The sequence below is a fragment of the Trematomus bernacchii genome, unplaced genomic scaffold (genome assembly GCF_902827165.1).
Source record: "Trematomus bernacchii unplaced genomic scaffold, fTreBer1.1, whole genome shotgun sequence".
Taxonomy (NCBI): domain Eukaryota; kingdom Metazoa; phylum Chordata; class Actinopteri; order Perciformes; family Nototheniidae; genus Trematomus; species Trematomus bernacchii.
In genome coordinates, this window is record NW_022987797.1 from 712,527 (window position 1) to 1,289,242 (window position 576,716).

The 576,716-nt window shown below is 40.7% G+C and overlaps 2 protein-coding genes and 1 long non-coding RNA gene across 5 annotated transcripts; 1 reads left to right on the top strand and 2 right to left on the bottom strand.

Annotated features, from left to right (window-relative positions):
• The first annotated feature begins 93,889 nt into the window (after nt 1-93,889).
• Nucleotides 93,890-136,705, top strand: LOC117497875 (sodium- and chloride-dependent taurine transporter-like). Of its 3 annotated transcripts, XM_034149907.1 has the most exons (15): nt 93,891-94,432; nt 107,488-107,717; nt 107,812-107,946; nt 115,008-115,096; nt 119,397-119,551; nt 120,693-120,825; nt 121,770-121,904; nt 122,400-122,503; nt 122,611-122,735; nt 125,790-125,902; nt 126,434-126,571; nt 128,144-128,246; nt 128,701-128,801; nt 129,826-129,996; nt 131,639-131,797. In XM_034149907.1, exons 2-15 carry the CDS (start codon nt 107,489-107,491, stop codon nt 131,795-131,797), a joined length of 1,890 nt encoding a protein of 629 aa, XP_034005798.1. In that variant the 5' UTR covers nt 93,891-94,432; nt 107,488. The 3 variants fall into 3 exon arrangements, with proteins under 3 accessions (XP_034005799.1, XP_034005798.1, XP_034005797.1); XM_034149906.1 differs by lacking the exon at nt 93,891-94,432 and having other exon boundaries at nt 107,489-107,717; nt 131,639-136,705; XM_034149908.1 differs by lacking the exons at nt 120,693-120,825; nt 121,770-121,904; nt 122,400-122,503; ... (5 more) ...; nt 129,826-129,996; nt 131,639-131,797 and having other exon boundaries at nt 93,890-94,432; nt 119,397-119,555.
• A 12,746-nt stretch (nt 136,706-149,451) lies between these two features.
• Nucleotides 149,452-453,432, bottom strand: grip2b (glutamate receptor interacting protein 2b). The gene is made up of 25 exons (XM_034149909.1): nt 453,282-453,432; nt 256,650-256,727; nt 250,415-250,550; nt 248,562-248,707; nt 246,551-246,637; nt 245,886-245,961; nt 225,823-225,968; nt 225,471-225,618; nt 224,080-224,249; nt 211,532-211,687; nt 211,070-211,222; nt 210,799-210,985; nt 187,200-187,345; nt 185,037-185,117; nt 182,055-182,118; nt 181,331-181,476; nt 178,407-178,551; nt 173,546-173,685; nt 172,330-172,524; nt 169,072-169,228; nt 159,560-159,674; nt 159,089-159,284; nt 157,835-158,058; nt 152,585-152,731; nt 149,452-149,860 (listed from the first exon to the last, which is right to left on the bottom strand). Exons 1-25 carry the CDS (start codon nt 453,430-453,432, stop codon nt 149,696-149,698), a joined length of 3,555 nt encoding a protein of 1,184 aa, XP_034005800.1. The 3' UTR covers nt 149,452-149,695.
• Nucleotides 388,239-390,459, bottom strand: LOC117497877. Its single transcript, XR_004557504.1, has 3 exons — nt 390,392-390,459; nt 388,831-388,896; nt 388,239-388,517 (listed from the first exon to the last, which is right to left on the bottom strand). It is a non-coding gene; the product is annotated as an uncharacterized LOC117497877 (long non-coding RNA).
• Nucleotides 453,433-576,716: the final 123,284 nt, after the last annotated feature.

A 576,716-nucleotide genomic window follows, 5' to 3' on the forward strand; every position in this document is an offset into this window, starting at 1 on the left:
CTTTTATTGTGAGCAGCCTAAGGCACAGCTGTGCAATAATCACACTGTCTAATCAGCATTTTGATAAGCCACACCTGTGAGGTGGATGGATTATCTCAGCAAAGGAGAAGTGCTCACTAACACAGATTTAGACACATTTGTGAAAAATGTTTGAGGAAGAGGCCTTTTGTGTAAATAGAAAAATTCTTAGATCTTAGATTTCAGCACATGAAAAATGGGAGCAAAAACTAAAGATTTGCATTTATATATATTTTCAGTGTACTGTATATAAGCAGTTGACCAATCACAACAGAGCCGGCCAGCTAACCAATCAGAGCAGACTGGGCTCTGGTTTCAGACAGAGGGTGAAAGGAGGTGCTGTGCAGCACAGGCAGTATGAGAAAAATAAAGAGCTTTTTGAACATTAAAGCATGGAGACATGTCACAGTAGAAACACCAAATACAAATAAGAACCTGAAAATAAGCAAAATATGTCCTCTTTAAGTCTGACCGTCAAACATTTGAGATTTTAAATCAGGCTGGAAGACTTTATCAAATTTTGATATTTATTTCAGATTAAAAATAACCTAAGATTACCAATATGTGACCCGCTCTATCGAAATTAGTCGGAAGTCGCAACGGCTAATTTCAAAATAAACGTGGATTTGTGTAAAATAATAGTTTTTCGGGGTTCGGGTGTGTTGTTGATTTTAAATAAACAAAGTCTTGGCTTTCAGAATATGAAACTTTTATTTCCAAAATCACACGATAAATACATTTTTGAAGCTTGGAAAGGGAAGATGACAGCTCTCCCTCGCCACTCTGCCGTTCCGCAGCGCTGCTTCCCCTCCCTCCGGCTAAAATTATGAATGTAAGGCGTATAGTAATCATAGATAACACGGCAGGGTCTGTTACAGTTTGTTTTCATCTGATTTCAATTAAACAAAGTCTTGGCTTTCAGAATATTAAACTTGTTTCGGCAAATTCAGATGATAAATACAACTTTGAAGCTTGTAACGGCATAATTACAAGCGGAGAACGGAGTAACTTGACGTCACAGCAGGCATAACAACAGCCGGTGTTTCTCGTGAGTGTTTTCCCCGGGAAACAAACACAATACACACAAACGCAAAAATACACAAACACACACACACGTATACACACACACACTCGCGAGCTTCCCCCAGACCAGTAATCCAAACGAAAATATCTCCCCTCCGTAGTATTTTGATCATTTGCTCCGCTAATAATCAATCAGATCGATGGATTCCAGAGAAGAGGAAACTTTAAAGGCCTTTTTCTCAAAATGATGACTCGGTGACAGTCATTATATAATTTGACATATTTCGCTTAATATTTGGAGTACAAAAACAATCCTGATATCATTAGAAAGCTAGGAATCTCCTCTTTCCAACAGTGTATACAACTCAAAATGTGTCTTTGGGTCAATGCGACTGATTTCGATGGAGCAGGTCACATATGTTGTAAGATTATCTAAATAACTTTATCGTCTTTGGCGTTGTGACAAAATCGCCGCTCAGGAAATGTGATTTATCTTGCTTGAGTTTAGTTTTGCATGTTAAACCACACTTAATTTCACATTTTGCAAGTTAAACACAGCCAGAGACAATATTGGAAAGAAATTGATAACCTCTTTATTCTTGCCTTATTAGATGCATTTATTATGTTACCTTCACTGACTGTCTCATGGAGTAGCATGAACCCGTCGGCAGGATTGTTCATCCAGCCCACGTGTATGCGTCCTCATGTGCGTGCTCGAGACAAAACACACACATCAAACTCTGCTGCAGAACGCTGTCCTGTGAGCGTGCCAGAAATCTGAATGAGTCATTTCATTTGTTGTGCACAACGCCTAGGGTTCATTGAGCAACGAGTCTCTCTGAACCCACCGTTCCCTCTGCCCCTGCTCGCATGTTTATTCATGTTATGATGTAGCATGAAAGGTCAGTATATTATGTAATTTGTATGTGTTTAAATGTGCTTCTATTCCCAGTTTTGCTTAAAGTTCACATGGACTGCAGAAAGTGTCCTATAATTGTGCACTTTTCCTGTCAAATGGTCCGTTGAAATCCTCTCTAACATTGATATTGTTTAATCTTCTATTGCCCTCATGATTTAAACAAGACTCCGCCTTTTGTCACAAGATCAGTTTTATTTCCCTTATTTGACTTCTGGTTTTTCATTCTCTCCACTGATTGTGTTCCTTAAATACTTACTGCTGCTTTTATGTGTGAAAATACTGACAGTGTCATAGTGAAAGTAACTTTTGGCTTTGTGGTTTCTGTGTGCTGCTGAAGTTCTCTGAGGTCGAGGTCGAATTGTTTTCGTTACTTGTTGGATTTTTGTGTATGCCTAAGCCAGCTGTGAAGCACAAACAGTATCCGCAGTGTGCGTATCGCTGTGAATGCTGGGTAAAATGGAATCGGGTTTTTAATATTACATGTTGTTATGTCTTCAATTGTTGAACTAGCCAACATTTTTTATCTGAAAGTGTAAGAAGTATTCGTTGTTCAGGCGTCCAGGAGAGAAACTTAGAATAAGGAGACTAATGGAGTCTCCGAAAAGGTTCAAATTAGTACTTTTATTAAATGGCGTGGTGATAAAACAAGCAGAAGGTACGAGGAGAAGACAGAGCAGCTGTTGCCTCGCCGGGGTGCAGGGGTGAAGAGAGACCTGACAACGCTCGTCAGCTGGTTATATCTCCTCCGTTGGCTCCTCCTCACGTGCCGGTTGGCGTTGCAGGGGGACCTCCCACCTCGGTCTTCAATGTCCGTTATCGCGCATAACAGAGGATTCAGACGTTGTACATTCATTGCATAACTCCACACACCTCTTCTCCTCATACTCTCTTTCATGACTTTTTATTTAATGCATTTTAACGGCTCAAAACGTTACTTGCGTAAAACCGGAAGTCAAGCTTACTGTTGGTATTCCGGATGACTTCTTCCGGAATAGCTTTTCAAAATAAACTTTAGAATCAACGTTAACCACAGGCTGGTGCTAACCGGAATTTTTTTCACAATAAAAGAGTTTTAAGATTACTCTATGTTTAAACTAAATTACATCATTAAACATTGATTTTAATTTCTTACAAAAGCCAAGTTATTGACTTGATAGTTGGTATAATTCAAAAGTAATGTTTTCATAACAAATGAACATGCACACCATTGGTGTAGAAGTGGATTACATACAGAAATATCCGCTGTCTCTGATTGGACCAGAGTGTGTGAAAGTTAATCTTGAGACGTGATGTCTTGACAGCTGAACATTATGTGACAACACTAAACACAATGGACTCGTTTAATGTCTAGCTATGTTCGTCATTTTCTATAGACAGGGGTTAAGGTTTGTTCCACTCTCAACCCGTCCAATGTTATAAACTACAGGCCTGTCTCTCTCCTCCCGTTCCTGTCTAAAACACTTGAACGCGCTGTCTTTAAACAACTCTCCTGTTATCTCCATCAGAACAACCTTCTTGATCCGCACCAGTCTGGTTTCAAGGCAGGTCACTCCACAGAAACTGCTCTCCTTGCTGTCTCTGAGGAACTGCACACTGCTAAAGCAGCCTCCCTCTCCTCTGTCATCATCCTTTTGGACCTGTCTGCTGCATTCGACACGGTGAACCATCAGATCCTCCTTCGCACTCTCCAAGAACTTGGAGTTTTGGGCTCTGCACTTTCCCTCCTCACCTCATACCTCGAAGACCGCACCTACAGGGTAACTTGGAGAGGGTCCGAGTCCGACCCTTGTCAATTAACTACAGGGGTCCCTCAGAGCTCTGTCCTTGGTCCCCTCCTCTTCTCTCTGTATACAAACTCGCTCGGATCGGTCATTAGCCCGCATGGTTTTTCATACCATTGCGACGCTGACGACACCCAATTAATTCTGTCTTTTCCCCGTTCTGAAACCCAGGTCGTCGCACGCATCTCTGCTTGTCTAGCAGACATCTCTCGGTGGATATCTGCTCACCACCTCAAGCTCAACCTTGACAAGACTGAGCTGCTTTTTCTTCCGGGAAAAGAGTGTCCCACTCTTGACCTAACAATCAACATCGGCCCCTCTGTTGTTTCCCCGAATCAGACTGCAAGGAATCTGGGTGTGACCCTAGATAACAAACTGTCCTTCACTGCAAACATCGCTGCCACAACCCGCTGCTGCAGATACACGCTTTACAACATCAGGAGGATATGTCCCCTCTTGACCCAGAAAGCGACGCAACTTCTGGTCCAGGCTCTCGTCATCTCACGCCTAGACTACTGCAACTCCCTCCTGGCTGGTCTACCTGCATGTGCCATCCGACCTTTGCAGCTCATCCAGAATGCAGCGGCTCGTCTGGTCTTCAACCTTCCTAAATTCTCCCACACCACACTGCTCCTCTGCTCCCTTCACTGGCTTCCAGTAACTGCTAGAATCCACTTCAAGACACTGGTACTAGCGTACCATGCTGTGAATGGATCTGGCCCTTCCTACATCCAGGACATGGTTAAACCATACACCCCAGCTGCCTTGAAAAAGAGATCGTTGATCTCAATGGGATTTTTTAACCTGGTTAAATAAAGGCTACAAACAAACAAACAAACAAACAAACCCCAGCACGTGCACTCCACTCTGCATCGGCCAAACGGCTCGCTGCACCCGCACTACGAGGGGGACCCAAGTTCCCATCAGCAAAAACACGTTGGTTTGCTATCCTGGCTCCAAAATGGTGGAATGAGCTCCCCATTGACATCAGGACAGCAGAAAGCTTACACATCTTTCGGCGCAGACAAAAAACTCATCTCTTTCGACTCCACTTCGAGCAATAAAATGACTAACAAAGCATTGATATACTAACAAAGGACTGGCTTATCTAAAGCCAGTTGAGTAGCACTTGAAATGTTTTGGCTCTATGAAACCTGATGTACTTATATGATTCTGTTTTCTTCTAGTTGTTTTCTTCTTGGTCGAATGCACTTATTGTAAGTCGCTTTGGATAAAAGCGTCAGCTAAATGCAATGTAATGTAATGTTCTACTCAGTATTTTACTAATCTGATTGGTGCTTCATAGGGGTGTAACGATATCCGTATTCGTCCCGTACCGTCACGGTTCGGACGTAACGGTTCGGTACATGCAGTCACACGACGAATACGCCTTTTTTTTACGAGTGGGAAAAAAGTCTGTCACTCAGGGCAGCAGAGCCGGCCTGACCCATTAAGCGACATAAGCGGCCGCTTAGAGCCCCGCAGCCACTAAGGGCCCCCTAGCAAAAAAAAAAAAAATGAAAAGAAAAATAATAATCTCAGTACACCGTTGCGGTGATAAGTATGTTTAATTAATTTTGTTAATATGCCTAGATTGCCTACTCTCAAAGTCATGTATTATATTATTGAGTCAATAATACATTAACCGTGCTTTACCTGAACCTCATCATGACACTAGAGAGGACGGCAGGATTGTAATTTCCCGTGTTCAGTGAATGCAACCGAGGCAAGACACCAGACCAACCAGAGAGTTGAATGGAAATGAACATCCTTCTTATTGGATGACAGGTACCTATCCTGTGAGCTGTGACAATGTTTAAAATAAACTGTCAGTCAGACTCAGAGTTTTTGAAGATGGACATAAGAACATTTTTTCTTAAAAAAGACGACAATTCTCAAGTGGTGGCTCACACAACAACCCCAGAGCCACCACTTGAGCCAGGTAAACAAGGTATGTAAATGTCAGTAAACTTCCAAGTTATGCGAACATGTAAGCAAAGCATAAATTACAGCTACGTTGACGTTACTTTGAATCGCGGGGGTAAGCTAAACTGTTAGCAAGTAGCTATAGCTAGCCAGATATATTAAATAAACACTTTGTCATACAATCTAAATGTAATTTTGTTTTGCGTTACCTGGTGATTTCAAAGAAAACTCTCTGGGAAATGTTGACTTACTGTTGGACATGAAGCTAGAAGCTACCTTACAGTACACAGTTGATCCTGAGTCCTGTCAGTTAAAGTGTTTCATAGTTAGCTTAGCTAAACATCAACCTAGCACTGAAATATATGGATGTTATGTGACAGTATTTCTGAGAAAAAGTCAGCTGAAATGGTGGCATAGTTGCCACTGCTTTACGTGTCGACAGCATGTTTGAAAGTATTTGCAGAAGTAAATGTGGCTGTTTGGCCACTGACGTTGCCATAACAACACCTGAATTTAAATGTGGAACCTCTTTTTGTGACAGATTTTTGCATAAAATTATAATTCTTCTGAATGATATTCCTATTGACAGCTAGTTTCTATGTGAACATTATGAGATGGAATGAAAAACAGTTATGAAATACTATATGACAAAACAAGAATAGTTTAAAAGGGGAGTGATTTGTAAAATATCCATAAAGAAAAATCTGTTTACAGTTCTGTTTCATATGGGTGTTGAGAGATGTATCCATAGATCTCTTAATTTTGCTCTCAAAGTGCACCAGATTGATGCTTTTAACTTCAATATTCCAAAAAAAATCTTCCCGGGGGAGCATGCCCCCGGACCCCCCTAGAGGAGGTGAGGACCCCCCTAGAGGAGGTTAGATCCACGGTGTTTACATGCTTATTTATACAATATGTGACCCGCTCTATCGAAATCAGTCGGAAGACGCAACGGCTCATTTCAAAATAAACGTGGATTTGCGTAAAAAACTATTTTTTCGGGGTTCGGGTGTTTTGTTTGATTTTAAATAAACAATGTCTTGGCTTTCAGAATATGAAACTTTTATTTCCAAAATCACACGATAAATACATTTGTGAAGCTTGTAAAGGGAAGATGACAGGCACCTCTCACTCGCAATCTGCTCTTCCGCAGCGCCGCCCCCCTCCCTCCGGCTGAAATTATGAATGTAAGGCATATAGTAATCATAGATAACACGGCAGGGCCGTTACAGTTTGTTTTCATCTGATTTCAAATAAACAAAGTCTTGACTTTCAGAATATTAAACTTGTTTCGGCAAATTTAGATGATAAATACAACTATGAAGCTTGTAACGGCATAATTACAAGCAGAGAACGGAGTAACTTAAAGGTGGGGTAGGTAAGTTTGAGAAACCGGCTCGAGATACACTTTTTGTTATATTCCATGGAATGCTCTTAACATCCCGATAGCAATGAATATCTTAAGTGCTTTGACAAAAAATCCATAAAAAAATGTCATCTGTGGAAGCCGTAATACTGTAAAAAGTACGACCAATCATTTTAGCCGGCCCGGCTAAAATAACTGGATGGCCTACCTGCCTGTCAGCCTTCCATCTGTGCACAAACTTATCTTGTGCCCTCATTGGTCATGTGCGCGTTCGTGTGTGTTGGAGGAGGGGCTCTATAAGGAAGTGGCAGATTTTCTCCGGTTGTGTATTTTCAAATTCTAGCAATCTCGAGCCGGTTTCTCAAACTTACCTACCCCACCTTTAACGTCACAGCAGGCATAACAACAGCCGGTGTTTCTCGTGAGTGTTTTCCTCGGGAAACAAACACAATATACACTTACGCAAAAATACACACATACACACACACACACTCGCGAGCTTCCCCCAGACCAGTAATCCAAACGGAAATATTTTCCCTCCGGACTATTTTGATCATTTGCTCCGCTAATAATCAATCAGATCGATGGATTCCAGAGAAGAGGAAACTTTGAAGGCCTTTTTCTCAAAATCATGACTCGGTGACAGTCATTATATAATGTGACATATTTTGCTTAACCTGTTACGCACCGCCCCGCCGGTACCTGGCGGATAAACGCGTCATTTGCAGGAAACAACGTCTAAGGAATCTTAATATTTAATAAACTATGAATGTTTTATATCCATGTAACGGGAAGAAACTCAGCTAACTGATCTTTTTAATTTTTTTTTCCAAAAAAAACCCACAATGCTAACACTCAGCCTCTGAATTAGCCACGAGCGAAAAAAATGTAACCTATCACTGCACTTAACTCACTCATAACTCCCTTATTACTTATCCTAGATGCACAGCCAACCCCTCGATTAGCATCTCCTGGAGACACATGGCTTACCTTGGTCAAAACTGGTCTTCAATGCCATTAAAACGATAAAAGAACGATACTGCGGTTAATCCAATGTGTCTGTGTCCTCTTTGAAATGATTTCTGATAATCCATAAGCAATAAAACTGCTTTTTCGTTTCCAAATGTCAGAGCGAGAGATCGCTTCACTCTGGTGCAAACCTGCATGCGGGAAGCCCCCACCGTTTGTTTTCACAACGAGTGTGTTTTGGGGCCTCCCCCTTCGATTCTATTGGCTCTAACGGTCAGAAAGAGGTGTCAACCATCCAAATCGACCAAGGGGGGCCAGAGATATGGGAAAAAAAACATTTTCACCCAAATCACCTCAGAGGTGGAGTGGTTTTGGCTAAACCTCTCTAAAAAGGTCAAATGTCACTTGTTTTGCATCAATCTTGATACAGGGTACTTATTATATGTTGTACTTTGGATTCCTAAAGCTTTTAGTCTACTAACCCATCATCCAAGGGTAGTTTTCACTATAAGTGCAAAAGAATATTTGGACGGACACTATAATTTACAGTTTTTTACTATGTAAAATCTGAATTTTCTTTAAAATAAAAAACATCTATATTGATTCTGACACTTCTACATCCAACTCACAGATGTAACCTTGCTTTGATAAATTATTCATATAACCCTTTTAGAAGTTAAGTTGTAGTCATTTGTTTTGGGCATGTCATTTTTGAGCCTGAAACATGAAAAACAGGCTTGGTGCTTAACAGGTTAATATTTGGAGTACAAAAACAATCCTAATATCATTAGAAAGCTAGGAATCTCCTCTTTCCAACAGTGTATACAACTCAAAATGTGTCTTTGGGTCAATGCGACTGATTTCGATAGAGCAGGTCACATATGTGTGCTTATGCTAGCATCATAAGACAAAAGTTGGTTCCGTGTTGTGTGTAGTGAGAATGCGCGAGAGTGAGGGGGGCCCCCAAGCCAAAGCTCGCTTAGGGCTCCCAAAAGTCTAGGGCCGGCCCTGCAGGGCAGTATCCATTACACTATATATAATCCAGGGGGCGGTATTGCGCCTAAAAGCTGTTTGCCAGCCGCCCTTAAAGTGCACCTAGTATCATGCTATTTTTAGGCAATAGCATAGGTCTCAGATATACAAATATCTAAAAAACATGTCTATGAAGTGTTTTGCTCAAAATACCAAACAGATCACCCATTCTAGCCATGCCTCATATCCCTCTATTTCACTTCCTGTTTCAAAAGTGCTGATTTTGGGTATAAAGCTTTAAAAAATAAAATAATTGATAACAAATTAAAAAGGAGGGGGCTGAGCTCATGCGGGACCGGCAGCTACTGTCTAAACTAAATACTGCCGTGATGAAACGCCATATCATGGATTATCAAGGATTATAACAGTATGGAGCTCAAAGGCTTTCTCTCTTGCCGGTTATACCACAAGGTGAGTTCCTTTTTATTTCCTGCTTCTTCACACACATGCTCTCCAGTACAGGTTAGCTCTGAGTATTAGCGATGCTAATGTAAACACCGACCATATTACGTCCAAAACAGTCGGGCATTGCTTCTGATAGCAACTTTCTGATAGTGCCGTGGGTCCACATTTTCACACAGTCATCACAGATGAGCCAAACAGACTACAGCAGTGGTTCTCAACTGGTCAGGCCTCGGGACCCACTTTTTACTTTGACAATAAATCGCGACCAGAGATGGGGTCGTTACTAAATAAAAGTAATATATTACATAATACATATTACTTTAAAAAAAAAAGTAATATATTACACTACTTCGTTACTCTCTACATAAAGTAACTCGTTACTTTACTAGTTACTTTTCTCGTTACTTTACTCGTTACTTTACTCGCAGGGCCGGCCCGCCCCTCCCTACAGGCAGATCACGCAGACTGCGGCGCACCTACAGTGTAAGCGCGCCACAGTTTTGCCTCTGCGAGACTCCACTTGCACCCCCAATTACTATTGCAATAAGGAAGACATAACACAAGTCTTTCTTTTGATATGCTCTTTAATAAAATAGGCTACCAGCCTACCACAACAAGCTTGCAAGACAGCTTAGCATGTGTTCTTTGCAGGTGTTTGTTGAGGTTTGACGTGGTGTTTGCAGCCGTGGATAACAGCTTCTGGCCTGGACACAGTTTGCACCTCACCGTCACATTCCTGTCTATTCTTCGGACGAACTCAAAATAATGGGCATACCTCCACCCCTCGAAAGTTATCGCTGACTCAGCCATGTTTATGCAGCACTGCACGTGGAGATGTGGACACGCAAGTCGCGCAGATTACGTACATATAAACCTGCGGCGGAAACCCCTCTTGTCTGTCAGTGTGATTATGACTGATTTTATAAAACGAAGTAACGCGTGTCGGGGCAATGTTAGTAACTGTAGTGTGATTACTGAATTATAAAACGCGTTACACTACTCCGTTACCGACAAAAGTAATATTATTACAGTAACGCGTTACACCCAACTCTGATCGCGACCCAACATTTTGAACCACTCAAATCTATTCAACAAATAAATCGTGCTGTAATATACGCTTTTCAGCATTGAAGTAAGAAGATATGATTCTACACTGTATTGAAGTAAACATGTATTGTTTGAACTGTGTTATGTAATCACAACGGTTTGGGTAATTATATATAGAATAGGAATGTTATTCTCACTTTCAAACTCACTGACTCAGAGATTCTGTGTTTCATACACCAACCTGGCCTGGGCTCACCCCTAAAAGCAGATGTCGTCATTAAGGTCGTTAAAGACAACATTACATTGCTTCTTATCATCCCTAAGAACAGATGTTGTTTTCAAGTCGTTAAAGACACATCGTTAAATAGGTGAGGAAAAGTTTAAATGTCTGAAAAGGGATACTTTAGGTGAAAATATCCCCTGGGAGAGGAATGTAGAGTAAGATAAGGTAGAGATAAGAATTGACTTTTGACCTAGTGTGGTTTGGGGTCTCACTCTGTTCGAAACTCTGATTGACCTCGGCCAGAAGCGAATCCAGCCAATCAGGGCACTTGGGGGAGGTGGTCAGTTTAAACAGCTCCTCCCCAGGGGCTCTCTGATTCGCTTGGGAGTAAAGTGGGAAGGAAGAGATGACCCATCTCCGCCCCAAAAGTAGATAGAAATACTGATGTTTGTGTGTGTAAAAATGCTTTTGGGTTTGGTGAGTTGGTTTGATCCCGATATCTGTGTCCGAATCGCATCACAGACCTGAAGTCCAATTTCTTTTTGGTTTGATGAGTTGGTTTGATCCCGATGCATTTATCCGAATCGCATCACAAATCTAAAAGCCCAGAGTACCCGGAGTACTCTGTATAACTTGTATATGTGTTTGGTTTCCTACTAGAAGTAAACTCAGATAATTTGTTATAACTTTGATTCCGGTGTTTTCAATTCCTTTCTTAATTTAATAGAGATCCAGTCTCATCCAACGAACGGCGCGTAGCAGAGGTATTCTACTCCAACAAGTGGTGACCCCGACGTGTGTGAGCTGATCTCTAGAAAGGGACACCGACAGCCAGGGGACAGAATCCAGTCCAGGGGGAGGACACAGAGATACTGGTGACAACTAAACCAATGGCCATATACAAAAGGTGAGCAGACACCTGTTTTGATTATCGAAAATCTGTGATTGATTATACTAAAAAAATTAGAGTTGTCAGCAGCGTTCTCAGTGTTCTTAGTCACGGTGGGAAATACAATACATATTACAAGTTGGGGATATTGGGGAAGTGCTTAGAGAAGGGTATTCAGTCCTGGATCTAGAGCAAAAATAGTGTTTGAGTGTGGCGGGTAGATCCCAGCCCTTCACTCACTAAATACGAAGGCTGCAAGGCTAGAAAAAGAGGGTTAAATTCCCCGCAGATCATGATAAGATTGATTAATGCGGTTACCTTGCAGCGCATTAATTAAAGACTACAAAAGGTGTAAAAAAGGGTTGCATTCCCCGCAGATCATGATAAGATTGATTAATGCGGTTACCTTTCGTGGTGCTTTAAATGTATAAAATGTCTGTAATTGTTATATGGTGGGTGATAGAGGAGGAGAGAGACGCGACCTCCAACTAATTATTTGGAACGACCGTATCTCATCACAAAACTGTTGTGGGGATAATCAGGCTCATTAAACGTGACGATAAAGAGATTTTGTTGACTGAGTTTTTAACTCTTGACCTGGAGTCGCAATCACCGTGAGGAGATTGTAGAAGCCTTCTTCTGGAAGTCACGCTATCTGTTGAAATAAACATCGCACAATAATAATTTGCCTGAATGTGATATGATAAGGTATGAGAAGCTCTGTGTGATTTTTTTTTAAAGTCAAATCTGTGTAATACTTGAGAGACAGAGAGCAACAAGAAGGTGGTATAATGTCTGAGACCCTACCTCCACCCTACGGAGATAAGGGCTCACAAATGCCACTTATGAGTATCCCATCTAATACTCCTAAAGGAAAACACATTGTTAGACCTGATATTCAGGGATAAGGAATGTTGGGAATAGTAATGGAAGATATTGAAAATCTTAAACTGGATCAACCAACCATGTTAGTGAACCCTGCTAATATGGAGCTAATACATGTAGAAAGAATAGCAGCAGCTCTGGCAAAGACAATAGGTCCTAGCATGCAAGCACAGAGCGATAATATGATAAGGGCTATTAAACTGACCCTTTTTGGGAATGGGATTTTCCGTTACACAACAGAAGACTCAATTCAGGCCTTAAAGAACGCTTTAAAAACGAGTCAGGGAGAGTTTAATGTGTTGCTATGTTGCTCAAAAGGGAGCTTACACTTTTGGGAAGAGATCTCCCCTTTCTCTGTCCTGAGGTGCTGCAGAATCAAAGCAGCATACAGGGTCAAAGACAGGCGTGACCTCTGGAGAGGAAGAAAATCTAAATCTGAACAGACCACAGAGCCCATTAAAAGGTTTTATGGCCTCTACACTGAGAGGAAGATCTGGAGATTGTAAGGAACTCTCCCTAAATATCCACCCCCACCCAATCACGAGGGCAAGAGTGTGCCTCTCACCAATAAACGAATCATCTCTTAACCAAGTCAGATTTCAAAATAGCCATACCTCAAGTTGTTAAGAAAAGAGGGAGATTCAGAAAGTTATCAATAATTGCCCAGTATATTAAATAAATACAAACGGACACGTATCAATATAAGTCAGATAATATAGACGAGGTCAATCGTGGAAGAAGGCTGACATTTAATGCCTCATATATAAGTAATAGTAATAATAAATATATAGCTGATATTAAATAACTGATGTATAAGGCTCGATGTTTCTGAAAATAAGAACACCGTTAACGGCATTCTATTTCAGTAAAAGGGGGAAAAGGATGGGATATACATCAGACAATATGTATGTGAGATTATTACGTTTTTAGGAGAAATTTATCAATTTAAAATACTAGTTATGGTATTTTTTGTTTTGTTTAATTTGTTGCTTTTAAGAGAAATTGATACAGTTAAAATAATCTAGCTTTGGTTATTTTTTGTTTTGTTAGTTTGTTCCTTTTTGTTTTATTTTTTATTTTTGTTCTATTTTTAATTTAATTTTAATTTTTAATTTTTAATTTTTAATTTTTAATTTTAATTTTTAATTTTTTAATTTTTGTTTATTATTTTCTGCATAGTCTCTTGTCCACACTCCAGTCTAGTTGGTGCCGCCAATAAACACTAAAGAAGTAGAAAAGATGATTTCAAAACCATATTTCCAGCAACTTAAGGGCTTGGTATGAGACTTCTCCACACAGGCTGCTGACGTCAAAAGGGGGACCCGACAAACACAAGGCCAACACAGCAGATTACGTCTGGTTGGAGGGGACCTCCCATGCCGTTCGCCTAGATGGAAAGGGAGACAACTGGTACCACTGGAGCCAGTGTGCGGTCGGGAAAAACACCTGCGAGGACCCTGGACGACATCAGGACAAAGTTGGCCCTCGTCGCGAGGACCCTAGACGACATCAGAACAGATCTGGCTCTCGTCAAGGCAGTCGACCCAGGAGGCGCCATCAGCGAGCCGGAGGAGGAGGATCGGGACATCTCTCCAGCATCAACCCGGAGGCCGCCATCAGCGGGCGGGCGGAAGACAATCAGGCCACATCTCTCTAGCAGGCACCCCAGAAGCCGCCGTCAGCGGGCTGGGGGGACGAAGATATGGCAAACCAAGACGGCACAGGGAACTCCATTTCCCGCTGAAACAGGTTGATATAGCCGGTGTGGAACTTTGTCTGAACAATCCATTTTTTATTTTTTTTTGAGGAACTTTCAACTTTATTTTTATATCCCACAATATAAGGGATTGGTATTTTTTATTCTACAGAACTATGTGTTACCAAAAGAGGGAAAAGTATGATAATGTCTTTTCTAATTTCTTTGGCTACTTTTATTGCCATTTTAGTGACATGTGGTTGTTGTTGTGTGCCTTGTATCTGCTCATTGTGTGTTAAGACTCATCAGTTCCACCATTGAGGGAAGAGTAAAGATGACTCAGCTGACAAGGACTTTGCTTTTTAGACATATTTTATTCTCCCTCCACTGTCATAATAAGTTGTTGTTGTGGACTGTTCCTAAAGGTTTAAAGTGCTCTATATCCCAACTTCTGATGGGTTTATATAAATGTTGGGACAGACACAGTAAGAAGAAAATTGACAGTGGTAATGTTTCAAATGCTATATCAGGGTTCCCGCGGGGTCTTAAAAAGTCTTAAAAAGTCTTAAATTTGATAATCTGAATTTAAGGCCTTAAAAAGGTCTTAAATATGACCAAAAAAATAAGAAAGGTCTTAAATATGATTTAGAAGGTCTTAAAAATGATCGGATTTGAAAGGTACTTCTGTGTTGAGATCGCGTCTAAATGTGTTTTGGGGGAAATGTCCGGGCTGCAAAGTAACCAGTACGGTAAGAGCCTTTCAGTTCCCCCCAACAATTTGTATTGAAATAAATCAACATGGAACCAGTAATCACTAACTTTGTTTCCCCCGGCCCCTTATTGGAGAACACCCAGCTAGTAACCTAGCAAACTTCAGCTAGCGGCAGTCAGAAACTCATGTATCTTAGAATCTACTTAAAAATAAATATGGGGAAGTGTAAGTTCAACCGTATTTGGTTGGAAAACATCGAATTTAGTGCTTGGTTGAAACCAGTGGAGGGGAACGTGTTTGAAGCCCGCTGCACCTTTTGCAAAAGAAAGTAGCGTATGCTAATGTAGCGTTAGCTAGTGCAGCAGCTCCTGCAACAACACCGGCGGACCTCTGGGCGACGTTTGGGTGTATGTCAACCCTAAAAGCGGAGGTGCCGTAGACGCTAAATACCGTAGCTAAACACCAATCATACAACAGCAACGATGAAAGATTGTAGCCAAGGCAGCAGAGCTCTGAATATAGCTCTTGTCACTCTCTCTCTCTCTCTCTCTCTCTCTCTCTCTCTCTCTCTCTCTCTCTCTCTCTCTCTCTCTCTCTCTCTCTCTCTCTCTCTCTCTCTCTCTCTCTCTCTCTCTCTCTCTCTCACACACACACACACACACTAGGGCTGCTCGATTATGGCAAAAATCATAATCACGATTATTTTGGTCAATAATTGATATCAAGATTATTAAATACGATTATTCATTGACTTTGAAAACATCCATTTATTGAACTTTAAAACAAATAATAATTTGAACAGTATCTTTTAAACTGTTGATTACCCTGAACGTATAATTCAACTGCAAAACCAATACAAAAATAAATTAAATAAATTATACATTTAAATAAATAATATCAAAATAATAAATACCAATAAACAAGATCAACAAATATTTTGGAGCGCACTTCCACAAGCTACTAAACATATATAAATATGATAAATACAAATAAATTAGACTAAAATTAATTAGATCAAATATGTTGTAGTGCACTGTCACAACCTAGCAAAGCTAAATAATTTCGTAATTGTGGCAGGCCAAAATCGTAATTGCGATTTAAAATACGATTAATTGCACACCCCTAACACACACACACAAGCACACACAGACACATACACTTTTTGTCTAACACGCTAACACAGTTCTGTTATGCCTTTACATTTACTTTGTAAGTAATTATGGGACGTATTTCTTCTTTCATAGCAATTTTCCTTCATACTTTCTTGCCGTGAAATAGGTCTTAAATTCTATTCAAAGTGGTCTTAAAAAGGTCTTAAAAAGTCTTAAATTTGAGTAGGTGAAACCTGCAGGAACCCTGTATATGTTGATCTCGTGAGGTGAGATCAAAAGAGGGATTGAAGTAAGAAGATATGATTCTACACTGTATTGAAGTAAACATGTATTGTTTGAACTGTTTTATGTAATCACAACGGTTTGGGTAATTATATATAGAATAGGAATGTTATTCTCACTTTCAAACTCACTGACTCAGAGATTCTGTGTTTCATACACCAACCTGGCCTGGGCTCACCCCTAAAAGCAGATGTCGTCATTAAGGTCGTTAAAGACAACATTACATTGCTTCTTATCATCCCTAAGAACAGATGTTGTTTTCAAGTCGTTAAAGACACATCGTTAAATAGGTGAGGAAAAGTTTAAATGTCTGAAAAGGGATACTTTAGGTGAAAATATCCCCTGGGAGAGGAATGTAGAGTAAGATAAGGTAGAGATAAGAATTGACTTTTGACCTAGTGTGGTTTGGGGTCTCACTCTGTTCGAAACTCTAATTGACCTCGGCCAGAAGCGAATCCAGCCAATCAGGGCACTTGGGGGAGGTGGTCAGTTTAAACAGCTCCTCCCCAGGGGCTCTCTGATTCGCTTGGGAGTAAAGTGGGAAGGAAGAGATGACCCATCTCCGCCCCAAAAGTAGATAGAAATACTGATGTTTGTGTGTGTAAAAATGCTTTTGGGTTTGGTGAGTTGGTTTGATCCCGATATCTGTGTCCGAATCGCATCACAGACCTGAAGTCCAATTTCTTTTTGGTTTGATGAGTTGGTTTGATCCCGATGCATTTATCCGAATCGCATCACAAATCTAAAAGCCCGGAGTACCCGGAGTACTCTGTATAACTTGTATATGTGTTTGGTTTCCTACTAGAAGTAAACTCAGATAATTTGTTATAACTTTGATTCCGGTGTTTTCAATTCCTTTCTTAATTTAATAGAGATCCAGTCTCATCCAACGAACGGCGCGTAGCAGAGGTATTCTACTCCAACAGCATACAATATTAATTAAAGTGAAGTACAGTGCATATATCCCTTATATCCCTTCACAGAACTAAAGTATGCTTTAAAAAAAGTTTTTATGAGATGATGGAATCAAAGCTGAACTGTATAACATAAAAAGGCACACATGCTGAAAACCCAACCCCAGAAGGGGGGTCTGGAGATTTTTAGAAATACTAACATATAAACGACGCATTCTGGTAAACTCTGAGAAGAAAATAAATAAATCTATTACTACCCGACATATTAAAGCTCCCATGTCATGCTTTTCCGGTTATTACCCGTCCCCTTGTGTGTTATGAAGGTTTTTATGCATGTAAACGGTGTGCAGAGTCAAAACCCTCAAAGTACACCCTGTAGCGAGTAAAACTCTAACACAGAAAATACCTCCCCAAAACGCCTCGTTGGAGATACGTCACTGCCCATTTGAGTCTTCCATTTAGTTCCGGGTACCGCATGATGTCATGCGGTACCCGGAACGAAATGGACCAATCCCGAAGAGCTATGGCCACACCCAGCGGCGCTGGCCGCACCCTCTGCCAGCCTAACATTTACTGGAAGCTCTGGTTCAGTTCACAATCGATCCAGTCATGCCAATGCCAAGGACCTGTTTCCTGAAATGTGAGGAGAAATCTGAGCTGTTTGTCCTACCGGACGGAAGAACCACGACGAAAGCTTCCAAAACATTGCCCAGTTTGAGGCCGGATATGCACAGCATTTGAAACTGAAGGACGATGCTATTCCTAGTTTGTTTGGACCGTTTGGAGCAGGGGAAGATTTGGGTACACAACCTGTAAGTTTTCATTGTTATTTGTGTATTTATCAAACAAGACTGTTTAAATGTGTAAACTGTGTCGGACTGCTAAGCCATTGACACAGTGCTAACTGTGCTAACTAAGTTGCTAGCGTTTCCATATATAAACTCTAATATCAGCAGATGGCCTTGCATACATGTATCTCATAGCAGGAGAATGTGTGCATTCACACACGAAATACTCATAGACAGTATACTCCGGGTGATTTGCCGTACGGTCAGTCGCGAAACGTAATTACATTATAGCTGGCGTAGCGTGTATGCTACCGAGCTAACCAACGGAGCTAGACATGGGTTTGCTCGGAAAAACATTTGTGTTATGCCAGCTACAATGAATGTAGCAGACTACCCGTATAAGATTGCAATTGTAAACACGTTCTTGCTAGCCTAATATGAATCACTAGCTTTTGTTCATAGTGATTTTATTACACTAAACAAGCCCAGCTTACTGAGCTAACGACGTTGCTAGCGTTTAAATATATCAACTACAATGTCAGCAGATGGCCTTACATGTTTGTCATGGCAGGAGAATGTCTGCAGTCACACACGGAATACTCATACAGTATACTCCGGGTGATTTACCGTACATTGTGACAGTACATGTACATGCTAGCGCAAAACAATGTATTCATGCAAGTTACAATGAATGACCGAACGTAGCAGACTACCCATATAAGATTGCAATTATAAACACGTTATTGCTAGCCTAATATGAACCACTAGCTTTTGTTCATAGTAGTTTTATTACACTACATTATAGTTGCCGTTCCTCCGAGCTAGCGTTCATATCGTGTTAGCTACCAAAGTAAACAAGAAAGCTAGGTTAGCATATTAGCTGGCAAGCTTACTGTGTTCATTAGATGGATTAGATAGATCCACACTCCTACCACAACTACTACTAACGAATCTAAAACAACTAAGTTTCTCTAATATTTTGTGATTTGCATTTGATTTCGTCCAGCCAGATCCTGCCGGACAATACATGACGGGACTACCACACTGATGCATCGTCCTAAAAAGCCCCGGCTGCGATAGGCAAGATGCCGACAACGGGGAGGAATTGATGATATACCGTGTATATATGTATATTTATGTTCATTTTGTACATTTCTAAAAATAAAGTTTAATGGAAATACTTAGTAGGCCTATCCTTTCTTCCCTGAATTATTTGCTCCTATAACATATCATTCATATATAGCAAACCATGATTTGATTTCTCATCAAACAGTAGTAGTTTATTACAGGTAAAAATAACTTACTCTTTGTTATGACCGGCTCGTAGGCCACAACGGAAAGACAAGGAGACATACACGAGTTTACAAAACCACGGCACATTTATTGTGGTAAATGCAGAGATAGGTGGTCGAGGGGAGAGGATCGCCGAGTTCGTCCTTCTGCAGCCGCTTTGGAGAGAGACAGGGGCCGCCGTGTGACTCCGGGCAGCTGGGCTTAATAGCACCTCGGCTCCGGCCAGGTGTCCGTGATCGCGCTGATTAGCCTCTTCAGCTCCACCCCATCGTAAGACCTGCAACACACCTGCACAAAGGCCCTGGGGCCGTCACACTCTTCTATAACAACAGTTGTAGGTACAGTTCGGTTAGTTAGCGTATAAAATATGCGGCTGTACCGACGCCATTATAAGATTGATGTTCCGAGAGCGAGCCGAAAAAAGCACTGTTAGACATGGGCGGAGCCTCTCTGGTGGTTGACTAATCAGAACAGAGTGGCCGAGCTGACCAATCGGAGCACACTAGGCTCACAGGGAGGGGGGGGCAAGAGCTCCAACGAGTCGTTTAGTGGAGAGAGTGAATACTGCTGAATACACATACTTTACAGAGATGCTGTATGCGAAACCAATGTGAGTTTGGAAAATTGCACAGTATAAATCTATTTTAGTATACCTCAACAATGTAATTATGATCAGTGGAAATGGCCATGACATGGGCCCTTTAATAATATGTTATGCCATTGTTTGTTTTTCACTTTGTTCTGACAGCTGAACTTGCTGCTCTACACAGAGAAGAGTAAAGAAGAGATAGTCTGTGTGAATTACTTTACATTGTGGGTAAGGGTAGATAGCCCCCATTGTTCTGTGACCTGTCAATCATCAAACCGGGGGTCATATTTCATTGTTCTACCGCAAAGTTATTCTCCGTGGGGACTTCCGGCAACAATCTTGATTCTGATTGGCCAGAAGACTCGAAAAAACATCAGCAAAGATGTTTTATTGAGAAGATGATCACTACGTGACAGAAGTTTTCAAAACCATTATGGTACTTACAGTCCAACGCCTACTGCGTGCACAGCGTTAGAAAATCGGGCCTTCAAAATAAAAGTTTGACTTTTTTCCCAAAAAACAAACAAAACATTATTTTTTTTTTTTCTTCACTCACACATCTGCGACCCACTCGAAACGGGTCCGCGACCCACTTTTGGGTCACGACCCACCAGTTGAGAACCACTGGACTAGAGGATGAACAGGAGAAGGAAAGGAAAGCAAGTGAGGAGGGAAGCAGCAAGTGAGGAGGGAAGCAGCAAGCAAGGGAGGAGGAAAGCAGCAAGTGAGGAGGGAAACAGCAAGTGAGGAGGGAAGCAGCAAGTGAGGAGGTTTGATTATAGCTAGTTATTATTTTAATTTTGAGCAATTTGTTTTTTGTGCAACATCCTTTTCAAATGTGCTATACTAATTCATTCATTAGTTTGTTAGAATGAGGAGACATATCATAATCCCTTCATTGACAAATGTATTCAGTGAACCCATTTATGGCACTTAATCCTCCTTGGTGGTATGATGTTAGCAGTCATATTTACTTGTGATGATTAAAATGTATTAAACAAAAATGTAATCAATTAACTTATTTCCTCCTTCCATCCCTTTTTTCTGTTTAATCTAATTACTAACAACTTCTAATAATTTGAGATAGTTTATGATTTATTTGGAAAATCAAGTGTTTTTAAAGGTGGGCTAACATAGGCGGCGCCAGGGGGGCGCTAGGGGGTGCTGCAGCTCCCCCTAGGATAGCCATGGTTAGGAACCTTGACTCAATAGTATGAGGACTCAAATGCACAACCCAGAGACAAAAAAGGTGTGAAGAAAATAATCTTTACTTGAAGGAAGAAAATCACTCTTTCAGAGGATATAACAAAATGTCAAAAAAGTAAAGCGCTCACATGGAAGATAAAAAGGCAAAACACTGAGTCTCTTTAACAATGGCTTGGATCTGGCTTCTTGGAATGACGAACAAGACGAACTGGCAACTGACAAGGGGAGACAGGACAATTTATACATGAGGTAAGTGGGCACAGGAAGAAACAATCAGGGGCGGGGCAGCCGCTGACGATGGCGGGAAAAAGAACCAAGGCAGGAAGTAAAAGGACCTGGAATGAGACATGGTGAGTACAAAATAAAACAGGAAGTGGAACATAAACTAAACTAACATGAACATGACAATCACCAACATGACAAAACTAACATATTTGACGGGACACAACAGCCATAGCACCCCCTAAGCACCCCCAAGAAATGTATGTGTCTTTTTTGAAGAAATTCATAATTTTTGTTATTGAAAATTATTGATTCGAGAATAATATGCTACAGTACAAGTACTTCTGGGTCTCTGTGTGAATGTCAGAAGGCCAAAGGTGATGCTGACCGAAAGATTGACTTGCTAGAATGTTAGTTGCAGTTTGTATTCGATATGTTGCATCGAATATGCAAGAAAGGATAAGGATGGATTTATCCAAAGAAATTTGTATAAATGTGCAAGAGAGGGTCGGTTGACTTGAATAAATACAATTTCCCTGACAAGAATCAGTTACTGATATCTTGAGGACTCGCAAAGCTTCTCAGAAAATGTTCCTAATCTATCACAGCCCTCTGCTGTGACATTCAATATTGCATGCATTCCAATTAGTTTGCAATCAGTGCCGCAAACTTCAGCATTTGCAGATTTAACGCTCATTGGAACAGGATTAACATTCCAGTGGAAAGTGGGCACTTAAACGTACAAGGAAATTCATGTGACCGTTGTGGCACAGAGCTCCATGATACGCTGCTCTGTGAGCAAAAAACATTTAGAGCTTTAAACAAAGAGTCTCTCTTTGGGATTTGGGCCTCTTTCTTCCCCGGACAGGGATACTTAACACTAAATATATACATTTTTCTTGCCACAAAAAAAATCATTAGAATTAGTGGTTTAGCGGTTTATATTTATCAAATTATGATGCAATATTTAGATCAGTGTTAACCAAGGGGTCGGGACGCCCACAAGATAAATCTAAAGGATCACAAGTAGGAAATTGAAGAGACAATTGACATAAATGTATATATTTTTTAGACTTTTGTCTTGTAATGTGCTAGATGGTTTTACATCTTCAATATATCAATGCAATTGAATGATGAATGAACTCTTGGCATGAACTCTGGGATTTGGGGTCACAAGAAAACCTACATTTGAATTCATGGCTCAGAAACCAGTGATTTACACAGAGCTGCTTCAGCTGGGTGGATATTCCCAGGATCAGAGGTCCTACGAGCTCTGGAGGACAGCTGCAAACTATTGTTGTTATGTGGGCAGGATTTATCAGCACTGCAAACATCCTCAATATTCAGTATTAAAATACATTTAACCTTTCAGAACTTCTATGAGTGAAAGGATACACTATTGGGTATTTGGCTTCAGAAATCCATTATGTATCACATATCATTTCAGCACAAACAGCGAAAACATATTTAATAAAAAGGCAATCACGTGTTAATAAAATAAAATGAGTACACATCCATTTAGCAAGTAGCAACATTATAAAAGTAGGTAAACATATAAGTAGCAGCTAGTACAAACATAACAAAAGTATAAAGAGTACAGTACATGTTGCATAGTATTATTTCACAGTGTTGTTACAGACTTAAAGGTGGGGTAGGTCATTTTGGAGAAACCAGCTCGAGTGCGCTAGAATTTGAAAATACACAGCCGGAAAAAATCTGCCACTTCCTTACAGAGCCCCTCCTCCAACACACACGAACGCGCACATGACCAATGAGGGCACGAGATAAGTTTGTGCACAGATGGAAGGCTGACAGGCAGGTAGGCCCCAGTTATTTTAGCCGGGCCGGCTAAAATGATTGGTCATACTTTTTACAGTATTACGGCTTCCACAGATGACATTTTTTTATGGAATTTTTTGTCAAAGCACTTAAGATATTCATTGTTATCGGGATGTTAAGAGCATTCCATGGAATATAACAAAAAGTGTATCTCGAGCCGGTTTCTCAAACTTACCTACCCCATCTTTAAGTAGTGAAGTAATACTAAGCGTTCAATCTCATAAAAAAATAGGCTTTGGGGAAAGGAAAATAATGATCCCACTCCTCAGATTTCTTGTGAAATTTTTAAGAAATAGAATAAAGTTTTAAATCAATGTGGACATAATCCACAGCCCTGTGTCAGTGTGGATGAGAGTCGGTCTGTCTTCAGCCCCCCCTCAGTGACAGCAGAAATGGGGGCAGCTTTCCAGCACTGCTTTGAGGAATGCGAGGATGGAAAATTAAATCCGAGGCACGGCGGCATTCCCCACTAGATTTGTCTCTGACACCACACAGAGAGCACGGCAAGCATCAGCAGGCTCAGATTCCGCCCCTCTTCCTCCCTCCCACAGCTCGTTAAAGCTTCCATCAACACGCAGCATACCTGCCGTTGGCTGTTGTTGACACTGGAGGTTAAAGTGAGCTTGTTACATTCTTGTTCTCTTTTCTAACAGTTCAAAGAAGGCAAAGGAGACGCACAGTATTTTATGCTGGAAACAGTCTGCAAAAATGGATTTTGTTGTTTATTTCAGAGGGTTGGTTTCTTAGTACCCGTTTCCCAGACGTCTAAAGTAACTATATTTACTCAAGTACAATTTTGAGGTACTTGTACTTTACTTGAGTATTTCCATTTTGCGCTACTTTGTACTTCTAGTCCACTACATTTGAGAGGTAAATGGTATACTTTTACTCCACTTCATTTATTTAATACCTTTAGTTACTTTACAGATGTGGATTAATGATCAAATAAATACAATCAACTCTTAAATCAGACTTTAGTTCCACCTGGAGTAAATTCACAAGCTACCCTGCAGTATACAAAGTCATTCAAACTAGCTGCACCTTTACTAGCTTTGAGAACACTTTAATGATCAATCATTATAAAACATATCATATATATTATTCTGAAATGGACCAATCTGCTCAATGACTACTTTTACTTTTGGTACTTTAAATATATTTTGATGCTAATACTTTTTTCCTTTTACTTGAGTAACATTTTGAATGCAGGACTTTTACTTGTTACAGAGTATTCCTACACTCTGGTACTTCTACTTTTACTTAAGTACAGTATCTGAGTACTTCTCCCACCTCTGTCGTTTCCTGAGTGAACCTGCACATTTTTTGATACGGGAAATGTATCAAATTGTTCTGTGTGTGTGTGTGTGTGTGTGTGTGTGTGTGTGTGTGTGTGTGTGTGTGTGTGTGTGTGTGTGTGTGTGTGTGTGTGTGTGTGTGTGTGTGTGTGTGTGTGTGTGTGTGTGCCAGGTGTGATTCACATGGGGGGATGGGCACATAAGTGGGGGAAACACATCTAGTGTATGTGTGTGGGGGTGTTTTATCTGATCCGGATGGTTACGAATTCCTTTTCTTTATGGCGGTCATGTACCGGGAACACCATGGATGTTACAAAGTTGACTAAATCATATGTTTAAATGTCTACTGTGAAGGATATCATAAAGCCTTAATGCAGTCGAATGTAAAACAAAAAAGTTATGATTGATGAAAGTAGTATCGGTCAGATTTGACCCGAACACAACAGGAGGGTTAAGTACCAAAAGTAAAAGTATTGATTGTGTGTAATGGCCTATTTGAAAATGTATATTTTAAATGACTATATGATTATTGATGCATTAATGTTTTCATCACAGCTGGTTTAAGGTGGAGCTAATTTCAATGACTTTATAAACTGCTGCTGGATATCTGAACCTATATTTATATAAACAAGTTTATTTATTAGTTAATTTATATGTTGTATGAGCAAATTATCTGAATCTGTAAATTACTACAGTAAAGGTGTCAGATTAATGTAGTGGAGTAAATAGTACCCAAGTACAGTGCTTTAGTAAATATACTTTGTTACATTCCGACACTGATTCCAGGATATATCCCTCAGCTATTTACTCTATACCAGAATAAATACTCAGAATTTTTACTTAAGTAAAAGTAGTAAATCCAAAGTGTAGAAATACTCTGTAACAAGTACAAGTCTGGCATTCAAAACCTTACATAAGTAAAAGTAACCAAATATACTTTAAGTACCAAAACTAAAAGTACTTATTATGCGAAATGGCCACTTTTTGAATAAAATGTATCATATAAATAAGGTATAATTAGTTATTTCATAATGAATTATATTAGTGATACATTAATCTGTAAAATGTACTGTGGTGAGATGTATTTTCTTCTATGCTTGACCTGCACCACCAGCCCTCCGTTTGTGTTGAAACATGGATGCTTTTATGTATCCTGGGAAAAAAACCCAGTCCCATGTAAACACACAATAATCTTCAATTCATCATGGGACTTTAGCCTTCAGTGTTCATACTATATGGAGTGTTAGAGCCTTTCACCTGGTGGGACGATCTTTGGCTGACAAATAAATCTACAGATTGCCAAAGTTCTGTTTTATGCTGAATTTTTGTAATGATGTCACTTCCAATTTTTTAATATTCAATGATATATATATTTTCTTTTGTAAAAATGTGTAGTTTTTGTAACTAGAGCATATTTTGTCTTTATTATTTATTTGAACAGTACAAAAAAAGAGTTGCACTCACTGATATTGGTTGGTGAGTCATTTTTGTTACTAAACGTTTTTGTATTGCAGTTGTTCTCATGTGTCTTTGGTAAAAGAGCTCATCATAGAAAGGACTTGATGATTTTGCATCTGTCTCTTCCACGCTGGATAACAGAACTGTTTCATGATCAAGTCATCATGAGGCACGCTTCCTTTATGAGGGTCATCACAACTGCTAGTGTGGCAATAACAACACAAAAACATCATGCAACCTTCCCCTGAACTCCTTCCTGTAAGATTCACTCGGTTATTTCAACACCTTCATCAAACCACACCCAGCCGATACCTCCCTTATTCACTCCTTAGCCTGACATCATGAGAAATAAAAGGTCCTGTGATGTCCTGTGTGTCAGTTGAATTTCGGGAAACCATCATATGAGCTTCCATTGCAAAATAAGGGAGAAAACAAACATTGCAAAATGAAACTTTTGAAATTCAACAATTTCTTCTTTTCAAGACTCTTTATTTCTTATTCGATGCCAGTACGAACGCTCAATTTAAGGCATGTCAGCAAGTGTGAATGTGTGAGCTTGAATCAGAACTGCATGAATCTATTACACATTGTTTGTTTGCATTTGTGTGTATGGTGGAATCAAACTTGCACATTTAGAAGCACCTGAGATTCAAATATTGCCAAGATAAATCTGAAAATAAAATGAAATAATGCTCTCGTCTACATTCTATAAAATCCAGCTACAAGTCAGGTCATTCTTGAAATAATTTGCCATGTCGCTCCTGGACCGTAGTCATGGGCTGAGCCTCAGCAGACCTGAGTCAATGGGTAGGGGCGGGTGTGCTGGTGAAACAGAGGTGTGGGGCAAGGTTGTTGATGGCTTTGAACGTTATATTGGCGATGTTCTTTAGGTGGAAAAAAGTTTTTGTGTCCTGTTTTATGTGAAGAAGGAAATGGAGGGTGGAGTCGACGATGATGCCAAGGTGACGATGTGAGAGGAGGGGTTGACAATGGAGCCCGATGCTAAGTGAAGACATCCAGGAGGAGGGGGGTGAGGGAGTTTGGCTCGATGATGATGAGTTCAGGTTTCTCACGGTTCTGTTTGAGAAAGTTGTTTTGCAATAAAAATAATTATGGCACAGAGCCATTTGGTGAGTTGGGAGTGTTTGGCTGCAGAAATAGTTTTTGTAGAGCTTTCCAAAAACAGAACAAAAAAAGCCATGGGGGATGGGATGAGTAAAGGCGGATTTGCAGTTGTTGATGGAGAGGTGACAGTGATGGTTATATATACTGGATATACTGGTTGTGCTGGTTATTCTGGGGATGCTGGCCCCAATCTGCCTTGGTCAAAGGGGCCCTGCACACTCACTGAGTTGTGAGAGCAAACTAAATGAAAGACTTATGAAAGCCTGAGGTGGAAGACTTGGATCTTAGCGACTAGGATGTAGCAATATCTGTGTCTAAGGGCAAAAATACTCTGTTACAAGTACACATACAGTAGGCTACATGTTTTTTTCCATAAATTCCCTGCTACCCATCAACATTTAACCACCAAAATGGCGTTTAATATAACTTGCTTGCACCATAACTACAAATCTAGCAAATAAAGGTACATATAATATAATACAAAAAAAGTTAATGTGACAGTGAATTAGATAAATGTGGAAGACAAAAATAACTTATTTCATAAAACATTTCAAAAACAATTTAACATTTTCAGAGTAGATTTTGACCTATCGACCTACCCTCGACCTGAACGCACTCCTTAGGCTCTTGGGCACAAAGGAGGGGTTCGGTCTGAGTGTCGCCAAGCTCCGGTCACCCCGAATCAACAGGCAACTCTGGTGCACCGACAGAGCGGTTAACTCGGACACTCTCTTGGCTGACGTTAAGGCAAGTAGCAATGCTGTCTTCCATGACAGTGCTTTCAGGGAGGAGAGCTCCAGAGGCTCAAATGGTTCTGTGACCAGAGCCCCGAGCACCAGCGGCAGGTCCCACTGCGGGGTGGAGGCGTGCACTACTGGGCGCAGCCTCCTGACCCCCTGTAAAAACCGCAACATCAGTGGATGAGAAAAGGCTGACCTGCCGTCAAATCCCTCATGGCAGGACGAGATGGCTGCTGCATACACCTTTACCGTAGAATGAGCACGCCCTCTGTCCACCAATAACTGTAAGAAGGATAAAATAGAGCCCAACTCACAAGATAGGGGCTCTATTCTCCGCTCCTCACCATCGCTGGAATCCCAGCCATTTCGGCCTGTAACAGGCTGTGGTGGATCCCGCTCTAGCTGCCTGGATAGACTGAATAACGCTGTCAGACAATCCACCCTGTCTTAGCCTGTCCCTCTTAGAAGCCAAGCCTGGAGAGGACGGCCCAGAGTGGGTAACGCCCCGATTGCACCTGCCCCTTGAGACATCGCCCCCTCAGAACTGGGGGATTGCCCAGGGCTGGCCCACCTTCATCTGTGTCATCTCTGAGTACCACGGAGCCCCGACGCGATCCGGTGCTACTAGGATGACTGCCAGACGTTCTCGCCTCACTCTCCCCACCTCTGACAGGGTGCTTCAAGCACCACTCCCAAATACAACGCCTGTTGGGGTGCTCTTTTTCCAATTGATCGCAAAGCCTAAAAAACATTGCCTGTTCCCTGGACCCATGACTATGAGGTCGTCTAGGTAAAAGAAAACTCTCATGCCGTGGGCGCGCAGCGGCTGGAGCGCAGTGGCCACACATTTGCTGAACGTGCGTGGGGATAGGGAGTAGCCAAACGGTAGTCTGTTGTACTCGTAGGCTATCCCCTGAAAGGCAAAACGCAGATACTTTCTGTGCTCCGGAGCAATTTCCACATGAAAGTATGCGTCTTTCAGGTCGATGGTGGTGAACCAATCGCCTGGCTGCACCAGCCCCATTAACTGTTTTATGGTTAACATGCAACATTTCCTGCAGGAAATGTGGCGATTCAGGCTGCGCAGATCTAGAATAGGTCTGAATTCCCCTGTCTTCTTGAGAACCAGGAAGTACATGGAATAAAGACCCTTTTCTCTGTGCTGAGGGTGCACAACAGACACTGCCTGTTTCTGCACCAGAGCCTGAATCTCTGCTGAGAGGAAACGCATCTCCTCCTGGGATGACAGATTTACCTCTCGCATGCCTCTGAATGGAGGTGGGATGCTGCAAAACTGGAGTGAATAGCCCCGTTTCAGCGTCCTGTCCATCCACCTTGTCAGTACACAGCTGAGTTTCCATTCCCCATAACATTGTGTTAATGGGCAAGCCCTCAGCTGTGGGGCCGCAGCTATGAAGCTGTGATACTCTCTGATGACCCGTTCCGCCGCAAAAACCCCCGTGAAGGGAAGATTTGCCCATGGTGGGTCGACACAGAAAGGGCCGATTATTTACTGAGGTCCCTGAACGCACCGCCTGCGCGCTCTTGTGTGAGCGCGCGCTCCACCATAATGTTCCCTTTACCACTACGGTAAAGCGCATTACTAGGAGTATTTATTCTAGGCGTAGTGTGTTCCCTGACAGTAATACGCCGGCCAAAATGCCCTTGTACCCGCATAGCGCTTTGATAGCACTTCCTGCGGTTTATCTCTCTCATCTGCGCATGCCCACTAGCTATCTCCTTTACAGGAGCTACAACCGGGGTAGCGAGTGGGGAATATGTACGGTCAACATTGTGTGTGAGTGCAGAATTGTGAAAACAAATGACACTCAGACTTGGATACAGATCAACCTTTTTATTGGAAACAACAGGGATCTGTGCATTATATAGGGAGGAGGTGGGATTCACCCTAGCGTCCCGGGTGGAGAGACCCGCGGAGGAGCGCGCTGCGGTGCCTGAGGAGAAGCCAGCAGTAGCATGCGGCTAAGCTGCACCCTCTCCTCCTCTAGGCGACTGAAACGCTGGGTGACCGAGGATATCGATCCAAAGAGCCCCTCCGTGGAAACGGGGGCTCCAAGGAGATCCACTCGGTCCTTCTTTGACAGCGCGGTGAGTCCTAAGACACCACTGTGGCCAAGGACATCACCCGCCCGGCTGCGGCGGCCACTCCATGGATCAGATTGTTTATCTGACCTATGCAGCGGTCCGGATAATCGCTCCCGTCCTGAGGCGGGAGAGCGGGGGCGTCTGTTTGAGGAGTAATCAAAGAGACGCCCAACACGCCTAGATTATTGGCCTCAGCCGCCATCTGTGCACCGAGCCTGAACATTTTGTCCAAATACTCCAGGGTGTCTCGGTCCCGCGGCAGCGGGGGCAGAGGTTTCTTCCCCTCCGCCCAACCAGCTGTCTGCGGCAACAGATGGGCCGCCAGGCTCTCATCGAGGGGGCACGCCGGGACACGCAGTGTCCGAGCGGCCCTGCACCCTGATGATGCCCGACATGGCTGCTACTGGGCCCTTCGTCCTCAGTGGACGCCGCCACGTCGCCTCCACACACTGCCAGATATCTGGCAACGGGGGCGAGACAAAGGCCGGCTGCGCCGGAAGCACCGGGCCGTAAAACCCCTGCAGCGGTGGGGGGGGAGCGGTAAGCCTACACGCTCCGCCGCCTGGGTCATCACCGCTGGGAAGTCCAGCCGCGCAGACCTGAGTGCTGGACCCTCCTGGCCACCGGAACCGAAGGTGTCGGATAAGGAGATGTCCTCGTCATCCTCCCCCTCCGCAAAGTCGACCACCCGGTCCCTCGGGAGGGCGAACTCGAACGGCACGTTGTCCAGATCGTCCATGTCCACCACCTCGAGGTCCGGATCTTCCACCTCCACCTCCACCTGCACCTGCAGGCCGAGCTTCCTCCGGAAGTGCTCCACACGATGCCGGCGGTTTAGCTGCGGAATCGAGCGACAGGCAACGCAGGCCGGTGTCTGGCCCAGTCCCTGCTCGGCATGGTTCGGCCCCAGGCACTGGAAGCACTGGCTGTGCGGGTCAGCCCCTGCAATCAGGCCAGGGCACGACGGACAGGTTCGGTGTTCCAGGAGTGGTTCCATTTCAATAACTTCTTCTCTGCTTTCTCTCATACATCAGTACAGCTCAGTGTCACTTCCGCTCGCTGAAGAGAAAGGGATGATGGTCAGGAGGCGAGGCCTCCTTTTATACGGAGGTGAGATGCGCGCGCATTCAGGTAGGCCCGCCCCGGGGCCGGCTACGTCTATAGAAATCTCAGTAGGTGAATGCTTGCATGATAAGGTAGTACCCATAGAGTCCAGTAGAGGGCGGAGCCTGTGAGAGATATAACAGACAACACTGTGCTCTGCCTCCCATCCCATCTGTGTGTTAGTATGATGCAGGCTGTCAGCTCAGGGATCTTGTCTGTCAGGAGTAGGAGTGAGGGTCTCCATGGGCCCTGAAGATGCCTTGTTTCCATGCCAACCATCTGTTAACTCAAATCCCTCAGCCTGATCTCACTGTTGTCCTCTCCGGAAAATCCAATTTGATCTGATGCAGACGTCTCTTATGAAACTGTCTCAGAGGGCTCCCAGAACGTGTGTTGACATCATTGTTGTGAAGCAAGGTTCAGTTTTTAACGTCTTGCCATGGTTTGACTTTGGTCATAGTTGCTGGCTCACTAATGTTATATCATTTTGGACAACTGCCAAAACGTTAATTTTTTTCTAAATCCGAATTCCTTTATATGTCCCTTAAATGGGACATTTACGTTAAAGGGGATATTCATGCACACAGTTATGAACACAAAAACAATAAAACAAAAATCAGCCTTGTTAGATATCCCGGTTTAAAAGGAAATGAGAGTGTAACAGTGGGTAAACTGCTTATCCGATTAAGGGGTCCAGTGATGTCGTATTTTTGTGGGCTGACCCAGATATTAACATCGCAAGGGCTCCATCCACAAAAAGCCAATGGGATTTTTCCATTTAATTTTTGGATATTGCAGAAAATAAGATCTGTGGCAAACACACACTTATGTCTCTTGTACATTTTGTTCATCAGAATAATCTCCACATATCATAATCATTGTTGAAGCGTAAATTCGATCACCATTAATATAAAGCCAACGTACTGTATCACGGTCTCATGACTTTCCGTCACTACTGCTAATCTAAATGCGGCTAATGTTTTGTTCAGCAGGATAATCTCCACATTTTAACACAACTTCTATGATCTAGAAGCATGGATGCAATTTCCATAGGTAAAGAGCTAAAGTTAGGCCAGGGGTGTCCAAACCTTTTTCAAAGAGGGCTCGATTTGATAATGTTAATATGCCCGGGGGCCAATTGTCCCCTCTGACATTTTTTAAACATTAAAGTATCATACAAATACACTGTTATATCACCATTTTTCATTTCAAATGGCAGTAAACTAAGTTGTTAAGGCAGGCGTATAGAGGCCTTAGAGACATTTATGAGTACTTATTGATATATTTTATGCAGTGAAAATGTCTTAAGCTTGTGTCAACCACAGACCTTATTTAAGGAACCATATCAAAAACTAATTAAAAAACAATTGGTTAGAAGACGAGGGGACCCGGAAACGATTAAATGCTCATACCTTTTTTGGGTGCAGGACTCTTTACAGCTTTGTAGTAGCTTGTATTTTGACAATACAGCCATACAAATTGTGCAGTATTTGTGCTACTTCTTCTTCTCTGGTAACCAGCAAATCAAGTCAAATATTCTTCTAAACCAGATGAACCCATTTAAAAGTAATCAAACATGAGCTGGAATTTATTGATTTAATATTTAACTTTAGCATTGTATACATATTGAGTACAGAGTAATGCAATGATGGCAATATATCTAGGCAGCTGTTAGCACAACATAAGGCACAGGCTGCTTTATGTATTTCCTGGGTCCATGAGTTCATTTACATCACCGGTTCACACGTTGGCTGCTCTTACCAAAACAACTGAATGCACTCATGGCACATGACTGTCTGGATAAAAGCCTCCACCAAATAGCATTCAGGGGGAAATAAATGCTTTAGTAAGAGAGTTAGGAAAGCTTCCAGGAAGACCAACAGGGAACACATTAGACAGCATTACCAGTTAACTGTCCATCAATACCAGGCCGGGCATGACGTCCCTCTGTAGTTCAATACTGCAACAACAGGAAGAGAAGTGCTGCGCTCTCACTGTTAATCTGTCCATACAGCAGGACCAAGTGTGTGTGTGTGTGTGTGTGTGCGTGCGTGCGTGCGTGCGTGCGTGCGTGCGTATATACTGATCTCACTGTGTTAATGTGACTCACTGTCTGTTTCTTTCTGAACTTTCTTTGTGTTGGCCTGCCTGATTTTATTTTCTTTTTCTGAGCTGTAGGGTCGCCGGTTCAAGTCCCCGACCAGACCTAAAATATGGAGTGTGGACTGCTCCTTGGAGAGGTCCCAGTTCACCTCCTCCCCTGCCGTGGTGCCCTTGAGCAAGGCACCGGATGACTTAAAGTGGACCTATCATGCTATATTTAAATGATATATTGTAGCCTACATAAGGTATATTTATACGTTTCTGTTTTCAAAATACCAAACAGATCATGCATTTTAGCCATGCCTCATTTCGCTCTATGTGCTGTTTGCTGTCTACGGGGCTGATCTCTGTGAGCTGCAGCTGACCACGCCCCCCTGCAGGAGAGGGAAGCCGTGCTCTGATCAAGTCAAGAGGGGGAGAAAAAAAGATCTCCGTCCTCCGTGTTTTATTTATATATACAGTCTATGGTTTTATTATATTATTATAGGCCTATAGAGTCGTTATTCATTTGTTTTAAAACTCAATAAATAACAAAGAAGACCTTTGACCGGCACTTTTCTAATTTTGTCCGGAAGATTTAAACTTTAACGGACATCTTGACCGGCGAAAGAAACTGAAACTGAAACTCTGCCGCACGGTCCCCTCGTTCCTTGGAAGAGGCGGAGAGGTGGGTGTTTGTCATCTGCTGGTGGACTAACCGGAGAGAATTACAGTGCTTGCCTCGAGGGGGAGGGATTGCATTGAATTAAAGCAGCGGGAGCAAACGCTTGCCTCGGGGAGGGAGAAAAAAAGCCACAGCGGAGAATAAACAGAAGGGTAACCATGGTAACTATGGGCGGGAAGTCTTCTTCGCTGCTTTTGTGGCAGACTACAGCGCCACTTACAGGCCTGGCATATGTACTACATATCCAGCGCTTTCGAGCAGCAATGGCCGGCTGTGGCCCAACCCCACATTCCCTGGTGGAGAGTTGGCCCAATAGCCGTAGCGCCACTTCTGTGACGACATAGAAGTGTTCAAATCTGGATCAGTCTGTATCAGATCCGTTGCAGCCCCTTTTTTAGAGATTTGGGTATGGAGGAAAATAGAGAGGGTTGTGTTTTCTGACACTTGGTGAGTTCCCTGGAACACCGGGGACACATATTCATGTATAAAAGACGTACAAAAGTGCATTTTGCATGATCGGTCCCCTTTAAACTGCGTGGCTTTGGCAGCCAACTTTAATTAGGAAATAAACCTTTAATCGCTTTTCGCCCACCTGCTTGCTCAAGAAATTGTGGAAAAAGAGAAAATAAAGAAGATGTGAGGTGAATGGGAGGCAGAAAGGAGAATGAAAGTAAAAGGAATATTGCTCTTCAGTGGTGTGAAAAACAAGAAACTAATTAACATTAACAAAACCGGGGAGCACGACAGACAGGAACAGACTTACAGGCGGGAACAGGCAGGAGACATGGACAAGCATAGACAGGTAGCATGGACATGATGAGAAGAGACGACAAACAGACATGGAGCACAGGACAAGACAAGACTAAATACACAGAAGGGTAATCACAGGACAAGACATCTCATGTCGGACCTTCCATCTGCCGAGGGAATTCACATCTGTTGTGATAACAGCAGTGTATATCCCGCCGCAGCCACTCGCCGACAACAACACGGCACTCGATCAGCTGTTTGGGATTATTGATAAAACCGAGACTTCACGGCCAGATGCGGCGTTCGTTGTGGCCGGAGATTTCAACACCGCCAACATGAAGAAGGTTTTGCCAAAATATTACCAACACATCAACTTCCCGACGCGCGGGGGAAACATACTGGACCATGTTTATTCCCCTTTCCGGAATGGATATAAGGCTCTCCCTCGCCCTCCCTTCGGCAAATCAGACCATATCTCACTACTGTTGTTGCCTGCTTACAAGCAGAAACTTAAAAGGGACAGACCGATTACAAGAACAGTACAACGATGGAGCGAGGAGTCAGATGAGGCACTGCAGGATTGCTTTGCATCCACGGATTGGAGTGTGTTTGAGGACAATAACATTAACACACACACGGACACTGTCATCTGCTACATTGGGAAATGCATCGATGACGTGGTACCGAAGGTTTCTGTACGGACATTCCCAAATCAAAAGCCCTGGGTAAACGGTGAGGTGCGCGGCAAACTGAAAGCGCGCACACAGCGCAGTGTTAATTTTGGCAGCTGTTTTTGATTTAGTCTTAGTCTTAGTCTTTAGACGAAAATGGTAATTAGTTTTAGTCACATTTTAGTCATTTCTATCCTTCATAGTTTTAGTCTAGTTTTAGTCGACGAAAACTCAAAACGTGTTAGTCTAGTTTTAGTCGACGAAAACTCAAAACGTTTTAGTCTACTTTTAGTCGATGAAAAATTACATTTTAGTCAACTTTTAGTCAAAATGTTTTCTCTCTTTAAACCAATTCAGTTAGGCAAATACAGGTATCTGAAATTGTAATCAAGGTGACAGCATCAAGTGTTGAAATTCGTAAAGCAACATTTCACTCTCTTAACACTTTACTTGTGTAATATCTAGGGATGGGTATCATTAAGGTTTTCTACGGTACTGCTAGTCTTATCAATACTGCTTATCGATCCGGTACTTTAACGGTATTCTTGTATTTACTTTTTGTTATTTTTTAAAGGAAAAAACTAACAAATTGTTAACCGAATTAATTGCTTTATTTAAAATGTGAAATAAATTAAATATATATAATTATGTTAAAATATTGTACTGTACTTGAGTAAAATGTTGAGGTACTTGTACTTTACTGGAGTATTTAAATGTTTTGCTACTGTGTACTTCTACTCCACTACAGTTCATAGTTAAATGGTGTACTTCTACTCCACTACATGTATTTAATACCTTTAGTTACTTTACAGATGTGGATGAATGATGTGAAATATAATCAAGTGTTAACTCAGACTTTAGTAAATTCACAAGCTACCCTGCAGTATACAGATATATAATATATCATTCAAACTAGCTGCACCTTTACCAGCTTTGAGAACACTTTAATGATCAATCATTATAAAACATATCATATATATTATTCTGAAATGGAACAATCTGCACAATCACTACTACTACTACTGTCGCTACTTTAACTATATTTTGATGATCATACTTTGACTTGAGGAACTCTTCCTACACTATGGTATTTTTTTACTTAGCGACAAGATCTGAGTACTTCTCCCACCTCTGCACACCTGATGTCGTAATTGGGGCAACAGAGCTACGAGTTAAGGAAGTCAAAAATTGTGCATTTCTCCGACTGAATATGACGCCTTTTGGCCGGCTGTTTGGACAGACTACTCTACTCGTGTCAACGCGCTAACGCGAAAACATGGCAAACGAGCTTTGTCCACATCGAGCCTTGTAGTGTCTCTATACTTCTGAACGCTCCGTCCCCGGCAGATCTCTGTGTGCCGCTGCAGCGTGTCTGTTAGGCCCCGCCCCCCGCACACAGAGAGACAGAGAGAGATCGCTCTTCTGGAGTGAAGAGAGCGGAAATAATGATATTGCAAGTTAGAAATGTAAGATGCATTTTGACAGACAAGACGGGCAATTGGGGGAAAATATGCTGCATTTTGAATGTCCGCTAGTCCACCATTAACACCTTAGTCCCGTCTCGTCTCGTTAACGAAAACTAAATATACATTTCGTCAAATTTTCGTTATCAAGAATCTATTTTTAGCTTGTTATCGTCTCGTCTTAGTCATGTAAAAAAGGTCGTTGACGAACATTTTTCGTCATAGTTTTCGTTGACGAAATTAACACTGACACAGCGGGAGATTTGGAGGAGTACAGGAAGTCTAGGTATGATCTCCAGAGAGCAATTAAAAATGCAAAGAGACAGTACAAAGACAAGGTGGAATCTGACTTCAAAGGCTGTAACACTAGGAATATGTGGGCGGGACTAAGGACAATGACTGACTACAAAGGAGCAGCGGGGGGTGCTGCGGGAGTGTCTGCGTGCGCATCTCTCCCAGATGAGCTAAACAGTTTTTTTGCACGCTTTGAGAGCAGCCGGGCTGTGGAGGTACAGAGGGACCAGGAGCTACACTGCCCTTTTGTTTTAAATAGGGCAGATGTGTGTAAATCCTTTAAAAGGGTTAACCCACACAAGGCTCCTGGACCTGATGGCATCCCTGGCCGTGTTCTCAGGGTGTGTGCAGTTCAGCTGGCAGAGGTGTTCACAGACATCTTCAACAGGTCCCTGCTGCAGTCTGTAGTCCCCACATGTCTTAAACACTCCACCATCATTCCTGTCCCCAAAAAGACAATCATCACCTGCCCCAACGACTACCGCCCAGTAGCACTCACCTCCATCATAATGAAGTGCTTTGAGCGGTTAGTCAAATTATTCATCACCTCCTCCCTCCCTGAATCTCTGGACCCCCTGCAGTTTGCCTACAGAGCAAACAGGTCCACAGACGACGCCATAGCCCTCACCCTCCACACTGCCCTCTCACACCTGGACCCGAAGAACAGGAACACATATGTGAGAATGCTGTTCATTGACTACAGTTCAGCATTCAATACCATTGTGCTCTCCAAGCTGGCCATCAAGCTCAGAGATCTCTGGCTCAACAGCGCCCTCTGTGACTGGATCCTGAACTTCCTGACGGGCAGACCCCAGGCAGTGCGGTTGGGAAACATCACATCCTCCACCCTGATTCTAAACACCGGTGCCCCTCAAGGCTGCGTGCTCAGCCCTCTCCTCTACTCCCTGTTCACCCACGACTGCGTGGCCACACACAGCTCCAACACCATCGTGAAGTTTGCTGATGACACGACCGTCATCGGCCAGATCACAGACGATGACGAGACGGCGTACAGAGAGCAGGTCGAAAACCTGACATCTTGGTGCCAGGATAACAACCTCCATCTCAACATCAGCAAAACAAAGGAGCTGATTGTGGACTACAGGAAGCAGCAGGGAGAGGGACACGCCCCCATCGCCATCAATGGGACTACGGTGGAGAGAGTCAAAAGCTTCAGGTTCCTTGGGGTCCACATCACTGAGGACCTGACATGGTCTCTTCACACCACCACCATCACCAAGAAAGCTCGACAGCGGCTCTTCTTCCTCCGCAGGTTGAGGAGGTTCAAAATGGATTCCAGGATACTCTGCAACTTCTACAGGTGCACGATAGAGAGTATCCTGACTGGCAGCATGACGGCCTGGTACGGCAGCTGCACCGACCTCGATCGTAAGGCTTTACAGAGGGTGGTGAAAACTGCACAGCACATCACCAGGACGGAGCTGCCATCCATGGAGGACCTTTACTCCCAGCGGCTCAGGAAGAAATCACTACGGATTATCAAAGACCCCCATCACCCCAGCCACAAACTGTTCTTTCTGTTGCCGTCTGGCAGACGTTACCGCAGCATCCTGGCAAGGACAAGAAGATTCGGAGACAGTTTCTTCCCGCGGGCAGTGAGACTGTTAAAAAATTGAACTGTTGAAACAACATCAAACATTCATCTGCTACTCAGTAGTATGTATCTAATACCTAATATATATATATCATTCCAATAACTTGTATATAGACTCGTACTGCACTATTCCACATCATAACTTTATTTCATTTTTATAACTATTATTATTTTTGTATTGCTCATGCTCTTATTGTTATTGTTATTATGTTATTATGTTGCATTGTTGGAGAAGCCTGTGACATAAGATTTTCAACTGCATAATTACTCTGTAGCTATGTCAGATTGACAATAAAGAACCTTGAACTTGAACCTTGAAGACACAGCTGGGCAGGGGAGGCAGAAACACAAGGGCAACAGGTGAACACAATCAGACACAACAGGGAAACTAAAGACAGGAAGGCAAACACAGGGGGTGTATCTCAATGTCGAGGAGGCTTGCTTGATAGCACATGTACCTCCGAGTGAGTTCCTTAAGTAGCGAGGCAAGAATACCTCCTAGCCTCGGAAAACGAATAATGGAACAGGCTAGCAAGTGTGCAGGTGTGCGTCATATGAGAGGCCCCGCCTTACATTTTCCGCCAAAGATTTTGGAAATTGGTCCGTGCGCAAAGCATTGTGGGGATTTTAAGACTGCGGAGTCTACACATGTGCAGCCTCGAAATTTCCCGCAACGAAGTACGCCGGCCTCGGTAGAATTCCACGTATACTGGACATTGGAACAGTCCTTCGGCGGCACTCGATGACTATCCTTGTGGCTCTGGGGCAGCCTTCCTCGACATTGAGAAACACCCAGAAAGCAGGACCAGACAAGACACAAGGAGGAAAACATTTCAAAATAAAAAGGTGGTGTGAAATGTTGTGAAATCAAAGAAATTAACAGCATAGCAAAAATAAATGCTTGGGGCTTATGAAATATAATGCAACAAGTCCTGACAACTGATAAAGTAAAACAACTTTACTTTAGAGTTTTTAAAGGTGCATAAACACTTCCTTCAGGTGGGATGTGTCACGGCTTGCAAGCGGAGCAGTTAGGACCCAAGGTTACTTTGTAGAAAAATGCTTTATTGTCTGTTGACGAAAGAAAGAAATACTCTTTCTCTCTCAACATAAACATTCAACATCAAGGATCTGACAGCAACGGTTAAATGGCCCAAAAGAAAAACGAGTAAAACAGTATCACTTCAAAAGGTTGAACATATTTGAAGGTACTGCACTTTCAATGACTCTACTGAAGGATTCTTGCATTGTGGTTTGTTTGTTTTTTTCATTGTGGATTGCACTTGTTGTAAGTCGTTTTAGATAAAAGCGTCAGCTAAATGAAATGTAATGTAATAATGTACAATTAGGAATTCAGTTTGCAGACCCAGTTGGATGACGTTGCATTACTGTGTTTGCCCTCATTGAGCTTTGCACCTTTTTTCAAGCCCGCTGAGTAGACAGAGTGGTTTCATTGAAATTAATGAGATGAATGAGATGTCAGTGGGCCGTATGGTCAAGAAAAGGGAGAAGCCTGAGTTGCAGGAGGAGGAGGAGGAGGAGGAGAGCAGTCAAGCGAAGTGACCCAACAACCAGGAGGTGAGCTGGGATAAACACATTCCAGAGGGCATGTGTTTATCCATGAGAAAGATGAAGGTAGAGTGCAGAAAAGAGATTGAGAACACATTGGGATACAAAGAAAACATGGATGGCGACAGAAGAAAAAGGAGCAAATGGTTCTAATCACAAGAGAAGTAATGGAGAGAAAAAAGAGAGAGGGCAACTGATAACAGTAATCAAAGAGGACAAAAGGAGAGTTACTAAAAAAAGGTATGGATGGAAACCAAAAGGGAAACCCAACATATTGCCTTCAAGGTAAACTATGAGTACAATTGTGTGTGGTTTAGTGTAAGACAGAGAGAATTAGTTTGAGAATGCGTTTATCCCTTGAATCAAGTGATGAGGGGGATTTGACATCTGTTTCTAAGGAGAACAAAATAAAGTCACTTATGGCGCATTTCCACTACAGGGCCTCGCTCGGCATGGCTAGGCCTCGTTAGGCCTTGTTAGGACTGTCTCACTTTATGCTGCGTTTCCATTCCATTAGTAGCTGGGGCAGTAACTATAGTAACGCAGTGTAGGCGGAGCCGTGACGTAATCTTCAATGAGAACCACAGAAAACCAACATCAGCCGTTAGCTGTTAGCCCTCAGAGCTCACAGCTCCTCATATCTGTTCAGAAACTAGACAAAAGTTAAACAAGTACAAACCACAGACTGTCTGTGTCATGGCGAGTACAGTCGCTGGTTTATTTATGTCTGTATAGGCCGTTGTTGTGAGTGTGGACGGTCGGAGCATATACTGCGTTAGCTTAGCCGATCTCCATTTAGAAAACACGCATTTTAAAAGGTTTTTCGCCTGCCGTCTGTCTGCAGACTTGTCAAAGCATTAATTCATGGTTTTTACTAACCGGTATCAGTATGTTGTTACTTCGGCATCATTTTGAAACGTGTATTACAATTAAATCACGGTCAAATATGTTCATCTTGTTGTAGTTGTAGCCCCCTTGCCAGCGATTCTCTCTCTAGTTTAGCATACTCAACCCGACTCAGCCTGGTTGTTGGCCCGGAAAGAACCTCGATTTTATGGGGCCAGAAAAACGGTGAAATAGTACCCGCTAGCCGGAACTACGCCAAGTGGAAACGCAACCAAAAACAGGGCGGGCACGGCACGGCACGCTTAAAGCGAGCTCCGCGCTGTAGTGGAAATGCACCATTAGAGCGTTTAATGAGAAGCAGAACAGGAGCTCAGCCGAGCGGATTATGCTTCGTTAAGGAGACGCTGATTGGCTGGCTAAACCCTCCTCCAGACGCATGAGAATAACAAAGGCTTTTGTTAAGAAAGTTAGAAATCATGCAGACATAACACACATATATAATAGTGGACATTATGAATAAAGTGGTTATTGGAATACTTTCTCTGTTTGTTTCAACACAACTTAAATTATGTGGGCAAAATATAAAAGGTGAACAGGAGTACAGTTACAAAAACTCAGAGGTGTTTGGTGACTAATCACCCGATGATCTAAAGTTATGTCAAAATCATATTTTAAAGATCGATACCACTTTTGTCTAGCTGTGTGCACTAAGTGTGAAGTAGAAAGTAGAAATGTAACTGAGTCACTCTGAAGGACCTTTCTAATCTCAACAGGCTATGCATATAGATTGATTAAAATCCAAAATCAATTGCTGAAACCACCTAGGATATCTAGATGAATTCTTGCCAAATTTGGAAAGGAGGATGAGGAGTGCATCGTACCTTCTAGACACGTAATCTTTAACATTCTACTGTTTAATGACTGCAAGTAAAAAATGCTAACACAACATTTATTTGGAGGTGTGATGGTGCCTTTCTTAACATACTGTATATAAACTTCAAATAAGAGCAGTAACTTCTCATCTGACTCTCGGCAAGAATGCAAATAAATATATTTCCCCACATGTCTTATTGAAAATGGTTGTGCTGTGAACTTTCGGATAAGAACATATTTAAATAATTGATCAGGAATTGTGTTGCTCACTTCTAATTGGAATCCATAAAAAAAGATGCTGGCTCTCAGAAAAAGGATGTACATTTAGATACACAACAAGTTTCTAAAATATTTTTCATTTTCCTATTGGACCACATGATTGTAATGTCACTCTTGACACATTGTACAGAGCCATTTGCATTCAGTTTAAATATCATTTTCTGCACTAAATGTATTTTCCATCCTCTGGACATTTATTTGCCTTTCTGACTATATGCTAAGTATGTCCTGTTAAAACAAGATGTAGCCTCATAGGAATATAAAGATAAAATGTTACTCAACTAAAATCAACATGTCACACACCAGTGTTGTAGTCAAGTCACCAATTCACGAGTCCAAGTCACTCTCGAGTCACCACTCTTCGAGTCCGAGTCCAAGTCCGAGTCACCTAGGGAGAGTCGTAGTCGAGTCCAAGTCCAAGTCCGAGTCACCCAAGGAGTGTCCGAGTCGAGTCCGAGTCCGAGTCATCATTACCTGTGTTCGAGTCCGAGTCCAAGTCCGAGTCACCCAGGAGTGTCCGAGTCGAGTCCGAGTCCGAGTCATCATTACCTGTGTTCGAGTCCGAGTCCAATTCCGAGTCACCTAAGAAGAGTCCAAGTCAAGTCCGAGTCACAAGTCTTCATGTATTAATCTTCGTGGATATATGTGTTGTAATGTAGCTGCTCCTCTACATTGCTTTTATCCTGTCATGTTATACTAATCTGTCTATTGAACTGCTGTGAAGCCAGTTTGCCTACAATTCTTGTAATAGGTGCTATACAAATATAAAGCTTATTACTAATATTATTATTATTATTATTATTGTAAATGACCCATAATATGTCTAACTATATTTAAAATTAGTTACCTTTTAGAGAAGTGATTATATTTGTATGCCAATATTTTCCTATGGTAAAGTTTTCGTTTTGCACTTTTATTTTGATAGTAATAAGATCGGGACTCTTATTTTGAAAGAACTTTTACCGGTTAAATCGGTTTACTGATGAAGATTTAGCCCCAGAAAGCACATGGCTACTTAGCATGCAAAATGACGTAATTCTGCATGTTAAGTAGCCATGTGTTTTCGTGTTATCGGCTGAATCTTTATTTATTGATTAGATCACGTTACTCTGATGATAGTGTTCAAGACAGCCTATGTCTGAACTCGATCCTTAGAGTAATGTGTTACGGAGCCTTCTCTTCAATATTTTTTCCACATAACGAGCATTTTGCGCTGCTCTTTTCCAATGTGGAAGCAGAATGTGTGAAAGCATACAGCACGATGCGGGGTGTGTCTCTAGACATCTTTAGACTGGAATAGCGGGGCCCAGTACGTGAACTCGCCTCGCAGGTGCACATGCCAGGATAGAGGACATCAGACTCCAGAGAAAACTTGCTCGAGTCCGAGTCCAAGTCGGAGCGTCAATGTACAAGTCGAGTCCGAGTCATCGTGGGGGGAGAAATTCACGAGTCCGAGTCCAAGTCATCGTACGCCAGAATTCACGAGTCCGAGTCCGAGTCCAAGTCATCGTGCGCGAGAATTCACGAGTCCAAGTCCGAGTCGCGTCAATCAGTGCGCGAGTCCGAGTCAAGTCACGAGTCCCGAAAATCGACACTGGAGTCCGACTCGAGTCCGAGTCCAGGACTCGAGTACTCCATCTCTGTCACACACCTCATAGGTCTGTGACTGATACCCAAGAAAATGTGTGTTTTATGCATGGAAGAGAAACTATAACTGGAGAACACAGCTCCTTTCCAGAATGTTCTGCAAAACAAGGCCTCTGCCATGGTAACAGATAGTCATATGCCCTGCAGCAATGATTATTTCCATGGCAACATTATCAAAAGTTGCATGGCAACAATCATGAGCAAGCAAGCCAGGTCTGAACCGAGCCTTTCCTTATCCTTCTTTTCTTATTTTTATTATAGAGAATGATAACGTCACAGTTTAACATTACGTCTAACATCTCATGTTGCATTGTAATTATTAAGGCAAAGGCTTGTTAGACCGCAGGCTGTTGTGAAACATAATGCACAGACATGATTGATTCATTCATGTGCAAGTGAATAGCAACAGGGGAAAGAGAAGAGATAACATTTAGAATGAAGCAATATTTGTACAATACTGTTTTGTTTGCCACCTGCAATAACTCATGAAGATAACAGGCATGCTATCTATGTGTCCTGGTAGAGCAACATTATGACAGGACAGCCTGCCCCATTTAAAAAAAATTACCCATTAAACTGTCAGCAACAGTGCGAACGGCACTCCTTTGAACAGTTCAGTGTCCTTATTACCTGCTGACATGATACGTGTCTATGAGTTATTCATTGTATAGACACAATACACAAATAACTATAGCTTAATTGAACTCACACATGCCATATTTTGAGCCTCTCAGCTCTCACAGAACCCCCACATGTATAAGCAATTTCCCAATTTGGGATCAATAAAGTACTATCTATCTATCTATCTATCTATCTATCTATCTATCTATCTATCTATCTATCTATCTATCTATCTATCTATCTATCTATCTATCTATCTATCTATCTATCTATCATATATGTACACTACTTGCAGCACCGAGTGTTGAAAGAGGTGGTCGAAGATAAAAGTGAAACATCTAGCTAAAGAAACATTTAATGTGTTTTTTTCCCAGGTTTTAGAGTGACCAAATCAAACAATTTGGTCCCTCTCCGGCTAGTTCACTTTTTTAATGTCATTTTGTAATTCCTGTCTTATTTTGTTACTTCCCTCTTCTCTGGATTGTTCCTCACCTGTGTAATCCTCCCAACTATTCTCACCTGTTCCACATCGTCATCCCCCCCTGTGTATATACAGCATGTCCCCATTGTCCTTGTTGCCAGTTCGTCTTCATACCTCCGTGTCAAGCTTGTTACATTTCCTGACCCAGTTCTTGCCTACTCTGAAGTAAAAAGATATGATTCTACACTGTATTGAAGTAAACATGTATTGTTTGAACTGTTTTATGTAATCACAACGGTTTGGGTAATTATATATAGAATAGGAATGGTATTCTTACTTTCAAACTCACTGATCCAGAGATTCTGTGTTCCAACACAGCAACCTTGTCCCTCTTAGGTGCCTTACAAACAATGGACGTCCGCTCTCGGGAGCGTCGGAGTGGTGCGGTCACCCTAAGTGACAGACCTAAAGTATCCGGGATTCAGGCATCTTCCCTGGCTTGTACATTTTTGGTGATGCGCCCTGGAGGTATCAGACTATTTTAAACAACTTTTCCCCGCCTTTCAAACACTTATTCCGGGGTTTTAGCCAGTCATTTTGCACGAAATCATTTAACATTGACGGTCTCCTGAAAAAGCACATATTCTGTGCATTTTCAGGAGAGCGTCTATGTTAAATGATTTCGTGCAAAATGACTGTCTAAAACTCTCTTCCAGACATTTAAAAATACTTTCCCCGACCATTTAAACATTATTTCTGGCTTGTAAAGTGCAGTTATGCGCCCTGGAGATATTATACTATTTCAAACAACTTTTCCCCTCCTTTCAAACACTTATTCCTGGGTACAAGTGTTATATTTCTTCCCCCTGGGTGTGTGTGAGACAAGTGAAGTGAGTCAGCCTGTCAACAAGCAGCAGTGTGCTGTCATTTGAAACATGTTACCCCCACAGTTTAACACACCTTTAGCCACGTTTCAAGCACTTACTGCTGGGTCAATGTGTGCTCCAATGTGCCCTCTTTCTCCCCCCTGGGTGTGTGTGAGACAAGTGAAGTGAGTCAGCCTGCCAACAAGCAGCAGTGTGCTGTCATTTCAAACATGTTACCCCACTGTTTAACACACTTTTACCTGTGTTTTGAGGACTCTTTCCTGGGTCAATGTGTGCTCTTTCACCCCCCTGGGTGTGTGTGAGACAAGTGAAGTGAGTCAGCCTGCCAACAAGCAGCAGTGTGCTGTCATTTCAAACATGTTACCCCACTGTTTAACACACTTTTACCTGTGTTTTGAGGACTCTTTCCTGGGTCAATGTGTGCTCTTTCACCCCCCCTGGGTGTGTGTGAGACAAGTGAAGTGAGTCAGCCTGCCAACAAGCAGCAGTGTGCTGTCATTTCAAACATGTTACCCCACTGTTTAACACACTTTTACCTGTGTTTTGAGGACTCTTTCCTGGGTCAATGTGTGCTCTTTCACCCCCCTGGGTGTGTGTGAGACAAGTGAAGTGAGTCAGCCTGCCAACAAGCAGCAGTGTGCTGTCATTTCAAACATGTTACCCCCACTGTTTAACACACTTTTACCTGTGTTTTGAGGACTCTTTCCTGGGTCAATGTGTGCTCTTTCACCCCCCCTGGGTGTGTGTGAGACAAGTGAAGTGAGTCAGCCTGCCAACAAGCAGCAGTGTGCTGTCATTTCAAACATGTTACCCCACTGTTTAACACACTTTTACCTGTGTTTTGAGGACTCTTTCCTGGGTCAATGTGTGCTCTTTCACCCCCCTGGGTGTGTGTGAGACAAGTGAAGTGAGTCAGCCTGCCAACAAGCAGCAGTGTGCTGTCATTTGAAACATGTTCCCCGACCTTTTAACACACTTTTACCTGTGTTTTGAGGACTCTTTCCTGGGTCAATGTGTGCTCTTTCACCCCCCTGGGTGTGTGTGAGACAAGTGAAGTGAGTCAGCCTGCCAACAAGCAGCAGTGTGCTGTCATTTGAAACATGTTCCCCGACCTTTTAACACACTTTTTACCCATGTTATGCGTCCTGGAGGTATCAGCCTATTTTAAACAACTTTTCCCCGCCTTTCAAACACTTATTCCGGGGTTTTAGTCAGTCATTTTGCGAGATATCATTTAACATTGACAGTCTCCTGAAAAAGCACATATTCTGTGCATTTTCAGGAGAGCGTCTATGTTAAATGATTTCGTGCAAAATGACTGTCTAAAACTCTCTTCCAGACATTTAAAAATACTTTCCCAGACCATTTAAACATTATTTCTGGCTTGTAAAGTGCAGTTATGCGCCCTGGAGATATTATACTATTTCAAACAACTTTTCCCCACCTTTCAAACACTTATTCCTGGGTACAAGTGTTATCTTTCCCCCCCTGGGTGTGTGTGAGACAAGTGAACTGAGTCAGCCTGCCAACAAGCAGCAGTGTGCTGTCATTTGAAACATGTTACCCCACTGTTTGACACACCTTTAGCCACGTTTCAAGCACTTACTGCTGGGTCAATGTGTGCTCCAATGTGTCCTCTTTCACCCCCCTGGGTGTGTGTGAGACAAGTGAAGTGAGTGCAAGGTTATGGAAGTCCCACTGTTGGGGACTGCTGCTGGAGGTCTCTAGTCCGTCCTTGGGGGCTCTGTGAGCGGGCTAGAAAGGTGACCTCTCTGGGTGATTTAGTCAGTTTATGGAGCTTAGCCCACAAATCCTGGATGATCCAGGCCGAATTTGGGTGCTCATAGGCGGACATCGAAGCACCATAAAAACCACCCCCCTTGTAGAGTCACCAGGGGCACGAGAATACCCTCCACAGAAGGGGTGGTGGTGCGTCAAGAAGGCCGAATATGGATGCTGATGGGCGGACATCGAAGCACCATAAAAACCACCCCCCTTGTAGAGTCACCAGTGGCACGAGAATACCCTCCACAGAAGGGGTGGTGGTGCGTCAAGAAGGCCGAATATGGATGCTGATGGGCGGACATCGAAGCACCATAAAAACCACCCCCCTTGTAGAGTCACCAGGGGCACGAGAATACCCTCCACAGAAGGGGTGGTGGTGCGTCAAGAAGGCCGAATATGGATGCTGATGGGCGGACATCGAAGCACCATAAAAACCACCCCCCTTGTAGAGTCACCAGGGGCACGAGAATACCCTCCACAGAAGGGGTGGTGGTGCGTCAAGAAGGCCGAATTTGGGTGCTCATAGGCGGCCTGCTGCAGAGTCATTTTCAGGCTCCTCTCCACAATTGTCCCCCTAAAATGATTTAAAATCATTATTTTTGCATTTAAATGCATTTATTCTATCATTTATATGGTTCCCCAACACAATGCACATAGTCTGGAGCTCACTGGGGTCCTGCATATAATTTAATCAGGCGTTTTAACACTTTTTCCCATGAAAATGATTTTTAATCACTATCATGGGGCTATGAAAATAAAATTCCGGGTAATGCAGAGCACAAGTGCACCTTTTACTATTTAAATGTATTTGTATTATATATATTTGGGCTAGAAAGGTGACCTCTCTGGGTGATTTAGTCAGTTTATGGAGCTTAGCCCACAAATCCTGGATGATCCAGGCCGAATTTGGGTGCTCATAGGCGGCCTGCCAGGCGCCCCCACCCGTGGAAAGCAAAAAAAAGTGAAGAAAACGCTTAATTATATCTTAAAATAATCAAAAATGAAGTTTTGAAAAATTGTCAAAATTTTTCTGAGTGCCAACGGGAGAAGGGGCCAGACTGTTGGCGCTTCGGGCCGATTTTTCCCCTTCTCCGATGGTTGGTACAACGGAGAAGGGGAAAAAGTCCCTGGGCTTCATTTCCACTTCTCTGTCAAAAAGATTCATCCATACTTTTCAAACTACCTTCCGCACGAAATCGGAAACCCAGTTTTTGGGTGCACTCAGAAAAAAAACGGCTGTTGCAAATCATAGAAGAATGTATCCGCTCACCAAGCACTCTGAGTGGGCCTAATTTTGTGGCGCAAGGACCCCCCAGCCTGGTTCTCTCAATACTTTAAGTTTGACATGGAGGAATGCGAGGGCACTTTCCAGGTGACTCTACCCGATTATGAGACACTATTTTGGGGGGTATTTTTTACATTTTCCTGGTTCTCAAAATAGTTTAAGTTTGACATTTTGAGCCATGGAGGAATGCGAGGGCACTTTCCAGGTGACTCTACCTGATTATGAGGCACTATTTTGGGGTATAATTTTTACATTTTGACCCCTTTGCCCGGTTATCACCAAAGTTGAGTTGGATGATTTCGACCATGGAGGAATGTCAGGGGAGTCCGCGGGGGACTCCTGCGGGGTCATGAGGCACTATTTTGGGGTACAATTTTTACATTTTGACCCCTTTTCCCGGTTCTCACCAAAGTTGAGTTGTATGATTTCGACCATGGAGGAATGTCAGGGGAGTCCGCGGGGGACTCCTGCGGGGTCATGAGGCACTATTTTCGGACACTTTTTTCCCATTTTCCCCCCTTTTGCCTGGTTCTTTTTATTTTTATTTTTTTTCCTGTTTTGGCCCGTTTGACCCGGTTCCTTCTGCCGGGGGCACTGCCCGGTCCCGGGTGCCCCCCCAGGGCTCGCGTAAAGCCGTTTCACCCCCAACATTGACGGATTTTGACCATTTTTGGCCGGCTCTCACAAAAGTTGAGTTTGTTGATTTTGACCATGGAGGAATGTCAGGGGAGTCCGCGGGGGACTCCTGCGGGGTCATGAGGCACTATTTTCGGACACTTTTTTCCCATTTTCCCCCCTTTTGCCTGGTTCTTTTTATTTTTATTTTTTTTCCTGTTTTGGCCCGTTTGACCCGGTTCCTTCTGCCGGGGGCACTGCCCGGTCCCGGGTGCCCCCCCAGGGCTCGCGTACAGCCGTTTCACCCCCCACATTGACGGATTTTGACCCCTTTGCCTGGTTCTCACCAAAGTTGAATTGGATGATTTCGACCATGGAGGAATGTCAGGGGAGTCCGCGGGGGACTCCTGCGGGGTCATGAGGCACTATTTTCGGACACTTTTTTCCCATTTTCCCCCCTTTTGCCTGGTTCTTTTTATTTTTATTTTTTTTCCTGTTTTGGCCCGTTTGACCCGGTTCCTTCTGCCGGGGGCACTGCCCGGTCCCGGGTGCCCCCCCAGGGCTCGCGTACAGCCGTTTCACCCCCCACATTGACGGATTTTGACCCCTTTGCCCGGTTCTCACCAAAGTTGAGTGTGATGATTGCTGAGTCATGATGCACTTTTTTGGGGTACATTTCCCCCATTATCAACACGGACTAGAGATGTCTCGGAGATGGCTCGGAGCCCACACCCTGGTTCTATGTAACCCTGGAGGAATGTCACATGAGTCGACAGGGGACTGCTGCTGGCTAATGAAGGACTATTTTGGGGTACATTTCCCCCATTATCAACACGGACTAGAGATGTCTCGGAGATGGCTCGGAGCCCACACCCTGGTTCTATGTAACCCTGGAGGAATGTCACATGAGTCGACAGGGGACTGCTGCTGGCTAATGAAGGACTATTTTGGGGTACATTTCCCCCATTATCAACACGGACTAGAGATGTCTCGGAGATGGCTCGGAGCCCACACCCTGGTTCTATGTAACCCTGGAGGAATGTCACATGAGTCGACAGGGGACTGCTGCTGGCTAATGAAGGACTATTTTGGGGTACATTTCCCCCATTATCAACACGGACTAGAGATGTCTCGGAGATGGCTCGGAGCCCACACCCTGGTTCTATGTAACCCTGGAGGAATGTCACATGAGTCGACAGGGGACTGCTGCTGGCTAATGAAGGACTATTTTGGGGTACATTTCCCCCATTATCAACACGGACTAGAGATGTCTCGGAGATGGCTCGGAGCCCACACCCTGGTTCTATGTAACCCTGGAGGAATGTCACATGAGTCGACAGGGGACTGCTGCTGGCTAATGAAGGACTATTTTGGGGTACATTTCCCCCATTATCAACACGGACTAGAGATGTCTCGGAGATGGCTCGGAGCCCACACCCTGGTTCTATGTAACCCTGGAGGAATGTCACATGAGTCGACAGGGGACTGCTGCTGGCTAATGAAGGACTATTTTGGGGTACATTTCCCCCATTATCAACACGGACTAGAGATGTCTCGGAGATGGCTCGGAGCCCACACCCTGGTTCTATGTAACCCTGGAGGAATGTCACATGAGTCGACAGGGGACTGCTGCTGGCTAATGAAGGACTATTTTGGGGTACATTTCCCCCATTATCAACACGGACTAGAGATGTCTCGGAGATGGCTCGGAGCCCACACCCTGGTTCTATGTAACCCTGGAGGAATGTCACATGAGTCGACAGGGGACTGCTGCTGGCTAATGAAGGACTATTTTGGGGTACATTTCCCCCATTATCAACACGGACTAGAGATGTCTCGGAGATGGCTCGGAGCCCACACCCTGGTTCTATGTAACCCTGGAGGAATGTCACATGAGTCGACAGGGGACTGCTGCTGGCTAATGAAGGACTATTTTGGGGTACATTTCCCCCATTATCAACACGGACTAGAGATGTCTCGGAGATGGCTCGGAGCCCACACCCTGGTTCTATGTAACCCTGGAGGAATGTCACATGAGTCGACAGGGGACTGCTGCTGGCTAATGAAGGACTATTTTGGGGTACATTTCCCCCATTATCAACACGGACTAGAGATGTCTCGGAGATGGCTCGGAGCCCACACCCTGGTTCTATGTAACCCTGGAGGAATGTCACATGAGTCGACAGGGGACTGCTGCTGGCTAATGAAGGACTATTTTGAGGTACATTTCCCCCATTATCAACACGGACTAGAGATGTCTCGGAGATGTCTCGGAGCCCACACCCTGGTTCTATGTAACCCTGGAGGAATGTCACATGAGTCGACAGGGGACTGCTGCTGGCTAATGAAGCACTATTTCCGGGTACTTTTTTTTCATTTTCACCCAAATTTCCCTGGATGAAATATTTTTTAGTTTTTTTAGTTTTTAGCCCAGTTTTGGCCACAGCGTTGCCTGGAGGATAGGACCGAGATATGACAGACTCTCTGGCCGCCTCACAAGTCACTATTGTCGGACACTTTCTTTGCTTTACCCCGGTTCTATCACTCTTTCCTCCTTTGACCATACAACCCGTTTCCTGCTGGGGTGGTGCCTGGTTCCGGGGTACCCCAAACCCTCTCATGGTCGGGGCACCATGTATTGATGCATCGGACCCAATGTTGCCATCACCAGCCCCGCGTTGGTGCGGAAGTGGGACCATCTGACCCGGTGGTAACCCAATACTTCCCTTCGTCCATGCACCATGAATTGATGCATCGGACCCAGTGTCGCAACCACCGCTCACGCTAACGCATATAAACGGAGAACTATAACATAATTTTGATCAAATTCATTATGTGTGTTTCAGTAAGGATGTCATCTGAATGCCCGGTGTGCAGACTCTTCTATCTGGCATTGAACAAACACCTTAAGCACAAGCATGCAGTGCGGAACTTGGAGGAGAGGGGAATCCTCCTGAAAATAGCCAGTGGAAGGATAAATGTTCGGACCAAACCCTGTCCCATCGCTGGGTGTTCGTACGCTGGGAAGAGACTGGACCGTCATGTAAAACATGACCACCCTGAGTTGTCCCGACATGAGGCACAGCAGGTCATGGCAAGGCTGAAGCATAGTGTGGCACTGCAGTTGCTCCATGACCTCCGTGAGACTAACCCCATCATTGGAATGGCTACATCATTGGATATAGACAATGAGGAGGAATACCCCGGGCACCCTCCACCCTTCTCCCCACATACCGAGTGTGACAACGAGGACTGCAGGCAGGTGATGCTGGAAAATGTGGCATTGAGGGCTCAGAAGGATGCCCTCAATGATGAGGTGAAGACCCTGCGCTCCAGGCTGAAAAAGGAGCTAAAACCCAGGAAGCAGAGTGCTGCTGTTCTTGAGGAAGAGGACGAATGTATACGATTTAAGGGCCTGGCAATCCCAAGTACCTCCGGCATAAACACAGTAGCCTCAGGCAGCAATACCCCTGTGAAGAGCCCGGTGAAGACTGTCATGCAGTCCCCAGTAACCTCCGGTAGCGAGACCCCTGTGAGGAGCCCGGTGAAGACTGTCATGCTTGCAGTAGCCTCCGGTGGGAAGAGACCGGTCAAGAACCCTGTGAAGAGCCCAGTGAAGACTGTCATGCTTGCAGTAGCCTCCGGTGGAAAGAGACCGGTCAAGAACCCTGTGAAGAGCCCAGTGAAGACTGTCATATTACCAGTTTCCTCCGGTAGCGAGACCCCTGGGAAGAGCCCGGTGAAGACTGTCATGTTTGCAGTAGCCTCCGGTAGCGAGACCCCTGTGAAAAGCCCGGTGAAGACTGTCATGTTTGCAGTAGCCTCCGGTAGCGAGACCCCTGTGAAGACCCCGGTGGAAACTGTCATGTTTGCAGTAGCCTCCGGTAGCGAGACCCCTGTGAAGACCCCGGTGGAAACTGTCATGTTTGCAGTAGCCTCCGGTAGCGAGACCCCTGTGAAGACCCCGGTGGAAACTGTCATGTTTGCAGTAGCCTCCGGTAGCGAGACCCCTGTGAAGACCCCGGTGGAAACTGTCATGTTTGCAGTAGCCTCCGGTAGCGAGACCCCTGTGAAGACCCCGGTGGAAACTGTCATGTTTGCAGTAGCCTCCGGTAGCGAGACCCCTGTGAAGACCCCGGTGGAAACTGTCATGTTTGCAGTAGCCTCCGGTAGCGAGACCCCTGTGAAGACCCCGGTGGAAACTGTCATGTTTGCAGTAGCCTCCGGTAGCGAGACCCCTGTGAAGACCCCGGTGGAAACTGTCATGTTTGCAGTAGCCTCCGGTAGCGAGACCCCTGTGAAGACCCCGGTGGAAACTGTCATGTTTGCAGTAGCCTCCGGTAGCGAGACCCCTGTGAAGACCCCGGTGGAAACTGTCATGTTTGCAGTAGCCTCCGGTAGCGAGACCCCTGTGAAGACCCCGGTGGAAACTGTCATGTTTGCAGTAGCCTCCGGTAGCGAGACCCCTGTATGCCGGAAGACCCGTGCCTCTAAGCTGGCTAATGACTTGCCCTCTCCCTCAAATTACTGGTCCACTGGGTGTGGACGGGGGAATACCATGCGTGAAATCACGTTGCCTAGAAGCATGGAGGCGTACCTTCAGACATACTTGGATCACTGTTTGGGTGTCGCTCCGACAGTAAAACAGAAAGACAATGTTGTGTCGAAGATCAGCCGGATAAAGAACTTCATAGTATACATGGCCCATGGTGTTAACCGCCTGTCAGACTGGCTGTTCCTAAGAAACATGAAGATGATCCGTGGCTGGAGCGAGTATATTGTAAAGCCGGGCCGGGCAGTCACAACATCAGAGTTCTTCCTGAAGAATGTGCACCAGTTCATGGGGTACATGTCTGAGTCAAAGCCCCGGGGGTGCAAGCTCACCCAGTCTGATATGACCCACATAATGAGAGAGGTGAAAGCCAACATGAAACACTTGAATAAGGCAGTCACTCTACATCAGTTTAAGGTGAAGAGGAACAAACTGGATCGTCTGCCGAGCCAGGCGGAGCTTCTCGCCGCCATGGCGGCCGCTGAGAAGCGCATCCCGGAGCTCCTCGACCTGATGGCCGGCACGCCGACCTCAACCACCCAGAAGCTTCTCTATGGCTATCTCACCCTCCATTGGAGCCTCCTGTATGTCCACCGTACGGGCGTGTACGCAAACATGAAAAACAGTGAGGTCTTAGAGGCAGCCATAAGGGGAACTGCTGAGGGCTACATCATCCATGTGCAGGATCACAAGACGGCCAAGACATATGGCGAAGCACAGCTGGCGCTTACAGTAGAGGAGTTTAGCTGGGTCATGCGGTGGATGGGGATTAAAGAGGCATTGCTGGGTCCTCAGAATGAATTCTTCCTTTTCACAAGGGGGAATCGGGCCTCCAAGAACCTGAACGCTCACTTGAAGAGGGCATGGGCTGATGCTGGGCTAGAAACAGCCGTCACCTTCACAATCCTGCGCACTGCCCTGGCTGACAATATCAAGCATCACCAAGATCCAGAAAGCCGGTCGATTCTCGCCAGGTTTATGTGTCACGACGTAACCACGGCGGACCGGTTCTACGCGAATGCGCCAGGAATAAAGGAGGCATTGAGAATCCGCTCCATGTTCAGGGCGTCATCAGATGCGGCAGCAGCTGCATCATCATCAGAAGGATGTCTACCGCTGTCAGATGGGGAGACCTCCGAAGAGGGCTGCTATAACAGTACTGCTCCATCATCTTCACCTGATGGGTCATTGGAGCGGCAGCAGCAGCGGAAGCGGAAGCGGGAGGGAAAGAGGCCAATGAAGTCGGGACCGGGGCTGGTTGACACTCCTGATGATGGGGCAGGGGCCGTGGACTCAACCTGTTTGCCCTGGTGCACCGTAAGAATTAGACGCCTAATTTGGTCCCCTGAATCCCGCTAAACATTGTGAATATGTATACCGTGTATATAATTATTATTATAATCCTGTGTATACATTTTGTAAATAGTACAATATCTCCAGGGCGCATAACTGCACTTTACAAGCCAGGGAAGGTGCCAGAATCCTGGGCATACATTTTGTTAATAGTGCAACACCTCCAGGGCGCATAACTGCACTTTAAAACGTAGGTTAAGAAATTTAGTAGTACTGTTATAGCAGCAGTAGTACGTGTAAATAGTTTATGTTTTAGGCTCTGTGTACTGTGGTTTTTGTTAAAATAAAAAAAAAAAAAAAAAAAAAACAATAACCTTGATGGTTACCAGGGGCAGAAAAAGTGCCACTTTCCATCAGCACTGGGGAGGCACTCTCCTTGGTGCTGAACCCTGTGATGAGCGCTCAAGTGTTGGCGGAGGAGGTGTAAGCCAGAGGAGGGTGAACAAAAGTTAAAGTGTTTGAACCTCCAGCCCAGAAGGGGGGGGTGATGCCGTGAAGAAGGCCGAATATGGATGTTGATGGGCGGACACAGAAGCACCATAAAACCACCCCCTTGTAAGACCACCAGGGGCACGAGAATACCCTCCACAGAAGGGGGGGTGATGCCGTGAAGAAGGCCGAATATGGATGCTGATGGGCGGACACAGAAGCACCATAAAACCACCCCCTTGTAAGACCACCAGGGGCACGAGAATACCCTCCACAGAAGGGGGGGTGATGCCGTGAAGAAGGCCGAATATGGATGCTGATGGGCGGACACAGAAGCACCATAAAACCACCCCCTTGTAAGACCACCAGGGGCACGAGAATACCCTCCACAGAAGGGGGGGTGATGCCGTGAAGAAGGCCGAATATGGATGCTGATGGGCGGACACAGAAGCACCATAAAACCACCCCCTTGTAAGGTCACCAGGGGCACGAGAATACCCTCCACAGAAGGGGGGGTGATGCCGTGAAGAAGGCCGAATATGGATGCTGATGGGCGGACACAGAAGCACCATAAAACCACCCCCTTGTAAGGTCACCAGGGGCACGAGGTTCTGGTGGGTGTGAATACCTGTGTTTAGTCCGTGGGGGAGTGCTTAACTGTGGGGGCCCGGGGACTCAGGGTGTGCAAGGTTATGGAGGTCCCACTGTTATGGGGACATGCTGGAGGTCTCGAGTCCGTCCTTCGGTGCTCTGTGAGCGGGCAGAGAGAGGTGATTTTCATTATTTTTTATTTTTATTTTTTTTCCTGTTTTGGCCCGTTTGACCCGGTTCCTTCTGCCGGGGGCACTGCCCGGTCCCGGGTGCCCCCCCAGGGCTCGCGTAAAGCCGTTTCACCCCCCACATTGACGGATTTTGACCATTTTTGGCCGGCTCTCACAAAAGTTGAGTTTGTTGATTTTGACCATGGAGGAATGTCAGGGGAGTCCGCGGGGGACTCCTGCGGGGTCATGAGGCACTATTTTCGGACACTTTTTTCCCATTTTCCCCCCTTTTGCCTGGTTCTTTTTATTTTTATTTTTTTTCCTGTTTTGGCCCGTTTGACCCGGTTCCTTCTGCCGGGGGCACTGCCCGGTCCCGGGTGCCCCCCCAGGGCTCGCGTACAGCCGTTTCACCCCCCACATTGACGGATTTTGACCCCTTTGCCTGGTTCTCACCAAAGTTGAATTGGATGATTTCGACCATGGAGGAATGTCAGGGGAGTCCGCGGGGGACTCCTGCGGGGTCATGAGGCACTATTTTCGGACACTTTTTTCCCATTTTCCCCCCTTTTGCCTGGTTCTTTTATTTTTATTTTTTTTCCTGTTTTGGCCCGTTTGACCCGGTTCCTTCTGCCGGGGGCACTGCCCGGTCCCGGGTGCCCCCCCAGGGCTCGCGTACAGCCGTTTCACCCCCCACATTGACGGATTTTGACCCCTTTGCCCGGTTCTCACCAAAGTTGAGTGTGATGATTGCTGAGTCATGATGCACTTTTTTGGGGTACATTTCCCCCATTATCAACACGGACTAGAGATGTCTCGGAGATGGCTCGGAGCCCACACCCTGGTTCTATGTAACCCTGGAGGAATGTCACATGAGTCGACAGGGGACTGCTGCTGGCTAATGAAGGACTATTTTGGGGTACATTTCCCCCATTATCAACACGGACTAGAGATGTCTCGGAGATGGCTCGGAGCCCACACCCTGGTTCTATGTAACCCTGGAGGAATGTCACATGAGTCGACAGGGGACTGCTGCTGGCTAATGAAGGACTATTTTGGGGTACATTTCCCCCATTATCAACACGGACTAGAGATGTCTCGGAGATGGCTCGGAGCCCACACCCTGGTTCTATGTAACCCTGGAGGAATGTCACATGAGTCGACAGGGGACTGCTGCTGGCTAATGAAGGACTATTTTGGGGTACATTTCCCCCATTATCAACACGGACTAGAGATGTCTCGGAGATGGCTCGGAGCCCACACCCTGGTTCTATGTAACCCTGGAGGAATGTCACATGAGTCGACAGGGGACTGCTGCTGGCTAATGAAGGACTATTTTGGGGTACATTTCCCCCATTATCAACACGGACTAGAGATGTCTCGGAGATGGCTCGGAACCCACACCCTGGTTCTATGTAACCCTGGAGGAATGTCACATGAGTCGACAGGGGACTGCTGCTGGCTAATGAAGGACTATTTTGGGGTACATTTCCCCCATTATCAACACGGACTAGAGATGTCTCGGAGATGGCTCGGAGCCCACACCCTGGTTCTATGTAACCCTGGAGGAATGTCACATGAGTCGACAGGGGACTGCTGCTGGCTAATGAAGGACTATTTTGGGGTACATTTCCCCCATTATCAACACGGACTAGAGATGTCTCGGAGATGGCTCGGAGCCCACACCCTGGTTCTATGTAACCCTGGAGGAATGTCACATGAGTCGACAGGGGACTGCTGCTGGCTAATGAAGGACTATTTTGGGGTACATTTCCCCCATTATCAACACGCACTAGAGATGTCTCGGAGATGGCTCGGAGCCCACACCCTGGTTCTATGTAACCCTGGAGGAATGTCACATGAGTCGACAGGGGACTGCTGCTGGCTAATGAAGGACTATTTTGGGGTACATTTCCCCCATTATCAACACGGACTAGAGATGTCTCGGAGATGGCTCGGAGCCCACACCCTGGTTCTATGTAACCCTGGAGGAATGTCACATGAGTCGACAGGGGACTGCTGCTGGCTAATGAAGGACTATTTTGGGGTACATTTCCCCCATTATCAACACGGACTAGAGATGTCTCGGAGATGGCTCGGAGCCCACACCCTGGTTCTATGTAACCCTGGAGGAATGTCACATGAGTCGACAGGGGACTGCTGCTGGCTAATGAAGGACTATTTTGGGGTACATTTCCCCCATTATCAACACGGACTAGAGATGTCTCGGAGATGGCTCGGAGCCCACACCCTGGTTCTATGTAACCCTGGAGGAATGTCACATGAGTCGACAGGGGACTGCTGCTGGCTAATGAAGGACTATTTTGGGGTACATTTCCCCCATTATCAACACGGACTAGAGATGTCTCGGAGATGGCTCGGAGCCCACACCCTGGTTCTATGTAACCCTGGAGGAATGTCACATGAGTCGACAGGGGACTGCTGCTGGCTAATGAAGCACTATTTCCGGGTACTTTTTTTTCATTTTCACCCAAATTTCCCTGGATGAAATATTTTTTAGTTTTTTTAGTTTTTAGCCCAGTTTTGGCCACAGCGTTGCTTGGAGGATAGGACCGAGATATGACAGACTCTCTGGCCGCCTCACAAGTCACTATTGTCGGACACTTTCTTTGCTTTACCCCGGTTCTATCACTCTTTCCTCCTTTGACCATACAACCCGTTTCCTGCTGGGGTGGTGCCTGGTTCCGGGGTACCCCAAACCCTCTCATGGTCGTGGCACCATGTATTGATGCATCGGACCCAATGTTGCCATCACCAGCCCCGCGTTGGTGCGGAAGTGGGACCATCTGACCCGGTGGTAACCCAATACTTCCCTTCGTCCATGCACCATGAATTGATGCATCGGACCCAGTGTCGCAACCACCGCTCACGCTAACGCATATAAACGGAGAACTATAACATAATTTTGATCAAATTCATTATGTGTGTTTCAGTAAGGATGTCATCTGAATGCCCGGTGTGCAGACTCTTCTATCTGGCATTGAACAAACACCTTAAGCACAAGCATGCAGTGCGGAACTTGGAGGAGAGGGGAATCCTCCTGAAAATAGCCAGTGGAAGGATAAATGTTCGGACCAAACCCTGTCCCATCGCTGGGTGTTCGTACGCTGGGAAGAGACTGGACCGTCATGTAAAACATGACCACCCTGAGTTGTCCCGACATGAGGCACAGCAGGTCATGGCAAGGCTGAAGCATAGTGTGGCACTGCAGTTGCTCCATGACCTCCGTGAGACTAACCCCATCATTGGAATGGCTACATCATTGGATATAGACAATGAGGAGGAATACCCCGGGCACCCTCCACCCTTCTCCCCACATACCGAGTGTGACAACGAGGACTGCAGGCAGGTGATGCTGGAAAATGTGGCATTGAGGGCTCAGAAGGATGCCCTCAATGATGAGGTGAAGACCCTGCGCTCCAGGCTGAAAAAGGAGCTAAAACCCAGGAAGCAGAGTGCTGCTGTTCTTGAGGAAGAGGACGAATGTATACGATTTAAGGGCCTGGCAATCCCAAGTACCTCCGGCATAAACACAGTAGCCTCAGGCAGCAATACCCCTGTGAAGAGCCCGGTGAAGACTGTCATGCAGTCCCCAGTAACCTCCGGTAGCGAGACCCCTGTGAGGAGCCCGGTGAAGACTGTCATGCTTGCAGTAGCCTCCGGTGGGAAGAGACCGGTCAAGAACCCTGTGAAGAGCCCAGTGAAGACTGTCATGCTTGCAGTAGCCTCCGGTGGAAAGAGACCGGTCATGAAACCTTTGAAGAGCCCAGTGAAGACTGTCATATTACCAGTTTCCTCCGGTAGCGAGACCCCTGGGAAGAGCCCGGTGAAGACTGTCATGTTTGCAGTAGCCTCCGGTAGCGAGACCCCTGTGAAAAGCCCGGTGAAGACTGTCATGTTTGCAGTAGCCTCCGGTAGCGAGACCCCTGTGAAGACCCCGGTGGAAACTGTCATGTTTGCAGTAGCCTCCGGTAGCGAGACCCCTGTGAAGACCCCGGTGGAAACTGTCATGTTTGCAGTAGCCTCCGGTAGCGAGACCCCTGTGAAGACCCCGGTGGAAACTGTCATGTTTGCAGTAGCCACCGGTAGCGAGACCCCTGTGAAGACCCCGGTGGAAACTGTCATGTTTGCAGTAGCCTCCGGTAGCGAGACCCCTGTGAAGACCCCGGTGGAAACTGTCATGTTTACAGTAGCCTCCGGTAGCGAGACCCCTGTGAAGACCCCGGTGGAAACTGTCATGTTTGCAGTAGCCTCCGGTAGCGAGACCCCTGTGAAGACCCCGGTGGAAACTGTCATGTTTGCAGTAGCCTCCGGTAGCGAGACCCCTGTGAAGACCCCGGTGGAAACTGTCATGTTTGCAGTAGCCTCCGGTAGCGAGACCCCTGTGAAGACCCCGGTGGAAACTGTCATGTTTGCAGTAGCCTCCGGTAGCGAGACCCCTGTGAAGACCCCGGTGGAAACTGTCATGTTTGCAGTAGCCTCCGGTAGCGAGACCCCTGTGAAGACCCCGGTGGAAACTGTCATGTTTGCAGTAGCCTCCGGTAGCGAGACCCCTGTGAAGACCCCGGTGGAAACTGTCATGTTTGCAGTAGCCTCCGGTAGCGAGACCCCTGTGAAGACCCCGGTGGAAACTGTCATGTTTGCAGTAGCCTCCGGTAGCGAGACCCCTGTATGCCGGAAGACCCGTGCCTCTAAGCTGGCTAATGACTTGCCCTCTCCCTCAAATTACTGGTCCACTGGGTGTGGACGGGGGAATACCATGCGTGAAATCACGTTGCCTAGAAGCATGGAGGCGTACCTTCAGACATACTTGGATCACTGTTTGGGTGTCGCTCCGACAGTAAAACAGAAAGACAATGTTGTGTCGAAGATCAGCCGGATAAAGAACTTCATAGTATACATGGCCCATGGTGTTAACCGCCTGTCAGACTGGCTGTTCCTAAGAAACATGAAGATGATCCGTGGCTGGAGCGAGTATATTGTAAAGCCGGGCCGGGCAGTCACAACATCAGAGTTCTTCCTGAAGAATGTGCACCAGTTCATGGGGTACATGTCTGAGTCAAAGCCCCGGGAGTGCAAGCTCACCCAGTCTGATATGACCCACATAATGAGAGAGGTGAAAGCCAACATGAAACACTTGAATAAGGCAGTCACTCTACATCAGTTTAAGGTGAAGAGGAACAAACTGGATCGTCTGCCGAGCCAGGCGGAGCTTCTCGCCGCCATGGCGGCCGCTGAGAAGCGCATCCCGGAGCTCCTCGACCTGATGGCCGGCACGCCGACCTCAACCACCCAGAAGCTTCTCTATGGCTATCTCACCCTCCATTGGAGCCTCCTGTATGGCCACCGTACGGGCGTGTACGCAAACATGAAAAACAGTGAGGTCTTAGAGGCAGCCATAAGGGGAACTGCTGAGGGCTACATCATCCATGTGCAGGATCACAAGACGGCCAAGACATATGGCGAAGCACAGCTGGCGCTTACAGTAGAGGAGTTTAGCTGGGTCATGCGGTGGATGGGGATTAAAGAGGCATTGCTGGGTCCTCAGAATGAATTCTTCCTTTTCACAAGGGGAAATCGGGCCTCCAAGAACCTGAACGCTCACTTGAAGAGGGCATGGGCTGATGCTGGGCTAGAAACAGCCGTCACCTTCACAATCCTGCGCATTGCCCTGGCTGACAATATCAAGCATCACCAAGATCCAGAAAGCCGGTCGATTCTCGCCAGGTTTATGTGTCACGACGTAACCACGGCGGACCGGTTCTACGCGAATGCGCCAGGAATAAAGGAGGCATTGAGAATCCGCTCCATGTTCAGGGCGTCATCAGATGCGGCAGCAGCTGCATCATCATCAGAAGGATGTCTACCGCTGTCAGATGGGGAGACCTCCGAAGAGGGCTGCTATAACAGTACTGCTCCATCATCTTCACCTGATGGGTCATTGGAGCGGCAGCAGCAGCGGAAGCGGAAGCGGGAGGGAAAGAGGCCAATGAAGTCGGGACCGGGGCTGGTTGACACTCCTGATGATGGGGCAGGGGCCGTGGACTCAACCTGTTTGCCCTGGTGCACCGTAAGAATTAGACGCCTAATTTGGTCCCCTGAATCCCGCTAAACATTGTGAATATGTATACCGTGTATATAATTATTATTATAATCCTGTGTATACATTTTGTAAATAGTACAATATCTCCAGGGCGCATAACTGCACTTTACAAGCCAGGGAAGGTGCCAGAATCCTGGGCATACATTTTGTTAATAGTGCAACACCTCCAGGGCGCATAACTGCACTTTAAAACGTAGGTTAAGAAATTTAGTAGTACTGTTATAGCAGCAGTAGTACGTGTAAATAGTTTATGTTTTAGGCTCTGTGTACTGTGGTTTTTGTTAAAATAAAATTAAAAATTAAAAAAAAACAATAACCTTGATGGTTACCAGGGGCAGAAAAAGTGCCACTTTCCATCAGCACCGGGGAGGCACTCTCCTTGGTGCTGAACCCTGTGATGAGCGCTCAAGTGTTGGCGGAGGAGGTGTAAGCCAGAGGAGGGTGAACAAAAGTTAAAGTGTTTGAACCTCCAGCCCAGAAGGGGGGGTGATGCCGTGAAGAAGGCCGAATATGGATGCTGATGGGCGGACACAGAAGCACCATAAAACCACCCCCTTGTAAGACCACCAGGGGCACGAGAATACCCTCCACAGAAGGGGGGGTGATGCCGTGAAGAAGGCCGAATATGGATGCTGATGGGCGGACACAGAAGCACCATAAAACCACCCCCTTGTAAGACCACCAGGGGCACGAGAATACCCTCCACAGAAGGGGGGGTGATGCCGTGAAGAAGGCCGAATATGGATGCTGATGGGCGGACACAGAAGCACCATAAAACCACCCCCTTGTAAGACCACCAGGGGCACGAGAATACCCTCCACAGAAGGGGGGGGTGATGCCGTGAAGAAGGCCGAATATGGATGCTGATGGGCGGACACAGAAGCACCATAAAACCACCCCCTTGTAAGGTCACCAGGGGCACGAGAATACCCTCCACAGAAGAGGGGGTGATGCCGTGAAGAAGGCCGAATATGGATGCTGATGGGCGGACACAGAAGCACCATAAAACCACCCCCTTGTAAGGTCACCAGGGGCACGAGGTTCTGGTGGGTGTGAATACCTGTGTTTAGTCCGTGGGGGAGTGCTTAACTGTGGGGGCCCGGGGACTCAGGGTGTGCAAGGTTATGGAGGTCCCACTGTTATGGGGACATGCTGGAGGTCTCGAGTCCGTCCTTCGGTGCTCTGTGAGCGGGCAGAGAGAGGTGATTTTCCCCTGGTCTCTGCTGGAGCTGTGAAAGAAACAGAGTCCCACTGTTATGGGGACATGCTGGAGGTCTCGAGTCCGTCCTTCGGTGCTCTGTGAGCGGGCAGAGAGAGGTGATTTTCCCCTGGTCTCTGCTGGAGCTGTGAAAGAAACAGAGTCCCACTGTTATGGGGACATGCTGGAGGTCTCGAGTCCGTCCTTCGGTGCTCTGTGAGCGGGCAGAGAGAGGTGATTTTCCCCTGGTCTCTGCTGGAGCTGTGAAAGAAACAGAGTCCCACTGTTATGGGGACATGCTGGAGGTCTCGAGTCCGTCCTTCGGTGCTCTGTGAGCGGGCAGAGAGAGGTGATTTTCCCCTGGTCTCTGCTGGAGCTGTGAAAGAAACAGAGTCCCACTGTTATGGGGACATGCTGGAGGTCTCGAGTCCGTCCTTCGGTGCTCTGTGAGCGGGCAGAGAGAGGTGATTTTCCCCTGGTCTCTGCTGGAGCTGTGAAAGAAACAGAGTCCCACTGTTATGGGGACATGCTGGAGGTCTCGAGTCCGTCCTTCGGTGCTCTGTGAGCGGGCAGAGAGAGGTGATTTTCCCCTGGTCTCTGCTGGAGCTGTGAAAGAAACAGAGTCCCACTGTTATGGGGACATGCTGGAGGTCTCGAGTCCGTCCTTCGGTGCTCTGTGAGCGGGCAGAGAGAGGTGATTTTCCCCTGGTCTCTGCTGGAGCTGTGAAAGAAACAGAGTCCCACTGTTATGGGGACATGCTGGAGGTCTCGAGTCCGTCCTTCGGTGCTCTGTGAGCGGGCAGAGAGAGGTGATTTTCCCCTGGTCTCTGCTGGAGCTGTGAAAGAAACAGAGTCCCACTGTTATGGGGACATGCTGGAGGTCTCGAGTCCGTCCTTCGGTGCTCTGTGAGCGGGCAGAGAGAGGTGATTTTCCCCTTGTCTCTGCTGGAGCTGTGAAAGAAACAGAGTCCCACTGTTATGGGGACATGCTGGAGGTCTCTAGTCCGTCCTTCGGGGCTCTGTGAGCGGGCAAAGAGAGTTGGTTTTCCCGGTCTCCGCCCTGGAGGTGTGAATGCAGGTGCCTGCATTTAAACAGATTCACCAGTTTCTAACATTACTTTAGCCCTGATCAGAGCCCTGTTTTATGGGTAAGAAAGCGATGTGCTGTACCCTGGGTCTATGGCTCTCTGAGACCCTGCTAAAAGCAGTGCCTATGCTGCCTGCATTTAAACAGATTCACCAGTTTCTAACAAGACTTTAGCCCTGATCAGAGCCCTGTTCTCAAATCGTATTTTCAGAATCTGACCCTCTGCCATAACTCCGCTATTCCCTGTGAAAGTGTGAAAGTGCTACATTTTGAAAATATCAGAATACCTCCATGGCGCATAACTGCACTTTACAAGCCAGGGAAGAGGCCAGAATCCTGGGGTAAACATTGTTTAATTGTTTAAGTGTTTTTAAATGTATGGAACAGTGTTTTGTCTCTTTCAAAACTCTCCCGTCATTGGCCGGATACATGGGGACGATTTTATATTCACTATGACCGTTACTATTCCAGTGAGACGAAGTACGTCCGGTGACGGGAGTGATCCCATGTTAATTTTGTCCAAAAACCAGAGCATTCCCTTATCTGTTTTACCCCTAAAAGCAGATGTCGTCATTAAGGTCGTTAAAGACAACATTACCTCGCTTCTTATCACCTCTAAAAGCCAGATGCTGTTTTTAAGTCGTTAAAATACATCGTTAAATAGGTGGAGAAGAGTTTAAATGTCTGAAGGAGGATAGTTTAGGTGAAAATATCCCCTGGGAAAGGAATGTAGAGTAAGATAAGGTAAAGATAAACATTGACTTTTGACCTGGTGTGGCTTGAGATCTCACTCTCTGGTCAGACCTCTGATTGAACCCGGTCAGAAGCGAATCCAGCCAGTCAGGGCACTTGGGGGAGGTGGTCAGTTTAAACAGCTCCTCCCCAGGGGCTCTCTAATTCGCTTGGGAGAAAAGTGGGAAGGAAGAGATGACCCATCTCCGCCCCAAAGACAGATATGAATACTGATGTTTTGGAGTGTGAAAATGCTTTTGGGTTTGGTGAGTTGGTTTGATCCTGATATCTGTGTCCGAATCGCATCACAAACCTGAAGTCCAATTTCTTTTTGGTTTGATGAGTTGGTTTGATCCCAATGCATTTATCCGAATCGCATCACAAATCTGAAAGCCCGGAGTACCCGGAGTACTCTGTATAACTTGTATACTTGTTCTATTTCCTACCAGTAAACTCAGAAAATTGTTATAACTTTTGATTCCGGTGTTTTCAATTCCTTTCTTAATTTAATAGAGATCCAGCCTCATCCAACGAACGGCGCGTAGCAGAAGTGTTCTACTCCAACAACTCCTGGTCTGTTTTGGATGCCTGTCTGACCGATCCACAGTGTAACAATCTTTGCTCTGTAAAGACTGTCTTTTTTCAAACTAAAGCCTGTGTTTCTGAGTCGTGCTGTTGAGTCTGTTGCCTGAGTTTACTCAGGTGAAAATTAACTAGGTACAGTTACTCAAGCACTTTACTTAAGTACAATTTTGAGGCACTTGTTACTGAACCAGATTATTTCCATGTTATGCTACTTGCTAAATTATTATTAATAAATTATATTGTAAGATTTACGCTATACCACTTGCATGATGAGCACTTTACGTTTTGGTATGTTTTTATGCTAATACTCTTGTACTTTTACTTAAAGCGGACCTATTATGCAAAATGCACTTTTTGATGTCTTTTATACATAAATATGTGTCCCCGGTGTGTAAGGAGACTCACAAAGTTTCAGAAAATACAACCCTCTCTCTTTTCCTCCTTAACCACATCTCTAAAAAATAAAAATAAACGGGGGTGCAAACGAGCAGATCCAGGATTTGGCTCCTATGACGTCATTGGCTAAATGTGGCACACGTGACACATCCCAACCTATCGTCTCCGTATACAGTCGTCTGGCTGAATTCCCTCTCGCAGCTGTGTGTCTGTGTATTCAGCAGGATGTCTGCAGGAGGCACTTAGAGTAAAGTTGTTATATATAATACATATACTGGCACTGTTCTAGCAGTAAACACTTAAGAAAGAACATGTCAAGCTATGTGCTGTATCAGAAACAATGCGCGGCGTGTTTTGGGAGTAATATGGTCTGTGTTTACATTAGCAAGCATGCTAACACTCAGAGCTAACGCTGTACTGGAGAGAATATATGTAACGTAATGTCCTTGTGGTAAACCCTACGAGAGAGAAAGGTTTGAGCTCCATACTGTTTCAGACATAATGCTTGAAGTGGTTGGGAACATAATATGGCATTTAATCACGGGAGCGTTTAGCTGAGTTTCTCCCGGTAGAAAACTCTCTTAGCAGGGGAAAGCTGCGTGAAAGCTACAGTCACAGAATCAGCCTTTTTGGAACAGGGCTGGAATAGAGGGGTATGAGGCATGGCTACAATGAGTGATCTGTTTGGTATTTTAAGCAATAAACTTCACAGACATGTTTTGTATAGGTATGGCCCTACTGTTTCCACCTCTGACACCATAGTACTTTAAAGGTCTCCTATCATGCAAAATGCACTTTTTGATATCTTTTATAGAGGGCATATGATTTTCATGGGAGGGCACACAAAACCGTCATGTGCCGCGGCCAGTATCGGCGCCAGAGATTTTCTTTTGGGGGTGCTGTGGGGTAGCTTGCCGTTTCATAGAGGCTGCTCAAACATGTAGGGTTTCCCATTAATGTACCAGTCGCTACAGTGGAATTCTCTACTGCAACACTCCCCACACGCACATACACAGTACACCCACGACTGTTAAAATGAAGGCTCGATAACAACTCACGGCATATAGGTGTAAGCAGGGGTAAAGTGCTATCTTTTTATATGTAGGGACCAGCGACGTGCAGTCAGGGGAGGTCATACTCCAATGTGAGGCACAGATGAGATCTGCCTCACCTCAGAATGCGTCACCCCACAGAAACTGGCTGGAAAGTGGGCCCTAAGCGCATGCCTGTTACCATCTCACTGTAGGTCACCAATGTAATGTTTGTAGATCCCTTTATTACATTTATCCTCGCCATCCATAGTCTCTAAATAACTTATTTCAGGTATATATGATATTTAGGCTCGCTGGTCTCATTGTACAACGGCAATGAAAAAAGTACCAGGGGAGGCAGCCATAACCTCTGCTGCACTGAAGGGGGCGCACGTGAGCCCACAGGTTCTTGTTGCTACTGTAATTCTACGCAGAGACGGTAGACGCAAACAACAAACTAGACTTTTGAAACTACAGGAAGATAAGGAGGACTTTTACAAAAAAGTAATAGAGATTGTTGTCCAGAAGGATAGCATGGACTTCATCTTCAAGTCAAGGTAAGACCACATTTGTAATGAAAATGGTATCTTACAAAATCCAATATTTAGATTTTGGGTATCCTTTTGTTGAACGGTCTGTTTAAAATGAATCGAAGCATCAGACTAAAAAAACTTTTGAAAATAACCGAATATTTCGATTAAGGTCAAAATATAATATTTGTAAATCTGACTCAGTGAGTCAGTGCCTCACCAGCCATGAACCTCACCGCACGTCACTGGTAGGGACCTAACATCCTCTAGGGGGGTCCTCACCTCCTCTAGGGGGGTCCGGGGGCATGCTCCGCCGAGAAGATTTCTTTTCAAATATTGAAGTTAAAAGCATCAATCTGGTGCCCGCAAGAGAAAAAGCATTTGAGCTCCATACTGTTTCAGAAATAAAGCTTGATGTGGTTTCAAACCTATTTTGGCGTTTAATCACGGCAGCATTTAGCTGACAATCTGCCGGTAGAATTCTCCTGCATGAGCAGGCACATGCTCCCCCTCCTCTTTTTGAAACCTAGGGACCCAGAATCAGCACTTCTCTAACAGGGCTGAAATAGAGGGATATGAGGCATGGCTAGAATGGGTGATCTGTTTTGTATTTTGAGCAAAACACTTCATAGACATGTTTTTTATATCTGAGACCTATAATAAATGCCTAAAAATAGTATAACAAGAGACCTTCAAGTACAAATGCCTGTGCTAATGGTGCTCCTTGTCTGATGGATGTTTGAGTAGCTTCAACAGCCTAACCCTAACCCTTAGCTTTTTGTTTCGAAGTCTTTCTGCCCTCCAGTGTTCAGAATTCTTTGAAGCTTTTGCTTGTTTCCAACTCTTCCTGCTATTGTATCTAAGAATACTCCAACAAATGTCCCCACTGAAGGACGAATAAAGGATTTCTGAACAACAGGAACTACAATTGAGATATCAAAGCATTATATCAACCAAATAGGTTGTCGGAAATAAGCCCTTGTGTGTCGGTGTTGGATTGCAAGTGGACATTTGCTGGTTTCTTTCAGTGAAATGCAGACGGTGTACAGGTTATTTACAAAAAAAGTTGTATTTTGTTCCCTGATGGCCATTACTATAATGTCTGAGGCAAATGGCTGCTTTGAAATGTAAGAGAACAATGTAAGAACATGTATTTGCTTAAAGAAATGGCTTGCATTTTGCAAAAACATCATGTTTGAGCTTAAATGTCCCGGGGGAAAGAAACAATAGCATGGTCCTTTAAATAAGCCTGATGTCATGACCAGCGGTAGCTGACTGACAGTTCAAAGCTGCATGAAACCACGCATGAACGGAGACAGAGAAACGGGCCGACTAATGAGATTGTGTGCTAAATTGTGTAGAGAGAGATGGGTTTAGCTCCATAGGGGATAAAAGCCCCAACCTTTAAGCACTGTCAAAGGGTTTTCACTGAGGGAAGTCCAGCTATTGTTTCTATTTAGGAGCACAAACCCACTTTCAATGCCCATATTCGAGGAACTGATAGAACATTGTGTTTCTGTTCGTTTGTGAGCTTTAACGTGTTCATGGGTGAAGAATTTCATATCTAAATTTGCAGAAAATGCAGCTAAAATCTCAGATAATGTAGCAGGTATTCACAAAATAAAGTAGAATATTTTACCGTCAAGTAGGATACAAAAAATAAAGGTATTTTCACTCAGAACTTGTCTAAATGTAAAACATGTTTTAACTGCTCAGAGAAAAAGGAACCCCCCTTGCTTGTGATGCTAGTTTTACGGGGAAGTGATGCATTTATTTCAATTTAATCCCTATCCCTGGCCGTCCGGCTGGTCAGATGACAGACGCTAATCTCCGGGCTGCCTGCTCACTAATGTGGGATTAAAAATCAGCACGCCCCCCCTCACAAAGCAGACTCTCAACCCAACAAGGTCCAGGGGAGATGACTCTGATAAACTGAAGGCAGATGATGTGTCATCCCTTTTTTTCCCCCGACAATCTGCAATTGGTCCCAGGCCGGAAACAAACCCTAACACTTTGAGCCCTAGGATATCCCATGCCAGTTCAACCATGTGAGCTATAATGCTGCCCCATCTCTTTATAAATCATTTTTCTTGCCACACTGAAAAAACTGAAATGTTGACTTTAATTAAATGTATTATATCAACAGATTTCACACAACTGTATTAGGTTAGTTAAAAGCAATAATATTAAGTTTAAATAAAACAATATTAGGTTCAACTTAATGTTATTGCTTTCAACTATAGTTGTTTGAAATATATTGACATAATACATGTAATCAAGTCAATGTTTCAGTTTTCAGTGCACTTTGATTTCCTCTCTGCAACCGCCATGAATGCATACACATTTACAAAATCACTGAAGGTAATAACATGCTAACCAATACTTAAGAGATTTGAGATTTGATGAGAAACTATGAGTTTCACTACAAAACTCAAAAGATATGTGCTTCTAGGGTGATATTGTTTCAGGGAGTTCAGTTTCAGGTTTTTGGGTTTCCTTCCAAAAGCGTATCATTATTGTGTAATTTTGGTACTCTTGCAGGGTGCGTTTCAACATTTTGAGGAAGTGGGTATAAACGGAAAAAAAGTGCACCTCTGCTTCCTATAAAGCTGACTTTTGAACAATCTAAACCCAACTTCCTTTCATTCTGTAAATAATAACTCATTAGTGTATAAGTTCTTACATATACCTGTTTCACACACTCATCCTCTATTTTTACAGACAATACTTGACATTATTGACATTATCTCCACTGCCGTTTCATTGTAAGTAGAAATTGCACCTCTTCCTCTTTTTTGGAAACTGAATTCAGACGACATGTTTTGCACAGCCAGTTCTTTTATACTTTCTCTCTCTATCTCATTCAGGAAGTCTACCCTCTACTCTGGGTTTCCTGTCACATGACCTTGCATCCGATAGCTGACAGTGGCTGTGCAAACACCTCCCCTTATGTTACAGCCTGACATCTGCTCACAGAGCTTTAACCTGATGAGAGAAACCTGATTTCTCTTTTAGAAAGACTAACATTCAGAATGTATTTATTTTGTTTCTACATAATTCGCTCATTCAAAATAAAGGTCGGAGCCAAAATGAGTGAAAATGTTACAGTTGAACCAATGTGCTTTTGTTGCCATATAACCCAACTACACATGAGAACCAGGATGTAAATCCCAGGTCTAAATGCTCAGTTCCACTGCTCTCTAAACTCCTAACATCCACCTCCATCACTGCCAACATATTGACTTTAATAATGATACTGTTGTCTTTTTCTCTGCTATTAAGACGCCCTAGCAGCCCTAAAAAAGCCAGAAAATAGTCTCGTAAAAGCATTCCGGTAACAACAAACTAAATGGTATTTATTAAATATTAAGGAACTTAGTTTACTTGAATCCGGTGGCCCTTTCAGAGTGTTTTAATAGATTCAATCACCCAAAATATTGGATTTCACAATTATGTTATCTTAATATAGCAATTTGGACAAGTCCAAGGGATTTCTAGGCCCCAAAAACACAAGTTAAGACAGAGAAAATATTGGTCTAGAATAAACTATGAAGGATTGAGGGTATTTTATGAATTTTTGGACATCTTGGACGCCATCTTGAACATTACAACTTTCTTGTGGTCAGATTTTGGACTTTTAGTATGTTATTAAGGACACCTAATACTACACAAAACTGTTGAGAAGCTTTGGTTGCAATTGTGTTTTTTTTTCATATATGCAGCCGTCTATAGCCCCTTGTTCACATAGCGTCTGATATGACCTAAAATGGATAAGAAAAATAATAATATAAACAGTGGAGAAACAATATTTGCTGCAGAAGTGATTAGATACGTTCTTTGTTTTTTTTTCACTGTCAAACTGCAACAAACACAGTGAGTCTTTCACTCATATGCTGTATAAAGGAACATATTATGGACGTCAATATTCTCTAATGTGAGTTTACATTGTACTGAATAGACCTGATTGTTCCCGGGATTAAGTGTTCCCCACTGAAGATGACTCGTCCCCATCTGCTGACACACCTGCACATTTAAAGTACCTTTAATCCATGGCAACATTATGCGATTATGTTGACACAAGGACAGTTTCATATATAAGCTCTTATAGGCTTATCAAAGTAAACACGTCGATCTAAAGAACAGTTTGATGTGGACTTTGTGTCTCTGCCAGGTTCTGTCCTGGGAGGAATAAGATGAAGATAAAGATAAGTACACCCTGCTCAGAGAATGTATGGCCCCATTATGCTCCTTTAGCGTTCATGTTGTAGTGTGAGCATCCTACAATCTGCACACAGAGCGTCATATCAATAGATATCATTAATATTGGCATAAGAGTTCGCTGACAGGGTGGCTGAGAGCCATTTCTTCTTACTTTCTTTTGTCTTCTTCTCTGGTATTAAACAAACGGGTTATCTATTGGTTATAAAAAACGTAACTATGGAACAGGAGAAGCGACATGAAAAAGTGTTGCACTTTGCTGTAGGCAGTTTAAAATCCCAGCAGTTAGAATGGACTTGATAATGACTGAGTTTTAGAGGGGGAATTTACAGCAGTATAGATAGAGAAGAAACATTTAAATAACACACTTATAGATAAGAAGGCATGCACATAGTACTTAAAATAAAATAAAGTAAACATTTACAAAAGTACACATTCAGGGAAAATAAGTAAGTAAGCAGTATTTATAAAATAAAATAAGTGTAACATTGTAGAATACTGTGTTTGGTGGTGGGTTCATTGCAGTAGTAAATCAAAATGAAGGTATAATTACATAATAACATACAGATTCCAGTTGGAATTGACAATCTAAGAAGTAGCAGCCAGTAGTGATAATACATTAGCAGAACATGTTGCACAACAGCGGTGTTTTATATTGAAGTATAATCTGTGTGGCCGCTCGGGAAATATTCAGCTGATCATTGACCACCAGCAACAAGTTTTGTTTGTGGAGGTTTGTGTGTCACCACCTGTTGTTCCTGACTGTTACTGTCTGATGTGTGTCTTTAAATGCCACACTTTCTCTCTGTGACTGCCTTTGAACACACCTTGTTTGTACAATATGGTTTCTCTATCAAGTTTCTATCTGAAAGGCATGGCCAAAACCAGCTTCTCCTCCAATTTCTACAGTGAGGTGACCAGCAAATATCTGACAATTTGACATTTTTTCAAATTCATGCGCTCCAAGCAGCTGCACACAAACGTTGGAGTGCTCAGAAAAAAGCTTCGTAGCTTCATGTGACAGCATCCATTCTCATTGAAAACAAATCTTGACAATGTGGCCCTGAGATAATAACACTCTGCAAAGAAACTCAGAAAAAGATTCCAATTTAGTATTTAGAAAAGTGTTACATATTAATACTTGAGACCAAAACATTTCGTCATATGACTCTGCTGTTCATAGATATGCTAATTTGTCATGTTTCTCTCCAAAAAAGGCAAACAATAGATACATTCACAGCACCTGTTTTAGAGGCTAAAGAGATCAGAGATGTTTTGTTAGTTTTGCTATCTGTAATACTGCATAAGCTACACACAATTCAGAGCCTCAACACAGTGAGTCTTTCGCGCTTTTTATTTAATGCTTTTTATTCACGCTTTAGTCAATTTCTTTTTTCAGAAACAAGAAGTTGAGTTTGATGGCACATACAGTATAGATAAGATTCACATGACTGGGAATTTTCAATATTATTCCTGAATATATTACACTTCTCTGATATCAATACTTGCATCTTGATTTGCATAAGGGCACAGAGTAATCACGCACAGCCCCAATGCATCATATTTACAGTTTGCATCGAGGTTAGTGATTGGACAGTCATCAAGCATACTTTGCATGGAAGCACTTGTTTGAACAAGCACTGAGCAGCTGACCACAGGTATAGATGTATTCAGTCTACAGGGAAGATAAGAAAAACACACCCAGTTACCTTTAGAGCAAGAGCAGTGTTTCAGACTGGTAGTATGTGAAATTCATTTTTAATGTGAGTTTTCAGCAGGGTACAGCCAAAAATTACAGAAGGAATTGAATTTTTCCATTATGTTGTCAGCATTTAACTACCAGTTTATCTTCAAATTAGAAATAATATACTTTATAATAACAATTATTCCTTCTGTATCCAGATTGACCAGTATATGGCAACATTATGTTATATAACTTTAGTTTAATAACATATATGATAGGGAAAAATCTTCTCTGGTTTAACCTGTTATGACCTCCGGCTGCACTGCATCAACTCTCAATGATTTAATCAGTCAGATTTAGAAGTATTATATATTATTCCCGGGGGAAATGAGGTCTTGTGGTATTTGTTCCATTTACAAAAAAAGATCATATTAAAAACAATATTAATTGCAATAATAAATGCTTACTTTTTGCTAAAGAAGCTATATCACTGTTTACTGTAGCGGCTGTTAGCTAGTTAGCTTTTAGCTGTTAGCTAGTTAGCTGTTAGCTCAGTTAGCCATGCTGCCAGGACAATAAGCCCTGAGCACAGGAACTTTGAAACTAGCATGGGGAGGATTTCATATAATACCGTATATAAATATTTAGGATTTCAGATAAGGTAGTCATCATTAAAGAACAGAGTACAAAGGTTTGCAGCAGAAAACATAAGAACAAAAACTTTAGGAAAAACATTTTCACTGTTCCACATCAAGAAATTGAGACTACATTGATCCCTTCATTAGTTTGTTGTTAGATTGAGACTTTTACTTTTTTTATAGACAGTATTTAATGCACAAAAATAAATGTTGGTCAATTAAAGCTATTCTTAACCTGTTTTTTACAATTCCATCAGACCTTAAACATACATGTACTGTAGCCGATTTAAATAGTCGAAACCTACTTTTCTACGGGTACAGTTCTGAAATGTTTTCCCTGAGGTCAGGGAGGAGCCTGAAATGGAGATTTCCATTCATAAAACTTAGGGCTTCTCCAGTGAGAAGAGCTCCAAGAGGACTAATTGATCTGAAATAGTTGTAAAACCTGATATGACTTACCAGGACTGTGAGAAAAAAAACGTGTACTTTTATTTCAGTCAGGTTAGATTTTTGTAAATGAAAGCTATCAGTCCCAACAATATAGAGCATTCATTCTCCCCCCCCCCCAAAAAAAACTTGCATTATTAAGCTCAGTTGATATTACAATACATAACAGCTTTTATGAATTTCTGAGACTAGTCAAGTTTATCAGTCTGTTGTGCTTAAGTTAAGAGGCAGAATCTGAAGAACATTCTGCTCTTGCAAACTATTTTCCGCACAAAATATTGTTATCTTGAACCCATTGGTTGTAAAGATATGAATTGTGATGACTCTACAAAAAAGTCAGACAAACAAAGGTTTATGAACGAGACTGGGCTTCTGTTTAAAGATAATCAGGTGAGGACTTCTGCCCGGCTTCATGTTGTTCTTTTCAGTCAGAAGCTGTCTTACATTTACTTTGAGGATTTTGGCAGTTTTTATTTATATAAATGTACCATTTAATAGATTGGTCATTGGAAGTCTGGATCTTATGTTATTAGAGAAACAAGCTGAGCCTTTAGCTTGTAGCTCCTTTGTCCTTAAGAGAGACAATAGTGTTTAATCCATTGAAAAAACTGAAATGTTGACTTAAATTAAATGTATTATGTCAACAGATTTCACATAACTGTATTAGGTTCGTTGAAAGCAATAATATTTAATTTAAATAAGATATATTTGGTTCAACTTAATATTATTGCTTCCAACTAACCTAATACAGTTATGTGTACAAAAATACCTCATCAAGTGTTTTTTACCGACTTTACTTACTTGGTAGGTTTGTTTTTGGGAGGAGGGGAACTCTGTAGAGCGAGATACATTTGGCTTTCTGTTTTAGTTAAGACACTTCTCCAAAACGACTATGAAAAAAGAAGAAGACCCTTTATTTATACCGAAGGAGAAATTCAGTTGTTCACTTTCTTATTATATACAGTTAACACATCAGGTCTGAATACACATACTTACATATACACACACATGTATTTCTCATATGTAGAGGTGTCAGTGCAAACAGGATGCCAGTTTTTCCGGCTCCAGTTAGCAGTGCCCATGTGAACTGGATCCTCTCCAGCTACCAGTCCACATTTGGTATTTTTCGGTCCAATTGGGACTTGATCCGGCGACCCTTCGGTTCCCACGTCGAGTCCCTGCAGACTGAGCTTATGCTGCCCCAAAACAAAACTATTGAAGAACTAATACATACCATGTTAGCTTTATATAAAACATGCACAACATCATGTGACCAAAGTCAAACACAACAAAAATACCGTGTTGGCCAAATGCCACAAAAGTGACTCTTCAGGTTTCCTTATTAACACATTAAAGTCTGAAGTAAAAGCAACAAACTGTGTGCTCTACTTGCTTTGCCGGTGATGCTTAAGAATCAACAAGTCCTCCAACTCATACGACCAAATAGGTCGATTGTTCAAGCGCTTATTACGACCTATAATCACGTTTTAAAGTTTTCGACCTCTAGTATATTCACAAATAACCCTCTCTGGAAAATCCTAAATTGTAGGATAGTTTGGCCATTAAAATGCTTTTTGATTAGATTTCTAGCGAGAAGTGTATATTGTACTTTTAGAATCCACGTCCAGTGGATGTGTAGGATCTATAGTTTGATAGATATTACGAAGATTATTTGAGGTCTCGCCAGGAGAACATGTATATACTACGTCTTTACCCTATTCATTTCTATTGACGGCAGCGTCCATGTCAAGTTAGCGTCAACCCTCACAGGGTGAAAACAGTATTTCCGGTCTTGAAGTTTTCATAATAAAACCGTATTCCCCTCACTGTCAAATGATTTTAAAGTGATATCTGCCGTACTCATCCACTAAAAAACATCAGTTTATCCTTACACAACATTAATGGGTTTAAATGGTGTACAATGCTTTTGTTATTTTCCCATAGGTCTTTCCCTTTCGATTCTGAGAGACACATTTATTTTTACAAGCAGCCGAGATGGGTTTTCTCCGCAGGGTGGCTGGCGTCTCCCTTAGGGTTAAGGTGAGAAGTTCAGTCATCCGGGAGGGACTCGGAGTTGAACCGCTCCTCCTTCGCATCGAAAGGAGCCAGTTGAGGTGGTTCGGGCACCTAGTAAGGATGCCACCGAGGCGCCTCCCTAGGGAGGTGTTCCAGGCACGTCCAGCTGGGAAGAGACCGAGGGGTAGACCTAGGACCAAGTTTGGGGCTCTCTGCTGGAACTGCTACCCCGCGACCCGACCACGGATAAGCGGGAGAAGATGGATGGATGGATGGACATTTCTTTTTTCAGAGGTTTTGATAGGCTAAAACATTGAACTACCCATAATCCTCAGCTATCGTTGAAGCTCGGTGATTGGATGTTTTAGCCGCAATGCACGTTGGGATAGGATGTTTATGCGATGTGAAATCCGAAAAAAAAAAAAATAATAATAATAATACTTTATTCCGAGTGTGCTTGCTTTTCTCTTTGGAAGTCGTCACATAACGGCATTGTAATACACATTTCGGCTGCATTAAATATTACACATCTGCCATTGTTCTTTATTTATAGAGCCCTGATTAGAAGACCCTTGGACAAACTGGAAGAAATGCCGCAGAAACTGAATACGTGACGTGGATCATAAATATATCAGCAATTAAACAACATCTTACATTTCTTTTCACACAATACGTCTCCTTGCAGTATCAATAGTAATTCGGTTGACTTTTATATTTGATCCAATTGGTAGATAGGCTATATTTACACCATAACGGTGCACAGCTGTTAGAAAATATATTACTGATTTTTTTTTAATTAAAGAATGTAAATACTGAGTTGAGAGAATAGTCAGGGGTTTTGGGTGATGGGAGACACATCTATGGAATCAGAATTTCAATAGCTTACCATAAAATGACAGATATACCTTTCTATACTGGAAAGTATAATTTATTGTGTTTAACCCGCACCGCCTAGTGGTTAAAGCATGTTATTGTATTTTTTTGTTGAATATGTTATATTTCATGAAAATTGAGATTAAATATTAAGAGTAGCCTACATACGAAATAGGGGGAAAGTAGAAGGTCAATGATAGAAATATAGAATAGAAAATATCAGGAAGATACTGTAGTGATCTCTACAATAAAACAGTTTAGTGTAGGACGTCCAAAGATATTAATAGGAGGATGTGCAAAACAGATAAAATAATAAGGCTTTATTTAAACATTAAAGAATACTTTAAGGTCTTCTTTTGAATAAGAATTTTTTTTGGGGGTATCTACAGATAAATATTAAGCCTGAAAAAGTACTTAACGTCTAATATATTGCATAGTTTATTTTGGCACTTGACAATCACCTTCCCTGAATTTGACTCAGGTGTAACTAAAGTCTGCTTTAAGGGTTGTTTATATTTCACATCATTAATCAGAATCTGCAAAGTAACTAAAATAAATGTAGTGGAGTAAAAATACTAGGTTAACCTCTGAATTGTAGTGGAGTAGAATTACAAAGTAACAATAAATTGCATGTTGTACATGCTGCTGTAACAAAAACATTTCCCAACTTGGGATCAATAAAGTATATCTTATCTTAAGATGATCGATGGCTACTGCCATATTTGCAAAATTTGCCTCTGAACCTTGACAAGTGCATGTTTCAGGCTTATCAATTAACAACAGGAGGGGTCACAGACATAAAACCAGCTATTAAATAAAGCTATTCTGACCTTAGGCGCGTTCACACCGCAGTACTTTTCCCACTTTATTTCCGATATAGTTCCGAAATGTTGCGTTCACACCAAAAAAATCCGTAACTAAAATTAGTTAATGAGAACCTTTTTACCCCCTTTTCCGTCCCTGCTAGAGAGCAGGGACTTTCGTGGGAGAAAAAGGTTCCTATATCTGATTGGCTGGGCAGATTGCAAACCACGCCCCGTAAAACTCCCAAAAAGTTTTGTGAAGCCGCCATTTTATTATCCTCGCATTAGCATTAGCATTAATTAGCCCAGCGCACAAACGCAGAGAGACTAACTTATGGCAACACAAAATAAAACATTTATTAATTATATGTTTTAAATCACGCACAGCCCCAATGCACCATATTTACAGTTTGCATCAAGGTTAGTGATTGGACAGTCATCAAGCATACTTTGCATGGAAGCACTTGTTTGAACAAGCACTGAGCAGCTGACCACAGGTATAGATTGATTCAGTCTACAGGGAAGATAAGAAAAACACACCCAGTTACTTTTAGAGCAAGAGCAGTGTTTCAGACTGGTAGTATGTGAAATTCATTTTAATGTGAGTTTTCAGCAGGGTACAGCCAAAAATTACAGAAGGAATTGAATTTTTCCATTATATTGTCAGCATTTAACTACCAGTTTATCTTCAAATTAGAAATAATATACTTTATAATAACAATTATTCCTTCTGTATCCAGATTGACCAGTATATGGCAACATTATGTTATATAACTTTAGTTTAATAACATATATGATAGGGAAAAATCTTCTCTGGTTTAACCTGTTATGACCTCCGGCTGCACTGCATCAACTCTCAATGATTTAATCAGTCAGATTTAGAAGTATTATATATTATTCCCTGGGGAAATTAGGTCTTGTGGTATTTGTTCCATTTACAAAAAAAGATCATATTAAAAACAATATTAATTGCAATAATAAATGCTTACTTTTTGCTAAAGAAGCTATATCACTGTTTACTGTAGCGGCTGTTAGATAGTTAGCTTTTAGCTGTTAGCTAGTTAGCTGTTAGCTCAGTTAGCCATGCTGCCAGGACAATAAGCCCTGAGCACAGGAACTTTGAAACTAGCATGGGGAGGATTTCATATAATACTGTATATAAATATTTAGGATTTCAGATAAGGTAGTCATCATTAAAGAACAGAGTACAAAGGTTTGCAGCAGAAAACATAAGAACAAAAACTTTAGGAAAAACATTTTCACTGTTCCACATCAAGAAAGTGAGAGTACATTGATCCCTTCATTGGTTTGTTGTTAGATTGAGACTTTTACTTTTTTTATAGACAGTATTTAATGCACAAAAATAAATGTTGGTCAATTAAAGCTATTCTTAACCTGTTTTTTACAATTCCATCAGACCTTAAATATACATGTACTGTAGCCGATTTAAATAGTCGAAACCCCCGAATAGGGGAAAGACGTAGTTGTTACAAAGTGAGGTGCAGGTGAAAGAACGATACGTGGAAAGAGGGTTTTCTTGCAAAAATAGACAGGCATTTTATTCTCAGCCTTCCACATTATTCCACAGAAACAAAAACTGTATGCCTGGTGCTGCGTTCACCAGCAAGGAACAAACACCAAATGCCCCCTCCCCTCTCTTCCCAACCACATTTATAGGAGACTGCCCGCCTTCCCAATCCAACCTGGCCAATCAGGTCATGGTTCTGAAAGCGGACTGAAGGGTTAAATACAAAATTAAACACTGTGGTCTACATTTAATACAATCCTAAAGGCTTAAGTAAATTCATAATTGCATCAACATAAACATTGTACCTTCAGAAACAACAAGTTCTGCTTAAAACGGATAGTTTTTAACCTAATTGACACTCATAAAATCACTCATTTCCTGACCAATCACGTCCAAGACTCCGCCTACTCATACGGCACACATAAGGAGTACTTTGGAGGCGTGCTCCCCCTTTGAGCAGTGACACAAAATGGCTTCCAGGTCTGAACAAAGGAAATGGTGATTACTTTGTGATTGTGTGTTTTACAGACTGACAAATTAATCTAGATGCCCTTTACTAGTTTTTCTATGTAAACTGTTTTTATAACTTTAACTGAAATAAAGACAACTCTGAAGAAACATGTACTACCTTTCTTAACAAACAAATTGTTAAGCCAAAATGTTAGTGAGGGAGTGTGTGCGCTTCATCACATTTCACACCTCCTCCCCCTCTGGCTTGCACAGGTCAGGCAAGCGAGAAAGATAGTCAGCTATTAAGTTATTCATACCGGGACAATACTGTATGGTGAAGTGGTATGGCTGGAGGGCTAGGCACCAACGTAGAATCCTTGCATTCTGATGCTGCTTAGATTGCATCCACTTCAACGGTTTGTGGTCTGTCTGTAACACAAACTCTCTTCCAAGAAGGTAATACTTCAATGAATCTATAGCCCACTTTATAGCCAGTCCCTCTTTCTCCACGGTAGAGTATTTTTTTTCCCGGCCAAACAACTTCTTACTCAGGAACAGTATAGGCTTCTCTTCGCCAGGCTCTCCTTGGGCTAGCACTGCTCCTAGTCCAACACCAGAGGCATCAACTTGCACAAGAAATTGTTTTGTGAAGTCCGGGCTCTGCAACACAGGAGCTTGACAGATCTGCCTCTTTAATGCCTGGAAGGCATTTTCACACTCATCATTCCACACAACTTTTGTGGGAGATTTTTTTGTTAGATCAGTAAGTGGGGCAGCTAATGTAGCAAAGTGGGGAACAAACCTTCTGTACCACCCCACCAGGCCTAAAAAGGACCTCACTTGCTTCTTTGTCTGGGGTCTGGGTATTACCTGTATGGCTTTTATCTTCTCAACTTGTGGTCGTATTTGCCCACGTCCAACCAGGTATCCAAGGTATTTTACCTCCTCTTGAGCCCAGGAACACTTGTTGGCATTCAGGGTTAGCCCGGCTTCCTGTATCTTGCCCAACACAGCTTTAAGATGCTGCAGATGTTCTTCCCAGGATTCACTGTAGATTACCACATCATCTAGGTAGGCTGCTGCAAACCTGGTGCAATCATTAAGAACAAGGTCCATTAACCTTTGAAAGGTTGCAGGCGCTCCATGAAGACCAAAGGGTAGTACAGTGTAGTGAAACAAACCCATTCCTGGAATCTGAAAAGCTGTATACTCTTTGCAGGCTGGTTCAAGAGGCACCTGCCAGTAACCTTTACAGAGGTCTAAAGCTGTGATGTACTTAGCTTTCCCCAACTTCTCCAGTAGCTCGTCAATCCGTGGCATAGGGTATGAATCAAAACAGGAAATGCTGTTCAGCTTCCTCATGTCCGAGCAGAACCGAGGTTCAGTGGTGTTTTTCTTAGGAACAAGCACTATAGGATTTGACCACTCACTTCTAGATGGTTCAATGACTCCCATGTCCAACATCAACTCTACCTCCTTTCTCAGTGGTTCCATCATTCTTTCAGGAATTCTGTAAGGCCTCAGGCGAACAGGTTTAGTGTCCTTCAGTACAATGTTATGCTTTATCACATCAGTGCGTCCAGGTTTTTCTGAGAACAATGCTGGGAAGGATTGTTTAAGCTCACCCAGTTGATGCCACTGATCCAAACTCAGATGCTCCGGAGGGGCCTGGGGTTTACACTTCTCTCTGTGCGGCACCATGTCAGCCCCCTCTGCTTCCCACACATCCTCCTCTTCCAGCTGGACATCTTGGATCATCAGAACATGTTCTCCACCTGCCTTCTGGTTTTTCCTGTCATGATATTCTTTTAAAAGGTTTACATGCAACAACTGTTTGCACTTTCTTTTATCAGCACAGAGAATTTCATAGGTCACAGGGCCTGCCTTTCGGGTTACTGTATAAGGGCCTTGCCACTTGGCTAGTAACTTACTTGGGCCGGTCGGGAGCAGTATCAAGACTTTCTGGCCAGCTTTCAGCTCTCTTTCACGAGCACGTTTGTCGTACCACACCTTCTGCTTACGTTGAGCTTCATGCATGTGTTCTTTGACCGTTTCTCTGTAACTGTCCAGTTTGTCTCTCATCTGCAGAATGTAGGAGATGATACTGTTGGTTGTTGTTGCCACTGCCTCACCAGCCACCCAGTTCTCCTTCAGCACGTCCAAAGGGCCTCTGACCTGTCTGCCATATAATAACTCAAAAGGGGAGAAACCCGTTGAAGCCTGTGGCACTTCTCTGTATGCAAACAAAAGGAACGGCAACCATTTATCCCAATCTTTGCCAGTATCATCAATACATTTTCTCAACATTTGTTTCAGTGTACCATTAAAACGTTCTACGAGACCATCAGTTTCAGGGTGGTATGGAGTTGTTCTGATCCCTTTAACACCAAGTTGTGAGTACAGTGACTTCATCAGATGGGACATAAAGTTTGTACCTTGATCTGTTAAGATCTCTTTAGGGATGCCAACTCTAGAGAATAGCTCTACCAAACACCGCACTATATGTTTGACCTGCATGGAACGCAGTGGATAGACATCTGGATATCTGGTGGCGTAGTCACAAATAACCAGGGCAAACCTGTGACCCTTGCTACTCTTTGGCAGAGGACCAATTATATCCATGGCTATTCTTTCATAAGGTACACTCATTATTGGTAATGCTTGTAGAGGGGCTCTGTTTGAAAGTTTGTTAGGAGCTACAACCTGACACTCATGGCACGTTTTACAGTAATCAATTACCTCTCTGTATAATCCTGGCCAATAGAAACGCTGAGCAATGCGATCATAAGTTTTTGCCTGTCCCAGATGCCCAGCCCATGGCACAGTATGACCCACATGCAGGATTATTTGGCGAAACTCTTTTGGAATGACTAGCCTAGGTTTCTCTCTGTCTGCCAAATACAAAAGATTGTCTTTTATGATGAAAGGATCCCCAATTAGATTTTTCAGCCCCCCTGTGGTTGCATCTTCATCCCCATCTACTTTGCATGCTTTTGCAAATAGAGTTTTTAGAGATGGGTCATTCTCCTGACTCTCTGAAGTTATCTGGGATTTGCCATTGGGGCTCGATGAGGGGAGTTACAGGGAGAGTATGCTCAGGGCATTTAGCCTTATCGTGATTTCTGTTTTTCTCTTGACGGCGCTGCCGCCTTGTTTTCTTAAGCTTACCACCCCCTTCACATAAATCATCATCTGCATCTGGTAAAGGTTCTAACCCCTTAGCCATAGAGCGCGTAGCTACATAGGAGTACGCGAGTGAGTTTTGCTGTACCAAGTGGTCTAAGATTGGCAAATCATCCCCAAGGATCACGTCATAAGCTAGGTGCTCTAACACACCAACAGTTAGCACAAAGGCTTGTCCTTCAACCACAATGGTAACATCCGTAGTTGGGTAATCCTTTTTACATCCATGAACACAGGTGATATTTACACTGCCATCACAATCAGTTATTGCATTGCCAAGTAAGCTGGACTTCACCAAGGTTTGTGAACTACCAGTGTCAGCTAGGGCTTTCACTGCTTGACCATTTACGGTGACAACTACCACATGTCTATGTGGAACAATTCCACTATCAGTTACATTAGCATGGTCATCACTTTCTGCACGGGGTACTGAACACAGCTCAACCGACTTAGACTTTCTTACTGGACACAATGAAGCCTTGTGTCCAGGTTGCTGACAATAGTAACATATAAAGTTTGTTTTTAAGTTTGCATATGCAGGTTTCTTACCAACCCCAGTGTCCATGCTCTCAACAGCTGGCCAACTGTGAGGTTTGCCCTCCCCATACCTTGGCTTCCCAACAGTCACTCTTTTCTTTGAAGGTTCCCTGTGGGCCGCTGCATACCGTTCTGCCAGATCTGCTGCTTCTTCTCCTGTCTGGGGATTGTGCTCCTTGACCCAGGTGCGGACGTCTGGATGAAGCACACGGAGGTACTGCTCCAAAACGATGGTTTCTCCCATCTCCTCCTTAGTACGGCTGCTCGGTCTCATCCATCTTTTGTAAAGCCCCTTAATACGGTTGTAGGTTTCTCTTACAGTCTCTCCCACCGGCAAAATGGTGCTCCGGAATCGCTGTCTGTAAGTCTCTTCAGTAACATTAAACTTCATTAACACTGCTGCTTTAATGGCGTCATAAGACTCGGACTGTTCCTCATCCATTCCAGCATAGGCCTCAAGAGCTCTTCCTGTCAACAAGGTTACTACTCTGGGTGCCCACTCAAATGGCTGCCACCCCCATGTTCTGGCCATCCGTTCAAACCGAACAAAAAAACTTTCTGGGTCTTCACCTTCTTTGAACTCAGGTATTCTTGGCTCACTTACATAGGGCCTTGCTGTCCGGATTGGTGGATCATTATCCTGCAGAGGCTGGATAGGCCAATCTGATAAGGAGACAGGCCTGCTAGTTTGCAGTGGATTGAATTTTCCATGTGGCCCAGCTTTTAGCAGGTGTGTTGAGGTTTCAGCTTGTAGCCTTGGATTATCAGGACGTATTGAATAGGGATACTGTTGAACAGGGTGCTCATAGTGTACTTCTGAGTCCCGCATTGACTTTGAAACCATGTCACCTCTTAATTGTTTAATCTGTTCAAAAAGTATTGTCTCAGTCTGCTTAGACCTGTGCACAAACTCTCTAATTTCTTCCATGAAGCTTACTGTAGAGAGTTCCCCACCTCCAGTATGGGCTGTAAACACTTTGGGGCGAACCACCGGCTCTTCCTCATCTTCTTCACTTTCAGTTGCCCCGGCTCCCTCAAGTGGTGCCTCTTCTTCCATTGTCCCGTGTCTTTTTTCTTCCTCCGTGTCTGGCAAGGCTGTGGCCCTTGTCTGACGACCTTTTCCACGTACACCTTTCATTTAGTCAGTCTGTCCTCAAAGACTCCTCACAGGCGTTTAAAAGATCCCACCACTGCCACCAATTGTTACAAAGTGAGGTGCAGGTGAAAGAACGATACGTGGAAAGAGGGTTTTCTTGCAAAAATAGACAGGCATTTTATTCTCAGCCTTCCACATTATTCCACAGAAACAAAAACTGCATGCCTGGTGCTGCGTTCACCAGCAAGGAACAAACACCAAATGCCCCCTCCCCTCTCTTCCCAACCACATTTATAGGAGACTGCCCGCCTTCCCAATCCAACCTGGCCAATCAGGTCATGGTTCTGAAAGCGGACTGAAGGGTTAAATACAAAATTAAACACTGTGGTCTACATTTAATACAATCCTAAAGGCTTAAGTAAATTCATAATTGCATCAACATAAACATTGTACCTTCAGAAACAACAAGTTCTGCTTAAAACGGATAGTTTTTAACCTAATTGACACTCATAAAATCACTCATTTCCTGACCAATCACGTCCAAGACTCCGCCTACTCATACGGCACACATAAGGAGTACTTTGGAGGCGTGCTCCCCCTTTGAGCAGTGACACAAAATGGCTTCCAGGTCTGAACAAAGGAAATGGTGATTACTTTGTGATTGTGTGTTTTACAGACTGACAAATTAATCTAGATGCCCTTTACTAGTTTTTCTATGTAAACTGTTTTTATAACTTTAACTGAAATAAAGACAACTCTGAAGAAACATGTACTACCTTTCTTAACAAACAAATTGTTAAGCCAAAATGTTAGTGAGGGAGTGTGTGCGCTTCATCACAGTAGTATATACACGTTCTCCTGGCGAGACCTCAAATCATCTTCGTAATATCTATCAAACTATAGTTCCTACACATCCACTGGACCTGGATTTTAAAAGTACAATATACACTTCTCGCTAGAAATCTAATCAAAAAGCATTTTAATGGCCAAACTATTCTACAATTTAGGATTTTCCAGAGAGGGTTATTTGTGAATATACGACCCTCCGGAGCGTTTGCAATCAACGGGAGCATCAGCCCATATGCCGCAAATTGTTGTTTCTTACACGACCACTAGAGGTGCTAAACTTTCAAACGTGACTATAGGTCGTAATAAGCTGCTGAACAATCAACCTATTTGGTCTTTTTTTGGAGGAGGACAGGCTGTTAAGAATCCATCTCAATCAAGAGACATGTCAAAAATAATAACACTTATCAATTCAAATTACTTATAAATAATAAATTGAACTTGAAAAATATTTTTATTAGGAAATGTGTCCCACAAACATCAAACAAATTATAGTTATATTATAACAATGCATGGCAAAAGGGTACAGAAAGTTTACTCTTGCTGCCAAGGCCTCATATTCCATTTGACAATGTTGAAATGTATGGGAAAAATGTCCAAGTTGAAGATCACTCTGCAGATCCATTCAATAAAACTACTTTCTAATTCTTGTTTCACCTCCAGTGTTACTCTATCATCCAGCAGACCACTTCATTTGAAAGTGAGCAGGATGTCTGGAGCACTCATTCAACAGGATTTGATTATGCAAATTAGTTTTAGGAACTAGCTTTGTGTTTTTCATTTGTGGGATGTGTGTGTGTGCGTGTGTGTGTGCGTGTGCGTGTGCGTGTCTAAGGTTTAAGTATGTGACATGCTCCTAAATGTGAATAGAATTTAAGGGCCCATGTCATGGCCATTTCCACTGATCATAATTACATTGTTGAGGTATACTAAAATAGATTTATACTGTGCAATTTTCCAAACTCACATTGGTTTCGCATACAGCATCTCTGTAAAGTATGTGTATTCAGCAGTATTCACTCTCTCCACTAAACGACTCGTTGGAGCTCATGCCCCCCCCTCCCTGTGAGCCTAGTGTGCTCCGATTGGTCAGCTCGGCCACTCTGTTCTGATTAGTCAACCACCAGAGAGGCTCCGCCCATGTCTAACAGTGCTTTTTTCGGCTCGCTCTCAGCGGAACATCAGTCTTATAATGGCGTCGGTACAGCCGTATATTTTATACGCTAACTAACCGAACTGTACCTACAACTGTTGTTATAGAAGAGTACGTTATTTTTACCTGTAATAAACTACTACTGTTTGATGAGAAATCAAATCATGGTTTGCTATATATGAATGATATGTTATAGGAGCAAATCATTCAGGGAAGAAAGGATAGGCCTACTAAGTATTTCCATCAAATTTATTTTTAGAAATGTACAAAATGAACATAAATATACATATATACACGGTATATCATCCATTCCTCCCCGTTGTCGGCATCTTGCCTATCGCAGCAGGGGCTTTTTAGGACGAGGCCTCAGTGTGGTAGTCCCGTCCCCGTCATGTATTTTCCGCCAGGATCTGGCTGGACGAAATCAAATGCAAATCACAAAATATTTGAGAAACTTAGTTGTTTTAGATTCATTAGTAGTAGTTGTGGTAGGAGTGTGGATCTATCTAATCGATCTATCTAATCAACACAGTAAGCTTGCCAGCTAATATGCTAACCTAGCTATCTTGTTTACCTTGTTAGCAAACACGATATGAACGTTAGCTCGGAGGAACGGCAACTATAATGGAGTGTAATAAAACTACTATGAACAAAAGCTAGTGGTTCATATTAGGCTAGCAATAACGTGTTTATAATTGCAATCTTATACGGGTAGTCTGCTACGTTCGGTCATTCATTGTAACTGGCATGAATACAATGTTTCCCGCTAGCATGTATAGCTAGCCTCGTTAGCTATACATGCTATCAGCGTCGGAGGAAAGCCAACTGTAATGTACCGTCCTTTGGGGGTCTGTGAGCGGGCAAAGAGAGGGGATTTCCCCGTTGTCTCTGCTGGAAGTGTGAAATAAACAGAGTCCCCATTTCAGGGACACCTCTTGGAGGTCTCTAGGCCGTCCTTTGGGGGTCTGTAAGCGGGCAAAGAGAGGGGATTTCCCCGTTGTCTCTGCTGGAAGTGTGAAATAAACGTAGTTGTTTGATATTCGTCAGCTTGCCAGCTGGATTACAATGCTAGTTGTTCAGTTGTTCAATATGCTATACTATACTATGAACAACAGATAGTGGTTCATATTAGGCTATCAAGCACATGTTTACAATTGCAATCTTATATGGGTAGTCTGCTACATTCAATGTAGCTGGCATAAAAACAATGTTTTTCCGAGCAAACTCATGTCTAGCTCTTAGTAGCCTTGTTGTTTAGCTCGGTAGCATACACGCTCGGAACGCCAGCTATAATGGAGTATACTGTCTATGAGTATTTCGTGTGTGAATGCAGACATTCTCCTGCTATGAGATACATGTATGTAAGGCCATCTGCTGATATTAGAGTTGATATGGAAACGCTAGCAACTTAGTTAGCACAGTTAGCACTGGCTTTGCAGTCCGAAACATGTTTACACATTTAAACAGTCGTGGTAGATACCTTGTTTGATAAATACACAAATAACAATGCAAACTTACAGGTTGTATACCCAAATCTTCCCCTGCTCCAAACGATCCAAACAAACTAGGAATAGCATCGTCCTTCAGTTTCAAATGCTGTGCATATCCGGCCTCAAACTGGGCAATGTTTTGGAAGCTTTCGTCTGTGAAATGCCGCGCACACAGTAACGTTCTTCGAACCTCTGAAGGAACAGTGTTAAAAAGACATTTCAACCACTGACTTCGTCGTGGTTCTTCCGTCGGTAGGACAAACAGCTCAGATTTCTCCTCACATTTCAGGAAATAGGTCCTTGGCATTGGCATGACTGGATCGATTGTGAACTGAACCAGAGCTTCCAACAGTAAATGTTAGGCTGGCAGAGGGTGCGGCCAGCGCCGCTGGGTGTGGCCATAGCTCTTCGGGATTGGTCCATTTCGTTCCGGGTACCGCATGACATCATGCCGTACCCGGAACTAAATGGAAGACTCAAATGGGCAGTGACGTATCTCCAACGAGGCGTTTTGGGGAGGTATTTTCTGTGTTAGAGTTTTACTCGCTACATGGTGTACTTTGAGGGTTTTAACTCTGCACACCGTTTACATGCATAAAAACCTTCATAACACACAAGGGGACGGGTAATAACCGGAAAAGCATGACATGGGCCCTTTAAAACAATAACACTTCATTCATTTATCAGAACATTCACATGTTGTTGAAAGAGTTCAAGAGTGGACCCTGGGATTTTATATGACAGTGATCCATTAATGATGGAACGCTTTTTTAATTATTGGAGGCAATAGCATGTGCTTTAATAATTCCAGTCTTAACGTGTCATTTCAAACAAGTACTTTTGGAATGACACGTATGCCAACCACTGGGAGAATCAAACACATTTTGGAATGGACTATTTGAATCCTGGGTCATAAAAAATGTCATGGTCGTAACATTTTTTGATAAACAGCGAATGGGTTGTATTTGGAAGAAATAAAATATACTTTTTCTTTTTAATGAGAAAAAAAGTTGAACTCTTGCTTGTGGTGTGGTTTTCAAAAATGGATTGAATGCTGGAATGGGAAGAGTGCAGCAGCATGTTGGGCAACGTAAGGCTGTGTCAACATAGCGCTTCTTTCTGTTTTCAATTCGTTTTAGTGAGAGAACAGAGAGCAGAGTCTTTTGCAGTCACCTTGACAAAAAGCGCAGCTCCCAGCGTCTTTTTTGTGCAACCGCTGCAAGTGGATTAAATAGAAAAATATTTCAACTTTTCAAAAAAGCGCTGGTGGCGTCACTTTTCTGTTTATATGAATACTTCAGAGGTGCAAAAGTACAAATTGTATTGGCTGTGCCAACACTTTAAACCACTGAGGTGTCGCTTTGTTTGAGTAAATGACGGACACTTTGACTTGCCTTGTGTACGATACGACAAGTTCATACAACTGCCACTGAAAAATCTGGATCAGCTCCGTTGTTCGCCGGTTTTTAGAGATTTGGGTACGGAGGAAAAGACAGAGGGTTGTATTTTTTGACACTTTGTGAGTTCCCTGACACACCGGGGACACATATTTATGTATAAAAGACTAAACAAGATTAAACAAATACCGCTTCAGTTCATTATATTGAAAGGTTTATCAAACCATATGTCTGTTTTGCCCCTTTCTCTACTTAATATGAGATATTATTACAGTTTCACAATGCATTGAAACTGACAGCAGCCGCTCTGCTGCTTTGGCCTGTGAAACTCATCTACCAGTTTCCTGGGTAACTCTGGCCCAATTTCAAACCACACCCTACCCACTCCCCCTCCGTGATGGAGTGAACTCCGTCTGTAGTCACACTCGCAGCTTAACGAGGCTCCCTTCTTACAGGTGGAGGGTGTAAATACAGCAGCAAGCTTTGGGACGAACTCCCCTCTCTCCGGCAGAAACAGGAAATGCCATAATTTTCTTAACAACGGTTTAAAATCAGCATCTCTTGGATTAAAAATAACAAAAATAAAACTCTAAAAATCTTTTATGGCATATATTTTTTGTAAACATATTTTCGTTTTAAAATCTGATGTTTATAAGCTGCTTAGTTTTAGCAAAAGTCCATGTAAATATACACAACTTCTACCGTTTTCTAGACTGGACATGAGTAAATTATCCTAAATTCAAACAAATACGAGGTAACCATGAAGTTGTTAACATCTGTATGAAGATATTAAATAGCTCTTGTTGTGCAGTTTATCAATTAATGTTTCCACGGAACTGTTAGTAAACAGCTTGTTTCATGACGGACACACACAGCGTTGAGTCCGGTCAGGTAGGGCAGCAGGTGAAGTCAGGACTGATGCAGACTCGCTGTTTGAGGGCTTAATAACCCACTCCCCCTCCACACTCGTTGGTTTGGAACAGCACTTAATGTGGCGGACCCTCCGCGCGAACACGCAAACGGAAGGGTAGTGTGTAGCAGCGACGTGCAGTCAGTGGAGGCAGGGGAGGCAGAGCCTCACCTGTCATACTCCAATGTAACGGAAAAACAATTAAAGAAAAACTAAATAATAATAATAAAGGAGTTGTGGACCTCAAGCTTCCAGAGCAATAGGAGCACCCTGCCAAACGCATGAGTGCAGCCCAGATGTGAAGGCCATCCAGGATTTGGGCCCCCCCAGAGGAAATCAGCGTCATTATTGGCAGGCCATAGATGTATATTTAGAGGACCTATTTCAAATGTAAGCAGATGTGAAGAAAATAAACGTAATGTGTGTGAACGTGAGATAATATAACAGCATGTCAGAATAAAGGCAGGTCTTTGAACTAACTGTGTGTGTGTGTGTGTGTGTGTGTGTGTGTGTGTGTGTGTGTGTGTGTGTGTGTGTGTGTGTGTGTGTGTGTGTGTGTGTGTGTGTGTGTGTGTGAATTATAATTGTTTGCCCGTACTGCAGTGCAAAAGGAAACATGAGGAAATTCACCAAACCAAATTGACCTCTCAGGATTACTATCACTAATTTTGTATTTTTAATGTCAATTCAATTTTTCATTTTCAGGATATTTTTTTATGGAGAAATTGTTAGTCATAGAAAGAATATAGTGTAGTAGACAGTAGAATAGATGCTGGAGTAATGGTCACAGGGTCAACAAAACTATCCTCTGTGAACCATTACAAAAGTTGTGTACCTGCAATAAATCGCGAATAAACAGGGAAAATATCACCATAATACTTCACTTTCCACAGAAAAAATGTATGGTAATGTAGGAGAGAAACAGGACTGAAACTTCACATAAGGCAACACAGTAAGTGGTGATAACATTAAATAAATTATACCATATAGAGTCATATACATTTGGAAAGATGTACTATGGTGGAAAAGCTAAAAAAAGCTAATGTTAGTCACATGACATCACTAAGCTAAAGGTGGCTAATGTTCTTCATCATGACGTTTAGTAGTCTCATTTAGGTGCTTGTTACCCCTAGATTCCACCGGGTCCGTCTGCGTCGCGTTACGGCTGCGCCGCGGTTTTGGTCCGGCCTCCTCCGGCGTCATACCCTACCAGGCGCGTTTCAGAAGCATTTCAGAAGCGGAGTGTCTTGCCTGCCGGCTCGCAGTTTTTGTTGATTTGGGCATATTTCCTGGACAGGCTACTTTGTACAGACAAAGTTAATAATAACTGTAATATTCCAGTTATAAACAACATGAATCAAAGATGTGTTGCTGTATTTTAGTGGTAAAAAAATGCATTCATCATCATAATTATTCTATATATATAATTTACACAGTGCCTGTAAACCGGAGGAGAACGCTGGCATTTCTCCTCCTACTTGAAAGACTACGGAGGGATAGGGTCTGCAAAATTAGTTTGTGTGTGTGCTATATATGCTCTGAACGTTCCACTTCCTGCCTGCCCGACATTATGTTACGGCTGCGTCGCATCAAAAATAGGATTCATCCTAATTTTAGAGGAGCCCTGCGCCGAGACGCTTCTGGGACGCTTCTGAGCCGTAACGCGCCGCGTGTGGTGGAATAGCACCTATTGACTAGAGTGGCCGAGATCGCCGTGAGCGCCGCGGCGCAGCTGTGAGCGCCGCGGCGCAGCCGTAACGCGGCCGTAACACGGCCGTATTGCGGCCGTAACGCGGCCGTAACGCGCCGCAGACGGACCCGGTGGAATCTAGGGGTTAGAAACCGCCATTTATAGTAAGTTCACATTAACCAGTGGGGTGTTGTATTTTAGGACCTAGAACAAAATGCAAACATCTCTTCAGCTTGTGTTTTTGGACTCATTCCTGCACCATTATATTAAACCTTATAGCTCCATGGAACGAGTATGAATAGTGCCTTAAGCCCTTATAGACATAATAATAGAAACACTCATAGAATAACACTGAAATAAACAGTAGGCTATTCCAGACTGTGGCAGACAGACAATGAATTGTACATGTGTTCATTGCATTAAAATGGATAGCATTACACTGTAGGGTGTTCCTACATTTATTAGGCCCATCTAAAATATATTATGGTGGAATGAAAGTTAATAAACACATGGTGTTTAAGCTGTTCCTGCATACTGTATCGATTTAAACGTGTATTCTTTCACTTCAAATGTTGAGTGAGGCTCAGCTACTGCTGTTTCTCAGCATGGTCGATCAGCAGCATGGCCTCAAACTGTGTTCCTTTATTTCCTGGGCCGCGTGCGCACCAGCGCATGCTCACAGGCACGCGCGTAGTGTGGATGGGCGGGTGTAAGGTAGCATGAGCGCCGCTGAGAAAACGAGTGTGTGCCTTGAGAGTCAGTTAAGCAAACCAACCATCGTGAAATGGGTTTGGGGGGGGGACTACCCCTTAGTGCTGCCTTCAGGTGCTTCTCGTAAATCTCCCCTTCATACTTTTGAATCTGAAAACACTGCTGTATCACTTGGCGGAGCCTTTAATTGCCTATGGTAGGCAGTTTATGATAAATGGAACCGGATACAGAGCTGCTCTGTGGAAGAATGAGGAAGAGAAACGGTGCGCGGATGCATTTAAGAGTTGGTCCGGTGATTCGGAGAGATGCCCGGTGGTTCGCATCACTTTCAACCCAACTCGCTGCTCCGCTCGTGTAACGGCGCACTTGATAGGACTCAGAGGCGGGTCCTAACAGCGTCACACTGCTCTCCTGTTGCTCTGAGAGGAGGCAGGCCGGTGTTTTTCCACTGTCTCATGTCCCCCCGTTTGGAGAGACAAAGGTCAGAAAGAGAGGCTTATAAACACGCTAACATATAGGCTCCCGACACGCTCAGCCCTCAGTCGCTCTCAGAGACACAGGAGGACACGGACAAGACGAAACCTACAAGGGACTGCTCAAAGGACATTAAAAGGACAAAATAACAAACAGAGCAGGTAACGTAAACACATTACATCCTCGTTGAACACCTCTCAAGCCGGGTTCTTATTCATTTTATTATATTTTGTATTATGATTAGAATTTAAATGCGTTTATTTGTGTCTGTGTTGAGTTTGAATTACATATTTTTGGCAAATAATGGTTTAGGGAGATATTTGCATATGTGGACTGACAATTCAATTAGCAGTGTTATTAATTCGATTGTATTTATGGATGTTTTCACTGGTGGCAGTGTGTGCGCAGGTGGTGAATAAAGGTGGGGAAGCTCCGATGTGCATTTAGATACCTGCTCTCTATGGATTTCTTAATAAATTAAACCTTATTTTGCTTTTACTTTTATTTAACGTATTCTGTATGTTAAGTGATGTCTAATGCCCACATGCTTGAGTTAAACGCTTTTATGGGATATTGCATTTTCTATTTCCTTATTATTTCTTTATTTTCCGTCTTGTTTGTCGAGCGGACCATTTTTTGGAGCTTTTCAAATCTTTTTTCTCCACAGTCATACAGTATTTGTCTAATTTTCCCGTCAGCATAGATTTGTTAGCTTTTTACACTTAAGTATTTCATTTATTCGTGTTGTTTTATTGGGTAAACTATACCAGAAAAGGGAAGTAAGTCACGCTCTTTAGAGGGTGAGGAGGCGGAGATGCTCGCGAGTCGCACGTTTCACATCGCGCGCGGCCTCGCCACATGCCTCTCTCTCTTTCTCGCGCGTGCGCTCACTTCACCCTTCCCCTCTTTGTCGGATCTCTTAGTTTATTTGATCATAATAGGTTATTAACCACTTGGGACCATGAAAAAGAGAATTCGGAATATATTTAGAGCTGCATCTAGGCTATAAGTCGTGCATTATTGTCAGTTTCCAACATCTAGTACACCTTAAATGTCAAATGCATGCTTTGAAACATCGATTTTATTTAAAAAATGAGTATTGGTTGCTGTACAGGATCAGGATTTTTAAGGTCAATCGTGGGATTGTTTATAAATTGCTTGGTGAATGCCTTGCAATGTCTGATAGAGAAAATTGTTTGATAATGGCTTCAAAATGTCTTGAGTAGGGTTGGGTGCTGATAGCAGTCCGTTTTTGGATCCGTTTCAATGCTGGAAAATTACCCACAGTTGTTATCGCTCAGAACAACTTTATTAGGGATTTTTTCTGAAAAGCAAAAAGCAGTGTACAAAACATCCGGGCAGCCAGGTGTCGATAGACAGATGTAATAGACATAGCTACATTTCATCATATTTTGAATTTAGGCGATTTTATTTTGACCATTTAAAGTCTAAATATCTAAAAGCTGAGCCTTGATGGTTTTGATAAGCTGTTTTTAAATTTGAATTAGAGTCAATGCAATGTTATCACACTCCAACCAAGGTTCTTGGGGATGACCATGTTTGGTGTGAAAGTAACACCCTGCAAGGTTACACTGATAACCTTGCAGGATAGGCTTTTCATAGGTGATACTTTTCATTTGTATGTACCGCTGTCAGTTATAAGACTTTCCTGGAGTCCAGAAATGTAGTCTTTGCCCATACTCATCAGATTTGGTCAACTAGCTGTTATTGTATTGTGACGTGTGTGTGTGTGTGTGTGTGTGTGTGTGTGTGTGTGTGTGTGTGTGTGTGTGTGTGTGTGTGTGTGTGTGTGTGTGTGTGTGTGTGTGTGTGTGTGTGTGTGTGTGTGTGTGTGTGTGTGTGTGTGTGTGTGTGTGTGTGTGTGTGTGTGTGTGTGTGTGTGTGTGTGTGTGTGTGTGTGTGTGTGTGTGTGTGTGTGTGTGTGTGTGTGTGTGTGTGTGTGTGTGTGTGTGTGTGGTCTTGTCTTGAGTTTTATCTAACATCGGCTGCTGTAGAGTCAACACCACGCTGATGTGTGAAAGTCTTTTGAATTGGCCTCTGTAATTTGGAATTTAATCGGATATATTGAACCCAGAGACTCACCTAAGGGTTGACGTTGGTCCCTTTGTGCCCTCTGGTTGTTTGTGCATTTTGGTGAGCTAGCATCTGATCTGTGCCCTGTACTACGAAGCAGGATTTTCGGTTAGCGAGGTAACTTCAGGGTTAACTCTAGGTTTCGGGTCCTATGACGCTGGTTCACTTCTTACCGGGGTAGATCTCCATGGTAACTTATGCTGAACACCAAACCTGCTCCGGAGCTATCACGTCGTATTAAGCCTCTTACACACCAAACTGACACCAAAGAACACGTCCCGACGGAACGTCGCCTCATGTCGCTTCACGTCTCCTGCGTCTTGGCCATGTTTCGGACTGGAACACACCGCAAAGACTTCAGCCGACAGCCAAGTTGCACGTACGAACTGCGCATGCGTGAGTGGCAATAACTCTCTTTACCAGCAGGCGGCGGTAGTGTGTATTCATCATTCAAAAGAGGCAACAACCGGAAGACAGACTGCGTGATACACTGAGAGAAGAAGAACAGACTGCGTGATATAAACAAACAACAAATAGCGTGTGCATTCCATTTTCACTCTACAACGAGAAGCTCGTGGGGCTTTCCCGAACCTGTGTCGAGAGCTGGAGTTAAAGGAAATCTCAGATTTGCCTTCTTAATCGTTTGTTTGGGTCCCTCACTTCCGTTTCGCTTCTCATGCACTGATTCGCTAAGCTGAACAGCCAATCAGAGTGATTTCTTTGGCCGACGGCCTCCCCATTCAACATGTCGAATCGGCGGCGGAAGGTGTCGGCACGGCCGAAAAGACACGACGGTGCACAACGGTGCAGTACACACCAATCTGAGTAGGGCGACTCGACGGCCCGACATCTATCGACGCAGATAATCGGCTTGGTGTGTAAGGGGCTTTACAGGATAAAGGAAATACAGTTTAAACTGCCGTATGCAGGAAAGACGGCCGGCAAAAATCACCGACTGTGTGAACGTGAAAATTAATAGAATATCACCTCCCATCTTGAGAGCAATCTGACTAATATAACATTAGCGTTAAGAAAGCTTACTTAAATATCTGCCACAACATAAGTAACCGGATCAAAGTAACATTACGTACAGTCCGCGGCACTGAGTGCAGACGTCGATGTGTCCCATTATCATTCATATCATATCACATCATAATGTATCATATATTTCCTTATCTGAGTCAGCTTCTTGAGCCGTATCTGGCCGTGCAACACTTAGTGTCACATACTCCCATTAAGTTGACGAAACACTCGAGTCAAATGTAATTAAAGTCAGATCCACTCGTGTCTTAGACGTCGCAGTGATATCATAAAACTGTTAATGTACGAATTCAAACATTTTTTTTTACCAGCTGTTCTTCCTGCACCTTGCAGGTGCAACTATGTTGCTTTTATCCTGGATAAAGTGTTTAAGTCATGGATGTTTAAAGTTGAACTTCTTCATATTTGTCTAATATTATAGTTTACTTTTCATTCAGGAAGTATGACGCTGCGCTGTCAGTACGCTTGTCCATGTTTGTGATTGGTCAAATGTTTCTAACCCCGCCCCTTTCATGTGAACGCGCTCTCAGCCGGACAGAGAAACCCTGGGTTGATTTACCGAGTTGATAACCAGCGTCGTAGGACCGCTTAGTGATGCTTTCAAATTGTTAAAGATATATTCAGTAAATTGGGCGTGAAATGTAGTCATTGTTCAGAAATCTTTTGGAAAATATTGTTGTTTGAGATATTTTCACTGACATATTCTAGAGAGATAACTATGACTTGTTTAAATTCCTTTTGAAAACCAAACTGGAAGCGATAGTAAAGGATTGCATGTTGACCTTGGTATAGAGAATCGTGGAATTTCCCTGGTATTGGTATAAACGTCTACATTTCTGATATCATGACATTCCTAATTCAATTGCCCCTGTTTAATCTTGTATGATTATGTCTATTTATGTTCTTTGAACCGCAAATAATCATGGTTTGTAGCTTTGAAAGATGAGATTGACCTTGACAGCGGAAGGTGAAAGCTGTTGATTTACAGCCACTTCTCATGGGAAGGTCAGGCGTAATGTTATTAAAGGAATGCCAAGTGTACATCTTCAGGCAAGAGGATTGAAGTCAATTAATCTTATGGAAGGTGAAGGACAGAGTGTATAAAACGAGCGACTTGTGAAGAAAACCAACGATTTCAAACCTGGATCACTGCGGGTAGCTCACAGATGAAGTGTCATTTATCTACATGGTAAATTAAGGGAAGTTCCTCTATTTTCTAGAACCTGATGACTCAGATTTACCAACATCAAATTAGTTTGTGATCTGACTCGTTCACACAGTGTAATGTGAAATTTCGCAAGTTAGTCTGTACTTCCTGCAGATCATATCATATGATCTATGTTCGGATGATAAAAGCATGTACATTCCTGCAACCAGCGGATTATAATCCCTATCTTGGTACTAAACTGAGATAAGAGCAGGGATCTCTGTCAAGTCAAACGTCCTGTCGACATTACCCATTGGAAGAGTTGAACCTTTGAGAGTGATATTGATACTACAAACTGATCTTTTGGTTTCAGATAATGTCATAAATGAATTGTTGTATTCTGACTCAGTTTAGATATCTTAAATCTTAGTTTAAAACCTGTTAAACCCCATGCCCCCGCCGGCAGGGGCAAAACACAACAATATTCACAAAACTGTGTCTCAGGGCTTCTTAACATTTAACAACCTATTCATGTATCATACCCACTTAATGGGAAGAAACTCAGCTATCAGACAATATTAACAATTTTTAGCTAAACGAAACACAAGGGTAATACCAAGCCTATGAATTAGCACTAAGCGAAAGAGTGCTAACGCACTTAGCACATAACTCACGGTAGCAATATTTTATACTTCATGCAATCTGCACAACCAAAACTCGCGGCAGCGAAAGCCAGGAAAGACAACACACAACTTCACTTTATGGGGCCAAAATGGCAAATACGTCTTACCTTTGCTGTTTTCTGATCAAAAGTTGTGTTCAAGGGCATTAAAACTCATATAAACGCTGCTGAAGGTTAATCCAATGTCTCTGTGTCACTTTGAAATGATTACTGATAATCCATCATAACATTTATGGCAATAAACCTAGTTTTCATATAGAGTGTAACATAGCTTTCGGTTTGGGAAAACTGTGTGCGCATCACTCTCAATCCTCAATGGTAATGTTTAGATGGATTTAGGAACCCCCCCTCGATTCTATTGGCTCTAACGGTTCAAAGGAGGTGTCAATCACCAAAATCGACCAATGGGTTCCAGAGATATGGCAAATACACCCAAATGACCCCAGAGGTAGGTTTTTTTTTTTCTAAACCTCTCTAAAATTGTCAAAATGCACTTGTTTTGCATCAATCTTGATACAGGGTACTTATTATATGCTATAGTTTGGATTCCTAAAGCTTTTAGTCTACTATCCCATCATTCAAGGGTGGTTTTCACTATAAGTAATGGTTTTATTTTGGACGGAAACTATAATTTACATTTTTTTACTATGTTCAATCTGAATTTACTTTAAAATAAAAACATCTATATTGATTCTGACTTTTCTACATCCAACTCACAGGTGTATCATTGCTTTGAGAAAAAAGATTATTAATTTACCTGGGAATGTCATTTTCGAGCCTGAGACCTGAAAAATAGGCTTGGGGTTTAACAGGTTACAACCCAGAGTTGTGATAATGAGATGGATACATTGTATGTAAACAGAACTGAAGCCAGTTGACCTGACAAAGAAAACTGTTGACTTTGGTTAGATAAGACTCGGAGGAATGCGTTTTCAGTAACCTTTTATACTTCCTGCTATACATTTTTTTCCTCTTTCTTTTAAATCTCTTTGTTACACGTCATCTTGTATCTAATCATGCTCTATTTCTTTTTATCTATTTTTTGTCAGTATATACGTGTGACTTACTTTTCTTTTTCTCTCTGTTCTTACTAACCCCTGTCTGTATCTGTATACCCGTCCCCTGTTTATTTTTAACTCCCCTTTCTTTCTCGGTTAACTTTGAACAGCTCTTTGTTTCACTTTGTCCAACTGCCCCTCACCCATCTCTCACTCTTGCTTCCCTTCCCTTGTGTCTGTCTTTTCTCCTCTCTTCATGATCCATCCTTACTCTCACACATTTATACACGGTCCGTCTAATTTCTTATACTCAAAAATCATAGTGATACCTAATGAACAAGGAATAAAATGATAATGCAAACAGAGTCATTAGGGAGTTGATGAAAAGTTGAAGATGGAGGTCAAAAAGAGTTCAAAGGGTAAAAAGGGGGGATGAAAGAGATAATGGAAACAACTCAGGTGGAGGACATGAGGAGAATAGGGAGTAAAATTAAGAGGGGAGGTTCAAGAGGATGGTGGTTAGGAAGAGAAAAAGATGGGGAGGGGAAAAGATGATTACTACAACGAGAGATAGAAGATGATAGGAGAACGAGGAGAAAAAGGATGAGGAGATGGAGTGAAAGAAATGTGGAGCAAAGGAGGAAGAGGAGGGGAGAGGAGTGATTTAATAGGTGGTCAGCCCAGTGGAAATGTACATGGTCTTAAAATAGGAGAGTGTGTTATGTAAGTGGTTTGAAAGCGTGCGTGTGTGTATGTAATGCTGGCTGGGTACTGGAGTCACTACATGAGTCTTGGCTCAGAAATCAAACACACACAGACACCAGACAATGAGTCTCTATGTTTTACAGCAAGCTTTTGGTTTCAGCTTTAAATCATCTCACTGTTAATTGCTCTTGCCACAGCAGGCTTTGCTCTCTAGAGGTCGTTTGGTAGGCGACCGTCCAACACAAACATTCGTGCAAATGTATCACTGCTGTCATCTGAGAATTTCTTAACTCTGATGACTATCTCTGCGATCATAACTATGAAATATGCCTTTTTAAATATGATTCTGCAAATTCCTCATCCGTCAATCAAACTTTAAATCCACATGATGACATCTTCTACTTTGGCTCTTCTGATGGAGCTTCTCTGGATGGCAATCTTTCCTTAACCTGTTAAGCCCGAGAGACCCCGGTACCGGGGCACTGCTGCAACATCTTGCAGGAAACAGTGTCTGAGGGCATGTTCATTTAATAAACTATGAATGTTTTATATCCATGTAACGGGAAGAAACTCATCTAACTGATCATTTTAATTTTATTTTCAAAAAAAAACCCACAATGCTAATGCTGAGCCTCTGAATTAGCAACGAGCGAAAAATGCTAACAGATTACTGCACCGAAAATCCCTCACAAAACCTTATTATTTATCTTTTCTCCACATCCATGACATCGTTTCACATCGTGAGGTGACACAGAATTGAAGGGTACCCTCATTATCACTCAATTATACGAAATCGCGACGTTATAAACAAAAACAGACATCAAAACATGTGGCGCTAGGTAGCTAAAAATGCTAACATGGTTACCTTGTCTCTGTAGTGGTCCAAAGTGGTCTTCAATGGCATTAAAACGATAAACACGCTGCTGAAGTTAATCCATAGGTTAATCCAATGTGTCTGTGTCCCTTTGAAATTATTTCTGATAATCCATGAGCAACAAGACTGCTTTTCCGTTTCTAGATGTCAGAGCGAGAGATAGGTTCACTCTCATGCAAAAGTACATGCGCAAAGCCCCCACCTTTTTGTTTTACAACGTGTGTGTGTGTGGGGGAATCCCCCTTCGATTCTATTGGCTCTAACGGTCAGAAAGAGGTGTCAACCATCAAAATCGACAAAGGGGGGCCAGAGATATGGGAAAAAAACCATTTCCACCCAAATCACCTCAGAGGTGGAGTTTTTTTGGCTAAACCTCTCTAAAAAGGTCAAATGTCACTTGTTTTGCATCAATCTTGATATAGGGTACTTATTATATGTTGTACTTTGGATTCCTAAAGCTTATAATCTACCTTACCATCATCCAAGGGTAGTTTTCACTATAAGTAAAAAATAATTTTTGGACGGACACTATAATTTACAGTTTTTTACTATGTAAAATCTGAATTTTCTTTAAAATAAAAAACATCTATATTGTTCTGACTTTTCTACATCCAACTCACAGGTTTATCATTACTTTGAGAAAAAGGATTATTAATTTAACCCTTTTAGAAGGGAAGATATGGTCATTTGTTCTGGGAATGTCATTTTCGAGCCTGACACCTGAAAAACAGGCTCGGGGCTTAACGGGTTAAGAATAAGCCATGGAAGCTACTTGTGGTCATTATCACAAATATGTTCCATCCGTTCTCTCTTGGTTCCTGGTGGCAGACAGTTGCATCTCTTTCTCACCTAGAGTCACGGCATGTCACAGTCTCCACCCAATCGGTTGGCGTGGAACACCTCCACAAGAAAGCATTCAGGAAACATTCAAATCAGATGCCAGAACCACCTCAGCTGACTTTTTTTATGCAAAGGAGCAGCAACTATGCAAAGTCTCTTTTATCCATGATCTTATTTAGTAACTATATGTTATGCTACGGACAACATTTTTATTATTCCGCCGACTTATTTTGGCCCTCTTCTCCTCCCACATTCAACATCGCAGAAACTCCGTTCAAACATCAAATCGTTCAGCTCGGTCGGGAATCGCAGGCTATTACTTTTATCATTCATAACTTTCATAATTCATCACATTTTTAACCATTGAAGTCAATGGAGAAAATCTTCAGACTTGAACAATCTTCATGCGACTTCAACTGCTAACTGTTCATTCATACTTTCACTCAGAAACCTCATTCCAACTTTAAAATGTTACACATCTTTCTGACATTATTCATGTAATACAACTTTTAAATCTGATTCTTACTTTTAGAGATATTAAACATTGTTCAGACCTTGTTAAAGAGGTTTCCTTCAGATTTTAACATTAACTAGAGTGCGTGATGTCACAGCTAGAGTGGAGCAAATCTTGAAATTTGCCTTCATATATTTAGTAAGTAGGGCTGCTCAATTAATCGTATTTTAATCGCAATTACGATTATGGCTTGCAACGATTACGAAAACAACGTAATCTAAATAAAACGATTATTTTTTTATTATTATTATTACTTCTTTTTTTTCAAATTAATTTTTTTATTGGTTTTTCAGTTGAATTAAACTTAAAGTTCAGGGTAATCAACTGTTAAAAACATACTGTTCAAATGTTTTCTCCAATAAATTGATGTTTTCAAAGTAAATGGATAATCGTTTTTAATAATCGTGATATCAATTATTGACCCAAATAATCGAGATTATGATTTTTGCCATAATCGAGCAGCCCTAGACCAAAGTCTAATTGTTTGAACAAGCCCCAATTGAACCCAAGCAAATCATGCTATGTATTGTCAATGTCAATGATATGGGCTTTTTAGAAGATTTTTATTTTATGTTCATGGTGTCACTCACTTTTTTTTTTTTCTTGCAACGGATTATTGTCAGCTTTGTTAAAAGCCACGCAACCACATGGCACAGTGTTTTACATTTATTTATGTGGAAGAAGCATTGCAGCCCGATGTCTAATTTGTTTTAGCTTCAAAGACAAGACGCTAGATTACATATGTATGTCATCATTATGCTTTCCCTCTAACATCCATAATGGCTAATTAGGTGTTGAGAGGGTGTGAATAACTATGGAGAACACTGTTGGCCGGAAGAACCCCATTAGCGTTTTCCATAAGAATTGGTAATACAAAATGAACCACTTAATGTACAGCAGCTGAGGATTTCCAGGTTGTGAAGCACTACCAGATGGGCCATTTTCTTTACACAATTGCAAAGGCTTTCATGAAGTTGACAGATTCCAAGATACAAAAACGTTAAGAAGCAAACCAAACATCTATTAAACCATTCGGATAACTTCTTTAATAATTTATATTATTGTGCATCACTATTGATTGTGGATCTCATTTACTTTCATCATCCTTTCTCCCCCTTCTTCATTTTGTTTAGCAAAATGAAAATCGTTACGTGTTGTAAATGGCCTAAAGTAAGGATAAAATCCTGGAAACCTTTTCAAAATACAGATTTTTCTTTTAATTTCTTTGCATTTGTTGCCTTTTTTTATTGCTATCATTGTGTGGGATTAGTTTTGTTTCATAAAGATAAAGCAACACTTTCTCAGAATCAAGCAAAACTAAGAGTTTTAAGAGAAAAAAAAACTGAGTCAAGCAAAATAAATTTAATTTCAAAAATAAAACTATAAGTTGCAAACAAATAATTTGTGTAATTATGTAAACTATAAGGCTTTTGTCTTTGTTTTAACATATATTTTTGTTTGCTTCTTTCTCAATGATCAGACTTTTGCTCTCGCTGCAGCTCTCTCGTTTGCGCTCCCTCATTTTTTGTTTGTGATTCTGACACAAACGTCCCAGGGAGGCGGGACTTTCAGGGTTGCGTCCCCATTGGCTACTCAGTTTTTGAGTGACAGCCCACTACACCACAGATCGTACAGTGCAACTCATGCAGCAAACTCCGGAGTCCACTCGGCCACGTTAGTGTTGGTGTCTCCTGGGGAGTTTTCATGAAAATATCGGACTTATCTTATGGATTGCTGTGCATTATACTTGTGTTGTGTAGTTTATACTTTATTCCAACTTTAAATATTTTAAAATAATTTCCCAAAAGGTTTACTTATTTACCCCAATATGGCAGCCTGCTTCTATAATGAAAATTATATATTATTTCACTATAAGTAATGTATTTTCTTTGGACGGAAACTATAATTTACATTTTTTTACTATGTTCAATCTGAATTTACTTTAAAATACAAACATCTATATTGATTCTGACTTTTCTACTTCCAACTCACAGGTGTATCATTGCTTTGAGAAAAAAGATTATTAATTTACCCCTTTTAGAAGTGAAGATATAGTCATTTGTTCTGGGCATGTCATTTTTGAGCCTGAGACCTGAAAAACAGGCTTGGGGTTTAACAGGTTAACTAGCTTTAGGGGTCCTTAGGTGCACTTTGAGATATTTGGCACATACGTTACATTTTCTAACACAAAGACAAGAATAATGGGTTTGAGCTGTTAAAACCAGAAATGTGACAGTTGTTCTTTTAACAACTCTATCTTTGTTCAGATCTACAGTTTACAAGCAGATTTGTATGGACATTTTTTCTCACTGAAAGAGAGAAAGGTTTTATTTAATCTCTCTGTATTTATTCATCCTTCTTTACAGATTAATGTTGTAGGGTCAATATGTGTAATTTTCATGTGTAAATATCTTTCAGAAAGTCAAATAGAGATTGAATGAATGAGAGCGACATAGACAGAGAAGCTCATGGCACAGCAGTGTGGCAGATGGAAGAGATTAAGACATGACATTTTCCACAATGACAGACATCTGCTGACTACTAAGTATGTCTGTCTCTCCCTCTGACTGCCTCTCTCATGGCCATTGTCGAGTGGAAATGTACAAGCTCTGGTTGTGTCATTGTCGCCCTGATCCCACTGCTTAGACATTCTGACTAATCACATTTCCACATGTAATAGTTTTAATTGAGAAAGGGAGGAAGAGTTTAGTACTTCATTCTAATTTTCTTGCACTTATACACACACAAGACTGAGGGGGTCTTACTTAAAGTTAGCTGTAGCTGTAGATTCAGTGCAGGTACAAAAAACAACATGGTGTACACTTCGTAACTCTGACTCTTTTAGCAATGTTTTGCTTAACTTAGAATCTCATCAAAAATGGAAATGGCTATCAATGGCTACTAAATCTCAACAAGTACTCAGTAATATTGTTGTTGTGTCCTTTCTTCAGTTTAATAATTTGGCCAGATCACAAACACAATTTTATCTGGGCTGCCATACAATAACCCCACTGAGCAGTACATAGAGTTGGAAGAAGTACTCAGATCTTGTACTTGTATCTTGTACAAGTAGAACTACCAAAGTGTAGGAATATTCAAAGTATTACTCAAGTAAAAGTTCAAAAATATTGCTATCTAAATATACTTAAGTATCAAAAGTAGTCATTATGCAGAATTGAATTACGATATTTATCGCTGGGTAGCTTGTGAATTTAATCCAGATGTAACTAAAGTCCCTTTTTAAGTGTTCATATTTTGTTTATCATTGATCCATATCTGCATATTAATTAAAGGTACTACCTAAATGTAGTGAAGTACAAAGTAGCATAAAATGGAAATATTCCACTCAAGTACAAGTACCTCAAAGTCATACTTAAGTACAGTACTTTGGCAAATATACTTAGTTTCTTTACACCACTGGCAGTACATCATGAATGACTTTAATACAAACATTAATCAAGTAGGCTTCTCTAATGCAATAAAGAAGAACTCCACAGTAGGTAATTGCATCCTCAGTGTCGTCAACTGAAGATAAAGTGGAATATATGGTGGACTTGTATTATAATGAAATCAAAGTGGCAATGATAATAATTTTCAGGCTAACTTAGAATTTCACCAGTGAAGGCAAGAGTGTGTCTTTGTGGTTAGGTAATGATATTGTTGAGGCGTGTTCATGGCTTACATGGTTGAAGGAAGCCTCATTGTGTGTGTGTTGCCGCTTAAATACACAAACCTCGCCAGTATAAACCTGAGACGAGCAGAGAAGCCAGGCCACAAGAATCAGCCTGTACCCAGACCCCTGAAGACTACTGTTTAATAATGGGTGGCTTGTGGTGGAGAAAAGGTTATAACATGTGTGCCAAACATGGGATTGATAGTGGAGGCTATCTTTAATCCATTTAGGCTCCATGCTGTAAAAGTTTAACTAAATGAGTTATCCTATAACTCATGAGGCAGACTTCTGGCAGCTTGGAAGCATTAGTTAGTTATTAATCAACACTTTAAAACATAATTGCTTCAAAGGAGTGAAACACAAGCTATTCTAATGCTCTTGGAAGTCACAAAGTTACCATTATACTCCTTGCTCCAAACAAGTAGTACTACTGCCACATCTGCTGAATATTCAAGAGAAATTGATTCTGCAACTGCTTCTGTAACTTAAAGACCACACGTTTGATGCCCAGTGCAACTAAAGTTGTGTTATTGATTGGTTCTGGTAAAATCTAGAAAAACATACCTTGACAACTGTTTTTAAAAGCTGCTCTGAAACAAGTTCAGACCAATTCTCACTGGATTCTTCCTCTGTTTCCTGTTTCTACAGAATGGCTCAAAAAGAGAAACTCCAGTGCCTGAAGGACTTCCATAAGGACACTCTGAAACCATCTCCAGGTAAAAGCCCTGGCACCCGGCCTGAAGATGAAGCAGAGGGCAAACACCCCCAGCGTGAGAAGTGGGCGAGCAAACTGGACTTTGTTCTGTCCGTGGCTGGCGGCTTTGTTGGTTTAGGGAACGTCTGGCGTTTCCCGTACCTCTGCTACAAGAATGGTGGAGGTGAGGCCTTTGATCTCAGTCTTATCAAACGTGCTCTGATTTTCCATATTGGTCTTCTTTGAAATCATGCTGATTATGTTTTCACTCCACCCAGGTGCATTTCTCATCCCCTACTTCATTTTCCTGTTTGGCGGCGGTCTACCAGTCTTCTTCCTGGAGGTTTCCCTGGGTCAGTTCACCTCCGAGGGTGGCATCACCTGCTGGGAGAAGCTCTGCCCCATCTTTACTGGTATGTAGCTCATTACTTATGATTAGATTATCGGGTGGGGTTGCATTTCAGCACACAATGTGGTTTTTGACATGAATGGTTGTAAAGAGTAGGAGAAAGGAGGTGGGCAGGTGGGTGTTGACCCTGCACATGGAAACCCCACACATAACATCATGGACACACAGTCTAATGTTTTAAAATTGTAGTTTACATACACAATGGAAAAGCTGAGGTCCTTTCCTGTAGTGTGTTATATATGTGTTTGTGCTTGTAAATGGTCTACAAGGCTAAGACACACATCCCCCACCTCCCCCCTGCCTGAAACTCCTCCAATGGTCTCCTTTGTTGACTTCCGTTAAATTGTGACATCACTATCTAATACTGGCGCTTCTATTGGCTAGCGCTCCAACATATTGTACGCTAAAGGCTAAGGGCTGGGACATTTCCGACACATCTCTAAGCAGTTGACCAATCACAACCGAGCCGGCCAGCTAACCAATCAGAGCAGACTGGGCTCTGGTTTCAGACAGAGGGTGAAAAGAGGTGCTGCAGTAGGAGAAAAATAAAGAGCTTTTTGAACATTAAAGCATGGAGACATGTCACAGTAGAGGAACAAAATACAAATATGAACCTGAGAATGAGCATTTATCCTCTTAAGACTTAGATGAAACCTGTGTTGTTGGACATTAGTAGGACAAATAAGGAAGATTTTTTTGTGACATATCACATTTACTGTTCTCACATTATCCTACTGAGGGCCTACTTGAAAATCCAACATGGCGTCACAAACCTTTTCCTGCCCAACTCAAAGGGTTTGAATTTTTCCAGACCTCTGTTGGTTTTCACAGAGGAATGACTGTGCAACATAAGGCTGAGTCACGCCAGAGTCTCCTCCAACCAGAGCGCTGAGACTGTACTGTGCAACCGTTTCCAGGCAACCAGGTTTGCTCTGGTACACCAACACACTGAGGCCTCTATTCTGCGTTAACCTTCCCCAGCTCTCACCTCGTCTCCGGTGAAAACCCCCTCTCTTCAAGGAAAGCACATTCACAGTTCCTAGATGTATTCCCTGATTACAGGTATCAAACAGAGATAGTTTTTTAAATGTTTGCCAAGCCAGACTTTTCTTTCTTGAGTCTAAGCTCTATTTTTAACTTTTCTACCACATATTCCTTTCTTTTTTCTAGATATGTTTGTATACAGTGTATATATATTTATTTAATGACTCGTTTGTCCTTGCATGTACCATGCCCAAATACTAACCCATGTCTTTACAGGCCATATAATATATAATAATAATAATATATATTTATATAATAAAACAACAACAAACTAACATGGTTCATGGTATGCCTAAAATTCAAAATATTTTTTTAATTTTTTATACGTGAATTAAAGAAAGAAATTGAAATATATATAAAGTAGTATTATTATTAATAATACAATATTAAGTAGTTTGTAATAATAATATTATTATAAAAGGATCAAATACATAAAGTAGTTTTTAATAATAATCTATAATAATGCAAATACTAATAAAGATAATATAATAGTTTATCGGTTTGTTTGTTTTGTATTAACCTAAATCTGCAAAGTGGCTGCTATCTAAAATGCTGAAATAAATAAAGTGCATTACACATAATATTTGTGTTGCCAAAAATCATAGTGAAGTATTGTATAAAGTAGCATAATATGAAAAACTGAAAATGAAAATATAAATATTTTTATAAATAAATAGAAATACAACTAATTATAACAAATAAAATATCCAGGTGGAGAACAAGTACCACATGTTTTACACATGCATAGCACTGCAAATTGGCAGGTATGACATTTTTTTTTCTAGAAAGGCAGATGGATAATAACATTTTAATATTTCATTTGCTTCACTCCAAGCCTCTCCTCTTCCTCCTCAGCTCTTCTCACCTCCCCCTCTCCTCCTGCTCACTAATCATTAAGGTTAATGTATTCATCACTGTTTATTTATCTCTCAGTGGGTATTTACTCAGTTTTATCTTTTTAATATTCATGCTGATTCGCTATGATTAAACATACATAAACCTTCTCTCTGGTTCTTCTCATGACTGTTGAATTTAGTCTAGTAATTTTATCGTTACTGATGACAACCGTAACCGATCATTGTTTCTTTAACTCCATTTAATTATTTACTCATGTTGCGGTTTTCACTTTCACATTACACACGTTCTTTCTTTGTTTCAGACATTATCCCTCCGCCGTCACACACACACACACACACACACACACACACACACACACACACACACACACACACACACACACACACACACACACACACACAGTGTCCCAAATCACACGTTGCTACGGCAACAGTGAGGCAACACATCAGAGAGATGAAGAGAGAGAAAGAAAGGAAGCAGAGCAGCGAGATCTGAGGAGCTGGGAGATGGATTGATAAAGACAAGACAAAAGGGGGGAGGGAAATAAAGGCAGAGAGAGATGAAGGGTGGAAAACAGGAGAGGAGGGAGGAAGGAAAGGAGGTAGAGGCAAAGAAAAATGGAGGGAGAAGAGGAGACTGTAAAGGAAAGAGACGAGAATGGAGGACATGAGTCTAAGAGAAAAGGAAATAAAAAGAATTAAAGCAAGATCAGAGAGAACCAGAAAATAGGAGATATATGAAAGAGAGCCCTCTTTATGCCTTATGTTTTTGTAAACATGATTGGGAAATATAAAGGTATAACCGTTCATGCTAATGTAACATTATGGCTCTGACCTGGAATAAGAACGAGAGGAGAATCGAGACGTGCTCCACGATTCTGCCCACGTGTCTGATTTTCAAGAGATTAAAACATGTCGCGAATGATGATCATTGAAAACAACCGAACCAGTTGCAGCTCTGCCTGTCAGTTAAAAGAAAAAAAATGACAGCAAACTGTGACTAAATAAGAGCAGCTGTACAAGTAAAAGTCGAGATACAGAAATAACAACAACAATCAACATTATCTATGTGCTCCAGGATACTGTGGACCAAATACCTGAAGTCTTTACTTCTGTAATTCAATGTTTTTCTTTGATATACATTAAAATCGGAACATTCTGTAACCAACACCACCGCTCATTACAATTCCTTATTAATTAATGTATTATTAATACTACTGAGTATCATGCTGTGTCGTGAAAGACTACAAGCCAGTGGAAGTACAATCCAGCTTCATAATGACTACCATTTAGTCACTTGTAGAAATTGACAAGCATCAATGTCTGTAGGCCGACCCGGAAGTTAGCATCGCAAGGATTCCCTCCACAAGAAGCAAGGGAATTCTTCAATTGGATGTTGGAATATTGCAGAAAATAACACATTTCGGCAAACACACATTTATCATACTTAACACCAGTGGCGAGCCGTGACTTTTATACCTAGGCCCTCTGACCCCCCCCACCTTTGATGATCAAATCACTTAAACACAAAGTCCATCCTCCTGTCCTTTTGGATGAAGCACTTGATGGCGGGGTCATGCAGCTGATCCTTTGCCACATCATTGTAACTCAATCTTGAAAATGACTCTGTTAATCCTTTCGCAACGATGTCATCACTATCACTGACATGAGCCATCATGAACGAACTTATGCTAATCATAAATCTATCGATCATACATTTATTGATTAGATTTATGATTAGAAAATTATAAAAGTAGGGTAGACATGTGGATATTATCCGGCTGAACAAAACGTGCATTTATCTAACCGGTTCGTTCCACAGATCTTATTTCGAGCTATTTTCCAAAACCCTATGGAGAAATCCCATTGCTTTTTTTGTCGAGGGAACCCATGCGCAGCTTACTTCCGGGTTTTAGGACGCGTCACTGCACCACTTTATACACATGCATAAACTTCACAGCGGGCGGAACTTCTCATAAAGCCCACCCATTTAGAGGGAAGATATGATTGGTCAATTGTACTGTCATTTGACATTACTCTCTCATTGAGTTACTATAGCGGGCCCTATGTGAATTTACAGCAGGACAGTAACTCGCAGAGAGGGCCAGACGAGCTTCTTTCATTTAACCCTTCACATTCCAACAGAAACTGAACAGGCAGATTTATTTCTTTGGAAATGTTATTTTAAATACAATTAAATACAATTATTTTTGGTAAAACTAATGAAAAATATAACTAAAATATTTAATGTTTTCAAATATTATTTTTTAGAATACCTTAGGCCCTCAGAGAGGGCCTAGAGGGCCCTGACGGCTCGCCACTGCTTAACACATTTTGTCAGCAGGATAGTCTCCACATATTAACACCACTTTGTGATATTTGAAGCAAATGTAAACACCAGAAGTAAAAAACTAATGTTAGGCTATAATCAGACTACAGAACGGTCACATGACTTAAAGTCACCACCGCTAAGCTAAAGGCGGACTCGTGTCAGCGTGATGACGTTTAGTAGTTAATTTAGTCATTTGTTAGTAACCACCGACACGTACTGTAGAAGCTTTGGACATTCACCAGTGGTGTATTTACTGATATACTTTATGTCATAGAACACAACATTTAAATCTCTTCAGCCTGTGTTAAACAGACCTTAATTCAGGCTTCTAACTAACACTTTAAATGGAACGTTTCGGAAGTACTAAAATGCTACGTCTTTTCAGGGTTTTAGCACTCATTCCTGCACCACTCTATGGTGATTGTTGTTTTATATGACGGTGCCAAAGACACATTCCCATTTCATGCAAATGTAATGGACAATGAAGTTATCTGAACCTGAAAATGTTACTGCTCTTAGCTTATGTTCAGACTAAGAAAACACTGTTAGATACTGTACACCAGTCATTACGGAGTGGTTAAAATAACCCCTGTCCCAAACACAATGTCAGACTGAGTTATCAAGGGGAAACCAAACTCAGTGTGATTAGGCTGATCTCCTCTAGCTGGGAACAGGCTTAAAGATTATTGACATGTACAAAGAGAATACACCCAACACATAACAACTGTTTCCACTGACATCCAGGAAGAGGCACATATTCAATCACTGAGTAAATGCATAGAAACACACGGGGCGACAGGTAGACTATTATTAGACTTGTGTTGCTTGGCAACTGACACACTCTCGGCATGTTCTCTCACCAAAACAGAAACAAGCCATTCATCAAAAACTGTTTGACTTAACCCTGCCATCCAGATAGAATAAAGGTTAAAAAGAGAAATGTTACATTTGGATTTTATATTTAATGGAAAGCTGAAAAAGTGGTTTACATAACACCAGTCTATCAGTTTAATATTAGGTGGTTTATATTGTTATTTATTGATACGTTTTTCATTATTTCTTAAAAGTTTTAGTACTTGTACCAAAAATAAAAGTAGTCCACTCGATATAGAGTATGGCCCTTTTTGGAATAGTATATCATGAATTACTGTATTATGACTATTAACAGATTTAAGTTGTTTATCTCTTCAGTTATCTTGGTAGCTTAACCAATGATGAACAGTTTTTGTGTGTTAAAGGATCAGTTGTTAATGTAAACAGTCAGAGCGAGGTCAGCCGAGGTCAGCAGATGAGCACAAGAAGTGACATCATGGAGGAGGACGCATCTGTTTGTTTAATCGTGTGTGTGTGTGTGTGTGTGTGTGTGTGTGTGTGTGTGTGTGTGTGTGTGTGTGTGTGTGTGTGTGTGTGTGTGTGTGTGTGTGTGTGTGTGTGTGTGTGTGTGTGTGTGTGTGTGTGTGTGTGTGTGTGTGTGTGTGTGTGTGTGTGTGTGTGTGTGTGTGTGTGTGTGTGTGTGTGTGTGTGTGTGTGTGTGTGTGTGTGTGTGTGTGTGTGTGTGTGTGTGTGTGTGTGTGTGTGTGTGTGTGTGTGTGTGTGTGTGGGTGATCAAAAGGACATGATGCGATGGTGAAATAGTTCACACACATAAAGCAAACTGTACAATTCAGGAAAATGTACGGAGACTAATGTTTACACACACGCAAACATACAGATGGCCTATGACGTTAAAGGACATTTCATTGGGATAAGTGCCCTCTGTCGGTGGTGTTTTCCAGAATGAGGGTACACACATATAAGTACTAATATACTTGAGCACCCCCACTGACCGCGATCATTACTTAATCTTATCTGTGTCCTTGTGTAGTGGGAACACACAGACAAAGCCTTGACCCTCTGTTTACCATCAGTTCTGTCTCAAGGCCAGGATTGTCGCAATGAAGTTAATCTCATCGGCCTTCCAAACATCACTTAGTTTAGGTTAACGACAACACTGAAGGTTAACAAAACGAAAACAATATTGCTGTAGATCTTGAGTAGGCTACTATGTGTAGTTCGCTAACAGAAACATCTGTATACAAATATAGTCTTTTAATCTGACATTTGAGTTTGTATTATTTATTTACTAAAGAGGACCTAACATGCTCTTTTTCAGGTTTCAGTTTTTGTATTAAGTGCTTCTACTGTGACATGTTTCCATGCTTTAATTTTCAAAAAGTTCTTTATTTTTCTCATGTTCTGGAAGTGGCTCCGGCAACTTAAAAAAGAAAGACCAAGAGGTCAACACAAAAGCATAAAACCAAGGCTGGTCGGGTTATTTCTTGAGGAAAATGTACAAACAAATGTGCACATTTTCAGCATAACTTATTTATTGTGAGGACATTAAATCAAAACTAAGTGTGTTGGTTCCTATTTTATGAAATGTTGCTTGTTTTGTCATGAACACTCAACTGTTAAGGTACATCCTGTTTTTGGCCCGACAATACTCAGCACTAACAACTGTCTTTTTTTCTCAAAATGTAACATTACCAGAACTTTTATGTTGTAAATTGTGGGTATTTTGATGAAAATATCCTTCATTTATTTACAAGGGCAATACGCTCAAGCCTCCAATCAGGTTGTTTTCTTTACATTCCACAATGTATTTGAAAGAAGGTACCATTCAAGCCTTTATTCACTTTGATAAAAAATGCCTGTTGCTCTTTCTTTTACTACCATACAAATCCTGTTCAACAGAGAGTTTGCTCACATTGTGACCTTTAATCTTGATGACCATTTATTGGACTGTTGATGGAATATTTGGTATCCTCAACCTGAGCTCTCTTCTCTCTCCAGGTATTGGTTACGCCTCCGTTGTGATCGTGTCTCTGCTGAATGTCTACTACATCGTCATCCTGGCCTGGGGTCTCTACTATCTGTTCCAGGTAGGTTTGAGAAACTGATGGCAAGAAAAAACGTTTCTCTAACTTTCTCTCATTTCTCTTTCTGTCACCTCCATCACAAATAACTAACATTGTAGGAATAAAACTGGATTTTTATCAAGACAGTTTGACTTCTGATACTCGACCCGTCTGTTTGTTTGTAGCCTTTATTTAACCAGGTGAAAAATCCCATTGAGATCAACGATCTCTTTTTCAAGGGAGACCTGCGGTACATTAGTTACACATAAAAACAACAGAAAACAAAAAGGACATCACAACATAATTACAGGGGTATAAATTAGCAACCTATTCACAATGACAGGTATCTAATAACATTTAATCCAGCCGTGCTTTAAAATGATGCAAGGGAACCAAAATGCTCAGTTTCAATGTGTTTTGCATGGTGTTCCAAGCTAGAGGAGCAGCGCACATAAAAGCTTTAGTACCTAAAACAGTCCTAGCACTTGGCACATGTAATAAGAACACATCCTGGGATCTCAGGCAATAGCTACTTGCCACTCTCCGTGAGATCAAAGAGCATATATAAGTCGGTAGTTTACCCAGCATGGCTGTATATATGAATATGTACCAATGACTGAGCCTCCGACCAGTAAGTGAAGGCAGACCTGCCTTGGCATACAGGGTACAGTGATGAGTAAGTGCTTTACAGTTAGTAACAAATCTCAGAGCACTGTGATAGGCGGCATCTAACCTTTCCAGGCAATGGGCAGGTGCATTCATATAGATCAAATCACCATAGTCTAGCACAGGTAAAAAGGTCACAGTGACTAGCCTTTTCCTGGCTTCAAAAGAGAAACAGGACTTGTTTCTAAAAAAGAAACCTAGTCTAACCCTCAGCTTTTTAAGCAGATTAATGACCTGAAGTTTAAAAGTAAGACAATCATCAAGCCAGATACCAAGGTATTTATAACAGGTAACCACTTCGAGTACTTGTCCTTGCATAGTAACAATATCCAAAGCAGTCTCTGGAGTCTTTTTAGCTTTAGAAAAGAGCATTACCTTGGTTTTCTCAACATTTAAAAGAAGCTTAAGCTCAGCGAGCTGAGTCTGAATAATGTTAAAAACAGCCTGTAATTTAACAACCGCCTCCTTAATCGAGGGACCTGCACAGTACATCACGGTATCATCCGCATAAAAATATAAAGTAGCTTCATCCACATTTTCACCTAAACTATTGATGTAGATGGAGAATAAAAGTGGACCTAAAACAGAACCTTGAGGAACACCATTAGCAATGTTCAACCACTCAGAAGACAGCCCATCAAAGTGAACACATTGGGACCTTTCAGAGAGGTAGTAGGTGTAGGTGGAGCAATAAAATCTGCAGCTATCTTTAAAAAGAAAGGTTCTACGTTGTCCGGGCCAGCCGGTTTCTTAGGATCTAACTTGGTTAAAGCTTCATGAACAACATTTACAGTAAAAGGAGTAAAACTGAAAGGGTTTTCCAGACCACATTGTTCAGAGTCACAGACTGTGGTGTTCACAGAAGCAGAGTTAGTCACAGAATCAAGAATGAGAAAGTTAGAATGAGATCAATTAGGGAGGATTTATTAGGGGACTTAATGTTAGGGCGAGTAGGACTGTCAACAATCTGAGTAACATTCAAAGAGATACAAAGGTTTTTAAAATCCTCTGATACTGCAGTTAACCAGTCCCAGTTAAAATCTCCAAGTAGCACTATTTCCTTATAGTCTAGTTGCGATAAAAGATTTGCTAGTGAAGACAAGGAGTCCTTGACAGCTGAGGGGGGTCTGTAACAGCCCACCACCATGACCAGTTGACCCTTTGCCACTTCTATATTTAAGGCTAAAAATTCGAATTGCTTACTGATAGATTTGGAAACCAATGTGGTTACACTGAACTTATTCTTAACATAAATGGCAACGCCACCACCTTTATTAGGCCGGTCAGTACGATACACATTATAACCATTTAAGGATATGTCAGAGGCCAAAATAGTTTTATTTAGCCATGTTTCTGATAACACAATGACGTCAGCGTCAGTCGAGCTTGCCCAAATGCGGACAAAATCTAGTTTTACCTAACAGACTGCGCACATTCAAGTGGATGAAACCCAACCCAGACCTAGCTTTAAAATCAGCAGAAGTAGCGATCTGACTACTACTACTGGGCGGTCCAGGGTTAGGTTGTACATTTCCTGACAGTAATAACAACAACAACAAAAAACAGGCATCTTTTCCTCTTAAGCGACACACATACATTGTCATCTACTTTAGAATCACTGGAAAAGTCTGCGAGAGTGTGATTAGAGTTTAAGAAGCAGTCCTGAAGTACCATCATTGCAGGCAAACAAAAAAGACAAACATATTTTGCTCGACAAAATATGTTTGTCTTTTTTGTCTGTACTTGTTAGCTGGAATGTCAGCCTTTTTTATAGAAACACTCTAGGAAAATGTTTCAGGATAAGTAAAAGGGGCCACCAGAGCCATGGTTGGTTCAGAATAATGTACTTATTGGGGAAATCTTTTTTTATCCTGTGTTTTTCTTTCTTATGTATACACAGAAGGGAGTAATGTTGTGTATGTGTTTGTGTATGCATAATATATTTATGGGTTTGCATTTGTGTATGAGGTCAAAGCAAGAACTTCACATCATACTGCATCTCATTCTTCATTCTGCGTACAGTAGACCGCCAAATGACAATTGTTATTTGTTATAGTTTATAATGTATATATGACGAGAACAAAAGAGCAGAGCAAATCAAGCATCACATAAATGTAATCACATATCCGTTTCTTATATTGTCTGCCTAAATGTATATATTTCAACCCTTTGTCTGAAACACTTGCCTCAGACATCATAATATGTGTCTTTCTAACCCTAACGCACTTTAGTGCCTGTCTTCTAAACTCCACAAAAAAGTGACGTGTTTGACTTGAAAGAAATGCGTTATTTGCTTCTAGACAGTTTAACATGTCCTGTTTATTATTTTCCATACCAGAACATCTAAGAGTGTATTAATTTGTCACACTTAGGCCATGACCACCTACCATAGAAAAGAGAAGCTGTGTTTAGAAATGTCACCTATTCAGGTCCATAATTATGACACCAATCAGAAGAAAGGCTGTCCTTAACCTGTTACGCACGGCCCCCCCGGTACCGGGCGGATAAACGCGTCATTTGCAGGAAACAACGTCTAAGGAATCTTAATATTTAATAAACTATGAATGTTTTATATCCATGTAACGGGAAGAAACTCGGCTAACTGATCTTTTTAAAAAAAAAAATCCAAAAAAAAACCACAAAGCTAACACTCAGCCTCTGAATTAGCCACGAGCGAAAAAATGTAACCTATCTCTGCACCTAAACTCACTCCTAACTCCCTTATTACTTATCCTAGATGCACAGCCAACCCCTCGTTTTGCTTCAGCTGGAGACACAGAATCATTTGGTGCCCACCTCAACACTCAGTGATAAACATTTGCGACGCTATAATGCTACATGTGGCGCTAGGTAGCTAGAAACGCTAACATGGCTTACCTTGGTCAAAACTGGTCTTCAATGGCATTAAAACGATAAAAGAACGATGCTGCAGTTAATCCATAGGTTAATCCAATGTGTCTGTGTCCTCTTTGAAATGATTTCTGATAATCCATAAGCAATAAAACTGCTTTTTCGTTTCTAAATGCCAGAGCTAGAGATAGGTCCACTCTGCTGCAAATTTACATGCGCGCAGCCCCCACCTTTTCTCTTCACAACGTGTGTGTGTGTGGGGGCCCCCCCTTCCATTCTATTGGCTCTAACGGTCAGAAAGAGGTGTCAACCATCAAAATCGACCAAGGGGGGCCAGAGATATGGAAAAAAAACATTTTCACCCAAATCACCTCAGAGGTGGGGTGGTTTTGGCTAAACCTCTCTAAAAAGGTCAAATGTCACTTGTTTTGCATCAATCTTGATACAGGGTACTTATTATATGTTGTACTTTGGATTCCTAAAGCTTTTAGTCTACTAACCCATCATCCAAGGGTAGTTTTCACTATAAGTAAAAAATAATTTTTGGACGGACACTATAATTTACAGTTTTTTACTATGTAAAATCTGAATTTTCTTTAAAATAAAAAACATCTATATTGATTCTGACACTTCTACATCCAACTCACAGATGTAACCTTGCTTTGATAAAAGAAATTATTCATATAACCCTTTTAGAAGTTAAGTTGTTTTGAGCATGTCATTTTCGAGCCTGAAACATGAAAAACAGGCTTGGTGCTTAACAGGTTAAGCTAAATTGTCCTCTAACCTGCTTCTTTATTCCTTTCAGTGTTTTCAGCCGGAGCTGCCCTGGGCCAAGTGCAATCAGCCCTGGAACACGGATCGATGCATCGAGGACACCTTCCGCAAGAACAAATCCCTTTTGCTGGGTGCCAACATCACCAACTTCTCTAACTTCACCTCCCCCGTCACCGAGTTCTGGGAGTGAGTTACATAAGAGCACACATACATGCTCGTTTACATGCTCGTTTACATAACCTGTAATGTTTTCATGTCATCGAATGTGATGTGTCGTGTTCAACTAAAGGATAAGTGAGTAGAATGTCCCATAAAGACAGTGTATTGACTCCTTCAACAATAGTCCATCTGAATCATCACTTGACTATGATTAACTGCACATGTTAGATGGTGTCTTTATCAACAGAGACCCTGCCCTCGGCTTTTATTTTTCTCATTTTGCTGTGTTTGGGAAGTTTCATGGCGTCCATTGATATAAAAACGTAGCAAAATACGGCAAGATCGTATCAATTAATCTACAGTTCTAAAGGAGAAAAGAGGTGGATGTAGTCTAGTATAGTTTTCTGGACTAATCTTTTGAAGCCTCTCGTTTGCCGTTTTGGCCTTAGCCATCTTGTTCTTTTTATTATCTACAGTTGACACTAAAGGGTAGCGCTTAGAAAAACTGTTGAATGTTGAAGAATAAATATTATTCTACCAAAGTATGATTAACTTTCCACAGCTAAATGAAGGGGGCAAAGTGTAAAGTACTAGTTCTACCAATGCCCCTAAGCATACCCTTCTATCACCTATTATCCATTTTACTCTAAATGGAACCATCATTTACTAAATTAACCTAATGCTGTATTGAAGACACATTATAAATATGTTAACGAGGTAGAAAATCAAGTTGTATGTTAATTTTCATTGACTTCTATGCAATCTGACTTTGAAGTTCCGCCCTGCTGGTCATTCGAAAAAATACGGATTAAAAGGCACTTCCCACTTGGCTTCAGTTTTCAGAGCTGAAGGGTGGCTGCTCGACCTGGACACATTAGAAAAACTAGAATGAATGGCGGCATGCTTTTATTTTCTAGAATATTGAGCTGGCAGTGTGGTTTGTCACCCCAGTCAAAGACCATAAATTCAACTGTTCAAAAGAAAAATAGTAGATTAGATTACACAGTTATTTGATTAATACACATAAACACTTACAGACATGTGACTCGCCCACTTGATTAACTTAAATTTGATGAAATCCACTGTAGCTTTTTGTCACTGTTACATAATGTCTTAAGTTGAACAGATGGACCCACACGCTTACGAAGCTTTCCTTTCTGTGTTCCAGACATAATGTGCTGGGCATCAGCAATGGGATCGAGGATATAGGTCCTGTTAAATGGGATCTGGCTCTGTGTCTACTGCTGGTCTGGGTCATCTGCTTCTTCTGCATCTGGAAGGGAGTCAAGACTACTGGCAAGGTAAACAAATGTTTCTGTGAACCTTTACTTTCTGGTTTAAAGCTGATTTTATTTTGTCTTCCACTGTTAATACAGAGAAACAATCTTTTGTTTCTCCTGAACTTGATGAACTTTACAGAAAGGCAAGAACTGACTTGTCCGCTTTTATCTTTGCTGCATCATAATGACTGCCACAAACCATGACATGCTGATGCTCATATTACTTTTTTGATTTGGTCTTAAGAGAACAATAGGGGCTATGTTCAAACGGAGTGCAAGTTGTTCTCAATGCCTGGTTGGGCTGAGAAAGCAAAGTACATTTGCTTTCAATATTATTTTTCATCCTGTTAAAAAAGAAAAAGTGGTATAATCTTTTTTGACCCCATGCATTCAACTAATTGTAAGACAGACAAAATTACCGTAGCAAATATGATATTGTTTTGAATGGATTGATAAAGAGAACATATCAGACTTTGGTTAATAGCTGCTACAACAACAACAACAACCACTTTCCATAGACCAGAAAGCTCAATCAATCCCAGACTGCTCTTTTTATAATCTCAACACTATGCATTGATTAGACGGGCCTGATGGATGCTCTCTGGTTGCTCTAAATTGTAATTCTGGTAATAAAGTCACTCCTACAAGGCCATGTGTGGTCAGGGCTTTCCAAATAACAGCTTATGATACACTGCTATTGATTTAAGGGACTCTCTCTGGTCTATCATGGTCACCATCCAAAAATATCTTCACACATTTATCAGACCATATTCCCTGTAACGAAACCTAAGATATTAGCAAGTGAACCAAACACATTAGCAATTACTTCATGGCCAAGGCGGACCATTTTTTACACTGTAAACATTTAGTTGTAGTTTTCCTCTGTAGAAAATGACAAACTGTAACATATTTTAAAGAGCTTTTCCTAAATGTGCCTTTATTTTCTGTATTGTGTTCTCCATCAGGTGGTCTACGTCACAGCAACGTTCCCTTTCGTCATGCTCATCGTTCTGTTGATCCGTGGTGTGACCCTGCCGGGAGCTTCTGCCGGCATCAAATTCTACCTGTACCCCGACCTGGCTCGTCTGCAGGACCCAGAGGTAGGTGCCGTTGTACTGCCCGAGTGAGAAACCCTCAACATAGGTCTCCTTTTAGAGTCACTGTGTCTAGCCAAACATCTACGCACGTTGCTTACTGTTGAAGAAGTGAAACGTCTTTCTGGTTGCAAATAAAATGTGAGAAATGTCATTTAAAATAATTGTTATCAAGGTGTCATCGCTAACTTTTGGTACTGTTTAGTCTGAACAGAATACTTAGACTAGATTTCTACAGACCCTGAATTCCCTAGTCCATATAAGTGTTCAATTCTGGCAAGACACCGGCGTTGCTAACCGCCAGCATTTACACTAATTCTCACTATTATAAGTCAGTCTAGCCTCAAAATGATTTTAAAGCTGGCATTTTAGGGTAAAATCATTACATACATTAACTAATTATCCACCCAGCTAGCTTCGCTAGATATTACCCATGCCTTGTTATTCCCCTCATCAGCAGGCCTCAGCCTTTTTGTATGCGCTCTCTCCTCCTACTTACAGGTGTGGATTGACGCCGGTACCCAAATCTTCTTTTCCTATGCCATCTGTTTGGGCGCCATGACCTCCTTGGGGAGCTACAACAAGTACAAATACAACTGCTACAGGTGAGGCATCAGTTTTCAGTGAGGGGTTAGCGGTAGTGGAGAGAGGGGGAGACGGGATCGTTGTGTGTTCATTAACAAATCCTCCTCATGACATATGTGTGACATAGGGACTGTTTGCTGCTGGGAGCCCTCAACAGTGGTACCAGTTTTGTGTCTGGCTTCGCAATATTTTCCGTCCTGGGCTTCATGGCACAAGAGCAAGGGGTGGACATTGCTGATGTGGCAGAGTCAGGTACGAGGGTTCTGTAAAGGTGGCAGTGATGGTGGGCGCTGCTTTCCTGGTTAACAAAATAAACGACAGTAATGACAAAGAAAAACAGCAACGAATCCCTAAAGAGAATTAGCCAATATGTTTATTTTCGGCCAAATGAATGGTAACTTGGTATTAAAAGGATTCCTGGATTAATTACAAATGACGGCATCGGTATATGGAAGTTTCCGCAATCAAACACTACTTGACAAAAGCAGAATGTGAGAAAATATCTGATCGGTTTATTAGCGCATCATTCGAGTGAAGAAAGTTGGATGGATTTGGACTAAGAGAGAGATGTTGGAAAATGTATTTAGTTTTCAAAAAGAGCAAGAGTTAGACCCAAGCCTAACCCTAAAAGGCATAAAGAACAAGCTAGAGTTTACACAGAACAAGCGATGTGGGGACATACAATGTATCCTGTGCCAGTGTGCTAGCCTAAACATGCACAAGAGTTTTGGTCCTGAGAGGTTCCTTTTCTACCTTCATGTTACAAACTGATGTGACCATTGATGTGGTTCCTATCTGGTTGACTGACACATATGGTGTTATAAGTTGTTTCTACAAAAGGTTTTTTAGAATTGGCAATCTTTCATGATGTCATCTTTTGTGATTTAACAAAGTTAGCTCAATTCAAGCCAGGAGCCATGCCTGGTTTTCTGATACAATCAGACTAAGGATTTTATTAATGCTTGTTTTTCACATCCCAAAGCAAAGAAAATATGAATGTTGGCTTGTTTTAAAAATATATACTTAAGATTACACTTTAAGAAAGGTGTTCTCTGTTTTTATCTAGAACAACTATTGGGTTTGTTTGGAAAGTTTGAATCTCGTCTTTTCTTGATTTAACTCACTTCCTTTACATGCTTAAGATATAAGGCATTCTGTTTGAAATCAAATGAGACACAAATTTGCAACTTTTCATGTTTGCTGATAACATAGCAATGATGTTGTTACTGTAAAATGCTTTTGTGAAACCCAGGCTTTAAGTATTTCCCGAAGATCATCTAGGTTGACAGCGCAAATTTAGATTAGTGCATTCCGCTTACTCCAAACACTGACTATGCTGCCAACCCAGTCGATACGAATATTGGACAATTCTGTGGTCTCCTATTTGCATTGCCATGCCATTCTTTTGGATGGCCCATTTGTCCGACAGCCCGTTATCCCAAAAACCAAAGGCCCATTGTTCCAAAAATACACTCTATCCAAAAAACAGATGGCGGAGGCATGACTCGCCCTACTGGCTCTGGTTGGATTTGCCTTACTGGTTTCCTGCCAATGCCTAAACATGACCAGCCCAACCAATAAAGGCAAAGATTACAGGTCTGATTAATACATTCTGCATAATAAATAGACATGTTTTATGCAGAGACAATTAATTAGACAAGTAATTCTGGAGCAATCGACCTTTGGAACAATGGGGTTTGGCTCCAATTGGAAATGTATCAGACTTTTTGAGTTTTGGAATAACGGGCTTTCAGAACGATGGGCAAAGCCCCAATTTTAGCAGACTTATCCAATATCAACGTTGTGTTTGGTGAGTGGGTTGATGCCTCACAGGTTAGCAAAGCATTAAAAGGAACTAGGCAGAGCAACAGGGAACTCAGTTGTTAAAGAAAAGGTAATTTTGTCCTTTAGGTTGAACAATAGAGTTATTTGAAAGTGTAGGGAAATCTCAAGTAAGTCTGCCTTAACTGCGATTACTTGATTTCCTCGTACTTTGTATATGAATGTTATCAATTCAGAGACTCAGCTGAGTAAATATACAGAACTCGTATATCATGCTATAGCTACTACGAACAAGTCTGTGCTAAAAAGGAAAAGATAAATATATACAAAATAGGTTTAAATATGTAGTAATTTGTGTTTTGTAAAGTTGTACAGTAATGATATCACACTGTTTGATGGTGATTTTATTTTACGATTTTGATATACTTGATTAGCGTTCTGTTAGCATCTCAGGGAATAGAAGTTGTTAGTTGTTAGTCAACGCGGTGTTTGGTTGGATGCCTTGTCATTATTTGCAACAAAAGCTGAACATACTTACATACTGTATGATGCTATCAGCTGCGATGCTGTTTTGCTGTTATGGCTGCTTTCTTGTTTTTTAACTTCTGTTTTCACAGTTTCCAAGTTAGCATCTACGTCAAATTAGACCTCTGGTTTTAAAAAAAAAAGGGAAAAAAAAGCCTTTTGCTTTTTATTTGACAACCCAGTTAACATCAGCTGCTGTTTTGTTTGGGCTGTTTTGCATTCCTCATAGAGACACTATTTCTTAGTTCAGTCAGGGATGCAAAATGGCTACAGTGATGTAGGTGTTATTTAAAAACTATATTAATTGAGAAAAGCCAAGCCTTGATTAACCTTTTCCAGGAGTTAACTGTCTTCCAGCTGCCTGGAAAGGTGAATCAAGCACAAGTAGGTTAAATATTTCATAAAGTACCTGCAATGTTGGATCTTTGGTCCTTTAGGTAACTCAACACACATATACAATCCTCTACATTATGTACTTGTATATATTATTTATATTATCCTTCACAACTTCTCTCTTATTTATTTCCACAGAGATGCAATAAAACACTTCTCAGAACAGTGTACTTTACTTACTATACTTAACCTGTTCTTTATAATTGTTCTGTTTAACTTTGTTATAATACTTTATGTTTTTAATGGTAAGAAGTCATCGTAAATAGTAATACATAGTTTAATGTGTTAAGTGCACAAGGTTAGGGATCTTGTACGTAATATTTATAAAAAATGAAGATACGGGTAAGTAAAGATGTGTATAAGACATTCTTAATACCTGTTTATTCACAACACCTAACGCTAAATACCAAAACATAACACAGAACCGTGTAAATGCAAAATGGTAGCACAGGTTAGATCATAAATTCAAATCTGGTTTTGCATCTCCTTTGTTTGGGTTTTTTCTTTCCCACAGAGAGGCAGATCAGATGAGCTTATCGTAATACTAATGTTCCCTCCCCCCCATCCCTCTCTCTTTGCTCTTACCCCAACCCCCCTCCTCTGCAGGTCCAGGCCTGGCGTTCATAGCCTATCCCAAGGCTGTATCCATGATGCCTTTCCCTACAGTGTGGGCAGTGCTCTTCTTCGTTATGCTGCTGCTGCTTGGCCTCGACAGTCAGGTTAGCAAAAATATATATGAAGATAAATGAACTTTAATCTCAGAACTCAGACCTTTTCTCAGAATTCAGAGTTTAAAGTCATAATTCTGACTTGACTTGGTCAAATCTCAAAAGAAAAATGTATGTGGCCCTAATCATTTTCCATAGATATTTGTAGGCAAACAATAAATGGTGTCTAATTGACATGGGTGAGGAAACCAACATACACTTTACCAACAAAACGTGAATTACCGAATGTGGGTTTGCTTAATGATAATGGAAAATTCTGAGGGGAACCTAAAAACAGGGGGGGCGCTAACATGTTATATTTGCTAACAAGAAAAAAGTACATTGTATCGAAAGAAAAAATAAATACTGTGTATTGCATAAAATAAAATGTACAAAAAAGGAATACATCAATTTAATCAGCTTTAACCAATTCAATAGATGCAGAAATGAGACACAAGTGATGCTTTTAAAAGGATGGGTAATAAATATGCGTAAGGTTAATCATGCTATCTTTTTTAAGAACTCTTTTTGTATTCCCTGCAGTTTGTGGAGGTGGAAGGGCAGATCACATCACTGGTGGATCTGTATCCGTCCTTCCTAAGGAAGGGTTACCGCAGAGAGATCTTCATCGCTATCATCTGCAGCATCAGCTACCTGTTTGGACTCACCATGGTTACCAAGGTAAAAAAAACTGCCAACAAAAGAGACCAGAATGTATGTAACAGTGCAAAAGTCAATCAACAGTTAGGGAAATGGCTATTTTGGATACATTTGTCCACCACACTCACAGTAATTATCAAGTTTAAACATGCACACGGCACATTTTGAGAATCGTATATAAACACTATGGCTGCTGACTTTATTCCGAGCTCTAACCCCTGATGAATACACCAGGAACAACAGCGTTCATACAGCTATTAGTGTCAGTCCCCGGGGGGGTGACAGAGGGCTATTTATACTGCCAAGTCATGAGAACTTCCCTTCCTGTATTATTAGACCCAGCTTTTCCAAATATCTTTTTCCTATTCATGTCTATTTTTCTCATCATGTCTTTCCTTCATGTCCTCTCATTCGCATCTACTCTTTCTCTATAGTTAATTTTCTCTGTTCTGATATTCTTCCTCTTTGCATCACTCATGTTCCTTCTCTGTTTTTCAACCTTATCTCTGTCTTGAACATTCCACATTTCCTCCCCCATTAAGTATACAGTCACACCATTGTTATGGATGATCCTCCTAACACTTGCCCTGTAGCAAAAGACCCTTTTCACTCCAGACATTTTGACTCGCCAAATACAAATGTAACTGTCATTATCTCCCAAAGCTTTGCTATTCTGCCTGGCTCACTGAGGCTTAGCAAGACATCTACGGAAAACCCAACAGAGTCCCAGTCAGTTGTTACATTTGAGTTTTTTCTGGCCAGTCATACTGAAGCATATCAAAACATCTATTCAGGCTGCTGAAATGTTAATATTATGACCTTTATTGAAAGGCCTTTATCGTCCTCATCCTCCCTCTCACACTGTCATTCTATTTCCTGCCTCCCTCGCTCCCTCTGTTATTCCCATGACAACATCTTTTTATGGCTCCGGTGGCCTGGTTCAACTTTAGGATTCCCATGATCGTTCACACACACACACACACACACACACACACACACACACACACACACACACACACACACACACACACACACACACACACACACACACACACACACACACACACACACACGAGCAAAGACAGATGTGCACATACACACTCAGAAACAGTAGCAGACTCACATTTAGTTAAGATAAATATAAATGTTATTTATATAGCACCTTCTAAACAGAGTTACAAAGTGCTTTACATAAAAACAAAACACCTTTTTAAAATGCACTGACACTAAAATCAACACATAAAAACACTACTTAACACATTATAAAACACAGAGGGTCCAACAAATCGAATGTGATAAAACACTAATAATCTGAGCCATTAAACACATTATAAAACAAAGACAGACAAACAAATAAAAAGTAATAAAACATCAATTAACTTGCATAAAATCCATTTAAAAATTCAGTTGTTATGCCTTTATGTCAGAAAGGCTAAATAAAGCTGTATTTAAACTGTATGTAACGCAAGACACAACAATATGGACCCTGAGCATGTTTTCTATTGATAATGAGATTGAACAATATAAAATATTGCCTGAAATGTACTCTTGGAAAAGTGTGTTATTACATCCTGTATTTGTGTTTCTCCGCAGGGTGGCATGTATGTTTTCCAGCTGTTTGATTACTATGCAGCTAGTGGTGTGTGCCTTCTGTGGGTGGCATTCTTTGAATGTATAGCTGTTGCCTGGGTTTATGGTGAGTAGCATTTGGAAATATATATATATATAGCAAAATATTGTGAGCCTGTAGGATGTTTACTAAATAAATAACTAGTTGATTTAAGTGCACAGGAAATGATTGGCTCTCATGTATTGTTTTATAATGTCTGCGTGCACTGAATCAGACGTCTGCTTGTCTTTGCACTCTCTCTAAGAGCATCCACTTTGGGATGGATAAATAAAGCTGTATTGTACTGTGTGCCTACAAAGGAGAAACTAACCTTTAGGTCAACATTTTTCTGACTGGTTGACATACATAACAACCTCAACTTAAAGGGGCCCTATTATTCCCTCATGTTTTATGTTTTGTGTTAAGCATTTTGAATTGCCTCTGCGCCCGAACATAATCTTGTATTTTTGTGGTGCATTCTGTGACTCAGTAAGAATTGAATTGCAAAAACTAATAAGAAGGTGTTTTACTGTTTTCATAGGCGCTGATAATTACTATGATGCACTTGAGGACATGCTGGGCTACAGACCAAATGCTTGGATGAAATATAGCTGGAGTTATATCACTCCTACACTGTGCATGGTAAGATAGTTGTTATTGTAAGTATCAGCTGTTTGGTCTGCCAAAGACCTTTTAGAAAGAGTTTGACTTCTTCTTCCTCTTTTTTTAACCACCATTATTCTGCTTCCTCTATCTCGTGCTCGTGTCATCATGATGTTGGCATGTTTCTTAAAAACACATTTCGCCATTTCAAATTGGTCAATTTTCTTGAAATACAATCTCCATCCGCTTCAACCTTCTGCATATGTTTCATCAAAATGTCTTGAAAGAAGGTGAAAAAATATATAATGAAATAATTGAGTAATTATATATATACTCCATTGGCACCCTTTAGTATATATTACGAGTTAATATACACTCAACTAGGCTGTTGTTATGTCTCTTTGGGGTACAACACATTTAGGTTTCTGATCAATTAGAATAATAAGAAACCAAAGAATAAATAAACTTTGAACTTTTGTAAAGCAGACATTGAACTGTTTTCAATGGTCATTTGACTAGTTAAAAAAGAAAATGGCGGTTGCAAGTTTCTATGGTGAGAATACGTTTCTTTACGCTTTGCCAAACTGCATTGTGGTTCCGTCGCTTCGCGTTGCTCGCTTCAAAAGTTGAGAAAAGTTCAACTTTTGAAGCTTCGACGTCAGCCAATCAATTCATATGCCAGTACAAGCTCTAGCCAATCAAACTGCGTGCTTGTGTGTCCGGGGCGGGAGATTCATGTGATTGGTTGTTGGTCGAGTTTCAGACACGCCCACCGGCAAGCTTCAGCGCACGCCGCCGTGTGGACGCTGCGTTACAGCAGAAGTGACAGAGGCAAAAATGTAAAGAGCAATCTCACATGAAAATTATAGAGACAAGCAAACGTTAATAAAAAAACAAAAATAAGGATAAAGAAAGAAGCAGTAACAGAATATTTTTAAGTTAAATTCCTGTATAAAGGGGTTGTCAAATAAATACATAGTCATTTGTAAATGGTAATGTCTGTTCTGTTCCTCTCCTATCTGAAACTATTTGTATTTGAACATTTGTTCCTTTTCCTCTCCAGGGCTGCTTGATCTTCTCCTTGGTCAAATACAAGCCACTGACGTACAACAAGGTCTACGAGTATCCTGATTGGGCCATTGGAATTGGTTGGACTCTGGCCTTGACCTCCATGATCTGCATCCCCATGGTGGTTGTGATCAAGATCCTCCGTTCTGACGGGCCGCTCATCGAGGTGGGTGGAGTAACCTTATGGTTCAGTTTTGTTTTGTAGGTTATTTTAGATCATAGATGCTCATTCCTGTTGTGGAGGAAATTCAAATTCCCTTGAGAGAAACTGATAAATGATTCTTTGACAAAGTTTGTCTTTTGTTATTACATTACATTACATGACATGTCACTTGTTAGACGCTTTTATCCAAAGCGACTTACATACTCAATACTGTGGGCAATCCCCACAGGAGCAATTTGGGGTGAAGTGTCTCAGGGACACAACGACATGCTGACTGCAGTGGGGTTTGAACCTGTGACCTCCTGATCCCCATACCAAGGCTCTATCCACTGCGCCACACGCATGTTATATTTAATAAAGTAATAAAGAAAGTCAAAACACAAGTGAAATCGATCTCAAATGCAGGGACAGAACAACTTAATCTTCAGAGGATAAAGAGGTTCTGTACGCAGAATACAGTAACAGTCACACTATAAATTAATGAAAGGAAGCAGCCAACTGGTCCCACCCATAAACTACCTTAGGCCCCGGCTCCACGAGGACAAATACGGCAAAACGCATCGGAGTAACGCAAACGCAACCGCAAAAAACCTTCCGCCCACACGCAATATACACCGGATTGTGTCAAGCTCCACGAGACGGCTCCGTTTACATCCAACCGCTGGAAAAGCTGCAGTACATATGCCGAACCTGTACGTGGCGCTGTAACTTCCTCCACAAAAGCAGCAACTTCCTCCACAAAAGCAGCGAAGAAGAATGGTTGTCATGGCTGCACTTCTGTTTTTTCTCCGCGGTGGGGGCGGAGGGAACCGGGCAGAGTTTTTCGCCGGTCAATGTGTGTTAAAGTTTAAATCTTCATGCTTCCTCATGCAGCAGCTGATCCAGTAAGTAAACCCGACAGTAAAAATAAACATATTTATAACTAGTTTAGTTTGAGAGGTAATTAAAATAGCTAAGGGTGGTGATCTGACTTGAAGTGTGTGTTTTGCTCCCGCTGCATCACAGCCGGAGGAGCTGCGTGTCTCCGTCCTGTCAGATTAGACTTCACTCGCGTTTATGTTCATATCGAGATAAAGATAAATAATCTGAATCTGAATCTGGTGGGGAGAGGCGGGGCTATGAAAACGAATGACCGTATAGGCGACTCCACGGCCCCGTTGGACCCCCCAGAGCGCTCCGTTCCCAGATCTATCCACCTTTGGACCCGTTGTCGTTTGCGGGGTCTGTTTCTACGTTTCCCTTACGGTGTCGTCGAGCTTAGAGGGCTATACGCATGAGAAATATGCGGATTCAACCCGTATTTGTCCTCGTGGAGCCGGGGCCTTAGGCTTTTCTAAACACCCCCACCATTAAACCATAAAACCCCCAGTCCTTTAACCATTTGCAAATCTCTTTTACCCCCGGTGGAATGTCAGTCCTTAACATATGTCTGTTACACACATACAAGACAAAAAATACAACTTAACAGAGTAAAAAACATAATATATGCTTATCTGTGATAATATGATAATAAATGATGATATGATAATTTGACACAACACCTGTGAATTCTTTATTTGTAGGTACAAACCTTAAAAAAGAAAGCCCTTCCTTCACATATCTGTACTTCATCCCTCCTTCCTTTCTTCTCCCTTCTTCTCTGCAGAGGATCAAAGCGGTGGCAGCCCCGATTCGCGGGGGGGCCAGCTCCCGCCCCGCAGACCACCGTGGCCTCAAGGAGCTCTCCTACCCTCTGGACCCCAATGGGAACAAGGGCCTGTTGATGAAGGCTCCCACCCACACCATCGTAGAGACCATGATGTAAAGGAATGAGGCGGAGGCTCTCTATGAGAACGCTCTCCTCTCCTCTGAAATGCTTCTAAAGCTAGCTAGTTTTCTGTCTATCTGTCTATCTGTCTGTCTGGTGGACTGATAAGGGTTTTAAGGAGAAAAAAAAAATCGCCCGGTTTCAAATCTTCTAGGAATACTTTGCAAGTAGTTTTCTCTTGGTGGGTTTTCTTAAGAGGGTAGCAATCACATTTCAAATCTATTTCTGAAACAATTAATGGTGCTGGTCTTTTTTCCCCTCTTTATAATATCCATGTGACTAAATGTCCCACTCTTAACTTGTTCAAAGGCAGAGTGGCAAATTACCACCAGCCTCTGGTCATACATTTGTTTACGCACATTTTTGCAGAAAATCGGATCTAAAAATTGACAAAAGTGGTCATTGAGTATTTGAATCAAACAGCTTTTTGTAACTACCGAATGAAAAAAGAGATCACAGATAACCAAAAAACGTATTTTTTTTTTCATGTTCTTTGAAAATTGTGTGACTGTGATACAATGAACTGGGTGCACTTATCTGAGGGCAAGTGCCATTGGGTAATTTTGATTTATTCTGGTTTATTTATCCAGTTGAGATGAAGTAGAACATGGAGTGGGTACAGCATCATTAATTAAAAAACATCTGTTTAACCCAATGCACAATTAAATATAGACATCTATGAAGTCACATGTTTCCCTTTTGAAATCAGCAGTTCTTGAAACAACATTTTGTGAGAACTATGACCAACCTAAATTTCAAAATGTGGCTTTGAAGTGTCTCAATCTCATACATCCTCTAGATTTGTTTCTGTGCTACAATAGATTATACCACTACACAGAATTCCCTGTTAAAAATCAAAATGTAGAATTGTCACAGCCATGATTGCCAACAACCCCAAACAATCCAGCATTCTGGTTTTTGCACCCATTTTATCCCCATCTTCCATAGCAATGAACTATGGGTCAAACAGAAACTAGCACTGAACGCATCAGGAAACCCGCTCCTGCTCAAAGACAGAGGTATCTGAAAGGATTTGAAGTGTGGAGGTTGAACCCTTGAGTGTGTTGTCTGTGGCGTACTGTACAGTAGTAGCTAATCAGTCTATCTATATCTATCTCTCTATCTATCTTTCTCTGTCCTAGACCAGTTTACAGTACATTAGTGACTGCACTAGGCGCTCTTGGCTTACAATTTTTGGATTGGATTATTTTTTATTTTACAGGGGAAGTTACATTGTTATTAGTTGTTCCTCTGTCATTGTTTAGATTTTTTTTTATTATGACTATAATGTTATTGGTATTCACTATTGATGATAATCGCTGTAGTTATACATAGAGAAAGGAAAACGTCTTTTATCGGGCGAACATTTCAAGCTACAAATCTTACATATACAGTGGCAGCCATTGTAGTGATAATCCTCTTTGTTGATTTCCTGCCAACTATTCCGTCTTTTTATTATCAAAAAAAACCAAACAATGCAACTGATTTATCCCAAATATTTTCTCCTGTGGTAGTGTGGGTCAAACATTCAGTGAGCAGTTCAATGTACTGTGAAACAAGAGAATTCTACAATGGCTCCATCTGTGAGTTCCTGGTGTCGGGGGTTTATAGCTTTTACTGTAAATATCGGGACAGTATTCCATTAGGATACATTCGGCTAAACAACACGGTAATACAACATGTCACCCCAGGGTCAGACTGTCCGATCATCTGAGGGTCAATATACTTTCCAGACACTGAAATGTGGCAGCTGGCTGCAGACAAATCAGAGCCAGTGAATGACAATGAATGAGATTAGTCATGTTGTTGCTCATCTTATTTAAAACGAGTTAAAAGGAATGATTTCACACCCCAAATGTTCGAAAGAGCAAATGAAAATCTAGCTAACCATGCACTCATTCAAACCTCCATACAGGGAATTGGGTGTCAAGTCAGAATACATTTACTTCTGATTTAGTTAATAAAAGCTGTGAACTTAGACACTGTACAAGATAATGATACCGGGAAGTTGTATCTGACACCGGTAAAACCTTTACTTTAAATAGAATAATGCATTTACAGCCTAAGCTCATTGAAACTGTCTTTAGAACTCCAGAATACTGTAGTTGTGAGCCATTATCAACTTAAACTATTTGAGAAGTATGACATTTACATTCCCTTGTAAAGTCCAACATTTTTGCATTCTGGGTGAGGAATACTCAATTAAAATCAATCAAAATTAATGTTTCTGTCTTAAAAGCCACACAGATTAGAAAATCATGCATTTACCATACTTTCTTTATCAACAAACCTGGGCAACAATAATGAAAGAGTGAGTCAATGCGACTTTTTATTGCACCTTATTTGTCAAATCTGGCTTTCATATCAAATTATGAGGTCAAAAAACTAAACACTGCCATCATTTTAAAATAGATAAAAATGTTAAACTATTCATTCACATGCATTATACAGTTACACAGTACATATGCATTGCAGGAATTTGACCTACAACATCACATCAGAAGTGATTCTTGAGACCATGGCCTCATTATTGTGTGTCATAAGCTTTGATAATTGTTTTTGTCACTTTATTTAATTTCTTTCGACTAGATAAAGTAGCTCATATCGTTAAAAGGGATTTGTGAAACCAAATCCGCAGCAGACATCTATTTTCATACAGTAACAAATGTTTCCTATATAAGTCGTCTTTGTACAGCTAAGCTCCCACTGCAGACCTCCCATTTTAATACGGATACAAAGCTTCATTGTATTCTTAAACTTTTGTACAGATCTGGCTCTTGATTCCCCTGAAAGGTCTTTGCACTGTGGCTAAAAAAAAATAAGAAAAATGGACATAATGAAATAAAAGATCATTTTTAGAATATATAAAAAATGAATTTGAAAACAAAAATGGACTGTTAAATATGCTGTCTTTTCTTTAATTTTGTCTAGGTTAAGCCAAGAAATTACTACTTTTCTGGATTCAGCATTTCTAAGATGCACAAAATGGAAAGAAAGACATTTTTTATTTAGGGAACTTTAAGAACCTGCAACGTTTTGACAAATAATTCAAACACAGGCAAAAAACCTGAATAAAACGTTCCCTAGTGCTAAGATCCTTCTTTTGGTTGGGAAACACGGGCCAGAGATAATACTTTAATGCAGTCATTTATCTGTTGCCTCTGTGTGTATTTACGGTATGTACCAGTCCCTCTGCCTTCTTGCACTCCCCTTCAGTTAGCCTGTGTAAACCTTATGTTAAGCTAAGCTAACCGTTTTTTTTTATCAGAGTTGATGAATTTGCAAGAGAATCGAAGCATTAGCAATGCACAAGTTTTTACCGCCGAATGTGGAAATGTGAAAGTCACCTGCGGGTGAATGTAAAAGTTTCTGAAGATTTATTTTTTAGGGTAAAAAAGAAAAAAATAGATCTTTTTTGTTTATTTTTGTTGATCTTGTTTTATTGAATTCAGCAGTTTTATTTTTGATTGTGTTTCTGTCACATTTGCCTTTTGTATTCCAAATAGTGTATTTTAACCTCTGTCATTGGAGTAACATGTACAACTATCAATCAACAAAAAAAAAAAGCTACGATTTGTTACGTGCAATACTTTGTAGAATACTTTTATTTTTCTTGCTGTTTTCCTCAAAGGTAGGTGACGCTAGCCTGTGAATTCTTGATGAAGAAAATTTGAATCTTCAGGGTCCAGTAAAATTAAATCCTGCCACAAAATGTGTGGAAACCAAACAAATCCACTATTCCATCAAAGATCTTGTGGTTTGAAATGCACTGAGACTAAAACTTTGTCACATCAAAACTGAATTTCCTAGTGAAATGCTATTTTTTATTTTTGTGACAGACCGCTAAGTGAGTTTGTAAGAGGTATAAAACACAGTAACACTGCCACTAAGCCCACCATATTTGTACTTTTTTTATTTCAGTACTGCATTTTTGCTAATATCAGACAATTCCAAAAGCTTGCATAATTTTTAAAATGAGCAAAAAACATGCAAAAAGATTAACGATATCTGAAAAAAGTGAACCAGTTCCCTCTATAAGGGTTGTAGGTGTCTTGCTTGTGATAGAACAAATACCTTGGAGTAGTTTTGGCTGCTTTGGAAAGGCCTGCCTCTTAGTAACAATAGCAGTATATATAATGACAATTTAACCATATCAAATGTGGGCTTTTCTTTTAGAACTTTGTATGCAATTTTTACATTCTGCTTATTCCAACATTTCTATTTTAATCCAACCCCACTTCGCCAAACCCTGCAACCTCAGTGCTTTATAAAAAAAAGTGGAGAACCAAATTACATCTACGGGAGCAGAATATAAATCCCATGTTGCCTACATCATGTTCATCTCTGTTATGAAAGCGCCAACATATCTGCAGGATTCATAATCTCATTGGCTGTTTCTGTGATGAATCTTCGGGCTCTGTAGAGGTTAGAAGATAAACAGGACTTCATTTCCTTAAAACAAATATGATGTTTGGTTTGAAGTCTGATAAATATTTGACCTAAATACATATTTGGCATTTTAACTTTGATCATGTTCTGACTCAAGAGGTTAACAATGACACAAAAGGCTGTTGTCCTTACTTAAATGCTGGTATTCTCAGCGCTAAGCCCTCTGGGAAATGGAGTCCCAATCATCCTCCATTTTGATCATGGTCTCCAATGACAATGCCTCAGTCTTTCCTGCATTATACTTGCCAGCCCTCCTTTTTGAGAATGTAAATGAGAAAATGTTTTTTAATTCTTAGTGAAGAAAAAAACATTTTTTTAAAGAATTTGAAAGGTTTTATTTTTTATTTCTATGGCCAACCTGTAAGCTAGGTAAAAAAGAAAGTGTTTGAACAGGTTTTACAAAAGGTGTAAAACTTTTTTTATTTCTTAATAAAAAATGTGTCTTCAGAAAATGAACTCATGAGTTTTATGTCCCTGCATGATTGCTCATAATATTTGTATTTGTATGTTCAGATTGTATATCGTTACAACGCGTACACAACAAAAGAAACACAGTTAAAACGGCACATAGACACCCACAGTTGAGACATTTTTGCACACAAACATCATTCCATTCAAGTTCAATTTCCCAACTCGTGGGAGTTATGTACCCAAATCCCCTCGACAGCATAATAAACGGTAATCCTACAAATCCTGTAATACAAGATTTAAGGTTTTCAAGCCAATGCAGGAGGCTCCATTCCACCACAGTCATTGCTGCCAGTTTTCCTTTAATGTGAAAGTAGTACAACGGGCTGGAAACTGATTTGTGGCAAATGCAGGTACTGTAACCTGTATGTCATCAACCTATGATGTATTATATCTGGCACCTGATAATTTGTTGTGTTTATTTGTATAATGCCAAGTATCTATACCCAATTGTCTTAAGTTCCTCGGAGGGTTTGTTGTCAACAGTAAATGCACACATTAGCATTGTATACTTAACATTTTTCAATTTCCATTGAATTTTAATTTTAATTTAAAAAATGAATGCTCCAGTCTGGTCCGCATTAACAATTTATGAATGATCCTAGAGGGTCACAAAACACCGCTAACACTGGCTGGCTGGTGTCTATAACTTTTTTCGACATCACATACTTTGACTTTTTCATATTTTTGGAGATTCTGTACTTAGATTTTTTCCATATATTTTACATACTCTATTGGGACCTTTACAAAAATATATATATTCTGTCATACTACACTGTGACTTTTTACTTGATACTATATTATTTGATAGTTTATAGAGTTAATTACTTTGACATTTTGATTTTTTCCGACATACTGTTAGGACTTTTGTCAACATACTATACTATATATAGACATTTTATTTATTGGGATAAACCCCTTGAGATGCACCATCTCGTTTTCAAGGGGGTCCCGAAATGTCCCGAAACTATGACTTTTTCCTTGATACAATATTATGAATTTTTCACAATATTTTCAACATACTATCCCATGTATATGAACCGAGGAAAAAAAATGTTTTCCAATCTTCTTTATTTTTTATTTCCCACCTATTTAGGGTTAAAAAAACATCTTGCAATTTAGACTTTTTTTATTTTATTTTATTTGTAAATGTTACAGTATGTCCACTGTAGAGGACGTCAGGACCATTTTAGTTTGAACAGACAGCCAAAATTAACAGATAGACTATGTAACGTATTATGGTTATAGAGTGATATTAATACAAGAATACATTCACCTTTATTTAAAACATAAATAAGTAATTGATCTGAACATTGCTGTTTATTTGGTCATTATAAAACTAGTTTGGCTTTTGGTGAATCTTTCCAGATCTTCAAAGACTTTGTAGTCAATGTACTGGGAAAAGTACCTCATTGGACTCCAGTCGGCACAGGCTGGAGGGTCATCTTTACTAGTTTTATGGATGTGGTCTCCATTTGACCATGCTCATAGAAACAAACTTGGCATTCCTTAGGCAATTCTCATTTTTCCACTTAAAATAAAAACAACAATAAGACACACGTGCTACTCTTGGCCCACAGAGGGCCATGTCTTTCCCGCTCGTCCCTATCTGTCTCTATGTCTGCATCTGTGCGCTCATGGAGCCTCCTGCATCTTTCCCCCCTTCTTCTTGACCCTCTTCTATCCCAGGTGTGAAATCCTCATCTCTCTTATCATCTGAGAGCTCCAAATCTGAATCTCCCTTAACTATCTGGTGCAGAAAATGTCTGCTTCAGTTCCGTCTCCTGCAACAATATTGAGTCTATAAGTCCATGAAGATGGTCCTGAATAAAAGAGCTGTTATTTGAAAACTTGAATTATTTAATTGCTTTCAGAACTAATTATATAGTTCCTCACATGTTAATAAACAAGAACATAAATGATTTTCATGGTAAAAATTACAATTATTCAACAATATTTGACTTTTCCTCCTGCTTCTATAACATTTTGTTTTTGGTATGCCAGCCATTTTGGATGAAAAGAAAGAGGAACTTCCCAGCATGCAATTTTACCCAATGACATATCACTGGAAAGACCAGGATGTCCTCTGTACAGTACATCAGGGATTGATAGTGTAGTTCAAAAGAGTAAAAGGAGATGCATGTTAACAAAATGTCCACTACAATGGGCTGGGTCCCAGGAGGATATGTATGTATGTATACTAACTATATTATAGACTTTTTTTTATGACATTTTCAATACAATAGACTACATACTACATACAGACTGGATGTAAGGCTTTCACTTGTCTTATAACTACAAAAATCCTTTCATAATTCAACCAAAACAAAGAACTACAAATTAAACTTCAATTACATTCATACTTAACATTAAATGTCTCATCTTTTACATCCCTAACTTAACATGTATGAGTTGTGTATACTATGGCACGTGTCATTGACTGGGTTAAATCAATGTGCTTTTGATTGTTGATTGTTTCTTTATAGCAACACTTTGGGGAAATAAGGCGGACAACATGACTTTAAAATCAACTCTTATTGTGTTTTGAAGTAAATTATCTGATGCAAAAACCTTTGCAGCCGTGGGAACTGTAAGTGTGAGTAAATGTGTTCTGTATTTTTCCAAAGTAAGGGATTTGTCTTCATGGTGACAAGTGAGCTTAACAACCCCACCTGTGCTCATAAGCTAAGCTAACTACTGAACAACACAAACGGCCTCCCCCCCTCATGAATGTGGCTGCATGTTCTGAAAGAACTGCAGTTAGTAGCTCTGTAAACAGCTTCGGATTATGGGATATTTCCACCCAAACATCCATTTCACAACGGGGAAATAAAGGCTCAGACATAATGGAGATTAATGGAAAGCCGGCTACTAGAAACAGACCATTTTCCCAGACCGTAACTTTCCCTCGGTAGGGTCACATATTTTTATCTTCAAAACCAAATAACGGACTCCCAAGAGAGTGTTTACATGCTACATGAAATTCTAACATAAAATGGCCTGTTTATGCCTAACAGTAAGTAACCCCTAAAGACATAAGGCTCTTTTGGGCACAGTCACAAGGCTTTGTTCCTTTTATTGTCTTGATTATAATGTTGCCTGGAAACATGGTACACAAATAACACCATGTTATTAATGTGCATTGCTCCCATGTGAGCAGAAAAAAGAGGATGTTGGTAGCTTGAAACATCCTAATATAAATGTTGCAGTTGTTTTTCAGAAGCTTGAACTTTAAATAACCATCACTCCAAGGAAAGAAACACAAAGTTGACATTTCCATTCAGCGCCTGCCGGCTCCAGGAATAGACTTCACTGCTCAGAAACTCTTTTTTCATTTTCTCATGACAGTTTTTTGGCCTTCACACCAAGCAGCAAGCAAAAACAAATCTGTGTGTTTTTAAGATCAGTGTTTCATGGTGCTTTCATGGGGTTTTTTTGTACTGTGAAAAATAGAAAGGGAGTAAGGGATGATGTGAAGATCAAAGAAGGCCTTATCAAGTTTGATTTGGATCCCAGGATGTTATGGTTACTTGGTGCAGGCCACAGGGACAATAATGCACTTTTGCAGATATGAACCAGGTTTCCTCCCATTGGCAGGTCCATTCCCCCTCCTCAATGTATACCAGTTACTGCAAAATAATTATCTAAATAACTTTTTGAGAATTGCTTTTATGTGTTATTATTTTCTATTTGTTTTACTCTTTTATGTGTTTAGATGCTTTGGTTTAATAAATTGTTTCTTTCATTTTCATATTTTTTACGGTGTTCCGCTTTATGTGAAAGCACTTTGTTACACTGTTTTGAAAGGTGCTATAAATAAAGCTGAATTTGAATTATTATTATTATAGTTTGTGTAATTAAAAACCTGAAATATCATAAAAACGAACATCTTTTAGTAAGATTGAAAAAAGGCCAATGTATGTATGATTGAAAAAGTTCATGATTTAGTATATTATGTCATATACAATCTTATATTATATTAAAAGTCAGAGAAGAAGTAGGACCATGAAAACGAGTCATTAGTCATGAAATAAAACATTTGAAAAAAATCACAATATAGTTTGTTTTAAAACATTTCCAAAAGGATTCAGTTTTCTTTTCAGATGGTTTTCAGGTATTTTTTCAGCTGAGGTTTAGTTACTTTCACCACTATAGAAACAGGGAAGCTCCTGGGTTTACTTTAGGCACATTCGCACCAAGCAAAGGATGTAGTTCAAATACAAGATGTACTAGAATAATTACTATACTATACTATATATGATTAATGCATATGCCAGAGGAGGTGGAAGTATAAAACCTAATGAAGACGTGTGACACAGAGCAGAGACAGAGTTTCTTATCATAAGGCTGCGTGCATATCATTGGAATTGTGGGGTAGAAGTGTGTGTGTGTGTGTGTGTGTGTGTGTGTGTGTGTGTGTGTGTGTGTGTGTGTGTGTGTGTGTGTGTGTGTGTGTGTGTGTGTGTGTGTGTGTGTGTGTGTGTGATGAACAGAAAAGTATACACACATACTGTAAAATAAACCATTTTATTCAGCAGACTAAAAAAAAAAGATCACGTGTCACACTTTACCCATGGACAGGAAAATAAATACTTAAAAAGAGGCTCAATTACTTACATGGGAACGCACTCGTTTCAACATAAACAGCCACACACAGACAACACTTACACACAGTTCATTATACACATATAAATGTGTATATGCTGGCCCCCTACCCAATATAACTCCTACTTCACACACACATGGCTAGTTCAGGAACTAAAACATTTAGCAAATGATCCTTGTGCAAGTGAACAACCATTAGATGATATGCATGCAGCATGCAGCTTGTGATGTGATACTCCGATAGCCTTCACTCAGAAGTATTAACTCCACTTCAGTGACTTTAATTGGAAAAAACAAACATCAAACCCATGTTCATTTTTAGTTGTGATATTATTTCTGGACAAGTTCTAGAATTTCGGTTGAAAAGTTTGCATTTAAGAAAAGGAGCGATTCAAACAGACTGTCTTATTGTCACACAAGTATTCTGTTTACATTTCAAGAGGCACAACTATGCTAATTCTCAAGTTCTTCTTTGTATTTTGTGCCTCTTCTGTGGCATGTTTCCATGCTTTAATGTTGAAAAAGCTGAGTGTGTGTGAGAGAGAGACTCCCTCTGGATTTAATCATTTGTATTTTCCAAATTCTATGTTATACAAAGTATAAACAGGAGGGATATGTTGGAGATATGTTGGACCAGGCCTCAATTAAACGCCTGCAGCTAGTCCAAAACGCAGCTGCACGTTTGCTGACTGGCCACAAAAAGCGTGACCACATCACCCCAATTCTGGCCTCACTACACTGGCTTCCAGTTCGGTTCAGAATTGATTTTAAAATCCTTTTATTTGTTTTTAAAGCACTAAATGGGCTGGCTCCGGCCTATATAGCTGAACTCCTCCAGCGCTACACCCCAGCCAGAGCTTTAAGGTCTGCTGACCAGCTGCTGCTGGTAGTGCCCAAGACCAGGCTTAAAACCCGAGGGCACCGAGCCTTCGCAGCAGCTGGCCCTAGGCTCTGGAACACTCTGCCCCTCCATGTGAGGTCGGCCCAGACCCTAGGGGTTTTTAAATCTACACTAAAAACACACTTCTTCTCTCTGGCCTTCTAGTCAGAGCGGAGTACGACTCCTGACTTTTCCTTGTGTTTTATTTTTATTTTTTATGTATATCTGTTGTAATTTATTGTCTTTTATTGTGATTGTAGTAATGTGTTTTTATTACATGTACAGCACTTTGGCTCGACCAAAAATCGCTTTTAAATGTGCTTTATAAATAAAACTTGATTTGATTTGATTTGATTTGAGAAAATACTGTTGTCTCCTCTTTATGGGTATAATGCACTGATACTATGTGTGACTCTGCACTGTGTATGACCCAGTGTTGTAGTCAAGTCACCAATTCACGAGTCCAAGTCACTCTCGAGTCACCACTCTTCGAGTCCGAGTCCAAGTCCAAGTCCAAGTCCCAGTCCGAGTCACCAAGGGAGAGTCGTAGTCGAGTCCGAGTCCAAGTCCGAGTCACCCAAGGAGTGTCCGAGTCGAGTCCGAGTCCAAGTCATCGTGCGCGAGAATTCACGAGTCCAAGTCCGAGTCGCGTCAATCAGTGCGCGAGTCCGAGTCGAGTCACGAGTCCCGAAAATCGGCACTCGAGTCCGAGTCCAGGACTCGAGTACTCCATCTCTGGTATGACCTTGCAGCTGCCTATTCTTGTGATAGGAGGAGGCAGGGCATTTCAGGTTGTTGATATTTATGTGAAGACACATACTTGTTGTCTCCGAAATATCCCACTTCTATGAGGCGTGAAGGAAGTACGTGACTCTTTCCAGAAGACGTTGCAGATGTCCCCGTCACCTTTCCGACACTTGCTGATGATATTAGCGCCACCTCGATTTACGACTTTGTTGTTATCTCTGTATTTTGGACTATATAAGCCTGATGTTTTTTGCTGCTCCGTTGAGACGTTAACCCATATCCTTTGTATGTGATTTAACTCTGCTCCTTCTTGCAAGAATAAATTAGAACCTGATTATTGATTCTCAACCTGGTGTCGAGTGATATTTTCCTAACACAGACCATTCACATGCACACAAACCTAACACACTACAGGAAAGGGAAAATCCCAAAATGCATAATATGGCCCTTTCAGACAAAACAGACCAAAATAATGACAGACCAGTAACCCAACATAAAATTAGACATTTTTATTGTTTTTACTTGGGATCTCATCTCATGTCTTCTCGAAAAGAGAAGTATAGCAATACACTTGTTTCATAGAAAAAAACAAAACAACAACAACAACAACGTAATACATTTTATTTTCTCCTTCATAATTCTTGTTTTGTATTTCCTCCCATATTTTGGAAGAGTAGTATTGTCATAGAAAAATACTATATTACATAGAATAGAATTTTACACAATTTGAAAAAAATACACAATATCAACGCATACATTATTATTGGCCCAATCCGGAATCGCATTAAGCTTTGATGCGACTTGTCAACACATATTTAATTGAAAGGACCTTCAAAGTGTACAGCCACAGTGAGTACGTTTGTGTTCATTTTTACAGTTATGGCAAGACTGGTCAGCTCATTATAGTTATTTACTTAACTGTAGTTCTCTGGGCAAAATGCTATTGACTAGCTAACAGATACTAAAACTACTAAGTTAACTAGATTTTTCTGTGCAGAAAGCTGATGGTTAAAGTTAGCTAAGTATGTTTTATAGTTATTACTGCCCTAACTGTAACTGTATTGAACATTAAGTTAATGGCTTATAGTTAAGCTAGCAAGACATCAGCAATATTTAGCTAGATAGCTCTGTCTCGTAGCCAAAGGGGACTTCTTGGATAGCTATATGATTACCAGCCCTTTTTAAAATAAAACTTAAAGCCTTCATAAATCATTAACAAGGATAATCGGAATTAATGTAAGGATCAAAAATGATTTTTAGCTAAGCATAATCAATAGTTATCTATTGTTGAACAGATCGAAGTATGCTAGGTGGTGTTCAGCCACGCTACACACTGTTAGCTAGCAGATAAGAACCTCCAATCCCCTCCACTGTAGGGTTGAAAACTTCACCTCTTTTCTCACACAGTACAAACAGAAAGTTGTGACTTGACATAAACAGCAGTCTTTGTTCCACTTGTATCCACATTAAAACACTGAACACATGACTGTCTTACATTTCACAGTTACGAATCATGCAGTAGAAACCCCAACACGTGCTCCATCTCAAACAGGAAACAACAAGTAATGACTTGCTGCAAAAGCTGTCAATAAGAAAAAGAGGAAGGCAACTCACTCCACTTCCACAGCCTGGTTTCAGTACTGGTCAAAGGGATTTGAGCTAGCATCCTCTTGGTAAGAAAGTGGGTTAGCCCAGTTAGGTCAAAATAAAACCAACATATTTTGTGTGAATGTGTGCTTAAGGAGTCAGCGTGGAATAGTAAGCATTTGAAATTCTGCAGACGATGATGGGATAAATGTTAGATTATATAACACCTTGTGACATTTAATGACATCTTTTCACGGTATCAGGGGTAATGACAACAGGCTAGGATAGGTTACATGTTATACTGTCATAAATCTTCTGACATTCATTGCAACATATTCTCCACCCAAATGAAATACATTAGTAACTAAATCATTTGTAATTTTTTAAGTTTTGCAGTATCAGTCCTATATTGTCCAAGCATGTTTTGTTGTCATTTCAACCACTTAACTATACATGTGTGATTTACATCATACAAATGTGATGAGGTTGTATATTTCTTCTTAACTTCACTCATCACATTTATTACGATTCCGGATTGGGCTTAAACTGACCTTTGACCCAGAAATGCATAGGGAGTATGGATGACCACACATACGTACATACATACATTAAAACAAACAAAAAAGTTTGAAAGGCTTTTCTCACCACTTTTTTCATTTTTTTTGTTGCTTTACAAAACCTTTATTTTTTTGGCCACTTGACATTTCGTAAAAATACTCAGACATGTTCGTAAATGAGATTACTTACAGTGCATGGTATTTAACAGTGTGCTTCTTTTGTAGTAAGTGCTTGGAGACCCTTTTTTTCCTAATATGTATGAAAAAGTTGTCTCTCTTTACACTGTTTTCAGTCTCGTGGGGGTTTCAGAGTGCCCCACAGCCCTGAAAGGTTTCACCACTGTACAATGAGATGTACACCGCCTAGCTCTCTTTCTCTGAAACACTCAAAGATTCACACGCACACATATTCACACAAACATGCTCAAAAATTCATACATGCGTAAAAGAAAAGAGAAACACTGACATTCTTGGATACGTACATGTAAACACACGTGTATATTGTACACACATATAAACCGCAACAGAAACTGTTGTTAGCGTACCAATAAAGCAACCCAGTCTCACGGCATTTCGTGTTATAGTCACAAAATTAATCTATTGATTCGTGTTCACCAACACGATTTCGCCATTTTTTTCGTGTCAAAGAACGATTTTAAAAGCATTGTAAATAATAACAAATTAGAAGGAAAAACAGATAAAAAAAATACAGATTTCAGTATTCTGACACAGAACGATTTTAGAAGCAATGTATTTCTATTGGTAGTATGTTTCGTGCCTGCACCAAATAATAACAAATCAGAAGGAAAAAAATATGACAAAAAATACGATAAAAAAATACAGATTTCAGTATTCTGAGGCTCTGAGCCATTTCTTTTCCTCCTGGACGGCAACAAAACTCCGACATTATACAATTTAAAATAAAAGGGATAGGGTTAGGCTTAGGGTAAGATATTGAGTAAGAAAATGTTTTTATGAACCACACAGCTTCCGGTCTTCCAAGACCCGACCGGACAAAAAGACGTGTTGCAGGCACGAAACATACTACCAATAGAAATACATTGCATTTAAAATCGTTCTGTGTGACACGAAAAAAAGGGGAAAATCGTGTTGGTGAACACGAATCAATAGATTAAATTAATTTCGTGACTATAACACGGAATGCCGTGAGACTGGATTGAATAAAGTCATATACACATCATTCTCACAACACACACTGGTGTTCTCAAAGAGGGGCAGCTGGATTGTAACAGTATTATGTAACATAGAGGGAGACATGCAAAAAAAAGAGAGGGAGAACAGAGGCTGTGATTGTTCCTGTTGAAAAATATCCAATCCTTCAGAGGGCAAAGGCTATTCTCTGTCTCTTCTCTCTTTAACACACATTCTGATTACTGTAGTATTCCTGTGTGTCTTTGTGTTGTGTTTATTGTCGCTCAAACATTTTGTGCACTCACAACATTAGTTCTCTCTATTGTGCTTACATACAGGAACACATATATACAAATATTACCGTACACTCTTTCCTTCTGACACACACACTCTGCCATGTGCAGTAGTAGGGTGACAGCCAGTCTCACTTCTGTAATCCACAGATAATAAGGGCGGAGTGAGTTTTTGCAGAAATAAGAGAAGACATGAAGACAGGAATGAGAATGAAGGTGGAAAGAATCCCCGCTGTTATCAAACGGAACAAAAATAAGTGTTGAGGAAAGATTAGAGGGTTAAAGAAAAAGTCTTAAAAGGTTCAGGCTTGTATCAGTTCGGCATATTGGTATTGTAGTAAACTAGCAGCGTTGGAGCTATATTAGGCACAGTGACAGTTGGAGCTCTTCTGATCCATTTGAATCATCATAACAGCTTGAGGAAGTGCATGTTTTTTATTTATTTTTCTCCATTTTGGAGGGATTCAATAAGTATGATACCGTGTTTTGTTTTCAACAGTACTGATTTAAATCGTTTTTTGAATTTGCACCTCTTACTTGCTTTATCTGCAGAGCAGCCAAATCTTATGGGTATTGTAGATCCCATACGCCATGCCAAACTGATGGGCCAAACATGATTGAAATAAGAAATACATCTGAAATAAATCTGAAATATTTAAAAGTAGCGGGAATGATTAGAACCTAAAGGATCATTGTAGTATATGGAAACATTTCAGGAATCTTTTTTTTCAATGACAATGAAGACATCATTAAGTTAACACAATGGCAATACTTGAGTAAGGTGTTGCTCCTACTATTCTGAAACTCTGTTGAAAAAAATTAGTTGCATTTTTTTTATTTAAACTCGCTGCAATCTGCAAACGCACTTATAATATATGGGGGACAAATACCAGGTCACAGTGCAAAATGCAATCTAAAGTTCATCCCAAATTGAGTTGCATCTTTTCAGATATACCCAGTAAGAAAGAAATGTGCAGACAAACTCATACACATGTACATTTGAAACAGAGATGCAGGATTCGTCACAGCCAAACACACAGAAACATGAACAAACATAAGACAATCAAGCAAAACTACCTTGTGTTATCTGTGCATAAGGGCACTGTTTAGTAAGACAATATGCTTGTTAGTGTGTGTGACCTAAATCTAAACAGCACCCACACTCTTCAGCATCATAATAAATTCAACCTGAATGCAGACGATGCAGTTTACTCCGATCATGATAGTTGGGCCACAAAAAGGTCCGTTCTTCCTACAAAGTCAAACAGCAGTAACATGTTAATGTTCATGGTTGATCTATACTGTAGATGTCATATGTAGGTGCTAAGTGAAGCATTGTTGCCACAACTTGGTATTTATTTTTTTATTTTTTAATTAGCTTGCTGTTCACACTGTAGCTCTTAATCTGTTACATAGGCAGCACAAGTGGAGCATCTACCTATCTAAGAATCTTGATAAATAATCATTTAAACCAAATAGCAGAAAATACTCTTTGTTATGCTTGTAATTTTTACAATCATTCATATGTAAGCAGCAGTACGTGCTGGATTCAAATGACATCAGCGTGTAAAGCATAAACACTATATCAAACCATGCAGGGGAAAATGTGAAGTCTTTAAAAAATCATCTTATCTGCTGTTAAGACATGTACTGTATGTTGGGCTGTGAGTGCCTGGTCATATTTGTATGTATGTAAGGGGAAATTACAAATTGACCCAATAGTTTGTCTGTATTCTTAAAGATAAATTAAGTACATATTTTCCCATTGGCCTTTACATTTTCTACCATTTTGTTTACTTGCAACTCAAATCATGTTTTCTGTTTGTTGTTAAGGAACATAGCTTTATTTCTGTTTTGTTATTATCTCCGAAACCCCCTCCTATGGTTCACAGTGTAAACAACAGTGATGCTGTGACTTGTTCTCCATGCTGTTAATGGCATTAAACCAATGTCTTAAAATTAAAGAGGTACCAGATTTCTCATCAAAGGTGCTCCACAGAGCTCCTTTGATGACATACATGTGTTTTTCTCTGATTATTGTGACCCCTGACCATGAGCAATGCTATCTAAATTGCATACATGGTAGCTACTGCTCTTTGACTTTGTAGCGATACCAACCCAGTGCTCCAAGACAACTGTCATGAAAGATTTGGCAATGTAGATTGGCAACTCTTCTAGCAAAAAAACAAAAAAAGGTCAATAATCTAATAAATGGTGCAGAGAGAAAAATATTTTCCCACGCATTTCCATGAGCACAGCTGCCCCATTGTTGAAAATGTTGAAGCAATCAAGAAAAAAATCCATCCCTTTTATTCTGTTCCCTTAGATGATTGGATAAAAAAAAGGAAATTGGCAGTTGTGATGACATCAGTGTCTTGACCTTGTAACTATGGCACACATGAATATATATATCACTGTGACCCTATTATGTGCAGAGGTATCTAATATACTCAAACTCCATGCGACAGCTGAGAGCTCATCTTGACCTTTCCACAAAATAACTCTTAAAATTGAGCAGATTCTTAGCAGCAATATGGACTCTCACAACGGCTACATTGTAGAAACTGTTGGTTCAATCTTAATCATGAGTAGTAATAGCTTTTCTAAAAACAAATAGAATCTGCCAACTGAGCTAGGCAGTTTGAGCACTAGATATTTTTATAAACCTTGCATTAAAAACTGCTAGAATTACCTCATCCAAATTGCAGGTTTTTATGATTTTTTAAAGTAAAAATAATATTTAAAGAGTCAAAATCAGTTAATGGCTGGTTAAAGTGCCAGAGAAGTGGTTGTTTATGTTGGAACAACGCTGAACCCCAGCCAGCCTTAATGAGAGTGTCCCTGGTGGTTTCTCTGCAAGATCCCAGTGCTTCCATAGAGAATAATATGGTATGACAGCAGTTCAACCCGGTGTGAATGGGAAGGGGTGGTTGTGTGAGCATGCAATTCACAGTGTGTGTTTGTTCCTGAAGGAGTCTCTGTGTTTCAGTAGAACTATTGCAAGCCGGTGGAGTGTGGTGTGGGTTTGGGCCAGTTTCAGTTGCAACTTAATCACCAGTTATTGTACATCCCCTGCCGGTGTGGCAGAGTATGTGCATGTGCATGTACAGTATGTGGAGAGATCTATCTGACTGTCTTTGCTGTGTGTGTTTGTGTGTTACAGGTCTAGATGATGGTCAAACGTGTTGTTATTGTCCTCTGCGTCGTCGTCGTCATTGGCCAGTGGGTTACGACTGATGACCAGCTCCAGTCTGTCCCCGGCCTCTGTGATCAGGGGCACCGCCAGGCAGCAGTCAAAGTCCCTGGTCCTCACGTGGTTCACCTGGACAAAGACGGGGAGCGGCAGAAAAGGGCTGCTTTTGTTAATTATACTGGTGACATTCTGCCAGGCCTTTACTGCATTTATCTTCACTTCTTGCTTGTTGGAGCGGCTTTTTGATTTTAGCAATTTAAATAAAGAGATAGAGGTTAGTTTACTCACGAAGGGACCGTAAACATGCAGCGTCTTTAACATCTGAAAGACTTGAGGAGCTTTGATTGGGCTGTAGATGCCGACTTTTGGTCAGATGTTTTCACGGCCACTGAGGAAGGTTGCGCCGCCATCGATAAGCGACCATGACCATCTTCCCCTATCAACATGTGTTCTTCCTAGTCTTTTTTTATTTATATATAATGAAACCTGCCAATGAGACACCTGTTTCGGTCTCAGTTCTGTCCCGCTCCTGTTTAGGTGTGTGTGCGTGCTGCCCACTAACACTTCGGAAATAATAACAGAAGATATTAATGATCATGAAACATTTTAGCAGAGATGCACATGAAATGAATATAGGTCTATACAGTATGTATGTCTATGTATAGATCTTTAAGCTCTGAGTATTACTGCTGCGTTCCAAATGTTGAACTTCTTTTAGTTCTGAGCAGCTGTCAGGCCCTTGTCATGCCTTGAAAATAGTAGCTTGTGAAAGCTGGCGCGCCATCTTGTGCCCACTCCCTCGTTTGACCACGCCTGCAGCATGTCTAAATTGAAGACAATGGTAATCTGTTTGCCTTAAAGGTATCCTATCATGCAAAATGCACTTATTGATGTCTTTTATACATAAATATGTGTCCCCGGTGTGTCAGGGAACTCACAAAGTGTCCCTCTCTCTTTTCCTCCGTACCCAAATCTCTAAAAACGGGGGAACAACGGAGCTGATCCAGATTTGCGTCTGATATGACGTAATATCAGAAATGTGGGCTGGCTTTACGCGCACAGCCCTATCAGAAACGTTGCTGTATCAGAAACAATGCGCAGCGTGTTTTGGACGTAATATGGTCTTTGTTTACATTAGCAAGCATCGCTAACCCTCAGAGCTAACCTCTACTGGAGAGAGTATCAGTGGCGGCCGGCCCATAGGGGCACTAGGGGCGCCGCCCCACCTCTTCCCACTATCTAGATTGTCATTACAAAATATTTAAATGTTATTAATTGTATACACTTTTTTTTTAATGAACAAGATACATATTATATAGTTGGTGTCAGTTAAATGCATAATCTACGATAAAATATCGATATAAATTGTTTTACGATGTCTAAAGTTACTGATAAGTCACATGTTTCCTGCTTGGGGCGCAGAAATCTTTGCCCATTGACTCTCGTTATAAGTGGTGCATGCGCAGTCCGCACCTCTTCAATGCAACAGATAGGAGCAGCTCTTCAATACAACAGATAGGAGCAGCTCGGGGTGCACCAAGCTGCGCCCAAAGCAGCTGTTGACACCACCAACAACTAGGGGGCAGCAGGAGCACCAGAGTGAGTGATTGACGTTTGAATGAGAGAGAGTTAGACGGAAACGGAGTGTAAACAAAACTAGATAGCGAATATGGAGAAGGAAAATGATGTTAAATCACTTAAAGAAACACCCTTTGAGAGGAGGACACTGGAGGGAAAGCTGAAAGTAAAAGAGCTCAGTCCTGATCAGCCTGACATAGGCAGGAGTTAAGGACAGAGGAAGGCAGTATACGTGCTCTTTTTCAAGGAGCTGGTTTAGCAAGAAGGCTTGGCTAACTACCTGTAGCAACACCAGTGCTATATTTAGCTTCCCCTGCCTCCCTTTTCAAACGTCAGGATCAGACCCGTCTGTGGACCAGACCCAGCATGGATCCAGACAGATGTGAGTGACTTAAAGCACAAATAATAAAAAACTAAAAAGCATGAACAAACTAGAGTCCACATGGATGATGCTATGCGACTAGCCATGTTTAGGAAAGTAAACACGGCTGTCCAATGAGGGCTACAGGATAGGGATCTGTAAGCATAATAAGGAGGATGACAAAAACAGGCACTAAAATAATAGACTGTATCAAGTGCTGTGTGCCTTTGAGCTAGCCCTGCGTTGTAATATGACATATGTTTTGAGTTTGTGTATAAGTTTGCTTACATTTTGGAGAAAAATGCACCAGCCGCCACTGGAGAGTATGTGTAAAAAAGCAAGATATAAAAAGGAACTCACCTTGTGGTAAACCCGCAAGAGAAAAAGCGTTTGAGCTCCATACTGTTTCAGAAATAATCCTTGATGTGGTTTGGAACATGATATGGCGTATCTCTCGGTAGAATTCTGAGCAGGCACAAGCTCCCCCTCCTCTTTTCTATTTTTCTTTTCAATTTCTTTTTTTTTTTAAACCTACTGACCCAGAATCAGCACTTTAGTAATAGGGCTGAAATAGAGGGATATGAAGCATGGCTAAAATGCATGATCTGTTTGGTATTCTGAGGAAAACACTTCATAGACATGTTTTTGATACATTTTTATATATCTGAGACCTATAATATATGCCTCAAAATAGTATAATAGGAGATCTTCAAACGCGGCATCTCAGTTGACCCAACTAACGAGCCTGAAGGCGGTAAAGCTTACATGTGTCTTATCCTGTTAAGAATCTGCCACTCTCCATAAACATGGTCCAGCTGCTATGTGATATTCTTGGAACGTTGTATTCATGGGCATTGGGTTCTACAGCTGTTGCCTGGATATTAATAATATCAAATGGATTCCCTTTATGTTACCTGCAGGATCCTGTCGTAGGGTCGGAGGCCCGCTCGGTCAGCTGGCCCGTCAGGTCTGATCATGTTGACATAAACTCCTTTCTCCAAGAAGCCGTCGGACACGCTGAAGCCAAAGTCGTCGATCTCTGGATCCTTTATCACAGTTACCTACAGGAAACAACACAAGGATGGGAGATTGATCTGGAAAGCATTGGCTGACTTAAAGTAAAGCAGGGGCTGCAGGCTTTTTTTCCACAAAACTGTGTCTCAGGGCTTCTTAACATTTAACAACCTATTAATGCAGTGGTTCTCAAACTTTTTCTGTCCTTCCCCACTTTGAACTCATCGCTCCAATAAAATGGTAGACCAAGCTTAAAATGGTCAAATGTATCGTTCTATAACAATATAACAATATATCTATAACAAATAACATCAGTTCAAAAACAGAGAAAATCAATAACAAACTAGAGAATGCAATTCCTGAAGAAATTGCTAGTGGGAATGCTTTATGCTGAAAATCTGACGCTAAACTGCTATGCTGAAATGTAATATGTAAGAAGAAAGTGAAGAATTTAGATTGAAATGATACATGAACACTGGGGGCTTGAATGTGTAAAAAGGCTTGGAAAAGCAGCAGAATATTTGAACTGCAAACCTTTGAACTAACTTGATGGTGAATGATCTGTCGCCATGCCAACGGCATTTGATGACATCCCATAATAAGCTTAGATGCGTTGATGGCTGCATCGTTACCAAACCTGTGAAGTTTTGGGCCATTTGGGGCATTTTCACTGAAGTTATGAGAAAACCGTGTTTCATGGCGGGCATTGTGTTGCCATGGCAACGGCATGTCCCGTAGATGTCTTCAGGGCTGGACTGTTAGCACACATGTGAAGTTTGAGCACTTTTTGAAAATGTTCATAGGAGTTATAGCGACATTGTCTTTTATGGCGAGGGATGGGTTTCCATGGAAACGGCATATGGTGAGACCTCAGATTTGGCGTAGAGCTGTTGAGGCATGGACCGGTGATATACAAGTGAAGATTGGGGGACGATCGGACCGTGTCCATTGGACTTACAGCGACATCGTGCTTCATGGCGAGTGGTCTGTCGCCATGGCAACGGCATTTGATGACACCCCATAATACGGTTAGATGCATTGATGGCTGCATCGTTACCAAACCTGTGAAGTTTTGGGCCGTTTGGAGCATTTTCACTGAAGTTATGAGAAAACCGTGTTTCATGGCGAGTATTGTGTTGCCATGGCAACGGCATTTGAAGAAACCCCATAATTGACGTATAGCTGTTGAGGGCTGGACCGGTGATATACAAGCGAAGTTTGGGGGACGATCGGACCGTGTCCATTGGACTTACAGCGACATCGTGCTTCATGGCGAGTGGTCTGTCGCCATGGCAACGGCATTTGATGACACCCCATAATACGCTTAGATGCGTTGATGGCTGCATCGTTACCAAACCTGTCAATGTGACATCATCGTGTTCCATGACACAGGTGTTTATATTTGAGCTAACGACGACAGCTGTGTGTCACCAATAATGTATAAAATAGGTGGAACATGTTGAAGTTAGTATGAAGTCTCCATCAGACAGAAAAGAATAGGCTCAGACAGTCTGTTAAACTCCAGTGACCACGTCGTTAGCTCAAACACGAACACCTGTGTGTTATGACATCATCGTGTTCCATGACACAGGTGTTTATATTTAAGCTAACGAGGTGTGCAGAGATCAAAGGTTTCCATTGTTCTAAATGAGAGATAAACCTCTTACATGTGAACGTTTTGTCGAAGAACCGTAACAGATATCTCTGAAATTTCAAAGCGTGAAGCATGTCAAGGAAGTTGAGTATCTGAAGTGCAGTTTTTGTGTACTTTCGGGTTAATAATGTGGCCTTTTTGGCAGTTTAACTAAAGGTGTGCGGCTGATACCGTGAGGAAATATCAGCCTGAAATTACAATGAGCTTTAATGGAGGCATGTTGAAAGTTTTTGTCACTTCATGCCCTCAAGAGGCATTTTGTTTAATTATTTTGCTTAATTATTTGTCATTCTTCAAGCTACGAGATGTTTTCCTACATTTGTCATGAAAAATTATGTCTCAGGAATGTAGGGTTTGGGAATTATGGCAGTTTTAAAAAGAAATATGAAGGCAAATTTCAAGATTTCCCCCACTCTAGCTGTGACATCACGCACTCTAGTTAATGTTAAAATCTGAAGAAAGCCTCTTTACCAAGGTCTGAACAATGTTTAATATCTCTAAAAGTAAGAATCAGATTTAAAAGTTGTGTTACACGAATAATGTCAGAAAGATGTGTAACATTTTAAAGTTGGAATGAGGTTTCTGAGTGAAAGTATGAATGAACAGTTAGCAGTTGAAGTCGCATGAAGATTTGTTGAAGTCTGAAGAATTTCTCCATTGACTTCAATGGTTAAAAATGGGATGAATTATGGGATGTATCTCTGAAATTATGAAAGTTATGAATGATAAAAGTAATAGCCATCGATTCCCGACCGAGCTGAACGTTTTGATGTTTGACGTTTCTGCGATGTTGAATGTGGGAGGAGAAGAGGGCCAAAATAATTGGATGGAATAATAATACGAATTTTGTCCGTAGCATTCCCACTAAATAACAAATATCATCGATAACAAATAACATCAGTTCAAAATAGAGAAAATCAATAACAAATCAATACATTCATACATTCAGGAAATACATTCAGCAAAGCAAATGACCAATTGAATGCATGAGTCTCATCACTGGATTATTAGTGACTGCAATGAGCCTGTCTTGCACTACACATCTTTTCAAAACGCGGTTGCAGGCTTGATAATGCCACTCTCAAGTCGTGCTCAATGTTGAGCCTAGATCTGTATTTTGTTTTCAGTGTTGCAACAGCTGAAAAGCCCATTTCACAGAGATAAGATGTGGCGAAGCGAAGAAGAATGTGCACAGCTCTCTGCCCAATTACTGGATACACCCTCTCCACTCCAAGCCAGAATTCACGTTCATTTGGTTTCAGTTATGTGTGTGTGAGCAGGCTCGGATTTGGCCACCGGGAGATTTAAGACTTTTCGCGGTGGGCCGCTGCCGTTGGTGGGCTGCTGCCTTCGGTGGGCTGCTGCCTTCGGTGGGCCGCTGGCTCTGGCATAGGTGGGCCGTGGACTTTCACAGCGCCGCTGCGCCGGTACCGCATCCACAGCCGCAAACACCCGCCGTTGCAAGGCTCCGGCGGCTCCGGCGCTGTGAAAGTTCACCGCCGTTGTGAGTCTCCGGCTGTTACAGTCCACTACCGCCCGCGAGGACCCAGGTTCGATTCCGGCCTGAGGTCCAAAAAATGTATCACATCTCTGATGTGCGGGCCCCACACTTTGAGAAATGCTGTATTAATGTGTCATACCCACTTAACGGGAAGAAACTCAGCTAACTGACGATATGAACAATTTTTACCAAAACGAAACACAAGGGTAATACCAAGCCTCTGAATTAGCCCTGAGCGAAAAATGCTAACGCACTTAGCACAGAACTCACGGTAGAAATACTGTATTACTTATCGGATCTGCACAAACAAGATATCATATGAAAGCTGAGATTCCACAGATTCTAGAGGTATAAGTAGCATCACTGTGCGATTAGCTTAGAGAGAAAGGCTTGGTCAGGAAATGATTGGTCAGTGACACAACAAATTAGCCGCCCATTCATATGTCTCATCATATGCTCCAAAAGTTAATTGACAATATGCCTGACAGAAAAATAGCTACTGTAAAGTTGCTGTTGGTTTTACTTTTGGAGGAAAAAGGGAAGCCTATATATAAGGAGACACTGCACTTAATGGTAATGGTCACCCTAACCCTATCCAACTGACACTGAGAGTTAGTCAAAAGTGTTAGAGCCCTTAAAGTCAATCTAAAATTAAGTTTCAGCCCTTTATTTAACACTTAGCAAGGTGTTGTTTTTCTCCTATTTTTAAAGAACATTTACAAAGATCCTACATTTTTCTTAATTTATAACGAGTCCCCTTGGTTACAGATTATTGGGTTTTTGTATTGTGCTCTTCACAGATGTGATGGGGATTGGTATAAACTAATTTAAAAGCAAAGCTTGCATACTTTAACAGGATACATGTTCGACAGGCCACTCAAACTAAAGACCACTTCTCAGTACTGTAGAATTGCAGGATAATGGAAGTCAGATGTTTTGCTAAGAACTATAGATTAAAAGAAAGGCAGTATTGTATGATTTTAGAATAGTGTAGGCTCTTTTGTTGAGACACCATTTAAAGGCTCCATTTTGGCTCATGGCCAACAAGCAACAAGTTCTTACTATGGAAAACAAACGTGTTTTTCACTCTAGCCCTCGGCTGTACACGTCTGGGCAGACCCTCACATATATGTATATGGTCATAATTGTGAATCCCCAGAGGGTGAAGACATGTAGCTGCCTGCAAAACTGCTGCCAAAGGGGGTAGGGCCGCTACACTATACATTCTTTACTGTAACATGATATCCTGCACTCTAAAAATGTAATGTTCTCTTTAAAATGTTACACTAAACCATTTGTTTGGGGACTTGAACCACTGGTTTCCTACCCTAATGCCTAAGGATTAAGTTACTGCTGCATATGTTATGATTGAGTGCGATTCTGTAAATTATTAAACATTTATTACATACATATTAAATGCAACAGTAAGTAGAACAAAAATAGCATAACCTGTAATAAACATGTCATAACAGGCCGGATATTCAACAATTGACTGTCATATGTGGTTGGTATTGACATTGGCTGTCATGAATAACTTTTGTGATTTTCTTTAGGTTTGAGCAGTATGCCATCTATGACAGTTTTAGATTGTAGATATGTTGGGTTGGTTAATGTCAAGTTGTCATATCAAAGAAAAACAATGTAAACTTTGAATCAAGTATCATTATTTCAGAATTGGTACATTTTGACATCCACTATCCATAATGTCCACAGACATGATTATACTATCGATCGTAGTGTTTAACTGTGAAAGAGAAAGCAAATAATCATATTTATTAAAATTCAAATCTTTAATCTGAGCTAAATCTCTGCAGTGAAACATATTTAAACTAGACTATAAAATAAAACTCTTGCTATCAACACATCAGACTCTCAATACCTGTCCTTGTTCTTAGTTTTCAACCTACACTAGATCCCTCAGATCAACATACTGTATATCACAAGACCTAACCCAGAACAGACCCCACATCCTGTCTCCAGACGGTTTGGACTCACTTTGTGCAGCTCCAGAGGCGTTGGGGACAGAATGCCCTGCATCTCCTCTTTGATCCGACGAGACTCCCACGTCCTCTCTGACACTCTCAGGGAGGCTTTAGGCTTGGAATCATGGTGCAGGAGGGATTGGTTATCTTGGTGGATGTAGGCCCCCTGGTGCAGGTGGGCCTCATGCTGCAGGTGGGCCTCATGGTTGAAATGGGCCTCCTGGAGCAGGTGGGCGTCTGGGATTATAAAGTTAATAAAAACAATTTAAGAAAGATTATATCAGTTCATTTTTAACATTTCTCCCAAATTAGAAAACATTTTTATTAGGTAATGATATCAGTGGCGGCTGGTGGAATTTTTTCTAGGTAGGGCTGTGCCACATGCAATCAATTTCAGCAAACATTCCAGTATGACTTAATGCAAAACAAACAGGAGTTTTCAGTGTTAATTTACCAGTCTTACATTTTAATGCCTCCATAAACAATTTAAGCATTTGAGACTGAGGACTATGTACAAAAACTTAAATACAATGGCATTAGCAATACTTGCATACATATATGTATATATAATATATATATATATATGTATGGAAATATATATATATATATTTATGATATATATATATATATATATATATAATATATGTATATATGTAGGGAGGAAACAAAATCCATCAATCCCCTGAAAATGCCAGGGTTGACTGAAGAGTCAGTCTTGACATGCCCACGCAAAGCCAACTCAAAAGCCCCACAAAACTTCATTATTTTGGATAAAATATGCCTGTTTTTATCCACCTCCTCATTGTGTTTCCTCACCGCAATCCTGTGGCCGTCGCCCAGCTGCATTGCAGTTGCTTACTTGGGGCGATAAAATAATCACCCCTCTGGTATTAGTTTTGAGGACGCTGATTGGGTACATTTTATGACACACGTTATCTTGAATCAGCAATTGGTTAACCTGCTACAGAGACCCGCCTCCGTGGGGCAATTTCTCCATCGCCCCAGAAATGAAATTCAGTCATACAGTGTATGACTGAAGTTTGCGCATATATTTTGCGCAAATTATTTTAAAATCATATTTACACATATTTATGGCTGCATTCCATATTTTAAACACACAAATATTTACAATTTATATAATTAATTAATATTATTATTATTAATAAGGGCGGCACCCTATCGCCCCCTATTGGCCAGCCGCCACTGAATGATATATTATGAGCTTGGGGAGGCAACCTTGCGGCTGTCACATCTGCTGTTTATATACCTTGGTGGAGTTGGGCCTCCTCATGCAGGTGAGCATGCTCGTGCAGGTGTGTCCCCTGGTGGAACAGGTTTCCCTGGTGCAGGAGGGAATTTCTCCGCAGCGGGCTCATCCTGCTGTGGGTCAGTATGGGCTCAGCTTGAGGCTTGTTAGCACCTTCTACACCCAGACTGATGGCTGTTCCTGTCATTATTGACGCCTGCACACACCAAAACATACACAATTAAATGTCAGCTGAAACTATTGCTAATTTGTTAGCAATACTGATTTAAAAAATAACGTTTAAATCCAGCTGGATTGTGTGTGAGTGTATAATTTGGGGAGAGTCTTGTTCATGTTTGATGCTAATGCTAACATGCTATTGTAACCAACAGCTAATTTGTATGTGGTATCTTTAGGGTTCAAGCATTTTGCTGAATAAAGCTTATGACTTGTTAATCTAAGTTGGTGGTGGATGCTTGCATGCTGCTTGACCTCAATCTCTCGGAGCAGTTCTGATTGGCCGCACGTCTCCAGATCCTCAAGCGCCTGACACCAGAAACTGTCATCTGGATCCAACATTATACCATCTGGTTGTTGGCCGATAAATCTGTCACACACAAACAAAAATGAAGTTAAATAAGCTGCTTTGAAAGCAAGTTACTGTCAGGGTCACTTGTACCGAGCTGGTCAAAAACACTTTTTGTGCTAAGTCTTGGTAGATGTGCTTCATGGTCATGACTTGTTTAAAATGTAAAATGTGCTTTTCTCTTTACTTGTAGCTTTTTATCTTACCTTGAAAAGTGGTGGAAGTACTCCAAAGCCAAATTGTAAAGTAAAAAGGTATTGCCATGAAAAAGGTCTTAAAGAGGACATATTATGCTCTTTTCTTAGGTTCATATTTGTATTTTGTGCTTCTAATGTGACATGTTAACATGCTCAAACAAAGGTCTTAGCCGTTGGCTACTAACCAATAGAAGCACAATTGTGATATAGTGATGTCACTGACAAAGGAGTCCAATGGAGGTGTTTTAGGCAGGTGGGTGCGAGAGAAACCTTTTACATGCACGAAAACCCATAGAACAGAGGAAAGGGAAAACCCCAAAACGCATAATAGGGCCTACTTAAAGTACCAAAGTATTGCATACTGGAACATTTCCGAATGATATATATATATTAAATGACTGAATTGTTATTATTGATGCATTAATGTGTTCTTCACAGCTGGTAAAGGTGGGGCTATTTGCAATTACTATATATACAGCAACTTGATATCTTAACCTAAAATGATATGTCACTGTTTATTTATTAGTTGATTTGTTCTCTCTATAAGCTATTCATCTGATAAAGCATCTATAAAGTGATTGGTAACCAGTGCTGTCAAATAAATGTGAAGGAGTGGTAGTAGAGGAAAAATACTCATGTAAAGAACAACACTTGAGTTAAGATACTTGTCTACATTCCACCACTGCTTGAACACTAGGATAATGTAACTAAACATGAGTCATTGTAATAATCAAATGGTGGAATGGTGTGGAATTGAGTCTGCACATAAAGGCAGAAATGAACGTGGTATGTGAAGACAGAGCAGTGTTAAGGCTATTTGTTCTGGTTAACTGCATCATGAGTAATGTTTCAACACTGAGCGTCCTCGGCTGACAGCATTAATTCACTTTCACTGTGCAGCTGATATTTGTCTCACCTCATCCTCACTCTCTGTCTCTCCACCCCCATTAGTGTTATATAACCCCGGGTGAATGTTGCTATCTTCACAAGGATTAACCTCCTGACTCATCACACTGACACAAACACTGCTCTGTCAGTTTCACCGGCCACATGACTCCAATTCCACACTGAAATGTCCACTTCACCACAAACACTGTGCTGACACTAGCACAAGAAATGAAGTCTGAATTACTGGATTATAAAATGTAGACACCAGAGTGATGAAGATTATGCAGTTATTTAATACATTACAAAAAAAATGCCCAATTTCTTTCATTTGTTTATATCAATATATCATTAAACATTGATCATCTTTTGGTTTTGGAATTTGAAAACACCACCTTTTGCCCAGAACTTATGCCGGCCATTTTTTACTTTTGGATAAACAAAACAATTATTTGAGTAATACCATTACAGTTCAGAATCAGAATCAGAATCAGAAACAGGTTTATTGCCAGGTAGGTTCACACATACGAGGAATTTGACTTGATGTCATGATGCAGACATAAAATATAAAACAAGAAATCTAATATAAAACCGTAATAAAATATAGTAAAATAACAATACAATAAAGCAGTAATTTACATGGAAATAGAATGCTATGAATGAATTATAGGATATCAAATATGAAATATGAAACAAGAAATATGTGCAGTAAGCAGTATGAACATTGTGTGCATTAATGTAATGCATATAGAGTCTACGTTGTGGCTGAGGTAAAGTGTCAGTGGGGGGGCCGGGCCTTGTTTAAGAGGCCGGTAGCGGAGGGGAAGGAACTGTTCATGTGGCGAGAGGTTTTGGTCCTGATGGAGCACAGCCTCCTGCCAGAGGGGAGGGGGGTGAACAGTTTGTGTCCAGGGTGGGAGGGGTCGGCCACTATCTTCCCTGCACGCCTCAGGGTTCTGGAGGCGTGCAGGTTGTGGAGGGATGGCAGATTGCAGCCGATCACCTTCTCTGCAGAGCGGATGACCCGCTGCAGCCTGCCCTTTTCCTTGGCTGTGGCTGCGGCATACCAGATGGTGATGGAGGAGGTGAGGATGGACTCGATGATGGAGGTGTAGAAGTTCACCATCATTGTCTTTGGCCGGTTGAATTTCTTCAGCTGCCTCAGGAAGAACATCCTCTGCTGTGCTTTTTTGATGAGGGAGCAGATGTTCTGCTCCCATTTGAGGTCCTGGGCGATGATGGTGCCCAGGAAGTGGAAAGACTCCACAGCAGTTAATGGGGAGTCACACAGAGTGATGGGGGCGGGTGGGGCTGCGTTCTTCCTGAAGTCCACAACCATCTCCACTGTTTTTAGGGCGTTGAGCTCCAGGTGGTTTTCCCCACACCAGGTCACCAGATGGTCCATCTCCCACCTGTAGGCAGACTCGTCCCCACCAGAGATGAGTCCGATGAGCGTGGTGTCGTCTGTGAACTTCAGGAGCTTGACAGACTGGTGACTGGAGGTGCAGCTGTTGGTGTACAGGGAGAAGAGCAGAGGGGAAAGAACGCAGCCTTGAGGGGAACCGGTGCTGATGGTCCGGGGGTCAGAGACGTGTTTCCCCAGCCTCACGTGCTGCTTCCTGTCAGACAGGAAGTCTGTGATCCACCTGCAGGTGGAGTCGGGCACGTGCAGCTGGGAGAGCTTGTCTTGCAGCAGAGCCGGGATGATCGTGTTGAAGGCAGAGCTGAAGTCCAAAAACAGGATCCTGGCGTAGGTTCCTGGTGTGTCCAGGTGTTGGAGGAGGAAGTGAAGGGCCATGTTGACAGCGTCGTCCACAGACCTGTTGGCTCTGTAGGCGAACTGCAGGGGGTCCAGGAGTGGGTCTGTGATGGATTTTAGGTGGGACAGGACAAGGCAGAAACTGCCCTGGTCAGGGTCACCAACGACCTGCTGATGACGGCTGATGCTGGCTCTCCCTCTCTCCTCATCCACCTCGATCTCACTGCAGCTTTCGACACCGTCGATCACGGCATTCTCCTCCATCGTCTGCACTCCACCATCGGACTCTCTGACTCCCCCCTTGACTGGTTCTGATCATACCTCACCGGGAGAACAGAGTACGTCTCCTTGGGCGAGGCAGAGTCGGGTACCCACAACGTCACCTGTGGTGTCCCTCAAGGATCAGTTCTCGGCCCCACCCTCTTCACACTCTACATGCTCCCCCTTGGCTCTATCATCAGCCGACATGGAGTATCATTCCATTGCTACGCTGATGACACCCAACTGTACCTCAGGATCAACCCTACCTCCTCTGCAGCCCTGCCTTCACCCACACTCACTGCCTGCCTGGAGGAGATACAGGCGTGGATGAAGCAAAACTTCCTGAAACTCAACAGCTCCAAGACCGAAGCCATTATAGTTGGCACCCCACACCAGGTTCAGTCATCCACCATCACCACCATCACCTTCTCCGGCCAGGACATTACCCTCTCCTCAATAGTCACCAACCTGGGTGTTAAAATGGACGCCCATCTGACCTTTGAGGCCCACATTAAACAGCTGTGCAAGAACTCCTTTTATCACCTCAGGAACATCGCCAAACTCCGCCTCACACTCACTCTGTCTCCTCCAGGCTGGACTACTGCAATGCACTCCTCATCGGGATCCCTAACAAAAGCATCCAGAAGCTCCAATACATTCAGAACAGCGCTGCTAGGATCCTGATGAGGGTGCGCAAATATGATCACATCACCCCCATCCTTAAAGCACTACACTGGCTCCCCGTGGAACTGAGGATCGAATTCAAGGTCTCCGTCCTCACCCACCAGTGTATCCATGGAACTGCTCCTCCCTACCTCAAGGAACTCCTCACCACCCATACCTCCTTGCGGACCGCCCGCTCCAGCAACTCCAACTTGCTCAAACCCCCCAGGACTAAGCTCCGTACTATGGGAGACCGGGCCTTCTGCTCGGCTGCCCCCAGTCTGTGGAATGCTCTCCCCGACCACATGAGAGCACCACAGACCGTGGAGGCTTTTAAAAAAGGCCTCAAAACCCATCTCTTCAAAAGAGCCTTTGCCTAGACCTTTTTACCACCCTTTTATTTTATTTTTTTTTTTTTTATTGCTTTTTATTATTTCTAATAATGTAATGTCTATTTATACTGTTCATGCTCACTGCTTGTAGCACTTCGGGATTTGAAATCAAATATGAAGTGCTTTATAAATGGAACCCATTATTATTATTATTATTATAAGGCGCTCAAAGGACTTCATAACCACAGAGGTCAGGGCGACGGGTCTGTAGTCATTTAATCCTGTGATCCTTGTTTTCTTGGGAACCGGGATGATTGTTGAGGTTTTGAAGCATGCTGGGACGTGGCATGTCTCCAGTGAGGTGTTAAAGATGTCGGTAAACACAGGAGACAACTGATCAGCACAGAGCTTCAGGGTGGAGGGGGAGACATTGTCAGGGCCAGCCGCTTTTCTGCTATTGAGTTTTTTGAAAAGTCTGTTTACATCCCTTTCATTGATTGAGAGAGAATGTGTTGTGTCGGGGGAGGTCAGTGGTGTAGGAGAGTGGGACACTGAAGGGGAGGGGGACGTGGAGGTAAGTCAGTAAAGTTTATTTATAAAGCGCTTTTCACAGACAAAGTCACAAAGTGCTTGACAAAACAATAAGACATCCACATAGGAGGCGTACAATGATCAATGAACCCACATGTGAGACTGAAGCTGTTGGGAGGTGTCATGGGGGATGGGGTCAGGACTGAACTCTTTGTCTTCCAATCTACAGTAGAACTGATTCAGATCGTTTGCAAGGCGTTGGTCGTTCATGGAGAGTGAGGCTTTTGGCTTGTAGTTTGTGATCTGTCTAAAGGCCCGGACACACCAAGCTGACACCAAAGAACTGACACAGATGGACCCCCGACTGTTGTGTCGCCTCGCGTCTCTGCGTCTTGGCCATGTGTCGTACTGGAACACACCGCAGAGACTTCAGCCGACGGCCAAGAAGCACGTACGAACTGCGCATGCGTGAGTGGCAATAACTCTCCTTACCAGCAGGCGGCGGTAGTGTGTATTCGTCATTCAAAAGAGGAAACAACCGGAAGACAGACTGCGTGATAACCGAGAGAAGAAGAACATACTGCGTGATATAAACAAACAACAAATAGCGTGTGCGTTCCATTTTCACTCTACAACGAGAAGCTCATGGGGCTTTCCCGAACCTGTGTCGAGAGCTAGAGTTAAATTAAATCTCAGATTTGCCTTCTTAATAGTTTGTTTGGGTCCCTCACTTCCGTTTCGCTGGAGTTACTTACACACATTCAGTACTGTGGACAATCCCCACAGGAGCAATTTGGGGTGAAGTGTCTTGCCCAGGGACACAACGACATGCTGACTGCAGTGGGACTCGAACTTGCTATCCTCTGATTCGAAGATCAGCACACTAACCCACTGAGCAATAACCCACTGAGCCACAGCCTTCCGTTAAACATGTCCGTTAAAGTTCGTTAAAGTTCGTTAATGTCCGTTAATGTCCGTTAAAGTTTAAATTTTCCGGACAAAATTAGAAAAGTGCTAGGGCCTAAGACCCCATTTACACGCAAACGCATACGAAACGCAAACGAACCGAATACGAGATCAAAAGTCTTCCGTTCACACGAGACCGCTCGGGAGTGCTGGAGACGCTGTAGTACATATGCCGGGCCTGTAAGTGGCGCTGTACTTTCGCCACAAAATACACCAAAAGCAGCGAAGAAGACCCCCGAGCATGGTTGCCATGGTTGCCCTTCTGTTTATGCCCCGCGGTGGATTTAGCAACATGTAGTTCATGTAATTCTCCATGTCTACTTGTTGCTGATGGTTGTGGTAGAGGAGCTGTAGATGTTGCACTAACATCTGTAGCATGGTCAGTAGCAGTAGCAGTAGCTACTGACAGTAGCTACTGAGAGTAGCTACTGACCATGCTACAGCAGTGAGCAGCAGAGGTGGGGAGAGGTGGGGCTATGGCTTCAACGTTATCAGGAAATGATCGTATAGGGCGTACACACAGAGCCGTTTGCCCCCCCAGAGTGTTCCGTTTGCAGATCTATCCACCTTGGGACCCGTTATCATTTGCGGGGTCCGTTTCCGCGTTTCCGTTACGGCCTTGTGTGAACGAACGGGCTATACGAAAGAGAAAAGTAGCGGATACAACCGTTTGCGTTAGGGATGTCCCGATCACCTTTTTTTGCTCCCGATCCGATTCCGATCATTTGATTTTGACAATCTGCCGATACCGATTTTTCCCGATCCGATCTTTATGCAATGCATTAAGAGAAAAAAAAGTAACAGATAACGGCTGGTCATCCAACGCGATGAATTCAGCTATCTTGGCTGTTATTTTTTTGGCCTTTTCACTGTTCTGGGGCAGTTTCTCTTTCCTTTTAAAAGTCTCTGAAAGTGTTGGTTGTTTCAGTGCCGTTACCTGAGTGGCCGCTGTGTACTCATCGTGTTGTTGTTGGTGTTTGTTTCTCAGGTGGCGTATTAGATTGGTCGTGTTGAACGTAGCTCTGTTCTTTCCACCACGCGGAACCTCCGCCTTGCAAACATTGCATCTGGCTGTTACACCGCAAAGACTTCAGCCGGCCGCCAAGTTGCACGTACGAACTGCGCATGCGTGAGTGGCAATAACTCTCTTTACAAGCAGGCGTCGGTAGTGTGTATTCGTCATTCAAAAGAGGAAACAACCGGAAGACAGACTGTGTGATACACCGAGAGAAGAAGAACAGACTGCGTGATATAAACAAACAACAAATAGCGTGTGCGTTCCATTTTCACTCTACAACGAGAAGCTCATGGGGCTTTCCCGAACCTGTGTCGAGACGTCGAAAATCGGCTCGGTGTGTAAGGACCTTTAGACCACGCCAGACAGAAGCAGAGTCGTTTGCTGAGACCTGATGTTGGAGTTTCTCAGGGTATTGTCGTTTAGCATCTCTCACCGCCTTGCCAAAGACGTACTTCGACTCTCTAAAACGTGCCTTATTGCCACTCCTAAACGCCTCCTCCTTTTGCAATCTTAAGGCCCAGACACACCAGGCCGAAATCGGCCGTCTTCGTTAGTCGGACGACGAAGCGTGTCCTGTCGCCCAAACTCAATTTGGTGTGTCCCGAACCGTCGGCCGTGACACGCCTTATTTGGCCTTTCACGGCCAGAACATGTTGAATCGGCCATGCGTCGGACACAGGCAGTCGGACCAAGAAACCACTCTGATTGGCTGTTCAGCTAGCGAATCAGTGCATGAGAAGCAAAACGGTTGCTTGAGAATGTCTTCCACAAGCAACACTCCAATGGCTGATAGCTCCAGTACCGCACGAAACATGTTTACGATGGACGAGAGTGAAAATGGAACGCACACGCTATTTGTTGTTTGTTTAGATCACGCAGTCTGTTCTTCTTCTCTGTCTTCCGGTTGTTGCCTCATTTGAATGACGAATACACACTACCGCCGCCTGCTGGTAAGGAGAGTTATTGCCACTCACGCATGCGCAGTTCGTACGTGCTCGGCTGAAGTCTTTGCGGTGTGTTCCAGTGAGACACATGGCCAAGACGCAGGAGAACACGGCGACGCAACAGTCGCCGTCGGCGAGTTCTCTGGTGACTGCTTGGTGTGTCAGGGCCTTTAGCTGTTTCAGTTTAGGTGTGAACCAGGGCTTGTTGTTGTTGAAACTCACCCTGGTGCGTGTTGTTACACAGCTGTCCTCACAGAAGCTGATGTATGACGTCACAGCCTCTGTATATTCATCCAGACTTTGAGTGGCAGTCCTAAACATGTCCCAGTCAGTACAGTCCAAACACGCCTGAAGTTCCTCCATAGCTTTAGTGCTCCACTGCCTGAATGTCCTCACTATAGGTTTAAACAGTTTGAGTTTCTGCCTGTATGCAGGAATCAGGTGGACCATGGTGTGGTCAGAGTAGCCCAGTGTAACAGTGATCCAAAATATTCCCCTCTCTGGTGGGGCATTTAATAAACTGTTTGTATTTTGGGAGTTCGTGGCTGAGGTTGCCTTTGTTAAAGTCACCAAGAACAATAACTAGGCAGTCCGGGTAAGTCCTCTCCACACACAGTATCTGGTCGGCGAGTGTGCGTGTAAACACCGACCAGTATGAATGAAGAGAACTCGCGGGGGGAATAAAAGGGCTTGCAGTTGATGATAAAAGTTTCCAGAGTGGGAGAACAGTGCTGCAGAATCACTGTCACATCGTTGCACCAGCCACTGTTTGTGTAAAAACATATTCCTCCACCTTTTGATTTGCCAGAGAGCTCCGTGTCACGATCCGCTCTGAACAGCTGGAAGCCTCCCAGCTGCAGCGCCAAGTCCGGAATCGATCTACACAGCCAGGTCTCAGTGAAGCACAAAACACAAGATGAAGAAAAGTCTCTGTTTCTACTAACCAGTAGCTGAAGCTCGTCCAGTTTATTGCTTATGGAACGCACGTTGCAGAGGAATATTCCGGGTAGCGGCGTGTGAACTCCGCGGCTCCGGAGGCGCACGAGTGTCCCGGCCCGTTTCCCACTCCTGTGGCGTTTCAGTGCTCGAATGCACGTGAGGGTACCTTTTACAAGAATGTCCAATAATTCCACGGAAGAGCAGAGAAAAGTAGGAAAGTAATCCGCTGAAGTTGTTTCTGTAATGTTTAGGAGCTCTTCCCTGGTGAAAGAGTTCGGTGTACTGTATGTAAACACTGAATTAACGCACAAAACAAGACAAAACAGAGCGCAATCTTAGTTGTACAATGTTAATGTTAATGGATTATTTGAACATTACATAATAATATCATTTTAACTATGGATTAATTTCAGAGATTGCAAATTGGGATACATTTACATTGTTTTGGCTCTGTACCAACACATTAGATTCATAATTATTCAATATCTAATAATAATGTGCTTTTTTTTTTTTTGTGGAACAGTGTAAGAACCCTTTTTCTCATCCTTAATGTTGTGAGCAGCGGGACAGTGAAAGGCGGTGTGCAATCAATTGGAATGAAATCATCCCTAAAAATAAAATACATTTAATTTTGTAATGAAATGAATTAATAATTGATTCTGCCGATCTGGAGGTTTAGAAAAAAAGGCTTAAAAAGACCATAACAGTGCCCATTTGCTTCAACTTTGGTTCATATTTTCTTCGGCAAAAATCGAAATCAGTGCAGACCTGAATGTTCTGTATGATGCAAGATTGAACGGAAATTAATATCCTGCTAAACAAAAATATCTGAAATCGTGTTAGCATGAACAAAAAAATTGTGAGCTAAAGCATTAAGGTTACAAAAATGATAGTTAAAAAGAGCAAGCTAAGTTCAGTCCTACCCTGGTGGTTTGTCCCAGTCATCCTCACTGAAGCCTCCGTCACTGAACGGGTAGTTCTTCCGGCGTCCGGGTGGAGGTGTGGTGCTGCGCTGCTGCTTGGCGCTACGCCACTCGTGGGGGTGGAGGGCAATACCAGCGGCCTGGTGGTTGTATGTACCTGCAGAAGGAATACAAAAACGACATAAAGTGTTCATTTATAGTTTGCCATTGTAGGAGAAACCGATTACTGTAAAGAAACGTTCGGGCTCAGAGCACTGATGGCTAAGCTACATGCTAATCACGCAACATACCGCGCTGGCAAAGCAGCGTGTGGGCAAGGGGAGCTATTGTGACTCACAGATACATTACCAATAACTAATCCATTTAAAGGTGATAAACCCACACTCTAAAGGCCGCTACACACCCACCTGAGACCAAAGAACGCGTACCGACTTTTCCCGACTTTTCCCGACTTTTCCGTCAGCTACGTCGCCTGCGTCGGCTAAGCCGCCCGCCTACGAACACACCGCAAATACTTCAGTCGACGAGTGGCAATAACTGTCCTTACTAGCAGGCAGCGGTAGTGTGAACAGCCAATCAGAGTGATTGCTTGTCCCGACAACATGTTGAATCGGCCGCGGGAGGAGTCGGGAGGTGTGAAATGGTGCCGTAAAGAGACGACGGTGCGGGACACACAAACCTGAGTAGGGCGCCGCGAATGCCCGACTTCCTCTGACGGCCTCTGGCGGCCTCTGACTCCCAAAATCGGGCTGGTGTGTCCGGGCCTTAAGGCAGGGTTGCCAACTCTCACGCATCTGGCGTGTGACACACGCTTTCACTCTCAATCTCACACTCTCACGCTGCCCAAACTATTCTCACGCCAAAAACAAGATGAACCGGCAATCGTTTTAGGTTGGTTATTTACAATGTTGAGTTGACAGCTGCTCAAGCTGTCGATCCGCCCCCACCACTCTTAACAACGTTAACAGACCCTTATTGCGCATGCGCAGATCTAAGATCCAGTAGAAATGATAAAAAGTAAAAGTCTGCTGCTTATTGTTCCACTAGGCCAAAATAGAGTCAAAGAGTATATGAGAGTGAGAGTGTGTTAATTAATATATTTGGCAGTTTGGAGTAAGTCTGTAGATTTGTTTGTTTGTGTGTGTTTGGCCTCTCACGATAATTAATTTTGTTGGATACATTTTCCCGGAAATTATTGCGATAAACGATAATATTGTCGGCACCGTTGTATGACCATTTTAGACCACTGACATAAGGATAATATATAATAATAATTCAAGTGCATCCTTTCAAACTGCTAGTCACATCCTCATGTAAATGGCAATTTATCGAGTTCATTTTTATTTATCGTACGATAAGTCAATTATTTGCTTATCGCGACAGGCCTATGCACACAATAAAACAGTGGAAACAAACATGTGTTTGACTTTCATTAGTGAATTAAACTTTGTGCCCTTTATAGTCTGTGTCCAATATTGTGTATTTGTATATATTGTATATATATCCTATATATATGCTAAGGTCCCGCTACTGACACGATAGCAGTCATTTAGTGCGCATATGTGTAATTAAACCCATGATATCAAAATCTCACTCCAGCCAGGTACCCAAAATTGGCAACCCTGCTCTAAGGAAGATTATAATCTCTGGATTTTACTCAAATTAAACGTGAGTCATTACATGAATTACCGGTCAGTTGTGTGGCAAAGTTAGCTAGCTTAACTTGACTCAACAACACTGACAAAATCAGTGTTACTGTACAACTACAACTTCAAGGCAAACGGGAACCAACAGGTAACAACGTAAGTATATCTTTAATTGGAAAATGTATTCCTAATCTCGATCCATTTTTTTTTCTACCGTAGATAGTTTTTTGGCTGACTACTGTTAACTGCATCGTAGCGCCACCGTCAGTCCATGAATGAGACAAGTGTCTGTGGTTTGTTCAGAAGACAGTAATCACCTTGTAGTCTTTAGTTATAATCAGGGGTGCACATAACTGGTACGCAGGTACGCATGCGCGGCAACAATCTGAAATGCCTACCGTCACTTGTGTCACAAAGCGCATTTGCGTACCGACGTACTTGTGAAGCTTTTCCAGAAGGCGGTTAGATCACCGGACGACAGAGTCGGTCTCCGTGTGCACAGACAGGGCTGCTGTTAACGTCGGTCTGTACAGCAGCCCTGTGCTAAAACAGCTGATCACAACGTTCACACGCTCCGCAGTCATGAAGCTCTGTACTCCACTACATCACATTCAAGCCCCCAGTGTTCATGTATCATTTCAATCTGAATTCTTCACTTTCTTCTTACACATTACATTTCAGCATAGCAATTCAGCGTCAGCTTTTCAGCATAAAGCATTCCCACTAGCAATTTCTTCAGGAATTGCATTCTCTAGTTTCATTTCATTTCAAACCTTTATTTATCCAGGTGTATCCCATTGAGATCATTGATCTCTTTTTCAAGGGAGACCTGCTCAAGTAGGTTCCACATGAAACATAAAAACATAAACAGAACAACAAAAAGGACATAATACAGCATCACTGTACAGTTTACACTGCTATGGTCAGTTAAACAGAATAGATTAACCGAAAAGGATGATGTCCGTAGCCTACAGGCTATAAACAGGCTCGGTAGGCGACACAACAAGGATTCTGTAATTTTGTGAGGAAATCTGTATTAATAAATGTAGTCTATCCTCTACCATCTATTTGTTCAATCTACTTCTGCATATATTTACACCATTGTTAGGGGGCTGACCATTTTTAAAGAGTGCTCAGTTACTTCTGTACAGATAAATACAAATTTCGTATTATAAATATAACCATTTGGATTCGGGATGTTTCCTTGCTATAGAAACTATAAGGGTCTGCAATTTGTTATGTCCTCTTGAGCATTTTTAAGAGCCACTGCCACCACGGTTGACATGCGACAAATGTTCCCGTTCCAATTCAGCAGTCCTAAAGAGTTTTTTTTTATTTGTTTTGCAGTGTAAGGCAATTTTGAACTTTAACCATCTTTTTTTTTTATCTGGGGCGGCAGTTTCTCAGTCTCTAGGGATTTAGCTTTGGAACCGAATGGGAACTTGTTTGAGTCCCACAAGGACCAACATTTGCTCTGACACCTCTGTCTTTTCTGTCTGTCAGTGAGTTTCCTCTTGTGGGATTTATCTAGTGATGTAGGGCAGATGGAGACACTGTTTGGGCTTCCTTCCCCCTGTGGGATTAATACATTTGCTCTTCCTCTAAAGCTTACCCTGGCTGCCATATCCAGCGTCCATCCCTGAGCCGTCCCATGACTCCATGGCAGAGTCCACGCTGGGTATGGTTGTGGAGTAAAGCTCTGAGAGCTTATTGGTCTGTTGGCTGTCCGTCAAATCATCCTCCTCAGTGTCACTGATCTCGTTTTCCGTTGTGTCCTCTGCCTCTGCTGCCTTCCTATCCTCTATATCTTTGAGAGAAAAGAACGGAATAAAGTTGATCCAATAAATTATCATCAAACAACAAAGACCATGTTGATTGCAAGTCAGAAGCTAATGTTGATATGATACGTAAAACTGTTCACATTGTGTAAAAACTCAAACATTTATGAACGTTTTTTTTTTAAAAAGGGGCTTTATAAAATTAGTGTGTACTAAAAGGCTGATTCCCGAAACACTGAGTTCAATTAAGAAGCTTGGAAATATTTATAAAGATAAAGCAAATAAAAAAGTTGTTTCATTGCAACTTCACGGTTTAATTTCTATATTTTAAAATGTATATTAAAGACCTTCTAATAGTATAAAAAGCTCTTAATGGTTCTGCAACCTCTTATATCATCACTTCTCCTTTGTTTGATGTCCAATGCACTAAGGTTCTCAACAGCACGCTTTTTTATTATTCCAAAAGTTCCCCAAAATAAAATTGGGTTAGCGCGTTATTATTAATATTTTTTTGTAATTAGTTTATGATGCATATAAATACATATATTTAAATATATATATATATATATATATATAAATATATAAATATATATATATATATATTTGTATATTTATATTAATAAATAAATATGTATTTATCATTTACTTAATATTTATTAATTTTAAATTGTGTCTTTAAAAAGAATATATATATATATATATATATATATATATATATATATATATATATATATATATATATATATAATTCATACACATACATATATTCTTATTATTGTTCATTTATTTATTACTTTATTACATTTTAAATGTTGTCTTAATATATATATTTTTTTTATATATTTGGGACTTTTTCATCTTACTTTTATACTGAGTGGATACTTTTGGATAATTTAATTTAATTTATTATCTTGGCTATTTTACTCATGTACTATGCTGCATGTGTGTGAATATGTTTTACCTACTTGAATGATTTTTTGTTTGTGTTGTGTGCCAACTTGTTTTTGAGCTGCATCCTGTTTATTTATTAGAAACACTTTTCATACATACTGTCCAGTTGTTTTTTGATCTTGAGAGTTACGGTCTCCCCAGCCATCTGCAGCAGGTGGATGGCCTCACTCAGGGGCTTCCCTTTCAGACTGATGCTGTTGATCGCCAGGATCCGGTCCCCTACATGAATAGCCCCTGTCCTGCACACACATGAAAACATCACACAGTCACACACCCAAGAGGAAACACACAAAAGAATGCACAATTATGTTCTATGCTCACATCAACAGATGACTATCACACGTGAGGTTGAGATACCTCGTAGGTAATTAAGATAATGATTCATTTTCATGAACGGGAAGTCAAGAGTAATTTAATTAGATAATTTTAAATTAAAAAAAAGACCATGACTTTGTACAGACTTGTTCCAAAACATACTGTATGTGCAAGCTGTATACACATGTTATTTATAGGACACAGTATATACAAAGCAGAAACACAAGGCTGTAGCGGATTTAGGAATTTATTTTTAAGTTATGAGTGTTTCAACTTGATTTATGTTAAAGCTCCCATGTCATGCTTTTCCGGTTATTACCCATCCCCTTGTGTGTTATGAAGGTTTTTATGCATGTAAACGGTGTGCAGAGTCAAAACCCTCAAAGTACACCCTGTAGCGAGTAAAACTCTAACACAGAAAATACCTCCCCAAAACGCCTCGTTGGAGATACGTCACTGCCCATTTGATTCTTCCGGGTACCGCCTGATGTCATGCGGTACCCGGAACGAAATGGACCAATCCCGAAGAGCTATGGCCACACCAGCAGCGGCGTGTTCCTCCTCCAGAGGTTCGAAGAACCGGCATTTCACAGACGAAAGCTTCCAAAAACATTGCCCAGTTTGAGGCCGGATATGCACAGCTTGTTTGGACCGTTTGGAGCAGGGGAAGATCTGGGTATACAACCTGTAAGTTTGCATTGTTATTTGTGTATTTATCAAACAAGACTGTTTAAATGTGTAAACTGTGTTGGACTGCTAAGCCATTGACACAGTGCTAACTGTGCTAACTAACTTGCTAGAGTTTCCATATATCAACTCTAATATCAGCAGATGGCCTTGCATACATGTATCTCATAGCAGGAGAATGTCTGCATTCACACACAAAATACCTATTGACAGTATACTCCGGGTGATTTGTCGTGCGGTCAGTCGCGAAACGTAATTACATTATAGCTGGCGTAGCGTGTATGCAACCGATCTAACACACGGAGCTAGAGCTAGTTTTGGTTGGAAAAACATTTTTGTGATGCTACGTTGCTAGCGTTTAAATATATCAACTACAATGTCAGCAGATGGCCTTACATGTTTGTCATGGCAGGAGAATGTCTGCAGTCACACACACGGAATACTCATACAGTATACTCCGGGTGATTTACCGTACATTGTGACCGTACATATACTGCATGTAGCTAACGAGGCTAGCTGTATGCTAGCGCAAAACAATGTATTCATGCAAGTTACATTGTATGGTAGCAGAATACCCGTATACGATTGCAATTATAAACACGTTATTGCTAGCCTAATATGAACCACTAGCTTTTGTTCATAGTAGTTTTATTACACTGCATTATAGTTGCCTTTCCTCCAAGCTAACGTTCATATCGTGTTAGCTACCAAGGTAAACAAAGCTAGGTTAGCATATTAGCAGGCAAGCTGTTCATTACACAACTACTACTAACGAATCTAAAACAACTAAGTTTCTCTAATATTTTGTGATTTGCATTTGATTTCGTCCAGCCAGATCCTGGCGGACAATCCATGACTTCTACTACTACTGAGGCCTCGTGCTAAAAGGCACCGCACCGACTGTGCGCAGGCAAGATGCGAGGAGGAGGAATGGATGATATACCGTGTGTATATATGTATATTTATGTTCATTTTGTACATTTCTAAAAATAAAGTTTAATGGAAATACTTAGTAGGCCTATCCTTTCTTCCCTGAATTCATATATAGCAAACCATGATTTGATTTCTCATCAAACAGTAGTAGTTTATAACGGGTAAAAATAACTTACTCTTTGTTATGAGCCACAACGGAAAGACAAGGAGACATACACAAGTTTACAAAACCACGGCACATTTATTGTGGTAAATGCAGAGATAGGTGGTTGAGAGGATCGCAGAGTTAGTCTTCCTGCAGCCGCTTTGGAGAGAGACTGGGGCCGTCGTGTCCGGAGGTGTCCGTGATCGTGCTGATTAGCCTCTTCAGCTCCACCCCATCGTAAGACAAAGGCCCTGGGGCCGTCATACTCTTCTATAACAACAGTTAAAAATATATATGTATATAAAATATACGGCTGTGCCGACGCCATGATAAGACTGATGTTACGCTGAGAGCAGCCGGGAAAAGCACTGTTAGACATGGGCGCAGCCTCTCTGGTGGTTGACTAATCAGAACGAGTGGCCGAGCTGACCAATCGGAGCACACTAGGCTCACAGGGAGGGGGGGGCAAGAGCTCCAACGAGTCGTTTAGTGGAGAAAGTGAATACTGCTGAATACACATACTTTACAGAGATGCTGTATGCGAAACCAATGTGAGTTTGGAAAATTGCACAGTATAAATCTATTTTAGTATACCTCAACAATGTAATTATGATCAGTGGAAATGGCCATGACATGGGCCCTTTAACAACTGCATGACTAGTGAAGGGTCACAGCAAGGTGACTCTGTCGACCTTTAGTCCCATTATCGCCGGCCACCGCATGAAACCAGAGTTAAAGCAAACCAATCCTTTATCCTGCGGCCTACTTTGATACAGATATTAATGCTTTAGATCACTAATCTCACCCATGGTCATAGACAAATATATCACATGTACATGCCTAAAACACACAGTTAATGCACTGGTTAAAGCCAGAGAAGCGTTTTTGTGAAGGTTTCCTTTTGATATCTTGAGTTTCTATTTACCTAATCTGGTCAACCAATACCAAGGCTCACAATTGGCTAAAAGTCAAACTAGGTCAGTGCGAACATGTTCCATGTGCAACAGAATACTTTATTTGGGGGAAATCGGTTTTGATGACAGTTCCCTGATTTTAGGATGCAATAAAATAAGATACAATAAAAAAAAAAATAGAATGAAAATATTCATATAAACCAAAAAAATGTGCGATACAAAGAAAATTGAAAATAAAAATAAAATAAATACTTTTACAGTATAAACAATAGTAAATGGTAGTTAAAGTAAAATATCCAATAAAAAATGTATAAAACATTAAATAAAAAGGGATTTTTTTCTCTTTTCCTCATCAGCAACATCCCCGTTTTATTGAATGATTTTGTGTTGTTTTATATTTAAATGTATATTTTATTTTATTTTTTAGCTGCATCCTGTGTAATCCTGTATGATTGTATTTTAAATAAAAGAGAAAAATCATATTGAATAAAAATATAAACACAATAACTTTATATAAATATTTAAAGCAGAAATGTTGACGTAGTCTTACTGTGTGAAAATGAGTCTATTTGTAGAGTGCTTTTAGCCATCAGGTCTGTTTCATCGACGAAGACAGCAAATAGGAAAATGACATCACAAACTCCAATAAACGATCTCTTTGGGTGTGTTTTGGTGGAATAAAGCGTGAGCCTGTTATGAAAGCATTTTATTTTGAAGTTTATATAAGCTGTATTTGCCAGTGGATGATTATGACTCAGAGCCATTACGTCATGTTGAGCCTGTTGCTGTGCACACTGGCTGCCCTGCCACCTCTCCACTGCATCATGCTCCTCATTATCTCATCCGTCAGCGCCTCGTCACGTGGAGCCTGCTGCACACTCAGCTGCTGCCGGGGAATCCCTCTATTTATTGCCCAAGGCATCTCCTGTTATTTCTCCTAATAAGGTTTTACCCCACTGCTTCATGAAGCCTAAATAAGGCGGCACAGGTCTTGGCTAAAGTTTTCTTAAGTGCCGGAATGATCCAAATTAAAATGTTCACAGCAGATAATGGAAATGGGACAATTCTGACTAAATCAGCAACCGCGCTTGAGAGTCAAAAGGTCGTGACCCTAACTTTACTGTTAGGACCTTTGACACCAAAGCGGATAATTGTTATTCTGACTGAGGATGGAGGAAGCTGTCTTTAATCTGTCTACAGTTCATTTCTGGGGGTCAGCAGATGTGTGGAGACATATGTGTGAACACTTTTCATGAGCCACACAGAATTTGCACTTATTATATTTTTATTCATTTTATTAGACATTTTACTTTAACTTCAATTGTTTATATACATATCTTTATTTTATTTTGTGCTTTCCTTTTTTGCACATTGTTAATTGAGCTTTTTCTTTATTTGAATATTTTTGTTCTATTTATCTTTTATTTTATTTCATTCTAAAATTGAGCAACAGTCATTCAAATGTAATTTGTTTACATCTGTGTTTAATTAGTCTATACAATCTGCTTTCGTGCCTTTGTTGTTACAACATCCAATTGTGCATTATTGTTCAAGAAAAGTAATACAAATATAGTTCCATAGTACTAATAGTTGTGTAAGACTTCACATGGTGCCTGATAAGATGTGTTTACCGTACTAAGTGTTGGAATCAAATGAAGTTAAAATAAGGTATTTGTTTCATTTAGTCATTTATTTACATTTTTTAAATGTCAAATCATTTTAATATAGTTGTTATAATAGTTCAGTAGCACTAATTTTAATTTCATTTTTGTTATGTAGTGGTACTGAAGCAATGTTGAAAAATGTAGGAACAAAACAATGACCTCCAGCTGCTTTACTGCTGTGCACGAGTTCTAACTGGTAACCTAGATTTCTAAGAGGAGACATTGTGTGTGTGTGTGTGTGTGTGTGTGTGTGTGTGTGTGTGTGTGTGTGTGTGTGTGTGTGTGTGTGTGTGTGTGTGTACCTCTCGGCCAGGCCTCTCTTGGTCAGGCCGGATATAGTGATGGGGTCGAAGGGCTCCTCGGTGCCTGAGATGGTGATGCCCAGAGGGCCCCCGTACCTCTTCAGCTCCACTGTGTAGATGATGCTGCCCGAGGTCTCCTGCTCATCTGAGACACACACACACACACACACACACACACACACACACACACACACACACACACACACACACACACACACACACACACACACACACACACACACACACACACACACACACACACACACACGTTACTCTATAATGTTTCAACTCCATTGAGTAGATGATGCAGCCTGACACACACACACACACACACACACACACACACACACACACACACACACACACACACACACACACACACACACACACACACACACACACACACACACACACACACACACACACACACACACACGCATGCATACACAAATGCTCTCTTTCCAGAAGTAGGTCAAACTGTTCCCGAACCAACACTGGTGAGGAAGAGGCAGTTTCCATGGTAACTGGAAAAGACTGCCTTGTCATCATGTAGCAGAAACACATAATCTCTGCAGTTTAACACGTGTGTGTGTCCGTGTGTGTGTCCGTGTGTGTGTCTATGTGTGATCCATCCTCCAAGTGATAATCTGGCATGATCACACAATCCCTTCCGGTGTCCACTGTGTCGGGATGACACTAAGTACATTTACTCAAGTATAGTATAATTTCCGGGTACTTGTACTTTACTTATTTTAAATTGTTGCTACTTTGCGAAACATTGTGATATTACTACAATTACTTTACGGCTGTAGTTACTTTTTAAATAAATTACATAATGTGTTTACACTACAGGACACAAAGTACACAAAATGTGCACCACATTTACAAATTAAAACACAACAACACTCTTAAATGTATTTAAAAACAGAATAATATAATATTTGTATGATAACACAACAAATACAACAAAGAGCAAGAACTTGACTACCATTTATAAAAAAATAAAAATAAACATACTGTACTTTATATTAAGTATAATGTTGAATTCATACTTGTAATGGAGTATTTTAGGACTGTGGTATTAATACTTTTACTTGAAGACCTTAAAGGATGTGAGTATTTTTTTCACCATTGGGAATTCATTTGTGTTCTTTTTTTTTATGTAAAAACATCTCTCTGTAACATCCTGGAGTAAATAAACCTTTAGCTAACACAGTTTTCAAGAGGTTGGGTGTAAGGTCAGTAACACGCACATGACTAAGATGAAGCATAACTGTCCTACGCTGAATTAGAATGTACCATTAGATCACCAGGATATCAATTTTCTACACACGTTCTTACTTTTATCCCTTATATATATTTGTTTGTGTTCTTAATGTTTTATTTTAATTGGTTCATCCTGGATTAAATTGTTTTACATAAGTTTCCCCACTGAATAAAGATGAATTCTACAGTACATGATCATTTAAAAATGACATCAGGAGTGCTTGAGTTGTGGACAACAGCACCACCTGGTGGTCAAACACTGTCAGTGCATTTTCTTTAAACTTGATGAGCTGATGATTTGTAAACGATATGATTTTGTCATTTGCTTCGGCTAAATTCTTGAATTAAAACTATTTTCAGCAAACATATAAAATCTTTAAACAATTATTTCACGACAGATTTGAAATGTGTCATTCATTTTTTGGGAGATTTGGATGTGTTTGTTTTAAAACATCTTTATAAACAATGACAATTGTCAACTTCTTGCCAGAGTTGGAAGAAGTACTCAGATCTTGTTCTTGAGTAAAAGTAGAAGTACCAGAGTGTAGGAATACTCTGATACAAGTCAAAAGTCCTGCATTCAAAATGTTACTCTAGGAAAAGTAGAAAAGTATTAAAGTAGCGACAGTAGAAGTAGTCATTGTGCAGATTGGTCCATTTCAGAATAATATATGATATGTTTTATAATGATTGATCATGAAAGTGTTCTCAAAGCTGGTAAAGGTGCAGCTAGTTTGAATGACTTTGTATACTGCAGAGTAGCTTGTGAATTTACTCCAGGTGGAACTAAAGTCTTATTTAACACTTGATTATATTTCACATCATTCATCCACATCTGGAAAGTAACTAAAGGTACTGTAATGGAGTAAAAGTACATCATTTACCTCTGAACTTTAGTGGAGTAGAAGAACAAAGTAGCAAAACATTGAAATACTCAAGTCAAGTACAAGTATCTCAAAATTGTACTTAAGTACACTACTTGAGTAAATGTACTTAGTTACTTCCCACCTCTGCTTCTTGTACAAAGCTTGCTGTCATTCTTTCATCCTTTGAGCCATAGTATGTCATATTGCCCATTCAATAATCAAAAGCAGGCATAAGGTATTTCTCATAAATATCTGAGACATTGAATGTTTTAAACTGGCTGAGGTCTGATGCAGACGTAATGCTCGAGTGACACGAGTGAAAGGAAGTTAACAAAGGAGAGACGAGAGATGAGAACTACAACTAAACTACTGCAGTCTTTTCCAATTTGGCTTAGGTTCTTTGTTTTGGCACTTGAAAACACATGTGCCCCAGAAATACTGTGAATATACAAATGTGCAAATCCTTACTCCACCATCTTGTTTGGACAGTATTGACTTGGAACAGCCTAAAACATCTAGTCCTCTTGACAATAAGAATAACAACAACAACAATTGTTCCACCAATTTACTGAAACAATAACTATTGAAGCATTGATCAAATGTTTTGGGTGATTAGCTGCCTTTTATGGACATTTACAGGAGCAATGTTGTCCAACAAATCGGTTTGTTAATTGCACTTTGGAGAGTTTTAAGACTGGGAAAAACTGTAATCAAATAAAACACATCTGAAAATGTGTGTGTGATCCTTCCTTCATGTTATGCTACCCACCAGGACCAGCCTCGTCTTTGTACCTGAGTTGTCTTCGTCCTTGCGTATCTTCAGTTTGACCAGCTCCTCACACTGCTGCAGGATCTGCTCCGCCTCGTCTTTGGAGCAGTTCTCCAGCCGGATGTTGTCGATGGCCAGCAGCTTGTCCCCAGGCTCCAGGGTCCCCGTTCTGAGGAGAGACAGAGACAGGAAGACAAATGTGGAACCAGAAAGTTTCATTCATAATGCTTTAACTGCAGCAGCCTATCAGATGTCTGTGAAAAGAGTACAGGTGTGATAAGGACAGTGAGATACATTGAGGCAAGAGAACAACAGGTGTGATGTCTCCAGAAGAATATCATATCATATATTGTAATATAATTAAAAGATCATATAATATGATATAACTTATCATAATAAAATATAATAGAATGTAATATAATAGAATATAAAAGGATACAATCTGATATAAAACAATGCAATATAAAATAAAATAATGTAATAGAATAGAATAGAATGTAAAATATAATGTTATATAAAATAAAATAAAATAAATACTATCACATACTTTAATATGATATAATACAAGGTTACATCATGTATTATGATATGATATAATTATATACAATATAATATAATGCTATATAAAATAATACAATATAATAATTACAGTTAATATAATACAATATAATATAAAATAATCTAATATAGTACAATATAATAAAATATTATATTGTAAAATATAATATAATATAATATAACAGATACCTGTGGGCCATGCTGCCCTTCTTGATGTCAGAGATGATGAGGGGCTCTCCTTGCTTCTTACTGACTGTGGAGACAAAAACAACATAAGAAAGTGTTTATAACATTTCTGTCAAATATGCAGCGATGGAATTTAACTAAATACATTTACTCAAGGACTGTATTTATATACAATCTTGAAATACTTGTACTTTACTTGAGTATTTCAATGTAATGCTACCACTGCATTTAAAAGTAACATACTGCTAAACTTTAAACCAAATTATAATTCTAAAGATGAAACAGTGAAATATTGGTGGTACAAATAGGTCAAATCCTATAGAGAAAGTCCTCAACATCAGTAATGTGTCCATCACAACTGTGTTTGTCTACTTGGTACAACGCTATTAACCGTCTGTGTCATTGATACATTTATACATCCCATATGGAGCCTCTTTTTCCTGCAGTTCTTTTACATTTGATACCTTAAGTACAATTTGCTAATATTACTTCTGTGAGATTTTGTATGTAAGACTTTTATTTTCATAAGAGTATTTTGAGATTGTATTGATACTTTTATTCAGTAAAGGATGGACAAAAATAATGTTAATTAAATATAATCTAAACTTTTCAAAATGTCAAACTCTTCAGTTGCACTCTGACACTGAGGAAGGCTGAAATTGTTTCGATAGGATTGGTATTGTCAGGTTATATACATTTTTCTTTTTTAGGATACAAATTGTTTAAATTGGGTGTAAAATGTGTAAAATGAGTTAATGTGTGTGTAAGATCCTTCTCATGTCAGCTGTGAACACTTTATTTCAGAAGATGGCAGTATTGCACCGTTCTCTGTCTCAGAGGCAGCCACAGCACAGCCGGATATTTGTACATTATGAAGTGAAACTGCAAAGGTGTCGGACTCCAATCAAACCTCATTCACCAACGTCATTTTTATTTTGATGCATACAGAACATAACCATATTCTGATGCCGTTTTCTCCTTCATTTGCACATTTACGCTGAAGAATAAGTCTGAGTTACTTGTACTTTACAATTCTACATCTTTAAAGCAAACATTTCGACTTTTTACGGAAGCACATTATTCTGTCAGCTTAACACTAATTACAAAGAAATACTATAATATATATCTTTAGTCTGAAATGGGTTGTGCTACAGGTATAAGTAATTATACCTGTGGTACTATATACTGTATTTAAACTCTAATACTTTTGTACTTTTATTTTACGCTTTACTCGAAACACAGTATTTCATTACAGATGGTTAATAAATAAAAAACGGATCAGTCAGAGGAATATTTTGTATCGTTTTCTGTTGATACATTCTACACATTTAAAAAAAATACTTGCACATGTATTTATATATATTTTTTCTCCAAATATTTACAAAAGTGCAGAGTTCAACAGTTTACCTGCCACTCAGTTCATGCTACTTCAAACATAACAGTTTATGTTGGCAGACTTAAATAAACACACATTCCAGAGACTAATGATTAGCATTAACACTGTAGGAGATCAGGCCTAAAGCTTCACAGTGAAGTGTTTGAGTAATGACTTCATCACTAATTATAATAAAGTCCCTCACTAGCAGAACATAAAAAGAGTTTCAGACACATTGAATTGAGTGTACACATCTGTGTTGGTTGGTAACTGCATCCAAATAACATGTCGGTTCGAAACACAACAAGGGTAAAGGCATATTGATGCCCCACACATTACAGAAATATGGGTGTTAACGTCCTGCTCTGCTGCCTCCACTTTTCTGGGAAGAGTCCTTGAAAGACTTTGGACCCCGGCCACAGGGATTTGCTAACTTTCAGACGGGCTTTAGTGAAGTCTGGTGATAAGACCTGACTCGTGATGGGATTAAGGTCAGAGCTCTGTGCAGACCAGTCAAATTCTTCCACTCCAAACTGGGAACACTATTTATACAGACCTCTCTCTCTGCGTATATGTAGATAACAGGGAGAACTGTTGCAGCAAAGTTCTGTTTTGAAGAGTCATTCTTATTCAGAAGCATTACGAGTGGCCTGTATTAAACCTTGAAAAACTATGGTGGCCGACAGCTGCAAATGTGCGAAGGAGAAAAGTTTCATAAACACATGCAAATGAAGAAACATCTTTAGAAACTTGACGAAACATGAGCAGCATTTAAAAAACACTTACCAACTTGACGAAACATGCACAGTTTTTACTGAAAGCGCTGCATAAATGAAATGCTGCAAAAAAAACAACGCTGCCGCAAGCTCAAAACTAAATGGGAATGGGGACACTAAAAAGTGACGCACACAGCTGGGACCGGAGCGCTTGTTGACGTTTGGGGATTATAAAGTTTGCCAACAATCACTGTCACTGTAAACAAACATAAAATATACGTTTTATTGACTTATTTTGACAATGTGATCACATGATTCCTTCCAATATCTTTGCAGATCTGCTGTAAGCTAGCTGGATAATGTAGCTAACTTGGTCATTTCAACTATACTGACAGAAACACTTACAATTATGAATCAGGCTAACTCTGCCAACAGTGACAATTGACCAACTTGATAATCCCCGAACGTCAACAAGCGCCCCGGTTGGTTGGTGTTTTCCAGATGCTGCACATGTGTTTTCAAGATGCATGTGTTGTGGCACATTTGTGTTTATATATTCGCATTTTAAACTGCAGCACGTTACTCTTAATGGTAGTGTTATCTGCTGTTTTAGCGCGTTATTACCTGTCGGACACCATTACAAACAGACCAAAAAATCTAAAAAGTACAATGTGATGACAAAATGTTGGCCATATGGTATAGAGCTAGTATTTTTTGTGATGTGCCATCAGAAAAAACCACAGACTTTGTGTGTGGCCCTGTGTGTGTGTGTGTGTGTGTGTGTGTGTGTGTGTGTGTGTGTGTGTGCGTGTGTGCGTGCGTGCGTGCGTGCGTGCGTGCGTGCGTGCGTGCGTGCGTGCGTGCGTGCGTGCGTGCGTGCGTGCGTGTGCCCACCACTGATGGTGAGCCCCAGCTCCACTCCTCTTTTCTTCGGCAGTTTGACGTGGAATGTACCACTGCTAGGCACCACCGACTCTGAAATACAAACACATGCAGAAAAGCCATTATAATAAAGAAGCAACAAATAAGTCTTTTCAACCCGCTTAACATTTGTAATTACAAGGCTTTTAGCTCTTGCTCTTATCTCCTCTGAATTGCTCTCCTTTGGGGCAAACAGAGACTCCAAATCCTCACTGTTTGCAAGCATGAGTCAAAATGCTAATTCCAGCAGTAAAACAACTCTACATCCAGGCACAAACATCACCAGTTATAGGCCAACACTTAGACTGTTTTAACCAAGCCATTGAGTCACTTCAGCTTCATGTAACCTTGCCAAGAAGCTCTTATCATTCACTGACAGGATAAATGTTCATTTATTAATTACTCATTGGTTATGTTTACTCATTACAACAAATGTTGCCAAAACAGCAGAAAAATATGTATAATGTCATAGAGCTACTCAGCGACTCAAAAATAACAGCTCATCCTCATGTTTTAAAGAGGACTAATTATGCTCCTTTCAGGTTCATATTTTTATGTTGTGCCTCTACTGTTACATGTTTGTGTGGGAGTGAAACTCCCTCTGAAGGGAACACAGGGATTTTATTGTTGCAGACCAGGAAAGGGATAACCTCAAAAAGTATAATAGGGCCCCTTAAAATAACCTTAAAAAAATATATAAATGAAAGTGTGTGCTGAAGCATACCATAAGTACGGAGTCCCTAAAAGGGACATGGACATTTTTTTTTTAAAAGAGAGAGAGAAAAAACAAGTTGGGATAACGGGTTATTTTCTCGTACCGGTAACTTTTGTGTCCTTAAAATTAAGTCTGAGTTCGAAATATATCTCAAATAATGTATGCACTGTCATTTCCCCTCATAAACATAACAGTCTGCAATTAAATGGTTGTCTCCTGTGTGCTCCACTTCCTCCATGGCGCACCGGTAACGTTCTCAACTTTTTTTCTCTCTCTCTTTTTTCATGTCCCCTTAGGGGCTCCGTACATAAGAGACATATTCCTGAATAAACATTTAAAATGAGTAAAATTAGAGTAATCTAAAGGATGGATGAGTTTTATTTTCTGATATGTATTGTGAAAACTGTTTATGACATTTTTTCTCATGCACATGCTTCATTCTATAGGGCCATGTTTATGCTGTGGGCCTTCCTAATATCTTCTGTTAATTTAAATTGGGTCCAGTTTGTTGAGCAGTTTCTCTGAATGGGTCAACGTTTTGTTTTATCTAATGCAATCACACATGCATGCATGCTAAGGTGGGTAAAGTGATACACGCCGTGCCAATGGTATCTATTCCACTGATCTACAGGTGCTGGCGACACCTTCTGACTTGCTGCAATATGACAGAATAAAACAGCAAAAAAGCAGACTTGACGCAAGTAAACATGCATATAAATAATGCTCAAGGATATACATGATGCATCTTGGGGGATAATGCTAAATTCCACAGGTCACCTTTAAATGCTACTTATCAAAACAAGAAGGTCAAGCCAAGTTGTGGAAAAGCCGCAGATTCATTTTCCCTACAGATCCTACTTATAAAATACTTGTTGTAAGTAAATATTTGCTATCAAAATCCCCTTTCAAAAACTTGGATTGATCGACTCTTTGTCTGTGAGTTCAGAAACGCCTGCAATGCAATTGAATGACTTTTTTTCAAAATGAAATCCGAGTTAATGACACAGCTGAAGTGTATGTGTGGTTGTTTCACTTTCATCGGGTTAAAAGCATGCAGATAAGGCTGAGCCCTGCAGTGAAGAGCTGTAATTACAATCTGTCCACAAAGCTCTCAGCAAAGGAGACCAGTGATCTGTGCAAATTTGTCTATTTAAACATCCTCCAACAAAACTGCTAAATGCTTGCTAAAAAAGAAAGCAGTGTATAACATTTGCTCTCTAATTTCCCTATACAAAAATGGTTTAAACCCTTGTAGATGGACAAAGAATCCCAATAGTTTTAAGGATGTTGGATGTTTGACAATAATCCAAAGTTGACTCGAGCTTAAATAAAGTGACACTGTAAACGTAACAATACATCTAGTAAAGAGGAAATATATCTTGGTGTAATGGAATCATAAAACTGGGGATGACTTCACAAACCTGCTACATCGAACTCAATATCCAAGGAGACCTTATTGGTCAGTGCCGCGTCTCGGAGAAGCTGATTGGCCTCTTCTAGTGTTCCGTCCTCTGTGGGGATCCCGTTAATTGACAGGAGGCGGTCTCCAACCTGCAGCAGGCCACACCTACAGAAGGAGTTACCATGGTGATGTCAGCAAGATTTGATACAACAGAAAGTTACCTTCCCTGATATGACCTGAATATCACCTAGTAAAGAAGTAGTAGTTTAAAAACTACCATTCCCATTTGGTTTTACCAGTAATAATTATATTATTATTCAGAATCAGGTTAATTGACAAGTAAGATTACAGATAAAAAAGTAATTTAAGAGAAATAAGGTAATCAAATAAGGAATGTACAGTATAGAACTAATTTTAAAACAATTAAAAAAATTGAATTAAATATAATGTAAAAATAATGAAAGTTATTTTGAAGGAAGTTATTGTTTCATTGTGGCTCTTCTCCATAGGCAGAATTTGAGATCTTGTTACAAGACAAGTTTTTTTTTTACAACATTTTGGGTTAATACAACATATGCTTTTGTCTAGATCCTGACAAACAGTCACTCCAACTTGAAATTATCTTAACAGTATCTGGTATAGTTGCATGTGAGAATGCAAATGCCCGAATCATTTGGACAATCATTTGACATTACCCCTTCATCTTGCTAGTACAACATTTGTGTTATCTCCTGTGTGAATAGAGCTGATATTGTCCAGAGAATTTACAGTGACTGGGGCTGGAATTAGGCAGGAGAAAGGTGCCTTCTTTTCGCTTCTTTTCGCTCTACCCAGGCACCACCTGAAGATTAAACCAAATGGAATGTTTCGAGAAAGTGAGAACAAATTAAAATATGACACAGACAGTCTTCTGTTATGTACTATTTATGAAAGGGAAACTCTGGAAAATTACCAGACCAGATTCCCTGGACATTGTCCCGAGTTTATATGAGAAGGTTCTACTGTCATTTCAGTCTGAAATGCCCATGAAGGTTCCTCAAAGCAGAGTGAGCTATTTTTATGACTTGGATATGATTCCTTCCAGGTTTAAAATGCTCCCTAAGGGTTAAGAAAAACGCAATTACGTAGGTGTACCGTCATCATGGCCCCTATCTGGAATGTAGTTTCCTTTAATAATAATAAATAATAAAGACAGATGAAGCCAGAAGCCGCTTCAGACACCCTGCTGTGTAACACCACATTATTTTTGGCTACAGTAGCTTCTGCTGTTTGGATGTTTAAGATTTCTGTTTTTATAACATCCATCATTTAGATTGAAGCTGGCATATATCAGCTCTGCAATGAAAATAAAGCTCATTAGCGCTGACTATAAATCTCATTAATTATGTAAATACCTTTCCTTGGCAAAAGATGTATTACAAGTAGTCATTCAGTCTTTTGACGCATTGGCCTGGGAAATCAAGCAATTGTGGAAGAAAAGCATGTAAACACTATTTGTAAATTTGAGTATATTTCAAGGTATTCCAGCTATGCTAGGCACTGCTGCTAACTGGCTTAGAATCTATTAGAAAATAATACACTATTAATACATGTATACTGTCCTACTGGTATAATGTGTGTTCATGATGTAGCAATGACTTCTTCTTTGCATGACTAAGTTAGCTATCAAGTACTGCTATATCCTCAAGGTTAGGTTATTTCAATGTAATCAATTTAATGAAACTCAAACATTTTAATTGTATTTAAACAAAAATGTCCTAAGCTACTTGAACTATTCCATATCATCTCCCTTTATTAATGGACTCACCCATGGCACACCTGACCACAGTACAGGCAGGATCGCATTATCTGAACTACTGACTGTCTTTGGCTTGTTTTGTTTGTTGCGGACATGTGTGCGTTCGTGAAAATGTACGTTTTACACATTCAAATTGTAGTTGTGTTTACCTCCCAAAACACAGCACTATCTGCGCAACAGAAGGCAGTTAGCATCATCAAGCATGTGTAAGCTAGCTCTGCATACCACAAGGCTTCTTAGGGCCCGGGCATGTCTCCACATGTCTGGCCAACACAGTCTCACTCCCTGATAGTCCAATAGCGACGCTTGGTCAGGGTCCCGTGGCGTGCAGTTGTGACGCACCGACTCTCCTTCAGCTTCATAAACGGACGCAAAGAGCTTTCAATTGATTGCAATGTATTCCCATCGGCGGCGGTATTTGACGCTCAGGGAAGCACCGCATCGGTCCATGTCGGCGGCAGTTAAAGGCAATGTGAGCGTCCATTCCCATTGGATAACGGAGAATTTTAAACCCGGATGTAAGTATTCTCCTTAATGTCGATTGATTTCACAGTGATATCTGCACTACTCATCAACTCAAAAACAGCAGATTATCCTTGTTAATTACACAACATTGATTGGTTTAAATTGTGTACAATGCTTTTGTGTTTTTCCCCTTCGATTCGGAGAAACAAATTGTTTTTTGGGAGTTTAGGATGGCCGAAGACACTACACTAGTGTACACTACCCATAATCCTCAGCTATCGTTTAGGACTACACCAGCCGCTTTGCTTGACAAACCCTGTGATTAGTCGAACGTGTGTCCCCCCCCAGAAGTACACATGCTGGCTAATTGTGTTTCGAAACATGTTCTATGGCACGTCTCTACTGGGAATTGTAGTTTTAAAAGACGTTTTCGTATTTCCCATAATTAGAAGTTGCCAGTATTAAACTGTATACATCCCTGGAGGTTTAGGGGATGGGAAACACGTTGGTGTCTATATACAAGTGATTGGAATATGATATATTAGATAAATAATTTGTAAATTGCAGCCAGATTAATGTTGTGGATGTTGTTTCAACAGTTCAGGTGTTTAATAGTCTTCTGGCCTGTGGGATGAAACTGTCCCTGAGTCTGGTGGTTTTAGTCCGGATGCTGCGGTACCGCCTGCTAGACGGCAGCAGACAGAACAGTTGGTGATGGGGGTCTTTTATAATCCTGAGGGCTTTCTTTAAGGTTAACCTGGTATTTTTACTCCACTACATTTATTTTAGTTACTTTGCAGATTTGGATTAATGATGTGAAATATGAACAACCCTTAAATCAGACTTTAGTTACACCTGAGTCAAATTCAGGGAAGGTGATTGTCAAGTGCAAACAATCAGGAGAGATATTTGATAGTTGGTGCTTGAGAAGACTAAATATTTATCTGCAGATCCCTATAAAGCATATTCATTACTCGTTATTCTCTAATCGTTCATTAAAAACTGTATATAATGGCTATTTTGCACATCCCTTTCAAGATTTCAAGATTTTCAAAGGTTTATTGACATATCATATACACAACTACGGTGTAGTTATGCAATGAATGAAAGACTTGGGTCGCAGGTTCGTCAACAGTGCATTACAAGACATCTATCAATATGTGTGTATACCTCCACCATTAAACTATCATATTCTGCATTTCTTATACTATCTACATACATCTTATAAGAGTATAATTAATATGTATAATATCGGTTAAAATAACCCATAGTTAACATTGCAGGAAAGTTGATTGTCAAGTCCCAAAACAAACCATGCAATATATTAGACGTTAAGTACTTTGTCAGGCTTAATATTTATCTGTAGATACCCCCAAAGCTTTTTGCTTACATGTATTTAAAAGAAGACCTTAACCCAGTGGTTCTCAAAAAATTATTGATTGGAAAATAATATGCTACAGTACAGTACAAGTACGTCTGGGTCTCTGTGTTTCATTAAAGCTCGGCTCTGTGTGTGTGTGTGGAACGAGCCATTTTGTGTGCGTGCGCGAGCGAGAGAGAGAGAGCGCACCGGTACCGGAGATCGTTGTTGTTAGCTTCTGGTGCTAGCGAGCTACGCTAACAGATATAAGGAGTTTTTTCAACAACAAAGTGGAGGCGAGTCCTCTCCTGTCAGACTGAGAGGCTCAGTGAGCTAAAGGACTATCTCAGTGTTTAGATAGTTAACTTTAGTCTAAGTTATCTTAGTGGGTCTCAAACGTTTTGGTCACCATTAATGTAAACAATTATTTCCGAGGCACACGTTTATATGATCATTATAGTTATAAAAAAATAAGAGAATACATGAAAAACAGGTATGAAATACTATATGACAGTAAAAAAAGAATAAAGTTTAAAAGGGTGATTTGTAAAATATCCATAAAGAAAAAGTCAATCTGTTTACAGTTCTGTTTTATATGGGTGTTGAGAGATGTATCCATAGATCTCTTCATTTTGCTCTCAAAGTGCACCAGATTGATGCTTTTAACTTCAATATTTAAAAATAAATCTTCCCGGGGGAGCATGCCCCCGGACCCCCCTATGTGAGGTCCACACACCACCTATAAAAATAGCACTTTACCCCTGCTTACACCTATATGCCTCGAGCCTTCATTGTAACTGTCACGCTGTGTATATGCGTGGGGAGTGTTGCAGTAGAACATTCCACTGTAGCGACCAGTACATTAATGGGAAACCCTAAATGTTTGAGCACCCTCTATGAAACGTCAATTTACCCCACAGCACCCCCAAAATAAATCTCTGGCGCCGCCACTGAGACTGACTATTTGTGTTGGGGGGGCCCGACTTTTTTTTCTCTCCAAAGGGGGGGCCTGACAGAAAAGGTTTGAGAGCCACTGCCTTAACCTAAAGTAATATTTCATGTTTTAATAAAGCCTAATTAGTTTTTCTGTTTTGCACATCCTCCTATTAATATCTTTGTACATCCGGCACTAAATTGTTTTATTGTAGAGATCATTTACAGTATCTTCTTGATATTTTCTATTCTATATTTCTATCATTGACCTTCTACGTTCCCCCTATGTACTCTTAATATTTAAATGTTTTCATCAAATATAACACATTCAACAAAACATGCAGCACACCTTAGGCAAGGCAAGTTTATTTATACAGCACCTTTCAACACAAGGCAATTCAAAGTGCTTTACAAAAATGAAAGACATTAAGAAAAAGGCATTTAAAAACAGTCATTAAAAAGCAACACAATCTACCTGCATTGCAATTACTCTAAACATGTAATAACGTGCTTTAACCAGTAGGTGGTTCGGGTTAAAAAGCTGTCAAGTTAACACAATAAAATATACTGCTGTTTCCAGTTTAGTTTACGACGGATATATTGTGTTATGCACAGACGACCACACATATAATTATTGTTTTGATATTTGTAACACAAAAGCGATGGAAAAACCCACAGCAACACAGAAAAGATGGTCTTAACATGACCCAGCGGTCTAGTTAATAAAAAATAATAATATCAAACAAAATATTACTATTAACTTTATTGTGAAATTAAAACAGAACGGTAAAAGAATAGTTTCCGGTATATTCTGAGGCCCAATCTCTGTAGATAAATAAAGAACTAAGCCAGATGTGTAATATTTAATGCAGCCAAACCATTCATTACAATGCATGTATGTGATGACTTTCAAAGAGTAAAGCAAGCACTGCTGAATAAAGTATGATTTTATCTTTTACGAAACGTTTTTTTTCATATGGAATGCAGTCGGAGGTCAACCAATCACAGAGCTTGAGGACTAATCACGGGGTTTGTCGAGCAAAGCGCATGGTGTAGTCTCAAATGATAGCTGAGGATTATGGGTAGTGTAGTGTCTTCTGCCATCCTAAACTCCCAAAAAACTATTTGTTTCTCAGAATCGAAGGGGAAAAACACAAAAGCATTGCACACAATCTAAACCAATCAATGTTGTGTAATTAACAAGGATAATCTAGTGTTTTTGAGTTGATGAGTAGTGCAGATATCACTGTAAAATCAATCGACAGTAAGGAGAATACTTATTTCCGGGTGTAAAATTCTCCGTTATCCAATGGGAATGGACGCTCACATTGCCTTTAACTGCCGCTGACATGGACCGATGCGGTGCTTCCCTGAGCGTCAAATACCGCCGCCGATGGGAATACATTGCAATCAGTTGAAAGCTCTTTGCGTCCGTTTATGAAGCTGAAGGAGACTCGGTGCGTCACAACTGCACACCAAAGGACCCTGTCCAAGCGTCACTATTGGATTATCAGGGAGTGAGACTGTGTTAGTCTGGCTGTATTACTCCGCTGGTCTAAACATTCTGTTGCAATACGAACGGGACTACTTTGTGTCATGTATAATATTATAGTCATTATACAGACTGTAGGAGCCATTTCCTTAGTTTATATTATTTTATCTTTTTAGAGTACATAGCCTGAGATTCTGTGGTGTATATTATTTATTATTTAATTTGAGTGCGTTACTCCTGCAGGTCGAGGTGCTGCAGCATAAAACGAGAGGTGCAGAGGTGACTGAAGCAAACAGTTTTTAGACCTTGCTGGTTGGGAGCGTCACAGCTTGGTTCTTTATTGTGCCTTTAATATTGAAGTATCAGTTTATATGAGAAATAGATTGTTTAAAAACGTTTATTTATTTTTGCCTTTTTTGGAATAAACTATCTTACTTTTCAATCGCATCTGGACATTTCTATATTTTTTCTCTCAAACTACAAGCGTCTATTCCTCGGTCAGCCCCACGAGTGAATCACAAACAAAGGACAAAAAACAAATGGATATCGTGGTCACTACACAGACTGTATTTGGTCATAGTTGTGTATGTGTGATTATTTCATAGTGAATAACTATTGGGCGGCCATCTTACATTTTCCACAGCTATTCTGTATCTACCGTTGGCCAATAGATGGCAGCAAAGCCAGCTTATTGAAACTTTATTTTTATTTTTTTGTCCTCATCCACAAAATCCCTCAAACTTCATACGGGATTTGAGCCTGGTCCTAATGGTAAAAAAAATGTGGTTAGTAAATCCAAAGTAAGGGATCATTTTGAACGTGTAAAGGATAAGCCCAAGGTGACATGCCAACTCCGCAGCTCCTTCCACATCCACGCTAACGGAGCACATCTTATCAAAAGCAGGCCTCTTTGCAAAACACGGAGCTCGATCCCTTAAAAGGTTTGTTGTTCTCATAATTGGAGGAAAAAGCAGCAGTGAGTGACAGTGAGACAGGAAGTGTCCCAGCCTTACACATATGTGACCCGCTCTATCGAAATCAGTCGGAAGTCGCAACGGCTCATTTCAAAATGTGCGTAAAAAAATAGTTTTTCAGGGTTCGGGTGTTTTGTTTGATTTTAAATAAACAAAGTCTTGGCTTTCAGAATATGAAACTTTTATTTCCAAAATCACACGATAAATACATTTTTGAAGCTTGTAAAGGGAAGATGACAGGCACCTCTCACTCGCCACTCTGCTGTTCCGCAGCGCTGCTTCCCCTCCCTCCGGCTGAAATTATGAATGTAAGGCGTATAGTAATCATAGATAACACGGCAGGGTCCGTTACAGTTTGTTTTCATCTGATTTCAATTAAACAAAGTCTTGGCTTTCAGAATATTAAACTTGTTTCGGCAAATTCAGATGATAAATACAACTTTGAAGCTTGTAACGGCATAATTACAAGCGGAGAACGGAGTAACTTGACGTCACAGCAGGCATAACAACAGCCAGTGTTTCTCGTGAGTGTTTTCCCCGGGAAACAAACAATAGACCTATACACAAATGCAAAATTACACAAACACACACACACGTATACACACACTCGCGAGCTTCCCCCCAGACCAGTAATCCAAACGAAAATATCTTCCCTCCGCAGTATGTTGATCATTTGCTCCGCTAATAATCAATCAGATCGATGGATTCCAGAGAAGAGGACACTTTAAAGGTCTTTTTCTCAAAATGATGACTCGGTGACAGTCATTATATAATGTGACATATTTTGCTTAATATTTGGAGTACAAAAACAATCCTGATATCATTAGAAAGCTAGGAATCTCCTCTTTCCAACAGTGTATACAACTCAAAATGTGTCTTCGGGTCAATGCGACTGATTTCGATGGAGCAGCAGGGGTTAAATTGGGCTGGGGCTGTCAGGGGCACAGCCCCGGCACATAGGACGATGCTCTGATGTCATCACCCTCGCACGTTTGTCATATGTTTACAAAAAACGATATGTTAAAACTTTTTCTCGTTCTTAATATAGACTATATTTAGGGTCGATATGTGTTGACTTAAACCGTGCCAAAAGTATGTGCATAAAGATGAGTTATGATCGGTCACAATAACACCGAAATTGGTGATGATTAAATAGTTTACAGTGAGAATGACAGCATACATACAGCCCTAGAAATGAACTGAGATTTCCACACAAAGGTTCTTTAGTAAGTGTGCAGAGAAATGTTGATTTAAAATGGCAATTTGAAGGTAGGATATTTGTAAAAAAAAAGTTTTAAATTTAAGATGTAAATTAATTCCAGTTTAATGTTACTATTAAAAAGACGGTTGTATGTTGTTTTTTATTGTGTCATTTGGTGGCATCAATGTCTGCATTTGATAATGGAGCAGTTGTTATAGGGCCTAATTTAAAGTTAGCCGTTAAGGTCAAATAATCAGATCTTCGACCACATTATAAATGCTAAATGTATGACATGGGTAAGGCAAGGCAAGGCAAGGCAAGTTTATTTATATAGCACCTTTCAACACAAGGCAATTCAAAGTGCTTTACAAAAATGGAAGACATTAAGAAAATGGCATTTAAAATCAGTCATTAAAAAGAAAAGATAATAAAATAAACATTAAAAGAAAAAATACATGGATAAAAGTTACAGTGCAGTTTAAGATATGAATAGTTCAATTAAAAGCAGCGGCAAAAAGAAAAGTCTTCAGCCTGGATTTAAAAGTAGTAAGAGTTGCAGCGGACCTGCAGGTTTCCGGAAGTTTGTTCCAGATATTTGGAGCATAATAACTGAACGCTGCTTTACCATGTTTAGTTCTGACTCTGGGGACAGAAAGCTGACCAGTCCCTGAAGACCTGACAGTTCTGGATGGTTCATAATTTAGCAGTAGGTCAGACATGTATTTTGGGCCTAAACCCAACAACTTTGTACAACTTTGACTTAGGCTCTCTACACATCATCAGCAGCGTTCATTTGCAAACATTCTTTTATTTATTTCCAACATAAATTGAAGAACCTCACCGTATTGCTACCTTGGATTTTATGCCTCTTCGCTGCACTTACAGTTAAACTATTTAAACTTTGACCTTGGTTTTTGATGACCTAAAGGCACCCCTTGGTGGTTAGAAATCTCATTGCCTGTGTGTCAGAACTGCTCCACTACATGTTAGATCATACCGCAAGTTTGGCAGGAAGATTATAGTGTGGTTGAACGTGATTTAAACTGGGGGAAATCGCACAAAGTGACGTTTCATTTCATTTCAAACCTTTATTTAACCAGATTGGTCCCATTGAGATCATAGATCTCTTTTTCAAGGGAGACCTGACGTTTAAACTACACCTTCACTGTTCTCACAGCTAGAGAACCTTCAGTTCCATCTGTACTGCCAAAGGGTCAGAAGTCATGAGTGCGATTTGGAATTGGTGCACTCAACTGAAATAAGAACCATATTATTAAATGCTTCTGAATGATTAGGGAATCCGTTTCTGGCCCGAGGTGACTTCTCACTGGATAATATGATGATGAAGTGATTTGTCTCACTTTAAGGGCTACACATTCAGGCAGTTACTGCCCTTTGGATTCACAGGGTACTTAGGATGGTCCCTTGTCTGAATGTCACACACACACAGATACACACATTTGATATATCCTCCAATAAAGCCATGAGTGGGTGACCGGTATTAATATGCAGTCAGACATATTCATTATGATCTACTGAGGATTTAATAGCTTGCCAAGACTATCGCTTGGTCTCAATGACTACTCTGTTTTCCTTTTTTTGTGCCCTTCAATTCTTTCCTCTTTTTCTCTGTCTCATTTTCCCATTTTTCCATTGTTTTTTATTAATCATTGTCCAGCAAAAGTGTTTATTAGATATTATTCTTGTTGAGTCCTTTTTTTTAAATAATCTATCTTGAGTCCTTTTTTAAATAATCTATTCTCAATCTGCATTTCGAACAATGCCATTTTTGTATCTAGCAACAGGGCCTTCAAGGTATTCAGAGAATACCCTGGAACACTGAGATAAAACAAACAAAAAATCGATTTAATTATATAAATAAAATGTATGTAAAATTAATAAATGAGAATCGTATCTGTGTTGTTGATCTGTAATATTACAGTGTTACGTTGATTTGTTTGTCCTTCTCGGTCCACTGGTTTTGTGTTAGAAAAAAAAAGCAACCAATCAGATCTTGTTCTGGGTCTCTGGGTAGAATATCCTTCAACCAAGGTATTCTATATCCTTGATAGAATACCCTGGCCGTTGCACTGAATGAGAGCGTACCTTTGGATTGACAGTTTGATCAACCAATCATATATTCATTTGTAGCCAATGGACGTATTCTTTCAGAGTTTCCCTCGGTTCCGGGGTATTCTAGAAGGCCCGGTAGTTCACTGGCTCGAGACAGAGGATCTAGATAAATGCCACGAAGCAATTCATATGCTGTTTTATTGTTTTTAACGTTGAAATGGCAAGTGCAACAGGTGAAGATGATGTTGTTGCGGAATTGTTGTGAGTGCCCTTTTCAAGACGACAATTTAGTGAAAAAACGGACATTATAACGGCGGGGGGGGGGGGCGTGGGGTGTGTGTGTGTGTCTACAGAAGGTCCAGTTGTGATAGACACGGTTCGCCACTGATATATATATATATCTCTTCAATATGTTAATAGGCATGCAGCCTGTTGCAGTTGCACACTGAAGAGGAAGCCAGACTTGTAGATTTGTACTATTTTCAACTTTAACCTTTCTTATTTGATCTTACTTTTTAACATTAGTTACTTGTATTACTCTGTGCCCTCTCTAAACTCTTGCAGAGAGAGATTTTGTTTGATTTTGTTTGTTTGTTTGTGTTGTGCATCCACACCTCAGCAACCGCATGGCCGCCTTGTTTACACCAGGGAAAAGCTAATCGCGCTGAAGCCGGCTAGCATGGTGGTCCTAACAATGGCTATCCCCACAGGAGAACAACACAGAGGATGCAGGGGGATAGGTCCAGATTCATAAGGAAAAGGAGTTATAAACTGCGTCTCCCCCCTCTCATCATGGGCAACATAAGATCACTGGCCAATGGAATGGACGAGTTAACGCCCTGTTATCCGAGTCAGAGGGAATATCTGGAGTCATTTAATTTCAAACCTTTATTTAACCAGATTGGTCCCATTGAGATCATAGATCTCTTTTTCAAGGGAGACCTGCAAAATAAGTAAATAAATAACTGTTTGTGAATACTGTACTCAACGTTTGACTGTGTCCCTGAGTGATACAATTGAGGGCATGTATACAGCAGCATTTACTGCTCTGTCACCAAACCCACTTAAAACAGCATATGAATTACTTCGTGGCATTTATCTAGATCCTCTGTCTCGAGCCAGTGAACTACCGGGCCTTCTAGAATACCCCTAGAACCGAGGGGAACTCTGAAAGAATACGCCCATTGGCTACAAATGAATATATGATTGGTTGATCAAACTGTCAATCCAAAGGTACGCTCTCATTCAGTGCAACGGCCAGGGTATTCTATCAAGGATATAGAATACCTTGGTTGAAGGATATTCTACCCAGAGACCCAGAACAAGATCTGATTGGTTGCTTTTTTTTTTATAACACAAAACCACTGAAATGCGTAGTGCATGGACCGAGAAGGACAAACAAATCAACGTAACACTGTAATATTACAGATCAACAACACAGATGCGATTCTCATTTATTAATTTTACATACATTTGCATACATTTTATTTATATAATTAAATCGATTTTTTGTTTGTTTTATCTGAGTGTTGGGTATTCTCTGAATACCTTGAAGGTCCTGACGGTTCGCCACTGATAACAAATATGATCTATTCTTATGTAACAAGACATGAAACTATTAGTGTTAATTAAGTCTAAATAACTCAAAATTAGGTATTTCTATCTAAGAATATCTTCCCTATTTTAAAGTGAAGTCTTGTTCATAACCAATAAGCTAGTAGTTTGACTCTAATTGACCTGAACAGGTTCTCTATTCTAAAGTTGCCTCCTCTTCACACTTTGTAAATACATTATAGCACACAACTACTGAAATTAACCTCAACAGTACATGAACAAAGTAGGCACACGTTGAAATATCTGTTTTATTAATGAACCACTAACCTGTTAAGCACCAAGCCTGTTTTTCATGTTTCAGGCTCGAAAATGACATGCCCAAAACAAATGACTACAACTTAACTTCTAAAAGGGTTATATGAATAATTTCTTTTATCAAAGCAAGGTTACATCTGTGAGTTGGATGTAGAAGTGTCAGAATCAATATAAATGTTTTTTATTTTAAAGAAAATTCAGATTTTACATAGTAAAAAACTGTAAATTATAGTGTCCGTCCAAATATTCTTTTTTACAGATAGTGAAAACTACCCTTGGATGATGGGTTAGTAGACTAAAAGCTTTAGGAATCCAAAGTACAACATATAATAAGTACCCTGTATCAAGATTGATGCAAAACAAGTGACATTTTACCTTTTTAGAGAGGTTTAGCCAAAACCACTCCACCTCTGAGGTGATTTGGGTGAAAATTGTTTCTTTTCCATATCTCTGGCCCCCCTTGGTCGATTTGGATGGTTGACACCTCTTTCTGACCGGTAGAGCCAATAGAATCGAAGGGGGAGGCCCCCAAACACACACGTTGTGAAGAGAAAATGTGGGGGCTGCGCGCATGTAAATATGCAGCAGAGTGAAGCGATCTCTAGCTCTGACATTTGGAAACGAAAAAGCAGTTTTATTGCTTATGGATTATCAGAAATAATTTCAAAGAGGGCACAGATACATTGGATGAACCTATGGATTAACTGCAGCATCGTTTTTTTATTGTTTTAATGCCATTGAAGACCAGTTTTGACCAAGGTAAGCCATGTTAGCGTTTCTAGCTACCTAGCTCCACATGTTATGATGTACGCTTTCGTTTATAGCGTCGCAAATGTTTATCACTGAGTGTTGAGGTGGGCACCCCTAGATTCAGTGTCTCCAGGACACCAAAAACGAGTGGTTGGCTGTGCATCTAGGATAAGTAATAAGGGAGTTATTGTGAGTTTAAGTGCCGTTTTAGGTTACATTTTTTCGCTCGTGGCTAATTCAGAGGCTGAGTGTTAGCATTGTGTTTTTTTTTTGGAAAACATTTTTAAAAAGATCAGTTAGCTGAGTTTCTTCCCGTTACATGGATATAAAACATTCATAGTTTATTAAATATTAAGATTCCTTAGACGTTGTTTCCTGCAAATGACGCGTTTATACGCCCGGTACCCCGTAACAGGCTAAAGAGAGGTTCAGACACATGACAAGTTTCACCAAGGCTGAGAACACATATGCAGCCTGTACTTTTTAATAAAAACTGATTTTTATCAGAGTTTATGTATTTGTGATCATACTGTGTGACCTGCTTGTATGCACTTACACAATAGGTGTAATGTTCTCTCTATGTGTTGTACTGTCTCAGTGTGAACATAGATTAAACAGCCAGCCAAACTCTTTTGAGAGCCAGGGAATGAGCAGCCATGCTCCTTTATTGACTTATTTGCAGTCCACTGACATTCAAACGGAGTGAAACTATAAAAAAAGAAGTTACAAGGCACTTAATGATCTCATACATGCAAGTGTAACATGCACAGATTAACACATAGGACTGCTAAGTGTAAACAAGGTAAATATAGCTAATGCTAGCTGTGCAATAAGCATGTATACAGGCTAGTATGGCTAACGCTAGCGTGTATGCTAACGTATTTTCTCATTGAGTTTAAATATCTCCAAATGTCATCATATAAACACAATACATGTTACTAATCCTTACAGTGTAAGTGTAAGGCTTACACTTACAGTCATTGCTTTCTGACGGACTTGACCCTTTTACTCTTCAGGTTGCATAGGGAAAATGAATAGTAGTCTACTGCCATGGGCTGCGTTTTACTTCGGTTAAATGGATTCCTTGCGTCCCTCACTTGCGTTGTTTCCCTGCGACTAGTCCCTCCCACCAGGGAAGCATGGAGAGACGCAAGGAAACCACGAGAAGCAGGGAAATGAGTTTTAAGAGCAATGGGACGTCCTTTCCTCCGGAGCGTCACGTGAAGCGACGTCCGTTTGTGATGACGCTGCACAGCTGATCGTCTGACAGCAGCCAGCTCTGTCCCCGTTGTTTTCACAAACACCCCCGCCTCTGTTAGTACACATTTACTGACACAAACATTTGTATCATCTGTTGTAGACCCAAATACATTAAATAAAATAAGAACTCATTCTCAAAAAAGATAAACGTCTGTAGTGATCACTGATTGACATAATTCACGCATGGAACTACAGGTTAGGGGTATTGTTTCCGCACGGACATATGTGTTGCTGACAGTATTTATTGTGTGCCCTCCTGGCTTCTTTCTCTTCTTCCCGGGCTGCGACCCGACAACATGTCCGTCTCTGCTGCTCATTAAAGCACCACTTTTCACCTTCGATGCACCGCCTCCAACTCCTATCTCTCGGCACTACACGCCATTCTTAAAATGTATAAACGAACAATAGTTGGATTAATATTGATTAGAGTGCACAATAGAAATAAAATAATTCAGAGAAGAAAAAGAGATATGTTATCTATCAAAACCCAGTTAGATTAACATTCATTGGATTGCACACTGTGTTTGTTTGTGTGGATATGTAGCAAATGATCATGTTAAATAGCACTTAATGACTGACTGAATGGAAATGACAATAAATGAAAATGTACAACGAAAAAAGCGATCATGAAAATGTTTCCAATAAATGAATAAAATGATTTTTGACCACTTTGTTGTTCAGATATATCACATATTTGTAACTGAATGATGCATTCATTGAAACAAAACACAGTATGAACTGAGGAGTGAGTCCCGTGAGTTTCATGTGTTTTCTTCACTCCGCTGGGAAACTGCTCTCATGTCAAGAAGCAACAGATCAGTGCATGCGCTGCATCGTCCAATCAGTGAGCGATACACAGTAAGGGGGCGGGGCGAGTGTCTGAGGATTTCATCGAAGGATGGTCTGGTGGTTCCTCGGTTATAGCTCCTCTATTATCGCTCCTCGCTCCTCGCTCCTCGGTCCTCCGGCAAAAATAAGGCCATTGGGACGCTACTCAAGATGGCGCAGACAAATCAACTTCCGGTAAGACCGAGACCGAGGAGCGAGGAAATGAAAAATAAGAGAAGTGAAACGCAGCCATGCTATTCAGTTCACTTTCTCCTACTTCCTGTACCCGGTTTCCTGTCTAACCTTCAGTACAAATTTTACAAAAATATAAATGTGCAAAGATGAAACATACTGGTCAATATCACCTTGCTATTGGTAGCTGAACTGTCAATACCCCAAAACATATTCTTAGATAGAAATACCTAATTTCTTGTTATTTAGACACAATTAACACTTATACAGTAGTTTCATGTCTTGTTACATAAGAATAGATCATATTTGTTAAAGTGCACCTATCATGCTATTTTTAGGCATATATTATGGGTCTCAGATATATACAAATATATAAAAACATGTCTATGATGTGTTTTTCTCAAAATACAAACAGATCATGCATTTTAGACATCCCTCATATCCCTCTATTCCAGCCCTGTTTAGAGAAACGCGGATTTTGGGTCCTTAGCTTGAAAAAAAAAAAAGAGGAGGCGGAGCTAATGCCTGATCAGAATTCTACCGGAGATAAAGTTAAATTCTGCTGTGATAAAACGCCATCCTGTTCTAAACCACATCAAGGATTATTTCTGAAACAGTATGGAGCTCAAATAATTTTTTTGTTGCGGGTTTACCACAAGGTGAGTTGCTTTTTTTAGGGGGGGCGGGGCTTATATCCATGCAAATACTATGGTAGATAACAATGAACATATTTTACCGTGATTTAATTGTAATACACGTTTCAAAATGATGCTGAAGTAACAACATACTGATACCGGTTAGTAAAAACCATGAATTAATGCTTTGACAAGTGTGCAGACAAGACAGCAGGCGAAAAACCTTTTAAAATGCATGTTTTCTGAATGGAGATCGGATCGATCAGGCTAATGGCGCGTTTCCACTACACGGCCTCGCATGGCCTCGCTCGGTATGGCTAGGCCTCGTTAGGACTGGCTCACTTTATGGCGCATTTCCATTACAGTTTAGGAACTGGGGTAGTATCTATAGTAACGCAGTGTAGGCGGAGCCGTGACGTCATCTTCAATGAGAACCCCAGAAAAACAACACAGCCGTTAGCTGTTAGCACTCAGAGCTCCTCATATATGTTCAGAAACTAGACAAAAGTTAAACAAGTACAAACCACAGACTGCCTGTGTCATGGAGAATACAGTCGCTGCTTTATTTATGTCTGTATAGGCCGTTGTTGTGAGTGTACTGCGTTAGCTTAGCCAATCTCCATTTAGAAAACACGCATTTTAAAAGGTTTTTCGCCTGCCGTCTGTCTGCAGACTTGACAAAGCATTAATTCATGGTTTTTACTAACCGGTATCAGTATGTTGTTACTTCGGCATCATTTTGAAACGTGTATTACAATTAAATCACGGTCAAATATGTCCATCTTGTTGTAGTTGTAGCCCCCTTGCCAGCTATGCTCTCTCTAGTTTAGCATACTCAGCCCGACTCAGCCTTGTTGTCTCTGGCCCTAGACCCACGATTTTATGAGGCCAGAAAAACTGTGAATTAGGACCCGCCGGCCGGTACTAGGCCAAGTGGAAACGCAACCAAAGACGGGCCGCTGACGTCACAGCCCTCTTAAACCGTGCTCCGCGCTGTAGTGGAAACGCGCCATAAATGTAGCTGCTCCATCCAAAACTCACAACAACGTCATACAGACAGAAATAAAGCAGCGACTGTATTCGCCATGACACAGACAGTCTAAACATGTACAAAACACAGACTGTCTGTGTCAGACAGTCTGTGTTTTGTACATGTCCAGTTTCTGAACAGATATGAGGAGCTGTGAGCTCTGTGTGCCAACAGCTAACGGCTGATGTTTTTGGGACACGTTGCGCTGTCGGGTGCTGACCAATCACGAAGCGTCATTTATTGACTGGCAGCAAAAACAACCAATCACAGCAGTCCTTCTCTGGCTGGCTCTGTCGAATCACAAACAAGAAGTGTTCTCCCTAAAGGAATACCCTTTCCGTAAAAGTTGAAATGTTGAAGTGTTTTGTGATATGCTGTGGTGTTTTCTGAAATGCTGTTGCGTTTTGCGAAATGCTGTAGCGTGTTGTGAAATGCTGTAGTGTTTTCTGAAATGTTGAAGTGTTTTCTGAAATGCTGTAGCGTTTTCTGAAATGCTGTGGTGTTTTCTGAAATGTTATAGCGTTTTCTGAAATGCTGTAGTGTTTTGTGAAATGTTGTTTTGACTGATATTTTGTCTTTCCAGTCCAAAACTCCTATCTTATTGTTAACTATACATTTTGAGTCATACTTTTTGTATAGCACTGACAGCAGTTTTATAGTAAGAGCAACATGTGATTATGGTGTTACACAATGCTCACTATTAGTTGCAGATTCCTCACAAATGTCTTCTGGTAGTTTTGGCTTAAACAGAAACCTTTGGTGGTGAGGATCAGAATGCAAATTATCCAAAACGGCTGCCCTCGTTGGTCACCGCTGAAAAGACTGGTGGTATTAAAGACTATTAATTAAGGTTAAGCGTAATTCAGGGAGGTTTGAAGGGGCTTTATCCTGTGAAGGGGCTTTATCCTGTCAGGCAGAAAGGAAGGGACTTATTGATTCCTCCAGCGTGGGTGAAACGAAGCTAACTAATTAGTGTTGTTAGCGTGGGCACTAATGGAGGGAGTGCAGCCTCAGGGTGAAGAAACACACCCCGCACTTAGAGAAGCTGGTAATACAACGGGAACATCAATCAGTAAACATACACACACACACACACACACACACACACACCACCACCCACACACACACACACACACACACACACACACACACACACACACACACACACACGCAATGCAGACATAATTGAGGAACCATACAGAGAGAGTTCAATCAAGTCATGAGCACAAACAGATGAATTAAAGTGTCACCAAAGAAAACAACATCTGTTGCAGACACGCGTTTATGATGCTTACACTTTTTATCCAGCAGGATAGTCTCCTCATATTAACTCTTTATAAAAGTATAAAACTAAAGCTAACATCTGGCTATAAAGGAATCAGGGTCACATGACTTCACGGCCCCCTTCGCTAAGCTAAAGGTGGCTAATGTTCAGCGTGATGACGTTTAGTCGTCTTATTTAGACACTTATTAACCTGTTAAGCCCGAGAGACCCCGGTACCGGGGCACTGCCGCAACATCTTGCAGGAAACAGTGTCTGAGGGCATGTTCATTTAATAAACTATGAATGTTTTATATCCATGTAACGGGAAGAAACTCATCTAACTGATCATTTAAAAAAAATAAAAATAAAATAAAACCCACAATGCTAACACTGAGCCTCTGAATTAGCAACGAGTGAAAAATGCTAACACTCTTCTCTACATCCATGACATCGTTTCACATCGTGAGGTGACACAGAATCGATGGGTAGCCACATTATCACTGAATTATACGAAATGGCGATGTTATAAGCAAAAACAGACCTCAAAACATTTGACGCTAGGTAGCTAAAAATGCTAACATGTTTACCTTGGCTCTGTAGTCTCTCCAAAGTGGTCTTCAATGGCATTAAAACGATAAAAACGCTGCTGAAGTTAATCCATAGGTTTATCCAATGTGTCTGTGTCCCTTTGAAATGATTTCTGATAATCCATAAGCATTAAAACTGCTTTTCCGTTTCCAGATGTCAAAGCTAGAGATCGGTTCACTCTGATGCAAAATTACATGCGCGAAGCCCCCACCTTTTCGTTTCACAATGAGTGTGTGTGGGGGACTCCACCTTCGATTCTATTGGCTCAAACGGTCAGAAAGAGGTGTCAACCATCAAAATCGAGCAAGGGGGGCCAGAGATATGGAAAATCCACCCAAATGACCCCAGAAGTGGTTTCTTTTTGCTAAATCTCTCTATAAAGGTCAAATGTCACTTGTTTTGCATCAATCTTAATACAGGGTACTTATTATATGTTGTACTTTGGATTCCTAAAGCTTTTAGTCTACCTTACCATCATCCAAGAGTAGTTTTCACTATAAGTACAAAATTATTTTTGGACGGACACTATAATTTACAGTTTTTTACTATGTGAAATCTGAATTTCTTTAAAATAAAAAACATCTATATTGATTCTGACTTTTCTACATCCATCTCACAGGTTTATCATTACTTTGAGAAAAAAGATTATTAATTTAACCCTTTTAGAAGGGAAGATATGGTCATTTGTTCTGGGAATGTCATTTTCGAGCCTGAGACCTGAAAAACAGGCTCAGGGCTTAACAGGTTAAGGACTAATTCCTGCAAATCTCTGTTGGACTATGACATTAAAATTAACTTGTGTGCTGCCTATTTCTATGTTTATAGAGTTGGGACATGTTTTTTGGCTCAGAGTGAGCGCTCCTTGGTTTTGTTGGTTTGCTCGGGGCGTGTCAGAATGAGCGCTCTCTACTTTGCGAGGATCTTTGTAAACGGATCAACACATGGAGCAGAGATGTCATGTAAACTGTGTTCGTGTCTGTGATGCTTGAGCCTAGGAGACTATTTGTCTGTGAGTTATTAATGTGCAATTTGGATGTGTTATGTGCAGAATGTTTGAAGTTTGTACCTTTTGGTCTGAAGCTAGTTTAATGTGTGCTAATTTAGCTAATGGTGATCTGTGCTATTTCTAGCTAATAGTGATGCTAATGATAGCTAATTCCTTTAATAGTAGTATGTGTGTCGTTTGTACAGTGCTACTTATATGTTATGTAAGGCCTGCATACTTATATGTGTTTTATTTCTGTATTGTTACAGTTTTACAAAGTAAAATAAATCTAGAGTAAAGTCAAGAAAGCAAACCTTGGATCTTTATTGGAGGACTTTTGAATGTTAGCTAACTGTATAGCTAAGCAAAAGGATACGCACTGTAAAGGCCCGGACACACCAATCTGACAACAAATAACTGACACAGACAGACCCCGACTGTTGCGTCGCCTCGCGTCTCTGCGTTTTGGCCATGTGTTGCACTGGAACACACCGCAAAGACTTCAGCCGACGGCCAAGAAGCACGTACAGATGTAGCACTTCATTTCAGACGCCTACCCGTGTGGGTCCGTGATCTGCACGGGGTCGGCCCCTGCTGAAAAGGAAAACCCCCCGCAGGACTTGATACGCCCCCTTGATAAATACATTTAATTATAATGAAACCTGCAATGGATCATGGATCCACCAGGGGGTGCAGTGATTAAAAAGCTGCCACAGTGGAACTCTTGTGAAATAAAAAATAAACAGCTGATAGATCAACAGTAGAGGTATCTGATATAGCGGATATTTGTTAAGATCCATATGTCACGGATAGGATCATATTCTGTGCTAAATAAGAGACATGTAATCATTAACAAAACATCACCATGTTTTTATTTAACAAAATAATGTTGTTTAATCCACGTTGGCGTAAGTACAAAACCATCGCTATGTTTTTTTGTCAGGAAATGCAGACCGGCTCATACAAACTATTTTTTAATCATCATCCTCACGATCATTTAATGTATGTTCGCCGAATTGACATGAATGCACTAATACATGTAGTTTAATCCACGTGAGTTTACAACTACAAAAATAATCGGTTTGTTTTTATATCACATCAGACCGGAGGAAAATGCTGCACGGCTCTCACTACCGATAATCCTAATTTAATCATCATCTTCACCACGATCAAATAATGTAGTAGATGAAGTACATTATTCAAAAGTTTACATTAACTTTGGATAATAACACGGGAGAAACGGATCCTCTCTTTTCCTCTCTCCCTCTCTCTCTCTCCTGACAGCCCGTCAGTTTCTCATGCAGCTCGCCAAACAGTGGGCGGAAATAATAATAATATTAATTATTTCACACAAAAAGGTTATGACAATATATGACTATTGACGTACAAATAACACTGTCTGTCAATTGTGTAAAATAAGAGGATTAGATTACTTAGGCCAATTTACGAACATGTTGTTGTGACTTAGGCAATTTGAAACCTGACTTACGCCTTATTACTTCTGGAGTAAGTGACTTAGGCAAAACAGTGCACTTCTCTTTCCCGCACTACTGTGACAGACCATGGGGCTGGGTCAGCCACTAACATATTCATATTTCTCTTCTCAAAAAGAGAAATATGAACGTTAGTTTTTAACTGAAATGATCAAATAAAGTCAACATTTCACAGTGTTTACAAACATTGACCATACCGTTCACCAGCCCCCACCCCCCTATGTTGCCTACTGTATCTTGATTTTTGACTTTGTTTAGAGCAGTGATCTTCTCTTCCTCTCTGCAGCAGAGAGCTAAGCGCTGTCAGACCGGACCTAACCCTAACCCTGAAAAGTATTATCATCTGAAATTAATCATTATGTTATTAGTATTAAATACATATAAGTATTTTTACAACTTGTATTTAGAAATACTCTGTTGTAATTATTGATGCATAAATGTGTTCATCCATTCAATGTGGCATCTGCTATAATGGGGTTGATGTATGATATTACTTAATAATACAATACATTATAATATATGATATGATAATTACATTTTAATTTTATTCATTTCTTATTTCATAGTTTCTCATTATTATTATTTTTATTTGTATCGCTGATCTTATTTTTGTGTGAATCTGTGCTGTCCTGTTTTTCACTCTCACCCTGTTGTTGTTTGAACTACTGAATTTCCCCACGGGGATTAATAAAGGTCCATCTTATCTTATCTTATCTTAATGTATAAGTTGATTTACTTCGATCTACTGTACTGTGTAAAAACACCACAACAATATTACAAAAAATATACTGCATAAAGCAAACTATTGTAAAGGTAAAAGTATGAGCATAAAAAATAAAGTGTAAACATTTACATTATTATGATTATTTAATATATAAAGACTATATATTATTGAATTACAATTAAGATAATAAGATTAGATATACTTTATTTGATCTAAAATATTGATGTTTTTTCGTTATAGCAGCCTGTGAAAACCATAACAAATAAGTGATTAAATGCTACAGTATTCAGAAAACACAACTGCAGAGCTGCAACATTGGAAACAGACTAAGTTCTACAACACCAAGTTGTCTGTGTGTATTTGTGAATGAAGCGCCATCTCATGGTTAAATCCTGTAATTGAACAAATGGGGAAATTTGGCAACGCCCTCTAGCAATTTGGCAACGCCCCCAGCCACTGGGATCTGCTGGGTTTTTGGTTGGGACACACCCATTGGAGTCCTATCTGGAGTGCTACATCTGTACTAACTGTGCATGCGTGAGTGGCAATAACTCTCCTTACCAGCAGGCGGCGGTAGTGTGTATTCGTCATTCAAAAGAGGCAACAACCGGAAGACAGACTGCGTGATAACCGAGAGAAGAAGAACAGACTGCGTGATATAAACAAACAACAAATAGCGTGTGCGTTCCATTTTCACTCTACAACGAAAAGCTCATGGGGCTTTCCCGAACCTGTGTCGAGAGCTGGAGTTAAATTAAATCTCAGATTTGCCTTCTTAATAGTTTGTTTGGGTCCCTCACTTCCGTTTCGCTTCTCATGCACTGATTCGCTAGCTGAACAGCCACTCAGAGTGATTTCTTTTTGCCGACTGCCTTTGGCCGACTGCTGGTTTTCGGCCGAAAAGGCGTCGGCCCGGCTGAAAAGACCCGACGGTGCGGGACACACCAATCTGAGTAGGGCGTGTCGACGCTCATCGTCGGCCTGACGCCCACCGACGCCGATAATCGGCCTGGTGTGTCAGTGCCTTTAGGGCAGAATAACTTGACTTAGATATTTGTGTCCGGAATGCTGTACATCACAGACTACACACATTTGTTTAGTCATGTGTGACCCACACAAAGTGTGTAATCACAATTATATGTTTATATTTAATATGATTTTATATGACCTGTTTAACAATGGACAGCAGGGGGCAGTAGATGGCAGGGTAACACTGCCGTAAAGGGGTTTGTTGTGATTTGCGCCTGCCGTAAACGGACTGATGTGGAGACGGAGCTGCCGTTGGCTCGCCAAACGAGCAGCTAAGAATTTGGTTGTTCATCATTTCTCCTGTTTTGCAGGTCAGTTTTGTGTACATATTGTCACAAGTGATATAAATATCCACGGTAGTGTTGTGTCACAATGTCCTAATGTTTGAAGTGGTGTTTGGACGTTGTTTATTGTCTTCAATGCTGCGTAGGAGACTGCCTCGTGGTTGCTGTGTGCGCGTGTGTAATGGCGGTCGCTATTTTATTGTAGCATAACTGAGCTCTTTGATCAAAGTGAATGCAAGTAAATGTAATTGTTTACAGCTCCTGTACATTTTGTACTTACATATTTTCTGGGTTTATATCCTATTTGTTCCTGTTTTGCAGGAAATATTATCTGTCATCGCGCCCTGCATAGCGGGGCCTGTTACACATGCATGAACGCATTTGTGCTCACCTCTCTGCAGAGCTGTCGGGCTCTATGAATCGGATGAGTGGGGGTGCAGAAAGCGTTTCGGTGGCAAATATTCCTCCCTGCAGCTGGACACCGAAGCCGTTGAGTGGGTCGCCTGTTAGGACAACCTCACTGGTCTCCACATGAACCACCTGACCACCGGGACCCACTGAACTGGACGCCAGGGACACTGAACACACACAACAGTGATATTTTATATTCATTTCCCTTCAGAAAATGATATTATTGTAAAGACAGAGACAAAAGGACTCACAGGAGCTTTTGTGCTCTTTCTTTCTCTGCCGTCGTTTAAGCAGCGAGTTACGTGGACTCATGGGAACTGTAGGCCTTGGCAGGGTGCTGGAGCTCTGGCTACTGGGGCCCGATGTTGTCGTAGAGCCGGGAGAGAAACTGGCTGATACTAGAGCTGAAAAAAAAAGGAAAAAAAAAAGGCTATAACCTCTCTGAAATAGAAATGTGTTGAGGCAACTTCAAGGGTTTCAGCCCATTATCATGTAAAGCAGTTACTTCAGTATTCTTCCATATAACATCTTGGCTTAGCAAGCAAGGTTGCTAAATCTAAATATTTGGCATAATATAAGTAGGTTTCTTTAGATAAGTAACAACTTTAGCTAGAAGTAGCTAAAGTTAAATAAAACCAGTACCAAATATACTATATAATATATATATTTGAGAAACAGGGATGTTGGCTTATTAACTTTGCCTGCGTTCTTACACTTGCAGTAGTCGAGGCTGTTGATGGTGTTATTATTCGAGGCGGTCCACGACTTGTTGAGGGTAGCACTTGTGTTGCAGAGACTGGAGTTTAAAGTATGACCGAAGTTCACACAGGGGTCCCAGGAGTGGGGGTGGTCCGACTTCTGAACCTTCACTGGATCACACAAAAATGATTTGGTTACTTGTGAGGACAATAATTCCCTGGACACCAACCTTGAACCTTGGTGTTAAAACTTTGAAGGTGCCCAGTTTTCTATTTTGTTGACAAAAAACATATGTTTTACATCAGGAGTTTCTCACCAAATCATAGGCTATTGTAAATCCTGTGAATAATAATAATAATGCTGAATGAATACCCATTCCTGTATTGTTTAGCTAACATCATTGTTGCAAGTGTAGTCTTGCCCAATTGGTTTTTGTGCCTTACTGCCATTACCTGCCGATCAGTAGGACAGCTTAACACTACTGTAAACTGTGTCAATCATAACATGTTAGTTACAAACATGTTTGGTGTGTCACTTTAGGCATGAAAGCTGAGCTTTCTTTAAATAATATAATGTGATCACAACTTTGGCTTCTACTTCCATGCAAAAGCATATAAACCAATGCCTGGGACAGCAGTAACAAGCTAATTACAGATGTAGCACTCCAGATAGGACTCCACCCAGCGGATTCCAACCAAAAACCCAGCGGATCCCATTGGCTGGGAGATTAAAGCCCTCCCACTATTTCCTAAGAGGGCGTTGCCAAATTTCCCCATTTGTTCAATTTCAGGATTTAACCATGAGATGGCGCTTCATTCACAAATACACAAAGACAACTGGGTGTTGTAGACCTTAGTTTGTTTGCAATGTTTGCAGCTCTGCAGTTGTGTTTGCTGAATACAGTAGCATTTAATCACTTATTTGTTATGGTTTTCACAGGCTGCTATAACGAAAAAACATCAATATTTTAGATCAAATAAAGTATATCTAATCTTATTATCTTAATTGTAATTCAATAATATATAGTCTTTATATATTAAATAATCATAATAATAATGTAAATGTTTACACTTCTTTATTTTTTATGCTCATACTTTTACCTTTACAATAGTTTGCTTTAATATGCAGTATCTTTTTTGTAATATTGTTGTGGTGTACACAGTACAGTAGATCGAAGTAAATCAACTCATACATTATCACGTATTATACAGTAATGTGTTGTATTATTAAGTAATATCATACATTAACCCCATTATAGCAGATGCCACATTGAATGGATTAACACATTTATGCATCAATAATTACAACGGAGTATTTCTAAATATAAGTTGTACACATACTTATATGTATTTAATACTAATAACATAATGATTCATTTAACTTTCAGATGATAATACTTTTCACTTGGGCAATTGAAAATGTTGAATGCAGGACATTTACTTCTAACACGTATTTTTACCTAGGTAAATAATCGGAATACTTCTTCCACCTCTGATTTGAACCTGTCACTGTTTTTAAAACTTTAATTAAATGTTTGATATTTCCAGAGAGCCTTTCAGACCGGCAATGCTGCCCTGCACGTAATTCCGATTGTCCATCGGAATGTGACAAAAGTCAAAAGTCTCCCATCCCCCATGGGAGACTTTAGTCACATTCCGATGGGCAATTATTTGAAACAAAGAGAGTCCGCAACATAGGCTACTATCTCTTGTTAACAGAGGGGGGATGGTACAGCTTTGTCACACCGATGATGGCCGACAGACCCTTTCAGGGTTAATGAATAGTGGATAGGAGAATTCAAAAGGATTTAGGAGAAGAGACTGCAGTGCTTTGAGAATCCGACTGCACTTACACTATCAACGTATTTATGATGCACCAGCGGACGTCATGAATGTGCATCTGCTGCTGTGGGGAAACTACAGTTTTCTATACAGCGGACTACATTGATGTATAATAAGAACAACAACTACTGTAAACCCAGCGCCGTATTCTATCTAGATACTTTGCACCGCGCTCCCACTTGTTGTACCTGGCAGAGCAAGAAACACTCCAGCCTTTTATTTAAACTTGTTTAAAACATATCTAAATAAATATGTGTGTCCCGGGCCATAAATGCAATTATGCTGTCAGTTTTCAGATAAAGCCACGGCATCACAATTCTTCTGTATTCTACAATATAGTTATTTTCACCTCCCGTATTGCTTTCAACCCACCAGCTTTTATGGAGAAAATAAGTTATATAATAATTAACCAGAGGCATGTTTCTCACTATTTTATGCATAGAAACAACAGGCTACTGTGTGTGTGAGGAATCAGCTGTTTATTTCATATGAGTTTCATTGTGGCAGCGTCCATCACGGCTCTCCCTGGTTGCAATACACAAAGGCAGCTAACTGTAAGCGTGTCACTCAGAGGGGGGTGGGGGCTGGTGAACGGTATGGTCAATGTTTGTTTGTTTAAAAATGTTTGCAGTCGCAAAAGGTCTAAGCCAATCAGACATGGACAAAAAAAAGGATCAGTCTATGTGTCGAGGGGGAACTAGACACCCCTAGTCCTTTACAGTCATGGTCCGGTCTGACAGCGATCAGCTGTCTGCGGGAGAGAGGAAGAGACAGATCACTGCATAAATATGCAAACCTACAGTTGACTTTACTGCTGGAGAAGAGAGATCAGGGGGGTGGGGGGGAGAGCTGTGGCTGATGGGCCATTAGGTGTGTAAACAAAGAGTCACACACAGTTGATCACCTGAGAGCTGCTGTTTCATTCAGACTATTTAAAAAAAAAAAACGGTCTGATTTTAACATTGTACAACAATGAACTCAATGTGTGATGGTTATAGCAGTAATATTAAATACTAATAATACAGTAAACTATTAACAATAGTATAATATTATAGCCCGTTTGCCCATGGTGAGATGACGAGGCTCCATTAAAAATTAACCTCTTTTTAGTGAATTACTGAGTTTGGGCAAGTTAATAACGTTTTAATGAAGTTGACTACAGTATATTCATATTTGTCAGTGCTTTCATGTCAATTCGGCGAACATAAACATAAATGATCGTGAAGATGATGATTCAATTATGATTAAAAATCGGTAGTGAGAGCCGTGCTGCATTTCCTCCCGTCGGATGTGATATATATGACAAACCGATTATTTTTGTAGTTGTAAACTCACGTGGATTAAACCACATTTATTAGTGCTTTCATGTAAATTCGGCGAACATATATGATACATTAAATGATCGTGAGGATGATGATTAAAAATCGTTTGTCTGAACCGGGCTGCATTTCCTGATGAAAAAACTAACCGATGGTTTTGTAGTACGCCAACGTGGATTAAACAACATTATTTTGTTAAATAAAAACATGGTGATGTTTTGTAAATGATTACATGTCTCTTATTTAGCACAGAATATGATCCTATCCGTGACATATGGATCTTAACAAAGATCCGCTGGATCAGATACCTGTAGATCTATCAGCTGTTTATTTCACATGAGTTCAATGTGGCAGCTTTTTATTCACTGCTCCCCCTGGTGGATCCATGATCCATTGCAGCTGGTTTCATTATCATTTTATTTATTTATCAAGGGGGCGTATCAAGTCATGCGGAGGGTTTTCCTTTCAACGAGGGCCCACCCCGTGCCGATCACGGGCCCACATCGGTAGGGGCGTCCGAAATGAGGTGCTACATCTGTATGCTAAGCGTCAGCTAAGGAGGCAAATGGTACTGTGACTGATTTGAGATAGATAAGGTTATGTTCCTTCTCTTTAAGTAAAACACACCTTGATTAATTTCCATGGTGGTGCTGTAAGGCCTAAGAGCTTTTCAAGAATGTTGACACTTGGAATGTTTTTGATAAGAAGTAATTGATATGCTAATTTACATTAGCCTAGGACAGAGGTAGGATCATACTATGTATGGTGTGACAGGCTGTGTTCATAGTTATTTATTTACCCCAAATGTTCTAAGAAAAATAAAGACACCTGTAACACATACTCTCACAGACGCCAGTTCAGTGAAGAGAGCAAGTAAGTATATTCAACGCCTGCCAGTATTTCCCAAAAAATACCAACTGGAAGTCTGTTGTTAATTAGCATATGGAATCGTCTACTTCTGTGGTACGATAATTAGATTAACAACACAGTGTCTACAAAATGCAAGCTGATAAAGAAATTAAATCAAACAGAAATGCTGGTACCATCTGCTGAAGTCCCTTTTCCTCAGATCTCTGGGAGAGTATATTCTTGGGAAACTCCCACTGTGAGCATTTGCATACAATTAAAGCTAAACTCTGGCAACCTACACAACTTCATGTGTAATTCCTCACATCACACATATCTCCGCTCTGAAGTAGATCCTAAGCTGCCCTGTGCTGTCACAGAGCCTTTGTTTCCTCCATGTGACAGTCATCTTATCTAAAGCAATCGTTTGGCAGGAGGTCTGAGGAGCAGAAGCCTTGGGTTGTTTCTGGGTGAGATCTGAGAAATGTTAAAACATTCTCCTCACAGGGAAGAAATAATGTCTTTAAGTGCAGCCAAACACACTGTAGAGACATATCTGCTCACAGGAAATGGCTGCACATACACACAGTCCTGGAATATAGTGATGTACAATATTGAGGTAATCTTGCCTTAGCTGAGTATTTCATTTCATGCTACTTTATACTTTTGGTTCACTTTATTTTAGAAGCCAGTATTTTAATTTTGACTCCACTACCTTTATTTCAAATGTCTAGTTATTTCCAAAATACATATAAATAAACTGATAAATAAACATTGGCATATCATTATAGGTTAAACTATCCAAACTGTCAAACTTTAACTTACTTTTGCTAACTTTCTAATGTTAGGTAACTTGTAAATGTGCCCAGTGACTGTTCTAATTAACCTGTTAAGCCCCAAGCCTGTTTTTCAGGTCTCAGGCTCGAAAATGACATTCCCAGAACAAATGACAATAACTTCCCTTCTAAAAGGGGTATATTAATAATCTTTTTTCTCAAAGCAATGATAAACCTGTGAGTTGGATGTAGAAAAGTCAGAATCAATATAGATTTTTTTTATTTTAAAGTCAATTCAGATTGAACATACACGTTACCATTGAGAAATGAGAGCTATGCACACGCAGTTTGCCCAAAGCGAAACCTATCTTACGCTCTGAAATCTGAAAACTGAAAACTAGATTTATTGCTGATGGATTATCAGAAATCATTTCAAAGTGACACAGACACATTGGATTAACCTATGGATTAACCTTCAGCAGCGTTTTTATCGTTTTAATGCCATTGAAGACCACTTTTGATCAGAAAACAACAAAGGTAAGACATATTGCCGTGTTGGCTACCTAATGCTTCGTGGTGTGATGTCTTTGTTAGCTTCTCAAGTCGCGAGTTCGGATTGGTCAGTAATGATACTAATACCTGTCGAATCTGTGTAATCTCAGCTTGCTAATCGATATATTGTTTGTGCAGATACGATACGTAATAAGGGTATTTTAACGTGAGTTCTGTGCTAAGTGTGTTAGCCTTTTTTCGCTCAGGGCTAATTCAGAGCCTTTGTTATTACCCTTATGTTTCGTTTTGCTAAAAATGGTTAATATTGTCTGATAGCTGAGTTTCTTCCCGTTAAGTGGGTATGACACATTAATACGTTTTTAAATGTTAACCTGTTCAACCCCGAGCCTGTTTTCCAGGTCTCAGGCTCGAAAATGACATTTCCAGAACAAATGACCATAACTACACTTCTAAAAGGGGAAAATTAATAATCTTTTTTCTCAAAGTAATGATAAACCTGTGAGTTGGATGTAGAAAAGTCAGAATCAATATAGATGTTTTTTATTTGAAAGAAAATTCAGATTGAACATAGTAAAAAACTGTAAATTATAGTGTCCGTCCAAAATTTTTTTTTACTTATAGTGAAAACTACCCTTGGATGATGGGATAGTAGACTAAAAGCTTTAGGAATCCAAAGTACAACATATAATAAGTACCCTGTATCAAGATTGATGCAAAACAAGTGACATTTGACCTTTTAGAGAGATTTAGCACAAAAAAACACTTCTGGGGTCATTTGGGTGGATTTGACCTATCAAGTAGGGCTGTCAAGTTAACGCAAAAAAAAATTAACGCCACTAATTATTTTAACGCGATTAACACATGTGTATTTTTTGTCCTCGGCCGCCCCGTAGTTTCAGAGCGCATCGAGTTTAAAATACCATCTACAAGCTGATGCTGACAGCCCCGCTCCTGCCGCCCGCTTGTGGCAGACCGCACTTCCACGCTCAACGGCAGGCCCGGACTGGCCATCGGGAGGACCGGGAGGGTGTGTGTATGTGTGGAGCGAGCAAGGCACACCTTACATGTTGTTGTTAGCATCTGGTGCTAGCTAGCTGCGCTAACGGATATAAGGAGCTGTTTCAATGAAAACAGAGGAGCGACATTTCGCCGACAACTGCGCCGAGCACTTGACTTTATGCATGTCGCCAGACAGTGGGACATTGTACGAAAAGTCAGCACACTCAGCACGGATAGTGCGCGCAACATGATTGCAGCGTCCAGGCAGCTCCCGTTCGAGCATATATGCCTTGAGCTGCACATAGCTCCAATGATCCATCACAGTGTCTCCTCACACACACACACACACACACACACACACACACACACACACACACACACACACACACACACACACACACACACACACACACACACACACACACACACACACACACACACACACACACACACTTTGTATTGTATTATTGTATGAGAGAGGTTCCAGGTTGAATTGAGGCGAATATTTGTAATGTTCAGAGGTTGTTGTGTTTAATATTCATGAGAATATTTGTCATTGTTCAAATGATAATAAACAAACATATAAAGCATATTTGTCCACTCATATGTTGATAAGAGTATTACAAACTTGAAAAATATCCCTCTAAGGTACATTTAGAACAGATAAAAAATGTGCGATTAATTTGTGATTAATCGCGATTAACTATGGACAATCATGCGATTAATCGCGATTAAATATTTTAATCGACTGACAGCCCTAATATAAAGATATAAATGTGAACCTGAAAATGAGCAGAATATGTTCTCTTTGTGAATACATGACTTTTATTTGTTTACAATACTGCAACTTTTACTTCAGCTAACTTCTTCCACCTCTGCATAAACACTTATGCTAACTTACACACCTTTAATGGAAGATACAAACACCTCCACAAGATTAAGCGAATGCACACACTTTTGACACACACACACACACACACACACACACACACACACACACACACACACACACACACACACACACACACACACACACACACACACACACGGCCAAACCTTTAATCAGTGTCTATTAATAAAGCAGTGGCTGGCTGGCCGCAAGGTCTCCTGCAAGGCCATCAGTATCTTAATGAGCTGTGTTCACTTCCTAACACACACACACACACACACACACACACGCAAATACTCTCTTACACACATATACACACGAAGGAGGTCACAATCATGATTAGAAAAAGGATTGAATTTTGCTTCGTAGAGATAAATGAAGGGGTGCGAGATGAGATGGTGACCTTTCGTGTGTGTGTGTGTGTGTGTGTGTGTGTGTGTGTGTGTGTGTGTGTGTGTGTGTGTGTGTGTGTGTGTGTGTGTGTGTGTGTGTGTGTGTGTGTGTGTGTGTGTGTGTGTGTGTGTGATGTCCCATAATGTCTAGCTTCTAGTACTTTGTAAAGTTTTGTGTTGCTTTAACGTAGAATAAAATGAAATAAATTGGTAGGAGATAAAAAGAGGAAAAATTAGTAAATTAAATGGGGGGAAGTTGAGAAAAGAGGAACAATTAGGAGATAAACAGAAGATAAGATGAAAGGAGGTAGAAGGAAGACAAAAAAGAGTAGAGGAAGAGAGGAAACCATGAGAGGATGTTGTAAGCAGCATCTGACAGCATGCAGGAGAGGTGCAATGACTTTGATTAAAAACCATCCTGCCTTTACTCTCCCTGTCACACACATCCGTCACTTCTCCTTTCAACTTGCTCTCTTCCTGCCGTTTTCATGCTGAGATGAAACGCTGCCCCACTAAAAATCTATAGAAAGTCGAGCTCAGTCAGAGGTTTCAAGTTTATTTCTGTCTAGAATTCAACATCTCTACATGTATATCAATCTCTCTTTTTCAACCGCTCACAAGTGTCAGTTAAGAAACACACAGATGTTCTCACTAACATTGAAACTAAAGGTAAAAGGTGTGCAAAAGAGAAAGAATAAAGGGATTCATTTACATTTGTCTGACGAACGTTTCTACAATACTGGCGGCTTCATCACAGGTTCTACATGTGGGTGAAGATATGTACAGTATGTGTGTTTGTATGTGTGTACTGATGTCACTGTATGTGTGTCAAACTTAAACCCCTCAGCTGTGAGGCGGTAACCTGGGATAATCAGCATTTCCTTATAAATCCACTGGCACTAATTCTCCTGCAGATGAAAAGCCGACACTTGGCTACGGGTGAAGAAACACTCCTTCAACTAATAACGCAAAAACTGTTTAGTGAGAGAGGGGTGGATAGAATGTCACTTGGGTGTGTCGCTTCTCTTCTTTTGTGATCTGTTAAATGTGCGTAGGTTGACTTAAAATGGTGAACGTCTTTGTTGTGGTTTTTACTCTAATGCCCTATTTGTGGGTCCATGTTTATCCAAAACGACTGGGAGAAAGGTGTTATGTTACTTGAGAACTGTTACAGACATAAACTAAGCATAAGCTGTACTGTTCTGTAGGCTCATACTCTAAGTGTGAATCTATACGCCTACTGCCTGAATCTGCTTTATGGTTTTCTCTTTCTTTGGGCCATTTATTCTGTTTTTAATTCAGTAGGTGAACCTATATTATTTTCATAAAATAGTGTGTGTGATCTTAACTGTGTGTATTAAACTAAAACGGAGCATTTTCTGTCAGCTCAGATTTTATTTCTGCTTTTTTAAACTGTAGTATGTGCTCATGAGTTTCAGTGTTGGTGTATACAGTATACTCATTTCATTTAATTTCAAACCTTTATTTAACCAGATTGGTCCCATTGAGATCATAGATCTCTTTTTCAAGGGAGACCTGCAGCATATAGGTTCCACATGAAACATAAAACAATAAAGGACATCATACATTATATTTACAGGTTACATTTACATAGTGCCTGGATATGCTGAATGAAAGGCAGGTTTTCCTATCAATAAAACCATTCTTGATCCTGCTTTAAATATTAAATATTCTTCTTTTCTATGGTAACATTGTTCTGTTGTTTAACACAATACATCTTATTTATATTTATTTTCTATTGTATTTATTTTGCATTGCATTTGACATTGAGGTAATCCATAAATAACAGAAATGAATGGGGTTGATTTACTTTTATATTATGATACTCAGATTCGGTTATTGATTACTCTTTTTTTTTTACAGCTCACTAGCAATACATATTTAAAGTGACCCTCCCAACCTTGCATGCAATTAGGGGTAATGGCCGGATGCTGGTTTTGCTGTGGTTGACCGGATGAAAAGTGAACATTACTAATTGAATAGAGTGTGTAGGGCTGAAATTGACATATTGCCCATCTTGCGCAACTTCCTGTGTCCACTATATGGTGCGAGAAAACACAAGCTTTACAAACTTTATGTTGCTCTACCAACTGCGGAACAAACAATGCAATTTTAATATTAATCGGATGCTGTCTTTCACACAAGGCTGACTTCTTGACAGGAGGTGGAACAATGAATATGACCCACACACATTCACACAGCGTTCTTCTAAATCATTTCAGATATTTCAGATACATAGCAGAGTGTAAAAGTAGTCACCACAGAACTGCTCCATCACACGTCTGACACAGCAGCATCAAACAGCTGTGGTGGAGGACAACACAAGGTGTAAAAGAACAACATCAACATCAATTTGAATTTGGCAACATGACTAAACACACACCATCTGTTTGACAGCGGTCCAGACTCTAATGTGTTTGTGAGTGATTGAAGGATAATCACTTTTTTTATTCATGCCATGATGGCTCTCTGATTTCTTGTTTCATTCAGTTGATCATGTCAGGTCTGCATTGAACACCTGATCACCACAGGAACACTTGGAAATCTCCTCGACATTCCTGTAATACAACTTTAAAATTCCTTATTGTCACTTGCAGGTCATTTCTCAGAGTATTTATACCTACAGTATGAAAAGATTTAGACTGCCAGGTTGCGAAACCGCAGGCAAAATTCAACAATTATTACAATTAGTTTTTAAAAGTCACTTCAGGACAACATTTTGACGAAGCATATAAATAAAATGGCTTTAACTTAAAGTTTGACTAACTCTAAACATATAAACAGATGGGTTCAGTACAGACTCATTACAAAATGCAGTTAAGATATAACTCAACAAATTACCACACCCTGAAAAAAGTGGAAAAATTGTTTATGCCAAGAATAATCTTTTGCGGATTCCCAGATCCAAATGTTCTTGTTTTTGTTATTCATGCCTTTATGATTCATGACACATTTGTGTGCAAAATCCATCTACTATTGTAAAAAAACGAATTAAAGTGCCACAAAATCAACAAATGGCTGCTGAAATATTAAACAACGAGCCGATGTGAGACGACGGTGAGGATGATAGATGGACAGCATTGTGTGTTTGCTAGTTCACCAGAGACAACAGCCATCTGCTGCGGCTCTTACTTTGTTTCACTAATTAGTAATGAGTTGTTCTCTCATATTACATGAATGCTGTAGTGGATGAGACTAAGTAATGATGCATGAGTGATAATGAAAGTAAAAAGTTAAAATGTAGCTTTCAGTGTTGACCTTAGAAAACAAGTCCAATATGTGCAACAGGTTGCCTTAGCTGATGAAAGGGTTAATATCCCAAGGAAAAAATGTAAGAAAGCCAATGTACTGTATCCACATCAACACTGTGACCTGATGTGAGCCTTTTAAAAGGGGCCAAAAGTTGTGCGTTTTTATCAGCAGCATATTACGACCCATATTTACGCTTGAATTATTCACAACCTCTAGTAGCAGTAGTAATTATGATGATAGCAAATTATTCAGCAGACGATGGCAGAAATGATGCGTATGGCAGCGGGAGGTGAGGGTGCATGTGTCAAAAAACACATGACGTTCAAATGGCAGTAAGTGTATACATTTTCGTATATGTTAACGTGCTTGTGTTATGCCTGGCAATGTCACAAATAGATTTGTTTTATCCAAACCACAATTAAAGGTCCCATGTCATGCTTTTCTGGTTATTACCCGTCCCCTTGTGTGTTATGTAGCTTTTTCTGCATGTAAACGGTCTGCAAAGTCACAAACCCTCAAAGTACACCCTGTAGCGAGTACAACTCTAACACAGAAAAGACCTGTCTATACTGCCCCAGAACGCCTCGTTGGACATTTTTCTTTTTCAATTTCTTCTTCCTTGGTATAGTGACGTAACGGGTATAGTGACGGCTCCGCGGATTGGTCCAAATGGACCAATCCGTGGAGCTCCTCACACGTGGAGCTCCTCACACACCAGGATCCCTTGGCGTCACTATCAAACGCAGTGGGGGCCCTTTAGCGTCAATTTTCAACTATCAGGGAGTCCCATTGACTTGCATAGAGCTCCCTGAACGTTGGTAATAGACGAGTTGGGATCGCGGATAAATGCTCTCAGCAGACCCATTCTCAGAGCGTTTATCAACCTTTTTCTTACTCAATATCAAGCCACACTTATTGTTTTTACTTCGGCTGTGAGTGTTTGTGTGTGCTCAGGCTGAATTCAGGCTGAGTTTCGTGGTGTCGCAACCAGGAAATGACACCAGTAAGCCAGCTCACACTGTCCGCTCCGCGAGCCTCAAAGGGCGCAGCAGCGAGCCCCGCAGTGTCCTGCCAACACGGCACCCAGACCCCACGCAACATTCTCATCTGTTTGTCATTACTGGTGTCATTTTCTGGTTGCTAACAAACGCCATTGTAACACATAAACACTGATGTTCCGCTGTAACGGTGGTGGACTCATCAGAACAGAGTGGGCGAGCTGACCAATCAGAGCACAGTGGGCTCATAGGGAGGGGTGGGGGCAGGAGCTCCAACAAGCCGTTTAGGACAGAGAGTGAATACACATACTATACAGAGATGCTGTATGAGAAAACCAATGTGAGTTTGGAACATTGAAAAATGTAAATCTATTCTAGTAGACCTCAACAATGGAATTATGATCAGTAGAAATGGCCATGTCATGGGACCTTTAACCTTACCAGGTAGTTCTGTACTGCTAATCGCCTATTTTCACAACATAGAAGTTGTTTGGATTGGATTGGAAGTTTGGGGATTAATAAAGTAGTTTTATTATTATAACTGTTATTTTTAGAAATTGTGACGATTGGTATACCATTGCTCACACAACTGGTTTGATGCTATTCTTATGTATTATAATTGTAGATGTTAACTCATTCGCTAATTACTTTTCGAAAAACTTGAGGAGACCCAAGGTCCCACATCAATAAATAAAGTTGGAAGACTTTTGACCCACCTGTGTCGTGCTGTTTCCCATTCAGTCTTGTTTGATAGGAGGGGAGGATTTCCAGTTTCACCAGTTCTGATGTGCTTGCTATGAGCTGTGTTGCCTCCAGGACCGTACAGTGTTCTGTCAACGTCCCGTCTATGGAGAGCAGATGATCCCCAGCATGCAACGCTCCACATCTGGAACAACACAGACGCAGGGACAATAAGGACTACGGTATCTTATCACAACAAAACACAGGAGAAGGAAATACCGTTGATTTGCCATTCCAGGAATACTTCGCCTCGTTTTGGTTCTGTTTGAATACCTTTCTGTATGCAGTATACCTGTTCAGTTGGTTATTTTAGAGCTTGTGCATCACTGACACAGAGTTCAAGTGCTTCATGTATATTTTAGAGCCAGACTGAGGCGTTGGGAAATACCCTGTCTGCTACTGTCTGTATTAGTTATTAGGCTGAAAGAACAGGCTATGTGTTTGTCTGTCTGTGCGTGCAAGTGTGTTAGAGAGAGGGAGAATACATTGCATACATATGCAATTGATGCATAAACAGTATGTAAGACTACTGCACAGGTTTCAGAATTGGGAAGGGTCATAAGCAAGACATGAGCTTCTTGAACAAAAAAATGCTACTTGCTGTAGTAAAACATATTTATATCAAATTTTTATATCACACATTCCTCTTTGTTACAGAGCTTTTTGTCAGGCCCTCTGCCTCTAATCAAGCTTAACACAACTATATATGATATAAGATTAACATGAATAAATAAGGCAGATTGACTTAATATGAATGCATTAACCCTCATTTCAATCACATTTACTTTCATAAAGTGCTGTCCTCTACTACTTTAGCGTTGTTTGATGTAAAATGTGGTTTCAGGAAAATATGGTAATGACATTTTCCCTGAAAAATATTTGGAGTTTCTTTCTGGCTTCATGTGACCTTCACCACATTCAGCCTGCCTGTAGCCTGAGAATTAAAAACCAGAAGCAGAATAAAAACTATGTTCAAATCTTGAACATTGACTCTTAACAACTTGGGATTTATCTAATCTTGAATACATCAAGGTCAAACTGCAGGGGTGAAAATATGTGTGTCTCTGTGTGTGTGTGTTTGTGTGTGTGTGTGTGTGTGTGTGTGTGTTTGTTTGAGTGTCTGAGTGTGTGTCTGTGTGTGTGTGTCTCTGTGTGTGTGTGTTTGTGTGTGTGTGTGTGTGTGTGTGTGTGTGTGTGTGTGTGTGTGTGTCTCTGTGTGTGTGTGTGTGTTTGTGTGTGTGTGTGTGTTTGTTTGAGTGAGTGTGTGTCTGTGTGTGTGCGTGTTTGTGTGTGTTTGTGTGTGTGTTTGTTTGAGTGTCTGAGTGTGTGTGTGTGTGTGTGTGTGTGTGTGTGTGTGTGTGTGTACCTGTCCACCACGCTGCCAGGTTTAACCCGGTCGATGACGATGACCTGCTTGTTCCGATGATTGGCCGATGTCAGCGTGATGCCCAGCGTTGCTCCCGGCGACTTCACTATTTCCACCAACAGCGGCCCGGAGGCATTCGTTACTGTGTCTGAGTGGGAGAATCAAAATTAATCATTATGCGCTTAACTCTGATCTGATGCTCCTGTAATATGACAGAATTACATTCTGTATCACCAACATTAATAGTACACCAGCTTGAGGCAGTGTGAGAGAGAGAGAGAGAGAGAGAGAGAGAGAGAGAGAGAGAGAGAGAGAGAGAGAGAGAGAGAGAGAGAGAGAGAGAGAGTCTCACCCATGATGGTGATGTCATACTCTATCTGGAACAGGGCTTCCTGGCCACACTGAGCCAACACGCTAAGGGCGTCGCAGTGGTTGGCGTTGTGCAGCGGGACGCCGTCCACACTGAGGAGACGATCCCCGGGGCGCAGAGTTCCCTCCCTGAACACACAGACAATCAACATGTATCTGAAGGTAAAATACAATATTTAATGAAAAAACAGTTAAAAGACAAGAACTTAGAAACACAGACAAACTCAAAATATTCTAGCAAATTAGAGCTGCACGATTTGGATAAAAAAATTACGATACTGAAAAGATGGATAATTTTTCATTATCATTGAAAGATATATTTTAAATTATCCAACATTTTCTTAAATCTGTAGAACACAATTTGTAGGCAGGGACATCTCTGCAGCACCACAAAACAAATATTGCGCCTCCTGCGATTTGAATATTAGGGCAGATTTTTCTGAGATCTGACGAAAAGTGATTTAGTTTTTTATGAATTCTGAGAAAAAACAATCTGAATTTGAAATTAAAGTAAGAATTCTGAGGGAAAACTAGTCTAAATTGTGAGGTCGTTAAAGTGAGTATTTTTAAGTCAAAATTCTGACTTTTTCCTCAGAATTTCTAAATGTACTTTTGGTCAGATCCCATAAAAAAAATTAACCTAAACCTCTTCTGTCAATATAACACCAACACAATTGATCATTTTAGCACACATAAACAAACTTTGTGGAGTCCTACATTTGAACTTTTGTATTTCCCCTTTTAGTGATTCATCAATTTGTTTTTGTTTTCTCCGCTTTTTCACTCATTGCTATCTCCACTGTATATGGGTTGAATGCATCTTATTTGTATGATTCCGTAACAGATCTTATACAATTACAAAGTACATTTCTTCATGTAACATTATGAAAAAAATTGTACACAACTCTAATGGGGGGGGGGGGGGGGGGGGAGGAGAGAGAGAGAGAGAGAGAGAGAGAGAGAGAGAGAGAGAGAGAGAGAGAGAGAGAGAGAGAGAGAGAGAGAGAGCACGCTCGTGAACTGTCAACGGAGGGGGGGGGACGGGGGACGCACGTTCGCAAACTGTTACGCAGCGTCCACAGGGCGGCGTGCGTTGAAGCTTGCCGGTGAGCTTGTCTGAAACTCGACCAACAACCAATCACATGAATCTCCCGCCCCGGACACACAAGCACGCGGTTTGATTGGCTAGAGCTTGTACTGGCATCTGATTTGATTGGCTGACGCTTCCGCCGAAGCTTCAAAAGTTGAACATTGCTCAACTTTTGAAGCAAGCAACGCGAGCAAAGCGAAACAACGCTCCCACAATGCAGTTCGGCAAAGCGTGACGTCACCCCATTCAAAGTGAATGGGCAGAAGCGTTGAAGCTTCAACGCACGCCGCCGTGTGGACGGGCCGTTAGCACCGGTGTTATGCTGTGTTATGCATGCCGACTGCACCTCGCGGGAGCGCGCACAAAAACTCCCAGATATGAAGGGCCATGTAGGCCAAAATTCAAACTAACCTCGCACACACACTACTGAAAACATCTGGCCTTGTACACACACTACTGAAATACTCTCACATTGACTAGTGAACACCTCACACACAGGGCCGTATCCAGGATTTCATAAATACCGAGGTCCAAACATGATAAGGGGGTTCGGGGGTATACCCCCCTTGAGATTTTTGGGATTTTCATGATCTAGTTAGGTGCTTTTTAAGTCCTGTGGGGGGTCACAAATTGGATAATATATTGATTTCAAACCATGTCAGTGGGCTGCAGTATAAATTATTTTTGAAAGTGTAATACATAAGAATCAGTTGATTGTTACTATTAATGATCTGGACATGCAGAAGAGGCTAAAATGATCACAAAACATTGTCAACATTCATTTTCCATGTCTCTCTCCTTTCCATAACCTGCACCCTCTCTTCCATCTTCTTTAGTCTCTCTGTCTTCTTCCTGTTCATTACTCTCTCTGTCCTCTACTCTTTCTCTTTGTTCAATCTCTCCCTCGTTGTTCACTTGTTGCTCCTCCTCACTTGTCGCTCCTGCCAGTGAATTAAAAGCAATTCAGCAATTTAGTTCATTTCACTTGTTTGTTTGCATTATTTTTTTAATTTAAATCTGTTTTGTTTGATTCTCAAAAGAGAACAAAGATGTAAGCAAATTGTGTGGTTTTATACAATTGTATGTTATTATGACATCATAACTGCAATAGATATATGTTGTTTTAAAATTATGCCTATTGTCTATAGTGTAAATGAAGACTATTGTTATAGATAGATAGATAGATAGATAGATAGATAGATAGATAAATAGATCAGATGGGGTTATTAAGCCTATATTCTTTTGTGTGACTGTACCTGCAGTTCCTCCCTGACTTCCATCACTTTCTCTCTCTCTCTTTCTCTCTGCCTGTCCTGTCTCTTCCTTACCAAAGCTGAGCTTCGACTGACGTAGTCTTTTCATTATATCTGAGTCAGTGTAAAAAGAAAACAATACAATGTTATATCTTCAATGTTTTACTCAAATTGAAATGAAAGAAAAGCATTACAACGTTTGTTAAAAGGTAATCCTTCTGACATTGGATGAATGTAATTAACTGTAGCTCTAGCTAGTTTATTCACGCAATTTAAACCAAAGTATAGCCTATAGCTGCAACATAAGTTAGTGAGCATGTTGTCGGACTTCCACTGACTAACGTAGTGCGTTCACACAGGATCTGCTGGTCATATGATCCTGTGAGGAACAGAAACACAAGCAGCCCGCTGAACTCAGATCTCTAGATACCTCATCACTCCTCCGCTGCTCCGATACAAGTCCGAGCTGCGGTGGTTTGTTGATACATGTCGTCTTCTTCTGTTTGCTTCAATCGAGGCTACGTAGTTATGCAGCGCCCCCATCGGCAGTAAATGGAAGTACTACAAAGAACCCCGTTTAGTGCAGTTATTTCACACGTTTTGTTATATACACAGCTCGGAAATTATTACCGAGGTCCGGACCTCGGTGACCTCAATGGTGGATACGGCCCTGCTCACACACACACAACTGAAAATTAAACCTCACGCACATACTACTGAAAATTAACCTCACACACACACAACTGAAAATTAACCTCAAACACACACTATTGAAATACTCTCACATTCACTAGTGAACACCTCGGATATACAACTGAAAATTAAACCTCACACACACGCAACTGAAAATTAACCTCACACACATACTACTAAAATACTCTCACATTCACTACTGAAAACCTTACACACACACACACACACTCCTGAAATCATTTTACTGAAAGGTTCTCAGTAGGGAATGTGCATGTGTTTCACCTATGTGTGTGAGGGGGATTCTTGCTGTAACGGAAGTCATTGTAATGAAACGGAAGTACCAAACTGCTAGTGGTCGCTCTGCTAGCTCCGTTAGCTCCAGGGTGCTACAGGGGCTCAGCTGCTTTGCTGATCCGGAGAACACAACTTGAACTCGGTCGTGTTTGTTGTGTTGATGCCTGGTGCAGTATTCTTCATTGAAATATCGGACTTATCTTATGGCTCTGCGGTTACAACAGACCGTCTATGAATGCAGTTCCTTCGGTAAGTGAAATTCAAGCACTTTATTTCTTACTGGTGTTTTTATTCAGCTAAGCTACATCTGTGCTAATGATGCTATCCGTAGCATCCAAGTTATAATAGAGAAGTACATAATAGAGGAGTGTAAAACATTAAGAAGGATTATACTGTAGAACAAAAGGCTTCTGTGTGTTGGTAAAATAAGGTCATCCTCGTACATTAGATAGTTAGTTTGCTAGTTAGGTAACTGTATCCATTGTTATTGTTAATTTAAATTAGCTATGCTCGACGATGCAGACAGCTAGCGTCACAGTAGTGTTGAAGACAAGCGTACTGTATGGGGCATTCTACCGAATTAGTGCAAAGTGCGGTCCCACAACAAGAAAAACTATTTAACAAAACAATTAAGTATTCAGACATAGATATTTACTAAGAATTAGAGATGGCAAATCCGGATCCTTTTACGGACTCAGGGTCTTCTGAGTCAGTCATTGAAGAGATCCGGATCATACGAGTCATTTGAGTCATATGAGTCAGCATCACCAAGACCGTAGAAATCCTATCGGTGAAACCGAAAAGTTGTTGCATTTCACGAGCATATTAAACTGACGTTATATTAACCTCCGCTACACAGTGTATTTTGCTTTAATAAAAAATGTTGATCACAAAAAAAAGGGTTATTTTGCGATTTGGCAAATCTGAGTCTGCTGTTGACTCGTGCATGAGGACGAGTCTGCTGGATCTCTGGATCTGCTGCTATATGGTTACGGCTCTGAGTCCGCACGAGTCTGCTGTGTTTTGCACAGTGAGTCAGGATTTGCGAATCTGAGTCTGTGAAGTTCCGCTGACTAACTCGTAGGCTACTGGTCTCTCTCGATCATTGACCTGGATTCACGGATCCCGCGATTTTGATTAAGTCCATTATGTTTCCGGCTCGAAATGAAGTTTCAGTCTAGACTTCTAACAAAATTGTCATGTTGTGCAACAGTCTCCTGCGTGTAATAGCTGCATTTCCAATAAGGATCTTACTTGGCAAAACGTTTATTTTGAACATAGCACACAAAAAGAAACAAACAATGACAAATGATAGAAAATTGCAAAACAGTTAGAATATATAAAATGTCTTAATTATACAATTATTATTATTAAACATATAATTATATCTAATCATATGCCCCCCATATTTTCTCATGGACTGCGTAATCATTGCAATACTGGTGTTTGTATGTGTTAAATGTGTGTAAAGTGGTGTCTTTTGCTTTAATAAAACATATTGATCACAAAAAAAAGGTCATTTTGCGATTTAGCGAATCTGAGTCTGCTGTTGAATCGTGCATGATGACGAGTCTGCTGGATCTCTGGATCTGCTGCTATACGGTTACGGCTCTGAGTCCGCACGAGTCTGCTATGTTTTGCACAGTGAGTCAGGATTTGCGAATCTGCGAGTCTGCTGTTGACTCGTGCATAATATAGCCGCTGGAGGAGGGGCTATGCTCGTGCACATGACGAGTATGGATCTCTGGATCTGCTATGCTATTACGGTTAGGAGCCGTCGGCTCCTCTGAGTCCCCACGAGTCTGCAGGAAGTTTCACTGATCCGCGTCTCCTCGCCTGAGCCAAACGATCACTTCTGGCAGCTATCCTACTTGCTAAAGGGTAGGCAGATGGACTGGGGTACGTTGTATTGTGATTTTACATGTTATAAAGAGAGTAGCAAGTGACGCAATTTATAGTTTTAATTTGTACGTCACACCAAGTGTGGGACTCAAAGGACTCGGGTTAATGGAGAGGGGAGACTCGTCACGACCAGCTCATTTCTAGGATCCGGGTTAATGATCCGGATGAATCAGGACTCACCCATCTCTACTAAGAATATGTTATGGTCTATTTAAAGGACACCTATCATGCGCGGGAAGTCTTCTTCGCTGCTTTTGTGGCAGACTACAGCGCCACTTACAGGCCTGGCATATGTACTACAGCGTCTCCAGCGCTTTCGAGCGGCAATGGCCGGCCGTGGCCCAACCCCACATTCCCCTGATAGGTGGAGAGTTGGCCCAATAGCCGTAGCGCCACCGTCCTGACGTCAGGACAGTGTTCAAATCTGGATCAGTTTTTATCAGATCCGTTGCAGCCCCTTTTTTAGAGATTTGGGTATGGAGGAAAATAGAGAGGGTTGTGTTTTCTGACCCTTGGTGAGTTCCCTGGAACACCGGGGACACATATTCATGTATAAAAGACGTACAAAAGTGCATTTTGCATGATAGGTCCCCTTTAAGTAAACTTTTTCTGGGTTTTATGCAAAGTATTAGGTTTTTATGTGTGTAAACCTCTTCAAAGACGTGTATGCTAGCCATGTACTTGCTAGCATTCTTTAGTTATGCTCAGAATCGTCACTACCGAAACAGTCACTACCGAAACAGTCACTACCGAAACATATGGTTAAGTTTCGGTAATTGACATGATCGTTTCGGTAGTGACAAAATGGAATGGTAAGCAGGTAAATCCCATAGTTTTGAAATAAATGTGTTTTAAAGTCTGAAAATCAGTGTGTTACTTTAAAGGTCTCTTATTATACTATTGTTAGGCATATATTATAGGTCTCAGATATATAAAAAACATGTCTATGAAGTATTTTGCTCAAAATACCAAACAGATCATGCATTCTAGCCTCATTCCCCTCTATGTCAGCCTGTTACTAAACTGCTGATTATGGGTCAGTACTAGCTTCAAACATTCACACTTCAACATAAGGCATGTTATGAGTTAAGATTAAGCAATAAGGTTGAGGTACCCAGTCTCACGCCATTTCGTGTTATAGTCACAAAATTAATTTAATCTATTGATTCGTGTTCACCAACATGATTTTCGCATTTTTTTCGTGTCACACAGAACCATTTTAAAAACAATGTATTTCTATTGGTAGTATGTTTCGTGCCTGCACCATGTCTTTTTGTCCGGTCGGGTCTTGGAATACCAGAAGCTGTGTGGTTCATAAACACATTTTCTTACTCAATATCTTACCCTAAGCCTAACCCTATCCCTTTTATTTTAACTTGTATAATGTCTGAGTTTTTTTGCCGTCCGTGAGGAAAAGAAATGGGGCTCAGAGCCTCAAAATACTGAAATCTGTATTTTTTGTCATTTCTTTTTCCTTCTAATTTGTTATTATTTTGGTGCAGGCACGAAACATACTACCAATATAAATACATTGCTTCTAAAATCGTTCTGTGTCAGAATACTGAAATCTGTATTTTTTAAAATCTGTTTTCCTTCTAATTTGTTATTATTTACATTGCTTTAAAAAAAAAGAAATGGGAAAATCATGTTGGTGAACACGAATCAATAGATTAATTTCGTGACTATAACACAAAATGCCGTGAGACTGTGTTGGGGAATATGATACAACCTTGAGAACAAAATACTGTGGTCACTACCGAAACAGTGGATGTTTTGTAAAGAATTAAGTATATTGAGTTATCAACTAAAATGATATGATACTGATTGGTTTAATGTATGTTCAATTTCAACAATCATCAACTCTGGAATTAATATGATGCATTTTACAAAGAAAGTTTTCATTATGATTTTTGATGAATTGTATAAATTGAACTTTGAAATTTGATTAAAAATTCACTTATATTAATTTAATTGTGAAAACCCTCAAGAAATATTTGTTAAAATACTATTTAGAGAAGGGAAGGTAAAACAATCTTAACAGGTTAATATAATACTTTTTTACTACAGTGTATTTACTATGTTTCGGTAGTGACCATTTTTGGTTGAGGAAGAACATTCCAATACAGTCTGAAAATACGATATAAAAATGTATGGTTCTTTTACTAGATATGTGTAATTTAGATATGGTACAAAATATATATGGACAAAGTTTTGGGGAAAAAACATACAACATTTCAAAACATTTCCAACCTGACTTTGCACCAATTCGGTAGAATGGCCCGTATATCAGATTAACCTCACTATAAGATCTGTGTATTTTAAAAATATGAATCTCACATTTGCAGTTGGTTCCAGAAATAACGTTAACGTAGATATTGCAATATGGTTTGTTGAGCTGGAGTTAATTATTGAAGCTTACTGGTTAACGTTCATCACATAAACGAACGAACCCAAACCTTGTTGTTTTTATTCATATTATTACCAATACTTACTTAGCATTTTATTATCATTACACTGGAGAAACCGACTTATTATGGCAGCAGAACGTGAACATGTAACTTAATGCCTGCATTTAAAGACGATAGCGTAGTCAATGCTTTAGGGACAAGGAAATGATTTGTTGAAATATTAGATATGACGTTATGTGTGCTTCTGTGACAATTAAGCTTATTCATTGCATTACATTTGTTAAAGATGTTTGTCTTTTACCCTTACGTGTGTGTTACAAAAGAATGTGAATATGGCATAGGACACATATTTAATTTGACTGTCTCATGAAAAACGATTCCAAAATAACAGTAAAATAAAAAGGACCCTAACTATACAATAATACACAATCCAACTGATAAAATACAGTAAGGGCTGTGATATCCAGCACTTTTTATAAGGATAACAAAAACATTATGACATGACGTTTGCATGTAAAAAGGTCTGTGACCAACACATGTTACTTTACATATATATATATATATATCGTTTTCTCCAAGGGGCAAGAAGAAAATGAAAAGCTGATATGAGATTAAAGACCAATACAGGACATTCACTAAGAAACTACACTTTTATTGTGAACACAAAGATCTGCACACTGAATAGTGTGTAGTCAAACAGGCCCATCATTTGTTTGTGACAGCTGTTCCCAGTATGGCTCACAGATGCAGTTTGTTGGTTTCTTCACCAGGCCTGGTCCTCCTCCCAGAGAAAGACCTCTCTACCTCAGTCTTCTCCGGCCAAACCCACAGACAGGACATCCGTCACACTGAGGTTTCTCCCAAAGTTCCTGCAGCTCTCTGGACACCACGATGTCTCAATTGATCCACACTGTGAATATGAGAGGGGAAAATGTGTGTAATAAATGCTTTAGACAATAAGAAATATGAAGTTAACTGTTAGGAGTGGCTCAGTTTTTTTTAAATAAACAATACTATTACTGTATTTTAATATCTCACATCTGAAAGTTTAATTTAAAAGAAGAGGCCCCACAAATAAAGATTGGCATATCAAATGTAGTTGATTTTGTCTTTTTAATTGTTTAAAGTAAAGTAGATAGAACTGGTACTTAAGAGTTGTAATACAGTCTGGTTGCAGAGGAGGCCCACAGGTAAGAGCACTAACTAGCTACCATCACATGTTACTAAGCTTGACTTGAATTTATTAAAAGTATAATTAAGTGACAGCAAAAAATCAATAACTAAAATCATGCAAAAATGTGAATCTTTGCTGGGTCCTCTGTTGAATTTACCACATAGTATATATTTTAGAAACCTGAAGGCATTTATAGATTTGTATGCAAGTATTATCCCAAAAACTCAATACCTTAGATTATTATTGAAAGTTTTGCTGAATAGTTTCATGTTCACTTACCTTAAGCAATGTTGTGAACTGTCAACGGAGGGAGGGGAGGCGCACGCTCGTGAACTGTTAGCGCCGTGTTATGCATTATTTTTTTAAATCGCACGTCCTGCGATGTCAATATCGCGCATGCGCATAACGCGATTATTGTCACGACACGATATATCGTGCAGCCCTAATTTGTACGGCAAAGTACGGTTTGGAAACAATATAATTTCCTTTTTGGCGGGCATGCATATCACCGGAGCCTCGCTGTGGGGAAACTTTGGCGCTGTTCAGAGTTTGTTCTAATCTGTCAAAATGACGGACTGCTTTCAGGTTTTTCCGTCATTGTTAAAAAGAATCCGTCATAGACGGATAATATTCGGTTAACACGACCACTGTTCAGTAGTATGTGTGTGAGTTTAATTTTCAGTTGTGTATGCGAGGTGTTCAGTAGTGAATGTGAGAGTATTTCAATAGTGTGTGTGTGTGGTTAATTTTCAGTTATGTTTGTGTGAGGTTAATTTTTAGTAGTATGTGCGTGAGGTTTAATTTTCAGTTGTGTGTGTGTGAGGTGTTCACTAGTGAATGTGAGATTATTTCAGTAGTATGTGTGCAAGGCCAGATGTTTTCAGTAGTGTGTGTGCGAGGTTAGTTTGAATTTTGGCCTACACGGCCCCTCACTATGGGCTCAGAACAGTCTCATAATACACACATGCACACAGAAGGATTCACACTTGTATTTCATGATCCACAAAAGGATTCACACTTGTATTTCCGGATCCACACTTGTGTTTTTCAATGCACACACAAATGTGTTCCGTTTCATATACATGTAAATAAAATCCAAATACAGAAAAAAGTTTTACATATGTATTTTTGATCCTCACATATTTGTTTTCCGTTTAAATCCCCTGAACCTGCAAACACAAACCGCTTTCTGTGCATGGATTGCTCTGCATTCGTGTGTGGGTTTTTTGAGACTCCCCTGACGGTCACCCGATTCGTACTTGTAATTTTTTCTATCTATAGCCAATCAGATGTCTCCTCAATTCTAAGCCAATCACATGAGCGCGCCCCCACGAGGGTAGATTTCTTGCGTTCATGTCACTTCATATACGCATTTTGCGTAGTCCGGAGCAGGGTTTCCGCGGACAGAATTTAATTTTACCGGACAAATTTGAAACTTACCGGTCATGTTTCAATAATAATAATAATAAGAATTGTGTAGCAGCGTTTCCGTTAGGTAATTACCGGACTATGACCGGATAATAACACGGGAGTAAGGATCATCTCTTTTCCTCTCTCCCTCCCTCTCTCCTGACAGCCCGTCAGTTTCTCATGCAGCTCGCTAAAACTTCACTCGCGTTTATGTCCATATCGATCAGATCCAGCTCTCCTGATCGGCCTTTATAGAGAGCACCGATCAAACTATTAAGAGTGAATATCGGCCGATAATGACCGGCGGGGCTCCCCCCGTTGACAGTTCACTGTCTAGCACTGGCTTCGTAGTGCACTGATCGATTAGGCTAAGCTAACCTGTAGCTGCTCCCTCCACACTCACAACAACTTCATACAGACATAAATAAAGCAGCTGATCGCCATACAGGAAACACACATTTAAAACAGTTTTGCCTGCCGTTTTTGTGTACACAAGCATTCATTAATGGTTCGGAAAGTGGCACTGTACCTTAATAATATAAAGGCTTGTATTTGCGTGCATTTCCTGATCGGAAAGTGGTAATGTACTGAGAGTGGAGGTGTCCTGAGATTAGCGCCTGCAGGCAGGCTCCATGGACCTGTCAGCTCCGGACAGCGCAAAATGCGTACATGAAGCGCTACGTCATGAACGCAAGAAATCTACCCTTGTGGGGGCGCGCTCATGTGATTGGCTTAGAATTGAGGAGACATCTGATTGGCTATAGATAGAAAAAATTACAAGTACGAATCGGGTCACCGTCAGGGGAGTCTCAAAAAACCCACACACGAATGCAGAGCGATCCATGCACAGAAAGCGGTTTGTGTTTGCAGGTGCAGCGGTTTTAAACGGAAAACAAATATGTGAGGATCAAAAATACATATGTAAAACTTTTTTCTGTATTTGGATTTTATTTACATGTATATGAAACGGAACACATTTGTGTGTGCATTGAAAAACACAAGTGTGGATCCGGAAATACAAGTGTGAATCCTTTTGCGGATCATGAAATACAAGTGTGAATCCTTCTGTGTGCATGTGTGTATTATGAGACTGTTCTGAGCCCATACCTCACACCCAGACATTTCAATGATTGTACGGCAAAGTTAGGTTTGGAAACGATATCATTTCCTTTTTGCCGGGCATGCATAATAACACGGCATAACACCGGAGCCTCGCTGCGGGGAAGCTTTGGCGCTGTTCTGAGTTTGTTCTAATCTGTAAAAATGACGGACTGCTTTCAGATTTCTCCGTCATTGTTAAAAAAATGTTGTCATAGACAGAAAATATTCGGTTAACGCGACCTCTGCACTGGACATTGCTTTACGAAAGAAAAGGAGAAAATGCTGTCCCACGATACCTTTACCGTGACACAACATTCGGCCGTTCACGGAAACAACCGATTATGACCAAGAAATGATATCATGAAAGTTACGGTACGTATTAAGCATTTTAAAACGTATGTGGTAAGTTGCCAAAGTGCTTTGTTTTGAACGTTCATCAGTGTTATAATCAAAAAAGAAAAGAAATATGAACGTTTGTTTTTACTGAAATGATCAAATAAAGTCAACATTTCACAGTGTTTACTGAGCTGTGTGGGGTTTGTTAAACTTTTAAAAGATGTTTGAATGGTGATATATACACAGTGATAGATGTTAAGGACTAACGTTTATAATAAATACATTTGTATTTATTTTAAGATATTTTCATACAATCATAGGTATTGGGATCATTTGTATTAAAGGTCACCTATCATGCTTTTTTTAGGCAATAGCATAGGTCTCAGATATTAAAAACATGTCTATGAAGTGTTTTGCTCAAAATACCAAACAGGTCACCCATTCTAGCCATGCCTCATATCCCTCTATTTCACTTCCTGTTTCAAAGGTGCTGATTCTGGGTATAAAGCTTTAAAAAAAAAAAAATTGATAAAAAAGAGGGGCAGGAGATTCTTCCGGCAGATACTGCGGTGATGAAACGCCATATCATGGATTATCAAGGATTATTTCTGAAACAGTATGGAGCTGAAAGGCTTTCTCTCTTGCCGGTTATACCACAAGGTGAGTTCCTTTTTATATCCAGCTTCTTCACACACATGCTCTGTGCAGTACAGGTTAGCTCTGAGTGTTAGCGATGCTAATGTAAACACCGACCATATTACGTCCAAAACAGTCGGGTATTGTTTCTGATAGCAACGTTTCTGATAGTGCTGTGGGTCTGCATTGCCGATATGACGTCATATAGGACGCAAATCTGGATCAGCTCCGTTGTACCCCCATTTTTAGAGATTTGGGTACGGAGGAAAAGAGAGAGGGTCTTATTTTCTGATGCTGCGTGAGTTCCCTGACACACCGGGAACACGTATTTATGTATAAAAGACATAAAAAAGTGCATTTTGCATGATAGGTCCCCTTTAATGTGGACCGGAGGGTGAGGGTGACGAGCATACGTTTCACTTTCCTTTTTTATTTCAATTACAACCTCGTTCATGAAACATATTTGTTTCTCTGTTGTCCACGTTCATAAAGCATAACACAACACCATAAGAGCACGGTGCAAAGTCTCTTGATGCGGTTACAGTAGTCCGCCGTTCTTATTATACATCCATGTAGTCCGCTGTATAAAAAACTAGTTTCCCCAAAGCAGCAGACGCACATTCATGACGTCCGCTGGCGCATCATAAATACGTCGGATAGTCAAAGTGCAGTCGGATTCTCAAAGCACCGCAGTCTCTTCTCCTAAATCCTTTTGAATTCTCCTATCCACTATCCCTTAACCCCGTGACGTTTCACACAGAGGTCAAGGAATAGACGATAGGAATAGACGATAGTAGCTGATATTTGGACTGTTCGACTGCAGCTTAGGAGTCGAGGAGGGGAAATTAGAATTGAGAAAGGGCTTCTGTTTCTCCTTCTCTGCAGGGCTGCTGAGTGACAGGGGGCGGGGCTGGTACTCTCCTGGCTGCAGATGAGGCACACCTGTTCCCACTCACCTTATCAACCTTCTCTCTAATGCCGCAGTTCCACTACACGGTCGGCCTCGGCCACGCTCGGTACGGCTCGGTACGGCTTGGCCGCGTTGGGCCGACTCACTTCATGCTGCGCTTCCATTACAGTTTAGGAACTGGGGTAGTTACTATAGTAACGCAGTGTAGGCGGAGCCGTGACGTCATCTTCAATGAGAACTCCAGAAAACAGCTCCTTATATATGTTCAGAAACTCGACAAAAGTTAAACAAGTACACACCACAGACTGCCTGTGTCATGGTGAATACAGTCGCTGCTTTATTTATGTCTGTATAGGCCGTTGTTGTGAGTGTGGACGGTCGGAGCATATACTGCGTTAGCTTAGCCAATTTCCATCTAGAAAAACACGAATTTTAAAAGGTTTTTCGCCTGCCGTCTGTCTGCAGACTTGACAAAGCATTAATTCATGGTTTTTACTAACCGGTATCAGTATGTTGTTACTTCGGCATCATTTTGAAACGTGTATTACAATTAAATCACGGTCAAATATGTCCATCTTGTTGTAGTTTTAGCCCTCTTGCCAGCGCTCCTCTCTCTAGTTTAGCATACTCAGCCCGACTCAGCCCTGTTTGTTGGCCCCGATAGAACCACAATTTTGTCGGGCCAGAAAAGAGGTGAAAAAGTGGCCCCGGGCCGGGCCGGGCCGTAACTAGGCCTAGTGGAAGCGCAACCAAAGAGCCTGGCCCTCACTCCACTACTCTGCCAGATAATAAAATGCTGTTGGACGATCCAGAGTGCCTCTCTGCAGCCTAAGCCTTGTTTTTCCAGATTGCAGTTTTTTGTGCCACTTTTTGTATTTTTGCCTGGGACGTCTCTCTCTGCTTTGTGGGGACCTTTTCTGCAACCAGCCAGCTCCCTGCCTTCATTACATGCCTTTTCCTTGCTTTCTTTATTAAACACCTTAAACGTTACTAGTGTCCAGTGGCGAGCCGTGAGCTTTATACCTAGGCCCTCTGACCCCCACCAATTCCCTCGAAAAAAAGAAAAAAAAATAGTTATTACGTCACAGCGTATACTTCAGCGGAATATCAAAACAACGGCCCAGGGTGCAAAACGCATCAATGACAGCGACCCTCTACCACACAAAACAACACCTGTGAACCCAATTTGTGTTCTTTGACATTGAAAATGATATTGCATTGTGTTTGTTACTTTCGTTGCAGTTGTATGTCTTAAGTGTAATTTGGCATGCTTTTATTTTGAAGGCGAGTTCCCGCTGTTGACAGGAAGTTGTTGTTGCTATGGAAACAAGAAAAGTTTCACAGCGGGCGGAACTTGTCATAAAGTCCGCGATAATAAAACCCACCCATTTAGAGGGAAGATATGATTGGTCAATTGTACTGTCATTTGACATTACTCTCTCGTTCAGTTACTATAGCGGGCCCTCTGTGAATCGCAGAGAGGGCCAGACGAGCTTCTTTCATGTAACCCTTCACATTCAACAGAGACTGAACAGGCAGATTCGAAGGATTTATTTATTTGGAAATGTTATTTTAAATACAATTAAATCAAGTTTTTTTCGGTAAATCTAATGAAAAATATAACAAAAATAATATTAAAAAAATATATATTTAAAAAAAATATATTTTTTTTAAATGTTTTTAAATATAATTTTTTAAAATATCTTAGGCCCTCACAGAGGGCCTAGAGGGCCCTGACGGCTCGCCACTGCTAGTGTCAGTCTCTGCTTTGGGCTCCTAAAAGATATCCGAACACTACTGTTTGAAAACAAGGAAAAACCATGACAAAATGAATTACTTTTCTTATCATCTCTGACTTCCTCTTATGTCCTCCTCTCATATCTTTCTGTGGAAGTTTCATTCCTCTCACAACTTTTTCTCCAAGCCTGACTTTCAAACATATTTTATCTTTTAACATCTCTCTTATTTTTGGTCTAACTTCCTTGCTGTCCTACTTGTTCCAAGCTTCTCTCTTCTCCCACCTTAACTAGCCTCCTCCTCTCATCTGTCTGAGACTTATCATTTATCTTCCAGTTCAAATGGAGGACAGACAGTGGAACCCGCAGTCAGATGACAGATTATCCCGCTCTGGTTTACAGTATTTAAAATATGAGGATTTAACAAACACCATGTTATCTAGTTTTACCATTTACCATTTAATTATGTCAATCCCCTCCCAAAAACAATAGTTTCTCAATATTCTGAAAGCACTTAATGGCACATTTCAGGCTATTATTTATTCATTTATTTCTGCCGCATTTTGGTTTTTTTTTCATGCAAAAGGGTTCATGCATTAAAGAGCTGGTGGATGTTTTATGCATGATGCCGTAGTGTGAGTAATGCCGAGCTGTCATCAGAGCAGCCAGGAGTTGTAAAGTATGATACTCGCCCTGAAGCTTTCCAACAACATGATGCACACTAAGCTCAGACCCAGAGGCTTTATTAAGGCTGGGATAAGGATGTGTGATAGATGTATTTTAGGAATGTTTTACAAGAAATATGGGGTCAAATAGAATTCTTTGCAATAAAAAAAATAGGCAACACAATTGATGCAAAAAGCGTTTGGATGTTCCAGCCAACAGGTAGGGAGAGCAATAATGGCGGTGTTGTTTTTCCTCAATAAAAAAATCTGTTGAATGTGAATATTTTCTTACACTGATCTAATGTCTGACGTCCTTTTATCTGGTCAAATTAAAAAATGATTATATATATGGAGATAGTTAGATTTGTGTCATTATTATGTATGTGAACAGATCAACAATCTGTGCAGAAAAAAGTGCATATATACACTGTTGCCCATACAGTTGGAATAACATTTATTTGACCTCTTTTCATGAAATGATTGTGACAATGTCATTGAAGTGTATATCATCTCGAAACGTTATTGATCAATGTCTTCCAAACATGTCACAGTGAAAATTAAACCACAATTAAAAGAGCAATGTATCTGAAAACTAAATTATTCCAACTCTACAGGCAACAGAGTATATAACATCTGCAAATTGCAAAAATAATATCTCAATATATTATTTTGATTTACAAGTAAATAAAAACAATTTTTCAATGTCTTTATACTTTTCACTGGTCTGAGAAAAATCCTTCTTGTATCACTCTGCCATCTTTGGATAGCATGTGAAGAACTGCTGATGTCATTTCCACATTTGAAAGTAGCATGCAGTCTGAAGAGGTTTTTTAAATAATCAGCGGCAAGTAATGTAAATTAAAATAATCTTTTTAATGCGTGAATGACACAGAGTCAGTATCTTGTGTTCATTTGTTAAATGTATTATAACTGTTTTAGGAGATGCAACTTTTTAAAATGCTGTTCCTAAGCATTTATTCCAGGTCCTACATAAAACAGCATGTCTCTACAACTTCCAGAGTTGCCGTTTTAATTCCCTCTGGGAAATGCTGAATAATGAAGGCACTCCTGGGACTGCATGGTGCTGCGGATTAACTTTTCTCCAATTGGCATAAAAATGGGATATAAAGCAGCATGAATATCGCATTCGTTACCCCTGGTCTGACCCACATTTTGAAGCAGATTTTCTTTTGAGAGTTAGATGAGCTTCGGGCAAAATAACGCAAAAGTATGATTTATACTTGGCCAAGACTGTCACTGTGTGTGAAGCAATGATTGATCTGCAATCAATTTTGACAACTTTAGATTGCCTCAAGCATGCATTCATTTGTGTATCTGATTGAACATTAAACAAAATAACTGCAGTTTTTTGCAGCATGCGTCCTAATTTCTTCCTGCATACAATTATTTCACAGATAGTTGCTACTAGAATAAAAATAGCATCTGACAGTTTTCAAAGTCTAGCATCGAATGATTGAAGCTGTGAGTGATCAGAGGAGGGGTTACACTTTATATTTTGTATATTTTCCTGTATCTCAGCTGGAATAACAGCAGAGACACAGCTCAATAAAGAATGCTGGCACTTTAAAAAAACGATATATATTTGTCTAATGGCAATACTATGATGGCTGACAGGGGCAAGCGCAACATCATCCCAAAACACTTCCATTAGGAGAAAAGCGCTGCACTTAAAGAATATACATATAAAAACACAAATGTGCCAAAACACCTCTAATGAAGAAACATCTTCATCAACTTGATGAGATTTGTGCAGCGTTTACTAATAGTTTAACTAAATGAATTGCTGTAAATACAAAACGGAAACCAGGGGTCATTAAAAAGTGACGCACATAGCTGGGGCCAGAGTGTTTGTTGAAGTTCAGGGATTATAAAGTTGGCCAACTGTCACCGGAAACGTACCAAAAATTAACGTTTTATCTGCTTATTTTTTTAATTGTTATTGCATTACTCCTTCACATATTATTGCAGATCAGCTGTAAGCTGGCTAGCTAACCTGGCTAAGCTAGTCCTTTCAAATACACTGACAAAACACTTACAAGCGTTTGTTTCGTTTCTACAGCGCTTTTAATAAACTCTTTGCATGTTTCGTCAAATCGGTTAATATATTGCTGCACATGTGTTGTCAAGTTAGTACATTTGTTTCTTCATTTGCATGATTTAGCACATTTGTGTTTTCATTTTTTGCATTCTACATTGCAAAGTGTGTTTCTCCTAATGTTTCGGGCTGTTGTCGGCCACTGTACAATACAGATTGGTGACAATTTAAAGGGGAAAAAAAACACAACAAAAAATTATGTGACCTGCTCCATCGAAATCAGTCGCATTGACCCGAAGACACATTTTGAGTTGTATACACTGTTGGAAAGAGGAGATTCCTAGCTTTCTAATGGTATCAGGATTGTTGTTGTACTCCAAATATTAAGCAAAATATGTCACATTATATAATGACTGTCACCGAGTCATCATTTTGAGAAAAAGGCCTTCAAAGTTTCCTCTTCTCTGGAATCCATCGATCTGATTGATTATTAGCGGAGCAAATGATCAAAATACTACGGAGGGAAGATATTTTCGTTTGGATTACTGGTCTGGGGGAAGCTCGCGAGTGTGTGTGTGTATACGTGTGTGTGTGTTTGTGTAATTTTGCGTTTGTGTGTATTGTGTTTGTTTCCCGGGGAAAACACTCACGAGAAACACCGGCTGTTGTTATGCCTGCTGTGACTTTAAATTACTCCGTTCTCCGCTTGTAATTATGCCGTTACAAGCTTCAAAGTTGTATTTATCATCTGAATTTGCCGAAACAAGTTTAATATTCTGAAAGCCAAGACTTTGTTTATTTGAAATCAGATGAAAACAAACTGTAACGGACCCTGCCGTGTTATCTATGATTACTATACGCCTTACATTCATAATTTCAGCCGGAGGGAGGGGAAGAGGCGCTGCGGAACAGCAGAGTGGCGAGTGAGAGCTGTCATCTTCCCTTTATAAGCTTCAAACATGTATTTATCGTGTGATTTTGGAAATAAAAGTTTCATATTCTGAAAACCAACACTTTGTTTATTTAAAATCAAACAAAACACCCGAATACGGAAATCCACGTTTATTTTGAAATGAGCCGTTGCGACTTCCGACTGATTTCGATAGAGCGGGTCACATATATACAACCTGTTTTATTGTTAATTTATCCAAAATGGAAATTAACAAGGCATCTTTTTTCCCTATAGCAGAATTTCAAATGATGTAAATGTCAAAGAATTCCCGGCCTGGATGTACACAAGGTTGAATCACTCTTGCGCATCAGTTGAAAAGTCACAAAGCTGACATTAATATGGAAGTGTTAGGGATTATAACTTAAACATGGAGACAGAGACAGACACATGATGGCGACATTAAAGGGATACGAGGTGATTCATGCTGCTGCTGTATGAGTAACACATAACTGTCAACATAACAGTGATGATGATAGGAAGTGACATTATTATCCTCAGGGTTTATTTGCATGAAGACAAATCTCCTACACTCCTGACTCCATTCCGCTGTTAGTGTAAACTCAATGAGGTCATTGGGTGCTTGGTTTAATGATTCCTAGACATCCCTTTTTTTCGGGTATTTGCTCAAAATAACACGATTCCTCTTTCAGTGTTTGCTTTGCTTTTTCTCATTTTAATTTTCATACACATGATGCAACTCACAGTGCTATGGCAAATAACAAGACAACCAGAACATAAGCAAATACAGGTCAAGCCTTAAAAGCTATTGACAAACATGTGTACAAGACAAAATGAATAACTCAATATCAGCGTTGTCAGTGGTGGAATGTTAGTCATTTACTTAAGTATTATACTTTAGTACTATTGTCACATATTTGACTTGAGTATTTCCATGTAACACTACTTTAAACTTCTACATTTCAGACTAAAACATTTTATGTTTACTCCACATATTTTAATCAACACTCAGAGTTAGTAGCTATTTTGCACATATAAAAACAATGATGTGCCAATATGATGTATACTATAATTCTAATCTATTCAGGATTTTAACAACTAAATATTGTTCTTCAGCTCATTATTGACAAACGAAAAAAGTATTAAAACCCTATTACTTATATTTCATAAAACAGCATAGTAATATTCTAATACTTTGAAAGAGGTATTTGAAAAATAGCACCATCCCCCCCCCCGCAGTGATTGCGCCGCATAAGGCTAACGCCGCAGGCCCCACGCAGTCTGCGTGGTCTGCGTGTAGGGAGGGGCGGGCCTGGGTATTCTGCCTATTGAACAACTTATACTTGTATTCATTTTGAATTCAGGACTTTTTCTTGTAACGGAGTATTCAGACACCTTATTATTTCTATTTTTATTTGAGAAGAGGATGTTCGTCTTCACCGTGTGTGTCAGTGTGTTTGTGCCGATAGTACCTGTCTGCAGGCCCTCCTGGCCTGATGTAGGTGACCACTAGGGGGCGCGACTTGTGCCAGTCTTCATGTGAACCACCTGCAAGAAAAGCAAAGGTTGAAGCTGTTGACACAAAACAACTGCACCTTCTATATTTATTTCAACATTTCATTAATTCTTCTGAAACCTTTCAATCCTAAATACTGTGAAGTATGAGTACTTGTCAAAACATGTCTGTGTCAAAAAATAAGTTCAACTAATTGTTGGCAGTAAGGGGTTAAGCTACCTATTTCTAAAAATGAAAACCTCACAAATGGATGTATACACCAACAGGACAAATAGGAGAAATTAATGGTTTTCTAAACGCGAATCAGGTCAACTTTTTTTTTTTTTAATGTCATCAGAAATATAAAGTACACAATTTGTAATAAATTAACGTCTCATTAAAAAAAAGAAGATATTGTTGTTACCCATTAATAATCTAAGTGTGCCACGTTTACTAAATTATATCAGAGAAAATAGACTTTTACAGCTACATTTTCCTTTTTTAATAATAAATAATGCATTGTAATCATAATTGTGTTGCATATCACTGACATTAACAGTGGAACTATAAAATACTTCTCATTGAGTCATCTTCATTTTTTCACATAGTTCAAAGACCGTTTTTGTATTGCTGGATGGTTACCTCTCATCACGAATCCAAAGCTGTTCCCCTCCTTGTGCAAACAGATGTCGATTGTCTTTGATATAACCCCTGAGGTGCTGTCTGGAGCTGTGAGAGAAGGTAAAGAGAAAAATAATTTGCTGCTAGCTGTTAAGTATTTCTAAGCATAATTTACTTCTATTGCTCCATTATTGTGAGCAATTAAGGTTTTTGTTCTCCTACACAAAGTTTAACATCTTGCTAATGAAAAGTTTAATACCAAAAAAAGGAACAGATGTTGATTGATGATGCCTATATTCTTCTTTATTGCTTTTACTGTGGCGACTTATATTACAATCATATTATCTCAAATTGCACTTTAATAACATACAAAATAGAGAGTGACAATCATTCTATCCTCAAGAGCATATTGCGTCTGACAAACCTGTACCGACATTATTTTTCATTGAAATTAATGAGTAGACTTTATTTTCGTGCCCCGTATCCTAGTGTAAGATGTTCATAGTGAAACATACTACGGTGGCCGAGAGGTGCAAACGCATTACAGTGGCCAAAAACATTCCCACTCCCAGTGTGAGTTTCAAAAAAGTTGCAAATTATAATGACAAGTCAGAAATAATTACAGATCTTGTAACAAACCTAGCTAACCTAGTAATGTCAGCAGGAATCGTTGGATCACATTGTTAAAATAAGCCAATAAAACATATATTTTAGGTAACTTTCCACCAACAGTGACAATTATAATCCCCCAAATTTCAACATGTTCTCCGGCCCCAGCTGTTTTCATCACTTTTAACACTAGAACCGCCAGAGATTTTTTATACCTAAAACCGCCACCTGGGTCAAATTGACCCGCTATTAGAATGCATTGATTTTCAAGGCAAAATGTTCTTTTATTGAACAGTGAGTTTTGATCGCACAGGGATGAGACGTATACCAATATAATCTGTGGACTCTCAGGGCTCGACATTATAAATGGCCCGCTGGCCCGGAAGCATTATTTAGACACCGCGGCCAGCATAACGTACTTTCAACTTGCCCCACAGCTGTTTGCTGCGGAGCGCAGCGCGAGCAGTCTCCCATGAGCGGGAGCGCACTCCTTCACTACAGACTGTCTCTATCTCTCTCTCTCTCTCTATCTATAACTATTTGTCAATATATCTATCCATCTATCTCTCTCTCTCTCAATCTATCTCTCAATCTATAAGGAACCGCAGTAGACAAAAGGCGTTGCTATAGTAACACGTCATGTTTATATGAAAAGGGGTGGGGTCAATATGACCCGCTGGGCGGAAATAGGTATAAATGGCAATTTTTTGGGCGATTTCTTCAATCTGACTTCATATTGACCATTTTTAACAACATAGGGTGCTACATAACACACTTTCAGGAAAAGTCACGGACTGGAAGACTTTAATATTTTATTGAAAAAAAGTTACACACAATAAAAAACAGCTCTGGGTCAAATTGACCCGATTGGCGGTTCTAGTGTTAACTGTCCTCGTTTCCATTAGTTTTTTTACGTCTTGCAGCGTTTTCTCATTTGCAGCATTTTGTATTTTCAGCGTTTTTATTTTCATCCGAATGGAAATGTTTTGGCCCGTTTTGGCGTGTATGCTCTTGTCAGCCACCATAATTTCACAGCTCTATAAAACACCAACATTCAGTGCTGTAAACATTATATTTCAGGAAAGACTCTGGTCAACCCCTCCCCCCAGAAGACACAAAGGTTTTGAATTTCCCCATCCTCACATCATTCCTCATACTGTAAACCTTACACATGTGTGGTCATTGCTATCTCTTTAAAAAGAGCAGAGCTTTTTCCATTGAAGTTCTGAAAAACTGTGCATATTGTAATCATTTGTCATTTTTTGTTTCATTTTTTTGAAAATAGTGATTTTAATAGTATGATATTTGCTTCTTTTTTTCACAACGTATTTCCTCTTATTGTGTTGATATATGCACCATTATATATATTTTTTTCCGCAAGCACATCTTCAGTACATGTGTGTGTGGAGCTGAAGTGATGTACCTGTAGGGGGCAGTTCGTACTCCACCTCCAGCAGGACTCTCTCCCCGACGTTCTTCAGTAAACTGATGATCTCTTCGTGCCGCAGTTTGGTCAGATTGATGCCATTCACAGACTTTATGTAGTCACCCACATTGAGCTGGTCACTCCTGCACAAAAGAAAAGGAACAAAGCATGGACAAGTGGGTATGAATGACTTTGGATTTAATCACATTTTAATGAAACAATCAGAGATACATTAAAATGTTGCAGGTACAGCATATTTTCCAATAGGCATTCTTCTTTCACTCATCGTTTTCACTTTAGCTTTTTAATGTCAGATAAAAATCTGGGGGTTGAGATGACGTGCCTTTGTGACGTGCAACAACATTAACATGAACCTTTCTGCTGGTCGCTTGTTAGTAGACCCTTCACACCATGGCAGAGCGAACAGGTACAGCCAGGGCCCATAGTGATAGCCCTATAGTTCAAATATACTACCCACAAATAAACATATGGACATGGGTTACTATTTTAAAAAAATGGTAAATGTATTTAGGAACCTATCAATGTGATTTTAATTGGGGGTGGACCTCAAATCCTCTAGGGGTCCGGGGGCATGCTCCCCCGTTAAGATTTATTTATTTATTTTGGAGTTAAATGCATCAATCTGGTGCATTTTGAGGGGCAAATAAAGAGACTAGACCTATGGGAACACCTATATGAAACAGAACTGTATACATTTCAATAATCATAAAATCATGGCCATAACCAATAACATACCATATCCAATATGAAAATACACTGAAACTTGTTTATTTATTTATTTTTGGTTCATTTATAGTTGTGAGTGTGTCTGTGCTCCTGAATCAGCCTCTCCTGTCTCTCTCCCTCCTCTCCTCTCCTCTCCTCTTTGAGGCAGCAGCAAAGACTAGTTTTAGCTCTCAACAAGTTTTAAAAGTGTATCTTACCTTTTTTCACCTAGTTCACTTTTTTATTTTTTATTCATGCATATTTTACTAATCACTACCCCCTCAAATGGAAATCAAACCGTTTGAGACCCACTGAGAACTTAGACTAAGTTAACTATCTAAACACTCAGAGAGTCCTTTACCTCACCTGAGCTGAGGTTATCCTGAGCTTGAATGACACACAGAGACCAATCAAGGGCTTTGATTTATGATCTGTATGACAGTGGCCATGTCGGCAGGCCACATCATGTAGACAGCCAGTCACCCTGTGTGAGGCAGGCCACATCATGTAGACAGCCAGTCACCCTGTGTGAGGCAGGCCACTTAACAGGCCTGGCCATCGGGAAACCCCCTGGTCCTCCCGATGGCCAGTCCGGGACTGGGTACAGGAGGCGTAGAGCGAGGGATCATTGTCCACAAGTTAATCGATAGCAGATGGCGTCGTGGTCGCGGACGAATAAAAAAAAAATATATATATATATATATATATATATTAAAAAAAAATTAAAAAAAAAACTAAATGGGTCGCGAAATATACTTGGGCGGCCGTTAATATACCTGGGCGGCCCGCCCAAGTATAGTCTATGTGTGGGAAACCCTGGAGATATTCTATTACTTATATAATTTATACATCACTGTATTTATTTTATTGTACAGGTTATATAGTAGTTAAAGTTTATATACATATTTTTTGTATTGGATTTGATATTTCTTTGGACATTTCACTTTAACTTCTTAAGTTTATATACATCTTTATTTCATTTTTTTTTTATATCTTAGTATGGCATACATTTTTATATAAATATTTGAAATTATATAATTTTTATTGATATCCTTCTATGGAACGGATGACACAGAACCCAAAACAAAAGTATTCTGAATCTGATTCTCTGGTGTTGCCCCCACCTGGCTGCCAGCCCTCCAGGCCGCAGGTTCGACACCCGGGGTTTCCCATCCTTGTCTGTTCCTCCGGAGATGGTGAGGCCCAGCGTGCTGCCTTCCTTCTTCACCAGCTCCACCATAGTCACCCCCCGCAGAGCTTCTAACCAAAAACACACATACACATAAAGACAAATACAAACACACAAACAGGGACGGAAATGGACGCACCCACACACACAGATGTGCAAACAGAAACACACACACACATTCAAACAAACAGATACAGCAGAGAGGTGGAAAGTGGTTAGCGGCTTCTCTCTGTCCATTCTGATTGGCGGATTAAAAGGAAGCTGAGTTACAGGAAAGATAAATGGAAAGCTGTTTGCTGCCGTGTGTCCTTGAGTGAGATCCCCCGTCTGCTCAATATGAGAGTCAGCTGAAAGGACTAAAATGTAAATGTGAAGATCAGATAAGATAAGCATCAGTTAATGAGAAATAACAAAGCCTCGTGTTTCATGCTCTTTCTCCGCTTGCAAAGTTCCTGGCAGGGATGGAAAGGCCTTGAAAGGTTAAAGCACATCATCGGTAACAGCAAATTACAACAGTCACTCTTCACAGTAAATTATGTGTACTTCATAAGATATTTTTTATGACACAACAAAATACATAGCCCTAACTCTAACCCTAAGGAAAGGCATGTTCCTGTAGAGATTTGTTTTCACAGTTGTTATAGTGTGGCCTGTATCACACTTAATTCTCCTTGTTAAATACCTGATTATATACCAGTGCATTGACAACCATAGATGGGTACTTGACCTGTTTTACAGTGAGAGTCTCTATAAGGGAAAATGTGATCATATTTACATGAAAAGTGTTTTTGCCGTTGAGTTGTTGTTGTGCATCCATGCCGCTGTTGCTTGCATGCCTTGTTTACATCAGCGATAAGCTAATTGTGCTTAAGCCGGTTAGCATGGCGGTCGGAAAATATACTATCCCTACTGCAATCTGGAGAAGGATACAGTAGGTAAACCAAAGAGACGAAGGAGGAGAGCTGGGTCCAGATTTAAGGAGACAAATAAGTAGTTTCTCCCCCCTGTTAGCATGGGCAACATAAGATCACTGTCTAAGGGAATGGACAAGCTAACAGTGTTAGCTAGGAGTCAGATTAAGTATCTGGAGTGTAGTTTAATGTGCTTTACAGAAACATGTCTGATATATCTCACAACAACGTTTCCATCGTCTTTCAGGACTGTTTGGGTTGACAAGGATTGCATTGAGAGTTTCACCATGTCTTCATCATGAGCCTGAGTCTTCATCATGAGCCTGAGTCTTCATCGTGTCTTCACCATGAGCCTGAGTCTTCATCATGAGCATGAGTCTTCATCATGTCTTCACCATGAGCCTGAGTCTTCATCATGAGCATGAGTCTTCATCATGAGCCTAAGTCTTCTTCATGAGCCTGAGTCTTCATCATGAGCCTGAGTCTTCATCATGAGCCTGAGTCTTCATTGTGTCTTCACCATGAGCCTGAGTCTTCATCATGAGCCTGAGTCTTCATCATGAGCATGAGTCTTCATCATGTCTTCACCATGATCCTGAGTCTTCATCATGAGCATGAGTCTTCATCATGTCTTCATCATGAGTCTGAGTCTTCACCAAGAGCCTGAGTCTTCATCATGTCTTCACCATGAGTCTGCGTCTTCATCATGTCTTCATCATGTCTTCATCATGAGTCTGAGTCTTCATCATGTCTTCACCATGAGTCTGCGTCTTCATCATGTCTTCATCATGAGTCTGAGTCTTCATCATGAGCCTGAGTCTTAGTCATGTCTTCACCATGAGCCTGAGTCTTCATCATGTCTTCACCATGAGTCTGAGTCTTCATCATGTCTTCATGAGTTTGAGTCTTCATCATGTCTTCATGAGTTTGAGTCTTCATCATGTCTTCATCATGAGCCTGAGTCTTCGTCATGTCTTCACCATGAGCATGAGTCTTCATCATGTCTTCACCATGATCCTGAGTCTTCATCATGAGCATGAGTCTTCATCATGTCTTCATCATGAGTCTGAGTCTTCACCAAGAGCCTGAGTCTTCATCATGTCTTCACCATGAGTCTGCGTCTTCATCATATCTTCATCATGTCTTCATCATGAGTCTGAGTCTTCATCATGTCTTCACCATGAGTCTGTGTCTTCATCATGTCTTCATCATGAATCTGAGTCTATATCATGTCTTCACCATGAGTCTGCGTCTTGATCATGTCTTCATGAGTTTGAGTCTTCATCATGTCTTCATCATGAGCCTGAGTCTTCGTCATGTCTTCACCATGAGCCTGAGTCTTCATCATGTCTTCACCATGAGTTTGAGTCTTCATCATGTCTTCACCATGAGTCTGAGTCTTCATCATGTCTTCATGAGTTTGAGTCTTCATCATGTCTTCACCATGAGTCTGAGTCTTCATCATGTCTTCACCATGAGTCTGAGTCTTCACCATGTCTTCACCATGAGTCTGAGTCTTCATCATGTCTTCACCATGAGTCTGCGTCTTCATCATGAGTCTGCGTCTTGATCATGTGTTCATCATGAGCCTGAGTCTTCGTCATGTCTTCATCATGTCTTCACCATGAGTCTGAGTCTTCATCATGTCTTCATCATGAGTTTGAGTCTTCATCATGTCTTCACCATGAGTCTGAGTCTTCATCATGTCTTCACCATGAGTCTGAGTCTTCACCATGTCTTCACCATGAGTCTGAGTCTTCATCATGAGCCGGAGTCTTCATCATGTCTTCACCATGAGTCTGAGTCTTCATCATGTCTTCACCGTGAGTCATCAGAAGGTCCTTGGGCTGTGGAGGACATCCTTCTTCTTTACTGTTCCTGTGACACTCTGTCCCAGTGGCTACAAGGACTTTTATTGAGTGGAAACAAGGATCAAAGAATGGTGGATTGTTCTGATTTATAACAACAGAAGGACAATAAACTTCTGTACAGTGCAATATTCCCTCAACACTCAATTAAACTACTGTACGAACAAAGGATCACAACGTCTAGACTGCAACTACTCTCGGGCGGAGTCAAGGCTTCATGAAGTAAACAACTCGATGGGTTGAATTGGGAATGAAACTCGAGTTTACCTTCAAAATCGTTTTGGTTTTGAGGTTAAAAGTTCATGAAGAAAGACTTGTTACATTGTGATATCAAACATCTACAAAATATAATGAGTTTGGCTGCATATCATCCGCAAGCCTTTGAAGAAGGTACTGAACACCAAACTGTAAGCAAATACAGAGAACAAAAAAACGGAAGAAAAAAACTGATTTTCTCCCAACTACTGAAATAGTAATGTGTCTCTTTAGCTGCTATATACTCCTCTTTGTTCACCACCTCTCTGAATGCACATGCCCACAGTTTGGTGCTGAGCAGGAAGTGTACAGCGGGTTTTAAGAGCTAAATCACTGAGAAAACAGATGCTGTGTGCAGCGAAAAATAAGAAGTGTGTATGAATCAGAACTGTAGATGTATGTCCCGGGTTGAGTTGCAGTTTTCATGATAAGTATCTGTAGGTGTATCACAAAAAGCAGCCACTTTCAATATGTCACATCCTTTATTGAAAGATGTTCTAAAGATCATGCTTATCATGTTAAAGTAAAAGGCAATATTAATCAGAATGATAATCTGAATTCTTAATGTTATCCTGGGGGAAGGTGTGTTTTGTGACAGTTGCTCCACTGAATTTTGAAATAAATTAAAATATACATACAAAAAAGATTAATAAGATATTTATATAAACAATTGTATATATGTATATAAACAAATTAAGTTAGAGTGTACAATACAAATAACAAGTAAATAAGGAAGTTTTAGAAAAACACATTAAAGGTAGGGTAGGTCAGTTTGAGAAACCGGCTCGAGATCGCTAGAATTTGAAAATACACAACTGGAGGAAATCTGCCACTTCCTTACAGAGCCCCTCCTCCAACACACACGAACGCGCACATGACCAATGAGGGCACGAGATAAGTTTGTGCACAGATGGAAGGCTGACAGGCAGGTAGGCCATCCAGTTATTTTAGCTGGGCCGGCTAAAATGATTGGTCGTGCTTTTTACAGTATTACTGCTTCCACAGATGACATTTTTTTATGGATTTTTTGTCAAAGCACTTAAGATATTTATTGCTATCGGGATGTTAAGAGCATTCCATGGAATATAACAAAAAGTGTATCTCGAGCCGGTTTCTCAAACTTACCTACCCTACCTTTAAGCTAAAGTACAATATAATACTAAGATATGTTTATAAACTTACATTTGTTGTCAAAATGTCCACACTTTTCTACAACATATAATATATTACATTACAAATAATTTATGTGTAAGTAATATAATATCTCAATATAGGTAATATAGCAGCAGTATTTTGCAGATAGATTATTTTTATTGACATTTTTAATACAATAATGCATTTTGATTCAAAGCAGCCAGGAGAACATTAGCAGGTAAAAGGAGAAAAGCATTGATGTAAAAAGTAGAAAGTAAACCTTGACACACAACCACGCACACACGTGCACAGGTGAGATGAAGCTTTGGTGTAATAGATGGTTAGATTAGTTCAATCCCTGAGGTGCTCTGAGGATCAGTGAGGTGCTTCATACCACAGCTATATCTGGGGGTTACAACACACACATATTCACACAAACACACATTACCTGCAAAAGGCACTTAATCATTCATTAGTGCCTGTACTGTTCATATTTGCATAAAAGTATTAAAGCTTTTACACGTGTAGTTTGATGCCGATGGGTTCTTCTGAACCGAATCCCTCTCAAAATGAGTTATTTTATCAACAGATGCAGGAGTGAGTGTGTTGGGATTCATAACGTTTTATCTACCATTTCATTTTGATGCTTAGGAATACACAGGAGAAGATTATACAACACAGACAGTAACTCATGAAATGGTTTTTATTATCAAAACAGAGAACCGAGGAAAGTTATTTCACATCTAATGATGATCCGGGAAATGGAAAGATGTTATCTCTCTCAAACACACATGAAGGTATGGGGGGGGGGGAATGACACACATTTAGACAACATTGTAAGCTATTAAAGCAAAGTGATGCTTGAAACTATACATGCATAAAGATTGGTACAGAAAATATGAGGAAAACAGCAAAGAATAAATAGAAAGAAAGAAGAAATAGAGAAATAGGATGGTGGACTCAATGGAGGCATTTGAACAAATTCATAAGGGAAAAAGAAAGCGTATACAGGTAATAGTGGAGGGAAATTTGGGATTTTAGCCTTTGCAGACCATTTACATGCACACAAATCTACAAACACACTACAGGAAAGGGAACACATCAAATGCATAATAAGGCCTCTTTAAAGAAATTCTGATGAGAAAGAAAGTAATAATGATTACAGATTTTAAAAAGCACAATTTGATACAGAGCATAAATGTATCATTCAGAAATATGAATACGAACATTTAAACACAATTCTCAAATAATACAGACATTTTTTGAGCTTGTACTGTTGGCTCTCTTTAAGCCATGTGTCTGCTTGATGGTTGGCAATGAAAGCAGCGCAATGAATAGTGTAAGAATAATCATGCTCTTTTATTGTGGTATATTTCCTGTTTGCATTGGATGTTGGGTTATGCCATACTGTACTGCAGGGCTAGGGTTAGGCCCATTCCCATTTTAGGCCCATTTAAGTTGATATGAGGAGAAGCACTGTCTCCTCTCCACTGTTTCACAATGACTGGCTGACCATTAGTTTACCATTAAAGGATATATTGTTTTTGTAAAGTAAAATAAATGGGATATCATAAATAAATACATAACATAAATAATGGTAAACGTCTCGAGGGCTATGGCAAGAATGATCAGAATGCATTTAGGGAACCTTTCAGAACAGGCACATTTAGTAGATAATAGACAACGTGAGACCTTGGTGTTATCACACTGTATCTGCAGACATAAGGTCACACTGTCATCAAAATACAAAGTAGATCAGAATAAGATAGTGAACTAGAGTCAACATGATCTTGTTTGCACAGCACATTTTTTTAAATGCTTCAAACTCTTTGAGCAAATCGCTGTCATCAAATTATACCACTTAGGCATTTGTCTGAGCCAAATCATGATAAGATCCTTATGATGATTCAGTGTGTGACAAAGTCTGTATTATAGAGTTCACAGTAGTTTACTAAGCATTGGATGGATAGAAGGATAGATGGGGATAGATAGATGGCTTTACCTGGTATACTGTGTCTTCTGGAGGCCATGGTCTGTTCTGGTCCGGAGATATCTTTCGTTTTTCCATATGGTCCGTCATCTACAAAAAAACAGAGACAAACAGAAAAGCTTTAGAGGTACTGATGCACTTCTTTAATTTATCTCAGACTGGCAGGGGAGGACTGGGACACAAATTCAGCCCGGGACGTTCAGACGCACCGGCCCTCACCGGCCTACGCGTGCGGACCACCCTTGTAGCCTACAGATAAATTGTACCTCTATGCTCATCATGGGCGGCGCCAGAGATTTTCTTTTGGGGGTGCTGTGGGGTAGCTTGACGTTTAATAGAGGGTGCTCAAACATTTAGGGTTTCCCATTAATGTACCGGTCGCTACAGAGGAATTTTCTACTGCAACACTCCCCACACGCACATACACAGTACACCCGCGACTGTTACAATGAAGGCTCGATAGTCAGCTCACGGCATATAGGTGTAAGCAGGGGTAAAGTGCTATTTTTTATAAGTGGGGGGTGGACCTGACATCCTCTAGGGGGGTCCGGGGGCACGCTCCCCCGGGAAGATTTTGTTTTTATTATTGAAGTTAAATGCATTAATCCGGTGCACTTTGAGAGCAACATGAAGAGATCTATGGATACATCTCTCAACACCCATATAAAACAGAACTGTAAACAGATTTACTTTTTCTTTGTGGATATGTTACTAATCATTCCCCTTTTAAACTGTATTCTTGTTTAACTGTCATATAGCCTAGTATTTCATTTGAATATGTTCTGTACTGCATTTGTATGTATACACTGAATGAGGCAACATTGGGAGCATTGTCTTGATAAAGTTGCAGAAACACCAATGCATTTACAAAACTAAAACAAAAAACTCTTAACCTCACTCTCTTTAAGATTCACATTGTACATCATAGACTGATTTGGGTCAATCATATTGTGCTTTAATAATGCACATTTAGTTCCATAAGATAATAAACACCCCATCTTTGCCTCGCATTTCATCATAAATTAGAGTATCCCCCAAGCATTCCACTGATGAGCAAAAAAGAAGACAAAAGATACTCTCCTTTACGTGCTCTTATGTTTTTCTGTATTTACTGAAAAGCTTTCTGGCAGGTTCTTCCAAATAATAGCCAAACTAGTGGCATGGCTGTAGGGAGGACAACATCCGTCCATTGTTCAGTTGGTCCAACATTCGGCCCAAAAGTGAAATATCTTGAATCACATGCTGTACAAACATCCAGAAATGTCCAGAAAATTAGTCAAAATGACATTGGTGAGCCTGTCATGTTTCATATATTGCCACAGAATTTCCTCTTGTCTGGTATTAAAATGTGACAAGGTTAGACATCTGAAAATTTTTATACATTTTTTTGTAATCTCCAAAACAACTTGAACAGATCCAGCCGCACTGGATCTCAATGCATAAAGAGCTGCTCTCCGTACATGCTGTGTGAATACTGAAAAACCTACCTCACATGTAATCTACTTAGCACCATCACAGTTACATCTACTCTGTATGTACAACCTTGTAAACTGATTATGTACAAGGAAACATTTGCAGGAACTTGAAGTGAAATGTAGTTTTAGACACAGTTGCTGCTCTTTAATAGTTCGACACGTTGGTAAATACACAGTAAGGCCATTTTTGAAGGGTTGATCAGTCTCATCTATGCTTGGCCATCACTGTAAAATATCACATGGGGGAACAGATGTCCTGTTTTATGGTCTGGCAGAGACTGGAATAATCGTATGAGGATTGTAATATTTAAAAAAGCTATAAATCCAGTTCTCCTCGGGTCTTTAAAGGTGTATGCAACTGGACTTTTAATATACTCAATAAACGGCACATGCTAGAGGCCTGCGAGAAGTCATTGTTCAACTCCAATGCTGAATAACCAACCAATCAATCAGCCAGAACATTTATATATAAATTATTAATGAGCCATAGGCCTACAGGTAATCTTGAAGAGGCTAAGATGACAGTACAAGAAACAAAAACAGAGCCTGGGAAGGGTAGGACAAATTAAATCAATACAGAAAACAACAATATAGTCATGGAATGTAAGTATTACTATCTATTTCCCCAAATGTTACATTAAAGAAACAATGATAGTTGTGATCGAATTACTTTAAAGGTCTCCTATTATGCAATTTTTAGGCATATATTATGGCTCTCAGATATATAAAAACATGTCTATGATGTGTTTTGCTCAAAATACCAAACAGATCATGCATTTTAGACATCCCTCATATCCCTCTATTTCAGCCCTGTTGGAGAAACGCTGATTTTGGGTCCTTAGGCAACACAGTCTCACTCCCTGATCGTCAAAGAGCGACGCTTGGCAGTTTTGATGCACCGAGTCTCCTTCAGCTTCATAAACGTACGCAAAGAGCTTTCAACTGATTGCAATGTATTCCCATCGGCGGCGGTATTTGACGCACAGGGAAGCACCGCATCGGTCCATGTCGGCGGCAGTTAAAGGCAATGTGAGCGTCCATTGGATAACGGAGAATTTTACACCCGGAAGTAAGTATTCTCCTTACTGTCGATTGATTTTACAGTGATATCTGCACTACTCATCAACTCACAAACACCAGATTATCCTTGTTAATTACACAACATTGATTGGTTTAAATTATGTACAATGCTTTTGTGTTTTCCCCCTTCGATTCGGAGAAACAAATATTTTTTCGGAGTTTAGGATGGCAGAAGACACTACACTACCCATAATCTTCAACTATCGTTTGGGACTACACTAGCCGCTTTGCTTGACAAACCCCGTGATTAGTCCTCAAGCTCTGTGATTGGATGTTGGAGTGGCAGTGCGCCAAGGTTACGCCGAGCTTCAAACAGCACTTTGAAACGGAATGAAGCCCATCGACGGCACATTATCCAAAACAGGATTCAAACTAGTCCACCCCCACCCGCCAGAACTACACATGCTGGCTATATGTGTGTTTCGCAACATGTTCTATGGCGCGTCTCTACTGGGAATTGTAGTTTTAAAAGACGTTTTCGTATTTCCCATAATTAGAAGTTGCCAGTATTAAACTGTGTACATCCCTGGAGGTTTAGGGGATAGGAAACACATTGGTGTTATCACATTTAAAAAATATCATCTATAAATGGGGGGAAATTGCTTGTGTCCATAATGGGCAGCATTAACATGACAGCTCAGGTCAGAAGAGTTTTATTTTATAGCTGGTCTTATGTCTGTGACCCCTCCTGTTGTTCATTGATAAGCCTGAAACATGCACTTGTCAAGGTTCAGAGGCACATTTTGCAAATATGGCAGTAGCCATCGATCATCTTAAGATAAGATAAGATAAGACATACTTTATTGATCCCAAGTTGGGAAATGTTTTTGTTACAGCAGCATGTAAAACATGCAATTTATTGTTACTTTGTAATTCTACTCAAGGTTCAAGGCTTTTATTGGTCATACGCACATAGCTACAGTGTAGTTATGACGATGAAAATCTTAAGTCACAGCTCCTCCAACAGAGCAACACAATAAAACAGATAAACAGAAAAAATAGTGCAAGTAAATACAAAAAGAACAATAGTAAATTAGTGAAATAGTGAAATAGTGCAATAAGACTCTATACAAGTGATTGGAATAGAGAACCGCAGTGACGCGTCCTAAAACCCGGAAGTAAACTCCTTCCGGTTCCTTCGTCAAAAACCAATGCAATTTCTCCATAGGATTTTGGAAAATAGCTCGAAATAAGGTCTGTGGTTGAGACACATTTAAGAGACGGATCACGTTTTGTTCAGCCGGATAATATCCACATGTCTACCCTATACTTTTATAATTTTCTAATCATAAATCTAGTCGCCAGAAGCAAAATGCTAACGTTATGCTATACACGAACTACAGCAGGGTCGCTGCTTCAACGTCACGCAACTTAAGATCCATATTCAAAACTACAGATTCAAAATTGTTCAAGTTGAAGCGTTTGTTTTAACAGTTTGCAAGAGCGCAGGTACTTGCTTTCAAGCAGAACAGGGCAAACAAACTTAGCGGGAGTGTTTACGTGTTCGGTGTAATGACGTACAACGTCCTCGACAACTTCTGTAGTCCTATTCAGCCACTTGTTAACAACCATCGTTTTTCAGACACGTAAACTCTTCAAAAATCACCAGCGGGGTCACTGCTGATGTATTTAATGTCGTAGAACAAAACGTGATCTGTCTCTTCAATTTGTGTCAAACACAGACCTTATTTCCAGCTATTTTCCTAAATCCTATGGAGAAATTGCATTGCTTTTTGTCGAAGGAACCGGAAGTGGTAAAAATGCTAACTTACTTCAGGGTTTTAGGACTGCGGTTCTCTATATGATATATAAGATAAATAATTTCTAAGTTGCAGCCAGATGAATGTAATGGATGTTGTTCAAAGTTCAGGTGTTTAATAGTCTTATTGCCTGTGGGAAGAAACTGTCCCTGAGTCTGGTGGTTTTAGTCCTGATGTTGCGGTACCGCCTGCCAGACGGCAGCAGACAGAACAGTTTGTGGCTGGGGTGATGGGGGTCTTTTATAATCCTGAGGGCTTTCTTTAAAGGTAGGGTATGTAAGTTTGAGAAACCGGCTCGAGATCGCTAGAATTTGAAAATACACGACCGGAGAAAATCTGCCACTTCCTTATAGAGCCCCTCCTCCAACACACACGAACGCGCACATGACCAATGAGGGCACGAGATAAGTTTGTGCACAGATGGAAGGCTGACAGGCAGGTAGGCCATCCAGTTATTTTAGCCGGGCCGGCTAAAATGATTGGTCGTGCTTTTTACAGTACTACGGCTTCCACAGATGACATTTTTGTATGGATTTTTTGTCAAAGCACTTAAGATATTCATTGCTATCGGGATGAGCATTCCATGGAATATAACAAAAAGTGTATCTCGAGCCGGTTTCTCAATCTTACATACCCTACCTTTAAGGTTAACCTGGTATTTTTACTCCACTACATTTATTTTTGTTACTTTACAGATTTTGGATTAATGATGTGAAATATAAACAACCCTTAAATCAGACTTTAGAGCATTACAAGACATCTATCAATATGTGTGTACCTCCACCAGGGTGGGATTTTCACGGCGGCCATGACGGCCATGCCCCTCGATCTGGCCGTTATGCCCCACAAATAATTGTACGTCCTACGGCCACCATGGCCTTTGGGCCCCTCATACTGTTAAAATCTTGAAGTTGCTTAAAAGTAGGTTTCTGAACTGCATAAGGCTGCGTTCACAACGGACGCGATGCGAATATTCGCATTGCTCTAACCTCTGGAGTTTCACCGTGGCTGTCAGCTGTGTTTACTTCTGTCATTCAAACAGGACACGCTGGAGAGGGGGCGGGGCTTATATCCATGTAAATACTGTGGTGGAAACCAACTACGACAAAATGAACCTATTTTACCGTGATTTAATTGTAATACACGTTTCAAAATGATGCCGAAGTAACTAAATACTGATAACGGTTAGTACAAACCATGCTTTAATGCTTTGACAAGTGTGCAGACAAGACGGCAGGCGAAAAACCTTTTAAAATGAGTGTTTTCTGAATGGAGATCGGAGGCCTGTACTACGAAGCCGGTTCAACTTAACCTGGATATGTTGGAGTTAGCCGGTTGGCCTAATCCAAAACATACGCGCTCTCGCTAAACTGTACTACGACGCTGGTTATCAAGTGGATCGCTCAAGCCAGCCGTGTCCTATCTAGTTAGGTGCGCGTTCACATGAAAGGGGTGGTATTTGGAGCATTCGACCAATCACAAACATGGCCAAGCGTACTGACAGCGCAGCGTCATACTTCCTGAATGAAAAGTGAACTTTAATATTAGTCAAATATGAAGAAGTTAAACTTTAAACATCCATGACTTAAACACTTTATCCAGGATAAAAGCCACATAGCTGCACCTGCAAGGTGAATACAGCTGGTAAAAGAAAAAGCGTTTGAATGCGTACATTAACAGGTTTATGATATCACTGCCCCGTCTAAGACACGAGTGGATCTGACTTTAATTACATTTGACTCGAGTGTTTCGTCAACTTAATGTGTTGCTTAAAATAATACTTCTGCATACAGTATGTGACACTGTGAGTGTTGCACGGCCAGATACGGCTCAAGAAGCTGAGGAAATATAGCCTATGATACATTATGATATGATATGAATGATAATGGGACACATCTACGTCTGCACTCACAGTGCCGCAGACTGTACTTAATGTTACTCTGATCCGGTTACTTATGTTGTGGCAGATATTTAAGTAAGCTTTCTTAACGCTAATGTTATAATAGTCAGATTGCTCTGAAGATGGGAGGGGATATTCTATTAATTTTCACTTTCACACAGTCAGTTGATTTTTGCCGGCCGTCTTTCTGTATTTCCTTTCTCCTGTAATATGAATTGATCGCTTTAAACTCCGCACACTGAGCTCTGATTGGTCAGCAGGCAGTGCTTTCACAGAGTTGATCTCTTAGCCTGCAACTCAACCTGCTCCGGAGCAAGTTAGCCGCTCAGCATAAGTTACCATGGAGATCTAGCCCGCTAAAAAGAGAACCAGCGTCGTAGGACCGGAAACCCCGAGTTTTCCCTGAAGTTAGCTCGCTAAGCGAAAATCCGGCTTCGTAGTACAGGCCTCGGATCGATCAGGCTAAATTAACGTTGTAGCTGCTCCGTCCAAACTCACAACAACGTCCTAAAGACAGAATTAAAGCAGCGACTGTATTCGCCATGACACAGACAGTCTGCGGTTTGTTCATGTTTAACTTTTGTCCAGTTTCTGAACAGATATGAGGAGCTGTGAGGAGTTGATTAAAGACACTCTCGTACACACGCACACGCACACGCATATCCAGGTCCCTTTCTTTCTTTCTTTCTGCAGACACGTACTGTAATACTAAGGAGGCATAGGCCTATATGATGATATAATGTTTGACATTATTGATATTAAAAAAGTGATTTGTTTTCCATGTCATTCGTGTGTTTTTCTTATCAGAAAGTGAAGTTATTTATTTGTAAGCTACAAATCCTAATTTTCCCTCAATGGTATAATAAATATTATACATATTTATTATACTCTTATAAGATATATGTAGATAGAATAAGACATGTGCAGAATATGACAGTTGAGGTCAGGCTTGGATTTTCGTAATTTTTGGTGCCCTGGCATGTGGCCTTTCCACCCTGAAAAAATGTGTGACACCAAAGGCCAAATGGCCTTGCGCCTAAAATGACGAAGATATATTATATATATTGTTTTGATATTTGTAACACAAAAGCGATGGAAAAAACCCACAGCAACACAGAAAAGATGGTCTTAACATGAACTAGCGGTCTAGTTAATAAATAAGAATAATATCAAACAAAATATTACTTTTAACTTTATTGTGAAATTAAAACAGAATGGTAAAAGAATAGTTACCGGTCTATTCTGAGGCCCAATCTCTGTAGATAAATAAAGAACTAAAGGCCGCACCAACCTGAGACCAAAGAACGCGTGCCGAAGGCGTCCCGACTTTTACGTCCGCTACGTTGCCTGCGTCGCCTGCGTCGGCTACGCCGCCCGCCTACGAACACACCGCAAAGACTTCAGTCGACGAGTGACAATAACTGTCCTTACCAGCAGGCAGCGGTAGTGTGTATTCGTCATTCAAAAGAGGCAACAACCGGAAGACAGACTGCGTTATACACCGAGAGAAGAAGAACAGACTGCGTGATATAAACAAACAACAAATAGCGTGTGCGTTCCATTTTCACTCTACAGCGAGAAGCTCATGGGGCTTTCCAGAACCTGTGTCGAGAGCTGGAGTTAAATGAAATCTCAGATTTGCCTTCTTAATAGTTTGTTTGGATCCCTCACAAGTTGAATCGGCCGCGGGAGGTGTGAAAATTTGCCGTAAAGAGACAACGGTGCGGGACACACCAACCTAAGTAGGGCGCCGCGAATGCCCAACTGCCTCTGACGGCCTCTGACTCCCAAAATCGGGTTGGTGTGTCAGGGGCTTAAGCCAGATGTGTAATATTTAATACAGCCGACCATTTATTACAATGCATTTATGTGATGACTTTCAAAGAGTAAAGCAAGTACTAGCTGAATAAAGTATGATTTTCCTCTAAAATTAGGATGAATCCTATTTTTGACGCGACGCAGCCGTAACGTAATGTCGGGCAGGCAGGAAGTGGAACGTTCAGAGCATGTATAGCATATATATATATATATATATATATATATATATACACACACACACACAAACTAATTTTGCAGACCCTATCCCTCCGTAGTCTTTCAAGTAGGAGGAGAAATGCCAGCGTTCTCCTCCGGTTTACAGGCACTGTGTAAATTATATATATAGAATAATTATGATGATGAATGCATTTTTTTACCACTAAAATACAGCAACACATCTTTGATTCATGTCGTTTATAACTGGAATATTACAGTTATTATTAACTTTGTCTGTACAAAGTAGCCTGTCCAGGAAATATGCCCAAATCAACAAAAACTGCGAGCCGGCAGGCAAGACGCTCCGCTTCTGAAATGCTTCTGAAACGCGCCTGGTAGGGTATGACGCCGGAGGAGGCCGGACCAAAACCGCGGCGCAGCCGTAACGCGGCGCAGACGGACCCGGTGGAATCTAGGGGTTAGCTTGACAAAAAAAAAAAGAGGAAGGGGAGCTAATGCCTGCTCAGAATTACCCATGAGATACAGTTAAATGCTGCCGTGATTAAATGCTATATCATGTTCCAAACCACATCAAGGATTATTTCTGATACAGTATGGAGCTCAAATGCTTTTTCTCGTGCGGGTTTACCACAAGGTGAGTTCCTTTTTTATTTCCTGCATTTTTACACATACTCTCTCCAGTACAGGTTAGCTTTGAGTGTTAGCGATGCTTGCTAATGTAAACAAAGACCATATTACGTCCAAAACATGTCAGGCATTGTTTTCTGATAGCAACTTTCTGATAGTGCCGTGGGTCCACATTTTCCGATATGACGTAAGCAAATCTGGATCAGCTGCGTTGTTCCCCCGTTTTTAGAGATTTTGGACACTTTGACACTTTGTGAGTTCCCTAACACACCGGGGAGACATCTTTATGTATAAAAGACATACAAAAGTGCATTTTGCATGATAGGTCCCCTTTAATGTAAAAACATATCACCATGTCCTAGTCCAACTGCTGTTAGCATTTTGATTTCCTACAGCTGGTGTATGTTGGCATGTTTTTTGGCACAAGAGCTTCAGGGGCACCAAGTAGTGGATGTTACTGTAATAAGCTGTAATCAGGTCAAAAGTATGATCTACAAACAGGGCTGGAGGTTTAGTTTTGCAGATGTGGAACTGTAGATCCAGGCCATCTATTGACAAATAAGTCACAACTAAAATGTTGCACCAGCTTGGCCAGACACTCCCCACAACAATGAAACAATTCAAAATCACAACATAGCACAATATACTTTTTCCTCCTTCTTTTAATGTATTTTTCTATTTGGCTTTGTTATGTATAATGTTATTAGTATTATGTTTGTTGTATACACTTTTGGTATCCACTGTGAAAAATTATAATAACAAAAGGAAGTGCCAAAAAATACCTAAAAGATTACATTGGAGAAAATCCGAAATGACCAGGATAAATATTGATATTCCAATTTAGCAAACAGATGTTACAATAAATGTTTATCACTTTTTGGGAATGTGCTGATATCACTTTTTTATAAGCGCAGGCTTATATGTGTAAGACAGATCTGGATTTTTAATTAAGGGAATTTATTTTCTTCTGATTAAGATATTTTACTTTTAGATATTAGAGTGTCATCAGCTTTTATTCTTGAGCACTTTTAGATTTCAAATGACATATTTTAAGATCTCATCTATGATGTATAATAGGATATTAAGTATTTTGCTCAGTGTGACAGCTGCTGTGACAGTGCAGTGTTGTTGTGGCTCTGAGGGGAGAGGAAGTGTCCTACTTTACAACCTCTGCTTCCTCACAGGGTGGGATGAGTTTAACAATTCATAAGCCAATTCGCAAATACTTTATTACCCTACTCCAGAAGTGTCATTAAGTTGCATTTTAATCACGGACAATTTTACCGTGGCTTGCAGAATAAATATGTATTTGTAATACTTTCAGCACCTGAAGTGGCATTTTAAAGCAGCTTAATATCATCCATAGAGTTAGAAAGGATTTTTAAAGTGCCTCAGTTGTGCTTTTAATTCCTCTTTAAATTATATTCACACTCTATTTCGCCAGAGTGCCTTCAAGTCTAAATTTCACTGTGACGAATAACCTGCAGAAGTTAGTTTGCTTTTTGCAATTTACTAAAGCAGAAAACTTGAATCTTAAGTTGTAAATCACGTGCTTATTCACCCTGAGACTTTGTGGGTTTCCACCGACCGTCCAAACACACGCAGGGCAACCTGAACGTAAAAGAATATGGTTCAATTGCAAACCGACTCCTTCAACCTCCTCCTAGTAACTGCGCAAAATAAGGTAGACATTTCACATTACATTGTTTTTTACTTTTTTTTTACTTTAGATCACGTATACTCATGTCCAGTCAAGAAAACAGTTGTGCATTTTGAATATAAAGTTGTGTATTTTTACAGGGACTGTTGCAAAACCAAGCAGCTCATTTAGATCAGATTTAACAATGATAAGAGGTTTACAAAGAGGTTTTTGGAGTTGTATAATGGAACTTTGTATGCTCTATACATCAGTACCATGCTTCTCCTTTATTCTTTTGTCATCGTATCTAGCCGACAGTCTTTCATCCCATGTTCTATAAAGGCTGTTGGATGCTGTTCTAAAAATACTGTTGCAACCCCTTTACTATGGCTTTCATACTAACTTTTGCAAATGCAACACCTAACAAAAAAGCAATATCATCTCCCAAAAGAACCTCAGATTTTTAGGAGTTCAGTTAAATAAAGCCAGGCTATAGATGTTTCTGAAGTAAGGTAACAGACACACATTACAATCACTACAAAGGCATTTTGAGTTGTATAGTAATACCTTGTTATTGATTGGGAATCAGAGCAGGCCACAAAGGACAGTAAAACGCTCCTCTAAAGTGAAGGACACTGTAGGGTTTAGTCGTAAGTCTGTGTGATACTTTCATACATTTCCTAAAGTGTTATTTGAAGCAAAGACAATCCACTCAGTCAGTTTAGTTAGTTAGCTGGTTGACTTAGAACATGTGAAATTGATCAAAGAACCTGAAGTTCAAGTTAAAATGTGCCTTCTCAATGTATTCTGTCGCATTAAAGTGTTTTCCCCTTTTAATAATTTCTATACGTGACACATTTTCCTGACAACCCATGCTAAACATGCAGCACTTTCCCCCTGGTAATGCTTAGAAATCAGTCCTCCTCCCAGCAGACAGTGGAAAGGAGGCCATTGTTGTTGCGTGTCGTAGTTTAGCGATCCTCACAGAGGTGTAATGACTTTAATAATTCATAAGTTGCGGATTCAATTTCGCTTTAAACCGTTTTCATAAGTTATCTGGCTGGCTGCTTTCCTGCTGTGGGTCTGTCACAGGCATAATGGCCCCTGGAGGCTGCTCATCAACACACACACAAACACATGCACACACACTAACATGCACCGCCTCTGGCAGCACAGACTGATGCATACCCAAAAGGATTTAAGCAGCCAACGTACACCTGCATGTGGGCACCACAACACACAAAATAGAAACAGTGTGTGTACAAGTACAAGTCCTACAAACACTCTTATATAAACAGTACACAGAGTGAGAGATCCATCGCTTAAGGCAACTTGGCCATCTCTATCTCTGTAACTGGATGTAAGACAAACTGTTTTAGTCACAACTTGCCCCTCCCCTGCAGCAGTATGAATCCTCATCTCTCATCCTACAAACACGCACACTTTTCATGGCCGATGTCTCAGCAACAGGCTTCTGGAAGCAGAACATATGATGTTAGGGCTAAAAGATTTTTCTTCAGAGGATGTACAGATCCGCGAACATATTTTGGTTTCTCTTGATGCGTCTTTTCTCTCAATTCTCCAACTCTGCCTGATAAATTAGTGTCTCCTGGTGAATAATTTGAATGTGATTAGGCTAATGAGTGCTGGCGCTGTCAGCTTACTGAACAGGTTGAGTTATAGACGAGGCATCAGGCCAGATTTTCCCCTGCAGTAGAAGCACCAGCATAATGCTTACAGCGGGAGCAACAGTGATAGAGAGCATCTTTTAAAACAGTGACAGAGATGTTGTAAGCACGTGAAAGGCAGGTCGATAGACTAACACAGTTTGTAAAACACTTTTTTCAAATGTTCAGATTTGTTGCTGTGTCTCAATTTGCATACTTCTGTTCTAACATGTTCTATATTGAGTGCATACAGATGTAGCACCTAATTTAGGACAGTTTGAAACGCGAGGGCCGTGGTCAGCACGGGGTCTGCCCTCGATCAAGAGACAACCTCCAGCTTGACTTGAGACCGCCCCCGTGATAAATACATTTAATTATAATGAAGCCAGCTGCAATGGTTCATTGATCCACCAGGGGGTGCAGTGGGGTTCCACACTGGAGCTCATGTGAAATCAACTTCGATACAGTACGCTGGATGTACAGTATGTCTGGTACTACTGTATAGCGGATCTTTGTTAAGATCCATATGTCACGGATAGGATCATAGTCTGTGCTAAATAAGAGACATGTAATCATTTACAAAACATCACCATGTTGTTATTTAACAAAATAATGTTGTTTAGTCGAAAAAAACGAACGACAGGAAATGCAGCCGGCTTTCGATTTTTAATCCTAATTTAATCATCTTCACCACGATCATTTATGTTTATGTTCGCCGAATGGACATGAAATCACTGACAAATATGAATATACTGTATTCAACTTCATTAAAACGTTATTAACGTGCCTAAACTCAGTAATTCACTAAAAATATTTATATTTTAATGGAGCCTTGTCAGGCAGATCAGGATCCCGACGGGTGTTATTTTCCCCATAATGACCAAGTCGCTGCATATTATCCCGCTTATTACATGGCCACATTCTCAACAAAGTAACGACATGACTTCCAATATTAATTTAAATGCTTTTATGGATTTAGAAAATGTTTTTATTGATTTAAAAAATAGTTGTATGTATTGATTTAAATTGACATGCATCCGCTAAGAAAAATAGTCACTAGACACTTGACACAGTGGCTTTTGGCAAAGCAGAAAAAGAACACTCAAACCGAGAGATGAGTTATTGTTATTACAACGTGACTTCACTATTATTTAACAACTCTTTTTATTGGGTTCTTTTATTTAGGGTTAAGTAGGGTGAATTGCCCTAATGTGGGACATTTTTTGCATTTCAGACTTCTGGAATATATTGTGATATGAAGCCAATAGAATAAATCAACACCCAGTACCATTCTGAAATCCCCAGGATGTGTCCTAATCAAACCAAAAGAGAAAATGCAGATATTACACTCATAAAAGAAATGGTAGACATATCAGTACTCTTAGTGCCAAGTTGTCTCAGACAATAATAATGTATCTGTGTACGTGTTTTACTGTACTGTGATCTGCATGCACTTATCAAACATTTAATTAAAGAATGGTGATATACACAGTATATGCTGTGATGCAGCGGAAGGAGCAAAACACACACTTCAAGTCAGATCATCACCCTTAGCTATTTTAATTACCTCTCAAACTACCTAAACTAGTTATAAATGTTTATTTTTACTGTCGGCCGGTTCACTCATTACTGGATCAGCTGCTGCATGAGACAGACACTGACGCCGTCAGAAGAGAGGGAGGAAAAAGAGAGGACAGGCTTGTGTATTTTATTATTATATAGTCGTTATTCATTTGTTTTAAAGCTCAATAAATAACAAAGAAGACCTTTGACCGGCACTTTTATAATTTTTATAAACTCTGCCCGGTTCCCTCGGTCCCCACCACGGTGAATAAACAGAGGGCCAACCATGACAACCATGCTTCTTCGGTGCTTTTGTGGAGGAAGTTACAGCGCTATGTACAGGCTCGGCATATGTACTGCAGCTTTTTCCAGCGGTATCCATAAATCTCTTAATTTTGCCCTCAAAGTGCACCAGATGGATGCATTTAACTTCAATATAAAGAAAAACATCTTCTGTTGTAACAACAATAACATTATAAATAGTAACATAGCTGAACATGGTATTGCACATTTAGCTTTGAGTGTTACTGACCTGAGATGTTTTTATTACATGAATTAAGGTGACTGAGGCTTTTTAACATAGACTTTTCAGTGTCCCACATTTTGCACAGAACTGTCCCACATTAGGAAATGCAGATTGTCTGAGACAACTTGGCACTAAGAGTACTGATATGTCTACCATTTCTTTTATGAGTGTAATATCTGCATTTTCTCTTTTGGTTTGATTAGGACACATCCTGGGGATTGTGTTTACAAACATTGACCATACCGTTCACCATCCCCCACCCCCCTACTGTATTTTGATTTTTGACTTTGTTTAGAGCAGTGAATTATCTTCCTCTCTGCAGCAGAGAGCTAAGCGCTGTCAGACCGGACCTAACCCTAACCCTGAAAAGTATTATCATCTGAAATTAATCATTATGTCATTAGTATTAAATACATATAAGTATTTTTCCAACTTGTATTTAGAAATACTCTGTTGTAATTATTGATGCATAAATGTGTTCATCCATTCAATGTGGCATCTGCTATAATGGGGTTAATGCATGATATTACTTAATAATACAATACACTATATAATATATGATATGATAATTGCATTTTAATTTGATTAATTTCTTATTTAATAGTTTCTCATCATTATTATGAAAACACCTATTGTTTTAAATAATGGTCGGAATGTGACCTGTGAGCCTTCTGAATTACCGTGGGATAGCACATTCTAAACTAAAATGTTCAATCAATAAAGTAACATCTTATCTTATCTTATCTTAATAATATCTTCATATTAATAATAATAATAAATCATACAGTATGTGTCCGAAAGGGAGCAGGAGGAAGCAAACACAAAAATATACAAAAAATATACTGCATATTAAAGCAAACGATTGTAAAGGTAAAAGTATGTATGAGCATCAAATCAAATCAAATCAAGTTTTATTTATATAGCACATTTTTAAACGATTTTTGGTCGAGCCAAAGTGCTGTACATATAATAAAAATACCCTACAGTAAAGACACTTTACAGCAAATACAACAGCACAGTTTGTTCAGAATATCAGTATGAGAAAACGACACCCTCTGTCCTTAGACCCTCACATCGTACAAGGAAAAACTTCCAGAGAAAAACCCACATTTCAAAGGGAAAAATGGGAGAAACCTCGGGGAGAGCAACAGAGGAGGGATCCCTCTCCCAGGATGGACAGAAGTGCAATAGATGCCGTGTGTAAATCGAAGAGATAATACATTTTACAGCGTAGGTAGACCGCATGACAAATAAAGAAGTGTAATGTAAACATTTACATTATTATTATTATTTAATATATAAAGACTATATATTATTGAATTACAAGATTAGATATACTTTATTTGATCTAAAATATTGATGTGTTCAAATGCTCTTCTAAACACAACTGAAAGTCCATGAAAAGTTGTCTTTCTGTATTTGTGAATGAAGCGCCATCTCCTGGTTAAATCCTGAAATTGAAAATCTGGCAACGCCCTCTTGGAAAATAGTGGGAGGGTTTAACATTCCCAGATGCTGGTTTTAGGCAGGTCTTAGGCAGTAAGCTGTAAACTGGAGTCCTATATGGGTTGCGGTAGAATAATCCAAAAATCAGCTCCTACGTTCTAACCCTATCGTCTATTCCTTAACCTCTGAGTGAAACGTCACGGGGTTAAGGGATAGTGGATAGGAGAATTCAAAAGGGAGAGACTGCGGTACTTTAGAGAATCCGACTGCACTTTCACTATCCGACGTGTTTATGATGCGCCAGCGGACGTCATAAATGTGCGTCTGCTGCTGTGGGGAAACTATGGAAACTACAGTTTTCTATACAGCGGACTACAATATGGATGTATAATAAGAACGAGGGACTACTGTAAACTCATCTAGAGACTCTGCACCATGCTCTGATGCTGTTGTTTTATGCTTTATGAACATGGACAACAGAGAAACATATTCTTCATGACCAAAGTTGGAATTGAAATAAAAAAGGAAAGTGAAACTTATGCTCGTCACCCTCCGGTCCACATTAATACAAATGATCCCAATACGTATTATTGTATGAAAAGGTCTTAAAATAAATACAAATGTATGTATTATAAACGTTAGTCCTTAACATCTATCACTGTGTATATCACCATTCAAACATCTTTTAAAAGTTGAACAAACCCCACACAGCTCAGTAAACACTGTGAAATGTTGACTTTATTTGATCATTTCAGTAAAAACTAACATTCATATTTCTCTTTTTGATTATAATACTGATGAACGTTCAAAACAAAGCACTTTGGCAAGTTACCACATACGTTTTAAAATGCTTAATAAGCACCGTAACTTTCATGATATCATTTCTCGGTCATAATCGGTTGTTTCCGTGAACGGCCGACTGTTGTGTGACGCAAATGCCGCGGCCGCAAGGCATTGTGGGGCAGCATTTTCTCCTCTCCTTTCGGTTAGGGAGGTCCAGTGGTTCCTAAGCTAAAGGAGGTTATAAAGGAAGTTTGAAACCTCCTTTCCTATCATTTAGAGAATTCAAACGACCCCCCCCCCCCCCCCCCCCCCCCCCCCCGCCCATAGACGGGTGGGGAGAGCCCCCTCTGCCCCGTATGGGCTTGCTACGCACCTGCCTTCCTGAATCCCTAAGGATAACAGGGAGAGCGCCAGCGCCCATGCCTCACACTCAAGCACTGACCCCGTGCAGAGTGTGAGAGGACTAAAAATGTGGGGGGGCTAGCCCCTCCGCCCGTAATGGGCCAGCGCGCCCCCTTGCCTATCCCGGGCCCAGGAAAGGTGAAGGCGCATCACGTCCGGGGAGGGGGTCAGATGCCAACTGACCCACAACCCCCCCCCCCCCCCTACAAATCCTGTGTTGCCCCAGCAAGCACAGACGAGGAGAAAGAGCCAGACATGTCCAAGAGATAAAACCTTATAAAGGGGCCTGGCGTCGACCAAGACGCCGCTGTGCATAAATCCTCCACACTGTTGAATAAGGCTGTTGACACAGCTACAGCCCCGTGGGGCAGGCTCTCCCTGCCTGTCCGTAGGCATGTGCAATGCACTCGCAGAGCCAGCCTGCCAGGCGTTTCTTGGACAGAGCTTTCCCGATCACCCCGCCCCCGAAGCACACGAACAGCTGTTCGGTGCGTCTAAGGGCAGCCGTGAGCTCCACATAACATGCTAGCGCACGCACCGGGCAGAGGAGGTGCAGTTTAGCCTCCCTGGCCCCCCATGGGGGGGAGACTAAAACCCCCTAACTGAATAGCCCTCGACCTGAACGCACTCCTTAGGTCTTTAGGCACAAAGGAGGGGTTCGGTCTAGGTGTCGCGCCGCTCCGGCCACCCCGAACTAGTAAACAACTCGGGTGCACCGACAGAGCAGTCAACTCGGACACTCTTTTGGCTGACGTTAAGGCAAGAAGCAAAGCTGTTTTCCACGACAATGCTTTCAGAGGGGAGAGCTCCAGAGGCTCAATGGTCCCTAGGCCAGAGCCTCGAGCACTTGGGGCAGGTCCCACTGCGGGGTGGAGACGTGCACTACAGGGCGCAGTCTTCTAACCCCCTGTAAAAACCGCGACATCAGTGGTTGATTAAAGGCTGACCTGCCACCAAAATCCCTCATGACAGGACGAGATGGCTGCTGCATACACTTTCACCGTGGAACGCGCCAGCCCTCTGTCCACCAGTAAGTGTAAGAAGGATAAAATAGAGCCCAACTCACAAGATGGGGCTCTATTCCCCGCTCCTCACACCAATGCTGGAATCTCAGCCACTTTGGCCTGTAACAGGCTGTGGTGGATTCTGCTCTAGCTGCCTGGATAGACTGAATAACGCTGTCAGACAATCCACCCTGTCTCAGCCTGTCCCTCTCAGGAGCCAAGCCTGAAGAGGACGGCCCAGAGTGGGTAACGCCCCGATTGCACCTGTCCCTTGAGACATCGTCCCCCAGAACTGGGGGATCGCCCAGGGCTGGCCCACCTTCATCTGTGTCATTTCTGAGTACCACGGAGCCCCGACGCGATTCGGTGCTACCAGAATGACTGCCAGACGTTCTCGCCTCACTCTCCCCAGGAGAGGGAGAATGAGACGCAGCGGTGGAAAGGCATATAGCAGCTTCCTTGGCCATGGCTCGTGTGCAAACGCGTCCACCCCCAAGGGCGGGTCGTCGCTCAGGGCCATGGAGAACCACAGGGCACAGTGGCTGAGACGTCACCTCGCTCCCCGAATCGCCTACGTCCACGACGTTGAGCTCCAGATCCACCGACTCCTCCTGCGGGGTAGCCCTCGCCAGGAAGTGCTGCCCACGATGCTCTTGTGTGAGCCACGGGATCATCTGGCAGTCTGGGCATGTCAGCGTCGGGCCCATATTACCCACCGCGTGGTCAGGCCCCAAGGACGTGAAGCAGAAGGGTAATTAGATTCGGGCATTTCGGGTAGGTCCTACACTTTACTCTCTTTTTCTCAATCGTCTCGAAGCTCGTGGAATCACTTCCGCTGCTGAAGAGAAAAAGGATGATAGTCAGGAGGCGAGGCCTCCTTTTATACGGTGTGATGCGCGCGCATTCAGGTAGGCCCGCCCTGGGCCGGCTACGTCTATAGAAGTCTCAGTGGGGGAATGCACGTGGGATAAGGTAGTACCCATAGAGTCCAGTAGAGGGCGGAGCCTGTGAGAGATATAACAACATTTCACAAAACACTACAGCATTTCACAAAACACTAACGCATTTCACAAAACACTACAGCATTTCACAAAATGCTACAGCATTTCAAACATTACGGAAAGGGTATTCCTTTAGGGAGAACACTTATTGTTTGTGATTGGACAGAGCCAGCCGGAGAAGCACTGCTGTGATTGGTTGTTTCGCTGCCAGTCAAGAAATTACGCTTTGTGATTGGTCAGCACCCGACAGCGCCACGTATTTTCTGTTTGGTACTATTCAGCTGTTTCTGCACGAATATAAACTGAGGTGAAAAGAATGGAAGAAGATATGGAAATCTTGAGGGAATATTTTAACAAAGGATATACATATGATGTTATCCTCGACTTGTGAAATGCTGTAGTGTTTTCTGAAATGCGTTAGTGTTTTGTGAAATGTTGTTTTGATTTGCACTTCAGGGCCACCGTACATGAGGGCACCATACAGGTTATCACAGTGCATTTTTCCACATTTCGCATGGGAACGCACTTATGCACTCAATATAGAACATGTTAGAGAAATTGAGTCTGGAATGCTGAACACTTCTCCAAACCGCCATCTTTGCTACCTAACAGAAGTTGGGCAACTAGTCGTAGTTACGTTTGCTCTGGTTACAATGCACTAAACAAATGACTGCTATACATGTGGGTTCTTAATTTTGATACATCTACCACCATACTAGTGTCGAAAAGATGCAACAGTTTATTTTTTTGGGTTAATTCAGCAGTTTGAAATGATTTGTTACTGCACAAGATAAATTAGCTAGCTAGCTAGCTATAGCAAGTTAGCAAGCAACGTTATTATTTGCTTATCGTTTACCAGCTAGCAGGATAATAAATTGAGCTGGTGAGGGATTTAGGAGGATTCAGGATTTATGACAATTCTTCCTGGTCAAAATACACACACTGTTCAAATGTTCAAAGAGAACGACATTAGGTGAACTAAAGCAATCGAAAGAGCAATAATCTGTTGTTGCAGAGTGAGTGTTTTCACAACAATTCTTTCACATTTAACACATGCATTAAAGGCATAGCTGAAGGTTTATTTTCACGATAAATAATAACATTTGGTTACTCTGTCTTCTAACTGCCTGTTTTTAAGCAATTAATCAATATTCTTTTTTGCTGTTAACAGCATTCCAACTATCTGTTCTTCTACGCACGAAATTCTTTATTCTTATTATTCCGCCCGTTATTTTGCCGGCCTTCTCCTCCCGCATTGAACATCGCAGAAACTCCGTTCAAACATCAAAACGTTCAGCTCGGTTGGGAATCGATGGCTATTACTTTTATCATTCATAACTTTCATAATTCCAGAGATACATCCCATAATTCATCACATTTTTAACCATTGAAGTCAATGGAGAAATTATTCAGACTTCAACAAATCTTCATGCGACTTCAACTGCTAACTGTTCATTCATACTTTCACTCAGAAACCTAATTCCAACTTTAAAATGTTACACATCTTTCTGACACTTTTAAATCTGATTCTTACTTTTAGAGATATTAAACATTGTTCAGACCTTGGTACAGAGGCCTTCTTCAGATTTTAACATTAACTAGAGTGCGTGATGTCACAGCTAGAGTGGAGGAAATCTTGAAATTTGCCTTCATATATTTTTTTTAAACTGCCATATTTCCCAAACCCTACATTTCTGAGACATCATTTTTCATGACAAACGTAGGAAAACATCTCGTAGCTTGAAAAATGACAAATAATTAAGCAAAAATTCTAAAAATTATTATATATTAAATAAACAAAATGCCTCTTGAGGGCATGAAGTGACAAAAACTTTCAACATGTCTCCATTAAAGCCCATTGTAATTTCAGGCTGATATTTCCTCACAGCAGCAGCCGCACACCTTTAGTTAATCTGCCAAAAAGGCCACATTATTGACCCGAAAGTACACAAAAAGCACACTTCAGATACTCAAGGTCCTTGAGATGCTTCACGCTTTGAAATTTCACCGATATCTGTTACGGTTCTTCAACAAAACGTTCACATGTAAGAGGTTTATCTCTCATTCAGAACAATGGAAACCTTTGATCTCTGCACACCTCGTTAGCTCAAATATAAACACCTGTGTCATGGAACACGATGATGTCATAACTCCAACTGACATGCTCAGAGCAGCAGACTTCAGATAATGGTTAATGGTCCTGCCCTCAACAGCTCTACGTCAATTATGGGGTGTCATCATATGCCGTTTCCATGGGATGCGTATCCCTCGCCATAAAAGACGATGTCGCTATACATTAACTCCTATGAAAATGTTCAAAAAGTGCTCAAACTTCACATGTGTGCTAACAGTCCAGCCGTGAAGACATCTACGGGACAGTTTTGAGATTTCTTCAAATGCCGTTGCCATGGCAACACAATGCTCGCCATGAAACACGGTTTTCTCATAACTTCAGTGAAAATGCTCCAAACGGCCCAAAACTTCACAGGTTTGGTAACGATGCAGCCATCAACGCATCTAAGCGTATTATGGGGTGTCATCAAATGCCGTTGCCATGGCGACAGACCACTCGCCATGAAACACGATGTCGCTGTAGTCCAATGGACACGGTCCAATCGTCCCCCAATCTTCACTTGTATATCACCGGTCCAACAGCTCTACGCCAAATCTGAGATCTCACCATATGCCGTTTCCATGGAAACGCATCCCTCGCCATAAAACACGATGTCGCTATAACTCCTATGAAAATGTTCAAAAAGTGCTCAAACTTCACATGTGTGCTAACAGTCCAGCCGTGAAGACATCTACGGGACATGCCGTTGCCATGGCAACACAATGCCAGCCATGAAACACGGTTTTCTCATAACTTCAGTGAAAATGCTCCAAATGGCCCAAAACTTCACAGGTTTGGTAACGATGCAGCCATCAACGCATCTAAGCGTATTATGGGATGTCATCAAATGCCGTTGGCATGGCGACAGATCATTCACCATCAAGTTAGTTCAAAAGTTTGCAGTTCAAATATTCTGCTGCTTTTCCAAGCCTTTTTACTTTCTTTTCTTCTCTCATCACACATTCAAGCCCCCAGTGTTCATGTATCATTTCAATCTAAATTCTTCACTTTCTTCTTACACATTACATTTCAGCATAGCAGTTTAGCATCAGATTTTCAGCATAAAGCATTCCCACTTGCAATTTCTTCAGGAATGGCATTCTCTAGTTACACATGTAATGCACACAGAGGCACCCTCAGTGTGCATGTTAAAAACCATTCCTGCTAATGGCTAAGTTTAAACACAACACATTTATTTTTTACGAAAGACCACAGAGCCATATTATGCCGCTTTGTTGAAAAGGAGATGTGTGACAGTGGATCCGTAGGCACATCAATGAAATATTTTAACCTGAATACTTTTGTTACAGAACAAACAATTAACCTTCTGACAAACACACAATCACACACAAATACAGTTTAAGTATGATCCCAGTGTGCAATATCTCAGCTTGTTGTACATGGTTGTAGTTGAAGAAATCCAATTTTAAGATTAAAATCATCCAGCTCGACACAGAAACACCTGCTAGGCCTGTGTGTAAGTGTATCTCAGTCTGTGTGCATGCATGCATGAAGTGAATACTAACAGACACTGCTCTGTAGTATCTTGCAGGACTCCCTCAAGCTTCAAGCAAACCTTTACACACACCACACACCACACACCACACACCACACACACACACACACACACACACACACACACACACACACACACACACACACACACACACACACACATTTCCTTGTGCAGGATGTTGAGGAGGAGGCAAAATGCTGACACTGGAGGCTGGATGAGATGTTATTTTTCTGCAAAGATCTTCATTATCTTGCAGCAGTTTGAGGTTCTCTTCAACAAACTTCACAACAATATGCCCTGCAGATAAGATCACATTACATGTCCAAATGACAAAAGTTTTAGAAAAGTCTAATGTTTTTTAGCAAAATGCTTCTAAGTTTGAACTTGTTTTGTTAAAATCTGCAGAAAAATCATTTGAGATGGATGAGTTACCCCCTTTCCACCAACTACGTCAGAGGGTCACGTCGGAGGCTAGGGCGAGATTAACCTGAGCAGGAAGTTCATCGAGAGTATGGAGAAGATAATAAAGGTGTTACAAAAGCAGTAGAGACACAAAGCGAGAAGAATGGGACCAGATACATATATGTAATATATGTATAGAAATAAGTTAACTATATGTTATACATGTTATATAGAATAAGATCAAATACAATACTGTACAGTGATCAAATCATATTTGGCTTATTGTAATATAGATATGTTAGCAGATGCATACTTTACACATGACAAGTTAATTTACTTTACTTTACATTCCACCATTGTATAAATGTAACTTGTGCACTTTCGCTATAGTTAAATGTATTACATAAAGTACACAAGTACATTAAAAAAATATGTAATAAGATTACTGGTATATTTAAAAAAGGATAACAAACAGGAATATGATGTACCAATACATTTAAAATACATGATAGGTAGACATATTTATTTTTCATTTGTATTCTTCCATATTTTAAATATATGTATTTTTAAAGCAGTAGTTGGATGCCTGCTACTGACTTACCTACTGCTACTTATTACTTTTTGTAACTGGTAATTGTAACAGAATACATTGATACAGTAACCCTCCCAACCCTGGTCATACGTATGCATTACGTTATTTCACATGTTGCCTGGAGGTCAGCGATACTGACTAGACAGGCAGCGTGCCAGACAGACAGAGAGAGAGACTGAGCTCAAGGCAGTCTGCAACTGAACACACACACATCATTTCACACAGACAAAAGAGGAATGTGAGCGTGCTCTGTCAGGGCGATACAACAGACACATTCACACACACAATCTCTGTTTCTCTGTCTCCCTCGCTCACGAACACACACGTAGCTTTGCCAGCGGGCGATGCTGTGCTAGTTGTGGTGACCTTACATTATCTACGAGGAGTGACACACGTTTCAAACAAACCTCTGCTAACATACCAGATAGCAAATCTTACACAGGAAATAATGCAGTTTTGATTGGTTTATTCCTAAGAGTTTCAATAAACCAACAGTACAAAGAAGAATGGGACAAATGTTTAACTATTTCATAATATACATTTAGTGGTGCAGGAATGAGTCTTAAAACCCCCAAATGACTTAGCATTTTACCATTTCAGGTTCCCTTATCTTGAAGTCAATGGTTCTTTGAACGTGTTTGTGGTTAGAAGCCTGACATAAGTCTGTGGAAAACACAAACTAAAGAGATTCGTCCGAAGCTTCTATGTGTCATGAAAACGGCAGTTGCTAACATGTGACTTAATATCTCCTAGACGCCATCATGCGGAGTCAGCTTTAGCTTAGCCGTGGTGATGTGCAGCCATGAGACCGTGGTGTAGTTCGTTATAGCATTATGTCAGCTTTTTATTGGTGATGAAAGTAAATGGCTGAGGGAGCCCTTGTGAAGCTAACCTCCGGTTTGACTTCCAAAAATATGTCATCACTGCACCACTCAATAAATGAATAGCTACAACAGTCAATGTTGAGAGGGTTACTAGAACATTTTGTTATATAAAATACATATCGGTGAACTAATCTCAGTATCACATCATTAGAGTATCCTAACCTGATTACTTTCTGTTACCTATGGAATACTTTAAAATCAAATATGCAGAAAAATAAGAGATATATCAATAGGATGTCTTTTTTATGTAAGTGTAATATGTAAGAAAACGGAACAATGTGACCTTAGTAACACAGAATCCAAGATATTTAGTATCACAAATGTGTCCTCTGCTCTGTATGCCTTCCTATACCAAGCATTGGACTACAAATAAGTATCAATAACAAAGTATTTAACTGTCATTCATCTTTTCTCCATTGGAAATTGTTACATTTTTAACCAGTGAAAGCATGTTTCTGAACTATGATGAATTCTAAGATAAGCTTTAGTTTCACTCAAGACAAAATGCATTGTTATATCTCTCACAGGCTCCGCCCTCTACTGGACTCTATGGGTACTACCTTATCCCGCATGCATTCTCCCACTGAGACTTCTATAGACGTAGCCGGCCCAGGGCGGGCCTACCTGAATGCGCACCGCATCACACCGTATGAAAGGAGGCCTCGCCTCCTGACTGCCATCCTTTTTCTCTTCAGCTAAGCGGAAGTGATTCCACAGAAGACGTAAGACGTATTGAAGTGAAAGTAATAGAGAGAGAGTATGGCTGGACCATAGGACCTGCACGAATTGTCCGAACCTGATTTCAGGAGTCGATCCGCACCCCCTCTGCTTCACGTGTTTGGGGCCCGACCACGCGATGAACGGTATGGGCTCGACGCCGGCGTGCTCGGCCTGCCAGGCGATCCCGCGGCGCACGAAGGAGCATCGTGGGCAGCACTTCCTGGAGAAGATTGCCCCGCAGGAGGAGTCGGAGGAGCTGGATCTCGACGTCGTGGACATGGGCAATTCGGGAAGCGAGGGGACATCGTTCCGGTTCTCCCTGCCGTGGGGCCAGACGGCCCCGGTTCCGATGATCGACGACGAGGACGCCTCGCTATCCGAAGGTCCAACTCTCAGCTCTGCGCGGATGGATTTCCCAGCGGTGATGACTCTGGCGGCGGAGCTTGTAGGTTTACCGCTCCCCCCACCGCTGCCACCGAGGCCTGTAAACCGCCTGAGATCGGGGGTTTATGGCCCGGTGCATCCGACCTTCGTTTCGCCCCAGCTGCCAGAGGTATGGCGGTGTGTGGAGGCGACATGGCAGCAGCCATTTAAAACGAAGGCCCCGATAATCTTGGCGTGTTGGCGTCTTCCTGATCACCCTCAGGCAGACGCCCCCGCCCTCCCGTCTCAGGACGAGAGCGATTATTCGGACCACGCTGTTAGTCAGATGAGTAATCTGATTTATGGCGTGGCCACCGCAGCAGGGCGGATGATTTCCCTGGCCACAGTGGCGTCTCGTCACGTGTGGCCAGGGCTCACGGCCCTATCTAAAAAGGACCGAGAAGATCTCCTCGGAGCCCCCGTGTCTACGGAGGGGCTCTTTGGGTCGGTCTCCTCGGTCACCCAGTCAGCCGCATAGAGGAGGAGAGAGTCCAGCTTAGCCGCATGCTATCGCTGGCTCCTCCTCAGGCCCCGCTACGGGCCCCCCGTCGCGTTGCCATGCAGGGGAGGGAGCGTAGTACGACAGTGAAGCGGAGGGAGAGGTGCCGGCACGGGGGTCCCGTAGCTGCAGTGCCCTCCACCTCTACGGCCCACCCCGTGGCACCGGCATACCGGCAATCACGGGGAGGGGCTGCCCAACCGAGGCAGGCTCCGCAACAGCAGAGCACCCGGGTGGGGAGCTCCATCTTCGCGGAGCTAACTGCCTATTTCATGCCCAGATCTCTGTCAAAACTTTTAAAATAAAGATGGTGTTGATCTGTATCCAAGTCTGAGTGTCCTTTGTTTCCACAATACACTTGCACATGTTGATGACTGTACAAATTCCCCACTCGCTGCCCCAGCTAATAGCTCCCGTTAGGGAGGAGGCTAGTGGGAGTGCGCAGATGAGAGTGATAAACCGCAGGCAGCACTGTTATAGTGCGGTGCGGGTACAGGGACATTATGGCCGATGTTTTTCTGTTAGAAAACATTCTATGCCTGAAACTAAGACTCCAAATAATGCTGTTCACTATAGTGATAGGGGCTGCATTATAGCAACGCCCGCACTTGTAAAGAGGCGCGTGGCGGTGCGTTCAGGGGCCTTAGTAAAACACACTACGCCTGTAAGAACTCCGGTTAATGCCGTTTTCCATAGTGAGGAAAATAGCATTAGGACGACGCGCGCCCCCCCCCCCCCGAGAGCGGGCCGCGGTGCGTTCATGGACAGAAGAAACTCAGATTAATGCCTCTTTCTCTCTAAGAGGAAGCAGCATTATGGCGGAGCGCGCGCTCTCACGGGAGCGTGCCGTGGTGCGTTCAGGTACCTCAGTGGAAAATCTGCCGTTTTTTTCTCTGAGTGGAAACTGCATTATAGAAAAAAACGGCCTGTGTCAGCCCCCCATGGGTCAAACTTCCTTTTATGGAGGGTTTGACGGCGGAGTGGGCCACCAGAGAGTATCACAGCTTCATAGCTGCGGCCCCACAGCTGACGGCTTGCCCATTAACACAATGTAGAAGATCGGCCCTTTCTGCTTCGACCCCCCACGGGCGAATCTCCCCTTTACGGAGTAGTATGAACCTGCAGCCTCGGAGGCTGCACTCTCAGGACCGCACTCTCAGGACCCTAGTTGTTTTGCAACATCGCCACCTAGTGAGCAGGAGACATGAATATGAACGACAACGCAGAGAGTGTGAGTAGTGTGAAGTGCTTTTAAAGTTTTATTTGTTTAACATTAATAACAATTCCGGTGTCTTGAAATGAAGTGTGATTAGCTAACATTAATTATGATAGTCTTAAGGCAATACAAACAAACATCTGTTAGCTTATGATAGCTTCTAACAGTATTAAAGGCACTAAAAACAATTATTTGTAATGCTAATAGCATTAGCTTCATTAGCATATTTGATTATTTGTTTAATGAAACTGTAGCGTGATTTTGGCAAGCCCAACTAGGTGTCCTACATTAATTGTTGATTTAATCACTAATTACAGTAAGAGTGTGAGTAATGTGAATCATGTTGTTTGTTTAAAGTTAACAACTATTCTGGTGTATTCAATTGGACAGCAATACAAGCAACACGTGCTAAATGTCATCTGTTAGCCTATGATGACTCGCTGCAAAACCAACTGTTAGCCTTTTTGTTTATTTGTTTAATGAAACCGTATGTTATGGTTATGTTATTTAGCAGAGGCTTTTATCCAAAGTGACTCACAAAAAACATAAAAGAACCATAATTAACATTAGATTATCAATACAAATAGTTACATAGTCAGTTACATTACGTATTACATTTTTAACAGGGTAATTAGTCATCTGTAACCTACATTTAAAAAAAGTAAACTTCCCAACCCTGATCATTAATTATAGTCAGCTAATTAATTAAACTTCAAAGGATGACAAAAGCATGTCAATATGATCTGTCTGTCCGCTACATTAAATCAGCAGTAGCCTAATATAAGTTCTGTCTTCAGTGTAAATGCTTCTTTAATAGTCATTGTATTACTATTTGAATTCATTGTAAATAATCTTAACTGTGCTGACTGCCTGTTTACTGTTTATCAGACAGTCTCATCATTTTGACATGTTTTGTAATATTGCATGAGGTGTTTTAGTCAGTTATTATGTCGGCCTATTCTGTAGGTTAGAATCTGTCGTGTCAGAATCTAACAATTAGGCCTAATTTATGTCTGTCTGTGAAAGTATTTCAGTGCGACAACCTGTATAAGGACGTTGGCACAGGCTACCGGGGAAGTGGACGGCGAGGAACATTACAGGGTTTTTACTCAGAAGAGGGCTTCCCGGGGTACTGCAGCTGGAGCTGTTGTCTGGTGGTTGAGGGAACAGCAGACCCCGCCTCACCCCAGTGAAGAATCCACAGTGCCCAATAAATAAAAATGTATTCTGCACTGAAATTCCTCTCGTCAAATTGCATGTTTATCTTTTGCAGCCTGGTGCATAAACACACTAACAGTTGTTTTTGAGTAATCTAGCACCTCTTCAAAGACACATTTGATTTGATTTATTTCGAACGTGTAATACAATAAAAAATATATATATAATAATGAAATGAAACAAGAGAATTATGATACTGTAGAAACATAAGCAGTATCAAATTGATTCAAAGGAGTTTACACTTATTTAACCCCACCCCTTCTCCCAAAAACTAAATTAACAGTTTTGTTTTCTTTTAACAAAATATACATCTAAATGTATGTCTACATACAATATACATTTACAATTATAAATAGATTATATCATTATTACTACAATATATATATATATATATTTATGTTGTATGTCAAATTTGATAAGACAAATATAAAAGACTATCTTTTTACATCTGACATACAAAATACATTTGTTATTAAAAATCAAAAACATATTAACAACAACTTGTTGTTAATAATAATAATAATGTAATTTCAGTAAGAAAAACATATTTTCATGCATTTTTAGATGGTTAATAACATGCATTACAATGTCTAAAGAGACTCGCAGTGTATGAGACTCAATACTCGCTGGTTGTACTTTTGCGGTCATCCAATCCGCTAGGTGGCGATGTTGCAAAACAACTAGGGTCCTGAGAGTGCGGTCCTGAGAGTGCAGCCTCCGAGGCTGCAGCTTCATACTATTGCCTTTACGGGGAGTTTTGCGGCGGAGCGGGTCATCAGAGAGTATCACAGCTTCATAGCTGCGGCCCCACAGCTGAGGGCTTGCCCATTAACACAATGTTATGGGGAATGGAAACTCAGCTGTGTACTGACAAGGTGGATGGACAGGACGCTGAAACGGGGCTATTCACTCCAGTTTTGCAGCATCCCACCTCCTTTTATGGGCATGCGAGAGGTAAATCTGTCTTCCCAGGAGGAGATGGGTTTCCTCTCAGCAGAGATTCAGGCTCTGGTGCAGAAACAGGCTGTGTCTGTTGTGCAGCCTCAGCACAGAGAGAAGGGTCTTTATTCCATGTATTTCCTGGTTCTCAAGAAAACAGGGGAATTCAGACCTATTCTAGATCTCCGGGGCCTGAATCGTCATATTTCCAGCAGGAAATTCCGCATGTTAACTGTGAAACAGTTACTAGGGCTTGTGCAGCCAGGCGATTGGTTCACCACCATCGACCTGAAAGACGCGTACTTTCATGTGGAAATTGTTCCAGAGCACAGAAAGTATCTGCATTTTGCCTTCCAGGGAACAGCCTACGAGTACAACAGGCTGCCGTTCGGTTATTCCCTATCCCCACGCACATTCAGCAAATGTGTGGCCACAGCGCTTCAACCGCTGCGCGCACACGGCATGAGAGTTTTATTTTACATAGACGACCTCATAGTCCTGGCTGGGTCCCGGGAACAGGCAATGTTTTGCACAGCACAGTTGATCACACACCTAACCAAATTAGGTTTTGCGATCAATTGGAAAAAGAGCACCCCCATACCTCACCAACAGGCGTTGTATTTGGGTGTGGTGCTCAATGCAGACGCGCTGCGTGCCACCCTGTCAGAGAGCAGACGTGCGTCCCTTCTCAGGGCGGTGCACAGGCTGCGACAGGGGGCGACAGTGACAGCTTTAACTGTCATGCAGACTCTGGGTCTCTTGGCGGCTGCTCACATGGTGGTCCCGCCGGTTACTACATATGCGCCGCCTGCAGAGGTGGTTCTCCAGCCTGCGTTTGGACCCCAAGAGGCACAAACAACGGCTGGTGACCATCCCCCCCCTCAGTGGAGGGCAACCTCCGGTTTTGGGGGTCTCCGGACCACCTCCGGAGGGGGTCTCCACTGGGACGGGTGACCTCCTACATCACAGTGTTCACGGACGCCTCCAGAACAGGATGGGGAGGGACCTGCCTGAAGAGGGCTATAGGTGGGCGCTGGGCTCTGACAGAGTCTCAACACAGCAACCTCCTAGAGCTACGGGCAGTAGTGTTAGTCCTCCGGCATTTCATGCCCCTAATTCAGGGGAGACATGTAATGGTCAGGAGCGACAACAGCACCACAGTGGCTTATATCAACAGGCAGGGCGGAGTCCGCTCCGCCTCCTTGTTGACCACAGCGGAGGAGCTGTGGTTATGGGCCTCAGAGGTGGTGTTATCTCTGAGAGCCCTCCATGTCCCGGGACTGGAGAACAGAGGGGCCGACCTCATGTCGAGGGGCGGCCCCCTGCCAGGCGAGTGCTTCACCCGGAGGTGGTGAAGCAGATCTGGGCCCAGTTCGGGAGAGCGGAAGTGGACCTGTTCGCCAGCCGGCGCAACAGCCACTGTGCCCTGTGGTTCTCCATGGCCCTGAGCGACGACCCGCCCTTGGGGGTGGACGCGTTTGCACACGAGCCATGGCCAAGGAAGCTGCTATACGCCTTTCCACCGCTGCGTCTCATTCTCCCTCTCCTGGGGAGAGTGAGGCGAGAACGTCTGGCAGTCATTCTAGTGGCACCGGATCGCGTCGGGGCTCCGTGGTACTCAGAAATGACACAGATGAAGGTGGGCCAGCCCTGGGCGATCCCCCAGTTCTGGGGGGCGATGTCTCAAGGGGCAGGTGCAATCGGGGCGTTACCCACTCTGGGCCGTCCTCTTCAGGCTTGGCTCCTGAGAGGGACAGGCTGAGACAGGGTGGATTGTCTGACAGCGTTATTCAGTCTATCCAGGCAGCTAGAGCAGAATCCACCACAGCCTGTTACAGGCCAAAGTGGCTGATATTCCAGCATTGGTGTGAGGAGCGGGGAATAGAGCCCCCTATCTTGTGAGTTGGGCTCTATTTTATCCTTCTTACACTTACTGGTGGACAGAGGGCTGGCGCATTCCACGGTGAAAGTGTATGCAGCAGCCATCTCGTCCTGTCGTGAGGGATTTGGTGGCAGGTCAGCCTTTAATCAACCACTGATGTCGCGGTTTTTACAGGGGGTTAGGAGACTGCGCCCTGTAGTGCACGTCTCCACCCCGCAGTGGGACCTGCCCCAAGTGCTCGAAGCTCTGGCCTCGGGACCATTGAGCCTCTGGAGCTCTCCCCTCTGAAAGCATTGTCGTGGAAAACAGCTTTGCTTCTTGCCTTAACGTCAGCCAAAAGAGTGTCCGAGTTAACTGCTCTGTCGGTGCACCAGAGTTGTTTACTAATTCGGGGTGACCAGAGCGGCGCGACACTTAGACCGAACCCTAAACCCAGGGAGGCTAAACTGCACCTCCTCTGCCCGGTGCGTGCGCTAGCATGTTATGCGGAGCACACGGCTGCCCTTAGACGCACCGAACAGCTGTTTGTGTGCTTCGGGGGCGGGGTCATCGGGAAAGCTCTGTCCAAGAAACGCCTGGCAGGCTGGCTCTGCGAGTGCATTGCACATGCCTACGGACAGGCAGGGAGAGCCTGCCCCACGGGGATTTGTGCGCACTCCACACGGGCTGTAGCTGTGTTAGCCTTATTCAACAGTTGCTCAAACAGACAAGCCTGTTTACAGTTGTCGGCGAAATGCCGCTCCCCTGTCTTCATAACAGTCAAAGCATGAGACTGAAGTTCCCACTGTGGGTCAAAATAATGCGCTGTGATGTGCAGTCAACACGTTGGATGCGATCCGAATTATTTAACGCAGCCCCTCGTCCTCCACAATGTTAAGCTGTAGCCACCCATTTAGCTATCGCTGTTGTTGTCCAGGCGTCTCCCCGGCAAACTTTCAAGCGTGGTCTGCCGCAAGCGAGCAGCAGTCCTAAGCGGGGCTGTCAGCATCAGCTGGGTGCTTGGCTTGCTGTTTAAAACACCTTTTTTTGTATCCATATCTCTCGCTAGAATCTCCCACCATCCAACTAACAACAACAACAACAACAACAACGTCAAGCCTTTGGGCTCTGAAAACTCCTTCTGTAAAATGCTTTGAAATACACCCAAATAAATTGTCTTTAAACTTTTATATTCCCAATACAAAAAAAGGCTAATTCAACATATGATACCCTTTAGTAAATGCTACAGAAAGTTTTGGGTTGGTTATTCAACTTATATGAAACTGTTGGTCTTTATTAAAAAGACTAGGTATAGGATTAGGAATAATAATAGTCTCAGTTTCTTCAGGGTGTGCTTGTTTTCTCTGACTGAGACACCCTGAGGTGGTTGTCTTGCTTCAGAAGAACCAATCAATGTAATCTAATTGTTGAAGATATTTTTAAATCCTTTCCCCCCCCCCCCCCTAATTTCCATTATTTTCTACCAGTCAATATTAAAGGTGGGGTAGGTAATTCACTTCAGAAACACTTGTTATATTCCATGGAATGCTCTTAACATTCCGATAGCAATGAATAAATTAAATGCTTTGACAATAAATCCATAAAAAAATGTCATCTGTGGAAGCCGTGGCGCTGTAAAAAGCACGACCAATCATCTGAGCCGGCCCGGCTAAAATAACTGGATGGCCTACCTGCCTGTCAGCCTTCCATCTGTGCACAAACTTATCTCGTGCCCTCATTGGTCATGTGCGCGTTCGTGTGTATTGGAGGAGGGGCTCTGTAAGGAAGTCTGAAGGAAGGGGCAGATTTTTTCCGGTTGTGTACTTTCAAATTCTAGCGCACTCGAGCTGGTTTCTCCATTCTTACCTACCCTACCTTTAAGACCATGTAGTGTTATTAAAGCTCTTATGGTAGAAAACAATCGGTTTACCTTCACATATAAAGTCTTCCCCCTCATTTATTCATTACTGCTGTGATGGATCAATAAATGTATACACCACTACTCCCACACACACTTAAGCAAATGTTCAAACTATTCTGTAGCTTACTATGAGTACCTTTCTACTTGTGATAGTGTAAAAATGATTCAGCAACACGACCACTTAGTTATATAAAGAACGTATGGAACACTCACTTGTTTTTACAGTATCTATTTACACATTATTACAATATACAGTATTTTACTATCCTGTGCAGCATTTAAATAACATCCTGTTTTTATCTTATCTTACAAGCATGTAGTTTACCTATTCTCATTGCATACATTTCTCTGACCCTACTTTCTTTTTATGTCCTGAAAGGGGCCCTAATATGCTCATTCTCAGGTTCATATTTGTATTTATGATCTTTACTGTCACATGTTTCCAATGTTCAAAGAAGTGCTTTATTTGTCACCCTCTGTCAGAGCCCAGTCTGCTCTGATTGGTTAGCAGACTGGCTCTGTTGTGATTTGTAGAGATGTCCCGCCCCTTAGCTTATCACATACAATGTGCTGGAGCGCAAGCCAATAGAAGAAAACCCCAAAAAGCACAATAGGGCCTCTTTAAATATATTGTATGTTGCATTGTTGGAGGAACAAAAGCCTTAAGACGTATAAAGCCAAATGTACCCTTAATACAATTTGCATAGGACAATCAAGCCTTTACATTTTGAAAGTCAAAGAGAATTTTAGATATAACGGAAGACATTTTGAGAGATATCTTGCTTTAAAATGAACCAAATTGTGATAAACAAATGGATTAAAAATAAGTGCATATTTTCAGTGTCTTCCTCCAACAAATATTGATGCATTATTATAACAACAGCAGCACTCTGTCCCTACTGTCTGAGAATTGAAAGTGAGTTTTATCTCTGAGCAAATCATGACTCGGTCTAGTTTCAATATGACGCAGGATTCTTCATATTGTGAAAACAGAAAGTACTAAATGAAAATCTCCAAATAACAATGTGTTTGCCAGGCTGCAACAACATGTCCAGAAGGTACTAGCTCTGTACACAATAGAGGATATTAACATAATAATGCTGACTATGTATGATGTTTTGTTGTCAGATGTAATAAGCACTGGTACAGCTGAAGCTACAGGAGTGTGTGTGTGTGTGTGTGTGTGTGTGTGTGTGTGTGTGTGTGGGTATCGTGCAGCTGACAGCTGCTATTGTCTGTATTAAAAGTGAAGCGGCTGGAAAAAACATCGGCAACACTCAGCCAGTCTTATCTGCGTACATGAAAGGAAACAGAAGATGCCATTGAAAGGAGTTGAATTGAGAGAAGTAATGCACTCTCCCTGTTTCATTTAGTTAAATAAGGCATTTAAGCCGACACGCAATTATAATCAACCAACTATTCAGGGAAGCTGCAGGTAGGCGTCACAATGCAACACGCTGAAGAGATAAAGGAGCAAACACCTGTTTATCTACTGCGACAATACAGAGAGATCGGCAGAACTACAGGTGTGAGAATCCTCCTGTTCCAAACCAACCTTATTCCATCAGAAAACGTATCAAATTGTGCATATTATCAATCTTTATTTTCACAAAAAGTTCTGCATGGCTTACTTTTTATTCCTGTTATTCAAACAGGAACTAAAATACAACACTTGTAATAAAGGTATTATGGGATAATGCTTCAGTAATAACAGGCAATAAGAAGAAGCTGATAATGTATGGCATAAACTATTTCTATCTGCCATCAGATAAGTTTAAAATACTAAGACACACATTTATAAAAGATAAGGTGTATTAGACAGAGGTTTTGTTTTTTGCTTTGTGTCTGCACATGTTATTGATTAAATAACTACATTTGAAAAAGACACTTCTATATTTGCAGGGCAATAGGCCTTTGTGCACGGGCCTGATCACATGGATTTCATAGAGAGTTGGGATCAGACTAACCCTCAAGACTGGTGTTAGATAAAAAGCTCCACTGTTCAATTGGAAATAATCTTCTGTCTGGGGAGGCAGAACATTTGAGAAAAACTGACAATGCAAAATGTTTCTTTCTTCAATGTACAATGTCGAAAAACTACAATTCCAAGCTGTTAAGCCTTTATACTAAGAGATGTGAAATAAACTAACACAGTGTTAGTTTAGTTTTTTACATACTTCACATTTGATTTAGTGACAATAAGACAGATCACTAAACACGCCAAATCCATTAAATGTCAAAACCAAGAAAGGGTGTTTAGCCCTATTATTGACTCCCATACATCACATTTCAAATGTCTTCCTGCTTGCTGACAACATGTATGATATTGATACCATTTCATATTTACAATTCATGTGTTTATTAACAGATGAGAAAACACTCATGGAGTCATTAGACACATGACCTATTTAAGCATCATTTAAGCATGAGGACATGTTGATCACACAGTACTCGTGCACAGAAAACCAATGCAACACACACACACACACACACACACACACACACACACACACACACACACACACACACACACACACACACACACACAGAGTTTCTGAATGCCAAGGCATCTGATTGCGGTCATTATGATGCTGAAGGCAGTGAAGATGTGTAATTAGCTATTGTTTGCGACCACGCTGGCACACATAGCCATACTCACACACACACACACACACACACACACACACACACACACACACAAAAGAGGAAAACATAACACATGAACCATGTTTCCCCCTCACCATTAACAAATACAACACGTACAGTATGTGAAAAATAAATTGAAAAAGCAAAGGACACTATGAGCAAAACTAATACTTGTACCTTACACACACACACATACACACACATTCACTCACACAACTCTCGCCCACACATATAGAGCGGCTATGGAAGGAACAAGCAGTAATTAGGACAGTTAATGGCTTCTCTGTTGTGGTTAATTGCAGCCTGTATGGATCTGGTGGGAAAGGGTGGTTGAGGGCAGAGAGGAGGGGGAGGGGGGGGTGATGAAGATGGGTGTCACCACCGCTTTATCTCTAATGAGCTCATGGGTTTTCTTTTTTTTCTTTTTACCTCTGTTCTCTCAAAGCTCTAAACGTTTTTGTTTCTAACTTTCAAACAGCGATGACTCAAAGTACTTAGCTCATTGTGATAATGTGAAAACCAACTCAATATCATTAAATAGTTCTTTGTAGCATTTCATAGATTGACACTATATCTGGAACATTCCAAAATAATGTTGGGTCGGTAAGACTACATTTCCCATAACCACTTGTTGTTCATTCCATTCAAAGTTAAAAGTTGATTCTTTATTGTGAGATGGTTAAACCTTTTATATAAATGTATTAAGAGGTGTGTGTGAAGGAATCTCAACCCACATCTGTTGAGGCTCCACCTTGTTGCTGAAAATAAAAACATGTGGCTTTAACAGCTGACACACTATCGGCAAGTAGTTAACCAATCGTACACACTTTAAAGACGCACTGTATTGCGAGGTCAAGACTACCCATATTAAAAAATACACTATAAGGATAACGTTTTGACTTCTACCTTACAATTGCTGCATATAGCAACTATGAAGATCAAGGAGATTTTTTGGTATTAACAAAAAATATATATAACTATAGTTCCGTAAACACTATTTTTGGTATCATTGGGCAAAATATCCTCTAAAACATTACTGCACATTAAATTCAAGAGGTAACCAAGGCAAGGCTATTTTCTGGAAACAGCAAAATTAGAAATGACATGAAGCTATCCTCTCTCCATCATACGCTTAATGGAGTAACCTGTACAAGTACTAGTCATCCATTCCAAACATAATCCTGAGCCTTAATCACTAGATAGAATCTCTCTCCTGTTGTCTTTGTTAACTTGGGCCTGTAAACGCCTTTGAGATGACAAACTGTTAACAAGGCCTTAGCTAGCCACTGTTGTTTCATGTGTTGTTGATTCATCTACTCCGATCTGTACCCTATAACGACTGTGTCACTCTATAAACACATCAACCCTTCTCATTTGCTTACTAAAAATAGGTCTATTTTGTGCACGTCCTGAAACGATTTATGTTTTTTCTTGGGCTACAGATCTGTAACGTGACATAAACTCTCATGCATAAAAGTATGTAAGATACACACTCATCATTCAACCAGAATTAAATCCTTTTATCCTGGAACTGAATGCTCCCTCACAAGTATTACATACATGATTTGTACTGTCCAAATTCTGCTTTATTGACCTCTAAAAAACCAAGACCACCTAAACCATGAACATACTGACTGCACACCGACACAACCAACCTGATGTTTGCCATCTAAACAAAGAAAATGATGTCTGTTCTGAGTTCTACTTTTAAATCGTTTGACACATATGACACAAAAGCCTCCGTAATAGGAAGGCAAACCTCCTAAAACATGACAAACAAAAGGAAATCGAGTTTTCAAAGAGGCAAGAAATGTCTCGCAGCTGAAGAGAAGCAGGCATGAGGAGGAAACAGCTTGGCAGGTGTAGGGCAGGAAAATGAAACATCAAAAACACCTTTGAAGTAACAGTTTAGTTTATTTCTGCCAACACTATTCCACAGATCAGACATGATGCTCAGAGAACTCTGTTGACAAGGTTCAGCAAAGGGCCGGTGAAGAGAGACAGATGAAGATATGAAAATGAGAGATAAGTGGGTTTTGTGGTGAGAGAGACCCTTCATTAATATGTCACATGATTTGGCCCTTGTGAGCTGCCGTACCTGAGCACTGCTTGTAAGCCGCTTGAAATCGAGCGTTATCTAAAGGCCTTAAAATGGAAATGACGGAGGGAGAAACTGAGAAGCAAATGACAAAAACACAGAGATATTTATATTTCTGACACTTTCATTATAACGTATGACGCATTCAAGTGCACCTACAGCTCCAACATGTTATCAGAAGGTGCATGTACAGTTTGTGTCAATATGAGTTCTCATCTTTTGCTGTTTGCTTGTATCACCGTCACGCTCCTAGCCACAGAACAGACGCCCTCCTGGGGGATTATGGTTACAACACGCTGAGCGAAATGCAGTTTGTAGAGAACAGCAGAGAGAAACTGCACGCGTCATGCACAGCTGATGATAACATCCAACACCCTCGCCGCCTCGCCACAGTCTCTATTAAATGCTCAGCGCGGTCAGCTCAGTAATGCTAAAGTGAATCAACTTGTGCATTTGGCGGAAAGCCAAGGTGGCGATAAACCCCTCATCATTCAAATGTTCCCCATTTCTCCTCCGCTTTTATGTGCTCATATCTTCAACAGTGATAAAAAGATTAAATCAATCCTATAAACAACGCAGGCTACGCAAGGAATAATGAACAGGCATGTGCCCAACAGTAAAGAAGAACTTCATTGAAACATAAATCTTCTAAAATGTGTCTTGACCTGCTGTTCTCCAAAGCCCTTCTGCTTGACTTTTCCAATGAATCCCTCTTAAGGATGAAGCCAAAGTGCAGCAGTGTTTTAACAAAGCATGCAGTGAAATGGGAGACCTCTATAGAGTCTGAATCTACATAAAACTAAAATAAATGAGAGTGGCTTCCTGAGCTCATTCCCCTGAACAGCTATCAGCTTAGTTAGCCTCTGAGGCCATAGAAGAGAATATAGCTCCCACCGTGCTCATTGGCGCATGAAATAGGATGGCGCTCACCTTATTAATACCTCTGATGCATATCTCAAACTCTGCTTGTATAGTTGAGAGGAAAATAATAAAACCTGCTTTGTGCTGGGTTCATTTTTGCTTGTTTTACATCTTGACTATGAGGGTATTTAGAACGCTTGATAGTCCCCAATGAGGATGAGCTTACTACAAAGTTATTTAAAATCACTATAAAATGTTCAACTAAACATGTTTTCATTTTGATAGTACATTTGTATGTTATGCAGAAGAGGGTTCAGGCCAATTTTTTTTTTAGATCTGAGAAGTCAGAATTACGTTTTTTTTCTTAGTATCCTGACTTCAATCCTCTTCCGTAATGTTCTGACCCTATGGCCATGAGATTTGGGGACTGACTAGAATAATGACATTGCAGTAACAAGAGGTGACAGGGGTTTGGGCATCTGATGACATTTAATCCAGGCTTTCAATCAGGATGCCTCCTGGATGCCTCCAATGGAGATTTACCAGGCATGCCCAACTATTAGGAGAGACCCTGGGGTAGACACAGTACTCTATGGAAATATTTTGAATCTCGCCTGGCCAGGGAATGCCTGAGGGACTACCAGGAAGATCTGGAAAATGTTGTTAGGATAAGGAATGTTAGGAATGCCTTTTACCATGGTAGCCCTATGACCCAGCTTAGGATAAGCAGGAGATAATGGATGGATGGATGGATGGATGGATGGATGGATGGATGGATGGATGGATGGATGGATGGATGGATGGATGGTGGATGGATGGATGGGATGGATGGATGGATGGGTGGATGGATGGGTGGATGGATGGGTGGGTGGATGGAAGGGTGAGAATCATTATATTTGTTGACAAGCAATGAGCGTTGCCTACTATGCTAATGCTGACCCTGATAAAAATGGTGGCTCACTCAAGTAAACTTCAGTCTTATCAAATCATATTTAAACAAGTGAAGTGTAACAAAGTGTTCTTCTTCTTTCTAATGAATTAGCAGCAAAATATACAGTATTGTTGGTAGGAACAGAAACAGCTGGTTATACCACTGGAGACACTTAAAGATTGAATGTTCAACAGGGACCAAAGTGAAGTCCTATCATCTACAACGATCCAACAGATCAACACACATGAAAACTCTGTATACCCTGCGTAGACATTTGTCTTTTCCTCCATATTAAACTCTTTTTTAATCTTTCACCGGTTGTCTTTTTAAGCAAGATAAGCGTCCTACCTGTGTGTGTTTATCATTGTCTTAAAACACGTAACCAAGAAAATGCTGCTATTGGGCTGCTTGAGATGTTCCTGGTGGTAGCATAATCAAGGGAAAGAAAGATATTGAAAAAAAAAAGAAATTCTCACTTTGGTGCTCATACACAACATGATCTTGCAAAGACATGCACAAGAACATTGCTATCACAACATACGTAAGAGTATCAATATGATTTAATCCGCTTTTGACAAGCATAAGGCTTTATTCTACTTTGCATACACAGTAAGACTAGTTCAACACATATAATAGAAGCAAAAATCCAATACTTTTACAAGAAAGAACTAGTTCCATGTGTACTGTACAATATATAGAGTCAATATAGGTTGGTTTGAAAAATAATAGCGAAAACAAAAAGCAAAAAACTAAATTGACAAAAAAAGCTGAACAAGGAAAAGAGCACCACCTACAGAAACATACATTTCAACAGCAGACCATCCACGCAACAAGATGCCACAGAACCTTTAAGTAATATTTGAATGACAGGTGATTTCTGGGAAATGTAGTTCAGAATCACCTCAACTGCCGGAGCTCAACACCTATGAATGAATAAATAAATGACTTAAATGTAATCACTGAAAGAATTTCCCTCATGGGTTCTGCACTCACCAACGTTGTTTGCCCCTACGTCCCTCTTCAGACCGCAAAACATGACAGCAGACATCAAATTTTCCTCATTAGAGTCACATCCACAGAGGAGAGGAAAAGAGAGACCAGAGACTCCAAGAGAGAAGAAGAAGAAGAAGACGGAGAGAGGAAGAGACACAGGGAGAGATGTGGACTGCTGAGCGTTCAGGGAACACAGTGGCGATGATCAGAGATGACTGGCGCTTACGTTACGACCGCTCAACCCCCGAGAGAGAGAGGGAGAGAGGTACACATTGAGAGAGAGGGTAGGAGTATATTAGGAGAGAGAAAGTGTGTAAGAGGGAGGGGGAGGCAAACAAAGGAGAGATGTGAAGAGTTTGAAAGCAAGAGACATGATAGACGGTGGGAAAGAAAGAGGGGAAGGAAGGTGTTTGTTTTTAGGTTAAAAGTGATATTTGCCCGTTTATCTCTGTTTACTTTCACCATGGAATTCCTGTTTTATTCCCCGGCCTCATTCCTCGGCCCCTGGGTTTGTTTGTCCCAAATTCCTTCACAAGTGTTGGGAAGTAAAGCATGCTCCATCAGGGCTACATGTCAAAGTGGTCCTATTCTGCTTTAGTCGTTTTTGTGCATAAGTGTAACATAGTGACATCACTATGTTACACTTACGCTTCTATTGGCTAGTGCTCCAACGCATTGTACGTGATTATGGACCTGGAAATTGGCATAACATATTATGCCAATTTCCAGGTCCATAATCACTCATTAAATCATAATCATAATCCTCATTAAAATAAAAAAAATCTGACAGTTAAAGTGACATTTTCAAATTCATCTCTGTTTATATTAAATCAGCCTGTCCTCCTCCAAAAAACGACCAAATAGGTTGATTGTTCAGCAGCTTATTACGACCTATAGTCACGTTTGAAAGTTTAGCACCTCTAGTGGTCGTGTAAGAAACAACAATTTGCGGCATATGGGCTGATGCTCCCGTTGATTGCAAACGCTCCGGAGGGTCGTATATTCACAAATAACCCTCTCTGGAAAATCCTAAATCGTAGAATAGTTTGGCCATTAAAATGCTTTTTGATTAGATTTCTAGCGAGAAGTGTATATGTGACCCGCTCTATCGAAATCAGTCGGAAGTCGCAACGGCTCATTTCAAAATAAACGTGGATTTGCGTAAAAAAAATTATTTTTCGGGGTTCGGGTGTTTTGTTTGATTTTAAATAAACAAAGTCTTGGCTTTCAGAATATGAAACTTTTATTTCCAAAATCACACGATAAATACATTTTTGAAGCTTGTAAAGGGAAGATGACAGCTCTCCCTCGCCACTCTGCTGTTCCGCAGCGCCGCTTCCCCTCCCTCCGGCTGAAATTATGAATGTAAGGCATATAGTAATCATAGATAACACGGCAGGGTCCGTTACAGTTTGTTTTCATCTGATTTCAAATAAACAAAGTCTTGGCTTTCAGAATATTAAACTTGTTTCGGCAAATTCAGATGATAAATACAACTTTGAAGCTTGTAACGGCATAATTACAAGCGGAGAACGGAGTAATTACGCACATACGCACATACTCGCGAGCTTCCCCCAGACCAGTAATCCAAACGTAAATATTTTCCCTCCGGACTATTTTGATCATTTGCTCCGCTAATAATCAATCAGATCGATGGATTCCAGAGAAGAGGAAACTTTGAAGGCCTTTTTCTCAAAATGATGACTCGGTGACAGTCATTATATAATGTGACATATTTTGCTTAATATTTGGAGTACAACAACAATCCTGATATCATTAGAAACCCTCACGGGGTGAAAACAGTATTTCCGGTCTCAAAGTTTTCATAATAAAACCGGAAGTATTCCCCTCACTGTCAAATGATTTTACAGTGATATCTGCAGTACTCATCCACTAAAAAACATCAGTTTATCCTTGTTAATTACACAACATTGATTGGTTTAAATGGTGTACAATGCTTTTGTGTTTTTCCCCTTCGATTCGGAGAAACCACGGCAGACTATCCAAAGCAGGATTCTAACGGGTGCAAGATAGGATAATATAGGACATACTTTATTGATCCCAAGTTGGGAAATGTTTTTGTTACAGCAGCATGTACAACATGCAATTTATTGTTACTTTGTAATTCTACTCCACTACAATTCAGAGGTTAACCTGGTATTTTTTACTCCACTACATTTATTTTAGTTAGTTTGCAGATTCTGATTAATGATGTGAAATATATACAACCCTTAAATCAGACTAAAATTCAGGGAAGGTGATTGTCAAGTGCCAAAATAAATGAAAATTAAAACAGAACGATAAAGAAAAATACAGTTTCAGTCTCTCGATTTGAAGCTTATGCATTGTACCATGAACCTGTATAGACCTGTACCAGTCAACTGGTGAGGAGTTGGAAAGGTAGTTTCTGAAGATGTTACAAATAACACACAGCTTACAATGCCATAATAATAACTTTGTATTATTAGAGTAGGACACTTATGTATGTATAACATCTGAAGATGTGTAGTTTATTCATGTTTTCACATAATTTTACAGGATATTGCTATATTATTTCACATATTTTAGTTCTACACATTAATATCTGATTTGTAAAACATCACAGACAGAAAGGTATATCCGTTATTTAACGGTAAGCTATTGCAATTCTGATTCCATAGATGTGTCTCCCATCCCCCAAATCCCCTGACTATTCTCTCAACTCAGTATTTACATTATTATATTCAAAGAAAATCAGTAATATATTTAAAAACTACAAGTCCTTTCTATCAGCTGTGCACTGTTATGGTGTAAATATAACCTATCTACCAATTGGATCAAATATAAAAGTCAGCCGAATTACTATTGATACTGCAAGGAGACGTATTGTGTGAAGAGAAATTGAAGATGTTGTTTAATTGCTGATATATTTATGATCCACGTCACGTATTCAGTTTCGGCGGCAGTTCTTCCTGTTTGTCCAGAAGTCTTCTCATCAGGGCTCTATAAATAGAGAACATACGGCAGATGTGTAATATTTAATGCAGCCAAACCGTGTATTACAATGCCGTTATGTGATGACTTCCAAAGAGAAAAGCAAAGTACATGCGGAATAAAGTATTTTTTTTTTTTTATGTTTTCGGATTTCATATCGCATAAACACCATATCCCAACGTGCATTGCGGCTAAAACATCCAATCACCGAGCTTGAACGATAGCTGAGGATTATGGGTAGTTAGATGTTTTAGCCTATCAAAACCTCTGAAAAAAGAAATGTGTCTCTCAGAATCGAAATGGAAAAACCTATGGGAAAAACACAAAAGCAGTGTACACAATTTAAACCAATGAATGTCGTGTAATTAACAAGGATAAACTGATGTGTTTTAGTGGATGAGTACGGCAGATATCACTTTAAAATCATTTGACAGTGAGGGGAATACAGTTTTATTATGAAAACTTCAAGACCGGAAATACTGTTTTCACCCCGTGAGGGTTGACGCCAACTTTACATGGACGCTGCCGTCAATAGAAATGAATAGGGGAAAGACGTAGTATATACACGTTCTCCTGGCGAGACCTCAAATAATCTTCGTAATATCTATCAAACTATAGTTCCTACACATCCACTGAACGTAGATTCTAAAAGTACAATATACACTTCTTGCTAGAAATGTAATCAAAAAGCATTTTAATGGCCAAACTATCCTACAATTTAGGATTTTCCAGAGAGGGTTATTTGTGAATATACGACCCTCCGGAGCGTTTGCAGTCAACGGGAGCACTAGAGGTCGATAACTTTAAAACTTGATTATAGGTCGTAATAAGCTGGTGAACAATCGACCTATTTGGTCGTATGAGTTGGAGGACTTGTTGCTCTACTGGGTTTGATAGTTTCCATTATTGCTAATATATATACACCACATGTGATGTTTTTTATACAGTGTCTGGAAGTAAAGCATGCTCCTGCAGGGATACATGTGAACATCAGTGCGAACCTATGCAGAGAAGGATGTTATGGGTAACCTGCAGTCATTCATAACACCAACGGCAAGCTAATTGGTTCATCCAACATCCTGTCAGGAGGTTTTCTCTGGAGTGTGGGCATGCATTTCAACTCAGTCCTGCCACAAATGATCTTCCAGCAGAGCTAAGGAACTAGATTCCTGCCCAAGGTACTTAATACTGTTGCCCATCTTGTCGTTTCCTTGTCCGTTAACTTTGATAAGTCCAAGGTGCACAGGTGAGCCAAACACTTCCAAATGTTGTTGAAGGCAACAGATTGCCTATAACATATTTTTAGTGGAAACAACTTTGAAATCAGTATAGGAAAACAAGTTCAACAATAGTAATAACAAAACTGAAAAATATGAGATTACAAAAACAAGAATGAAAAATGGAAAGTAACAGATACTATATTTAAGTATAGGCTAATATTGCTGTCAAATAAATGATTGTGCCTCATGCTAATGATCACAGTATGATCAGCTTTAAAGAGGCCCTATCATGCTTTTAGGGGTTTTCCCTTTCCTGTAGTGTTAGACCCCATTTACACGGGAACGTTTGCATTTACGCACCGAATTTGTTTTCAAAAAAGTCTTCCGTTCACACCAGGGGTGTAACTTTGGTTTGAGAAGTGGGGGGGACACAGGGGGTCTGGGGGCTCAGGGGGTCTGGGGGCTCTCCGCAATAAAACCTTTCTCGATATGAATCCCATTTCCTGCATTTCTACTAACATTTAGGGACTATGGTGATAAAAAATACAGGCAAAAATGTAGTTGGCCATAAAGATAAATTCTGCCAGAAAGAAAAATACTAAAATATGTATGAGGAAAAGCTGTCTTACTTTCTTAATTGTTTAATATTGGGGCCGATAGCCAACACTGAAGATAATCATTTCATAAAGTCAAACATTTTCAGAATTAATGTTTGTGTGATTAAAATAAAAATAATGTGAGATTCAATTTCCACTTTGTTTTTTCTTCTTCTTTTAGTTATGGTCATATAACAAATGATTCAAAATATGACCAGAAGAACCAAAAACAGGTAAAAAGAAATAGAAAAATGTAATATAATGGCTTAGGTCGAAGGTTTAAGACAAACAACAGATAATCAAACTTTTAATATAAAGAAAATGTTTCATCGTCCTCAATCTATCCCTTCAATCCCATCTCTCCATGTGTCCTTTACTATCCTCTCTGCTCTTCTCAGCTAAAAGAACCAAACACATGCTTCCTGTACTCATTCGCAAGGATAAACTCCTGGCAAATCTTTTCCCTGCTGACTTTATCCAGCAATTCCTTGCGAATGTGACAGACTGCTACATTGTTAATGCGAATTTGCATCATTGTACTTCTCAGCCAGGTCTTCAACCTCCTCAGAGCACTGAAGCTCCTCTCTGCTTCAGCAGAGGCTGCAGGAACAACCATAAGAAGCCGTGTAAGGGCTTCTACTTGGTCGAAAAGGCCACGGACTTCAGGCAACTGACTCCTCAGAATAGCTGCGGCCTCTGAAGTGGATTTGTATGGGTACTGGAGCTTAAACATGTCAAGCTGCACCTTCAGTGACCTTTGGTTTAATTCAGGATACTGGTCCACCACTGCGGTGTCCAGCTCCCCAGTTAGGAGGACTTCCTCCAGCTTTGCCAATATTGTCAGACCACTCTGATGAAACCTCTCCTTCAGCTGCATGTCCACAGTATCCAGCACCTTGAAGAAGTCAGCTCTGTAGTGTTCTTCTGGGGTTGTGGGTGTGTGTGCAGTAGTGTCGTTGCCAATAAAGCGTTTTGGTGGACGGCGGATGTGTGGCATGCTTATGGGCTCAATATTAGCATGCGGATCTTCTCTGTCGCTTGGCTGTAAATCTCCTGGAACTTCTCCTCCGTTCTCTTTGCCCTCAGGGTGGTCCTAACACAATCTGCTGCATACAGCATACCAGACACGGTTTCTGTCTGCTTCTGCAGTGTGCAATTAAGGCACTCCAACTCCTGAATTACTTCAGTGGCTAGCATGAGTCCTAACACTGTCGTACCTTTTCCGAATCTCTCCAGCAGCCCTCTTGCAGTCACACCAGTGTTTGAGGCATCTGTTTGGGCCATGTCCTCTAAGCTCAGAAGCACTGACGTAGCACAGACCAGATTGCTGGAGTCCTGGTGGTCCATCTTGTTTGACACAAGGGCCGCATATTGCTAACTGTCCCTGATGCTGCTGTTGCAATGTTCACAAATTTTGTTTTGTATTTGCCAGACAATTTGTACAGACATCCAAGCTTGTGGAGCCAATCCAGAGCATCAGATGTTAAGGAAGAAGTCTTAAAGAAGCCTGGGTGACAAGATGTACACAGTGGGCACCACAGTGTACATACAAAGCCAGGGGCTGCATCTCCCTTATCCTGGCCTGTGCTCCCTTTCTGTCGCCTGACATGTTTGCTGCCCCATCATATGTTTGTCCACGCATACCAGACAGCGGAAGATTCAAGCACAGCAACACATCTGTGGCAACTTTTGCTATGTTTTCCCCAGTTGTGCTTGAGACCTCGTAAAAACCCAAGAAGGCCTCCTGGGGGACCAAATCATGGTCTACATACCTCACACAAATGGCTTCCTGTTCAGTCCCTTCTATGTGCTGTGTTCCATCAATAATAATGGAATACTGGAGGAGAGGCAGCTTGTAAATTGAGCTAATTATTTCCCTAATTATGGTGTTTGCAAATAGATTTAACATTTCATTCTGGATTTGGGGGGATGTGAAATCATGTTTTCTTGTTGACAGCCATCTCTCTAAGCCAGGGTCATCTTCAGATCTTACTTTGAGTAACTGGCTTAAGTTTCCCTCTTCAGCTGCATGGCCCCTAAGAGCAGCTCCCTGGCGTGCTAAGAGCTGTACAGAGCTCACAATTTTTAATAGACACCGTCTTGATTCCTGTTGCTGTGCAGCTTTGGCTGAAGAAAGCTGGACATCGACTGGTTTAGTTTGTTGGCAGTGGGTAGTGACAGCAACTTTGTGTGCATTGCTTTGGACATGTTCTGCACATTTTTGAGTTGCCTTTTTCCAGTTTCGGAAACCAGTGTTGCAAAAGGTTAGATCTGCATTCTTGGCCAAATTTGATCTTCCGTGCCCAAAAGCTTGAGCACAGAAAAAACACAAGATTCCATTGACGTCACTCCTGGACTGTAGTGGAGCCACGGAAATTCACGGTACCACTTTTCTTGGAATCGTAAGATTCGTAATTTGTTGATAAGCTGCTGCACTACAATGAGCTTTGGGTCAGCATGGTTTGGTTCAGCTTTCTGCTTGCCTGCCTGCACTTCTCTCCTTATGTCTGTCTCCTCAGGTCTCTCCTATAAAATATGACAATATGCTAGCCTGTTGCTGACATGAGACATCATTGAAAATACCAAATAACCCGGCCCTTTATACAGCACTTACCTGCAACTCTAAACTGCTTCTTCCTGTCTCACCCTCTCTGTCTTGAAGCCCCTCCAGCTCATCTGATCTCTGATATGAAAGCATGACACAAAAATATATAGAACAATGCTGGGAAATCATGTTGGTTATTACTAGTAGTGCACTCAGTCTTGTGAGCAACTAAGTATTTGTTCTGCTTTACATTACAACACTTTAAATGTTATTCATACTGTATTCACTTCTTATACACTTCTTCCTCTCATCTCAAATTGAAATCACCTGACTACAGCACTTAACATACCTGCTGCAACTCTGTGCTGCTGCTGCTTCTATCTGCCTCACCCTCCGTGTCTTGAGGCAGCTCCACCTCATCTGATCTCTGCTATGAAAGCAATGGTGTTATAATCATATTGAGCCATTGGTATTGTTGTAATCAAGACGACCTTAACTAAGACCAAGACAACACCAAGACCGGCAAGACCAAGACCGGCAAGACCAAGACTTTAAGAGGTCAAGACCAAGACCACGACCACGGCAGGGCGAGACCGAGTCAAGACCGGAGCCAGACTAGTGTGAATCCAACACTATTCAAAAAGTGACAATTTTCATTTAAAAACAGTACATTTACAAATTAGTGACATGTGTGTGGTTTGTGTAGCCAAATGTAATACATTAATCATTAATAAAAGTGTATAAAAATCGGATGGGGCAAGTTATTTCATGAGAGGGGCACAATAAAAGCGGGTTAACATGATAAAGACAGTATAAAAACTGTGTAAAATAAACATAAAATACAGTAATTGCTATTGGTTTTTGTAAAGGTATTTGTTTTTTAAATTAAATTTACAGCCCTTTGTTTTCAGTAGTTTTTTTCAGTTGGAGTATTTGTTTTAGTAACTTTAAGTGACAATTTAATTTAAAAACATAAACAGTATTTGCTTTTATATAAGGTAATGAACAGTTTAATATATACTGTACATCCTGGTCTCTGATTTGATTTAGTTCCAATAAATCGTAATGTTGTAACAATTGTTTTGGAGGGGGGCACTGGCCCCTGTTGGCCCCCCCTAGAACCGCCCCTGCCTCTGCTCCTCCGAGTCTGTCCCACAGTCCGGGCATGTGAGGACAGCGTGAGAACACTGACAGGGAGGCTTGTTTTCTTCATAGAGCAAATGGCGGTCAATATTAACAACAAAGGAGCTAAAACGCTTAATAACCTTCATTAATTGTTGGAGAAAGAAGAACATAAGATAGATTGATGAAAATGAAGCTGTTTAACGGGCAGCGGAGCCGCTGTGTGTAGAGAGTAACTGCCGGTAAATGCCGGTAGCATCAAGCTAGCAAATCCGGCATTAGCCGAACATCAACAGGTGTAGACAGAAAATATGATTATCCTGAGCTAATTTACTGAATCAACCAACTCACATCTCCTTTCTTTCTTTTCACCCAAGCACTAATCTGCTGCTGCTGTTGGCGTTTCATTGTTTTTTTCTGTCACGACCGCAGTAGGCTACTTGATCATCATTCATTGGGCTATTTATAGTTTATGCACGCGACGTTCCTAGTCGCGTGCGCGCACAGCCACAGAGGCAGGCTGTCAGTGTCCAGCTCCTCCGTGGCGATGACGGGCCGTCTGCGGTTAAAAATAAACACATTTGAAAGTGGGGGGGACACATACGGGATTTGGAAAAGTGGGGGGGGACATGTCCCCCCTGTCCCCAGTGGAAATTACGCCCATGGTTCACACGCATTCGGCTCATTTAACGTGTCCGTTCACACGAGACCACTGGAAACGCTGTAGTACATATGCCGGGCCTGTAAGTGGCGCTGTACTTCCGCGCGAGACCGCTCGTAAGCGCTGGAGACGCTGTAGTACATATGCCGGGCCTGTAAGTGGCGCTGTACTTTCGCCACAAAATACACCAAAAGCAGCGAAGAAGACCCCCGAGCATGGTTGCCCTTCTGTTTATGCCCCGCGGTAGATTTAGCAACATGTAGTTCATGTAATTCTCCATGTCCACTTGTTGCTGATGGTTGTGGTAGAGGAGCTGTAGATTTTGCACTAACATCTGTAGCATGGTCAGTAGCAGTAGCAGTAGCTACTGACAGTAGCTACTGACCATGCTACAGCAGTGAGCAGCAGAGGTGGGGAGAGGCGGGGTTATGGCTTCATCGTTATCAGGAAATGATAGTATAGGGCGTACACACTGAGCCGTTTGGCCCCCCAGAGCGTTCCGGTTGCAGATCTATCCACCTTGGGACCCGTTATCGTTTGCGGGGTCCGTTTCCGCGTGCCTGTTATGGCCTCGTGTGGCCGAACGGGCTAAACGAAAGAGAAAAGTTGCGGATACAACCGTTTGCGTTATCGTGTAAACACCGCCTTAGTAGTGTGATTGGTTAGCTGGACGGCTCTGTTCTGATTGCTCAACCAGTTCATGTACACATGTGTTGAAGCACAAGCCAATAGAAGTGTAAGTGTTACATAGTGATGTCACTATGTCCCGGAAGTAAACAAAGGAGTCCAATGGAGGCGTTTCAGGCAGGGGGGGGGAGTGTGTGTGGAACACAAGATTTTAGCCTTTGCAGACCGTCTATCTAACACACTACAGGAAAAGGAGAACCTTAAAAAAAGAAATAGGGTCTCTGAAGAAAGAGAGCAAACCAAAAAGCTTGAAGAGACAGGAACATATTGTGAGAGAATGGGCACAAATGCACAGAACAAATGTTAAAAAAGCATCAGAGTGAGAGAGAGAGAGAGTGTGTGTGTGTGTGTGTGTGTGTGTGTGTGTGTGTGTGTGTGTGTGTGTGTGTGTGTGTGTGTGTGTGTGTGTGTGTGTGTGTGTGTGTGTGTGCGTGTGTGCGTGCGTGCGTGCGTGCGTGCGTACGTGTGTGTGTGGGTGTACACTTTGTGTGAGATTAGATAGAGAGAGGATTGACTGGTTCCAGACAACCCACTCCTCCTCTTCCAGCTTCTCTGAATGTTTGCATTTACGTTTTGTTATCACGATTTTGAGGAGATGGTTTTAAAAGAAACACACTCACATGAACTAATCTTGATTCATCAATAAGAGTTCAAAGTGAAACTGAGGTCTAGAATATTTAAATGAATAATTCACTTTACACAGGACTTATTTCTTGCAGCACCATTAACCCTCTGAGACCCACATAGGACATTTCCATTTTTTTTGTTTTTTTTGTTTTGCCTTATATATTGTCATTTCTTTACAGTATAATACAGTTTTACACATCCCATACATCAGCACAACCTCAGCTAATGATATATGTCACTCATTAGAGACTTTTATACAATATAATATGGGATATTTTCCCATACATTTTCTTTTGTTTTTTAAACGGAGCTTGATGTTTTTACTTATTTCATAAAAAAGAACTGCTAACCATAACACTGAAAAAAACATTCAACACAGACAATTGAACACATTTATTATCATTGTATCAGAACTGATTAGAAGATTCTAACTTCTTCTTTTCATTAGTTATGCCCATTCTTTTGGGCAGTGTCCATGGGCGTTTTTTTTGCCAGGAATTGTCAAGACTACACATGATATATATCATGGTAGTTCCTTTCCACAATCACAAATGGCATGCTGAGCAGATTCGTCTGAATTTTCATCAACATCGTCCCCTTGAAAAATCAGCTCCAAAGCCTCAGCTGTAGTAAACTTCCTTGCCATACCTAAGTTTACTTTCAAAACACTAAAAGAACGTATTCCAACTTTTATTTTGTTTTCGCGTATGGAATTATACCGGCTCTCGTTTCAGTACACATAACAACGGAACTGACAGGCAACCCTCTAAATCAGACTCTGATTGGCTGTGACTGCATCCACTCAGAGTGTCCGATTCAGAAACGTTACTCTTACACTCTTTACGTCACAAACAAAGATGGTGGATGAGAATAGACCTATAAAACATACAAAATGATAAGCAATGCGCCAGAATCAAGGTGAGACTATCTGCATCTTTTAAAACTTTACGCACATCCATTTCACCGAAATAAGTAAACGCCTCTCAATGGAAAAACTTAATAGAGTTGTTTATTGCCGTTTCTGTAGTTTAAGAGGAAAAACACGGCATGTCTCTGGCTCAAACAGCTGAGAAGTTATGAGGCTTTGAACACAACGTGATATTTTGGATCGTATACGGCCCTGTGGGTCTCAGAGGGTTAATATCAACAAGGACTTCTCTTCTTCCTTCTAACCAACCATTTTTTCCCCTCTTTTTTCCTCAAGCACTCTCCTCCTCCTTTTTATTTTCTTTTCTTCTCCATCTCTCTCTTTTTTGCTCAGTAAGGTAGCAGCTTCAGGTGTTTTCCACTGTCTCAAATCATCAAAAAAAACGCAAATGCACAGGCATGCATATTGTAAATACATGCATATCTGGCATGCTTGCACACACACACACACACACACACACACACACACACACACACACACACACACACACACACACACACACACACACACACACACACACACAGTCTAATCTGTCTGATGGCTGGGTGAGGGGACAGAGACACTAATAACCCTCCTTATGACTCTCTCTCCTCCTCATAGTCAGTGCATGATGAAGGTTGACCCAGATTCCTGCCAAACATCTTCCCATCAGCAGAGGTTCTGAGTCACATCGCTGCGTCTCGTCTACGAATCACTCAGCAGCGGAGGCAGGCGCCACACGTGACCCTGCTTTTTGAGCTGTTAAACGTGCACTCCAATTTTCCTAATTTCAAAAATAATGCAAGCTTCAATGTAATATGTGACCCGTGAAATCGCAACGGCTCATTAAATGTGGATTTGCGTAAAAAAATTGTTTTTCGGGGTTCGGGTGTTTTGTTTGATTTTAAATAAACAAAGTCTTGGCTTTCAGAATATTAAACTTTTATTTCCAAAATCACACGATAAATAAATGTTTGAAGCTTGTGAAGGGAAGATGACAGCTCTCACTCGCCACTCTGCTGTTCCGCAGCGCTGCTTCCCCTCCCTCCGGCTGAAATTATGAATGTAAGGCGTATAGTAATCATAGATAACACGGCAGGGACCGTTACAGTTTGTTTTCATCTGATTTCAAATAAACAAAGTCTTGGCTTTCAGAATATTAAACTTGTTTCGGCAAATTCAGATGATAAATACAACTTTGAAGCTTGTAACGGCATAATTACAAGCGGAGAACGGAGTAACTTGACGTCACAGCAGGCATAACAACAGCCGGTGTTTCTCGTGAGTGTTTGCCCCGGGAAACAAACACAATACACACAAACGCAAAATTACACAAACACACACACACGTATACACACACACGTATACACACACACACTCGCGAGCTTCCCCCAGACCAGAATCCAAACCAAAATATCTCCCCTCCGTAGTATTTTGATCATTTGCTCCGCTAATAATCAATCAGATCGATGGATTCCAGAGAAGAGGAAACTTTGAAGGCCTTTTTCTCAAAATGATGACTCTGTGACAGTCATTATATAATGTTACATATTTTGCTTAATATTCGGAGTACAAAAACAATCCTGATATCATTAGAAAGCTAGGAATCTCCTCTTTCCAACAGTGTACTCAAAATGTGTCTTCGGGTCAATGCGACTGATTTCGATGGAGCAGGTCACATATGCCTAATGGACTAGCAGGAATATTATGTATTCAAGAACTATCTGACTACATGAGTGATTAAGAAACTCAAAATGCAAAAATGCATAACAATAATAATACTTATAATAATACTATTAATACTACAACTACTACTACTATTAATAATAAAAATAAACAAACATAATAACAATAATAACAATAATCCTAATTATAATACATGACATTTACATAAGGATTTTCACAGTGCTTTACAAGCAAATAAACAAAATAACAAAATAAAAAAGGAATACAAATTGATCTTGAGACGTGAGGAAGAGGAGGCCAATACCTCCAAAATTCCTATCACCAACATTAAAAACTACCGATATATCAAAGTCAAAGTCAAAGTCAGCTTTATTGTCAAGAATTCTACATGTTGTACATCCAGAAATATCGAAATATCGAGTGTATATATATTTTTTAAATCCTATTTGACCCTGGTTTTATATTACCAAATGTTCCAACTGCCAATATGGTGACAGGGTTTGAGATTTTTCTTTAAACCAACCAACAATTAACCAATGACTGACATCACCATTTTATATGAATTCATTCCTTTTATATCATCATGTAAATGATCTCCATTTGCAGTGGTGTCGATATCGTTTTTGGCTACCAGTGCCTGAAGATTTGAATAGAGATTTTTGTGGATGAAAAACAAAGTAACGAGCTGGGTCATGGCTTCTTTAAAACACAGCTAAGAAGATATGAAGTTCTGCAGCTAAAAATACCTGCAAAGTCTTTCTTCATCTTTACTCCAAACTAATAATAGCCCGTGTTTCATCTCCCACTGACAGTGCCGACTTTATTTCAACTGGAAGGTGAATGGGAGTCATAATGTTTTCCCTGGTGTTTTCGAGGTGATACAACATTTACAGTATCCATTTTTAAACGCCATGTGTTACAACCCTAAATACAGGAGCACTGTCTCTTCAAAATGTTTTCAGTGTATTTTTAAAGGAAGCAGGTGCCTGTGATGTCTGGGAAATTGGACAAATCTGCATTACAAAGAGCAGTAGGAGAATGAGGCTGATATAAATGTGTTTACAGGAAAAAACACACTGTCATCTGCCAAATGTGATGCATCAAATCATAACAAAAAAATAAAAGATGAAATCTCTTATCTATCAGTCATTTTTTGATTTTGTGAATCATAAATATTCTGTGATTCATTTCTTGTCACATCCCCAAATATTGGATGCTGGAGTTTCAAACAAACGTTAAACATCAAACATGAGCTTTTTTTATTTGGTGTGTCATTTTGAAAGACATCAGTTATGTTGTTAAGGTGTAAAAGTGTGGCATGAATATGATACAATAAAAAATCGATACCAAACATACGAAACATAATGTACGGTACATCTGCAAAAAAGTGAATTCTAATCAAATGTCAACCAAACATATCTTTGGATGCCAAATATTTCTCTGGTTGCGTGATAAAGAAAATCATATGAAACTGCACAGAGATTTTTTTCAGGCCGATAACAAAGACAATTTCACTCTGCCTTTCTTGGACTACATGTCTGTGCTCAGAGGCTCTTAAGGTTTGGAAATTGGCGTGAATCACTGGTTTGAAGAAAACTTTTTTGGCAGGGTTGCTTTTATTAGAGAGCTCAGGGTGGAGGATGAATAGAAATACAAGTCAGAGACTGGAAACACACACACACACACACACACACACACACACACACACACACACACACACACACACTGTACCATGTATACATCACTTCAGGGGACATTACATTGACTTACATGCATTTCCTGGAGACTTATCCTAACCTTAACCATAACCAACACATGCCTAACCCTAACCCTTACCCTTACCCTAACTCTAACCAAGTCTTCACCCTAAAATTAATGATTCCCCTCATGGGGACCTCCCTTATGTCCTCATAAGGGAGACGAGTCCCCACACGTGACTGTGTAAACATATGTAGGTCCCCACAAGGATAGTAATGCTAGGTCATACACACACACGCAGAATGGTGCAGTGATGACATATGTTGTCAGTCAATGTGTGGTCAAATTCTAGCTCATTTTCGGGGTAAGGTCTCATTTCTGCACGACTTTATTGAGATAGAACCAACATCCTCACTCTCTTAACTTGCTATTCTTAAAATCTGTGTGCTAAGAGAATCATTTGTGTGTGGGCGAGCTAGCGCTACATTTGCATGTTTTAGCATCCCAACTACCATCTCAATAAATGTGTTTTATGCATGTATCTACGTGTGTGTGATTAAGTGTGTAAGTAAATGCTTAAAAGTGGGTGGAGCGAGTGTGTGTGGTTGTGTATCTGTGTACATCAGTGAGTGTGTAGCTGGGCATCCCTGTGAGAGATTTTCTTAAGGCTCCAAAAGAAGAAAAAAAAAGATGGAGAGTGGAAGAGAGGCAGAGGGAGGAAAAATAAGCAGTCAGGAAAATGAGTCATGTCAGCTTGCTCCTCGAGACACACACACACACACACACACACACACACACACACACACACACACACACACACACACACACACACACACACACACACACACACACACACACACACACAGACACGCACACACACACTCAAAAAGACTCAAGACACTTGAGATCACATTTACTGTTCCACATGGTCAGAGTTTTCCTCATCTTGTCTCTGCGTTTCGTTTCGTTTCCTCTTTCTAGCTCTTCTTCTCCCTCTCTTCCCTTCTTCTCTCACTCTCTCATTCTGTGGGTTTCAAGTGCAAATGAATCCACACTCCGAGGATTATGGGTAAGTACTTTGAAGTGGCAGATAATGGCCTCCCGTGGCTTGATGCATGGAACACACATGCACCCAGACACATCGGAGATAACACATTCAGGGGTTTGCACTTTAACACATGAGATAACACACTCTTACACGCAGCCTGTTAAGAAAACCTTTGCGTATAAATGTCTAGAAAATCTATGCAAACACACGCACACGCTCGCCCGGTCACCCATGGAATGAAATACAGACGTTTTGTCATTCTCCGCGGCAACTGATATAACACAGGAGACATCGTTAAGAAGGCTTTTAAGTAACACATTTTCAATATTAAAGAGGCCCTTTTATGCTGTTTGGAGTTTTCTCTTTCCTTTGTTGTGTTTATACTTTAGGTTTGTGTGCATGTAGGTCTGCAAAGGTTAAAATCCCTGTGTTCCCTCCAGAGGGAGTTTCTCTCACACACACTCCCCCCCTGCCTGAAACGCCTCCATTGTACTCCTTTGTTTACTTCCGGAACATGGTGACATCACTATGTAACACTTGTGCTCCTATTGGCTAAAGCTCCATCACATTGTACGTGATAGGCTAAGGGGCGGGACATCTCTAAGCGGTTGCCCATTCACAACAGAGCCGGCCAGCTAACCAATCAGAGCAGACTGGGCTTCTATTGGCTAGCGTTCCAACACATTGTACGAAAAACTATTCAAACAACTTAATGGGTACCCAAATAGCAAAACATTCAGGGACAATGAAAGATAAATCATTTGCCATAAACGGCAAAAAAAAGATAAATAATAACCTCAAAAATAAATCTTTGCATGTTCAATTGCTAACCCTAACCCTACAGCAACATATACAGTAGGACAGCATTAATAACATCATTGCATATAATTTGGCTTACTCATAAAAAAATAATAATGCCAGCATCTCACAATTGAGGGAAATTATTTTTCATTGCAAATTAATTTTCTTTTTTTTAGACAGGTATTTGGTGCAACAGCATTGTGGGATTTGGAATAAAAAGGTCAGCAATATGAAAATGTGTTGAAAAAAGAACAGGGCCTTACGGAAATCCAGGCTGGATTTGCATTTATTTATTGTTTAATTTGTTGTGGTTTAACGATAATGACCTTGCTATATTATTTGTTATGAATATGAAATGTGTCTCTCTCCATACAGTTGTAAACCCTTCTGTCTCTCTGCAGCATTTTAACTGCACATTAATGTGGATCTCGCTCTTCTCCAGCTCCTTTAACTCCCTCTGTTTATTCCTCTCTGAGTCTATACCCCCCCCTGCTGTGCATCTCATCCTATCACTGCAACAGCACTATGCCCTGCAGGACGCACATGAGGGCAGATGGAAACCAAAAACCGTCTGACAAGAAACACAAAAGAAATAACCATTAGTAAGATAAAAGACAGGAAAAAGACAAAAGAAGAATACATTTGAAATTGGTTAATTAAAACAAAAAAACTACAAAAGGATGGAAAAGGGCAATAAACCGTATTTACGAAATGACAGACCACCTCCTACTGATTTAAGGTCCCTTCATATTTTTATTGGTGACAATTAGCCTGAATCCTACGAACTAAAACTGAGAATAGACTTTAAAAAATAGTTCCATTATAAGCAGACTTTTGACCATCAGAGAGGCAGCACACAGTTATGATAAAATGATAATAAAATTAATTAATAATAATAATAATAATTGAACCAGCAGAAGGATAAAATAACATTAACTGATTTGTGTAAAAGAAAGAGCAAAAAGAACATGTATCAGTATCAAACTAATAGTGCCATATGTTGACATATTTCTTTCCTGTGCTCACACAAAGGCAGAGCTGTAGGCTACATGCATAAGAGACATTAGAGTAGATAAAAAGAGAGGATGAAATTAAATTAAAAAATAATAAAACATGCTGAGAAACTAAACCAATCTGCAAGAGAGACATAAAACAGACAGTTGAATAAAACTGCAGGAGAAGGGTGAAACATTGAGATGTAGGGACATGTGATGAGCTGGAGGGAGAAGAGAGGGAGGGGGGGAGTGCAAATCAGCAGGTTTCCTGGCATCGCACAAGTCAGGCGAGTTTGAAATGCAAATGAATCCCAAATCTGCTTTCTGCTCTTCCTCCGTGGAACACAGCGCTCTGCCAGCCTCTACCTGTCATTCCTCTCATAACTCACTCCTCTCATAACTCACTCTCATAACTCACTCTCTCATCATCATAACTCACTCCTCTCATAATTCACTCCTCTCATAACTCACTCTCTCATCATCATAACTCACTCCTCTCATAACTCACTCTCTCATAACTCACTCTCTCATCATCATAACTCACTCTCTCATAACTCACTCTCTCATCATCATAACTCACTCCTCTCATAATTCACTCCTCTCATAACTCACTCTCTCATAATCATAACTAGCAAGTTCAGTCAGTGCTCTGAAACTAAAATATGTCAAAAATGATATGGTTACCTTACAAAAGTTGACCAAACATAGTGATTTCGTCAGCAGTGATTTTTTGCATGCCAACTTTCTCAGAAGAAGCTAGCTGAAGGGCATTCTGTTCGAACCACAGTGACATCTAGAGGTTGTTTTGTGCATAACATGTCAATCAAATGGTAGAGCTGGTTGAATCAGATGGAGTTAAACTTTTTAATTATTTTTTCAACAAGATATCAAGACTCAATAGTCCTATTTTCTTCTCCTTTTCTTTCAATTTAATTCCTCTTAATTCCATCCTCAAATTCCTTGTATGTGTGAAACTTCTTGCCAATAAACCTGATCCTGATTAAAAAAAACAAGAACTTTGTATTTACATTACATTACATGTCATTTGTTAGAAGCTTTTATCCAAAGCGACTTACATACATTCAGTTCTGTGGACAATCCCCACAGGAGTAATTTGGGGTGAAGTGTCTTGCCCAGGTACACAACGGCATGCTGACTGCAGTGGGACTCGAACTTACTATTGCGGCAGTAATCTTTCAAACAAAGTGCCGCGAGGGACTAAACAAGAGAAAAACATTGTGGACGCGCAAAAACTCAGTCTTTCCAACAGTATGCGTTTGACCTTTTATTTCCAAAGCAAAAGTTCAATTGTCCATATCCATATGCGTATATTCTTTTATGCGTGCATGCGTGCGTGCGTGCGTGCAACAAAAATTGTCCTTCTCTAGCTCACTCCCCCTCCATCTATCACAAAGTGTGCAGGTAAAAGCAACCGGATATAACCGCAAACGTCACCACACCAATCCTTTGACACGCCCACCACCTAGTGACTCAAAAACATGTACCGTAATAAACACAGAAAAATACTTCAAATGTGGCTCCTCCACTTACTATCCCCTGATTTGAAGTCTAGCACACTACCCACTGAGCCACAGCCTACCTATTAAAGATACATTTCCACTGACATTTAAGTCAGAGTATGACGGCAAAATATGTCTTCAGATTACCTTACAATCATAGTGACTAAAGATTAAAAAGTGTGCGGGCTGCCGTATGTCATCACTGTGCAGTGATGACATATTTTTGTAGGCCATCCCAGAAGTTAGCAATTGCAATGGGCTCCCTCAACAAAAAGCAATGGGATTTTGGATTGTGACAGAAAATAAGCTTTTCTGGCCAATACACGTTTATGATTGTTAGCAGGAATTGTTAAGCAGGATAATATCGACACATTAACACTACTTTGTGATTTTCGAAGAGTAAATGCAACTGACAGAAGTTAAAAGCCAGAAGTAGAGTTAGGCATCCCCACCGCTAAGCTAAAGGTGGACTCGTGTCAGCGTGATGAGGTTTAATAGATTATTTAGTTACTTGTTAGCAACCGCCATATTTAAGTCACTTAGAAGCTTCTGACATTCACCTGTGGGGTATTTAGTGATGTATTTTATGTCCTAGTACAAAACGTGAAGATCCTTTCAGCTCGTATAACTACAGACGTTAATTCAGGCATCTTACCAAAAACATGTTCATTAAAACATTGACTTTGAGATGAGGGAAGCTGGAAGTGCGAAAATACTACGTCATTTCCAGGTTTTACGACACATTCCTGCACCACTCTCTAGCTGACTTAGATCTGGGGGCCCATATACAAGGCTCTGTCCCCTTGGGGAGGAACCAGATTGAAATCCAGCCTCAGACTATTTCCCCCATGTCATTTCCTTTGTCTCCCTACTTCAACACTGTCACTTCATATAAATAAATGATAAAATAGCCAGCGTAACAACTTCAAAGAAAAACCCTGAATATTATAAATCTCAGCTTAGTGTTTTGTCTTCAAACTCATGGATCCATTCATCAAAATTAACTTCCTGGATCCTATCTTGTGTCTTTTATGTCTTTTATGTTTGTTAGTTAGAGTGAAGACACCATTCCTTTTTATTTCAGTCTTGTCCTTGGACACACCGTGTCGGTTTGTAGATATCCATCATCTCTTATCAGTCCTCCAAAGAAAACAAATAAGTAGGTTCTTGTCATTGCCTCCAAAAACAACGTTTAGGCCCCATTTACACGGGAACGCAAATGCAAACGAAACGCAAACGAACCGAATTCGATATCAAAAAAGTCTTCCGTTCACACCATAGACTGTATATATAAATGGACGTAGGGTCCGTGACGTCACCCATAGGATTCTGCAGAGTTGCCGAGAAGCCTAAAGTAGGCGGTGTCGATAACTAACGTCTCAACAGTGACGTCAGAGTCCAACTCCAATCCAAATAAGGGCATAGAGGCAGAGCCGAGGCGGGACCTCCTGCCACCGAGCTGAAAGTTCCAGAGCTAGCTGAGGCTACCAAGCTAAGCTAACATGCTCCCCGTCTGCACACTGCCATCGCATTTTACGTTTCTAAGGTAAGCGGACATGAAACTATTCAGCAAAACTATAAATAATAATCTAAGTTATTGAGTTTTTAGCATAATACTTCAGAATCTTAAAATCCCTTGACATTTGTATGCAATTGTGCTAAATTCAACACTGGAATCAAGCAAATATTAATATGTTTGCATGACATTAGTTATTTATATTTTGCTATCACTTAATTATACGTTTAATACATTTAAGTCAAGCTAAGGTACATGTGATGGTAGCTAGTTAGTGCTCTTACCTGTGAGGCCTCCTCCAAACAGCATTATAACCAGACTGTATCATTAAAACTATAAGTACCAGTTCTAGATCCTTGACTTTAGGCAAACAATTCAAAAGACAAAATCAACTAAATGTATTTAAAGACCAATCTTTATTTGAAGGTGCCTCTTAACCTGAGATATTAGTTATACAGTAATAGTATTGACAATCTAAAAAAACTGAGCAACTCAACAGTTAACTTTATATTTCTTATTGTCTAAAGCATTTATTATTTTCATTTTCCCCTCATATTCAGTGTGGACGGATTGAGACAGCGTGGTGTCCAGAGAGCTGCAGAGACTTCAGGGAGAAACCTCCGTGTGATGGACGTCCTGTCTGTTGGTTTGGCCGGAGAGGACTGAGGGTCTTTCCTCTGTGAGGAGGACCAGACCTGATGGAGGAGCCCATGCTGGACATAGCTGATACCAACTGCACAGGCCTAGTCTGTCACTTTATTTGACTAAATGTTTTTACTTATACATTTAATAGGTTTACACCTTCTGTCCATATGTGCTTTTTATTTAAAACATTTTTGATTAACTTTTGGTTCACATTTCAATAAATTAAATTTGTATTTGCACTCCTTTTGTCCATTATTCTTACTGAAAATGTTAGATTACACATTCACATCCGACTGAAGATTGGCCCCATTTATTTGTGACGTTGCAAACTCTGCGGTACAAGTTGTGAAGCTCATAAAGTGAGGCAAATAGAAATAATCAGCTGATGGAGTGTAGATGTGGAAATAGGTGCATTCGATCAGCTGACTATCTTTTTCGCCACACTTTATAAGCCTATAACTACACCTTCTCTGAGGTGCAGCGTCACAAACAAATGATGATCCTGATAGATTACAAAAATATTCGGTGTGCAGATCTTTGTTTTCACAATAAAAGTGTAGTTTCTTAGTGAATGTCCTGTACTAAAATCTCATAACATCAGCTTTTCATTTTCCTCTTGGATGTTCTTCTTGACCCTCAGAGAAGGAAAAAATGTTGAGTCGTGTCTTTCAGGCATGTCCTTTCCTAACAAAAATGACAGGAAACATAAAACATATTATTGCAGAACAAGTGTGTTATTTATGAAAGAGGTGTGTTTGTGTTTAGGGGCTGTAGATATAATTATTTTTTAATTGTAATGTTTTATTTTATTTCAACAGTGAGCTACAAAGACAATCAGATTATGAATGAACAGTATGAAATTCATCAACATTGAAATATATTTTATTATCAAAATAATATTTAACTGTTATCAAAACGTAGTGCAACTGTAGAAGCTTGCTCTGTTGTCTCACTGAAAGAATAACTTTTACCACGTTTTTACAGACAATATTGAGAGATAAATAGTAGCAGTTCTCACTATGTGTTAAATATCTTTGCCTTCAATACATTAAATTAGAAAGCTGACAGTCATATTGCTTGTTAACATCTAAATGTAACCTTTTGCATGGAAAAACCCCTCAACTTCACTGATGTGTAGGTGATCTAGTATTTAGTATTGTTTAATGGAATGTATATCAGTGTATTAAAGTCAATACTTCATTTACTTAAACCAATATCTTTCTTGATTCTTTGTACAGTATGAAAAAAGAGTCTTTGTACCTGTGCTGAAGTTCACTGCTGTGAGGAGTCCAGTTCTGTCTCTCACTCTCTGGTCCAGCCTGTCTGCATCACCTAGGCACTTTAAACAAACAGATATATATGTAAAGAACCATGTGTACAAACAATATAACTTATTCTCTTCTGTTGAACATGTTGGATTGTGTATTGGCCGAGTCAGGGTACTTTTTATTTTACTGTAACTTTACTGTATTTTACTTGTAAGAACAAATTAAATGCAATGAATAAGCTTAATTTTAACTGAAGCACACATAACGTCTGATCTAATATTTTTAACAAATCATCCCTAAAGCATTGACTAGGCTATTCTTCGTCCTTAAATGCAGGCATTAAGTTACATGTTCATGTTCTACAGCCACAATTAGTCGGTTTCACAAGTGTAATGAAAATCAAATAAATAGTATATTTATTTGATACCAATTTGGTAATACAATTAATTAAAACAACAAGGTTTGGGTTCGTTCTTCAGATATGACTGTGTCGTTAACGTACGTGTAAGCACAATAATGAACTCCAGCTCAACAAACCATATTGTAATATCTAAGTAATCATCTTGAAATATGACATTAATAATTGTAATATACACACAACTTATTGTGAGGTTGATTTCACATACTACGCTGCTATTCAACACTACTTTGACGTTAGCTTGTCTACATACTCGAGCATAGCGAATTTAAATAAACCTGAGCGATGCATACAGTTACCTACATAATCAAATATCTCTCTAACTTACAAGGATGACCTTATTTTACCAACCTCAAACAGAAGCCGTTTGTTTTACAGTATTATCAACACTTCTCTATTTCGTTTTAACTTGGAGGCTACGATTAGCATCGTTAGCACAGATGTAGCTATCTACCACTGGCTTACACGCTAACCCAAGCCTTAACATTCATTACGTAGCTGATTAAAATCATAAACACATAAATAAAGTACTCGAATTTCACTTACCGCAAAACCGCATTCATGCACCGTCTGTTTTAACCGCAGAGCGAGTCACAATAGTCCGATATAAGCATGAAGAACAAACAAACACGCCCGAGTTCAAGTTATCTCCCCAGGATGAACTGAGCAGGCAGAGTGCCTGTAGCATCACGGAGCTGCTAGCAGAGAGACAAGAAGCTTACAGCAGCAGTCACTCAATGTGACCACGCCCTTATTTATGCATAACTTTAAGACTGAATATTAATTAAACAGATGAGTTGAGAAAAAATCCACCCCCCAATCCATAGTCACGAAGGGGGAATCTAACTATACAGAGAATATGGTTTTTTGAACCACGATGTAAAGATGTTTATTTCTTCTTTAAAGTTGGGCATTTTAACATCGGGGTCTATGGAAATTGCTCCCTTCTGCAGACTGCTCCTACTGGCCAATAGATGAACTGTAGTGATGGGAATTATGGCTCTTTGAAGGGAGCCGGATCTTATGGCTCCGTTCCTTTCAAAGAGCCGTTCAAAAGAGCCGTTTTTTAAAAGGGGGCGGGGTTACTAGGTTTATCTGCTTTATCTGATTGACTGTATTGCCAGACCTAATGTCAATAATCTGCATTGTAAACATGACACAAGGTGGAGCCATATCCATGTCATTCATGTCAGTGAATGTACTACTTTGAATTTACCCTCTGTATGTGTTAAGTAAATAAAGTTGCTTTGCCTTGAATGAAATTCACGCAACTCTTAATATTAGATACTGTGTTTTTAAGTGGCGATGGAGATTATTTGTTGACCCTGATTTAAAGGATATTTTGCCATTACAAATGGTGCGCTTTATCACTGCCTGGGTTTTGGTTGAAGTGCATCCAAATGCTGCTGCGTTTTCGCGTTTGGCTCATTTTCCATCCGAAAAACACATTGTCTACCTGTCCTGTACCACTTGTTATGACTTCTCTCTCGCGCGTATTCCACCCCATCTCACTCCTCGTGCTGAAACCTACCAATCAGAGTAGGGGCGGGTCTTCACAGAATACGTTTGGGGAACAAAATCAAGCTTTTTAAAAGGCGAGTGGATTTTGGCAGCCAGTGAGTGCGGACCAATGATTGAACGATAAAAAGAACGGCTCTCACCAAGTACGACTCGGTTCCCCTCGTTCGTACCAAAGAGCCGTTCAAAAGAATTGGCTCGTTCGCAACCGACACATCACTAATGAACTGCAGTTTGAGGCACTTCCTTATTGGCCTCCCGGCTCTGCCCCAGAGTTTTCCGCTTGGTTCACACGGATACGGCTCAATAAACGTGTCCCTTCACACGAGACCGCTCGACGCGCTGGAGACGCTGTAGTACATATGCCGGGCCAGTAAGTGGCGCTGTACTTCCGCCACAAAATACACCAAAAGCAGCAAAGAAGACCCCCGAGCATGGTTGCCATGTTTGCCTGGTTGCCCTTCTGTTTATTCTCCGCAGTGGATTTAGCAACATGTAGTTCATGTAGTTCTCCATGTCCACTTGTTGCTGATGGTTGTAGTAGAGGAGCTGTAGATTTTGCACTAACATCTGTAGCATGGTCAGTAGCAGTAGCAGTAGCTACTGACAGTAGCTACTGACCATGCTACAACAGTGAGCAGCAGAGGTGGGGAGAGGCGGGGCTATGGCTTCATCGTTATCAGGAAATGATTGTATAGGACATACACACAGAGCCGTTTGTCCCTCCAGAGCGTTCCGTCCGCAGATCTATCCACCTTGGGACCCGTTATCGTTTTAGGGGTCCGTTTCCACGGTTCCGTTACGGCCTCGTGTGAACGAACGGGCTATACGAAAGAGAAAAGTAGCGGATACAACCCGCTTCGTTCCCGTGTAAACAGCACCTTAGAACAGTGTTCCTTATCTTCAGAACCATAGCTGTTTTGTTGAAAATGCATCTGACGAAAAAACAATCATCCAAAAGTCTTTCCTCACCTCTAAAAGAAAGCAAGGCTGGGTCATGGTTAAAATGCCACAGTGTTATGAATTTCTTTTAAATATTTGTTTATGTCACTACAGAAATATCACATCACTATCAGATGTCTTTGCGTATTAGAAAAACAGTCATTATTTGTCATTTAAAAAGAGTAAAACTGAATTTGTTATCCTTTTGAATTGTAATGGATTGAAAGTATAAAGCGGCATGATTTGTAAGTATAGATTTGCACGAGTATATGTCCTTAGTTACTCTCCACCTCTGCATTAGTTCTGTCCTGACATGCCCTCTGCTCCCTTCTGTCTTCTTATTTAATTATTCTCTTTCTAAATATTACTCCCCCGTTTGTCTCTCTTCTCCCCCCTTTAACTCTTATACCCCGTTCTTGACATAATGAGGCCAGCGTGCCAAAAGTGTGAACCCTTCCTCTTTATTTTCCTGTCTTTTCCTCTTTTGGCTTCAATTTTTTTTAATGTTTCTTTCTTCTGTGAATTCATTGTAGTCACTGGCAGCAGTGTAAGGGAGCTGAGAAAGACCAAACAACAGTTTTCTGAAAACGTTTCTTAAAGGGCTTCTTCAAAGTGTCAGTCGGTGCCCTTATCTGCCCAAAGCACCGAACAACCCTGCCACATGTCACTGCCTGCGCCCTTCTTCCCAACATGTAACACAGCCTGTCATTACTCTTGATTAATATCCCGCCCTCATTCCCCCCCCGCCTTCTTGCTCTTTTGTATCTCCTGCTCATGTCCTGAAGGCTGTTTTGCCTTTTCTGACCTCTCTTTCATTCATTTCATGTTTCTGACCCTTTGTTCCTCATTCCCTCTTATTTTCTATTTTACTTTCTGATGTCCTCAATGCTCTTCCCCCATAGCCTCCATATTCCATGATTAATGTGTTTATTTCTTGGTGTTCTTCTTACCTGTCTTTCTTTTTATTATCTGTAGACTACTATATTATTCTCCCTGTTTCTAGACAGGCATCACAGACAGCATCAGTAAGCAGACAGTGCTGTGGATATACATAAGAAATAAATGCAGCGTCTGCTGTTTGTTCCTGGAGTGAAACCTGAAGCCAGATTCCGCAGCTCTGCCCCCCCCCCCCCTCCTGGAAGTTGGGAACCACTTTAATTGGGAAAGTCTCAAGAGCCTGAGAGCGACCGAAACACAAAGTTTTGTATCAATATGTTGGTGTCATCGGAGGGAAATCTTTAGTCGAATACTTGATGAGTAAAACAATCTGTTACCTCGTTCTTCTCTACAGGCTTTGATTGGATCATATGCAATTTTGCCCTCATCCAGTCCATTACTTTTTTTAGCAGTTAGCAGTTAGCATTAGCAACAAGTACAGTTTTTCATCCATCGGGAAACAGAATTGAGCAAAGCATCTGAAGAAACACCAGGAAACATTTCTCTCCATACAATATGTGTATGTAATATGTAATAAAGATGATCCAGTTTACACTAAAATCAACTTAGTTCCCTAAAGCCTTACATATGTAAGTATGTTGGTATTATGATTTTTAAATAGTTACATAATGTTGATTCAAATTGATTTCTGTTAAATAAAAAAGTCAAACATTTGGGTCAATCATTTTCTCATAGACTTCTATACAATCACTCCCCCCAATCAGAGGAGTCGCCCCCTGCTGGAAATTGGAGAGTAGTTGTGCTTACATTTTTAGACCCAATGTTGCCGCTTGTGCTGGATTAGTTTATCTGCTTTTTTAATCATCACAAGAGTCCGTTAAGACCAGCAATAATTGAAGCTGACCCATGTGCTTTATCCACCTTTAAATATGTTCATAATGAATGTTTGATAGTAAAAAAAAGAGAAGATGGTGCATATAGTGCAATCTGTTTGGAACACCAGATTGGAGTTGCCGCTCCAAATCAGGTTTATTACGACTATCCTCCTCCTGCTGCAGCGGGATAAGAACTCCAACTGCCTCAATTAGCATGTTGCAGTTGTTAGCAACATATCAACAGGTAAATGCTACACATACATTCTAGTCGCTATGCATAGGAAATTGCCACTTTTGAGCATATCTGTGCTAACAAGACATAACAATGGACATGTTGCTACTTGACCTTGGACAAAAACATGAAACACTGTTTGGAAATGGACAATTAATTAAACATTATCAATGTTAATCACTGCAAAAGTTGAAGAGATGTTGTTGCTGTTGGTAGCCTGCCTCAAACTGCTGTAAAGTGTTGTAGAAAATGACACTTTCAGATTTAGATGAACACTGAAAATAACTACAAGCGCAACTGCTCTGCCTCCTGGAGGCACAAACTGTGCTGATGCACTTCTATTTTATTCAGAACAAATTCATAATAAAAGGTTCTTTGTTACATGTTGGTAAGTTGTCTCTCAATGCCTGCAGCTTGGCAGGGATTGGCATGAAGAATGAGTTTTAAAAGTCACAGCGAGTTGAAAACTGACAGGGATGTTCATTTTTGGAAGTTTCAGCTTCAATAATCCATATTTTTTCCAGATTGTGGGAATTAATCAGTGTATTTGCTCCATATACTACTATAATTTTAAACGGCATCTCATCCCTTATCTCTGTCCCCCTGTATTACTCCCCTCCCTTTCTCCGTTAGTTTACCTGAATTCTCGCCTGTCTTTTATGTTCTCATTATTTTCCTCTGTCTCTATCAGTAGTTCACATTTCTTCCTAGTTGTTACACTGTCTCTATCCTTTCCACATTTCTTCAGATCATTTGTTCAAGAGAAGACACTCCGTTGTTTGCCTTAATACCTATATGTATATCTTACAAACACCTCACGTAACCATACTGAGATTCATAGGTCTCATTTACCGTACATCGGGGACGCTGGGGACATGTCCCTATCACTTTTTGAAATGGCTGATTTTGTCATAATTTGTTCCCAACATACAACACATCAAATGCTATGTTAATATGTCCAAAAGCGGAAATAAACCCTTGCCTACTTATTCTCCAATGATCCAAAAACATGGATGCACTGATCAGTAGGTAGGTTTGTAAGTATCTACTCTGACACTGATCCCACCCTGACCAAATCTTTTGACCCGGTATTTGAACACTACTTTTCAACACAAGTGATGCCCTTGCTTATAAATACTGTAAGTGGACTTTGTTCTCAAAGTAACACCACCGTAGTCTTTTGTGTCTAAAGTCCTACACCAAATTCTGAAGTATAGGACTTGGTATGGGACTGGGACATCACAGCCTATGTTGGCAGTATAGCCGTCTCTTTTTCTCTTCATGTCTATCATTCTTATAGATGTTTTTTATACTTTCTTCATTCCCCAATATACAGTATGAGGATTTTTACCATTTCAGGCCTTATATTTTCCTTCGCCACCACTATTTTCACCTGACATGTTTCTCATATACTTCTTTCTTCACCTCTTTTATTTTTGCCCCACTTCTTTCTCTTTTCCCATCATTCACTCTTTCTCAAGTCTTTTCCCGTCTCCATTTTCTGCCTCAGTTTATCAGTCTTACTCCCACCTCCCCTCCCTCCCTTCCTCCATATCCCTCTCTCGGCTGGAGGTATAAATAGGACTCATAATAAAGTGCTAATTAATCTCTGGTGACAAAATCAAAGAAAGCACATCTGCATTGCTGAGAGGAGGAAAAGGAAAAGGGGTAGACGGAAGAGAGGGCAAACATGGGGAAAGGGAGGAGAACGACGGAGAGAGAACTGCTGAGAGGTATGAGGAGGAAATTGAATGAAAAAGGGAGGTCGAGAAAAACAGCAACAGATACATGTATAGACAAAATGTCTTCAAAAGGTTTGATTAATTCTTCATAAAAGTATAACATCTAATATACAATACAGCATTTTCAGGTTAATTAAATGTCAGCTCTCTTTTCTAAAAAACATAACATGGCTGAAACTTGAGTGAGTCGTCAATCAGTCTATTTGTGCCGATGAATAATTTACAGCTCACTAAAGTTGACATCTTTAGCAAAATCCCTGCCATTCTGCTGTTATTTTGATACCTTAAACTTTAAAGCATAGAAGTCCCACATGTCTAAGCCAATATTTTAAGGTAAAGTGGTAACATAATGCTGCTCCAAATGTCCATTAAAAAAAAAGTCATTGGTGATAAGTTTTGAGGCTAAGTATTGTCATTACTCATAGACTTCTATACAATTGGACTTCTTTTTGCAACCAGAGAAGTTGTCCCCTGCTGGAAGGCCCTGATTTGTGCATTGTTGATGCTCATGCTACGTGTAAAAGGTCATTTCTGGTCCATAATAAATTAATGTTGACGCCATCTCCACTACGTCACCCATATGTTTCTGAAGAGCTGTTGGCAGTGACGCCAACCATCTTATTTCAAGCTACCCTTGAAAGGGCATCATCAGTGATGCGACAGCTAGCAGTTAGCATCCTTGGACACCACCCAGGTGTCCCTCAAAGCAGCCAATGCATCATGGAATCTTTTAAACTATAACCATTACATTACATTACTTGTCACTTGTTAGACGCTTTTATCCAAAGCGACTTACATACATTCAGTACTGTGGGCAATCCCCACAGGAGCAATTTGGGGTGAAGGGACACAACGACATGCTGACTGCAGTGGGACTTGAACTTGCTATCCCCTGTTTCAAAGTTCAGCGCACTATCCCACTGAGTCACAGCCCCCCCTTTATATATATTATATATATATAACCTCTCATTAAATACACTATCCTGGCATGGTACCCACTATCATGTCTAACAGAAAATAACATAAATAACTACAGAATATAATAGAAAACACTTAATAAAACAAAAGCAGTTTGCATATAACATCATATGATTTGTCAGTTTTGGATTCGTCAGCAGCCTTTGAAAAATCTCCATCAAAAGTCAAGCTTCCCCTTAAAGTGTGCAGCGTTTCCTCTTGATTTGTTTCAAAAGAAAAATGTATATACTTCATGAAAAGTACTCTGTTTCTATTTCACAGCAATGTCTGTAAGGTCTGCCTTCCACTTCCACACACCACCTCCCTGGGGAAGGATCTAGACAATAAAACTCTCCACTGAAACTCAAATGGTGATACACAGCCATGTATGAAATTAGATCGACATCATATTGGACTTCAACTCGCAGACACTGTGAAATCGAAGACGGAGCGTGTGGCGCTGCGGCGGCAGGGGGGGGGGGGGGGGGGGGGGGGTCCCGGTGGACGGCAGATAATCTGCAGAACAACCATCATCCGCCCGCAGAGAGGGGACGCACTTTCAAAGGCCCACCGAGCGGCTAGTCCCTAGGGGTCTATGGGTAGAAGGTTTGATGAAACTTCATAGGCAGGCCCTCACTTTATTAAGCTTCAGAGAGACCTGTTAGAAAAAAATCACAGGCCACTAGTAGTCCCTGCAGCACGACAACGCATAGCAACAGCAGAATCACTATAGGGCCTTGATGTTTTTTTAAGGATTGAACAAAGGAACATTGCTCAGAGCAGCATGGAGCATGCTGAGAATGGGTTAAAGTTCCTTCTCTTAGCAGGAGGGGGAATTCAAAGTACGTCGCTACAGAGTTGGTCCCACCTATTTGTGCCCATTGGAAACAGTGCCAGGTCCACCCCTGCTGTGTAGTCATAAAACGTTTTAAAAGATGTACTCTTTTAAAAATGAATGTGTCCAGATCTCAGAATTCTTAAACCAACTTCATGTTGTCCAAACTATCGTTTAGAGTGGTGTAGTGATGAAGTGTTTTTGTAGGCCGACCTCTACAAAAAGCAATGGAATTTTTGTTCAGCAGGATATCCTCCACATATAAACACCACTTTGTGTCGTGAGCAATTGCCAGAAGTAAAAAGTGTAAACGTAATTCTATAAACAAACTACACCACGGTCTCATGGCTTCGCTTCACCCCCGCAAAGCTGAAGCCGGCTAATGTCCGTAGTTCATTCAGTCACCTGTTAGCAACCGCCATTGTAATGACATACATATAGAAGCTCCAGATGAAAGAGGGGTATTTAATTATGTGTTTTATTTATTTGAACAAAATGACCTTATTTCAGACATCAAACTAAAAACAGGTCTAAAAAACGTAAAATGCTAATAAGTGTTTAACGGGTTTTAGGACTCCTTTCTGCACCACTCTATTATAGAGTATTTTAATAATTAGATGAATTACACTCTTTCTGTTTTTTTTCCAATAATACTGATTTTAATTCTGGTAATCCAAACATTTATTTCTCTCAACCTAATTGCTGTGGAATTTAAAAAAAAAGTACAAAGTATTTTTGGGTCCAAACGTTTAAAATATTGTTTGCTTTATTTTGTGTGCCATATTGAAATCAGAACATTCCAAATGAATGCTGCACTGCACAGGTCTGTCTGCATGTGCAGGAGATACATTCTCCAAATACAGTCATCGCTGAACTTTAACATTTTCACTATAATGTCACTGATCTTTGGTGAAGCTCCTTCGCCTCACTCAATCGAGGAGAGAACATTTCCTAAATGTCACAGAAGAGAGTCCTCTCCATAACACACATACTACATTCATATGAAAGTGAGAACACATGAAGCAATCTTAGAATTCACACATTTTACTGCCGACAGTGAATGTCACATGTCAGATTTGTTCTCTAAACTGTGATAAATTGCTCTAAATCTTCTGGTTTACAGAAATGATGCTACTGATCTGTGACACACATTTCCTTATAATAGCAAATAGACAAAGTAAACATGACAGTTGTTTATGTCCTATACCCTGAGTGGCAATAAAGGCCATTTTAACTCGCATTTGCTCTAGAAATGTAAGTTTTTATTATGCTAGTAATCCCACAGAGGGCTGCAGTGCGCACTAACAGACGATAGGAGGCGGTTTGTCCCCATTTGCCAACTTTTCCACTGCGTCTCCAGGCATCACTTCAAAGTATTAGATCCCCAAATTCATTAATAAATCAGCAGAAGAGGGAGAGGGAAGAGAACTGCTCATCTCTTCTACAAACACAAGCAGAGGCGGCTGGAGGAGCGCCACAGAAACCATGGAGCATAAAAACAGCGTGAGAGAGATATATGTGCAAGATAAATGATAGGAAAGGGATAAAAAAACATAGTAAGAGCTCCTATAAGGACATTTGTAATCGACACTACACCTCTCATAGCAGTCCAACATGCACACACACCGAAAAAACAAGTGCCTTTATGGAAATGTAACTATAAAAAAGACGCAATTCCCCCAAAAAGTACCAATTAAAAACTCCAACATCGCTGCAATATCGTTTTAAACCCAAATTAAAACAACCCAGATTCGATATAAAACACATAACTAGATCAGCATTTGGTAATTAAGTTACTTTGGAGCACCACATTCCCCAATAAGGACTATTTTATAACATGCAATCTATCCATTTAATGCCATAATGTCGCCGTAATTTAGCGAAGAAATTATATAAATCACAAAGGGCATTCAAAGATCTTTGCAAAACATGATTAGAATGAGCATTTAGCACATACATGTAATTATAAACAATATCATTGAATAACAAGCAGACACTACAATCCCTGTTTTGACTCATAGTGGTGTGTCGATAAAAGCTCAAAAAGCAATGTCGAGGTGACCAAAGAGCACGAAAAGCTAAACAAGGCATTCACGTGTTGATTATTCATCATGTTAAAAACGCAACTAAAATACTTTATGTATTCGTGGTTAGAGGTGGGATGGATGACCCAGTACAAAGAGTTATTGAAGCTGCTGACATTAACCTAAACGGATGGGTAAAAGATCGCCCTCTGATCCAAAACACTTGATGTGTCTGGATCACTGCCAACACATCCTGCGCTGTCCGTCACCATGAAGTGAGAAAAGCCTGCCTGAAGGGGACATCTCTCTGTCTGAAGCGGACATCTATCTGAAGGGGACATCTCTCTGTCTGAAGGGGACATCTCTCTGTCTGAAGGGGACATCTCTCTGTCTGAAGGGGACATCTCTCTGTCTGAAGGGGACATCTCTCTGTCTGCAGCCCGTCACAACACCGGGAACAAGAGCTGTCAATCACCCGATGATCGATGGCAGATGACGTGAAAGTAGCCCCGAGCAGCTTAAGCGCAAATAGTAAACTTCAAAAATAAAAAAGATGTCGTTTTATCTTTACCTTTCTGCAGCAGCCTTCTTTTCAATATAGCCTGAAGAAAAAGCATTTTCCCCCTCACCGACTCCAGACTGGATGGGTGATTCTCTCCTCATGGAAGAGCAGAGGAGGAAGACGGAGGAAGAACTTCTGTCAGCATGCATGCACCTCTCTCTCTCCCTGTTTCTCTCCTCCCCCTCCTTTCTCAAAGGGACCCCCGCCTGATGACTCCAGCTGAACTGTAGGATGTGTGTTAGTGGGTGTGCTTTAACTCCTCTGAAGACAACAGGGATAAAAAGGTGTCTCTTTAATCGACTTTAATCAGGTTTCAGAGTGATGCTTGTGTTCTGACAGACCACGCATTGTGTTTTCTCCTGTTCTCCTCCTCGTTTTTCTTTATGCACTAATTTAATTACAGGATGCTTTCCCTCTTCCTTCAGATTCTCTCCTGATTATGCGAAAAAAATGGTAGCTCAAAGCCTCCAGGACTTTTGATGCCCTAGTTTTTTTTCCCCTCGTCCTCAGAGTCTGTGTCTTGTGGGCCTGTGTGTGTGTGTGTGTGTGTGTGTGTGTGTGTGTGTGTGTGTGTGTGTGTGTGTGTGTGTGTGTGTGTGTGTGTGTGTGTGTGTGTGTGTGTGTGTGTGTGTGTGTGTGTGTGTGTGTGTGTGTGTGTGTGTGTGTGTGTGTGTAGCAGGTCTATGTGTGTGGAAGGCCGTTGAAAAAGATGAAAGCCTCCGACACTGAAAGCCACCAGATCATGACTTATTTCTTGGCTGCTTGGTGTTCATAAGGTGACCGATGTCGCTTGAAGTGACATGAAACCAAGAAATAGTCTCTTCCTCGACACACACACTCGTCCCATCCATACACACTGAATGATTTCTGTCCAGGGAGTCTGGGCTGGAGCATGTCTCAGCATATATTGAGAAAAAAGTCCTCTTGCCTGGGTCAATATTGAAGGGCTAAAGTTTGCAACAACAAATAAAAGGTGCCAAGTTATAGGTTTGTTGGCCCAGCGCATAAAGAGGTAACGGTCCACATGGTGTAGAAATTGCCCACTTCTTAAACACGGCCTCTAGGGTCTGCAGGCTCTACATTGTTCAGTCATTACGGATATGAACACCCACAAACTCCCTTTGAGCTGAGTCAGCAATTTAAGCTCCTAGACAGTGTTTCATTTCACATCCTGGAGTCCTGGAGAGGAACAGCATTCACTGTAGTGAATAATGCAATGTTCTAGTTTAACAGGTTTTAAGGACATTTGAGTCATACATCTTGTGCTTGGGATCAGGTTGTTATGGTGTGGATAACTAAACTTTATATGGAAGTATTTTAATACATGGTCAGACACAGTTGGGGAAGCTACTGTGCATAGTTTGCAAGCTGCCAATTATTTTACTATGGAGGAAGGTAAAGTCTGGCCAAGCTGCAGGGACACATCTGGCTGTTTAAATAGCTAACAAGTCATTTAAATGGCTTTGCAAAAAAATCTAAACAAATTGAGCATGAACTTGTTCAACCCTTAAGGCCCTGACACACCAATCTGACAACAAAGAACTGACACAGACCGACCCCGACTGTCGCGTCGCCTCACGTCTCCTGCGTCTTGGCCATGTTTCGCACTGGAACACACCGCAAAGACTTCAGCCGACGGCCAAGAAGCACGTACGAACTGCACATGCGTGAGTGGCAATAACTCTCCTTACCAGCAGGTGGCGGTAGTGTGTATTCGTCATTCAAAAGAGGAAACAACCGGAAGACAGACTGCGTGATACACGAGAGAAGAAGAACAGACTGCGTGATATAAACAAACAACAAATGGCGTGTGCGTTCCATTTTCACTCTCCTCCATCAAAAACATGTTTCGTGCGGTACTGGCGCTATCAGCCCTTGGATTGTTGCTTGTGGAAGACATTATCAAGAAGCGGAGGAAGCGAATGATTAGGAGAAACCGCACTAAATGGGTGAAAGCATGGATACTACAGCGAGAAGCTCATGGGGCTTTCCTGAACCTGTGTCGAGAGCTGGAGTTCAATGAAATCCCAGATTTCAGAATTTTTTTTCTGCTTTTTCCTGTTCAGTTCCACATGTTGGAGGAACTCATCACTCCAATCATCCAGAGGGAAAACACAAATTACCGGGATTGTATCTCCGTGGGGACACGTCTGATGGTTACGCTGCGATTTTTGGCAACCGGTATGCAAGCTAAGGATGTTGCTATATTTAAAATGGCAGCACTTTGTATATTATTGTATATTATGCTTTAGCAGTGGTAGACGAAGTACTTATACATTTTACTTCAGTAAAAGTAGTAATACCGCAGTGTAGAAATACTCTATTAGAAGTAAAAGTCATGCATTAAAAGATGTACTAGTGTAAGTACAAAACCAAATGTACTTAAAGTACCAAAAGTACTGCTTGGTAGCTTCATAGCAACTAAAGTAATCAACTATCTTGTAAACTATAACCTGTAGTTTCCTAGCTAATGAGTGTGTTGTTCAGCTGCTTGCGTAGATAACTAAGTTATGTGTTTGTTAATATTTGCAGGGGAAAGCTTCAGGAGCCTTTCCTACCAGTTCCGAGTGGGAGTGTCAACCATCCGGCAATTCGTTCCTGAGACCTGTACAGCCATTTACAAGGTTTTAAAAGAGAAATACCTGAAGGTATGTGTGGATACTTCCTGGTTTTAATGTGCAAACTGTATGTAATACAGTGAGGTCTGTAGGCATTTGAACAGCAAATGTTTGGTCTGCCATATGAAACATGGGTCTTAAAAAATATATGTTTTGTTTTTCAGTGCCCAGACACAGTGGAAGAGTGGCAGCAAGTAGCTGATGGATTCCAGGCTCAGTGGGACTTCCCAAACTGCCTAGGTGCCCTGGATGGGAAACACATCAACATCCGCCCCCTCCAGGAACTGGATCAACCTACTACAACTACAAGCATACATTTTCCATAGTGCTAATGGCACTGGTCGACAGCAACTACAAGTTCTTGTATGTAGATGTAGGTTGTAATGGGAGGATTTCAGATGGTGGTGTGTTTGGTGGATGCTTACTGCAGGATGCCCTGGAGAATAGGACATCCAACACCCCTGCACCGGCACCCCCTCCTGCTTCTGACCAGGCGGTTTGTTACCACATTGTGGCTGATGAGGCATTTCCCCTGAAAGAGTACCTGATGAAGCCCTATCCGAACCGCAGGCTAGTTGCAGAGCAACGCATCTTCAACTACAGGCTGTCGCGGGTTCGGAGGGTGGTAGAAAATGCCTTTGGCATCCTAGCCAACCGTTTTCGGATCTTCCTAACCACCATACACATTCAAGACACTGCCAAAGTGGAGGCCATTGTTTTGGCTTGCTGTGCTCTGCACAACTTCCTGCGCACAGAGAACTGTAGCGCATACATGGCGGGAGTTGGACCCGATCATGGCACTGTCCCAGGAAGATGGAGACAAGACCCTGACCTACGGCAGGCCACCCTGCCACACACCACCAATAATCCAGCTCGAGCCAAGCAGCACAGGGATGAACTATGCAGATATTTCAACGGTAGCGGTGCAGTGCCTTTTCAGTGGGATAAGATATAGCGAATATGTGTTATCTAATGGCTGACAACATCATAACACTGACAGGCAAATGATGTGTCATCATGTACATCTGTATCTTCTGACCTTTATTGTAGTATAGCTAATTGCATCCTCATTCTAATGTTGTGTTATCTAATGGTTGAGTATGAAGGTACTAAATAAATCATCATGTACATCTGTATCTTCTGACTTTTATTGTAGTATAGCTAATTGTATCCTAATGTTGTGTTATGTAATGGCTGTAGTATGAAGGTACGAAAGAAAGTTTTGCATTTTGCAGTATCGGTAAAAAGTGTTTTATTATCAAAATAACTGTACAATATACGTCCCTCACTTCCGTTTCGCTTCTCATGCACTGATTCGCTAGCTGAACAGCCAATCAGAGTGATTTTTTTGGCCGACTGCCTTTGGCCGACTGCATGTTGAATCGGCGGGTTTTCTGCCGATAAGGCGTCGGGTCGGCTGAAAAGACCCGACGGTGAGGTGGTTTTCTTGAAGTATCTTTGTAATTACATTTTTTTATCATTTCATATTCCAGCTATTCCTCAAAAAACATGTTTTGGATATCATGCCATTCACATTTTAAATTTTGTTTTTGTATTACTACCCCAAGCTTCCATAAGTGGGTCAAAAATGACCCGCATGCATTTTCTATGGGATCCTATGGGAACCTTTGATTCTCATCACCTGTGGCTGTCAGGAATACATTCACTGTAGAACACACAGACTACATCACAAGTGACACCTCTCAGGAAGATTGTTTTACACAGCAAGATCTGATACCTGTCAGTATAATAATAATAATAATAATACATTATATTTTTATAGGGCTTTTCAAGGACTCAAAATCGCTTTACAATATAAGGGAAGGTTAGGGTGGGGGGTATAGGACTATCAAACTTGATCAACCGGCATGGATTGATGGGGGGGGGGGCTATGAGTAGACAAGAGGAGAAGAGATGAGTTTTGAAAAGGGACTGGAATACTGTGAGGGTCTCAGAATAGCGGAGATCTTTGCATCAATATGTTCAAAACTTTTTTTTTCAAAATGTAAAAGAAATGTCTAAAATTATAAATTGTGAAAAATTAAATATAAAATATTTCTAATGTGAACCAAAATATAATACTAAATATTATACAAGTGATTTTTCTTAACCAAAATGACAAAAATGGCATAAAAACACATATTATTCTAATACGGGTCCTTTTTGACCCACTTTTGGAAGAGTGTAGGGTCCAGTCACTCGTGCATCTAAGGGTTAACATAGAAGAAAGAGACGCACAATTTCTTAATTTGCTTCTCGAAACAGCGGCAAATAAAATATGCAACTTATTCAAACACTATGCTAATATGAAACTAATTTATCTAACAGCAGGCTAATGCTAAATGGAGCTAAACAAGTTTAATCACATGTAATTCCCTACTCCTGAACACAGGATCTGCTCTGAATTGAAACTACTGCAATGTTTGGGAATACATTTATAATCTAGGGCATCCACAACAAACAAACCATACAACAATGGGGGGGCATTGCCAATCTCACAAACAAACTCTACATAAAAAATACATTATTTGTTTAAATGAGCCACTTTGCTAGCCAGTCTGGAATAATACAAACAGACAGGTAAAGATAGATCACATCAATAAGACCTATTGGGCTAAGTCCTGATCTTCAGCGCCTCGGACTGCGACTGCTAACCCACTCCAGCCTCGATCCCTCATCCATTTTCACTCCCCTAATAACACTTCTTGAGGTTAAAGGGGGGTGAAACCGGGATATCTTACCTTGCCAGTGCAAGGTAAGATATCCCGGTTTCACAGTGGGCAAAAGGCAAGGTCAGACATCACATGGTTAACACACACAGGCTAAACCCTGATCTACACGCTCCTGAAAGTCCTGCTGAGTCCACAAGGGCTTAGAGCTGCATCACTGCACAATCAGCAAGTGCTTAAAGGCTCTGGGAAGACTTTGGGAGAATCTGCAATCCTTTACACTTTCTAGAGGTAATTGTCCATAATGAAGAGAAAAACAAGCATTGATAACTGCATTTACAAATTCACTACAAGCAAACTAAAAGGATAAAGCATGACGGTTTGGCACTCAATATGTGTATATACATTTCAATCCTCAGCCAACTGCATATATGAAAACATTCAGTTTTGGTCACATAAATGAGAAACACAATGGTGTATTTATGTTTTAGCATCGTGGGAATCAAGGCATTATGTTACATGAAATAGCATATTTTTCTTTTTACAAGTTGATCATAAGAGATATTGGAGGTGTGTGAATTAGGATATCTAAGCTATCTGACGCTTTAGAATAGGTGCTAAGACAACAACAGAATGTGTTCATAACAGATATTCTAACAAGCCTAGAATCAGAGAGTTTATGTATTGTACGGAAACATTTATTAGCAAAAAACACCACAAGAACCACATGAACCCTAACTATTAAATGGTTGAAAAATGTAAATTGTATTTATCTGTTAATCTGGAGTTCACAATTATATCAGTAACAAACACTACAAATATTCTTAAAGACAATATGTTATGCTCATTTTCAGGTTCGTATTTGTATTTAGTGTCTCTACTGTGACATGTCTCCATGCTTTAATGTTCAAAAAGCTCTTTATTTTTCTCATACTGCCTGTGCTGCAGCACCTCTTTTCACCCTCTGTCTGAAACCAGAGCCCAGTCTGCTCTGATTGGCAGATGTGAGATGTGTCGGATATGTGTCGTACCTTAGCATATCACGTATAATTTGTTAAAGCTCTAGCCAATAAAAGCGCAAGTGTTACATAGTGATGTCATTATGATACTGAAGTAAACAAAGGAGTTTACAGGCACATTACATGACATAACATTTCACTTGTTAGACGCTTTTATCCAAAGCGACTTACATACATTCAGTACTGTGGGCAATCCCCACAGGAGCAATTTGGGGTGAAGTGTCTTGCCCAGGGACCCAACGACATGCTGACTGCAGCGGGACTCAAACTTGCTACCCCGTGATTCGAAGTTCAGCGCACTACCCACTGAGCCACAGCCTCCCACACAAACCTATATAACACACTGCAGCAAAGGGAAAACAAAAAAAACATAATTGGGCCTCTTTATGGACAACCGCTGACAGCCCACCAGTAGAAGAAGAATATATGTCAATATAATTATTCACACACTTGAATATTACCAACAATTGGTACAAACTATCAACACCATTTTCATCTCCCAAACTGTCAAGCAGTGGAAGGCTGCTGTTGCACCAGACAGCTTCTAAAATAGTTCGCTATAAACAAGCAAGCATTTCCATAAACATAACCAGGGTAACATAAAGGTTAAAAAAAACATCACCAGCTTCTGCGGCGCTCGGCTTAAAGAACTGTCACAGAGAGAAGTTTCATGAGTTTCTGTCTCGGGAAGAAAATCTTTTCATGTCTTCATGTGTCAGCGGTGAAATATCTGCGCTGCGGAGAACACACAAACCAAAAACAGCTTCTGCAGAACTTTTGATTTGTTTCCACCATTGCACACCAGTGACACAATGAAGAATGATGGGCAATATATAAAACAGTGAGATGTGGTAAAGGTATTTATATCTTTGGCTTTAGATCCTCCAGATATTAGAGATGTTGTACAATATACCAACGGTAATACATTTAACTTGCACCAATGTCCAATGGTTCTAAATAACGCACAACATTTTAGAATGTGTTTACCATGCTATTGGTTGGATAGGGTTAGGGTTACAGCTGTGTAAAGATATGTGGCACAACAGAGTCCAACTCTCACATCATTAAAATACGTCTTCCAGAGAAGTTTTGAATCTTGTACTTTTCTCAGGCTGTTTACTTGCCAAAAACACATTGTTTTCTAACATCTTGTCCTGTTTGTTCAGTTTTCACACAGTCCTCCACTGAGTCATTATTCCTGTCGACCACACAAAATCTGCAAAAAACAAAACTTGTTTAAAAAAATCCTGTGAGACCTTGTTGATTTTTATTCTGCCGGTTATTCTATTCATCACTCCACTGCACACATTCTCCCACCATCACTGTCCTCAGGTGGGAGTGGTAGACGTGGTCCAGTCATAGAGGAATGTTTGATCTGTGCATTGTCATTGTTTGGTATTATGAGAGGCCTTAATGCTTGGCATGCTTTGTTTGAAGCTCAAGATCAGCAGATAAAAGATTAAGATAAAAAGCTTGGAGATGATCCAAACTCTACATCAGTAGGTAGAAAAACTGACAGTCTAAGTTTTCCAGATTAGTGGGAACTTAATCCTTGAAAGTACAATATTATCAGGCAAACTGATATCACATGTGGCCATCAGAAGGCTGATCAAATTAGATGATCAACTATAAGGATTTAAATAAAGCATCAGCTACAGTTGTTGACACACAGTTTCACATTCGATGTCTCTGTATTGATATTTATTTATGATCTTTGGAAAAAGATTATATGTTACAAAGTGATACTGTACACTCATGGTCCACAAGTGTCTTGTTTTTTTGGGATGGGAGCTTTTTCTGGTGTCATCACTTAATCAAAGTGTTGATGATTTCTCCGTTCACCTGCTCTATCGAAATCAGTCGCATTGACCCGAAGACACATTTTGAGTTGTATACACTGCTGTCTGCTGCATTCGACACGGTGAATCATCAGATCCTCCTTCGCACTCTCCAAGAACTTGGAGTTTCAGGCTCTGCACTTTCCCTCCTCACCTCCTACCTCAAAGACCGCACCTACAGGGTAACTTGGAGAGGGTCCGAGTCCGACCCTTGTCAATTAACTACAGGGGTCCCTCAGGGCTCTGTCCTTGGTCCCCTCCTCTTCTCTCTGAACACAAACTCGCTCGGATCAGTCATTAGCCCGCATGGTTTTTCGTACCATTGCTACGCTGACGACACCCAATTAATTCTGTCTTTTCCCCGTTCTGAAACCCAGGTCATCGCACGCATCTCTGCTTGTCTAGCAGACCTCTCTCGGTGGATGTCTGCTCACCACCTCAAGCTCAACCTTGACAAGACTGAACTGCTTTTCCTTCCGGGAAAAGAGTGTCCCACTCTTGACCTAACAATCAACATCGGCCCCTCTGTTGTTTCCCCGACTCAGACTGCAAGGAATCTGGGTGTGACCCTAGATAACAAACTGTCCTTCACTGCAAACATCGCTGCTACAACCCGCTGCTGCAGATACATTCTTTACAACATCAGGAGGATACGTCCCCTCCTGACCCAGAAAGCGACGCAACTTCTGGTCCAGGCTCCCGTCATCTCACGCCTAGACTACTGCAACTCCCTCCTGGCTGGTCTACCTGATGTGCCATCCGACCTCTGCAGCTCATCCAGAATGCAGCGGCTCGTCTGGTCTTCAACCTTCCTAAATTCTCCCACACCACACCGCTCCTCCGCTCCCTTCACTGGCTTCCAGTAACTGCTAGAATCCACTTCAAGACACTGGTACTAGCGTACCATGCTGTGAATGGATCTGGCCCTTCCTACATCCAGGACATGGTTAAACCATACACCAGCATGTGCACTCCGCTCTGCATCAGCCAAATGGCTCGCTGCACCCGCACTGCGAGGGGGACCCAAGTTCCCATCAGCAAAAACACGTCGGTTTGCTATCCTGGCTCCAAAATGGTGGAATGAGCTCCCCATTGACATCAGGACAGCAGAAAGCTTACACATCTTCCGGCGCAGACTGAAAACTCATCTCTTTCGACTCCACTTCGAGCAATAAAATGACTAACAAAGCACTTATATACTAATAAAGGACTGGCTTATCTAAAGCCAGTTGAGTAGCACTTGAAATGTTTTGGCTCTATGAAACCTGATGTACTTATATGATTCTGTTTTCTTCTAGTTTGTATCTTCTTGGTCGAATGCACTTATTGTAAGTCGCTTTGGATAAAAGCGTCAGCAAAATGCAATGTAATGTAAAATACACTGTTGGAAAGAGGAGATTCCTAGCTTTCTAATATCAAGCAAAATATGTCACATTATATAATGACTGTCACCGAGTCATCATTTTGAGAAAAAGGCCTTCAAAGTTTCCTCTTCTCTGGAATCCATCGATCTGATTGATTATTGGAGCAAATGATCAAAGTACTTTCGTTTGGATTACTGGTCTGGGGGAAGCTTGCGAGTGTGTGTGTGTGTGTGTGTGTTTGTGTATTTTTGCATTTGTGTGTATTGTGTTTGTTTCCTGGGGAAAACACTCACGAGAAACACCGGCTGTTGTTATGCCTGCTGTGACGTTAAGTTACTCAGTTCTCCGCTTGTAATTAAGCTTCAAAGTTGTATTTATCACCTGAATTTGCCGAAACAATTTTAATATTCTAAAAGCCAAGACTTTGTTTATTTGAAATCAGATGAAAACAAACTGTAACGGACCCTGCCGTGTTATTTATGGTTAATACGCCTTACATTCATAATTTCAGCCGGAGGGAGGGGGAGCGGCGCTGCGGAACAGCAGAGTGGCGAGTGAGAGGTGCCTGTCATCTTCCCTTTACAAGCTTCAAAAATGTATTTATCGTGTGATTTTGGAAATAAAAGTGTCATATTCTGAAAGCCAAGACTTTGTTTATTTAAAATCAAACAAAACACCCGAACCACGAAAAACTATTTTTTTTACGCAAATCCACGTTTATTTTTAAATGAGCCGTTGCGACTTCCGACTGATTTCGATAGAGCGGGTCACATTTTGTTAAGGGCTAAAGTTATGTATAAAATAGTGGTGCAGGAATGAGTCCTAAACCTGGACTTCTGGGTCCCCTCATCACAAAGTCAATGATTATTGAATGTCAATGTCAACACTGGTAAAAGTCTAAACGTCATTATACCGAACATTAGCCCTTTTTAGCGGAGTTGACATGAAGTCATGCAACCGTGATGTATTTCGTCAGCATTTTTCTTGCAAATTCCATTTACGTTTCAACTATTATCAAGTGGTATAAATATGTTGAGATTATCCTGCTGAACAAAACTGATAAGTATTCTAAACATGTGTTTGTCCAAGATCCTATTTTCTGCGATACTCCAAAATCCAACAGAGGAATCCCTTTTTTTGTTATGCTATGTTCAAGGTTGGCCTAGAAGAAAAACGTCAGCTAGGTGTCATTACAGCGGGTGTCAACAATCCAACTTTTGCCCATTTTTGGATTTACCTTAAAAAGAAATGCCCTACAACAGTTTATTTTATTTTTTTACATCATGATTAAATCCAATGAAACTTGCGTGAAATTGCTTTAAAATGACCACAATGACGGAGCATTACCTCCTCTTACAGAAACATTACAAAAGCATGCAGTCAGTTAGTGTTTGTTGCAGGGATATTGCATTAGGTTCCTGTGTGATGCAATCAATTAATTTAGTCTACAGTGTGCCCCAAGCATACATTGTTATTTTCATTGTCACTTGCTAATTTCCTCAACTGAAGCCAGTGGATTTCAACTGAATTAGTTATAAGTTGGTCGCAGAGGTGCTGTCACCATGAGTAGTGTCAGAAAAGTTCTCCTCATCTGAGGGGAAAGGTTCTTTCATCTTTCCCCGTGTCAACAGAGAACCTTCTGAAGTGACGGCCCTCTGAGAGAGAGGAAGAGGAAGTCTGCAGGAAGTGTCTCCTGCTGCTGCTTTTCATCTCTGATCTGCTTCCAGAGAGGGTGACCTCAAATTGCACACTTGAAATGGCAGTGTAATGTTTCCTCTCGACCTATCACTTCCTCAGTCTGCCGCTTATGTTGAACATACCGTAATAATGTTCCTGTGAATTATTAAAGTCTGCTTCTCATATGAGTGTGAACATGGCTCACACAAATGATAATACTATATATATATATATAATAATATAGTCTAAAAAGGTAGATTATCCAAACTATTGTTTAAAAAAGAAATCACACTTAAGGTCCAAAATGTGCAGAGGACATATTCTGCACATTTTCCGGTTCAAATTTGTATTTTGTGCCTCTTCTGTGACATGTTTCAATGCCTTAATGTTAAACCAGAGCCCAGTCTGCTTTAATTGGTTAGCTGGCTGGCTCTGTTGTGATTGGTCCACCGCTTAGAGATGTCCCAATCTTTAGCCTATCACGTACAATGTGTTGGAACGCTAGCCAATAGAAGTGAGAGTGTTACATAGTGATGTCACTTTAGTACAAAGGGGAGGCCAATGGAGGCAGGGGGTTGTGTGGGAGAGAAACTCCCTCTGGAGGGAACTTTGGGATTTTAGCCTTTGCAGACCATTTACATCAGGGATGGGCAAATGGCGGCCCCCACCTCCTCTTTTTGCGGCCCTCAGATTAATTTATAGACAACGTAATTAATAAAATAAAAAAAAATAAAAAATTATTTTTGATGATACCGTCCACTCCACTCCTAGTTACGTTGCGAGCTGCATACATGATTTTGTTCGGCAGCCAAATACCGCGAAATAATCTGCTTTGTGTGTATTGTGTTTGTTTCCCGGGGAAACACTCACAAGAAACACTGGCTGTTGTTGTGCCTGCTGTGACGTTAAGTTACCGCTTGTAATTATGCCTTTACAAGCTTAAAAGTTGTATTTATCATCTGAATTTGGCGAAACAAGTTTAATATTCTAAAAACCAAGACTTTGTTTATTTGAAATCAGATGAAAATAAACTGTCACGGACCCTGCCGTGTTATCTATGATTACTATACGCTTTTCATTCATAATTTCAGCGGGAGGGAGGGGGAGTGGCGCTGAGGAACAGCAGAGTGCGGGTTGACAGGTGCCTGTGTTGACATTCCCCTTATTGTGCGTCAGCAGAGGCTACAAGTGTCTGAGGTTCAAGTTAGACAACTAATGTCTGGGTTAGTGTTCATGACTTCATGTTTATGTCATCTTAATATTTAATCTCAATGCACACACATTTTCCGTGCTTTCCAATAGTTTAAAATAGTTTTATTCCACTGTTAAATAACCTGTTCAATACAAACATGCCACTTGTAAAAATTAAATAAAATGTCTGTGAACTGATATTTATTTAGTGAGCTTATAAGAGGATGTTCCCTGAAAGATTGTAAAATGTCAATGAAGATGTCAGACATAGTATCTTTGTTAATAATTACATACAATACATGGAATTTGTGTGTGTGTGTTCCAAGTAAATCTGCGGCCCCCTGGTGGCCAGTACATAAATGATGTGGCCCCCACAACCATCCAAGTTGCCCATCCCTGATTTACATGCACCAAAACGAGGGGTTATGTATGGTAACCCTTGTTATATAAACACAGGCGGAGCCCTCTACTGGACTCTATGGGGTATACCCCTTGATCATATCATGCAAGCATTCATCCACTGAGACTTCTATAGACGTAGCCGGCCCCGGGGCGGGCCTACCTGAATGCGCGCGCATCTCTCCGCATAAAAGGAGGCCTCGCCTCCTGACTGTCATCCTACACTTCTCTTCAGCAAGCAGCATAGGACAGACAGGGCCCCCGAGTAGAGGGCTCTGCCTGTGTTTATATAACAAGGGTTACCATACGTAACCCCTCGTTATATCTCTCACAGGCCCCTCTCCTGGACTCTATGGGTACAGTGGGCGGAGCCCCGATGTATACACGCACTGTCGTCCCACAACAACACTGTTCCAATCTCACTGTCTCTGACCGGCTTTCTGGTTAGCAGCCGCTGCGCCTCACTCACCTCTCCCTCGGTCGTAACCGTGGAGAAGTCGGGGCTGCGGCTGACAGAGCACACTCTGACGCGCTTACCTCGCGAAGGTGTGCTCGGAAAACAGCGCTGAGGGCTCCCACCCTCCGCCCGTAGGCGAACGGAGAGATTCCTCAGCCCCGTATGGGCTCACTATGCACCACCTCTCCCAAGTCCCTAAGGAGCACGGGGAGAGCGCAAGTGCCCCATGTCCCACACTCAGACTCACCTCGCGAAGATCGTGTATGGACTATGACGTGGAGGACTCCCCCCTCCTGCCCTAAAGCAGGCGGACAAAGTCCTCCAGACCCTATGGGCTCAGTGCGCGCCACGTAAGCGCATTACGCCCGGTCACCCCGGATCAATAAGCAACTCGGGTGCACCGATAGAGCGGTTAACACTCTCTTGGCTGACGTTAAGGCAAGTAGCAATGCTGTCTTCCACGACAGTGCTTTCAGGGAGGAGAGCTCCAGAGGCTCAAATGGTTCTGTGACCAGAGCCTCGAGCACCAGCGGCAGGTCCCACTGCGGGGTGGAGGCGTGCACTACTGGGCGCAGCCTTCTGACCCCCTGTAAAAACCGCAACATCAGTGGATGAGAAAAGGCTGACCTGCCGTCAAATCCCTCATGGCAGGACAAGATGGCTGCTGCATACACCTTTACCGTAGAATGAGCACGCCCTCTGTCCACCAATAACTGTAAGAAGGACACAATAGAGCCCAACTCACAAGATAGGGGCTCTATTCTCCGCTCCTCACCATCGCTGGAATCCCAGCCACTTTGGCCTGTAACAGGCTGTGGTGGATCCCGCTCTAGCTGCCTGGATAGACTGAATAACACTATCAGACAATCCACCCTGTCTCAGCCTGTCCCTCTTAGAAGCCAAGCCTGGAGAGGACGGCCCAGAGTGGGTAACGCCCCGATTGCACCTGCCTCTTGAGACATCGCCCCCCAGAACTGGGGAAGCGCCCAGGGCTGGCCCACCTTCATCTGTGTCATCTCTGAGTACCACGGAGCCCTGACGCAATCCGGCGCTACCAGGATGATTGACAGACGTTCCCGCCTCAGAGGGAGAATGAGACGCAGCGGTGGAAAGGCGTAGAGCAGCTTTCTTGGCCATGGCTCGTGTGCAGACGCGCCCCCCCCCAAGGGCGGGTCGTCGCTCAGGGCCATGGAGAACCACAGGGCACAGTGGCTGTTGCGCCGGCTGGCGAACCGATCCACCTCTGCTGTCCCAGCACAATAGAGCGCCTTTAATCACTGCTCTTCAGTCTGAGATGGAGGATATCCTGTGCTGATGTAAATGTATGAGAGGAGGATGCTTGCTAGCTCAGTTACAATCCCCGCCAGAGTGAACCAGAGCTGTTAGCTTTACAAATCCTGGTTGTAGTGACATCTCCATTGACCCCATTCAGTTGATTCAGTTTTTGCCTTAATGTTGATTCAACAATGCTTCAGCCTCTCAGGAATCACTGGATTTGTTATGTTGACCTGCTGCTGAACCTGCAGTGCTAGACAGGCCACTGAATGAGTCATGACTCAGCAGAAGTGAGCACCAGATGTGGAGGGCCTATCTTTTTATTTATTTTTATTACAATTATTCATTCAACCCATAAGAACATTTGAGAAAGAAATCCCTGTCTGTGTTTATTTGGCCCAATACGGTCTGGTATTACTTCCTGTGCATTTGAGATCATTTATTCTCTCCCCATCACTCAATACTCCTTCCACAGCACCTTATTTTTATTGATCAGTAGTGAAAGAAGAATTTAGAATTTAGTTTAAGTAAAAGGACTAATACCACACTGTAAAACTACTCCGTTAAGTGTAGAAGTCTTGCAATAAATATGTTAATGTCATTTGAAATGTACAGTAAAATGCAATTGAAGTACTACATGTAAAAGTAATCAATGTAATCAAAAATGTAAGTCATAAAAAGATATTGAAAATAAATAAATAAATTACATAAATGTGTTTGGATGCCAATTATTTCTCTCGTATGGGATAGTTCATTTTTTGTCAAATATTCCAGATTTTCCTGGATTGTCTATTTTAATTACAAATTAAAACATCATTTATTTTAAACCCTTTAGTAATTTAATCAAAAAGCTTCATTATTAAAGCTGAAAGATAAATGTAGTCAAAATTACAATTGTAATGTAGAAGAAGTATTATATGACATGAATAGAAAATATTCAAGTAAGTTAAAGTATCTTAAATGTGCAATGGAGTACAGTACTTGAGTAAATGTACTCAGTAACAGTCCACCACTGAGTTTGATAAACTGAAATCGAATGCACCCCCACCTGGGGAGCGCTTGTTTTCTCCGGGTCAGGTTAGGGTGATTAACTCTGTCCCAGCTGGTGTGTCAAGGTGATTAAATCGAACGGAGACAGCAGCATGCAGAAGCTAAGTGTTCATCACACACACACACACACACACACACACACACACACACACACACACACACACACACACACACACACACACACACACACACACACACACACACACACACACACACACACACACACACACACACACACACACACACACACACACACACACACACACACACACACACACACACGTCCCGGCTCCTGACAACTTCCTGCAGAGCCACTCAGTCAGTCAGGGGTTTAATTCTATTGGACAATCGAGAACACTTGGTGTAATCTAATTGGACAAGTGTGCACAAAGGTTTAATCTGATTGGGCAGCTTCTTGTTAACAAACACAGATGGAGCTCAGCGTGCAGCTGTGTGCTCCTGATGAAATAAAATGGCCTTCTGGAGAAATTCTGCAGAAATACATATTTTTTTAAATCTATAATTCTATCACTTCTTAACACATTTCTTATCTTGTGTCATTGTGAGCCAAACACATTACATCATCACATGTTGTGTGTGCACCTCCACATTTTTGCAATTGTTATCATCTGTGAGCGCAGGGCTTTTTCACGGTGGTCGACAGGTGCAAACCAATACGGCCCAAAACACTTCCATTAGAGGAAACACGCTGCAGCTTCAGAAACGAGGCAAATATAAACACACTTCATTTGCATGTGTCAAAACACGTGCAAATGAAAATACATCTTGCCCAACATTTAGAAAACATCACCAACTTGTGCAGCTTAATAAAAGTGCTGCTTAATCAAAACACTGCGACTAGAAAAACGCTGGAAATGAAACGCGCTGAAACGTTCAGGGATTATAAAGTTTGCCATCTGTCACTAGAAACATGTACGTTTAATTGTCAAATTTGAACAATGTGATCACATGATTATTTCCGGTTTTATTGCAGATCTTCTGTAAGCTAGCTAGCTAACGTAGCTAATCTAGTTATTTAAAATAAACTGACAAAACACAATTATGAAACGGACTAACTCTGCCAACTGAAAGTAAAAAAAAAAAAATCACGGCTTAAAGCAACTCAACCTGATTAAAGTTAACTTAACAATAAATAGTTTAAAACATTCTTGGCCACATGATGGGAAGAACCAACCCGGTATCACGGCAAGACGTGAACATGTGACGATCTACCATGCTGGGAGACGTGAATATATCACGGTTTCGTCCCTTCAAACGTGACAGTTACACGGTATTGTTATCATGGCCCAACCAGTGGAGAAATACCCGGAAGTGCCTAGCAAATGGTCTACCGCGCCTATTGGTCGGTTTTTATTGTCAAAATTAGATGTTTTTAATTTATTTTTTAATCGTCACACTCGATTTTGCCGATTTTCTTGTTGCCCTAGCTGGTCGACACCTCTTTTAGCAGAAACAAAGGCTACATTAATGTATTAAATCGATGTTAATCCATGTGTGTGGAGGTGAGGATGTGGAATTAACGGACGTGACGTTGTGCGATTGCGTTGCCAGGCAACGCAATTTACAAACTCTTCAACTACAACCCTAATTATATTTTAAAACATTTTAGACAGCCTCACGAAATACTTTAATGTAAATTAAAATGTAAATGTGAAGGAATGTGTGTAATGTGGTGATTGACATTATTCACCCACGGATCTATGGGTTGGGGGTATTATTCCGCACGGACATTTTAGTTAACCGGACTTACTGTTGATGTGAAATCCGAAAACATTTAAAAAAAATTAAATAATACTTTATTCCGAGTTTGCTTGCTTTTCTCTTTGGAGGTCATCACATAACGGCATTGTAATACACGGTTTGGCTGCATTAAATATGACACATCTGCCGTAGTTCTGTATTTATAGAGCCCTGATGAGAAGACTTCTGGACAAACAGGAAGCACTGCCGCCAAAACTGAAAACGTGACGTGGATCATAAATATATCCGCAATTAAACAACATCTTACATTTATTTTCACACAATACGTCTCCTTGCAGTATCAATAATAATTCGGCTGACTTTTATATTTGATCCAATTGGTAGATAGGCTGTATTTACACCATAACGGTGCACAGCTGATAGAAAGGCACATCTAGTGGTTAAAGCACGTTATTGAATTTGATTATTTGATTATTTTTCACAAAAATGAAACCATCAATAGCAGAAACAGAATTAACTGTCATTAGTAAACCACCCAAAAAAAAAGATCATAAATGGTTTTGTTTTATAATATATATTTTAAGGATAATAATAGCAATGTAACACTGTCTATGACACTTACTGTATAACACTGATTTGAAAAACATACAGAAAAAACTAATTCACTGCCCTTAATAAAGTATTTAATACATTTCAGGTGTGCTGTTTTGTTTAGATCATTGACATCTGGAGCTCTTTTAATGTCCTTTTTGATTATTGTTACACCAGGTCTTGTCAAAACCTTTATTCCATATTCAATATCCATTACTAAACAAAACAGCAATTCTACTCCACTACAATTCAGAGGTTAACCTGGTATTTTTACTCCACTACATTTATTTTAGTTACTTTGCAGATTCTGATTAATGATGTGAAATATAAACAACCCTTAAATCAGGCTTTAGTTACACCTGAGTAAAATTCAGGGAAAGGTGATTGTCAAGTGCCAACAATAAGGAGAGATATTTGATAGTTGCTGCTTGAGAAGACTAAACATTTATCTGCAGATCCCTATAAAGTATATTCATTACTCGTTATTCTCTACTAATAGTTCATTAAAGACTGTATATAATGGCTATTTTGCATATCCCTTTCAAGATTTCAAGATTTTCTAAGGATCATTGACATATCATATACACAACTAATTCAATAACGTGCTTTAACCACTAGGCGGTGCACACAGCCATAATAACTTTGTATTATTAGTGTAGGACACTTGTGTATGTATAATATCTGAAGATGTGTAGTTTTATTCATGTTTTCACATAATTGTACAGGATATTGCTATATTATTTCACATGTTTTACTTATAATATCTGATTTGTAAAACATCACAGACAGAAAGGTATATCTGTCATTTAACAGTAAGCTATTGAAATTCTGAATCCATAGATGTGTCTCCCATCACCCAAATCCCCTGACTATTCTCTCAACTCAGTATTTACATTCTTATATTCAAAGAAAATCAGTAATATCTTTAAAAACGACAAGTCCTTTTATATCAGCTGTGCACCGTTATGGTGTATAACGTATTTTTTTTCGGATTTCACATCAACAGTAAGTCCGTTTAACTAAAATTTCCGTGCGGAACAATACCCCCAACCCATAGATCCATGGGTGAATAATGTCAATCACCACATTACACACACCCCTTCACATTTACATTTTAATTTACATTAAAGGGCCCATGTCATGGCCATTTCCACTGATCATAATTACATTGTTGAGGTATACTAAAATAGATTTATACTGTGCAATTTTCCAAACTCACATTGGTTTCGCATACAGCATCTCTGTCAAGCATGTGTATTCAGCAGTATTCACTTTCTCCACTAAACGACTCGTTGGAGCTCTTGCCCCCCCCTCCCTGTGAGCCTAGTGTGCTCCGATTGGTCAGCTCGGCCACTCGTTCTGATTAGTCAACCACCAGAGAGGCTGCGCCCATGTCAGTGCTTTTCCCGGCTGCTCTCAGCGTAACATCAGTCTTATCATGGCGTCGGTACAGCGGTATATTTTATATACATATATATTTTTAACTGTTGTTATAGAAGAGTGTGACGGCCTCAGGGCCTTTGTCTTACGATGGGGTGGAGCTGAAGAGGCTAATCAGCACGATCACGGACACCTCCGGACACAGTCTCTCTCCAAAGCGGCTGCAGGAAGACTAACTCTGCGATCCTCTCAACCACCTGTCGCTGCATTTACCACAATAAATGTGCCGTGGTTTTGTAAACTCGTGTATGTCTCCTTGTCTTTCCGTTGTGGCCTACGAGCTACTCTCATAACAAAGAGTAAGTTATTTTTACCCGTTATAAACTACTACTGTTTGATGAGAAATCAAATCATGGTTTGCTATATATGAATTCAGGGAAGAAAGGATAGGCCTACTAAGTATTTCCATTAAACTTTATTTTTAGAAATGTACAAAATGAACATAAATATACATATATACACGGTATATCATCCATTCCTCCTCCTCGCATCTTGCCTGCGCACAGTCGGTGCGGTGCCTTTTAGCACCCTCAGTAGTAGTAGAATCCCTTCCCCGTCATGGATTGTCCGCCAGGATCTGGCTGGACGAAATCAAATGCAAATCACAAAATATTAGAGAAACTTAGTTGTTTTAGATTCGTTAGTAGTAGTTGTGTAATGAACAGCTTGCCTGCTAATATGCTAACCTAGCTTTGTTTACCTTGGTAGCTAACACGATATGAACGTTAGCTTGGAGGAAAGGCAACTATAATGCAGTGTAATAAAACTACTATGAACAAAAGCTAGTGGTTCATATTAGGCTAGCAATAACGTGTTTATAATTGCAATCGTATACGGGTATTCTGCTACGTTCGGTCATACAATGTAACTTGCATGAATACATTGTTTTGCGCTAGCATACAGCTAGCCTCGTTAGCTACATGCAGTATATGTACGGTCACAATGTACGGTAAATCACAGTACAGTATACTGTATGAGTATTCCGTGTGTGTGACTGCAGACATTCTCCTGCCATGACAAACATGTAAGGCCATCTGCTGACATTGTAGTTGATATATTTAAACGCTAGCAACGTAGCATCACAAAAATGTTTTTCTGACCAAAACTAGCTCTAGCTCCGTGTGTTAGATCGGTACGCCAGCTATAATGTAATTACGTTTCGCGACTGACCGGCAAATCGCCCGGAGTATACTGTCAATAGGTATTTTGTGTGTGAATGCAGACATTCTCCTGCTATGAGATACATGTATGCAAGGCCATCTGCTGATATTAGAGTTGATATATGGAAACTCTAGCAACTTAGTTAGCACAGTTAGCACTGTGTCAATGGCTTAGCAGTCCAACACAGTTTACACATTTAAACAGTCTTGTTTGATAAATACACAAATAACAATGCAAACTTACTTGTATACCCAGATCTTCCCCTGCTCCAAACGGTCCAAACAAGCTGTGCATATCCGGCCTCAAACTGGGCAATGTTTTGGAAGCTTTCGTCTGTGAAATGCCGGTTCTTCGAACCTCTGGAGGAGGAACACGCCGCTGCTGGTGTGGCCATAGCTCTTCGGGATTGGTCCATTTCGTTCCGGGTACCGCATGACATCAGGCGGTACCCGGAACTAAATGGAAGACTCAAATGGGCAGTGACGTATCTCCAACGAGGCGTTTTGGGGAGGTATTTTCTGTGTTAGAGTTTTACTCGCTACAGGGTGTACTTTGAGGGTTTTGACTCTGCACACCGTTTACATGCATAAAAACCTTCATAACACACAAGGGGACGGGTAATAACCGGAAAAGCATGACATGGGAGCTTTAAAGTATTTCGTGAGGCCTTCTAAAATGTTTTAAAATATAATTAGGGTTGTAGTTGAAGAGTTTGTAAATTGGGTTGCCTGGCAACGCAATCGCACAACGTCACGTCCGTTAATTCCACATCCTCACCTCCACACACATGGATTAACATCGATTTAATACATTAATGTAGCCTTTGTTTCTGCTAAAAGAGGTGTCGACCAGCTAGGGCAACAAGAAAATCGGCGAAATCAAATGTGATGATTAAAAAATAAATTAAAAACATCTAATTTTGACAATAAAAACCGACCAATAGGCGCGGTAGACCATTTGCTTGGCACTTCCGGGTATTTCTCCACTGTTTGGGCCATGTTAACAATACCGTGTAACTGTCACGTTTGAAGGGACGAAACCGTGATATATTCACGTCTCCCAGCATGGTAGATCGTCACATGTTCACGTCTTGCCGTGATACCGGGTTGGAAGAACACATGCAGATTTACATTGAGCTTAGTGCTGTAATGATATGACATTGACACTAAAGGACATATTTAGCTATATAAGTTTTCCCTTGGTCTCCACCTACACTGTAAAATGTTTGGCTGTAAAATTACAGTAAATTACTGGCTACTAGTTGCATGAATTTCACAGTAATTTACTGTAAATATTTCACAGTAATTTACTGTAGATATTTTACAGTAAATTAGAATAAAAGTACAACTACTGTAAATACGGTGACTTTACAGTTGCCATGCCCATGGAATTACTGTGATATAGCAGTAGAGCTGTGGTATTATGGTACCTTGCTGTACATAAATTACAGTAATTACCTCTATTTTCACACTATTACTGTAAGTAATGCAACACAGTAGCCAGTAATTTACTGTAAATATACAAATGTAAATAATACGATAATATATTGTAAATTTGACTAGTTATGGGATTTTACCATAACTACACAATTCAATCAGCTCAATTAACAAAGAAAAACAAAGAAAATGCCCATTTTAACTTTGTATTACTCCACTGAAGTGCAAAGTACATTTCACAGTGTCTTGAACTGAAACAAAATAAAGCCGCGAAAACTGGACTACCAGGTCCTCCCGGCTAAACATAAACACATCTGCAAAAATATGGCCTACAGCTCAAAATGAGGTATTCTGAGGAGAGTGTCTCCCGGCATTAGGATAGGCGCACAGGTGCACCTGGGCAGAGGCGGAGCCAGGGGCAGACCAGGTGCAGAAAACAAGGAGGGGAGCACTTGTCTACACAGACATCCACTCAAAGTCAACCATTTCTGAAGAATGTGCTGACATGGGGGTTTAAATTGCGATGCCTCTTTTTGGCTTTCAAGCCCGTCCCAGGAAGCACCTGAAAACAATAAGCCAAGACAACAATTTCAATTTGACATAGATTTATATGTTGGATCATTTATTTTAAGGCACATGCAGCGGTGCCCCTTTCAATTTAAGTAAAACCTGCACCAAAGAAAGAAATTAGTATTTAAAGTCAAGCAAGAGCGATAAAAGCAAGAAAATCACTTAATTTGTTGTGTTATCACAGAGGATGGTCTGAATACAGTATTTTACTATGAAATAATACAGTAACATGTTGTGAAATCCTGGTAATCATTTATCCTGTACATTCACAGTAATTAACTGTGCCTGTATTGATTTCACTGTGAAATTCAAAATTACAGTATTATATTGTGAACATTACAGGTAAAGACTGTAAAGTGGTAAAACAGTAATTTATTGTAAAATATTACAGCTAAATATTGTGAAATCATGGTAATATTTTACAGTGTACTCACTGAAAGCTGTTGAGACCACATGCTGTCTCATTGAACAGCTCAGTCACCTCTGCCAGAATCAGGCCTGAAGCACAGACGATTCATTAAGATTCACAAGCTTCAGACTCATTGTTTCGCCAGCCTATGATGAGGGGTTAACTCTTTCTCTCCCTCATTTATCCATCTTTCTTTAGACCATAGTATATGTTGCGAGGTTGGTATGCCTTTCCCACCAGAGGAAGTTATTACAGTTAAGCTTGACTGTCATTATTTTTTAGAAATATGTTATTTCCCTGCTGTGGAATGAAGGCAAAGTAAATGTATAATTCGACTTCTATTTTAATAACAATTGAATATAATTTTGATAAATATTTTATTCTATTTAATGTTATTGAATCTTTTATTGGACATTTTACACTTGCTAATTGTGTTTGTATAAATATGTCTTATTTTTTTTTAATTGTATTTAACTCTTATTGCAGAAACTGAAGTATTATCATTATTAGTTAATATTTCCAAATTTCATATTTTCATCAATAAGGGAATCAAGTGAAAAGAAGTGGACATTTTCTTACAAACTGACTCCTATGCAAATACATGAATATGGAAAACTAAACAGCTTCCAATATGAACAGCTTTTAAATATTTTAGATTTGTGCACAACATATCATAAAATATTGCCAAGTGATGGTAAAAATATGATACAGATGGATAGAAAATATGAAGAAAACTAAGTCATGATTTGGCAATGGCGGAACAGCAAACAGGTGTAAAACAGGGCAATATTTTATTTCTATTTTTAATTATTTTATCTTTTATTGTACAATTTACACAAACTTATTGTGTCTATATATACTTTGTTTAAATTGTATTTAATTCTGTTTAACCTTTATTGCACTTACTAATGTTGATATAGACATATGTATGTTATATTTGATTGTATTTCCCCCATGATGATTCAAGTATTCTGATTGGCTCCTGGTTCTACAGGCTGCTGCAGTGATTTGAGTCCAAAGTGTCCATGTTTAAAAAAAAAAAAAGGTTCCCTTGATATGAGATTTCCACGGACTGCCACTGTGAATAATGGATTAAAGACCTGCTGAGTTAAAGGTGATACTGCCGACAGCAGAAGTGTTTTAATCTTCTAAAGTACACATGAATACTTTCAATACATTAACTTTGCTTGAGTTGTAATGGTTATTTTTCATTGGTCTTATCTCTGTCTTTTACTAAACCTCGGTTTCAAGACGAGTTTATACAAAATATATTTTTAGGAGTTTAATTCGATAGACTGCTATTGTTATGCTATTCAATGCATTTTGCTACTTCCTACAGAAAATAGAACACGGAGCATTAGGCATGCAGATTCAGCAGATGTTTCTGTCAGTTTATTTCCTTTCTTTTTGGCTTTCCTCCTTTCTGCCTTCTTAAAATGTAAATTTCTGTGTGACCTCATTTCTTTATTTTGCTGATTTGCGTAGTGTGTATATTTATTAAAAATCTGCACAGTAGCACAGCCCTACTTGTCCACACGCATAACAGACCCACCAATATGTGCATGCATGCTGGAAAAGTCCTGCCACAGTTAATAAGGATCACACACACACACACACACACACACACACACACACACACACACACACACACACACACACACACACACACACACACACACACACACACACACATAGTGAGTTCTGCTAGCCCTAATTAAACACACATGAGAGTCATGCTACTATTGGTGGAGCATGCTGGTTTAGATACATGGGGCTCATTATTTTAAAACAGATTTTTGGTTGATAATCATAGGAAAAGCTCTGATCTATTGCACACCATTTTCTTATAGACTTCTATACAAAGACATGGCGCTATAACATGAGCCCTGATTGTCTGACCACAATCTGTGAGTCCTATTTATTCAGTGAAATGATTGCTTTTGAATCTTTCCACTGTGAGGCAAAATAAGATGCAACCTGTTATAACAGAAATGTATTTAGATACAAAAGATGTTGTCCAAAAGTAAATGCTTCCTACGTCATTCTATTCTGTTCTGTTGTACCTGTTGTACTCATCTGTACTGTTTCATTGTAGACGCTCTCCCCGTAGAAAAGAGAAAAAGGATTTGTTGTGTTTGATCATTGGGATCAGAACAAATGGCAGGACTCAGCCGGGCCGGGTAGAATAATGAATGAGAGGGAGGATACAAATACTGTTGGAGGTTTTTATTTTTTTGGTTCTTTCTTTTCATCTGTGATTTGCTTTTATCGCTGCGTGCCTCTGTTGTACTGTGCAAATGATCTGAACTAAAATATGAATGTGTACTCTTGAAGTACTTCTTAGCAAATCATTAATATTAAGGAGGCCCGTGGTCAACAATAGATGACTGTTTGTAATATGTGGGCTACGTTTATTTGCGAATAGTCACTTTCTCCCAGAACCCTTTATTTCTTGGTGATGTGATTTCTCTGGAGTGCTGAATAATAGATGTGAGTAGCTGAGGCTTTCAGAAAATACCATAGTAACCCAAGTTGATCATAGTGACGCATGTCAAATGTTTCTGGAGTATGTTTCGAGCCTTAAATGAAATTATATCCACAGCGGGGCAGGATGCCTATTGAGGGGTCTCCCTGCTGGTTTCCGAAAAAACAGTAATAAAAGCAGCTTTCAATATATATGGCTACTACTGTAAATATGTATACACTATAAAGCATACAATATTGCAAAAATAAATCAGGAAACCGTTTTGTGTTTGAAAAAAATAAGTAGGTAATTTTCTTACAGATAATATAGATACTGTATATTTCTTATATAAATATGGAAATGTAAAATAACTAAACATCTTCCAATACAAATGGCTTGTTAATATGTGTGCATATTATAACATGAAATATTGCAAAATGATTGAGATAAAATATGGAGAAAACAAAGTCAAAGTTTGGAAAAACACATTGGGGCCAGTATTTGTTTGTTTACCCTGTCGTTTCCATAACAAAAGTAATAAACTATTGCTTCCAATATGAATAGCTTCAACATATTTCTGGTGTGCACAATATTGTATAAAATAATTCAAATGCTGGTCACAATATGATACAAATGGATATAAAGTCAATATTTGGCACTAGCGGAATAGCCCTTAAAAACAGATGGAAACAGGGCAATATTTAAAAGCTCTGGTATAGTAAATATTTTCTTTGTGGTAAAATGTTGTCTTTTAGGATCTTTGTAAACCTTATCACCTGCTCGGACGGAGTCCTTGACCTTTACATGTCAGCCATAAAACTGAAGCCGCCATTTGAGCAACCCAGAATGAATCAGCAGTACAGAGCCTGCAGGCTGAAGCTAACAAGGCTTCCCTGGTGTTAACAGCCTCATCCATAACAGGCTTGGACTGGGGGGGGGGGGGAGGTGTACGCATGGCCGACCTCAGATGGGGAGGCATCCGTTTATTAAGCTAATGTGGTGTGAGAGCATTCACCTCTGTAATGAAGTGCAGTTAAAACAGTTTGTGTCCTCTGGGTCAGACTTGGCTTCGTCCCCGTTCCGACTCGATGGGCTTAATGCTGGTCGGGGGGCCAAGGTCAACGGGAAGAGAGTGGAAGCTAATGTGACGGGGGTACTGAAGGTCGCTGCTGCACAAACTTGCTTGTATGTTTAGGTCATTTTACCTTGTCCAGGTTGAGTATCATTGGATTGCGTATCAGTGCATTTTCCTTTGGTTAATCTGTTTAAGAAAGGTATATTTATACCCAATGGTTTCAATTCTCTGAAGTTAGACTCAACCTTGAACAAAATACTTCTCTCTGACAGATTCGCAGAATTTGGTTTCCCAATTATTGGGGTCCTATTATCTGGTTTTCCATTTAAATGAATCTTAACAAATACTACGACTAAATATGTTTGTCAATTTCCATACATGAACATTTAATAGCCTCATTCCTGAACAACAACAATGTATACATTAAATAATTATAGCTGATGCTTTTAAAAAAGACATGAAGTTTAAAAGACACTTTGGCCCTCTGATTGCTAGACCCCCATTTAACCGCTGAGTCACAGCCAATATGGCAAACTTACTTTAAAATATAGCAGTACTACAGACTTGTCATACTTTGAATTTATGAATTGATTCTCTGCTTATACATCTCTGCATTTATATTCCTCTCTCATCTCGCTTTTGTCTGAGGACTGCTTTAATTTGGAAGTGTAATTTGGTGCAAAGGTTTTATTGAAAACTGTGAAAAGTTAACAGGTTAAGAAACCAAAGTGATATGTTGTTTATCTACTCCGCAGCACTTCGCTCAGCCCTTCAACTACAACGCACCCACGGTCCCGACTCAGACCTTGGTTGGTTATTGGCTAATGGTTGCACAACCCAAAAAAACATTATGACATCACAAAGTGGCCAAAATCTGATCAGCTCATTTTCAGACAGGTTTTTATATAAATGGATCAGGACAAAAAGAGATAGAATCTTTTTCCTGAAACTTTCTGAATCTCTTAACACAGAGGGGACACATGTTGATATAGAAGAGACATGAAAAGGTGGATTTTACATAATAGCTGACCTTCAATGGATCCAGGCCCAATGTCAGGACGGGAAAATGATTGTTTTAAAACTGTGAAGCGTCAGTGGTTTAACCGATCTGAACCACTTGGTAAAGCAGTCACTTGGCAATGTCAGCATCAAGGCTGCGGATGTCATCAATGACGCCAATGGCCCAAAACGAAACAAGCCTCAATACGTGATTCACAAAAGAGTTCCTGGAATCGTCCACTCTCGCTCTGAAGTCTTGGCACAGCTCGTAAAATCACTAGAGATAAGAACTGCCATTATTGAAATAAGCTGTCTCTATTTTGTTTGTATATTCTTATTTAAGCATTTAGAAAGAAGGCTGGTTCGTTAACATTGGTCAAAGTGAAGTTCCCTGATTAAGAATGTTTACAGCTGCTTTAGAATAAGAATATTTGATCAAGCTGTGTCTAGTCAAGGAGTTATATGAGGACTTGGGTAGTTGAAAAACATGTTCTTACTTTAATAAGGACAAACGAGGACAAAGACAGCCCAGTTGAAATGGTTTTGCTGAGTAAAAATGATGTTCTACTTATAATAATAACGCCTGCTTGGATAAGGTCGTGCACACAGTCAACTTGCGTTTCAAAAAACACTCTCCATAAAGATGTAAAGCCGCTTTGGGAAGCAAATTAGAACTCCTGAAATATCAAACAAGTCTTTTCATGGCGTCTTAGAGCTGAAAGAGTAAAGTGTCCACACAGAGAAATTTGATCTGCCGGAGTGTGTTTGAAGTGTTAAAGTCACGGCGTGGTGATCAGTGATCCTCTCTCCCGTTACAAAGACTTATTGTTGCAGCAGCTCCGTTCAACAGCTACTTTTGTAGTTGCAAATGAACATATTGTGAGTCACAGCTTTCCCAAAAATACACCGAGCATTTTAAGAAAGGAGGGGGTGAAACTCTCAGCGAGTCTCTCTGCTGCTGTTTCAAAGCTGCCGTTTCATGACTGCAGGAAATCATAATTACACTAAATTGCAATCACTGTAATTATAGAATTATGGAGAGTATTATTAGACTCAACATGTTCCCACTTACAGTACAGAGTGATTGTGTAATTCAAGGACTAACAGAGACCTAATTGCCATGGCTTTTTGTTTCTTTGTTCACCCCTACTTTTCTCTTATATGTAAATCTCCCTAATTATTCCTCTTTCCTCACCTCTCTTCTCTTTTTTAATGATCTTACTTCCCTTCACTCTTTCCTTCAGGTTTGCAGACTTTATCTTCCTCTCTCTCGTATCGCTCACATTCAATATTTTTTGTAATTATTTCTTGTCATAACTATCCGTCCACCCATCCAGCCGTCTGTCCTCCCCCCCGCTCTCACATACCTCATCCATCTCTCACCTTCCTTTTCCTCTAATGAGCAACATGTCTTCTGTGTCTGCTCCAGATATGTCAGAAATCTCCCTTGATACAATCAAAGACACATCACACACACACACACACACACACACACACACACACACACACACACACACACACACACACACACACACACACACACACACACACACACACACACACACACACACACACACACACACGACGCAGCAGACTGTGCATCCCCTCGTCTGTGAGGCTTCTGAGGAGGGTTTGATTGTCTGATGGGAACAAACACAGAGCTTTTCTGCTCTCCTTGTCTATGTCCTCCCTTCCTTCCTGTCTGTATACACAGGTAACGATTGGTTTAAAATAACATGTTGCTCCTGAGACTGTGTAAATGTTTCCACTGGGATCGGAACAAAAGACAACTGTGATCATGTCAGATGCATAACAACATGTGGCATCCTGCTGCAGATTAACACATATACTCCCTAAATCACAAAGATTATACAAAGGGAGCCTCAGAGTGGATATAGTTAGTGGAAACAACAGTGTGACTGATGTCAGATGCTCATTTATTAAATGATGTATTGGCATTCATGCTGATGCAAGAGTCAATATGTGAACTGCCATTTGTTTCTTACTAAAATAAATTACGCCATAGAGGGCAATGTAACTATTGTTTTAATATTTAATCAAAACCAGGACAACGGTAAATGGTAATAAATGTACATTTGGGGAAAAGGTGCTCAAAATAGGCTGAAGCATTAAGGACTTCTCTGTAATTCATGCATGAATCATAAAATGTTAGGGAGGGAAAAGGGATTTCTGTAGATATTTTGGTTTCAAAGTATTTTCTGAATGACTGACTACTCATATCTCAGCACTGAAACCTCAGTGGCAAATAAACAAGATCGATTTAGACATAAGATGTAATGGAATAGCTGTAGGGTATAGTTAAACCCAACTGCTATTAGGTGTCAGATACTCAGTAAAACCTCCTCCAATACTGCTGAAAACCTAAAAAGCTTTAACAGAGATGTGAAGCCACCATCAATCTGCAGCAGAGGGCACTGATGGCTCAGAGAGGGGAGGAGAAACCAGAGAGAGCGGCAGGGGAACGGACAGGGAGAAGTGGAAACAAGTGGAGAGAGGGTATTGAAGAATACGGGAGATGAGAGAAACAAGTACTGGGTATGAATATAAAATGTATGTAGGGGGGTTAATGTAGAAGTAGAGGTGGAACGTGATACAAAAGGGGGAGGTAATAGGAGAGGGGATGGAGGACATTCAAGGAGAAGAATAAAGGAAACGTAATTGAAGCAAAAGGGAAGTATACTGCGGAAAATGGGCTGAGATAGAGGGGGGAATTATAAAGAGAGTAGAGTGGAGAGGGGAGGAGTGACAAGTGAATATATATATATGTTGATCAGTATTACTCTGAGGAACAGTGTCCTCAATCTTCAATAATTATTCAAATTCCCTGAAATAAGATGTGTATGAAACAAAGTATATCAATTCATCACAGCATACTACTCTAATATCTAAAGGCTCTCGTCTTGCATGTAGACCCCAAAAGCAGGACGCTATTGCTCAGAAATGTTATTTTGATCCCTCTTGTATACGTTTAGATATTCCACTGATATTTGAAGGCTTTGACGAGAGGAAGTGTCAGGGAATCACTAAATTCATGAGGGTTCATCGTCATTGGCGGTGCAAAATGTCTTGGCGATCCATTCCATAGTTTTCAAGATTTCTATTAAATCCCCAAAAACTAAAAACACTTGTTGACATTACGTGAAACGTCCAGTAATCACCAGCGTTACTAAGATAAATCCTCTGGGAACCCAGATGGTAATCCATCACATTGTTGAGATACTAACCAACTGAGACACTGCTGATAAAATGCTTAAAGGTCACCTATTATGCAAAATCCACTTTTTCATGTCTCTTCTACATCAACATGTGTCCCCTCTTCTTCATGTCTCTTCTACATCAACATGTGTCCCCACTTTTCCATGTCTCTTCTACATCACCATGTGTCCCCTCTTTTCCATGTCTCTTCTACATCAACATGTGTCCCCTCTTCTTCATGTCTCTTCTACATCAACATGTGTCCCCACTTTTCCATGTCTCTTCTACATCACCATGTGTCCCCACTTTTTCATGTCTCTTCTACATCAACATGTGTCCCCTCTTCTTCATGTCTCTTCTACATCAACATGTGTCCCCACTTTTCCATGTCTCTTCTACATCAACATGTGTCCCCTCTTCTTCATGTCTCTTCTACATCACCATGTGTCCCCTCTTCTTCATGTCTCTTCCACATCAACATGTGTCCCCACTTTTCCATGTCTCTTCTACATCACCATGTGTCCCCTCTTCTTCATGTCTCTTCTACATCAACATGTGTCCCCACTTTTCCATGTCTCTTCTACATCAATATGTGTCCCCTCTTCTTCATGTCTCTTCTACATCAACATGTGTCCCCTCTTCTTCATGTCTCTTCTACATCAACATGTGTCCCCTCTTCTTCATGTCTCTTCTACATCAACATGTGTCCCCTCTTCTTCATGTCTCTTCTACATCAACATGTGTCCCCTCTTCTTCATGTCTCTTCTACATCAACATGTGTCCCCTCTTCTTCATGTCTCTTCTACATCAACATGTGTCCCCTCTTCTTCATGTCTCTTCTACATCAACATGTGTCCCCTCTTCTTCATGTCTCTTCTACATCAACATGTGTCCCCTCTTCTTCATGTCTCTTCTACATCAACATGTGTCCCCTCTTCTTCATGTCTCTTCTACATCAACATGTGTCCCCTCTTCTTCATGTCTCTTCTACATCAACATGTGTCCCCTCTTCTTCATGTCTCCTCTACATCAACATGTGTCCCCTCTTCTTCATGTCTCCTCTACATCAACATGTGTCCCCTCTTCTTCATGTCTCTTCTACATCAACATGTGTCCCCTCTGTGTAAAGAGACTCTGAACGTTTCAGGAACAAAGATTCTCTCTCTTTTTGTCCTGATCCATTTATATAAAAACTTGTCTGAAAATGAGCTGATCAGATTTTGGCCACTTTATGATGTCATAACGATGTTTTGGCTTGTGTAACCATTAGCCAATCAGCAACCAAGGTAACCCCCCCCCCCCCCCCCCCCCACCTTATCACCTGAATCTCCTCCTAGAGCACCATTGTGTTCTTTTTAACCAGATATCTCTCAGAGGGGCGTGGGGAGGGGCTCCTTATTTTCATCTAAAGTAACAGACAGAGAATCAGCACTTTTGAAGCAGGGCTGAAACAGAGGGGATTATGGGATGCTGCAATGATCAGTTTGGTGTTTGGAGCCAAACACTTCAGAGACATGTTTTGTATATATCTGAGACCTATAATATATTGATGAAAAACAGTATAATAGGGGACCTTTAAGCCAGTATTTGTATGCAAGTAACAAGGACAGATTGTTGTAGTCGTTTTTTTTTATCCTTGGTGTTTGATGTAAATAACCTCCAAAGCAGCCAGTAAAGAGAACACATTCTGCTCATTTTCAGGTCCATATCAGTATGTAGTGTCTCTACTGGGACATGTCTCCATGCTTTAATCTTCAAAAAGCTCTTTATTTTTCTCATACTGCCTGTGCTGCAGCACCTCTTTTCAGCCTCTGTCTGAAACCAGAGCCCAGTCTGCTCTGATTGGTTAGCTGGCCAGCTCTGTTGTGACGGTTAACCGTTGATGGCGCTTTTCCACTGCAGGACCTATAGCACGGCTTAGTACGGTATGGTTAGGCCTTGGTAGGCTAGGCTCACTTTATGCTGCGTTTCCATTACAGTTTAGTTACTGGGGTAGTAACTATAGTAACGCAGTGTAGGCGGGGCGATCGGCTGTTCGGCGGGCGGAGCGACGATGCATAAAACTGCCGTGACGTCATCTTCAATGCGAACCACAAAACCAACATCAACCGTTAGCTGTTAGCACTCAGAGCTCACAGCTCCTCATATCTGTTCAGAAACTAGACAAAAGATAAACAAGTACAAACCACAGACTGTCTGTGTCATGGCGAATACAGTCGCTGGTTTATTTATGTCTGTAGGCCGTTGTTGTGAGTTTGGACGGAGCATATACAACGTTAGCTTAGCCTGATCGATCCGATCTCCATTCAGAAAACACGCATTTTAAAAGGTTTTTCACCTGCCGTCTTGTCTGCAGACCGGTATCAGTATGTTGTTACTTCGGCATCATTTTGAAACGTGTATTACTATTAAATCACGGTAAAATATGTTCATTTTGTTGTAGTTGTAGCCCCCTTGCCAGCGATTCTCTCTGACCATTCAGCAGTTGAGAGTGTTTACGTCACTAGTTTAGCATATTCAGCCCGGTTGTTGGCCCGGTAAGGACCTCGATTTTGGAGGGCCAGAAAAAAGGTGAAAAAGTAGCCCTGAGCTGGAACTACCCCTAGTGGAAAAGCAAAGAAAAGCTTAAACCGTGCTACGTGCTGCAGTGGAAAAGCACCATTAGAGGTGTCCCGCCCCTTAGCCTATCAGGTTGAATGTGTTGGAACCATACTTGCCAACCCTCCCGATTTTCGCGGGAGACTCCCGATTTCATTGCCCTCTCCCGGTTTCCTCCCGGGGTCATATTTCTCCCGCATTTCTCCCGATTTCTGACAAAATCAGATTTACTCAGGACTGTTTCCACTCGGACTTTAATACAGCTACACCATTGTTTGGTTTCCATGGTAGCGTAGCGCTGAAAGTCTGAGAGGGTGAGGAAGATAGTCACAGCAAACAGAACAAGAATCGACAATTCTACCCTCTGCTCACTCCTTTCCTATACAGGTCCAGCCCACACATATGGTGCTACAGGCCGCAAGGCAGTGCACTTACAACTACAATAAGCATGTTAATGTTAATCTAATACAGATCCGGCGATCCACTAGCAACCCCCCCCCCCCCCCCCCCGCGGTGGTTTTGGAAATGCTCCCGATTTCTGAGGTCTCAAGGTTGGCAAGTATGGTTGGAACTAGCCAATAGAAGTGTAAATGTTATGATGTCATTACTACTGAAGTAAACAAAGGAGTCCAATGGAGGCGTTTCGACAGGGGGGGGAGTGTGTGGGAGAGAAACTCCCTCTGGAGGGAACACAGGGATTTTTGCCTTTGCAGACCATTTACATGCACAAAAACCTAAATAACACACTACAGGAAAGGGAAGCCCCCAAAAAGCAGAGTAGTACCCATTGACCTATCCCAATCCCAGTTGATGTTATACTGTTGGAGTCATAGGGACTGTTTTCAGAAAGCTGATGTGATCCAGTGTGAGACAATGTGGCCCCCATAGTGAGTAGGATTGGATAATCACAAAAATAAAATAGTCCACCAAAAGTAAATAGCTGTTTTTGACCTAACAAACAAATGAAATGATCCCAAAAAGACCCTAACTTGGCTCATGGCTCCACTGTTTTCTTCTCTCTTTAGCTCATAGTCGTCTAAAACTGCTCCTTCTTACCTCGAGCAAAAAATATACAAGTTCATATGAATTACAAATGGTGATTATGCAAAAATATACAGACATTAGGTTGGCTTCATTGTTTCTCTGACTGTCTCTGACTCTATTCAGGGAACATAATATATGTGGAAAATGAACTATCCCTGACTTTAAGCAAACAAATCCACATTATGTGTAAAATTAATACATATTTATTATGTAAATATATACAAATATGATGAGTAAATTGGCTATTTTCTTTGTGTCCTACAATTCAGCACTGTTTAAATGACTTAATATTTCATGAATGACTGCACGGTAATGCCTTGGCTTCTTGCAGTCAAACAATACCACCTAACAATAGAAGCTATTATAATACTATTGTTATTTATTGACATGCATTACAGTATTCACTGCAAAACGTTACGTGCAAAATAGCTATAAAAGAGCAATGTACAGAGGAATTTTAGAATAAGGAAGTAATTGCTGTCCCTTTACTTTCTCTTGTCAAATAATGGAATACAGTCAAGCTCACATTAAATCACACTGTATTTACAGCTACTGCTCCGTGACCAGACTCTTTGATAGGCGGTTTGGTGGTAGATTGATGGATAGATTACTACAATTAGTGGCTAAGAAAGGAAAAATTGAAACAAAAGTACATGTCTGATATTTTTGTTACACTTTGTCTGAGGATAATTGTATTGAATGAGGCTAAATAAACATCCAGGCCTCTCTCAGCACTTCCAACACTACGCAAATGTTTCTTGATTTCATCTCCGCTTATTACTCGTTGAGCACTCTGCGGGGAACATTTGTTCAATTCCTTTCAGCAAAGTTGTAGATTAGAATATGATGCATCTCACACACAAGCATCTGACATCAGTGTTGCTGCAGAGAACTCTGTGAAATACAAACTGAGATGATGTAAACCTCTCACACACACACACACACACACACACACACACACACACACACACACACACACACACACAGACACACACACACACACACACACACACACACACACACACTACCACACAACATACAAGATCTGCTCATGTGGTGTTTCAGACTGGATACGACCAGATTCACTGTATGTGGGCTAATGCATATGTATGGCACTATGTATAACATTGCATGTGTGTGCATGTGTGTGCATGTGTGCATGTCTCATATCATATGTCACGGCTCTATGAATAATATACAATGTGAGTTTCACACTGCGCTGACACTCTGTATAATGCACTAAGCCCAGCAGAGCGCTCCTGATGTTCTTCTCTCTCTGAGCAGCAGACTGAGCCTGCTACATCCTCGCAGTTCAAGAAAACTAAGCTGTGCTGACACTGTGTGGGCTACAACATACTCCATTATAACACACAAAAGCAAAGTCAAGTCCCAAAGACATGCTGGGAAAAACAGCCCCAATCTATGCATGCTGAAAACTTCTCCTTAGAAAAACGAGATGACTATTCCCCTTCACTTCTCGCTCTACTCTGTTAAAAGGAATATTAAGTACTTAGCTTTCACACAGAGGTCACAGGAACATGTTGTTACATCGTGTTTTCATGTCGTGCAGGTTCTGACCTTTTCACTCATAGTTGTTTGTGTTCTCTGAGAAATAATACATAATTCAAGTTCTACATTAGCACCTCTCGTAATTACAAACCCTTCATACAGGTACATGACGCACTTCATTTCATTATGCTGATGTAAACAAGCGTTTCATTCAGCCAATGCACAAAATAAATAATTTGAAAAAATAACATAACAGAGCCTTTGAAAAGTCACAAAAGGGACTTTTGTTGGGATGTCCCTCACAATATTTTTTGTTTACTCCTGATTCATACATTTAAAAAAAACATTGGGGCTGGAACTGTAGGAACTGCCATGGGTAATGCTTTGCAGATACTAAAAGGAGAAGTAATATAACATTATGTATGCATTGACTGATCATTGAATCAGGTTTGTACTGTAAGCAACCAATTACTTCCCACTGGAAGAAGTTGAAAGCTACCCTTGGGAGAAATCTAGTTTGGTAAACTAAAGTTACTTAAATAAACTAGGTCAAACTGTTCTGTATGGAAAAAGATCAAATTGACAATGCACATGTCAAACTAAACAGTCACATGGCAGCAAAAAATGACATTTAATTACATAAATGCCCACTTTTTCACAGATCACATGTAAACAAAAAAACAAATACATTTCCCTAAAGTTAAAACACATTGAAACATGCAACTTTAGACCATTTCACCAACTTGACCTCAGATTATAATAATATATATTATCATAATAATAACAAATAAACGATTGTAGTATTTTTTTTTTCCTACATTTTCTTTAGATCTAGTACTTAAATGCACAAAAAAATTACAACAAAGGATTTTTAACTTCTTGATTCACAATGAAAAAATGAATGTAATAAGCTAGATCATCCCTTAACTTGTATTGTAATCGTAGCCTCCCTAAAACATGGAGTAAATACAATTTGACAACATTTTGACATAATATGATCAAGGAGCTTAAGAAAGCACATCTGACTTATGGCTATAAGAATGAAGAAATGTGGTCAATGAATATAGAACAGCTAAACGGTAGAGTCAGGACCCCAGGTGCATGATGGTAAATTAAAAATCTGTCCCCCTGCATCAATTTCTGCTGCAGTTAATATAACCAGTAATGGAGGTGTCAGCAGTGCTGGTTGCAGGAGCTTCCCTAGGTGTCAGGTGTGTTGGTGTGTGAGTGAAAGATGTGTGATAGTCGGGAGAAATGCTCGAGGCCAGCGCGTTTGTTTTCCATCAGTGTGAACAAACTTCACCCTGAGCCACTGAAGGCTTTCCAAGTTTTATGTGGGTGACAGAGCACACAACCTGAAAACCCTGAAGGCTGCTGAGCCTCTGTTTTCTTCCCACCTGGAATCTGCATCTCATTACTAACTCCTGAACACAGAACATAAAAGACAAGTTAAAAAATGTATTCTGAGAACAGGGGAGTTAAAGGTGTAAAAAAAAACAGGAAAAGTTTGACTATGCAAGTTTGCTGCTACTGTTACTGTTTACTGTTCAACTACATAACAGAAATACATAATTGGGCATGCATAACATCTAGATTATGAATGAATTAGGGCTGTCAACCTTAACAGGTTATTGCTCAGGATGAATCTGGACACCTCATCGATGACAAATGGCCACTGCACTAAGCTTTAGGTGTGGTGAAAACAAAAGAAAGCAATTTTGCTGAAGCATGAGCTAGCCTGTTTCTTGAAGTTGCAAAGCAGATGCCCTGTGTAGAGCCCATTATACAGAGGGTGATCACAATATGATAGCAGCAGCAACTATACTGCCATCCGTGATGATAGGGATAATAGTGTCACCAAAAATACTACATATGAGCATATAACCTGTGTGGCGCACATTATACTCAGGGGTCATCCCAGCAACTCTACTATCATATGAGTATATGCCCTGTGTAGCGCACATTATAGGGAGGTTCATGACAGTGGCTCTATTGCCCCTTTTCCACCAAACCAGTTCCAGTTCTAGCCCCGTGCCCGACTGGTGCTGCGTCATGACATCACCGTTTACGTCGCTGATTTTCTCCCCAACGCCGCTCACAACAACAACAATGGGGGACTGCGTCGGGTCGATGATCGTGTTGCTTTTAATCATACAAATCCAGATTAAATTAAAGAACTACTTCTCAACCCTTATACTTTTCTCCAGAGTGCCATGGTTCATTGTTTATTAATGTGTTTCAGCGGCATTTACCGACCGCTGCAGTGCTGGCTGCTCATCCACCGGAGTTTATTCTCCCGTTAGCTCACGGCCGCTGGAAAGTCTTCACTGTCTGACTGTCACACAAGCAGCTGATACATTTCCCCCATCCCCATAAGTGAATGTGTTTCAGTATGAATTGATGCTGTTTGGCATCACAACGCTGTTATGAAAGTTTCTCTGGTATAAAATGGGTGATGTTAGCATAGCAACCGAAGCTAATCTGACTATCTTGACTACTTGTTGCATTCCTATTGTGGCATAAGCCGTTTTCTTCAGGCACATTTTACTCGTGATAGTCGGACATAACAACCTGTGCAGCCCATCTATTGATTCCATCCGATAGCTGCTACTCTCCACAATATAATCACACTAAGCCTGCTTAGTGTTGCCTGACTTTATAAAGGGTATTTTTTTTATAAGTGTGTGGTTGCGTTCTATAGTCACTTTGCTCAGCGCTACTGCTTGTTACAACTTTTATTTGCCGAACTCGCCATGAACTGTTATTGCTCAGGTTAATCTCGCCCCCCTCCGACGTAAGCGTGAAGTATTGGTTCTTGGTTCTTGCCGGGCAGCCGAGTGGGGTCAGCTAAGAACCGGTTTTCGGTGCTTAGAGCCGGCTCCGCTGCGGTGGAAACAGGAAGAACCAGAGCTAAATCAGGCTCTAGCCCGGAGCTGGCCCTGGAACCGGTTCGGTGGAAAAGGGGCATGTGTGGCCTTTACTATGTGCATTAGCTCCAAAAGTATGAAAAACTGGGGTAATGATGAATAGAAAACATTTTTCCCATTGAACCTTTCCAAACGTAAAGGGAACTTAAGAAACCCTCATAAGGAATTTGTTTTTATAATACATTTTGGTAATTTTGTCTGCAGAAAGTTTGGTCCGGCCCGCTTAAACCGTGCTACGTGCTGCAGTGGAAAAGCGCCATAAATGATTACATTTTGGGAACATAGTGAAAGGGTTGAGAGAGGAGCCACATGCAGCGCCAAAATCAAATGAGCATGGAAAAGTTAATAGAGTTAAGAGAGTCACATTGGACACGGAGAAGCAGAATGAAGTTATTCAAACTCTGTACCTGCAAATCAGTGCTGGATACATTATACACTGTACTTTTGTTATTTATAGGATTGTGATATTGTTACGAGTACTGATGGGTTAATTATCCTCCTGCAATATAATACTTGATTCTAAAGCAATCAGTCTTCAGCTATGTTGGAATTTGGCCTGTTTGAGGCTGCACTTGTGAGCAGTGCTTTGAGTGAAATGCTAATGTTAGCATGGACAAATGCATTCATCTAAACTAAGGAACATGTTCCAGAATGTTTTGCAATATAGAGAAATGTCCATTTAAATTTCAACTTGCAAATCAGGTTATCAGTAAAGTCCTTAGGACACCTCATCAGGAAACCATGACTTTCCATATTACATTTCACAGCCATCCAGGGACATCATTTCCATTGGGGATGGAAATGACATGCCCCTACCCCCTTACCACAGACACTGTTCAGAATTAAATTCCATATCTCATTTACAGTTATTTAAAGTGTTTTTTTTCCCCTCAGATTTACTAATCCACAGTTTATAGTGAAATGTTTGCCCTGGTTCTCGCCTCTCAGGCTACACACAGCCTCCAGGTTAAACCTTCATTCTGAAGCCCACTCATCAGATACCCTGTTGGTATGAATATCAATCTAATCTATTCTTTGGGTTTTCAAAATCAAACAGTAATACTACCACTACACCACTCTGAATGCAGTGCAGCTGAATCTCTACTACCGTATTGAGCAGAGATGCAAAAACGTAGAAAATGTAATCTTTCAAAAATCTAAAGTGAGTACATTTATTATAAATGATTTAGAAATGCCTCGCACAAAAATCAAACTCAAGTTACAGCTAACATGATTTTACAGACACAGATACAGCTTCATTCTGAAATTATGTATCCAATGTCTGAAAATGGGGCCAGTTAGGCTGACAAAATGAATGCCGACATCAAAGTAGAACTAACTACTGACTGGAGTTATTTGGTACATTTCAGAAGATGCAATTCTTTGTAGGATTATAGAGAAGCAGCACTGTTTTTTTCTCCCTCCCTAAACTTTATTTATAGACTTGAAGAGTTTGAGGCAAAATCAAGTTTGCTGTCAATGTGAGAGAGAAAGCAAAGCTGGGGAATGTGTTTTAGGAAATATGTTTATTATTTTTGTGGAAATAATCTTAAATATCTACATACTGCTAGATACATTCATTGTAAATAATTGGGCTTTATTTTTGCTTGGATTCCATAACTGATGGGAAAAACGGGAAGAGAAATAAGGGTTACATGTAAAACGAAACAAATAGAGATCTGACTCTTTGTGACTGAGTCAGAATTCTGAGATTTAAGTCAGAATTCTGAGAAGAAAGTCTGAACAAGTAAAAATGATTTCTTAGAATTTTGACTTTTTTTCAGAGATCAGATTTTAATCTCAGAATTCTCACTTTTTTCTCAAAATTCTCACTTTAATCTCAGAACTAAAATAATAACACATTTTGGTCAGATGTCCCAAATAAATTCCCAATCCTCTTCCACACTTCTCCAATGTAACCTATTTAGGCTTTTAATGTCTTCACACTGTGAAAGTATCACACTGAAAAGAAACAACAAAACCTGTCACTGTGGTCATTAACTGTTATCTTCACTAATACATTAGGCGTGGAAACAGAAGCTCCACAGTGAATGTTCTAAAGGCCTCGTGCTGTGACATTTCATCAGAGGAGGCTTGAGGATGGAATTAAGCTGAGCCGTGACAAATGAAATGAGCCTGGAACGGCAGAGCAGCGGTGTTTCCTTCAGGCAAACACAGAGGCATCAAACACACAATTATAATCCAACACTTGCCAATGACAAACTCAACAAAAATATGTCAAATAATTTACATATGAATGTGGAAGACACTGTAGTTATCAATCTTAGAACCACACAGGAAACAGGCTTAGTTAAGTCAATGTTAAAGTTGCTTTTGAAGAATGACAGCGTTATTTTAGATTTTTTAAAGTTTCCTGCGTTTGTAAACTTTCTCAGTTCTGACGTGAACTCCATTGAGATGAGACACAATATGAATTGATCTTGAGACTTTCTACCTCTATGAAACGGTTTCATTACACCACTGCTTTATTATGAAGAACAACTAAATATCATGTATTTATAAGAAGAACTAGCGTTCGAAGTGGGGCCCGTTTATTCCTATGAAAGTTGGCACTTGCGCATGAAGCCAAAATGGCCTGCCTCTCAAAAGCAAAAATACCCGTATCTGGGCCGTGATAGAGAGCATGCACACTTGTGTTTTCCTTTTATGTTTTTTAAAACACTCATTTACTAATGTACTTTTCCCATTTTTCCCACAGATGCCCTTTCCGATTTCCCAATGGGAAAAGTATTTTTGGGCCCAATGACATTCCTCCTCACACAGTTGTAGTACCGTTTGGCCACTACAAATATTTGCTTCAACATCTGGCACACTTCCTAGGGGATGGATGCTATTGCACAAAAAACGTGATTTATGGGATAATTAAATCCCATCAAAACTCAACCTTTTTTTAAACTCAGGCTGAGCTAAAACTGGTTTCAAAATTCAAGATTCAAGGCTTTATTGTCATGTGCACAGTAGCTACAGTATACAGTAGATATGGCAATGACTAACTTAAGTCACAGGCTCCTCCAACAGTGCAACACAATATATATAGGACATAAAACAAATAAAACCAATAAAATAGTCTTAATTTATGTCATTTTAGGAACAAAACTGAAGATATTTTTCTTTAGATGCTGTCCTTTCTACTGTTGACTTGCAATATCTTTTTTCCCGCCGGGAGAGTCTTCCAGCCCTGCATGGGCGCTTACTGCGCACCATGTTCCCCGGGTCCCTAAGGAGCATGGGAAAACATAAGTGCATTATGTCCAGGGGGGGGGGGGGTCAGATACCTACTGACCCACAGCCCCCCCCCCCCTCACCAGTCCTGTGTTGCCCCAGCAAGCACAGACGATGAGAAGGAGCCAGACATGTCCGAGAGATAAAACCTTATGAAGGGGCCTGGCGTGAACCAAGACGCCACCGTGCATATGTCCTCCACACTCACGCCGTTGAATAAGGCTGTTGACACAGCCATATCCCGTGTAGAGTGTGCACGGACCCCCGTGGGGAAGGCTCTCCCCGCCTGTCTGTAGGCATGTGAAATGCACTCGCAGAGCCATCCTGCCAGGCGTTTCTTGGACAGAGCTTTACTGGCCACACCATCCCCAAAGCACACAAACAGCTGTTCGGTGCGCCTAAAGGCAGCCGTGCGCTCCACATAACATGCTAACCTACGCACCGGGCAGAGGAGGTGCAACTTAACCTCCCTGGCCCCAATATGGGGTGGAAGATTAAAGCCCCCTAACTGAATAGCCCTTGACCTGAACGAACTCCTTAGGCTCTTGGCAGCAAAGGAGGGGTTCGGTCTGAGTGTCGCCCCGCTACGGTCACCCCGGATCAACAAGCAACTTGGGTGCACCGACAGAGCGGTCAGCTCGCACACTCTCTTGGCTGAAGTTAAGGCAAGTAGCAACGCTGTCTTCCATGACAGTGCTTTGAGGGAGGAGAGCTCCAGAGGCTCAAATGGTTCTGTGACCAGAGCCTTGAGCACCAGCGGCAGGTCCCACTGCGGGGCGGAGGCGTGCACTACTGGGCGCTACCTCCTGACCCCCTGCAAAAACCGTGACATAAGCGGCTGACTGAAGGCTGACCTGCCGCCAAATCCCTCATGGCTGCTGCATACACTTTCACTGTGGAATGAGCAAGCCCCCTGTCCACCAGTAACTGTAAGTAGGACAGAATAGAGCCCAACGTACAAGATAGGGGCTCTAGACTCCCCTCCTCACACCATCGCTGGAATGCCAACCACTTCGGCCTGTAACAGGCTGTGGTGGATCCTGCTCTTGCTGCCTGGATTGTCTGAATAACTTTGTCAGACAATCCCCCCTGTCTCAGCCTGTCCATCTAAGGAGCCACGCTGGGAGAGGGTAACGCCCCTATTGCACCAGCTTCCTGAGAAAAGGCAAATACAAATGTTGATCTACAGCTTTTGCTTCACCCACTGATTAACCGTCTTAGTGACAACTTTGGAGGCAAGACCAGAGGGCAAAACAATGTTCTTGAGGACTTTAAAGAACCAGCAGCTCATTAAAGATTAAGAAAAGTGGTAACACAAGTGATTTTTGAAGGTGGAAACAGGAAGTGTATCTGAAGCAATAAAAATATCTATATATATCTGTTTGTGCAGTTGAAGTTTTAGGCAGTTTTGAAAACAACCTCTTTTTCAGGCGCTTTCAGACCAACTTCAGCTGGACCAATTCTAGCACAGCTGTTCCTGGGGTTTAATAATCACTGAAGAATGACTGAAGCCCGTCCAATCAGGACACTTCCCACATTTCAACTCAGCAGGTACCTCAGCCGAACTATGGGAGTAACTCCAGCAAGGACAGTTGTTTAAATTCATGAAAATGACCTAAATAAATCCAGTCCAACTTTAAACCAAACACAAATTAAGATTTTTGAGGGTTAGGGGTAGGGTTACTGTGAAACAAAAAAGAGTCGATAAAATATTTAACAAATGTTACATTTTAACTTTAACATTGCGCAGCTCGTTAAGGCAGAGTGCGTGATGTCACAGCTAGAGTGTAGGAAATCTTGAAATCGCCTCATTTCTAAAGAGAAATTAAATGTAACTCCACTAGGATAATGTAAATGGCTTTAATCTCATTTATATTACAGCCTTAATTGCATTTTTCTTTTCTTTTTTTTTAATAAGGAGCATTTACAAGTATACAAGACAAATAACAAAATATACATGGAGACAAAAAAAGAAAACAAAAACAGTATGTGTGTGTGTGTGTGTGTCTGGGGGATTGGAGAGTAATAAATGACAACATTTTAATTAAAATGAAATGAGTAACAATATAATAGTCATATATCATAGGCATATAAATAGTAGCATGACCTTAAAGAAGTAGAAAGGGGTGGTGGGTGAAATCGGACTGAGGATTATTAATTACATTTTTCAATAAATGGGTTCCAGATTGCATCAATATCATTGGTTTGTTTTTTTATGCCGGCAGATAATTTTTCCATTGAAATGTATTCTATAAGCAGGTTTTTCCAAATTGTGATATTGCTTTTCTGTCGTGGATAGTTTTTTTTGCAATGATTAGGGCTATGGACAGAATTCTACTTGATGTAATGTTGATGTTCACATTGGAAATGTCTCCTAGTAAACAAAGGGATGGAAGAAGAAGGGAGATGTGGCAGTCCAGCAAAAAAGAGGTTGTCTGTGATGTTATGCCAGAATTGCTTAACTGGTGTGCATTCCCATGTGGCATGCATGTAGGTGTCTGTGGTGTTAAGTGAGCAATGAGGACAGATGTCAGAATCTACAAAACCCATTTTAAACATCCTTTCCCCTGTGTAGTGCACTCTGTGAATAATCTTATATTGTATGAGGTGCATGTTGGTGTTGGTTGATATGGAAAAGATGTTTCTGCAGATTTGAGACCAGAAGTCGGCGTTCGGGGTGATCTGTAGATCTTTTTCCCATTTATTTGAGGGGATGGACATTGTTAAAGGTAGGGTAGGTAAGTTTGAGAAACCAGCTCGATATCGCTAGAATTTGAAAATACACAACCGGAGAAAATCTGCCACTTCCTTACAGAGCCCCTCCTCCAACACACACGAACGCGCACATGACCAATGAGGGCACGAGATAAGTTTGTGCACAGATGGAAGGCTGACAGGCAGGTAGGCCATCCAGTTATTTTAGCTGGGCCGGCTAAAATGATTGGTCGTACTTTTTACAGTATTACGGCTTCCACAGGCTTTTTTGTCAAAGCACTTAAGATATTCATTGCTATCGGGATGTTAAGAGCATTCCATGGAATATAACAAAAGGTGTATCTCGAGCCAGTTTCTCAAACTTACCTACCCTACCTTTAAGTCTGCAGAATAAATAAATAAATATATTTTTGAAAGCAGTTTTTTTTCTTGATTTGATTTGGAATATTTCTGAGGGGGGATAAGAGTTCAACGTTTGCTGTTAACTTTGGTTTGAATGGATGATTTGAGTTGTAAATATTCTAAATATTGATGTTCCCTGATGCCGTACTTCTGGACCAAATCAGAAAATGGAATTAACTTGTGTTCATGAAATATATGTTTGAGGTGTGTGATGCTTTTGGCAATCCATGATTTGAAATTTAAAGGTATTCTATTTATTAGAAAGTCAGGATTGTTCCAGATGGGAGTGTATTCGGTGGGTGAAATTGTGTTGTTAGTTAATTTGTTACATTTCCACCAGGCTGTCAGAGTTGTGGCTATTGCAGGGTTTTTGAAGCATGGATGACGTATGATGGAGCGGCTTATGAACGGTAAGTCTGTAATATGAATATCTTTGCATAATGTTTGTTCAATGTCTAACCAGGAGGTGTCGGAATTATTAGGATTAGTCCATTTGTAAATGTATTGTAGTAGCTGGGCAATGAAGTAATACAGAACGTTGGTGCTTCTAAGCCACTTGACTCTTGCGTTTTTTGAATAGTAGATAGTTTGATTCTAGGTGTTTTGTTTTTCCAGTAAAATGTTGAGATGGCAGAGTCTATAGATTTGAACCAAGTGGGTGGGGGTTTAATAGGGATCATTGAGAATAGGTAATTTATCATTGGGAGTATGGTCATTTTGACTGTTGCAATTCTGCCTATAAGGGATATTGGGAGATTCATCCAACGTTGAAGGTTGTCTTCTATTGTTTTGAGAAGTGGGGTGAAGTTCAGATTTACTAATTCTGTCAGCCTGGGGGAAATGTTGATTCCTAAATAAGTAAAATTACCAGTACGCAGAAAAGAAGGCGGTGTTTGGACTGCCATCACACAGCTATTAGATGAGAGTGGAAGAAGGGTTGATTTAGACCAGTTAATAGTATAATCGGATAATTCAGAAAAGGTGTTTATGAGGCGGATGGTTTCAGGTAGTGAGGTAGAGGGATTTTGTAAATATAGTATAATGTCATCTGCATAAAGGCTAACCTTGTGGTGTATGTTATCTGTTTGTATTCCTGTGATGTTAATGTATTGACAGATAGCTGCAGCAAGTGGTTCAATGAATATAGAAAATAGTGATGTAGAGAGTGGACATCCTTGCCTAGTACCCCTGTGTAAAGTGAAGCATTGTGATATCAGTCCATTGGTGGTGATTGTGGCCATCGGTGAAGTGTCCAAGGTCTTGACCCATTGAATAAAAGACTCACCGAATCCGAATTGTTTTAGTGCTGCAAATAAAAAAAACAGTTTACCTTGTCAAAGGCTTTTTCTGCATCTAATGATAAAATGGCTGTCGGTGAGTTCGTATTAGATGTGTAATGGATTATGTTAAAAAGTCTGCGTAGGTTATTGGAAGAGTGTCTTCCTTTAATAAAGCCTGTTTGGTCTGAGTGGATAAGGAATGGGATTACTGTTTCAATGCGACTTGCTAATGCTTTACTGATAATGTTTGTATCTGTATTGATCAGAGATAGGGGGGTCATCCTTTGGTCTTGGGAACTCAATATTGTTTAGGAATGTTTCAATGTCTTCCTTGCTTGGGTTATTTGTTGTAGAATATAAGTTACTGTAGAAATCTTTGAACGTTTTATTTATTTCTTCAGGCGCCTGAATGGTTTTCCCTGCTGCGTTCACAATTGTTGTTTTTTCTTTGTTTTGTTTGATTTGGTTTGCTAGGTATTTTCCAGATGTGTTACTGTGTTCAAAATGCTCGTGTCTGAGTCTTTGTATAAGGTAATGAGTTTTCTTGTTTGTGTATTCATTTAGTTGCAATTTATATTTCCGTAATTCATTTTGAATTTGTGCTGTGCGATTGTTTGCGTTTAGGTTCTCCAATTCTTTATTTTTTTGTTCTAAGTACTGTTCCTGTTCAGTGTCTTTCTTCTTTTTATGTGTGGAGTATGATATGATTTTTCCTCTTAAAACAGCTTTACCTGTTTCCCAAAGTAGGGATGGTACTATATTCGGTGAATCATTTATTTCTAGGAAGGAAGCCCACTCTCTCTTGATGTAAGTGTCGAAGTTAGGATCCTCAAGTAATGATGTATTTAAACGCCATCTATTTGGTGGTTTGCTGAAGTGGTTAATATTCCAGATGAAGGAGAGAGGTGCATGATCACTAATGGTAATAGGGTGTATTATTATATCTGAGGTTTGTGATATCATGGAGTTAATGGTGAGAAAATAGTCAATGCGGGAGTATGAGTGGTGAACCGGTGAGAAGAAAGAAAAATCTTTAACAATCGACAAGGCCTAAATCACTCATGAACTGTTTGATGGTTTCTGTAGTTTGATTGGTGCGAGTGCTATTTGAATTATTCGATCTGTCCAGCGATGGGTTCATAACCGCATTGAAATCTCCACCAATTATTATTGGAGAGTCTGAGATGTTGGCGAGCGAGGTAAAAAAGCTGTGAAAGAAGGCTGGGTCGTCATTATTTGGGCCGTAGACACAGGCAATGGTGGTGGGTCTATTGTGTACTGTAATATTTATAATGATAAATCGTCCATCATGATCTGTGATGGTGTTGTTATGGGTAAATATGATGGTGTTCCTTATTAAAATGGCCACCCCTCTTTGCCTGGAGTTGTAATGGGCAGAGAATATTTGATTGAACTGTGGTGTTCTTAATTTATGAAAGTCGGATTGAGATGTGTGAGTTTCTTGTAGGAGACATATATCTGCTTGTAGTGTGTTGATGTGGTTAAATACCTTAAGTCTGGTACCAATTCCACGGATATTCCAAGTTACAATTTTAAGTACGGTCATTATTACAAAATGTAGAAATCAGAGTATAGGGTTGTGTGTGTGTATGTGTGTGTGTGTTGCGCGGGTGGCGTGTCACCATGGAAAAGACAAAAAGACAGACAGTTCATACAGTTCACAGTAAGACAATAAAAAAACCATTAAGATACCTAAACTTCAAGTGATAAGGGTTCCTAGTGAAACCATTGTGCATTTTGATCAACATCATAAAGTCATTATATGAGTGAGAGAGAGAGAGAGAGAGAGAGAGAGAGAGAGAGAGAGAGAGAGAGAGAGAGAGAGAGAGAGAGAGAGAGAGAGAGAGAGAGAGAGAGAGAGAGAGAGAGAGAGAGAGAGAGAGAGAGACGGGAGCTGAACTAGAAAAGCCAGGGGGTTATGTTTTTCATCAATGTAGAGTTTGTCAACAGAAATGACTGCTTTTTTCCCTTGTTGCATGTTTTGTTTTCTGATTGTCAGTAGAGTTTTACGTCTGTCCAGTATTTCTCGGGGGAACTGATCGTTGAGTCCATAGTCCATACCTTTGAGCTATCTGCCTTGACGCTGTACCTGTTGTTTCTGTTTGAAATGTTCGAATTTAGTGACAACAGGTCGCGGGCGTTTGTTTGAGGTGGTTTTTTTGACCGATGAGGTGCACTCTGTGAAATGTCATGTCCTTAACTGTGTCCGGGGAGATTTTCAGTTGGGTTATCATAAAGTCCTTTATCAGCTGTTCGGGGTTATCGTCCTGTGTTTGTTGTGGAATGCCGGAAAAAACAAGATTGTCTCTCATGCTGCGTCACGTGCTTCTAAATGGAGAACGGTTTCTTTACCCTTAATTGCATCTTAAAACACTTCTCAGTTGGGTTTTACTGCTAATTCGCTTGAATTTGTGCGAAACAAAAGAGTTATATTTTAAATATATTTACAACCTTGTCATCTATACAGCTTTGCATATGCTTATGTGTGAATGCGCAGTAAAGTATGATTGGAAAGTGTGAACCATTTCCTCTGGGCTCTGTATCTCTATATATGTACGTGTGACTTTGAGAAAAGAGACATCTGTGGATGTGCCCCTCGAGGGACAGGGGCGTCCCGCCTGGTTCTTTATTGGGTTCTCAGGGCTTTGATGCTCCTCCTGCTGTCTCCTCTCATAGCTAAACCCTCTGATGAAACCAGGTTAGACGTAGCACATTACATGTATCGCGATTATGATTAGATCTTCAAAGAAAGTCTTCTGAGAGCTTTGATGCTACCCGTGCTACTTCTCCAGTGCTCTCACACAGAAGGACACCACGACGAGTGAGCTGGCACAGAACCCACTGTTTGTCCCGAGGACATTCTGTCAGCTGTTGTTTGGGTCAGTTTAACTGAGAGGACAATCTGTTGCCACTTCTGTTAATAGCATCAGCCTCCTCCGAAACAAGTATCGTTGCATTACAAAATATGTCGAGTTAGCACCAAAGACTACGCCATTTTTTTACCAACTATAGCATATTTTTTTAGTATACTCAACAAGAAGAAGAGCAGTCTGCTATAATACACAGTGCAAAATACTTTGTCTGCAGAGGTGTCAGAGCAAACAGGCTGCCAGAATGTTCTGTGCCAGGGTTAGCAATTGGGGGTAAGGGGTTCCTTGCCTTGCTCAAGGACACTTGTGTAGTACCCAGTTGTTAACTGGCACCTCTATTTATGTCCGATCGGGACTTGAGCCAGCGACCCTTTGGTTCCTAAGACTGTGAGACAAGACAAGTCCCCCACAGACTGAGCTGCTGTTGCCACAACAAAATTACACAGATAAAATAATTCAATTAAGTGTGTAGTTAGATTTAATTTCTTTCTTTTCATTTTCTGGTATTTCATTTAAATGTTAGCCCTGTAAATAACTTTGTTAAACATCTATCTGTTGACCTGAAATATACATATATATTTTATTATGTGTATTACTAAACTGTATGTTCTGAAATGTATCTTTCATTAAGGTTGTAGTTTCTATGGCTCAATATTTGAGGACTTTGACCAAAAACATTGAAATTGGATAACTCACGGGAGCACTTGTTTTTCTTCATATGCTAAGCTCTTTGCCTATTTGCTTCAAATAATGATGCATTCTGGTAACTTGGCTCAGTCAGTTGTCTGTATTGTTATTCATTTAGTTGAATAAAAGAAAAAAAAGATCCTTGAAAGCACAAAGTCTAGAACTTGAGGTCTGCAAGTTCATAAAACCCTCTTCTAATATCTAATAATCCACTGGTTCATGAATAAGTATTATATTGTCATTGGGCCTTTTGTCAGCCATGTGATGTATTAACTTGACCCATTCAATAATGAAATGTCCTGATTCTATAACTGTAATGTAATAACTTTCAGGTGGATTTTGAGGACATTATTACATTTGGAAAATAGAGTATATGCCTTATTTGAGTATAAGAAAGTATTTGTATATCATTTGGTTAATTCATGTCCAAAACGAAAGGATCACGCTGACAATCATCTGACAGCGGCAGAGCTGAGTCCCTCTGAGCTGCAGAAGTGCTGCTCTGTGTCACATCCTGTTCTCTAACTCATCTTGAGGTGAACTAATAAAGCAGCACTTCACAGCAGGGATCAATGTGGCATCCCATTATGATTACAGTAAGGTATAAACATGCCTTCAGCAAAGCTAGATGGGAATGAAGAACAACCCTGACTTTGTGTTATTTATATTTGTCTTGCATACTTTTATGAATTGTCGTAAAAAAAAAACAGCTTACGCAAAAGTACAAGTTAGCAATTACTGCTATAAAGCAGGGTTTATGGAGTTATGAATTCTGATCCCAAGTTACAAGATAGCAAGAAGGACTTCATTAAAAGGTAGACACAAGACACTTTACATTATATTTCATAATAGGGCCCCTATGATGCTTTTGGGGGTTTCCCTCTTCTGTAGTATCGTATAGGTTGTTTTGCATGTAAATGGTCTGCAAAGACTAAAATCCCTGTTCCCTCCAGACACTTTAATGATATCTCAAATCTCAAATCTGTGAATAAAGTGGGAGGCAGCAAAGACAACATTTTACCCTAAACTTGCAGATATTAAAAGGTTGCAGAGAAAATAAGAATCATGCAATATTGTCTAATCGCAAGGGTCAATGTGCATCAAAGCACATGCTGAAAAGTGAGTTTAAAGTGTAATACTCATATAGACCAGCTAAAAATAACACTCTGTAACAAGTTAAGCACCACAGAGAGTGTGTGAAGGCCAGGTGTGAGCACCACGGATGGCGCCAGAGGGATAGAAAGAAGTAGAGTGTGGAAGATAATCTATTTTCTAGTCCAGGTGCTCCATTTAAAGGATCACAGACCTGCAGACTCACTGATCAGCACCAGGTCACGCTTACAGAGGAAGCCTCTGGTCGGAGGAAGACAAACTGTCATACAGCAAACAGTTTCCACAGAGGAGCTAAAGAAGTGCAACAAACCCAATGAAACTGTCTTCGGGGGATCACAAACAGAAAGAGTGAAAGATAGATAGTAGCACAATGACATCCCTCACCTGCTGAAAGTACCCCACAGACATGAAGAGTTTTAGACAACACTCCGAAACTGAAAAGATTTCAACTGCCCTACTTTATTATTGTTCCAGAGCTCAATGTCAAAAACATCTAATACCAAACCCAGGGTCAAAGATTACCGTTCACATCAATAGCAATAACCTACAAGCAATTAGAAGTATTCTTTCACTGTACAGTATCAGGAATATTTTGAGGATAAAAATGTAGCCCTTGATTTCTATTGCTTTTTTATCCGATTTTGTATTTTGTTATTATTGGACTAAGAAATGGCACAGTTTTCACATTGGGATTAGTAAAACACTGACCTATTTTAAGAAGACTGTAGTAACTGATTTATTACCTCAGTTAACATCTTAGTTTCAAGGCTTCTCCTTTACAGTATATTAATCATTTTGTGAATAAATAATATTCTTAAAAAAAAGCTTAAGGGGCAGGGCTACTTTGTGATTGAAAGGTTACCACAGTTTTGTCCAGTTTAGGGTCTTGGAACTTAAACTGTTTCACGGTGTGTTTCTACTTTATGAAAGTTGATTCAAACTATTTGGTTGCCTTCTTAGGAGAAGTATATTTCAGTGTTTGATTACCCTGTCGTGTCACTTCTGCCAACGCCATACAGATGGCCAAATACAGAGATGCTGACAGCCATAACACCAAGCTCATGGCTTCAAAATATTAGTCCACAATCCAATGGGTGATGTCAAGTTTACAGCGTCAAATTGTATACCTATAAAGTCTACATTTAACTGTTATTTCTTATCCCCAGGATGAAATGCTTGGGGCCATTGGTTAAGCACCAGTTTGAGTGAGACTGAACTCTAAACAATATGGTGTGAAGAGAAGACACATGACTCCTCTCTGAGAGACCTGATTATGTTCGCAAAGAGTTTTTCAAGTTCAAGCTAAGGACATTTAGAAGGAATACACTATATGAACAGGCTGAACCTCAGTAGTAGTACAACATTGAACAAATAAAATAGAGTTGTCTACGGTTATCACTGGTGGGAAATCTCCACCTACAGAAACTGATGAATCACTGAAGAATTCAAAACAATGCTATCCAAGCAAGTGAGCAACATCCTTGATAGAAAATATGATGACTAATGTTCCCTCTACCCACTGCTGGACACATGTCAGGGATATCAGGCAGATGTTTTTTCTCATTTCATAATATTTTTGAATTTGGAAGAAGCCAACCAGCTCGTTCCTATATGCAACAGCAGATAAAGCTACTATTTCCAAAGCAAACACCACCATTTATATTAAAATAATATGTTTTCTCATATCCTGAAATGATCATACATCACATGCAAGTTGGATGAATAGGAAAAAGCTGAGCAAGAAATGTAATTTTGAGACTTTAAAATGGCTCGTCTCAGCCGTTTAGCCCTGTGAACCGTGTAAACCTCTTATCTAATGCACCCAGCAACACCTCTGCTCTATTGATTTCTGAACCTACTACTAAGTTCGGAATCCTGCACACAAAGTTTTCCACTCAAGCCACCTGAGCCTTATTTCACAAAGGTGTTTCACCAAAGCAGAGTTTGCTGAGCACACCGTTCTCATTTTAACATTCACACACACTCTTCTCTGTGAGGGACGAGATATGCAGTTCTGACTTTATAGGAATTGTTATTATGTTTTATTTGAAGGTGGAAGAAATACTTTTTAATTAAGTAACAATACTATATTGGAACAAATATTCTGTGACAAGTAAAAGTTTTGCTTTCAAAATCTGTGTGTTGGGTTACAGTGGATAAGTGAAAGTATAGGCCTATTTCTTCTTCTCCAAGAATGTTGTCTTCTCCTCACAAGCAACATTTCACAACACATTGCAGTTGCAGATTGTAAGATGATAAGACTGATATCACTCTCACATCTGTACGCTAAATACACTGTACCGCAGCAACCAGCTAACTTAGCTTAGCACAATAACTAAACGGCTACCCTGGCTCTGTCCAAAGTTAATTACATTTTCCTTCCACGACCTCTAAAGCTCACTTTGCACTAGCATGTTTTATTTAATTTGTAACATGAGGTATCATCATTGAATGGGAGATTGTGTGTCAGACTATTTCTTAGCCAGGACCTGTAACTTCCTGTAGTATCCTCTGGTTGCAAGGCAACTGCTCAACTGCAAGACATGTGCTGTGTCTCTCTGCAAGTTTTACACTGTAAATAGTTGTGCATCGTGTGAGGCTCGAACGTGTAGTGTTGCCTCAACAACAGAAAATTAAGTTTGCCACTGTTAGCTAGCAACGTTATTGTTTTTGGTAGCGATTCATTAGTCAGTTCAATTAAGCAAATCAATATTAACTGTGATTCTTTATTAAGTGGTGCGTGTCTAATCATATATATATATATATATATATATATATTTATATATATGTATATATGTATATAAAACACAGAAAAACATGTATAACTTGTATGTGTATAGTGCTGTGTTCACCAGAAATGTCCAGCATTCCACACTCAACTTTTTGATCATGAGTGCACCATGCGGTAGTGAACTGCATTTTGCAATACTTCAAATTGGGTGGCATGAGTACAGAAGTATGCAATTGAAACACAGCTATAGTCTGGTATAATACTTTGTTACCTTTGAACAAAGTCAGGCTAGCTGTTTCCAATTGTTTCCTTTTACCATTGGGTTGTATTTTTGCTTAGTTAGCTGTGATTTAGCCAGATACAATTACACAATAAATCTAGACAGCAGATCTGAACAATTACATTTTGATGAATACAATTATTTTTTTTATTTTTTGTATTTGGTCAGTGTTATTTGACACAGTGGTCTTGTAATGTCTTTGGATTTGAGGAAAAAATAAAGTGTTTAACGAGACATTCCTCACTCAGAGTACCAACATGCCAAAACACACACACAAACTCAATTACATAATTTACATACAGACCATATCGATACACATTTTTAGATCACCTGCTCTCTTAGCCGCCTAAATACACAACACACACACACATGCCCCATGCTGTGAGCAGTGGCCTCATTTGTAATGAAAGTCAGTAATCAGAGAGAAAGAATCCAGAGGTCCCCACAGCTCGCAGAGATTTGAAGATCAATCAGCACACACCACAAACTGGCCCCAAGCTCCACTGGAAACCAACCATGCATCTCACTCACACCAGCACATAAAGAAATCAGTCACAATGTACTGTATGTCATACATTAAAGATGAAAGACACACAAACAACCCACACACAGCAGCGCAATGCTCCTGTGTTGTTGCAGGTAGAGCACCCAGAACACCATGAACAAAGTTCATTCAATTGAAGAAACAATAATGAATATTTAGTTATAAAATATTAGTTAACCTACAATGAAGCAACATGTCCTCATACAACCGGTCGTACGATATTTTAAGAAAAGTTATAACTCATTGTTCACATGTTTCATCACAAATGTCCAGAATGTGACATACACAAAGTGTTTTAAAACAACTGTATTTCTCCACAGGAAGCACATTGATTGGTTTAAGCAAAACAAGTAGAGTACTTGATTAAGTTCAGGAAAAATAGTGGTTTGGCTTAAATTGCTATAGAGGTGCTAGTGAAGTCACATGATATGACATGTAAATGTTTGGGTATATAGCAAGCAAAATGGTGTAACAAAAAAAAAAGATTCAGGGTGGATGAGAACATGTCATTTTTTCAACAATTATTATAAATGTGTTGACAGAACACTCAAATGTCCATAGCTGCCTAGCTTGCCGCTGAAAATTGTTGAAAATCACTTTTGATTTTAACTGAAAAAAAGAAAAAGAAAAAGGCTGTTTGGTTATTACGTGGTTGATGTTTTTTTCAATTACTTAATTTTGATGCCAAATTGAAGAAAAGATAAAGGGTTTCTGTTGTGATGAATAACAAGCACCTCCGTCTGTGTCATTTTACTATTTTACTATATTGAGTCAATTTGTTGGATAAAAAGAGAATTATGAGCTTTATATACTCCAGTCATAAAAGTGTATGAATAACACTCACAACACTTTGTTATATTTCACACACACACACACACACACACACACACACACACACACACACACACACACACACACACACCACACACACACACACACACAATACGTGTTTATAGGATATATCAGGACGTGTGAAAAAAAACGTGACAAATTGGGACATGCTTTCCAAAGGTCCTAGGGACCTGGGAATCACAGCATTTCATATGCATGCTTCCTGGAAGACATCCATCTATTGAGATTTGTCTAATGCTATATTTTGCGGAAACCTGATTTTAATACTACTTATGAGGACATGAACAGGTTTATGTGACTTATGAGCCCCTAGCAACACACACTGATATTTCATGTTTATATGAATTGTGACCCCATAGATACACACTACATTTTCAAGTTAAGGACTATGGAGACCAAGTAATACACAAATAGAGTCTGTATTTGCAAACTATGCCTTATTACTTATGATTGAAATATCTGCATAAGAAGGATCGGTGTACATTAAAAAACTAAAACTTCAACATTAAATAATACTCATGTTCGCCAGTCAGGTAACCTCTGACACAAAAAGTCTATTCATATTAACTTGTTGATACAACATATTAAAACTGAGCAGTCCAGAAACATAAAAAGCTAAGTTAAAAAGGTATATAGCATTTAATTGTGGTCAGTTTACTCTTAAAGTCTTAATATTTTTCAAGTTACAAATTCTCTAATAAACGTTTATGTGAAAAAAAGGATGAAACACTTTATTTGTTTCTACATTTAATGAATTGCTGGCAAAATATATAAATTGAAGTATAAAACCAGAATAGGAGCAAATATGAAATTAAAAGAGGGTGCCCTCATGACTATTCCTTTACCTAACAATAAGGATATTGTATATAAGGATATACTCTATAAGCACCTTGAGATGACGTTGTCTTTAAAGTGTGTATTATAAATCAAATGTATTCTATTATGCTTGATTCATGTTGCATAAAGATGGAACCATGGTGACAGGCGCTGCCTTTGATTAAATAATTCTTAGTCAACTAAAAGTCACAGGATTATGTCAACTTTCCAAAATGTAGTGCTTTTTAACTAAAAAACATGTCTGAGTATTATTGTTGCCAGAGTTGGGTTCATCATTTGCCTGTTATGAGAAAGACTAATAGCAACAACTTAAAAACATTGTTTGTCGACTTAGAACCTAACAACCAATTATTTGGTCATATAAATTGTAAAATAACCATTTTTTACACCCAGAATAGACCACCCACAACCCAGAAACGTTAGCCCCTATCCTCCATTGTGTGAGGCAGTGAAGTAGATATGGCATGTTTGAAAGTTATGAGCAACTTTCTCTTTAGTGTTTTTCTTGTAAAAAGCACGAAACATGACAAGTGTACACTATGTTTAGTTAACCAGTCTAAATAACTTACAACGTGTTAATATAGTTTACCAAAGTTCCATAAATGAGACATGTACAAGTAGCCCCCACTCCAAATAATTTCTTAATAGTTGAAAGACCACATCAAACAACTTGTGGGCAAGAACAAATCAATGGTGAAAACTTGGGAAATAATGATGGAAGTAACAATCTTTTGAAGTACTAGTTATATTATTTGTTGAGGCAGAACATAGTATTAACCTATCATCTCAAACCTTATTTATGAAAGAAATGATGGCATAACTGTAAATAATCGTCAAAAACACAATTTCTGTTGGCTGAAAGTGACCACGAGAGGGGGGTTGGAAAACACATTAAAATCCCTCATGGATACATGTCAACATATTAACATTTGGCAGCTACAGTCAAGCTTATGTGACATGCTTGTACAAGAACAAAACTAATTAAATAATTCAAGGAAAACAAGATAATATCAAAACCAAGCCAAGTACACACATTAACACAAGATGTCTGAGGTTAGGCTGATTATGAAATCCCTACCAATAAAACTGCAGGGAATGAAGAAACAACTATTATTTTAAAGTAAAATTGTACCTCAGACCAAGTTGGCATGTTCTAGTCCTATGTATTCATCTTCCTTTTTAATGCCATGATTCTGTTGTGAATGTAATATTTGATGGCAACCCAGTCCCTGTCTTTCAGAGCAACTGGCTCTGCCTTGAGACAGGAGTCACAGTCCTTTTTACCTGGTACTCTGCAGCTTGTTAAGGATACAAATGCCGCTCAGTAGCCTTCACTTCGTCACCTGTCCACTTGCTTTCATCTTCCCAGCTGTCATAAATGGAAACAAGACACAATGTATTTGAGAAATTGCTCTGTTAAAGTGATAAATGTGGGATATGATAGAACAAATTATAGTTTGTAGTTAAATGATAGCATCATCAAATGTGTGTGAATGATGGCCTCTGTGATCAGTGTATGAATGGTAAAAATGTTGGCATACATTTGCATGTGAATGGGTATATGTTGGCATGTACTGTAAAGTGCATTAGTTGTACAAAACACTAGAAATGTCCTTTAGAAATCCAGTTAAGATCAATACATTTTTCTAATAGAGTAATGTAAATACAAAATGCTTATTTACCTTGCATTCCATTGGAGCACTTTGAGGAAGCTTTGTTGAAGTGAAGTGTTGTGTTCTTCTGTGAATCTGAAAGGATAAATTAGAATATAATGCATGATAAAAGCACATACTGCCATTCCTTCGAAAGCAAGACTTAATAATTGTTTTCACCATAAGTATATTTAGATCAAATAGTGTGTTATTTGGGTTCCAATATAGAAATAGTTTGAACTGTACAATATCTACTACCCAACAATATGAGGACGATGTAACACACACACTCTACACTCGTTGGGTTGTACCATATGGGGACATTCTCTGAAACACATCATGACTACACATCCTAAAGACGATATCTGCTACCCAACAATATGAGGACGATGTAACACACACACTTTACACTCGTTGGGTTGTACCATATGGGGACATTCTCTGAAACACATCATGACTACACATCCTAAAGACGATATCTGCTACCCAACAATATGAGGACGATGTAACACACACACTTTACACTCGTTGGGTTGTACCATATGGGGACATTCTCTGAAACACATCATGACTACACATCCTAAAGACGATATCTGCTACCCAACAATATGAGGACGATGTAACACACACTCTCTACACTCGTTGGGTTGTACCATATGGGGACATTCTCTGAAACACATCATGACTACACATCCTAAAGACGATATCTGCTACCCAACAATATGAGGACGATGTAACACACACTCTCTACACTCGTTGGGTTGTACCAAATGGGGACGTCCTCTGAAACACATCATGACTACACATCCTAAAGACGATATCTGCTACCCAACAATATGAGGACGATGTAACACACACACACTCTGAACTCGTTGGGTTGTACCATATGGGGACGTCCTCTGAAACACATCATGACTACACAACCTAAAGACGATATCTGCTACCCAACAATATGAGGACGATGTAACACACACACTCTGAACTCGTTGGGTTGTACCATATGGGGACGTCCTCTGAAACACATCATGACTACACAACCTAAAGACGTTATCTGCTACCCAACAATATGAGGACGATGTAACACACACACTTTACACTCGTTGGGTTGTACCATATGGGGACATTCTCTGAAACACATCATGATTACAGAACCTAAAACAAAATGAGGACATGACGACTGAAGTTACATAAAGTCAGTGTTCCTGACTTCTGAGGTGTGCTGTTGTTGTTAAAAAAAACTGAAACCCCCATAGCAATAAGTATGGATCTACTTCCCTATTAATTAGATCATGTAAACTGATGCACATTAGGTTCAATTGGAAAACACATTGGCAAAAGGAGAAAACACACAGAATTTAGGGGCAATAAAGATCATTTTCATGTTTTAAGAGGTAGTTACTGCTATCAAATGGTAGGGTTATATCTTTCTACTATGATATTTAGAAACAAGTAACAGTTATATTGAGATTCTACATTTATTAAACAATATATTAATTTTAATTAGGTAAAAGGCATTTTATGTAGGCATTGGACTTGATTGAGACATGAATTTACCTTGTATAGAAATAGTCTAGAGTAAATGTTTAATTACCTGTTGGAAGGATGAGGTGGATCTCTGGCTCGCTTCAGAGTCAGCTAAAGGCTGAGCCGTGATCATGTCACTCACTCAGTTTCTGCAATTTAAAATACACAATAACGTGTCAGAAACCAATTGACTTTTCATGTAGGGGACACAGATTTGAGTAAAAACAATTCACATGAGGATCTGGGCTTGTAACTCAAGACTCTATAGAAATAGTTTGAACTGTACAATATCTGCTAGCCCACAATATGAGGACGATGAAACACACACACTCTACACTCGTTGTGTTGTACCATATGGGGACGTCCACCAAAACACATCATGACTACACAACCTAAAGACGATATCTGCTACCCAACAATATGAGGACGATGAAACACACACACTCTACACTCGTTGGGTTGTACCAAATGGGGACGTCCACCAAAACACATCATGACTACACAACCTAAAGACGATATCTACTACCCAACAATATGAGGACGATGTAACACACAAACTCTACACTCGTTGGGTTGTACCATATGGGGACATTCTCTGAAACACATCATGACTACACAACCTAAAGACGATATCTGCTATCCAACAATATGAGGATGATGTAACACACACACTCTAAACTCGTTGGGTTGTACCATATGGGGACGTCCTCTGAAACACATCACGACTACACAACCTAAGACGATATCTGCTACCCAACAATATGAGGACGATGTAACACACACACACTCTACACTCGTTGGGTTGTACCATATGGGGACGTCCTCTGAAACACATCATGACTACACAACCTAAAGACGATATCTACTACCCAACAATATGAGGACGATGTAACACACACATTCTACACTCGTTGGGTTGTAACATATGGGGACGTCCTCTAAAACAAATCATGACTACACAACCTAAAACAAAATGAGGACATGACGACTGAAGTTACATAAAGTCAGTGTTCTGACTTCTGGGTGTGCGTTGTTAAAAAAAACCTGAAACCCCCATAGTAATAAGTATGATTCTACTTCCCTATTAATTAGATCATGGAAACTGATGCACATTAGGTTCAATTGGAAAAACACATGGCAAAAGGAGAAAAAACACAGAATTTAGGGACAATAAAGATAATTTTCATGTTTAAGAGGTAGTACTGCTATCAAATGGTAGGGGTATATTTTCCTATGGTATTTAGAAACAACAGTCAGTCTTGACATTGTGAACGTTTTTTCACAACACCTTTGTGTTAATGCAGATAAAAAGGCATTTTATGTGTGCATTGGACTTGATTGAGACATGAATTTACCTTTTATAGAAATAGTCTAGAGTAAATGTTTAATTACCTGTTGGAAGGATGAGGTGGGATCTCTGGCTCGCTTCAGAGTCAGCTAAAGGCTGAGCCGCGATCCATGTCACTCAGTTTATGCAATTTAAAATACAACAATAACGTGTCAGAAATCCATTGACTTTTCATGTAGGGACACACATTTAGTAAAAACAATCACATGAGGATCTGGGCTTGTAACTCAAGACTCTATAGAAATAGTTTGAACTGTACAATATCTGTAGCCAACAATATGAGGACGATTGAAACACGCACACTCTACACTCGTTGGGTTGTAGCAAATGGGGACGTCCACCAAAACAATCATGACACCCAACCTAAAGACGATATCTACTACAAACAATATGAGGACGATGAAACACACACTCTCTACACTGTTGGTTGTAGCAAATGGGGACGTCCTCTGAAACACATCATGACTACCCAACCTAAAGACGATATCTACTACCCAACAATATGAGGACGATGTAACACACCACACTCTAACACTCGTTGGTTGTACCATATGGGGACGTCCTCTGAACACACATCATGACTACCCAACCTAAAGACGATATCTACTACCCAACAATATGAGGACGATGTAACACACACACACTCTACACTCGTTGGGTTGTGCCAAATGGGGACGTCCACCAAAACACATCATGGCTCCACAACCTAAAGACGATATCTACTACCCAACAATATGAGGACGATGAAACACGCACACTCTACACTCGTTGGGTTGTAGCAAATGGGGACGTCCACCAAAACACATCATGACTACCCAACCTAAAGACGATATCTACTACCCAACAATATGAGGACGATGAAACACACACTCTCTACACTCGTTGGGTTGTAGCAAATGGGGACGTCCTCTGAAACACATCATGACTACCCAACCTAAAGACGATATCTACTACCCAACAATATGAGGACGATGTAACACACACACACTCTACACTCGTTGGGTTGTACCATATGGGGACGTCCTCTGAAACACATCATGACTACCCAACCTAAAGACGATATCTACTATCCAACAATATGAGGACGATGTAACACACACACACTCTACACTCGTTGGGTTGTGCCAAATGGGGACGTCCACCAAAACACATCATGCTCCACAACCTAAAGACGATATCTACTACCCAACAATATGAGGACGATGTAACACACACACTCTAAACTTGTTGGGTTGTAACATATGGGGACGTCCTCTAAAACACATCATGACTACCCAACCTAAAACAAAATGAGGACATGACGACTGAAGTTACATAAAGTCAGCATTCCTGACTTCTGAGGTGTGCTGTTGTTGTTAAAAAAAACCTGAAACCCCCATAGTAATAAGTATGGATCTACTTCCCTATTAATTAGATCATGTAAACTGATACACATTAGGTTCAATTGGAAAACACATTGGCAAAAGGAGAAAACACACAGAATTTAGGGACAATAAAGATCATTTTCATGTTTTAAGAGGTAGTTACTGCTATCAAATGGTAGGGGTATATCTTTCTACTATGATATTTAGAAACAAGTAACAGTTATATTGAGATTCTACATTTATTAAACAATATATTAATTTTAATTAGGTAAAAAGGCATTTTATGTAGGCATTGGACTTGATTGAGATATGAATTTACCTTGCATAGAAATAGTCTACAGTAAATGTTTAATTAACCCTTATGTTGTGTTCGGGTCTCCCGTGACCCGTTTCAAATTCAAATTATATAATAACTACGATCTAGTTTTTTATCGGAACAAGGCATCATGATATCCTCCACAACAGCTATATAAACACTACAAAACTGATTTTGACAATTTTAGCCAAGTCTGAAGGTCTCTAAAAAATAAGTGTATAATTTGGTGTTCGGGTCTGGTTAGACCGAGCAGAATTGTTGTGGGTGACTCGGGGTCAAATTTGGCCCAATCAAGATTCATCTTTGACTTTAGACACCCCACCCCCTTCATCCACTGTAACAATATTTTTTGCGCAACATGCACCTGGTCTCCCATCCCTCTGGCCCCCCTCCCCCCACAGGAACTTGACCTTTCACAAAGAATATGTACACTAACACTTGAACCTGAACGTGTGCAATATGTTGTGTAATGTGTTTTGGGGCCATACAATAACATTACAACAGGATTGTATGGTTATGAATGCATTAGAAGTTAGTTATGATGTAGTTAAAACAATATTGGATGATAGTCATTATTTGTGAGTGTTTTGGACTGAGATAAATCATGGGTCAAATTGACCCGCGAACACCATGAAGGGTAACAGCTTTCAAACACAACACAAGGCTTAATTACCTGTTGGAAGGATGAGGTGTATCTCTGGCTCGCTTCAGAGTCAGCTAAAGGCTGAGCCGCGATCATGTCACTCAGTTTCTGCAATTTAAAATACAACAATAACGTGTCAGAAATCCATTGACTTTTCATGTAGGGGACACAGATTTTAGTAAAAACAATTCACATGAGGATCTGGGCTTGTAACTCAAGACTCTATAGAAATAGTTTGAACTGTACAATATCTGCTACACAACAATATGAGGACGATGAAACACGCACACTCTACACTCGTTGGGTTGTACCATATGGGGACGTCCACCAAAACACATCATGACTACACAGACTAAAGACGATATCTACTACCCAACAATATGAGGACGATGAAACACACACTCTCTACACTCGTTGTGTTGTAACATATGGGGACGTTCTCTGAAACACATCATGACTACACAGACTAAAGACGATATCTACTACCCAACAATATGAGTACGATGTAACACACACACACTCTAAACTCGTTGGGTTGTACCATATGGGGACGCCCTCTAAAGCACATCATGACTACACAACCTAAAACAAAATTAGGACATGACGACTGAAGTTACATAAAGTCAGTGTTCCTGACTTCTGAGGTGTGCTGATGTTGTTAAAAAAACATGAAACCCCCATAGTAATAAGTATGGATCTACTTCCCTATTAATTAGATCATGTAAACTGATGCACATTAGGTTCAATTGGAAAACACATTGGCAAAAGGAGAAAAAACACAGAATTTAGGGGCAATAAAGATCATTTTCATGTTTTAAGAGGTAGTTACTGCTATCAAATGGTAGAGGTATATCTTTCTACTATGGTATTTAGAAAAACAGTCAGTTGACATTGTGAAAGTTTTTTCACAACACCTTTGTGTTAATGCAGTTAAAAAGGCATTTTATGTAGGCATTGGACTTGATTGAGACATGAATTTACCTTGTATAGAAATAGTCTACAGTAAATGTTTAATTAACCCTTATGTTGTGTTCGGGTCTCCCGTGACCCGTTTCAAATTCAAATTATATAATAACTACGATCTAGTTTTTTTATCGGAACAAGGCATCATGATATCCTCCACAACAGCTATATAAACACTACAAAACTGATTTTGACAATTTTAGCCAAGTCTGAAGGTCTCTAAAAAATAAGTGTATAATTTGGTGTTCGGGTCTGGTTAGACCGAGCAGAATTGTTGTGGGTGACTCGGGGTCAAATTTGGCCCAATCAAGATTCATCTTTGACTTTAGACACCCCACCCCCACCCCCTTCATCCACTGTAACAATATTTTTTTTCGCAACATGCACCTGGTCTCCCATCCCTCTGGCCCCCCTCCCCCCACGAGAACTTGACCTTTCACAAAGAATATGTACACTAACACTTGAACCTGAACGTGTGCAATATGTTGTGTAATGTGTTTTGGGGCCATACAATAACATTACAACAGGATTGTATGGTTATGAATGCATTAGAAGTTAGTTATGATGTAGTTAAAACAATATTGATGATAGTCATTATTTGTGAGTGTTTTGGACTGAGATAAATCATGGGTCAAAATTGACCCGCGAACACCATGAAGGGTAACAGCTTTCAAACACACACACAGGCTTAATTACCTGTTGGAAGGATGAGGTGTATCTCTGCTGCTCGCTTCAGAGTCAGCTAAAGGCTGAGCCGCGATCATGTCACTCAGTTTCTGCAATTTAAAATACAACAATAACGTGTCAGAAATCCATTGACTTTTCATGTAGGGGACACAGATTTTAGTAAAAACAATTCACATGAGGATCTGGGCTTGTAACTCAAGACTCTATAGAAATAGTTTGAACTGTACAATATCTGCTACACAACAATATGATGGACGAGTGAACAACACGCACACTCTACACTCGTTGGGTTTGTACCATATGGGGACGTCCACCAAAACACATCATGACTACACAGACTAAGACGATATCTACTACCCACATATGAGGACGATGAAACACACACCTCTCTTACACTCGTTGTGTTGTAACATATGGGGACGTTCTCTGAAACACATCATGACTACACAGACTAAAGACGATATCTACTACCCAACAATATGAGGACGTATGTAACACAACACACACTCTAAACTCGTTGGGTTTGTACCATATGGGGACGCCCTCTAAAGCACATCATGACTACACAACCTAAAACAAAATTAGGACATGACGACTGAAGTTACAAATAAAGTCAGTGTTCCTGACTTCTGAGGTGTGCTGATGTTGTTAAAAAAACATGAAACCCCCATAGTAATAAGTATGGATCTACTTCCCTATTAATTAGATCATGTAAACTGATGCACATTAGGTTCAATTGGAAAACACATTGGCAAAAGGAGAAAAAAACACAGAATTTAGGGGCAATAAAGATCATTTTCATGTTTTAAGAGTAGTTACTAGCTTCTATCAAAATGTAGAGGTATATCTTTCTACTATGGTATTTAGAAACAACAGTCAGTCTTGACATTGTGAAAGTTTTTTCACAACACCTTTGTGTTAATGCAGTTAAAAAGGCATTTTATGTAGGCATTGGACTTGATTGAGACAGGAATTTACCTTTGTATAGAAATAGTCTAGAGTAATGTTTAATTACCTGTTGGAAGGATGAGGTTGTATCTCCTGGCTCCTTTCAGAGTCAGCTAAAGGCTGAGCCGTGATCATGTCATTCAGTTTCTGCAATTTAAAATACAACAATAACGTGTCAGAAATCCATTGACTTTTCATGTAGGGGACACACATTTTAGTAAAACAATTCACATGAGGATCTGGGCTTGTAACTCAAGACTCTATAGAAATAGTTTGAACTGTACAATATCTGCTACCCAACAATATGAGGACGATGTAACACACACACTCTACACTCGCCATTTAATTAGCAAACATCTACATGGAAGAATGACAAAAAGTCAACAAGAACAAATAGAAAATACATTTCTAATTTATTTGTATCAATTATGTTTTATAAAATGGTATTATTTATTCTTTAATCATAACTTAATAACTCATGTTTCTCACTAATGCAGGAGCCCATTAGCTTGATAAGCTAACTGTTCAGTGCAAACCCTGGGCAACTGCAATTAGAATTGTGTAACTTCAAGTTACTTTAACACCCTCAACAAATAATGTTACAAGAGCACAGACAAAGCGTCTTCAAAGGTAAATACTGTTATAAAATTACTAAAACACGGTAAGCTCCACAAATAACATTACTTACTAGGTCTACTGAATATCTATCAATTTGGTGTTAAATTGGAAACCACTGTTACAATTCACATTTTAAAATAATATCTTGTTACTACTCGTCAGTAACAACATCTTAGAAAAAGTAATGAATTACCTCAATTTAGTTGTGTAATCCTTCCAGTTCTGTCGAGAGAATCTTCCATGTGTCAGGGTCCTTTGCATGCGGTTAGCTACGTTAAGCTAATAAGCTAACATTAGCTTATCTGGCTATTCGATGTAAATAAAAGTAATGATGGAATAACTCGTTCTCTAGATTATAGGCAGGTGACTAAAATCAGCAGTAATTCATTGTTGATGATTTTAGTTGGTCTCTGAGTCCATGGAAATACATATATATTGCAGTAATACTAAAACCAGCTTAAACATTGGAGTGTGTTTGAACCTGAAAAATATGAGATTTATGAGGACCTTTTTAGTCACGTGACTAAAGTGTGTGAAAAGTGTGTTAAGTTCCAGAAGTGACCACTAGTTGGCGTATTCATAGATGAGCAAAATCCATAAACACACTCACACACTTCATGTCATGAAATTGTGATATTTTAGGACGTTGAAGATATTTGGTGTAGGGGTATTTGGGGGAGTTTAAAACACTGTAGTGAGTTCAGAAAAATGAGGACGCCAAAATGTCCTCATTTTTCCAAGTGTCCTGATAGTGAAGGTGTGTTATCATAAAATTGTCCTTATTTGTCATGAAAACAAGTGCACACACACACACACACACACACACACACACACACACACACACACACACACACACACACCATTAAGTCCATCAATTTCCATGATATACCGTGCAGACGCCTCAGTAAGCATTAAGCTTCTGATGGAAAGTAAACCCATTTATGATTTGGCAAATACACAACATAATATGCAATCACATAATGTCAGTTTTCTTTAGGTTAACACAAAAAGAATGAGAATCAAGAGCTACAACAAAGTCTCAAATTGATGCATTTTTTCATCTATGACTAAAACTTACATTAAACTGCATCAACATGTGTCTCTCACTTGACTGAAGTTATTAAATTGTAATATTTAGAGAGACCAGCAGCCATAATAAAAGAAGCACAGTCAATTCAAGCCCATTCAAATAACCTGAAAAACCTAATTTATCCCAGATATTACAATCACACCATTTGTCCAAATTCACAACTATGTCCACAGAATCTAAAGTATTGTTTTCATACTAAATGACAGCTAAACAATCTACATTCACACAGACAGAGACAATCAACCTGTTGTTAAAGACGATCAGCATGGACTCACTGCAGGGGAAGAAAGTGTTTTGTATTTCCAAACACAAGACAAATGGCTTTGTTTACCCATGTCAAGTAAATTCAATTGACTTTCTGATCTAATATATTTTCTGTCTAAACCAAAACCTCATTCAGAGATAGCAAGGCTTCCTGTGGACACACAGCCTTGGTAACTAACATAGGTAAAGTGTAGGCGTAGAAAGTGTAGAAGAAGAAATCAAAGAAGAAGAGGAAGAAGGAGGACAGATGAGAAAATAACATGCCAACAACATCAGCAGGAGACGAGCATCTTGCTTTCCTCGTGGCACACACACAAAGAGAATAAACACACAGGAAAACATGTACACACACAAACACATAAGACAGTATGAAGTGTTTACAGACAGACACAAACTGTGCATGGAAGATCACACACATCAGAGACACACGGTGAAGTCAAATACAAAACAGACAACAGCAGCGTTGTTCGCACACACACACACACACACACACACACACACACACACACACACACACACACACACACACACTCAGTGGTCAGTACTCTCTTTCCCCTCTAAAACACACGCTCACTGTACCGTTATTCTTGCGTCTGATGACCCCTAAGCGGCACTTGAGTGAAACGGTGAACATCCCTCTTCCTCTTTTTTTCTTCTCTATATCTTCTTCCTGCTTTCTTCTTCTCCCTCTTCCTCCTCTACCTCTTCTTCTTCCTCCTCAGTCAGACATACTGTGAGCCGAGCGAAAGGATGAAAGAGTGAAAAAGAGCGGGTACTGGAGTCGGTCACATGGCAGTGAAGAGAGAGAAAGGGAGTCACTCGGTGAAGAGATTACTCCCCCCTGAAGAGTCTCTCTGAAGCTTCACCTCTGTCTCTCTCTCTTGTTGTTCTCTCTATCTCTTTCTTTCTGTGTGGGAAGTAGTAGTGTGAATTGAAGCTGCCTCCTCTCCCTCTCTTCTCTCTTACTCACTGTATCCTTCCTCTGCCTTACTGTTACTTTCCCCTACCTACCTCTCCTTCTCTTCCTCCATAATGACTTTCATCCTGATCTTCTCTTTTATTCTTGTGTGCTTTCCTTTGCCCAAATGGTACTCTTCTATTTTTCAGGAATTTCCTCAGGCTTATGTTAGTCTTCAAAAACTATTTTTTTCAAATGTTTTTCCCTTTGACTCTTGTTCATTCTCTAAATCCATTCATTTTCAAAGAAAATATGGTTTGCTTTCCTTTCTTTTTCTTTTTTAACTAAAATAATCCTTCACTCTTTTAAGTTACACAAGCAGCAAGGCTCTTGGGAAGCATCATTTTCCCCCTGGCTGTTAAAGGGGCCCTATGATGATCTTTGGGGTTTCCCCTTTCCTGTAGTTCGATATATAGATATGTGTGCATGTAAATGGTCTGTAAAGGCTAACATCCGCCATTTTATTTGCTCACATTAGCATTATTAGCATTAGCATTAGCCCAGCGTGAGCGCACCAACGGAGAGAGACTAATTTATGGCAACACAAAATAAAACGTGGGAGCGGTGGAATGATGAGGAGGTGTCGGCGCTTCTGGCGATTTACCTGGGGCTTCGGGTGGCAGTATACGCCGTGAAGTTGTTAGCGGCCTGCCAGTAAACCCAAAGCAGAAGAAGAAGAAGAAGTGACGTCAGCAGCTTCATTTGCGTAATCCTCCCTCAGGGACTTATTCCGGTGTGAACGCGATCTACTAGATAGTTCCGGGATTTAAAGAGTTCCGGGGAACTATTCCTGGGGAAAGTACTTGGTGTGAAAGCGCCTATTGACTGTCCTTTCATTATTATATAGTCATTTTTAGTGAACTATCTTGATTACAGCGAAAATTGACATAAAGATCTTGTACAAATAGTTTTAGTTTTAAAAGGTTAATAGCTGGTGCGATCCCATTGGAAATTTAAAAAAGAAATAAGAATACACAACATGTCTCACTTCTGTGCATACAAATGCTTACAAATGTTTGACAAATGTATTAAAGAAAATGCATTAGCTCTTATAATGGATTGTCACAATGATGTGAATCAGTTTGGAGAAAAAGGATCAAAATAAATGTTTGAGCTGATGCATAAACACTTACAATAATTTGGCTTTTTAAGAGCTACTTGCAGGATTATTAGATGTGTATTGCTTGAAAATAGAAGTGTTGTAATGTGATGTAGATTAAAATAAGAGAAGAAACACAGTGTTCAAGTTAAAGGGGCCTCCATTTCAGGTTCATATTTGTATTTAGTGCCTCTGTGCTTTTTATGTTTCTCTTACTGCCTGTGCTGCAGCACCTCTTTTCACCTTCTGTCTGAAACCAGAGCCCAGTCTCTGATTGGTTAGCTGGCCGGCTCTGTTGTGATTGGTTAACCGCTGGGAGATGTGTCGGAAATGTCCCACCTGTTAGCCTATCACGTACAATGGTTATGAGCGCTAGCCGATAGAAGCGTGAGTGTTACCTAGTGATGTCCCGATGTAAAGGAAGGATTCCACTGGAGGAGTTGTATGCAAGGGGGGGAGTGTGTGGGAGGGAATATGGGGATTTTAGCCATTGCAGACCATTGATATGCACAAAAACCTATATCACACAGCACAGGAAAGGGAAAACACCAAAAGCTGAATAGAGCCTCTTTAAACCAATGGACTTTCTGGGTTTTTTTCTTGCATGACTCAGGTTGGTTTGAAAATGGCTTAGTCAATCTAAAAAATAATGTATTCATTCGTAATGTTCCATATAATGCCAAAGTCAGTGTTCATTTCCTTTACACTTTAGCTTTCCATTCACAGTTAAAAAAGAATACAACTTGTCTCTGGTTTATCTTTCAACTCTCTTTTTTCTCTCTTACATAATTTTTTCTGTTGTCATCTTTCGCCCCCTAATCCACAGCGCTCTTTTCCCTCAATTTAACCTCCCTCACTGCAAATCATTTTACAATCCACCACTGTGTCTCTAAATATATTTTCTGCACTCTTTAAATCTCTCTCTTAGTGTCATGGTAACAGTGTTGAGGGGGTGGAGGATAGGTTGAATTGTAAGCTTTAGCAAAACGACAGAGAGATCAAAGGAGCAAATAGCTGGGTTCAGGAGAGGGTAAAAATAGTGAGGTGAAGAAGTGAAGACTGTGAAGGTGGATGTGTGTTAAAAAGGTAGATTGAACGAGGTGGAGGGGAAATAAAGAAGACCCAAACGTAGCGATGACTGAGTAAAGGAGAGAAAATCCGAACTGAAAAGAGGCAGAAAGTTGAGGAGAAAGAAAACTGTGGCAAAAGAAGATAGAGGAGGACGACAAAGGAGCAGAGAGAAGAAACAAATGGAATAAAAAGAGGAAGAAAGTGAAGCGGAAAATAAAGCTGTTTATTTGTGCTTTGAAAAAGAAGCTGTGGGGGGGGGGGGATTAGCCCATAGAAGAGAGGGGGATAAAAGGTACTGTAAAAGGATGAGAGGTGGAAAAGGAGAGATGACAGGTAACGTCCTCTGAAAATGGAGAGGATAAGTGAAGAAGGAGGTAGAAAGAAATGAAGGAGATACTGAAGTCGATGTTATGTTGAATGAAACATGTTATTCATAATTTCAAACTTATTTTTATCTTGTTTTTGCAAAAATGCCATTGTGTAACACTCAATTAGTTTTGGGAGAGTCATGTAAAGGAGCAGGAGGATGTTAAAGGAGTCAGCTCAGTGATACACTGAATGAAAATGTGCCTACATACGCACAGCAACAGTCTATTTCAGGTCTAACATGTCTATTCTCAAGCCTGGATTGTTTATATTTAGAACAAACCTTCAAGATAAGAAATACATGAATAGTACAGTGTCCATCCATGCTAAACCACTTGAATCGGTTTAAAGCCTTTAAATGATCACTTAGGGAAATCTTGTCACCAAGATAGCAATGCAACAGTGTGAGATGCAGTCACAAAACTACAAATGTTGATGTTAGAGATCAAAATGAAGACTATAGGTCCCAAGATTGCTGGTCTGCACTCCAGGTAGGATACCATAAGAGTGTTCCAGTGATGACCGACCCGGAAGTTAGCATTGTGAGGGCTCCTCCGACAAAAAGCTATAGGATTTCCCCATTGGATTTCAGTATACTGCAGAAAAAAGGCTTTGTTGCCGACATGTTTATGATACTAAACATGTTTTGTTCAGCAAGATAATCTCCATATACAGTATTAACACCATTAAATGCAATCAGTTGAAATAAAAGCGTAATTCTATGAACAAACTTCTTCATGGTCGCATGACTGTGCATCAACACCGTTAAGCTAAAGTCAAAATTGTGTCGGCGTGATGGCGTTTAGTCGTTAATTTAGTCACTTGTTAGCAACCGTCAGATTTATGACAAATCAATACGTTGCAGGATTTACTGATGTATTTTTTGTCGTGGTTCAAAATGTAGAAAATCTCTTCAGCTTATTTCAGGCTTCTGAACACGTTAAAAAAAAACATTGACATCGAGGCGAGGGAAGTGGAAGTGGTAAAATGCTAAGACTTTTCCGGGTTTTAGGACTCATAATGCACCACTTTATGGTTGTTTACCAATCAAAGGTTCAGTAGTTCCATTCCTAGCTCCTGCAGCAGGGGTGTAGTGCTGCCGGAACGCACCGGAACACCGCTCCGGCACTTCAAAAATTGCAGTACCGATAAGGAGCTGTACACATGCTGCGTTTTTTGCGTAGCTGTGTCTTTAGTTGTAAGCCCAGTGGCGGTCTGTTTATCTGTCATATGATCATACAATAAAGCCATCAAAAAGAATAGATACAGTTGTAAAAGGTATTCTGGGTCTTTGTGTGTCATTCAAGCTCGGCTCTGTGTGTGTGGCACAAGCACATTTTGTGTGTGTGGCACAAGCACGAGCGAGCGTGAGAGGTAGCGCACCGGTACCGGGGATTGTTGTTGTTAGCATCTGGTTAGCTAGCTAAGCTAACGGATATAAAGAGCTGTTTCTACAACAAGGTGAAGGACAGCTCTCTCCTGTCAGACTGAGAGAGATAACTACAGCTCAGTGCTCAGGGTTCAGATAGTTAACTTTAGTCTAAGTTATCTCAGTGGGTCTCAAACGGTTTCGTCAACATTTATGTAAACAAGTATTTCCAAGGCACACCTTTATATGATCATTATAGTTATACAAAATAAGAGAATAACAGGTAGGAAATCATTCCAATTCATACTATAGGACAGTAACACAAAAATATAGTTTACAAGGGGAGTGATTTGTAAAATATGCATAAAGAAAAAGTACATCTGTTTACAGTTCTGTTTCACATGGGTGTTGTTGAGAGATGTATCCTAGTGATGGGAATTCCGGCTCTTCTTGGTGAGCCGGATCATTTGGCTCGGCTCACCAAGAAGAGCCGGCTCTTTCGGCTTCCAAACGGCTCTTCAGTTTACCACATATACCTTTTATAATTCAATCAAATGTAGCCCTGTTTTGACTAATGATTTATATGTGTACCCATATATCACTTACATTATTCAATACATCCTTTGTACTGAAGTATTCAAAAGTAAAAATTACATGTTTAATATCAATTATTTGCTGTGGCCAATTGTTTTCATTGCATTTACAGACCCTTGTATCTCTCTGATACCACCCAATGAATGCACAGACTTGCTTGTAGAACCACGCTACACAAAGCAGATAGCAACACCTATAAAAACTTAAGCATAGACATTTAAAAAAAGGGGCTACTGTATCGACATTTTAAAATTATATTTAAAGAAAAAGCCCCAACAAAACAGCAGGGCTCTATTTCAGTATTAACTATAGAAAAAAAGACAGCAACAGCTGACATCAAATCTTTGCTGAGCCTAAGGATGATCATAAATAAATAACATAGACAATATAATAAACATGAAAATAAATATATTGCAATGCTCAGTACAGCAGCATCCAACCGTCTCTAATCATAAAAAAACATAATAAAAATAAATGTATTAAAATGCTCAAAACAGCAGCATCCAACATTCTCTAATCCTTGGATATTACATGTCACTGCATGCAGGCACGGAGCAGCTGTAGCGCGGAGATCATCATATAATTCTGTCTTGTATTACTTAACAAAAAAAAACAACAACAAAAAAAACAGCTCGTTCTAGGGCGCGAGCCGGCTCCCGTCGTTCACTTAAAAGAGCCGGCTCTTTGAGCGACCGACACATCACTAATGTATCCATAGATCTAGTCCCTAATTTTGCTCTCAAAGTGCACCAGATTGATGCATTTAACTTCAACATTTAAAAAAGAATCTTCCCGGGGGAGAATCAGTGGCGGCCGGCCCATAGGGGCGCCGCCCCACCTCTTCCCATATTCTCGATTGTCTTTAAAAAGAAATTTTTTTTTTATGAACAAGTTACATATTATAGTTGGTGTCAGTTAAATGTTTAATCTACGATAAATGATCGATAAAGATTGTTTTACCATGTCTAAAGTTACTGATAAGTCACGTGTTTCCTGCTTGGCGCGCAGAAATCTTTGCCCATTGACTCTCGTTATAAGTGGTGCATGCGCAGTCCGCACCTCTTCAATGCAACAGATAGGAGCAGCTCTTCAATACAACAGATAGGAGCAGCTCGGGGCACACCAAACTGCGCCCAAAGCAGCTGTTGACACCGCCAACAACTAGGGGGCAGCAGGAGCGCCAGAGTGAGTGATTGACATTTGAATGAGAGAGAGTTAGACGGAGACGGAGTGTAAACAAAACTAGATAGCGAATATGGAGAAGGAAAATGATGTTTAATCCCTTTTTAACACCCTTTGAGAGGAGGACACTGGAGGGAAAGCTGAAAGTAAAAGACCTCGGACCTGATCAGCCTGACATAGGCAGGAGTTAAGGACAGAGGAAGGCAGTATAGGTGCTCTTTTTCAAGGAGCTAGTTTATCAAGAAGGCTTGGCTAACTACCTGTAGCAACACCAGTGCTATATTTTGCTTCCCCTGCCTCCCTTTCCAAACGTCAGGATCAGACCCGTCTATGGACCAGACCCAGCATGGATCCAGACAGATGTGACTGACTTAAAGGGCCCATGTCATGCTTTTCCGGTTATTACCCATCCCCTTGTGTGTTATGAAGGTTTTTATGCATGTAAACGGTGTGCAGAGTCACAAACCCTCAAAGTACACCCTGTAGTGAGTACAACTCTAACACACCTCCCAAAAACGCCTCGTTGGAGATACGTCATTGTCCATTTGATTCTTCCATTTCGTTCCGGGTACGGCATGATGTCAAGCCGTACCCGGAACGAAATGGACCAATCCGTGCAGCCGTTACGTTACGTCCGCGGAGCCGTTACGTTAAGCCCCCGCTGATTGGTCCAAATTGACCAATCCACGGACTTCCACACACACAGGCAGCTCTGCTGATTTCTCCTCCCTGGCTGCAGGCTGATAACAGACAGTTGGGATCACGGCAAAATTCTCTCTGCAGACCCATTCTCACAGCGTTTATCAACCTTTTTCTTACTCAATATCAAGCCACACTTATTGTTTTTACTTCGGCTGTGACTTTGTGTGTGCTCAGGATGAGTTTGGCTGTGTTTGGCTGTGTATCGCTAACAAGGAAACAACACCTCCACGGAGCTCAGCGCGATTCACAACGTCCCGACCAATCAGAGCACACTGTGCTCACAGGGAGGGTGGGGGCTGGAGCTTTTGGAGCTACAACGAGCCGTTAAAGGCAGAGAGTGAAATTCAGTGAATACACGTAGTTTACAGAGATGCTGTATTTGAAACCAATGTGAGTTTGGAAAATTGCACAATATAAATCTATTCTAGTAGACCTCAACAATGGAATTATGATCAGTGGAAATGGCCATGACATGGGCCCTTTAAAGGAGACCTATCATGCAAAATGCACTTTTGTACGTCTTTTATACATGAATATGTGTCCCCGGTGTTCCAGGGAACTCACCAAGTGTCAGAAAACACAACCCTCTCTATTTTCCTCCATACCCAAATCTCTAAAAAAGGGGCTGCAACGGATCTGATAAAAACTGATCCAGATTTGAACACTTTACTGACGTCAGGAAAGTGGCGCTACGGCTATTGGGCCAACTCTCCACCTATCAGGGGAAAGTGGAGTTGGGCCACGGCCGGCCATTGCCGCTCGAAAGCGCTGGAGACGCTGTAGTACATATGCCAGGCCTGTAAGTGGCGCTGTAGTCTGCCACAAAAGCAGGGAAGAAGACTTCCCGCGCATGGTTACCATGGTTACCCTTCTGTTTATTCTCCGCTGTGGCTTTTTTTCTCCCTCCCCGAGGCAAGCGTTTGTTCCCGCTGCTTTAATTCAATGCAATCCCTCCCTGTCGAGGCAAGCACTGTAATTGTCTCCGGTTAGTCCACCAGCAGATGACAAACCCCCACCTCTCCGCCTCTTCCAAGGAACGAGGGGACCGTGCGGCAGAGTTTCAGTTCGGTTTTCTTTCGCCGGTCAAGATGTCCGTTAAAGTTTAAATCTTCCGGACAAAATTAGAAAAGTGCCGGTCAAAGGTCTTCTTTGTTATTTATTGAGCTTTAAAACAAATTAATAAAGACTCTATAGGCCTATAATAATATAATAAAACACAGAGGACGGAGATCTATTTTTCTCCCCCTCTTCTGACTTCATCAGAACACGGCTCCCCTCTCCTGCAGGGGGGCGTGGTCAGCTGCAGCTCACAGAATCAGCCCCGTGCAAAAACCGGTGCTGGAGAACAGCAAATAGAGCGAAATGAGGCATGGCTAAAATGCATGATCTGTTTGGTATTTTGAAAACAGAAACGTATACATATACCTTATATAGGTATGGCCCTACAATATATAATTTAAATATAGCATGATAGGTCCACTTTAAAGGAAACCTATCATGCTATACTTAAATGTCAAAGTATCTTTGGGCACGATACTGAAAAACAAATTACTCACGTAGGCAGAGCCAACTGTCATATATTATGGGTCTCAGATATATACAAATATATGAAAAAATATTTCTATGATGTGTTTTGCTCAAAATACCAAACAGATCATGCATTTTAGACATCCCTCATATCCCTCTATTTTAGCCCTGTTATACCTCATTCACACCAACGCAACTCCGGTTCAAGCTCCGTGCTAGAGCTTTTCAGGTTCAGAACCGGTTCTTCGGTTTAGCTCCGGCTCTTTTCACACCGCCCAGAGTCCGACTGGTGCTGCATCATTGCGTCATCGTTTGCGTCATGACGTAACCGTTTGCGTGCCTGCTTCATAAAGCCAAACCGCGCGGAAACCCCTCACAGTTCACACCGACAACAACAACAATGGTCGATTGTGCTCCAGCTTCCTCTGTACCTCTTCGGAAGACCAGATTCCCAGTAGGTAGCTGGTCTCTTCAGTGGACCACTGCTGCTTGTTAAGTTTCGCCATCATTGTGTACAAACTGGATGCGCTGGCTTTTTGTTGTTGTTCAGGAGTTGATCCCGCCCCTGCCCCCGCCTCGACGTAAGCGTGACGTATGCAGTGCTTTTGCTCTTGCCGGACAATTTTTTGGTGCTTGAAACGAACCGGATTCCGGAGCTTAGAGGCTGCTCCACTGCGGTGTGAACAGGAAAACCCGGTGCTTTTCAAGCTCCAGCTCCGAACCGGCTCTGAAACACCGTTGGTGTGAATGAGGTATTAGAGAAGTGCTGATTCTTGGTCCGTAGCTGCTGGCCCCGCCCCCTTTTGAGCACGGCAAGGCAAGCAGTGAGGTCTGTGATGAGCCGTTATTAAACATCATTTCATGTTCCAAACCACTTCGAGCATTATTTCTGAAACAGTACGGATCTCAAATGCTTTTTTTCTTGCGGGTTTACTACAAGGTGAGTTCCTTTTTGTATTACCTGCTTGTTTACACATACTCTCTCCAGTATAGGTTAGCTCTGAGTGTTAGCGTGTTTGCTAATGTAAACAAAGACCATATAACTTCCAAAACACGTAGCGCATTGTTTCTGATAGTGATGTTTCTGATGGGTGTAAAGTCAGCCCACATTTCCGATATTACGTCATATCGGCAGCAAATCTGGATCAGCTCCATTGTACCCCAGTTTTTAGAGATGTGGGTACGGAGGAAAAGAGAGAGGGTTTTTTTTCTGACACTTTGTGAGTTCCCTGACGCACCGGGGACACATATTTATGTATAAAAGACATAAAACATTTTTGCATGATAGGAGACCTTTAACAAAAAAAAGTGATTTAGAAAAGCTAGACTAAATAGGCACAACCACCCACATGTTTAAGCATTCAAACATACACTCACACAAAACCTAATAAATATTGGACCTCCGTGCCAAATCTCAGCTCACTCGGGCAAAAACTGTGGTTGCCAAGGGACGGGAACATTTGTGTGGACTGCCTGACAGAGCGAGCTATAGAGCAATTGTTGGAAAATTCTGGAAGAAATGAAACAAGTAGTTGAAATTATGATATAAAGTTGCAAGAATTAGTTGGAAAGAACAAGTGGCTAAATGAGACTTTTAAACATCTTCACAACGAACATTAGCCGCCTTTAGTTTGGCAGTTTGTTCGTAGCCTAAAGTTAGCAGTTCACTTCCATTAACGCTTCAACAATTCTAAAAGTGGAGTTTATACGTGGATATGTTCTCAAGTCTCGTGTGTCACAGAGCTTATTTTCTGCTATAAGCCAAAATGCAATGGAAATATATCATTAGCTTTTTTCTGTCAAGGAAGCCATATCGATGCCAACTTCTGGGTTAGCCAACAGAAATACATCATCCCTGCACCTCTCTTTGACTAATCAATAGCCCTGCACCTTATACAACTTCCACAGAGGCCTCAGTGTCTGTTATGGTAGCCAGGGAGCAGAAGAGAGAACCCTGACCTGATGGAGACAGAAACTCCCTGCAGCACCCTGAGGGAGATACACATTTCTCCTTGGCATATCCATCCATCACCTACAGAGGAACTGATACATATTTATGAATCTCCTCTACTTCATTTTACACATGCACACATACTGTGCATATGCCATCACACACACACACACACACACACACACACACACACACACACACACACACACACACACACACACACACACACACACACACACACACACACACACACACACACACACACACACACACACACACACACACACACACACACACACACACAATAAACAAAAGAGAAACTGCATGAACGATTAAAGGGCCCATGTCATGGCCATTTCCACTGATCATAATTCCATTGTTGAGGTCTACTAGAATAGATTTATATTGTGCAATTTTCCACGGATTGGTCCATTTCGTTCCGGGTACGGCTTGACATCATGCCGTACCCGGAACGAAATGGAAGAATCAAATGGACAATGACGTATCTCCAACGAGGCGTTTTGGGGAGGTATTTTCTGTGTTAGAGTTTTACTCGCTACAGGGTGTACTTTGAGGGTTTGTGACTCTGCACACCGTTTACATGCATAAAAACCTTCATAACACACAAGGGGACGGGTAATAACCGGAAAAGCATGACATGGGCCCTTTAAAAGAAAGATTAACTCAATCACATTGTAAACTGCCTTTACTAAAACAAAAGAGGACTCACAAAAGCATTAACTTGTAAACACTGTTTTTGGCACTTGTAATTACAAGTGCCAAAAACAATCCGTCACACACACAAAATCAGAGTGTGTGCTACATACAGAAGCACAGATGTGGGCAAATCCAGAAAATTATAGGGAAACAATACTTTCTCCCACCCACCACTTATACGCACACATTCATGAGAAAAGCACTGCAAAATAAACATTTACACAAACATCTGCCTACACAACGACACACAGAGAACACACTGAATCATATATTGCCGGGGGGAGGGGGGGACAGAAAAAAATACAAGGAGGAGAGAAAGAAAGAGAGAGAGCATGAGAAAGGGAAATAATCTTGTTTTGGTTTGTTAAAAAGATCTAAAACAAGTTATAGATCAAAACCCGAGGGCACCGAGCCTTCGCAGCAGCTGGCCCTAGGCTCTGGAACACTCTGCCCCTCCATGTGAGGTCGGCCCAGACCCTAGGGGTTTTTAAATCAACACTAAAAACTCACTTCTTCTCCCTGGCCTTCTAGTCAGAGCGGAGCATGACTCATGACATTTCCCTGTGTTTGATTTTTTATACTTGCTGTTGTAATTTATTGTCTTCTGTTTGCGATTGTAGTAATATGTTATTTATTCACTAGCAAGAACCACGCCACAACAGTGTGATGTTTGTGCGTTTATTGAAGTAACATGTGAAGGATGTGAGGGGGGTGAAGAGGTGATCTGGGAGGACGAGCTATGGTCCGTGCTGTGGGAGACTCAGAGTGGGGGTTCCGTCTCCGGCATGAACTGCGTGGGCTGATTACGGTCCCCCAGACGATACCTGGAGTTTAATGTTAGTATACGCGGTATAGATATGCACCGTTTAGATATAAATGGTGATGGGCAGAGGATGTTTATGGGTAGAAGGGTGAGGGAGGGTGGGTTGAAAGATGAGACAAGCGTTTGCCGGAAGCTTTGCCGGATATAAATAGGGGTGGCTGTGGTTTGAGGCGGAGTTTTAGGCGTGGCCATGCTCCTGAACCTATGTTAACATTTTAACCTCATTTCACTAGCAAGAACCACGCCACAACAGTGTGATGTTTGTGCGTTTATTGAAGTAACATGTGAAGGATGTGAGGGGGGGTGAAGAGGTGATCTGGGAGGACGAGCTATGGTCCGTGCTGTGGGAGACTCAGAGTGGGGGTTCCGTCTCCGGCATGAACTGTGTGGGCTGATTACGGTCCCCCAAAAGAGTCGGATTAAAAGCAGCTGACTTAAGCGTGTGCATGTCAGACGTCGTTTAGATGTTGCGGATGTAAGCGTGGTACGCTTGGGATGACGAGCGGCCGAGGGCCTAGGCGGTTGGATAAGAGATGCCTGGTCTAGCTGCTGTGGACGCTGCGTCGATGCGGGAGAAATGGCTCTAATTCTGAGAGTGCCCCCCAAAATGTGCAGGATGTTCTGAAAGTGTTTTCTGAAAGAGTTTCTGAAGATAACGTGTCTGGAACGAGTGACTACATCTTCACTTCTAAATCTGGCTAAACATTGAGAGAGAGAGACCGGAGCGTCTGCTCGTTGCGAGGGTCGGAGAGAGAGAGACCGGAGCGTCTGCTCGCTGCGAGGGTCAGAGGGCTTGCTGTGCCTGTTAACTGTTCTGGACTATGAGGAGATCTCTAGTCATCCTGAGAAGTCTACTGGATTCAGGTCTGTTCTGGACTATGTGGAGATCTCTAGTCTGTTCTGGACTATGTGGAGATCTCTAGTCATCCTGAGAAGTCTACTGGATTCAGGTCTGTTCTGGACTATGTGGAGATCTCTAGTCTGCTCTGGACTATGTGGAGATCTCTAGTCATCCTGAGAAGTCTACTGGATTCAGGTCTGTTCTGGACTATGTGGAGATCTCTAGTCTGCTCTGGACTATGTGGAGATCTCTAGTCATCCTGAGAAGTCTACTGGATTCAGGTCTGTTCTGGACTATGTGGAGATCTCTAGTCTGCTCTGGACTATGTGGAGATCTCTAGTCATCTTGAGAAGTCTGCTGGATTCAGGTCTGTTCTGGACTATGTGGAGATCTCTAGTCTGCTCTGGACTATGTGGAGATCTCTAGTCATCCTGAGAAGTCTACTGGATTCAGGTCTGTTCTGGACTATGTGGAGATCTCTAGTCTGCTCTGGACTATGTGGAGATCTCTAGTCATCCTGAGAAGTCTACTGGATTCAGGTCTGTTCTGGACTATGTGGAGATCTCTAGTCTGCTCTGGACTATGTGGAGATCTCTAGTCATCCTGAGAAGTCTACTGGATTCAGGTCTGTTCTGGACTATGTGGAGATCTCTAGTCTGCTCTGGACTATGTGGAGATCTCTAGTCATCCTGAGAAGTCTACTGGATTAAGGTCTGTTCTGGACTATGTGGAGATCTCTAGTCTGCTCTGGACTATGTGGAGATCTCTAGTCATCCTGAGAAGTCTACTGGATTCAGGTCTGTTCTGGACTATGTGGAGATCTCTAGTCTGTTCTGGACTATGTGGAGATCTCTAGTCATCCTGAGAAGTCTACTGGATTCAGGTCTGTTCTGGACTATGTGGAGATCTCTAGTCTGCTCTGGACTATGAGGAGATCTCTAGTCATCCTGATAAATCTACTGGATTCAGGTCTGTTCTGGACTATGTGGAGATCTCTAGTCTGCTCTGGACTATGTGGAGATCTCTAGTCATCCTGAGAAGTCTACTGGATTCAGGTCTGTTCTGGACTATGTGGAGATCTCTAGTCTGCTCTGGACTATGTGGAGATCTCTAGTCATCCTGAGAAGTCTACTGGATTCAGGTCTGTTCTGGACTATGTGGAGATCTCTAGTCTGTTCTGGACTATGTGGAGATCTCTAGTCATCCTGAGAAGTCTACTGGATTCAGGTCTGTTCTGGACTATGTGGAGATCTCTAGTCTGCTCTGGACTATGTGGAGATCTCTAGTCATCCTGAGAAGTCTACTGGATTCAGGTCTGTTCTGGACTATGTGGAGATCTCTAGTCTGCTCTGGACTATGTGGAGATCTCTAGTCATCCTGAGAAGTCTACTGGATTCAGGTCTGTTCTGGACTATGTGGAGATCTCTAGTCTGTTCTGGACTATGTGGAGATCTCTAGTCGTCCTGAGAAGTCTCAGTTGAATGTGGTGAAAACATTTGGGTGTTGGGGAAGGGATGGGGTAGGGATGGGGGAGGGGGAGGGGGAAAAGGTAGAGCAGTTGGAAAGGAAGGTACTAGGTAAGAGTCGGCTGATAGGTTAGCATGTGGCATGGCCCCTGCCCCTTGGTTTACTAGGTGGGACGCTGTTGCTACGGGGTTAGCTGCTAAAGGAGGAAAGTAAGCAGAAGCTGGGTAGCTGTGGACTGCTGAAGGTAGAGAAGAAGAAGGGATGGAGGGATGAAGGGATGTATGTGGAGGGGGATTTTGTGAAGCCTGTGGGCACAGGGATGAAAGAAAGGTTGAAATGAGCTGCGACATGTCAGACACAGAGAGAGCGGGCACAGAGGGCAATACAGCCTGGCCCCCACCAGGGGGTGCTGGTGAGTCGAGCTGTGTCCGTGGTGGAGGGGGACGGAGGCCTGTGACGTCACGACCCGTGGTGCGCGCGCGCGGTGGTTGATTCTGGGGCGGGAAGAGCTGTGTGTGTTGTTGTTCTTGCCGTTGTGCTGCTGTAGGCTTGGTAGAGGTTGAACAGTCTAGCCTTGTTGTCGTTTCGGTGAAAGTGGATGCCGTTGTCCTTCAGGAAACGTTGGAGTTGAATGACTGTCCACCTCCGTAGTTCGGGCTCTGTTGTGGAGCGTTGAGTGCGTTCGGGCTCTGTTGTGGAGCGTCGAGAGCGCCGCTGCGAGTGGCCGGGAGCTGCGAGTGAGGCAGGCTGCCGGTGGTGGGGAGATTGGAGCTGGCTGTACCTGTTGCGGCCTCGGCTGTTTGCCCTCGCTGGCGGAGTAGACGAAGCCTGGGACCTGTCTGGAGTTGGAGGGATCTCGTTGGGGGAGCTTGAGTGGGAGCGGTGGCGGCTGGTGTGTGGGACACTGATTGCCGAGCGCACGCGGCTCCGTTCGGATGCTTGGCTTAGATCCGTCTGCTGACCTGAGGATGGCGGGTAGCCGATGTCGAAGAGATCTTCGTCTGACTCCGGCGAGTTGATCAGGATTTCGGGATCCATGGTGAGTAGCAATGTTCTTGTGGTAGCGTTTAGCTTGTATTGAACTGTGACGACGCGCGGCGTGAATCACAGTCTGCCTGTCGATCTTTGAAAGATGAGACAAGCGTTTGCCGGAAGCTTTGCCGGATATAAATAGGGGTGGCTGTGGTTTGAGGCGGAGTTTTAGGCGTGGCCATGCTCCTGAACCTATGTTAACATTTTAACCTCATTTATTTGCATGTACAGCACTTTGGCTCGACCAAAAATCGTTTTAAAATGTGCTATATAAATAAAACCTGATTTGATTTGATAGAAGTATGATCATAACATGTTTCCTCACATGTTGTTTGTATAGTTATGGTTGGATAATGTTTTTGGAAACCACTTGGGTAAACTGTTATATGGTTAGGGCAAGATGATGGTTAAACCTACAAGAAACCAATGGTAACCTCTTAACTGTATGTAGAGGAATCTCAACGGTGGCCTTTTGAATCAAAGTATGCGAAATCATGAGGAGAAATGTAAAATATATGTTTTGAGTTAGGTCTCGTGCCCACATAGTACCCTTTGCTGAGCACGAGCATCTATTTTTCAATTGATTCCAATGAGAACAGAGTGAATGTTGTCGGAAGCAACCGCCACGAGAAAAAACACCGCGCTCAGCGTCTTCTCTGTGAGCTCTCCGCTTTTTTGGATGGCTGCTCCAAGCACTTGAGGTGAAAATATTTCAACTTTTCATATTTTTTCAGAAAAGCTGCAGTGATTTCAATGTAGAAATCGGTGGAAAAGCTTGTCTTTGACCGTGTCCTTCAGACAAAAACTATCATAACAAAGGACTAGAGCCCGTTTGTTGAAGCAAATCAGCCGAGTGAACACCGGTATTACTGTGGGTTACATGGAGGGAAGGCTACAGTTTTCCCAACACATTGTTTAACACATTATTTAGGGCTAGGGTTAGTCACTTCAGTACCCAACATTCCTCCTAAGATGATTAGTGGCTCTATAACAACATCATACCACTTCCTCTTAAAATGGAGAAAAGTCATCGGCAGTTGATTATTAGCCCAATGCTACAGTTTTCTGGTGAGGACTGAATCCATATTTAACTTATTTGCAAGACTTCTAAGCTTTGGTTAATATTTGCTGGGCTGATGTTTTGAGATAGGGATTAATCATTACTAAATAAGAATTATAGAAAGGCTTTGCAAAATGCAACTGCATCATTTTCTGGTTCCTATTAGAGTCTCTCGTGTGTGTGTGTTCAGCAGAGTTATTAATCACAGTGCCGCTGCGTAGCTAGTACACTTTATCACCCTTCCTCACACTCAGGGTGCAGATGTGCAAAGCAGCAAGTCTCTGTAGCTCTATGCATGTTCAATTAATGGATCCACACAGAACTGTGCACAAAGAACAGAAATAAGGGTGTGTTGCACCAATATTATGTGACCTGGAGTCGAGAGCTAAAATGCAGAGGAGTAAAACCAAGGTTATACTCTAGTCTTTGACCCTATCTTACCTTGAATGTTAAGCATGAAGCAAATATCACTTTAAAACAACGGGGACTGTTTGAATACAGACAAAACAGATGAACAGAGCAGGGACGTACAGTCCAATGCTTGTTTGATAAATCATTCCAATAGCATTGTCCACAGAGTGAAGCAACAATCCAATATGACTGCTCGGTTCAACAAATAATTCAATACAGAGTGAACATATAGACGTCTGGAGGGTTACACAAATAAGCACCACCCTGGGTAATTTAAATCAGGTACTTTTCACTACTTTCTACTTCCAGATGAAGCTTACTTTGAGTGAAAAAGTTCCGCACAATCTCGAAGCAAAAGTTTTTTTAGATGTGTTTTGTCTAGACGCCGTAAAGTTTAAGATATCAGCACAAAATCTGTCAATGGCGCATGGTTAAAGCTTGTGCATACCCTTAAAGATCTCCTATCATGCTATTTTTAGGCATATATTATGGGTCTCAGATATATAAAAATATATAATTATATATATATATATATATATATAATTTTTGCTCAAAATACCAAACAGATCATGCATTTTAGACATCCCTCATATTCCTCTATTTCAGCCCTGTTAGAGAATGGCTGATTCTCTGCTGGCCCCGCCCCCTTTTGAGCATGCAGGCACACTGAGTTCTGTGACGAGCAGGCTGTCTGCCGTGATTAAATGCCATATCATGTTCCAAACCACTTCAAGGATTATTTCTGAAACAGTATGGATCTCAAATGCTTCTTTCTTGCAGGTTTTGTAAGAAAATAATCAATATATCAAATGTTACTATGAGTTTTATTGGGTAATTTGTCTGGCCATATAATGTTATGAAAGAATGTTATTTGGCTACGCCACTAGAGGGCGACCTAAGATCTGAATGGAGCAGCAAGCACTAAGAGGCGTCGTCACACCTATGCGACAAAGGGGCCAATAGAACCTGGCCCCTCCCCGCCAACCAATGGGAGAAGACTTTATTCAATCTACAGAAATAATTAAATGTGATCGGGGCTTCTTCTTGTGAATCTGAGAGACAGAGAACTACTCTAAGTGGACTGTGTATCGGTGAAATAGGAAGGGACCTCGGCATACAGTAGGCGACGGGTACTGTAGGCTAAGCCTTCCCAAATATTGTTGTCACTGCATCCTTGTAAAATTAAAATATAATGTTTGTGTCTTTGACCTTAGCGCTGCTATGCAGCCATCAGAGGCCTGTACTCTGAATCCAGTTCAACAGACCCTGATATCTTTGAGTTATCTTAACTAACCCTAACAAAGAGATCTCACTAAGCGGTCCTACGACGCTGGTTATCAACTCGGTAAATCGACCCAGGGTTTCTCTGTCCGGCTGAGTGCGCGTTCACGTGAAAGGTTAGCAACCTTTGACCAATCACAAACAGGGAGAAGCGTACTGACAGCGCAGCGTCATACTTCATTAATGAAAAGTAAACTATTAGACACATATGAAGTTCAACTTTAAAATTCCATGACTTAAACACTTTATCCAGGATAAAAGCCACATAGCTGCACCTGCAAGGTGAATACAGCTGGTAAAAGAAAAGGTGTTTGAATGCGTACATTAACAGGTTCATGATATCACTGCCCCGTCCAAGACACGAGTGGATCTGACTTTAATTACATTCGACTCGAGTGTTTCGTCAACTTAATGTGTTTCTTAAAATAATACTTCTGCATACAGTATGTGACACTGTAAGTGTTGCACGGCCAGATACGGCTCAAGAATCTGACTCAGATAAGGAAATATATGATACATTATGATATGATATGATTGATGATGTGATTTATGTGATATGAATGATAAGTGCGACACGTTGGCGTCTTCCCTGCAACGGCAGTTTAAACTGTATTTCCTTTATCCTGTAATATGACTTGATCGCTTTAAACTCCGCACACTGAGCTCTGATTGGTCAGCAGGCGGTGCTTTCACTGAGTTGATCTCTTGACGCCAGAGGCGGGCAGCGTCAGGTAAAACAAGTTATTTAGCCTTCCCAAACCTGAGCCTCACGCGCCGCCTATGGACCTCGGCCAAGTACTTTTGCAGACTTATCGTATCATCTTATTAATAAACGCTGTTCAGTCAGACAACTCACGTGCTTCTTAATATGTTTATTAGAAGCAGCATATAGTTTGAGTTTGGCGTCTAGGCTCGGGCCTCATCACTCCACAGACTTACAAAGAACATTGAGTGATGATTAGATAACTATCCCCCGAGCCTACAGGTGGAAGCTGGGGTGGAAGCTGGGGTGGTGGGGGGTCAGGCAAGCAGCAGCAACATGAAACACAGCAGCAGGAACATGAACGCAGCAATGCAAGTGAACACAGCAGTGGCAGCAGCAGCATTATCGAGGCAGAGGAAGGAAGACCTGGCAGCTTAAATAGAGCGGCATGTTTAGGAGAATGTGTTTGGTTGGTTGTAAGAGGGACGAGGTGCGTCACATGTTAATGTATGATTGGTGCTCGAGTTGACTGCCTGAACTAGCTCGCAGGCTTCGCCCCATTTCACTTGACCAGAAGCTTCCTGGATTATTTTCAGCTACTCCCACCTCAAATTATAGAAACGCAACAGTTTACTACAAGGTGAGTTCCTTTTTTTATTTCCTGCTTTTTTACAAATATTCTCTCCAGTACAGGTTAGCTCTGAGTGTTAGCGATGCTTGCTAATGTAAACAAAGACCATATTACTTCCAAAACGTTACGCATTGTTTCTGATAGCAACGTTTCTGATAGGGCCGTGGACGTACAGTAAAGCCAGCTAACATTTCCGATATTAGGTCATATCGGCAGCAAATCTGGATCAGTTGTACCCCCGTTTTTAGAGATTTGGGTACGGAGGAAAAGAGAGAGGGTTTGGTTTTCTGACACTTTGTGAGTTCCCTGACACACCGGGGACACATATTTAGGTATATACAATACATCAAAAAGTGCGATTTGCATGATAGGACACTGGTTAAATAAGACTTCTAAAACGCATAATTTATTCCAGAATCCAAAGAAAAGATCCCATTGTATTTTCTCAAGGGAGTCCTTGCAATGCTAACTTCCGGGTCGGCCTACGAAAATACGTCATAACTGTACCACTCTACAGCATCTCTTGGTAAAAAGGATCCTTTCCTTAAAGCTGTCAATGCAGTTGGGTTTACACAGTACCTGCATCCTTCTCCATTGCTACATGAAAGAAGAACACAGCACTTTAAACCTGATAACCTTAACAAGTAATCTATCTCATAAACATGTTTCTGAAGATATGAGTTTAACTCGTGTATGAAATGCTGATGCTTAAAGTATTCCCTGGAATGCCAAGTCTAGGATCGCTTATCTTTCTTAGACCTGGACTATAGACAGAATCAGACATCTATTACTTCAACTCTGTGTGACCTTAACCCTACAACATGTTTTATGAAACATAGAGAATACTAATATTGATTTATTTAGAGTGAAAAGAAATTCAGCCAAATCCTGGCAAATGCTGGCAGTTAAATGTACACACATCCTGGCAGCTAATCAGCCGAATGGCTTATGTTATTTATTTAAAGCAACACTTGGCTAATAAATGTGTTTATGTTGTACATTTTAGAATGTAATACCCAGTGGACTTAAATAGTCACTTCCTTTTTCTGTGTTAAATAATGTCTCTGATTGCTGAACGTTTTCCCTTTGTTCTCTCTTTCCTTTGACTCCTTTTTAGAAAATATCTGATCGTCAATTTCCTGTTGAGTTTTGGCAGAAATGGAAATAAGCGCTAAAATCAGAGCATGAGTCTTAGAGTCTACAGTCCCACACCAGCACACATGCACATATACACACACATGCATGCATTCAAGGCTCCCCTCCCACACAGTGTGAAGGGTGTGTGTGTGTACTGTATCTGTGATGCTGGTTTTGTGGATCTGTGTGTATGCACATGCAAGTGTGCTCTTTATTTTCTCTACGCATGCAGATTGCATGCGTGTGTGAGCATGTTTGTGTTTCTTATATCTAGGCCACATCTTCAGATCTCGCCCCCTAAACAGCATCACATTAGTATTGCATTTTTTTGGATACACAAAAAAGAAATCCAAAAAACAGCCAACATCCTGCAGCCATGACGGATTTAGCCCAATTCTGTTATGGGATTTTATTATGTCAGTCAAAATAACCAAATGAATGGGAAGAAGATGAAACTGAACATATTTTTAATCTTATATACTTTTCTAAATGTTTTGTAAATGTCTTTTTTTTGTGGATCCATTACCCACTGAGGAAGACTCAAATATAACACAACAGAAACGCATACATGGTGATTGAAGTTAAAGATTGTTGTGTGTGTGTGTGTGTGTGTGTGTGTGTGTGTGTGTGTGTGTGTGTGTGTGTGTGTGTGTGTGTGTGTGTGTGTGTGTGTGTGTGTGTGTGTGTGTGTGTGTGTGTGTGTGTGGGGGGGGGGGGGGGGAATCTATGAGGTAAAGGAATCCCAGAGCTGCTTGGCAATCTTTATTTAATGATTGGAGAGAGAAAGAGAAAGATATATAGGGAAGTTGATGATTATTTTCTCATGTGCACCCTCGAGTGGTAATAATCTTGATGGTGAACCTCACATTTTCAGTTCAGTGTTTGCATTCTAAAAAGTATTCAGCTCCACTAAAATGTTAGGTGATGAAAATAAATCAAATTACAATAAACGTAGGCTTCAGTCTTTAACAGGAACATGTGTTATGAGTGTATTGAAATACAACAACAACTCCGAACTGGCATTAAACTACTCCTGAAAAACAGAAAAATCTCACATCATCTCTTCGCATTGGAGATTTAAATACCCGATCAAAGAGCTGATTGAGCAAAGCATTGTGGGCCGATGGAGAAAAACATCACAGCGAAACGCATCAGAGAAAAGAAGAAGGATTAAATCACGCAGGCAGAATAAACCACAGCAAACAGAGAAGGACAAACAGTGCACAAAATAATTCATGAGTTACACAAACAATAAGACAACATGAGCACAGACAAACACATGTTAGTCAGCCAATATGGAAATATGAATATAAAAGAGACAGTCCAAAGCGGCGATAATAGCTCCAGAAGATGAATGGATGTCTTCTTCACTTACTTAGTATATTGATTTATTTATCTCCCTTTCAATCCATTACTTACTCCTGTCATTTATTTACTTGGTTTGTTTAAATGACTGCCATATTTCGCTCTCTTCTTTATATATACTTGATCAACCTTTGACTGTATTTCCTTATCTTCCTTTCTCTCTTCTTCTGACACTGTTTCAATCTCAGTTGCCTCCCTGGTATTGTTTTTCCCCCGCACTGACTTCCATTTTCTTTCCTCTTTTACTCCCTTGCATATTAATCTCTCCCTCTTCCTTCCTTACCCAACCACTGCTAACATCCTTGCTCCTCTCTAAACATTCCTTTCAACATCTGATGCAACCCAACGCAACAGCACCCACTGGTGCTTCAATCCAACAATGCAACCACTAACCACCACTCCCCGGGCCTGTAGAGGCAGAGTAAAGAAAAAGCTGATATTGTTCTGTATTGTTCCACGGAGGCACCATAACACCAGCCTCGTTCTCTCTTTAACTCTCCTGAGGGACTCGCTGTACATGGCCTCAATCTAAAAACATTTTGTCCCACGAGTGAAAGTTGGCAGGATGTGCCATAAAAGCATGACAGAAAATATCACTAAATGCATAAGACAAGACAATATAATAATAATAATAATAACAAAAAGAATAATAATGATTCATAAAATGGTATTTAGGGGCGCCTTTCATGATACAAAAGGAAACCGTACAATTTGGTCAATATTCGAAGACGTTAAAAGCAAAAGAACATGATAAAAACACAAACAGGCAATCATGGAGGGGACAATAAAAGTGGACACAAACGGGACAGGTTATTCAGAGGGGACACAGATGATGGTGAGCACTACAGTGAGTAGGCTAATTTGTGTCAGACTGTCGGATGTGTGGGGGGAGGGAGTTCCAGAGTCTGAGGCCCGTGCAGCCAGAAGCCCGATCACCCATGGTGACGAGGCGTGGGGTGGGGGCGGTTAGCAGACCAGCAGAGGATGAGCGGAGGGAGCAAGAGGGGGTGTACTCCTCAAGGAGGTCAGCCAGATAGGTGGGGGCCAGGTTGTGGGGGGCTTTGTAGGTGAGCAGGAGCTTTTTGTAGTTGATCCGGGATTGAAAAGGGAGCCAATGCAGTTGGATGAGGATGGGGGTGATGTATTCTGAGGATGTGTTGCAAGTGACGATCCGGGTTGCACAGTTCTGTATGATTTGAAGTTTGGTGGGAAATCCTGAGAGGATGGCATTACAGTTGTTGATACGGGATGTGACGAATGCGTGGACCAGGACTTCAGTGTTTGATTGAGACAGGGATGGGCGGAGTCTGGAGATGTTGCGTATGTGGAAGCATATCGGGTGATGTTATTTACGTGAGGTGCAAATGAGAGGGAGCTGTCCAGGATGACACCAAGGCTCTTAACTTGGCTGGAGAAGGGAAATAGAGAAACCATCACTGATGAGGTTGGATATAAGTTGGTCAAATGCTAAACCAAAATCAGGTGTCATAAATTAAAAGCATTTTTAAAAACTTAAAATGTTGAACAGATAATGGGCCAATCTGGAATATTCCAGCGGTTGATTATTCCAAGTGTTCATCACATTAACGTGATGAGTTAAAGGCAATATATAATATGCACAACAGGTGTTAAAGTAAGAGGTGGTATACAAAACAGCCATGCAATAACCATATTCAACAACCAAAGGATGATGATGCATTTGTATTCTTATGGGTTTATAAAAAAAGACGTATAAGAAAAGGAAAACTCAAAGTATAACACTTTTTCTCTCTATATCAGTTCATGTTTAAAATTACTCTACAAAGAATAAATACATCAGTAGTTATTAACACTAAATAGCATGTAACATCAGGAAGATTGGATCTCTTCCTTAACATAAATTAAAGTGAATATGCAAGAAAGCCTCCAAACACTTCAACCAACAAAAACAAAAAGACAGTCTTCTAGGTGTTCCAAAAATGACACTTAAGACTAAACACTCTCCTGGTAGTTGAAACATTTTTGTATGTTCTATCGTTAGCATTAATTAATATGAACAGTCTGAGAATGGTATCCCATCTATTCTACTGTGACAAAGAAAATGCCACTGAAACTTGGTCCAACACTTCAAACAGTCATTCATACCAACATTATTCCCATCAGTCATTGTGGCGAGTGCACACATCACAATTATTCTCCAACTACAGTTTTAGACATGTCTTTGGTCAAATAATCACCCAAATGAATTGTTTAGTTAACCTCTTAAGCCCTGAGCCTGTTTTTCAGGTCTCAGGCTCGCAAAATGACATTCCCAGAACAAATGACCATATCTTCCCTTCTAAAAGGGTTAAATTAATAATATTTTTTCTCAAAGTAATGATAAACCTGTGAGTTGGATGTAGAAAAGTCAGAATCAATATAGATGTTTTTTATTTTAAAGAAAATTCAGATTTTACATAGTAAAAAACTGTAAATGATAGTGTCCGTCCAAAAATTCTTTTTTACTTATAGTGAAAACTACCCTTGGATGATGGGTTAGTAGACTAAAAGCTTTAGGAATCCAAAGTACAACATATAATAAGTACCCTGTATCAAGATTGATGCAAAACAAGTGACATTTGACCTTTTTAGAGAGATTTAGCCAAAACCACTCCACCTCTGAGGTGATTTGGGTGAAAATGTTTTTTTTTTCATATCTCTGGCCCCCCTTGGTCAATTTTGATGGTTGACACCTCTTTCTGACCGTTAGAGCCAATAGAATCAAAGGGGGAGGCCCCCACACACACTCGTTGTGAAAACAAACGGTGGGGGCTTCCCGCATGCAGGTTTGCACCAGAGTGAAGCGATCTCTCGCTCTGACATTTGGAAACGAAAAAGCAGTTTTATTGCTTATGGATTATCAGAAATCATTTCAAAGAGGACACAGACACATTGGATTAACCTATGGATTAACTGCAGCATCGTTTTTTTATCGTTTTAATGCCATTGAAGACCAGTTTTGACCAAGGTAAGCCATGTTAGCGTTTGTAGCTACCTAGCGCCACATGTTTTGATGTACGTTTTCGTTTATAGCATCGCAAATGTTTATCACTGAGTGTTGAGGTGGGCACCAAACGATTCTGTGTCTCCAGGAGATGCTAATCGATGGGTTGGCTGTGCATCTAGGATAAGTAATAAGGGAGTTATGAGTGAGTTTAGGTGCAGTGATAGGTTACATTTTTGCGCTCGTGGCTAATTCAGAGGCTGAGTGTTAGCATTGTGGGGTTTTTTTGGAGAATTTTTTTTAAAAAGATCAGTTAGCCGAGTTTCTTCCCGTTACATGGATATAAAACATTCATAGTTTATTAAATATTAAGATTCCTTAGACGTTGTTTCCTGCAAATTACGCGTTTATCCGCCCGGTACCGGGGGGGCGGTGCGTAACAGGTTAAGTGGGTATTTTTATTTTTATTTAACCTTTATTTAACCAGATAAAAACATTGAAATAAAATCTCATTTTCAATGCTGACCTGGCCAAGAAGGCAGCAACGTTACACATAACACATAACACAAACATATAAAATACAGAGAACATAACTAAGAAAACAAAAGACGAAAAAGCAGTCACTACATTGTGCACATTAGGACAGTAAAAAAAAGTACACTACTACACAAGAGCAGCTGGTGGTGAGGACTTCAGACAACTTCAATTTAAAACATGATATAGAGACAAGTGCCATCAGTTTTAGGCTTGATTGAAGGTCATTCCAAGACCAAGGACCATAATAAGAAAGACTCCTTTTTGTATGTATGACACATTCATAGTTTATTAAATGTTAAGAAGCCCTCAGACGCTGTTTCTTGCAAGATGTTGCGGGAGCCCCCGGTGCCTTTTGCACAAATTGTCATCTTGTAATTTTTTCATGGATTTTTGACACACAGTATTTGTAACATCTAGATGACACTTAAAATATTGCAGCTCTGATGCACACATTATTCGAAAAAACATTGGCAACTGCATTCAAACATGCTTGACTACAGCTAGCTAGCCTTTCATGTTAGTCTGAGCACAGTTGATAATGCCAATCCTGACCAAATACCTAACCCTAACCAAAAGTACAACACTTGCTTATGGAATGTTTTGTGTTCGAGCTAATGGGTCACCCATCTCTTGTCATGGTAATATTTTGTATTTACTCGTCCTGTTCTTATTCGTGACTTTCAACTGAACTAAAAGGAAAAACTGGCTTTTATTTTTGTATAGACCTACCTCAGTAAGGACATCACTCACAGGCTTAAAGCTAAAGCCTCAGACCACAGGAGATTTACTAACAATAGGTCCAATTGGGTGAGGAACAGGAGCAGTCAGACAATAAGACAGGCTGTAAACTGTTCAGATATATTTGGAAACTGAAGACAAAGGTGAATGATAAAACTATTCCTCTCTTGTGCTCATCCATCACAGTTTGCAGACCAATTTCCTGGTGCAACTTTGATCTATCATACTTGCTGTGATGTGCCCACTTACTTTGCAGTCATTAACTATTTCAGCATCATGGGTGTGCTCACCTTCAATTTACCACTACAGAAAGGGGTTTAGATAATCTGGTTAACCCTGTTAACTGCCTTGTTTGAATTTTGACTGCTAATTAGTAGTGCCTCATTTGGACAAGTGTTTAAATGTCTTAGAAAAACACTGGTTCTATGTTTCTGATCAGAAACATAGTATTTGTAAACCATTCAACTCTAAACAATTGACTTCTGGACTTAAATATGGAATTGAACATACATTCAGGAGAAAAAAGTTACATGTACTGTAGAGGCAAGAAAATGTGTTTTGGTTGTCACTTTGTCACTATGTCATTGTTGGCTAATGTGGGCGTGTGTGTGAGCTGCGTGGAGGTGTCTGTGCTTCAGTAAGTAATTAAAAACCACCTACACCGCTTTATTACTAGTTGTTACAGAGACAGGGATAAGCAGGTGGTCTTTTCTGTTGACCACAATTGCAATGCTCGCAATTACAATTCAACCGCAACGCAAGTCAATCACAATCCTATCTTAAACGCAATATCGCAATTGTAATGCAACCACAACACAACAACTATTATAATTAAGCACGGAAACGCAATCGCAATGGTATCGCAATTACAATGCAACTGCAACGCAACCACAAATATAATGCAACCACAGCGCAACGCAATTGCGATACCACCAAACAAAATCATACGCAACACAGAACAATTGAAACTCAAACGTACGACAATGCAACACAATTACAATCACGACAGAATTGCAGTTGTTTATTTTTTGCTTTTTCTATTAAAAGAGTATCATGACTGCAATTTCCATTATTTTCAATAAAGTGAAAGGAACTAAAATACAGACTCTTGTTATTTTTGTCTGACCTCCCTGCGTTAGTGTAGTCAGCTGCTATATTGTTTTTGCTAAACAACATCACTTATTGACATCATTATACTGCTGAGAAAATACGCCAAGAGCCCAGTTAATACTTTTTAGATTTCAAGAGTTTTACTGTTTCACCAAAAGCTGAATAAAAGTGAATGTTTAGTGCTGTGTTCAGTGTAACAGCATGGTTCCTCCACAAAAAAACAACCAGTTAAAGAAATCATAACTGTGAAAGAGAGAGTCCCGGTGGATTCCACATGAGAAGAACCGCTGGAGGGCATTTTCCTTAATTTTGAAAGCACACATGGCGAGCCATCCAACTCAGATTTCAGCATTTTAATCTTCCCTAAAATGTCATAATTTGTGTGGAGAATGAACGCGCTCCCCATTCAAATCATCTCCCTGATGGAGTGGAGAGATGAAGAGAGGGGGTGACAAAAATGTGCTTTTCTGCCTCCCACGCTGCTCCTCTCCAGAAATCATATTCCTCTGCCACCCATCTTTTTTTCCCTCAACCCTTTATTTTTTCACAATCTTTTTTAACCTCAATTTGTGTCAGTGCTGAAACTGAAATGCTGTGTTAAAAAAAGGATGAATAGTTGCAAATTTAACCAAATAATGGTTCCGCTTAAGAGCTTTCAGTTTTTCATTTTGGTGGAAGAATGACACATTTCGAGTCTTGAAGCACATTTATAGATGATGGATGATGTTCTTCAAGGAGGTATTTGGTAAATCTTTTGAAAAACCTTGATTTGGGTTTATTTTAAATTGTGACAGATCAGTTCTGTGATGGTGCTGGATCTACATTTTCAGAAATCATGAGCTGATGAGAGCATCATCTTTCCAGCTGCTTGTGATTCATTTAATCTGAAAACTAGGGCAGAGCAAAAACTGTTTTCTGAATAACATAATTGTAGCTTTAATAGGATGGCAGGAATGATCATCTAGACTGTTGGCATTCTGTTGTCACAGCCCTGAGACAAAGACAGACCATATGACACATGGCAGCAATATTTAGACACTGAAAGACACTGACAGGACAAGATATATGTTTGAGAGTAAATCCTCTTTTGTCATTTCTCCACCTTTTCATGCATTATTTAGCATGGTTCTTAGCATTTCTAACTTTTAGTATAAAGCCAGGCTCTTCATTATACATTAATGCAGCAGTATTTATTTATATCCCTAACTTTGATCACTCACTGGCAGTTAGTGTATAGTATAATATATTAAAATGTGTATTTTCTCTCTCAATTCTTCACAGTTATATCTGAACAATGTCCTCAACAATGTCACATATCTCCCAAACTTTCCTTGTCTCTCATAAAAAATGTATACAAGAAAACAAAAACATTTCAAAACTTGCTCCAATACAAAAAAATATATATTCATTCACTATTTACATAACTTTAGAAGTCAATGGTTTCCTCACCAGCTAGACACTGAATTATTAGAGTTGTTAAAAGAACATTATATATTTTTTCTTCTCGTATTGCCTCAAAAAGGTCATGTCCTTCCACAACTTTCAGGAGCTTCGTGCATTGATATCTAGCTCATAGAAATGCAGCTATATAACTCATAATACCTTTCAACTTTCCTATGCTCTGCAAAAATATTTAGCTACTGGAAAAACGTGATTTATTCTACCAACATCAGTGAATGCAAACTACATTGGATTTTTATCTTAATCTTTAGTGAGACTAAAGAGAAACTCCTTCAAATGCCCTTTCTTGCCAATCCCCACCTAACAACACACAGTGAACACAACCTTTATAGGAGATACATGAATACATCCAACCTCACATAATTAATAAATAGTAAAATATGAAATTCGATACATGAGGAAGTTGAGAGTTTCCTTGCCAATGACAGCACCAGCAGATGTAAAGACTCGTACAGAACATGATGTTCCTCGTGCTCCAAATAGCATCAAGAACAAAAGACAGCAAGGAAGAGAAACAGTGAGAGTGGCGAAGAAAAGGAGGATATTTTTTATTATTTTATTTTCCTCTCCCTACTCACGGCAGAAAAGTCTTTGAAGTTTGAATCAAAGTTGAAACAGTGGAAGAAGAAGTTCCCAAACCACCATCCTGCTGATCTCTGTCTCTGTACAATCATTGGTTCAACATACAGTAGCGCCATGGCAACGCTCCCTGTAGGTGTATAGTCTCTGCACTATAATCTACATGTCAAAATATGTGTGGTTTGTAATGTGCAGGGTTGGGTTGTAACGGAATACATGTAACAGCGTTACGTAATCAGAATACAAAAATCAAGTAACTGTATTCAGCTCGCGTTACATTTGAAAAATGAGTAATCTGATTACAGTTACTTTTGTAAACCTGAAGTGAATACATTTTGGATTACTTATTGGAATTATTGGTGGAAAGATTTCCTCACAACATTTAATATTCATTACTAAAGGTACAGCCGAATCATCACAGCGCACAAAACCTATTACCGCCGCAGATGGACCAAAAAAGGGAGCGTTTGAAAAAAATGTGCGGGTCCGCTCAGTGAAACAATAACAACGAAACATGGAGGAACAAAACTCTGCGTTTAAATCGTGTGTGTGTGTGTGTGTGTAGAGGTGTGTGTGTGGTTAAAACACATCAGCCTGCAGTCGCTCTTTAGCCTTTCTAATGACTCTGAAGGTAAACACAGTGAAGGTGGTGCGTGAAAGGCACTACACGCTCCGCTTCTCAGTTAACCCTCCCGCTGCCTCCTGGTGCTGCAGAGATTTCATGAAGTGAAGGAGGTTTTCCTTCTATAAAACAGCTGTGGGCAGCAGATACTGTGAGTGTCACGGACATTAATTCATAGATCAAGGCAGACTGGTGCACACACTCTCCTGTTTTCCCAATCCGGTGCTTAAACAAATATAGCTCTACACCCCTGGCCGAAATGTCCTTAAAATTAAGTCTGAGTTCGACATTTTAATTCATGTCCTGCCAACACTGGCAGGACAGAAGGCAACACGCCCGTTCTAAGCCGTGTCCCTCACTCCTCACATCCCAAGCTGCATCCCCAAAAAGTGTATTATGTTGTTACATCGTTCCAGATGTTATGTTTCAGTTGTGCTCTTGATAAACCATTAAAACAGTAAAAACACGTTCAGTTTCCTTTTGCTTTTTGTGTCTCCTGTTCACCAAAACATACCCATCTGTGATGGAAAAAGAAAGTAATCCAAAAGTAATCTAAAAGTAATCTGATTACGTTACTTTTTTAAGACACGTAACTGTAACTGTATTCAGATTACTTTCAGAGCCATGTAATCAGTAATCAGTAACTGACTACATTTACAAAGTAACCCTCCCAACCCTGGTAATGTGTACTGTGAATATGTATGTCATACATTTTTTTTCATGCTTAACAAGATGGGCCTACACTGTATTCTGCTGTCAAACTGTGTGCACATGCGGTGTCAGTGTGCGCAAATTCAGATCCTTTACTTGAGTGAAATTACTGAAACCAGACATGTAAAACTACACTTTGCATTACTAAAGTTAAAGTACAGTAAGTTAGTATTATCAGCGAATGTACTTGAAGTATTAAAATAAAATGCACAGAATAAAAAATAAATAAACTAATACAAAAATAAATAAAATATGACTAAATTGTGTACAGATGGCTTTTTTTCCCCTAAATTGTCTTACCGTTAAACAGTTCCTATCTTGTGTAGTTTATGCATAAATCTTTATTATTAGATTAACTAGGAACTGAATGTGTAACATACATGTAGTAAAGTAAACATGCAATCATTCCCTTTGAATTGTAGTGGAGTAGAATTAAGTAGCATGAAAAGTATAGTGCAAGTAAACGTACCCTACATTTGCACTTTGGTATAATACTTAACTAAATGTACTTGGTTACTGTCCACCACTATGTGTGCATCGTGGTACAGGTCTGTAGGGGGGAGATAGAGAGAGCAGAACAAAAGAAGACTGTGATTGTGTCAGCGTAGGCATTTATCCTTACCGTGCTCTTTTGTCCTCTATCTCATGCTCTTTCTCAATCTGTCAGGGTAAGTGTGAACTATTGAGGATCCTCCATTGTTCTTTCTTTGCATCATCGTGTCTAACTGTTGTTTATAGCCTGACTGTTCAGGCTGACGTATACAGAATCTGTTGTAACTGCTTGGCCGCATGTAGAAGACTGAAGCATTTATAGTTAAACATGATAAATTAAGAGATAAGCAATCAGTCGTAGAACTTCGGGGTTCGACATGAACATATAGGGTTTATGTGCATGTCTAACCCCACAATTGTCACACACTTATCAATCATTCCTGTCCAATCCATTGAGTGTTTGAATCAACTTAGAAAAGCTTCAGTGGAATTTATTTGGCGCAGTTGTCTAATTTTGGTTTAACAATAAAGGCAAGCTTTTCTCCAACTTAAAAGCAACTCAAACTTCTTGACATATCAGACCATATGATTACTGTAGCCTGGAATAACTTAATAGCAACAGATTGTAACTTATTTGACTACTGACTTGTTTATTTTTAATTCACACTAAACAACTGAGTAAATAGAAAATACAATGTTCGAAACAACTGGTAAATGAACTGCATTCATATACTGATTTTCAGTGACAGCTTTATATTGCCTATCATTTATCTATACTAACACAAACCCACACAGACACAGCAACACATACAGTCACATACAGCCGAATACAGCAAAGAAAAGAGCAATTTTCAGTAAATCTATTAATTTATTAAAGTCATCTCAACATAATGGACAGTTAGAGGACAAGGACATATGTGACCTGCTCTATTGAAATCAGTCGCATTGACCCAAAGACACATTTTGAGTTGTATACACTGTTGGAAAGAGGAGATTCCTAGCTTTCTAATGATATCAAGATTGTTTTTGTACTCCGAATATTAAGCAAAATATGTCACATTATATAATGACTGTCACCGAGTCATCATTTTGAGAAAAAGGCCTTCAAAGTTTCCTCTTCTCTGGAATCCATCGATCTGATTGATTATTAGCGGAGCAAATGATCAAAATACTACGGAGGGAAGATATTTTCGTTTGGATTACTGGTCTGGGGGAAGCTCGCGAGTGTGTGTGTGTGTATACGTGTGTGTGTGTGTGTAATTTTGCGTTTGTGTTTATTGTGTTTGTTTCCCGGGGAAAACCCTCACGAGAAACACCGGCTGTTGTTATGCCTGCTGTGACGTTAAATGACTCCGTTCTCCGCTTGTAATTATGCCGTTACAAGCTTCATAGTTGTATTTATCATCTAAATTTGCCGAAACAAGTTTAATATTCTGAAAGCCAAGACTTTGTTTATTTGAAATCAGATGAAAACAAACTGTAACGGGCCCTGCCGTGTTATCTATGATTACTATATGCCTTACATTCATAATTTCAGCCGGAGGGAGGGTAAGCTGCGCTGCGGAACAGCAGGGTGCGAGTGAGAGGTGCCTGTCATCTTCCCTTTACAAGCTTCAAAAATGTATTGGAAATGTTTGGAAATAAAAGTTTCAAATTCTGAAAGCCAAGACTTTGTTTATTTAAAATCAAACAAAACACCCGAACCCCGAAAAACTATTTTTTTACGCAAATCCACGTTTATTTTTAAATGAGCCGTTGCGACTTCCAACTGATTTCGATAGAGCGGGTCACACATATGTAAATGATGTAGGGACATAAGGAAAGTAAACTTTTTACACAAATCTAAAAGTATTACTTTTAAGCACAATGTATGATGTTTATCTCCCAAACCCATAATGGAACACAGCCCAACTTGGTCTGATCCGCTGTCCCACTCAAATCATAACTTTGAACCATCACTTTCAGAAGTCTCTTGATATATATTCTTTTTTTCTGGGAAGCATTGACAACGAACCTAACATAAAAAAACTTCCAGATCTAAACAATAGCTTCACTTCCTCTCTGAGTCACTGAAGTTGGACTTCTATGGCTCGACTTCATCAGCACACGAGGTGAAATGGATCGACCTCTGCAGTCAGATGGCTCAGACGAGGAAGCAAATTGCCAATTTTGCTGACAGAGCAAATGAGAGAGGTCCGACCTTATTAAGCAGAGCGGAATCTGGCAGATCTTCAATGGAGCAAACTCTGCACAACAAAGAAGGCATTCTCTGGTGAGGCGTGCTTTTAAAAGCACCCGAAGGCTGTCACTAAAGCACTTGGATTGAATTAAATCTAGTCCCTAAATGTTTTCAGTGATAATACAATTCCAGGTATTGATCAAACTTTGTCTGGTTGTTAATTCCCATGCCCACCGGAGTCACAGAGTAGCGGTGTGTGGCTTGGTTATCTTGATTCCATCATTGGTGTCTGCCAGCCAATCAACCTCTTGACCCAGCATTTCAGAGTGGAAGCAAATTGCCAATTTTGTTGTCAGTGCCTGCTGAGCTGGCTGGACTTGTTATAAGCACAGAGCTGCTCTTTCTCCCTGTGAGCTGCCAGCAATCAGCAGTCAACCTGCCCACTGTGTATCAGCCTCTTCAGGTACCCATCCAGACAAGTGGCAATTTCATCAGACAGCCAAGAGCTTATGGTAAGGGTTTAATCAACGGGGGAATGCACAGGAACAACATTCAGTAGAGTTATCGGCTGCCATTGGTGATGTTGATATAAAACATCATGGGGAGACTATTTCAGTACAGCTACAGTGGAGGTGGGTAGCATTTAAAGAGGCAATATTATGCTTTTTCCCTTTCCTGTTGTGTGTTATGTAGGTGTTTATATATATATATGCATCAAGGGTTTCCGTTAGCCGGTAATTACCGGTTTTTAGCTGGTAAAATGTATTAAAAACCGGTAAATTCAAAACCTGCCGGTCAAAATGTACGGTAATAATTAGGGATGTTCCGATCGATCGGCCGCCGATCATTATCGGCCGATATTCACTCTTAATAGTTTGATCTGTGCTCTCTATAAAGGCCGATCAGGAGAGCTGGATCTGATCGATATGGACATAAACGCGAGTGAAGTATAACCGGACGAGAGAGAGAGATCAGAGATCAGATCAGCTGCTGAGTCTGACGGAGACACGCAGCTCTGCATGATCACCTGAAGCCCCGCCCACTGTTTAGCGCGCTGCATGAGAAACTGACGGGCTGTCAGGAGAGAGAGGGAGAGAGGAAAAGAGAGGATCCATTTCTCCCGTGTTATTATTCAAAGTTAATGTAAACTTTTGAATAATGTACTTCATCTACTACAAGTAGTTTGTTTGAATATAATAATGATGTTGTTTGTTGTTTGTGGAATCATTTATTGAAAAATGAATCTGAACTTTTCGATCTGTTACAATTATAAACTGAAGCAATATAAAAATGAGCCCCATTAACTGAGTTTTAAACATCAGCATATCCGGTCATAGTCCGGTAATTACCTGCTAACAGAAACTCTGCTACACAATTATTATTATTATTATTGAAACATGACCGGTAAGTTTCAAATTTGTCCGGTAAAATTGATTCTTTCCAGACATTTGACCGGCAAGAAAAAATCCTAGCGGAAACCCTGATATGCATGTAATCCCAAAGTTCACGCCACAGGAAGTTTGTCTCCCACACAAAGCGCTTTACAGTCTCTTTATGACCCCTCAAAGAGCTTTATATCATCAACAAGTCCTCATTTACCCACTCACACCCATTCATACAGGTTGCCATACAAGATGCCACCTGCTCAGGGAGACTAAGATTCACACACATTCACGCGTGAGTGTGGAGGACATATGCACAGCGGCGTCTTGGTCTACGCCAGGCCCCTTCATAAGGTTTTATCTCTTGGACATGTCTGGCTCCTTTTCATCGTCTGTTGAAAAGCCTAGGGTCCATGCACACTCTACACGAGGTAAGCGTGTGAGTGTGGGGGGACATAGTACACTTACGTTCTCCCCATGCTCCTTAGGGACCTGGGAAACGTAGTGTGCAGTGTATAGTCACTTGCGCTGGCACCTGCAGGGTGGAGCTATGGGCTTATTCATACCAATTAGGTTCTACCCAGCCAAGTAAGCTGCGGCCCCGACTTCTCCACGGTCACAATAGGAAGTTGGGGTGCGGTGGCTGTTAACCAAAGGCCGGTCAGGGGCAGTGTGGTGGCTCGATGTTGTAGGATGACAGGGCTCCATCGGGGCTTCACCCACTGTACCCATAGAGTCCAGTAGAGGGCGGAGCCTGTGTGAGATAGAACGGTGGCTTACGTATTGTAACCCTAGTTCTATAAGCACAGGCGGAGCCCTCTACCTAGGGGCCCTGTCTTTCCTATGCCGCTCGCTGAAGAGGGTGTAGGATGACAGTCAGGAGGTGTAGCCGCCTTATATACTGTGAGCCTGCGCGTGCATTCAGGTAGGCTCGCCCTGATTGGCCGGCTACGTTTATACAACTTCAGTGTGTGAACGCTCGCGTATCATTGATGACAGTGGTACCCATAGAGTCTAGTAGAGGGCTCCTCCTGTGCTTATAGAACTAGGGTTACAATACGTAAGCCACCGTTGCTTCTGGGTCAGGGTTTTGCCAGTACTGTAATAATATTGAGTCTGAGCTACATATTTAATTTCAGAAAAGCTTAAGCAAACCACCCTTATTATCCCGAGACTATGTCTTTAGAGAAAATATCTCACAACATCATGACATGTTACATTTCATACATACTCTGATGCTAAATTGTTAAATTGAGTGCACAACTGTATGATCTTCACTGAAATGATATGCAGCGAAAAGGGAGTGTGTGGGAGAGAAACTCCCTCTGGAGGGAACACAAGGATTCTACTCTTTGCAGACCATTTACATGCACAAAAACCTATAGAACACACATTGAGTAACATGCATTGCCAATGTGCTGCACACACATCAAAAAGCTAATTTAGACCAAACAAAGTGACCACAGCAGCAGATAAAGGACTTGCAGAGCTGCAGTCAGTGATAGCAAGTTAGGAGGAATGAAACATCCACCCACACACAACTGTAGTATCTCCCAGAGAGAAAGAGGAGGGGGGTGGGGGGTGGTGACAGAGAGCGCTAAAGGAGAAGCAGAGAGACGGGAGTTATAGTTGGGAGACCAAAGGAGAGGAAAAAGAGGACTGGGGGCGGAGAGATGAGAGAGCAAAGAAAAGGAGGATTTAACACCTAAATGTAGCTGCTAAATGAGCATCAGGAGCAACAACCCAGTCTCACGGCATTTCGTGTTATAGTCACGACATTTAATCTATTGATTCGTGTTCACCAACACGATTTTCCCCTTTTTTTCACAGAACGATTTTAAAAGCAATGTATTTCTATTGGTAGTGTGTTTCGTGCCTGCAACACGTCTTTTTGTCCGGTCGGGTCTTGGAAGACCAGAAGCTGTGTGGTTCATAAAAACATTTTCTTACTCAATATCAAGCCACGATTATTGTTTTTATTTTAAATCGTATAAAGAGGAAAAGAAATGGGGCTCAGAGCCTCAGAATACTGAAATCTGTATTTTTTAAATATTTTTTTCCTTCTAATTTGTTATTCTTTTCTAAATAACACACTGTTATTTACTCAACAATAACACACAATTATCCTTGTTTTTATTTATTTGTTTAATTCTATAATCTCTGGCTTTTTGGCCGTCCGTCAGGAACTGAATTTCAAAATCAATCAATCAATCAACAACTTTATTAATCCCGCAAGGGGCAATTGGTTATGAGCAGCAGCTTATGTCATGTACACAGGCAGGAACATACAAGAAGAAAACACACACAGATACACCCGGGAGCACAGATGTGGATAATTCCAATTTACACTATAAATAGTTCATAGCGTCACAATAATAAATAAAATAAAAGTCACCGGAAACAGACGTAGGCCTATAAGGGACATTTCGAGCATCATTGCGATACACACCCACTGAACTGATTACCCAAGATCCTCAGCTATAGTTTAAGCTCGGTGATAGCCGCAATGCACGTTGGGATATGGTGTTAATGCGATATGAAATCCCAAAAACATTTCAGAGTTTAGGATGGCCGAAGACACTACACTACCCATAATCCTCAGCTATCGTTTGGGACTACAGTCCCATTGCTTGAGAAACCCCGTGATTAATCTTCAAGCTCTGGGATTGGATGTTGGAGTGGCAGTGCGCCAAGGTTACGCAGAGCGTCAGACAGCTCTTTCAAATGGAATGAAACCCACGGCAGACTATCCAAAACTGGACTCGAACGGGTCCAGCCCCCCCCCAGAACTACACATGCTGGCTATTGTGTTTCGCAATATCTTCTATGGCACGTCTCTACTGGGAATTGTAGTTTTAAAAGACGTTTTTCCCACAATTAGAAGTTGCCAGTATTAAACTGTGTACATCCCTGGAGGTTTAGGGGATAGAAAACACATTGGTGTTATCAAATTTAAAACATATAATTAATAAATGGGTGAGAATTGCTTGTATCCATAATGGGCAGCATTAATATATACCCACATGACAGCTCATTGTTTCTTTGTAATTCTACTCCACTACAATTCAGAGGTTAACCTAGTATTTTTACTCCACTACATTTACTTTAGTTACTTTGCAGATTCTGATCAATGATGTGAAATATAAACATCCCTTAAATCAGACTTTAGTTACACCTGAGTAAAATTCAGGGAAGGTGATTGTCAAGTGCCAAAATAAACTATGCAATATATTAGACGTTAAGTACTTTGTCAGGCTTAATATTTATCTGTAGATACCCCCAAAGTTTTTTTCTTATTCAAAAGAAGACCTTAAAGTATTCTTTGATGTTTAAATAAAGCCTTATTAGTTTATCTGTTTTGCACATCCTCATATTAATATCTTTGGACGTCCTGCACTAAACTGTTTTATTGTAGAGATCACTACAGTATCTTCTTGATATTTTCTATTCTATATTTCTATCATTGACCTTCTACTTTCCCCCTATTTTGTATGTACTCTTAATATTTAAATGTTTTCATCAAATATAACATATTCAACAAATAAAATGCAATAACATGCTTTAACCACTAGGCGGTGCGGGTTAAAAAACTGTCAAGTTTACAATGTTAACACAATAAACTATACTTTCCAGTATATAAAGCTATATCCGTCATTTGATGGTAAGCTATTGAAATTCTGATTCCATAGATGTGTCTCCCATCACCCAAATCCCCTGACTATTCTCTCAACTCAGTATTTACATTCTTCTATTCAAAGAAAATCAGTAATATCTTTAACAACTACAAGTCCCTGTCTATAAGCTGTGCACCGTTTGTTTGTTTGTTTGTAGCCTTTATTTAACCAGGTGAAAAATCCCATTGAGATCAACGATCTCTTTTTCAAGGGAGACCTGCACCGTTATGGTGTACATATAGCCTATCTACCTATTGGATCAAATATAAAAGTCAGCCGAATTACTATTGATACTGCAAGGAGACGTATTGTGTGAAGAGAAATTGAAGATGTTGTTTAATTGCTGATATATTTATGATCCACGTCACGTATTCAGTTTCGGCGGCATTTCTTCCAGTGTGTTCAAAGGTCTTCTAATCAGGGCTCTATAAATAAAGAACCACGGCAGATGTGTAATATTGAATGCAGCCGAACCGTGTATTACAATGCCGTTATGTGACGACTTTCAAAGAGAAAAGCAAGCACACTCGGAATAAAGTATTCTTTTCTTTTCTTTTTTTAAATGTTTTCGGATTTCACATCGCATAAACACCATATCCCAACGTGCATTGCGGCTAAAACATCCAATCATCGAGCTTCAACGATAGCTGAGGATTATGTTCGATGTTTTAGCCTATTAAAACCTCTGAAAAAAGAAATGTGTCTCTCAGAATCAAAAGGGCAAAACCTATGGGAAAAACACAAAAGCAGTGTACACAATTTAAACCAATTAATGTTGTGTAATTAACAAGGATAAACTGATGTTTTTTAGTGGATGAGTACGGCAGATATCGCTGTAAAATAATTTTACAGTGAGGGGAATACGGTTTTATTATGAAAACTTCGAGACCGGAAATAGTGTTTTCACCCCGTGAGGGTTGACGCTAACTTTACATGGAAGCTGCCGTCAATAGAAATTAATAGGGGGAAAGATGTTATACACGTTTTCCTGGCGAGACCTTAACTAATCTTCATAAATACTATCAAACTATAGATCCTACACATCCACTGGATGTGGATTCTAAAAGTACAATATACACTTCTCGCTAGAAATCTAATCAAAAAGCATTTTAATGGCCAAACTATCCTACAATTTAGGATTTTCCAGAGAGGGTTATTTGTGAATATACGACCCACCGGAGCGTTTGCAGTCAACGGGAGCACTAGAGGTCGAAAACTTTAAAACGTGATTATAGGTCGTAATAAGCTCTTGAACAATCAACCTATTTGGTCGTATAAGTTGGAGGACTTGTTGTAAAGTGCCCTCTAAGTTGCCCTTCTGCTGGATAAAATGTGATGCGCTGCCCTTTAGGGTGCCCTTAAATGGGGAAAACATGATAAAGTGCCCTCTAAGGTAACCGTCCAGTGGAGAAAACATGATATAATGCTATATAGCCTGCCCTACCTGCTGGAAAACATTCTGTGAGCTGGTGACCTTTTTATTTGATTTGCCCCTGCCCCCCAGGGCTGCTGTCTTTACAGTTCGTAGAGTTAACCTGTATGCCTACAAATGTTGAGATTTATTGGCTTGGAAGAAATAGAAGCAGATAATACAAACACACGCAACTTGAAAACTGTAAATGCTCCAACACATTACTAGAATAAACCCCAATTTATATATAAGTAACCAGTGATTCCGCCAAGTAATTATCCCAAGAGTTTAATATATTGGAAGGATATTGAAACCTAACAGAAGTTTTATCAAGTTTGTCATTACACATTGTAAGCCGTCTTATCACTGTGCCGTTTTCTCTCTGAAAAGATGAACATGATTACAACACTATAAGTCTTGTTACAGATGTAGCTAATAAGATAAGCGAGGAGATATGATAGGGTTTGTTGATCCCTAAGGCAAAACTGGGTCACTGCAGCTGCAAAATTAGAGCCTCTAAAAATAAATACACTGAAATATTTTGAAAATAAAGATGGAGCATCATGCACACAATAATGCATGTCTCTTGTTAGGTACATTTGTATAGGGAATACAGTACAGAAATGTATAAGATATATAGCTGATGCAGTTGAGCACACAAGATATTTGATGCTACATAACTATCACAAAATATCTCAAATTAAAGGAATGTACTTGAAATTGAAACATGTTAACCTGTTAAGCAGAGGTGGGAGTAAGTCCTACATGTGCAAGTCATGAGCAAGTCTCAAGTCTTGACCTACAAGTATCAAGCAAGTCCCAAGTCACTGTGGTGAGAGTCAAGCAAGTCAAGTCAAGTCAAGTCATTGCTCAGGTCAAGCAAGTCAAGTCAAGTCATACAAAATGTTGATGAATAAGCCCAGTTTCCGCATTTAAATCAGTTAAAAGACAGTGGTTATGAAAATGGATTCAACCCACACTATGATCTTCATTACATACACAGTTAATCATTTGAAATCTAATTTAGACCGATGACAATCATATTAGATTAATATTAACTGCAGACAATATAGCTAGGACTCAATCAAAAAGTCTGTTCAAAAAGGCAGAATTCCAGGTAAGAAAATCATATATGGCATTTGCCATTACACATATTTAATTTAAATTTCTGTTAACACTAGAACCGCCAACAGCATCAGCACCTACATAGATATCATTTTCAAATCATTTAATTTGTTCCTCTTCATAATTTCCTTATAAACTAAGTAGGAAGATTTAAAACTCACTTAATTGGGTTAATTTTGAAATTGCTTCAGTTTATCATCATAACAGATCAAAAAGTTCAGATTCATTTTTACAATAAATCAAGGAATGATGCACTTCTACAAACAAAAACAACATAATTAAAACATTTAAACAAACTACTAAAAGTAGATGAACTACATTATTCAAGAAGAACAAAAGAAGTGAGTCAATGAACGAGAATGAGAGACACATAAATCAATAAGATGACACTGCCAAACAAAGAGGGTTCTCACAGACGTCTGTGCACTGTTTTGCAATGGAGCATTGAGGAAGTCTATGTGGGCAACAAAGAGGACCTGAAACAAACACCCTGAGCCTGTTTGAGAGGCATTTTAGTCTAAAAGTAGATGAACTACACTATTCAAAAGTTTACAGTAACTTCTGATAATAACACAGGGGAAATAAACGAGGCATCTCTTTTCCTCTCTCTCTCTCCCTCTCCTGACAGCCCGTCAGTATCAGGGTTAGTCAAAATGAATCCCTTGGCGGTTCTAGTATTCATTTACCGTTTTGTCTTCTCTTTGTAATGCTTAATCGATTTGAAACCAAGTCTAACGTAGCTTAAACTTAACGTTAGCTTTCTAGCTAACACAACACATTCACGCACAGGGGCAGACTGGGACTACAAATCAGCCCGGGACTCTCGACGACCGGCCCACTTCGGTACCGCCGGCCCACTTCAGTACCGGCCCATCGGGATTCGTCCCTAACGTCCCGATGGCCAGTCCGCCTCTGTTCACACACCTTTCTCTGTGGGTTTTTTTGTAGTGACGAATGAAGTTGGATGTTGTGGTGGTCGTGTCACTGATCTTTATGCTGCAGACCCTGCATACCGCTGTTCTCTTCTTATTAGCGTCATCGACAACATAATCCTTGAATCCAAACTTGACTATTTGTGGAGTAACGCTAGCCGCTGCCATGTTAACTGACACTCCTGCCGTCTAGTGGGTTGCCAGGTTTGCGCGCACGGCGCTATAATCACCCAATCACGTTTCGAAACAACTAAATGTAATATCTCAATACAAAAACAAACGCAAATATTTAATTTTAAAAAGTGAAGTCCTTTCAAGTCATCTGTCTCAAGCTTAAGTCAAGTCTCAAGTCATGAATACCAAGTCAAAGTCAAGTCAAGTCTTTTATCAATGTTAGTCAAGCAAGTCTCAAGTCCAAAAATATGCGACTCGAGTCAAGTCATGTGACTCAAGTCCTCACCTCTGCTGTTAAGCCCTGAGCCTGTTTTTCAGGTCTCAGGCTCGAAAATGACATTCCCAGAACAAATGACCATATCTTCCCTTCTAAAAGGGTTAAATTAATAATCTTTTTTCTCAAAGTAATGATAAACCTGTGAGTTGGATGTAGAAAAGTCAGAAACAATATAGATGTTTTTTATTTTAAAGAAAATTCAGATTTTACATAGTAAAAAACTGTAAATTATAGTGTCCGTCCAAAAATTCTTTTTTACTTATAGTGAAAACTACCCTTCGATGATGGGTTAGTAGACTAAAAGCTTTAGGAATCCAAAGTACAACATATAATAAGTACCCTGTATCAAGATTGATGCAAAACAAGTGACATTTTACCTTTTTAGAGAGATTTAGCAAAAAGAAACCACTTCTGGGGTGATTTGGGTGGATTTTCCATATCTCTGGCCCCCCTTGTTCGATTTTGATGGTTGACACCTCTTTCTGACCGTTAGAGCCAATAGAATTGAAGGGGGAGTCCCCCACACACACTCATTGTGAAACAAAAAGGTGGGGGCTTTGCGCATGTAATTTTGCATTAGAGTGAAGCTACATTCTAGCTCTGACATCTAGAAACGGAAAAACATGGATTATCAATCTCATTGCTCATGGATTATCAGAAATCATTTCAAAGGGACACAGACACATTGGATTAACCTACGGATTAACTTCAGCAGCGTTTTTATCGTTTTAATGCCATTGAAGACCACTTTGGAGAGACTACAGAGCCAAGGTAACCATGTTAGCATTTTTAGCTACCTAGCCACCACCTGTTTTGATGTCTGTTTTTGTTTATAACGTCGCGATTCCGTATAATTCAGTGATAATGAGGGTACCCATCGATTCTGTGTCACCTCACGATGTGAATCGATGTCATGGATGTGGAGAAAAAATAAATAATAAGGTTTTGTGAGTGATTTTCGGTGCAGTAATCTGTTAGCATTTTTCGCTCGTTGCTAATTCAGAGGCTCAGTGTTAGCATTGTGGGTTTTCTTTTGAAAAAAAAAAAAAATTATCAGTTAGATGAGTTTCTTCCTGTTACATGGATATAAAACATTCATAGTTTATTAAATGAACATGCCCTCAGACACTGTTTCCTGCAAGATGTTGCGGCAGTGCCCCGGTACCGGGGTCTCTCGGGCTTAACAGGCTAATTAGATATTACACCATTTCAGTTCATAGCAGCTCATGTAATTTTATTTTACATTAATGTTATATTGTGATACTCAGATTGGGTTACTGATTACAGTACTTTTACTTTTATTGTTTTACTAGTAATTGTAACAAAATACATTAACCTCCCAACCCAGGTCACAGTACTGCTTTATGTCTGTACATACTGTTTATATTGATCTCAGGCAGTGTGCATCATGATATTTACTCATTTGCAGCAGTTTTCTATGTCACATTTCATTACCTGCCCTGTTTGATGCCCTACTTTTGCTTTTTTTACTGGCATATTCAATTTTCTTCCTTCTTTGATGCTGATGTAGACATTTAGCTAGCTGTGGATGTTGTTCAGCCTCTTCAGCCTTGGATTTCAATGGGCTGGTTTAAAATGTTTTCTTCGTCTGCTGTGCTTTTGAATAGCATCCACATTTATATCAGGGCTCAACGCTAACTTTTAAAAGTGGTTGCCAGGCTGGCAACCAGGCATCAGCTTTTGGTTGCCAAAACTGAAATATGGTTGCCATTTTTAGTCACCTTATATTTTAAATAATTAAGATACTATACAGTTATACATCAACTTAATAATGAACATGTGACACAAAAGAATGTTCAAATGCTTTACAATAAGTAATTAACACAATTATTTGAAACTTAAGTGGTAGTAAACTTGTCCACCCTCAATTGCTGGTATACAAAATCCCAGTAGTGCAGCTGTTGTCATGTTCTTCACAGATCCCTCACAAATGAATTGAGCAAGTCACTAGTTTCTTGGTCATCTGTTGTCTCCCTTTCAAATTTGGGTTTCCTTGACCTTTGTGCTGACCCCCACCATAGATCCATTGGCCCTTCAGCATTGAAGTCTTGGATTGGCCAGACTAATAAATGTCTAATGTTAAATAAATGAAAACCATTCACAGTTAAGAATTAGATATGAATTATTAATGCTGCAAATTACCTTTAATATGTCTAACTATATTTAAAATGTGTTACCTTTTTATAGAAGTGATTATATTTTTATGCCAATATGTTCCTATGATAAAGTTTCGTTTTGCACCTTTAATTTTGGTAGTAATAAGATCGGGACTCTTATTTTGAAGGAACATTTACCGGAAGTGAATGGACAACGGAGCAGAATATATTTCGCCTCCCAAGACTTTACCCATTTCCTCTTTGCTTTTCGTTCGGGTTCACCTTGCGCATTATCAGTTGAATCACTTTGAACATTCGTTTGAGATGTTGACGGCTTGGCCGAACTTTTTACCCCACAGTCAAACAACTTAATTTGCTTCGCCATTTTTTGTAAAACAAACACACGGCGCACCACACACGCGAGTAAACGTGCATCGCTTTCTGGCTCCATAATCACACCAATGCACATGCAACTTAAGTATCAGGTTCCGACTGGTCACAACAATAATAAAATATCACTCTTAATACAACAAATAATTAACATTTATCTATTTTGGGGTGCACATTTTGCTGTTTGCTGTCCTAATTTCTTTATGTTAAAAAGTGGTTGCCACTGATGGCAACCAAAGGCCAAGAAGTGGTTGACATTTTTTCTGAATGGTTGCCAATTGCAATCTGGCAACCGTTACTGTCGAGCCCTGTTTATATATTTTATTTTTTTCCAGTTCACCAGTCTTTCACCCACTTCAGTTGTTATAAACAAGCCAGGGATCTCATTTATTTTGTCCATGGTAGCAGTGATAGTACAATCACCGCCAAACTCAACTGCCAGGTTAATTATTTCTTAACAAAAGTCAGATGGCAAAATGGAAATGGACTCCCAAATGACAGTTATTTCCTGCCATTATGGCTGTACGGAAGGAGCAGGAAAACACAGGCCAAACCAAAATTATATTGGCATTTGTCTGGTGGAGAAAAAAACCTCCTATACAATCCTTGCTTTAAGATTGTTTTTTAAACTCGAAATACTTGTGTTACATAGTGATGTCACTATGTTACATACATAAACAAAGGAGTCCAATGGAGGCGTTTCAGGCAGGGGGGAGTGCGTGGGAGAGAAACTCCCTCTGGAGGGAACTTTGGGAATTTAACCTTTGCAGACCATTTACATGAACACAAACCCATACAACACACTAAGGGAAAAGCCAAAAAGCATAATAGGGCCCCTTTAAAGCTTTCCCTTAAAGCTTATTACTAGGCAGTGATATGCATAGGGACTAAGATATGTCTTAATGATGTATTCCAGTCTACCTCTTACTTCAATCCATAACATTTCTACTTCACCAAGGGTTAAACAAAAAGAGGGATAATTTAAAAAATACTTCCCCTCACAAATACTGAATAGACCTTCCAATAGCATGTACATATTACTCATATACATATACAGACATACGTTCAGGTGCAGACATACAGGAAGCGGGTAAGCAGAACTGAAAACAACCAGTATGCAGTGAAGAATTATGCTAATAGTTATTTCTTACATGTTGTGAACCATATTGCTTTTCTTCAAAATCAGTAGCAAGATTATATCTCCACTTACTGCTGTATTGTGAAATCCATTTTGTCACATTTTATTATCTCTTGAAGAAATGTGATCATTTGTCAGTGCAATGCAACATCATCACAGAGTTGAGTCTCAGGCAACAAGATGCATTTGTTTATGTGGACTATGAGCTTTAATAAATCAATGCACAACATAATGAGTGCAGCTGTTCATCATTATTTAACAGTAGGGGTTTCACAATGTCGGGGGATGTAATACAACAATTTGTATAAACAAACCATCTCGAAAGTTTCTTCTCATTTCATAATTGTTAGTCTTTGTACTCTGCAGTCTATATTTGCATTCAAAAGCAACAACCAACGGAGGCTACTGTGTTTTAACATTTACTCTCTCTTTGTTGTGTTTGATATTCTAAAGGATTTCTCAGAGGTTAAATGAAAAGGACACATGTGCCAGTCAAATCCTTTTTGTAGCACCTGAACATGCTTTGACTGTTAAATGTACTGTGGGGTTTGTTTATCCGCAGCTCCAGTAAAGGTGAAGCTCTGACTGTTGGAGCAGGACTTGGCTCCCGGCTGATGGTAATTTCCCACTTTGATCGCAAAATCAAATCTAGTTTGCATTATTTGTCAGATGCTGCAAGTAGTTCAGCTGGAGTTTTATCATTTCAGTAAGTAATGCGTGATCATGAGATGCACATTAGAGATGGAAATTGGCTTTCATGGAAAGAATGCAGAGGCTCAGCAGCTTTGGGGTATGTTTAGGTTACATAACTCATATACATGAACCAAATCTGGCAGGGTTAGACAATATGAGTGGCTTAGGGGGTGACTTGCACTCTTACAGTCACTCACAAACACACAACTAATCCTTCTAATGGATGATAATCAGTACAAAGAACACAGAAAAAACATTGTTTTACATTACGATTTCGTTTATTGTTCTGTTTTAGAACAGAATTATACAAAATACCCAACGACACATCTTTAATTTAGTAGATGCATGCCAGTTTTTGTAAATTAAATCTAATTTTATGATTATTGCCAAACTATTTGGAGACAAACCACCTTAATAAATTGTGAGGCAACAATCTGATTGGCATTAAAGTAAAATATGGATTTGGAGAATAGTAAATACATTTGACAGCAGGCAAGTGTGAAGGAGGGAGATTGGAACTCTGGGTTAGACTTGAATGTGGATAATTAATTGTATTAAGTTATTATTATCAATTATTTTCTGGATATAGAAGTGCCTTAAACCTGCCTTTTTCTCTAACATGCAGCAAGGGGCTACTCCATGGGTGCAAAAAAAGTCTGATTGTATAGAAGTCATGAGAAAATAACCAACAATCCACACTTTTTTTAACTTTTTGTTTTAAGTAGTACGGAAATAGTACAAATCACATGAGATGTTAACACACTTTTTGTACCTCAGATACATTTGTATCGGAATTATTTAATTGTTTGGCTTTTGTCTGTTATGTATGTATTGGATTTAGCACTGTATATATTGCCTCTTACATCAACAATTGGGGAAATTGGTGGATTGTATAACATTTTAATTGACCAAGAACATACTTGTTATGTTTTGTTAAACGCACCAGTACCTTTTGACATTTCTTTCATTATTTAAACTGTGAGATTTTAAAACATTTTCAAGCATGCTTTAAGTCCATTATTAAAAGTTATATGTTTGGCAGCCATTTCAAACGAAACAATTTGCATATACATTTTATCATGCATACCAACAATGTGAAATGTTCACAGTACATGAAACTAATATTTGTAGATAGTATAAATCCTTATTTTGCACTTGATCACACTGTTTGTGCATATGGAATGTTATTTTTCCCCAAACGTACAGGGAGCTTGCTTTCAACCTGTGCCTTACCCTGACCTTCAAGCTATCGCCAACTGAAAACTGGAATGTTGTATGCAGGCTGCATCCACCACATACTGTATCTAGCACAGGATTTCAGAGGATAGTATTGATAGGTATATATAATGCATGGCCCAAAGGCAAGGTTAACACTTTCCAGAATCCCATATTGTTATCATATTTCACCCTATCCAGTTATTACCCTCTTTATTCCCCACCTAACACATTCAAATCACGCACACACACATTGTTCAGAGATAATGGACAAATTGATCCATGGCTTTCTCCTCTCAGATCACTGCAGGTTCTTATCACCATCTGTTAATTACTGCACTGTTAGGGTGCCGTTCCACCTACAGTTAAGGAGGAACATTGAATCCTACTGTCAAATGTTTCTCTGATCGATGGGACTTGGACAGGTTGGGAGATATTTTTACATCATAGATTGTCCAACAGCTTGTGCCAATATTTTGTTTATTAAAGAAGTCCTATTGTGCTTTTTTGGGGTCCACTCTTTCCTGTTGTGTGTTATATAGGTTTTTGTAAATGTTCTGCAGAGGCTAAAATCCCAAAGTGACCCCCAGAGGGAGTTTCTCTACACTCCCCCCCTGCCTGAAACGCCTCCATCGGACTTATTTGTTTACTTCTGGAATATAATGACATCACTATGTAATACATGCGTTTCTATTGGCTAAAGCTCCAACACATTGTACGTGACAGGCTAAGGGGCGGGACATCTCTAAGCGGTTGACTAATCACAACAGAGCCGGCCAGCTAACCAATCAGAGCAGTCTGGGCTCTGGTTTCAGACAGAGGGTGAAAAGAGGTGCTGCAACACAGGCAGTATGAGAAAAATAAAGAGCTTTCTGAACATTAAAGCATGGAGACATGTCACAGGAGAGACACTAAATACAAATATGACCCTGAAAATGAGCATAATATGTCCTCTTTAAAAGTATATCGATCAGAGTTGAAATGATTTCAGAAACAGTAACCCACTTTCGGATACCAAATGTGTTCCCTGAAATTACAACAAATAAGTTGACTTAAACAGGGCCAGTTCTCCAGTTCAGGAAAGGTTCACCTGAAAAATAAATTGTTTGTATGAATGTGTTTCCATGTGTGGAATAAGAATCAACACTTAGGGTTAACTATGCTTATGGGTCTGAGATTGCCTCCAGAAAAGCTGCAGTACAGTTTGTGTGCAGTGCAATCTTTCCTCCCATGGGAAGAGGAAAACCTTTGAGTTAAGCCAGGAAGTGAGTGAAAAGGAATGTCTTTCACTTTTCAACAGAGGATAACTTGGCCAACTTAAACACCTGTGCATCACTTCGTTTTGGCTTACTAACGTCTCTCAGACTTCCCATTCACAGTTTTCAATTTTTCAGGCATATGTAAAAATGGTTGTACATTTTATTTCCTGGCAACAGAATAAACAACAACAGTGGTAAAAAGCATTTTTGACAAGTAGGAAGGAGGTACGTTTGAACTCTGGGTTGGATTTAAAAATGGATAAAATATTAGTAGTCAGTCGAAAAAGTAAGCTACTTCCTTAACTTTACTGCAGCTATAATTTCTAACATATCAGAGAATAAAGTTGTTGTTTGGTTGGTTTTTAGGAGGGACTGAAAATAGCAGCCAATGCATGAGTAAAACTGAATTTTCTTTTAATATCCAGCAGGGAGTGACTCTAACTATGGTTGCATAAAAAGTCTACAAGATAACTTCTCTGCTTCTTACTCAATTTATTAAAACAAAGTCTTCTTTAATACATTACAATGAAAAAGCAACGTATGCTTTAAGGACTGAATAAATGATTGGGTTAGGTTGCAACCATATTTCTTTTTATTTCATGAAAGATAATTGCAACATGTTGGTTACCTAAAAAACTCATATTGACATTGTGACACCCTCTCGTGTCCTTGGTTGCAAAAACACAACAGAGCCATTGCCTTTAAACCAAGATGCGACATCCAAAACACCATACTTCAGTCTTCAAAACTCCAGTCCACAAACCAATGGTTACTCTTGCTTTAAAATAGTCTATGGTTAATACACAGAAATAAGATAAGATGTTGGTAAATCAATCCATTCATCTGGATTCATTCTAAATATTTAAACTATCCTGTTGCAATAAGATACCCGGGATAAAAGCATATGTTATTGGAGAAGAAACACATCTATTGTGCTCCAACAGAGGAGGATTTGGGGATGTTTGCCTTGATATATCCAGGTTCCCTCTGGTTTTCAAAGTGACCTTTCCTGCAGTGCAATGTTTGGTTTTCTGACAGTTTGTTTGATGCTGTTTGAAGTATGACTACTCCAGTTTCTGCTGAGTGATTAGAAAGATTGTTTGATGAAAGGATATATGGGAGGAGGAGAGGAAAATAGGCACACTTCCCTCTCTCTCATATGTACGTTTACTGATATATACACTCTTTTTCTATGTGTTCTACCACGCTAACGCTCTCACTCCTCTCACTGAGCAGTAAGTGCACGATCAAAGGAAGTTAAAAAATAAACCTCGCAAAAAAATTGAACTCTCCGTGAAACACTTCCCAAAGTCTTTGAAGAACATGAGGTAGCTCACAAACTGTAGCATCAACACTAACCCGCTCAGAGCTAATTAAATGCTAGCACTAACTAATTAAGCAATTGGAACAGCACTGTAGCAACGACTGGCAAAGAGACAGTGAGACAGTGTCCCTGCAGGAAATCTGGGTGCCAGAGTTGTATGTCCCTGCAGGAGAAAGTGTCTTGAACATCTCAGCAGTACCAGAGTGCTCCTGAATAACATATATGAAACTGAATGTGTGCACATCTTTGTCACAATTGAGCCACTTTGGGCAAATTACTAAAAGCAATTGAAAAGCATTAGCATAGCGTGGGAAGCATCAGGTCTTTGTTTTTCCAAAATGTCATTGCTGATACAAAGTAGTCACATTGTGTAACTTATTGGAGATAAGCAGGCTTACTGGACTTTTTATGTTTTATACGTTCAAATAAGACATCAGAAGGCCTTTATTAGCCAGTACAATTATTAACAATGGGTGAAAGAACTAACATCAACAAAATAAGACTGAAAAGTCCAAAGACATGCAGGTTGTGTGTAAAGTTGTTGGTAGTCTGTCTCTAAGTGATATGCTGGTGTCCAGTGTGTATTCTCATGTTTGCCTTTTGGAAGCCGGTATTGGTTTCCAGCACCAGTGGTGTAGTGGTCGTTGGACGCGGGGGATCGCCGTTCCCCCACTTATTTGGAGCCCCCACTTTTATGAAGCATGATTTTTTTTGAATAGTCTAATAAATATGAAATCATTGCCAGTGTTATCAGTTGCAAGTGTGCATTTGTTGTAATAATGACGAAAACATAATACATTTCACAGTAATTATAATAAAAAAGTCTGTGTGTGTTGAGCGCAGCGCCGTCTGCTTTTTGCAGTACAGTAACTAAAGTAGGACTAAGCATACCGGTCGTTTCTGTAGACCTGTCTGCCCGTTTTGTGAGTGCACTGCGCGCGTGCGCACTTGTGGCATTGTTTGGGATGACCTAATTAAAATAGCGTCCACCCAGTAAAAAAAATCCCCACTAAACCACTGTCCAGCACTAGGGTGGCCTGGCCGATTATCGGGGCCGATATTCCGCATTTGACCGATTATCGGTATCGGCATTTTTTTTATCAAATTGCCGATAAAACTTTGGCTCTGATGCGGCCGTTTCTCTGGCTGCAGTCACCACTCTGTGTACACGAGCATTGTCCCGCCCACAGCGCTATCTGATAGGTTATTACTGAAGTGTCAATCAACACTGAAGATTTTCCGGGCGGGAGCCAGGGGGGGGGGGGGGCTGCGAGTGGAGCCTCACAGTTTTTCAGGTTGATATGTGAAGCTCATTAGCTAGCCAACATGTATCTAGCAAATGTTTAGCAAAATATTAGAAGTGAGGCTACTAGACTAACGTTAGGTCTACTGTAATAGCCTCACTTTTAATATTTTGCAAAACATTAGCTAGCACTAGTGTTTTGCAGTTGCTAGCAGCTTATTGGGATTTTATGCTAGATAGACAGGCATTGTTTTGATATAATAAATGAAGCATTATTATTAGTTAAGCATGTCAGCCTGCAGCCCCACTTTTAACTCTCTGTCTCTCTCCAACTCATTGCAGATGGCTGCACTAAAGAAAAGGGCACAGAGAGGAAACCAGTTGTAAGATGTTTAAAAGTTCATTAAACATAATATATGCTTAAATGCATTTCAAAGAAGTTGTGTTGGAGTTTGTGTTATTCTACATTTTGACACCAAGATTTTCTGATTTTACTGCAAATGTATATCGGTTCCAAATATCGGTTATCGGTCTCCTTGATTACTAATAATCGGTATCGGTATCGGTATCGGCCTTGAAAAAGCCATATCGGTCGATCCCTATCCAGCACCATACACATCATTCCAGTAAATTACTCGCATGAGTGTTTTCTTATATGCCAAATCCATGGTTAAGGTCTAACGATCTGTTGTGACTAAAGATGCTGAGAGAAGGTTTGTGGTCATGATTAAAACAAACCAGTGTCTTAGTGGTCTATTAAAACTACTTGTGTATAGAATATGTTTGCCTCATAGCTACCAACGTATGTATTGTACCAATGTTAACATCACGTGACATAGACGCCAGCCATTGGAAATGAATGGTGGAAAAAAACGTAGGGATCCTAAAATTTCAGAGGCGTTTTTGTAGAAATACTACGTCCCAAGTTGTGGACCAACATAGTTATTACACGTTTAGATGTGAGACTGGGTTGGTAACCCAGTTTCAGTGTCCTGTCCATCCACTCTGTCAGTACACAGCTGAGCTTCCATTCCCCATAAAACTGTGTTAGGGGACATGCAAGCAGCTGTGGAGCCGCAGCTAAGAAGCTGTGGTACTCTCTGGTTGCCCACTCTGCCGCCAAACCTTCCATAAAAGGAAGTTTGGGCCATGGGGAGCTGACACAGAAAGGGCCGATTTTCTACTGAGGTCCTTGAACGCACCGCGGCACGCTCTCGCGGGGTCGCGCGCTCCGTCATAATGCCGTCTTCACACAGACGGTGAAATGCATTAATCGGAGCTATTACACTAGGCGAGTTGTGTTTTCTGACAACAACACGCCGGCCCTAATGTCCCTGCACCCGCATAGTGCTTTGACAGCACTTCCTGCGGTTTATCACACTCTAGCCCACTGGCTGCCTCCTTTACTGGGGCGGCGAGTGGGGAATCGTGTCTCATAATGGGTGCCCAGTTAACATCGTATGAAACGGATCTTGCCGATTTCAACTAGACATTATGGGGAAATGTGGAATTGTGGATCTAAACGAAGGCCGGCAAAGCAGCCACTGGAGCCTTCACCTTCAGTGGCTGTCGCCACGATGCCTCCACACACTGCCAGATATCTGGCAACGGGGGCGAAATGAAGGCTGGCTGCGCCGGGCGGACCGGGCCGTAGAACCCCTGGCGGAGGCGGCTCACCGGTTTCGGCGGCAGTGGTGGGGGGAGCGGTAGCCCTACACGCTCCGCCGCCATGGTCATCACCAGGGGGAAGTCCTGGCGAACAGACCTGGGCGGTGGACTTCCATGGACGCCGGACCCGGAAGTGCCCGCCAACGAGAAGTCCTCGTCATCCTCCTCCCCGCTGGAATGGCGAACGTGAATGGCACCGCCTCGGCCATATCCTGGTCCCCCAAACACTCGAAGCAGAGGTGGTGGGGATCGGCACCCGCTATTAAGCCAGGGCCGAAGGGCAGGCTCGGGTCTCTAGAAGTGGCGACTCCATGAAGGTATGATAACTTCTTTCTTCTTCTTTCAAACGTTTTACTTTTCTCTGTCAGTTGTTGTCCTGCTCGCTGAAGAGATGATGACAGTCAGGAGGTGTAGCTGCCTTATATGCGCGCGCATTCAGGTAGGCTCGCCCTGATTGGCCGGCTACGTTTATACAACTTCAGTGTGTGAACGCTCGCGTATCATTGATGAGAGTAGTACCCATAGAGTCCAGTAGAGAGCGGAGCCTGTGTGAGATAGAACAGTCCCAAGAGCAAGAGAAGAACATGACTTTCTGGAATACACACCAACAAACATATGCCTTGTTGTTCAAATAGGAACACAGTACACACATATTTGATATTTTGAACCCATGCAAGCAATATACTGCATGTTCCGTAATGCAGAAACACTGCTTTTTCGTTTTAGCATGCACACTCACAAGAACACACGCCATGATATCATTCATGAACACCCAACTTCACACACACACACACACACACACACACACACACACACACACACACACACACACACACACACACACACACACACACACACACACACACACACACACACACACACACACACACACACACACACACACACACACACACACACACACACACACACACACACACACACACACACACACACACACACACACACACACACACACACACACACACACACACACACACAGCCGTGCGACCTCTCACCACTGATGCAGAGGCTGAAGCGGCAGAGTTCGTCACACAAAGTATCCGGGCTCTCCAGATCTCCCGGTCCCCCGGTTTTCCCTCCTTCTCTCCTTTTCTTCCTGGGCGACATCCTCTTCACCATCTTCATAACTCGCTCCACTTTGTCCATCCTGGATGATGGATGTCGGACAGAGGTTCAAGTGTTGGTAGACTTCTTGTTTCTCCTCCTTCCTTTCCCCCTTTCTTCTCACTCTTTCGCTTGTTCTTCGTCGGCCACTTCCTCCTCTTCTTTTCTAAATCTGTCTTTCTGGAAATCTCGATAACTTCCCACACTTACTTGTTTCTCGTCTCCCCCTCTTCCCTCATCTTTCTAAAATAGTGGCTTTCTTGCTTTCCAAGATCCCTCTTCCTTGTTCACAGATTCTGCACCTCTGATTTGTCCGCAGCACTTAGTTGCTTAGTCCCACAAACACTCTCCTTTTCGCCTTTCTTTCCTCTCCTCTTCAGCTCGCAGAATTCCGCTGAGCGAAGCGACGAGAGAAGTGAGACACTGAGGGAGAGGAGAGGGAGGAAGGGAGAGGACTTCTCCCTCTCCCTCTGCTCCCCCACCTCGTCACCTCCCACATCAATCCTTCAAAACTCTCAGCTGGTGCTTCCAGAGAAACAGAGCGGAGAAATAAACGATGCAACTTCCTTTTATTTAAGAACACTCAGCATGGTGCTATCTTTTGGGGTTCTCTTGCACTATGCCACACACACACACACACACACACACACACACACACACACACACACACACACACACACACACACACACACACACACACACACACACACACACACACACACACACACACACACACACACACACACACACACACACCACCACAGTGCAGCCCCAGCTGATTGATTACAATCAATCCATGTCTTCCTCCCTCCTTTTTTCTATTGTTTCTTCTTTGTCCTACCTCTTCCATATATTCCTCCCCTCTTATCAATCCTACTCCACTTGGTGCCTTGACCCTAAGCGTCCTTCCTATCCTTCCTTCATCCTAACTTACCCTCTTTGTTTATCTTTCAACATCCTTCTTCTCTTTGTCTATCTTTTTCTAATTTCTTCTCTCCCTCCTTCCCTTAGCGTGTTCTCATCTGTTCTTTGATCTCTGATTCGTGTCTTTCCATAATAAGCTCATCATCTACTCTGGAGACACACACATTCACACACACATGCATGCACATTACCGGTTTAAGCAGGCAAGACAACACACTTCTAGAACCTGTTAAGCCCGGATGCGGGTATTTCTTTCACGAAACTGTGTCTCAGGGCTTCTTAACATTTAACAACCTATTAATGTGTCATACCCACTTAACAGGAATAAACTCAGCTAACTGACGATATGAACCATTTTTACCAAAACAAAACACAAGTCTCACAAGAAGCGTCTAAATGAGCCCTGAGTGAAAAAATGCTAACGCACTTTGCACAGAACTCACGGTAGAAATACTTGATTACTTATCGGATCTGCACAAACAAGCTAGCAAGCTGAGATTCCACATATTCTAGGGGTAATAGTATCATCACTGTGCGATCAAAACCCGCGGCAGGGGAAGCTAACCCAGACATCACACAACGTAGCTTTACAGAGCAAAAACGGGACATAGTCTTACCTTAGCTGTTGTTCTGATCAAAAGTTGTGTTCAATGGCATTAAAATGCATAAAAACGCTGCTGAAGGTTAATCCATAGGTTAATCCAATGTGTCTGTGTCACTATGAAATGATTACTGATAATCCATCTTCATATTTATGGCAAAAACTGAGTTTTCATATATAGCTGCTATGATAGCTGAGAGTGTATGACAGCTTCCGGTTTTGGGCATTCTGGCTGCGCATCACTCTATTCACCAATGGGTAATGTTTAGATGGATTTTAGGAACTTCCCCTCGATTCTATTGGCTCTAACGGTTAAAAAGAGGTGTCAATCATCAAAATTGACCGATGGGTTCCAGAGATATGGAAAATGCACCCAAATGATCCCAGAAGTGTTTTTTTTCTTTCTAAATCTCTCTCAAAAGGTCAAATTTCACTTGATTTGCATCAATCTTGATACAGGGTACTTATATGTTATAGTTTGGATTCCTAAAGCTTTTAGTCTACTATCCCATCATTCAAGGGTGGTTTTCCCTATATGTAATGTTTTTCTTTTGGACGGACACTATAATTTACATTTTTTTACTATGTTCAATCTGAATTTACTTTCAAATAAAAAAATTCAATATTGATTCTGACTTTTCTACATCCAACGCACAGGTTTATCATTACTTTGAGAAAAAAGATTATTAATTTACCCCTTTTAGAAGTGAAGATACAGTCATTTGTTCTGGGAATGTCATTTTCGAGCCTGAGACCTGAAAAACAGGCTCAGGGCTTAACAGGTTAACTTCAGGTTTTTCCATACTTATTCTTACACGAGGTCTCTGTCATTACCACTCAATGACATCCCCATCTATATTTCCCTCTCACTGTATGGCACATTTTTTTCTCAATCTCACCCTGCTCACTCTGGTAGAAGTTTTTCAGTCAAACTGAGAGAAAAAGCCTCTGAAATTTCTGGAACACGGCCTGGTTCTCTCATCCTCCATCCTTTGTTCACGCTCACAGTGTGTGTGTGCGTCTGTGTGTGAACGCACCTGAAAGTATTTGTATGTCACTCAGGGAGAAGAAGCTGGAAAATCTTCATAAGCATTCTCAGGTTACGTAATGCTGTATACATACGTGTGTGTGTGTGTGTGTGTGTGTGTGTGTGTGTGTGTGTGTGTGTGTGTGTGTGTGTGTGTGTGTGTGTATGCAACCCATGAGAGACCGAAAGTGTTTGCTCTGCAGTTCACAGGTATAATTTGTCCTATACCTCTCCTTCTACTCACTTTAACTTTCCCCTACCAGCTCATTTATTATTCACACCATCCCTCTTTTGAAACGAAATAGGACCTATACAGGGATGTGTGTGCATGCATTTCGGTCTATGACTAATCGTCTGGTTTTTTTCAGTGATGCAGTGCAGACTTTACTCATCAACACTACAAATGCTCTTTACAGCATGCACTTATAATCTCCTGCTGTAGCTCTGCAGGAAGTTGTCACTATCGATTCAAACATAGAATTGGTATGAAACAAATGTTCTAATCTAATGCTTTTAAACCCATGAGCTCCTTTAAACTGTTGACATCTACAGTAAGTGCTAAATTCAGAAGTATGTTTTTTTGGGGGGTTTTGTTTTCTTTCCCAAGGTGCCTACTCGCATATACTGCAGTAGATGAGTACATTTGCAATATAGAGTGGGATATGTGTGTTAATGGTCCAAACCAAGAGTACCCAGTACGTTAGAGGCAGTGGAGGGCATTGTTTGGACAGACCATAAGAACTTGGAGTATATCAGGAAAGCCAAGAGACTTAATTCACGTCAGTCCCGTTGGTCTCTGTTCTTTAACAGATTCAAATTCACGATTTCCTTCCGACCGGGTACTCAGAATGGAAAACCAGACGCACTGTCACGACTCTATGAGCCAGAGCCTACTGCCAAGGAACCAGAGGCAATCCTTCCACTGAACTGTGTGGTTGGGGCGGTCTCCTGGCAGATAGAAAATGATGTGAGGCTAATGTTGTGAGCCCAGCACTTAGTCGGTGTCCGAATAATCGTCTGTTTGTCCCTGTGTCGTTACGCTCCAAGGTAATCCACTGGGCTCACACCTCTAAGCTCACATGTCATCCAGGTATCCGGCGAACGATGTTCACCATAAGACAGTGTTTCTGGTGGCCAGCCATGGTGAAGGAGGTGACGGAATACGTGGCTGCCTGTCCCGTGTGCGCCCGTAACAAGACCTCATCCCTGGCTCCGATGGGTCTACTTCAGCCTCTGCCCCAACGCCCTTATCTCGCTGGACTTCGTCACCGGACTACCGCCTTCTAAGGGTAACACTGCCGTTCTGACGGTAGTAGACCGATTCACCAAGATGGTTAACTCTACCAAGGAAACGGCAGAGGTCATGCTAACCCACGTATTCAGGATTCATGGTTTCCCCAGTGATGTGGTGTCCGACCGAGGTCCCCAGTTCATCTCCGTCTTCTGGAGGGAATTCTACCGGCTCCTAGGCGCCACCATCAACCTGTCTTCCGGCTACCACCCCCAGTCCAATGGCCAGACAGAACGCCTAAATCAGGACCTCGAGACCTGCCTCAGATGCCTCGTGTCCCAGAGCCCGAGGTCATGGAGCGACCAACTCATATTCAAGCCTGTGTGGAATACTCCCACAATACTCTTCCCTCGGCTTCTACAGGTCTCTCCCCCTTCCAGTGCGCCTATGGATATCAACCTCCGCTGTTCCCAGCCAACGAGGAGGAGGTCAGAGTCCCGTCTGCGCACGCCATGGTCCGACGTTGTCGGAAGGTCTGGGCCGGAGCTCGGCAGGCACTCCTTCGGACATCCGCTAGGATGAAGGCAGCGGCAGATTGCCCCCGGGTCAGCGTGTCTGGTTATCCACTAAAGACTTACCCCTACATGTTCATTCCAGGAAGTTGGCACCAAGGTTTGTGGGTCCTTTCCCAATTCAGAACATTATTAACCCTGTCGCGGTGCGTCTCCGACTCCCCAGGTCTCTCAAGGTCCACCCCACGTTCCACGTCAGCAAAATCAAGCCTGTTCAGGAGAGCGCCCTGGTTCCCACCTCTAAGGCCCCTCCACCACCCCGGATCATCGACGGACGCCCGGTATACACGGTCAGGAAGCTACTAGCGGTCCGCAAGCGGGGCAGAGGACATCAATACCTGGTCGAATGGGAGGGATACGGTCCTGAGGAGCGCTTATGGGTAGCTCCCGCACTTATCATTGATAAAACTCTGATCAGGGACTTTGTAACATTTCTGAATGATTCTGAATCACTACCTGAACGTGCTCGGTATGATCCGTGACTTGACACATTAGTCTGCCGTCTAATGCGCTGGCATTAATGGGGTGGGCCAAAGGAATAGTCTTAAGGTTAAGTAGTTTGGCTAGCTCCCAATCTATAAGACTCTCGTCGGCCCCAGAGTCAATCAGTGCCTCTAGTGTGTGCTCTTGGTTGTTAACTATGAGTGTTACCTGAATAGGTGTGCGTGGAGGGTATTTCGAGGGGAATTTGCTCACCAGCGCCCTCCTCATAGCCGGTGAGCTTGTCCTTTTCCCGGACATGCGGCATGCTGGTGGCCCGGACGTCTACAGTAAAAACACCTTCCCTCCTGTAGTCGGCGCCGTCTTTCCTCTGGGGAAATCCTGGTCCTTCTCAGCTACATGGGTTCCTCCCGTGCTTGTGGAGGCGCTGTTCCTGGAGTTGCAGAAACCGGCGGAATCCATGAGGAAGAATTCCCAGGAAAACGCCCCTGGTGGCTTGGAGGTCTAGGTGTGGCTCAACGCCTCTCTCTCTCCCTCTCTCTGAGGCGATTATCCACTCGAGTGGCCATGGAAATTAATGTGTGTGGACCTGTCAGCGCAACTTACCTGATGCCGAATTTAACAAACACATTTAAATAATTGGTTTAAACGGCATAATAATAAGGACGATCGTCCGTTTTGTGATTCTCCAGAACACACATGTTATGATATTAGGGTCATGCAGAGTGAGATGAGATTGCTGTTCCTTTAAGAGAGAGAGAGAGTGAGCGAGCGTGTGTATGTTTCTGGAAGTGAAACGAGGCAGCAGAAAAACAGAGGTCTGTGATGTATTTTGTGAAACAGAAGAACAGCTAAATAAATGCAACGGCCTCCCAAGAAGAGCTCGCCTCTCTCCAGTCATTTAAGCTAAAGTGGGTTATTGAACCTGAAGCTTGTTGCTTCTGCCCTCCTCGACTACGGTCTGGGAGCCGACAGGAAAGTTCAACACACAGATGGCCAGTCCGCCCCTTTGTAGCATATTATTTCAATGAGAGATGAGCAGATCGCCACTGGGCTTTCAACTAAAGACACAGCCACGCAAAAACTGCGGCATTTGTACAGCTCCTTATGGGTACTGCAATTTGTGAAGTGCTTTCCTCTGTGGTGAAACGATCAGCCCTGCACCACGGAGGAAAGCGGCAGAAAGTCACCTGGAGTTAAACAGAGCGGGGCTGCGCTGCGTGCATGGCTTCCTTCTGCAGGTAACGGGGAGACGCGCTCTGGCGGCGGTCTCGTTCAGGATCCGAAAATACAATTTAAATATTTTGCACACTTATTCCACTTATTCCTAGTGTGCCACTGGTTACGGTGCCGCGTGCCAATGCTGGCACGCGTGCCAGGGGTTGCCGACCCCTGCTTTATGGGATCTGACAGTCCGTTCATAAATGCGTCTATCAACGCGAGAGTGTTGAGGTGAGGTGGGAGACCAAGAAGGCGACCAAGAAGGCGATCTTGGCTTCCTCGGAAACAAACGCCGCTGGATTGTGTTTGTAATGAAGATCACACTGGACCAGGAACGTTCTGCAGTTTCCAGACTCCCCGGAAAACTTCTCTGGTGATGCCAACCGAAATGGAACAAATGCTGAGCGAACCTCGGCCTGGCCGGCTGCAGGATCGACGGGAGGTGGCGCCGTCGGCACATCTGGAGTCTCTACACGGGTGAGGATTTGTTGAAGCTGTGTCGCCAGCTGATAGACCTGTGCGGTTACGGCGGTCTGATAACCCTACTGGCGGTCCGACAAACCTCTTACTCCGTGCCCAATAGCTGTTAGCTGCTCTTGATGCTGGTGAATTAGGCTGCCTTGGGCAAACAATGCAGTCTGGAGCGCTTTTGGGTCGGCTGGGTCCATTTTTGGTCAGTTCGTTCTGTCAGGACCTCGACACAAACTGATGGACCCAAATGCACGACCCAGAGGCAAAGTCTTAAATGTAAAAAAAGTACCTTTAATTTCAAAGATCGGGAAATTCCTTTTAACAGAGTAGGTACTGGAATTAACAAAAAGCGCTCAAAAGGAGGAAAAACTATGCATAACAAAAAGAGAACTTAAGAAAGAAACTTAAGCCTATAAAATTAACAAAACAACAAAGCCTGACATGAGTGAAAGCGATCTTTTCTTAGCTGAATGGCACGACCATTCGGGAAAACAAACAAGACGAACTGACACAGGACAGGGGAGAGACAGGACTATTTAAACATGAGGTGAGTGGGAACAGGTGGAAACAATCAGGGGCGGGGCAGACACTGATGATGGCGGGAACAACACACAAGGGGAGGAAGAAACAGGGCCAGAAATGAAAGACAAGAGGTAAGTACAAAATAAAACAGGAAATGACAGACAAAATACATAAACATAACTAACACATTTGACGAGACACAACACTCCAGCATTATCAAAAAATGATGTATTGTAGTTTGAATAGCGCCATTGCTCAAAACGTTGGTACATGCTGTTTTAATTTGTACATTTGATCAGGTTCCAATCAGCCTATGAGCATTTTGGGATCTGATCAAAATGTGGGCAGATTGAAGATATGAGAAGACCTTTAGGGTAACAGTATACATATCTGTTAGTTTCTTTTATTTGAAATCAAACCATTGTCTTAAAACATTGGTTCCTGCAGAAAAATATTCTCGAACGTATTCAATTTGTCTAGGGTATCGAGATATGCACCGCTAAGATGTCATGTCTCCATTCAAATACAATGGTGGAAATGTTAGGTTTCTTTTGCGACGCTAACAGATAATATTTCTCTCACTTAAACTGGTTTTGAATAGCACCCAAAATACCAGAAGCAGATGTCTCATAATCTGAACAAATCTCTATGCTGAGATAGCACAAGGCCTAATCCGATTTAAACTCTTTAATCTGGTACGGTACATTTTGTCAGCATGTTCTTGTTTTGAATGTCCTCCGCGTCAAAAGTCACATTCACAAAGCAGATGCCAAGACAGTCACTGAAAGTTGTTTGACATTAATTAACTCTGCAGATTTTCCTTTCTTGTTTCACATCTAAATCCGCCTCAGGAAACGTCACACACACTCCAAGGTGTCTGGCAATTAGGAAGCCTGTCACTTCATCAGTTCACTGCAGTTTGCACTACATTATAATTGACTACTTAGGGGACAATCCTACTGCTTAGACTTAGATCATTGCTTGACAAGATGGCCGAGACCGAGGCATAAAACAAAAGCTAACGAAAGAGTGGGAGTGATTGATGGACAAGGGAGGGAAGGTACAATACTTAAGATACAATAAGGCCCTGTGAGAAGAGCAGGCTTTGTGTTAGTCCTTATATAATGGGTTATTTTAGAGGGTTTAGGAAAACAGAATGTAACACTTAAAGGGGACCTATCATGCAAAATGCACTTTTGTACGTCTTTTATACATGAATATGTGTCCCCGGTGTTCCAGGGAACTCACCAAGTGTCAGAAAACACAACCCTCTCTATTTTCCTCCATACCCAAATCTCTAAAAAAGGGGCTGCAACAGATCTGATAAAAACTGATCCAGATTTGAACACTGTCCTGACGTCAGGACGGTGGCGCTACGGCTATTGGGCCAACTCTCCACCTATCAGGGGAATGTGGGGTTGGGCCACGGCCGGCCATTGCCGCTCGAAAGCGCTGGAGACGCTGTAGTACATATGCCAGGCCTGTAAGTGGCGCTGTAGTCTGCCACAAAAGCAGCGAAGAAGACTTCCCGCGCATGGTTACCATGGTTACCCTTCTGTTTATTCTCCGCTGTGGCTTTTTTTCTCCCTCCCCGAGGCAAGCGTTTGCTCCTGCTGCTTTAATTCAATGCAATCCCTCCCCGTCGAGGCAAGCACTGTAATTCTCTCCGGTTAGTCCACCAGCAGATGACAAACACTCTTCCAAGGAACGAGGGGACCGTGCGGCAGAGTTTCAGTTAGGTTTTCTTTCGCCGGTCAAGATGTCCGTTAAAGTTTAAATCTTCCGGACAAAATTTGAAAAGTGCCGGTCAAAGGTCTTCTTTGTTATTTATTGAGCTTTAAAACAAATGAATAACGACTCTATATAATAATAGGCTATAATAAAACACGGAGGACGGAGATCTATTTTTCTCCCCCTCTTCTGACTTGATCAGAGCGTGCTCCCCTCTCCTGCAGGGGGGCATGGTCAGCTGCAGCTCACAGAATCAGCCCCCTGCAAAAACAGGGCTGGAGAACAGCAAATAGAGCGAAATAAGGCATGGCTAAAATGCATGATCTGTTTGGTATTTTGAAAACAGAAACGTATAAATATACCTTATATAGGTATGGCCCTACAATATATCATTTAAATATAGCATGATAGGTCCACTTTAAATTAGTTTTAACACATTTAGCCTAGAGTTACACTACCGACTAGCTTTCTTTGGAATATATCATAGAACAATTAAAATAAACTAACCTTACCCATTATCATATTGGAATACAATATGATTAGCTCAGGATCTAATGCGGTTTCAATGTATAATTCATCTAGCATCATAGTGGCTTTCTAACCATCCAATGAGCAACTATTGAGCAGGTTTGGCAACATGCAATGCCAAAAAAATTAAAGAGGTAAAAAAAGCTAAATAAAAAACTCTCAGAATGACTCACCCCCCCCCCCCCCCAAAACAAAAGCTATTTCAGATGTATTATTTCAGATATGATTAAAACATTAACATCAATCTAACAATTGCTGCCACATTGATTGGGTGAACATGGTTTGAGCTCTGAGTGTATGCCAACAAAGTACAAGCCAATGAGAACTTGTTAATTTCACATAAATCACAATTAGATTTAAATTAAAATGCTTTATCGTCATATGCACAACACGGCATAGTTTTGGCAATGGAAATCTTAAGACTCAAGGTCCTCCATCAATGCCACACACAATATACTCTCGACATAAAAATAAATAACAATAGTGCATGTAGAAATAAAAAGAAAATACAAAAGGTTATTACAATGGTGTATGTAAATTGCAGAAATAATTAACTCTTGAGGAAGCGATCTAGTGCTAACAAGCAAGTGGTAACATGTTACCAATAGAGTTGGAGCTTATATTAGCTCAACTGTTATTTGAAACCCCTTTTCACTTTTTGATGAATAACTTGAATATCTTATTATTCCTGTCAACGGGTCTAAGGATTAACAATATCCACTCCTCAGCACAAATAAATGTGTAATTGACTTTATCTGAACTACATTCAAAATTGCTTCTGCTTATCCTTCCAAGCATGAAAACTCCAGTCTTTACCATGTCCTAGTTTATATTTGTATTCCAAATGTATTGGATGTCAGTCAGAACTGTTTGGCATATTAGGTAGAAGTTGTAGTCGCTTCGGTAATATAGTTTTTCAAGTTGAGTTTACGGTATACAGTATATGTGCTATCCCACAAGTTTTTGAATCTGGATACATTACTTTTTGCGATGTGAAATCAACCAATCAGTCAACCCACCATCCGAAGCAAGAAATAGAAAAGTTGAAGTGAATGTAGAGCAATGTGGAACCAGGAAATGGGTCATGAGCTTGTGTCTTGTGGTTTGCCAATATGGCACACGGATGTTTTGAAAAGCCTGGTTCCCTGGGTGCTTACTCCAAAGGCTATATGCAAAAGTGAATATGCAGAAATATGAGATGTTCAGATTTAAAGTTAATCACAAGGTGCCCCATTGACATCAGCTGAATTCCTCAAAAGGCCATATGTTAGTGGATGCTGTTTGTGTTGCTTCACATCCTGTTTGCAGACACCAGGAATTGAACTAAATCAAAACACACAAAGACATCTCCTGTGTTTTAAAAATAATATTATTGTCGTAAATATGGGATGTAGCGTTGAGAAGGCTGGGACAGAAGTTTGTTCAAAGTCAGCAGCCTTCAAGTATTCACTTTTTTTGCTGATCCTTTGATTGATCTTTTGGTTTTGTCTTAGCTGTTGTTGTTTGCACCTGTGTTCCTCACTTTTGTAAATCTCTGCATCGATGCACATGTCTCTGTAACTGTGTGACGCATGCGTGCGCGTGCGTGTGCGTGTGTGTGTGTGTGTGTTTGGGAAATATGACATGTTGGAAACAACATCCCTTAATGACATAGTTAAGTCTTTTTAACATGTATGTTTATAGAAACTGAATCCTTGGGACTTTTCATGAAACAACCCAGCTACCAGCTACCGTTAATGTTCTTATTCTATATTTTCATATTTTGAAATTTCGATGAAGATACGTATTACCTCATTGGGTTAAACTTGGCTGTAGTTGGCAGTTTCTAAGCTTGTCCATTGGGTGTTTTTACTGTAGATTCAAAAATAGGATTTTATGGTGAGAAGAAACGTTAAAGTGGACCTATCATGCTATTTTTAGGCAATAGCATAGGTCTCAGATATATACAAAAATATAAAAAACCGGATACACGGATTCATCTCCCTCTATCATGTTGATTTGAATCCGAAGTTCTGAACATGAGCCCGCCCCGCTCGACCTTCTGAGCCAATCACAACGCGATAATGACCTGCCTTCCGTTTCAACTATACTCCTTCCGTTTCCACTATACTTTCTCTCACACATACATGCATTCTGCATACATATGTGACTTGCTCTATCGAAATCAGTCGCATTGACCCGAAGACACATTTTGAGTTGTATACACTGTTGGAAAGAGGAGATTCCTAGCTTTCTAATGATATCAGGATTGTTTTTGTACTCCAAATATTAAGCAAAATATGTAACATTATATAATGACTATCACCGAGTCATCATTTTGAGAAAAAGGCCTTCAAAGTTTCCTCTTCTCTGGAATCCATCGATCTGATTGATTATTAGCGGAGCAAATGATCAAAATACTACAGAGGGAAGATATTTTCGTTTGGATTACTGGTCTGGGGGAAGCTCGCGAGTGTGTGTGTGTTTGTGTAATTTTGCGTTTGTGTGTATTGTGGAAAACGCTCACGAGAAACACCAGCTGTTGTTATGCCTGCTGTGACGTCAAGTTACTCCGTTCTCCTCTTGTAATTATGCCGTTACAAGCTTCAAAGTTGTATTTATTATCTGAATTTGCCGAAACAAGTTTCATATTCTGAAAGCCAAGACTTTGTTTATTTGAGATCAGATGAAAACAAACTGTAACTGACCCTGCCGTGTTATCTATGAGGCGGAGGCGTGTGGCGCAGTGGATAGAGCCTTGGTGTTCGGATCAGGGGGTCACAGGTTCAAAACCCACTGCAGTCAGCATGTCATTGTGTCCCTGGGCAAGACACTTCACCCCAAATTGCTCCAGTGGGGATTGCCCACAGTATTGAGTATGTAAGTTGCTTTGGATAAAAGCATCTAACAAGTAACATGTAATGTAATCTATGATTACTATACGCCTTACATTCTAGAGATGGCAAATCCGGATCCTTTTACGGACTCTGAGTCTTCTGAGACAGTCATTGAAGAGGTCCGGATCATACGAGTCCTTTGAGTCATATGAGTCAGCATCACCAAGAGCGTAGAAATCCTACCGGTGAAACCGAAAAGTTGTTGCAGTTCACGAGCATATTAAACTAACATTACATTAACCTCCGCTACACAGTGTCTTTTGCTTTAATAAAAAATGTTGATCACAAAAAAAAAGGGTTATTTTGTGATTTGGCGAATCTGAGTATGCTGTTGACTCGTGCATGACGACGAGTCTGCTGGATCTCTGGATCTGCTGCTATACGGTTACGGCTCTGAGTCCGCACGAGTCTGCTATGTTTTGCATAGTGAGTCAGGATTTGCGAATCTCTGAGTCTGCTGTTGACTCGTGCACAATAGCCGTGGGAAGTAGGGGTGCTGGAGGCGGGGCTGCGAATGGTGTGGATTTGAAAAACTTCATGTTACTGTTGTTGAAATCTCTCCCCACTTTTGTCCGCACCCCCTAAGTAAAATGACTTCCCAGTTCCCGCGGCTATGCTCGTGCATGACGAGTCTGGATCATGGATGTATGGTCTGGATCTCTGGATCTGCTGGATCGGTTACGGCTCTGAGTCCACACGACTCACGAGTCTGCAGGAAATGAAGGAAGTTCCCTTGATTCAGTGTGTCAGGATTTGCGAGTCTGCTGTTGACTCGTGCATGATGAGTCTGCCTGGATCTCTGGATCTGCTACAGTTACGGCTCTGAGTCCGCACGAGTCTGCAGGAAGTTTCACTGATCCGCGTCCCCTGAGCCAAATAACTTCTGGCAGCTATCCTACTTGCTAAAGGCTAGGCAGATGGACTGGGGTACGTTGTAATGTGATTTTACATGTTATAAGGAGAGTAGCGAGTGACGCAATTTATAGTTTTAATTTGTACGTCACCAGGTGTAGGACTCAAAGGACTCGGGTTAATGGAGAGGGGAGACTCGTCACGACCAGCTCATTACTAGGATCCGGGTTAATGATAATGAAAAAAAAATGTGAAAAGAGAATTGTTATGACGTCGGCATGACCGGCGGAAGTTACACTTAGAAACCTTAGAAACCTATGAGGGTGCTGTAGGACACTGGTGTGTAATGTACATTTTGAGGATGGAAGGTCAATAGGCGGCGTCAGGGGGGCGCTAGGGGGTGCTGCCGGTCCCCCTAGGATAGCCATAGCACCCCCTAAGCACCCCCAAGAAATGTATGTCTTTTTTATTTTTCTATGTGTGAAATTCATAATTTGAAAAATGATTGATTCAAAAATAATATGCTACAGTACAGTACAAGTATGTCTGGGTCTCTGTGTTTCATTCAAGCTCGACTCTGTGTGTGTGTGGAACGAGCCATTTTGTGTGCGTGTGCGAGCGAGAGAGAGAGAGCGGTACCGGAGATTGTTGTTGTTAGCATCTGGTGCTAGCTAGCTACGCTAACGGATATAAGGAGCTTTTTCAACAACAAGGTGGAGGGAGAACTCTCGCCTGTCAGACTGAGAGGCTCAGATAACCTCAGCTCAGTGAGGTAAAGGAATCTCTCAGTGTTTAGATTACCCACTGAGATTAGTTATCTCAGTGGGTCTCAAACGGTTTGGTCACGATTAATGTAAACAATTATTTCCGAGGCACACGTTTATATGATCATTATAGGTATAAAAAAATAAGAGAATAAATGAAAAACAGTTTCAGAAATACTATGACAGTAAAACAAGAATACAGTTTAAAAGGGGAGTAAAAAGTTAATCTGTTTACAGTTCTGTTTCATATGGGTGTTGAGAGATGTATCCATAGATCTCTTCATTTTGCTCTCAAAGTGCACCAGATTGATGCTTTTAACTTCAATATTTAAAAATAAATCTTCCTGGGGGAGCATTCCCTCGGACCCCCCTAGAGGATGTTAGGTCCGCTCCACACTTATAAAAATAGCACTTTACCCCTGCTTATACCTATATGCCGTGAGCTGATTATCGAGCCTTCATTGTAACAGTCGCGGAGTGTTGCAGTACAAAATTCAACTGTAGCGACCAGTACATTAATGGGAAACCCTAAATGTTTGAGCACCCTCTATGAAACGTCAAGCTACCCCACAGCACCCCCAAAAGAAAATCTCTGACGCCGCCACTGAGCCTGCAACCCCGTTTTGAAGAAATGTGCTGTGCAAAACAGGCTCATTGCAGCCACTAATGCTGTGATAAGACACACTTTTTTGCCAAATATCAGCATTTTCTTTCTTTTCATTTTTTTGCACAGATTGCAAAGTGGCAAAGTATTATAACGTATTGTTCTAGCAAAGGGATTGCACAATTGTATTATGTATTTATTTTTTGGAGCACACAGACTTATGGAGCATTGTTTTATTATCACTGTTCAAGCAAAGAGATTTTTTTTTTTTAAAGGAATGCTCACGTTCATATTGATGTATTTTAATAAATGTTAACTTGGCCCATTACGTGACTATTTGTGTTGGACTATTTGTGTTGGGGGGGCCCGACTTCCGAAAAAACGGAAAAAGTTGGAGAACCACTGGGTTAAAAGAAAATGTTCTCTGTATTTTAAAACAGAATAATCTCTCTGTCATTCTGTCATTTGCATTTTTCTCACTGGACTTGAAGAGGCTTTATTTAGCTTTTGGGGGTTTTTCCATTTCCTGTAGTGGGTAGCATGTTTAAAAGGCTAAAATACCAAAATGACATCACTATGTAACATTATGTAACAATCACAACAGAGCCAGCCAGCTAACCAATCAGAGAAGTCTGGGCTCTGGTTTCAGACAGAGGGTGAAAAGAGGTGCTGCAGCACAGGCAGTATGAGAAAAACAAAGAGCTTTTTGAACATAAAAGCATGGAAACATGTCCAACCCAGTCCGACAAAAAAATGTGAAATAGCTACGTTGGTCCACAGGGCAAGATGTAGTATTCACAAATAACCCTCTCAAGACGTGACATGGATACAATATTTTTTCCTATTCATTTCTAATGACCAGTGTCCATGTCACGTGATCGCAAACTTCCCAGCGGGAGAAAAAACAAACATGACCGACACCCGATTTATCTTTAGTGGAAAATCCTAAATTGTAGGATAGTTTGGCCATTATAATGCTTTTTGATTAGATTTCTAGCGAGAAGTGTACATTTCACTTTTAAAATCTACGTCCAGTGGATGTGTAGGATCTATAGTTTGATAGATACTACGAAGATTATTGGAGGTCTCGCCAGGAGGACGTGTATATTCTACGTATTTTAACTATAGTGTTTGCTCCGCGTGCACCCCCTGAAATTGTGAGATTGCTACGTTTTTCTCCCTATTCATTTTTATTGACCAGCGTCCATGTCAAATTATCGTCCACTCTCACCGGGTGAAAACAGGATTTCCGGTCTCTGCGTTTTCATAGTACCTCCCTGTCGAATGATTTTACAGTGATATCTGCAGTATTCATCAACTAAAAAACATCAGTTTGTCCTATTATTAATTGGTATAAATGTTGTACAATGCTTTTGAGTTTTTCCGTTTCGATTCTGAGAGACACATTTCTTTTTTCTGAGTTTTGGAAAGCCGAGAACATTACACTACCCATAATCCGGAGCTATCGTTGAAGCTCTGTGATTGGAGCTCTTAGTCGCAATGCATGTTGGGATAGGAAAACATATTGTATCCATGTCACGTCTTGAGAGGCTGTGGCGCAGTGGACTAGTGCGTTGGTGTTCAGATCAGGGGAGCACAGGTTCAAACCCCACTGCAGTCAGCATGTCGTTGTGTCCCTGGGCAAGACACTTCACCTCAAATTCCTCCTGTGGGGATTGCCCACAGTATTGAGTATGTAAGTCGCTTCGGATAATAGCGTCTAACAAGTAACATGTAATGTAATATGTGACCCGCTCTATCGAAATCAGTCGGAAGTCGCAACGGCTCAGTTCAAAATAAACGTGGATTTGCATAAAAAAAATATTTTTCGGGGTTCGGGTGTTTTGTTTGATTTTAAATAAACAAAGTCTTGGCTTTCAGAATATGAAACTTTTATTTCCAAAATCACATGATAAATACATTTTTGAAGCTTGTAAAGTGAAGATGACAGCTCTCACTCGCCACTCTGCTGTTCCGCAGCGCTGCTTCCCCTCCCTCTGGCTGAAATTATGAATGTAAGGCGTATAGTAATCATAGATAACACGGCAAGGTCTGTTACCCGTCCCCTTGTGTGTTATGAAGGTTTTATGCATGTAAACGGTCTGCAGAGTCAAAAACCCTCAAAGTACACCATGTAGGGAGTAAAACTCTAACACAGAAAAGACCTCTCCAAAACGCCTCGTTGGAGATTTCTCATTTTCCAATGTTTTCTTCCTGGGTATCGTGACGTAGGGATACCCAGTAGCCACGCCCAGAGCTATGGCCGCACCCTCTGCCAGCCGAACATATATACTGTTGGAAGCTCAGGTTCAGTTCAAAACTGTATCCAGTCATGCCAACGAGGGTCTGTTTCCTGTCTTGTGAGGGGAAATCTTCAATGTATGCCTTACCGAGGGCAGAACCACGACGAAGTCAGTGGTTGAAATTTCTTGTTAACACTGTTCCTTCAGATGTTCGAGCCGGTATTGTACTGTGTGCGCGGCATTTCACGGACCAAAGCTTCGCAAATATTGCAGCGATTCATGCCGGATATGCACAGCGTAGGACACTGAAGGACGATGCTGTTCCTACTTTGTTTGGACCAGCGGGAGATTCGGGTACACAACCTGTAAGTATGCATTGTTGTTTGTGTATTTATTAGAGATGGGTGAGTCCTGATTCATCCGGATCATTAACCCAGATCCTAGTAATGAGCTGGTCGTGACGAGTCTCCCCTCTCCATTAACCCGAGTCCTTTGAGTCCTACACCTGGTGACGTACAAATTAAAACTATAAATTGCGTCACTCGCTACTCTCCTTATAACATGTAAAATCACATTACAACGTACCCCAGTCCATCTGCCTAGCCTTTAGCAAGTAGGATAGCTGCCAGAAGTTATCGTTTGGCTCAGGGGAGTGGACGCGGATCAGTAACACTTCCTGCAGACTCATGCGGACTCAGAGCCGTAACCATATAGCAGATCCAGAGATCTAGAGATCCAGGCAGACTCATCATGCACGAGTCAACAGCAGACTCAGATTCGCAAATCCTGACTCACTGAATCAAGGGAACTTCCTTCACTTCCTGCAGACTCGTGGGGACTCAGAGCCATAACCGTATTGCAGATCCAGAGATCCAGACTCGTCATGCACGAGCATAGCCGCGGGAACTGGGAAGTCATTTTATTTAGGGGGTGCGGACAAAAGTGGGGAGAGATTTCAACAACAGTAACATGAAGTTTTTCAAATGTACACCATTTGCAGCCCCGCCTCCAGCACCCCTACTTCCTGCGGCTATTGTGCACGAGTCAACAGCAGAGATTCGCAAATCCTGACTCACTGTGCAAAACATAGCAGACTCGTGCGTAACCGTATAGCAGCAGATCCAGAGATCCAGCCGACTCGTCGTCATGCACGAGTCAACAGCATACTCAGATTCGCCAAATCGCAAAATAACCCTTTTTTTTTGTGATCAACATTTTTTATTAAAGCAAAAGACACTGTGTAGCGGAGGTTAATGTAATGTTAGTTTAATATGCTCGTGAAATGCAACAACTTTTCGGTTTCACCGGTAGGATTTCTACGCTCTTGGTCAGGGGTGGGCATTTTACGGCCCGCGGGCCACATCCGGCCCGTTGGCCGGCCTTGGCCGGCCCGTGTGAGGTTGATCATAAATTATAACATAATGAAAAAAAACAGCAACCTTTTCAAAATAAAAGCAACACAGCTGTATTGCTTGCATGGCGTAAATACTTTTCTAACTGTGTTGCTTTTATTTTGAAAAGGGCGCTGCTGTTTTTTTAATTTATTTACGTAAACGCGCATGCCGTGAACAGCTACGAGTGATGCTGGCCGGCTAGTCCTCGAAATGTCCGCTAAGGGCAAAAAAAGAAAGATCGATACTGAATGCCGCGTTTTCAACAAGACATGTACCGCTAAGTATTTATTTACAGAAGTGAAAGGTAAAGCTGTGTGTTTAGTTTGTGGTGCGCAGGTCGCTGTGTTCAAGGAGTACAATTTGAGTCGCCACTATGCTACCAAACACGCAGATAAATACAAGAACCTGTCTGAGGAAGAGCGGGCAAAGGGGTCGGATGCTTTGCTAGCTAAGCTGCAAAGCCAACAACACATTTTCACAAAACATTCCACATCCAGAGATGCAGCTGTCAAGACTAGTTATGTCTTAAAAGTAAACCGTTTTCGGACGGAGAGTTCATTAAGGAGTGTTTGTTGGACTCTGCCGCACTAATATGCCCGGAGAAAAAGGAGGCATTTGAGAAAGTGCCGCTCTCCCGACGCACTGTTACGAGGAGAATTGAGGACATCGCGGGAAATCTGGAGCTTCAGCTGCAGAACAGAGCGGTCAACTTTGACTTTTTTTCCTTGGCTTTGGATGAGAGCTGCGATGTACGTGACACTGCCCAGCAACTCATCTTCCTACGTGGGATAACTACAGACTTCAAAATCACGGAGGAGCTGGCAGCCATGCAGTCAATGAAAGGGACAACAACAGGGAGTGATTTGTTCACGGAAGTAAATGCATGTGGAAAAGTTGGGACTGAAATGGGACAAGCTGGCAGGCGTGACAACGGATGGTTGTCCAAATCTGACAGGGAAAAATGTTGGACTATTGAAGAGAATGCAGGATAAAGTGACAGAAATTAACCCTGAGCAGAAATTGGTATTTTTGCATTGTATTATACATCAGGAAGTGTTGTGTAAGTCAGTGTTAAAAATTAACCATGTTGTTGATGTTGTAACTAAAATAGTTAACTTCATCAGGGCAAGAGCATTGAATCACAGACAGTTTGTTGCACTTTTGGAGGAAAGTGAGACTGAACATCGTGACATACCCTACCATGCAGCTGTCAGGTGGCTCAGCCTGGGCAAAGTGCTGAAAAGAGTATGGGACCTGAGAGAAGAGATGCAAGACTTCTGTGTGAAGAAAGGAAACGACATCCCACAGCTTTCAGATGCAGACTGGATGGCAGACCTTGGTTTTGCTGTAGATGTGACTGCACTAATGAGTGAACTAAATGTCAAACTGCAAGGCAAGGGCCTTTTTGTGCATGACATGTACAGTGCAGTGAAGGCTTTCATGAGAAAACTGCAGCTTCTCTCAAGCCAAATGGATGACAACATTCTCACGCACTTGCCAACACTGAAGGAAGCCACACCATCAGCTGATCACCTCCAGAGGTACTCATCCATGTTAGAAGCACTGCATGGTGAGTTTTCAAGGCGATTTAAAGACTTCAAAACAGTTGAGAATAAAATGAACATGATCTTTTCCCCATTTACATGCCATGTGGATGATGCACCCAGTGATGTTCAGCTTGAACTCATTGACCTGCAGTCTGACACACTTCTGTCAGAGCACTTTAGGTCAGTCTCACTGCCTGAGTTTTACGCTTCCCTGAAAGAGGAGAACTTTCCACACATCAGGAGACGTGCTCAGAAGATGATGGTCCTCTTTGGATCTACCTACATATGTGAACAGACATTCTCAGTGATGAAGTTCAACAAATCCAGATACAGATCCTCTATCACTGATGATCACCTCTCAGCTGTCCTTCGCATATCCACCTCAGACATTGAACCAGATTTCCGTGCACTTGTTCAAGCCCAAGACAGACTGGATTTTTCTCACTGAACAAGTAAAATGAACTGAAAAACAAAAATCAAAAGCACTCATTTCTTTTTGTATAAAGCTGATTCATTTCTTATCTTTAACATACTGTAAAACACCTTTTCAGTATTGGTATATTGAGCAGAATTAAGTTCAACTTATTTTTGATTCGGCCCCCCAACACAGCTCGAGTTTCTGAAGTGGCCCCTTGTAAAGAATAATTGCCCACCCCTGCTCTTGGTGATGCTGACTCATATGACTCAAAGGACTCGTATGATCCGGATCTCTTCAATGACTGACTCAGAAGACTCAGAGTCCGTACAAGGATCCGGATTTGCCATCTCTAGTATGTATGATGTTTAAAACAAACAAGGTATCTACCACGACTGTTTAAATGGGTAAACGTTTTTCGGGCTGCTGAGCCACAGTGCTAACTGGGCTAACTAAGTTGCTAGCGTTTCCATATATGAACTCCAATGTCAGCAGATGGCCTTACATGTATCTCATAGCAGGAGAATGTCTGCATTCACACACGAAATACTCATAGACAGTATACTCCGGGTGATTTACTGTACGGTCAGTCACGAAACTTAATTACATTATAGTTGGCGTTCCTAGCGTGTATGCTACCGAGCTAAACAAGAAGGCTACCAAGAGCTAGACATGCTAGGGAAAACATTGTTTTTATGCCAGCTAGTATAAGATTGCAATTGTAAACATGTTCTTGCTAGCCTAATATGAACCACTAGCTGTTGTTCATAGTAGGTTGGCATATTACACTGAACAACTAGCAAACGTAGGTTAGCATATTAATCTAGCTGGCAAGCTAATGAACCTAAAACAACTAAGTTTCTCTAATATTTTGTGATTTGCATTTGATTTTGTCCAGCCAGATCAGGAAACTCCTGGCGTATCCGGCGGACAACACATGACGGGATGACCACTCTGATGCCTCGTCCTAAAAAGCCCCTGCACCAGCTTACAAAGCTGTGATAGGTAAGATGCCGAAAACGCCTATAAGGGGAGGAATGGATGATATACAGTGTATATATGTATATTTACACATGTTCATTTTGTACATTTCTAAAAATAAAGTTGGATGGAAATACTTAGTACATGTAGCCTTTCTTCCCTGAATTATTTGCTCCTATAACCAGGGGTGCACATAACTGGTACGCAGGTACGCATGCGCGGCAACAATCTGAAACGCGTACCGTCACTTGTGTCACAAAGCGCATTTGCGTACCGACGTACCTGTGAAGCTTTTCCAGAAGGCGGTTAGATCACCGGACGACAGAGTCGGTCTCCGTGTGCACAGACAAGGCTGCTGTTAACGTCGGTCTGTACAGCAGCCCTGCGCTAAAACAGCTGATCACAACGTTCACACGCTCCGCGGTCACGAAGCTCTGTACTCCACTACCACCCCACCCCTCCCCCCCCCCCCCCCGTTGACAATCGCGAAGCACTGTACTCCACTCCCCCCCCCCCCGTTGACAATCGCGAAGCGCTGTACTCCACTACCACCCCCCCCCCCCCGTTGACAATCGCGATACAGAGGGCTTGAGGGGAGCCAGAAGTTGGAGTACCAAACACTGACTCCAGGTACTCACTGAGAAAGTTGTGTGCACCCCTGCCTATAACATATCATTGTTGATGTTCCGCTCAGAGCTGAAAAAAGCACTGTGTTAGACATGGGCGGAGCCTCTCTGGTGGTTGACTAATCAGAACAGAGTGGCCGAGCTGACCAATCGGAGCACACTGGGCTCACAGGGAGGTGGGGGCAGGAGCTCCAACAAGCCGTTTAGGACAGAGAGTGAATACCGGTGAATACACATACTTTACAGAGATGCTGTATGAGAAACCAATGTGAGTCTGGAAAATTGCACAGTATAAATCTATTTTAGTATACCTCAACAATGGAATTATGATCAGTAGAAATGGCCATGACATGGGCCCTTTAAACTTGTTTCGACAAATTCAGATGATAAATACAACTTTGAAGCTTGTAACGGCATAATTGCAAGCGGAGAACGGAGTAATTTGACATCACAGCAGGCATAACAACAGCCGGTGTTTCTCGTGAGTGTTTCCCCCGGGAAACAAACACAATACGCACAAACGCAAAATTACACATACACACACACACTCGCGAGCTTCCCCCAGACCAGTAATCCAAACGAAAATATCTTCCCTCCGTAGTATTTTGATCATTTGCTCCGCTAATAATCAATCAGATCGATAGATTCCAGAGAAGAGGAAACTTTAAAGGCCTTTTTCTCAAAATGATGACTCCGTGACAGTCATTATATAATGTTACATATTTTGCTTAATATTTGGAGTACAAAAACAATCCTGATATCATTAGAAAGCTAGGAATCTCCTCTTTCCAACAGTGTATACAACTCAAAATGTGTCTTCGGGTCAATGCGACTGATTTCGATGGAGCAGGTCACATATAATGTAATGAGAGGATTATTTGCGAATATACTACGTCTTGCCCTGTGGACCAACGTAGCTATTTCACGTTTTTCTCCTTGGCTAGCTATTATCATTTACAGCGTTTGTATGTTGACCACCGTTTTTTTTAGATGTTTTCAGGTTCTTCTAGATATCTCATGTTCTCAGAAATAAAAATAGAGAACTTTGTGCTTTTTTATTGCAACTGTGGCAAGAGAAACCAGCAGGAGAGGAACCTCCCACATCAAGCGGCCATCTTTGAACATCCGAGTTGAAAAAAAGAAATCAATGAATAGTCAAATAGTATTGAACAGCCAAATATGTTTACAGTTTTTTAAAGAATCTGACATACAAACATAAAGAATACATTCAAACACATAAATTCAAGTACACACTTCAGCACTTGTGTTCAAACACGCCTGACCTTCTCTAATTGACATGCAGATAACACGCAGAAGCACCTGGATGCTAACACAAATATATACGCTGTAACACACAGGCGTTGCCATGGGTAACAATACTGTGTCAGTGGTGTACAGAGGAAATTAAATGGGTCATGAGAGGAGCCGAGTGGTGTGTGGAGCAGAGATAATGTTGAGCTGTCACACACTGCAGTACCTCCTGATCACACACACACACACACACACACACACACACACACACACACACACACAGAATACCCAAATGGTGAGTCATTTTGTCCAGCAATGCAAATGGGGGGATTAAGTCTAATGAATAAAAATAAGTGTCATGAATTCCATACGCCAGTAATCAGTATGAATGTGTGTATGAGCGTGTGTGTGTGTTGAAATGGCTTTGTGTATGTCAAATGTACTATTCATTTGATTTGTTTTTGTATGTTTCTCTATGTATAAAAGTATGAACTGTCTTGACCAGGGCCCTTGTCTTCCTCCTTAAACAACAAATGCCATCTGTCACTGCATGAAAACAACTCACTGGAAGTTAAAGTGTGTGTGTGTGTTTTTTTGTTCCTGTATTTGTGTGTGGAGCAGGTGTCTCATGCAGATACACAAAATGAATAAAGATGGTACCAAACTAACATTTTAGAAGCTTAACTTTACTACTGCTGCTGTGATTTAGTTTAGGCTATTGTAACATTAATTCAATGGAAAGAAACCATTCAACAACCAGGTAAACAATAAAAAGAAAATATCTTACAAATACCAGTTTGAATATTTCAAATAGTCATATTTCTTCAGCCAAAACAAAGGTTATGTATTGTAACACTAGTTATATAACCAAAGGGGGAGCCCTCATCTCTATTCTTTGGGTAATACTACTTTTCAATTGCAGGCATGCGTTAGCCCACTGACATTTACATAACTGTGCCAGCCAATCAGTAAGAGCCTACCCAAATACCACACAGTATATAAGGCAGGTATGCCACTAACCGTTATCCTACACATTCTGAAATGAGCAATGCAGGAGAAACATGGCCTCTTGGTGGAAGTTGTGAGACTATAACTAATATGGTCAAAAAACAAGACATGATGACCTTTAGGTAGCCCAAGTTAGCCGTTTATTGGCTTCCTTGGTAACACTTGCCAAAACTAGTTATTTAGCATGTATAAGATTACAAAGGATCAGCGATGGGGTCGTTACTAAAAAAAAGTAATATATTACATATTACATATTACTTTTTTAAAAAAGTAATATATTACACTACTTCGTTACTCTCTACATAAAGTAACTCGTTACTTTACTCGTTACTTTACTCGCAGGGCCGGCCCGCCCCTCCCTACAGGCAGATCACGCAGACTGCTAACGTTTCAAATGTTCTCTTTAGTTCAGTTTCCATTGTCGCATAAGACTGATCCAGATAGCTCTGACCATGGCTGTCCTCTGTCTCCTGCTATCTGTATTTTGCGCAGTATATCTCTGAACGATGCGATGGTGATTCCACTGTGCAAATGGGCAACATTACCTCTACTACGAAGGATGCTACAAGCCTGTCCATCTCTGCTTTGGTTACCGGTCCTCCAAATTCAAATTTTTGCTGCTTCGGAGTCGGCGGCGGCGCACTCACAACATCCTCACTCTGGGTTCGGGGGTCCTTAGCTATTAGCTTCACCTTAGCATGTGTTCTTTGCAGGTGTTTGTTGAGGTTTGACGTGGTGTTTACAGCAGTGGATAACAGCTTCTGGCCTGGACACAGTTTGCACCTCACCGTCACATTCCTGTCTATTCTTCGGACGAACTCAAAATAATGGGCATACCTCCACCCCTCGAAAGTTATCGCTGACACTGCCATGTTTATGCAGCACTGCAGGAGATGTGGACGCGCAAGTCGCGCAGATTACGTACATATAAACCTGCGGCGGAAACCCCTCTTGTCTGTCAGTGTGATTATGACTGATTTTATAAAAGTAACGAAGTAACGCGTGTCGGGGCAATGTTAGTAACTGTAGTGTGATTACTGAATTATAAAAGTAACGCTTTACACTACTCCGTTACCGACAAAAGTAATATTATTACACCCAACTCTGCAAAGGATGAGAGCAAAAGTATGTGTGTGTGTGTATGTGGAATTTCCCCTCGATTCTATTGGCTCTAACGGTAAAAAAGAGATGTCAATCATCAAAATCGACCAAGGGGGGCCAGAGATAGGTCAAATCCACACAAATGACGCCAGAAGTGGGTTTTCTTTGCTAAACCTCTCTAAAAAGGTCAAATTTCACTTGTTTTGCATCAATCTTGATACAGGGTACTTATTATATGTTGTACTTTGGATTCCTAAAGCTTTTAGTCTACTAACCCATCATCCAAGGGTAGTTTTCACTATCTGTAAAAAAGAATGTTTGGACGGACACTATCATTTACAGTTTTTTACTATGTAAAATCTGAATTTTCTTTAAAATAAAAAACATCTATATTGATTCTGACACTTCTACATCCAACTCACAGATGTAACCTTGCTTTGATAAAAATAAATTATTCATATAACCCTTTTAGAAGTTAAGTTGTAGTCATTTGTTTTGGGCATGTCATTTTCGAGCCTGAAACATGAAAAACAGGCTTGGTGCTTAACAGGTTAACCTATGGATTAACCTTCAGCTGCGTTTTTCTCATTTTTGATCAGAATTGTTATTCTGCAAAAGGTGAGGATATCCGTGTTTTGCTACCTAAAGCTACGTTGTGTGATGTCTGTATTTGCTTCCCCTGTCGTCAGTTCTGATCGCTCAGTGATGATACTTATATTTCTAGAATTTGTGGAATCTCAGCTTGTTAGCATAAGCTTGTTTGTGCATATCCGATAAGTATATCGATTGATTTATACCTAGAGTGCGTTAGCATTTTTTCGCTCAGGGCTCATTTAGACGCTTCTTGTGAGACTTGTGTTTTGTTTCGGTAAACATGGTTCATATCATCAGTTAGCTGCGTTTCCTCTGAGTAGGACACATTAATAGTTTATTACATTTTAAGAAGCCCTGAAACACAGTTTCGTGAGAAAAAAAACGGGGGAAAAAAGCCCCTTAAATGGGAATTAAATCATTTTAAGTAATTTTGAGTGTTCCCAAAGCCCCGGTGTTCTGCAGTTTGTGTGGGCCTACTGTACTGTTGCACAGTTTATGCTGTAGAAACTATGTCCAGGACAAGGTGTTTGGAAGTTTTGGAAGATTCATAGCTAACCACACTGAAGTTATGGAGGTATTGATCAGTCTTCTCATATTTTTAAGCCTCAAATTGCCCCTCCCCCCCCCCCCCGCATATGCACCACCACCCCTCGCCCTCCATGATCAAGTGCCTTCTCCGATTTTGTTGTCAACGTTTTGACAGAACTTTGTTACTGTTCACATATAAGTAAACATTACGTTAGAATGATTTAGTGAGCTGGTGTTATTTTTTTCAAACCACAAACCGCATGTTGGCTATTTCAGCACCACGCGCTGTCCACCTGTTATTAACGCGTTAACTTGAATAGAATAGAAGAATAGGGAGGGATGAAACCCTCTTTAATGGTCACACATGCAGAGCACACAGCACACACAGTGAAATTTGGCCTCTGCTTTTAACCCATCCTAGTACAAGGAGTCTAGTACTAGGAGCCCTAATATATATATATATATATATTTTATTTTTATTCTCAAAATAATTTTCCGGGCCACCAATGGCCGCCTATTGCCGACCCATGATATACAGTCTTTAATTAACTATTAGTAGAGAATAACTAACTTTATAGGGATCTGCAGATAAATATTTAGTCTTCTCAAGCACCAACTATCAAATATCTCTCCTGATTGTTGGCACTTGACAATCACCTTCCCTGAATTTTACTCAGATGTAACTAAAGTCTGATTTAAGGGTTGTTTATATTTCACATCATTAATCAGAATCTGCAAAGTAACTAAAATAAATGTAGTGGAGTAAAAATACCAGGTTAACCTCTGAATTGTAGTGGAGTAGAATTACAAAGAAACAATGAGCTGTCATGTGGGTATATATTAATGCTGCCCATTATGGACACAAGCAATTTTCACCCATTTATTAATGATATGTTTTACATTTGATAACACCAATGTGTTTAATACTGGCAACTTCTAATTGTGGGAAAAACGAAAACGTTCCCAGTAGAGACGTCCCATAGAACATTTTGCGAAACACAATAGCCAGCATGTGTAGTTCTGGGGGGTGGGGTGCTGGTCCCGTTAGAGTCCAGTTTTGGAAAGTCTGCCATGGTTTCGTCCCATTTCAAAGAGCTGTTTGACGCTCGGCGTAACCTTGGCGCACTGCCACTCCAACATCCAATCCCAGAGTTTGAAGATTAATCACGGGGTTTGTCAAGCAAAGGGACTGTAGTCCCAAACGATATCTGAGGATTATGGGTAGTGTAGTGTCTTCGGCCATCCTAAACTCCTAAATGTTTTTCGGATTTCATATCGCATTAACACCATATCCCAACGTGCATTGCGGCTAAAACCTCCAATCACCGAACTTAAACCATAGCTGAGGATCTTGGGTAATCAGTTCAGTGGGTGTGTATCGCAATGATGCTCAAAATGTCCCATATAGGCCTATGTCTGTTTCCTGTTACTTTATTTTGAAATGTACTTCCTGACGGACGGCAAAAAAGCCAGAGATTATAGAATTAAACAAATAAATCAAGGATAATTATTATTATCTTATATTATGTTATTAATTGTGTGTTATTTAGAAAAGAATAACAAATTAGAAGGAAAAAAAGATTTAAAAAATACAGATTTCAGTATTCTGAGGCTCTGAGCCCCATTTCTTTTCCTCACGGACGGCAAAAAAAGTCAGACATTATACGATTTAAAAATAAAAACAATAATCGTGGCTTGATATTGAGTAAGAACATGTTTTTATGAACCACACAGCTTCTGGTCTTCCAAGACCCGACCGGACAAAAAGACGTGGTGCAGGCACGAAACACACTACCAATAGAAATACATTGCTTTTAAAATCGTTCTGTGTGACACGAAAAAAAGGGGAAAATCGTTGTTGATGAACACGAATCAATAGATTAAATGTTGTGACTATAACATGAAATGCCGTGAGACTGGGTTGACTGTTTCCAGCACCTTCCATCAGCTTTCACTAGAATTAGGCCATTTCAGGCTGGTACCATTTGGTCTGATCTTGTTATACTATAGACATCTTGGACAGTAATGTTTTGGTAGTCTATAGTTTGTTAATTTGATGCCCTATGCATATTTATATCCAGATGTTTTTAGTCTTTCAATTGTTCTGATTGCCGTTTTCTCCCTTCCTCTTTCAGTTTGCTTGTCCCTCTCCCTCCCTCTCACACATATTGCTTCCAACTGCTTTGAGGTCCAGCTGGCTCTGAGATCGACTCGCCCTCCTGCAGTGAACCCCCTAATAAACCGTGTGCTGCTCTCGCTGTCCTGTGGTGATGATGATCAGACATCAGGTCTCGGCTCGCCTCACCTCCCTTGAGAGTTTCACCACTACACACACACCAATAATGAAATACTTGCTCTAACACGCCTCAGTTCGCGTCACCACTCTAGCCTCCGCTTGTCAGCCTCCGCTTGTCAGCCTGCGCCGCGATGATTACGCTTAACCACAGAGCTCTTTCTCTGCTTGGCTTCGACCAGACCCCCTGCTGTGCATCGATTACTTTGGTCCATGTGGGACTGAATCCATAATTCCCCCTGGCAGGAATGTCTGGAATATTATCCAATTTAGAGAGGTGAAATTCAGAAAGTTGTCGAATTCTCTCAACAACTCAAGTAGGTGAAAAGTAATTTTACATTTTATGTTTTTGAGAGAACTTCAGCAAAAACCAGGCTGTTTACCCTTTTTTAAAGCTTTTTTATGGGCTGAAAAACGTGAACAAACCCACATGGAATAAAACATGTGGGTCATGGGGAAAGCTCCAGTTAAGCAAAACAGTTTGAGCTGAGCTTTCACATCAGATACACAGTGCGACAGCTGAGATGTGTCCTCCCGTAGAGATATCCAGATTTGATGTATTTTACACTCGGCAGGGATCAGTAGTGTGAGACCGAGCCCAAATTATAATTTGGAAGAGCTTCGGGCAGTGCAGTAGACTTAATATGAGTAAAACTTTGGGAGACTGTGGCTGTGACGTAGTGCGGTCTTTCAATCGGATTAGGAAGGTTGTGGATTTGATCCGAGCCCTTGTGGTCAACATGTCGATCTATACTTGGGCAAGATACTTAACCCGAGGTTGGCCAACGGTGTGTGAATGTTGACTTCCGTGGGCAAGTGTAACCTTGCAACTTGCTTGCCTCTGTGTGAATGACGACTTGTGAAGCGCTTTGAGGAGTGGTAAAAACTGGATAAAGCGCAATATAAATGCAGCCAATTATGTTCAAAGCACTCAGACATTTGTCATACAGATTTTTGTAAGCATACATTATGTGTTTGGATTAAAAAGATTGTGAAGCAACATCGACACATTGCCCTTGTTTTAAATGCAACTCTCTTTACGTAACTCTAGCTGACCGCGAACCCTGAGGCAGGTATTCCTGTTCCGCCATTTCGTTAGCGTCTGTTGCTGCTACATACTGCTAATAGTATCATCAGTGCGCTAATCTACATACTGTTTGTTCTCTTTCTTGCTGTGTGATGTACATGTTATGTATTCTTGTTATTAAGTAAGTAACACTTTATTTATATAGCACCCTTCTCAACACGAATGTACTAAGTGCTTTACAGTACAGTACACAGGACACAATTCACAGGTGGAAATCATTTGTAAAAAGTTATGCTTCGCCACATCAAGTAAAGAGTTGTTTTTTTGTGATATTCAAGTGTAAAATGAAGGAACTTGTTTCAAAAGCAGATAGCGGAGACTCTTTAATCCCTTTATATGAGATAATCTCCCAAAAACCTCTGACTCTTCATTTCTACAGTGCATCTCCAAAGCATCTTTCATTTGAATCCATGCTTGCCCTAGTCTTTAAAATGCCACAAGCCAATCACATCTTGCCTTTAACCGTCATCACTAGCATGCATAATGGGCCTTAACCCATGGCCTCACTTCCTGCTCACCTTTATTACACATAAAGGATTGTGGCAGTCTCTTGAACGATGTCATTTATCACTCTGAGTTGAACAGAAGCCTAACGCTGGGGAAGCAAATGAACACCAGCCACTTTCCAAACACTATGGTAATGAGAAATTGATGTTTGCATCATTACATGAATACTGTGCAGTTTGGATCAAATCTAGTTGCTCTTTCTCCTGTTTTATGTCTATTGCTGACTTCTTATGTATATATACAAGAGAGATACGTGTATGCATATTTTGACATTAAATGACAAGCAGGCATTAGTCAGATTGCACATGTGTTACATTAGCAGGGAATCAGCCATCTGTTTAAAATCCTCAAACTCTGTTCTCTCTGCTGCAAAGTGACTCAAATATCTATTTGATCTTGCATTTGTGCCTTTACAAATACTTATTATTGCCACAAATAATGGCTTCAAATCAGGACATGATTTGAAATTCACTCCCATGTCTGGAAATATATATATATATATATACATATATATTCCTGTCCAATAGCACAGCACACTCCAGTGGTTATGCAGTTAACTACAGTTTTATTTTATTGTTAACCCTTTGGTAAGGAATTGGGCTAACATACTCATAATGGACTTTTGAACTGCTGCCAAGAAAGGGCCAACAGGAACCATCCACATGTATATGGAACTATCTTTATCCTTCAGAAGCTAGAAGTTGTTGAGTTTGACAACAGGAAGTTGAATCTGCTTTAAAATAAAAGTCTGTAATTGTGTCGGAGCTGCAGGACGTGTTACTGTTTGTTTAAAAGGTACCCTGACCTTTTGGGAACAATACTTCCTGAAGGAATGCTCCGAAAAGTCACAGCTACCTGTTTTCCTTCACCAAGAAATAGTTGAGCAACTTAATTAAACGTAATTTCAAATTGTACATTTGTTTTACATTTGTAAATTGATGAGCCTTAGAGTAGTGAGCGGTATACATCTGAACTTGAGCCAGGCTTGCTTCCCCAATACATACCTATAATCTATTGCTAAGCTAAGCTAATCACCCCCCAGCTCATACTCAACACAGAAAAGAGAGAAGAAGAAGAATATATCCAAAAAGGTCAACATATTCCTCAAACCCAAACTGCAGCTTTGACTGGAGAAGGCTAGTTAGAAATCAGAGGAAAAAAATCAAATAGTGATGACAGGAACTACCTGAATTTGACACATGACTGCATTATTCTAATATTTAAGTTACATTTCCATTTATAAACAATAAATATATTGCTCAAAAACCATCGACCTGGCAAGAAATATTGTGTTTATTGTTTGTGGCAGGGTGGGAAGTCAACAGTGGCAGATGATTGGTGAATGGAAAATGTATTTGTGTCTCTGTATTGACACACAGAAAGAACCAGAGGGACACATTCTGTCAACAAACAGAAAAGAGTCAGACAATAAAAAAGAACAGGTGAAAAAAGTGATTATTGAACAGGACTGAGAGGGTGGGGACGTTTCAAGAATGCTGTAATGAAAATATGACAAATGGTTTTCTTTGTGGGAAAAGCAGGCACAAGGAAAGATACGGAGCGAGACTGTTATGTGTAAGTGTGAGTGTGATTTTGTGTGAGTGTGTGTTTGTTTGTGTGGTCTGTCCTGTTCAGTCAATGTTTACACAGCGGACATCTTAGAAACAGAACATCTTTGGAAAGTGAGGGAAATATTTGTTGAGTCCTTACTATCGGGTTGTTGAGGTTCAATACTTTTTTAGGGTAAGTGTTGGGATACATTTGAGGGTTAAAATAGGTTGAAGGTAAGGGTTAAGTTTTAAGGGTTAAGTTTTAAAGTTTTAAGGTGAGAATAAGTTTACATTTTAGGTTTAAGGGTCAGGTTACAATATGAGTGTTAGATTAGAATAAGTTATAGTTTTAAGTTAGAATAAGTTTTAGTCTTAAATAAGAATACGTTTTTAGGCTAGGGTTAGAAAAGGTTTTATTGTTAAGAAGTTTAAGGGTTTGGTAAGAATACGTTTTACTGTTAGGTTGGAACAAGTCATATTATCAGGTTTGAATACGTTTTAGTGTAAAGTTGTAAATAGGATGAGGATTAGAAACGTGTAAGGGTCAGGTTAGACTAAGTGTAAGGTTAGAATATGTTTTAGTGTTAAGTTTAAGGATTCAAATAAATGTAAGGGTTACAATACATTTGAGAGAAAATGTTAGATTCAGGTATGGATAAGTTGCTAGGGGATGTATTATGTCAGTGAATGTAACCGCAAACTTATAATTACAAATATGTGTAGATTTTGGACAGCAGCATGTTAAATAGATACTATTTATATTCAAATCGCTGAGAATAATTATGAGTAAATAAATCAAATATGTTCACAATAAGCAACCCTCTTCTGAAGCCAATGCAGAAGCACTTACATTGATTTGGCATATTGAAAGCTAATGTACCTGCAGGTTTCTTGCATTTCAGAGTTTGTTTCTCCATGGCTGAATGCACTTATTGTAAGTCGCTTTGGACAAAAGCATCAGCTAAATGTCATATTTCATTCTTTCACTTGGATTTCAAATTGATTTGATTTGCCTCACTCTCCCTCTCTTACCTTCCGTTCTCTTTCCTCAATCACCTCCTGCTCCTAGCCTCACCCCTCCTTTCTATCTCCTATATTTCCATCTCCCATGCGTTCACACTCCCTCTTCCTGTCCTCTATTCTGCCTCCCCTTTCCCGTCCTCATCACTTCTTTCTCTGCCCGTCCTTTGACTGCCTCTCCAGCCTCATATATATGTTGTGGAGGTGGTGCCCTCTTGTGGTGATGTACTCCTCTTAGCAGGCTATTAATACATGTACTACTAATATCAGGCAGCATGAAGTAGAATGATGGAGCAGGGTGCAGACCTGTCTTTCATCTCCTTTTCTCCCCAGGGGGCTCCTTCATGTGACCTAATTCCCAGAGGGAGTCACTAAATAAACATTAGAGATGACTAAATAAAGCATCAGTTGGCTATCTTTTGAACCCCGTTCCAATGTCTTCACCCGAACCATTTGTTTCACAAAAACACGTTATTTCATCTTTTTAAAACACACTGCCAATTCAAAAACGGGAACATGTACACTTCTCTGTGGTTTAGGGCTGAATAGATTCTAAATAGACTAAATATATTCTTAGTTGACTTACACTCAATTTACAATTTTGTTGACTGAGCAATTAGTTATTAAATCAAAAGACCACCTCAAGTCTTGTGTTTGTTGAATATGTGCTCATAAGATTGTTCTATTTAAAGAAGCCCTATTATGCTTTTTGGGGTTTTCCCTTTCCTGTATGTTATAGGTGTGTGTGCATGTAAATGGTCTGCAAAGGCTAAAATTCCTGTGTTCCATCCAGTGGGAGTTTCTCTCCGACCCCCCCACCTGAAACGCATCCATTGGACTCCTGTGTTTACATCGCATGGAAAAAGCCTCCAAAAATGACAAATGGTCTAAAGAAATTCTAGAAGACTTCAACCACAATGACCTTTTTGTCCTGTAATCCATTGTTATTGTTGATTTGATTGAATTTGTTGCATTAATAGAGAAAAAGCAGTTGTTTTTTCTCACTCAAAAGATCATCCTTTCTTCAGAGTACTGTAATACCGCACATGCATTTGAATCTAAACGTGAACTCATTTGAATAGGGGCCATGTACATTCAGTGGCTGCTTTTTGAAGGTTTTCCCACATCTTAGATTATAAATCTGTCCCTCTGGCTCTCTCCCCTCTCTGTGCTGCTGTTTTTCTAAGTTTCAAAGATATAGGCTAAACATTTATCATTTTGGAAAATAGTTTAAATGTTCGTTTCTGAGAAAAAGGATATAAATATAGAAAGTAAAGATTTGCCTCACTCTCTACCATTTAACATAGGTGTCCCAGTGTAGGTGTTAACAAGGAGCTTTATTTAAGGGCTAACACATGTTATGTGTGTGCTGTCAGGTAAGGAATGTATAGGGGAGATTAAATGGGTTGAAACATCTGGCACAAATGAACAAAGTGTTTAAACAACTCGACCAACTTGATACGTTTGTTTGTTCTATTATTCAGAGACTGGTTGCACTGGTTGTCTGTAGCAACACAAACTCCCCCTTAGAGTTGTTATAGCATTTTATTTAGAAGAGTACAACTTCTACAACATGGCATGATAGCAGCACACCCTTAATGGTTTACCCGTGAGTCATCTTCTTACAGGCAACTACAAATGAAAAGTCTCATTCGATATTCATTATCGTTATCATATTGTTAGAATTGACATCCCTTCAAGACACATGTATAAGGTCGTTAGAGCCACAATGAAATCAAAGGTAATATTGAGAGTAATACTTGATGAATGTATTTATTTGACAACCCCTGCTGTGTAGTGACTTTTTGAAAAGTTTGGATGATTCTACAAATGAAGTGAACTGTTGCTTATGTTGGATGAAACTATACAATGTAGGTCACTGTCAGACTCAGACTTCTCAGAAATGTGACACAAAAATCTCACACACACACACACACACACACACACACACACACACACACACACACACACACACACACACACACACACACACACAGACACACACACACACAGACAGACAGGTGCACAGGACCTACAATTTCCACACTGTTGTTAGACCCGAACACCCTGTATGTAATGTAAATGTGTTGGAGGGGGGGGGGGGGTACAGTGGGTGGTTCTTCACAGCAAATGAGCCAAGGCCATTGAGTGTGGGCTTGAACAAATAATTGATCATATCATTTTTCTTTAGCTAAATAATGAAAACGGGTCCCACAGACCCGAACACCATACAAGGCTTAAAGGTGAGTTAAGTCCACATCAGAGGTTAATAATGTGTACCATTAAATGTAGATTAGAGTTATTAAAAGGCAGAGGATATGATGAAAGACGCACATCCACTCCGTACTAAGAATGTGTCTTCCCTGGGGTTTGATGAGGAGCCTCAACTGCTGCTCATTCCACCTGAGACCAAAACACACAGCTGTTTACAGCAGCTTCCACTAATGGACCAGAGCTACTTAAATCAGACACACACACACTGAGAGAAAGGCACGCGCATGCGCACACACATACACACTAACACACACACTTGCCATCGATACAGACAGAAAATCACAGACATTAGATAACACAAATCAAAGATAGAGCATTACCCTTAAATGGTAGCTTACTCAACTTTGTTCACACAAAAGCATTCAGGTGTGTGTGTAGCCTGCAGCGAGGCCGTAATCAGGAAACAAGCACGAAAACAAGTTTTGTTGTTTGATGCAATTATCATTACATTTTCTCTTGCACAAGGTCATTCTGCAAATACCCGAGATGGAACCCATTCCAATATCACCAGAGCAAATGACTGGAGCAAATCAGTGGAGGGAGGAAGATGTGAGCAGGAATTCATTGCATGTCTGGGACGGTGGACCTGGGCTGAAATTCAATAAAACCAACGGACTGAAAAACTGTCCAGCAGCAGCTTTTGGCAAATACTAAGACTTTGAAAAAGGCTTTGGAAAAGATGATTCGACAAATGTACTTTGGCCTGTCCAGAGACTATGAAAGCCCTGAAAGCCCTGGTACAAGTACAACTGTTGTATTGATACAAGGCTGAAAGCAGACGTTTGTAAAGAAAAATAAGTTACTATAAAAGGTCAGATAGTCTTGCACAAAAACGTTGGTTATAATCGACCCATGTGGATGACCAGAACCTTCCATTTTCATCTTCACTATATGAATTGTCACATTCTTTCTACAAGCTTGGGTTGACAATCCCAATAAAGTGGTTCTCAACCAGATTACTGTTACCATAACAATGAGGAAAATGAAAAATGTTCTTGTTAATTGTTCTGTGAACCTCAAGTAGGGAAATAAAATGGAGCTGCAGATGGCTGGAAGAAGCAGACAATATGTTCTGTCTGCTCTGCATCCAGTTCTGTTTCATATCGCCACCCGCTCAGGCAACACTACAGTTTCTTTCCAAACATGTCAAATAGTCTCTCATGATATTAAACAAGGTCACTGAAGTTTACCTGTGGAATTCCCTCCCAGACCACCTGAGGACTCCACAGACCACTGACGCCTTTAAGAAAGGCAAGGCAAGTGTATTTATAGAGCACCTTTCAGCACGCGACAATTCAAAGTGCTTTACAAAATAAAATAAAAGACGTTTAAGAATAAATACAGCAGAAACACATTATATAATGGCATTTTACAACAGGCATTTAAAAAGCAAAGATAATAAATTAAACACAACAGTTATACAATACATGAATAAAATGCATACTGCAGTGCGCATATGATCAGCTCAATTAAAAGCAGCGGCAAAAATATATGTTTTCAGTCTCGATTTGAAAATACTAAGAGTCTCTGCGGACGTGCATGTTTCGGGCAGTTTGTTCCAGATTGTCGGGCATAATAGCTAAACGCTGCTTTTCCATGTTTTGTTCTTACTCTCAGAACCGAGAGCACAAATCTATATAACACATTACAGGAAATTGAAAACCTAAAAAGCGTTGTTGGGTTTCTTTAAAATTGACGATAGCCCCCCCCACCCCCACCACCCCAGGTGACAATGCAACCTCTTTTGTTTCAGCAAATTGTTGATCTTTTTGCAATTACAAAGAGACTGTGACCCTATCCATCCAAACGCCTACTGATTTGGAGATTCTTAAATGAGGTTGAGGGTCATGATCAGGCTAATCATTTAAACAGTCTGCCTCTTTTAAACAACATCCCAGGCATTTTGACAGGTTACAGACACATGAACTAATGGGCTCTCGTGTTTTCTTTGAAGCTAGCCTTGGTGACTGCTGCTTCCTCGTGTCCTTCACTTCCTGCCTTTCCTTCCTGTAGTTTTTCTTCAATAGCCTGCTTGCTCGAGGTAACAGCAGCAGCAATACACAGGTATATATATACACCATAATGCATACTGCTAAAACATTCTTATCTTACTCTATGCCTATTATCCCCTGAGAATGGAGTTTAAATGTCTCCGACACACACACACACACACACACACACACACACACACACACACACACACACACACACACACACACACACACACACACACACACACACACACACACACACACACACACACACACACACACACACACACACACACACACACACACACACACACACACATTCATTCGCAGAAGCAGTCAGTGTGCTCTATCAGAGGCCAAAGCAGAGTCCGGGCACTCAGTCACTGTCAGCAATAGAGACAGAGCCTGAAGAATGGCTCAGCAAACTGCAGCCAGCAGAAGCCTCTCAGGGACTCACAGGATATTTGGACACTCTGACAACACAATCCAAGCAAACGTGGTTTTTTTGTCAATAAGTCTACAGTCCATGTTTGTTTTGGGGTTCATAACATAGTTTAGCAGTATAGCATTCATCACTGCTCAACTGTATGTGAAAGTCTTTTAAGATCGTTGCATCTTACAAGTTAACATTTTATTATTTTTAAGGGACACGTGTAAAGCTAAAATCTTAAAATCCTATTCAAAAGGCAGTCAAATTAAAAACAGGTGTGTCACCACTATTATTTCCATTTAAATAAAGTTTTTCTTCAATAGCCTGCTTGCTCGAGGTAACAGCAGCAGCAATACACAGGTATATATATACACCATAATGCATACTGCTAAAACATTCTTATCTTACTCTATGCCTATTATCCCCTGAGAATGGAGTTTAAATGTCTCCGACACACACACACACACACACACACACACACACACACACACACACACACACACACACACACACACACACACACACACACACACACACACACACACTTATTATTTTTGGTGTACTATAGCGGTAAAGGCCCCCTATTATACTCTTTTACAACAATATATTATAATTCTCAGATATATGCTAAACATGTCTCCGAAGTGTTTGGCTGAAATACCAAAGATCATGCGTTGTAGTGTGATATACCCCTCTGTTGCAGCCCTGTTTCAAAAGTGCTGATTCTGTGTCTGTAGCTTTAAATGCTAATGAGCTGTTGCTGGCCACGCCCCTCTGAGAGATGATTGGTTTGATAAAACACAATGGTACTCCAGGAGGAGATTCAGTTGATAAGGTGGACGTTACCTTGGTTGGTTATTGGCTAATGGTTGCATAACCCGAAAAAACAGTGTGACATCACAAAATGGCCAAAATGTGATCAGCTGATTTTCAGACAGGTTTTTATAAAGATGGGTCAGGACAGGGCAGCAGTGGCTCAGTCTGTAGGGACCTGGCCTTGGGACCGAAGGGTTGCCGGTTTGCGTCCCGATTGGACCAAAGAAGAACTCGGAATGGACCTCCTGGGCCCTGCCGAGGTGCCCTTGAGCAAGCCTCATGTCCCGAGAGGAATAAATAAAGGTAAATCTTCTTTTTCAAAAAGAGAGAGAAACCTTTAGAATCTCCTAACACAGGGAGGGACACATATCTATGTATAAAAGACATGAACAAGTGGATTTTGCATAATCGGATTTTGCCGTGATCTACTGTAATTGCAATTAACGGATCTGAAAGGATGCTGGAATAACTGCATAATGATGCAGAGTTGTAACATTTCTGAATTCAAGCTTTGTCAGATTTGTCTGCAATATGACAAGCACACAACTTTAAAAATGCTTGTTTTGTGAATGGAGTTTGGTTCAAGCGGGGAAAGGCTATCATTGCAGCAACTGCAATAAAACAAGAAAAACAAAGACAAGGTATGAACACAAGGTATAAACAAAACTGCATGAAGGGCTTTTTTTGCGCTCCAAACAAACTCTCTTCAACCACTTTGTTGACTTTCTTTAAACATTCCCGGCTAATGATGAGCGACATGTCCAAGACACTGAAAGTCTGTGTCTATTCTGTGTTGTTTTCTTAACAATCTTCCAATAGTCACTGGTGTATTAGTTTTATATGCTAACTTGAAGAAACGTGTCTCTGCCTGAAAATCTGCCTTTTTTTTTACCAGAAAATCCTGACCATTAAATAACAGCGTACCAATAGTTTGTGTCAGCTCGATATCATTAAAACAAAATAGAAAACAATCCTGCATCCTGTCATACATATATTTATTAGTTATAGTGACATTTTCTGCAAGCTGTATGGTCAGTAATGATGACTATAACATCTTTCTGTGTCTCCACACACACACAAACACCAAATGGAAACATCTCACACACAAAAGTTATCAGCGTTTCCATTTTTGGCGAATACAGTTCACAGAGCTAATAAGTTATTTCACTCACACTCTCCATCCTTCGTTCCTCTCCATTTGCTAACCACAACTCTTTCCCATTCCTGCCTGTGGTGCACACACCACACACACACACCACACACACCACACACACACACACACACACACACACACACACACACACACACACACACACACACACACACACACACACACACACACACACACCACACACACACACACACACACACACACACACACACACACACACACACACCACACACACACACACATTCATTCGCAGAAGCAGTCAGTGTGCTCTATCAGAGGCCAAAGCAGAGTCCGGGCACTCAGTCACTGTCAGCAATAGAGACAGAGCCTGAAGAATGGCTCAGCAAACTGCAGCCAGCAGAAGCCTCTCAGGGACTCACAGGATATTTGGACACTCTGACAACACAATCCAAGCAAACGTGGTTTTTTTGTCAATAAGTCTACAGTCCATGTTTGTTTTGGGGTTCATAACATAGTTTAGCAGTATAGCATTCATCACTGCTCAACTGTATGTGAAAGTCTTTTAAGATCGTTGCATCTTACAAGTTAACATTTTATTATTTTTAAGGGACACGTGTAAAGCTAAAATCTTAAAATCCTATTCAAAAGGCAGTCAAATTAAAAACAGGTGTGTCACCACTATTATTTCCATTTAAATCTAACAATTGCCAGTTAACAAACAAAAAAGGCAACTGAAGAGCAATGCTAATGATCATATTTTCCAGATAAAGTCAAGATAATAAACACCTCAATAAACCACTAAGAACTTCTGAGGAAGATGAGGGCAACGTTTATCATTGCAGTTATTGCAATTTAAAGTGGTTTAAACTTGAGTGTAGGAGTGCAAATATTCACCAAAAGGCACCAGATTGAGACACTCAAATCAATTCAACAACGGATGACAATGTGTCAATGGTAAAAAAAACTGCCAAAAGATGATTGAAAAGTCCTGAAGAACAGAATAATAAGACAATACAATGATGGATGGAATGTCACAAAGTTGAACTTTTTCAATTTCAAAATCATTTTCCAATGTGTTAGCTGGAGACAGAGCACAGGGCATGAATGCTGCTCCACCTAATTCACTCTGGGCCCCCGGGACACACACAGTAAAAACAATTCCTTTGACCGTGGAAAGCAATTTCCTACATCTCTTCCTGAAATAAAAGTGGAATATTATGTAGCACATATCAACATTACTATAATATCCACATTTCAAGTCATTTCAATGTCCAGCAAACTTCTCCACCTTGTTTTCTGTAACTTTCAGACGAACACAGCTTCAGTAGAGTATCTATTTTTATTCACCAAGTAAAACACAGGGAGAAAATAGAAATCGGTTATTGGTCACTATGGACACTATGCATTAATGTACCCGTTTTACATGTAGGGTGACCCTGTGCAGCATTTGTATCATCTGTCCCACACATTTACACAAATCTGTCGCCCATCTAAAACTTTGCTTTTATCCAATGGTTGTTTAGAAAGCTAGGTCAAGGTCAAGCCATATGTGCCAAAGATACGAAAAACATTTTTAACTTCCAAGTAAACAAAGACATTTTAAAACAGCATCTATCAATTATCAGCATATAGCGTTGATCAAAGCAAGGAATACTCTGATGTGTAGAGCAACTGAAGATAGAAAAGTGATGAAGGTCTGACAACATAATGCCTGTTCCGTATCTAACAGGGATGGAAAACCGTCAATCAAGAATAATCATATACTGAAAGGGAAATAAAGTCAATCAAAGTGACTCTGGTTGATGATGATCATTTATAGAAAGGAGTGTGTGTAACTGAGAGAGTTCATGTTTGAAGCCCGGACAAATATAGAAGGAAAAGGCTCAAAATGTGCGTTTATCAGCCAGTGTTGTGGACCGTAACAGTGTGGAGACAAACAGCGAATCAACATGTCCATTTGTAGTCATTGTTACACGGCTAAAGAGCAGTGTCTAGAGCTGTTTGAAAGAGACTTATTTAGAGTCTGTGCAACTGTAGTGACCTCCTACCTATTGAAAGGTGTCAAATTGATCAAATTAAGTTGTCATTCTAAGTCAAATTAAATTACATTCATCAAGTCTTGCCCTCGACATTCTAGAGGGAGTGAAAATATAACCTCCATATGCTATTATGACAATTACTTTCTAGGCAGTGCACACACACACTTGAAATGACAGCTAATCTTTTTCACTTACAACTGAGCCAGAAGGAAACGGCAGAGGTACTTTTAGCAGGGAAGAAATGTCCTGCTTCACCTGGAATGCATGCAATAAAGAATACTGAGAGACAAGAGGAAATCTTTTAGATAACTGTTGAACTGTGGGACTATACTATGTGTTTGATTGCTTATTACTGCAATATACTGCCATGTTGTATGCATTTCCTGTTTTTCCCCGTCAATATACTTTTATTGCCGGGTATAAAAACCTCAAAATATGAGTGTTGGTACTCTGAGCTGCACCCTGAGGCTATGAGCCCCATCAGCCCCGCTGTGCTGTCTCCACATCACTCCACTGATTGACAGCTCAGTCGACCCGCTGCTCTCCACACTTTGTTTCATACCTGATGGAGCAGAGCGAGCCGGCATCAGTCAAACTCATTGAAGAAATGTAAATATGAAGCAGCAGCTGGAGACACGTTTTCACTGTGGAATCAATTACTGACCAACAGAGTTTATCTACTAGCGTGTGCTGCCGCTTCAAAACTGTCATCTGAATTTGCTCTATATTAGAACGACTTACTCATGCCAATCCCCCATCGCCCTGTCCCTGTAAAATACTCCATTTATTTAACATTGCACTCTCAAAACAATATGGAGTCCCGATGTACAGTTAAAAGCAAAAGTATACAAATCTATCCAGCAGAAAAAGATAGATCAGCATTTCTATTCAAAGATTTTTCCGTCTGGGTTAGAATTGAATACACATTGCAACCTTACTAAGTGTATAGAAAGTGTTGTTGTTTGGGAAAGTGTTTTTATGAGGCTGCATAGTGATAGAAAAATCAATAAAGCACCGGAATACTTCACAACACCCCATTAATCTTTTTTTTTTGTGCAGAGTTTGACAGTTTATTATTACCCGTTGACCCATACACTCTTGTATAAGTGTGTGAATCTTATGGCGTTAATAAACACACAATTATGCATTTTGTTCTCACGATTAAATTAAAGAGGCCCTTTTATGCTATTTTAGGATAAGGGTTTACCTTTCCTGCAGTGTGTTATTTAGGTTCTGTGCATGTAAATGGTCTGCAAAGCATAACATCCCTGTGTTCCCTCCAGAGGGAGTTTATATTTTGACGTGTACGCAGAGAACCATGAGCAGGAAAAGAGTCTGGAGTAGATAAGGGACATCAATAAGCCTCTCTCTTTTGAAAGTCTATGCCATTATTGTATTATTATATATTCAAATGTGCCTTATCAAGTTATCTGTTGTGTCTCGCCAAATGTGTTAGTTATCTGTTGTGTTATGTCTGTCTTTTCATGTTATTTCACGCAGGGCCGTCCCTGGCCAACTTGAGGCCCCACGCAAAGTTAGATGCTGAGGCCCTCTGTTTCGCGAGCATCGACAGGGGGGTTGGGGTGCTAGTGGAGCCTTGCAGCGGTGCTAACAGCTAACGGCTGATGTGTTGGGACATGTTGCGCTGTCGGGTGCTGATCAATCATGAAGCGTAATTTCTTGACTGGCAGCAAAAACAACCAATCACAGCAGTGCTTCTCTGGCTGGCTCTGTCCAATCACAAACAAGAAGTGTTCTCCCTAAAGGAATACCCTTTCCGTCCAATGTGAAATGCTGTAGCGTTTTCTGAAATGCTGTAGTGTTTTGTGAAATGCTGTGGTGTTTTGTGAAATGCTGTGGTGTTTTGTGAAATGCTGTAGTGTTTTGTGAAATGCTGTGGTGTTTTGTAAAATGCTGTGGCGTTTTCTGAAATGCTGTAGTGTTTTCTGAAATGCTGTAGTGTTTTGTGAAATGCTGTGGTGTTTTCTGAAATGCTGTGGTGTTTTCTGAAATGCTGTGGTGTCTTGAACTTCAGGGCCACCGTACAATTAGCTAAAAAAAAGAGAAATAATGTACTTGGATAATAACAGCACTTGTCCACTCAGCGTATCCGATTTCCATTAAACAAATTAGGAAACATTACCACAGCACAGTGGAAAGCAATGCCAGCTTATCAGACAGGTGACACATTTCATAAAAGACGTTTTGCTCTGCTGACTCCATTATGGCTTACAGCTCACAAAGGCACACTCAGCAGAAATGCTGGAACAAGGCTGAACATGAAAGCCCAAAATGAAAGCCATTCCAAAAACACAGCAATAACAACTTTTGTGTTAAGTGTTATTTTAGAAATGGATTCGCTCCAGTGATGGATCTATTAAGGCCAACAGCTAATGTAACAACCTGCAAATGACAAACAAGTGAACATCCCCGACAAAATAAAGGAGCAACGTGGGCTTTATGTTATTTTATGTCATATTTTCTATTTTCCATCCAATGTTTTTTCATCCCTATGTGTCTGATCTAACTCAAGATTGTTTAACAAGCCACTTGTCAATTCTTAAAAGTGCTCTGTTATTGACAAAAAATAATGAAATATTTTTTCATTTGGCCTCATTTCATTAGCCGGTGTTCATCAGCCTATTGCTGATAAGGAGGGGTATGTTTATTTTTATTTTGGTTAAGCCCTAACAAATCAGTTAAGAATGGTGTATACATCACTTATTGTATTTTCCAATGCCAGTGAAACGTGTTTTTACATATTTAAATGTACAGTAGCCAGTTCTTATGGAAATGTTGTTAATGAATCATTTCTGATCCTACCTATGCAGAACTTAAGATTGGTGGATTGTTTAAATAGCCATCGGTGGACACAACACTGTACTTTTGTTTGTATTTTTTAACAAACTAGAACTGTGGATGGAGATTTTAGAGACATGCTCGCTATTAGGCTAGATGAATAAAACAAATCAGGTAAGATGACGTTACATTTATGCGTGGAACATAGCTGAGCAACCACATTTTCTAGCAAGCCATGGCAATGGCTGTGTTGGTGATGTTTATAGTGCAAGATGAGAAAAGTATCATTGAGCAGTTTAACACAGAACTAACTCTTATTAGAATGTGACATGATATTTTAGATTTACAAACATCTCCATGGCACAGTTCAAACAGGGTCCAAAAATGATTTGTCTCTCGCTGTATACTATCATACATATTTTCTCCAAAATAAGGCCTATGGGGGACATTGGAAGGGCGGGACTACGCTTCTCTATAGAATGATGCAGTGATGACATATTTTTGTAGGCTGACCCCTAAGTTAGCATCACAAGGGCTAGAGTCCATTTGTAAAGTTACTCAGAGCCACAAATATGCAGTGTAAAGACACTGTGTAAAGACAAGTATGACAGTCCATGTCTACCAGCATCTGCATCGTTAAATTAAGTTCAAATAAAACTACTCTTCAACTTTTACACAGTCAGCAGGAATGTAACAAGAGGAAGAGAGATGGGGAGAAAGATAGAGATAGATATACAGTAGGGGGGTGTTAGAGTGAGAGGGGGGCTCAGGGGGGGAGATAAAGAAAGAGTAGGAGTCAGCTTGAGAGAACAAGAGCAGGAAGAGAGAGGAAGAAAGAGCAGAGAGTAGCATAAAATCAATTCATATAGAGGAAGCTCTATTTCTGATGCAGCCTTAATCAGTGTTTCAGCATGGACACACACACACACACACACACACACACACACACACACACACACACACACACACACACACACACACACACACACACACACACACACACACACACACACACACACACACACACACACACACACACACACACACAGGGGAATTTTAATTACATCCTGCTATGTGAAGAAGCTCTCAGTCACTGAACCATTTACCAAACCCACCAACATCACAAAGTACCAGAGACCAATCCTCTTAATGTATGTTAGTACAAATTGGGGTATAGTTAAAGGATGTGTGTGTGTGCAAGAGATACTTCTAAGAGTAAGATGAGTAGTAACAGCAATTGTTATGATATTGTAACACATAACTGAATGCTGATTCTTTCCATCATCTATGAATGAATGGACATTTCAAATGAATAACAGAGTTTACATTTTACACAGAAACAGTCAAAAATATCTATCTATCACATTGATGCATGACAAGGAGGTTTGGGGATTAATGGATTACAAGTAACAGGATTACTAAACCGGGTAAAAAACAAGGTAACTGTATTCCCTTACAGTTGCATTGAAAGGATGTGTAATCAGATTACTGGTACAGTTTATAAGTGTGGAATAGTAGCAGGATTACAGTGTTTCAATATATTATAAAATAAAGAACATTAGTTTATTATTAAAGTAACCCTCCCAACCCTGGTCACATGGTCCATCTGATGGCTGTTCTGCAGCTTTTCTTTCTTTTTCTACAGGACATTACACACATCTCTTCGCATATTCAACATCAAGAAAATGATCATAAGAAAAGGTCCAGATGTTCTGGATCTTGTGGTTGTAACACAGTTTATTCATCAGCTGATAAGCATAGAAAGAAATACATTTATATTACTCAATATGAACTGGGCTAACTCCATCTGATCATGAAGATCCCTAGTACTAGACTCCTGGTACTAGACTCCTGGTACTAGACTCCTGGTACTAGACTCCTAGTACTAGACTCCTGGTACTAGACTCCTGGTACTAGACTCCTGGTACTAGACTCCTAGTACTAGACTCCTAGTACTAGACTCCTGGTACTAGACTCCTAGTACTATACTCCTAGTACTAGACTCCTGGTACTAGACTCCTGGTACTAGACTCCTGGCACTAGACTCCTGGTACTAGACTCCTGGTACTAGACTCCTAGTACTAGACTCCTGGTACTAGACTCCTGGTACTAGACTCCTGGTACTAGACTCCTAGTACTAGACTCCTGGCACTAGACTCCTGGCACTAGACTCCTGGTACTAGACTCCTGGTACTAGACTCCTGGTACTAGACTCCTGGTACTAGACTCCTAGTACTAGACTCCTGGTACTAGACTCCTGGCACTAGACTCCTGGTACTAGACTCCTGGTACTAGACTCCTGGTACTAGACTCCTGGTACTAGACTCCTAGTACTAGACTCCTGGTACTAGACTCCTGGCACTAGACTCCTGGTACTAGACTCCTGGTACTAGACTCCTGGTACTAGACTCCTGGTACTAGACTCCTAGTACTAGACTCCTGGTACTAGACTCCTGGCACTAGACTCCTGGTACTAGACTCCTGGTACTAGACTCCTAGTACTAGACTCCTGGTACTAGACTCCTGGTACTAGACTCCTGGTACTAGACTCCTAGTACTAGACTCCTGGTACTAGACTCCTGGCACTAGACTCCTAGTACTAGACTCCTGGTACTAGACTCCTAGTACTAGACTCCTGGTACTAGACTCCTGGTACTAGACTCCTAGTACTAGACTCCTGGTACTAGACTCCTGGCACTAGACTCCTGGTACTAGACTCCTGGTACTAGACTCTTAGTACTAGACTCCTAGTACTAGACTCCTGGTACTAGACTCCTGGTACTAGACTCCTAGTACTAGACTCCTGGTACTAGACTCCTGGCACTAGACTCCTGGTACTAGACTCCTGGTACTAGACTCCTAGTACTAGACTCCTGGTACTAGACTCCTGGTACTAGACTCCTGGTACTAGACTCCTGGTACTAGACTCCTAGTACTAGACTCCTGGCACTAGACTCCTGGTACTAGACTCCTGGCACTAGACTCCTGGTACTAGACTCCTGGTACTAGGATGGGTTAAATGCAGAGAACTAATTTCACTGTGCTCTGCATGTGTGACCATTAAAGAGGGTTTCATCCCTCCCTATTCTATAATTATATTCTAAGATCATGTGATATCACCAAGACTCCAGAAAAAGAGGACCTTGATGTCTGAACTGCTGTCTTCACGGTCACCAATTAACTTTGACTCTTCCCTAAGATTAATATCACCTGTTTTAATACCTGAGGGAAAATTCCACTTCGACTGCCACCACCAACACAAAGGAGATGAGGAGTCAAACCATTACACAATTGGTTGATTAGTATATAAAAAATAAAGTAATATGTAACATTTTGATAATAAATAATTGCAAAGTTAATCTAGCAGTGCAACACGACTGATATTGTTTGGCTTCTTAATTGACATGTTACATTTTCTACAAATCGATGACCCTCCTATAAACTTCAGCGTGGATCAATATTGAACATAATCGTTAGCTGCAGCCCTGGGGATGTGCTTTGGAGTGTGTGTATGTGTGTGTATGTGTGTGTTCTCAGCAGCTCGGCCTGAGGCAGATTGAATCAGAACCCTTAAAGATTCCCACGAGACGAAAAGACAAACAGCTACAGCGCCGCTGCATTCAGCTCCGTCAGCTGCGGCTGTATCTGTGTTCCTCTGTGATGTACAGTGTAGCCCTGGGCTCTGACAAACACAGACGCTACTTTATTGAAGTACTGGGCCAGGTAAAACTATGAACAAGCACAAAAAAAGCCTTATTCCTTTTGTTCATCTGTATTTCTTTCAATTCATGATTCTCTTTCTTCTTCCTGAACCTGCAGCAATTACTAACATCTTTCTCTCACTTCTCCCAGTTCTCTAAACATACAAGCTAAAGCTTTTTTCATGTTTTTCTTATACCCTATCTTCCCATGCCCTTCATCAACTGTATTTGTTCTTTATTTCCCCTCCTCTTTACATTTCCTCCTTTAAACATCCCCTTTCCATTTCATATTTCTTCTCCATCCTTCTCCTGCTTTTACAAATACATTTTCTTCCCTCCTCTCTCTTCTTTAAACCTTCACGGATTCTTTCTCCATTAAATCCCTTCTTCCATTCTCTCTTTTTCCTCCAACTTCCTATTAACATTCATTTTCCTCTTCCCCTTACCATCTTCATTTGTTCTGGTTCTCAATTACCTTTCCTTCCACGTCTTTCCTCCCTGCCCCTTACCCAGCATTACCATACAACCTCAAGGTCATTTTAACCTTAGCTTTCTTTGTATCTGGTTTGCTTCTCTTTTTTGCACTCTGTTTATCTTTCCTATGACCGGGAGGGATTTAGGTGTCACTAATTGTTTCTTTCCTTTCTTTAAATGCTCTCTCTCCGTCCTTCCTTCCCTTTCTCCATCTGCTCTGAAACAGACTGTAGCCTGGGGCTGTCTGTATCAGTAGTAACAGGCTGCAAAATGCTCTTTAATAATGCAACAGACATGCAGCAACAAGCTTACAATCTGTGTGATCGTGTCATATGTGATATTGCTCGTACATGGCGCTGACCTCATACTTAAAGGCCAATTTCATTTCCATTCTATTAGTAACTCATTAATAATGAACAGTCTCCATTTTCCTGGCTCCAAATAGGGAAACAATTGTTGCTGCCCAATGGGAAGCAACTGATACATTCAACAGCACATTTCTAGGTAATACTGTAACATTAAGTTATCCCATATAAAAAATGGTGTGTACATTTTCTGTGTAGGCAATATTAGGTTAAACATTAGGACTTTCAAGGGTTGGATTGCCAAGACAGAATCCAATGTTTCTATATTGAGGAAAGTTGAGGTATTATAACTATAATTAAAGCTGCGAGCAGCGATGAGCGGGTCTTCGACGACCCGCGCAGGTTCGCTGTTGTCCGCATGTCGACGTCGAGCCAATGTTTTCCGGACATCTTTTAAAATCTATAATGAAACCCAATTTCCCCTGGGATGAAAAAATGTATTCTGATTGTGAATTAAAGTCTTCAACCAAATTTTGTCTGAACTTGTTGGACTTTAATCATTTGAAAATGAACATTAACTTTATTTAAATAGTCCTTTTATAATAAAAAATGAAATGAAGTGCATCAATTCAAAGCCTACATTGTGTTTTTCTCCTCTGAACAGACTCTACCTCCAGAGCTCACAGCGACTCATCGGCCTGTGACCCCTGACCCCCGGCCGTATAAGAATTTGGCAATGTATTTTTTTGCATAACTTTGAAAATGAAACTACACTATTATCTGTGTTTAAGAGTTATGTGATAGGTGTGGGCTTTTCTCCGCCTTGAGCATCTTTACTGCTCTTCCTCCTCTGTTAAAAGAGGAGGTGTTATCTATTCTCTATTAAAGAGGCGATAACATTGGCCACAACGATGCCGGCAACTGTTGGCGTTGTCTAGTAGGTTAAATAGGTTAAATAGGTTCTCCAGCAGCCTGATTAGTGGCTGTGCCGGGTGCTGTGTTCCTTGGATCACAGCAATTTAAGAGTCCTCCTTCCTTGTCTAACCCAGCTTCCCTGGAATTTCTGTTTCTTGGCAGAATGTCAGCATTGAGGCGCCGCCTTCATCTTGAGTCGTGGCTGTCCCTGTTGCTGTGGTCCTGCCTGATGCTCACCTTACTACTTCTTTGATGGAAGCCAGAGGATTGTTGACATTATCTTTTTAATCTAAAAACGACATTATTGCGTGTCTGTCCCTCCTGGGAGAGGGATCCCTCCTCTGTTGCTCTCCCAGAGGTTTCTATTGGTTTTTCCCAGAGTCTCTAAAAGTACAATGGGATAAAGTGTTACTGCACCTGGCTATTTCCCATGTTGCTTCTAACTTGAAGGTATCTAAAAGAAGTAAATGTTGTAACTGAAAACACTTCTCCGATACGCTTTATTATGGGATGTACCTCTTTAATGGTTTCACTCTGCAACTTGCTTTTCCCCATGTTGCTTCTAACTTGAAGGTATCTAAAAAATTGTGAATGTGGTAACCGAAAACACTTTTCCAATACGCTTAACAATGAGGGGCCGTGTAGGCCAAAATTCAAACTAACCTCGCGCACACACTACTGAAAACATCTGGCCTTGCACACACACTACTGAAATACTCTCGCATTCACTAGTGAACACCTCACACACACACTACTGAACACATCTGGCCTTGCACACACACTACTGAAATACTCTCGCATTGTGAACACCTCACACACACACAACTGAACATTAAACCTCACACACATACTACTGAAAATTAACCTCACACACACGCAACTGAAAATCAACCTCACACACACACTATTGAAATCTTCTCACATTCACTACTGAACACCTCACACACACACACACACTACTGAAAACATCTGGCCTTGCACACACACTACTGAAATACTCTCACATTCACTACTGAACACCTCACACACACACAACTGAAAATTAACCTCACACACACACACTACTGAAAACATTTTACTGAAAGGTTCTCAGTAGGGAATGTGCATGTGTTTCACCTATGTGTGTGAGGGGGATTCTTGCTGTAACGGAAGTTATTGTAATGAAAAGGAAGTAACAAAGAACAATGCTGTGTAGGTGGCGATGATTCTCCTCTACTCTGTTTGGAAGTCGCCATTAAAGAAGAATAATGAAACAGAAGGTCCAAGCATGGATTTATAGAGAAACAGCACCGCAGCCGTAGGCTGGAGCCTGGACCGAGCAATCTACAAACTGAGACGGTCTGGTCTATGGAGGTGTTCTTGTTTACATCACCTGGCGCAGCTCGTGAGGTGGCCTAGCAACCCGCTAGCAACATGCACAGCTGCAATAAGCTAACAAGCTAACTAAACCGAAATTGAGCCAGAACCCATGTGCCAACTCTCACGCATCTGGCTTGTGACACACGCTTTCACTCTCAATCTCACACTCTCACGCTGCCCAAACTATTCTCACGCCAAAAACAAGATGAACTGGCGATCGTTTTTGGTTGGTTATTTACAATGTTGAGTTGACAGCTGCTCAAGCTGTCGATCCGCTCCCTCCCCGCCCCCACCACTCTTAACAACGTTAACAGACAGCAGAGCAGTGGGAGCCGGTTGGTCAATCCCCGACCCGTATTGCGCATGCGCAGATCTAAGATCCAGGAGAAATGATAAAAAAGTAAAAGTCTGCTGCTTATTGTTCCACTAGGCCAAAATAGAGTCAAAGAGTATATGAGAGTGAAAGTGCGTTAATTAATATATTTGGCAGTTTGGAGTAAGTCTGTAGATTTGTTTGTGTGTGTGTGTTTGGCCTCTCACGATAATTAATTTTGTTGGATACATTTTCCCGGAAATTATTGCGATAAACGATAATTTTGTCGGCACCGTTGTATGACCATTTTAGACCACTGACATAAGGATAATATATAATAATAATTCAAGTACATCCTTTCAAACTGCTAGTCACATCCTCATGTAAATGGCAATTTATCAAGGTCAGAAAAGTTATGGAGTTCATTTTTATTTATCGTACGATAAGTCAATTAGTTGCTTATCGCGACAGGCCTATGCACACAATAAAACAGTGGAAACGTGTTTGACTTTCTTTAGTGAATGAAACTTTGTGCCCTTTATAGTCTGTGTCCAATATTGTGTATTTGTATATATTGTATATATATCATATGCTAAGGTCCCGCTACTGACACGATATCAAAATCTCACTCCAGCCAGGTACCCAAAGTTGGCAACCCTGCAGAACCTTTCCTTTTTTCTTTTACCATTTATTGAAGTGATTGATATTTCAGGCTGAGAGGATATATGGTTGATTAAGCTGTGTACTTCTAGCCAACAGGTACAGTTAGTTAACAGTAAGTAAATATAGGAGTAACCGATGTACTCCAGCCTGATCCAAATAAGGCTAACCTACGTCTGTTGCTCCCGGTCTGCACGTTTTACGTTGCTTAAGGTAAGTGAACATGAAATTATTCAGCAAAACTTTCAATAATAATCTAAGGTATTGAGTTTTTGGGATAATACTTGTTTGTTTGTAGCCTTTATTTAACCAGGTTAAAAATCCCATTGAGATCAACGATCTCTTTTTCAAGGGAGACCTGCGAAACAAACTTTCATACAAATCTATAAATGCCTTCAGGTTTCTAAAATATATAATATGTGGTAAATTCAACAGAGGACCCAGCAAAGATTCACATTTTTGCATGATTTTAGTTATTGATTTTTTGCTGTCACTTAATTATACTTTTAATAAATTCAAGTCAAGCTTAGTAACATGTGATGGTAGCTAGTTAGTGCTCTTACCTGTGGGCCTCCTCTGCAACCAGACTGTATTCAAACTCTTAAGTATCAGTTCTATCTACTTTACTTTAAACAATTAAAAAGACAAAATCAACTACATTTATTGATATACCAATCTTTATTTGTGGGGCCTCTTCTTTTAAATTAAACTTTCAGATGTAAGATATTAAAATATAGTAATAGTATTGTTTATAATTTTTTTAAACTGAGCCACTCCTAACAGTTAACTTCATATTTCTTTTTGTCTAAAGCATTTATTACACACATTTTCCCCTCTCATATTCACAGTGTGGATCAATTGAGACAGCGTGGTGTCCAGAGAGCTGCAGAGACTTTGGGAGAGACCTCAGTGTGATGGATGGCCAGAGAAGACTGAGGTAGAGAGGTCTTTCTCTGGGAACAAATGACTGTATCTTCCCTTTTAAAAGGGGTAAATTAATTAAAAAAAATTCTCAAAGCAATGATAAACCTGTGAGTTGCATGTAGAAAAGTCAGAATCAATATAGATTTTTTTTATTTTAAAGTAAATTCAGATTGAACACAGTAAAAACATTACTTATAGGGAAAACCACCCTTGAATGATGGGATAGTAGACTAAAAGCTTTAGGAATCCAAACTATAAGATCTAATAAGTACCCTGTATCAAGAGAGATTTAGAAACAAAAAAACACTTCTGGGGTCATTTGGGTGCATTTTCCATATCTCTGGCCCCCCTCGTTCGATTTTGATGATTGACATCTATAAGAAATTAAAATCAATGTTTATATGGCGTAATTTAAATTAAATACACTGTATTTAATTTAAATCTGTTTTATTCTAAAAACCGAATGTTCACACATGACTTCCGGTTTTCCGCTAAGTAAATCTCGTCATTTCCGGTTAGCATTAGCATGTGGCGAATGCTACGTTTTGAAACCGTGAATTGAAGGTGCAATTACATTCATAACACTCATTTATTGACGCTGAAATATTGTTATTAGGGAATGTTTAAATAACCACAGACATTAGAATGATGTAATTTAGCAGCAGAAAACGGCAGGAATTGCCTCGGACCCGCCCCCGTCGACGCCGGCCAATAGAAGAAGACTACAGTTGATAACTCGTGATGGACAGGAAGAATCGCTCTCTTCCTTCACCCGAGCTGACCCAACGCGCACAGGACCAACAGCTGGCAGGGCGGAGCCACCAACTCGCACATTTCATTGTATATCGCCGCATCATTTGTTTAAGTAAATGCTGTTAACTTTTATAAGCTTCCTTGTACTCTTTTCAGTTTATCCTAGTCTCGGGGCTAAAGAAATCCTAACACATCTCTTTTTAACCGTTAGAGCCAATAGAATCGAGGGGAAGTTCCTAAAATCCATCTAAACATTACCCATTGGTGAATGAGTGATGCGTAGCCAGAATGCCCCGGAACCGGAAGCTGCGATACACTCTGGTAGCTATCATTAGCAGCTAATATGAAAACTCCGTTATTGACATAAAAATGGAATGATGGATTATCAGTAATCATTTCAAAGGGACACAGACACATTGGATTAACCTATGGATTAACCTTCAGCAGCGTTTTTATCGTTTTAATGCCATTGAACACGACTTTTGATCAGAACAACAGCTAAGGTAAGACGATGTCCCGTGAATGCTCCGTAATGCTACGTGGTGTGATGTCTGGTTTTGCTTCTCATGTCGCGAGTTCTGATCGCTCAGTGATGATACTTATATGTCTGGAATCTGTGGGATGTTTGTGTAGTTACGATAAGTAATAAGGGTATTTATACCTAGAGTTCTGTGCTAAGTGCGTAAAATCAATCGACAGTAAGGAGAATACTTACTTCCGGGTGTAAAATCCTCCGTTATCCAATGGGAATGGACGCTCACATTGCCTTTAACTGCCGCCGACATGGACCGATGCGGTGCTTCCCTGAGCGTCAAATACCGCCGCCGATGGGAATACATTGCAATCAGTTGAAAGCTCTTTGCGTCCGTTAATGAAGCTGAAGGAGAGTCGGCGCGTCACAACTGCACGCCAAAGGACCCTGACCAAGCGTCGCTATTGGACTATCAGGGAGTGAGACTGGCCGTTTCTCAATGTCGAGTAAACCTGCTGCAGAGCCACTATTTCAAGTATACTACGTCATCGAGTGGCACCGAAGGACTGTTTAAATGCATGTTAAATGCCCAGCATTCGGCGCCACTCGATGACGTAGTATACTTGAAATAGTGGCTCTGCAGCAGGTTTACTCGACATTGAGAAACGGCCACTGTGTTGCATGGACACAACCAGGTGCTGTCACTCCACTCAGAGTGAAGCTTGAGTGGGGCGGAGGAAAGCTTTCGTTCTCAGATCTGGATACTAACGCACACTTACACACATTCACACATTCACACATTCACACACACTTTCAAAAAGCGAGATAATAAATGTTATATAAACATAAGAAGTTAAAGTTAGAGTGTGCAATAATAAGACACAATGAAATAAATTAAATTAAAGATATGTATATAAAACTTAAGAAATTAATGTTAACATTTCCACTAACAATAAATAAAATAATATACATTTATATAAACCTAAGGCTTTAAAGTAAGAATATGAAGCTTTAAAACAAATTCTACTACAAATAAAATCCATATTACCATATATTCAGTTGTTTATTATTATGAAATAGATATTAATTCTAAATTGCAAAGTTTAAAAGGGTTTGGCTGCTGATGGTGAAATAAGTCTATTGCCTCCGAGTGCCTGACGATCAAAACAAATTCTTATCTTATTCCAAAATGTGAACTACAGCAATACATAATGGTTTCACTGCTCAAGCTTTAAACAGAACATAATTGCGTTTCATTAACAAGGTTATGTTTTTTTGCATTTCAATTACATTTTTAAGCTCCTGGCTTCTCTTTCAATGTTGAAAAGATTATTGGCCAAGGAGAACATAGTAATATTCCCCTTGTGCTCTGTTTGAATAAACATTCTGTCTTTGACTCTCTCTCTCCTTTTCTGTCCTGTTTATTTGTTCATTTACTAAACAGCTTGTTAATAACCTCACTGAGTGTTTATGTGGTTTTGCATTTTCTAATAAGTGGAACTTGTTTGCTCTGTCTCCATCTCTCTGCCTGCTTTTAACTCATTAATTATTCATAATGAAGGTCATGCTCCAGGGGAAAATGTATTTCATTCCTCAATGAAATTATCCGTTCACTCTCTCATAAAGGTGATAGATTCTGCAACCTGTTAGAGAGGACAGTCTGTTTGGTGGTTTGCATTTCCATCACCATTTCCTCTTTCCTCTTCTTTTCTCTCACTTTGTGCCTTTTGGTGCACTGATCAAATCTTTATTTCCCAGGGATGCATTTGTCATATTCGCTTCCCTCCTCTACCTCAACGACACAATAATGTGCCAATTGGTAGAGGCTTTTATCCTGTTTCAAAGCTCCAACAGATCAGCCATTGGAGAGAAGAAGTCCTCACTCTGGCAGTGTTAGTGAACACTATATATTATATAGAAAAGATGGAAATGAACCCTCAGGGCAGGAAAACTGAGATAGAGAAACCCTTGAAATCTGGACATCTTCCGTCATGAATTCAGTGAGGATAACTTGCGACTGCTTATATCCTAACCGGTATATTCCATGGTAACTTGCCACTCATTTTGTTGCTGTTGTTTTTTTGTATGATGACCCGGGAGTTAGCATCACAAGGGCTCCCTCGAGAAAAAAACATTGAAACATTCCATTGGATTTTGGATTATTGCGGGAAATACGATCCTTGGCAAAAAAAATGTAGAGCGTAAATGCAATCACCAGAAATAAAAAGCTAACGTTATGCTATAAATCTGAACCATAGTCGCATTACTCCTTGTCAAAACGCTAAACTAAAGATTAAGATCCCCTTTATTACTCCCAGAGGGGAAATTCAATTATTCACCTGTGTGTTATTTCGCATAAAACACATATAGGCCAGAAATACATACGGACAACCAGGACCTATGGACATGCACTAATGGAGAGGTGGCAGAGTGAAGGGGCTGCCAGTGGTCCAGCCTATTCCGGACACTTTGGCAGTGCCTAGGAGGCGAACTGGCCCTTCTCCAGCTAACAGTCCACATTCTGTATTTTGGCTCAATCGGGACTTGAACCGACGACCCTTCAGTTCCCAAGTCATGTCCCTACAGACAGACCTCAAAGGCAAACTCGTGTTGGTCTTCACATTGTTTTACAGTCAATGTAGTCACTTGTAAGCAACTGCATTTAGTTAAAAACGTAAAAGCTTTGGATATTCACGGTGGGGTATTTATTTATGTATTTTCTGTCTTAGAACATACCTGTAAAACCTCATACACTTCTATAAACCATAGGCGTCTTTCTAAAAAGTCTAAAAAGCATTGCCTTTGAGACAATGGAACTTTTAAGTGCTAAAAGGCTGACTAATTTCTGGGCTTGGGACTTATTCCTGCCCCACTTTATTGGAAAAAGTATTTATCAGAACATCAGACATCCTAACTAACCCTTCGCATAGAAATGTGTGGTTAAAACTGCTGGTCAAAGCATTCAACTGTCACTGACCTTCTGAAGAAAGGTCTGTGATGCCGTGAAAACACATACCTGGGATTCTGGATCCCTCGGTAGTGATGGATACTGCAAGAGCTGGTTTAGCTCTTTTGTATTTTGGATAAGGCAAGCCAGGCTATCCCTCCTAGTCTCCTTTCCTGTCTTCTTCCTAGGGTAAGAGTGATTTTCTGTGAGTGGGGGGTTGTGGGTAAGTGTTCACGGTAACTTTCCCTCAGAAGAGCTTTCCATTTCCCCGGCCTTTGTTCAGATAGTACCACAACTAATCCTAAAGGCACAGTTTTCTTACTGCCGCACACTTTCCCCATCTGAGTGTGTGTGTGTGTGTGTGTGTGTGTGTGTGTGTGTGTGTGTGTGTGTGTGTGTGTGTGTGTGTGTGTGTGTGTGTGTGTGTGTGTGTGTGTGTGTGTGTGTGTGTGTGTGTGTGTGAATATATACATGGGCAACAGATAGACTGCATGACATACATTTCATTGTTTTGTGCATTTTCTCTGTGTGATGATAAGTGTGTGTGTGTGTGTCAATCCCTACACTCAGCCCGTCTTCAGAACCCAAATACTGCAGCACTGTTTTCCCGCCAAATTGTGTGTGTGTGGCCATGGTTGACTGAATGCCTTAGTTGGTTATCCCCTGCAGAGGTAGACACAAACAACCAAATGCCCTCCTCTCCCTCGATTATTGATTAGTCTTTAAAATACACTCTTTCTCCTTGCCTTTCCAAAACTTTAACTCTCTTTCGTCTGCATTTCACACACTGCTAATGTCTTGCCCTCACACACATGCTCGCACAGCCCATCCCCATCTTTCTTTACACTAATTAGTTTTCTGCATTCCCTATTTCACTCTCCCCACGCTACTTTGTCTTTCCCTCTCCTGATTACTTGCTTATATCATTTGCTCTCTGTCTATCAAACAGGCACACACACAGAAACACAGAAAGCTGTGGCTTGGCAGGAGAGACTACCGCAGTACCAGGGTGCTAAACTCAGATTTGGTTGCACACACACACACACACACACACACACACACACACACACACACACACACACACACACACACACACACACACACACACACACACACACACACACACACACACACACACACACACACACACACACACACACACACACACACACACACACACACACACACACACACACACACACACACACAATCTGGCAGGACCACTGCAGCATTGGGTGCAGTGTCGGAGGTAACGTTATTATTACCTGAAGGTGATCCTGATTTCACCGTTCAATAACCAACAAGGTAACAGCAGCAGCCCCAGCAAAGACACATACACATACACATACACATACACATACACATACAAAGACACATACACATACACATACACATACACATACACATACACATACACATACACACAGCTAGCTGAGACAGTAAGATACATTGATGTATTTGTTTGCCTAAATTCTGACTTTAACCTCACATTTCTTGTGCAATTTTCAAATATTTTTTTTAGCTAGTTCATTTTACACCACTAGAAATAGGTATTTTTAATCAGTCAACACTTTTCAAGTGTACATGTCTTTTGTGAGCTAGCCTGCATGTAAAGAGGGCATATTCTGCTCATTTGCAGTTTCCATATTTGTATGTAGAGTCTCTACTGGGACATGTCTCCAGGCTTTAATGTTCAAAAAGCTCTTTATTTTTCTCATACTGCCTGTGCTGCAGCACCTCTTTTCACCCTCTGTCTGAAACCAGAGCCCAGTCTGCTCTGATTGGGCCAGCTCTGTTGTGATTGGTCAACCACTTTGTGGGAAATGTGGGACAAGGTGCTGGAGCACTAGCCAATAAAAGTGTGAGTGTTACAAAGTGATGAAAGTCCCTCTGGAGGGAAAACAGGGATTTTAACCTTTGCAGAGCATTTACCTGCACAAAAAGCTATATAACACACTGCAGGAAATGGAAAACCCCAAAAAGCAAATAGGGCATCTTTAAATGCATTATCAGCTTGTAATATAAGATAACAGTACCAAGTAATTTCTTCTATATAACACTGACATACTTTTATAACTGCACAAAACAGTAGTAAAATGTTTGCCTAGTCGTTAAAATTGCAGGTAACCAACCATGATTTCAATTTTTTTTATGTACACTTAATTAATGGGGTGATCAAAATGAACTATGTTTGCAAAGTTTCAAGATTTACCAGAAACTTTCCAAATAAAGTGTGTCCTGTTTCTTGGCAAAAATGCCTGTTTTATGAGAATATAAACCAACTGTCACAACAATCATTTAGTTACTATGAACAGTTTTTCAGTTGTTTAGATTGACTATTAAGCTTTCAGGAGCATTGGTCCAAACCAGAGGTGGGAGTAAGTCCTACATGTGCAAGTCATGAGCAAGTCTCAAGTCTTGACCTACAAGTATCAAGCAAGTCCCAAGTCACTGTGGTGAGAGTCAAGCAAGTCAAGTCAAGTCATTGCTCAGCTCAAGCAAGTCAAGTCAAGTCATACGAAATTCTGATGAATAAGCCCAGTTTCCCCATTTAAATCAGTTAAAAGACAGTGGTTATGAAAATGGATTTAACCCACACTATGATCTTCATTACATACACAGTTAATCATTTGAAATCTAATTTAGACCGAGGACAATCATATTAGATCAATATTAACCCTAGAACTGCAGACAATATAGCTAGGACTCAGTCAAAAAGTCTGTTCAAAAAGGCAGAATTCCAGGTAAGAAAATCATATATGGCATTTGCCATTACACATATTTAATTTAAATTTCTGTTAACACTAGAACCGCCAACAGCATCAGCACCTACATAGATATCATTTTCAAATCATTTAATTTGTTCCTCTTCATCATTTCCTTATAAACTAAGTAGGACGATTTAAAACTCAGTTAATTGGGTTAATTTAGAAATTGCTTCAGTTTATCATCAAGTTCAGATTCATTTTACAATAAATCAAGGAATGATGCACTTCTACAAACAAAAACAACATCATTAAAACATTTAAACAAACTACTAAAAGTAGATGAACTACATTATTCAACAGTTTACAGTAACTTCTGATAATAACACAGGGGAAATAAACGAGGCATCTCTTTTCCTCTCTCTCTCTCTCTCCCTCTCCTGACAGCCCGTCAGTATCAGGGTTAGTCAAAATGAATCCCTTGGTGGTTCTAGTGTTAATTTACCGTTTTGTCTTCTCTTTGTAATGCTTAATCGATTTGAAACCAAGTCTAATGTAGCTTAAACTTAACGTTAGCTTTCTAGCTAACACAACACATTCACGCACCTTTCTCTGTGGGTTTTTTTGTAGTGACGAATGAAGTTGGATGTTGTGGTGGTCGTGTCACTGATCTTTATGCTGCAGACCCTGCATACCGCTGTTCTCTTCTTATTATCGTCATCAACAACATAATCCTTGAATCCAAACTTCACTATTTGTGGAGTAACGCTAGCCGCTGCCATGTTAACTGACACTCCTGCCGTCTAGTGGGTTGCCAGGTTTGCGCGCATGGCGCTATAATCACCCAATCACGTTTTTCGAAAAAACTAAATGCAATATCTCACTACAAAAACAAACGCAAATATTTAATTTTAAACAGTCAAGTCCTTTCAAGTCATCTGTCTCAAGCTTAAGTCAAGTCTCAAGTCATGAATATCAAGTCAAAGTCAAGTCAAGTCTTGTATCAATGTTAGTCAAGCAAGTCTCAAGTCAAAAAATATGCGACTCGAGCCTGACTCGAGTCAAGTCATGTGACTCGAGTCCCCACCTCTGGTCCAAACCAGATCTATATTCTGCCCAGAATTAAGCAAGCAGACAGAACAGGGAATACACAATATGGACAAATAACAGCAAACTGCTTTTCAGATAAACAGAGAACCCAAACTGAAAAATAATCAAAACAAAAGCAACATATTTTTGACATGACAAAAGTTTGGATTTGCTGTATTTGACAATTAAAATCCTGGTCCACTTTAATTCCAGTTTAGAGAATCTGTAGGCGAAAAGGTGTGTGTGTGTGTGTGTGTGTGTGTGTGCGCGTGCGTGCGTGCGTGCGTGCGTGCGTGTGTGTGTGTACTGGGCTCAGGTTCTGGTCATTGTGCACTGGTTTGATGCTGCTGCCTGTTTTCAGCAGCTTTACTCCAAATGCTGCAGTCAATAGTGAAAGCCAGACTGAGGCTTTGCTGGAGCTAATCCCTGCTTTTTAAAACAATTCCAGACCACATGATTACATCCTCTGCAGCTGGCATTGAAACTAAATGTCAGGTGGGAAATCATATTCAGGGAGATTCAGTATATCATGTTCCGTGAAACTGAGATAAATGTGTGTTCAGTCCCAGAGCAGCTAAAGGTATTTTTTTAGAGGACCTAACATTTATAGTGTTGCTGTAGAGCCTGCAGGAAAAACAAGACCTACAGAAAGCCGCAGAAACAAATCTGCCCCCCACCTTAAACCTATCCTCCATTGGGCCAGTGATCTGTGTTGTGGCACAGCTACACCTTCATGGGGTCCAGTTAATGACTGCAAACTCAATGTGTGAAAACAGGAATGCTAAGGAAAAAAAGGCTAAACAACATATCATTTCTCAGCAGTACGTTTGAGATCATCTGAAATGTTTTCGTTGTTTTTAATGCCTTCTATGACAAATGTCCAGCAAATGTTGTTGTTTCCGCTTGTTTAAAACATTACATTACATCTGATGTAATGCATCAAACAGACTATTCTCTGGCAGTGTTAGTGCTCTTTTACAGCTCCATAGAAAAGATGGAACTAAGGACAGTATAGCCTTTGCATCTCTATTAGCACGTAGAAGAATACTCCTATATGGAAATCCTCAATAGCACCTAAAGCATCTCTATGGCTTAAAGATCTCATGTTATACCTGAACTTGGAGAAGATGAAATATAACCTGAGGGGCTCTTCAGAAATGTTTGAATCTGTCTGGGGCTCTGTGATAGCCTACATAGCTGAACTTAAGACACTAAGTTAAGAAGAAAGGGGGGACTATGAATGTATGTTTTTTTTATTTGTTTTATATACATGTACATGTATGTATGTACGTGTGTGTATGTATATGTGTATATAAATGTGTGGGTATGGGTATGGGTTTAGGTATGTACATATATATATATGTGTATGTGTATATGTGGGTATACATATGTGAGTATATGGGTACATGTATTATTGTTATTATTTTTTATTTCCTTATCTATTAATTTGTTTTTAATTATCTTTTACATTACTTTATTTTTACCTATATATGTATGTATTTATTTATTTACTTTACTAGCTAGGACCGGGAGTGGGGGGGGAAAGGAAAAATACAGACCGTATAAATGTAACTCATTCTGCCTGACTCAATACAACAACAAAAAGAAAAGATGGAACCAAACCCTAAGGGCTGAGATAAAGAAATTGCTGAGTCGTTGAATCATTAACCGTTGAAATCCAAAATGACATCTTTCTTTATGAATTCAGTAAATGGTTGACTCCATTTGTCTTAACCACTCAAGAGTTGTGAACAATGTTGTGTCCTCTTGTCTCATAGGATTTTAGACTGGGATTTCTGGTTCTGACACCAACTTCTGGGATAATGAAATCTTTAAATGTATTCAAAAGTCAAATTCATGTTGGAAAGTCTCATGTTTCAATACCCACCCATCACTCAAAACTGAAACGTTCACTTTAATTAAATGTGTGATGTCAACAGATTTCACATAACTGTATTTCAATCAGGAGATACGGTTTTGATGTAAGAATACATATTTATTGCCAGGAATACACAAATGAATGTAATGGTGTTTTGGCGATTAAGCCCCGTAGTGCAGGAGTATCATTCGGGAGGGGAAAACTCCGATCCGATGAAACCCCCCCCCGGGGTCTAGACACTGGTGGAGGAGGGTTGCGTTGAGTCACCTGAAATGACAGCTGACAGAGGGGGGAGAGCACATTTAAAAGGGTTAGCGGAGCGCTATGATAGGCTTGAGAGAATAGAGCGAAGTGATTGGTTAAGCTGGGGAGTGACGCCCCCGATCACTTATTGAGAGGAGAGAGAGTGTAGTAACGTAGCATAGTAAATGAATGAGTAGAGAAGGTCTTCCTGGTTGAACTTGCGCTGAGCTCCATTAGTATTATTAACTGTATTTATTTTTTAAACTTAATATTATTGCTTTCAACTAGCCTAATACAGTTATGTGAAATCTGTTGACATAATACATTTAATTACATTCAAGATTCAAGATTCAAAAGGTTTATTGTCATAACATATAGAAATCTACTGTGTATGTAACGTATGAAAAACTTAGATCGCAGGTTCCTCAACAGTGCAAAAAACAACAATAAAATAATAAATAGTGCAAGCTCAGGTGTGAAATAGTCCGTATGACTCTGCATAACAGCCACTGTCAGGCAACCAGATGAAGATGTAGGTTTGTAACATCAAACCTCAAACACATCACCTGGGTCACGTTTCTGTCTCTACTTCACCATTTAAGTACGACTTTTTGCTTGAAATAAGACTACTCAATACAAAGTGTTGTCCTAACAAAAGACAATGTTCTGCATGGCCACATGCAAGATGCCATTATCGTTCAATAAGGGGTAACGGTGCATACTTCCTCTCAAAGGCATTCGTGATTTTGTGCTTGCTTGTACACATGAAAAGTGACAGAAGCGGTTGTGAGGATAATATAAAAAGGGAACAGTTAGAGTCCTTTCTTCTGTCTCCTCTCTGCACGCCTGGACAGTCACAGGGTGAAGCAATGCTTCTTTAGATTTGGAGAAAGTGGTTTTAGATTAGGTTTGACACGTCAAGCATTTGTTTCAAATCATTGACACTGGAACATTATACACATCCACAAAATAATTGTCCAACCAGATAGATTTGTAGCGGGTCCGAAGCTTGCTAAGAAATCAAATAATATAATAAAATAGCATGTTTCAAATGTCCAGTCCTGTGGAATGAGTTAAAATGCAATACCAATTCAAAACCCGTTAACTCAATCCTATTGAATGTGAAATATCCAATAATAAGTCATTTGCCTTGAGTTAAAAAGTATATGATGGCATGTGTATCTAAGAGTGTGTGAATGCTAATACTTAGCTCATTTTTGAAATACATTGTATCTATCAAGCTTTACGTGCTCAAAGATGCTTTACAAAGATAGAGACGAATAAAGGTCAAAATAAAATTGAGCTCACGTGTGTGTGTGTGTGTGTGTGTGTGTGCGTGTGTGTGTGTGTGTGTGTGTGTGTGTGTGGTGTGTGTGTGTGTGTGTGTGGTGTGTGTGTGTGTGTGTGTGTGTGTGTGTGTGTGTGTGTGTGTGTGTGTGTGTGTGTGTGTGTGTGTGTGTGTGTGTGTGCTTTAGGCTCTAAGCCAGGACAGCCTTGGCAGAGTAAAGATGCTAACAGAGACAGACAGGCTGCCATCTCCCTCAGCTGCTTGGCTATACCACACAAAAACACACACTCAAAAACAGACACACACACGCACACTAGTTATAGATTGACTCTCACTGACACACGGAAATACAGCGAATTACAGACGATCACATCAGTCCTCGCTCTCACACAGCGCAGAGTGCTCACATCAGCAAGAAGAAAACGTCCATTGACAGAGAAAGAGGAAACATCATTGCTGACTCTTTGGAACCAAGTTAATTGTTTTCAGAAGAGGGTGAGAGGTCATGTGCCTAGCTGTAAAATACAACGTCAAGGAGAACAGAGTAAGGGCGAAAGGGAGGGGGAATTCAAAACAGTGTATATAATATCCTGTGATGTAACAATGATCTCACTCTACTGCGGTCTAAACCTCTCCTCCCTACACCATGTGTTCAGATTTGATTCAAAGTGACATTTGAATCTGTTATTTTTTGTATTGTACTTACACAATTTAACTCACATTTACTCTTATTGCAGTGTCTGTAATGTGAGCCTAACACTTTTAATTGTAACTAGAGACCGTTTTGCAATTGATTCACACCAGCTACTATGCCAAATCTGGTGTGAAGCAGCGGGGAAATCACCATTTCCCCACTTCCTACTTCTCTACTTTCAGCGCCCTTTCTTGGACCACAGCCATCTTTAAACTAAGCAGTTATTTTGATCTCAAAATAGAGATCAGACCTGTGCATTATTGTGACGTCCAATGGGGCCAGAGGCAGAAGTAGGGAGGCAATGCCTAGTTTCAGTAGTTTTTCCTTAGTGAGGTAGCGTGAGTATAATATGTGCCAGATGTTTCAATAATACTTTTCAGGGTTATTGAAACATCTTGCACATATTATACTCACGCTACCTCATTGGATTTCAATTTCAACTTAAAAAACTTTGCACACTTTTGAATTTGATATAGTATGTCTTTATTTTATTAAATTCTTGTTGTAGATTTGTCTAGGTATTAAAGGAGTGTTCTTATATATTCAGTGTTTTTTTTATAGTCTTTAGATGCTCTATTGATACATATATTTTCTCCTGTTGATATGTATATATTTAATGTTTATGTTCATCTTTTTTTATCGTATTTGTATTTTATTATATTTATTATGTGTAACTCATGTGTAAAACCTGCTAACTTTCCCAATTTGAGATCAATATCTCATACAGTATATATCTAATCTCATGCCCATACAGTGTATTCGCCCCAGATCTACTGCATTCCTATTTTTTTACGCGATTAGAAAAAGGCCATGAGCGTTTAAAGCTGGGTGTGTTGATGTTGTATGCAAACATCGGCTTTAGAGGCATGAAGAGATTGTGCATGCATGTGTATAAGGAAGGGGGAAAGAGACAAAGTAATTGGGTGAAAAACTGGAGACGAATCTACTGTGTGTATTTCTGTGTGTTGTGTGTCTGTGTGTCTGTGAGAGATTGTGTTTGTGAATGTATCTGAATTATGTGTTTATCTGGATGCGTGAACGTAAAACACCTTGAGAACAGTTAGAGAGTGTTATATATATGTGTGTATGTCTGAGGAAGTGTACATTGGAAATCAATAAAATAGTCTTGTGAGCGTATTGATGAAGAAGATAAATGAGAGGATATTGAGTCAGCGAAATAACGGCTCATTTTGTCTGCAAACCGTCCTCTTCTGTTGTCTTTCCTTCGACTATCTTTTCTGTCAGTTTGTCCTTTCCTCCCGGAGTTTTTCACAATAATAGCCCGATGACTATTGATGCAGAGCAGACCTGTGGCAAGATTACTGTTATTAAAAGAGAATTACAAGCTGAGCGGTATTTGCTCTGCTTCAAGGAACACACACGCGTGCACAAGCACTCAAACATTTAAATGAGTCAAGTCGCAAGCACACATTCAGGGAAACAGCTTAAAGTCAGCAGGTGTGTGTCACTGCTTCTTCATATTCTGAGCAGCAGTTTCTGAATCAGTAAGCTGTTTTGTCGTATTTGCAACTTTTGATTTGTAACTTGAGTAAAGGTATTATTCACCATGGCCAATCGGTTTGGATAAACAGCAGAGGAACCAAGTACTTAGAATGAGATCCACAATGGCAAAATGGGGAAAATGAAAATAAAAACTTCCAAAAATGTATAAATAAAAAGTATCACAGTTTTTTCCTTGTCAATTGACTCCCTGTGTTTGTGTCCTGGAATGATGAAACTTCGTTTAGTTTATTTCAGTGCAGAGGAAAAGTCTCTCGACAGAAGTCTGACTTTTCTGTCTGAAAACAAACAGGTCACACACACACACACACACACACACACACACACACACACTCAGGTCATTGCTGTTGGCTCTGCAAGCAAAAGCAAAGGGTAAACAGGAAGGACTAGATGGGCCACCAACATGTAGAGACAGAGGAGTGTACGGAGGGAGATGATTCATATACATGGTTTGTCGTTTTTTGTCAAAACATTTATCTGATATTAATTAATGAATTTAATTGTGTACTTCCCTTTGCTCTAATTCTGCCGTAAAGACGCCTTTTATTAGTATCAGCTCTGAATGTTGCAAAAATAAATGACCTGGAGGAATCATTTTAAGTGAGATGCTCAGGTCAATTAAGTATTATATCTAATAGTAATTAGCATTTAATATCAATAATACTTGTTTTATTACTACTTAAAGTAGCACATTATAAGCACTTGCTACTATGACTGCTTAGTATAAATAGCTCTGGGTAGGTATAAGTATACATGGATCGTGTATTCTTTTTATGATTTACAATAATTTGGGAAACTCTTGGGAAAGTATTTTCTTAATAAAAAAATGTATTTCAATGTATTTTCACTTGTGATACAGTCAAATTGTGTGTGAGCATCTGCAGAGACCCTGCCATCTACCTGTATTATATATTTAATTTTCATTTTTGCTGCTCTGCCTTCAGCGGTCACTCCTACAGATGTAGCACGCTAGAATGCACTCCACCCAGCAGATTCCAACCAGAAACCCAGCGGATCCCAGTGGCTGGGATTTTAAAGCCCTCCCACTATTTCCCGAGAGGGCGTTGCCAGATTTCCCCATTTGTTCAATTTCAGGATTTAACCATGAGATGGTGCTTCATTCACAAATACACTGTGTGAACTTTGGTCTTTAGTTTGTTTCCTGGACTTTCAGTACTTCAGTAATGTTTAACCTGTTACGCACGGCCCCCCCCGGTACCGGGCGGATAAACGCGTCATTTGCAGGAAACAACGTCTAAGGAATCTTAATATTTAATAAAACTATGAATGTTTTATATCCATGTAACGGGAAGAAACTCAGCTAACTGATCTTTTTAATTTTTTTTTCCAAAATAAACCCACAATGCTAGCACTCAGCCTCTGAATTAGCCACGAGCGAAAAAATTAACCTAAAACGGCACTTAAACTCACAATAACTCCCTTATTACTTATCCTAGATGCACAGCCAACCACTCGTTTTTGGTGTCCTGGAGACACTGAATCTAGTGGTGCCCTCCTCAACACTCAGTGATAAACATTTGCGACGCTATAAACGAAAGCGTACAACATAACATGTGGAGCTAAGTAGCTAGAAACGCTAACATGGCTTACCTTGGTCAAAATTGGTCTTCAATGGCATTAAAACGATAAAAAAACTATGCTGCAGTTAATCCATAGGTTCATCCAATGTATCTGTGCCCTCTTTGAAATTATTTCTGATAATCCATAAGCAATAAAACTGCTTTTTTGTTTCCAAATGCCAGAGCTAGAATGTAGCTCCACTCTGCTTTACATTTACATGCGAGCAGCCCCCACCTTTTCTCTTCACAATGAGTGTGTGTGTGGGCCTCCCCCTTCGATTCTATTGGCTCTAACGGTCAGAAAGAGGTGTCAACCATCAAAATCGAGCAAGGGGGGCCAGAGATATGGAAAAAAAACATTTTCACCCAAATCACCTCAGAGGTGGGGTGGTTTTGGCTAAACCTCTCTAAAAAGGTCAAATGTCACTTGTTTTGCATCAATCTTGATACAGGGTACTTATTATATGTTGTACTTTGGATTCCTAAAGCTTTTAGTCTACTAATCCATCATCCAAAGGTAGTTTTCACTATAAGTAAAAAAGAATATTTGGACGGACACTATAATTTACAGTTTTTTACTATGTAAAATCTTATTTATATTGATTCTGACACCTCTACATCCAACTCACAGATGTAACCTTGCTTTGATAAAAGAAATTATTCATATAACCCTTTTAGAAGTTAAGTTGTAGTCATTTGTTTTGGGCATGTCATTTTCGAGCCTGAAACATGAAAAACAGGCTTGGTGCTTAACGGGTTAAGCTCTGCAGTTGTGTTTTCTGAATAGCATTTAATCACATATTTGTTATGGTTTTCACAGGCTATACTATAACGAAAAAACATCAATATTTGAGATCAAATAAAGTATATCTAATCTTATTATCTTAATTGTAATTCAATAATATATAGTCTTTATATATTAAATAATCATAATAATAATGTAAATGTTTACAATTCTTTATTTTTTATGCTCATACTTTTACCTTTACAATAGTTTGCTTTAATATGCAGTATCTTTTTTGTAATATTGTTGTGGTGTTTTTACACAGTACAGTAGATCGAAGTAAATCAACTTATACATTATCATGTATTATATTGTGTTGTATTATCAAGTAATATCATACATTAACCCCATTATAGCAGATGCCACATTGAATGGATGAACACATTTATGCATCAATAATTACAACAGAGTATTTCTAAATATAAGTTGTAAAAATACGTATATGTATTTAATACTAATAACCAGGGATGCAAACTCATCAGGTATGAAAATGGTGACAAGGATCCGAGCCCCCCCCCGACCCCACGGAATATCGGCTTTAAAATGAGGAATAACAGGATTTTAGCAGTCAGAACAACTAAAGCAGTTAATAATAACAGAAACGCCAAAGAGTCACATCTAATAGAAATGTATAAAAGCATTTATTTGAATTGTGTAGCAGTCAGTTTATAATTTTGGCAGCACTGTTGAGCATTTTGAAAATGTATTTTCATGCCTCTGTGCAAGGCTTAGTCTTTCTATCTGTATAGCCAGTGGTGTAAAGTAACTAAGTTCATAAACTCAAGTACTATACTTGGGTACAATTTTGAGATACTTGTACTTTATTTAAGTATTTCAATGTTTTGCTACTGTGTTCTTCTACTCCACTACAGTTCAGAGGTAATGTTGTACTTTTACTCCACTACATGTATTTAATAGCTTTAGTTACTTTACAGATGTGGATGAATGATGTGAAATATAATCAAGTGTTAAATCAGACTTTAGTTCCACCTGGAGTAAATTCACAAGCTACCCTGCAGTATACAAAGTTGGTGAAGGGTACATGGTCAATGTTTGTTTAAAAATGTTTGCAGTCGCGAAAGCTCTAAGCCAATCGGACATGGACAAAAAAAAGGGTGTCGAGGGGGAACTAGAGACACTTCTCTGCCTTTACAGCCATGGTCCGGTCTGACAGCGCTTAGCTCTCTGCGGCAGAGAGGAAGAGAAGATCACTGCTCTAAACAAAGTCAAAAATCGTACATCCAAAACGGAATAAATATAATTAATTATTATTAATACGTTAAAGGTAGGGTAGGTAAGTTTGAGAAACCGGCTCGAGATACACTTTTTGTTATATTCCATGGAATTCTCTTAACATCCCGATAGCAATGAATATCTTAAGTGCTTTGACAAAAAATACATAAAAAAATGTCATCTGTGGAAGCCGTAATACTGTAAAAAGTACGACCAATCATTTTAGCCGGGCCGGCTAAAATAACTGGATGGCCTACCTGCCTGTCAGCCTTCCATCTGTGCACAAACTTATGCCTGTGCCCTCATTGGTCATGTGCGCGTTCGTGTGTGTTGGAGGAGGGGCTCTATAAGGAAGTGGCAGATTTTCTCCGGTTATGTATTTTCAAATTCTAGCGATCTCGAGCCGGTTTCTCAAACTTACCTACCCTACCTTCAAGTCTTGTTCATTGTTTTTCACTTTTATTAAATGTTTGATATTTCCGGCACAGACCTTTTCATACCGGCAATGCGCGATAGAAACAACAGGAACTGCGACAGCATAAATATGCAAACACAAACCTACAGTTAAACTTTACTGCTGGAGAAGAGAGATCACAGGGGGGTTGGGAGATCACAGGAGGGGTGGGAGAGCTGTGGCCGATGGCCCATTAGGTGTGTAAACACATGCCCCTTTCACACCAACGCGGTTCCAGGGCCGGTTCGGAGCTTGAGCCTGATAAGCACTGTTTTTTCCTGTTCACACCGCAGCGGAGCCGGCTCTTTTCCCCAAAAACCGGTTCATACCAAGCTCCAAAAAATGTTCGGTCTAGAAGCAAGAACCGCTTACGTCGGAGGCGGGGGCAGGGGCGGCATGAACCTGAGGTCCTGAGCAACAGTTTATGGCGAGTACGGCAAATAAAAGTTGTAACAAGCAGTAGCGCTGCTGAGCAAAGTGACTAGAACGCAACACACACTTATAAAAAAAACACACTTTATAAAGTCAGGCAACACTAACCAGGCTTCGTGTGATTCTGTTTATTTGTACCTTACTTTGACCATCCGTTCACTGTTATTGATCATTGTGTAGAGCAGGCAGGCGTTTTGTTTTATATTATAGCAGCTATCGGATGGAATCAATACATGGGCTGCACAGGTTTTCATGTCCGACTATCACAAGTAGATTCACAATGAAAAATACGCCGGTAAAATGTGCCTGTAGAAAACGGCTTATGCCACAATAGCATAGCAACAAGTAGTCAAGATAGTCAGTTTAGCTTCGGTTGCTATGCTAACATCACCCATTTTATACCAAAGAAACTTACATAACAGTGTTGTGATGCCAAACAGCGGGCAGCACTGCAGCGGTCAGTAAATGCCGCTGAAACACATTAATAAACAATGAACCACGACACTCGGGAGAAAAGTACAAGGATTGAGAAGTAGTTATTTAATTTAATCTGGCTTTAAATTTAGTTATTTAAATTATCCTTTCTTGTTATGTTTTTTCAAATATCATACTCAAGTAGCGTACCTCAATGTGATATTTTGAGTGCATACTGTAAGTACTTCTTACTGCGAAGTTTGGTAAAATACACTATGAGTTACACTTCCCGGGCGCTGTACAATAGCTGCCCACTGCTCCTACTACTAGGATGGGTTAAATGCAGAGGTCAAATTTCACTTTGTGTGCTGTGTGCATACGTGTGACATTTAAAGAGGGTTTCATCCCTCCGATTATTCTATGATGCTGCTCTCATGACGTTCAAAAAGTTGAAAGTGAAAGGCAGGACTCTTCTAGCACTCAACGGCCACCATCAACGGAAGTTACTGCTGCTATCGTGGTTATTCCCTCAAAACAGAACCATACAAATATAATAAATTTTTTCTATATAATATACAGTATGTACCACTATACTAGTGTCGTAAAAAATCCCTCTTTAATTGTTTCGAGCCGTTCGTAATGATTAACTACCCTGAACGATAAAGTTGCTAGCTAGATAGCTCGCTATAGCTATCAGTGGCAATCACCACTTCATGAGAGGGCACAGCAGTAGTGTGTGATTCAAGATAACCTCACCACGTCAAAATTCAGCCACTGTGCACGTGTTCACAGTGCAGTACTAAGGAGAGTATCAGAATTGAGACACATTATCTAGCAAGACTGAAGATAGCTAAACTCTCTTGCTATAGTTGTTGAGCGGAGAGGAGGGTCCGAATATGAGTGTTGTTTTGACAAACCACATCGAACAAATCCTACTCATTGTGCGTTTAGCTGTGAGCATGAATGCTAATACACTCATACTTAATATTCATATTCATATTTACCAATACTTCACTCATACATTTAACATTACTTGAGTTGATTAACATCCGCCTCCTACATTGTAATTTGTAAACGTCACTTGTTCCCTCTAGAACGAAAACAATAATTAGTTTGGTTTGTCCAATAAATCAGGCTGACGGATTAATCAGATATAATTAAATCACTTGAATTAATCAGCGATCAGTAGGAGTGATGTATATGAATATCTGATTAGTTTTAACTGCAGAAGAAACTTTGAACATGTGAAGTTAGATGACGCTCACTTTATTTCTATACCATATTCGTTACTCCCTAAAAAGATTGCTGACATTTTAGGAATACACTTCATACTGAGTAGTTTACAGCTGAATTATAACCTTTTCTACACCCATAATATTACAAGTAAACCTTAATTATGAGCTCATATTGTTCTTAAATAAAAAAAAAACTGTCAAACTTTAATATTATGCAAAGCCCTTTTTTTTCTGTTTGACAATCTTCCAACACGCTTTGAACTTTAACCTGTAAAAGTGCACATTTCCGCTGCACTGAGCTCTCGTTGCTATTTAAATGCTAATCAATTCATTACCGGGAACATCATTATGCTCTCACTGCAGTTCACTATAAATCATGTCAATCCAAGCAAACATCCCTGATAGGGAGGGAGAGAGAGAAGAGTAACATTAGTGTTTAAATGAGGTCTGATTGAATCCTCATTCTCAATTTCATAATGAAAGTTTTCCCTCTCTCCCCCCCCCCTCCCTGTCTGCTCTTCCACTCTATCACACACTACTCGGTCTGTGTGTGTGTCTGAGTCAATCACTGAATGTAATGAGGAAGTGATGAGAGGTGCACACACACATTCCAAAACACACACACTCTTGCACAAAGTCTCAGAGGTGTACTCGCACATTGCTGATAACCAGTCACACACACACAGAAGTCTGGGAGAAATTAGCACTCTGCTAATTCATTTCCATTGTTTAAATGCATGGTAATTCTTTGGGATATGGGAGGAGGTGAAGGATAGGGGGGGGGGTAGTGTGTAGAGGGTTGAAACTTCAAAACCAACTGCAGTAATATAGGAACAAATCGTGCATTACAGCTCTGGCTTAATTATTATGCTAATCGAGCCACCCTGCGGGGCTCAGAGAAGTGATGTAACGCAGAGAAATAAATATATAAATGCACTGTTTTCACACTGTTTCAAATCAAATCAAGTCAAATCAGGTTTTATTTATAAAGCACATTTAAAAGCGATTTTTGGTCGAGCCAAAGTGCTGTACATGTAATAAAAAACACATTACTACAAAACACAATAAACGACAATAAATTACAATTTCAGTCAACTTTGGTTTTTATTCGCAGCTTATTGGATTAATGTTTTCTTTTTTTTCTTCTAATTCAGACAGGAGGGAGTCGAGGCAGGAAGAAGAAACGTTTAAATTGGGCTGCGAGGTGGGATTTGTACTCGTTACTAAAGAGGAAGGAATTTCTTGTTTTGTTTTGTGTGAAACTGTGTTTAACTAATCACTTTAATTGTCAATGTTTTTTTTGTATCTACAGTATAACAGTGGCTGTAATCACCCCCCTCTATCAGTAAAGTCTGTATCTAATTTAAAAGTCAACCTGTGTGTTTCTATATTGCAGAAACTCAATTTGTTCTCAGAGGCCCTATTATGCTTTTTGGGGTTTTCTATTTCCTGTAGTGTGTTATATGGTTTTTGTGCATGTAAATGGTCTACACAGGCTAAAATCCTTATGTTCCCTCCACAGCTTTTTTAACATTAAATCAAGGAGACCTGTCACAGTAGAGGCACAACATAAACATATGAACCTTAATATGAGCACAATAGGGCCCCTTTAATCACAAAATAACATAAACAAACCATAATTTCCAGTTTGTGCCAAACAAGCAAATTACCAGACTCTTTGTAATTATTGCACTCATACAGTAGAAGCAACTTTTCCTAATTCCTAATTCCTGACATCCCCGCTTCTTTTGTGTGCATCATGCCCATATAATATCACTGTTGAAAGTTACTTCAGCCGTTCCAGGGTCCCTACTTTAAAATACATGAGTAACAATTGATTTCCGCATTGATTTCTCCTACAGTGTGCCGCCTTCTCTGTCTATTCCTTCGCTGGAGTTCTTGAGTACCATAAGATTTCAAAGCAAAGATATTTACTGCACAAGCTTAAATGTAAGCTGTGTATGAAGCCGTATTTTAGAGACCATTAGCAGTGCTTTTCTATCTAAGTGAGACATAATGTTGACTAATGGACTGAGATAGGAGAAGCAGATAAGGTGGCCAAAGAGGCTTGAGAACCATCCATAGACATGTTGACGTTGTTTCTCTGCAGAAGTGTCGCAATATGTTGTAACCAAGGTGAATTAGTTTACACAGCTGTTAATAACATACCAACTTTCATAAGAGTATTACATTCTAAAAACACATGGGAAAGTTACACCAAATGTTCATGTCTTTGCCAGTTCACCAACGTGGTACTAACCCTACACCCAGTCTCTCATAATAGAGAGTGTATTTTTCACATTTTTACTTTTTTTGTATTTAACCTTGCCTGAAGTCCATTTCCAGCCAACAGCCCTGCACCCTCTGCCTGCCTTGCTCCACAAAAACCCCGGATCAACTCTCACTGAACTCTCTTCTCAAATAAAGCTGCTTGAGAACTTTTTAAAACCTCTATTCAAGCTTTGCACTTTCACAGCACACAAAAGGTAACTAAGCCTTCCTAAAGTTGGTAAATGGGGCCATTCAGAACATACAAAAGAGAAATACAAGCAAAGGTTGGAAATGTGAAACCCAATTTTGATAAATTGCCCAAATGGACAATGTGACACTACTCCAGTATGCATTCCACAGCAAATGGGCAGATATGCACAGGTGTTGAAGTGGGCTCAGCTCCAAATGTTCTGCATCACATTCCTGCTTCTGTCTATGGGTCGGCAGATTTCTCAAGGTGTCTTAATGCAATATGTCTTGTGTAGAAGGACAATTATTTTGTTTAATCAAGTTGGTAGAAGTATTTTACTAGGTTCATTATAGGGCTTTGCTTCGGGATCCTGATCACCGTGTCAGTGTCCTCTTTTCATTAATGACCGCCTCGCTGCAAATTACCATGTTTGTTACAAGACTACATAAACTAACGACTTGACGCACAATATTATTAAAAAGTTATTGAATTGATTTAAAAATGATTGTATTGCTTCCCCTAAGAAAATATTCCTTCCACTGCAAACCAACGGCTAGAACTGTGGAAACAGCAACATAACTAAAAAGGAAGGCAGCACTGATGGAGGTCTTCTTTAATTGTCGAAGTCTGTTCTCACTTTCTGTTCCATGAACTAGTCTATAAACACTGCAGAGCCCATACCGTGTTCCTGTTAGTGTTTACTTCCTGTCTGATTTATCTGACGTCCATTGCTCTTTTAACCTCTTTCCTTCTCTTGCTCTCTTTTTATTTTCTTGACTGGGCTCAGTTAAGCTATCATCAATCCAAAGTGTTGTGCTATCCACAGATATAAAAAAGTTAATATACAAAAGGTACTCCTTTGTGGTTTTTGACGGGAAAAAACAAATGTTTGTTGTTCACAGCTGACGTTAAATTGACTGGACTTCTTTCTTCAGATTGATGTGACTGTACATAGTCTCTTGATCTTCCTTAGCAGCAGTCCGTTAGCAAAAAATAGCAGACCTCTGGAATGTGCAAATTGACCAATTAGGATCGAGTATTCAAACAAGCTGTGTAATATATCGATATAATATTGATATAGTTATTGAGACTAGATATCGTCTTAGATTTTGGATAGTAAAATTGCAGGTGTGGTTTCCTGTTGTACAGGCTGCATTACAGTGCATTACAGTGACATCATTTTCTAAATTTGTTTTTCGCAGATTTTCCTTTATGTTATGTGCTTTTACCCACTTAGCCATTACATCCACATAGCTTTCTTTAAAGATTATTCATCAAAAACCGAATTCGGTAATACTTTGAGAAATAATATATAGTCAACCCTTTGATATTGCAATATTGATATTGAGTTATTTGGTCAGAAATATTGTGATATTTGACTTTCTCTATATTGCACAGACAAATTCCTAATGTAATTAAATTGCATACTACAACAGCTTTTATGATCATCATCAGAAGGCCACATTTCGAATGTTTGAATGTTTGAGAAAATAGAGCCCAATATTTATATTTCATTTTCTGTATTTCAGGACAATATATTTAGTTGTTTCCGTAAGGGAAGACACATCGAAACGTTTGCCATTTGTTTGCTAATGTGGGTCATCTCTGTATGCATCCATCAAACTGACATCAGATATGGATCCCATTCACAAATGTCAGTCCAAAAATTGGATCCAAGCAAAAGGTGAAATTGAGTGGAGCTCTGAGGCCCTCGGAGGCGTGGGGGCCAGCGGCTCTTTTGAATTCACACAAAGCAGAGTCGCATTTCATCGTCTGGCTGCGCACGAGCCTCTGCCAATCATCCTCCTGCGGAGCAGAGCGAGCGAGAGGTGCATTGCCTCTGAGCTTTATGCAAATTAAACGCCGGTGCTTGTCAGCAATGCAGTAGCCAATGCCAATCAAACAGTGTGTGTGCCACCGTGTGTGTGAGGTTGTAGTGTATATTTGGGTGTGTTTTTTCGACTTATTTTGCAAAGTAACACTTAGTATGCATTTATGTTGTGTGCGTATCTGTGTGTGCTTATGAAGAAGATTGTGTGTGCATTATAAATCTGCTTTTTATTTGTTTCTACATTTATCATATTCTGAATGTAATGAGACCTTGTCCAGCATTTATAGGAGCCCAGAACGTGTGTATGCATTTGTTGAGCGATGCGAGTGTTTGAAGCGAAAATGTATATGCCAGTAATGCATATGTATGCTCAGGTCTGTCTGTGCACTTTTTGTTACGTGTGAAAGCTAAGTTAGCGAGCCTTTACAATAATACGCTCTGACAACGGCAGATGCAGCAAAGAGGAAACATCGATGCGTTTTGCTTTGGATGGCCCAGGGTGCTTTTACGACATCCACTGAGTTATTTTCATTGAAGAATATGGACATACTAGAGTCTATAAAACGCTTATTTTAACAAGGTAAACAGACCTCAAGCTAAAATCCTTAACATGTAGTGTCCAGATTGTGTCCGTTGCCTGATTAAAATCCACCACTACAGGATCATTTCTTGTCCAAGATTCATGTTATTGTTTCCTTTTTATCTTCATTGTATATTTTTGCAGGTGGTGCAAGGCCAATGTAAAATGTAGGCCAATGAAAAGTTAATTGCAAGTTTTGTTTATTTGAATATAACAAGTCAAGAAAGGCTAAATAACTCAAATGCACCATCCTCAATAGACATGTACAATTTTTTTTTTATTCTCAACTGAAAGGGACCTGCCAAAAAGAGCATTTATTTATTGTTTCCATGCTTGTTTGAAAATGTGTAGCCTGCAGTGTTTTTCACCTTCTGCTCAGTCCATTTGGGCTCATGACATCACCAGTCTCACTTGGATCAAGACCAAAACAATTGAACCCAGAGTTTGACAGGGGTGACAGCAAGCTCCGACTACATAATGCATTGTGCATATTGGGTCTAACGCAGCAGATGTTTTTGTCTGTATTTAGATTAAAGTACATTTGTAACAGTTCCAAGTCCCCTGGAAACTTAGCGGCAAAAGAACAGGACTGGGAGGATCGCAAAAGAACTACAACATCTACAACAGGAGTCATTACATTTATACACTTGGCTACAACATACTTTCAAAGAACTCTGCTCAGCAATAAATGAGCAGGAGTGCTGGAGCATGTGAACAGATGTTCCAATCTAAATACAGAATAACAGAAGCTTGTCTTCCTTCACGTATTATTTTAACAGCATTTCAAAAGAATCAGATTAGAGACTCACTAAAGGCATCACTTGTTAATTTCCAGATCAAGGTTCTGCAACAGGCTTCATACACCCCTAAGAGAATGTGGTTACGATTAGGGATGCTCCGATCGCCAATTTTGGGCCCGATCGCTGGAATCAGTATCGGCCGATACCGATCGACGATCCGATCGAGTGGGCGGGGCCTATGGGGATCTTCCATTTAAAGTGATGTTTAAAACTCAGTTAATGGGGCTCATTCACTGGCGCTTCCACAAACCAACCAACATAATTATTACATTCAAATGAAGTACATTATTCAAGTTTACATTCACTTTGGATAATAACACGGGAGAAATGAGCGGAAGCCCTCTCTTCTCTCCCCCTCTCTCCCCCCCTCTCTCTCTCCTGACAGCCCGTCAGTATCTCATGCAGCTCACTGATCCAGTAATGAGTGACCCGACAGTGAAGAATAAATATATGTATAACTAGTTTAGCTTGTTCCAGAGGTAGATAAAATAGCTAAGTGTGTTAGGTCTAACTCTTAATGTGTGTTCTGCTCCGCTCACCGGTCCGTCACAGCGGGTGGAGCTGCAGGATTTCTGCTTCACACACACGTTGCATACCGCTATTTTATTGTCATTTTCGGACACTTAAAATACTGCCAGACTAGTGAAGCCATTTTGGCGAGCTTGTTTTGCCGCGCACAGAGAAAAGTGTCATGTATTTTACGTCATAATTTTACGTCATGCGATCGGCTCTCGCGATCGGCATTTTTAGAGAGCACCGATCGATCGGCAGAGACTGAATATTGGCCGATATCGATCGGCGGCCGATCGATCGGAGCATCCTACGATACAAGTGTGGAGTATGACCCCTTTAAAATAATAGCTGGTGAATGCTGATGGTTATGTTCCCTATTATAGGACCAACATTATTCAAAAAACATTATGTTTAGATGAGCAGATACAATGAAATTGAAGCAATACTGTGTGTCCTGCAAGACAAAATGATCACCCCCAATGCTAACAATGCTATATGCTAATGGTCCATTTCACAAAAATGGTGGAGCAGATGATTAAACATATGAGACAGAGGCACAGAAGGGACAATTCACACTGAAACATAAGCTGGGTATATAAACTGTCGACTGAAAAGAAAGCTGCAACTTAATCCTGCAGATTAATCACTCATGATTAATTGTGGTCATGCAAAGCTGTCACTTTGAGTGGTGAAAAATGTTATTCCTAAATATAAGCTTTAAATAAATTACTGTCCAAAAATCAAACAGAACATTAAATCCATGCAAAACTCTTGATTTTGATCTCTTTAAAGTGTGGCTACTGCTGAAGATGCTAAAAAAAGGTATTGATTGTTGAACAATCTTCAAAATAAACTAGGTTAGAGTAGATCAGGCGTCACCACCCTTTTTTACACTGATCCCTGAAGGATATGAGGAATATGGAGGGATACTTGTTTGATCAAATCTTTCTGAAGTAGATATACATTTGCAGTTTTACTTTAAGTAATGAATATTATGCATTTAATAGGCTATATATAAGAGCATTATTTTTACTTATTACTATTTCCGCACGATCATTATTAATAATTGTTATATATTATCATTATAGATTATTATTATTATACAAAGCGATGTCTATGGTCAACACACGGATCAGATGAGAGAGTATTTTCCAGCTGTAGTGACAGCTGAGGACAATATAAAACACTGCTGCTATTGGGCACAAACCGATAAACATGAACAGCACGATTTAAAAAGGTGAGTGTTTGAGTGTTTGCCTCGGACAGACGTGTCCACTTTGTTCTGAGGGCAGATATATGAAAAACTGTTTTGGGTATCATGGTAAAACAGTATTACATCTGCATTGGTATTATAAAACAACAAGGCCCAATCTTATTCCAAATACATGTACACACAGTGTGCACTACACAATGTTTACTTTTTAATTTGGTCCTTTTTCTATGATTTCATATACTACACCATAATTATGTCATTCATTAATATGTAAATTATATGTCATGAAGTCAGTTTCAATTTAAATTCATCGTCCTCCGTTGTAGGATCATTCACCTTTGATGGAAAGAAGTTTGCTGTTGCCACGGGTCGAGCGTCTCAACCTGTCATTTATTAGCTCAAGTGTGATCTCTGGACATGCTTTATTTGAAGCGGGCTTTAATAACAACATATGGGCTGCACGCTTGTGGTTAAAGTGCTGCTAAATTGCTCAAGCATGTGATTTTGAAGAGGACAGCAATAAAAATATGCATTCGCGAGAATAGAATAGGCCCATCACTGGTTCTTAATTAGCTGTGTGAGACGGAGTGTGTATGTGTGAGTGTATGACAGAGACAGTAAAAGGACAGAGCATGAAGGTTGCCTTTTTCCTGGCTATAATGTTTATGAGGGGTCATTTGTATTTGTATATAAGTCTTTCACAGACTTTGGTTTGGTTTTCTATGGTGGCCGACAGGGGCAAACGTGCTACAAAGCCCAAAACAGTTCAATTTGGAGATACGCCCTGCAGTTAAAAAAACTATAGAAATATAAAAACACAAATGTGCCAAACACATGCAGATGAAGAAACATCTTCACCAACCTGACAATACATGCGCAGTATTTAAAAAAAACATTCATGATTCCTTTCGATATTATTGCAGATCTGCTGTAAGCTAGCTAGCTAACACAGCTAACCTAATCATTTCAAATATGACAAAACACTTACAGTTATAAAACAGACTAACTCTGTAAGAGTGACAGTTAGCTAACTGTATATGCCCCGAAACTTCAACAAGCCCCTTGTCCCAGCTGTGTGCATCACTTTTTAGTGTCCCCTTTTTGAGTTTCTAGCAGCATTTTTATATTTGCAGCTTTTTTATGCAGCATGTTCCTCCTAACATTTGCAGCTGTGAGCCACAGTAGAGTAAGGCTAAATGACACAAATTCACAAAGATTTTGCATGTGTCGACAACCGTAGTTTCCTCTTGTTATAAACACAAACAGACAAATAGTACAGTATGTATTCTGCTCACATTTTTGTAACCTCGCCTCTAACTTGTGGTCACACAAACAAAAACAGTTGCATCATCTTGTGCCTTGTCTGGGAATAAAATATTTCTTTCAGAGTTGAGATATCCAGCAGCTGAACAGTGCCACTCAGACTCTGACAAAACGAGTTCTAACATCAAAGTAAAACTCTCAAAGGGTTCTTAATTAAGTTGTTCCTCTTACTTTCTCCCCAATTCCCCCTTTGTATAAAAGAAAAATATCAAGGGAGAATAGTGTGCTGATGCTTTGTTGTGTTTTCCTCGCACCATCTGGTTTCACATTCAGAGCAGTGACACCTGGGAGCTGCTGGTCCTGCCGCAGCCTCCTCCTGTCAGACGCTGATCGCTCCACTGGAGCATTCGGACTGCTACACTCAGTCCTGCTGATGTGACTTTTAGTTCTTCAAATGTTTTCTCAGGGGCAGGACTGCAGAGCAGGTTGAAGCAGTTTTATATTCTAAGTTTAACTTGATTCAAGCCAGCGTACTCGCATTTTTTTATTCAAATTCTGGCCCTGTCTGATCACCTCACTTCCCCTCCCGTGTGATACCCTGATCAGTTTCATGTGTATTTATGTAACCGGTGTCGACAAGCGTTGTCTGCGTTGTGTTGTGTTGATGATGGATGAGACCCGAGCCATCATACCAGGGCCGGCCCTAGACTTTTGGGGGCCCTAAGCGAGCTTTGGCTTGGGGGCCCCCCTCACTCTAGCGCGTTCTCACTTCACACAACACGGAACCAACTTTTGTCTTATGATGTTAGCATAAGCACACATATTGTATAAATAAGCATGTAAACACCGTGGACCTAACATCCTCTAGGGGGGTCCTTACCTCCTCTAGGGGGGTCCGGGGGCATGCTCCCCCGGGAAGATTTTTTTTTAAATATTGAAGTTAAAAGCATCCATCTGGTGCACTTTGAGAGCAAAATTAAGAGATCTATGGATACATCTCTCAACACCCATATGAAACAGAACTGTAAACAGATTTTCTTTATGGATATTTTACAAATCACTCCCCTTTTAAACTGTATTCTTGTTTTGTCATATAGTATTTCATAACTGTTTTTCATTTATTCTTTCTGGCTGTCCATCTCATAATGTTCACATAAAAACTAGCTGTCAATAGGAATATCATTCAGAAGAATTATGATTTCATGCAAAAATCTGTCACAAAAAGAGATTGCACATTTAAATTCAGGTGTTGTTATGGCAACGTCAGTGGCAACTATGCCACCATTTCAGCTCACTTTTTCTCAGAAATACTGTCACATAACATCCATATATTTCAGTGCTAGGTTGATGCTTAGCTAAGCTAACTATGAAACACTTTAACTGACAGGATTCAGGATCAACTGTGTACTGTAAGGTAGCTTCTAGCTTCATGTCGAACAGTAAGTCAACATTTCCCAGAGAGCTTTCTTTGAAATCACCAGGTAACGCTAAAAAACATTACATTTAGATTGTATGACAAAGTGTTTATTTAATATATCTGGCTAGCTATAGCTACTTGCTAACGGTTTAGCTTACCCCCGCGATTCAAAGTAACGTCAACGTAGCTGTAATTTCTCCTGGCTCAAGTGCTGGCTCTGGGGTTGTGTGTGAACCGCCACTTGAGAATTGTCGTCTTTTTTAAGAACAAATGTTTTTATGTCCATCTTCAAAAACTCTGAGTCTGAGACTGACAGTTTATTTAAAAAATTGTCACAGCTCACAGGATAGGTACCTGTCAGCCAATAAGACAGATGTTTATTTCCATTCAACTCTCTGGTTGGTCTGGTGCCTTGCCTCTGTTGCATTCACTGAACACGGGAAATTACAATCCTGCCGTCCTCTCTAGTGTCATGATGAGGTTCAGGTAAAGCACGGTTAATGTATTATATGATTGACTCAATAATATAATACATGACTTTGAGAGTAGGCAATCTAGGCATATTAACAAAATTAATTAAACATACTTATCACGGCGACGGTGTACTGAGATAAAAAACGGTGTACTGAGATAAAAAAAAAGAATTCAGTTTTTGCTAGGGGGCTGCGGGGCCCTAAGCGGCCGCTTATGTCGCTTAATGGGTTGGGCCGGCTCTGCATCATACCGTCGAGACGATCTCCGTTTATTCACTGACAACAATACAACGTATCAGTAGTTATTAAATGAGTTGATCATTCACAAAAAAGGGAAGAGGAAACGTGAGGGACACAATAGAGTGGCGAAGTCCCTCCCCTTCCGGTGGACCTCCATGGGACCTTATTTCGGAAAAATTATGTATTGAAGTCAATGGAGAGAGAAAGATTATCTTTCGATCCCGTTTGAATTGTGCCACGAATTACACATATGATGTTTGTCAATTTAAAAGATAATTTTGCAAGTAAAAAAAAAAAAAAAGTGTCGTAAAACTGTGAAGTAACACATTTTTTTGTGTGAAACGCTCAATGAACTACATCTCTGGTCTCGCACAACAACACACGTTACCAAGATGGCCGTCACTACTGTCTTGCCAAAAAAGGGATTGACTACCCTCACTATCACCACAATGAAACACGTCCAGAAGAATGTCATGCAAAGCTGCCTGCCTGCCTTCCTTTGATTCTCTCTGAACTGCCTGATCTTTTTAATGTTTAATATCAACCATTTGTGCAGATAGCATGAAGTAGAAAAGATCGCCGATAATGCAGCGTTAGCATTTCTCCCCCGGGCTTAAATGGTGTATTATAGAATGATCACACCGGTGTGACAGTACTCTTCAAAGGGTTCACGAAATATGACTACTACTCTTACTGTTTAACATTTTGGGTTACTTAATGTTACTTCATGTTAAGGCTAATAAAAATGACAAGGCTGTAATGCTAACTAACGTGCTTGCTACTAGCTAGGTAGCTAACTTGATCCAGCCACTCCTGTTCCTTTCATCAGACGGGAAGCGAAAGAACGAGCAAGACCCATTGCTGGTATGATAACAACCTGGTACTAAGCACACAGGCATCTTGTTAAAGTTATCTTAGCTATCTCTTATTTAGTGAAGGAAAACAATTGTGACATCAGTTATGACATCACTTACGCGACTCTGGGATTTGTAGTCTTTCTAGTTGCGTATTTTTCATAGTCTTATATTTCAACAGTTTTACAACAAACTGTGACTTTTTTTACATGGAAATTATTTTTTAAGATTGACAAACATCATATGTGTAATTCATGGCACAATTCAAACGGGATCGAAAGATACGTTTTCTCTCTCCATTGACTTCAATACATATTTTTTCCGAAATAAGGTCCCATGGACCGGAAGTAGATGGGCGTGACTTTGCCACTCTATATGAAGGGGGTAAATCCCCACAAAAATAATCTCCCGAGTACAGTGAATACATTCTGGAGGTTCCGCCCACTGATTCGAAACCTAGTCAGGTATTGAACAATTCATAAATAAAGAACACAGAATTATTAAATACAAAACACAGAATTTGTGTGATTATACTAAATATGATATACAAATAAATATTTAACACTAAACATCACTGCATATTTACAACTGTTACATTTAGTCTGTGCTGTCCCATTTGTCAGAGCCAGTTTGTTTTGTCTGTTTAACAGTTAGCGTCCCAGTAATTCCTAGTCTTTTATCTTAGAGTTTTGCTACATTGCGTTCTTTCAACAACTTAGTTGGGTGTTTGTGTTACTTTGTTCTATCTGTTTCAGAGTTGCTGGTGTCAAAGAAACTTTGAGATTAGTTGGTGTGAATAAGTTGGAAGAAATCACCTACATTTGAATTGTAATTGCTCAACTTGAATAATTGCTTAAATCTAATTTGAATTTGTATAGCTTAACTTTAATTTCACAAAAGAAAACGTTGGAATAGCATAATGTGAACCTAAATTAGTTTTGCTTTGGACCTGGATTTCTATAACATTTAAATTGAAATGAATATTAAAGCATTAAATCAACTTGCTCTGAAACCATTTTAAACCCTCCCTGAAAAAAACGAACTCTCTATATACTATCCCATTCAGTTTTCAAAATTCATTTTTTTTTTTAAAAGCACTTGTTGCTGGGATTAGGGTTAGGTTCCTATGTTAGAATAACCTTTGTACACTTCTCATAGACAGAAGGAACATTGGTCTTTAGTTGATGTCTCGTTGTTGGCCTTACAGTAAATAATCTTTAGCAATTTTTTTGGTCCCTACTTCCTCAAGAAGCTTGTTGCTTAAAGCATTGATATGTTGACAGTTATTTGCCAGCTTTGTCTAAATTAAAAGATAATTTAAAGTATGTAAAACTCTTCTGCTTCATTCCTCCTTCCTCCCCTCGTCACTCCGTGTCTGTTTATCTTATCAAAGTTTTGTATCTCTCCTCTCTCAGTTGTGTTTGTATCTCTCCTGTGAGGCTCTGATGTCCACCTGTTGATCCTCCTGTTGATCCTCCTCTCTTTCTGCCGCTCTCCGTGTTCCCTTATCCAAGACATGCCCATTTATTCTTCAAGTACTTTTATCAAACAGGTTTGTCAGTAAGTGCTCTACGCAGATCAGGAAACAACAAATACAGATAAAACGACAACAAGATAAAAGCAAGAAAGTACAAGCACATCAGAAATAAAAAGATAGTGGAGGCTAGATCTTCCTGTGTGTGTGTGTGTGTGTGTGTGTGTGTGTGTGTGTGTGTGTGTGTGTGTGTGTGTGTGTGTGTGTGTGTGTGTGTGTGTGTGTGTGTGTGTGTGTGTGTGTGTGTGTGTGTGTGTGTGTGTGTGTGTGTGTTGTGTGTGGCCTAGCATAACTATACTTGTGGGGACCTAAATCTGTTTACACAGTCACGTGTGGGGACTCGCCTCCCTTATAGGGACAAAATGGAGGTCCCCATGAGGGGAATCATTCATTTTAGGGTGAAGACTTGGTTAGGTTTAGGGTTAGGGTAAGGTTAAGGGTAAGGGTTAGGGTTAGGCATGTGTTGGTTATGGTTAAGGTTAGGATAAGTCTCCAGGAAATGCATGTAAGTCAATGTAATGTCCCCTGAAGTGATGTATACATGGTATGTGTGTGTGTGTGTGTGTGTGTGTGTGTGTGTGTGTGTGTGTGTGTGTGTGTGTGTGTGTGTGTGTGTGTGTGTGTGTGTGTGTGTGTGTGTGTGTGTGTGTGTGTGTGTGTGCGTGCAGAACATGTTCTTCTCTTCATCATGCTTTTCAAATCCTATAATCTCATACTGTAAGTTCCATATAGTGTTACATTTTCTAAATGTGTTGACATTGTTCTATACACTGTTAAAAAGGGAGAGAAACTGAATATTCTCAGAAATGAAATAAGTGTCCATCTAAATGTCAAATAAAACATGAAAAGAATAAGGCGTATACATGAAGATGCAACTTTGTTATTCCTATATTCTTATCACTATGGAGATACTTTTTTTCCCAAGGGTGGGGCCAGAAGAAAAAGCATGTTACATTAATTAATCACATGATTGTTTTTACAAAATACGATTGTGGCGCTTTCATTTCAAATGTTCCTCAGACTTGGGCCCATAAAGCATATAGTCCATTTCTGATATGCTGCTAACTCTAAACACATATATAACATAAACCATGATACAGTACAACTTCAAACACATTTTAGAATGACAAAAAAAAAGTAATTTCTTCTGTTTATAAAAATGTTTTTCCAATGACCAGCTTCAAATTGAGCTGAAACTCAGAGAGCTGGTTTCTTTAAACAGCCTCAAAGCAACTCTCAATGACCTTGAAGCCGCTGTGTCTGTAAATGCTTTGGCTGACTTGTTGTATGACTGTGTTGTGATTGTGTGTTTTCAAATTGTCTGTAATTTACCTATCTTGGGCCAGGACTCTCTTGAAAAAGAGATGTTCAATCTAAATGAGACCTATCCTGGTTAAATAAAGGTCAAATAAAATAAAAAGTAAATACATATATATAGTGGATTTTGCATGTCACAGAGCCTTTCCACTGTCTTCCTTCAATTTCTTAATTATACTGTGTCATACTTCAGTCACAGATGTACTTGAAGCTACTGTAAATGCTAACATTACCTTGTTATCATGAATACAGTGTGCTGGTTATAATGGATGTCAGACACTATCAAAACATGTCGCTATTTGCATATAAGCATATAATCCTGTAATCTGAAAATGCATCACATATTTTCATTGTCAATCCCCAGACAAAGTCTTTCATTCTGACAAGATGTGACATTAATAAGTCCGGGATCCATGATGTGAATTGAGACTTCACTATCTTTGCTCAAGGGCACCTTCCAGCAGTGTGTTTTACACCGACCCTCTGTCAGGATAGGGTCTGCTCTGAGAAATATACCCAGCTGTCCAATTACTGGAAACTTATTTATCCATCCGTCCTCACGACCTGCGTCACCTGTGTTCAATCTCCCTCTCTCCTTCCCTCTCTGAACCACATCCCCTTTCTTTCTATCTCCTTTCTGATCCTCAGTGCAATAGTGTGTGTGAAATATATTTCCTGTCACAGTACAGTGGTTACAGTGCAGTGGTTATCCTCCATCTCTCCTCTGCTCTCTGGGTGTCTCTCCTTCTTGTTCCTCTCTGTCACCGTGCTGTTTGTTAATGTCATCACAGATTAAAATATCCAGGCAGCGTTGAGTGTGTGGGTCTGAATACATCCGTGTGTGTGTGTGACGCTATACTGTATGTGGGTTTTTCTGTGCTATGGATGTGTGTGTGTGTAAGTGCTTTTACTTTTTGCAAGCCATCTGCATGCACCCCTGTGTGTTTGAATGTGTGTTTGTGTGCATGTATGTGCGTGTGTGTGTGTGTGCGTGCGTGCGTGCGTGCGTGCGTGCCCTCCCTGCAGCTGTGTATTCATGCATGACTGCCACTGGAATCTGCCTGCTGCTGCTGATGTCCACTGCTATTCAGGACAAACTCAAATAAACACACACACACACACACACACACACACACACACACACACACACACACACACACACACACACACACACACACACACACACACACACACACACACACACACACACACACACACACACACACACACACACACACACACACACATACATAAACAATCTTGCAAAAATGTTTTTTCTTTTCAAGCTATTTCTTCCCACATTCTGATCATATGATTGATGCACTCTTCATTAAGACTATAATGTGTTTCCATAAATACATAGATTGTAATATGTTGTTATTTTTTGACAGGAAAATCTTCTGATCTGTCTGATACCAAAAATCAACCAACATGATCTAAGCTCTATGTTGTTGCCAAACCGTTACCAGAGAGGGTTGAAGATGGGACTGCAGTCAAAAGCTCATTCTATTTATTTAACCATCATCTCCAACTGTGCACTTAGCGTGCCGTAAAGTAGCTGCCATGGAGGAAACCATGGTCATGTTCTTGGAACATTGTTTCTCTTACACAGTAGGCTAAACACACTTTATACAAGGTTGAGTTTTGAAGGCTGGTTATGACATTTATTACAGTCAAATTGTAAAGAGTAAATACAAAACTTTCTTTCCAAGCTAAATAATGTCTCCAATTTCTTCTTTCGTTCTTAAACCTCTACTTAAAAAAATGCTAATTGTGGATATTGCATTGATTCCTTGTTTAAAACAAGAGAATACACTTTCTGAAAAACATAATACATACATTATTTTCCATCATGCCTCGAGTAGTGCATGTTAACACAATTTCCTGTCCTAAGGACTGACAGAAAAACAAAAAATTCTGGAGATATCTGTCATTTTAAGCCTCTACGCACAAACCCACAAGCTTCACCTTAAAAACAAAATCACTTTTGTTTGTCGGTCCTTTCAAGGAAAGATTCACTCAACCATGCACAAACACTTGCCTTTTTCACCCAGTGTACAGATGATGCAATGTGGCGTTATGACAAAGAGCACAGCAGTCTGATCACAGCATTGTGAGTACATGTGTGTGAGTTTGTATTTGTGACTTATGGGGAAAATAAGAATATGAAGAGGAGATAAAATGTGGTTACAAAATAAGTAGAACACAGTTGGGATGCAAAGTATACATCTGAAAAGAGAAAGAGGACATAATTTGATATATTCTAATAAGTAGTGTATTGATCAGTTTTAACAAAGGGAGGTATAAATGAGAGAGGAAAATTGCGGGCAGGTTGGGGGTACAGAATCACTTTGTATCGACTCCTTCTCCAAGAAAGATACATGACACACACACACCCACTCTATCTCTCGCTCCAGCTCACCCATTGTCTGATGAATGGCAGCAGGGGAATTTAATGATAATTGAGGTTGTTTCATCGGAAATCACACCATGACTCCACATATTACAATGGCCTTGTGCCGCGCCCACGCAGACACGCACATACACGCGCCTCACACACCCAACACACACTCACTCAACATTCTTTTGTGCCATTTTCCCTCATCATTGTAAAAAAAAAACAAGCTGCTAAATGAGTTAGCCTAATCAATATGATGAATGGATCCCTGTGAACAAAAAGCCTTTGACTATTGAAAACTATACCAGGCTTTGTTAGAGACTAACAACGATTTCTGACTGGGATAAGAATTATTCCAGTCATCTTAAAATATCTTAAAAAATTACTTTGCTAGCAAAGTTTAAAGGTAATTTTCTCAAAATCATGGCTTGGTCATTAAGTTATGTGACATAGGCTAATGCTAAATATTAAGAAAGCTCCTTAAAATGTGTTTGGGCATACACAAATATGTTATCACTGCACCAATAATGTATTTTTGTAAGCTCTCCCAGAAATGAGCATTGAAAGGGCTCCCTCGACAAAAAGCCAACGGGATTGCCCCATTGGATTTGGTATATTGCATAACATTAGCTTTGTGGCCAATAGAGTGGCGAAGTCCCTCCCTTTCCGGGGGAGATCCATGGAACCTTATTTCGGAAAAGTATGTATTGAAGTCAATGGAGAGAGAAAGATTATCTTTCGATTCCGTTTGAATTGTGCCACGAATTACACATATGATGTTTGTCAATTTAAAAGATAATTTTGCAAGTCAAAAAAATAAAAATGTGTCGTAAAACTGTGAAGTAACACTTTTTTTTGTGTGAACCGCTCAATGACCTACATCTCCCGTCTCGCACCACACACCAAGACGGCCGTCACGTTGGCACATTTCACTTCTTTCTTTCAGAATGAGGCGAAAAGTATTAAACGAGGTGAAAATCACTACAAGTCTGGGCATGTTGAGAGCTGTACATACACACAAGGGGAGTTAGTCGGTTCGTAAGAGCCAGCATGCAGGACCGGGACCGGGATTTGTAGTCTTTCTAGTTGCGTATTTTTCATAGTCTTATATTTCAACAGTTTTACGACAAACTGTGACTTTTTTGACATGGAAATTATTATTTAAGATTGACAAATATCATATGTGTAATTCGTGGCACAATTCAAACTGGATTGAAAGATAAGTTTTCTCTCCCCATTGACTTCAATGCATAATTTTTCCGAAATAAGGTCCCATGGGTCGGAAGTAGATGGGCGGGACTTCGCCTCTCTATACACATTTATCATACTTAACATGTTTTTATCAGCAGGATAATCTCTGCTTATGTAAATTATATTGTTAGGCTATAAACCAGGGGTGGGGAACCTCTGGCCTCCGGGCCGTATACGGTCTGCGAGACCATTTGATTTCTAAACACACGCAAAACTTTTTTTTTTAAGAAATCTAGACCGCAATAGAATTAAACAAGCGAGTGCCTGTTTTTCCTGGCCAAGGACAGGTTCATTGAACACAACACGAGCGTAACGTGTCATCACGTGGTGCAGTGCTGATGGAGAGCACCGGAACGCCGCTCCAGCAGCACTTCAGAAATTGCAGTACCCATAAGGAGCCGTACACATGCCGCAGTTTTGCGTGGCTGTGTCTTTAGTTGTAAGCCCAGTGGCGATCTGTTCATCTGTCATACTGATCATACAATAACGCCATCGAAGATAATATGCTACATTACAGTACAACTACTTCTGGGTCTTTGTGTGTCATTCAAGCTCGGCTCTGTGTGTGTGGCACGAGCGTGTGAGCGAGCAAGAGAGAGAGAGCGGTACCGAGGATTGTTGTTATTAGCATCTGGTTAGCTAATAGCTAGCTATGCTAACGGATATAAAGAGCTTTTTCTACAACCAGGTGGAAGAGAGCTCTCTCCTGACAGACTGAGAGGCTCTGATAACCTCAGCTCAGTGAGATAGAGGCACACCTTTATATGATCATTATAGTTATAACAAAATAAGAGAATAAAGTAAACAGGTATAAAATACTATATGACAGTAAAAAAAAGTTGTTATTAATAAACAAGAATACCGTTTTAAAGGGGAGTGATTTGTAAAATATCCATATAGAAAAAGAAAATCTGTTTACAGTTCTGTTTCATATGGGTGTTGAGAGATGTATCCATAGATCTCTTCATGTTGCTCTCACACCAGATTGATGCTTTTAACTTCAATATAAAAAAAAAAATCTTCCCGGGGGAGCATGCCCCCGGACCCCCCTAGAGGATGTTAGATCCATCCCCCACTGAAATCATGTTCACATGGATAGGACACTAAATACATTTGCACATATCTTGTGTCCATACCTTTCTTTTTTGGTGGTCATGTCACAACCGTGCACGTGCATGCATGCACGAGTCATGGTGACTGTCTGCATTTTGGTCCTTATGCCTTTTACACACTCTCCAAAGTATAACATAAAAAGGTTGAAAATAAAACAGAAAGATGTCTGGATTAAGACATCAACACTGCTAAGCTAAATGTGGGCTCTTGTCAGTGTGATGACGTTTAGTAACTAGTTTACCTAGTCACAAGTGAGGTATTAACCCGACGTATTTGATGTCCTAGAACACGATGCGATAATCTCTTCAGCGTGTGTTAACCACAGAATTTATTTCAGGCATCTAACAAAAAACACGCTCAAAAAACGACTTTGAGATGAGGGAACATGAAGTGGTCAAATGCTAACTCATTGCTGGGATTTAGGACTCATTCCTGCACCACTCTATATGTGTACCAAGACTGAGAAACAAGCAAAGAAAGATTCTGTCTTAATCTCTGCCTGCGTCTCTTTTACAGCTCTCCACACAGGATGAATGATCTCATCAGAAAGTGTTTTTCTGACAAAGACAGGGCAATAAAACATGAACCCTGTTTCTTGTGTTTACAAACCCCCCCTCCCCGCTTTCTGGGACGGGCTCATGAATTAGATAAGGTGTCTTGAATAGAGAGATAGAGCCAGATAGACACAGGAATAGCTGCTTCTGTTGTTATTAGATAAATAGCATCAGATCCACAGGATGGATATTTTTCTTCTGTTACTGTACATTGGTGAAGAATTCTGATTTTGACCTAGAATCCTGGATGAGTGAATGTTAGGCCTAGTCTGATGGTATGGCTTTGCTAATATGTGATTTGATATATACTGTTTGGATAACTAAAGTATATATATAGTTTTCTAAATAATGTTTTGGTTTAAAAAGACTCTACAATCACTAGGAACATGAATACAATTTATATTCCGTAGCACATTTTCACAGTGTAGTTACAGTTTTACACTTTAAAGCAGTTGAATTGAAGAAGTCAAGAAAACCTGCAGAAATATATCATCTTAAAAGCTCTAACCCCTTGAAAATAATAGAAGAACATTGGCTGCACTCACATAAAGAAGTAAGATGTTAAAACAGAACCTCGGGTCAAATAATTTATATATAACAATATGTGGTGAACTGGTTTTGCCCCCATTTGAAATATTAAATCACATTCCTGAGTTTTAGGCTCAGGAAGTATGAAATGAAATGATGAAAGAGTGACATGCTGTTCCCTCTCCCTGCTCTAAATCACAGTCTGACTGGGACTGTGTGGAACAGAATTCAGAAGAATCCGAAATCTCGTTTAACATGTGGTTTAAGAAATTCCTAATCATGGTTAAATGTATGTTTCTGTCATTGCTTAGGTTATACATGTTTTTATGAAGACTACAGAAGTCAGTTCACATGTACTGTAATATTTTGATACTGTATTACCTTTACTGTATATAACATACAATTCAGCACAGCATGAAGGTTAACATATCAAATGCCAACTGTCGTCTTTAATTCACTCGAGTTATATCATATACCATAAGCTCTCTGATGGTTTTGCGTTATGACTTAGGTAAAAACCGACCTAGATTTGTATTCGAAAAATGGATTTACTTCTAGAAGAATACAATTGTTCACCATACCCTCCTGTTGTCTTCGGGTCAAATCTGACCGATTTACTACTTTCATCAATCATAACGTTTCTGTTTTACATTCGATTGCATTAAGGCTTTATGATATCCTTCACAGTAGACATTTAAACATATAACCTTGCTGATCACCACTTTCATTGGATTTTGGATGATTTAGTCATCTTTGTAACACCCATGCAGAGGCGCGGGAAGGTATTTTGAGTGGGGGTGCTGAGGTGCTGTCCGATGTGCTAATTACGCACCAAGGGGGGGGGGGGGGGGGCAAAACCACACACACACAGCATAACAATGGACTCCAGTGAACACTATTACGGGCACTATAGAGCACGCACAAAGGCACTAGCACACACACTACAAAGATGTAAAATATTATTTTACCAACCATGTGGAATTGATTGGCTACATATTACACATTACACAGATTATGCACGGCTGCAGCAGCAATAACCATAACATAATAATTAAAATACCACAAACATGATATTGTATACAGATTATGCACATGATTTTGCAGATTGTGCGTTTTTGCGCCATGTCAGTTACTTGTGTTGTTGTGCGTCACTTGTGTTGTTGTGCGTCACTTGTGTTGTTGTGCGTCACGTTAAAAGTAGCCGACTAAAAACTAACAAAAAACTTTTTTTTCCACATCTTTTTTATTTTTCTTCCCTGAAGCAAAATTATTTATTATATAGTTTTAAATGATCATTTCAATAATAATATATAATATAAAATATAATCTCAGGCACAATGAAATGAAATAAATATATATAAAATAAAAATAAAATAAATGTGCAGACAGGGGAGCTCCGCACCGCCTGCCTGCCGCTAGGGGGTGCTGCAGCGCCCTCAGCACCCCCCTTCCCGCGCCCCTGCACCCATGGTGTTCCCGGTCAAAAATGACCGCCATACAGAAAAGGAACTAGTAACCATCCGGATCAGATAAAACACACACACACCCACACCCACACACACACACACACACACACACACACACACACACACACACACACACACACACAACACACACACACACACACACACACACACACACACACACACACACACACACACACACACACACACACACACACACATACTCTAGATGTGTGTGTCCCCTTATGTGCCCATTCCCCTCATGTGAATCACACCTGGCACACACAAACACACACACACAGAACAATTTGACACATGTCCCGCTCTTATGTGCCCATCCCCCCACATGGATCACACCTGGCACACGCAATACATGTTCAGTGTCTATTCTTTGTATATTTACTGCAGTTGTTCATGTATACCAGTAGTCTGATACAATATGTACAGTTTGAAAGGGTGTTAAATGAAATTTGGTGATGATTAATGGTTTTTGTGTTAATGTAATAGCAGTTAAAACAGGACCGGTCAAATTGGACCGCAAACACCAAAGTAAGGGGGGGGAAACGAAGAGAATAGGAGGGTTAAGAAATCTTCTGAATAGACTGGAAATGGTGTTCAATAATGTGAGGAACCAAGCATATTGAAGGTCATTGGGTTGATGTTATTCCTTACCTTTTCTGTGCTTTATTCAAAAGTAGCACTAAAGCAAAGATGTTGAAACAATTATTGCTGCACTTTTCCCAGTTAGCACTTCGTATATATAAATATATAGTAAAGTGGCATGTGACTTATTGAGTGTGTAGCATTACAACACATGCGAGAAATAATAGCACTGACTTTTAAAGAGGACAGATTTGTCAGGGTTTGACAGGAAGTGGGACCCAAGTGCAGTAACAAATGAAATGGCAGTAGATTCAATAGAAAGCAAGCCTATTCATCACAAAAAAGATTACACACGTACATGTACTAACGATGAGGGGAAAAATCAGGAACACAAGGTACAGGAGCACAGGGAAAACCAACAGGACCATTGAAGGGGCCTGGGACGACAAACCTCTGACGACAACAGAGAACACTGGGAAGACTACATACACACAAGGCACATGGGAAAATACAGGTAGTAAGGCACAAGGAGAAAAATAAATGTCAAAATAAAACAGGAAACTAAACATAAACACAAAAATCATGACAATATTCTGCTCATTTTCAGCTTCATATTTGTATTTTGTGCTTCTACTGTGACATGTCTCTTCAAAAAGCTCTTTATTTTTTCCATACTGCCTGTGCTGCAGCACCTCTTTTCACCTTCTGTCTGAAACCAGAGCCCAGTCTGCTCTGATTGGTTAGCTGTCATCGGTTGTGATAAGTCAACAATTTAGAGATCTCCAGCCCCCTTACATCACGTACAATGTGTTGAAGCGCTAACCAATAGATGCGCGAGTGTTACATAGTGATGTCACTATGTTCCAGAAGTAAACAAAGGAGTCCAATGGAGGTTTTTAGGCAGGGTGGCAGAGAAACTCCCTCTGGAGGGAATACATGGATGTTAGCCTTTGCAGACCATTTACATGCACTAAAACCTATAACACACTACAGGAAAGAGAACAATCATTGGTGTCCAGAAAGGATAAGGTCAAAACATGTGACACCATGATATGGTCATTTGAATCTTTGCAAATTAGGCTGTTCATGCATGGTGGTAAGATAAAGGTTCTATCACTAAAATATTCAAGGTTCAAATATTTATTTTTACCTAAAGAGAGGTAGATGAGGAAGGAAAACTAAGTAGATTAGGCAGAATGATGGCGAGAAGAACTTCATTTAATGCTACTCTATTTGATATGCATACAAATCAGCCAGTTCAAACTTCCTCTATGATGATTTAAATGCACTACATGAGGAAGATACCGACTATTGAGTACCAAACCCGTGTAATTACTTGACCATGCTTCCACCAGTCACAGCAGAGCAGCTTTGATTGATTTCAAAGGAAATTGTTCCTGCCACGGCTGATAGCTGTACGGAGACTGGTGGTAAGTCGCTGTGGATGAAAAACTGCAGCTAATGTTAATATGATGTAAGGAAGGATCTGAAGGTGGTCGGTTCAGGTAGAGGGGACAGACTCCTTTCAGTGGAAGTCTGAATCCCTGCTGCTCTTGGCCTTTGAAGTCTGGATGAAATGGGATTGGCTGCTGTTTATCCGGCACATTGGGATATTATTCTCTCTCTCCTTCCTCTTCTCTTCTCCACCTTCTTGCTTCTTGTCCTTCATCTAAGTCTTCCCTTATTCCGCTTCTAGAAATGTTCTTTATTGGGGTCATGCCAAAACACCTTTTTGAATCAACAACCAATCTTGTAATTGTTTTAAAAGAACAATCAGTGCTATAATGGCACTTGGAGAGTACAGAAATGTTTTCAACTTTGTTGTGTTGCGCTTTAAGTTGTAATGTGGAAACAACATGGACGCTTATTAGGTGTGTTGTATTTTATTGCAGAGATCAAAAAAAAATGTTGTGTTAAAGTCGGTTTCGTTTTAGTTTTTTTCAGTTCTTGTTTCTGACTTGAGGTGGTTTTCAAAAGAACGTTTCAAGTTGGAAACACGTTTTTCTGAATATTTCAACACCCCATGAAAGGGCCCCAAAGCTTATTCCTCAGTTCATTTCTCAATGCCTCATCGCATTAATGTGAAATTAGCAGCGTCACTAGAGTGTCCAAATATAATTGGCATTAAAAAAGAAATAATGGTAATTGTCTTTGTGTTCTCTCTGTGTGTCTATGCTTCAGTAGACAGGAAGCTGCTACACAGAGTGTTGAACTGGAACAGAGACGCGACACACACACACACACACACACACACACACACACACACACACACACACACACACACACACACACACACACACACACACACACACACACACACACACACACACACACACACACACACACACACACACACACACACACATTCACTCACACATGAACAAGCAAATACAGGCAGTTACAAACACAGACAGAAACACTCCACTTCACTGTCTGTATCAGCCTTTCTTTCTCAAACACACAAAAACACACTCACGCACACCTACTACAAGGGTGGATAGATGTCTGACGTCTCAGTAAAAGATTAGCATTGCAATAGACTAGGAGAAATACCTTTCATTTGGTATTAATTGCCTGGATATGTGTTCAATTATAAAGCCACAATCAATGACTTTATCCGACAGATTACAGCTCCCAAATGCAAACACCTTGTGTACCAGTATCTCATGTGTAGCTGCTAGTATGTCCTACCAAAAAAAGAAATCACAGTTTTCAGGTCCTTATTAGTATTAAAATGCACTGTGACATTTGAAGCAAAAAAAGTTGAATAACTGTAAGGCTAAATTATTCCAAGAGTATGATAAATAGAGAAAGTGCATTAGAAGCCAATTATATTGGTATTCAATATGTGCATAAAGTCTATGGGTTAATTATGTTTGTATTCATCTCCTAATACCTTAATTCTTAGCATTTGTCAGGGTCACTTTTTACATGGATTCTATAAAAAGTAAAAAGTTGTGCTCTGCTCGCACGAAAGGCACAGCCCCACCTAGTGTCAGTAGAAAGTAATTAACATAATAATTCCAAAAATATGAAAAAAATATATATCTTAAAATATATTTTAAGATCATGTTTAGTCACCTGATTCGTCTGTACATTGCTGTTTTAGTCTGTGTTCTTGCAATTAGTGTCTATGCCTATTGAGCCGTTTTGAGCGATGTGGGGCAAGCCCCGATCTAGCCCCTCTCTCTCGCTGTAGAAATGAATGGGTGCTGTAAAAACTACACTGCGCATGGTCAGAATCTTTTTGTATTCAATTCAAAAAAATAATCACCAGTGGGGCAAAGTGCTGGCAACCCCACCAAAACGTCATCTCATAATTCAGAGCTGATTGGCTGTAAGTACGTGTGCCGCGAAAAGTGTAGTTGTGAAGAGGAGACGAGAGAGAGCAGCGTATAGCGATTACAATCAGTAAAACGGAAAGAAAATGAATGAAGTTGACCATCTACTTCAGCTTTGGTAAGTTCATTTGATGTCATATCTTTTGTTGATCTTCTGTGTTTAGCCTAGGCTATTGCTCTGCTGGATCGATTGATATTGTGACACGGTATTGTTAACATGGCCCACCAGTGCAGAAATACCCGGATGTTGACAAGCAAGCCACGACGTTTGGTTCACTATAACACACATTTTTGTGGAGAATACGAAGATTTTTTCAGTTCTTGTCAAGCAAATGTATATGTACTACGTATGTTACTAAAGAGGTTTTAGATTGGCCAGTGTCCATGTGAAGTTATCGTCATCTCTCGGCGTGAAAACATTATATCCCGTGTCGGCGTTTTCATAGTAACGTGGTTGCTAGGGACGCAGCTCTCACTGCTGGAAATGAGTATTCTCGTCACTGTCCAACACATTCTCACTCCCAACTCGTCCTATATGTCAGGATCCCTTGGAGTCACTATCAACGCAGTGGGGGGCCCTTTAGCGTCGATTTTTAACTATCAGGGAGTCCCATTTACTTGCATAGAGCGACACCCCCCCCCCCCTTCTCTCTATCCTATCGGAACCATGGATAGCCAGCTATTTGTTTACGTGTTTAAAAAAGCACCAGAAGCTTATATATAAACATCTAAGTTTTTCGTGCCCCACCACTTTTGTACATATAAAAAACGCCACTGTCTGTTTCCCCCCATAATATGTGTTTGCCAAAATCCAACATATTTGGATTGCAGTGATGTTTCTCTTGAATGTGTTCCAATGTTGAGGAGGGATCAGACATCTTAAAATATCAGATTGTGGCCAAATCTGAGGTAAGGTGTTAGGAATGAAAAGGAATAACCAGTTGTGTGTAACAGCAGACAAATACCAATGTAGCATCTTTAAAGCTTCTCAAACTAAATGTTAGGTTGCTTAATGTAAAGAGTCAGAGAAGCATTCCTTCCATCTCACAACTGAGAGGCTGTGAAGCATTGAGGAGTACTGCAAATTCAAAATCAATTGATGGAGCTTAATTCTAAGATCCATGCGACGCCGCATCAGCACAAACCCTCTAAATATGTGGTCATAATAAAGGCTGGTGTAATATGTCTCAGGAAGATGACTCTTGAGTTGAAACATAAATATGAGATAAAACAAGACCTAGATACTTAATTTGCTGCTCGATGTTTGGAAACCACCAGCAGAATGGCTTGCGTGCTCAACAATGCTGCAGGAACAATGATGGTCTTTGCATGTTAGGCAGCCCATGAAAGATTGAAATCTCTGCATGTTATATTTCACAGACCAATCAGCCAGGTGACAGCAGGAAGCGAAGGTACCATGACCCTCTGATATTACCTATAGTCAAGTGTATTAAAATACAAGAGCACTCTGATGTGGCATTAGGCTTAGTAGTAGTTTTCCTGAAATGGAGTGTATCAATACACTTCTCTTTGCTCCATTTCATTATCTTTTTTTTCTTCCATTTAATGTATAAATGAAGTGGGAAGTTCACTGAGAGCAGTCCTTTATCTTTGAGGATCACATTTACACCAGGGAGCAGCCCAGTACCACCAGTCTGATCTACGGGCCACTTTCACCCCCTGACTTGATACCTGCCGGTCCAGAGATTGAACCAAACTGATCAGAAGATCCTCTGTTCACAAGCTAACTAGCTAACGTTAGCCTTTATGACATAGGAAGTTATAGAACATTTGAAGGCCAAGCTTTTAGTAGGACTGTCAATTATTATGCATTCTATTATTTAAAAAGAAAAAACACTCTCCATTGTTTCTACACCCATATTTAAAGAAAAGTGTCAATGTAAGTAAGTCCATAAATATCCCGAGGTTTTCCTGTTTGGAAAGCAGACAATACTGTTGACAACAATGTAAATACATATTTAAAATCGACTACCGAATTCTAAAAAGTTTGTCAAAAAAGTTGCAAAATACTGGATTAAAAGTCAATGTGTTATACCTCGCTATTACAGGCAACCAAACAAAAACACTATAGAGGCTTCTCAATTCTCTCATTTCCCCTCCTCGACTCCTATCCTCGTGAGTTAGTCCCGCCCACAGGAGATGCGAGCGGAGGACTGAGAAGGGGAACCGAGGAGAGAGGAGGGGAAGCAGCAGGCGGTTAGAGAAATGAGAACTCCTCTCCTCTGAGCGGTCATTTTAAAGAGACGTCCATTAATGATGACAGGAGGCACGGCAGCACTCTGGGTGTTTCTCAACCGCGAGTACGCTTGCTTGGTAGCACATGTCTGCCGAGCATCTTGCTTCAGAAGCGAGGCAAGAATACTTCCTGGTATTCGGAAAACGAAGAGTGGAACACGCTAGCAAGTGTGCAGGTGTGCGTCATATGAGAGGCCCCGCCTTACATCTTCCGCCACAGATTTGGGGAAATTGGTCCGTGCGCAAAGCATTGTGGGGATTTTAAGACCGCGGAGTCTACACATGTGCAGCCTCGAAATTTCTCGCTACGAACTACGCCGGGCTCGGTAGATTTCCAAGTATGCTGGAGATTGGAACAGTACTTCGGGGGCACTCGATGACGTAGTATGCTTGAAATAGTGGCTCTGAAGCAGCTTTACTCGACATTGAGAAACACCCTCTGTCTGATGGACAGATGTGTTCATGACGACTTATATATTTACTTTTAATTCATTGACAGTGTGGTATAATGAGACAATAACAGGCTACAGATGCGGACATATACAAACACACACACATATATATAAATATATACAATTTCAGAATCAAACAAGTATGAGAGCACTCTCATAATAACGTAACACTATCAGAGACTACATATATCCCCCCCCCCCCTCTCTCTGGTTGCTGAAATGGGGAATTGAAATTACGGGCCAAACGTTGTATTTACAAGTATTACAAGTAAGCATAGGACACCAAACCAACTGAGACCCGTCTGTCCGCCGCATCTACACACTGTACAACACACACACCTACAGCTCCTAAAGCATAATCAGGCTACAGCCGTTGTGTATTTTATTATGTGAAGCACTAAATGGTCTTAGAAAAATATCGACTCTTTGTTTGTAGATATCTACTAAACTACAGCATACAAATACAGAGAGTAATGTAGGCCTGTTATACTGAGTGATATATATTTTACACACTGCTCTGCTTTCTGCACGGACCTCACAGCTGTTCTCACTGTAAACATCGCGTCGCGATGAAAGCAGTTACTAAAATAATATCCAGGGGATGCATGCAGAGCTGTCATTGGCTGAGATAAGTCCGGCTGTGCGTAACCTTATTATTATACATCCATGTGCGTCACGCCTCCACCGTTCCCGGAAATGCATCCGCGGAGGAGCCGTGGAGGACCCATCAGTGTATCCTCGGTTATAGCTCCTCCAGAGAGCCTCCTCGATGCTCAATGCTTGGTCCTCGATGTGCATTTAGAGAAATGAGATGTCCTTCAACATGGCGCGCTGAAATTCATTTCCGGGTCACTACCGGAGGACCGAGGAGTCGAGGAGGGGGAATTTAAGAATTGAGAAGCCTCTAATGACACAGACTGTTAACTTGATTGAAACTAACTAAATTCTTGTATAGTGTCCAACTCAATACAATATAATTGTCAATCTTGCGAACATTTTATAACATTTTTTACATATTATACATATAACAATGAAGTTACGGCAGATGTTTGGGATGTTCTGACCGATATGTGCTAAAGCCAGCAGATGTGACAGAGCAATGATCGTTCAAAAAAATATGTGAGGTGTGGAGGGAAGAGCTGCCAGGGTGAAGACAGGCCAGAGCTGGCAGCTGCATGCACACACACACACACACACACACACACACACACACACACACACACACACACACACACACACACACACACACACACACACACACACACACACCACACCCACACCACACACACACCACACACACACACACACACACCACCACACACACACACACACACACACACACACACACACACACAGAAACACCCTCAAAACAAGCCATCAGTTAGAGGAGGTGTGAACATGCGTCTGCTCCCTATTGTTCTTCTTATTTGATTTTATATTATAGTCACAGCCTTGCTTATATTGGCTAGCGATCCGACACATTGTATGAGATAGGCTAGGGGCAAGGACGTATCAAAGCGGTTGACCAATCACAACAGAGCCGGCCAGCTAACCAATCAGAGCAGACTGGGCTCTGGTTTCAGACAGAGGGTGAAAAGAGGTGCTGCAGCACAGGCAGTATGAGAAAAATAAAGAGCTTTTTGAACATTCTTCTTTAAAAAAATACCTTCAAAACTAACAAGACCATCTGATTTGAGAGTCCCCCTGGATGAACAAACAGACCCAAAAAAGCACAAAACACATGGTCGCATCGGTCGAGGTGGAATACATGTTTAAGCACAATAATATAGTACAATATAAAAATTAAGAACCAAGGTTTTCAAAGTGAACATTAAAACCAGAAATGAAGTATTCCATTAGGTTTTGAACACCTGGCAGACAGATAAAAAAAAAACATTTAAATAAAAGATTGCAAGTCCAGGCATAAAGAGGGAAATCGCCTGCAAGTAAAATAGTAAAATAATGAGTGAATTTGTAATTTGCTACATTCAGAACTTCTGATATACGTAGATCAAAATCTAACCAGCATATGAGACTGTATGGTGAGTGAAAAAAAACCCTCCTTTTCTTACTCTCCCTGTAAATCATAAACCAAAGCGTGCAGAACAACATCTAAAGTTTTATAGATAATATCAGGCTTTAAGCAGATAAGACACCCACACGGTAATATGCATGCTAACACCTCGTACAGGAGTATTGAGTTCAGGGCTAGGTTAGCTGCAGTTCATGTGCTGACACCTTGACGACACTCTGCACATACTGTATAGGGTGATGTTGATGCTTCTAACTGCTGTCAAGTACCTATATAGAATAGAAAGATACTAAAAAGAAGCCTGATTACATTCCATTACTTTTGATTACCTCAATGTCAGATGCAATGCAAATAAATAGAAGAAATATAAACTCACACTTCAAGTGTTAGCCTACATAACAGTACCGTTTACAGAGAATAAATAAGATCTGATCCCTTTATAACAAACAAAATATAGTATTTTTAGTTTTTTAATAACATTATAATCATGCTACTTATCCCCACTTCAAAAAAAGTATTTGTCTTTATTTCTGTAAGGGAAAACCATTACCTTTTTTTTTACATCCTGAATATGTTATGCTGTAATCCATTAAAGGTCGGGTAGGTAATTTTGGAGAAACCAGCTTGAGTGCGCTAGAATTTGAAAATACACAACCGGAGAAAATCTGCCACTTCCTTATAGAGCCCCTCCTCCAACACACATGAATGCGCACATGACCAATGAGGGCACGAGATAAGTTTGTGCACAGATGGAAGGCTGACAGGCAGGTAGGCCATCCAGTTATTTTAGCCGGGCCGGCTAAAATGATTGGTCGTGCTTTTTACAGCGCTACGGCTTCCACAGATGACATTTTTTAATGTATCTTTTGTCAAAGCACTTAAGATATTCATTGCTATCGGGATGTTAAGAGCATTCCATGGAATATAACAAAAAGTGTATCTCGAGCCGGTTTCTCAAACTTACCTACCCCACCTTTAATCCACAAGCCTGAGTACACTGTGCAATTTAAAAAAGACACATGTGAAATGTAGAAGGAGAATGTATTCTGTCCTCTCATTTTTAATTGGTTAGTAACGAAGTTCATATGCAAGTAAGTGTGTTGTAGTCAAATTCTTAATATGTCGCAACAACCCAAAAAATTAAACTAGTAATTATGGTTTGCAAAGGTTGTTGATTTGAACATCAATAGGCCACTGTTTTACTAAAAATAAAGAAATAAACACACAGCACCCTATTACTCATTCAACACCATGGCAATGATTAGTTTGGCAGCATGTGAGAGTCGAGGAGCGGCAGGCAGTGAGACATGCTGGGGGGGGCGGTAGAGCACATGTGTGTACTGAAGTGTGTGTGTTACTCATTTTCAAAGCCCACGATCAGTTTAGCCTATAATTGACTTAAAAGCTGCGTGTGGGTGTGCAATTAACTGAAACCTAATTAAGGAACTGCCTGAAATCTGCATAAGCGGTTAAGCCAGCATCTACAATGGAGCCTTCCTTTTATAGACCTCTGGTTAAACAACTACACTGACATTTAAATTAGGGCTGTCAAGTTTTTTTTTTAGCGCTGCTGTGTGGACGTACCGTAACGGCCCATCCACACAGCAGCGTTAAAAAAATCTTGGAGGTGGGCGTATCTGAAGCTTGGGGATTTTTTGCGAGCAAGGCACCAACAACCAATCACATGAATCTCCCGCCCCCGACATACGAAGCAAAAAAGCCCGAAGTAAACTGGATATAAACTCCCCAAACAGGCGAAAACCTACCACTGTCTCTGCCACCTCCCTCCATGCCTGGCTCCTCCGGTTTATATCCCGGTAGGTAAATAGGGACTGGTCATAAAGCACCGGGTGATTCCCTACCGCTAATTTCTCCTCCATTTTTTGGAATATGAGGAAATGACCTGCGGTATGTCTCTCCCAGCATACACGCGGTTTGATTGGCTAGCGCTTGAACTGTCAGATTTGCATACACGGGATTTCAAAAGTTGAACATTGCTCAACTTTGAATCCTGAAAATCCTGAAAATCTCCGCTCTGCTGCCCACAATGCAGTTCGGCGAAAAGTGAGGCAAAGTGACGTCACCCCATTCAAAGTGAATGGGCAGAAGCGTTCCAAATTTTTTTAACGCTGCTGTGTGGACGGGCCGTAAGGGCGGTGCCGGCCGTCAGCGAACCAAGCCGGCCGTCAATGGTACTTGACGACCGGCCGTTCTGTGGTTCTCCAGATTCTACAGACGGCCAGTCCGCCGTCTGCTCACAGCCCCGCTCCTGCCGCTCGCTTGCGTCAGACCACGCTTGAAAGCCGGGGGGACGCCTGGACAACAACAGCGATAGCTAAATGGGTGGCTACAGCTTAACATTGTGGAGGACGAGGGGCTGCGTTAGATCATTCGGATCGCATCCAACGTGTTGACTGCACATCACAGCGCATTATTTTGACCCACAGTGGGAACTTCAGTCTCATGCTTTGACTGAAGATGAAGACAACGCATTTCGCCGACAACTGTAAACAGGCTTGTCTGTTTGAGCAACTGGCTCAGTGACAAGAAGTACACAGGGTTGGCAGAGAGTGTAAGAGAGAGAGAGAAAGAGAGGTTCCAGGTTGTTGTGTTGAGAATATTCAGGAGAATATTTGTCATTGTTCCAATGATAATAAACAAACATTTGCATAAAGCATATTTGTCCACTCATATGTTGATAAGAGTATTACAAACTTGAAAAATATTCCTCTAAGGTACATTTAGAAACAGATAAAAAATGTATATTTTAATCGACTGACAGCCCTAATTTAAATAAATAGGCTCTTTGATCAACCTGCAGCGGATATTCGGTAGTAGTTATGACCCCCTAGTTTGTTACGACCCCCTAATTTGTTACATATCCTTATGTCTTAGTTCTTATAGTGAATATGTCCTCAGTTCTGCAGATTTTACTTAAACCTGCAACCAGGGTCAAATGCAAAGGAGAGCCCTTGATTCATTTCAATCAGAATATTTTATTAATCCTAAGGGAAATTGGTGTTTTTGGGACAGTAATACATGTGAAAAAATACATACAAAACACTATGATCATCATATATATAAATAGTAAAAAATAGTATATAATAAAACATTTTCTTGGGAACCAAAGGGTCAAAGTCCCGGTCGGACCAAGTACAGAATGTGTACTGGTAGCTGGAGAGGTGCCAGTATGCATCCTGGGGACTGCAGAGGTTTCCTTGAGCTAGGAATCAATGCCACCCAGAATAGTGGATAATGGGTATATACTTTCTTTTTTTTTTAAACACAGACTGCTCGCAGTTATGGGTATTAACAAAGTAGATTTACTCGGGTACTATATCTAAGTTCAATTTTAAAGGTACTTGTACTTTACCCTGAGTATGCTACTTCATATTTCTACACTACATTTTATAAGCCAATATTGTACTCTTACTACATTTATCTGACATCTTTAAAATAGGTACTTTTTAGGTTTAGATTTGTAGCCAATACCACATCTAAATCCATTATTTAATCAACTTTGACATATGTATATATACATGAGAAAATCATAATAGTAACCCAGTAACTCAATATATACACAATTCTGAAATGGGCCATTAAGCATAAGGGGTCTTTTTACTTTTGATACTTAAAGTATATGTTGATGCCGATATTTTTGTACTTTAACTTAAGCAGGATTTTGAATGCAGGACTTTAACTTTTAACAAAGGATTCTGGAAATGTGGTATTGATGCTTAAGTACAAATCTGAGTACTTCTTCCACCACTGCTGTACATTAACAGCCCCCTCGATCCGACACCTCTCCACTACTGGATGTGTTTAGGTTCAGTTTGTGTGCGTGTGTAATATAAAAAACATCAGAGTAAACATTTTATTTTCCGTCAGGAGTTCAAAAAGTATGTCTTAATCTAAATCTTATTCTTAAATATTATATGGAAATGTAAAACGGGATTAAATTACAATTCTTAAAGATTCCCAGTCACCTGATGAGTGGAAATGTTTTTTCAAGCTCATTTGAAGCAAACAGTAACTCACGTTTTACTCGTGTTTGTGGGGGTTAAACCACCATGGTGACATTTCTGCATAACACGTGAGCTGCAGCGGGGATTGAACATGCGACCGTGGGATGAGAAGGCCATATCTGCAGCCAGCAGGCCGCTGAGCGCTCACAGCGCAGATACTGTCAGAATAAGAGGCTCCAATACTGATCCTGTCGATAGGCATCTGAGCAGGGGAAGCCAAATGGGAAACTAACTGTGCGTGGTTTGATTCTATTTGGACAAGCAGATGGCAATGCCAAATGTCAAGCTGAACATATTGTATCTTAGAATAAAGCATGTTTTTGTTATTAATAAAGTGTATATCTGAAAAAGGATTTGTGATTGGAACACGCTACACAGACTTAACCACAGCCATACAAAGAGGACATGTTTGGCTTGAGATAAAGAAACACATAATAGTGAACACTGAGTGGGTCACAAACACACACACACACACACACACACACACACACACACACACACACACACACACACACACACACACACACACACACACACACACACACACACACACACACACACACACACACACACACACACACACACAGAAAGACACTTCTAAACTGACATTTACAAAGATATCACACACAGCAAAGTCACGTGCATGGACTGTGCATTCACCAACAGACACACATTCATAAATAAACACACACAAATGAGACACAAAAGCATGTACACACTCGCACAGTGTTGCAGAAAAAGGCCATAAGGCATGACTCTCAGTGGAGGTGCCCTGTCTGTCTGTAGGTCAGCCAGCTAGAACTGCAGAGCAGAAGGGGCCACACATACATGTACACACACTCATGTAATCATGGAGCGACAAACACACACATTCACACTCTCGTCTCACACGCTCTCATCCAAAGAGAGCAACGGTCACACACATGCACACCCACACACACACAGAGTGGAATGCTAGTTCACAGCCACTGACAGACACAGTTTAGTTTAAGGACATTTAAGGATACAGGAAGCTAATCCACATGCCTGGCTGCCCTGCAGACTGAACACAATCTAAACAACCACACACACAGAACATATTTTTAGATGGATAGACGAGTCAAAATGTGGAGGAAAACAAATTAAAATCTATAAAATGTTGGTTTTTATTCTCATTGAAATAAAAATAATGTGCATTTTTGGGGGATTTGACAAAAAGTGATTTTTGTTCTCAGATTAAAATCAGAATTATGAGATCGAATTCAGACTTTTTTTCTCGGAATCCTGTAAATGTTGTTAATTTTTGTTTGCTCATAGAAAATGTTGTGTGGTGATAACCCTCTTCAGTATGTACGTGATTGTGGTAGTTGTGCAATGATTTAAATGTGCCAGTGGCCTCACTCAGATGTCTGTCAGGTCCCCATTCCGGTTGTACGACCATGAGTTCAGGCATTGGAACAATAAATGTGTTTCCTCCTCAGATGAAAGTAGGAATTATGGCCAATATTATCTGAATTCCAATGCAACACTCCTAGAAGTAATACATTCTTCATATGCTTCACATTTGTCTCCCTCCATGAGGGAGCTGATTTATTCTCCTGAACCTCACCTGAACTCAGTTTTATTTTGTGATATTTACTAAGTTCAGACAGTTTGATAGTTGGGTAGAGAAAGTCAATACAAGTATAGCCTCTGAATCCGTCCTTGTGGAGTTACTCTTCTGTTTTTCTTGTATCTAACAGGTGGAAACAGTGCGATGTAATTCCTCTAAAGGAGCTTTTCTGATCTAGACACGGTTTACTGAGCACCAGTGTTGCTGTGTTCTCTATTGAACCTTGAATAGGACAGGTCAACTTTCTTGTTAGATGTGTGTGAATGTCAATAAAACTGGTATGTATGTCAATTTAGCTCTGCCAGAGGTTGAAGAGGCCCTACCAAGCCTTTTTTGGGTTTCCCCATTTCCTGTAATGTGTTATATAGGTTTTAGTGCATGTAAATGGTCTGCAAAGGTTAAAATTCCTGTGTGGCCTCCAGAGGGAGTTTCTCTCCCACACACTCTGGTTTCAGACAGAGGGTGAAAAGGAGGTGCTGCGGCACAGGCAGTATGAGAAGAATAAAGACCTTTTTGAACATTAAAGCATGGAGACATGTTACAGTAGAGCATAGTTCAGTAACAGGCAGACCGCGGTCCGGATCCGGACCCAGATGCCGATCTATACGGACCCGGACCTATATCAATACATTAATAGGGGATTTCAATTTTGACGGGGCGATTCTATTTTAACCGCCGCCTACAGGGGGCGAAAGAGACGAGTGAGCGATACAGGGAGAGAAACACAGAAGAAGAGACGAGAGAGAAGCGGAGAGGAAAGTGAGTGAAGAGCAGAGTTAGCGAATAGCGATACAGGGAGAGAAGCGGAGAGGAAAGTGAACAGGCATGTTAGCGGCAGACAGGGAGAGACAAATAATTACACATGGCGCTCTCCAAGAAGAGGAAAGTGGACAGTAAGAACAGAGCTTTTAACCCTGAGTGGACTCATGTTCATCCTGCCCACTGGGAGCACAGAACCAGTGTGTCTCATTTGTTCAGAGACCGTGGCACTCATTCAAAGTGCCAAAACGCCACATGAGACATAACACAAAGTGTTTGACCAAACATTCCCTCTCAAGTCAGAACTGAGGTCACAAAAAATAAGCAGTCTCAGAGCCCAATATGATCAGTCCACCAGGATCAACATAGTCAAATTAAATATCGTTCCAGGCTAACCAATGAGCACCTGCATGTGTGTATGAGAATGGCCCTGACACCATTTCAGCCCAGATTTAAACTCCTGGCAGGACAAGCTCGAGCTCAATTCTCGCACGGAACAAAAAAAAGTGAGTGAGGGACTGGAATATCAGAGAGAAAGAAAATTAAACATTAAAACTGTTCAATTGTTATGATGTGTAAAGACTGATATGTTCTATAATCGTCTGAAACTGTTAGGTCATGATGTGAAACGGTTAACAAAGAAAAAGGGAAACTCAAGCTGCTGCTACACTTTATTTTATTTATCTAAAATTAAGCACTTTTAAGATGCACACATTTTCAAAAGCTGTTTTATTTATTTTCTCTATTTTATTTTTAAATGCAGCCCGAGAGGAACATTACACATATCCACGGTATTTTACTTGATATCTTTATAGTTCAATGTTCATTGACAATAAATATTGTTGTTTTTGAATTGTACTTTCTTTATTTGATTGGCAGTCAGTTGTTGATGACATGCAGACGTTGATACAGCTACAGGCTACTTCAATTTATATCACACTAATTCATAAAGCAACTTAGACATTTTGATGTTCCGGACCTTTGCATGGGGAGATTTTCTCTAACTGGACCTCGTTGAATTTTTGTTGAATACCCCTGCAGTAGAGGCACAACGTACCAATATGAACCAACAATTTGCATAATATGTGCTCTTTAAGTTGTCTAAAAACTTCAACTTTGTTTCGAAAATTCAACAAGATCTATCTTTTAATCATACTAATCCCTTTACAGTCAAATTATTTGTACACAACAGTAAGCTGCCAATTTAAATCACATTGGATTTCCGGTGCCCAAAAGCAGCACCAGTGGAGATGTAGGATTAAGTTCTGCTTTTCGACACATTGAAATGCAGTTGTTCCGTTCTGCCAGTTGAAAAGTGCATTTCAAAATTCAATTATCTTTTTTATTTCCATTTTCCCTTTTACACTCGCATTCTCTCACTCCATTTCCAGCTCATTCCTTATTCCCCCATCTCTCCCTGACATTGTACTCACCCCCACCTTTATCCCACCATCACTACACACACTCACACACACACACTCAATGCTCTTATCCGCTGTGATATTGCTGAGCTCTGGCTTATGTAGTGGGACTTGCAGCAGGGTTTTGGAGTGTAATGGAGAGGGTGTAGCAGAAGAGTGGCAGGGATATGTAGCAACACTTCAAACATATATTTGACAAAATATGATACAAAAAGATGTTGTGGTTTTCACATCAATCAAGAGCGGTTGAAGGGTAATGATAAACCCCTTCAAAAAGGAAAACCAGAAGACCCGAGACTGAAGATATACATGCATACGTGTTTACATTTGCACAAAGCAGTGTTTGCCGATCAGTTTCTTGACATTCTCGCCCACTACTTACCTGACGAGTCGCTTATTCACTTCTTATGGGCCTTTCTACAGAAGTAGAGGATTAGCATCTAGTTCATCCAACGTTGACACCATAGATCAGAGGTCTGCTGTTGATAGAGGAACTATCAAACTTTAAGTGGTAAGGTTTATTAAACAGCTTAGTTGAGTACTCGATTCTGATTGGTCAAGTTGGACATTCCAGAGGTCTGCAATTTTTAGCAAGCAGACCACTGCTAAGGAGAGCAGACCTTGCTAAGGAGCATGTTCAGACATATCAATCCCCAGAAAGAAGTCTGGTTCATCTAAAGTCAGATGTGGACAACCAACATACATTTTCATCCATCAGAAAACACCATTGAATACTTTTTAAATATTCATTTTTATATTTGTGGAGAGCACCAAATGTTGGATTCATGACACTTAAGGGAAGTAGACACTAACGAGAACACAGTATTGGCTCTGGCCGTGCTTAAGGACTGTGTCTTGGAAAATAAAGTGTGAACAGACCTGGACAGTTATAGAAAACCTCCATCAGTGCTGCCGTCATTTTAAGTTACGTTGCTGTCAACGCACTTCCAGCAGTGTAACTGGCTATTTTTCTTACCGGAAGCAACATAATCATATTTTAATCAATATTATAGTCATTATTGGCCGTGTAATAGGCGGGATAATGTAGATAAAAGTGGTCATTAATGTTATGTTATTATATTGCATTGTTGGAGAAGCCTGTGACATAAGATTTTCAACTGCATAATTACTCTGTAGCTATGTCAGATTGACAATAAAGAACCTTGAACCTTGAACCTTGAACCTAATGAAAAAGAACACCATGTTGGGATCTGTTCTTGTTTCATTAACGACTGTCTGGCTGCATATTATCCCTGACATAGTATTTTTCTATGTATGTTTATTAACCTGAACAAAAAGAAAGTGAAACTAAAGTGAGACAAGGTCAACTATATTATTTTTTGTTAATGTTGGCAAGAGTAAAGATTGGAAGAGCATAAAACTGGAGGGTTTAACAATAGTTAATAGCAGACCAGAGAGGGGTATACAAGCCAATAGGCAGGTACACAGTGTTATAGCAGGACAGTTGAAAGAAGTATAGCGAGATATACATGAGGGTAGTAGATGCAGGTAGTAGATGAGGGAATGGATTTGATCAACCATTTATCGCCATTACAGTCTTTAAAATCAGGCATAAATTACTTTCATCAACCATTATCACTCGATTGCGATGAACTAACCATATGCATTCCATAAGCTTGGCATCTGCTTTGCAGTTAACACAGTATTGCTGTAACAAGGATAGGATGGAACATTGGGTGGGTTTTTCAAAGGTTTGACGGAATACACAAGAAGGAAGGGGGAACAATTTCAAACCAACAACAGAATAGAGGTTTTATCAGAGAATGATAGGGTGTAGACGCAGAACATGAAATTATTATTATCATTATAGAGGGCATTGCAGACAAACAAAGTTGATGTAACAGAATATTGTTACTGCATGGAAAGGGTATGCAGCAATTTAAGTATAGGACACTAAGGACGATTGAACGGGATTACAGATGACGCACCCTTCTCCAGACGAATGGTTGCCTCTTCCTGCAGATGATAACATGAAGATAATCTAAAAAGCAAACATGTATCAGAGATGTCGGTGAGCAATATATTGGATGTGTGTGTTTGTTTAAAAGGAAGGGAGAGAAAGCATTGGATGTTTGTTTTGCATTTTCATTAGAAAAGAAAAAAAGACGGATAGATAATGTGTGTTGAAGTACCAAAGAAAATGAAAGAGGAGGACGGGGCTGAGAGCAACAATGACACAGGGAGGAGATACCATCGATTGATCAATAGAGGCTCCCTGGTGACCTGGCAGTTTGCAGTGTAACAGTGTCACCCTGAAATCCTGGGTTTGAGTCCGGGCAAGAACTTTTGTCACCCCTCTTTTTCTCTGCCATTGATTGTCAAAAATTCAGAAGGAATAAGGCTACACTGAGGCTGGGAAAATGAGGAAAAAGGAAAAAGAGAAGGACAGCTAATACAAAAGCAAGGGAGAACAGATGAGGTTCTGAGATTGACAAATTGATGAGATTGATGACCTTGCTGATATGGGAAATGAGGGACTTCTACAGGCTTCAGTCGACATTAAAGACGTGAAATGTGTGCAAAACAAATGGAGAAAGAGTGATAAAACCAGTCCTATCAATAAAGAATATTATGTTGTGGTACAATGCTTTACACCCTTTTAAACATGTGCCCTTCTGGGTCACGCACTTACAAAACTATAATTCTGTGGCTCATAAATCTCTCGTACGCTAATCTCGGTTTGTTGAACGAAACGACACACCTCTGCAAAAATAACATGTTTCTCTGGGGATAAAGAAAATAAAACGTACCGATACCGGTGGGTTTGCGAGATTTTGACAATATGAAACAAATAGGTTTGAAGGGCTGAAGGATCATAAAACAAATCAACAAAAATTGCCGTTGCTCTTTGTACAGGAGGCTATGTGCGCTGCAGCTCAGTCACACAGAGAAGATCCTGAGAAAGCAATCAACCCAGGGCAAACACAACAGACTTGAATCAAGAGTGAGGCAGAGAGACAGGCAGCGAGTCACTTGTACTGTTGCATCACCCAAGCATGTATGTGAGGGTCTGCAAGGTGGAAAACAATCTGCAGTGGTTCTGTCTCCAATGCATAACAACTGCACTCTGTCGGTTCAGTTTATTATTCACTATCTGAGCTTCCAGACATGGTCAAGAGCAGGTGATTGACTCATCTTTATGTAATTGTCCCTGGAGGAAGGAGACATGACTGTGTTGGTTGGTGCTTGTGTCTGAGTTAGATAAATGTTGATGTAACCGATGCAATGTCCTACTTGGTTTGCACTTAGTCCAGTAAGAGTGGATGACACAAAGCGACTGTCCGTAGCCTGGTTCGAGACCGGAATGAGTAAATACATACATTTGTTCAGCCATCCAACCAGTAGTCTTCTCTGGTGACTGGCATTACGTGTCACTATTTTATGCATAGGAACAACGAGCTGTTCTGTGTGGAGAGCATGCACCCTCAAATCAGCTGTTCTTACCTTCCATCAGTGCTCTACCTGGTGGATTTATAAATCACTGCAGCTGGTTTACAAATAAAGCACAAAAGGGGCATTACGACACGCAATTACTACGATTTACGATTTACGAGTGGGGACCCGCCACAGACCTGATGATGCTTGACATAATGAATTACCTCTTTTCACCCTCTGTCTGAAACCAGAGCCCAGTCTGCTCTGATTGGTTAGCTGGCCAGCTATGTTGTGATAGTTCAACAGCTAAGATATGTGTCGAAAATGTCCGTACAATGTGTTGGAGCACTAGCCAATAGAAGCGCGAGTGTTACACAGTGATGTCATTATGTTATGGAAGTAAACACAGGAGTCAAATGGAGGCGATTCAGATGAGGGGGGAGTGTGTGGGAGAGAACTGGGGAACTTTGGGATTTGAGCCTTTGCAGACCACTTACATGCACAACATCCTATATATACACGTACATGAGAGAAAAAACCCCAAAAGCATGATAGGGCCTCATTAAAAAAAGCAAAACATATGTTTATTATTATATGGCAGCAACCTAAGGGTAGGGGACAGAATGTAGCATGGATGCCCCTAAATGCCTGCCCGAAGCACCAGATCAGCATAGATGGAATTAAAAACGGCATGCATTCATCTCATGAATGAGAAATAGCGCCAGAAAAAGGCAACGGTGGAGTGAGGATAATAACTTTAGTCAGACCACAGATGGATGCTGTCCACACTGGGCTAGTAAATGGCTTTATGGACAGCAGCAGGAGGGACAACAGCAGAGTCAGACTGCAGCTGTTACTGAAGAGGTGAGCTGAGCAGCAGCAGTGTGGTGGAGCCAACAGGGAGCGCAGCCTAAATACACCACCCTATAGCAAATAGTTATAACATTTTACAGAGAGTCTGCCATGTTTGAATGTAGTTGTGTGGCTGATGGTACTTGCACACTGTGTTGTTAAGCATTTTAAATTCAATAAACTGTATACATAATGCAGTGAGCAGCATCAAATGAGTATTTTGTGATGAGAATTAAGGATGATTTTTGTTCACATGATCCTCAGATCCATTGAATGGAGGTTGTATTTTCTCCATTGTTGCAATAATTGAATACATTTAATAATGAAATACACAAAGTTAGCAGCATATTTTGGTTAAAAAGAATAGCTATGCAGGCAGGAACACAATTACACTTTGTGAGATTGAAGAGAATAAGAAAAGACGACAAGACATTAAAAAAGGGGAAGAGACAAGAAGAGAAAAGAAAAGATAATAACATCTGAGGAAGACAAAATAAGCTGCCACAGGAGAGGAAATCTACAAAATACATGTGGGAAGACCAGAGGAGACAAGACGAATACAGGAGATAGAGAAATAAAGTGAAGTAAAGCAACTAGAGGCAAACAATTTAGACGCAAGAGGGAATGATGCATGATGAGATAGGAAAAAAGATGTGGCGGACGAGGGACGATGAAAGAGAGAAGACAGTCACAGAAAAGAGAAAGGAATCAAAGGAGACTGGGACAAGAAATAAGAAAAGGGAGCCTGAGATGAGACGGTAAAGAGGAAGAGAAGAGGATAGCGTTTGTTGTTTCTGCTGTGCATGAGTCATCGTCAGATCCTATTATGACTGAAGCAGCGTTACCCCTCGCCCACTGCTAACCTACGGCTACATGGCTTCTACACGCATCACACACATGCAACAACACACACACATACTGTACATAGACAAACATCGCCCCTGCTATTTTGTATGGATTTTTGAAGTGTTTACTCGTCAGAAAGGTAACAGCTTTCTTTTGGTCCACAAAAAGACATTAACAAGATTACAGTTTACAGATACACTACAAATACGATTAGGACCCATAATACATTGCATTGTACAACGTTTGACTGCAAAATATGTCCCATTTTGTTACAACGTTGCTGACTGGTGAAACATTTTAGCATTCCAATATATAAACTTTGCCTCTAAGAGTAGTGATTTTGACTATCGGACATGTTCAAATTAGGTTTATTCCCACTGTAGGACTGAAAGAAGAGGCAAGGGGCAAGAAAACAAAAAACAAAAAGGCCAGAAAGAAAAACCGAAAGACCACAAAACACATTTTTTATTATATACATCCTAGACGGACGGACATAGATAGATAGTATCAGTGACTCATTGATTGATTTAGCAATCGGCAGTTTTTCTGAACCTGTGAGAACACTCTGGATGGAGAAATCAAAAGTTTGCACAAATAACCTTGGTGATATCATCAGATTAACACAAAACAAACTTTTTAATGAAAAGCCTCTTGTTATAAAAACAGGGTGTGGGCGTTATAGGCACCCAGAGCCTATGAAAGATGGTATCAAGTTGCATTGATTTAGTCAATTTTTTTCTTTTGTGTTTCTTTAACAAGTTCATCAACTTTATGGAACTGTATAGGAAATCACTGGAGCAAAACCATCTACATTTCAATGATCCTGACAAACAAGCTCTTGATGTTGTGAAAAACGATCAGCCTTCCCCGATGGGATGACACTGGAATACAGTCACAAACAAATGTAGGGGAGGAAGTCCAACTTTCACAGTCCTGGCTGCCCAACATTGGTTTCCTTTAACAGTGATGGCAGTCCATTTGGTTCCTTATGACCCCAGGTTGAACGTAACCACTGTTTCAGTTGCCTGAACGCAATACACCATAATCATAAAGACAGCCGTTCAGAAAAAGCTAATGCATTCATTTTTGCTGTGGTCATTGTGGTCCTTCAGAAAGGCATTGATAAACATCGTGGACAACCAAGGTAATTTACCTGCCAAGTAATCTTTATGTATTTCAGTTAGACTCGGGCAGGAATGCTGCAGGGTCCATGGGATTATTCTCACTGTAGCACGGAGAGAAGAGTCTCAAAATGACTGAAAAAGGGGACAAGACAACAAAAAAGACACAAAACGGCCACAATGATACACAAAAAGACCACAAAGAGAGAGACTACCACATAAGAGACACAACACCACAGAGAAAGATGCATGATTACAAAGTCACGCAAAACAACGAATCAAGAAGAGGCAAAAGTTGTCTATGACCCCGGCAATGGCAAATAGTTTACAGTGGTCAGGTATGAGGTCCCCTAAGCAGAGCTTTCCTTATGGCTCCAGTGAGGCCAGGACCAGCTCTGGATGTTAAATCTAAGTGGTGTGCAAAACCTTAAGTAGAACTGTCACAAGGTTCAGCGTCAGCTATTTCGTCCACAGGAAACACTTCAGAGATATTGTGTTGTGTGCACTTTGGGATTAGATGTAATAGCATTTTATTTCCGTTTTACAAGTGTACTGAAGAATAACAATAAGCTGTCTCGCATTAACAACCCACCCCCACTCAAATAAGATACAGTCTGTCTACTCTCAGAGGCTTGAGAATGTTCCATCACTGACAGATTTTTCTTTGAATTGCACAAAGCTCTATCACATTCAAATTCTCTGCTGATCTGATAGAGAATATTTTGTTTTTGTCTTGCAAAGCCAGGTAATTTCCTTTGCCTACATGTAGTAGATGCTCTTTATAAGAACACTTCACAATCAGTGACTTCTACATCTTTCCTAAACAACCCTGACATAGCTCATTGATGGACCATAAATGAATCATGTGATCTACAGTATAGTGGCCGTTAATACAATGCACTAAGCTCCTGGGTGTCTGCAAGGACATCTCTGTTCTGACTCATGTTACATTTCATTCCAAACCTTTAATGAAGACCTAATGTACTCACGGGAGGCAGGAAACTTGTACAAGGGATTATTGAAAGTTAATTACAGCGTCACGGCAGGTGATTTCCATCTGAATTACATCTCACCAGGTCCACAAACGACTCGATGTAATAATATAAAACTGTGTATTTAATAACTTAAACGTGGTAACATGGCCAAAAACATTTTGCCACCCACATTTTTACAGACTTCAATCATCCTACTTGAATATTGTATTTAGGAAACTCTTTTTGGCCATTAAACAGCACCTGTAAATAATGAAACATAGCACTTTATAACAGAAGAATACCAAACGGTGGTGGTATTCATGTAATATGTCATGCTAAGGTAAACAGGTTTTCTTTGTTTTTAATATCAATATATGGTTTAGTGTTTCTTTCCTGACCTTTACAGCAAATAGATGCTACAGGTGGCATTTTAAGATTTCATCAACTGATATAAAGTTGTGAAGTAGGAGGGGGCCGGTCTCTGTTTTGCATTGAAACCTGGGTCTAAAAGTGTTCTTTCATAATTGAATCACATGCAGACATTGAATTGGATCACCATGAGACACAGAGTGCTATAACCAACAATTATTTTGCTTATTCATTCATTTATTAATGAGTCTATAAACTGTCAGACAAGTTAAAAAGGAACACCACAAGCCCATTGTGCAACACCAGATTGCTTATTTTGTCCAACTGGAAGCCTGAAACACAGATATATTGATATTCTAATCCAATATAACAGAAGACGCAGAATGAATACTCACATTTGACAAGATGGAACCAGAAAGTGTTGAGTATTTTTCTCTTAAATTACTCAAATGATGAATTGGTTGTCAGTTGAATTAATGGACTGATCAACCCCAACTGATAAAAAATGCCCTGGTGTTGCAGAATAAATAGAGCTTATATTCAAAGCAATTTGCCCTTAATTCATCCATTTACTCACACACCACCTACAGAAAGCTTAAATGTGAGGTGCCGGGCCGACCATCAGGAGCAGGTTGAGGTTAAGTGTTTTGCCAAAAGACAGTTTGGCATGTGGAGAGCCGATGATCACAGCAACAACCCTGCAACTAGTGCTCTACAGCTATAGGCCACAGCCGAACAATGATTGTTGAGTAAATTAAACATTACACTTTGCTTCAGCCATTACAATTTGCAAATTCTTATTATAATGTATGTATTTTTTCATGTGGTTTTAGCCTCTCATTACACTGTATAAACTGTTACTTGGCTAAAACTTTATAAAAATTAGGCAACAGTTTCCAAGCATTTTAAAGTAGTTGGGTGAACTTCTGCATGTTTTGAGTTTGTTAAACTCAGTAATGTAGTTTGCCTGCACGTTAAAGCCTGTTATTAAGCTAAATCTTGGCTTGCGCTCCGTAACATTGGACATGATAGGCTAAGGGGGCGGGACATCTCTAAGCGGTTGACCAATCACAACAGACCTGGTCGCTAACCAATCAGAGCAGATTGGGCTCTGGTTTCAGACAAAGGGTAGTATGAGAAGAATAAAGAGCTTTTTGAACATTAAAGCATGGAGACATGTCCCAGTAGAGGCAAAAATACAAATATCCATCTGACATCAAATTTGCATATGTCCTTTTTAACCAACTCAAAATATGCAGAAGTTCTGCCAACTCCTAAAAATGCTTGGAAACTGTCGGGTCACTTTCAAAAAGTATTAGCTCAGTAACAGTTTTTTTTAGACTATATAGTCTAGAAGCTGGTACACTTTGCTTATTTCTCTCTTATAATCTAATGCCTATAAATAAACACTAATGGTGTACTAATGTTAAACGATGCCGGGAGCACCTTCAGGGCTGTGTTATGCCTTCTGACTCATGTCTTCCCTCTCCTCCTTTATCCTCTTCTGTCTCCTCCTCTCCTCCTTTTCTTGTCTTCTGCACTCCTCTCTCTTTCCATCAGCGATAACACAACTAAGCCTTATTAATAGGGGTTTTTGGAGCTAAATCACGCTCCGTTCATTACACACCCACACATACAATCTTAGGCTTGCTCTCCACTAACCAGTACATTATTTGATCTTCTCGTCTCCTGATTAATGGGATCTCCTCCTATAACTGATAAGGACTAGAAGCCGGGCCTTCTATCTTTCTCCTTCACACTCTCCTCTGTTTTTATCCGTTTCCCTCCTTTGGCTTTCCCTCTCAGGTCCCTTTCTCTCAGTCTCTCACTTTATTTGCCTTTTCATCCCCTCTTATTCTCTTTTCCTCCCACTTCTCGATGGCTTTCATGCAAATCATGGAGGCCATTATTATTTGTACCCTTGCATTTCCCCACATCGTCTGCTTGATGGATGACTGTTGCATGCACACACATTCTCCCTTCTCTTTTCCCTCCAAAGTATGCACAAACAGACACAAACACACACTCAGGCAGGCCTGCTTATCCATAATCTGTCCTTCGACAGGGGAATGAGATGTTTTGATCAAACAACTGTTACACAGCGGTGGCTACTTCTAAATGCATTACACACTGGTCATTTCCTTTGAACTGTACAAACACATAATATAATACAATGCACGATGATGTATGCAGAAAGGAAACTGACTGACCTATCAACATTATTGATAATCTATCCACCTGATGTTGAACTCAATCTACTGTCAAAACAATAATTTAATTAGGACAAAAGAGGTCGCCCAATAATTGTAACTAGATTGTTAGAATGTTGGGAATTGTATTAGTGCAAGAAGATAAACAGGAATGCCAAACAGCTAACATTAGCTTATTAGAATATATGTTATACACACTACAAACTGCTTGGATGACGGTTTCCTAAAACTGCCCTATGTTGGAGCCACATGTGAAATAAAACAAATGGCCTGTAAGTTTCAAAGATATTTGCAGTTTTATTTTGAGGTCACAATTTGAGTCTGTTATCTATTTGATTTAAAAACCATCAGATCCAGCTCTATTGGCTATTCAATTGTTCAGGTCTGAATTTGTGAAGATCAACAGATCATAGGATTAAAACCATCTTAAATCCGCAATCTGTTTTTAAGAATGTTCTACACCAAGTCCATATGGTCCAATTTTAGTGATACATTATTTCAAAATGTCTATTAGAAAAGCCAATCCTGATTTGACTTCTAATGATGGAAATGAGAGGTCAATTCAATCGATATCCGATTTAGGATATAAATTATCACACCTCAAATGAATAAATATATATGTTATTTTGTTATTTTTAGGCAGCGCAGGGTTGATCCAATGAATTTTATACAGGGTAAGTTAATCCTCCTCACCCTGGAGTAATGGTTTACACTTTGCCAATGATGACCTTCACTGGAGCAGCTGGGGGTTCAATGCCTTGCTCAAAAGCAGCCACAGGGTACTTATCAAACAAGATGTACTAACCCTCTTCACATTGGTTCTTACCAAATGCATTCTCTGACGTCCCCCCCCATTAATTATGATGGGCTGGTACAATTAAGCCCCGTCCACACGGAGACAAAACGGGTGTTATCCGCTATAGTTCTTTATCGTATGGACGGTTCGTCCACACGAGGCCTTAACGCAGGGGTCTCAAACTCAAGGCCCGGGGGCCAAATCCGGCCCACGACTTCATTTTATGTGGCCCCGCAAGAGCTTGCAAAGAATATAATATGTTTATTATACGGTTACATGCCACTTTACAGAAGCAGGTTGCCCATAAACTACATGTCCCACAATGCATCTCGTTTAGTGACATTCGCACTGAAGAGACTTGCAATTATTTGCCCTGGACTTCTGCTTTCAGACGTAGTTAATTATGAAGTTATTACCCTATCCAATAAAAATCCAATGCAGAGGCAATAATATAATATAATACATTATTTTATATATATATTATATATTTATATAGTTACAACCGGCCCTTTGAGTGCAACCTTTATGCGAATGTGGCCCGCGATGAAATTGAGTTTGACACCCCTGCCGTAACGGAACCGCGGAAACGGAGCCCTCAAATGATAACGCATCCCAAAGTGGGAAGGTTTGGTAACGTAACGCTTGCGGCACCGTGTGTACGCCCTAAACCAAGGGTACTCAAATACAAATCTTAAAGGCCAAAAAAAATTGTTTCAATAAGACAAAGGTCCGTTTATTACGGTGATTTAAACTTTTAAACAATTGCAACAAGATTCTTAACACGAGGTTGCAAAAACAAAAATAATCTGTATGCAGCCGTTTTCAATGTTATTGTGTCTGTGCTTGATCCCTCAGAGTCACAGTGTGAGAGCTGCACAGTTATGAATAAAGGCAGCTGCACCCTCTTTCATTCAGCATTCCCATTATTGCTTTATAAATGTCTTGCCCCCTTGTGTGTCCACTGAGGTTCGTCAGGCCCAACACATCTTCAACAAACTCCCCCTTTGCCTCATCATAAAAACTCACAAACACCAGCAACTGAGCATTGTCAGTGGTGTCAGTGGACTCATCCACAGCTAAGGAAATGCACTGTGCATTTTTTATTCCATCACAAAGCTGATTCATCAAATCACCAGCCAGTATTTATGTTCTTCTGGTTGCTGTGGAATCTGAGAGGGGGATTTGCTTGATTTGACCTGTTATTTCCTCTTTTTGTTTGCCTTCAAACATGGTCTTCATCACTTCAGTCATGCATTCTTTTATACTTCAGTTATTATCCAGTGGAATTTCCTTACCTACTGGCCTAGTTAAATCAAAGTGGTTACTTTTTTTTGGCTGGGCAGTGTAGTTTTACACACCGTCTTATTTGACTTTCTCAGGACTTAAAACTGTTTTTTGGGGGCAGACCCCCACAAAGAAAAAAATATATTTACACACTTAAGGTCATCATCTTAACAGTTTTGTATGCTCATCCGTGAGCAGAGCATCAAGTTGACATGTCTATTACAGCTGAATGCGGCGATTACCATTTTGTTCAGCAAATGCCTCACAAAATTAGTAAGATCCAAAGCTTTAGTGCGTTTTGATTCAATGCTGAGTACAGCCAAACTTGACAGTCTCTTCTCTGTCATTGTAGACCGCAAATACCTCATTCCTTCAGTACTTGGGTCCGAATGCTTCTCGTTTTGCGCCGTCCCGTTCAAATGAAATCAGGGCCGGGGGAGGGGTTACAAGACGTGCGTCTTGTGCTGCATTCACTTGCACTCGGACATTAGAGACTTTCTCTCATAAATGTCCGATGAGCCACAACTTTTCTTTCAAAACAAAGCTGCCAACATGGGGTGGCAGCTGGGGTGGCAAGGCCTATTTTTAGGGTGGCAGTTGCCACCCCATGCCACCCCGGTAGGTGAAACTAGGCTACTTGCTACAGTACAGATGCAACTAGATGAGCTGTTAACTCTCGCTCTGACTTTTTTTTTTTAAACACACACGCATTTTTGCCACCCGCATTCCGCGAAGACCCGCCCTACTGTGCCTCTGATTCGCAGACTGTTGGTGGGGGGAAAAAACGCTGACGGGATGCTGAATGTGATTGGACCAATGCGTTGACAGAC

Coding starts and splice junctions, on each gene's coding strand:
- LOC117497875 (XM_034149907.1), top strand. CDS start 107,489: ATGGCTCAAAAAGAGAAACTCCAGTGCCTGAAGGACTTCCATAAGGAC. Junction 121,905..122,399: donor CTCGTCTGCAGGACCCAGAG/GTAGGTGCCGTT, acceptor TCCTACTTACAG/GTGTGGATTGACGCCGGTAC. Junction 128,247..128,700: donor AGCTGTTGCCTGGGTTTATG/GTGAGTAGCATT, acceptor CTGTTTTCATAG/GCGCTGATAATTACTATGAT.
- grip2b (XM_034149909.1), bottom strand. CDS start 453,432: ATGGACAAAGTGGAGCGAGTTATGAAGATGGTGAAGAGGATGTCGCCC. Junction 185,118..187,199: donor TATTGAGTTCGATGTAGCAG/GTTTGTGAAGTC, acceptor TTTGTATTTCAG/AGTCGGTGGTGCCTAGCAGT. Junction 181,477..182,054: donor AAGGGCAGCATGGCCCACAG/GTATCTGTTATA, acceptor GTCTCTCCTCAG/AACGGGGACCCTGGAGCCTG.